This window comes from Tenrec ecaudatus, chromosome 7, assembly GCF_050624435.1.
Source record: "Tenrec ecaudatus isolate mTenEca1 chromosome 7, mTenEca1.hap1, whole genome shotgun sequence".
NCBI classification, from domain to species: Eukaryota; Metazoa; Chordata; class Mammalia; order Afrosoricida; family Tenrecidae; genus Tenrec; species Tenrec ecaudatus.
Window position 1 is genome coordinate 19292909 of NC_134536.1, and position 576716 is coordinate 19869624.

Consider the following 576716-nt stretch of genomic DNA (forward strand, 5'->3'; position numbering starts at 1 on the left):
AGGGGAAAATATTCAACTTTAACTTCTGGTGAGATGTGTTTTACCTCTAGTGAGACAGTAAATTTACGCATTACTGAAAAAAAAAAGCATCAGGCTCAGAATCTTTAAAGAAATACTGTGCTAGGGTGAGAAAAAAGACTTCCCGTGGTAAATTGTTGACAAAATAAGAAAGGAGTTGGGGCGGGGTGGAGAATGTTTGAAAACTTTGCAGATTACTGTGGAGAACAGTTGATCCTCATATCATTTCCCCTCCAAAGCTTCAGGCACAAAAATTCTGGTTCCTGGTAATTTCACTTAATGAGGAGTACATTCAGCTGCAAGTAACGGAGGACTTGCCCTGGATCATGATGCTGACATCTGCAGTTCATGTAACAGGAAGTCAGTGACCTTGGCATTGGTCCAGCAGCCCAATGATACCGCTAGGGAAATATACGCTTTCTACAGCTCCACTCTACCATTTTCAGTCTGTTGGCTTTGGGTCACCTTATGTGCTGTCTCCTTGTCACAGTATGGCTACCTAAGTCCTGGACCTCACATCTCTAATCAAGGCCCAGTGAAGGAGCACGGGGCAGCCCAGCAATGGAGGGACTGCTGAAAAGAACAAGTTTACCATAGTTGCTGTTGTTGGGTGCTGTCATCTTGACCTCAACACACAGAGACCTTATCTGACAGAGTAGAACTTCTCCATAAGCTTTTCTAGGACACATTCTTTGAAGGAGCTAAATTGCCAGGTTTTTTCTCCTAGGGAGTTACTGAATGTGTTTGAACCACTGACATTTTGGTCAATAGCTAAGCACTTGCAGGGACCCTGGTGGTATAGTGGTTACTCATTGGACTGCTAACCACAAGGTCAGTAGTTCAAAACCACCAGCCGGTTCGCAGGAGTAAGACAAGGCTTTCTATTCCTGTAAAAAAGATGGTTTCAGAAACCCACAGGGGCAGACCTACCCTGTCTCATAGGGTGGCCAGGAGGTGGAATAGGTTCAACTTCAGTGAGTTTTGTTTAGGTTAGATTAGCCAAGCATTTAAGCATTGTGCCCCCAGAACTTCTTCCTCAGCATACACATCTTTATATTATCTTTGATCCCCCTTCCCTATATAAATCCAAGAAAAATACCTAATTCAAAAACAAAAACTCACTACCATTGAATCGATTATAACTCATGGCGACCCTGTAGAACAGGGTAGCCCTTCCCCTGTGGCTTTCCAAAACTGTAAACTCTTTAAGGGGGTAGAAAGCCTCTTCTTTCTCTGGAGGAGCCGCTGGTAGTTTGGAACTTCTGATCTGGCACATCACCCACTACACTATCAGGAGCCTTGGGCACATAATAGATACTACCAATAAGGTGAAGTTTAAGAGAAATGCATCCTAATCATGCTCATCATCAACTGTTCATCAGTGGCAGTTTTTTGAGTAACTTCCTGCATGCTTATCAGTATCCACAGTATCCACAGTACATGTCTTCCCCGAGGCGCGGACTACAGACCACACTGCGCTACGTTGATAAACTCCACTAAGGGGACAGTGTCTCCTGGGGTAAATTCTGGTCTTCTTAAAAATAAAGCAAGGTGGGCTTCTTACCATCGCTCAGAACTAGAGGTGATGCTCTTTAGTGTAGAGTACCACAAAAATATCCGTGTCCACATTTTTTTCCTTTTCTGCACGATCGACTCCAGGTCAAGCTGTGAACATGCAGAAAGGCCTTGTTCCCTTCCTTGTTCATGCTTAGCCAATTAGGACAAGTAGTGTTTACTTTTAAGTGACCTTTGACATAGGCTTTCCAGTTGCTTCCCAGAAGGCTCCCTGGAAACAGTGACGGGGATATTCTTAAAAAGAGAAATTGGATTATTGATCATTTACTCCTGTGTTTGGTGGCCTCAATTCAGTAAATTATGGAGAATGAGCCAGAGACAGGCCTGACAATAACTAATAAAGACTCACTGCTGGCAGCTTCCTGTGGGTGACGGTTACTTTTAGTTTTCTGTATCCCCACGTTCCAGCCCCACCTGTCTGTCAGGTGGTTGTATGATGGGGGCTTTCATGTTGCTGTCGTGCTGAAAGCTATACCACCAACATTTCAACTACTACCAGCAGGGTCACTCAGGGTGAGTAGGTTTCAGCGGAGGATCCAGACTACAGCAGACTTTGAAGAAGGTAGAGGCTGCCCACCTCTGAGGAAGTAGCCACTGCGAACTTTATGCATCGCAGCATAACATTGTTTGATATCGTGCTCAAAGGTGAGCCACTCGGGTCGGAAGGTGCTCAAGTGCCAGCTAAGGAAGAACTGCCCCCTCTGAGCAGTCCGCTCTAGAGACGAGCTTTCGGAACCTGCACGTACTTGCAAATGGGGCACAACTCAATATGAGAAGGAATGGCTGCCACCATCCATTCGGAATCAGAAAGTGGAAGGGACAAATCAGGAATCTAGGAAATTTGGAAGATGTCACAAATAAAATGGAATGCCTAAGGATTGATATCTTAGGTTTGCTGTGCAGGAATGGCCAATGCAGAGGAACGGCACATTCATTGTCAAGGAGAACATTTCAAGATCTGATCTTGAAGCACAATTCTGACTGTAATAGGATATTATCCTTATGAGTCTAATGAAGACCAATGAATACAACTGTTATTCAAATGTATACACCAATCACTACTAAGGGCACTAATGAAGAAATTGAGGCGTCCGACCAACTTCTTCAGTCTGAAACGGATCAAACATGCAATCAAGATCCATTGACTATCACTAGTGATTGGAATGTGAAACTTGGAAACAAAGAGGATCAATAGCTGAAAAATATGGCCCTGGTGTTAGAAACAAACTGGAGATCCACTTGAGAAACTTTTATAAGACCAGTGACTTCTTCATTGCTAATACCATTTTTTCAACCACATAAAAGGCAACTCTACAGATGGACTTCACCAGATGGAATCCACAAAAACCACAGACTACATCTGTGGGTAGTACCATATCATCAGTCAAAACGAGGCCAGGAGCCGACTGTGGAACAGCCCATCCATCAATTGCTCATCGTGAAACGGTTCAGGTCAAAGCTGAAGAAAATAAAAACAAGTGTGTGAGAGTCTAACCACAGCCTTGAGTATATCCCAGCTACACTCACGGGCCATCTCAAGTACAAGTCTGATGCACTGAACACCAATGACCTGGTACGCTCATTTTAGCTGTAATGCTCTTCCCTCACTGGTGTCTTCAGTTTTCAGGCCAGTGCTTTCCCTGTGACCTCAATTTGCCGGTGGATCTAAGAAACATGATTTATTTTCAGTTTGGTCAGCTATCCCCCGCCCCTTTTATTTCTGTGGTGTAGATGAGAGCTTCAAAAGTCTTCACATCTCACATCCTATTCATAAGAAGTCTTTCCCCTTAACTTTCTTCCCTCCTATCTTTTCCTCCTTCCTTCCTTTGTTTCTCTCTGTGAAACCAATACAACAAAATGTCAAATCTATGCAATCCCAACGATGGGTGTTCTCTGGTGGCATTCATTGGGAAAGTCATTGGCTTCATAGAGAACAGACTTTGCCAGCCAGCTCCATTTCACAGTCAGAGTAAAATGGATTTCAGTTCCTATAACAAGTGCTCAGAGAAGGAAGAATGCACACAGAACTCTGCCTCCCCTGTCCAGCCCTCCAGAGTGGTGCAAAGGCGTTTTAAGACAGTTCAGTGTCTAGCAAGAAGTGTGTTCTGGATAGAAAGACAGGGCTTTGAAAATCGTTCCCTGTGCACCCTATTCATCTGCTTCCCTGACAGGCAGCCATCCAGTTAATGAGTGCTTTCTGTGCAAAGACCAGAAGTGCCTGATTAAACCAATGCACTTGCATTTTAAAAGTTAAGATTCCTATGTTCATTATTTGTCATCATTAAGATAATAATGACAATAGCTATGCACTATATCTTTAGCACGTTATTTCCATAATATCTGGCTTTGTATATAAATGGTAGCATTTTATCACTACTAAACTGCTTATTTCCTCTTATTCACAAGAAGTTTACATTTCATCTGAGAATTACATCTTGCTAGGATATTGCTATTGACGTGTTTGTCCGTTTATAGTACTGTGGTGGCTTGTATCGCGCTGTGATGCTGGCAGCTCTATCATTGATATTTAAATCCACTCCTAGGCATGTGAAAGTTGGACATTGAATAAGGATGACTGAGGAAGAATTGAATTATGGTGCTGGTGAAGAATACTGAAAGTAGGATAGACTGCCCAAATATTGTAAAATCTGTCTTGGAAGAAGTACTGCCAGAATGTTCCTTAGAGGCCAGGATGGTGAGACTTTGCCTCGTGTACTTAGAACATGTTAAGAAGAGAGACCAGCCCCTGGAGAAAGACATCATCCTTGATAAAGTGGAGTGGCAGCACAACAAGGAAGTCTTGACAAGATGGATTGACTCAGTGGCTACAACAATGGGGCCAAACATTGTGAGAATGGCAAAGGCCCAGGAAGTGTGTCCTCCTGTTGTGCCTTGGGTGGTTAGGAGTTGTGACACCACTTCACCACAATTACACAGCACAGTAGTTATTTTCCGTTTCACCAGCTGGTTTGGCATGAAATTAGGTGTCATTAAAATACCGCTACCTACCAACCGTAGCTGGATTTCGCTCCCCACCGCAGCGAGGCTGTCATATGCCTTCTGCTGGGGATGAGATGGGGAAGGTGGATGGAGGCCGTGCGGGAAGGGGAAGATCATTTTTGAGTGCTCACTGTGTTTGAAGCACTTTATACACAGCTCATCCTAACAATACCTCCTGGGGTGTTGTTCAATAATTGACGATGGAACCTCAGCACAATCGGGCAGTTATGAAGGAGTAGAGGCAAGAAGAAAACCGGGCTCTCTATGGCTTCCAAGTCCATGGTCGTTTCACCATCTTTCTCATTTCCGAAACGATCCTTATCCTGCCTTGTTTGACCCCTTCATTGATGACTTGTGCTCCTGACACAGCTGCTCGCTCTGTAGAGCAATGATCCATCAACAATTATTTGAAAATAAAAGTGCTGTTATTCAGACAGGCAATCACCCCTTTTACTGAAGCTGCCCAAAGACACAGCCCTTCCTGGTAACCTCTAGGTCAGCCTATACTAGATAACGTAAAGAGTGCAGTCACTTGAGCGCTTTTCCTCGATGGAGCTTCCCAACTCAGCTGGCTCTACGTCACTCTCAACACACTCCTATTCTCAGAGGGCCTGAGATGGAATACAAGAAAGCAAATCAGCTACATCTGTGGTAAGTGTCAACGGAGAAAGAAGTTCAATATCATCAGTCAGAACATGGTTAAGCATGGACTGCAGAACAGACAGTGATTGCTTATACGTAAGTTCAACTTGAAGCTAAAGAAAAAAAATCCAAAACCAGTCCATAAGAGCTAGAATAGGACCTGGATTTAAATATCTTCTTGAGAATCGTTTTGACACATTGGACACTCATGGCTGAAGACCAGACAGTCCCAGGGTGACATCCACCACGAGGGGCGAAGCGGCCAAGTCAATGTCACAATAGACTCCGAAATGTGCTGTTTAATATAGAATAGCTACAGCAAACAGAAGAGATGATAAACTAAAATAAAAGTTGAACATAAGTTTGGATCTAAAACACTCTATGACATGGATGAACCTGGAAGACATTATGCTGAGTACGAATAGTCAATCACAAACGGACACATATTGTATGAGACCATGAATGTAAAAAGTCAAGAAAACAATTCACACTAAAGGAAACTTTATTTGATGGTTGTCAGGGATTGGAATGGAAGAGGGTTTAGCTAACAGCTAATGGGTAGACATATGTTTAACTTGGGTAAAGAGTAAGGCAATACGTAAGAGGGAAGCTGGCAAAAGTGAGGAAGCGTGAGAAGACACTTGAAGAAATGTAAGAACTAAAGCAAGAGAGATTAATACGGCTAAATCCACGATCCTGCAACAGTGACGATCTATAGACAGATGGATAGACGTGCAGGCTGAATTGGTCTGAGAAAGAGTGAGAGGAAATCCATATAGTCCACAGAGACAGTGCTCTACATCCTACTTTGGCGAGGAGCGAGTAGGGTCTTCAAAGCTCATGAACAGCCAGCTGAAGTGCAGCTATTGCTGTCTCTCTGACTGGAGGAAAGAAAAGTGAAGACAATTGAAGGCACATTAATGGACTAATGAAATGAATCACATGATCATCAGTCTTCAGAGCCTTGAAACTAAAAAACTAGATGGCATCCAGCTACCATTAATGCTCTAAAAATTCTTGGCTAGAGTCGGAGGAAAATATGGGCTAAAACTCAAAATCATTGTGATAGTTAGGTTTATTGTGCCAACCTGGCCAAAAGAACGATGTGGGATTAATCAGGTCACAGTTTGATTGGAGGGCAAAGAGATAAATGGCTCTGCAAGGCCAGGCTCCCTCTCCTGTTCTCTGGTAATTGGAGTGTGCTGGAGCGTTCCAGCCGCTGCTTTAGCTAGTTCTCTGCCTCAACCTGTGAGCTACACTACCCGTGGACCAAACCAACCCATGGATTGTGTCGCTAGAGCTTGAGGATCCTTCAAGACCTGCTTCACCACACTGACTGCTGGTGCATACATCTCTTGAGTTTGAGGCTGGTGGATTCTGTCCCCTCCAATTTGCTTTCCATATTCCATCTGGGCCTGCTTCACTAAACACCCAAACTATTGACTGTTGGTGACCCAACCTGCTGTTTGTGGGCAGACTCTGCTTGCCTTGCCGAAGGGAAGACTCCACTGTCTGCTTCCTTGACCTTGGACCCAGCAGCCCATGTGAGTTGAAGGACTTCCAGTATATTAACTGTTCTATGGAAGTGAGTTGTAGTTTTTCATCATACTTTGTTAATGTGTATAACTGAACAAGCAATCTGTGATGTTGGACAATCTGAAGAAGAACACAGTCTACCACCGCCATATGCAGATACCTGGCTTGCTGAAAGTGAAAAAGTACTTGCAGATGAAGATCAAAGACTACAATTTTGGGGAGGGGCTACCCCTCCACATAACAAGAGTCCTCACATCTAGACCAATATGCAACACCGTGACAAACAGAGCAAACCTTGCAGTGGTTACGGGTTTCATCTAGTCAGGAAAATATCCTGGGTTAAGTCATCTTGTCTCCCAGCGGGATTCCTGAAATAGAGTGCGCTTTGCAGGCTCAAGCTCTTCTCTTTAATGTCCTAAACTTCCTGTTCTGTCGTTGTGAGGCACATCATTTTTGGTTTACTAAACAATGAACTCATATACAATTTACATCTCTCAAATGAGATGCCAAGCAATACCTGCCTCGAAATTCCCCCACTTGCAAGTGAGTTAGATTGACTTGCGAACAGTTCAGAGCTAACTCAACCATCTGATCCATTTGGATGCCACAGAAAGAGTCACTGGGATTCAGTCTTCAGCTCTGCCATCCGTACAACACACAAACTTGTTCAACATCTGTTTGTTCAAGCAGTCCCCCCTGGCTGCCTGGCCCAGCCTAAGCAGAGGTTCCAGTATTTACACCAAAGAGTAAATATTAAATGATAAAAACTTGGGCATTTGCCATCACACAGAATAAATAGTGCAAAGATAGTTGACTAGAACTGGAAGGTCCTCTTTGAACTGCCTTTGTGACTGAGGAAGCTCCAGATGAATGAAGTTATGAGATTCTTGTAAGATGTCACCACTGGTGAAAGGCAGAAGCAGACATTCATTCTGAGGCCTGACCTCTTGCCCCCACCCTATTGTCCACCAAACACTGCCAATACTTACGCACATTCATACACATGCTTGTAATAATTTTTTTGCTGTTTCCAAGAGCAGATTTAAAATAACATGTTTTTTTTTAACTTAAAAGTGAGACAGGAAAAAGCTATGTCTTAAGTCTTCAAAGATGCTCAAATCACCAAGTTATAGTTTATCCCGGCTTAAATAAAACAGGACATGTGATATTTTAAATGGCATCCTAAAATACCATCTACTTCCTAAGTATTACTCCACTGGCAGTGAACGTTTTTAAACCTCTCTGTGCAATTTCTGTGCTTCTATGCTGTAGCTCCGAGTCTAAACCAACAGCTGAAAACAAGAGTACTAGGCAGGAGCCGTGGTGCCAGAATCAGTCATTAACAGGAAACACTGAAACATCCTGAGGGGATGCTGCGTAGGACAGTGGACCTAAAGTTAAACCTGTTTGGGTTCATCAGTTCTCACCGACACTATGTTGTTGTTGTTGTTCTGCTGCACTGACCCAGCCTTCAGGCAGTTTTCATTCTTTGTAGCAGGTGCTTGCTGATGTCCTCGTTAGGTACCGTCCAACATGTTCCAATTCATAGTGACCCTGCGTGCGACAGAATGAAACACTGCCCAGGACAATTCTATTTGAGCACGTGGTTGCAGCCACTGCACCTGTCCATCTCCTTGAAGGTCTCCCTCTGTTTTTGCCGACATTCCCCTGTACCAATCATGAGGTCTTTTCCCAGGCACTGCTCTCTTCTGAGAACATGCCCAGAGTACATGAGACATCTTGCCATCCTTACGTCTAAGGGGTTTTCTGGTTGTACTTCTTCTGAGACAGATTTGCTTGCTGTTCTGGCAGCCCGTGGTACTTTATAGATTCCTCTCAGCACCATCATTCAAAGGCAGCCATTCTTCTTTGGTCTTCCTATTCAACGTGCAACGTTCACATGCACGAGGCAATTGAAAGCGCCATGGCTCCAGTCAGGTGCACCTGAGTCCTCAAAGTCACATCTCTGCTCTTCAACACTTTAAAGTGGTGTGGTGCCACAGATTTTCCCAACGTGATATGTCATTTGATGTCTGGACTGCTGCTTCTAGGAGCAATAATTGTGGGTCCAAACAAGATGAAACCCTGGGAAAGTTCAATCTCTTCTCTTTGCATGACTATGGCCTTCAGTGTGAATTATAATTCAAGGTAAAAAAACAAAACAAAATCCTCCCAAATCTACCTATAGATAACAGGTGCTTATGAGGGGGAAAAGACTATTTCTGAAATCCTGCTTTCTCCCCTGAACTTTACAGCAGCTAGTACCTTTGACTCCTCTATCCAGCTACTCATATATATTCATTGTGAACCTGTCCTATCTCCCTTTATTAGGTCATGTGTTAGGTTCTCTAGAGAAACAAAACCGGGACACTTATGATGATGATAGATAGATAGAAAGAGAGAGAGAGAGAGAGAGAGAGAGAGAGAGAGAGAGAGAGAGAGAGAGAGAGAGAGAGATGATTTATACAGCACAAAGGAATATAACAGCTAATTACTCTACACAGCAGTACAGAGGGCTCAGTTTAACTCACTTCTGTGGAACAGTTTATATAGTGGAAGTCTTTCAACTCACATAGGCTACCAGGTCTGCAGTCTAAGGAGCAGACAGCTGAGACTTCCCTCGGGCAATGCAGGCAGAGTTTGCTCACAGGCAGCAAACAGCACCTCCAGAGCTTAACAAAGCAGACCAGGATGGGATATCGAACTCCAGCAACGCAAGATGATAGTATCCACCAGCCTCAAGCTCAAGTGATGTACACACCAGGAGCATGGCAAAGCAGGTCTTAGAGGAACCTCAAGCTCGAGGGACACAATTCACGGGTTGGCTTGGCCCACAGGTAGTGCAGCTCACAAGTGGAGGCAGAGAACTAGCTACAGCAACTGCACACTGGTCCAATCACCAGAGAACAAGAGAGAGAGGGGCATCTGATGAAAAAATTACATCAGATACAAACTAGTTGCAAAAGAAAATACAATGTACAGGGTGCTTCCAGAAGTTCGTGAAAAGGTCCATTCTCTTTTCATTCCATTTTCCCCCAGGAACTGTTGGAAGACCCCTGTTATTTAATGTGCTTAAGAATGTAAAAGTGTCATGTGAAAGGAAATGTGTTTCTTATGACGGAGGATGGGTAGCTGTTATTCCTATAAATCTGCCTTTCTGCCCAGCTGGTGAGTTTAACTGTTGTTATGGGGCAATGGTCTGTGATCATCAGTATCAGCTGCTGACAAGTTGACTCTGATCCCTGGCAGCCCCAGGTGTGACAGAATAGACCTGGGTTCCACGTTGTTATTAGGGGCCATCGAGTCAGTTGCAACTCGATGTACACCGACTCCTAGCAGAGGAGGTCCTGCCGCATCCTCACACTCTTCGTAGGTCTGAGCCCGTTGTTGCAGCCGCGGTGTCAGTCCACCTCATAGAGGGCCTTCCTCTCTTTCAGTGGCTCTCTATTTTACCAAGCATGATGTCTCTAAGGAGCATTCAGGCTGTACTTCTTCCAGGACAGGTTTGTTGGTCCTTTTGGCAGTCCATGGTACTTACCCTGTTCTTTGCCAGCACCACCATTCAAAGGCACCAACTCTTCTTCAGTCTTCCCCATTCAGTGCCCATTTTCACCTATAGTGTGTTCCATAGGCTTTTTGGGGACCGGTTTTTCAGAAGTAGATGACTAGTGGGATCTGAAACATTTCTTCTGAGGAACCTCCGGGTGGATGTAAGCACTTATCCTTCGACATCCAACCTTCGGGCCAGCATTTAACTATTTAACACCATCCAAGGGTTCTGGCTTGTGATCCCACCACCCAAGCCCTCTGCTGTGAGTAGATTCTGACATACAGCGACTCCATAGGTCAGAAGAGAGCAGCCCCCCAGGGTTTCCAAGGTTGTCACCTTTACCCAAGCCTACTGCCACATCTTTCTCCCACAGAGTGGCTGACAAATTGAAGGGCTGATAGATTCGAAGCACTGACGCTTTGGTTAGCAGCCCAGCGCTTTAACCACCACACGCCAGAGCTCTTTGACTTGTGACTAGAGAATGTCACGGAGCCCGAAGATGTCTGGAGGAATATGAGACTAGCTATGCCTCTATTGTAGCAAGAGAAACTTAGAGTGATCCAAGTTTCCTCATTTCTAAGTCAGAGAATCAAGTCGGAAAATTTTTTACATGTGTTCAAGGTCAAAGTCAAAGCCATGCAGACATCTGTATTTGCTATAGATTTCAATGGTGATTACTCAAGGCATATTTGTGAGCCTTAAGAATGGCCTGCATGGACATCTGCATGTAACTCTGGCCTCTCTGCTGAAATGAATCTTAAGAAAAGAATTCAAATTATAGCTGGAGTAGTTACAGCTCTTACAGAAAAATACATTAGCTTAGCCTAACTTACTGAAGAATGTTCTGGAAAGAGGCCTAAACATTGACATGTATTATTGGGATGGACAAGAAGGCCTCTGATTCTAATATTCATTGGTACTATAGATTTCTAGAAGACAGAATAAAAGGGTAGAGTTTTGATGAAACACTCATAAAAAAGCTTATCATAAATGACCCCCCCCCCACTATCATGATCCCAATTCTACCTTACAAATCAGGCTAGACCAGAGGATGTACACTGGTACACATAGGAACTGCAAACACAGGGAATCCAGGACAGATTATCCCTTCAGGAGCAGTGGTGAGAGTGGTGATACTAGGAAGGTGGAGGGATAGTGGGGTAGAAAGGTGGAACAGATTACAAGGATCTACATATAACCTCCTCCCTGGGGGATGGACAAAAGAAAGTGGGTGAAGGGAGACATTGGACAGTGTAAGATATAACAAAATAATAATAATTTATAAATTATCAAGTGGTGGTGAGGGAGGGGGAAAATGAGGAGCTGATACCAAGGGCTCAAGTAGAAAGCAAATGTTTTGAGAATGATGAGGGAAACAAATGTGCTTGACACAATGGCTGGGTGTATGGATTGTGATAAGAGTTGTACGAGCCCCCAATAAAATGATTTAAAAATCAAAAACTTATCATGCATGGATTGCTGTAAAACCCCCAAATAAAATGATTTATTAAAAAAAGTTTTTCATGTGGAAAAATGTGAGTCTTAAAGAAGTATGGAATATAAAGTGTGAGTGCAATCATGAATGAAATACTTCGCTACTTACCTCCATATCAAACACAATTGTCATTACTTTTTTGTGAAACTAAGTAAAAGACGATCTAAAGGCCTACAACCAAATCCTTGCTTAGTTGGGTGCTAAGATCCCAGTGAAGCTTGGGTTTTGAAAATCTCAAACCTCGGATGTTTTTATTAGTGGAACTTGTATCACAGTTGACTGACTTTTCCACCCTCTGACTCCCAGAGGGTGACTGGCTCTTTTCTTTACGGTTCACCTATTTGCTTTCTTGCCTCTGATCCTCTCTCAAGCACTATTTCTCTTGGTGGGATCCCTAATCTAGTCTCCTTCATCCTTCAAGTTCAATTCAACAGTCCATTCTTTGGGGGCATGAGACTCACACACTCTCGGAGTTTCTCGGTCACAGATTTCTTCCACTCAATGGCTGGCATTCATTCAGAGCCCAGGTCCCCAACTGTGTTAGACTGGGTAGACTAGAGAAACAAATTCATAAATATGCATATGTGTATAAGAAGGAGATATATAAGAGCAATTGAACATTGAGAAAGCATCCCAACCCAGTTCAGTCCAAGTCCATAAGTTGGCTATTAGCCCATATGTCTGATACCAATCTCTAAAGTCCTCTTCAGAATCACGAAGCACATGCATTGATGCCAAATGCAGAACACCACAAGCCAGTGGGTAGAAAGTCTTTGAATCCAGTGGCTTTGTAAGCATCTCAGCGCTGGCAGGGGTCTCTCTGTGGCTTCTCCGGCTTCAGAGGTCTGGTCATATCAGGGTAGGTCCATGTGGCATCTCCGCCGGGATGCCTCGCAGGAAGTCAGCCTTGTCAGTAGAGTCTCCCAGGGAGTGGTAGAGTTAGTGTCTCCTGCCTCCAAGAAGGAAGAACCAGATTTCCCAGAATTCTCAGGAGAAGGCCATGCCCACACAGAAGTCTCATTGGTTATCTCCAGATTGACAGCTTAGACTCCACCCCTACACTCTTAATCCTTAAATTGACACCAGATGAGGTGACCACCACACCAACCCTGCAGGAACCTCACTGCTCCTTGCTCTCAAGACTTGTCACTGCCCAGGCAGAAGTTCTGACGGGGGGCGTCCTCTCCCAGGACTTCAGTTCTCAAGTGCCTCCTCCCTCCTTCTTGTCTTCCTTTCCGAATCTCTGTGTAGAACACTCTGGGAGCCACACTGTAGTGGTTTTAAATATTTTCTGAACATGCTCCAAAACAAAAAATAAATACATTTTGCTTCAGAACCCAGGAAACACATAAATTAGATGCAGACTTCATAAAGCGCCGTGCAGTCCCTTCTGATATCCCCTCTCTCGCTCTCTCTCTTTCAGTACTGCTGGTCCTGGGACTCTCGCCTCACACTGTACAGAGCATTTACCTCAAAATGTATTATAGAGCCAAATGTACGAGGAAAATATGAAAACTTTTATGAGAAAATCTTTGTGGCTTGGAGTGGGAAATAGTTCTTAGATTAGAGGGGGGGGGAGAGAGAAAGAGAGAGAGAGAGAACCAAATTTGATCAAAATTTTAACATTTCAAAAGATACCACTATGGACATGAAGAGACAAGCCATAGACTGAAATAGAATATTTGCAATTCAAATGTCTGATATCAGTCTCAGAAAACACCAGGGACTCTTGTAATTTGATGAGCACATGAACCACCCAGTTTGAAACCTGGACAGAATGTCTGAAGAGCGTGTCAGTAACTACAAGAAAAGGTGCCCAGCCACATTCCTTGGAGAAGGGCCCACGGAAAGCACCGTGAGCTACCACGCACTATCCTCACGAGCATGGATCTAATCAAACAGACTTTCGATACCAAGTGGAAGATGTTGGGAAACTAGTGCCCTCCACATGTTGCTGACGAGACTGCCACGTGGTACAGATACATTGGAAAACAATTCATTATTTTTAGTCAAGTCCAACTTAGGTACAACAGAACAAAACTCTGCAGGGTCCTGCGTCATCCTTAAGACAGCTGTTATATTTGAGCCCATTGTTGCAGCCACTGGGCCACTCTATCTGGTCCAAGAGCTTTCTGTTTTGCTGCCCCCCTACTTTCACAAGCATGATGTCTCTTTCCAGGGACCAGTCTCTTCTGACAGCATGTCCAAAGTATGTGAGAAGAAATCTCCAAATCCTTGCTTTTAAGAAATATTCTGATTGTACTTCTTCCCAGACACATTTGTTCATTTTTTGGGCAGTCTGTGGTATTTTCAATGTTTTTATGAGCAACATAATTCAGAAGGAAAGAGATTTGCCAGTGTCTGCAAACGCTAAACATAAATTTATCACACAACACAGTGATTCCGCAGCGAAGGAGAAATGAAGACTGGTGCATCCATACAAGACATCCACACAAGTGAAGACTCATGGCTGTATTATTTATACTGGCCCCTAATGAGAAAGCACCCAAATGCCCAGCAGTTGGTGAATGGAGGAAACAATATGACACATCAGCGAAGAAACAAACGACAAACTGACATGTACTCAACATGCACCAACCTTAAAAACATCACACCAAGTGAAAGAGACCAGACGTGAAAGACTACATAGCACATGATGCCATTTCTAGGAAACGCTCAGAAAACAGCATTTGCGGAATCAGAAAGCAAATCAGTGGTTATCTGGAGCTGGATGCAGGAGCAGAGATTAAGTGCGCAGGGGTTCAAAGAGAGATAGGAATGGTCTAACGCTGCTCTGTGACGATGCTTTATAACTCACAGATGTACTCAGACTGACTTGGTGGCGTAGTGGTTACTTATCAGGCTGCTCGTCACAAGGCCAGCAGTTTGAAGTCACCAGCTGCTCTGTGAGAGAAAGAGGAGGCTTTCTACTCCTGGAAAGAGTGACAGTCTCAGAAACCCACAGGGGCAGCTCTACCCTGTTCTATGGGGTCACCATGAGTTGGCATTGACTTGATGGCAGTGAGTTTGGGTTTTGTTGGCTTGGGAATGAAAGGTATACTTACAATGGGTGGATTTTAAGAAGTGTAAATTTTACTTTAATGAAGTTGTTTTAAAAGGCACTTTAAGCAACGATGGTCAACCCGCACTACATTGCTCTCTTGGTTCTCTGATGGGAACTCATTACAGAATTCTCTGGGCCACAATATTTTCCCACAGAACCGCCGGGTGGGCTTGAACCAATGGCAGCGCCTGCTTCTGGGCAGTTAGTTCACAGCCAAGGACCCCCTGGGGAGCCCAGTTCTACTTTGTGACATCTGAAGACGCTGTGAGTTGGAATGACTTGATGGTTGTTTGTTTGCTTTGTTTCTTGTCAAGTGGGTCAATTGTGGGGGGCAAATTCACTGTGGAAAACATTGCCTATTGGGTTGTCAGAGAGTTTCTCGAGATCCCTGTACTGCTCACAGAATTCCTCTCTACCTCTTCCCTTACCTGGAAACTCTCCAATGGTTTCCACTTCCTACTGCCATTTCCAGATCTTTTTGAAACATGAGAAATACCTACCACATGATTTTCTCCAATCCTTGCATGGTGCGAATAGTTACTGCTCTCAGCTGCTCACCCAAATGTGATTCAGACAAAAGGCCCGGCCATCAGCCATCAACACCATCTGGAGCACAGATCTACCCTCACACACCTGGCAATTGATTTATTAGTTCACATCTAATCTATGGTCAAAATGGTACTTCCTCTAATGTGTGGACTGATGTCCATTCCTATTGCCTCTACCCTTGTTCAGACCACAAGCATCTCTTGCCTGGATTTGAAACCCCTTCCATCTGTTTCATCTACTCCACTCTTAATGTTTTACAATAGACCCTTCTGAAACATAATCTTGCCATGCTGGACCACCGTGTCAACACTGTAATGGTCCCCCAGTGCCTACAGGATGAAGTCTCAACTCCTTAACAAGTGTCTGGCTTACGATAGATGACTGAGGAAATCTGTTGGGAGGTAGAGTGAATGTGCTTCATTGGACTGATTTTAAAAGATTCTTTTCCTCACAGAAGAAATTTGCTTCAGAGGACAGCACTGAAGCTACAGCTCAGGGAGAGGGACATGTCTGGTCAGAGGGCACAGGAGCAAATGAAGGGGGAGGAAGAAAGCACATCCTGACCCACCAAGCCTTGAGGATGATATTCCCACTCAGAGCATCCAATGCACAGAGATGACCATATGACCGGTCCCACAATGAGACACAACATTCCTCACTTATCCATAGCCCTACAAGGGACAATACTGGAGACACAGTGTGGGAACTGCACTTGATCTGACCCCACCACACCGAGGCAAAACACTAAGGGCGGGGAACAGAACAGCAAGGGGAGCAGAGAAAGGAATCCTGAGGGAGTACCAAAAATAGACTTTGGTACCAGGGCCTGGCACCCCATCAGACTTGACCGGAAAACACTCCTAAAAGTCAAAAAACAGACCTTGAACTATTTACAGATTTTTCTTTTTTGGGTCATTCTTTGTTGTTGTTGTCATTGTCTTGTTTACTTTTGTTGCTTTGTTTTACTCTTTATGTTTTTGGTACATATCATTATCTCTGCAGGTCTATCTAGATAAGATAGGCTAGATAAGCAATCTGGAGGAGAAAACAATGGGACTGATGGATTGGGGGACATGGGAAGGGGGGAGGCGAGGGAAAGGAAGTGGTGTTAACCAACCCTGGGACAAGGGAACAACAAGTGATCCAAAATCAGTTTGAGAGGGTGTATGAGATCTGGTAGGGATTGATCAAGGGCAATGTAACCAAGAGGACTTACTGTAACCCAAATGAAGACTGAGCATGATAGTGGGACAAGAAGAAAGTCAAAGGAAATAGAAAGGAAAGAGCTAGGGGGCAAAGGGCATTTATAGAGGCCTAGATAAAGATATGGATATATGTAGATATATTATTATATGAGGATGGGGAAATAAATTTATGTGCGTATATTTATAGGTTTAGTATTAAGGTAGCAGAAGGACATTAGGCCTCCACTCAAGTACTCCCTCAATGCAAGAATACTTTCTTCTACTAAATTGGCATTCTATGATGCTCACATTCCTGACACCACCACTGAAGACAAACTGGGTGAATAAGCAAATGTGGTGAAGAAAGCTGATGGTGCCTGGCTATCAAAAGATATAGCGTCTGGGGTCTTACAGGCTTGAAGGTAAACAAGTGGCCATCTAGCTCAAAAGCAGCAAAGCCCACATGGAAGAAGCACACCAGCCTGTGTGATCACAAGGTATTGATGGGATCAGGTATCAGGCATCATCAGAACAAAAAAATCATATCATTGTGAATGAGGGGGGTTGCATAGTAGAGACCCAAAGCCCATTCGTAGGTCACTGGACATCCCCTTACAGAAGAGTTGTGGGGAGGAGATGAGCAAGTCAGGGTGTGATGTAGCAACGATGAAACATACAACTTTCCTCTAGTTCCTAAATGCTTCCCCCCGCCCCTCCACTATCATGATCCCAATTCTACCTTACAAATCTGGCAAGACCAGAGGATGTACACTGGTACAGGTAGGAACTGGAAACACAGGGAATTCAGAACAGATGATCCCTTCAGGACCAGTGCCGAGAGTGGTGATTCCAGGAGGGTGGAGAGAAGGTGGGATAGAAAGGGGGAACTGATTATAAGGATCTACATATAATCCCCTCCCTGGGGGATGGTCAGCAGAAAAGAGAGATGTCAGACAATGTCCTCAAACTTTTTAAACAGGGGCCATTTCACTGTCCCTCACACCGTTGGAGGGCCAGACTATAATTCAATAAAACCCCTATGAACAAATTCCTATGCACACTAGACGAGTCGGCTGCTAAGCAGGACAGGCAGTGGCAGCAAAAACACCCGGAGGGCCGGATAGGTGTCCTTGGCAGGTCGCCTGTGGCCCATGTGCTATAATTTGAGGACCCCTGGTGTAAGATATAACAAAAATAATAATAATAATTTATAAATTATCAAAGTTTCATGAGGGAGGGGGAGTGAGGAGGGAGGGGAAAATGAGATGCTGATACTCAGGGCTCAAGTAGAAAGCAAATTTTTTGAGAATGATGAAGGCAACAAATGTACAAATGCGCTTGACACACAGTGGATATATGTATGGATTGTGATAAGAGTTGTATGAGCCCCCAAGAAAATGATTTTTAAAAAATAGGAAAGAAAGTTTTTCAGTCTGTTTGTAGGTATGCCTGACTTCCCTAGGAGAGGGATGTGTGTGTGTGTGTGTGTGTGTGTGTGTGTGTGTGTAAAGGTGCATGCACTCACACGTGTCTTCCTTAGCCCCCACACTGTAGAAATCTGACACACATTAGTGGGTGGAACAATGAGGGAGAAATTCCCTCAGAGCTGTCTTGGGATCTCAGAGTTGTTGACTCCCAGGAAGGCTTTTGGGCTTTAGCTTAACCATAGATCCAACTTGGTACTCCGATAAAATATGCAAACTCACCAAATGCATTCCTCTGCATTTCTCAGACCTGCCTGAGGACTCATCTGTGGGGCCCTGTTTTCACAAGGGAGAGTTGACTACCTCAGTGCCGTACTCCAGTGAGCCTCTGCCATGTACTTCTAGAATCTTCCAGAGAGGACGGGGATCATAGGATATGTTTACCTTGAACATAGAGTCCTGGGTAAACATTGGACTGCCCACAGCAAGGTTGGCAGTTCAAGCCCACCAACCACTCTGTAGGAGAAAGATGAAGTTGCCTGCTCCCGCATAAATGCACAAAGCCGTGAAACCCCTACACAGGGTCTCTACGAGTCAGAGTTGACAGGGTGGTGGTGTTTTTTGTGTTTTGTTTAATTCATTGTGAGCATTTATGTGCTGAATGCCACAAGAAATGCTTAGACTATCTCTCACAGTCAAGCCTGGCGAAGTGACAAATTTGCCCTACAGTAAAGCATCTTGGTGTCCTTTCTCTTCCATCAGCTAGAGAAATACATTCGGCGAGAGCACATCTTCTCGACTCACTGCTAACACAGAGCTGGGCACCTTCACAGGTAAGTTGGCTGTTTGAATCTTCTTTTAACTCTAAAAGTTTGACTAAGGCTTTTCTTTTTTCCTTTTCCCTAAACGGATTGTTGATTAACTACTTTTTACCCCAAAGCCCTCACTGAAAAGAAAAAAAAAAGCTCATGCCATTGAATCAAACTAAGGCTCCCTTTCTGCAAGGAAAGAATGGACTCTTTACCCAGGACTTGATGGGTCCCCTTTTTGACTCATCCCTGGGCCTTCAGAACAATGGGCCGAATGCGGTCACGCTCTTCAGGAAGATGGGGGGTGACAGCAAATACCTAGGCTTCAAGAAGGACAAAACTGCACAGAACTGACCTCTCAGAAGGAGCATTGCTTTAAAAGTTAAGTGATCTTTGAGGTTATCTTTGAAAATCTTCTTAAGATGGTTTCACAGTTAGATGTTCCTGCACACTGGATGCTTGCCAACTCCGGGTGGTTTTGCTTGTGCCATTCTTTCACGCTTAAATCCCCCCTCTCCCCGCACCTGGCCGAAGCCTTCTCTTTCTTTCAATGCCTGTGCCCTCGAGGGGGCGGATCCCTCTTGAGCTGAGCTTGGCAACTGGGTGTGGGAGTCCAGGGGAGGTTAGTGTGCCCGAAGAGTCTGGATGTGACTGGGAAAGAATACCAGGATACATCTGGAAATAAAGGACCATTAGGCATATGCAAAGAGAAGCCATCTTCTCCAGGGGTAGAGACCTCTTCACGTCAGAATCTCAAGGTCTCATACAACTTCTTTAAAATTCGGAAAAACTGGCTTTTCTTCTGCACCACACGGTGCACGTCATATGTAATGACTCAATATTGGTACAGTTATAATTCCCACTAACTGAACTGGCCTTTACCTCAACTCCATCTGTAGCCCTTGGACTTAAGGCTGAAACTCCCTAGTGTGAGAAACAGCAGGTGAGTCTACCCCAAGGGTATACAACTAAGGGTTGTTGGGCTTTGGTTTGGATCTCTTGCCTTAAAGGTGCCCAATGAGCGCGGCGTGGGACTACCATATACTTACTGTCTTCAAGCCTTCCTTGCTGCATTACGACATGTATGAATCTGGGAGGCATGGCTTTGCTGTTGTGAATGAATATTATTGAAAGTTTTGCACTATCACCACCCCCTATTGTTTGGGTAAATAGTGTCCAGCTACTTGAGCACAATCTGTACCAGGCAACAATTCATGTGATACGGTTCATGTACGTCTCCTCCTTGATTCCCTGTCAGCCTTGTAGCCAGAGCCGGGACTTTCTCATCTTAGATATGAGAGTTGCTTATCAGAGAGGATAAACAACTTCTGTGATGACAGACATAAGCTGAGCCAACATTTACTTTGTTTTCTTTCATCCTATGTCACTCTCTTGATTTATTTTCTTTTCATGTCTGGTCTCTCCAAAATTCCTTGATTCCATCCCCACTTGTTCTCCTTATTGTGCTACATTAAATTATGGGTGGATGGGTGGATGAATAGATGGATGGGTTTACCATGAAGAAGTATTTATAGGATTGAAATTAGGCTAATGAATATTTTTGGTTCCCCAACACCTTATGAATAGTTGTTTAATAAAGACATCGTAAAAAAACCGGAAGCTACTTAGCTGTTAATGATAATTGTTTCTCTGGCATAAGTGGAATGATTCAAGGACTTTGGTTTGGGGTTGCAGGACAATCAGAGGACAGAGGACTGTTTCTTTGGTTCCTTTTTGGTTCCTTAGGAAATACTTCTCTTCATTGGAGCATAGTTATACATACTTGACATTTTCATGCAAATTAAAATTAGCATGGTAACTGATGAAGACCTTAGAACAATTAGTAAACTAATCATCAGCTATTGTTTTTCATCTAAGGTTTGACCTCCTTTCTTTTAAAAAAATCATTTTATTGGGGCTTGTACAACTCTTATCCCAATTCATACATCCATCCATTGTGTCAAGCACATTAGCACATTTGTTACCATCATTAATCTCAAAACATTTGCTTTCTACTTTAACCCTTAATATCAGCTCCTCATTTTCCCCCCTCTCTCCCTACCATCCCCTCCCTCATGAACCCTTGCTAAATTATAAATTATTATTTTTCCATATCTTATACTGCCTGACGTCTCCCTTTATCCACTTTTCTGTTGTTTATTCCCCAGGGAGGAGGTTATATGTAGATCCTTGTCATTGGTTCTTGCTTTCTACCCCACCTTTTCTCCACCCTCTAGGTATCGCCACTCTAACCACTGGTCCTGAAGGGATCATCCACCCTGGATTCCCTGTGTTTCCAGTTCCTATGTGTACCAATGTACATCCTCTGGTCTAGTCAGATTTGTAAGGTAGAATTGGGATCATGACAGTGGGGGAGGAAGCATTTAAGAACTAGAGGAAAATTGTATGTTTCATTGTTGCTACCCTGCAACCTGACTGGCTCGTCTCCTCCCCACAACCCTTCAGTAAGGGGATGTCCAGTTGCCTACAGATGGGATTTGGGTCTCCACTCTACACTCACCCTCATTCAAAATGATATGGTTTTTTTGTTCTTTGATGCCTGATACCTGATCCCTTCAACACCTCGTGATTGCACAGGCTGGTGTGCTTCCTCCATGTAGGCTTTGATGCTTCTGAGCTAGATGGCTGCTTGTTTCCCTGCAAGTGTTTAAGACCCCAGATGCTATATCTTTTGATAACTGGACACCATCAGCTTTCTTCACCACATTTGCTTATGCACACATTTGTCTTCAGTGATTGTGTCGGGAAGGTGTGCATCATGGAATGCCAATTTCATAGAACAAGGTGTTCTTTCATTGAGTAAATGGATTGACCTCCTTTCTTGGGCTTGAAGTAGGAGACAAGCAGGTCGGCTGACGGGGTCTGTGCACTGCCGTGTTAGCTGACATGTATGGATGTGAAATGGACACCATATGACATCTAGTCACAGCCTCCATTGGAGACAAGACACATAGTGCTGGTGACTTTGCCTCATAAGCCCCATTTTATCAAAGTTAAAGTCAGGATAAGCATTGCAAGTTAATCAAATCCAACTCCTCCAGGGGCTAGAAAACTGGGTCTCTTGTCATCTCCCACTAATGAAGCCAAAACAAACCGTGTTTGCAGTTCATCCTGAGCACATCATGACATGGTTGGGGGCAAGTAGCAGGTGGTGCCAAGGTCTCTTCAAATGCACAAGAACACATTAGGCTTGTTATAAGTTTGCAACTAACTGTCAGAGTCTTTGAGAAAGTAGAATACTCATAAGTGAATTTTCTCCATAAATCTTCAGCTTCATGAAGAAATCAGTACTGCTTAGTCAAACCTGGGAGAGCTGGGACACCATGCAGTGGCCTTGTTTTTCTGGGCTTTCTACTCCCGTAAAGAGTCACCATCCTGGAAACCCACAGGGGCAGTTCTACTCTGTCCTACAGGGTCACCATGAGTTGGCATCGACTCTATGGCAGTGAGTTTGGTTTGTGTGGCCGAGAGTGGGGGGTAGGGGATGGTGGTACACACAAATGTTTGCCTTTGGCAGGGTGTAGCCTTCTCACTTTTCTATTGTTCTCTATTAGTGGGAAAGATTTGAGTTTTCCTTCTCCGACAGGTTTCTGCCTTATATGGGCCCTGATTTTTGCAGGCTTTATGCTACCTTCTTGTTGAAGGTCTGCTACATGCCCGTTGGAAGCATGTGTATTGCTGTGCTAACAGGTTTCCAGACCGACAGACTAGGAAGAAAGACCTGGTGATTTGCTTTGTAAAATTAGCCAGTGAAAACCTACCTTACGATCACAATAGTCTGACCTGCAACTGCTCATGGGGGGGGGGGGGGCGGGTGCAGAAGGGGACAGCATTCTTCCTCCATTGTGCATGGCCCACCATGAGTCAGTGGTAATGGCAGCTAGCAAGAGCAAAACTAAGTGTCCAGCTAAAGCCAACGCCATCAAGTTTGTTCTGATGTGTACGGTGGCTTGGGGTCAGGCCACAACGCAACAGAGAAAGCATAGACACATGAAATAAAATAAATCAATAAATTTGGAAATTATCTTTACTGGAACAAGAGCACAAATAAATGTGCTACTGAGCTCATGTATGTTAATGGTGGTGGAATAATTTGGAAAAGGATATCAATACTGGTTGTACAACACAGAGTATAATCAATACCACTGAACTATACATGTAGAAGTTGCTGATTGGAGGACATTTTGTTGCATATCTTATTGCCACAATTTTAAAAATACACAAATAACAATGAGTACAAGAAGAAAGTGTTCTGATTTTGGTAATGAGTGTACAACTCTTCTTGATAGGACTGAGCTACTGAATTGTATAATCTGTGGATGAAGTACTATTGAATTGTATGACATGTGGAAAAGACATGTGGATCTTTCCCACAATAAAACTGTTTTTAAAATTATCTTACCACCCAAAGTGGATTTTATATTTATCAAACCCTTTATAATTATTTCATACTATTTATATTATGTCAGAGCTGGGTGAATTACAGGAGTTACATGATAATTATTTTGAACTAAGAGAGATAAAGAAACTTACACCTCTTCTCTGAGATTATAACCCTTTGATTTTCTCTGTAAATATCTTAAAGTCTTAAAATTCATGTTTAAAACAGTTTTACAAATGTCAAATTTGAACACTTTCTCCCTGAGGATGACATCATCCTCTTACTAATGAAGTGATCAGATGGCTGCTAGCCCTAATCCACTCCAGCAAAATTATACTCATACTTGGATTCCAGGAAATGAAGTTTTAAACATGTTTAGATAAACACATTTTAACAGGCTCCAAATGACTCCGCATACTTGATTCCCAAAAATCAAACGTCATTTCTGCAGCAGACTGGCACACCCATGTCTTAAGAATAACTCTTAACCTGGGATCATTAGCCCGGGGTAACTCCACTGAGGGGAGCGTTTACTTTGGCCTAAGTGATTGATTGACAGCTCTTTTCCAAGGACACAGGAAGCAGAAGTAAAGTCAAAGCTCAGGAGTTGAATGGAAACTGAAATGAAGCCCATTTACGGAGCTGTTTATGGCTTATATTTCATAATGTACACTAAAAATACCTAATCAGTGGTTGACATTCAAAAATGATGTGCCTCCCCAGGGACCCACCGTTTGGACAGAGCCAGCTAAAATCAGCCGTAGCAGCGGACAAACTCCTGGTTGAAGCCCATTCTTTCAGCTTCCCTTTTGCCATTGGACCCATCCACTACTGCATGATACCCTCCCAGCCCCCCGCTGGCTTCTTCAAGTCACCCTGTCCAAGCCAATCTCTCACACACATTTTCGAACTAGATCATTTATGTATAAGTACTTCTTTTTGTAGGCTTTTACAACTGGTTCAAGGAGCCCTGGTGGTGCTGTTGGGTCTGCATTGGCCTGTTAACTGCAAGGTTAATAGTTCAAATCTACCAGTGGCTCTGCGGGAGAAAGATGAGACTGTCTGCTCATCTAAAGATTTACAGCCAACCATCTAGGTGTGAAACCTTTGTACAAAGCAGTATGGCACTACCCAAAGCAATTGGGACTAGGAATACCATACAATCCAGCAATACCTCGTCTGGGTATGTACCCTACAGAAGTATAAGACATAACACGTACAAATGTGCTTGACACAATGGATGTTTGTATGGATTGTGGTAAGAGTTGTATGAGCCCCCAATAAAACGATTTAAAAAAATAAAGAACAAGTTGATGTGCTAACTCACTATTGAAAACTGGCAAGTATGGAAAGATTTCTGGTGGTCATATTAGACTCTTATGCCTCTGATGTACAGCCTCCATGAATGTTGTATAATTATAAAAATGTCAAACTTCATTTTCTAGCAAGTATTATGAGTGTCTGAAATAGTAAAAGAACAAACAAACAAAAAAAAACATTACACAAACACAGTGCATACTCTCCTATGTTCATGGCAGGCCTGATCACAATAGCAAGAAGTGGGCAAAGGCCCAAATGCTCACTAGTAAAAGAATGGATAAAGAAGCTTTGGGACAGACACATAATGGAATATTACACATCCCTGGAAAACAATGATGAACCACAAAGCCCCTCCCGACATGGCTGGACCTGGAGAACAGCACGCAGAGTGAAGTCAATCACGAAGGACCGATATTGTGCGAGAACACTGCTATCAGGATGACAACAAGATAAAGACTTGCATACTGAAGAGAAGAGAGGACAAGGCTGGGAACATGAAGCAAGGGACTAGAGCGTTGACAGGTATTCACTTGGGTGAAAGGGGGGATGGAGGTTCATAAGAGGGAGAAACGAAATCAGGGGTGGGGGTAGATAAAATAGAGGCATGGGGTTGATGAAAGGTTTCCCTGTTGAAAGTAGAGTTGAGGGTGTGAAATGTAAACCCTCCACTAAATTCACAATCAAAAACGCATTAAACAAACAAACAAAGCAACCTTACATAGGGCCGCTTTGCATCAAAATTGACTACACAGTGGTGGTTTACTGCACCAGATTGGTGTATATTGTTTGTTCTGATTGTAAAACCAACAGAAAGTACCATTCGAGCAGCGGGTCTCAACCTTCTTCCTGCCGCGACCCTTTCATACAGTTCCTCGTGTGGTGGTGACCCCCCACCATAAAATTATTTCTGATGCTACATCTGAACTGTAATTTTGCTACTGTTATGAATTGGGCGACCTCTGTGAAAGGGTCACTCAACCACCAAAGGGGTTGCCACCCACAGGTTGAGAACCACTGTGTTAGAGAATCATTTATTCAATAGTAAATGTTATTACCAAATGTCCCCCCCAAAAAGAAAATTATTGTTTCTACCCCAACCCAAAATGATTGAGCTAAACCCCAAGTCCCACCTACAACAGGTATCTAGCGCAAAGTCACATGGGTTGTCTGTCAGGGTAGACCAGCCCCTAACACATCATCATAGGTCCCGTAGGCACAATTGTGCCGCTGTGATGAGTAAAGATTATAGTAAAGTCACAGAGCGTGAGAGATAGAAGAGAGATTGAAATAATGGAGTCAGACACATTTCATGGTAGCATGCTCGCCTCAGCTTCACTTGGTAGTCCACGTGGAGAGAGAGATATTTATTGCTAACCAAGACTTTTATATTCTCTGGGGATGTGCAAGGCCCCTAATTAAAGGTGAAGACATACGTTATAGGAAAGGGTTGTGTTATAGGTAATACAGCAATGGGAGGGGGGGTTGATCTAGAGGTATCCATGCAATAGGAAGGGGAGATTTGGGGGTACACATGTGACAAGATGGGTGAATCTTAGATTCAGGGAAGCAGCTTAATTTTGGAGATCATTGAGCCTGTTTGACCTGCTCTCTGGCTCACTATAGAAACCATTATCAGTATGGTGTAACCTCCCCCTGCAGGAACCAAACCATGACTGTAAGCCTTTAGGGAGAAGTAGCCCATTGTCCTTAACAGCAGGGAGTGGGCCCCACTTGTGTTGGGACCAGACAGTAGTCTGGCAGCTGACTGCCTTCAGGGGGGTAACTTGACAATCATTTACCATTAGCCACAAGCAGTGTCCTAAGTCTAACATATATTTGAGGAAGAAGACTTGGGATAAATCTTTCTGTTTCCCAGTTGTTCAAAATGCTTATTTTTGGGCCTCCCCCATCGACCCACAGAACCAGGATCATCAGAGAGGACTCAGAAACCTGCCCGCCACATACACCATCCCGATCAGTGAGCAGCAATTAAGGTGGGTCTACCGGGCACTGGAATACACTTAGAGTTATGCATAAAGCAACAAAGTAATTATGTTTAATATTTTCTTCTTATTTGTCCTCTCCAATAGCCCTTTCCTGTGGCTTCTTTCAGCTACCACTGACTCCTGGAGCCACCAGGCAGCAGCACTGAGCAAGTTCTCAGGATCAGCCTGGGGTAGAGGGGAGGGGGAGAAGGCTATGCAAGCAGACACTGTCATTTTTAAATTGTTATTGTGGTTTGAGGGAAAGTTTACAGCGCCAATGAGCTCTTTATATGTGTCCAGCTCATGACCTTCCTTGCAATCCCCTCAATCTTCCCATTTCCTCTCTGGGTCTCTCATTTATCTTCCTCCTTCTTCCCTGCCCCTCTGGTCTTCTGAGCCTGGCTTTTTCAAAAATGCTGCTCTGTCAGGCCCGTGGTTCCTGGGAGTATGTCCCTCCTGGGTGTCATTGCTCATGTCATGGGCCGATTGTTTGGCTGAAAAGCGATGGGGGCGGAAGGTCCGTGGTGAACCACTGGCTTCTATTCTCTTCCTCCAGATGTCCCCATGTTGTTGTCAGTTGCCATGGAGATGATCCTGCTACAGATCGCAAGGGCTCCCTCCATAGCATTTTCCTGGCTGCGATCTTAGGAAAGCCCATCCCTGGGCCTTTTCTTCCACAGGACAGTGGACTGAATTTCAGGTTGAGGTGTCGAGCATCACCCAGGCTCCTGACCTGAACTCACACAGGCAAATAAGTGTGTGTGTGTGTGTGTGTGTGTGTGTGTGATGGAGGAGTGGTAATTCCATGGACACTGCAGTGCTAGATCTTGACAGAAGTAAGCACAGGCAATGAAGGGGTTCCATGGGAAATTCCCTGTTAATGGAACCCAGACATCTAAGATGGGAATCGCATGGATCAGCAGGTCGGCTTCCATTAGCTTAGGTCATCAAAACACCAACAGCACTGCTGCCACAGACACAAAGACGACTGTAGGCCCTCCGAGTTAAATATTAAAAAAGGAAAAGTGTGAGAGTGTGCCGAACTCGGACCACGTTATTTCAGAGGACGCGACCTTTAACAGAACGAGTTGCCGTCCGGTTGAGAGTAGCACTCTGCTCCGTAGGGTCTCTAATGGCTGACGCTTCTTTCAGCTGATAGCTAGGCCTTCCTTGGGAGGTTCCTGGGGGTGGACTCGAAGCTCTAACTCGTTTGTGAGCAGCCATGGGTTAAACATTTATAAAGGGTCGGATGACCCAATAAGCAAGGGAATCACAGGTTTATTTGTACTTACTAATCTTGGATGAAAAACATGTGAAACTGCTCACTACAGATTTGTAAGTAAACACAAGTAAGCCAATATTTATCTTACTTATTGGGTAATTCAACCCTGACCCAACCCAACTGCACAGAAAAACAAATAAATAAGCCCACAGCCATTCCAATTCCAACTCACAGGGTGACCCCATAGGGCCGAGTAAAACTGCTCTATACAGTTTCCAAGACCATAAATCGTGAGGGGAGCACATGACCCCATCTTTCTGGTGTGGAGTGGCAGGTAGGTTTGAACTGCTGGCTTTGCAACTGGCAGCCCAACAATTAGCCCACTGCGACACCAGGACTCCTGATACTGACCCAGGGTCTCCAAATGGATAAAGTGTCATTCGAGTCTCAGCTGCCTCAGCAAACTTCTCAGGATCTATGGTGCTCCTTCAGTTGGGTTCTGAGAGGAAATGCGCTTTATCAAGCACGGCGGGACTGACAAGAATTCCACACTCTGAAGTCCTTGGCCAGGCCGAAGCAGTCATGGGTGTGTAATGCCTTGGAGACCTGGGCAGCCTAGCTGGGAGACCCATCGCCAAGGCTGATTCTGTTGATAAGAATGACAGATGAAGTCATACTTCGAATGCCAACAATGAAGTGCTGGGGGGGGGGGGGGGGGTTCTTGGCATCCAGTCTTTATGTTCTTGTGTCTGTGTTTATTTCTTCATTTGAAAGGTCTGGTCGGAGTTTCCTGTTGAGAACTTGTTTTCCGTTAGAAGAGTTCCGTATGGGCAGAAAGGGCAGTCAGTCTCTGGGCGGAGAAGGCATGAGGAGAGAGTGGTCGTGAGACACTCCAACTTCTCCTTTGTTTCTATTATCTACTTTGACGAAAATGACAGTGCAGTCACCAATGTAAACCTATAAAATAGATAACACCATGCATTGGGGGCAAATTGATTAGGAATCTTATTGTCATTTGCTGGTAGGCCTGCCCACTGGTTTCTGGTTAATTCTATCTCTTCCAGCCTGAGCCAATCGTGAACATGGCTTCCATTCTCCATGGGTTACTTCTGGTGCCCAGGCTCAGAGCCCTCTCAGTAGGCACCAACTCAGAATTGGCCCTCTCGCCCCAAACCCAAGTCACTATTATCATATTAGAACTGTTTCTAGAATGTTCACTGAGGGGGGGGGGGATGTCAGTAGAACATAGGAGTGAGAAATATGTAAAGATAAGACAGAGACACGAAGTTCCTAGACACATACTATTGCAGAGATCCTCATTTGTAATATATACACTCCAGCATTATATCCAATATTCATGATGATGTTGGAAGATGACTTTAATTTCTTGAACTCTTGGTTGCAGACCTTCAGAGCCCCCAACAGGTAAGTTATGAAGATACAGAGGTGTGTTAGGCAGGGTTCTCTAGAGAAACAAAACCAGTGTACTTATGATTAGATAGATAGATAGACTGATTTATACAGCGAGAAGGAATGTAATGGCTCATTAGTCCACACTGCAGTACAGAGGGCTCAGTTCAACTCACCTTCATGTGACATTAATAATATGCTGAAGGTCCTTCAATTCATGCTGGCTGCTGTTTCAAAGTCAAGGAAGCAAACAGAAAATTTGCCTACAGACAGCAGATGGCAGGATGAGGAGGCAACAGCCAGTAACGTGGGAGTGTAGAGAAGCAGGCCCCAATGGAGTCTCAAGCTCTAGCAATGCACAGCAAGGCCACAGGATCTGGGTGGGCTTGGCCCACAGGTAGTGCAGCACATGGTTGAGGCAAAGGACTAGCTCAAGCAGCATCCCACTGGCCCAATCACCAGGGAGAGAGAGAGAAGAAGAAGGCTGGCCTCAAAAAAGATTTATCTCGGTCACCCTCCAATCAAGCTGCGACCTGATTAAATTCTGCCCACATGTTCCTATGGAAGCTCAGTAGGCACAATAAACCTATCACAGGAGGCCTCTGGACAGCCATATGTTCGGATACAACCGAGTTTTCATAAGACTTAAGACACCCTAACAAGGCAAGTCATGGTCACTGACTTGTCACTCTTTTCTCAAATCTTTGGGAATCACTATACAAAGGAAAGGAGGGCATACCCCCCCCCTCCCCAGGCAACGAGCCTAGTTCTGTTCTGTAATTGTCCCTGGCAGACATGTGGGAAGCTCCCAAAGAGAGGAGTAAGCACACAAAGGGAAATTGAGTCACAGGGTTCCCACCAGAGGCAGAGTCATAGACTATGGCATTGCCCAAGAAACCACATCTGGAGAGTGGGCAGGAGAAGAACTCTGAGGATCTTCTTGCCAGGCCCTCAAACCCAAAAGAGCTGAGCAAGCAAAGAATGGCACCAGCTGCAACCAGACACACACAACGAGAGTTCACACCAGAGACAAGAAACAATGCTGAGAGGATGCACAGAGAGCTCCGGATTCTGGACCAGGGAGGCACTCCCACACACATTCTAGAAGCAAGTTGACTCAAGTCAGAGTCACTAACCTGTTAACTGAGGGGTGTGACCTTAAACTAATGAGCTCATTCTCGATACTCATTTTCATCATTTGTACAAGATAGCTACTCATAAACTTTCTTCTTCGTGTCTTCTTCATAGGGCCATGGAGTTTAAAGAAGAAAATACACATGAAACCACTTCGGGCATGTCCAAGCACTTTTCCTTGTAACTCGATGGTGTTGTGCAAGTTATTAGACATGGTGCCTACAGCTGCTCATCTGAAACAGGGCAATAGTCATAGTGACAGCTTCATATGGGTCTTACGAGGAAGAAATGAGATAATAGATGGAAATCATTTAAAATTGTTCCTGGCACATAAGATCAGCAAATTTTAGTTAAAGCAATGGGTGTTAGCTAGTAACATCCGTGATAGACACTCGGTACCTGGAATCTGATGTCATCACCCTCTTTCTGAGACTCTAGGCGAATTAGAGAGACCATCATTATGGAGGTTTCCAGGGCCACCAGGTCTGCTCACTGCAGAATGGAAAACTGAGTTTCCTCCTTCTTAGCCCACTTCTTCCAGCCACCCCACACCCAGCATTAACATGAATAATAAAACGACAATATTACTTCCAGGATGGATATCTGATGTGTTTGCCTATCCAGCATCCCTTTCCTTCTCCTTCTGATGGTTGGATTCCTCTTTCCCCCAGAGACCTATCTCATGTGACTTAGATAGACATGATTCTATCTGCTGCCATGAACACCTCCAAACCAGGAGTGGTCGCACTGATCGAGGTGTGGTATAAAAAATGTGATCTCCCACCCCCATCATGACCACAAAATGATTGGTTCGGAAATGTCATGTAAGCCAGGGAAAAGAGAGCCTGATCAAATGATACAGACATGAGGGGAAGGGCTGCTCTTTCTACTGAGGTTGCTGAGTTAGTAGAATGTAAGGTGTCAACGCCAATGCTTACATCTGTTACCATTTGGTGGCAATTGAAGAGTGGATACAACACAAAGGAAACAAACGTTGAGAGATGGAGAGCGCAGTGGATTGCCACTGGCATGGGTACCTCGCTCCAGAGATGCCAGAAACAGGTTTACCTCTGGAATCTGTATGACATCCATCGTATATCTTCTTTCTTTCAAGTTTTACTTCTGTGACTTTCAACTTAAAACAAAATGACTTAACAGACCTCCTTTGATCTGGTGGGGATTATTTCTGCACTCATTTCCTCCCTTGTAGCTTCCCAGTCTCCCTCGGATTATGTCTGACTTTGAGATCACTTGGTTACAAGAGGGGGACATATGAATCATATCAACTAGCACAGATGTTACTGTTTATTATTGTCAGTTCTTTCACTTTGGGATCTCTTGGTTTCAAAAAGAGAAACTCATATAATCAGCACCATTAATTAGTATTTCTTGAAAAGCAACAATAGTACAATTATGAACAAAGAAGCCCTTCTGGATCAGGTATCAGGCATCATCAGAACAAAAAATCTTACCATAGTGAATGAGGGGGGGAGTGTGGAGTGGAAACCAAAAGCCCATTTGTAGGCCACTGGACACCCCCTTACAGAAGGGTCTCAGGGAGGAGATGAGCCAGTCAGGCAGGGTGCTATGTAGCAACAATGAAAAATACAACTTTCCTCTAGTTCCTAAATGCTCCCCCCCCCCCACTATTATGATCCGAATCCTACCTTGCAAGTCTGGCTAGACCAGAGGATGTACGCTGGTACAGATAGGAACTGAAAACACGGGGAATTCAGGGCAGATGATCCCTTCAGGACCAGTGGTGTGAGTGGCAATACTGGGAGGGCAGAGGGAGGGTGGGTTGGAAAGGGGGAACCGATTACAAGGATCTACATGTGACCTCCTCCCTGGGGGGTGGACAACAGAAAAGTGGGTGAAGGGAGACGCCAGATAGGGCAAGATATGACAAAATAACAATTTATAAATTATAAAGGGTTCATGAGGGAGCAGGGAAGGAAGGGGGAAAATGAGGACCTGATGTCAGGGGCTTAAATGGAGAGCAAATGTTTTGCGAATGATGAGGGCAATGAATGTACAGATGTGCTTTACACAATTGATGCATGTATGGATTGTGATGAGTTGTATGAGCCCTAATAAAACAATTTAAAAAAAGAAGGCCTTCCATTTGAATTGAACCTGATTTATTTGGATGCACTATCTCAACATACAGCAATCATTACATATCGTGACTCAGTCATCATTTGAAGTCACTGTTCCTGGTAGCCATGAGTCTTCTGAATGCTTGATAAGTTCACCGCCTATGGCTTGATTAAACCCCTAATACAGAACTGAGTGAGAGAAGGCCTCTAAGCCCTGGGGTTCCCCACTAGAAATCTATAGAGATTAACCTGACTATGAATTCATATCCTTTGGGTCTAGTTAGCCAGCTGCAAATGTGTCTTATTTCACGAACCCAGCTCACATTTCATCTTCTTAACCATAAGCCACCTCAAAGGAGACTCACTCTGGCAGGGGTCAGACCCAACCCAGGGATACATCTGACAGTCAGCTGAACAGGAGGGGAGAAGAAGAAGAAGAGACTATATGAGTGGGGGTGCGGGGAAACGGCAGTCACCCACTCATGGGGAGGGTACTGTTTATGTCTCCATAGGAAGGGAGAGAGGAACCAGACCTCAACCTGGTGTGCCAAGACTTGAAGGCAACATACCAGCACGAAGCAGTGGACCAACAGAGAGGTCTGCGAGGCCGGCCCCAATCCCAGCTATGTGGACACCCTCCCTAGAAGAATGTACTAAAGAGGACGATACAGCTCAGGGACGGGGGCAGGTCTGCTCAGAACACATAGGAGCAAACTAAGAGGAAGGAGAGAGAGAGAACTGCATCCTGGTCCGCCAAGCCCCGAGGACGATAGTCTTCCTTGGATCAGCCAATGCACAGGGAGGACCATAAGGCCGGCCCCACCACAAGACATGGTGCCTCCTCACTGACCCACAGCGCTATGGGGGACAACACTGGAGACACAGTGCAGGACACAAGGTGGGAACTGTGCCCGGCCTCATGCCCCAAACCAGGGTGAAACACAAAGGGAGTGCAACAGAGCAGCAAGGGGAGCAAAGCAATGAAGTGCCCAAGGAATCCTGAAAATGGACTTCGGAGGCAGGGCTTGGCACCTCATCAGACTCGGTGGGAAAACATTCACAAAGATCAACAGACAGAGCTGGAAGGAACTATTTATAGGCTTTTTTTAAATCTATATGCGATAGGCAGGATAAACAATCCCAAGGAGAAAACAATGAAACTGATAGTCCCAGAGGACATGGGAGAGGGAGAAGTGGGGGAAAGGAAGGAAGGATCCAACAAACCCAGGGACAAGGGAACAAGACGTGATCTAAAATCGATGGCGAGGAGGGCGTAGGAGGCCTGGTGGGGCTTGATCAAGTGCAATATAGCTGAGAGGAATTACTGAAAGCTGAATGAAGGCCGAGGATGATAGTGGGACAGGAGGAAAGTAAAAGGAAATAGAGGAAAGAACTAGGAGACAAAAGCCATTTACAGTGGTATAAATACAGGCCCGTATATATGTAAATATATTTATATATAACAATAGGTACATAGATCTATGTGCATATATTTATATGTTAAGTATTAAGGTCGCAGACAACATTGGGTCTCTACTCAAGTACTCCTGCAACGCAAGAACACTTTGTTCTAACATTGACATTCTGTGATGCTCACTGTCCCAACATGATCACTGAAGACAAATGGGTGCATCATCAAATGTGGTGAAGAAAGCTGATGGTGCCTGACTATCACAAGATATAGTGTCTGGGGTCGTAAAGGATTCAAGTTAAACAAGTGGCCATCTAGCTTGGAAGCAACAAAGCCCACAAGGAAGAAGCACACCAATACTTGTGATCATGAGCTGTCAACAGGATCAGGTATCAGAAGATGAAAACAAAAAATCATATTGATGCAAAAGGGGTGGAGGGGCGGAGTCCCAAAACCCATCTGTAGACAATTGGACATCCCCTCACAGAAGGGCATAGCACTGATGAAACATACAACATTCCTCTAGTTCTTTAATGCTTCCTCCTCACCCATGACCTCAGTTCTACCTTACAAATCCGGCTAGGCCAGAGCATGTACAGTGGTACAGATAAGAGATGTTGACACACAGAACCCAGGATAGATAAACCCCTCAGTGACAATAATGGGAGTAGCAATACCATGAGGGTAGGAGGAAAGTGGAAGGGAAGGGGGGAATCTATTATAATGATTGATGTATAATCCCCCACCCACATGCACACACACACGCGCGCGCGCGCGCGCGGGATGAACAATAGAAATATGGGTGAAGGGAGACAGTGGATGGTATAAGATATGAAAGTAATAATAATTTATAATTTATCAAGGGGCATAAGGGTAGGAAGGGGGGGAGGGAGCAAAAAATGAGGAGCTGATACCAAGGGCTCCAGGAAAAAGAAAATGTTTTGAAAGGATGATGGCAACAAATGTACAAATATGCTTGACACATGGATGGATGGATTGTGATAAGAGCTATAAGGGCCCCCAATAAAATTATTTTTAAAAAAGAAAGAAAGAAAAAAACTTTCTTAAAAGAAGAAGAAAGGGTAAAAAAAATGACTCAGAGCCGCACACACTGTCGGGCAGGGGCTAATCTTCCTAGAGAGCTTTTCATTCCAAGCTCTCTTTGACTCCTTCCCCAACAAGACATGTCTCCTTGGCACGTGCTGTTCCCTTGCTCCATTGTGTCAATATGTGTATTTATTGGCTCAATAAAGGATTATTTCAGATTAAATAAATAAATAAACTTGGAGACATGAGAAACATTAGGATAAACCCGATAGTTTCAAAAAGAAATTAGACGCTCCATTGTATCTTGCACATGGATGTTCGAAGTAGGAAATGGTTGATTGATTCAAGAGGGGGGCAACACACACACACAGTGGGTCAGGGAGAGAGATGAAGGCTCTCCCAGTAACCCAGAAAAGGTTAGTTTGACTTAGTAAATTAATTTGCAAGCTAATGGCATGCCTTTTAAATATCAAGAGTCATTTTCCTCTAAAATGGGTATTATTCTTTTGCTGACAGGCCATGATCAGGAATGTGAGAAGGATGGCTAGGCTGGAAAGGAGGAGGAGGAGGAAAAGGGAAGGGGGGAGGAAGGAAAGGACAGCAGGCAGGGTGGCTGGAGTGACATGAACTTCGGGTAGCAATCTCATGCCAGGTGAACAAACGGGTCCGTCTGGGAAGGAGTGCAGCCAGAATGCTCCTTGGAAGCCAGGACAGCGAGACATTGTCTCGTGTGCTTTGGAGAGGCTATCAGAAAAGAGCAGCACGCTTGGTGGATGAAGTAGAAAAGAAGAAGCCTTTCAGGGAGCTGAATCGACACAGTGGCTGCAACAATGGGCTAAAACATATTAACAGTTGTGAGGATGGTACAGGACTGGGCAGTGTCTCATTCTGTTGAACACAGAGTCGCTATGAGCCAGAACCGACTCCCCAGCGCCTAACAACAAACAACCGTGGGGGCGCAAAGGCAGACAAAACCATTAATAGAAAGGAGGAAATACATCAACAGGTGAATAGGATGACCCCCTGCTTCCACCCCTGGGCCCCGGTACCAGCAAGAATAGCCATTTAGTTGCTGTGGGGATGATGGGGGTGGTAGGAGAGAGAGGAGATGAACTGCTCACATCAACCGAACTTCCACCTTTCGGATTTCATAAATGAGGAAACCGAATGCGCTGTAAGGAACTGGACAACTCGGACATGCCCACGCTATTAAGCTGATGTGTGCTCATCACACATTGAGCATGTTGTTTTACGTAATATTTTGCTGAGTGTTCCTAAGAGTCCTGAGATAGTGCACTGTCACTCATCCCTTTTTCCAAACAGGGACACTGAGGCTCAGAGATCGTCAAGAACCTCCTTAGGTCAGTGCCTGGTTTGTGGCTCCAAGGGACAGGGTTCCAGGCCTTGGTTCCAGGGCTCACGGGACCCGATTTGCAGCACCCTGGGGATCCGCAGGCTACCCTTGGGCATCACGGCCCCTTTCTCTGCATGCCTCTCTTCTTTATTGAAAAAGGTGTGTTAGCACTCACTGTTGCTTGTTCATTTTTTAGTAAGGCCTTCAATAAACTTGAAAGGTTGGATTCTCGCTTCCCAGCAAGGAACACAACACCTTTGTGACTGGAAGTGAGAGGCCTCACCTGGAGACTCCGACGCTCAGTCTTGCTCATCTGGCAAATGGCTACTGCAACCACCTTCAACAGATCCCCAACCACAGGTGTGGGAGTCGGGTGGCGAAAGGGTTTCGGTTGAACATATCAGAACATCTGGCCAAAGACTCCCCACATCCTCCTGGGGATTTTCCCTCTCTCAAGGGGACCTGAGTGATCAGTTACCATCTTTGGAAGTGGAGCCAAGTTCTTGGGCGTCTTGTCAATATGTACTTGCTGCTATCATTTTGATTACAAAATCTTTGATGGAGCCAAAAACCAAAAACAGGCCGCTGCTCCCAGAAAGTGTTGCGACGTGCAATATTTATAAAGGCTGTTTCTCTGCTCTCTGACTAGACAGGACTTCATTTCTTTAATAATTCACCAAGCGCTAAATAAAACGGCTCTTAAACCAAACCAAACTCAGTGCTTTCGAGTCAATGGTGGCTCACGGTGACCCTGGAGGACAGAGGAGGACTGTCTCTGGGCATCTCTGAGATGGTAGCTCTTGGCAGGATGGCAGCAGAAAGCCTTGTCTTTCCTCTGCAGAGTGACTGGGGGTAAAACTGCAAACCTCTGGGTCAGCAGCCCGTCTCGGAACCCACCACAGCACCAGGGGGTCCTTAAAGCTGTTATTTATTTATGACGCTCATTAACATAAAGTTCCTAAAACTGTGACTCAAAGGATATGATTTTTTTTCTCCTTCGCAGAAAGAAATGCAAAGATAAACCAGTTGTTAAAATATACCCGCTCCTACCGGAATGAGGCAGGTCTGCTTCTAAGAATCCGTTCTCTCTTCCTCTTTTAGGTTTCGACTTCCCCTCTCCTTCTCAGCACGTCTCTAGCTCCTACTATAGAAACTCGAAATGCAAATGAGAGCTGTCTCGAGTTTGGATGCCGAGCAGCTCCAGGTGTTGGAATTGTCCTGGGAACGCTCCCATCTTGAGGGTTCTGGAATGATTTGGTTGGTTCTAAGCCACTGAAGACATCAATCGTCCTTCCCCTGTTCCTAGACAAAGTTTAAGATTCCCCCTCATCTGAGACTCCTAAAAGGATCCCTGGGAGTGCCCCTGGGTCAGCAGTGGACTGCTACTTGCAAAGTTGGTGGTTTGACCCCACTGGCTTTTCCTTAGGAGAAAGATGAGACTGTGTGCACCCACAACGGTTTACAAAGCTTCAGGATCCCTAGAAAGGGTCACTGTGAGCTGGAACGGACTCAGTCGCAGGTGGTTTGGCTTTGATTTCCTCAGACTCCAAATATAAGTTTTAAAAACAAACAAACAAAAACTCACGGCTGTCGAGTTGATTTCAACTCATAGCAACCCGATAGGACAGTGTAGAACGGTCACTGTGGCTTTCTGAGACTGTAATTGTTTATGGAGTAGAAGCCCTATATTTCTCCAATGGAGTGGCTAGGGGGTTTAAGCTGCTGGCCTGCAGTTACCCGCCCAAGGCATCCCTTCCTCCCTGCCACCAGGGCTCCCTATAAACCAATGAGGGCCTCGCACATCAGCCTTGCCGTGTTGATTCAGAAGGGCTGGGTCCATTGGATTCACTGTCAACTGAGAGCCGGGGGAGGTAAAAGCCTAGGTCAGACCCAGGCTGGGGAAGCATGGGATGGACGGACACAGAGAGGACTGGCGCTTCCCCTTGCCTCGGTCTTGCTTACAGCGCTTATTTAGAAGCTCGAGGCTTTATTTGCTCTTTTTATTCTGGTTCCTTCATGAGGGACTGTGGCTGTCAGAAGTTGTGTGACATGGAGAACCTATGAGATGGAGCCAAGGGACGACGAATTGTAGCTCACTGAGAAAATGGTTTTGACGTGAGATGAGAAAGGAGAGGAGATATCTGCTCAGGTCGTATGGGAGAAAGCAGAGCCACTTAGAACACTGGAAACCACGTGATGAAGAAGAAAACCCATCACACAGCCGCAGCGCTGTCTTAAAAGCAGCAAGTGCCCTCTAGGCCGCAGGGTTGGCCGGCTGCATGTCACACGGTGTTTCAGCCGCCCTCTCAGGATCATGGGAGGAAACCCAGGAGCGAATCCTGTGATCAGAGCTCACCTGCTTGCCAAGAGGCAGAAACCCCTGAAGGTGGCTCAAGTGAAAAGGAAACAGAGGGCACTGAGAAGTGTCACGGGCGCGAAGACCTTGCTCTCGAATGTCTGAAAGGCGCCCAAGATGGAATGTCTACTTGTCAGGGCAGTGTGGCCTCTGTCTCTCCTCCCTTCTCTGCCCCCTGCAGACTTTGTCCTTAATGTCCCCATCTGCTTGCACCCCATGTCCAGGATGCCCACGCTAAGTCCCAGCTCTCAGTACCCTCCTGCTTCAAAGCTATCGTGACTGACAGACGACGTCTCTGTTTAAAACCGTGCAAATCCTTGAGAATCAAAATCTGATTGGATAGTTCAGATGTTCCAACCAAACCCTACAGGACTAAGTAGCTGCCCGGGTTGCCTTTAGGATTTATCTATGACTCAATCAACTGTGACTGAATGTGGTCACCGTTACGATCGTTCCTTCCAGAAGTTATGAGGGAGACACACATGAGAGGAGGCTCTCAAAACAAAACAAAACTCACTGTCCTCAAGCCAATTCTGACTCATCGTGACCCTATAAGACAGAGCAGGGCTGTCCCTGTGGGTTTCTGAGACTATCGATCTTGACATGAGCAGGGAGCCTCATCTGTCTCTACTGGAGTGGTGGCTGGTGGTTTCAAACTGCAAGTCTTGTGGTTAGCAGCCCAAAGAGCTCCTATTGGGTAACCCTAGGGGATGGTGAGATAAACAGTAGATTCTTGATCGATGAAGAGATGAGAATAGGACAAAAGATATGGTCATATGCATTCAATCATTGTGCAAGTGTTAGACTCTTCATGTGCCGAGCAGCTCGGCAATGAACTTCTAAACATCCATGTGTAATATAAAGTGGCGATGTTTTAATAGAGGCAGGCATGAATTCCTATGTGAAAACAGAAGGAGGAGAACCCCCCTTTTTTCCCCGGGGGAGACCTGGGGAAATCTCCAACGGAGGCCCCAAAAGACATATAGGATTTTCTGGTGGATGAGAATAGAGAAGACTTTGTATATATTTTTCCAAGCACTGTTCTATTTGAGCCTCAAAACCGTGCTTCGAAGTACATTTGGCAAATTAATGTCCATTATATAAATGAGAAAACTGAGTCATACAGAAGTTAACACCTGTGCTCACTTCGGCAATACATGTACCAGGGTTACATTCACTGGTCTAGACCGGGGTCAGCAAACGGTGGCTGGTGGCCCATATGGGACTCTTATAGTACATACATGTAGCTCTGAAGTAAGATTGGAAAAAATTAAAGGATATTATTCAGATAATGGTGATGTTTGGGAATGTATGGTCTAGTCTGTAAAGGCAGTAGAGAGCTACTACCCCTCGACTCAGGTTTTCATTTATTTATTTATTTTTGCTTTAATTTATATGTCTGGCCAAGAGGATGGGACCTGTTCCATTCCTTCAATAGGCCTGAAACAAGGGTACTAGTAAGCAGCACCTCAAGTCAGCTATAACTCACGGCAACCTCAGAAGCAGTGCTTGGTCCTGCAGCATCCTCAGGATGGCTCACCTGTGTGACTCCATGCGGCAAGCTTTGGGCCAATTCAGCTCGATGAGGATCTCCCTTGGTCTCGCTGGCCTTCTATTTCACCAAGCATGGTGTGCTTCTCCAGTGATTGGTTCCTCCTGATGATATGTCCACAGAGGTGTGGTCAGGATTCAGGGTTGGTGCGAGACCCCAGAGCTGGCAACAGGAAGAGGCCATTACCACCAAATCCATCCCTATGAAATAAAATATGGAAGAGGTACTGCTAGGACCCACAGAGAGCAGCTTGGGAAGCCCACCTGGCAGGAGCTATGGCTTCATAGGAAGGTGCCACCAGCCCCTAGCAACTGTGACCTTGCCCCCTTCCTGCTTTCAAAACTCCTGCCAATATCTCCCATTGGTCTGGCCCAAGAGGAAGGTTAGAATACACTGGAATCCTTGGTTAAACCCATAAAAGTCAACTTCTCAGGGAAATGTCTTATAGAGAAGGGTAGAGGGTGAATCTGGACAGGCAAACAAGAAACTTCCAGCACGTGGGGGGAAGTTCCTTGTGAGAGGCACACACTACTTTCCCGCTAACACATGCCTCTGAAACCACACACGCTCACATACCAACCATTCTCCTCCTTCCCCCTTCATGTTTCCTTTAGGGTTTGGAAATCGCACTGTTGAAACCAGGGCCCTGCGTTTTAGGCCAGGAATCCACTGCAGACCTACAGAGCCAAGTCTGCGTTGTTTCTGCCTCTTGGCCATTGCAAGTCCTGAGCTGAACTTGAGGATGCATGACTGCCAAGGTGAAGGTTGCTTTGCAAAGGAAGTGCTTTTGTGACTCTAGGGCCTTCCAGACCCTTTCCTTTTTAGGACTTTCTTTGTAGGGTCAGAGCAACTGCTCTGTGGGATCCTGTTGAGGACAAATTCTTGGAGACGCCACTGGTGTTTTTCCTAAGCTCTGGCTGGCTGGGGCAGGGGCCCCACTGTGCATCAGCTGCGATGCCTGTGTGCTAGGCAGAGAGGCTAAGGTGGCCCAACCTGAGCGTGGCAAATGAGGGCACCATAGCAGTCAGAATGTGCCTTGGGGGGAAACCAGGTAGAAAAAAAATTTTTTGACCACTAATGTCACCTGGCCACCAAATGATTATTTGGGGAGAAACAATTCCTGGTTTGGTTTTGTTCATGAGTAAAGCTTCTCTTGATGTCCATTTTTGACAAATAAAATTCATAGGCACGTGAACTGTATTTGTCATCCTATTAGCTGATATTTCGCTCTCTTAGAGTCTTGCTAGAAAAACAAATCTTATTGCTAAGACCTAGAGAGGAGTATTTAGTTCATCTCATAAATCATCATTTAAAAACTGAGATTGTAATGAACAACCATGTATCCATTCGAGTAAACCAAGTATAAGATTCAGATACTATTGAAAAGATGTCTCTTAAGTCTGAGATCTCGCATTCTCATGGGGTAGGAAAGTTGTTTCTAGACAATTATTCATTGTGGCTTCTCCTTCTTCTCTGCTACGCGTTCCCAGCAGAGCACCCCCTACCCCCAACCCCATGGCTCCTAGCCAATTCTTCCTGCATGGAGAGGCGGCCCACCACATCAGTTTCCATCTTGAGGGCTAAGCAGTCACTTCGGGAATTCTTCTACCGCAGGGGGCAAGATCAATCTACCTTCAGAACTGTCTCACCTGCAAGATGGGTCCCCAGGGGACAACAAGGGTTTCGAACCCACACCGCAGCCATTGCTGTCAAGTCACTTCCGGCTCACAGAGATCCCATAGGGCAGAGTACACGGCTCCGTAGGTTTCCAAGACTACAACTCTTTATGGAAACAGTTTGCTTTATTTTTCTTTTATTGAGTGCCTGATGGACTCAATCCACTGACCTTTCCATTAACAGCCCAGCAGTCAGCCCGCTGCACCTTCAGGGATTGTTTGGGAGAGGGGGGTCTCCAAGAGGGGACAAGATTCTACATGACAAGGTGACATTTTTTTCAAAAGGGAGATTTAAAAGAGAAAGAAGGAAATTGATTTTTCAGAAACAAATGACTTTAAAAATCCTTCCTCTGTCTTGCCTATGAATGTCTTTTTTTTTTTTTCTTGGCTGAACTTTGAGAGAGAGTTGGGAGGAAGTTTTGAGTGAGTTTCTAATATGTCAGTTGGCAAAGTTAGAGAACTTTGCAAAATCATGACTGGCTGAGCTCCAGGTTCGGGGTATCTGGTAGATGAAGGTATGAATGGCAGGTCAGATGTCTAACAAGGGTCTCCCCTCTCCTTGTGATGGCTGGTGATGCAGGAGAAGTCCTTGTCAACCTGATACTGAGCCCGTAGCATAAAATGGTCACAGCTTGTTCAGCTTTAAATTAATCAAAACCACCAGTTGAGTCAAATCAGCTCCCTCAAGGCCCAGCCTGGGAAGGTATGCTAGTTCTTTTACAAATATCAGAGCACAGAGCTGTTTTTGTGGTTGTTGGGTAGGTGCCTTTAAGTTGATTCTGACTCAGAGGGAGCCTCGGTACACAGCACCACAAATAACTGCCCGGTTCGACACTGTCCTCACCGTTGGGATGATGCTTGAACCCACTGATAAGAGTATTGGCCTGAAGAGAGCAGAGTATTAGCAGAGCCCCTCAGCAGTGCACAGAGATAATGTTCCTGGCTGCTAACCAAAAGGTTGAAGGTTTGAATCCATGCAAAGTCTCTTTGAAAGAAATGCCCAGCGATCTACATTGGGAAAAAAATCATTCATTGAGGGTCCAGGTCTCCCTGGGCACACGCAGAATCTACTCAGTGGCCACTGGTTCACCTTCAGGGAAACGCATCCGTGCAGAAACGAGCTTCTTGGAAGCACTGCCCAAGTGTGGAGACAGTCCCTTGATGGTAAGGGTTGGGGGACCTTCAGCACATGACTGGGTGAGAGTGTTCGGGTGCACGTGGCCTTCTGCAAGCCTTCAAAGCCTGCCACTGTGACCTCACGGTGCCTCTTCTGCACACGAGTGACTCTCTTGAGTTTTACTGCAGGACTGGCTGGGAACTAGGGTAGGAACCTTGCAAACACACAAGCCAGACGCCACTCTGGAAGACCCGAGATTAGTGGCACTGCCGTTGGATGACTCAGGCAAGTCAGTGAGTCTTGGGGCTGGCACTGCAGCGCAATAACAAGTCCCACAGTGTTGAATGCTTCTGCCAGAAGGATTGCTCAACCCTTTGGAAGCGTTCTCAAGTACACATATTTAATCACTGCAAGCCCAGTTCATGGAAAAATGACATAGTACTTGTGTGGGCGGAAGGCTCCAGTCACTCTCTTGGAGCGATCAATGCCAGGGTCAGCACCTATCCCCGGGATTGACATGATGTCCTCGCCTGTGGGATAATGACATTGAACTATTAGAAATAGGACGCACTGAGGACAACCGATGACATTTTTTGGGGGCCAAGTATCTTAGATGTTTCTAGAACAGGCCTGATGGCAAATATCCTTTGCCACTGCCGTTTCAACAGTACATTCTGTCCCCATCAGATTGGGTCCTGTTTTCCACTGTAAAAATAAGGTTCCCGTACATACTGGGTCTTGCTTATTAAAGAAGGTGAGCTACTTGGCCCCAAAATCCTCCGTTTGGGTTTTGACAAGGCTTCATTCACTTTTAAATGTGTCATGAGTTATAATTGAGACTTCCGGTCAGGAGGGTCCCTTAGATGCCCACACCATAATGATCCCTAACAACAAACCCACAAGAAACTAAGGAAAACAGACATGAGAAACAACCTTAGAATTATCTTTAGTGCAATGCCGAAAAAGACTGAGTCACCTGGGTTCAGAGGAGAAGGCGAGGCAGGAAAAGCAAGCAACAGGGGAGTGACGGGGAGGAAGAGAGGGATTCCTGACAGTTCTAGCCCTTGGTGGAGACTCCTGGTTGGGGATGACACCCGGCCACATCTACGGTGCCATCCCCTGAAAAGTCAACTAGACAGTAACAACTAGAGCAGTGGTTCTCAAGCTGTGGGTCGCGACCCCTTTGGGGGTCGAACAACCCTTTCACAGGAGTTGCCCAATTCATCACAGTAGCAAAAGTTCAGTTATGAAGTAGCAATAAAAGTAATTTTATGGTTGAGGGGTCACCGCAACATGAGGAACTGTATGAAAGGGTCGCGGCGTGAGGAAGGTAGAGAGCCACTGGACTAGAGCCTTGCCCCTAGAAATGGTCCTGTGCGAGCAGCCACTTCACTTGCCGCCTGCATTGGCGCATGCCCTGAGGCCCGGGTGGACAAAAGCAGGGTGTACCAGTCTGGCTACCCCCACAAGCCCATCCCTGGGGTGCAGATGGCACCTAAATGGTTCTCGCCCACTCCCCCTTCCCAGAGATGCAGGTTGCATCCTCTGCACCCTCTCAGGGCGAGGGCCACGCTCGCACCCTCTCCCTGAGATACAGGACAGCCTGGCCATGGCCAGTGTGCCTCTCCGAGGAGCAGATGGCCTGTGCTGAAGGGCACAGCGTGACCATGGCAGAGTCACAAAGCTGCTTGCACTTCCCTGGACGCACATGTCCAGCCTGCAGTCAACAGGGCGGCGACCGTTTCTGACCTCCTTTGGCTTCCCTCTTGCCACAACGCAGGGTCAGACACGTCTCTACCCTCCATCCTTCTTCCCCTGTTCTGACATTAATCGCTCCTCCCATGGCACTCGAGTCCTCTGCTGTGTTTGAGAATTCGTTGTAATGGCCACACAGAACTCAAAGGCAAGACTCACAAAGAAAGGGTTTCTTAGGGAAATCAATAGGGTACCACAATTCAGGATCAGTAAACAGTAAGGATACAGTCATTGGTCCATAAGAGAATCTTGTCTCAGCTAGCAACCAAGTCTCTCTCTGGTCCTCAGCCTTTCAGTCACGTGGTCCCTTGGCCTCTGCAGTCCTGGACCAGGAAGCCCTTTTGTCCATCGGTCTCACTGTCCCACGGCCTTGATGCTGCTCCTCCTGCTCTTTCCCCTTAGATTCCATGCTACAATCTCTGATGACTCTGCTGTCAGCCTCCACCACTTCAGACAGAAATCTGGAACATGCTCTTCTGATGGTTTGGGACCTTCTCTCTCTCCTGCTTCAAAGATGGCTCATCCTTGTAACTAGGGGGGTGGTAACGAGAAAATGACCAATCTCCTCACCTTGTGTTACATGTTCTCTATTTGCATAGTCCCACCCAATAATTTGGTGGGAATGATAAAGACATGAGGAGATGAATGAGCCATATTAAGAAATTTCACTCTACCATGCAGCCACACCCAAACGCTATCCTTGAAATGCAAACCCCAACCACCTGGCAGCCAGCCTTGAGCACACATGGGATGGATGTGGTGGGCTGAGAGGCAGGATTACATCCAAGTCTTATTTTGGGACGTTCAGTTCTTGGAGCATCATCCTTGAGTTCAATATTGAAAAATTCTATGGGAAAAATATTGAATGATACAGGAATCATCAAAAGAAGATGGAAAGAGTACAGAGTCGCTGTACCCCAAAGAACTTGTCGACATTTAACCATTTCAAGAGATAGCATATAATCAAGATCCAATGTTTCAACTAGCTGATGAAGCACTAGGAGGACTGACTTGTCTACACCAAGAAAGTTGGAAGAAAGCTACCTAGCAAACTGACAGTATGAGATCCATATTTGTGCCCATTCCAAGGAAAGGTGACCCAAGAGAATGCACAAACTACAGAATATCATTGTCTATGACATGCAGGTAAGAATTTGCTGAAGATCACCCAGCAATGGTTGCAGCAGTACATTGATAGGAGCTGCCAGAGATTCAGGTCGGATTCAGAAGAGGATGTGGAACAGTGGATATAATTGCTGATGCCAGGTGGGTATTGGCTGAAAAGAGAGAATACTAGAAAGTTGTTTACTGTATTTACTTAACCACGTAAAGCATTCAACTCCGTGGATCATAACAAATGAGGGAGAGCCTCGGGAAGAATGGGAATTCCAGAACACTTCATTGTGCTCATGTGGAACCTGTATATGGATCAAGAGGCAGTTGTGTGACGAGAACAAGGGAATCGTGTTTACAATCAAGAAACGTGTGTCTCGGGCTGTATCATCTCGCCATATTCATTCCATCTATTTTGTGAAAATACCCAAAGAAGCTGGACTATAGGAAGAAGAATGCTGGAGAAGGCTTAGTGAGAACCTTGATATGCAGATGACACAAACTGGCTTGCTGAAAGGGAGGAGGGCTTCAGGCACTTGCTGATGAAGAACAAGGAGTGGGGATTGCAACACGGTATAAAGGAGATCAAATCCTCACAACCGCACCAGTAGTTACTGTCATCATGATAAAAAGAGGAAAGGTTGACGTTGTTAAGGATTTTGTTTTGCTTGGATTCACAATAGATGTTGTAGAGGTTCCAGAATCTGTTGTCAGTTTGAGAGGATTAAGAGTGAAGGGGTAGGGTCAGAGCTTGATGACCTCATTTGGAGGCATGAAGGAGATGAATAGCTCCTTGGTGGTGGGACACAGGCTCAGTCCCCGTGAGACATTCTTGTTGAAAAGCCACATGGAGACAAGCTGATGGCAGCCAGAACCTCGGAGCTAAAGGAGACACACGGAGACCCTGCCAGTGCTGGGATGCTTACATAACCACTGATCCACAATACTTTCCACCCACTGGTCTGTGATTGTCCTACATTCAGCATCATTGCATGTGTTTCATGAGTCTGAAGAGGACTTTATAGATAGGCATTGGACATATGGGCTAAAACCGGACTTATTGACTTGATCTGGACAGGGCTGGGATGTTTTCCCAATATTTAATTGCTCTTGTATATAAAGCTCTTTCTTATATACACGAGTGTCTATGAACTTGTATTTTCAATCTACTCAGACTAACACAGATGCTCATGAAAGCAGCAGTCAAGAGAATAAACAGTGCATTGGATTGGGTAAGTCTGCTGCACAAGACCTCTTTAAAGTGTTGAAAAGCGAAGCGTTTACTTTGAGATGCATCCGACCCAAGCCACGATATTGTAAATGACCTAATATACATATATAAAAATCAGACAATGAATAAGGAAGATTGAAGAAAAATCAATGCATTTGAATTATGTGCTAGCAAAGAATATCAAAAATACCATGGACTTCCAAAAGAACCAACAAATCTGTCTCAGAAGAAATACAGCTAGTATTTTCCTTAGAATGTACGACCATTGTGAAAAGCACTATAGTAGTACCTACAACACCTGGGAGTCGGAATACCGTGTGACCCAGCAATCCCTCTGCTGGATATATACCTCACCGAAGTAAGAGATACAACACAGATGCTCATCACAGGACAGGGCAACCAAAGCCGTTTACAACAGCAAGAAGCTAGAAACAGCCCATCAGTGGAAGAATGGATGAAGAAATTCTGATACGTATACACAATGGAATACAACCCTACCAAACAGTGATAAAGCCACAAAACAGTTTATGACACAAATGGACCTGGAAACCATTATGCTGAGTAAAGTTAGTCACAAAAGAATAAGGAGTCTATGAGGTCACCACTATAAGGATAAACAACAAAGTCAGCCCGAATGCTGCTTAGTAGCAAGAATCGCGAGACTTCACCTCGCATACTGTGGATATGTTATCAGGAGACATGGTCTCTGGGAAAGGACATCCTACTTGGTGAAGCAGAGGTGCACTGAAAAGAGGAAGACCCTCAGTGAGATGGGTGGACACAGCAGTTCAAAAAAATGAGCTCAAATGTAACAACAATTGTGAGGATGGTAGAGGACCAGGCAGCTCCTGCTTATATAGAGAATTGTTATGAATTGGAACAAACTTGATGGCACCTAGTAACAACAACAACAGGGACATCCAAGTTCCGGGTTGGAAGGACACAGCATCCTTGTGTGAGTCCAGGGACACGACACTAGATTGTCACACAACAGACACCACGGGAATGAAGATGCAGGACCCCACCTTCACCCTCTGAGAGTCCAGGGACATGGATTTTCAGTTTTGTATGACCACGTATACTCGAGCATGAGCCGAGTTTTTCAGCACAATTTTAATGCAGTTTTTGTGGTAAAATTAGGTGCCTCCGTGGATATTTGGGTTGGCTTATACTTGAGTATATACGGTATTTAAACTTCAGTTCAGCCATTCAATGCTAGGAGCATATCAGGTGCTACAACTGAAATGCCGGAGAAGTTGAGTTGGAGGTGACTGACGTGGTGGGATTGAGGAGTTGCAGGGACAGTTTCATGTTGAAAGACCCAGTGAGATGAGGGGAGAGGATAGAGTGAGTATTACCGTGGTCCAGGTGGTGGAGGGAAGGAGAGGGAGGGAGAAATAGGATGGAAGATGACAGGAGTCTCATGGCAGCTTCTTCCTCATCAGCCCTAGAGATAAAGTCATTGAGTTTTACAGTACAGTCATCCCACCACTTCCTTGGCAAGAGTGAGCATCAGAGAAACCGCCCAGAAGAAGGAGGTGGTGTCTGGTGTGAAGGTATTTACAGATTTCTATACTTGAGGGCAATTATGGGTTAAAGCATAAACTTATAAAACCTATAAACATCAATCAGATATGAATAAAGTAGCACTTTAATGCCTCAGAGACACAGACAATAATAAATTAGATGAAGAAACAGATGATGGCTCAAAGAGTAAACAAAATCAAGGAGCAGAAAACCTTTCTGAGAAAAAAATGGTAACAACTCCTAAGGAATTCAAAAGATTTATGTATAAGATTCTCAAAGAGATCAGGAAAACACAGGCGAAACCCTATTCAGGAAAGCAATACAAGAAACAAGAAAATTCAGATAATTAGAATCCATATAAAAACAACAACTCTAAGTCCAGAAGATTCACCAAAAAAAGTATCAGAAATAACTCAATAGCACATTGAAGTAGAATCTGAATCAATGAATAAAGGGTCAGTGAAATACAGGACAGATTCCATGATTCTAATCTGTTTGAGGAACAATCTGAAAAAGAATAAGGAAAAAAGATGAAGTTCTAGGAATTATGTGGGACATCATAAAAAGAAATGTTTTTGAGTAATTGAAATTCCAGAAGAAGAGGGAAAGGTACAAAAATGGAAAGAGATTTTTTTGAAGATTTATTAAAAGAAAATTTCTCTAATATCATGAAAGGCAGGGTTTCTATTCAAGAAGATCAACAAACTGTATTCATGATAGACCCCAAATAGAATTAATGAGACATATCATAATCAAACTTTGCAAAGCCAAAGAGAGAGTAGTGTAGTTCATGAAAAACTGAAATATCAACCTACAAAATAGCACTAAGGCGAAGCTATGATTTTTCAGCTGAAACCCTGAAAAAGAAAAAAGAACTACCTACCAAGAATCATATATATCCAGAAAACTTTTCTTTCAAGTATGATGGAATAACTAGGATATTCAGATAACAGAAATTAAGAGCATTTGCAAAAATCAGACCAACCTTACAAGAAATATTAAAGGGAAAGCTTTGGATACAGAACCAGATATCAGAAAAATAAACCAAGATTAAGTCACACAATATTACCAAGATGGTAACCCAGATCGGATAGTTAAGATTATGCATTAACTTGGCAGGGCCAAGGTTCTTAGTGGTTTGCCAGTTAACACCTAGTAATCTTCCTTTACCCAACTTAACACAGCATAATCACACCAATCAGTTGAAAGTCTTGATAATAAGGTAAGATTACGGTGGAATACAACACTCTTACTCAGGTAACAGGCCTAATGCAATTGAAAAGAAGTTTCCCAAGTAGCCATCTAGCTCAGAAACAACAAAGCCCACATGGAAAAAGCACACCAGTCTGTGTGATCACGAGGTCAGGTATCAGGCATCAATGAACAAAAAATCATATCATTGTGAATGAAGGGGAGTGAAGGGTGGAGACCCAAAGTCCATCTGTAGGCAACTGGACATCGCCTTACAGAAGGGTCACGGGGAGGAGACGAGCCATTAGGTTGCAGGGCAGCAACGATGAAACATACAACTTTCCTGTAGTTCCTAAATGCTTCCTCCCCCAACTATCATGATCCCAATTCTACTTTACTAATCCAGCTGGACCAGAGGATGTAGACTGGTACACATGGGAATTGGAAACACAGGGAATCCAGGACAGTTGAGCCCCTCAGGACCCGTGGTGAGAGTAGTGATACTGGGAGGATGGAGGGAGGGTGGAGTGCAAAGGGGGAACCAATTACAGGGATCTACATATAATCTCCTCCCTGGGGGATGGACAGCAGAAAAGTGGGTGAAGGGAGATGTCAGACAGTGTAAGACATGACAAAATAATAATGATTTATAAATTATCAAGTGTTCTTGAGGGAGAGGGGAGTGGGGGGGAGGGAGGTGGAAAGGAGGAGCTGATGCCAGGGGCTTAAGTGGAGAGCAAATGTTTTGAGAATGATGAGGGCAATGAATGTACAAATATGCTTTACACAATTGATGTATGTATAGATTGTGATAAGAATTGTATGAGTCCCCAATAAAATGATTTAAAAGAAAAGAAGTTTCCACAGGAGTGTGGCCTGCTTCCAATATAGGTGGAGGCTGTGGGAATGATTGTTTTCTTTTTGTCCCTGGGCCTGGATCCTGCATCTGGCTCATTGACCTCTGCTTCCTTGGACTTGCCATATTGCCTGCCAATCCTGGGAGTCTTCAGTTGTCTGCCATCTGACCTCCCCACCTTGAATTCATTCACTTCTGCAGCCACAAGCCTGACCTGCTGACCTTCGATTCATTTGCCTCTGCAGCCATCAGCCTGTGATCTTGCTGATCTTGGGTTCATCAGCCCTCATATCAATGTAAGTCGAGAGAAGCCTCCAACCCAGCATGTGACTCATGGACTTAGAACCGGCCAGCTTTTACCACTGTGTGAGCCACTTTCTTGATATACATTTATATGGTGTGTGTGTATGTGTGCATTATTAGTTTTTCTTCTCTAGAGTACGCTGCCTAAGATATCAAACAAATAATTCTGAAAGTAAAGTAAGCTCCAAGCAATAATCCATAAAAACCAAACTTGTTGCCATTCAGTCAATAACAACTCATGGTGACTAGAGGGCTGGGTAGAACTACCACCGCATTTTCAAGACTGTAACTCTTTATGGGAGCAGTAAGCTCTGTGTTTCTCCAGCACAGTGGCTGGTGGTTTCCAACTGCTGACCTTGCACTTAGCAGCCCGATGTGTAACCACCATGCCACCAGGGATCCTCCTTGGAAACAAACAGGGGGTACAATGATGGAGTTATCAAACTTCCACCTGGAGAAGTCAAAATCATATCAAGCTATCACATGTTCAATCTTAGGAAGATAGGAGTAAATTTCAGAGGAACTACAAAGAAAATTATATACCTACTCACAAAAATGAAGCATAAAGTTTTTAAAGATTCAATAAGCACAAAATCATCCACTAAGGATAGGTGGGTGGGTGGCGGGGGGCAATAAAAACGTAGCCTAGAAAATTAAGTAGAACAAAGAAACCATTCACATCACACACATACACACAAACAATCCAAAATGACAGCCAAAGAGTCATGCATATTGATAATCAGACTGAATATAAGTGATTTAAATGCATCAGTCAAGCTGTAGAGAGTTATAGAGTGAATTAAGAAAAAAAGATTGCATCAATATATTAGTTATAAGAGACACACATGGCACACAAAGACTTAAATGGTGAACAAATAATCAAAGGATAGAAAACATATATCACGCAAGCAGTAACCAAGAGAGCCGGGATGACCACAGCATTCTCTGATAAGACAGACTTTCGGTCCATATCCATCACAAGAGACAAAGAAGGGGATGATATAGAGATGAAGGTTCCCTCAACCAAGTGGACATAACCATCATAAACATTTATGCAACCAATGAGGGAGCTAAAAACACATAAAACGAATTCTAATAAAATTGAGAAGAGAAATAATCGTACAATAATAGTAGGAGACTTTAACTCACCACTCTCAATGACGGATAGAACACTAAAAAGAAACTTAACAGATCTAAATAACAGTCACCTAATTTGACCTCATAGACATATGTAGACCACACTATGAAACAGAAGTATCATATACATTCTTCTCCTGAACATGTATCATTCTCCAGAACAGACCATGTACTTAGGCACAAAGCAAACCTCAATAAATCATAAAACATCAAAACGATGCAAAGCATCTGCTCTCTGATAATAATGCTATAAAATAGAAATTAATAAAAGAAAGAATAAGGAAAATGTATGGAACTAAATAACACCATACTTTAAAACTATCGGGTAACAGAAGACACTGGGAGATTTTTAGAATCAAGTGAGAATGAAATTCAACTTGCACAAACTTTTGATACATAGCGAACACAGTGTCCAGAGTAGCAAGTATAGCAGTAATTCACATATCAAAATAGAAGAAAGGGCCCAAATCAATAACTTAATCTACCACTTGGACAACTACAAAAGGAGCAGTAAAAAAGGTTTACAGTCACCAAAAGAAAGAAAATAATAAAGATCAGAGCAGAAATAAGAAAAACAATAGAAAAAAATCAAGTAGATGAGCAATAGATTCTTTGAGGGAATCGATCAAATTGACTAACCACTGACTAAATAGACAAAATGGGGCGGGGGGCAGGGAGAGAAGACTCAAACAACCAACATAAGGATGTGACATTACATCAGAACAAACAGATCTTTAAAAAAATCATACCCAAATATTACGAGAAATTGTACCCTAACAAATTTGTAAAACACCTAAACATTTAGGTGAAATGGACAAATTTATAGAAACATGCTACCTACCTAAACCAATACAGAGTAAGAAAACCTTAATAGACCCACAACAACAAAAGAAATTTAAGATGTCATTAAAACAAACAACTCCCAACAAAGAAAACCCCAGCCCTTATGACTCCACTCCAGAATCCCACCAAACACCCGAGAGGAGAGGACACCAATTCTACCCAGACCATTCCAGAACACAGGAAAGGAAGACATGCTGCCTAGCCATTCCACGAAGGCAGCATCGCCCTGCCTCCCCTCATCTGCCAGTGCTTCATACTACTGCCGTGATGCTGAAAGCTACACCACAGGGATTTCACACAGCGGCAGAGTCAGTCACCTGTTTTGAACAGGTTTCATGGGAGCTTCCAGAGTCAGGCAGACAAGGAAAACAGACCTGGCAATCGACATCTGAAACTAAAAACAAAGGCTATTGAAATCCCTTGGAATAAGAGCAGCACACTGTCTGGCCCACTTCCAGAAATGAGCTCCTCCCATTGGAAGGCACTTGAAATCCATCTGGAGGAGCGCTCTCTCCTCAAATAAAGTCAACCTTAATAACGTGGAGTGACGCAGAGTGCGAAGTCACAGCTACAAATATCATTCATAATCAGAACTTGGGATCTATGAAGAATAGATTTAGGAGAATCAAACGTTGTCCAAATGCAAAGCAGCACTGGAGGATCAAAGACTCTAAACATTGATGTTGCTAGGTACTTTGGCACTGGGTCTGACCCTTAGACACTCTATGTACAACCGAGCAAAACACTTTCTGGTGCTGGACCATCTTCTCGATGACGGTTATATTTGAGCCATTGTTGCAACTCTTGTACCAACCCATCTATTTGAAGATGAGGATCTTTCCTTGTTTTTATTACTGGTCTTCTACTTTAATGACCATGATGTCCTTCTCTAAGAATTGGTCCCTCCTGATGATAAGTATTAAATAAGTATGTGAGAAAAAGTTCCTCCACCCTCACTTCTAAGGATCATTCTGGTTGTACTTCTTCCCACATGGATTTCTTTGTTCTTCTGGCAGTCCAACGTATTTACAATATTCCCCACCAGCACCATAATTCACATTGAGCGATTCTTCATTCTTTCGTATTTGCATATAAATGAGATCATCGAAAACACCGTGACTTGGGAAAGGTTCACCTAAGTCTTCAAAATAATATCGTTCCTTTTTAGACTTTAAAGAGATAGTTTCCTCTTCAAGATATAACTAACTTAAAGGTCTTTTCCACATTTGAAGATCTATCCTGAAGTACAATACTGTCAGTGATAAGATACTATCCATACCCTTAAAAAGAAGACCGTTTATATGACTATTACATTTCCACATCAATCACGAGTGTCCAAGGATGAAGAAATGGAACAATTTGCTAACTTTTACAGACTGAAATTGGTCAAATGTGCATTCGGGGCTCATTGGCACATCTAACACGGGTCTAAACTCTATGTAGACAAGTTCAATATCTCAACAACAAAAAGCTTAAAAATCCAATAAAGAAATGGACAAAGGATGGAAACAAACTCTTCACCTAAGAGGACATTCAGGTGACTCATAGACCCATGAAGACATGTTTGTGGTCATTGCCCATTAGAGAGAAACAAGTCAAAACTACAATGGCATTCCATTTCACCCCTGCAAATGCAGCACACATCAGCAAAAACAACAAGCAATAAGTGCTGGTGAGGTTATGGGGCGATTGGAACTCCTGCACTATTACTGGGCCTGCAAAATGGAAGAACCATGAGAGGACACAGGAAGGTGATCCCACAAAATGCTAGAAACAGCAGTCCCCTCCTGTGTATGTATCCTACAGTTGTATGGGCAGTGATGTGAATAGACACACACACTCATGTGCATCACACCATTAGTCATACGAACAAAAAGATGGCATTGACCTAAGGGTCCAACAGATAAGCTAAAGGCGGTGTATGCATATACTGGAAACGAAGAAACCTAAAGAATTATGGTGACCTTCAGAAACGGAACACGGGCGAATCTGAAGGACATTGTGCTGGGTGAAATGCCTCAGTCACAAAAGTATGTTTGTAAAAACTTCAGAATAGGCTCATACACCAAAAAGCAACTTTCTTTGATGATTAGTACCGATGGAAGGGAGTGGAAGGGAGACAGTAGATATGTGCTAGTTTGGGTAAGGACAAAGGAAATTAAAATATGCAAGACAAAAAAAGCTACTGAGAGGTATGTAAGAATACAGAACTACAGTAAACGCTATAATATACGTAGTTCTTCAACAACAACAATAACAACCAAAACTGTGCGAATGATAACATAGGTAGTACTATATGCTCTCTAGTCATGGGAAGGCATATAGGGAGCACATGCATGTGCACAGGTGGTGTCTGGTACCATTACCAACAGCTCAGATGAGGACACAATAGAAAGTTCTGCACAGAAAGGGGAAAATGTAGAACAAAACTCAAATGCACAAGAAAGACCAGACTTACTGGATTGATAGAGATTGGAGGAACCCTGACACCGTCACCCTTATAACCAGCAATAGAATTCATTCAAGGGGGCATCTTTCAACCAAACCATAGGTTGGTCTGTAAAAGAAATGATAGTACCCAAGAGGAATGTGTTCCCACAGCACATTCGTTTCCCATTCAGCAATTGATACACCAGTTGGTGACATTAATTGCTATGTCTGCGAGGTGTCAGGACCCTTGCTATTTCCATCCCGTCTTTCCCATTTCCTCCCCTCCAGTCTTCCTGCTTTTCCTTGTCTTCTCATCTCTGATTGTGAGCAGACATTGCCCGTGTGGTCTCAAATAGTCCATTGCTTACAGGAGCATATTCCTCTTGGGTGTTATCCTGAGGTAGAGATGAGCAGGCAAGGCCTCATGAGGGACTGGGCGCCCACCATTGTACTCAAGCCTACACTTTCAAGAGGAGGCAAACATTCAGGTGAAGGTTTGGAATTTCATAAGAACCCTCCTGTTTTTTTATTTTTATTGGACAACTCTCTTTGTATCAATGCACTGTGGTGATTTAATGCTCCCCAACCACACACACACACACACACACACACACACACACACACACACAGGACAGATCATGTGTATATTTTCTGAGTTACTTTATTAACACAACGAACTTTATCATGTCAAAAATATAAAAGTGATGAAACTGACCAGAAGAGACCCAGAAATGTAAGGAATTTGGCCAAATCCTTGGGGGGCAGGGGCCGGGGATGGAGGAGGGGGCAGACATATTAAAGAATGAATAGGTCCTGCATTGGACTTAGGTACTAATGGACTGAAAAGCAGATTTTGAGAATGGTGTGTTCATTGAGAGAGAGGCAGCAGTAGTAAGTGTTGCTATTGTGAAATGTGTTTCTAAAGGCTTCTCCTGACATGTTTACACAAGGGATGCTGCCCTGTGACCACAGAGAGGGCAGAAGTGTCTGAGACAGGGACAAAGAAGAGAGAGACATCAAGCATGAGCTTTGAAGGCAAGATTGGGCAAGAAAAAAATAGATAATGTGGCAACCAAGGAAAGAGCCCCCTCCAAAGGAGACATTATGGGATGGTGACAGGAGCACGTGGGATAAGGATTCAGATCTGGCCTTTCATAGATTCAGAGAAATTTACCGGGTACCCTGATGGTGTACTGAGTTATATGTTCAGCCATTAACCTGCAGGTCAGCAGTTTGAAATCACCAGCCATTCCTCAGAAGAAAGAGGAGACTTCGTACATCCATAGTTACAGTCTCAGAAACCCACAGGGGCAGCTCTACCTGGTCCAGTTAGGTTGATATGAGTTGAAAATGATTTGATGGGGGTGAGTTGAAACTGATGAGGGCAGATAGAGTGAGAATGATGTTCCCAATTATAGCAATGGCAGACATGATAGCATTTATAATTTATAGATACAAATATGCTACATTTATCAAAATAGTTGTCTCTGGTTGGTACCGTTCACTCATCCAAATGCTAACTGAAAAGCTAGTGGTTACAGATCACCCAGTGAAGACTTGGAGAAAGGCCTGGCACTCCAGACCCCTCCCCCCAAAAAGTCAATCACTGAAACCGCCATGGAGCAGTTCTCCGCTGACCCTCGTGGGGGGCCATGCGTTCAGGCCAACCCCACAGCAACTGGTACTGCGCCTGGCGTATCGAGAACAATAATTTCCATCACACACCTGGGAAGTTATCTTGAAGGGCATTGGCTTCTGATGCCTGGGCTTGCTGATCCACTCCGGGAAATGAGGTCATTAAAATGCTATATGACCGGGAATATGTTGTGTGGCCCCCAAACAAAACCGGACCCACTCTACCCTCATTCAGGAAAACCACCAAACTCACTGCCATCGAGTCCACCTCGATTCGTGGCTGGCCTCCAGGACAGGGTAGAACGATCCGTGGGGATTTCTGAGACTCTGCCTCTTGACGGGAATAGAAAACCTCAACTTTCTCCTGCAGAGCGGATGGTGGTTTTGGACTGTTGAGTTTGTGGTTGGCAGCCCCACTCGTACCCATCAGGCCACCGGGGCTCCTTCGCTCAATGACAATGGAAAAGACTGGGAAGCCTGGCTGGAGCGAACGTGGAGGACTGGTGTTTGCACGCATGTCCGGGTGTCACCTGGAACACCAATGGTACTGTGGAGCTCCATTCCCATGGAATCCCTTCTTGGAGAAACATGCTACATGGTGACAGCAGAGTCATGGTGGCCTTGGGCTGGGTGTGGCAGAGGTTGGAGGCATGGCACAGGTTGGACTGAAAGGGGGCATCGGGTGACTTCTGGGGTGCCAGGGATGTTCTAGTTTATATGGGTCAAGATGCATCAAACACATCACTTCCAATGAACTTATTTTATGGTGTAGGAATTATGCCTCAAGAAACCCAAACCCATTGCTGAAGAGCTTATTCTGACTTGTGGGGCCCCCAGAGGATTGATGAGCACGGCCTGGGTGGGCTTCCCAAGCTGTGATCTTTCTGGAAGCTGACGCCACAGTGGGGCTCATGAGTTCAAACCGCCAACTCGGGTTAGCAGTCACTTGTTTAAGCCCTGCGCCACCAGAGCTGCTTAGTCCTCAACTATGTCGTTTAAGAAATATGTTTTTCAGAGTTCTCTCTCCTGCAGTTCAGTGGCCTACATTCACATTTTAACCATCCCAATAAAAAACAAAATTACTGGGTTAATAGATGATGCTTGCGTAATAAGTTTTATTATTAACATTGCTACTTGGAGCCAAGCATGGCTTTTTATTTTCCATATATGTAATAACAGCTGCTTCATTTTTGCAAGTGGGAGAAAGGCGGGCCTTTCTACTCTCATAAAGAGCGACAGTCTTAGAAGGTCACAGGGTGCAGTTCTACCCTGTCTTAGAGGGTCGCTGAGTCGGCATTGACTCGATGGCTGTGAGTTTGTTTCTTTAGGCTTAGGTTTCCAAGATCTTATCCTCAATTACAGGCCCAAATGTCTGTCATATACCTAAATCTCACCCTGTGCATTCTTTTCACTTCAGGACCAAATTGTCTCTACCGGTAACAATGATACCCCGGGAAGATACCCTACTCTATATCACGGGGGTCACTGGGAGTGGGCATCTAATCAAGAGCTCCTAACAAGAACTGACCTAGGGCAGGAGATGCTGACTAGGTATACCTGGAGGGCCACCTGTGGATGTTAGGTGAGCCTCTGATGGCCAGCTTCTTCCTCTGTGTGGAAACTGTAGGCCATGCAGCCAACAAACACGCTTGGTCCCAACCAGTGGATCTGTGGGAGAAAAGAGCTGACCCTCTGGCCCTTGTTCCCGAAAGATTACAGCCAAGAAAGCCCTACGGGGCAGTTCTACTCTGTTAGGTGGGTGGTCGAGTCAAAACCCCACTCAGCTGCACTTGATCATGATGATGACACTCTTCCTCAGGACTGGGATGGGTGATCTTCACAGGCGACCTCCTGGCCTTCTCTCATTTTGTGCTGCTTAACTTCTTCCATCTCTTGCTCTTTGTGTGTAACCGGCTTTGTTCCTCTTTGGACAATCACGGGATCTTCATTTGCCGCCCCCCCCCCCCCCAGAGACTAGCATTTCTCAAGGTTGCCCCTGAGTGTGGGCGCCCTTGGATCCATGGTGCTGGCCACTCACGGAGCCCTGGAGTATGATCTTGGATCCTTCTTCAGTTCCTCCGCTCTGCATTCTTTTCCCTATTTGGGGATTCCATTGACTTGCACATTAGGCTTCTGGTAGGAGTGATGGAAAACTGTGGAAATGGTTGAACAAGATGAGGAGGATCTTCCAGGTGACTTAAAAGCAGAAGGGGAAACAAGTCCTAGAAGGGACCAACCGGTCTCCTCTAGATCAGAAACTCATTCAGCTTGAGTCCATCAGCAGGGATGGGGCCCTGGAGCCATAGAGGCTTTTACTATGAGAAAACACCCTTGACTAGCCTTGCCCCCCCCCCGAACAGGGCAGCCCCACAAAGAAGCATGATCAATCCCTGAGTTAGGTTTGTTTATGGATGGCTGAAGTAGAATCGATGCATTTGAATTGTGGAGCTGGTGAAAAATGGAAAGCAGCACCAGGGGCTGCCAAAAGGAACAAACTATCTAACGTGGAAGAAAACAAGCCAGGCAGCTCCTTAGAGGCAAGGACGGCAGGACTTCGCATCATGGACTTTAGACAGGTTGTCAGGAGAGACCCGTCCCTGGAGGACAGTGTGCTTGGCAGAGTGGTGGGACAGTGGCGATGAGATGGATGGACATGGTGCCTTCACCCATGGGCTCAGAGGCACCAAGATGAGGAGGACCCAAGACTGGCCAGGCTGTTGGTTCTGTTGGACCCAGGGTTGCTGTGAGTCAGAACCAACTCGATGGCACCTGGAGACAACAACACCAAGGTTGCTTCCTCTTTCTGTCCCTTTGTCTACTTCTGAAAAAACAAGCAAACAAACCAACCAGCCTGCGTTTCTGGATTTGTTGCTTCTTCTCTGATATTGAGAAGTGTTTGAAGTAATCCAATAACTTGCTTTTGGCAGTAGAATTGTTAAGGTTATTTTTAAATGCTTCCCCTAGATGGAGTTGATTTAAGATAGGAATAGCTTGTCTAAAACCAGAGGAGAAGAATTGAGTCTGATTCAGCTACTATCACTGAGGAGTCCAAGGACGAATCAATATTTCAGCCTTCTCCCAAATCCTAGGGATTTTATAGTCTTTGCAGGACATGGTTCAAGGTCCCCAAAGTATTTCCCGCGAGTCATACAATTTGGAGCCGGTGGAAGATTCTCCTATAAATACTCCATCCAAGGGAAGGAAACACGCCGTCAGCAATCACTCTGACAATGGATTTATTGAGCGCTTCAGGGTGCAGGGACACTGGTCTTAATTCCCGTCAGAGTTTACAAAGACAGGCTGGTCAGCTCAAACGGATTTACGCATCCACTGTGTGCAAAGACCTAGTTCACGTCCAGGGCTAACAAGAGAAGATGGATGGAAGCGTCTCTGAGTCTTCGAGGGCACGTGGCATGGCAAATTTCAGAAGCAGGACTGATGGAGCCATGATAACTGCTGGCTGAGGGTAGCCCAAGACTGGTGGAAGGGCTGAGGACAAGGAAGTTGTAGTTAAACGGAGCTGTGTTAAATGCCCCATGCATTTCCCTTATGGGGCCCTGGCAGCACAAGCATGGCACGGCTCAGTTGCTAACCCAAAGGTTGGCGGTTCAAACCCACCCAGCGGTTCTGCTGGAGAAAGATGGGACTGACTGCTCTCCTAGAGATTACAGCCAAGAAAACCCCTGGGTCATGATCATTGGGTTTGCAATAGGAGATGCACTCAACCATGCGCTCCCTGCCTCTGAGCAGACGGGCTGAACAGTAAGAGCTGAGACTGGAGGGGAGGCCCAGGTGGCACAAATGGGACTCACCTTTGACAAATGCAGCCAACAGGCTGGCCGCTCGAAGCCACCCAGAGTGGACCCAGAAGTGGGGGACTGATCATGAATTTACGTGTTCGTTCTATTTTGTACTCACAAAACCAAACCACGCCAAGCCAAATCAAACCCAGCCCACCTTGCTGCTATTGAGTGAAGTCCGTCTCAGGGTGACCCTACGGAGCCAAGTAGAATGGCTTCTTAGCGTTTCTGAGACCATACAACGTTATGGGCGCAGACAGCCTCATCTTACTCCTTTGGAGCAGCTAGTGGGTCTGAAGCGCCAACCTTGTGGTGAGTCCTCAGACGCTTAACCTATTGTGTCCCCACGTCATTTTTCTCCTGCTCTCACCTAAAGTCATCAGAATCTGCTGGGGAAAATACCAAATCACACTGCATGCTGTCGCTGTGTGACGTGCTATCGAACCATTGCCGTTCATAATGACCTGACACGACAGAGCAGAACTGTCCCCAGGGTTTTTTCTGGCAGGAATCTTTCTGGGCACAAGTCATCTTTGAAGAGCAGCTCCTGAGCCAGCCTGGCCTTCGAAAGGACCGCAAGTCTGGACAGTCACGGCTGAATGCCTTCCAAGCAGCCAATGGCCTCGTCATGCATTTATGTTCCCCGCATGACCCCTGCGGGCCTGAGCTGATAACCCAAATGCAGATGCTGGGATACCGACAGAGCCCATCTAGTCCTTCATCCAAATATAAGAACCTAGCTGCACACCGTGATGAGCAGGGTCCTGTGATGTCCAGGCTCTGCTTTCCTCCACTCCTGTGAAGGGGACAGGAGATGGTCAATACAGCCACTACGTGTAGGATGGAGGGAAGAGCGGTGAGGCTAGAGCCCGGAGCTAGAGAGGGCCAAGGGATGCTCTTTTGAGTAAGATGGTCAGGAGAAGCCTTCCTGAGAAGGGCTTAAATGAAGGATGCAGCCATGTGGTACCCTGGTTTCCAGATATCGGAGCACCAGCAAGTAAAAAGGCCCAAAGAGCACAGATGTTCCCTGTGTTGGAGGCGCAGAGAGAGGGCCCCGAGGGGTGGAAGTCTCGGAGGATCTGAGCAGCAAGCCTGCTCCTAATGCCAGAGAGTGCCCTTTCTGGGTGAGAGCTTCCAGGAGTTCTGTGCTCAGGCTGCACCTGTGCCAGTAAGGAGACCAGAGATGGGAAATTGGAGTGATTCCTTAAATTTCAATTAGGTGAAAGCACTGGAGTTTCAAAGCAACTTATTTTTCTCTACCTAATTTGGCTGTTGAAAATCACACATCGCAAGAGTGGCCAGGGAGGGGCCCCATTGATGAGGAACACAGACCCTGGCTTTAGTGATGGCGTCAGGGGTGGCCCCATTCCTCGCCTGGAGCCCCGTGGGGGGCCTTGACCCCATGACTGAGCCAGTGGGCGGCAGCACCTATCTCTGACGGAGCAGGGTGTCCTCTCTCCAAGCATCACCAGTGGTAGGAAGGGGGGTCATGGTACCTGGGAGCCGGCGTTTGGGTGAGTGTGTGAGGCAGGGTGAGGGAAGCACCACGCAGTCAGAAGAACCAGTTCTGGTGGCGTAATTTCAACTTCTCTTTCACAGCCAAACAAATGCCCCATGTCCTGGTCAAACAAGTTAGAGCTGGAACAGAATCATTGAGAGAGTTTCAAGTCCCATCAAAGATCAGATGGCCCTCAGGGGCCCCAGCAGTCCGCAGGGGTGACTTGGGACAGTGTGCAGAGGGGGGTGAGGGGTAGCCAGTGGGTGCAGGCGGACTCTCCTTCCTCTAGTCCCTGCTCCAATGCTTGCATCTGTTTTAGAGACTAAGTATTTATGTCCGGTTTTGTTTGAAGGGAATATTCTATAGCTGAAAATATACAAAGCTCAAAAATGACAACCCAATCCCATTTAATCACCTCATCTGAGAGATCAGAACATGGGCAGAGTCAGTTCAAATTCCCATCACCAGCTTCTCTGTGGCTGCCTAGGTTTAATAGTATTTAATGAGCATTTACTAAGTAGCAGGCACTTAACTGAACTTTTTTTAAGAAACATTATCTCATTAGTTCTCCATTAACATTATATAGTAAGCACTCACAATCTAATTCATGAGAAAATTGAGACTCAGGGTGGCTAAGGAATTTTGTTTAAATGCCTCACAGTTAAAGAGGGGCAGAGCAGAGCCAACATTTGAAATGATTCCAACCCATGCGATGCCTTAGCCCTACCTCCTGACTTATGCGCTGTAGGGAAAACGTATCCGCCAATGTTATTCACAGTAACATCCGAAGAAATGTGCTAGAGGATCGACAAGACGCACAGTCACAAAGGTAAATCGCACTGATAGAGCCTTCGCTAATTTGTTGAACAATTCCCCAAGGCTGATTGCATTGCCATTACCCCGCGTGCTTTGCAAAAAGCTCATTGAACTCGTCCGGCCGCCCCGGCTCAGTGACTCTAAATATCCCCAATTTACACATGCGTCACATTGAGGCCCAGGCTCACTGTGGGTCCGTGGTAGAACGGTTGCCTTCCGTGCGGAGAAACCTGGGTTCAATTCCCAGTTGATGACCTTGACTGAGCGTAGCTGCCACCTGATGTCAGTGGAGGCTTGAACGCGTTGCTGAGAAGCTGAACAGGTTTCAGCTGAGCTTCCAGGCCAACACGGACAAGGAAGGCCTGGAGATCTCCCCCACCCCATCCCGCCCCCCAAACTCTGCCATGATGCCCGCTCCATCTCACAGTGGACCCTACAGGACAAAGTAGAACCCCCTCCTGTCTGGAAGGCTCTATCTAGTCTTTACAGAAGCGGACTGCCTCACCTTCCTCCCCCAGGGCGGCTGCTGGCTTCGAACTGCTGACCTTCTGGTTAATGCAAGAATGCTGAAATCACTGAGCCACAAGGACCTGCTTGAAGAGACAAGTGCTATAAAAGACACTCAATTTACTCAAAGGGGTTGAAAAAAACCAACGAGGTCTGTATTTAATTTTTTTTCTTAAGTACAGAAAACGACATACCTAAGGGGTTGATACAACAAACAGGTGGTGAAGCTGTTTAGCAGAGAGCTCTCTCTGAGTCCCTAAACGTCCCGGATGGAACTCACAGCAGGGACTGTTTGGCCCCGCGCCCAGAGGAAGGCAATATGTGAAAGCAATTAGCTTCCTCTCTCTTGATGGACCTTCGCAGCAGGAGCCCCGGATGGTCCCTTCCCTTAGAGTCTCATTTCCTCTCTCACGACTTGTGTTGGATTCCGCTTTGCTTGCTGCGCGAAGCAGGGAAGGGGGTGTGGCACCAACAACTCCCTTACTGTCTCCCCATCCTATCCGGCGCTGGGGTGTCATCACAGAAAGAAGCTGTTGTGGGGCGTGGCCCTGGTTTCCCGGCTCCTGTTACCTCGGTTTCCCCATTGGTGGGCTCTGGGGTTAGCCTTGCTTCTGAGGAGGCTTCCCTGGCTTAGTGGGCATGGTCCAGGGTTGAGGACTGAAAACGCTCAGCTGTGGGAAATAGGAGTCAGCTGCCCAGGAGGAGAAAGAGAGGCTGCAAGGATCAACCATGCACCTAAAAGAGGCTGAGCACAGCACAGCCCACAGAGATGCCCCAGTCCACCAAAGCAAGCAGTCCGAGGAGAACCGGGGAAGGCGCCAGAGCTGTGGTTTTCAACCTGCCTTTAATAGGGCTCCTCATGTTGTGGTGATCCCCGCCCCCAACCATACAATGATTTTCCTTTTTAAAATAATCATTTTATTGGGGGCTTGTAGAACTCTTATCACAATCAGCCATTGTGTCAAGCACATTTGTTGCCTTCATCATTCTCAAAACATTTGCTTTCTGCTTGAGCCATTCATATCAGCGCCTCATTTCCCCCTCCCTCCCCGCTCCTCCCTCCCTCATGAACCCTTGATAGTTTATAAATTATTATTATTTTGTCATATCTTACACTGTCTGATGTCTCCCTTCACCCACTTTTCTATAGTCCATCCCCCAAGGAGGAGGTCACATGTAGATCCTTGTAATTGGTTCCCCCTTTCTACCCCACCCTCCTGATATTGCCACTCTCAGCACTGGTCCTGAAGGGATCATCTGTCCTGGATTCCCTATTTCCAGTTGCTATCTGTACCAGTGTCTATCCTCTGGTCTAGCCAGATTTGTAAGGTAAAATTGGGATCATGATAGTGGGAGGAAGGGTGGGGAGGAAGCATTTAGGAAGTAGAGGAAAGTTGTATGTTTCATCATTGCTACACTGGGCCCTGGCTGGCTAGTCACCTCCCTGTGACCCTTCTGTAAGGGGGTGTCCAGTTGTCTACAGATGGGCTTTGGGTTTCCACTCCGCACTCCCCCTCATTTACACTGATATGATTTTTTTGTTTTTTGATGCCTGATACCGAATCCCATTGACACCTCATGATCACAGAGTCTGGTGTGCTTCTTCCATGTGGGCTTTGCTGCTTCTGAGCTAGATGACCGCTTGTTTACCTTCAAGTCTTGAAGACCCCAGATACTATATCTTTTGATAGCCGGGCACCGTGCCTCTACCCACTAGTCCTCACTGCTGGCGCAGGATTCTGACTCTCAGTGACCCTATAGGGCAGGGGACAACTGTCCTGTGGGTTTCTGACACTGTAACTCTTTATGGGAGTAGAAAGCCTCATCTTTCTCCCAGTGAGTGACTGGTGGTTTTGAACTGGCCGTCTTGTGGTGAGCAATCCAATGTATAATTTGCTCTTGGAGAACATCTGGTGGCACTCAAGCCTCCAGCCTTTAGTTAGCATCTGAGTGTGTTAACCATGTGAACCCTCCAGGGAAGGCACGGGGAGTGGGCAGGAAGGGGAGAGAGGGCCAGGAGGGGAGCAGGTGTCCAGGAGCCAGAATGTACCAGACAGCAAGGCGCAGCAACAACAGACCAAACTGAGGTTTTCTGAGAGGGCTTAATACTCGCATATTCAATTTATAATGGTCATCAAAACAGTCACGCATTCGATAGTCTCTCTAATCCTCTTTCGTTCGGATCCTTGGCCACGTGTGGCATGGTAGACATGATCTTTATATGACTTGCAGCGGCTAGTCATTCTCTAAATGTTTGCAGCCATCGATGCTGCGTCCATTGTCAAGCATGATGTAGAAACTCAGAAATGCTGGCTGCGATGGCTGGAACTCGGTGCTGCACCTGCTGTTTCAATGCTTCTTTGTGATAGAGGCAAAGAAAGGGAAATTGTCCTAAACGGCTTCTAACCAGAGACAGTTGCCCCTGCGTCATCCCCCTACCTCCCCCCACCCCCCCCCGGGCCTGGTCTCCAGGGATCATTTCCCATAAACTGTTTAAGATGACACTCCTTTCTAGATTTCTGGACTGCAGGTGCACTTGACTATTAAAAAAGCAAACACCTTGAACATGAGCTTTGCAGTTTTGGGGGAAGATTCGATGTGTTGCATGCTGTTGAGTCAAGTCCGACTGTGGGTAACACCATGTGACAGGGTTTGCCAGGATCTTTTTCACGTGCTTACCTTCCACACCCGCCCGTCCTCTCTTGCCACCCCCCAACAGTGCATCACACTTTCCATGAGGTCAATAAGATATCGGCATGAGAGAGTGAGCGTGCATAGGAGGGCGGGTGGTCTGCAGGTTGTGTATTGGGCTGCTAACTGCAAGGCCAGCAGTCTGAAGCCACCCGCCGCGCTGCAAGAGAAAAAACAAGGTTGTCTACTCTCAAAATGATTTCTAGTCTCAGAAACCCACAGGGGCAGTTGCACCCTGTCCTGTAGGGTCACTGTGAGGCGGAATTGACTTAACGGTGGCCAGTTTTGAGTGAGAAGTTTGTGTCAATAATTACACTTTGGGGGTGGTGATGGCAAGGCGGAGTGGATACCAAGGGCTCAAATAGAAAGAAAATATTTTGGAAATGATGGTGGCAACATATGTACAAATGTGTTTGATGCAGTTGATGTATGGATTGTTATAAGAGCTATAAGAGCTCCCAATGTGCTGCCGAAGCAGGCACCAAAAAAAATCACGCTTCATACACCTAAGTTATCTACTAAAGCGATGCTTTCCTTCTCTGCAAATATGTTGGTGTTCTGGGGTTATACTTGCTTTACCTGTTCTTCTGCTCTCCAGTTATCTATATAGGAGCCCTGGCGGCATAAAGGGTATGTGTTGGGCTGGGACCCCCCAAGGTCAGCAGTTCAAAAGCGACAGCCGCTCCGAGGGGGCAAGATGGGGCTTTCTACTCCTATAAAGAGTTATAGCGTCAGACTCAGAGGGACGCTCTGGCTGGGCACAGACGCCTTGACAATGAGTGTAAGTTATCAATCTATTGAAGGGGCCCCTGGGGCACAGTAGTTAAAGCACTTGGCTGCTAGGGGTTGTCGATTTGACTCACGACCCATGTCTCAGGAGCAAGAGGTAGCAGTCTGCTTCCATGAAGATCGTAGCCTTGGGAAACTTAGAGACAGTCCTAGGGGGTCGTTATTTGTTGGCTGCGACTTGACCACAAGCCCACCAAGTGTTGGTTCCCCCCACACCCATGGTTTATATAAGCAACCAATTTAAAAATGTTTAAGTACATTAAATGGCCTCTCTCTCTCTCTCTCTCTCTCTCTCTCTCTCTCTCTCTCTCTCTCTCTCTCTTTCTGTAGACCTCTCAGCATCCTACAGACCCCACCGACAGTCTGATCTGGTCCTTTTTGTGTCTGCCAAATGGTGGCACTAGGTGTTGGCCAAAGAATACTGACTTCTCAGCCCATCGTGCATTTCTGTTCAACATCCTTAGTGGCTGTTGCCATAAAACCAAGCTTCTACGCAGGATGGGCAGGTGTTTAGAGACAATACTGGTGTATGGCTTCCTGGGGATACAGTGAGGGTGGGGTAGGGGGCATGAGGAATGAATAAGGACTACTGGGGGTGGCGGGGTGGGCGTGGAGAGGATGCGCTAGCACTGACAGTGCTGATGCACACACAACTCTCGACAACCGAGGACATACAACCTGAGAGTCAAGGAGGGTGAGACTTAGATTTGTTTCCTGCTGACGCCTTCTCGGCAATGAGCCATCCTTAGAACAGGACTCTGTCGTTGGTAGGTTTTGGGGAAACTCAATGAGGTGGATGGATGCGTTACTGCAAGAATGGGCGCAGACACTGCTGTGTCCACGAAGGTGATGCAGACGTGGGCCAGGTCTCCTTCCCTTCGATGGGCTGTCTCCATGGATCAGAGCCACCTGGAGAGTAGCTGGCGGTCCCGGCATACTGCCCCCACTTCCTTGTAGTCATGCAGTGGGTTCTTTGATCTTCCCTTTCCCTAGCCTGTTCTCTCATTATTCGGCCCCCCATTCGTCTATGGTACCTGTGATCCTCTCTCTGGATGCTCTTGGCCCTCACCTGGTCCCCGAGCACACTGACACCTGGTTGACCAGGGTGACAAATGAATCCTGTGAGCGTGATGGTGTGTGATTTCCTCACTCTGGACTCCTCTGCCCTGTGAGAAGCTGGCTACGGCATCACACAGGACTCTCTGAGTGTGGTGGTAAAGAGAGAGGGCGGGAAAGAGGGGGATGTCCTGCGATAATGCCCGGCTCCAGAGAAGCAGCAAAGACGCACATCTGAGAAGTTTTCTTTTCAATTTTACACAAAGTTGATCTCCTAAGATTGGTCCAACACTGAGCCCGTGACTGCACCACTTCGCTGAGCAGCTGTCACTCCTGGGCAAGTAGAGGATGCCCTCACTCCAAACCCAAGCCTCTTGTGCCCTAACGACACCTACTCCTGGTGGTAGCCCCATTTTGTCGCTGAGGGGCTCTGCTCTCCAGGCTGTGAATGCTGGCTGTAAACGTGTACAGGGGCAGCTCGCCTGCTCTTCCATGTGCATGGCACCAGGTGGGGTGTGAGCTGCAAAGTCTGGGTCTAGCAGCTGAGTGCAGACCCCGGGAGCCCTCGGGGGACAGGCTGCCACTGGACTGGCCTCAGACACCACTTGGCTACCACACTCCTGGTGTGCTTATTGCTTTTAGGGGCCATCAGTGGGTTCTGACTCTGCGCCAAACAGGGGTTCTGAGCCGAGGCACAAACGGAAGAAAACATCGCCCGGTCCTGCTCCAGCCTCCTCCCAACGGGTCTTTTGGAGCCCTCGTTGCAGCCACTGTGTTGAGCCCTCCATAGAAGACCTTCCTCTTTTTAGTTGCCCCTCCACTTGACCGAGCACGGGGTCCTTTTCCAGGGCCCGGTGTCTCCCGACAACCTGTTCAAAGGACGCGAGACAGAGTCTCGCCAGCCTCGCTTCTAAGGAACATTCAGGCTGTACTTCTTCCAAGACGAAATTGTTTGTTGGGATGGTCAGCTCAGCCCATCATGATTCCTGTTCAACGGCTTCTGTGGTTGTTGCCATTAAAAACCAAGTGTCGGCGCAGGACGCGCAGGTGTTTAGAGACAATGACTGGTGTCGGGCTTATTGGGGATGCAGTGTGGGGAGGGGGCGGAGGAGGAGTAAATGAGGAATACGGGGGTGGGGGGGGATGCTCTAGCACCGACTGTGCTGATGCACACACGTCTTTACGACGGCATTAGAGAAGGGTATGATACGTGTGTGATATGTGATATGTAACTCAATAAAACTCTTGGGAGGAATAAACCTCTCAATAACCCTTGAAATCCCTGTATCACAAACCACAAATCAAGACGTTCAGCAACAAGGCAGCGAGAGTCACGGTGCTCTCACTGGCAACGGCATCAGTGCTTGGCAACACGAGTCACCGCGCATGGAGACCATTATTTAGCTTGTCATCGTTTAACAACATCCTCTTACAAAGGGCAGAGTCCACGAGTATAAGTACGCCTCTATGTAGTTTGTTCATAAAGAAAGACGGTGTTTGTGGCGTGGGGAGCCCCGGTGGCAGAGTGGCTTCTGCATTGGGCTGCTCATGGGAAGGGCAGCAGTTCGAAGCCACCTGCCGCTCCGCAGGAGAAAGAGGAGGCTTTCTGCTCCTGCAGAGTGACAGTCTTAGAAGCGGAAAGGAGCAACTCTACCCCGTCCTAGGGACTCGCCAGGAGTCGGATGGAACCCGACGGCAGTGGGCTCTTTGAGTTCGTGCTGTGCTTCCCCTGGGGCGGAGGGACACAGTGTCTTTAGTACTGGCCGCCGCGCGGGTGGAAGTCACCCAGTCACCTAGCCTCGGAGTTCAACCAAACCGCCTTTGAACCCAGACCCTCTCTGAAAATGGGGCTGACAGGGCTAAGATTTTCCTGGTAAACCGGAGAGAAGAGTCATAGTTCCACTTCTAAGAGTTTAATTCCCGAAGGAAGAAAGAACCCCGACAACGGAAAGACACACAATCCAATTAACCAAGGGCGCAGGGCCTCATCAGCCCTTCAGTGGGTCACTGGGAAGGGGCTCGTGGTTCTTACTTGGACTCACTGAGAAGGGCGCTCCAAAACGCTGGTGGGAACAAAAGTGCCTTTATCTTTTCATTTCATTTACCTGCAGCTTATTCAAGCCCCCCCGCCCCTCCCCCACTCCGCCACGTCCCCAGAATGTCACCGTGGGACCCTGTGTAGCCAGTTCTACTCTGACATGCCTGGATTGTCAGGAGGCAGAAGCCACGGGGGGGCAGATCTACTTTGCCCTATGGGGAAGGCCACTATGTGTCAGCATCCGCTGGTCAGCAGTGGGTTGAGTTTTGTTTGGTTTGGGGGGCTGGACTAGGCAAGAGCCTGAAGAAAAGCATTTGATGTCTTGACTTGAACTTGGGACCCCGGAACATGAGCCTCTGAGCGCACCATCCTCCACAATCCAACCAGCGGGAGGCCCTCAGCAGACGCCCTTAAACCTCAGCGCCAACATAGGAGGGGCTTCGGGGGAGCGAGGGCAGGAGGGCCCAGGTTGGCAGCGCAGGCAGCCACAGTCTGCGTCAGTACCCATGGGACCAGGGCCTCCCGGCCACGCCCTGCTCCATATGTTCCCATGCCTGGGACCCAACAGGACATGCCTCAGTGCCAGAGTAAACGGAGGTCCTCCCCGAGGAGGCCGCCGGGCCTGGGGTGAGTCCACAGCTGAAAGGCCCTCAGAAAGCCTTGGGAAGCCTCCCCCGGCTAATGGAAGAAATGCTCGCCCTGTTCTTGTGCCCAGAGGATGCCACCAAGTGGGCTCCTTGCATAACTGCAGGACCTGGCAGGGAGCTGCTGCCCACTGGTGGGGGGTCTTGGGATTCAGTGGAGCCCCCACTTGGAAGGAACAAGTAAATTCTGGGGTGTTGAGTTCAAGCCAGAAGCAAGGAGACCTGGTCTTGTCAAAGACACAGGTCCCAGCCAGGTGCATCTTCTCTCCCCATCCCTTCCTCTCACTCCCCTGCCCCCACCTCAGCCATCACCATCTTCAAGAAACCACGTCCCCACTGATTGCTCCACTTGGCACCTGTCCAAGGCCAAGTGAAGGCTCCTGGGAGGAGAGTGAGGACTGCAGTGTCCAACTGAAAATGGCTGGACTTCACCTTAGAAGGGCTGGGTGAGAGGCTAGAGGTCTCAGCTCCTGGTGTCCAATGATGGCGGCAATGTGGGATGTCCAAGCCCTATCCTGCTCCCATCAAGGTGAGGGACAGCCAAGAGCCTAGGTCCTCAAACTCATTTGGTTTACCCCTCCACTTTTCAGGGTAAAAATCACACACACACACACACACACACACACACACACACACACACACCCGACAGTATCAATAAAAACCTTTCATACTATAGGTTCTGATCCATAGTGACCCCACGCACAACAGAAGGAACTGCCCGGTCCTACGCCATCTCACAATGGTCCCTGTGCTTGGGGTCCATTGCTGCAGAGTCTGTGTCCATCTGTCTCCTTAAGGGCCTTCCTCTCTTGCACTGCCCCTCTCTGTGACCAAGCTTAAAGTATAGGTATCCGCTTTTCCAACTCCCCACTGAATCATCCCAGCAACCCCCCCCGGGGGGGGGCAGTACAGTATTTCTCACTTTGGGCAACACTGGCCTGGACTGTCAGCACTGGGATTTCTTCTAAACCCCTCTCACCCCACCTGGCCTTCCAAGAGAGGTATCATTCTCTGCTGAGTGGGACCCCCGCTCCCCCTCCCACCAGCCTGGTCCTCACGGAACCGAAATGCCTGCACAAAGAGTAAGGGAGAGGAGCAGACAGCCAGGGTCCCAGTCTCAATCCCCACAGACTAGACTAGCCTGGGAGGGTGTGGGCCAGGAGGGCTGGAGGCCAGTGCTCTCAAGAGCCTCAGGAAGCTGAGTTTTAGAAACTGCCAATCAAATGACCCACACTCTTCGGTCTAGGCAGCAACACCGGCCCACTCAACATCACCTCACAGAGGTTAGGCTTTAAGGCAAGTAGGCACAAATGGCCTTTTAAGGCGACCTGCAGCTCCATGTCCTGGTATCCTCCATGACATAAAGACATCCCTTCGGGGAAAGCCCAGTGGGGAGAGAGCTAACTCTCCTAACGCATTGCCGCATGAGGATGCAACGTGATGACCGCATCTCGGATGGACTCACATGGCTTCTCACTGGGAAGGACATCAGAGGTGCAGACAAAAGACCCACTTGCAGGAGAGGGGCTTTCTGGAGGAGAACCGGGCTCCTTCTCCCACCTTAAGGTCCACCGGGGCGGGTTCTGTGATCCAGGCTCAAATCACTCCTGACAACAATTACACAGGTGAAGCAAGCATCCTTGGAGTTGAAGGCCAAGGGTGAAGCCCCTTCAGAGACTTAAAACCTAAGACAGACCCAACTCCAGAGAGACCAGGATTGTCCTCCGTCCTTCCTCAAAATGAAAGACCACTAAAGGAGCCCAAGTGGCCTAGTGGGTTACATGCTGGGCTGCTAACCAGAAGGCCAGCAGTTTGAACCCACAGCTGCTCCCAGGAGAAAGATGGGACTTTCTACTCCTGCAAAGATGTACAGCCTTGGAGACCCGCAAGGGCAGTTCTTCATTGTTTTCTAGGGCTTCTGAGTCAGAATGGGCTCATTGGCTGTAAGTTCTTCGTTCATTTTTATGGCCCACAATGAGATACCCCTTCCTTACCCGAACCAAGCTCAACCACCACATGAATGGATGCAGAAACAAAAGGGGTCTGTACACACAACAGACTTGCCCATAAAAAGACACGAAGTCCTGATCCACGCTGCTTGAACGAACCTCGAAGACTGTGATAGGTAGGTTTCTTGTGCCAACCTGGCCAATAGGAATATGGGGGATTAGTCAGGTCGCAGTTTGATTGGAAGGCAAAGAGAAAAATGGCTCTGCAAGTCCCGCCCCCACCCTCTTGCTCTCGGGTGATCAAAGCGTGCTGGAGTGTAAATGCTGCTTTAGCTAGTTCTCTGCCTCAACCTGTGAGCCACACTACCTGTGGGCCAAGCCAACCCATGGATTGTGTCGCTAGAGCTTGAGGATCCTTCAAGACCTGCTTCTCCACGCTGCTGTTGCATACATCGCTTGAGCTTGAGGCTAGTGGATCCTGTCGCCTTGCATTGCTTGCGTTTGATATCCCATCTGGGCCTGCTTCACTAAGCTCCCAAGCTACTGACTGTTGGTGACCCAACCTGCTGTTTGCTGCCTGTGGGCAGACTCTGCTTGCCTTGCCCAAGGAAGGACTCCATTGTCTGCTTCCTTGACCTTGGACCTGGCAGCCCACATGAGTTGAAGGACTTCTAGTATATTAACTGTTCCATGGAAGAGAGTTGAACTGAACTCTCTGCACTGCTGTGTGGACGAATCAGCTGTTACATTCCTCCTCTCTCTCTCTCTCTCTCTCTCTCTCTCTCTCTCTCTCTCTCTCTCTCTCTCTCTCTCTCTACACACACACACACACACACACAATCATAAATATCCAGGTTTTGTTTCTCTAGAGAACACTGCCTAACACAAAGACCTTACACTGCAAGAATAAATAAATCCTCCAAAGACAAATACTTTAGAATCCAGATTATTTTAAAAAGCTAAATAAGTATTCACAGAGAACCCAAGGTACTAATTAGTGGTTATCACATGAGGAAGCAGTTTCCGGTTGGGGCTCGGCTCTCTCCTAAGGCCCCTTCTATGGTTCTTGGGGGCCTCTGGGCTTGGAGTGGGGGTCGGGAGCAGGGGATGGTGGTGACTGGTGTGACTCACCTCCTGTCTGAGGAGCCTGGTTTTTGGATGGTGGGATTCAGACAGGTTGAGAGGAAGGAGGATGGGGAGAGATGTCCTGCTGGGAAAGAAACTGATGCCAAGACAAGCAGTGCTCTCCATGGAACAGGCCAAGGACTCAGGAGACAGGTACGTTGGGCTGGGCGGGGGGGCGGGCTGTATTGTGGAGGCCCGGAGTCTTGCTCTGGATTTCATCTAATGTTCTGAGCCTTGCGGTGCATCCGGTGTTTTTCTAGGAGAGGCTCTGAACTCTGAGCTATGGTCAGAGATCAGAGTTTCCCAAAGCAAGCAATACTGCTCCCTGGTGGGGGGCACTGGAATGACCTGAGGGGTGGGGCAATCGCAAAAGCAGATGTTCTGGGTCCTGTGGGATCGGTTCCAGCTCACAGCGACCCTGTGCACAACAGAACCAAACACCAGCCAGCCCTGCGCCATCCTGACAATGATTCTTATGTTTGAGTCCATTGTTGTAGCCCCGGTGTTGGTCCTGGTCAGAGGTCTTCCTCTTTCCTTGCCCCTCTACCTTACCAAGCACGATGTCCTTCAGGGACTGGTCTCCCCTGAAAACAGGTTCGAAGTATGTAAGACAGTGTTCCCACCCATGTTTCTACGGAACATTCTGGCTGCTGCATTTTTATCACAAGCCATATTTGTGTGTTCTTTTGACAGTGCATAGACCTTTCAAGATTCTTTTGTCAGCACCAACAATTCAAAGCTACCAGCCTCCCTTCTTCAATGTCCACATGCGTAGGAGGTGATTGAAGGCCAAGGCTTGGATCAGGTGCATCTTGGTCCTCAAACTAACCTCCCTGCTTTCCAACACTCGAAAGAGGACTTGTGCAGCAGATTCACCCCCTAGCAGTGTGTTCTCTGTTCTCGTCACAGCTGCTTGTGAGCACTGATTGCGAATCCGAGCAAGACCAAACCCATGACAACTTCCACCACCCGCACGTCCTCCTGGCTCTGACGGACTAGAGCGCCAATGTTCTCAGTGCCTGGGAGGCGTTGAGGGTTGTCCTGAAGAGGGCGCACCGGGGCCAAAGTAAGTTGGTGAAACAACGATCTAGATCATGGAACTGGGGGAGAGTCTTCATCTCAAGAATTCCCACCATCTGTCTCTGAAACCCCAAATCCCTGTCTTGAGGTCGCCTGAAACCCCTCCCCCGCCATGAGGCTGTATGGCTGCTCATCCGGCAGGAGCCATCAGCAAACAGGTGATGAGCAGAGGGCCCCCGGGGACGGGGATGGTGGGGACCTGCTGCAGGCCAAGCTTTTCCAGGACTTGAGATTGCCTCTGACTGTAGTCACCAGGGCTGCCCCACGCCTGAGGCCCTGTCTCCCCAACATTGTGCTTGAGGCAGGACCTGTAACTCATGGGTCAGGCGGGGACTGCGGGGTCATCGCTGGCCACAGAACAAGCTGTTCAGAAGGCACTCGCAGAAGGGGCCAGCGCTGCCGGACAGGTTCCGGCCAAACACAAGCCATCACTTAGGCTTGGGATGATTATGCCAAACAAAACTGAGTTTCTTTCCTGAGGGAAGAATGGGATGGCCGTTCAGCACTGGGAACGGCCCTGTAGGTGGCCAGGGGATTTGGCACAGCCCTCCATTCATAACTCCCCCCCCCCCCAGGCACTTTCAAGATCATAGTTTATTACTTCTGATCAAAACAGAGTATACATATTAAGGGATCGCTTAAAGCTCCACTCTAGGGTCATACACCACCGAGCACTTTTACAGAAGGTGAAACCAAAAAGCTCTAACCACCTGAACGTCCCACTATTAACATGAACTGTGGTAATAAAAATGTTGATCTTTAATTTGTTCCCCGTATCGTATTTACAGTATGAAAGCAAGCAATGGTGGTCTGATAAACCACCAGTGATAAATAAATCGTAAAAATAACTTTAAAAAGCAAAGGTTTATATTCTTACAAGGTGCTAATTATCATAACTAGATGTAAACATCAAAACATCGCTGAGCGTTCTGTTACAAAAATCTTAAATCACATTGCCTAGTTAAAGGAGCGCGCTCCTCCCCCCCAAACCTGGGTGACAAACAGTCCGGAGAGTGTACTTCTCTGCAGAGGGTGTCACCATCTTCCCTCGATGGCACCGTCTCCCCAGGTCTCCTTCAAAGGCAGCCAAGGTGCCCACTGTTCTTAGCCTTCTGTGGGCATCTGCATAAGCCGGGGCTTTATAAAAAGCTGCTCAGGCTCCTGTCCCTGCGACAGGCCCAGTGGTCTGTGGTGATGCCCAGCCAGTTCTTCCCAGGCATGAGGGCCATTTGAACACTGAGCTGGGTGGTGGCGTGATGGAGTGAGCCCGCATCACCAGGTGAGCCTCCAAAGGTGTATGAAAAAGGCTTCCAATTTTATCAGTCACCCATTGTCGCTTTCTGGGGGCATTTTAAAAAATTGAGTCAAAACTCACAGGACATAAATGTGCCCATTTAAAAGAGCATGACTCATTGGCATTTATACTTCATGGTGTTGGGCAACCTCCACTCCCATTGGCCACCTAGCTGCACGCTACGGATTTAACCCTGTCAAAGCCAGGGGATGTTGTTCTTGGAATTTTTGGTTGAAACTGTGTTTTCAGTGATGGAGGCATTTTGAGTGACACATAAAATAATTTTTTAAAGATATTATGAATTTTGATACAATTACTCCCTCCAAAGGAGGGAAAAACCCTACCCCAGCCATTTACGTCCAAATCATAGTGAAACTGTGCATCTGTACAGGAGCAGACAGCCTCATCGTTCCACCATGGAGTATCGGGCGGGTTTGAACTGCCGACTTTGTAGTTAGCAGACCCATGCTGCACAGGGGGCTTTTTGAGACAATAAATGGGGCGCTTCTGTCCTGGTTGAGGCCCCTTTACTTCAGATTCTTGCAGTTACACAGGGCCCCCACGAGGTGGCAGCAGACACTTGAATAGCAGCTTATTCGTAACCCCCAGAGGTTTACGACGACCACGGAAGCGTTGTCCTGTTCCAGTGAATTCATACATAGAATTACATAACACGCTGTTTCTACGTCCAGCTTCTCTCTCTCGGCATGAGGTTTTTGAGACTCGTCCACATTGTAGCATGTAACGATAGTTGGGATTTTTAAGTTGCTGATTAAATTACTCGTTGGTTGTAGGATTAGGTTACCGTTAGTTTATCCAGTTGGCCACTGATGAACATTCTGGTTGTGTCTGCCCTGTGGCTATTAGGACAAGCACTGCTGTGAATGTTCGTTGGTACTCGTTTTCAGTTCGTTGGAGTGTGTAAATATAGGAGGAGTGGAACTGCTGGGTCACATGGTCATTCTTTCTGAGACATCACCCAACTATTTATAAGTGGCTGCACCAGTTTCCATTCCCAGTAGTAAGAGGGCTTTACCGGGGATTTCCCTGCTTGTTTGTTTTAAATTGTAAGTTGTCAAGATGCCTGCTGCCATTGAGTGCTGTCACGGTTTGTGCTTCATCGCAGCCCATGTGACAGAACCGCTGGTGGGCTTGAACCATCAACCTTTCGGTTAGCAGCCAAGTGTCACCAGAGTTCCAGCATAAAGACTACAGCCAAGAAACAGCCCCCCTGGCAGTTAGTTCTACTGTCATGGGGCGACCCGGTGAGGTGAAATCCATTCTGTGACACACAACAGGGCTGGCTGACAACTTGGGGAGTTGAAAGGTCTTCTTCCCCCTCCTGCTGCTGGATTTCCGGTCCAGGGCTGGGGTTCATCCAAACCTGGTATGGCTTCCCTCCCCACCCCCACTTCCTCAAAATCTGGTTCTCCCTTCAATCTGGTAAACCACTACCCTCTGGTGGCGATGCACTGCCATCGCTACCTCCTCTACAGAGGGTCTGCTAGTGGGTTGATGTCTCTTTGGGCCCAAGCAGTTCCCCCAGTCTTTGCTGGCTCCTGGTGGAGACCTTCTTCCACTCTGTGAGTTGCTGTCCCCATCTGTGAAATGAGGGGACTGTAACCGATCATCTCCGGCACTTAGGAATCATTCAACAAATGTGTGCAGTTCTATGTGGGGCGTGGTAATCGAGACTCTATCGGGGGGAGTCCCGGCAGGCCGGAGGTTACAAACCCACTCCCATGGTGCCGATTCCCAGTGGACCGAGACTCAAAGGTCCTCAAGCTTGTCACCTTCACAGGAAAGAGTGTGCCACGTCTGCATCCACACCAGCTGGCTGGGCTGGCATCATCGACCTTTCTGTTTGCAGTCGGACGCTTTAACCACAGCGTCACCAGGACTCTTTTGGGTAACAGACCAGCCTCATATGAAATAAGCAGATGGCATTGCGTGTCAGGGGACCCATGGTGCAGGGGTGGGGGTGGGGGAGCAAGGGTGGGGGACAGAGTAGGTACAGAGGCTCAGGATGGCGGCTGAGGTGAGGACGGGGACCGTTTGGTCAGGGATAGGCTATTTGGAGGAAATTTGTGTGGCCTCTGAGCAAAGACCCAAAGGAAGACAAATGGGCCGAACAAACAGAGCAAAGTCAAACCGCTGCCATCAAGTCCACTGCAGCTCACACCAACCGTGAAAACCAGGCCCGCGGACTATCCATCTGCACGGGAGCACATTGCTTCAACCCTCTCCCGCAGAGTGGCTGGTGGGTTTGAACTGCTGACCGTGTGGCTAGCAGCCCAACGTTTACCTGCCGTGGCCACTGAGCAGAATCTCCAGGGGCAGAGCCCTGCAGGTGAGGGAGACCCACACAGACAGCAGCCCGACGTGAGTTGGAGGTGAGCTACGATGTGGCGATGCCGCTGGGCACGAAGCCTGCTTTCACACCGTGTCATTCTTACACTGCCCGCAGCCAGTTCTTGCTCTAGCTTCGCATCAGGCATTCCGTGTCCCCCCCACGCGCCTTTGAAATGCCGAGAACACCACCACAGCCACCAGACAGCATCCGATTGAAGACATTTATTTACTTTTTTTTCTAGATACATAGATGACATAATTATAGACAGGTTTTGATACATAGGAAAACCCTTCCATCCGCCTCTCTTTTTGCTAAATGAGTCATCACGATCCTTTGTACAGTTTTTTCTTTAAAAAAACAAAAACAAAAACCAATACACAGCTTTCCTGGGGCTGAAGCAATTGCAAGAACATATCGGTACTGGTATATTACAGCTACTTACAATGCTTTAAGAACAGCAATGGCGAAAAATAAGTTATTTAAATATTGATTTCATATACAGAAAGTGCAATGTTGTTAGTTGTTATGGAACTTGCTCGACAGTTTGTTTTCACGATCAATTAAAAAAAAAACAACAACCAAAAAACATCAAGGTAACATGGACTCTGACTACTGGTTTTGTCTGTGCTGTCTTCTGACCCCGACTACGGAAGCCCACCTGGGCGGTGGCAACATGGCGAACTGGCCTCTCTCGCTGTGGCTGTGAAAGCACTCGCTGTGTCAGGAGCTGATTCCCAGGGGACGGGTCCTTCGGACGACACCGTGTATTGGGGGACGGGGAGGGGCCTCGGAGCAGAGCAGACGCCGGCCTGCCCTTGGTGTTCGGGACAGACCCGCTGTGGCGGGGCCTGGCGGGCTGGCTTTTCCTGGCAGACAGCTCCCAAGGTTAAGATGCCATCAGTGCGTACCTCTCTGAGCCCAGTGCCTGGCAGGCTTCTCTTGTGCTTTCCCAAACCTAACCATTCGCATGGTGGCACGGAGCGATGCCAAGGATGACCACTGGGCGTTGCTAACCGCTGCCAGGGCCCCCAGACCACCGCAGCCGAGCCACGTGCACACAACCGGGCTTCCCCGGGGGCCAGCAGACCCTGACGATATAAAGGAAGATTTTTTTTTTCTTTCCCCAAAACCAAAAGCAATGGGCTCCAGGGAGAACTGCAGACACCCCAGACTAGAAAGCCCCCCTCAGACATGCATCACAGACCCTGACTGTGCTTTCTCTAGGCAAACGCCTGGTTTCCAAAGTAGGGAGCGGCATTCGGGCGCTCCCATCCAGAGGCCCTCTCTCCCGGTGCCACGTGGACTGAACATGACAGTCCAAACCAGGACCTGGACTAAAGCTCGGCAAAGCACGTCTCTCCCTGGGTTTCTTCTGGCCCTTCGGTGCCTTGAAGAGGATGCCCCGCCAGGACGCCACCGAAAGTGAGGGGACAGAGGACGCAGAGCACCTGCTCTTGCCCGTCTCCGCCACCTCACTGAGCCTGTGCTTGGGTGACGGAGTTACCCCAGACCCCCATGCCCTGGCTATGTGCCAACAGACGCTGTCACAGAGGAGCCAAGGCGGGAGGCGATGACACTGAGCTGCCTTCATTGGTCTGGCGGCTTCGGCTGTTCTAGATTCCCAGCGCAAACTCGGGGTGGGGAGGGGGGGGTGTCATCTTGCAGAAGCTGAATATTATTGAAGCAACAGAAGTTGTTTTAAGAATGCATACCAAAGCATTAAAAAAAATCCCCTGAGAATATATATTTTCTTTCTCCTCAGAAGCATGGGTCCAGGCGTAGGAAGCAAAGGCTAGGGATGGCTTTGGGAAGAAGGAGGTCGTGGTTTCTTCGTCTTCCTGAGGGAAATCATTTCATGAGTAGATGAAACAAGACACGACCTTCGACACAGGCCTCGGGTTCGAAGGGATTCTATGGTAAAGGGTCACGTGGGGGCTTAAAGGAGTGGTCCCGGTGAAAATGCCAAGAGGACTTGTTTTGTAAGCAACGAAAACCTTAAGCCTTCTTCATCCAAATTTGTCTTTTGCTGGAAAAATCAGACACTAGGCTAAAAGAGGGCAGGGATTGCGGAAATCAGTTGGAAAGCCATTGCAAGGAGGAAAACACGTCATACACGGCTAGGGTGGTGAATGTGGCTTCGTGGTGAAGCTTCGTTCGAAGGAACTGTCTAGAGAAGACAGGTGGGAGACAAACATCTGCATGGCATGATAACACTTTGAAAACGCAGAAACTACCTTATAAGCCACTTCCCTTTAAACACAAAAGAAGACAAAGTCAAACCATCTCTCGGGAACATTTGCTCTGACAGTGATTTTTTTGCAAAGGTGACTGAAGTTGGGAATGGATACAGTCCAGATTCCAAGTCAAAACGGGCAATACAATGTCCAACTTAGGAAGGAAAATAAATGGATTAAAATGAAGACAGTGACTATACACGCGCACGCACACGCACACGCACGCACACACATGTACAAGCTAGCTGCGAGTTTCAGTCAGCTTCTTACAGGGTTTGTAGTTAGTCTGAAAACCAAAAGCCAACACGAAGCTGGTGCGTGATAAACACTGCTACGCAACAGGCCAGGTCAAAACTCAAACAAATAGAAAAGCCCACGTTTGCCGAAACCCCCGATCTAGTAGACGGTGGTAGAAGCGGGAGGTTTGGGAAATGGTTATGGGGTCGTGAACCCTAATTCGATCGCAGCTCAAAGCTTACGTTAAGGCAACTAAAAGCTGATTGCTAGCAAGCAGTATGAACACGTCTCGTGGGGATCAGAAGGAGGACAGGGCTACTTCTGGGCGGCCAGGGTTTTCTCCCTTCTGAACAAAGCACAGCCCACAGAGACCACCAAGCGCCCAGGCCAGGGCCAAGCTGCCCTCGCCCGGTTCCCAGACAGACCGGAGGCACCGCGTTTGCTGCGGGTTGGCATCTTGGTTTGCATTCCGAAAATAAGAGACATCCTTGTCTTCTCTTTGGGGGATGTGCCTGCAGGGGGGAGGGTCCTGTGCCTGCAGGGGGGAGGGTCCTGGTTCTATGCGGTCTGGCTCTCTGAGGGGCCTCCCCTTGGAGCCCAGGCTACAACGGGGCACAGTGATGGGGCGGTGCAGCAGGACCTGGCTACATGGCCTCGGGCCCCGGCGGCAGTTTGAAGAGTCTGGCAGCGGACACGAGCTTGCTGATGTGCCTCTCCTCTGTGATGCCCGCCTCCTGCAGGCAAGTGTGGGACAGCGAGGGCACCTGGCTCAGCGTGCTGCAGCCCGCCTCCGTGAGCGCGCCCGCGTACATGGGCAGGCCGATGGACACCAGCCACTCGGTCACGGATGACACGCAGCCCGGCGAGAGCGGCTTCCGGCAGATCTCCGTCAGGCCGCCACTGGGGATCTGGACAGACAAAAGGGGACGGACGGGTTAGATGCAAGCTACCCACACCACCTCCGCCTCTGCCTCCGTGTCCCAGTGCTGCCCCATCCACGGCGGGGCTGTGATCCGAGGGGCAACACCGTGAGATGCCAAAGGCGCGTGGGGAGAGCTGCTTCCCGACTCCTTATAGACGGGACGTGGTTCCAGAGTGCGCACCCGCGAATGCGCCCGCGAATGGCACTTGGTGTGGGTCCACCTGCAGAAGCCTCAGAAGCCAGGCCTGGCAATCTACTGTGCAGAAATGCGAAACCTGACTCCATCGGTTAAAACCGGATACACTTTGGGCTTGATCTGCTTTTTAATATTTTGACTCTCCGATGGGTGTTTTTCGGCCTATGAAACCCAGATGGGTGAGTCTATAGACAACAACTAGGAGAAGGGCTCCTGGGGGTATGGCCGGGGAGGTGGAGGGGTGCGGGGGAGCTGATTCCAAAGGGTTCAAGAAGGAAGAAAATGTTCTGCACAACACTGCTTGCTTACTGAGTGAACTATGGGATGGTGGAATGAAGTGTGGTCAGTTCCTAATACAATCGCTTGGAAAACAAACAGCCTTTGACAAAATCTAAGCCTGAAGGAGGGAGTGTGTGGGAGGTTAAATTGTGAACACTGGTTGTCGGAAGGCTGTGGGTGACAGGGGAGCCCCAACCTATTCACAGCCTCCACGCGTGGAGTAAGCCTCCAGTGAGCCCCTCTGCCCACACACAGACCAGGGATGTGCAGAGTGCAGCACTGTGGGCTGTTGTTTGATTGGTTCCTGGCGTTTCTTTTCTAGGTCTTTCTGGATGTGAAGTCCAAGATGGGAAGGGCTGCAGAGAGGGTGACTGCAAGATGGTTTATGGAGGGGCGGGGCGGGGAGGCGGGGGCTGATGGCAATGGGTACAGGAAGGAAGTCAGTGTTCTGAGGCTGATTGCTGAGATGACTGTACAACTCTTATTGATAGGAGCGAGCCCTTGGATTGTGTGATAGGTGAATTATGGGCCAGTAAAACTATTTTAAAAGCATCAGCCTTCGAAGAAGCAGCTCTCTACCACTCCCGTGGAGTCACCACCAGCTGGTGCCGACTTGAGGCCAACTGTTTTGTTTTGGTTTCGGTTCTAGAAAGCATCTGGAACTTGGCCAGTGACAGCGACGGGCGGCTGGGGCATCCACACGGTAAGCAGTTGTCTCGCCTGACCGTGATGTCCAGTGAGAGCGCGCCCAGGCGGTCTGCAGAGCACAGCAATGACAAGGTCACGGTCTGAGGAGCAAACTGCAGCGGCTAGGATTTTTCCTAAGCACATTTTCAACCTCCAGATAATGAAACTCTTAATGCTGTTATCAGGAAGCGAGTCGACAACCTAAGTGCTGGCTGAGGCCGGGACACCTGCGTTCTGCTGCCTGACACCGTTGTCAGAGCGTTTCAGATGGAGACACGCTAAGGAGAAAGGCCTGGTGCTCACCTGGGAAAATCGGCCCATGAAAGCCTGGCTGCGCACAACAGACTACTGACAGGTAAGGCGTGGCAGACAAGCCCTGTGGGTCGGCGGGGGCTCAATGTCACTGCCACCTGGACTCCGATGTGCCATGACCACTGCCTCATTCTGCCATGCCTGGGGTCCCCGCGGCTGGGCACTTACTCCCTGGCGACCACCACCAACCAGAAATACAGGGTGGGACCCTGCCGAAAGGCGATTTACTCACAGGCATGGGACTCCTTAAGGTTGCTTCAAGGGCTATGTGCTTGGAAATGTGCACACATTTATTAACAACGCATTGCACTGCTGATAAAAAGGCAGCAACAATCTGAAGCCGTCAGCATAGGAACCTGTCTAAACCAGTCTCACTGAAGTGGGAGATGAGCACCCTGGGGTCGGTGGCATGCTGGACAGACTGCAATAAAAGAATGTCTAGAACAAGGGTCAAACTTTTTAAACAGGGGGCCAGTTCACTCTCCCTCAGACCCGTTGGAGGGCCAGACTATAGTTTAAAAAAAACTATGAACAAATTCTTATGCACACTAGACATATCTTTTATCTGGCAGGCCGGATAAATGTCCTCTGCGGGCCGCATGTGGCCCGTGAGTTTGAGGATGCCTGGTCTAGACCCAGGGGGATCCACTCAGGATGGGAGCCCTGAAAAGAGGAGGTCAATTTCAAAGCCAGACGCAAACAGGCTCTCATTGTGCTGGGATCTTTATATTCTCCACTCCCACCCCAAAGTGTATTGTTAAAGTGGCTAGGCTGAGCACTGCTGCCCTTTAAGGCAATCTTTAACCTTAAACCAGATTTTAAAAAGCAATAAAAATCTCTCCTGGGGGGAGCAGGGAGGGAGGAGGGGAAAAAGGAAAACGAGGAACTGATTCCAGGAACCCAAGCAGAAGGCGAATTTTGAGAATGATGAGGGCAACGAATGTATAAGTGTGTTTTACACAATTGATGCATGTATGGATTGTGATAAGAGTTGTATGAGACCCAATTAAATGATTTTTAAAAAATCTCTCCTAAGGTCTTCTGAAAGCCTCAGTAGCTTAGGGTACCGAGTGGCAAGGGCCACTTGACCACCAGGCTCCATGAAGAATTTTCTACACGGGATGGAGCTGACAAGAGAAACTTAAAAGCTTAAGGAGAAAGCTTGGGGCGGCGATCCTTTTATACTGGTAATTTAAAAAAAAGATAAAAGGGTGGGGGTGAGAATGGATGTTTCCCTCCAAAAGGCCAGGGAGGGACTGTGGGATTGGTGTGTGTTCTGCTGTGTATACGCTCTGCGGTAACAAACACAAAGTAAGAAAAATGGTTCTCTAGGCTGCACATGGGTTAGTCATTGCACACACACATGTCCCCGCCCGGGGGCGCTATGGAGCCACTTGGCGCACAGCCCCTCCACCCCCCACGCCCCTGGCCGGGCTACGCAGGCCGCTCACCGCCATGCGGTGCTGCTTCCGCAGCAGCTTCACGCGGATCTGGTCCAGGTTGGTGGCGACGTCGCGCTCGGGCTGCCGCAGGTCCTCCGCGTACCTCTGCACCAGGGCCTCTGGGATCCCGCAGCGGCCGTGCTGCCAGGGAAGGGCACACATGTGGCGTCAGGGGGCAAGGGGACTTTTAGCTTTTCCCGCACGCGCTCAGCAAACATTACAAGAGCTGCTGAAAAATAGTGCCCACGTTTTCACTGGAAACGCACAGGTTTTCTTTCCCCTATTGCATTTACAGTTCTGCCTGTCAGGGGTCAGGGAGGGTCTGAAGCATGGTTTTGGGGGAGCGGGAAGCCCCCCCGACTCTCTGGACCAATGACCTCGCCTCACTCTGCCAGAGGCTGGTTCAAAGTACGCTCCCCTGAGGTGGCTGAAGACCCTGACCGGGCTGCAGGATGTGGGGCACAGCCCATGACACAGCATACCCACTTCCGAAGGCTTTGTCGGGGAAGAGGTAAGCACTCGTCCAACTGCTAATTGAGAGGTGTGCGGCTCCAGGGGAGACGGGCCTTGAAGAGCCTGTGGAGCTCAGTTCTGCCCTGTGCCTTGGGGTCGCCAGGAACCAGAACCGAGTCCCAGGTAGCCGGCATGATATTCTAATGAATACGAGTCAAAACTGCCACGTCGGTGGGCCAGCATGTATAGCGGCCTCCCGTCTCACTTTCATGGTGTGGGAGTGACGTGGCGAACTGCAAAGTCAGCAGTTGGAAGCCACCAGCTGCTCCAAGGGAGAAAGACAAGGCTTTCTGCTCCCGGTCGTCTGGGAAACCCGCAGGGGTAGTACTACCGGGTCCTATTGGGTCGGCGTTGAATCAATGGCGGTGGGAAACGCAGGGGATGAGAAGGAGAAGGCAGAGGCTGGCCACTGCGAGGCATCCGACTCACAGCGAGGTTACATAAGGTTTCCGAGGCTGTACATCTTTATGGGAGCAAGCAGCCTCCTCTGTCTCTCTCGGAGCGGCTGGCGGGCTTGAACTGCTCACCTTGTAGTTACCAGCCCAATGATTTATATCAAGGCAGAGATGTGTATTTCAAGGAGCCAAGCATAGCCACAACGTATATCATGTCTTCAAAGTAATTTTCTTGCTGCTGGGCAAGCACTTCCTCCTCCATAATGGAGTACGATTGATTATAGATCAAAATGTGTGGAGCAGGGCATTTTATATCGTCTTATTTTCCACCTCTGCTAGCCATACAATTAATTCATTGTACAACAGAACTGCAGGATCTGAGCAGTGTCCAACAGTCTTCCAAGTATGCTCACACCTTTTTTATCTCCCTCCCTGGGGGACCCTGGAGGCGCAGTGATTACACATTGGACTGCTAATGACGAGGTCAGCAGTTCAAGCCACTTCTCGGGAGCAAGACCAACCTTTCTACTCCCATAAAGAGTTATGGTCTCTGGGGCCCACAGGGACAGTTCTACCCTATCCTACAGGGCGACTCTGCCTGAGAATTGACACGAAGGCAATGAGGTTGCAGGTGTTAGCAGACTATGATTAAGTGCCTCTTACAAAAGGGGAAGTGCGGTCGGGGAGGCGGCCCTCTCAAACTCCGTCTGACCTGCAATAAAGGAAAACGTGGGCCCAGGCCTTTCCTTCCAGGGACCGACTCCAACAGTTCTCTGCAGCGCAGAGAGCAAAGCAAGCCCACTGCCCTAGGGCACACCGGCCCCTGGTGACCCATGAGTGTAGGAAGAACCACTGCATGGGGGTCGCCCAGCTCTGACCAGCAGGCCTGTCTTCCGAGGTCCCTCTGGCTGCCTATCGCACAACGACCCAGCATGGGGCTTCCAAGGCTGTACACCTCGACCGGAGTGGCTGGTGGCTGCTCAGAATGAAAACCAAACATGCCGACTGGGAATGAAACTCCTGCCCCCCTGGGTGTTTGCTGTGAGGTCTGAGCTCAGCGCATGGGTCGGTCGGAGGGGTGGCTTTCAGGTTGCCTAGGTTCAGGCAGGTGGTACCTTATCGGAGTACGGCTCCTCAGTGAGATCGATGCCCTCTGCCTGCAGCTTGTCCTCCGTCTGCATCTCCAGGTCAATGGCCCGGGCACAGGACACCTTTCTGGTCAGGGCCAGGCCCAGCCGTGCCCCGTGCTCCTGCAGGCTCATGCCCTCAGGGAGCTCCGAGAGCCAGGGTGGAGGTCTCATGCTTGGGGGGCTGCCAGGTTCCTCAGCTGACGAGGTCCTGGGGGCCGGAGCTGCACGGCAGTCGGTGGAACTGGCAGGGCTGCTCCTTTTGACTGGCAAGCCCGGGGCGTCCGGGCTGGGCAGGCTGCCCCCGTGGCCACCAGGTGTGAGGTGGAGGCCATTGGCCAGGCGCTCCCTGCTCTTCTTGGCAGGAACAGGCGGAGGCTGCGCAGGGTGTCTGGGCTGAACTCTGGCCTCAGAGCCCCTCTGCTCAGCACCGGCCCCGTCTTTGGACCCAGGGGGACAGCTTGTCCCTTCTGGAGTGGGCCCTTTGCTGGGATCCTCGAGAGGTGTCCTCCCGAAGTTGGGATTGGCTCCTGGGGGTTGACTGTCATAGCTCTTGGGCCAATACTGTAGGGGCACTGGGCCCCGGGAAGGGACGGCCACAGGCCCCTCCGCTTTCTGAGGGGTGTTTTTCTGGGGCTCAGGACATCTCTTGCTTTGGATCAGTAGTGAGGCATGGTCCGCGGCAGGCTCTTGTTCTGAGGCCTGAGCAGTGGCGGCGGGTGTCTTCTGTGGCACTTCAGGTAGCATCTGCGGGGAGCCTCCTGTCGCCCCACCGTGCACGGCTGGTCCAGCCTCAGGCTCTCCTTGAAGGTCATGCAGGGAATGGGACCGGGGCCAGGCGTCCACGGGCTGGGGGCCCTCGAGGGTCTCGCAGCTCCGGCACATGGACACGGGGAGGCTCCTTCGGTTTCTCATGCCCCCGGTGGTGCCGGGCTGGTCACCGCTGGCGGAGGAGTGAGGGGGGAGCCCCCCGGCCCGCCGGCCCTCCTCCTCTCGAGGCTGCAGCGCGTCCACCGACTTGGCTAAGGGCAGCGTGGGGTAGTCACCTTGCTTCCTGCCGAAGGACGGCAAGCTGGGCTCTGTCAGTGACTTGGCAGGTAGCAGGCCGGCTTTCCGAGTCTTGCCTGCGGGGCAGAAAAAGAATTCACAATCACATTTGCGAAGCTGGCGCATGGAGGTGGGTTAACAGAACGGGAGTCTCCAGCTCTTGCCTCTCTTGCAGTGTACTAAGGACAGACACCTCTGCTGACAGCACTGGGGGGAGAATGATGATGGCCTCATTCTGATTTTCAGAAGAAATTATGAGTCTGATCTGATGACAGGACGTGTGGAGATGGAAATGAATGACACGGTGACATGGAAAAGATAACGCTGTGTCAGCCACTAGAATGACCCGGGCTCTCGAGCGTCTGTGTGGCAGGGCGGCCTGGTGAGACTGCGTCTGGAGGGCAAACCAGCACAACTCCCAGTTGGTGACTGGCTTCCAGAGGTTGTGGTGGACAGGGGAGGGGTCCCAGGGCCTGGATTCCAGGACGGCTCTATACGTGGGGCCCTGGCTTTGACCTCTGATCAATGGACACTCAGAGTCAGCCTTCCTTGAAGCGGTTCTTCTTAGTGGTTATTCCACGCGCTTAGAAGCAGGCACCTTAGAAACAGTCAACTGCCCTCGGTCCCAGCAAGTAATCAGGGTCGGAAATAAGTACAGTACTTGGCCATGGACTCCCTGTGCCACAGGCTCCCAAACTGCTGTGGCCTTTCTGTCCCCACTTCATGAAAAACAGTACTCAACATGGTGCCACTTGGCCATTTAAGATGTGTGTGCCATCGCCCACCATCCAGGATCACAGTGTAGGCGCCTGCTCTTGTAGATGCCCTGGATTGTGCCAGTGCCCCGCGCCCCCTGCTCCTGCCACTCGCCAGAGGGCAGTCTTGCCCACTTTGGGAAACACTGACCTATACAAAAACCTATACAATTAGGATACATTCTAAGTCCCATGATGCTCTGAAATAAAATGAAAATAGAAATAAAATTATGAAGAAAATAGCACTTAGGGAAGATCGAGGCAATACTGTATACACAATTTCCTTGTTACATTTTTTTCAGAGCATCGTGGGCCAAAAAAATTACCCCGGGGGCCACATGAGGCCTGCGGGCCACCAGTTTGACATACTCTATGAACTTGATGATTAGTGATTGGCATTCACTACTGCTGCCCGTGGACAAGCGTTGCTGACATTTACCATCGACGAGCCAGGCACCGCATGACATGCAGACTCACTCACACTCTCACTCACTTCTACACACGCACTCTCTCACACTCACACAATCTCACTCACTCACTCTCACGGAAGCTGTACTGTTATCTTACCCTCTATGAGACACACACACACACACACACACACACAGTCACGCAAGCTTTCCTGTTAACTTACTATCTCAGGGCCAAGCACTATGTGAGATGCTTTGTACCTATTAATACTTCTCACACTCACTCTCTCTCACACACAAGCTTTATCGATAGCTTACTATCTGTGGGCCAGGCATTGTGCTAAATATTTTATGTTATGGTATACATGCACACACTGTGATTACCTGTCCTCTGTGACATTTTTGGGAAATAACCTGCTGGACTCGTGCCATGACACTACGAAGCTACGTCTAAGGGGGAGATGCCAGGTGATAAAACCTAGTAGGTGCTAGGGGACCCGTGCACTTCAGGCTTTTAGGAAAAGATAACAATCCCGACGCTGCATCAGGTAGAGAAAAGCCCGGCTGGCTCTCATCTCTGCAGCGCCTTCACCTGGACATAACGAATCACCGAGGTGGGTACACGGTGCCTACTCCAGGAAATCTGGAGGATGGCTACTTGGCCAACTGACTGGAAGAGATCGCATACGTACCCATGCCACAGAGTGGTGACCCATTAGAATGCGTAAACCCTAGAACAAGATTATTGATGGCACACGCAAGTGAAAATTTTCTGATGACCATCCAACAACAGTTGCAGCAGTACATTGACAGGGAGCTGCCAGAGTTTCATGCTGGATTCAGAAGAGGATATGGAACAAGGGCTATCATTGCTGGTGTCAGATGGCTCTTGGCTCAAAGTAGAGAATACCAGAAAGATGTTTGTTTGTGTTTTATTGATTATGCCAAGGCATTCGACTGTGTAGATAATAAACTATGGCTAACCTTGAGAAGAATGGGAATTCTAAAACACATCATTGTGCTCATAGAGAACCTGTATATGGAATAAGAGGCAGTTGGGTGAACTGAACAGGGGGCTACTACGTGGTTTAAAATCAGGAAAAGCGGATGTCAGGGTGGTATCCTCTCATCACACTTCTTCCATCTGCATTTTGAGCAAACGATCAGAGATGAAGAATGCAGCCTCGGGACTGGAGGAAGGCTTATTAACAGCCTGTGATGTACTGATGACAACCTTGCTGGCTGCAAGCCACGTGGACTTGAAGCCCTTGCTGATGAAGATCAAAGACTTCAGCCTTCAGTACGGATGGCAACTCAAGGTCAAGGAAACCAAAAGCTCTCCCCAGGGGACCAACAGTCAACATCATGATAAAGAAAAGACCGGAATTCCCAAGGATCTCATCTTATTTGGATTAACAACCAATGATCAGGAAGCAGCCGTCAAGAGATCACTGGGTCAATCTGCTGCATCCAACCTCTTCAAAGTGTTGAAAAGCAGGGATGCTACTCTGAGAACTAAGGAGCACCTGACCCACGCTGTGGTATGTTCCATTGCTTCATGTGCATGTGAAAGCTGGACACTGAATAAAGGAGACCGAAGAATCGATGCGTTTGAACGGTGGCCCTGGAGAAGCACACAGAAAGTACCGTGGGCTGCCCAAAGAACAAACAACCTGTCTTGGAAGAAGTACGGCCAGAGTGCTCCTTAGAGGCAAGGAGGCAGAGATTTGTGTCATGCACTTTGGACATACTGCCAGGAGGGACCAGTCCCAGGAGAAGTACATCAGCCTTGGGAATACAGAGGGGCAGCAAAAACAACGAGGCCCTGGACAAAATGGACTGACACCGCCGCTGCAACAATGAGCTTCAACATAACGACAGTGAGGCTGGCACAGGGCTGGGCGTGGTTCATTCTGTTGTACAGAGGGGAGTTCTGTGTTGGAACTGACGCAATGGCACCTAACAACACCAACAACAACATAGGACAGAGTAGCACTGGCCCTGTGGATTTCCGAGGGTGTAAGTCTTTATGGGAGCAGATAGCCTCAGATTTCTCCCATAGGGCAGCTGGTGACTTCAAACTGCTGGCCTTGCAGTTAGGAGCCCAGTGCATAGTCCACTGCACCACCAGGGCTCTTGACATGACAAGAGAAGACAATCCCTGGTGAAATCCAGACTTGGACGGTGCCTAGACATCGTGTCCGGGGAGCACAACAGCTAAGTGCTCAGCTGCGCATAGAAAGGGTGATGATCTGGACACCCCAGGGGGTCCACGGGAGATCGAGGGGGCCGCCTGCTTCCATAGAGACACAGCCTCGCCGAACCCCCGTGAGGCCATGAGGCCATTCTCCCCCGTCCTGCAGGGTCACTTGCGTCAATCTCTTTGGGGACGCAGAAGAGATTAAACAAGTGGAACATAGATAGAAGTTCCTCCGTCCCACCAAGTGAGAAGAGCCAGGCACAGGGGATTATTAGGATCAGAAGTCCTCTACATTAGGGGCTCCTTCACTGAAAACCTCCTTGATCAGGGGATGACAGATGCCGACACACACAAAGCTCTCCAGGAAACACAGGATCTGCAGACGCTCAAAGCAGACAAGTCACTTCTCCCCGAGCCGACACACAGAGACAGCCAGCACCCCGCAGATGGACTTCCCGCCTCCTGAGCAGAGAGAAGACATTTCTCTGGGCTGTCGGCACCCACGTGTGAGATCTTTTGATGACTGAGGCTGTGTCCATCCACAAGAGCTTGCCACGACTTCACACTGGGCTCACAATTTGCAGTTGGTTCGGAACTTCCTACCCCAATCAGAAGAGCAACACCCGCTCTCCACGAACTTCCACGACCTGGGCCAGCGCCAGGGCTGGCCATGCAGGTGCACATGTAGGATAACAATTTATTTTAAAATTGAACATTTTCTTCAGATTTCCCTCTTTAGAAACAAAACAAAAGGCGGCAGCAGCCATGCCTGTTTGGCTAGCCCAGGTGTTTTACTTCGGTTAACACAAGATGTGTGTCACTGCAGGAACCCAGCTTGTCACCAAAGGAGTCACTCTGCGATGATGCTCCCCATGCTGGCCAGCCTGGTGCTCCCCTGGGCAGTGTTTAAAGGCCGTCGTGGCCCCTGCTCAGGCTTGTGGTGGGTTTAAATAAAGAAAATTGGGGCCAGGACCAATGACACTACCAAGGGAGCCAGCCCTTCAATCCCTGGCTTGGTCTCCTGTTCTCAGCGGGTAGCCCTCCAAACCCTGTTATGAAAATGAGAGCCACAGTGATTGACAGTCCCCACCCCTGGACCAGTCTCGCACCTCAGGATGAACAAGCAGAGAGGCCAAGTGGTCTCCTGTGCTCTCGGTTGTTTTGCCCTTTGCTTCGAAAGAGGCCCATGTAGTTCAGTCTACACCGGGGCTGTTGGCATTAACGATGACAACAAACACAAACCGAGTGCCTGCTGATTGCAAGCACCCACTGGCTGCTGCTCCCGTGGGATGACACAGAGTGATCAGAGCACTGGACTGAGAATGCTCATGGCATTGGCCAGTAATGAGGTCCTGAAATACTGTCCTCAAACCTCCTCTTCACCAGCCGGTTCCGTGCAGGTGATGGCTGGGCATGGCATGGCATGGCTTGGCTTGGGACAGGTGCAAATGAGTCCTGAAAGTGGCATCTTTGCTTTAAAATGCCTTAGGGAGGGTCTCTGGTAGTAGATATACCCAATACATCTCATGGTTGGTCTTCTTGATCGCTGTTTCCACAGGTGTTGAGTTAGTTTATTGTGCCAACCTGGCCGATAAATACATGTGGGGTTAATTGAAGGGTGGAGGGATAAATGGCTCAGTGAGCCTCGCCTTTCTAGTTCTCGGGTCTCTTGCTCTGCGATGCTCAGACCAGGATGCAGGTGCCTTAGCCAGTTCCCTGCTTCAGCTGGCAAAGTTCACTTCCTGCAGGACATCCTCAAGGAGAAGCCACATGGACCTACCTCGATGTAGCCCTGGGTGCTGAAGCAGCTGTGTGGAGACCCCTGCCAGTGCTGAGATGCTTCCACGTTCACTGATTCGACTTTTCTCCTGCAGTTGGCATCATAGTGTGTGTTTTGTGAGCTGGAGGAGGACTTTGTGGATTGGTGTGGGACATATGGGTTAATGTTGGACTGTGGGCTTGGGCAGCACTGGGTTGGGATGTTTTCTTGATGCACACTTAACCTGTATATAAAACTCTCTCATACATGAGTTTCTGTGGATTTGTTTCTCTAAGGTACCCAGACTAACATAGGCATTGATGGTGGATCCAAGTCAGATCCCTTGGTTGGTCCACCAAAGCTGGGCAACGCGGAGGACGGGCCCAGGGGAGGATGCGTCTGTAGTGTGCTGTTGGCAAGGAACGCTGCCGATGCCGCAGACTTCCAGAAGAAGGAGCGCATCCGTCTTGGAACAGCACAGCCAACAGACTGCTCGTGGCGAGAAAGGGGAGGCTTCTCTCTTCCTTTGATCGCGTGATTAGGATGGATCGGCGCTTGGAGATGGACAGCATGCTCGATGGAGCGGAGGGTCAGTGGGAAAGAAAACCCTCAACAAGATGACGGACACAGGGGCTGCCGACGGGCTCAGAGAGCCAGGTGTGAGGACGGCGCAGCGCCGGGCAGTGCTCCACGCAGTGAGGTCAGGTCACGGTGCGTCAGAACCAGTCCACGGCACCCACCGCGACGACAACAAAGCTCTGCCCACCAGTCACCGGGTGTTGATAGTGAGCCTGACTGGTGCCACGTGAGAGACTCGAACCACAAGAAATAGGAGTCATTATCGAGCCTTTCTGACCTTGAACGTCCGTGTCAGAGCCCAGAAATGAGAATTCCATCATTAACCTGGGGGAGTTTTCAGGACAAGCTAGAAAAGAGAAACACCTGGTGCTTGGAGCCATGAAGTAAGTCTACCAGTCTGCCTCTCAAGGTCCTACTCAGGGTTCACGCACCAACTCCTGGCTCTTGCCATGATCCACATGGGGGGAGGGGGTGAAGACTTTACATTACCTTCAGATTTCCCAGAAAACTTGGGGTCCCCCATCCTTGATTCATTAGTTTGGGATTAAATTCTTTCATTTCTCCACAGTCGGATGGGTGGAGGGGCAGCTCAGGTGACCGCTGTATAATTCATACTCAAGAAAACACCAAGCTGCCCGGAGGGGATCTTCCTCCTGCTTGAATCTCCCACTTAAGCACAAGCGTTCCCAGAAACCGAAGTCAACCACGCCTCCAAGAGCCAGAGACCGGAAGAGCCAGATGGTGGCCAGCTACCATGACCGACCTCTGATCAAGACCACAGACAATGCCCTGGGCAGAGTAGTGGGGAAGAGGTAGAAAAAATCCCAAATCACAAAAGAGAGGCCAGGCTTAGTTGTGGGGGACTGAGCCCAGGCCACGGGTCATTGTGCAGCTGAAGCACAGGCAGGCCTAAAACTGAAACAGGATCCCCAGGGAGGAACCAGCCCCGCTGAGCAGCCCACCACGAGAGACCAGAAGGGCCGCGTGTCTAAAACAGTCCAGAAGTTAGAAGGGGCAGGAAGAGGGCCAGGTGGAAATGGAGAAGGGGGCAGGCTGTGACACTGAGGGGACAGCCACCAAGCTCATGAAGCAAAATGAAATTGTCGCCTGTGATACTGAGATGCTCTGTTCACTTGCACCCAAACCACAGCAAAATGTCTTTGAAAACTCTATAAAATATAAAGAAGATACATTGCTGGGGGGAAGGACCCCTGCAACACTCCCTGTCCCCGACGAAGTCTGGGGGCTTGGCCATTACCGTGCGCCAGGTTCTCGCTGCTCTCGAAGCACCCCGAGTCTCGCGGGGAGCATCCGCTCAGGCCCTGGCTGTCCACGAGGAGCTTCTCCTGCGATCCCGATTGGTCGCTGTTACCTAGAAAGGGTGGACAAAGGGCAGGGGGCCATGAGTGGAGGGAAGACAGGGCTTTCAGGTCAACCAGAGCCCGGTTATCACCTCTCAGTGCAGCCTTGGGCTTTCAAAAGAGACTACCCAGTTCCATGGGGGCGAAATAAACCAGTGAGGCTATAATATAAGATTTGGTGAGGGAGACCGGAGTTGGGATACGTCCAGGCCTTTTAAACTACCCACACAGGACAGCTGTGGGTTCGGGGATAAGCAACGGGAAGAGGCGGGTGGCCCGGCGGACAGTGGCTCTGGCTTGCCTGTGTGGTGGAGTATCCGGGTGGGGTCAGGCCCCCGTGTTTCAGAGATCAAGAGGACAAGTGCTGCAGTGACCTGCATCACTAGCTCCCCACATTTGGGAGCAATATAAAGGTGTCCCCTGACAGTTTGTGTTTTATTTTCACAAAGGAGCTGGCGCTGGCCTTGTCTCAGCAGGAGGGAGGCTGGCGGGAGGAGGCACAGCCTCCCGACCCAACTGGGACCAGGGCCGTAGCTTGCTTTTGTTGTTCAGCCGGTTTGAGAGAGTTCTCGATCTTTGGGGGGTGGGAGCAGGCAACCTTCTCCGTTTATCTTGGGTCAACATCTATTTCCTATGCACAAGGGCCAAAAAGGGAAAAAAATAAAAACCACCAACACTAGCTCTAATTTGGAAGCAGGTGCCGTGGCGATACAATAGCTGAGGAGTTGGCTGTTAACGGGAAGGCTGGCAGTTCTAACCCACTCACTGGCCCTGCAGCAAAGACCTGGCGCTCTGCCTTTCAAATGATCACAGCTCCAGCCCCGCCCCCCCAAAACGACACGGGGCCTGTGAGCGCAGTTCTCGGACCTGGGGTTGCCATGAGCCACAGGCATCTTGCTGGCATCCAGCATCTAAGCCAACAATGAGTGGAGCACTCAGCTGCTTGCCAAAAGGTTCGAGGCGTGAGCCCACCCAGACTGGTGGCCTGCTCCTTTGAAAGTCCCCAGTTCTACCCTGACACACCCGTGGTTGCCAAGAGGGAGAATCCACTCAACGCCATCTCTTTTTTTTAACACCTGAAAGCAGTCATAAAAACGCTGACGGATGATGATGATACATTGCGCGCCTCTGGATCAGACCCTTTCTAAAGAGAAAGGTCAGGTGTTTCCAAACCAGGTGGGAGGCCGCATGAGTCTTTCAACATCCCACCTCCACGCCTGTAGCAAGAGGGTGTGTCATATCGATGAGGGAGGCCTGGGGGCGGAGTCCGTAACCAGGTGAGTGGATCCCTGCAAGGTTAGCAGTTCAAAAGCACTAGCCTCTCCGAGGGAGAAAGAGGAGAGGAGGCGTGTGCTAGGAAGAGTAGAGAGCACACGCCTCGGATCTCCACGTGGGTGGCGAGCACATTCCTAATGAAGAATAAAATAAAGGGCAAGATCGGCCAGGCCCAGTGGGGCCAAGCAGGCCGCTGTGTGATCTGACAGCCTTTGCTCTGTGGGCCGTGGCAGCGAGCTCCCCGCTGGGGTGGGGATCGGCGCAGGCCGATGTGGGGCCCGGCACTGTGCGTGCTCACTGTGGACGATGCTCTTTTCTGGCTCCACGGCAGGTGATGGATTCTGTGACTCACTCGCTGCCCTGCTCAATGAGGAGACGGCTCCTCTGGGGCCGTGGGGATGAATGAATCCACCCTCGGCTGGGCAAGGCGCTTCCGGTTTGCTGCACTTCTGCGCCCAGGGATCCTGATGGCTTGTAGGAGGCTACCCAACTCTCTAGTATTTAAGGACAATCTGGTGTTCTCCGGCACCTGGGCTGTGTTTCCTCACACACCATCTAGAACACCGGTTGGCAAAGTGCGGTTCTTGAGCCCGATGCGGCTCTTTCAGTACGTGCACAAGGCTCCAAAGTAAAACGGACGAGGTTTAAAGGATATTATCCAGATCGTGCGAATTCCCTTGTTTGTGAACATATATTTATGGCCCTCAAACAACTTTTAAGCTGTGAGGGAGAGGACTGTCTCTTCCATCTCAGAAGTCTGCTACCTCTGATCTACAAGAAACATGCCAAGAAAGATTTGGTATGGGTACGAGGGGGGGAGGGTTGCTTGTTTGGGCCCTACGTTCACAGGACTGTGTGCACTGGAAATGTCTTCTTCTTGTTCTGAGTCTGTGTGACATCACTCATTCTGAAATTGTCCTGGGGCTGGATGCATGGCTCTCCCACCCCAGCGCGTGCCGGCCGCTCCCCGGCGGGCGGGCTTCCCCACCGCCCGGCCTGTGTGAGGGGCCACTTACTGTCACACTCCTGCAGCAGCTCCACCGCCGTCAGGAGCACGGCTCTGTGCTCCGGGTCTCTGATGTTTAACTCGTCCAGGTCTTCCTCCTCCAGGAGCTTGAAGGTGTCCAAATCTTCATACCCATTGAACAGGAAGGTGGGCATGTGCTCCTGGAGGGAAAGCCACCAGAAGTCAGTGCCTTGTGATGGGGGGCCAAGAACAGGCCTGCAGCCCTACCCTCCCTCCCTGTCTCTCTCTGCTCATCTGATAGGAGGAAGAAGGAGCTCCAGAGTGGTTAGGAGGTGGGCTGCTACCTAACCAACTACCAGGTCAGCAGTTTGAAACCACTGCTCAACGGCAAAAAAGTGGGGCTTTCTATTTTCATAAAGCATCACAGTCCCGGACACTCACAGGGCAGTTCTGCCCTGTCCTACAGGGTCGCTCTCAATTAGCATGCCTGTATGACAGGGAGTCATTTGGGTTTGGGAAGAGCAGAAAGGACCGGGGAGGCAAACGGGTGTCTCAGTGACCTGGGGTGAGAAGACAAGGGCCGGCTGCCACTGGCTTGCCTGGTGAGGAGGCCCCTGGTATGAGCCAAGTGCTATCATGCAGCACGTCACAGTGTGATGATGAAGCCTACTGCATGGACGGAGCTCTGTCAGCCCTGTGGAGGCGTACGAGTTCTCCTTTCTGACAGGAGGACATAAGAGTCCACCTCTGTAGAAGCACTTGAGTGGATATTGGGAGAGCGAGCTTGGGGGAAGAGTTCTCATGGCCCCTGTGCAGGTGGCCTGCTGCCTGCTCAGCTGGCAGTGAGCAAGGCGCCGGTAGCTTTTGCTCAAAGTCCATCTCGGGTGCAGCGTAGAGCTCATACCTCGTTCAAGGCTGCTCTTTGGACCCCTAGTGCCTTGTGACTCAGGGTCGATGCCAGTGGTGGAGCAGGGTCACGACCAGCCTGAGAGCGCTGGTACTGGGCCAGCTTTCATGACCAGAGTGTGCCTGCCCCAAGCTGCGGTCTCCTCAATGGCCTGAGATGCTTGCCAAGGCCGGGTAATGAGAAAGGAAGGCCAACGAAGAGTTGATGGCTTTGACTGTGGTACTGATGAATCAGAACACTGTGATGGCTTTCAAAATACACACAACGAACTGTCTCCCTTCATCCACTTTTCTGTCAGTGTAAGACACGATCAAGGCTCACGAGGGAGGGGGGATGGAAATGAGCTGATACCAAGGGTTCAAGTAGAAAGAAAATGTTTCGAAAATGATGATGATGGCAACATATGTACAAATCTGGTTGACACAATGGATGGCTGTGTGGATTGTGATAAGAGCTCTAAGAACCCCCAGTAAAATGTGGAGTGAAGCAGAACCAGGGAAGCCTTCAATGACACGGGATGACCCCACAGGGTCATCAAGCATGAAGATGGGGGGTACCCAGGGGGCACATGGGGCCCCCACAAATCAGAGCTGCCTCAAAGGCTACTGACCACAAAGACGGTTTCTTCCCAAGCCTGGCCACGTCTCCTGGTCATGGCCCCCTACAGCATGGCAGAGGTCTGGCCCCACCCCCACCCCCGCTGCCGGCCTGAGAGGGGCAGTAGCTGACCTTCAGGTTGATGCGGTCCAGGAGGTCTTCCACAGACTTGGGCTGCGGGGGTCTTCCTTTCCGCCTTCTCCGGGTGGGACGCTTGGGCTTCTCGTCTTCCTCCGTGAGCACGTCCACGTAGATGAACTTGAACGTGCCCACCTTGTTGTTCAGCAGGCCCATCCACGTCCCCATGGGGGGTTTGCTGATGATGTCGATGATATCGCCTTTCTGCCGCCCAAGGGGACAGAAACCTCTCCGTTAGGCATGTTGCTAAGCAAAGACCAACCCGGTGCGCAAACGTCTCAGACGGGGCATCACTCTGGGGACCAGAGCCAGATGGATGTCCCCTTTCTGAGCTAGGAGCATAAAATATCACTTGGGAGCTTGGACAAAGGCTGGGCTGGGACACTTTTAATGGTGCTGGTTCCACGTGGCCCCTCGGGCCAGTCTCTCCCTCCTCTTGAACCAGGACGAGGTTGGCCTGAGACGCACCTGGACTAAGTCACCTGGCCCCGGGATGCCCTCCATCATTCAGAGATGGCTCTGGGTTCTTGGAGGAAAGCCTCCCAGCGGATCAAAGGGCACCTGTGCCAGCTCCACGTGAACACCAGGGGGCGCAGAGGCAGGAGCGCGTCCTCAGATGAGGAGCACACCCTGAGGGCTGGGCTGGGGCAACAAAGCTTCGAGAGGGGGATCGAGGCGGGAGGGGGAGGGCTGGTAGCAGAGGGAGCAGCCCCAGACCCTCCTCAGCCCTGCATGCCGGCTGGTCAGCGGTTGGTGTTTGGGCATCAAGGTGGCCAAAGGTAATGTCCGACACAGGCCATCACTCAGTAGTGGGAAAATGGAAAACCTCGTGAAGACATGAGGATCCCAGGTGCAGAGGCCGCTCAGAGGCAGGGAGAGACATCCGGCCACGGGCGGGATCGGCGCCTCCCAAAGCCTGCACTGGAAGCCTCACCTCAATTCCTGTGACTGCTGTCCCAGGTGGGAACGGGGTCTCTTGGCTACTGAGGCCTGACCGGTGTAGTGTGTCCCCTACTTGGACGAGGCAGCTGAGCCATAGGAATGGGCATGGATGGAGGGGTGGGGGCCCAGAACGGAAGCTACCTGCAGGCCACAGAGGCAGACGGACCCCAAGCCCAGGAGTCTCAGGACTGCGGTTACTGGAAGGTGACAGAAAGAGGCCTGGTGGGGCCGTGGGGTAAGCGCTGGACTGCCAGCCTCTGGGGGGAAGTAACGTCACAGCAGTGGGTTTAGGAGCCCACAAGGCAGCTGGTCCCGGCGCTCAGCTGCTAATTAAGATGCTGGCTGTGGGCACCCCCGGTCTTTCAAAGAGACGAGATGAAGTGATCTGACAGCTGGATACAACCTACGGGGCAGTTCTACTTGGTCCTACAGGGACGCTCTGGGTCTGAATGGACTCCAGGGTGCACAGTGAAGACCACAGAGACTGACAGACATGAGGACCTCCCCTGGGAGCGCACCCCCTCTGCCCCCGCCACGTGGGCTTCCAGCTGGGCGGACAATGCCACACACCTTGAGCTTGAGTGAGTCTGTGTCGTAGGGGCTGGGCGTGAAGTCGGTGTGCACGCGGGCACGGCCACAGAAGGGGCCCCGGTAGGGGGGCTCCTCATCCTCGCCGTCTTCCGACTTGACGCTCTCTCTGTTGCTGGTGGAGGAATCCGTGGTACTGACTGTCTGGCCACCTGTGCGGGAGAGAACGGATCGAGCCCAGGTGAGTAGAGGAAAGTGACAGGGGACACACATGGGTGAGGAGAGCATGCTGGGAGGAGGGAAGCCAGGAGTCAGAGACTGGGCCTGGGGGGACCCCCGTGTGCTGACTGTTGGCCTCCGTTGTACCCCCAGCAGGAGAGGGGGCTCACCTCATGCTCTCGAGATGGCCTGGACACCAGACCACAGAAGACGCCCTCATGCAGGCACCGTGTGCACTGCCCACACCCATACCCTCATAGCACACTATCGTGACTCCATGGTGTGGATGAGGAAGCGCGCCCAGAGAGGGCAGGTGGCTTGCCCATGGCCTAAGGAGGTCAGTTGGAAAGGTGGTCTCCTCCCCGACTAGTTAGTTGGTCAACACCATCATGGGCCGTGGAGCGGGGGCACAGGATGCATGACCAGTGACATACGGGACTCCCTGTCCTTCTTCCCAGAGGCCCTGGTTGGTGCCAATGGTCAGTACACTAAGCTCCTCACTCAAGAAGCTCGAGGTGACAGTTCACCCAGCGGCACCTTGGAACAAAGGCCTGCCAACTCTAGCCCCACCCAAGGGCTCACGGGCAACATGAGCACAAGTCCACTGTGACAGCTGAGTGTCAGCATCAGCTCCATGGCTGCTGCGCATCTCCCCCTCTTCCTCCATGAAGCCCACCCGTATTCTGTTAGCCCGCTTCACATGCCTTGATTGATTCTCCACATCCTTCTAAGGGCCTTTCCCCTCTCCCCAGTCACGGTACCCGGCTCTTCCTCCGGCCCCCAGCACACTAAACAAGTGTGCCCCCAGCCCAGACATCTGAGGCCCGGGTACCCAGCAGCCCCCGGAGCAGAGGAGCAGGTCTTTAACTGCATTGCCCAGACCACCCCCGTTCACCCAGGGAGACCCCCAGAGCCACAGACGGAGCTTACTCATGGAACTCTGCCCGCTGAGCGAGCTCCGCAGGCTCTCCACGGAGCCGCCGGCCTTCAGCTTGGGCTTGTCCGTGCGCTCCGACTCGGGCTGGGACGTCGGCGGGGAGCCTGCCATCCCTTCCAGGCCAGAGTCCTGAAACAGGGTCAACACAATGAAGTTTTGAGGGGGGGTGGGGGGGATGACGACACAGGTGCCCTTTTATCATTCTCAGCACGTTCGTTGTGGCTGAAAGTCGCTGAAAAGGCCACGTGGCTCTGGGTCCTAGGGGCATCTCTCCTGCTCCCTGGGGAATCCCCGCTGACTCCATCAACTCCATTTGCAGACCCAGTGCCGCTCCTCCCTCTTTTTCCACATCTTCATCCAGGCGTAAAGGTGTGGCCCAGAAGACTACTGACTGGGGTACTGGCAATTTTTCCTACTGAAACCGAGGTTCTTAAAAACCCAACTAAGGAAAACCCTACCTGCCTGTTTAAGAAATATTTCTCTGCCGCAACAAGGCTGGACTTCAAATGGCGGTGGGTCACTGTACCTCCCAAGCCCTGTGCGAGGGTCTCTGTTCCCATGAAGGCTGACCGTCTCGGAAACCCACGGGGCAGTTCTACCACGGCCTATAGGGTCGCCATGACTTGGAACGGATTGGATGGCTGTGTTTGGTAGGATCATGAAGTGCTTTCAGAGAACAAACGAACTGAGTTTGGAGGGAGACAGATTCTTTTAACACGGCTGTATTGGCTACAGAAGGTCAACCTGGGAGGCACTTCTATGGAGAAGCTAGAGCATCCTGCCTGCGCAGATCTGCCTGTGCACAGTAGGCTGGTACTTCCCGTGTGGGCCATGAGAAGGCTGGCAGCTGAGCTCTGCTGGGCCCTTTCTGGGCAGACGGCTCTGCCCTCCCCGCCAGGCAGCACCTGGCCTGCAGGCACGACTCTAGCATGCTGATGTGATTCCTGGTGATCCATGGACAGATGTCACCCTTCCAAATGTAAGCCATCCCACTTCAAGACGGGACAAAGAGAAAACCCTCGGGCATATGACACAGCCACGTGAGCCCCCACCACAATCTAAAGGGGGCTTGTCAGTAAAAATGCGGCCCGAGTCCAGAGCTGAACTGGGAGAGCTCACGGAGCCTTGTGGTGAAGGTGGTCATTCTGGAAAAGCGACTGGAGATGCCGTAGCTGTCCGATGCCTTCAAATCGGTTCTGACCCGCAGCACCCCTGCACGCCACAGAACCGCGCATCCTCACAATTGTTCCTCTGCCTGAGCCTGCTGCTGCAGCCACCGTGTCCCTCAGCTTCCTGCGGGCCTTCCTCTCTTTCATGGCCTCTCTGCTTGACCAAACACGATGCCCTTCTCTGGGGACTGTCCCTCCTGGCAACATGTCCACGTCTGTAAGACTGGATACGAGACAGGTGCGAAAGTGGGATGGGCTGACGGCTGTGAGCCACTAGCTCAAGAATCTGCTTAACATTCAGACTTTTAACAGGGAGAGACAAGTGAGTTATTTGTGAAAAATAAAAATATATATACTTAAAGGGAGCCTGTTACTTTCAGGCTGCCACTTCACAGGAAGTGCCTGAAAGCATTTCAGGTCAACAGCCCGGCAGCCTGAGCCAACACACTCAGAGAACAGCCTCACAAACAATGAACGACTGGTCGCGGGGCTGTACTGAGCTGAGCAGTAACTGAAATCGCACCTTTTCCTTCAGCAAGGTCAGCGGTTCAAAACCACTAGTCAGTCCACGAGAGATATATGAGGCCATCAGTCCTGTAAAGATTCACAGGCTCAAAAACCCTGCCGAAGGTCACTACCCATTGGAATGGGCTCAAGGGCCGTGAACTTGAGGTTTGCAGAATCGTAACAAACGTGACTTCTGCCATGAATGTCTTATTACAGTGCTTCAGGGGGAGAAGCCAGGTCTGAAAGGGGCATGGCATATACATCTCTGGGGGAATCTGTCCTCAGAACCTTGGGATCATTTGCATGGACTCAGCACGTACTGTTTACCTAGAAAGGCGCCGTCTCAGGGGCCGGGCGATAGCAGGGAACCGAGAAGACAGACTTTCCTCCCACAGTGGCTGCACCAAGGATTCAAATCCCCCCGAGCCCCACGGCATGCAGGCTTGCCCTCCGAAAAGCAACAATGAGAAATCCGTCCCGTTTCTCAAAGGATGCGAAACGACTGATTGAAAAAAATACCAAATCAGGATGACGAAGAAGCTAGGATTGCTACCTGGTGGGAAAATGTAGACAAACACTGAGGGAGACATTAACATTTCGTGAACGTGATCCATCCGGCGGTAAGCGCCGAGGAACTCGGGTCCATGGGGACATTTTAGTGGCTCTTTCAACTTCAGGGAGCAGCAAACTAAATAAAGGGCTTTAACAGACAGGAAGACAACATCATGGCAGAGGAAGGAAAGACTGAAGTTGTCAAGGATTTCATCTTACGTGGATCCACACCCAACGCTCACGGAAGCAGCAGTCAGGACATCGCATGACCTACTGCCCCGCAAAGATGACTCTCTGGAGACTGAGGTCAGCCTGACTGAAGTCGTGGATTTCCAGCTCTTCATATGATTTTGTTGGAGAGACATGTTAAATGCACCACGGACTTCCAGAATGACAAACAAGCCCGTCTTTGAGGGGACACAGCTAAGAATGAGCCTTAAAATTGAGAATGGCAAGACTACCGTCTCATGCACTTTGGACGTGTTATCAGGTGGGACCGGTCGTTGGAAGAGGGCGCCGTGCTTGGCAGAGGGCTGGTGCAGAAGAGAAGGGCTGGCACAGTGGACTCAAACACAGCACTGTGAGGGCGGCGCCTGACCAGGCAGTGTTTGTTTTTGCTGTGTCCTTGGCAGGGCCGCTGGGAGCCAGCTCCCAACTACCACGAGGAGGCGCCGCTCCCCATTGGCACCATGGCTGCTTCCGGGGACACAAATGCAGACTGGCCACCACGCCTGCAAGGACAGCCACCGTGGATGAGAAGGACGAGGGGGCGGCCCAGATGTACCCTGTAGCTCCGATCTGAAAAACGAGCCTTCCTAACCTCACACGCCCAGCGTGCTGTGGGGCGTCCCTGAGCATTACGGAACGCCGTGACAGCATCCGCGGCCTTTACCCAGTGTCCACTCCTCTCCTGTCATCATGACTACCAAGCGTCTCTGGCCCTTGCCTCAGGTTGGGTGGATGCACACCAGCCCCACGAAGAACCCCTGTGAGAAATTGAAGGGGCCCACGTGGCCGCCGAGCTGGACTGGACTTGGGTGACTCTCAGAGGCAGGCTTGGTACTTCGCTTCTTTGCCCAGCAGAGGGCGGCAGCCGAGCAGACATGGGCTTTCCCTGTGGCTCTGAGAGGCCCCAGAATGAGTATTCTCTGGGCCCAGAGGAGAGTGGTGTGAGAACCTAATGGTCAAAATGGTCCCCCTCCACCCCCACCCCCACCTCTCCAACTATCTGTTCCCCTCACTGTGTGATGAAGGCACAGTAGCTGCTTCTAGTAATGACATTCTCGAACTTGGGGAAGGAGTGGAAAAATCAATCCCCTGACAACAGTCCAGAGGGGACTGGTTCATGAAACACCCTGTGAAAAGATGGCTAACTCAAATAAGGCCTCCTAGCAAGAAGCACTCCCGGGCCCCTCTCCAAGCCCCCCGACTGCCATGTGCTTTGGCAATCACTGCTCGGCACTGCAGAGGGCCTCCTCCAGGTGTGAGTCTCCCGAGGCCCGTTTGCAGCAGGTGACAGGTGAGGAAAGGACACTCTGCTCTGTGTGTAAATCACAGCACTCACTGCACAAAGACAACAGCCACGAGTGTCCCCGGGGGCCGGGCGGGGGGTCTGCATTCCCAGCACAGCGCTGGGTGGCTGGCCGGGTGCAAGAACCACTCACTACAGGGAGCATTTGGCAACACAAGCAACGCAAGGCTCTGGAGCTTGCCTATGCCAGGGACCGTGTAGCACCACACAGGATCGCAGACAGACGGACTGACAGGCCCGGGCGGCTTTGGGCTAGGGAGCTGCGTACCTGCTCGGAGACAGAGCTGCTGTACTTCTTAGACATCCTCTTCCTCATTGTCTCTTTCACCGATTTCACCTTCTTTCCAAGAGAAATGCGGGAGGCTGTGGGCGATTTGATCACTTCTTTGTACATGAAATCGCCTTCTTTGCCCTGTAATACAGCAGAAAGGCACTGTCAGGAACTCTCAACGAACGGCTCCCCGGGGAAAAGTGATCAGCACACACCTGGCTGCTCACTGGAAGGTGGGAGGCTCAGCCCGCCCAGAAGCAACTTGGGAGAAAGGGCTGGCTGTCTACCGCTGAAGACCAGCCATTGGAAATGCCCCCCTCCCCCCGGAGCACAGCGATGCACTAACACCCGGAGGTCACCAGGACGCACTGTGGACTCAGTGGCAGCTGGTGACCACAGAATATTCAGTCCAGTGGCAGACTGCATCATTTCAACACCTGCCTCCCCAGCCACATGGGCACCGATTTTTAGTTTGGTTGTTTATCTGTTGGCTACAGAGCTCAACGCCCACTGAAGTACAGCTCGAATGCTTCTTAGATGGGAGGGTCGTGAGATGTGGTCTCATGGGAAGACTTTCTGGGTGCGCTGACCAGACAGGGCTTTGTCCTGCTGCTCCACAGGGTCTCTTGGAGTTGGAACTGACTCAACAGCCCCAAACAAGAACCACAACAGCACTGAGTCCCAGGGAGCTCTGCGCTGGTCTGTTTGTTTAGAGCGGGAGGGGTGGTGGTGGGGGGGGGGTGGTAGTGCACAAATTGTTTTTTATTTTATTTAATCTGAGTCTTTTTCTCTTTATCTCCCCTCCCCCACACATTAGACCATCTTAAACGCCCAAGGAGTGTGGGGGAAGCCAGTATAACTTGACCATGGTAAAGGAAGACCTTGACAGTAACACAAGAAGAAAGGACGACAGCGTGTGTGTGCGCGCGTGTGTGTGCATATAAAATTAAGTCTTGCAACAACAGTGAAAACAAGCAAACCACGTAGGCCTGGTAAGACATGGCGCACAGGCATGTACACACAGAAAGGGGCCAGAAAAAAGTCATGGGAAAATTCCACTATCACTTCATCCCACCCCACGTCTTTGAGGCCCTCCCCTTTAGGTATATTTGTGGGGATGTGTATACGCATGTCTGCATGGACTGCACGCATATGCATGTGTGAACAAAGCACACAGAGGACATCGTACTGGACGTTTCACAGGCATATCCAAATACCACAAGGGGCTAACTGACCGTGTTCGACAGCTCAGGGTCGCAGCCCGGTGGGGCAGTGCACACAGCTCAGTTCCAAAAGGTAACGTTCTGCGTCCTAGTCTGGCGAGTAGCATCTGGGGCCTTAAACTCTCGTGAGGAGCTGTCTGCGATACAACCACTACTCTCTTCCCAGAGCGTGAGGGACAGCAAAGACCGGAGCAAGCAACTGAGCCACAGCCCTAGCAGCCCACGTGAGCGCCGGGCTCGCCCTAGCCCGAGAGCAGAACGAGCTGGTGCCCGGCTCCCTCCACTGACCTTTCTGATGAGGGACGCACCAGAGGTCCTGCTCAGTGGGAGGAAGAGAGAGAAGGGCACTCAGCTTCTGGGAAAGACCAGACTGAGGAGGCTGATAGAGACAGGGAGAACCCCGGAGGAGGCTGTGACCCTAAAACATCCTTTGCAGCCTGGGACTGGAGCCATTCCCAGATAGTCCACCTTCCATCAGCTAACAGACCGGCTTACCATAACCAGTAACACCAGCGAGGGCGTCAATTGTCCTTCCACAATCCACCAGAGTGGCCCAAAGGGCCCTCACTCTGTGCCCCAAAGACCAGCGGAGCCTGTAGGTTGGGGCAGGGAAAGGGGACGGTTGGAAGCAGGGGAGTCCGTGGGAGGCAATGTGAGTGCTGGCCTGCTGTGGGGATTGTAACCAGTGTGGCGGGACACCTGTGAGTGAACCACTGAATGGGAAACAAACGCACTGTGTACACTTGAACCAAAAACACAACAGAATATCAAAAACCAACCAACCAACCGCCAGACCCAAGAGGGCTCTTTCAGGAGTCAGGGTGACTTACACAGAGGAGCGCACGTAATCCAGCCATGCGGGACTGGGGTAGGGGCAAGGATCAAACAGCAGCAGCTCGGTCTGCAGAAGCCCAAACCCTGGTGGGACGGGTATCACTCTGTGCCCCAGTGGCACAACGATGAAGCGCTCAGCTGCTGGCCAATGGCTGGTGCTTCAAACCCACCTCACAGCTGCTCTAGGAGCCCTGGTGGCGCAGTGGTTACGAGTTGGGCGGCTAACTGCAGAGTCGGGGGTTCGGAACCACTAGTGGCAAGGTGGGAGGACAACGAGGCTTGTTTCTCCCATAAGGATTTGCAGGCTTGGAAACCCGTGGGGGTGGCTCTCCTCCAACCTCAAGGGGCGCTGTGCGTCAGCACTGCCAGGATGGCAGTGGATAAGTAGCGGCTTCGGAGAAGGGAGGCCCACAGGGATCAGCCCTGCCTGGTTGCGGGGGGAGGGGGGTGAGGGATGACTGTGAGTCAGAGCAGACTGGACAGTGACAACACTTGGAGAAGAATGTGTTTACATTTCTCCTCCGAGCAAGTCAGATGCTGGTCACCGCTCACGTGACTTTGTCCTCCAAACAAGGCAAAGGTAACCTTCCACGGAGTCGATGCCGACCCATTGCAGCCCTTGGGGACAGGGGAGAACCGCCCTGGAAATGGTCTCTGAGATGCGAGCAGAAGCCCGTCTTGCTCCAGCAGAACTGCTGGGGGTGGTTTGGGATGGCCGACCTCATGGTCAGCAGCCTACACATCACCACCACACCATCTGGGCTCCTCAGGAAAGGGAGGGGAAAAGAGCAGGCATTCAAACTTCTTTTTTTAAAGATTCACTACATAAAATTACTGCTTTATGAATCAATAAAATGTTATCACCAAATAAAAGTGTTTTCGTCTTCCAGGAAATGCGAATATGACACAAGGGGGTATTTTAGCTGACATGTGATGAAAATAGAGATAAAGCATCAACTCTCAATCCCCCCATTTCGTGGCAAAGTGCATCACAGGAAAACAAGTGTGTCTCAAACCCGCCTACCTCCTCGGCCGAGAAAGTGTCTGCGGAGTGGCCAGTCCCTGGGCTGCAGGCCACGTGGCCCTGAGGGCTCTGGTCTGCTCTGTCCCAAAGAGACTGGGTGAGTCCATGACACAGCAGACCCAGATGCCTGAGGAGCCCTGAGGGGCCCCGAGGTGGGTGCCGGTTAGTGCTCACCTCATGTGGCAGAGCAGGGCTGTCCCAAGTCACAGAAGCCCGTGTCTCTGGGTCTGGCTCCCAGAGTGGCGGGCCAGGTGACTGAACCACCAACCTTTGGGTTAGCAGGCGAGCGTTACACCCACTGTGCCACCAGTGCTCCTGGCCCGCTCTCTAGTTTGAAAGGTACCCAATGTGAAATGTCTGTCAGCAGGGCAAGATATGACAAAATAATAATTTATAAATTATCAAGGGCTCAGGAGGGAGGGGGGAGGGGGAGGGAGGGGGAAAAAGAGGAGCTGATGCCAAGGGCTTAAGAAGAGACCAAATGTTTTGAGAATGATGAGGGCAATGAATGTACAGATGTGCTTTATACAATTGATGGATTGTGATAAGAGTTGTATGAGCCCCTAATAAAATGATTAAAAATAAATTAATTTTAAAATGCAGATTAAAAAATGTCTGTCAGCATTGTCGGCACCCACCACCTTCTTCTGCGACTCGCCCAGCGGGGCGGGAGCACTCACCGGGGGGTCGGCGTGACGGCTGCCGATGTGCAGAGAGCGGTTCGTCAGGTCGAAGCCTCCAAAGCTACAGGTTCTCTGCGGAAAGGAGAGCGCAGGGCGGGGACACGCGGGTTACACTCAGCCGGCCCGCAGGCCACCAACCCCACATCCCCACTTGTGGGCACCACTGAGTCACAAATGTGTGTGCAAGATGGATGCAGGAACGAGAAATGAGGAGGGTGGGGGAGAAAAACAAAACAAAACATGGTCATGTTTCAGGGTAACCTCACTCCATTGGCCCTTCCTCAGGCCTCTGGAACCCTGCCCACACGCTCGGCCCAGAATCTTCGGAACACGCAAAAGCCGACTGGGGAGGAAAACAAAAACAGCCCACTTATTTGGTGCTGGGAGACTTCTCGTCTCTTAGCAACCTAACTTTCCCTCCAGTTTTCCTGAGTGTCAGCTACTGGCGGCCATGACGGCGAGGGGATATTTATAGGAGGCGAGGTGCGAGATGGTCTTGGAAAGGCAGGCTCTAAGTGGCCCCGAGCCACGGGTCTTCATCTCGGGGGCTGTGGACAGCAGCTTTTCCTACCAGCATTGCGTTTTGTTTCCTTTCAAATTACAGAGAAAGGGAGCTTGGGGTTATGTTTATAGCAACCTGGCCTGGCCAAGAGGATTACTCACTCACTGCCTCCATCTTAGCCAGATCAGCGGGCTCTTTCCCAAGCAGCTGCCCCCCCCTCCCCCGGTCCATGATGACTCTTTCCTCAGAGCACAGGACATGAAGGTGCCATGTCCCCCCAGCAAGAAACGGGGCCAGTCGGTGACTCTCTTTAATCACGTACACCTTGGGCTGCGAACTGCAAGGTCAGCGGTTTGGAACCCCACCTGCTCTTTGGGAGGAAAGCTGAGGCTTTCTACTCCTGAACAGTTACAGTCTTGGAAACCCACAGAGACAGCTCTGCTCTGCCCAATATGGTGGCTCTCGGTAGGAATTGACTCAAGGGCAGAGAGTTTAGCTTTGGCTAAAGTCTCCTGGGAAACATGGGGATGCTCTATCAACGATCAGAACCGGGTCCTCCTGAGCTGGCTCCCAACCTGGCAGAGTTGCTTATACTGCGGTGACTTTGTATCTGCAGGACTGCACCTGAATTTGTTGCTATTATTATTAGCAAGAGCTGTCCAATGACTAAAACAAACGAAAACACACACCTCTAAGTAGAACTCGGAACTCAAAGGGTGCCACCTCTTTGGACAACCGATGAAAGGTGAAAGGAAGATGGGGCACTGATGTTTTGCATTTTGTTGTTAAGACACTGTAGTGGTCAGTAAGTGGAAGAGATGAACAAAGCCCAGTGAGGCCAAATGCTGCTGATTGTGAATAAATAGCCTCCGACACCTATGCATGAGCTGCGCTGACAAACAGTCTGGCAGGGACACGTCTGGGCTTTGCAGTCACACGGGGCAGACCCCGGGCAGGTCTGTCTCTCACTCACTGTGCGGCATGGGCACGGGGATCAGGTCTCCGAGCTCGGGCTTTTCCACAGGAAGACGATACCCATCTCCTGCATGCTTCCTGGGGGCGGCTGTATTGAAATGCAGTGATATTGGAAATATGCAAGGGGAGGGTTAGGCCCCCATGCCTCACATTCTGGAAGCTTCGCTGGTAAAACCAATGCACCCCAGGAATGGACCAAAGAGGGAGAGGAGGTGGAAGCCCAATGGGGGAAGGCACTAACAGTATCAGGGGCGCCGGGGCTCAGGCTGTCACAGAACTGTGCTTCTTATGAGTAACATGGTTGCTGTTATAAAGAACCTAACAGAGATATACTTTAATGGGATATAACTATCTTTATATAGCTGTGAATGGACATGCGGAGCTCGGGTGGCCCTGCCGGGTAAGCTTGGAGCTGTGAACCACACGTCGGCAGTTCAAACCCACCATCCACTCCCTTGGAGAAAGATGAGGCTAGCTGCTCCCAGAAAGACTTACAGCCCTGAAAACCCGACAGAGGGCTATGTCTGAGTCAGAACTAACTCGGTGACCGTGGGCTGTTGGACCTCAGTGGACAAGGCTAGGCATATCTCTGCCACTCGACCTTGGTGGCTCCGTGGTAGAAATCTCAGGGTCCACGAATGAAACCCAGCCTGACCCGGCCACCCCCACCCCAATGCACCTCACAGGTGGCTGCCCCAGTGGAGGTCTACATGCTGCTACAGTGCTGGTTTCAGCAGAGCTTCTAGACTGAGATGGGCTCGTAAGAAAGGCCTGGTGATCTACTTCCCACCCCCCAACCAAAAACCCAAAACAAGACCAACCAATGAAAACTCTACAGACTCCAAGGTCCGATCCACCGCCAATCGTGGGGACAGAGCAGGAGTGGGCAGCGGGTGTGCTGCTGTGCAGGAAGTCACTAAGGGACAGGGACAAACTTAGCTGAACCTAGCAACCGCATCTGCTCCACAGAAACACACTCACCGGGTCACGTTGCTAAGACCCTCCCTCGAGGCTCAGCTTTAGTACAAAGCGGCTCATGAACAAAGGGGCTCATGAGCAAACGGACAAGAAATGCATTTTCTGCGAGCACGAGGAAGCCCCCTGTATTAGTGGTCCCCCGCCAGCTGGTTGGCAGTGACTTGAGTCTAGTCCCGTCCCTGTGGCGCAGGACCTCCCCGGGGCAGGAGGGCGCCCATAGGCCTTGCCATGCCAGGGCTGGTGCAAACCTCTGCCTTCCACTACCAGCAGCATCTGGCGCCCAGCATGCTGGTTCTACTGCAGGCGAAATGAGAAACCGGCAGTGACTGGGGGGGAAGACTATGGCTACTTTGGCCAAGAAGCACACTGAGGTGCTCCGTTGGCTGCTGGGGAGCTTCACCAGTAAAGGAATGCCAATACGTTCCTGCGCCTAAACCCCAGCCTCTTTCTTACTGTCAGGCAGTTCGCACGGCGGCACTCCTTCAGCAGTGGTTGTTCAGTGGTTGTACTGAGAACATTCCAAACAGAACCAACTCTTGTTTGCCTCTGCTGTTTCCTCTGCATGGCTCCTGTATACAGGTGCCTAACTCTAAACACCCTGGGGAGAGACGCTGGTGGGTGAGGAGGGCCAGTCAATGGGATGGGCATGCGGCTGTAAACGCATGAAAGAAGAAGAGTTGAGTTCTGGGGGAAAAATATGGACAAAACCCATCCCCATGCCCCCAATGCCATCATGCATGCCTGTTTCCCCCAAACACAAATCGAATGACCAAAGAAAAAGGCGAGACACGTGACCACTTCCGGGGAAGGCAAGGCCTTGTCATTTCTCTGAGGTCACGTCGAGCAAGTGCAGCATTTGAGAGAGGCAAAGAGACTGAGCGTGGCCGTGGAGGGAAGTGGCGTATTTCTGGATGAGATGGAGGAAATATATGCCCAGAAGAATGGAAAAGAACTTCTCGATTAAACCAAGCGAGGATAGAGATCCCGGGCCCCTTTACAACTGGAACACTGCTTTATGCCGAGTAGAAATGCTTGCTTTCTGCTCATCTCTCAGGAAAAGGAAACCTGAAAGGTTGCACTTCTGGAAAAATGGGAGCAAATCGTTGTCATTTCACCGGGAACGCACAGTCTGACTGCCCAGGACACCCGAAGCTCAGGCGCCTTTCCAGACTCCAGCCTCAGGCGGACCACTGGGGGGCGGTTTTGTAGCTCCGCCTTCATGAGGGGAGGAAACAAAACATCACCAAGCCAGTGCTTGGAAAGCACACAAGTGTGTCTATCCTCCATGTCCCTGGGCCACCCTGTCCATTAGTGTCAACTCAGAAAAGTTCCTTCCGGAAAAGAGATCCTGATGAGCGGGAGTCCCAGTCTGGCAGTGTGTGGCACGAGGGATACAGGAGCCGCTTGAAGTGGGAAAACCTACATGTTAGGTGAGTTGAACTCATGGGGGGAGCCTCCCAGTCAAGTGAAGAAGGGCTCAGTGCTCAGTGTGCAGAGGTAGGAAGTGTGGGATTATAAAGAGACACCCCCCAGCCTTTTTATCCCCCAAAGACATGCCAAACATTAGGGGCTATTTGTCAGCATATGGGGGGAGGTCAGATGTTTAGAGACATCCTCCCTGAAGGCAGTCAGTTGGCAGACTACAGGTAGCCCCCACTCTCTGCTGTTAAGGACAGTGGGCTACTTCTCCCTAAAGGCTTGCAACCATTAGCTTGGTTCCTGTAGGTGGGGTTCATACCCTACTGATAATGGTTTCTATGGAGATCCAGAGAACAGATCAAACAGGCTCAGTGACATCCAAAGTTAGGCTGCCATCCTGAATCTAGGATCCACCCATGTTGTCACATGTATACCCCGAATCCCCCCTCTTCCTATTGCACGTATATCCCTAGATCATCCCCCTCTCATTGCTGTATAACCTATAGTGCAACCCCTTCCTGTGACGTAGGTCTCTACCTGTAACTGGTGGGTTTGCACTCCCCCCAGAGGTATATAGGCCTGGGTTAGCAATAAAGAGCTCTCTCTGGCTCCCCTCTCTTGGCCTCTGGTCGGCTTCCCTTCCTCTCCCATCCGTGCTCCCCTGTTCCCCTTTCCCCTTGTCCTCCTTCCCCTCCCCCCCTCTCCACGTGGACCACCAAGCAGGGCTGAGGTGAGCACTGCTACCATGAAATGTGTCTGACTCCATTATTTCAATCTCTCCTCTATCTCTCATGCTCTCGATGACTTTATTAATATATATCTCAACTGTACAGTTGCGCCTATAGAACCTGCGATTTGGGAGGGGGGGGCTGGCACCCTTCTCACCACAAGAGTGAGAGGAACATGTCTAGAAGTTTTAAAAAAACAAAACCAACCAGTCTACTGAAAAGCAAAACCAACAGTATGTTGGGACTGGTGAGCCACCAAAGCTTGACCAACGATCTGCGAGTCAGAGAGGATGAGAGGCGGATGGAGTAAGACAGAGAAACCCAACCCAACCTCGATGTAAACGACTCCCGCAGACAGAAGGAACCAGAAGAAAGGCTTTGCTCCAAACCAACGCAGCTGGAAGATTTAAGGGAATGTGCATTAGATGGGGGTGGGAGGAGACGTAGGCAGACAGTTGAGGTTGTGGAAATGTTTGGAAAAGCCGAGGGCTGCTTCAGTCCTTTCGAGACAGGAAGGCTTAATTTAGGATGGCACTGGCCACCGAGGCTCCATGTTCCAGCCACAGCTGCCAGCCCATGGGGCACCCTGTACCGCGGCCGCCGTCTGGGAAAGCAGTGTTCCTTCAGGAATGTGTGGGAACCCTGGGAGAGTCCCCACTGGGTGTTGAGCCCACTCTGCCCCCAGCTCTTTCAAGAAGGCTCCCAGCAGACACCCCAGGTGGGCTGAGCAGGGAGCCCAGAGGGAGCGGAGTCGGGGATTCCACCTGCTTCCTTCCCTGTGCCATTTTCTCTGGATTGTTGTATGGGCTAAAAGTGGGGTTGGCATTTCAGGGACAAAAAGATGCATACTCTTGAGTTCAAAATAAGCTGCACCTTAGAAGCCCAGCTTCCAGGGTCTCTAATTATCCAATAAGAAGCACAAAGATGATTGTTACACTATCTGAAAGTACTTCATTCCTTACTAGGCACAGAACAGTCTGGGGGGTGGAGCGGGTAGGGGGGGGTTGGGGTCATTTCCAAATGTTGATGCCTGTGCTAAGAAAAAATGGTGATTCAGAGAGGCGTAAGAAAAGCCCAAGACTTCTACTCTCCCCCTAGTTAGATGTGAGTACCCCTCCCCCTTCTCCCAAGTGATTAAAGAAATGCGCTCCGCAATGCTCTCGGCCCACCAAATAGGCAATTGCAGGGAGCAAACGTTCCGTGAGCTTGATCCTGTTATCTCCAATGAACAGTAAGAACTAGCAACCCTTTGAAGGGCAAAGCCGCCCTTCTGTTTTCATCAGCTTCTGTGAAGTCAGGGGCGAGATGGCTGGGCATCACGCAGCCCATCCTGAGGCAGCCCACCCGTCACCCCCAACCAGTACCCCGATTCCTTCCCTAGACCTGCGTCAATGTTCCGTCTTCATTAAAACAAAAACCCACCCACCTCCTGGGCCCAGATGACAAATGGCAAACGAAAGGCGGAGGCCATGGCTAAATGAAGGAGGGACGGCATGGGGGGTGGCGGTGGATGGGCCCCCACGGCACGGGTTCGAGGACAGAGAAAGGCCACGATGCTCGACTGCGCCCCACAGAGATGACACGGCCGCTGCCTCACGACCACCGCCGTGGACTCACAGATTTCTGGTGGATTCTCAAGAGAACCCTTTTAGTACAGCGGTCGACGGTGGCTGCCCACTTCCTCTTTGCCTCTGCCTCCTCCTCCAGCAAGCACCGCCTCAGGTCCTGCTTCTCAGCCTTGCTCAGGGTCCTGTCTGAGGCGGGACGCACTAGCTGGGTCAGGTTCAGGTGGCTGTACAGACTCCGCTCCACCACGTAGGTGATATTGAACTCGCTGACCGAGGTGCGCGCGCGCGCCCTCCGGCTGGGGAAGCCGCAGCTGCCCCCTGCCCGGGGTTTCTGCCGGGGCAGCTGCAGGTCCCAGGCTGTGCTGTTCACGCCTTTCCTGGCAGGGCGCTGGCAGAGAAAAGTTCTGGAACATGAATAGTTAGTATCCATTTTCTTCAAGCGGATTTGCTTCCGGACACTCTGGACCTCCTCTAGGGACACGAGTAGGTGGTGTCTGCGCCTGTGGCTGTCATAGAAGCAAACGCTATCTGTACTTACCCCGTGGCTCAGGGACCCCAGGCCTTTCTTCATCTCCCCGTCCGTGAGGGAGCGGGAAACCTTCTGGGCCTTTTCTTCTTCTGGGTAGGAGAAGAAGGTCCCCATCTTCTTGGGGGGCTTAATCAGGCCCCGGCTATCTCCCTTGCTGAAGGTTTTGACCAGCTTCCGGCCTGCCCCCCAGGTATCCAGGCTGCTGGAGGAGGGGGAGGGGGTGAGGGAGTCCGAATCATCTTCAGGAGGCTTCTCAGGGGAGCCGTCCAGGAAGAATGGCTTCTTGTGCACACCCGAGTACAAGGCGGACCTTTCTTCCAGGGCTGGAGACTTCTCAAAGGCGTGCTCCTCCCCACCTGCAGGAGAATCAACACAGAAATGCTCACGCCCACGCAGCAACTACTGTCAGGAGCAAAACTCCTCTACAGGACCCACACGAGCCATGCCCTCGTACACCTTGAGACCAAAAGAACTAGATGGTGCCCGGCTTCCACTACCAACCAGTCAGACCAGGAATACGACAGGGGCTATTGGGCAGAGGCCTATAAAAAGGTGATACTGACTGACCCGGAGACTGGAGGAACCTTTGACTATCAGTCTTCACACATGGGATTCAAACCACTCCCAGAGGCCACCTGGGCGCCAGAGTGGCTCCTAAGTGAGGACAGCCCGTAAGGCAAACATACATTAATGCCATTCTTTGGACAGAATGAAATCCTTCGACAGAGCTACCCAAGATGCCATTTGTCAACTGGCGCCCAGGCTGCCCATGCCACCGTCTTTCTTGGCGCTTTAAGGTAACGAGCCACTCCGGCTTGCAAACTGCCCTGTGCTCTTCGGAGCACTCTACATGGGCCCTGCGGTCAGCAGGCCCCTTGGACACCAGAGGAAGAGGTAAAGGGGACAAGGAAGCGAGGTCAAGGGAAGCAGAAATCACCAGTTATGGGGCGGCGGCCCTATTGAGCAAAGCATGCCCCACGTCGTGGAGCAGTATTATGTCCACAAAACCACAACCCTGCCCTCCGGTCCCTGTGACGGCGGCCACCCTCCAGCGCGGGCGGCGCGGAGCGAAGGTTGCAGAGGCTGTGCATGTGTATGGGCGCGGGCAGCCTCATCTTTCGCCGGTGCAGGTTTTGCACCACCCAGCCTGCGTTTAGCAGCCCGACGCTTATCCCCAAACGCCACCAGGGCCCCTAAATACCATGTTCAGAAATGATTCGCAAGAGCCTGGTTTGCTGTGGTAACTTTCTCCAAAGTCGCCGTGTGCGTTCATCTTTTGCTGCCCCTCTCTTCGCGCAGGCGCAGGAAAGGCGATTGCCGTAAAATCCACAGCGACTGATGGTGGCCCCGCTCGACAGAGTAGAACTGCTCCGTTGGGTTTTCCCAGCTGGTGGTGCAGTGGTTAAGCGCTGGCTGCTAAGGGAAAGCTGGTGCTTCCCTACAGACTGCCACCCAGGACCCCTGCTGGGGCTGGAGGGTTGGGTTGGCTGTCAGCCGTGAGCGTGGGCGCAAGCCTCAGGAGAGCAACGCGCAGGCCTACCCGCTGCCGTGGCACGTGGTGGATCTGAAACCCCCCGCTTTTGGACAGCAGCCAGTTGTACACTGTTTGTAGGGGATGCCGACCCCTCGTCACAAACCCTGCTCCCACGGGAACACGCATGTGGAAAGGAGATCACCGCATGGTGCCGTCGGATGGTGCCCCACGAGCTCAGCGCTAAGCGGTTTTGGTGTGCTCTCTTCGCTAACCCTCGGTCGTCTACAGCCCCTCCACGGAACCATGGAAAATGCCTGCTCGGGCCGCTCCTTCCCAGGTCGAGAGAAGTACCCTCCCTGGCTTGAGCGTGCCCCTCGCACGCCCTCCCCCTTCTGGAAGGCTGGCTTTTTGTAGCTGGGCTGCTGCAGATGCCACAAGGCTGACACTGATGTTTTTATTCGTCCCTGTGTCCTTCAAGTGATTAAGTCGCCGAGGGAGTGTGGGTGTGGAAAGGCCACAGAGGACTGTATGCTGCGCATGTCTCCAGTGAGAGGCCAAACACAGAGAGCTGGAGAACCGGGTGACCCAAGCCAGACAGGCCCAGCCCTTGGGGCCCTGCCAGGAGGCAGCCGGGGCATCTAAGGGCCTCTGCACACAGGCAGAGCTGTGGAGGGCTGGGCTCCGCCTTCCAGATTCCAGCTCCTAAGCCATTCCCGATTCCAGGTCCCCGGTATTGAACCAGCGGAGAGGTTTGGACTTGCTGCCAGGAAAGCCCAGCCCTCTTCTGCCTGTGCTCTGTGAACAGATGTGAGCAGAGAAGTAGGTCAAGCCATGGGCGGAGGGATCCGCACTGGCTGTGCCTCGCTCGCCAGGAGGAAACTTCTCAGCCGGGCAGCTTGCCGCCAGCTGAGCTGGGAAGAAGGGGGAAAATGAAATGTTTCCTTGGAAGAAGAAAGGGCGGGCCTCCACCTCGCAGCTGGGCCTGTGCTGGAGAGGAAGGTGAGGGGCAGGGGGGCGGGTCAGGGACGGTGGCGAGCCTTTGAGACACAACACATTTCATAACCATCCAAATGACGGACGTTATCGTGACAAACAAAGAGGAAATGCAAAAGGCAACCTGAGACTGTGAAATATAGTCCAACACAAAACTTGAAGTTCAGGTTGGGGAGATGGGCTGCGGGGGAGAGGGTAGCAGAGAAAGAGACTAAGACCGTGCCCGGTTAGAAGGTCGCCAGGTTAGACAGGCAGCCTGAATAGGCGTGGGCAGGAGACTGGGAGAATACCCATAAATAGCTACAGATTTGACAGAGAATAGCTGCGTGTGTGGATTCATTTACCTCTGCGGCAATTCTGCCCATGAATGTGGAGGAACACACTGGGAGAAAATTACAGAAACTTCCTGACACAACCAAACCCCTTGAGTGAATGAGGCCAACTGGCATAGCCTAGCTCACAAAGGTGACAGCCCACACCCTGCTTTGGTGAGAACTGAGTGGGGTCTCACAAAATGCCTGAGCAGCCATTGAAGGGGCAACCACTGGTCTCTCCCTGCCCAGAGAAAATAAGTGAGATGATAAGGGAAAGGCGCGTAGAAACAATCAGTGCCAACAGACCAGGTGCATCAGACACGCATCCGTCTCCACCACCCTGAGACCAGGAAGAACTAAAAGGTACCTGGCGACCACGACCAAGTGCTTGAAAAGGATCCCATCAGCAGGTCCTGGCTAGCGTGGGAGGTAAATGCAGAAGGGACAAAGCTCAAAATCATACAAACAAGTCAGGCTTACAGGTCCGATAGAAACAGACAGGACCCCCAAGACTGCAGCCATTTGTCACCGCTCTGGTGCAGAATTCGACTCCTTCACTGAACGAACCAATTACGACCAGGAGGGTAGCACTGATCCCAGGGGACAGTCAGAAGGTTAGGAGGGGGGAGGAACTGAAGTAGGAAACACAGGAGGGAGGGGGGGGGATGAAATAAGCCAGGGACATGGAGGAGATGGCACTGCACAAGTTGGAACAAAAGGTGTGTGAATTGCTCAATGAAAAAGTGACAGTCTGCTCTGTAATTCGATGGCCACTGAATTTACAGTAAAACATTAGTGAAAAATTGGTTGGAATAATGATATGTCAGCACATGGTTTCTCAAAAAGTTAAACCTTGTACTACCGTATGACCCAGCAGTTCTAATCCTAGGTGTAAGGGTGCTTCAAAGATTCAGAGAAAATTTCTGTTCGTTTTCGAGTCTGTTTTGCTACCAACTCTTTAAAGCTCCCTGTCTGCCCTAAAAAAACAAAAACAGGAACTCGGAAACACTTTCACACCACAGTTCACGACAGCAGCATTCACCTTAGCCAAAGAGGATGAGAAAATCCCAGGCATCCATCAACAGATGAAAGAGAGCGATAGGTGGTAAATCCATACGAGAGAACATTATTTGGTCATTAAGTGATGGCATTCTGATGCTTACTAGAACACGGAAGAGTTTGAAGCCAGTCGGTTGAATGAAGCCAGTAGGTCACAGATATAAAAGAATATTGAATGCATCCATTTATACGACATAGTTCAAACAGGCCCATTCATAAGAGACAAGACCTCCACTGGGGTGGCCAAAGCCTTGAGTGAGTAGAGATGAGGGAATCTTTGCTCAAGGGAACAGTTTGTTTGCGGCGACTGCAAACTTTCAGGATGAACAGTGATGGAGGTTGTAAATTGCGATCACCAAACTGTACAAAATGTGGTTAAAATGGCAGTTTTTATGTTACATATATTTTATGGCAATACAATTTGGGGTGGAGATGTGAAATAAAAGATTCTCCCTCAGGTGCAACGTAAATACATTTGCTGACCAACTGCTTGGGGCTTTTTCTCTTGAATTAAAAAGTGGGAGACCAGGCTCCTGACAGGTCTTCATCAGACCAGATGTAGGCTGCAACGATCATGAAAACCGCCCTCACTGTCTGCGGGACACCACAACAACAAGGGAAGAAGACCAATGGCCCCTGCATGGTGGGAAAAGGCACTCAATATAGATTATGTCCGCAGGGCACTTCCGGAACAGAGGGGCTGGGCCAAGCGGGGAGGCGCCACCTGGCGGCAGAGGCAGCAAATAGCCGGGTCTCCCCTATGTGAAGCACTGGCCTCACACCCCACCAATCCAGCTGTCCTGAGAAGTGGAAGGCCCTTATCTCTCCATGGTCCTATGGGGTGGGGAAGTCAGGAGGGTTCTCTCGCTGGAACTTTCCTGAACTCCCGTTCAAGACTGTCGCCAGAGATCCCAGTGCTTCATGTCTGCCTGAGCAGGAGCCAGATGGTGCACACATGCACATGACATGTGGCCGGGGTTCTGCTTCCTGGTTCTGGAAAGTCAGCATCTGGCAAGGAGGGCAGAAGGGGATGTGGCGATGCTTCCAGAGAGGCTGCATCGCCCGTAATGGCAGCAGGCTTGGCCCGGAGTGCTGGCTCTCCTGTCTGCGGCTGACCTGCGGCCAGAACCTCTAGCCCACATGTTAACTCTCTTGATCCTGAAGAGTTCGACTCCCTCCCATCCTCCTCTGATGTGAAGAATGACAAGCAAGATGCTCTCTCTCCAGGAGGCCTGGCTCAGAGGCTTCCTATCCACCATATTCAAGGGGCTGAAGGGGAGGGAGGGGGGCAGGAGCAGGAAGGTACTACGTGGCTCCGTGGCTCCGTGGCCAAGAACATGGATTTCTGCCTTGGATTCCAGGGCCAACCCTGTCCCTCTCCAGCTCTTTGCCTGTGGGCATTTAACATCATCCTGTGAGCTTGTGGTGCTACAAACCTTCATGTGCTTGGCTGTTAAATGGAAGGTCGAGGGTTCCAGTCCACCCTGAGGCCCTCGGGAAGAAAGGCGGGCAGCACAGTTCTAAAAAGCCAGCCACTGGGAGCCCCACAGAAGAGGCCACATATGCATGGGGGGTGACACACACACACGGGGTCAACTCTTCACTAGTTGAAATGAATGAACTTGATGGGACAGTTTTTGTCTTGGCTTAGCTTAGCAAAATCCCCTACAAAGTTATTGTGAAAATGAAATTAAGTGAAAAAAGATATGCATAGCAAAAGGTAATGATCAAGCATCAGGTTCAGGTGAGCAGGATGGGGCTGTGAGAGAGGTGTGGAAAAATGTACGCTCCAGGGACAGGGTAGAGACTTGGCCTGTTCTAGTCTGGTCCAGGGACATCCCCTGCCCAGGGCACGGATTGGGTGCTCTGTGGCAGCAGAGCCTGGGTGAAGAACCTGGTCTGGGCATGGGGAGAAGAGCCGGTTGGAGACACAAGATGCTGCAGAAGAATCAGACAGCTTAGACTTTATTCTCTATCACCTCCTTGTGCCTCCGTTTCCTCATTTGTACAAGGAAGAGAAGGCTGTTGCAGGGATTAGATGTTAAAAGATAACAAACACCCTAGAGACCTTTTCTAAAATAGTTGGCACACAGAATGTCTTCAGTAAATGGTCATGGGACCGGCAGGAAGTCGAGGGATCAGGGATCAACTCTTTCTAAGCAGGAGGGGCTCAAGCTTTGCATCAGCTGGGGCTCAGTTTCTCTCACCCCAGTAACAATTCCTCTGCCAATGAGGAGCCTGCAAGCCCTAGCCTGCAGGGGTAGAGGCAGTTAGCAATGTGGCCAAGTGTTGGGGAGGCACTTCAAGCAGACACTCTGAGTTTCTTGTACCCTGGAAATCCTCCTGACAACACAGACGCACAGGCCTGGCCAAGTGTGTCCCAAACGCACCCACCCTGACTCACAGATGCTGCAGGTATAACTTGAGACTCACGGTCACTACACCCTTCCTCCTCAAGTAAACCCTCTTTCATACCCAGATGGACTCAACATTCTAAGCCAGGGGGCCATGCGGTTAGTATAACTTTTAACCAGAAGGTACCTCTCTTGGTCTTACCAGCCCCTCTCCCACCCCCCAGCTATTCCACTTAGAAGGAGTTGAATGAATTTTCTCTGTCCTGAATATGCAAATTAGACAGCCTCACTACCCAGAGTGATCGTTACATGGATCACTATATGGAAGCACTCATTAAATGGAAGGCCTCCAGACTTGGGGGTGGGGGGGGCTGTGAGGTACTTTGCCCATTTCCTTTCAACTCTGTCCCAATCTTTCAACTCCCCAATCTGCATGCCATTCTTTGTTTGACTAGAGCAAGCATCTGAGATCTGCTGGAAAACGGGTCCCTAAGGTTGCGCATGCTGTGCTGCGTTCCCACGCTGCCACCAGACACTGCCTGTGGCCTCAGGAGGAGCCACGGGGGAAGGGGGCGGGGGGGAAGGTCGTGCCAACACTGTGGCAAACAGGACAAGACAGACCGACAGGCGTCACAGCCTCCCACTGTGCATACAGCACCTCACTTTATCATGAGGGGTCGTCCATGAGACCCAACACCCAAGTTCATGAGCTGACCGTGAAACAGCACCCCCCCCTCCTCCAGGAGTTTCACACTGACAATAACCACACAGGGTGCTTAAGAGCAGAAAGCCCTCCTCTCTGCAGACTAGAGGCCTTTGGGCTCTCTGCCCTGGCTTGGCACAACCCAAAGGCCTCCACAGGGAGACCTCTGAAAACCTGCACATTGGACACCTGAAACTCCTTTTCGTGCAAATGTGACATAATCATACACAATGTGCTTTATAAAAGAAAGACAGGAAAAAGCCTAGTCGCCCTCCCCCAGCCTGCTTACAATCAATTCCAAATAGGAAGATGGTACACATTTTAGAATTGACTGTTTGTTTGGGGGGGTCTGGGGAGATGTTGAGAATCTAACAGTGGGCCGTAACAGCCCCTTCCCAACAGTGAGAAAGATGGCTAAGTGACCCTTAAGCAGACAAAATTATATATAGAAGGTTATTGACGCTTCATTACGGTACACCCCAGCTCACCCCAGCTCGGGGCTCACAGTGCTTTTGGAAAGCCACTGAGACTAGGAGGTCCTGACTGCTCACCGGGGGAACAAACGGTCCCTCCGAGATGGGCGGGATGCTCTCAGGACTCCGCCGTGAGAGGTTGATTCGAGATGGGTGCATATCAGAGATGGGCTCAAGTCCCTGGACACGAGCCGTAGTTCTGGAGGGCAGGGGCTGGCAGACTCCACGAGCAACCGGAATAGGAAGTTTATATAAAACGGTCTAAGTGGAAAGGAAGCTGGGTCACATTCCTCGGGAAGACTTGCTGCCCCATCCAAGCCATCTCCCTGCTTTGGAACACTGAGACGGCTTCGCTTCTGGAAGCTGCCATCCCTAATGTGCCCGGCTAGCATCACCCTACTGGCATGCACCCACCATTCTCTCCCCTCCCCACAGAACGGGGTGGGGGGTGCACCCCGTCCAACACCCGAGTCTGTAATTACAGATCAGGGTCGGGTCTCGGTTACCTTCGGTGCTGGGCTTTTTCATCTCTTCCACCCGAATGAGTTTCTTTCTGACTCTGCGAGTGGAGTTTACCAGCTTGTGCAGCCTCTTAAACTTCACCGACTCCTCTGTCTCGTCGTCCGAAGGCTCTCTTGACTAGCAAAGAAACAGAGGCAGAGTTTATCAGATAACCGCTCCCACCTGGGCCCTGGGCGGCCAGGGAGGGGCCGCCTGCACCTGGCTGGGCCACAGCTGCACTGGGAGCACCCCCAACCCGCCCCCAGCAGGCTCGCGGGGGCTCCACGTACCATGGTGATGGCTAATGCAGGGTGCACTTAGGTCCTACTTCCTGACGTGCACAGGGGCCATGCCTCCTTGGGCATCGCCCCCCCACCCCTCAGGCTGGCCCTGTGCATCCAGCTATGCGGCCGTGGTCCCCGCCAGGCGCTCATCTGCCTGGCCCACCAGGCCCTGCTGTTTGACGTGGTGATCCACCACTTCTCCAAACCCAAACTCTGTTGACTTTTTCCAGGCCTCCCGAAATCAAAAACAGCCGGGGCAGGAAAGGGGAAGAGAGGCCAAAAAAAAAAAAAAAAGCTGCTTCTATCCCATTTGCTGGGACCGGGCTGCCACATCCCAGCGATCCCTTCCACCTCCCTCTCTGGGCAAGCTCACCAGGCGGGCGGGCCCGGGACAGAGCCTGCGCTCCTCTCGAGAGGGACAAGGGAAAAGGCTGACCTTTCCAGTCTTACAGTGCAGTCCATATTCCCCGGGCGGCTCCAGCGCTCTCGCGAGCGGGCCCAGCTGTTTTCCCTTAAGCACCAAACATGACAAAGAGAGGAAAAATCCTCTCGCAGCGGCAGTGGACCGGGGCTCAAACAATCCTTTCCTTGTGAACAAAATGACGCTTGCGCTTCCAAGTCCGCGCCAACGTGCAGTCTTGCTGCTTCCTCTGGTCTATCTGTTCAAAATGCGCAAACCCCACGGCTTTGCCAGCGCTGCTGACCGGGCTGGGCCATGTAGGGGTGGGGGCCCGGCGGGAGCCCAGCTCGAGGCTCCCCCTAATCCTTCACTTCCTGACACCAGTGTGCGCTCCCCACTTCCTTACGCCCGGCTGGGCTCTCTGAAGTCGCTCTGGGAGAGAGACAGGAACCACACCAAACCACATCGCGAGAATCCCACTTTTATAAGCAATAAAAAGAGACAGACAAGGGTTAGCAAAACTCAATTCCGAACGGGCGGGGTCGGGGAGGGCACAACTGAGACATAAAAGTGGTGCAAAGATTTTCTTAGCCCCAGCGGAACTGTGCAAGGGATAGGCAGAGCCTGTTTCTGGGACTCTGCCCCCAACCGCTGAGTCTCTCTGGCTGGCGCAAACAGTTGACTTTCAGGAAGCACATCGGTGCTTATTGGAAGGCTGGGGGGCTGCACCCTCCCATGGGTGCCTTGGAAGAAAGGCCTGGTGCTCTGCATCTGAACAGCCATGTCCATGAGAACTCTCTGGGCCACGAGTCAACACAGGCTCCATTCACATGGGTTTGCATGGTCTTCGTGGGTGCCTCCCAGCCCGTGGCTAACCGCAGGAGCCCTGGTCCGGTGACTCCACATCACTGGGAGCAAACCATTATACCCACTGAGGAACAGTCACCGTAAACCCAGATCTGGCAAAGTCCTCGGGAAGGGGCTTTTCCTCCACCTTCTTCTCTGCGATACATACCTGTGCCCAATGGCACACAAGTTTCGAGATAAGAAATCCTGTGTCCTTTTCAAAATTAAGGTTAATCAAGTTGGGAGGCACAAACAACTTCACTCCACTACTACGAGCCTACAGGTGGGCAGTTCTGACTCGCTCTGCAGTGCTGTGGAAGAAAGGGCTGGCCCCCTGCTTCTGCATAGATTACAGCCGAGGGTGAGCCCCTGACACACACTGGGAGGCCAAGAGTCAGAGTGGGCATGTTGGCTATAGGCTTAGGGGCGGCCCCACCCTGACTACTGGATAGTGAAGAGCGAACACTGGGGACTCCACAATGGGGACCGGAGGCTGCATGTGTTGCTGGCCCATTAGGCTGACTGTGCTCTGTGGGCTTAAACTTAAATCACATGAAACTAAAAGAGCGTGTCAAGTGCAGCTGCGAATATACGTCTTGTTTGGCTTGAATTTCACTTTCACGTGGCTGAAGAGCTCAAGTATGCTGAGGTAGAGCGGTCAGCAGGGGAACGAGGAGTTGGCCGCAGCCCCCATTCTGCGTGGAATGGCACGTACACACGCGTGACACAGGTTTGCCAGGAGATTCTAACTGAAGGAGGACCAACAGTTCGTGGCAGCCCTGTGGTACACACAGGACTGGAAGAGGCTGCCCTGTGTGTGAGAATAAAGTCGGCACAGTCCACTTAGGATCAAGATACAGGCCATCACTGTCATGCAGAGGGGAGACCATTGGTGTCTGTGGCCCTGAGACTGAGCTGGCAGGTTGGCGGTGGTGGGACCAGCGTGTGCGATTGGTGTGTGGTGGGAGGAGGGTCAAGCAAAAAGAGAGATGGCCTGTAGAGAGAGGTAGAATAAAACCTCTGTCCACAGAGACACAATCCAAGTTAGAAAGGTGGGCCAGCAGAATGGCCTCGTCAGGGTGAGGTCCACCTAGTGAACTTGGGACGACAGAGTGTCCAGGACAAGGGTCACCTCACACAGTTCCACTTTCCCCTGCTCACATTCACTGCAGCGATATATTCCGCCCACCTTCATGTGGGACGCCGACGGTGGAGAAACTGGGCTGTGTAGAACTGTGAGCTGATGCGGCTTAAATTTTTCTTCTAAAATAAATGAAAGGAAGTTTTGGAAGCCTTGACCCTTCTCAAATCATGGCAACCACAGGATGCTGCATTTTCAATTTTTGGACACCAGGAACACAGATGCTGAAAAGTGTAGGATGAGAAGAGAGTGAGTGAGTGAGTGAGTGAGTGAGTGAGTGAGTGAGTGAGTGAGTGAGTGAGTGAATGAGTGAGTGAATGAGTGAGTGAATGACTGAGTGAGTGAGTGAGTGAATGACTGAGTGAGTGAGTGAGTGAATGAATGAGTGAGTGAGTGACTGAGTGAGTGAATGACTGAGTGACTGAGTGAGTGAGTGAGTGAGTGACTGAGTGACTGAGTGAGTGAGTGAGTGAATGACTGACTGAGTGAGTGAGTGAAGGCTAGAGGCCACAGGAGCGCAGGAGCGCAGCAGGGCAACTCCAGGAAGCATGTTCGTGCAGGAGAAGGTGCTGACTTCTTACTTCCACCCCAGACCCCAAGGGGAAAAAAGAGAGAGAGAGAGTTGGGAAATATTTGTTTTTCAAAAATTGCCTCCAGCTGTTTTAACATAAAGATGCTGTGAACGGCATGCTATGACTCTTAAACTGGGTAGAGAAACTGAAATTCCTCACTTGTGACTCTCCTGCTTCCCTGGTGCTATCACTTACACCTTGGGGGAGGGGGGGTCTTGATTCATGGAATCCACTCAGGTCTGGGGGTGTGGGAAAAAGGTTTTAAACACTTGGAAATGCAAAGTTCCTATCACTTTTCCATCTTTCCATTGATATATCACTCGTGTTTCTAGAGAACTCTTTCCACCTGGCAGAAAGTGAAGGGACTTGGCACTGTACAGAAGAGGGAGGGGCGACTATGGAGGGGGTTTTAAAGAAACTCAAATAGCACACGCCATGTGCATATTTAAGCGTGAGACGGGTTTTGCTTGTCTCTCCCCTCCAACAGACGTAGCCCTCCATAGATTTGAAGTTCATCATCTTCTAAGCCAGAAGGTGAACCCCAGCATCTGCATAAAGCCCCCACCTGCGTGCCATTCACAGCAAAAGGCAGCACCTCCCACCAGAGGATGCGGCTCGCTCACTAGGATTCCCCGCCACTCTACTGCGGGGTTCTGTCCCCCCCCCACCACCAGAAAGCCCATATGGCTCAGCTTTGAATTACTTTGGCTAGTGCTATATGTAATAATTCTGTGGTGAATGCTTAAGTGTTTCATTTCTGGTTTCCACGGCAACATTACATCAGATTGCAGACAGCTGGCTCCACAGTTTTAAACCATAACAAATTGGCCAAGCCAAGGCAAAAAACTATAGCCCATTTAAAGAGACAGCGTTCCCTTTCGGCTGCCAGGGTACTGCGTGAGCGAGCAAGGGGCCCATTCTGCCTGGGAAGGAGTGTGGAGCCTCCTCCCTCCGGCTCAGCTTCGTTTGGAACAAGTGCGTCCTTGACACATGTGCGGTGTTCTAATTGGAAAGACGTGGCGCTGACGTGGGGGCACTTTCTAGCGGCTCAGCGACGCTCAAGATGGCCAGGGACAAAAAGGGACCACGTTAACAGCATCACGGACGGGCGCTGCCGTCCAGGAGATGCACCCCCTCACTATGGCACGCAGGCCATCCCTGCTCGTAGGCGACAGACACTGGCTCTGCCCTGGCACACACAGGTCCTGCAATGAGAAACCCTAAGGCGCGGGCACGCAGGCTCCCTGGCGAAGCACAGTCACAAATCAAACTCGAATCCTCTGGGGTCCGGCCTGAGACCACGCCACGCTCAGGACGGCACTGTGTTCTCAGCAGGAACACAAGCCGTCAGCCGGCTCCCCTGAACTCCAAACATTGACCACTGCCGCGAAGAACACTCCCAGAGTAAGTCCAGGCGTCTCCCCGAGAGCCGGGCGGAGAACGCCGCAGGACAGTCACGCATGCCCGAAGGTACTTGGAAACTGGAAAGGCATTTGCTGGTGAAGGTCACACAAGCGCCTGATTTGACTCTAGCCCATCATCGGAGAAGCGTCCTGCAAACCTCCGGTTCTCTGTGTCAGGGCATTTATCTTTAATATCCGGAGCGGACAGAAAGACACACACACATCAGCTACTGAAGTGGTGACAAGCTCTCCGAAACACCGAGGGCAGGTCTCCCAATGCAAAGCCTCCATGAATTGAGCTGGGCTCATCCGCACGCACACCTTCTCGGTTAGGCCCCCTGCTTGCCCCCCACCCTCCACAGTATCTTCATCTGTTGTGATTAGATGCGGGTCCCAGGAAGGAATGTACGAGGGGTACAGCATAGAGAAGGGAGTCGAGGAAGAAAGTCAAATTTAGAGGAAGCTGGGGAGTGAAGAAAAGCACCCCCCTACCCTTACCCCAAACCCCCCCCTGCCCTGAAGAACTCAACAAGCCGTTTCTGAAAGGAAGCAGAGGAAACCGCTTCTCTGTTCCCAGGAACACTCTCAGCCACTTACCGGTTTCGGCATTGAGCAGGCCGGCGACGGGGCGAGTCTGCCAAATGCCCAGCGTGCCACCCCTCCCCAGTGGGAGATCGGCGTCCCCCTGGGCTGGCTAAGTGTGGACAGGGCACTTGTGGGCCATGCCCCTCTGCTGTTACATGATCAAACCCGCTCCCTGTCAGCGCTCAGCATCCTAAGCCACCACAACCGGCGGCGGACGCTGGATTCAATTAGCTCCTTTCTGCCTGCGGACTGATCCCCGGCTCCTTGCTCACTGCCTCACTTGTAAGAAAGGCGTAAGTCATCGGCTCTAAGCAAACCTCCTATTCACCACAAGGCAAAAAGGGGGTGTTGTGCATGGCAAACAATCCCTGTTTTCACTGAGGAGGGCTCTCTGACCTCCCGCTGGCCTCCCGTCCCTAATTACTGTCTATGGAATTCCACAGACAGAACAAGAATGTGAGGAGCTGAGCGAATCCGGGACAAGGACGAAGCTTGAAAGGGGATTCAACTTAAAAACCAAAAAAAAAGATTGCCTGCCTCCCAAACACCCCCTGGAGGGAGGGGTCTCTGTTGAAAATAGACACTTCCAGTGGCTATTTTTTAGCCGGACTGGATGAAAGCTTAGGGTCTGGATTCGCAGAAAGGTTGTCGCTGTTCCTCTGGCTCTCCCTCGACTCCTTCTGTCTAGTTTAACTCCGGGAGGAAGCAGAGGCTGTTTGTCTCTCCTGGGTGCTTCTAGAACGGTCTTGACCAAATTGTCCCCAGGGTGGGTCGCTGCAGAGCCTGGGCTCGAGCTCTGTGGACATGGAGCCCGAGTCACAGGACAATCACTGCACTTTCTCAGGGGTCCCTGGGGACACCAGGGACAGGCTGTCCGTTTCTTCCTGAGGTCAGCACCTGAAGAGCACAGGGCTGACATCCATCCCCACCCCCACCCCCGCCACCCTACTCCCCCAACAAGGCTCACATGACCTTTCCATGACGTGGGCTTCCAGCCATGTCTGTGTCTTCCGGGCTAAAGTCAGTCCGTCGGCAAGCCATTTGGGGTCCCTGAGTGAAGCAAGCCATTTGTGCCCAGCTGCTTAACGTGAACATTGGCAGTTCGAAGCCACCCAACAGCAACACGGAAGAAAAGGGCTGGCAGTCTGCTCCCATTTATAGAACGGTCACGGGTAAGACCCACTCTAGCACACAGGGTCATTGAGTTGGAGTCGATTGGACCACAACCAGCAATGAGATGTCGTTGTCCGCCCCCCCCTGCACCCCCCAGTCCAGGTGTGGAGTTGGAGCTGCCACCCCTGGTAGTCTCGCCATCGGAGGGTGTCTATGTTTATGCCTGGTGCAAGGGCCCGCCTCTTGGTGAGGCACACATCCAACACCTGGCTTCCCAGTGTGAACTAGTGTCCCTCCTCCAGGTGACAGGATGTTGGGTCCGGTCTGGAGGTCACTTAATCTCCAAACACTAGGAACAGGGACCCCAGCTCCCAAGTCAAGGCCACATCTTCCTCTATGGAACCCCCCAGCTCCCTGAGAGCCCACGGGGGGCCCCTTGCCCCATTTCCTTTTATTGTCCATGACGTGGGCTAGGGGGTACATATCAGATGATCGTTTTTGCAGTCAATCGGTTAAACACTTTGCCACACCTCCCCATGTGTTCCTTCCTTCCCCTCCTTCCTCTGACAGAATATTATCCTCCGTGGCCCCAAGTTAACCTCTGTCCACCCTCTAGCCAAGAGGTTGGCAAAGATGTGGCTCTGAAGTACAATGATAAATTTCTAAAGAATAGATCCAGATAGCAGCAATTTCATTTGTTTGCCAAATGTAGCTATGGCTCTCCAGCAATGTTTTGCTGTGAGGGACAAGATTGGCTCTTCCTTTTCCAGTCTGCTGACCCTCTGCCACTCTATAGACCATTACTGCCCTTCTCCACTGCCCCCCCCCCCGCTGTAACAGATCAAAATCTGTTCCTTTGAGTATGAAAACATGTTCCTGATTACCTCCCACCCCGCCAAAACAGTGGTCACATACAGTATTTGTCTTTCTCTGATTGACTAACCTCATTCAGCTTAGGGTCCCCAGAAGCCATCCATGTCATGAAGGGTCCAGCCCTCTTCCTCAAAGCCTGCCCGGCTCCTCATTCCCCGTGCACCCTGCCGTGAACCCCCTGGCATCTATCAGGAACTGCACCCACCTCCTGGCCCCAAGTGTCTGCTCCGAGCATTGCCACCCATCAAGCCTCCCTTTACTGTCCGTCTGTCTCCATTTCACAGAGCTGCCCCCGCCCCCAACCTCTCTGGCTGCACACACACTCCCTCCCCTGGGTGCTACACGGGGTTCCTGGCATGGGAAGCTAAAAGCTGGATATTGGAGGTTACTGGGATCTCAAAGACCTGGCAATATGCTTTGGGGAAAAAAACCTGCCTTGAAAACCCTTTGGAGCCCAGTTCAACTCTGACACACCCGGAGTTCACCACTGAGATGGAGTTGGCTCCAAGACAATGGGTTTTCCCCCCTTACTTTCTTATGGACCCACGTCCCTCCAATAAGTGCCAGGCACTGTGAAGGTAAGGAGCCGGGTGGCGTGGTGGGATTAAGCGCTGGACTACGCACCACAGGGTCAACAGTTCCACACCAACAGCCACTCCACAGGGGAAAGATTGGGCTTTCTGGTCCGTCTGTTCCTTGGGGGTTTCAATGGTTGATTTTTCAGGAGTCCATCTCTTTCAGAAGGTGCCTTGCTTCCCAGTGGACAACGGGTGAACTTTAACCATCAGCCTTTGGGTTCCTAGCAGAGCTATGGGGCAAGTTCACACTGCTAACCTCTCAAGTAGCAGCCCAAAGCTTGCACACTGGTACCACCATGGCTCCTCAAGGGTTTTTGGGCTACATATTGTTAACGGATCTAGGTGCTTGTCTTGCCAAGACAAAGGTTTACTTTGGGAAGGCATAGGGCATCACAAGAGGACTGCATGTAGAGACAAATGTTGCTAGGTGCCAGCGAGTTGGTTCCCATGTGCACTGACCCTACGGATAACAGGACACACTGCCCTGTCGTGCCATCCTAGGAGTAAGAGAGCCTTACCAGCCAGCACCCTCAGCTGTATTTCTTGCCGCCCACCCCCCAATGCACATGGAGGGCTTTTAATGGTCTCTGTGCCTAGTGTACACAATGAGTTGTACATGTAAAAAGGGTGGAAAGACAAGGGAACAACAAGTGAACTAAAATCGATGGAGAGAAGGGTGTAGGATGCCTAGTGGGGCTTAATCAAGGGCAATGTAACAGCCAGGTATTACTGAAACCCCGATGAAGGCTGATCATGATAGTGGAACAAGAGGAAAGTAAAAGGAAATAGAGGAAAGAACTAGGAGGTAAAGGACATTTATAGAAGTCTAACTATAGGCATGTATACATGTAAACATTTATATATAACAATAGGGGAATAGATCTATGTACTTATAATTATATGTTAAGTATTAAGGTAGCAGATGGATATTGGGCCTCCCTCAACGCAAGAACACTTTGTTCTAATAACCCAGCATTCTGTAATGCTCACATTCCCAACATGATTACTGAAGACAAAATGGGTGCAAAAGCTGATGTGGTGAAGAAAACGGTGCCTGGCTATCAAAAGATATAGCATCTGGGGCATTTTTAAAGGCTTGAAGATAAACAAGCAGCCATCTAGCTGAGAAGCAACAAAGCCCACATGGAAGAAGCACACCACCTTGTGTGAACATGAGGTGTTGATGGGATCAGGTATCAGGCATCAAAGACCCAGAACAAAAATCATACTAATGTGAATGGTAGAGGGGTGGGGAGGGGAGTGGAGACCCAAAGCCCGTCTGTCAACAACTGGACATCCCCTTACAGAAGGGTCACAAGGAAGAGACGAGCCATTCAGGGCGCAGTACAGCACCACTGAAACATACAACTTTCCTCTAATTCAGTGATTCTCACAGTTCCTCATGTTGTCATCACCCCCCAGCCATAAAGTTATTTTCGTTACTACTTCATAACTGTCATTTTGCTACTGTGATGAATCAGGCGACTCCTGTGAAAGGGTCATTCGCTCCTCAAAGGGGTCATGACCCACAAGTTGAGAGCCACTTTTCTAGTTCTGTAATGCGTCCTGTCCCCAACACTGTCATGAACCCAACTCTACCTTACAAATCTGACTAGACCAGAGCATGTAGACCAGAGCTACAGCCCACAACACAGGGTATCCCAGACAGAGAAACCCTTCTGGACCAATCATGATAATACAGGTACCAGGGTAAAGGGGAAGGTGGGGGTAGAAAAGGGAATTGATCACAAGGATTGACATATATATAACCCTGTCCCGGGGGGGTGGGGGGGGTGAACAACAGCAAAGTGGACGAAGGGAGACAGCGGATAAGATATGAAAATAATAATTTAAAATTTATAAAGGGTTCATAAAGGACGGAGGGTGGGGGGGTGAGGAGCTAATATCAAAGGCTCACGTAGAAAGAAAATGCTTTGAAAATGATGATGGCAACATATGTACAAATGTGCTTGACACGATGGATGGACGGATGGATGGATTGTGATAAGAGCTGTAAGGGCTGCCATTATAATTATTTAATTTTTAAAAAATGCTTTGTTATAATACATATTCTACCACAATAAAAAAAAACAAACAAACAACAACAACACAGCCGGGTCCAAGACTTAAGCACCACTTCTTCGAATTCATTCATTAAGCATTGAGTGCCAAACACTTAAAAGCCTGCCTATCCACACCATTGCCTTCCGAATATCCTTCCTTCCTTAACGATGAACAGTACCTGTCTGTGCTAACTAAGTATTTCCTGATTCGAATGAACAAGTGCACCGGCTCTGGGCATTAAGAACAAGCAGTCCAGGTGGGAGGCAGAGGGTAGAAGCCAAGTTATCTTGCTTACTGTAGTTAGCAAAACTCCCCTTACAAAATGCGGCCAGTCTCAGGTACTTTACTCGATAGATTGTTCATGGAATTTTTATAACCCGCTACGTTGCTCAAACACAGATAGATAAGTTGGATGCAGATGTCGCGTAAAAGGGCCAGACAATGCTGAGAGTCTTCTCTTTATTTGCCTGAATGTTAGTGATTAAAAGCCAGGCCCTGCTCTCAAGTCAACAGAGACATGCAGAGCCTGACCTTATGGTTGTTTGCTTACTCACAGTCAATAGTGCGTTGTCTGCTGTGGTTACCTTGAAACTTGAGCTAATGTGAAACATCTATGCATGACCTCCCCGCTCCCAAAGTGTAAATTCCAAAGCCAAAGGTATATATTCTCCACGCATTCTGCTTTCAAACAGGACAGCAGGGAGTCAGCCTGCTTTGCGCGTATGTGGTCGCCACACTGGTACACCTTCTAAATAAACGTGTTTATTAGAACACGCTTCTTCTTCTGACTTGGAGTGGGGAAACTGGTTGCATGGCATTGGTGTGAAAGACCTGCATTTCGGGACAGAGGTCCCCTGGTGACCCCAGAGGAGTGTAATGATTGGAGTTTAAATTCTGAGCAGTAGGGTTGCAGAGTTTACAGCTGTAACCATGGCACCACATAGAGGTATAAAAGTTACAATCTAGTGATCAGAGGGTAGGAAGGGTGCGGAGAGAAGTGCGGAAAGGGACGGCTACCAGCCTGCTGGGAAGAGTGGGAAGGAGACATAGGATCAGAGCTACGCAGGGGTTCGGAGGGGAAAAAGGAGTCTCTGGCTGGGACATTGGGGAGCAGGTCAACGGAGGGAGGCCAAGGAGCGCGAGTTTGCAGGGTGTCCTAAAGAAGCCCTGGTAGTGTTGGAGGTTAGGTGGTGGGGCCGCTGTGCAGACCGGCCAGCTGCTCCCAGGCGTCTTTTCCTGTGAAGACGTCCATTAGGAAACACACCTCAGGGTCTGGGCGTTAGAATCAACTTGCTGGCAGTGGTTTGTCTTTGTCTTGTTTATTTGTTTGTTTGTTTGGGGGGGGTGCGGGGGTTCTATCAACCAAGGGGCTCCTAAAGGGTGCAAATAGTTAAGGGTCTTGGCTTCCAACTGATGGTTGGAGGTTCAAGGGCGCCGGAGACCCGTGGGAAGTGCGTCAGCGCAGCAGATTTACAGAAGGCTACGGTTTGTAATTGTCGTTGTTGTTAGGTGCAAACCAAGTAGGTTTCTGACTCAAAGCGACCCCGTGCACCACGGAATGAAACACTGCCTGGTCCTGGGCCATCTTTACCATTGCTCCCACGCCCGAGCCCATGGCAGCAGCCACTGTGTCCGTCCATCTTGTCCAGGGCCTTCCTCTTTGTCACTGCCCTCCACTTTATCAAGCAGGATGTCCTTCTCCAGGGGCTGACCTCTCCTGACAACACGTCCAAAGTATGCAGGGCTCCTCACACTAAGGCCCATGGGCCACAGGCGGCCCGCAGAGGACTTTTATCCTGCCCGCCGGGTGTGTTTGCTCCATTTGGGGTTTTTTACTTCAAAATAAGATATATGCAGTGTGCATAGGAATTTGTTCATAGTCTTTTTTTTTTTAACTATAGTTCAGCCCTCCAATGGGTCTGAGGGACAGTGAACTGGCCCCCTGTTTAAAAAGTCAGAGGACCCCTGATGTAAGGAGGATGTCTTGCTGTCCTTGCCTCTAAGGAGCCCTCTGGTCACACTACTTCCCAGACACATTGGGTTGTCCCTTTAGCAGCACTTTCAATATTCTCCTCCAGCACCACAATGCATCGATTCTTCTTGGTCCTCCATATTCAATGTCCAACTTTCACATGCAGATGGGGCAACTGAAAATACCATGGCTTGGGCCAGGTGCCCCTTAGTCCTAAAAGCAACATCCTTCCCTTTCAATACTCTAAGGAGGTCTGTGTAGCAGATTTACCTAATGCGAAGACGGCTTACAGTGCGAACCGAAATCCATTTAGAGTGTCCACATAAATTCAGCCTCCATGGAACTCCAACTATTGAATAGAAATGTGAAACTTCCTTGTCCTCTCACAGAAGGTGTCTGCCGGGCCAGGGAAGGGCAGCCTGGTCCGCAGGAGTTTACCTGGCCCAGCCCTTGAAGGAAACTGGAGATTGGGGCTGAATGGTTCTGAGTCAAGGGGCCAGAACCAAACCTTAAACTTTCTGGTCTGCCAGAGTCTTCATGTCCCAATCATGGGTCCCTTGTCCTGGTTCTGTAGTTCCACTGGTGAGCTTGAGAAGGGATCTGCTGCCCATCGCGATTTTGTCATGAATTTCCTTTGTTTTCCATGTTTAATAAGTTCATCATGTTGACTGTGTATCCTTTGGACCTTAGGATGGCCTCATGCTTTCGGTCTCTTTCATCCTCATGATTCCGTTTGGGCTTGGTTTTCTCTTGGTCCTCTTTAAGACTTAGCCAAAGGATCTCTACAGAGATACAGTCGAAGCTGGGGCTTCTTATGGCCGGGCACAGAAGAAAGGTCTGGTGGTGGGCTTCTGGGAAAGTAGCCACTGGAAACCCCCCTGGAGCACGGTTCTGCTCTGCACCCTTGAGGTCGACCCAACGGCAAGCAGAAGAGCAGCCCAGGGGTCTCCACTGGGCCCCTGGTTCCTTTCCCCTCTGACCTCAGGTGACCACCTCTAGAGAGACACACGGGTTCATCTGATGCTGATGGAGCCTTTAGAAACAGCATGTGACACCAATCAGCAACAGCTCGGTGGCCCTCCTCCGCTCCAAGCTTGAGTTCATCATCTCCCCAACAGGCCTGATCCTCCACGGGTCCAAGAGTGATGTATTCTGGGCGACTCCCTACCTTGGGGGCAGCACATTGGCTCCTGCTGTGAAGGTCCAGCGGTTCTCTGCAAAAAGCCTGGCATGCTCCAGTTTCCCTGACCCCGATAACAGTCCTGTCCAGTTAGGACAGGGCCCTCCCAGGGCCAGAAATTGGGTTAATGTGTTATTCTTTGGTTTATACAAAAATTAGCCTCACTGTTTGGAGAAATGTAGAAGGACTTAAAAATGTGTTGAGTCGTTGCCTAAAGTAACTACATCAAATATGAAACACATTGAGGGGGGTTATCCCCCCCCACCCTTTTTTTTTTCCTTCCCGCAAAGGAAGCAAGGACGGAGTCATCTGTTTAGCAAGAAATAGTTTGTTCATTAGCCAGTGACATCATTGCTCTCTGAAATTAGGAGAGTCTTGTCAGCATATGGAAAAAAAGACAAGATTCCTTTCTTCTCCCAGAGGCACAGTGCAACGCTGAAATAATCTCTGGCAGCTTCAAAATTAACTAGTTGTCACAGGGTTTGAAGAAGAGAGGAGGCGGCGGTGGAGGAGACAATGATGACATGATGCTTTTATTGGAGAAAGCATGTGGGAATCTGAGATAATATTACCATTCCACAGGGCAAGGCCTTGTCACACTTCATTCACTTAAGACATGGTTTTAAAAAATTGGTCCCAAAGCCAGAGGAGCAACGATGACTTCCACAATGAACTCTACACTTTTCTTAAGACCCCTGAGCCTCGGTTTGCATTTCCTCACCACCAGCAAGTCTCTTTCAATTCCTAGACCCCCTATACAGAGTTTGACCAGGTTGTAAATCTTGCCTCGTGAGGGTAGATAGGCTCGTGTTTCTCCTGAGGGTGGGTATGAACTCACAGTACTCCATTGCTTAACTCACAGTGCCACCAGACTCCAAATAATGTTGGTATTTTCCCCAGAAAGAAGTGCTGTGGACTGACTCGTGTCCCTCAAAAGAGGGATGCTTTAGTCGTAACCAGCAGTAGGAACTTGACCTTCTTGGCAAAAGGGTGTGTAAAGATGTTAGCAGTTAATATGAAGCCATACCGATCCAAGGTGAGTCCTAATCCCACCTGAGGTGTGTCTTATAAAACAGTGAGAGACAGCAGGTCAGAGATAGAGGAAGGACAGTTGACTCCGGAGACAAATGCCAGTCAAAGAATGCCAAGGATTTCTGGGAACGCACAGAGCTAGAAGAGGGCCTTGGTACAGTTTCTCCCTCCCTCCGAAGGAACCAACACATTCTCAGAACTCTGAGAACATGCCTTTCTGTTCTTTCATGACACTGACTATGTGGCACTTTGTTCCAGCAGGCCTAGGAAAATCCGACAAGGTATGAGCTAAATAGAGAGTCTCAGGAATCCGACAGTCACGCCTGGGAAGGCTCAGAACTTAGGTGCGTCTCCCCAGCCTAATTCTATCAGTTGCCATGGGGCTGATGGAATACCTTTCCATTTTCTGAAGGAGGAGCAGGAGGTACGTGAAGGACAAGGAGCGGGATTTTCCTCTAGTCTCTAAATCCTTGCAACTGCACTGTCCCTATAACCAAGTGAGTTCGGGCAACAGAAAAGTGCTGGAAGGGTGGGTGGCCATTTCGACGAGGCTCTGCCACTCCCACTTCCCTTGAAGAGTGGTACCGTGCCCCCGAAAGCAAACCTCTGGTGTCCGGCACATGGAAGACTCGAGCAAAGCAAGCCGACAAACCCACGCATTCCCCAGTGAGAAAGAGGTATGCGCATCAATTCTCCCATAGCCCCGTGCCATGGAAAAAGAAGGATTCGGAACTGGACTGCCAAGTAGGGCAATTACACATGTGTTTGGAGCATTGGTTCCTGGAGTGGATGGAGGTTTTTATCCCAGAAGCGGTAAGTTTCCGAAGGGATTGGGTGTGTTTGGGAAGGCACATTATTTTTATGGCATCTCAGGGAGACTGGTTCATGGAGCAGCAGGATGACGTCTCAGACAGGGATGCCAAGCCACCTGGTCCAGGCACAGGAGGCTGGACAAGCATGGAGTGCAGGCCGACCCAAATGGCAACGGAGGGAGGGTCCAGACCCACCCAGTTCTTTCCTGTGATCCCACCTTATACCACTAGATCAGCCAAGGGGGCCAAAGACATCTTGTACAAGCTTAACAGCATCCTCTTGTTTGCAGAATAAATAATAAACAGATTTATTTTACGCTCCAAGCTGAGGAAGTCTTGGCTGATTCCTACCTTAGGATCGGAACCAGTTAGATCGAGGAAGGTTGTTTGTAGTCACCTCGCTGGCAAAGTTAGCAGGTCATGATGACTGCCCAGAATCTACCCACGAGAGCTGTTTCACGCAACAACAAACAGAATGAGTCACAAACAAAAGCAAAAGAAAATGAGTGAAAAGTAGCAAACAATGTTGTCCCGAGGGAAATCAAACGAGAGGCAGCCCAGAACCAATACATTAACCTTTAAAAGTCCAAGGTCAAGGTAAGGAGCACATTTCTGAACCCTACTGGAGAAGACTCCCAACTCTTCAAAAGCCGTACTGCCGGGGATTGTGAGAGCTCTTCTGTGCAACCCCAAATGTAGAAAGACGTGAATGGTGGAACACCTTCGATCCTCTTGATCTGAGGAGCTGTACACTTGGCCGTAAGCGAGCAAGAAGTGCAACGGAGAAGAGCAATTATTAAGACTGATCCTGATGGAAACTCACCAGACTCTGGGGAAATTCATTAAAAGCAGACTGACTCCCACCCATCACCCACTTGTGAACTAGCATCGTTCAAGCTGGGCATCCCCAAAAAGCCATATTCCAGGTCAGCTGGATTTTCTCTTTCCTCTGATGAGTATGTCACCTACAACAAAACAAACATAGAGGGACCATACCTGTACAACAGAACTCTCAAACCCAGCTCAGAGAGGAGAAAAGCAATCTGGTGGCCTGGCAAAGGGTCAACACGTAGTCCACTAAGCCTCTGGTGGATCCCTTGACCACAGACCAGGCTTGCTCTCATGCACAGCGCATTGGAAAGTGGATCATGGCAGGTGCAGCCAGGTTAAAATTTAACCCCCTATCATTTGATCTCCCCTTTGACCCACTTTAAATCTGTTCTAGTTTTTGATATTTTCTGCTTTCTTTTTGATTGAGGTTTTTCTGTTTTATTTTAGTGCTGTTATTAGCTTTTTTATTACTTTGTTTTCTGTTTTTCTGTGTTTTCCAGCATATGGAACCCAGGATGGGTGAACCGGTAGAGGCAGAAACTGGATGAATGGACTTTTTAGAGGTACAGCAGGGGATGTTGTAAGAAAATGTTCTAAAATTGATTGTGCTAACTTTGTACAACACTTTGTGATGTGAGTGAACTATTGAATTGTACACTTTATGGATTGTGCCCCAACAGAACTGTTAAAAGGACAAATAATCCACATTGTAACAGCATACATAAGTCAGGGGTTCTCAACATTCCTCATGCTACGCCCCTTTAATAATACAGTTCTCATGTTGTGGTGACCCCCCATCGTAAAATTATTTTCGTTGCTACTTCATAACTGTAATTTTGCTACTGTTATGAATTGGGCGACCCCTGTGAAAGGGTCGTTTGACACCCCCCCAAGGGGTCACAACCCACAGGTTGAGAACCACTGGCATGAGTGGAAAATCTGACCAGAGTCGCCCATGCATGATCAAGGTGAAAAGACACAGCAGGACCGTTTTTGAAGTAGGTGGAAAAGGAAACAAAAACAAATGGAAAAGTACAAAGATGGAGGTGAGGGGATGGCGGGGGGCAAAAACAGATCTTAAGGAACAAGAAGAAACATTCCTATCTGTTGTTTCAGTGTCTACCTGAAGGAGAACACAAATTTAGTTAAACAAGACGGAGGAAAAATAACTAGGAATATTAGACAAGTGATAGAAATCCCAATTGCCCTAGACCAAGTGCAGGAAAAAAAAAAAAGGTACATTGTGAATCTAAATGCCAATCTCTAACCTAGAGGAGTTCACAAATATCTGTACCTCGATACGATCAGATAATGGGGGAGAAATGTGGAACACCCTGTTTGGTCTTCACATAGTAAGCTAAACAAATGAAATTGCCATTTTATACATCAAAAGCTGTCTCATATATTTGATTTCACACAGCTCAACCAAATAGAATAAATGCCAGATCAAAGATAGTCCCTCAAGTCTGTCTTAAATATTTAATAATAATAACAATAATAAAGGACACCCTGAGATTGGACACTTTTGTTCAAGTGTCCTTTGATACACTGAGAAAGGCCTACAGTGTACAAACCAGTAAGGACAGAGGCACCACATGAGGTCCAGCTGTGAACAAGTCAGCTTCCCAGTTGTTTCAGGCCTGCCACGATCATGCTCTCTGGCAAGAGAAGTGTGGAACGCCACACCCACACAACCAGTGAGACCGCCTAATTAACCATGGAGTGCCAGGACAGTTCCCAGCCAGCATGATGCTTCTACAGGACTATTAATACCAGCTCCTTCCTGCAATTACACCAGGTCCACACCTAAACCCACTTGCATAATGACACCTTCGGAACAGAAATAGACCGTGTGCTCGCTGGAAACACGCGCACGCGCACACACACGCACTATTTCCATCAAGCGGCTCTAATGACTCTAGCCTATCTGCTGGACACAAAAGTGTAATAAGCATGGCTCCATAGTAAGGGTATGAGCAAAACTAACATTTTTTCCCCCCTTTAGGAAGACGGGTGTTGTTCTAAGAATAGCAGTTTATAAAAGGGGCAAGAGTTCTTCGGATCAAGGAGACGTTTACACTCCTTGGGCATTTGCTTTATGCCATTTAACCCTTGCCACGCTCTTCTGGCGTCAATATTGTTGTTCCATTTTCCAGATGGGGAAACAAAGAGATTGGTGTGGTTGCTAGATGCCATCAAGTCGGATCCAGCCCACAGTGGCTTTCTTTTGACATCACACACAATAGAAAGGCAGCCATTTGCCAGAAGAACTTTATGGGATGTCCCCTTCCATAATTACCTTCCACAAAGGTCCACTTTACACGTAGGATGGGACCCCCCCCTCCTCCCAACACATCCAGCCCGACCGCTCGCGGAGGCGGGTAGAAACCTCAAATGAAACCTGTCTGCTGGCCAGGGCGATGTTTCCGGACGATCATTTTAGACAGTCCGAAAACAGATTTCCCAGAGCCACCCTTTCAGACAGGACGGGACTATTCTGGCTGAGACCTTGAAAGTCCTCAATCCAGGAAGCAAGTCAGTGGCACAAAAATGAAAGCAGTCCCCACAATGGACTCATTCCTCTCCATGTGCCAACGGCTGAACGTGGAGGATTGGCACCCGCAGGCCCTGTACCCCAGACAGGCTCAGCGGTCAAGATCCACTCGTAGTTGGAAGGGAAGTTGGAATGAGAGGCTACGCAGGGGAAGCACACAGGAATGCATGGTAGCACCATCACGACCTTCGAGTAGTCTCTGTGTAAACTTTTTCCAAGTCCCAAACATCCCCGCTGTGGCATGGTCAGTATGACCCACTGGCCTGCTTTACCAACTCCCTCGGCACCGCTTCACCGCCGCTGTGTCGGCCGGCAGAAGGTGCCCAGGGGGAGGACACACCAGGCCCAGGTTCTCAGAAGACACCTTTGAGGAAGAGAAGCAACTGAGAGACAGCACGACCGGGGTGGGTAACGGGCGGCGCTGCACCGTCCTTTCTGATGTCAGACTTCCAACATCGCGCAGATGGCCTGGGGATGACCGAATAGCCACTTGCCATATTCTTAAAAGGCTCTTTTCACGGCATGCGTCGGCATGGATATTCAAGCAGCTGATACAGGCGATCCACCCGTACCCATCGGTTTCATAAAAAGTACACTTTGAAGGTTGTGCCGGGCGCAAAAACACCCCCAAGGGGGAAGAAAAACAGAACTGGGGATGAAGGGAGACATCGGTCGGTGTAAGACATGAAAATAATAATTTATACTGGATCGAGGGTTCACAAGGGTGGGGGGGAGGGGGAAGGAGAGGAAGGAGGGCTCAAACTAAGGAAATGTTTCGAAAATGATGATGGCAACCCATGTACAACTGCGCTTGATGCAATTGATGTGTGGATTGTTATAAGAGCTGTAAGAGCCCCCGATAAAATGACACACACACACAGAAACCCAAAAAGCAAAAACAAGTGACACAAGTAGGGTGGGGAGGATGATTTCTTTCAATACTTTCCCTAACTCAGAAAGGTTAGCAGAAGCCCAAAGCGAACACTAAAAGGAGCTATCAATTTCACAGTGGCAGCTCTTACAAACCTCCTTCCCTGCAGGAGGCAAATTAGGGGTGAGTGGGGCGAGGGGGCTTGGGGGAGATCACTAGAATAAAGAACAATATTAAAATAAAGGTTCAGATATATAATAAGGAATTAAGTTCAGAATCACTTGTAACAATAACTGCATCACTTTTTGGTGTATTTCAACCACTCACTGACTTACTTATATGATATGTAAATTATATGTCAATGAAATGTTTTTTTCCAAAAAAGGAATCAAAGTTAGGGCCTCACCAAAATAAACTTCAAATGCACAATATCAAAATAAATGTGCAACTATTTAACAGTGAATCTAGTTAGGGCCTCAACCAGAATCCGTTTCAAAACCCAAAACCTCACAACAGAAGTTGACTTTTAATGCAAACCAGATAGCAGAGCACAGAGCCTCTTCTGGCAAAGAGAAAGATAGTCTGCACTTCCCCTGGTGACTATCTTTAGTCCTTTACACTCTTGGAAACTGGGAATGTGAGGAGGGATTTATTGTTGGGCAGCACGCAATTATCTAATGTCAGTTCTGAAATCGATGCAAATGCGACCCCGAAGGGGGGCCGGCATGAATACAGGCATTGAGGCCTGCTGACAAAGGCCTTGTGCTCCCAAAGACTTCCAGGGCCTGGGCATTCCTGGCGAGACCAGCGGGCTATTTACATCTCAGTGACGAAAGGGACAGAGAGAAAACTGAAACATGCTAGCCGCCACACAAAAGATAATCAAAGTGCCTCACGCTTGGCAGCTGAAGGAGGGGGCAGTGGGAATGATCTGAAATCAATGGCTCAACTTTGGATGCAAATCTCGAGCAATGAGAAGCAATCTGCTGGGCAGGGCTTCTTGCTGAGTCCCAGTCCAAACACCAGTTGTAGCTTCAATTCTAACTCATGGCGCAGAGGCTTCAAACCCTCAGCCTCTTGGATAGTGAGTGGCTGGACCCCCTGGGACTCCCTAACCAATGAGCTGATGAAAGGGCGAGGACCAGTTTCCTGTCCACTGGAAGTACAGTCAAGTGCAAGCAGGCTTCAAGGGCAAAGGAGGTCAGCCGCAGGACTCAAGAGCATGGCCCGGCATGGATGTGGCTCCTTGCGGAAACTCCGCGAGTCAAACAGAGGGAGTCTGCAGACAGTATCGCCGGAGACACGCTCTCCGTGGCTGGGTGGCTCACCTCCCTACAGCTGTCAGCAGCAGCAGCAGGCCCTCTTCTGAGCTTCTGCAGATGGCGCGGTGAGTGCAGTGACCATAGCCCCTCCCGGCCCCTTGTTCACCGTCAACTAGGGCAGACGGAATCTCTTTTCAGACATCTTTGGAGAAACCGTTGACTTAAAAAGCTGACAGCATAATTGTGTGAGACTGTGTGTGTGTGTGTGTGTGTGTATGTGTGTGTGTGTGTGTGTGAGAGAGAGAGAGAGAGAGAAGCCTGAGTTTAACTGCTGTGTTAAAATACGTGCTAATGGCTTTCAGCTGCCAACTGGAAGGGCAGTGGTTTGAACCCAGCAACTCCAGCGCCAGAACCACTTGATGGGGTTTCATGAAAGTGTGGACTCCACCTGGACAGGACTCGATGTCTCTTCCTCCTTCACTTTGCAACAAGAGCACAGCCCCCCGCCCCCGCCCCACCCCCCCACCACTTCCATCTAGCATGTGGACAAAGAAATGCTAGAAAGACTAACAAGCCTAAACACCAATGTCTTACATACAGCGGACTGTCTCGTGTCAGAAGAGAAATAGGCTCCTGATGGACGAAGCTTGAAAACAGCATGAGTGAGATTCGCAGGTCACAAAACGGCCAATACTCCACGGGACCACTATTACGAACCAGACAAGTGTGTGATGGCCAAGGACGGTTGGTGGTTACGAACAGTAGGAGGAGGGGGGAAGAAGAAGAAACCTTGGCTTCGGGGACACGGGAGACTTTAGAAACTGACCGAGGCGAGGTCTGCTCCAACCCTGCGACAAAGGTCGAAGTACAAACGTTGTGTTGCCCAACCCTTAGGAAGGGCCCGCTTCACTTGGGCAACCTCTGGGCAGGGACGGTGCGGATGCACCCTCTGAGGGAGCCGCCACAAACCGACTCTGAGTGACGCATTCTGGAGGTTTGGTCCCAAGGTCCCTGGTGCTGGACTTGTCTTCGCCTGTTCCTGAGAGAGGGGTCTTTCACTTTGCAGTCCAAGCGTGTGAGGTTTCTCTGAATGGACAGGGCCTCACAAACTCTCTCTTGACTCAGATGCTATTAATCAGGACAGTAGAGCGACTCTGATGCGAAAGGACCCAGTATGAACAATGAGGTCTCTGTCCCCCAGCCCGTCCCATTTCCCCATGCCTACCCCCACCCCTGCCGGGTTTGGACCACATCCACCCTGAGTTACTGTACACATTCTTCATGATGCTCTGGGCCCGGGGTTTACAGTTAGAGTCTGTTGGTCTTTAGGACGTGGGGATCAGAGCATGAAAAAGGCACATGAAATCCACAGCACGGCTCCCGTAATTACCTCATCGTCCCAGGCCGCACGGCTGGCTAGCACGTGACACATTGACTGTTATCAACAGCACATCTCCTGTACACAGAGCAAGCCAGGTGGGCTTGCAAGCTCATCATTCTTTGGTCTGGGCGGCCATGCAAACGCAGCATTTCTCTCGCTCAGCGAGGGCAACAGGGAAGGGGCGGGTTGTGTTGACTTCTGATACTCAGTCGGGAGGCGACAAGACATAAGCCCAGCTCTTAAAAGAAGCCAGAAAAGATGAACATCCAAATGCACCGTGGCTCCTTAGCCATTTCTCAAACCAGCCACCTGAGCCGGATGTCACTGGGGACACAAACATAACCCAGCGGCCCAATCTTGCTCAGGGGGCTCTCTGCTTTCAAAGAGACCAAAATCTCTTGAAAGCACAGATTTTGGTGGTAGTGGTGGGGCTTCAACAAGTTTATGGATTCTGGACATGAAACCCACGATAGGGAGTTCTCTCGGGACAGTCACTGGACGGGGACATGCAGTGGAGGAGGGGCACCTCCAGGGAGCTGAACCACAGTAAACACAAGAAGAGAGTGCTCAGAAACGGATTGTGGTGATGACTGCAGAAATCTTAATATGACCGGATGATTAAATTGTGTGATAGGTGAAGCATACGCCAATAAAATTAAGAAAAAAAAGAAGATAGCGGCATTTTCCCACAAACGTTGGTCCTGTCTTAAAAGGGTCAGAGGTCAGTTTCTGGTCACCTATCACATGGCCCCTGTGACGGGGTCCACAATACAGGCAGTGATAGCGCTACTGATGAGATCGTCCACTCCCCATTCATTACAACAGGAGACGGCACAGAACGCAGAAAATTAAATCCAGATATAACCCCTTAAAAAAAGTTCAGGAGTGGGAGAAGGAGGGAAAAATGAGGAGCCGATGCCAAAGACTCAACAGAAAGTAAATGTCCAGAAAATAATGCTGTCAACATATGTACACATGTAGTTGATACACCTGATGTATGGATTGTTATAGGAGCTGTAAGTGCCCCCAATAAAGTGATCTTTTAATAAAAATTTCTTAAAGTTCATGGAAAAGGAATCAAAAGATAATGAAATCTTACTGCCAACTTTTAGAAACACACCTCCCCACCTGGCCCCATATATTCAATTCTAATCATCTGAACACCTAACTTAGGTAAAGTCAGCAGAGCGAGTCCAAGAACAGAGAGCAGATTCTGCTGGGGGCGATGGGAAAAGGGGAGGCTGAGGTGTGGAAATGGGGCCTGGTGGTCCCTGCACCACACCAAGAACGTCATTAACAGCCCTGAACTGTGCATAGAAGCAGGTTGAAATGGCAAACGTTTTGTTTGCTAGATATTCAGATCATTTGTGAAAAAAAATCCATTATCTTTTAATTCCATTTTTTCCATGAGCTTTTTGAAGTCCCTGCACACACCCCTAACTATTTACCACAACTGGGAAAGAAAGAGCATCGAAGGCAGCTCATGCAGGACCTATCACAACAGCAGGGGTGGCGCCCGAGACTCACTTTGGAAGCCATCGAGAGCCCCGGCATGATGGATGGCGCAAACAGAAGGATGTGCTGAGAAGATGTCATGGGGAGGGGTGTTCTTGGGGCACAGATAGGACGAGTGGCTGAAAACAGGGAGGCAAAACCCCTCCCAAACTAACAAAGCATGAAACAATGATGTAACAAAAGGAAGGGGCCCCTCCCTCCATCCAGCCCTCGCCAGCTTGATCTCAGCACCAGGAGATACCTGTTTGGAACTGCTGGTCTGACCTACAACAGCCACCTCAAGGCCATTAGTCACTGCTGTTTTCGAGTGTCGCCCGAGCTCATAGCAACCGCAGCCCCATAGAATTTCCTAGGCTGCAATCTTTCCAAGTCTGTTCTCCCATGTACCCGCTGGCTCAGACCACAGAACTTCCTGTTAGCAGCTGAGCCAGCAGGAGCCCTAATGAACCAAACTCAATGCCATCACATCAATTCTGACTCACAGGGAGCCCACAGGACCGGGTAGAACTGCCCCTGTGGGTTCCCGAGATTTTAACTCCTCAGAGGAGTAGAAAGCCTCCTCTTTCTCCTGGGGAGCGCCTGGTAGTTTCAAACTGCCGTCCTTGTGGTTAGCAGCCCAATATGTAAACACTTCCTTCGCCGCTAGGGCTCCCAGGACCCCTAAGAAGGTGCCCAGCAAGTAAATGATGTACAAAGAACGAAGGCCCCAAACCAAACCTAAGCCAGCCGGGCCAAGCTAACGCCAACTCACGGCAGCCCTTAGCGTCATGGAGTAGAGCTGCTCCACAGGGTTTTAAAACCCCAAACCCACCGTCACTGAGTCAACTCCCACTCCCATGGGGCTGTAAATCCCTCCTAGAGCAGACAACGCCACCTTTTCCCCCAAGGAGCACCTTGTGGATTTGAACTGCGGACCTTGGAGTTCGCAGCCCGCTGCCTCACCCATAATGCCACCAAGGGACCATAGAGCTTCAGGAAGGCACAAATGGGCTCCCAGGATAATTAGGTCAACCACCGGGACAGGTGAAAAAAATTCCAGAGGCTGAAGCCCATGGGCTTCCCCTCATTACTGAAGTGGTGAAATAAGACCCCGGGGAGATGGCCAACTTACGTTGCAGTTCGATGAGCCGTCGAAGGACGGGTAGGAACCATCGGGCCAGTCGGCAGGGTCCAGTGCAGCGGTCTGCCGGTGCTGGGCCTCGTACTCCTTAAGCTGCAATGAGAGGTCACTTGAAGTGGCAATAACTGCCAGATACTGTCTGCCCAGCACAGACACACACCTTTGAGCACCTGCCTCGTGCCCCCGGAGCTGGCTGAGTCTCAGCCAAAGACAGGTTTGGAAATTGAGACACGGCTCCATCCCCTTCCCTGTGGGGCTTAATCGAAATCAAATCCAACCCCAGACACAGAGCTCGCTTTGTCGTCTGGGATCCAGCTCCCTGGATTTCTGCCCTCTCTCCTATTCTCTAACCTCCAACCTCAAAAGGCATCTTTCTCAGCTCAGTTCCTAAAATCCAAAACCAGCACAGGTCTGGGAAGGACCACCCTCCCCACCACACACACGTGTGGGAGTCACAGACCCGCAGGACACATTTCACGAAGACCCAATATGATAGACGACAGAAATTTGAGTAAAAACAAGAAGGAAGGCTGGAGTTTGGGTTTTGTTTGTTTTTTAAGCACTTGCTTTTCTTGTGCAAGATTGTTTAAAGTTAGCGGTTCGATATTCTCACCTAATAAATGTGATGGAGTGTATTGAGAAGCCTGGAAGATAACGACACATCGACGGTATCTTCAGAGACATTTGAAGTTTGGATTCAGAAACCAGATATTCTCATTTTTAAACAGCAGAGAGGGGCAAATGAAATGTTAGCCAGCAAAGTTCACGGAGCGGAGGTGGGAAGGCGGGGCCGGGTGGGAGGCGGCCTGGTATGTGTTTTCATTACGTGCGCAGAGATTTACAGAACTCTCTGTAGTCTTCTTCTGCCTTCAAACTGGGTGAGTTGGCAGCATTTTCATGTGAATTTGGACAGATCATTGACTCAGTCAGGTTCCAGGGACACAGCCAGCTGAAGAGCAGAGAAGCAACATACACTGACAGCTCCCGCAGTGGGATCCGGGCAGCCTTCAGCCACCGGGACCGGAGGTTACGGTGAAACATCACACTGATGGCAATCCCTTCAAGAGAAAGTGGCTTTCCTACTGATTCCATGCATGGCCTGCCTTCTGTGCACACACGTGACGAGAGATGACCAGGCGAAAGCAGTCAATATTGATTAAGGACTAAGAGTTTGGGTGCAGAAGTCAAATCCCCATTCGGGGTTCTCGGGCAAAATGACTCAACTCCCCTGTCCCCGATTCTCTGCCTGGGGAAGTTTGCTGTGACATTGTCAGTAGTATCAAGTGTTCGCAGACACAAGCGAGCTCGATGTTAGTACAAATTTGAGGTGTTGAAGCTCTTGTTTATTCGGAGGCTGCATACGATTTTTATCTTTCTCATCATTGTCGTCGTCGGTGTTAGGTGCCCCCGAGTGAGTCCCAGCTCTGAGAGACCCTCAACCAACATTATGAACCACACCTGGGCCTGTGTCATCCCCAGAAGCACTGCCATATGTGAGCCCGCTGGAACAGCCAAGGGTCAGTCACCTTGCTGAGCATCTTCCAGAGAGGAGGTTCTTCGGCAGAGACGATCCTTCCTGATAGCACGTCCAAAGCCATGGAAGGCCAGGTCTCATCGCCCTCACGTCCAGGGAACATGTCTTCCAAGACAGATTCATGCTACTACATTAGAGGCAAAGCTGTGGTAGCATGTTTAGCCTACATTCTAGGCGGTTCTTTCCTTTCCTAATGGGGGTTTGTGCACGGCTACGTCCTTGCATGATGGGGCGCACTGACAGTGGGCGAGGGAGCCATCTGTTGTCTCCTCCAGGTCCCTATTCCCTGAGCCCTAACTCCTGCACCTCACGAAGAAGGCTTCCTCGTTATAGTTTTACTTACTTATTTTAAAGATCATTTTATTAGGTGCTCTTACAGCTCTTATAAGATCCAAACAAAAATTGTATCAAGCATTTTGTACAGAGGTTGCCATCATCATTTTCCAAATGTTTATTTTCTATCTGAGCCCTTGGTATCAGCTCCTCTTTTTCCCCTCCTTCTCCCACCCAACACTTCCTCTTTCATGAACCGGAAGACGTTCTCTGTCCATCTTCATCATCTACTTCTGGTCCTGAAGGCGCATGTGCTCCTTTTGATACAGGTTCCAATTCTGTGCCCAGTAGAAACTGCAGCCAAGTATCCTGACTTCAAACTGCCATGTGCCTTCAAAGTGACACAGATAGGAGGGTGCAGGAGCAGGCACTGTGTGAACGGCGTCCTTATGCGTCAAAAGCAATTAGATGGCACCGCCCACAACAGCACCCATTCCCAGAAGGCCATCTGACAGCGGAATACCAACCTGGTCATTATGTCTGTACCTACACTGCTATCTTCCAGTTGGCTCCAATTTCATAAAGAATTGACCATTTGTGGTTTCCTTTGGAGAATTTATAAATTTTGAAGCAAGCTTAGAGAGGCGTAGTGTAATTTCAGAAGTTTTCAGATAATGACACTTAAAAGTGTGTGTGTGTGTGTGTGTGTGTGTGTGTGTGTGAGAGAGAGAGAGAGAGAGAGAGAGAGAGAGAGAGAGAGAGAGAGAGAGAGATGCTGTTTTCCCTGACGTCATAGTTTTCTTCTAGGAAGTCCACCCCAAGACTCAGAGAGCTGGACATTCCTGGCAGACACTTCCAGGGAGAGAGGTTCTGTACAGTTCCACATGCTTCTGGTGTTTACTGTAAAACACATTTACAGTTTACCTAATTTGAACCCCCTCCAGCTACTGTCGGAATTTATTTCCATTAATTCTGTGTGCAGTAGAGATTGAAACCGAACAATCTTCAGGACGTCCCGTTTAATACAACCCTTCATAGAGGTGAAGACATTGACTGAGCTGGTCTCTGCTGCTTCTCTGAAATGGGTGCTTTCCAGCTTCCCTTCCTGGGCCCAATGACAAATGCCCTCAGTCACTCTCTTGCCCGCCTGTGGATGCTCCCTCCTTGTCCCTGCAGGTGTCTGATATGTGACTGATGCACAGGTATTTCGACTAGGCAGTGAGTCGGTCATACACTCTGGCTCCCAGGCCATCGTCTGTACTCTGGTGAACCAGATGCCCCCATTCACCTCTTCTCCCCACACTGCAGTTGTGAGCTCACACCACACACTGCTCTGGAGAAGCTGCCTCTTGGGAGATAAGAGGAGGCTGCTCTCTGACCCCAATCAGCTGTTAAGACAAACCTTACAATACAGTCCAGCCCTAGAGCACTTCGCTGCCTGTGGGGTCAGACCAAGGGTCAACATCAGTGATCCCACAGGCCTCTCTTTCCGGCTCCTTCCTTTGCCTTCTCTTGCTGCCCTCCCTTTCTGGGAAGGTTGTCCAGAGAACCTGGCCTGCTTCAATAAATCACCTGCACAGAAAAGCCCCGCCTAAGGGCCTGCTGGTAGAGACTGATGGATGCCACACATCTGGCATTCAGAAAAGGTCCCGGGTCAAAAAAGCAGTCAGCAAACATCAAAATTGTTCACAGTGAAAACCCAGGAGTGACATCACCAGTCAACAAGCAGTAAGAAGTCACTGCCTCCTGAGTGTGACACCATGGTCTTAATTGGGCAGTTTATCCTGCTTACTTTAGCTCGGAGAATTTTTTTAAAAAAAGCAAATTGGCAAAAAGACAATACGTTCTATCCACTTAGAAATAAAATTGAGAACACTGACCTTACCACTTACCACTAACCTTACCACTGACCTTACCACTAACCTTTGGATCAGTCCAGGCTTAAGTGTGCAGTGCCTGATATAAAACTGGCACTTACGACGACTTCGGGGTGGGGCTTTCCTCTGGTTTTCATTGGACGTGCCATTGATTACACTCTCACCCGTGTTTCCCCAGGCTTGGGAACGTGGCAGTGGCAGTCTCAGGGCTCCTTCCTCCTGAGTGTGGTTCACAGAGCAGTGCTCGGCCTTGACCCTGCCCATGCCTTCACTCAACGGGGAAAGTCCCCTCACAGTGGGGGACGTTTGCACGTGACTAAACAGAAGACGTAACGAGCTCATCTGATCTTTTAGGTACAGAGTCAAAACATCCGAAGGCACTACTTTAAACAGTATACTTCTACAGCCCTTGATGCTCCCAGGCATTTGGGGGCTTCTGCATGTGGGAATTCAATTGTCCCGGCACCGTGTGTTGAAGGGACTATTCCTTAATAGACAGGCCCGGGGCCAAACATCAGTGGGTCAAGCCTACCCCCATGGCATAGAGTCGGTTAGGACTCATAGCAGCCTTGAGGACGGGGTGCAACTGCCCCATGGGGGCCCTGGGGTTTCATCTTCAAGGCAGCACCTTGGGGGTCACAGAGCTGACCTTGGGTGTAACCGTGTGTTTACCCACTGTACCCCAGGGCTCCTAGTTGGGCACAGGGATGGGGTTGTCCCCTAACAGCCTTGCATGTACGGAGAGGTCAGGCGGCCCGGGGTCGCCCGGGTCTCTGACGGCTTACCCGGGCAAGCGCTTCTTCGATGGTGATCATCTTTTCTTTGACCATCATCATGAGCTGAATGCGCTCCTCGTCGCTCATCGTTATCTCACTGGCCACATAGCCGACATCTTCTCCTGCGGAGGGAAGACCGGGAACACTGGGGATGAAACGAGGCCGACAGTGCCGGGGGCCGCTCCCGAGAGCCTGCCGTCGGTGCCTGGTGAAGGACGCTGGGCCATGCAGGAGCACTGTCCCCGGGTCCACGCCACAGATGGGGCGACTGGGTAGCAGTGACTCTGCTCTTTCGGACGCCAATCCCAGTGGCTGGGGAGTTGATTCTGACTTAAGGGAGACCCCGTATGGATGCTTCGGAGAACTGCCCTCCACGGGAGCCTTCTGGCTGGGACCTTCGGAAGCCAGTGGGCAGGGCTTCCTCCGGAGGCCAGCCCATCTGCACTTAACCCTTTGTGCCACTCGGTGCTGAGAGGAAGTCAATGAGCTCATCTAGTGAGGGAAACAGGCTTCAAGCACATCCGTAGAAAGGCTTCAGGAGAAGCAGGTCCTTCCAGCGGATGGAAGATCGAGGGCAGCAGTTCCAAACAGTGGGGGGTCCTCGTTACTGGTGGGGCGCAGTCCTCGTGTCAAAACCCACCCAGCTACGACAGATGGAGAGGAGCCTGTGCCCTCCCGTCTGTCCTGTGAAAGAGCAGAGGACATGCCTGCTGATGGGGGGCGGGAGGGCCGCAGCCCAGAGCCAAACCGACCCTGAGGTCTGGTCAACCCGAGACTCCTGCGCAGCTATGAGGCCGTCTCTCCTCAGAGGTGAGCTCCGTGGAGATGCAGCAATCTCACAGGTGGACATCTCTGTGAGCTCGCGGACCGGAAGATGGGACAGAGCTAGACATCTGAAAATATTCCTGTCGTGAGCACGCCTCCCCACTGAAAGGGATCTGCATTTCCAACTCCAAAGTGACGGTGGCCTGAACTGCCAGGCATGGAGACTTCTCCGGGGAGGCGCGTGGAAGGGTGTCCCTGAGAAGTACATGCATGGGCCGCCCCACCTCCCAGTTATTTGAGCCGATCTGGACCCTTGAGGCTCTGCCCAGCGAGTGGGGAAGGGTATGTCAGGGAAAAGTGCGCTGAGCACAAACCGGGAATGAACCCGTATCCTGGGCCCCTCCTCAGGCCTCCTTGGCAGACACGCTTTACTACCTGCTGATGTCACCGGTGTGCTCGGTTACGGTTAAATCTCCCCTTGGGGACCAGAGACAGTGTAAAGAGGCTGCCTGCAGCCTGGGAGGAGCCCGTTGCTGTCAGAAATGCGTGTTGTGTTCTCTGGGTCTCCTCTCATCCTTCATCCGTCCCCAAACACCCCTCCTGATGTCTCTGCCCTCCTCTGCTTTTCAGGAACTGGGGCGGGGGTGCTGGCTGAGGAGCAAGGGCTGCGCACAGGCAGGCTGGGAGGGAGTCTGTTGGGTCTTTAAAATCATCCAAGGACTCTTGGATTGTCTTGCCCCTCCCAGCAACCCCCCTCTGCCCCCCCCCCTCCCTTCGCTCGCTCTCTTTCTAAATAACACTTTGTTAGAAGCCAAGGTTTATTTTGAATCACAAGCCAGGCTGAGGTGTGTCCCCAAAGGCAAAACTGGAAATGTTTAAGAATAGCACCCTTAAATGAGGACAATTAAAAAAAATAAACAAACAACAACAACAAACCTATTGTGGGCGCTGCCAAGGCACCTGGTGCAAACTGGTGCCCTCTGATGACGGGGTCCTGTCTCCCTCTCCGGGTAGACAGTTAACCAGAGGGCCCCCAGCCAGCGGAGAGCAGGCAGCTCTCCTCCTCTGGTCACCCTCAACTGGGGGGCTTCCGTTTCTTCTCTGGATCTTGAGGGGAGTCTCCATTCTACAGCAGGGCCTCCCCTCACACCACACCACACTCCCGGCCATCGAGGTGATGCCGACTCACAGGGACCGGACAGGACAGGGTAGGAACCTATGGGTTCCCGAGACTGTCGCTCCATTCGGGAGTAGAAAGCCCCGATTTCTCTCAAGGCTCCAGTGACTGGTTTTGAACTGCTGACCTTGCAGTGAGCAGGCCACCAGGCCTCCACGGGGCTCAAAGTGTGGGCCTACGTCCTCACTTACCACCTCCACAACAACCAAGGACCCGCCGGGGGAGGACGGGACAGCCTTCTGGAAGTAGCCTGGATCATCTCCGGGTGTCAGGGCATTAGGGTCTCTCAGGCGAAAGAGCCCCAGGACTGTCCTGGCCACGGAGGAGCACCAAAGGCTCACAGGCATCCCGGGGTCCCTCGGGTGGCAGGGGTACCGGGGAAGGATCCCAAACAAACAAACAAACAAAACAAGCCTAAGGCTTCTAGACTCCCCCTCCCGCCCCTTCCAGTAGGATGTGGCAAGCCAAGGGGAGGAACCCTCCTGAGGCTGGCCTGACAGACAATACAGGACTGCTCTGGGCCACTAACTCTGTGAAGAGGACAGAGGGCGAATTTCTTCTGTTTGGTTGTCTCTCATTTAAAACTCAAAACTAAACAGCCAGCATGGGACGCCGTCACCAAGTCATGCTTCCTGGAAAAGTCACACATGTCAGAGGTCCGTGTTCCTTGGTGTGGGTGGGGGGCGGGGGGGCTAGGGGGGGATGATGTCTAGGAGCAAACGGGCCCCGATGCCTGCTAGTGGCTGTGATGGTACCTTTAGAACTCTGCCTCATTATTCCTTTCTGGTTCTTCCGGAAGTTCTGCCAGAAATACTTATTTTTCTTCTTCCAATCTCCTTTTCCTTGGGGGAAAAAAAAACAAACAGAAAGAAAGAAAAGGCACAAGCAGTAAATTCGTTAGTAACAAAAGTTGCCTCTTCCTTCAAATTCAAAGCTTAGAGCGAATACTTTGATCACACACACACACACATACACACACACACACACACACACACATACACACATACAAGGCAGGCTCTCTCTCTTGGTTTGTACACGGCTGAGACGTACCCACAACATTGTTAGAGAGAAGCGCACATCTCCCCTGGGCAAGCAGCGTACAGTGGGGCCATGACAAGAAATCAAGAGACATGAAACTGGCAGGTAAAAGCCATGCACGCCTGCAATCATTCGCTTTGAGGTTTGTTTAGCTGAAAAGCCGGCTTCGGCTCCGTTCGGTGCACTCTCACCCAGCTTTGGACTCGGCCACGGTCATTTCCATGCCGCCTGCCTGCCTGCCTGGGCCGCTGTAAGAAGTGACCTTTGTGGGTTTTCCTGTTCTGGCGTAACTGCTGCTTCTGCCCTGCCCCGCGCCGGCCCTGCTCCCTGAGATTCAGTGAGGAGGGCAGTATGGCTGGTATGTTGCCAGCCCACAGTCAGCAGGCCAACACAGCTGGTCCCACAGGTTTGTGTGGTTCACCGGGCTGTCTCTACCTGTTTACTTGGCTATGCAATAAGCCTGAGTCTGGCTATGAAAGCAGGGCTTGTTTGCCACCTCTCTGGTATTCAGGTGACCTGGTGACCTACCTGCTGGCAGCCCAGGGTACAATGAGAGGAAAACACGCAGGTACCCTACGGTGACACCCCCAACTACACCCTCACTCCCCAGCTCCAGTCCCACCAGCGGCTTTCCTGCCCAGACTATCCTGGGCGACTTTCAAGAGGAAACAAATTCAGAGTGGCAACCAGATATTGTGAACATGCCAGCAGTCATCTAAGATACCTTTTTTAAAAGCCAAGTAAAAGCAGACAGTGACTGGTACTACGAAAGACAGCTCAGCCCTCTCTGTGACCGTGGACAAGCAGCAGCTAGACGTGCTAGCTACGACGCTGGGTGGTGCCATGAGACCAGCACGCTGAGTCACCACGTGGCATCCGGAGGCTCCCGCACCGCGGGAGCCAGGGCCACAAGGAGACGAGCGTGTGCGTTTCCGTCGTCTAGACTGGTGGGGTCAGGCACTGCTGCGTGCAGCAGACATGTGGAGATCCCTCCCCACGGGCTCCCCGGCCAGGGTATCGTTTTTCCAAACAGGATGCCCACATTTAAGTTCTGACAATTCCGGAGCTGCGGGGATGAAACTGGAGCTGGCCAGTGGGAGGCTTGCTAGGTTATATTCTCAGAGTCTGGAAGGCCAGTCTGGTGATGCCCGTAGCCTTTGGGCTAAACGCTAAAACAAACGGCAGCCGCCCAGGGTAAAAACAGAAGTAGGATTATAACCAGCTCAACCTTTCCCTGGAGCAATTAGGGATCATACGGGATTTCACTGAGTGTAAGCCATGCCCCCCACCCCACTTCCCATTTTAACATTTCTGAAGTGGAGATAATAGCTTCAAAGGAACCGCTGGTGGTTAAGCATGGACTCCACACTTACAATATGGAGGCACGTGACTACTCATAACGCAGCCTGGTGGCTCAGTGGATTGCCAGTTGGGCTGCTAAAACAAGGTCGCAGTTTGGGAGAAAGATGAGGGCTTGCACAAGATGCTACTGCTCAGCTCTAACTCCGACGAGGCAGCCTGCTTTAAGCACCTTTATTCTTGATAGCTATCACCTAGCCAAGCTTCTCGCCTGCTCCCTGTTACTCCTGGGAAGGAAGCAATGCGCAGGAGATCACTGGGACAGCTATCAATAAGCTGAAAGTCTAACTGGCAAACATTATGGGATGTATTTACATCTGCCACAAGAAAAAGATTAAAAACAAAAACCCAGCAGCTGAGGCTGTTTACGTACAGCCAAATGCTTCACGGGATTGATGTCCTTGCTTTGGGAGTTCAGGGTCATGGCTTCATGGAACATCCCAGTTAATGGGCCTAAATAATGGGCCGAGGACATCTGTTCTACTTCCCAGTTTGTTACCCCGTGCCTGCAGCCTTGAAGGCTTGCAAGTGACCATCTAAGGCACGACAATCAGCCTCTGTGCAGCTGGACAACAGCATCAGAGAGAGATTCAGGAATGGTTGCCTCCTTTGCTGTGAGACCCGGACTGGACGGTGCCCGGCAACCAATGACTGAACACTGTGATCAACGATTCTTCAGAAGAATCCCGACCACAGGGGGGAAATGCGGATTAGAATTTCATGTCTTCATGAACTTCGACTTTCCAGAGCCAAGGAGACTGAAACTATTATCCTGTGATCGTTTTTAAACCTTAAACCCAAAATATCCCCTAAAGTCTTCCTCAAAGCAGACAATAGTCTGGCTGAACTAGTGAAAAACTGGCAGGCATGAGCCTTAGGCTCTTTTAACTCACCACGTCAATTCCTACTCATCTGGCCCTTTATCGGGTTTCTGAGGCTGCAAAGGTTTTCGAGAGTGGACAGCCTCATCTTTTTCCCAAGGAGTGGCTGGTGGTTTTGGACCACTGACCATGGGACTCACAGTGGACCTAGGGGCTAGCAGCACATCACCTACTCAACACCACTCACTGCCAGGGCTCTTTGAAGAACTATCTATGTGGGACAAAGTGATGGCGTCATTCACTGTCATCAAGTCAATTTTGACTCAAAGCGACCCTATAGGACAGAGTAGAACTGACACGTGGGCTTCCAAGACTGTCCATCTTTATCAGAGTAGAGAGCCTTCTCCTTCTCCCTTGGAGAGGCTGGTGGTTTCTACCTGCTGACCACTCACCCAGCCACCAGGGCTTCTACGATGATCAGCAACAGAACAGAGGTAGGAGACTTGCAGTGACCGTGAGTGGATGTCAGCGGGAGGAATAACTCAGAATGGGGGGTCGGGGGTGCTCATACCACTAGAAGGTTGTAAACAATGTGATTTAACTGTACATGTAGAAACTGAGGCATTGGTATCTGCTCTGTAGTGTATATTTTCAGGAACAGTAGAAAAACCCCACCACTACCACTCACAGCACCCCCACAGGACAGGGTAGAGCCCTCCCCTCCCCCAGGGTCCACATGGCCATGCTCTTTATGGAGAAGGACTGTCCCGTGTCCCTCCACGGAGTGGCTTTTGCTGAGCCATCAGTGAGTGCTTCACCACTTTGCCCTGTCGCTCTATACATTGAAGAGAAGCTTTGGTCCCAAATTTCCAAATCCATGGATTTTACCAAAGAGCATGGCGAACATTCTTTTATGACAACATCGCATTCATTTGTGGCAGTTAAAAAAAATTAGAAGCAGCTGAAACACCCAACAAAGAAGAAACTGGTTAAATAAGTTATGGTGCATTCAATATGATGACTGATAGCCACTCAAAAAGTATACTGCAAAGAATATCTAGCCTTGTGGGGAAATGTTTATGACACACCCAATTGAAAACATAAATATATATTAAGTGAGTATGATCCCAAGCAATTACACTTACAAACAAAACCCACACACACAAAAAGAGAGAGGAGAAAATTATACATTTAAAAAATGTTAACAGTACGTAGGTACTCCCTTCCTGGGTAACAGACTCTTTGTGAATATTTTGCTTTCATAGGCTTGTTTTCTACCAGTTCTGAAAAGAGAAGAATCGCTCCCATCATTCAGCCAAGGCGAGTGGTACTGACCTACAGAGCCGTCTTCTGAGTTTGACTTATGAAGGGGGTGCCTAGAAAAGAAAAGAACAAGTCACATTACCGGGGTGCACTCTTCCTGGGAGAACAGAAAACACCCCCCGACCTGGATGGCCCGGCATCAAGGCGAGGTACAGAGTCAGGGGCCTCCTGCACCGGGCCTTGGCCGTGGGCCTTTCTTGCGAGTCATCTGCTGCCTTCCCAGAGACGAGGCTCGTGTGCCTTTTGTCGACAGCTATCAGAGACCCACTCCGCGGAGGCACCTCTTACTAAATGCAGAGAACAGGCGTCCCTGGATGAGCGCTAAAGTACCTTCCATCTACAAGCTAAACTGCTGCCATTGAGAGGGTTCTTGTGTTGAGTGGGAAAGAGAAGGCAAATGCTAAAGAAAATACAGATCTCGCACCAACACCAAGGCTGCTGAGGTTGGCAAGTGAATGAAGGGGCTGCTGTGAAAAAAAAATGCAATAAGGGAAGCGGAGACACTCGTGCAAAGAGGCTGCGCCACGCCCCAAAGAGAAGGACGGCTGCGGACTGGTACTGGGAGGAGCATGGGCGCTGTTTGGCGCCCCGGTCCACAGAGGAGACAGGAACCTGCAGGCTGCATTTTGACACTAAGGCAAATAGCCCAGTGTTTGAAAAATGTGTCCAAGTTCACTTGCTCCGCTCCTTGCCCCGCCCCGACCCTTGGCTCCTAGTTGGTGAACCTTGATCCAGATGAAGCCAAACGACTTGAAATGAGCACACCGCCCCAACAACTAATTCATCATTTTTCCCAGAAGATGCACAGCCCACCGCCCACTTCGAACGCGCAGACTGGGCAGCCTTGCTTCAAGAACCCGAGACCTAGTGACGCGACCACCACATTTCTGTAGATCAAGTTGACTGGCTTGCAGTGACCCTGCATGGGATTTGCAAGGCTGGAAGTCTTTAATGGAGCAAACCGACTTATCCTTCTTCCCACACAGTGGCTGGTGGGTTTGAACCACGGACCTTACAATTAGCAACTCACTCTACTCACTCTAAGGACTAAGGGAGCCATGACCGAATTGCTAAGGACCACTACACTGAGTACCCTTCCACTCTTGAGAAACTTAGCTTGCTACATAATAAATTCAACACACAGATAGGAACTTGGACTTTTTCTAAGAGAACAATGTCCATGAGAAAATGGTCCAACGAACTGTATTTGTTTTGGCTCTTTTACTGATTTACAGAAAGAAATCTTGCTTTATGAGGAATTTTACCATCTAATTCCATTCACAGTTCTGTAGAATTCTATGGTCTGTGGAAGTTCTGTAAGTGGCCCAGGATGATCGCTTCTTGGAGGCACACCGTGCCTGCTTCCCTCCATCCAGAGCCCAGTGCTCTTTCTGGTTTACCTCTCATGCTGAGTCAAGATGAAATGCGCACAACCAGTACCTCCATTCTGTTCCTGAAAATGCCCAAGGCTCATTTCTATTCTCCCAGATCCATTTTTCATTATTTACGCCAAATGGGACTGTCTCATGCATAAAAATATTCCAGTTTATAGTGCAGCAAAAGCAAATTCTCACTATTGAACAGCTACCACAGAATCTTATTGTATTTTCCTCTTGAAAATGCCGGCTGGCCACGTGTTCACTATTCTTCATCTTGCTTCGGATGAGTACACATTTTGAAGTGCACATCCTAATCATCGCTTGCATTTTCCAAGGAAGCCAGCAGAGGGCACTGTCGTTTCTTGATTCATCTACCTGAGGGGAGGGGTGGGGGTGTGTTTCTTTTTAATCTCACTAATTCACAACCTAGATACTGGCCAAAGAATAACAGGCCAATGTTTGGTAAGGCTGAGGCTACCCCACTGGCCGATTTTTAAAGGGGGAAACAACATAATCCAGGCAGACGGGGTGACCTGCCCCAGCAAACACCAGTCAGCAGGCACCGTCTCCTTTCTCCTTGAGACTGATTAGGAGTTTCATCCAGCAGGAGCAAAGATCAATGATGTCACCAAATTCTAAATATGGATGGCAGCAGGTGGAAGGGGCCACTGCTGATCCCCTGGTAGAAGTAATAAAAGCGCAGGAGCTGGCTCCAGAAGCCTCCTGGTGCAGCCTCCCTCTCCAAGTCAGCCCCCCCCCCCCCCCCCCGAGGATGGCAGGTCCTGGGGCGGCCTTTCTCCCTGCCCTTCTCCACCCAGCGACTTCACTGGTCCGGCAGGGGGTAAAGAGAGTGGAGACTGAGGGTAGTGATCATGAGGGAACAAGAATTATCATTCTGGGGCACCGGGAAATCAATTTTTACACTTGGAAATCACCAAATATTGCATTTACAGTCTGAGCTCAACCACTAGCAAATGCCTTTACATCAAATAAGTAGCCCTGGGGGTGTAATTGGGCTGCTAACTAGAATGCCAGGAGTTTAAAATCACCAGCTGCTCCGGGGGAAAAAGATGGGGCTTTCTACACCTATAGACAGTGACAGTCCTGAGGGAGTGACAGTCCTGAGGGAGTGACAGTCCTGAGAGAGTGACAGTCCTGAGGGAGTGACAGTCCTGAGGGAGTGACAGTCCTGGACACCCACAATAAGGCTCTACCTTGTCCCGTAAGGTCCCTGCCTATGGGGCAGAATCGAATCGATGCCAGCATGTGCTGCGTACTATCATGCTCTAGAACGAATGGAGCTTGAGCTTAATTGTTTTTCCTCAAGATCCTTAGAATCCTGTTGACTTCTCCAAAAGCAAGTTACATACATAAGAAAATTCTCGTTAGGGATATGACAAATGTGGCCAGAGAAACCACTTACGGGACAAGAACTCAGAAACTTAAGCAACGTCTGTACCTTTTGTCCTCCCCGACCCTTGGCAATCAGTTCTTCCCAAATTGACTGCTCATTCAGCCAACCCTTCTTTCTATAACGTGTTTATTCAGCTCCCGATGGGCCACGGAGAAGACATGGACAAGGCTGAAAAGCTTCTGCTCCTGCCCTATGTGGGAGGTGGGTGTCAATGAAATTGGGGACTTTTAGATGGGATGCTCAGAGACTGCCTCTCTGAAAAGGTGACAATGATGAGCTGGTATGGGGTTCATTCATTCATTCATTCATTCTCAATGCTGAACTGGTATGTCATTCACTCCGGGTAGAGTTGAAGGAAGGGAGGAGATTGCGAGGTCTATTTGACGCATGTTAAGTTTCAGGAGCTTATTAAACACTCATGCAGAGATATTAAGGAACTGGCTGAATATACGCATCTGGAGCTCAGGGGAGTTGTGGAGGGCTGCAATAAGAAGTCACCTGCATATTTAAAGCTGTATCACCAAGCTCTCAAGCTCCTACTTTGTTGGATTGTCAAGTACTGCCTGGGGTGTTAAAAGCTTGCAAGCAACCATTTAAGGTGCAACAGTTAGTCTCTTTGCCTGGAGCAAGAGGAAGAAGGAGAAATCTGGCATATCTGCTACTTTGGGATACACTTGTCTACTGGTCAGCTGCTGTCAAAGGGGCTCTGAGTCTTGATGGCCTTCATCCTCATGGTCCTTGGTAGGTTTGAGTCCACGGCTGGGGCTTTTGTGTGGTGCCAGGCTCACCTTCCAGCACAAGATCTGGCAATGCTCTGTTGTGATGTATTGGGTTTTCATGACCTCGTTTTCAAAAGTATATCACCGGGTCTTTTTTCCTAGTCTGTCTTTGTCTGGAAGTGCCCCTGAAACCTCTCGCTCTGGGTGACCCTGCTGGAATTTGAGATGCCGTTGGCATGGCTTCCCGAATTACAGCACCGAACACACTCACCACGGTACGACAGACTGACAGATGAGTGGGGCGGGGGTTGTAGGAGAGGAGGCCAAAATAATTTGGCTCCAACGGTTTTCTCCTCCTGTCTATTTATTTGTCTCTCAAGTGGTTGAAGGCATGGCCAAGCAAAAGCTGCTCTGTCTCACCAACGCACCCGGAGACTGGCACACGGAAAGCACCACCGTGCCCATGAGACGCTGTTCCTAAAATAGACTCCATGGTTTTTCTTGGATGAGCAGTACAGAAACTTCATTATAGCCAAGCCCCACACCCGAAAGAAAGAGCAGGAGGGAGGGGGAAACTAATCGGATTTCGAAGAAAGGAACATGTGCTGCGTGTTACAGGAAGGCCTTTCCTTAAGAGATTTTTAAGGTTCCTTAATCTCGAGCGTCAAGAGTTACATTTTTCCGTTGCTTGACTTCCGGCTGCATTCTGAATCGGTCTTCCGCTGTGTCGGGAGCTTTTCCTGTATCCCCCCAGCCTGCAAATGCCTCCCCCAAAGAGCGGCATTGTCCTCAGATGCAGGCAGAGGGTCGGACCATGGGTACCACGGAGCGGTGTGTGCGCAGACCGGCGGAAGGAGGGAAAGGCTGGGTGGCTTTTCTGTGGTTCACGCCTTCCTCTCTTTATGCCTCGTAGGATGACCAGCATCCTTGCCGGCCTATTTGCTTCTTTGGTGATAAACCTGTTGGTGCCAAATGGGTATTTCCTAAATTTGATTTTATTAATTGTTTTATCCTTTGGGTGTCAGAGATATTTCTCCTCCCACCAACTTCTCCTATTTAATAGAGACTATTAAATAAGACAAGATTTTCTTCATTCTCTGTATAATCTGTTGGATGAGACCGTCAGTACCTGAAGGACAGATGTACAATATGCCGACTGACTGAGTTGTCCAATCAGACTATCATCCTAAGGCTTTGGGATCCAGTGGACCCAGTAACCAATCCTGGAAGGTGTTTGGTAAAGTCTAAGACATACCCATGTGTGTGTCCCATGTGTTTTATTATATACATGAACATATAAGGATGCATACACTTACATATATATGCCAGCATATAGATACATCTCTATAGGCCTGCATGTATACATATATAACCCTACCTAGAGAGCCACACGGGGCTTTTCCAGAAGTGTCTGTGAGCTATGGCTTGTACAACACTTAGAACATGCCTTGTACATACTGAGTGTGTGTGAGTGTGAGTGTGTGTGTGTGTGTGTGTGTGTGTGTGTGTGTTGGGGCGTGACAAGGAACCGCCACTCCAAAACTATTAGGATGGCTGGTCTCTTTTTTCAACCAACACGACCTACAGAGCCAAGTTCTCTTAAAACACTAAAAAACCACTGCCTGGAGCTCATTCCATCTCCTAGCAACCCAAGAAGACAGAGCAGCACTGCTCCTTAGGGGTTCTGCGGCCGTAAGGCTTCACAGGTGCAGACAGCCTGTTCTTTCTCTCAGCGGTTAGTGGCTTTGAACCTCCGGCCTTAGGGTTAGCACCCAGGGTCCTCTTAGACCTTCTCCAAATGTACTTCTATTTCTCCACAGAGAAAAGGTGGAGTGCCGGGAGTGGACCAGAATCTCTCTAGGCTCTCTCAGTCTAGAGAGCGCTCCCTAAGCTTTCTCAGCCAAGTGCAGTGCTCCACCTGACTGAGGCTAGAGATCCTGCTCAGCGAGACCTTGAAAGAAGTTTCTGTCCTCTTCTTCACCAGCTGGTAGCTGGTCCTGAAAGTTAACGACACAGGGCATTGGCAGAGGTGTCAGAGTTGAAATGCAGCCACAGTCGGGCTCACGGCCAGGTTGCATTCTGGGTACAACTTCATTCAGGCCAGGAGCATACAAGTGAGGCAAGTGGGGCAGAACATGACCCAAATGTGGGCTTGGAGGCGGGCGAACTGAATCTCCTACAGGATGCAGTCTTCAGCCAAGTGTCCCTAGAGCCTCTCATGGAGTCTGCTACTCATCGGTGGCCTGGAGGTCCAGGGCTCTGTGCCCTTATCCCCCAAACCCTGTGCCATCAGGCCACTTCCAACGGGAGGCGATTCGTGCTCCAGAGGAAACTGCCCCGGGGGCTTCTATGGACTGTCATTTTTACAGGAAGGGGCTGCCACTCGTTCCTTCCGTGGTGTCCACTGGGGGGTGGGGGGCTCAAACCACGGGTAGGCAGCTGAGTACAGATCATTTGCACTATTGAACCCCATTGCCATGGAGCCAATTCCAACTCGAACTACCCAACAGGATTTCAGACGGAGGCTGGGAATCTTTATGGATGCAGATGGCTTCAGGGTCTCCTGTGGAGCCCTGGTGGGTTTCCACCACTGACCTTGCAGTCCAATGCCTCCCTCCTGTGTCTCATCTGGGCACCTTACAATCAAACCAGCTGCTCTTCGCCATCAGCCTATGACAAGCCCGAGAAGCTGGTGGAAAATTGCTTCCGGGACACCGAGGTCAGGCAGAAATTCGTGTATTTCAGCCCCGAGGACTTCGCGATTCCCCCATGCTTCAGCTGTAGAAACTGTTCCCCAAGCACCTCGTGCACGTGGGTATGGCACGTAGTTGCTTACGAAGGATGAAAAACAAAGCAAACAGGAATCTGCAATGGAGGTGTGTGTCTCGGGTTATTTTCTTTAAAAAGGCAACACTTTATGGCGTACTTGGTCTAGATCAGCGGTTCTCAACCTGTGGCTTGCGACCCTTTGGGGGTCGAATGACTCACAGGGGTTGTCAGATTCAGAACAGTAGAAAATTATAGTGATGAAGTAGCAACAAAAAGCATTTTATGGTTGGGAGAGTCACCACAACAAGAGGAACTGTATTAAAGGGTCGCAGCATTATGAAGGTTAAGAACTACTGGTCTAGTCCAGGGGTCCTCAAACTTTTTAAACAGGGAACCAGTTCACTGTCCCTCAGACCCATTGGAGGGCCAGACTATAGTTAAAAAAAAAACAAAACTATGAACAAATTCCTATGCACATGTCTTATTTTGAAGTAATGACACAAAAGGGGCAAAAACACCCAGAGGGCCGGATAAATGTCCTTGGCGGGCCGCATGTGGCCCAAGGGCCATAGTTGGGGGACTGGTCTAGACGGTCAAGATGCAGCCTGACAAAGGGACTGTCTGTGACGTGGTCCACCTCCCCGGGCTTTGCAGTGTCCCTAAGGAGGCCATAGCAGGTGCAGCCAGACACAAACAGCCCTGAGACTGGTTACGGCAGCAGCAATGCCAGCTGCCTCCCCCTTCCAGTCTCCTCTTCTCTCTTTCTGGTGGAATCCAAGTTGGTAAATGCTTGGCACAGAGTCTTGTTAAAAGATTTACTTGCTGGGACCCCTTTTACAGAGCTCTGGTGGTACGATAGACTAGGCGCTGGAGTGCCAGCCCCTAAGTTCAAGTCCACCAACTGCTCCCAGCGAGGAGATGCCAGTGCAGCTTTACCAGTTGGTGTTTTCTGGCAAACAAAGGTGCCGTGGAGGAAAGGACAGGCTCTGCTTGTCACCTGTCGTGTTCCCCTTACTTCCCCCCGTCTCCTGACTGACACACAGCAACCCTCTTTCTACCCCCGGAAGGAAAGTGAAAGATGAAGTGGGGAAAGAAGAAGTGAGTCTCCTTCAGGAACTATGACAGCCTGGGAATGCCCACTTCCAAACCCCTTGGTCTATGAAAAAACTATACCCACTCTGCCTCAACCTCTGCCATCAGGTATCTGCTATGTGCAACTCGATAGATTCATTGGTTAAGATAAAAAAACAAAACAAGTAACTTTGGTAAAGCGTGTTTGGCTTACAAGAAAAAACACAACACTAACTGCTTCCTCATAGTGGGTCTACAGGACAGGGTAGAACCGCCCCTGTGAGTTTCTGAGGCTAACTCTTTACAGGAGTAGAAAGCCTCGCCTTGCTCCCGAGGAGCAGCTGGTAGTTTCAAACTGCTCATCTTATGGTTAGCCACCCAGCTACCAACCACTCTGTCACCAAGGCTCCAAACGCTGGGCTTGTCGCAACCTTCAAATCTTCATTGCACAACATGCTCACAAAGATGCTGAAGCGAACTAGCCCAATTTTACAGGAGAAGCAGCGGCTGACAGCGTTTAAGGAAATGTCCAGCTGGTGACACTACATCATGGAGCCAGGGCTTAACATCAGCTCTTCTTACTAGTGGCCAAGCCAACCTTCCTTAGGTTGCCAAGGAATGCCTCAGCCACCCCCTACCCCACCCCCTCTACACCCACAGCCCCTCACAGAAAGCCAGGCACAATTCTGTGAGTGAAACACAGGGGTGTGCAATGGGCTCTAATGGCCTGGATTGAGCATTTCTGCAGTCCCCGGTCAGTCTGATTTTGTTTCCTCAATGATTATGAGGACACTGTCCTCTAGGGGGCGCTGGAACCATCCAGGGGAGCTGGGAAAGCAGACACCTACACTTGATCCTGGATTATGGGCCCTGCTCAAAAGTTTTTAATTGCGGAGGAACGTGTGTGTGTGTGTGTCCTGAAACGGGGGCCACTGAGGAGCAAATAAGCATGGGAACCAATGGCTTTGGGGTAAAGATATGACCTTGAACTTCACCCTGGTGAAGATCCTACTAGTGGGGTGATGGGTCAAAAAACTGCCTTCCCCCTGGGCTTTCTTGTGACTAGCTGCTGGTCACTGGGGACTTTCAGGATGAAGACTAGATGAACTCCTGTCAGAAACAAAGGAAAGTCACTCCTTTCACCACCCAAAGCTGACTTTTATAAAGGACTGGTTGTGGGGTGGGGATGAACCGCAACAGCTCTGTGCAGTTCTAGCAGCCTGTGGTTGCAGAAGAAGGCTCACTTATGCTGTCTTCACGGCTGCTTCTTATGCTACCCACGGAGCAAGATTCTTCCTCCCCTCATCTCCCCTTTAAAAATTACACACCTATAATAAATAGTGGACCAAGAAAGGCTTTTATGCCTGGGCTGGTGCTTGTGATTGAGGGCGCCTGGCTCCACATGGAGGCCTGGTTATCAGTATGCAGGCTGCAGGCTCCAGCTTCATACGTGCCGCAAGCAGGGATGGCCACTTGAGCCGGTGCTGAGTGACTGTGGGACCACGCCTCCCAGAGGAGCCTGGCACCCTGAGTATGGTGCATGCGGCCTCGGAGCAGCCGCAGGTGGAGGTGGGGAAAGGGAGTGGGGAGATGGACAGAGAGAGAGGCCATTCAATTATCTCCTCGCTTCCGTTTCCATAGCGATGGCTCAGTAATTGGGTCAGAACTTTCTCAGTGGAAACAAACAGCGGTCCTCATTCACCGTCACCCAAGTCGGGGGAACGGGCTGGCTGCTTGTGCAGTCTGGGCAGAGGACCTGGGTGGGGGTGGGGTGGGGTTAGGCAGTAGCCGCCAGCTTTTCTGTGTCAGCAGTCCTTGGGGGCGGGGTGGGGGTGAGGGGAAGAAGGGAAGGCCGGGTGGAAGATCGGGCAGTGGGTGCCAGCAGGGAAAGGGCCCTTCCTCACCTCCTGGTCACATGCTGGAGGCAGTCACCCTCAGCCTGCTGCCGCGCGACACTGATGAGGGAGCCACCTGCCTGTCCACTCCCTGGCAGTCAGGGCCCTTTCAATGAAAGGACGACTGTTATAGCCAACTTTTTTTTTGTTTTTTGCTTACCCCCTCATTCCTGCAGACCCAGCTGACTCAAAGCGTGTATCTGTTGTAAACACTATGAAATCCGGCCGTGAGCTTTCCTGTGTTCTCAGGACTCCGTGTCCAGTTCCCCAACATCGTGGTCACATCAGGGCGAATTGGTGCTGGCGAAGCAGATCTGATGCCCCACCCACCTCTGGTGTACTGCCAGCTGGGCCCACCCGCATACTGGTGCGCCACCACCGGTCCCCTCTGACCCTGCGCCTTCCTTCCAAGGGAGCATCGCTGGCGTCACCAGCTCCACACAACCACCCCGAGCACCCTCAGCTGTGTGGGCCCAGGTCCCCTGGTGCTTGAGATGCGGTGCCTGCAGCACAGAACGATTCATTCCCGCCAACAAGGCATTGGTTTGGGGCAGGCTTTACACGCGGCCTCTGTGGGTTTCCGAGATTGTCACTCAAAACGGGAGTAGAAAGCCTCCTCTTTCTCCCTCGGAGCTGCCGGTGGTTTCGAACTGCTGATAGGGCGGTTCCCAGACCAACGGAAAACCACGGCGCCACCAGGATCCTCTAACAGAAGCAGTACTGGTAGAACAGAGCAGGGTGGTACCGATAGAGCAGGGCGCAGTGGTGGGCCAGGCCGCAGCCACCACCCGAGCGGCAGTGGGTGTGGCTGCGATGCTGAAGAGGTGGCACGGGGGCATCTAGACTAGATGGACAAGAAGAACGGCCCGTGGACCTCCTTCCGAAAAGCTGCTCATGAAAACCTTCGGGGCCACGATAGTTCTCTTGCCCGGGTGGGGTCGGTGAGAGTCAGGCTGACTCCACAGCTGCTCACGGGAAACGCACAGGTGGCCCACAGTCCTCGGGGTTCTCCTCGCTGGAAGGCCGTACTGGGCAGCCACTTCCAGACGAGGACTGGGACGGGCTTTGGTCTGGATCTCGCCGTAGGAGCCATCGCTTATGGCCTGGATGAATTCGCCAGTGTCAGCTGGAGGCTCCCTGCCGGGCCACGTGAAGGCAGGGCCGCCGAGCTTCACGCTGGGACAGCTGGGATGCGCGACTCTGACACAGCTGCTCCTGCCCAAGGCCCTGCGCTCTGGAATGTTGAGCCCCTCAAGTGTGCCCTGCCTTAGAAGCGCACGTGTGTGTGGACGCAGGATGGCTCCCCCGCGCACATGCGTCGTCAACACCCCCCGCACGCACCCACGCACGCACCCATGCCTATGTGCACGCGTTACCTACGTGCGCGCATGTGTCCACCCCCAGCTAGGCGAACCGCAAGCTGCCAGCCCCGCAGGCTCGGCGGAAGGGGCTGCTGTTTCTGAGCTTCGTCCTTTGCACGCATCAAGACGGCCACTAAGGGTCATCTGGCCACGGCCGTCTCGTGACACTGAGTGTGGCAACTACACCTGTCATGGGGATTACAGATCATGGGGGAGGAGGGCTGTCAGGGAGAGAACATGAGAAAGAGAAATGGAGCGCCTATTAGATGCCAAGTGCTGCTCTGGCTTCCCCGGTAACCGCCCTCTCTGAAAGAGCTTTGACGGGCACCTTGTAGTGATTCAGAATCCCATGTTTAAAACAACAACAAAACAATTGCTATGTTCATCTGTGTTCCACGGTTTTGTCAATGGCTGGGATTTGGGAAATTGATGGCCAGGCCTTTCTTCCCAGTCGCCTCCATATGGGCTCCAACCTCCCACTGATTGGCCATTGAAGCCACCCATAAATTTAGGCCCACTGATGCTAGCTGGATCCCATTAGGTGCAGGGTGCAAATTCAGGCTCAAGTCCGATCCCACACTGATGTCTACACTTGTTAGAACATGGGCAGTGTGTGGAGACAGTGAAAATGGAAGGAATTAGTACAGGGCAAGTTTCCGACTGGGTTTCAAGATGAAAGGAACCTGGGAGACCACCCCATTCATTCTCCCTTCTCTCTTGAGAGGAGGAAACAAAACCCTGAAGGGTGAAGAGACACCGATGATACGTCAGCGTGGGGGAGTGCATCCAGAACTTTTGTATCCCGCCAGTGACCTCATGTCCCACAGCCTTGGAAAAAGGGGAGGCCACTAAATTGATAAGGGCAAATGCCTGTGGAACATGCCTGATCAATACCTCTGCAGAGCTAAGATGAGTCAGTGATCCACTGCCAAAAAGCAGCCGGTGGCAACCCCGTGATCACACAGTCTGATTGGCAAACCAAGGGGTTCATAGGGCTGCCCGACCGGCAGGGTTCTGTTCTGCGGTGCCTGGAGTCATCATGAGTCTGAGTCAGCTGGATGATAACAACAACAACAACAACAACATTCGAATCCCTGGCTACTTGGCTCTTGTGGAAATTCCAGCCACTTTTCTGAAATCTCAGCTTGCTGTTCTGTCTTGACTTCCAGCCCTGCGGAGCCCAGAGGAGCAGGCCAAGGTGGTCAAGGCGCTGAAACAGGCTGGGAATGCCATCTCCCTTCCCTGGAAGGGTAGTGGGCACATAGCGGGCACATCCACCTGGCAGGGCAGAACCCACTTGACTTGCCTCTGCTCTGCAGAGCACCTGCCTTCCCAGGGTGCCTCACGCCAGTATAGTCTAGCCCCAGATTCGTGTACACACACACACACACACACACACACACACACACACACACACACGGTCCCCATGGGAAAAAAGCTGGTGTTCCCTCCCCACACCACAGCCCGTCCACAAACAGGATGTGGAAACAGGATGCATCAGCTCCGGGGGACAAGGCTTGACCTGGATTTCCTGGCAAACGTACAGCCTCATCAGCTGCTCTCCTTGTCTCTGGCCAACCTCGGAAGGAGGTCTTGCAACCATACCCCGTGTGGATTCCCGCCATCCATTTCCAGGCAATGAGAACAGAGTGGCAGTCCATGCCTGGGGAGACGATCGGCGATGACCGCAGAAGCAGACCCTGTCTTCAGGGAACTTCCACGCGGGAGGAGGGCCCACAGCCCTCTCCGCACAGTCTCTTGGAGTGAGCTTGTTCAGCCAGAAGGACATGCCTCCAGTCAGGAAACTACGTTCCAAATGGAGAATAACTTTGAAGGGCCTGGGCACCAACCTGCCAAGGTGCCTCAAGGGACTCAAGATGCTACGAGTCTTAGTTGGGAGCTCAGTGTTTCCCAAAGTAAATGCGGCATGATCTAGGGGGGTGAGGGGGGATGGAGGTGGGGAGAGGGGTTGCTGCAGAGGCAGATACCTACACTTTACCCTGGTAGAGTAGTTATGCTTTGAGCTGCTTACCGCAAGGTCAGCAGTTTGAAACTACCAGCCACGCTGCAGGAGACCAGGCTTTCTATTCCTGTAAAGAGTTCGCTTCGGAAAACCACAGAGGCATTTCTACTCAGGCTTAAGGGTCGCTGTGCATCAGAATCGACCCCATGACACTAAGTTAGGTTAGGGATAGGCTGTCGTATAAACGTTTTTCACTGCTGGGCTCTGCTGGTTAATTTTTTTAAGGGGGTAGTGGGCCAAATAAGTTCAGAAACCTGTGGTTTAGCTGATCCAAACAAAGCACATTTTTCTTTCAAAATTTTACTTCTTGGCACATTCTTTATAAAAGATTGGAAAATCCCAGGTAGAAAAAAATTTGATGGTCCTTTACTGATTTATACTCTTTTCTACAGGTTTCTTAATATGCGGAACTTCTGGAGAATACCATGTGTAGTCTATTATTTCTGTTTTACAGAGGAGAGGGGCTGGGGGTGATGAACAAGGATGCAGAATGGAACTGAGTTGGGGAAGCAGCGTTTTGAAAATGAACTGAGGATTGTAACAGCTACCATTCTGCCCACTAAATGCCTTTAAAAAATTATTTTATTAAAGATTATTTTATTTGGGACTAAATGCCTTTTAACAGCTGTCTCCATGGAGTAGTTTTTGGGGGTCCCGGTGGAATAATCATCCTTAGGAGGGCAGGCAGGAGCCCTAGCGGTATAGCGATTCTTCCTTGGGCTGCAATTGCAATCCACCAGCCACTCAGCAGAAGACAGGGTTTTCTACTCCGGTAAAGAGATGCAGTCTTGGAAACCCACGGTGGCATTCAACCCTGTCCTATAGGGTCGCTATGAGTTGGTATCGACTCAACAGCAGTGAGTTTGGTTGAGCGATTTTATAGGGACAGGTGGTGCTGTGATAGGCAGTTTTCTTCTCAGTAATAAATGAGAAGGACACAGGGCTACAGGATGTAACAAGACAAAGATCTTGGCATCTGCCCTGGTTTTGATGCCAATCTGCCGTGCTCCTCTGGGAAAGCACGGCGCATATGTTGGCTCCGTGTGCTGATGGGTATCTGTACCACAGAGGAGGCGGCATAACCAATTGCCCTCCTTCCCATAGAATGACAAAACTTACTCCTTTTGACACCGCCGCCAGTTTGGGAGACATTGACACATGCCGAGCGACAGGAAGAGCCAAAGAAGGTCTTCTGTCATTCGAGTCGTGGGGCGACAACTCCTTGCTAACTCCGTGTCAGGGGGCATGCAATGAATTCCATGCAAGTACGTGATGGGTCCACGTGTGAATCACCACCGGGGATGCTAAAGAAACCCCAAAAAGGAAAACATGGCTTCACAACCCTGTAGGCCCTGGTGGGGCTGGAATCGCGCACAAATGGATTGAGCCAAGGTCAAGGGCGTGAACGTGGGGGCCAGACAGGGTAGATAATAATAACAAAGAGAACACCCACTGTGCGCCAGGTAGCTCACTGAGTGCGTGGGATGCTTAGGTTTTGGATCCACTCGGGACACCGTGGGAAGGTCTGAGGGCATCCAACCTCTCAATCAGGACACAGCCTAAGGAAGACTCCTTGGGGGGGTATGGCCTGTTTATAAGAGATGCTGTGGAGAGCAATCTTCTCTCTTGCCCCTCCTCCCTTCCCACAGACTTGGAACCTGCATCTGGCTTCTGGGGCCGGTGGCCTATATGGCCTGCCGCCCTGAGAGCTATTGGCACCCTGCCATGTTCCAGCCAACCTGAGATCCTCGTGGCTCTGTCTTCCCACGCCGCTCTCCTGCTTCATCAGCTGGCTCATGTAGTCGTCTGGCGAGGCCTCTGGCCAGGATCTGACCCATGACCTAGGCTGGGCTGCTTCCTTGATAGAAAAGTCTTTTTTGATATAAAGTTCTTTATATGTCTCTGGTTTTGTTTATTTGTCCCTGAGTCTCACGACAGTGAGAGGGTAATACCATAACCACCCTCTTCATTTTATAGGCACAGACACTATAGATAGAAAGTTGAAGGAGCTTGCCCATGATTCGCCTGGCACAGAGACTTTATGTCTAGGCAGGGCCAGCCAGCACTCAATGACATACAGACTGGATTGGGAATTTTGTCTCTAGCACTCCCTCGCTCTGGAATTTTAGGCAGAAGAATTACTCTCAGAATGAGGACATACCTCAAAAGGTTTAGAAAGAATTAAGTGATAAGATCTTATAAAAGGGATTCAGATTCATATAGTACCCGGCGTGGGAATAATGCAACAAAAAGGTATGTGATATTGACAATGGCGACAGTGTCACAGAACATGAAGAGACGCGGAATCATGCCTGCTGGTGATGTGCATGAGTCCAGTTTGTGGAGCTCACTGGAGTGCGTGTCTATGACATGGGCCCTTTGCTAAAGGCATGCTAGTCTTCGTGAAATGCGTTTCAAGAGAGAAAGCGATTGGGTTCCTGCCAAGGGTTCTGAGAGTCAGCAAGCAGGAAGAGACAACAGCTTGTGGAAAGATTAAGAAGGCGCCCCAGGAGAAGCCATCCTTAAAATGGAAGCTGTAGGAAATGTTTTTAACAGCCTCAGAGACGGAACTAGAGAAGCACAATAAGAAAGAAGGCAGGAATTCCAGACACCCGCAGAGGCACTTGGGAAAGAAGCAGGCCCAGTATGGACCAGTGTTTAGGTTACCCGCCGAGAGGCCTGGTGATTTGGGCGAGGAAGGTGGCTTGGGCTGAATCTTGGGGGCTGGGATTCCTAAGGAGAGAGGCAAGCACAAGCCTGAACTTAGAGGTGCCGTGGCGGAGTTTTGTGCTCTCCGGCCATCCTCTCTCAAGTAGGCCTCAGGACCTATTTTCTGCTCCTCACTCGGGCTTCCCCACCCACCCACCCCGGAAGCATCCCAAGCCGCTGCTGCTCTTCCTCAAATCCAACGCCTCTAGTATCCAGTCACGCTGTCTCTGCTTTCATGTTTCCCTGGATTCCTCTTTTTCATCCTCACTGCTGCAGGTGAGAGCCAAGAATGCTCTCTTCACGGCCCAGCAAAGAGCTTTCAAGCACTACTGCCCACACTGTTCTTCCTAAGAGACAAGCATAAGGCAGCGTCACCGTGGATGCTTCCAAACTGTGCGCAGGATGCTTCAAACGGCGGCGCTGGTGAAGAAGGTGGGATACACCGTGGGCATCCGAGAAGGACCCATTCGGTCTAGGAGAGGCCCAGCCGAAGCAAGGGCAGTAAGACCTCAGCTTGCTGACATTGGGCACGCCATCAACAGACACCAATCCCTAGAAGAGACCACCACGTGGGGTAAGGTAATGGTCCATGAAATGAGAGCTACAACAGTGGGCTCAAACACTCCACCCATCCAGAAGAGGGCACAAGACTGGGCTACGTGTGTCAGACGTTTGTTACACACAGGCTTCCTATGAGCGACTGTGGCAAGGTCACAGGAAACGAGGAAGACCTGGCACAGTGGACTGGCACAGTGGCTGCAACCACAGGCTCTCATGTAAGAGCAAATGGAAACAGCGTCCCTTTGAGCTTGAGGTCGCCCAGGCAACTGACAACACAACATGAGTGACTGCAGGGACAATAACGGAGATGTGAGTGTGGCTGAGTGCCACGGGCCTCGGGGGAGAGCTGGCTGGCTGCAAGAACTCGGCCCAGTGAACACCCATAGGAAGAGGTGGGCAGAAAGAAAGGAGCGCAAAATGCTGGCAGCAAGCGAGGAGGAGGAGGAGGCACTGGCAGCAGCAGTGTCCTGGGCACCGGGCAAGAGAGAGAAAGAAGCGGGAACCCAGGACAGGTCGGCAGGGCCAAGTGCTCCCCCAGGAGCTGCGAGTGGGAGGAGGCCCTGGTTGGGTGTTTGTTGGGGCACTGTCTCAAAAAGAACATTTTCTGCAGAAAAGCATGCGTAGCGTCCAGTTTCGAGGGGGGAATGTCCTGTAGTCAGCAGGGAAGAGTCGAGTGAGACATTGGAACGGAGAAGAAGTGAACTTGCTCTCTCCATTCCTGAAGGGTAATGCTAGGGTACCGTTTAGGCGCCAGTGCCTTGCTTCCAACTGACAGCCACCGTCAGCACACCAGACGGACACCTGCCCAGTCCTGGGCCGTCCACACAGTGGCTCTTAGGTTGGCGCCCACAGCTGCAGCCGCTGTGTCGATCCACCTCATCAAGGGTCGTCCTCGCTCTCAACGCCCCTCTACTGGACCGAGCACGGTGTCCTTGTCGCGGGACTGGCCTCTCCTGATAACACATCCAAAGTATGTGACACACAAGACCAATTTGGGTTTTGGTTTGTTTTAGTAGTTCAATGATACTTTCAATATTCTTTGTCAGCACCAAAATCCAAAGGCACAGAGTCTGCCTCACTTCTTCCTGATTCAATGTCCACGACTCTGAGGCGACTGAAAATACCACGACTCCACTCAGGACCACTTTACTCCCCAAAGGAACATCCTTGCTTTTCAACACCTTCAAGGCCCAGATACAGCAGATGGACCCATGAAACACTTCCTCGGATCCCTTGGCTGCTGCGTCCGTGAGAACTGATTCTGGATTCAAGCGAGATGCGATGCAATGACCCAGTCAACCTCGTCTCTATTTATCAGGATAGAGACGCAAAGGAGCCAGAGTGCAAATGGCGGGGTGCGATGGGGGCGTGGGGTGGGGAGGAGCCTCGAGTCTACCCACTCCCACTCACTTTCTCTCAAACACTCTCCTTCTCACACTTGTTTTCTCTCACCTACTGTCTCACGATCATGCATATACTCATGCTTACACTCACCCACATGCTCACTCACAATCTCCACACAGAACCACACCCACTCCCGCTCACTCTCAATCATCCGCACACACTCTCAGTCTCACCCGCAATCACGCATTCTCTCAAACACAATCACTCCTCCCCAGACACACTATCTCACATATGCATGCAAATACTCACACGCTCACACACCGGGCCACGGGCACCTGACTGCACTCCACTGGGGTAGTAAAAGGAAACTGGGGGAGGTGGGGGGAAGGGAGCGACAGGTCCTGGCCTGGAGCACCCAAAGGTGTGAGTGTTGGGTCGTACCGCGAGCGAGGGGCAGGCAGCTCACCAGAAGGAGGAGACAGTTCAGAGAGCCAGTGGCCAGCCTGGCAGAATGCAGGAGCCTCACCCTGCCCGGAGAGCAGTGGCCTGGAAGGCGGTGGTCGGGAGGCCAAGGACAGGCCGGAGAAGAGAGCAGGAAGACCTCAGCCAGGCAGGGGGACACAGAAACTGGACACACGAGCACAGGCCTCTTCCCCAGCGTGAGGGAGGAACCAGGCCGCGGGGGAGCCAAGGCAGGCTGGCTCCGTCTAAAGAGTCATCAGCTTGCAGGATGGACCAGATGTGAGGGCGAAACCCAAATGGGACAAAGAGGAGCATGAAACATGGAGAAGCACCCTTCTCCCCGTTTGATTCAAGCACAGAAAAGGGGGCTATCGACTTTCCATTCTCTTATTTATCTTCCTCTTACGTCACGGCAGATATTTGGGGGCTTTTTCACTCCAAACTAGTTCAGGTGGCAGCAAAAGTAATGACAGAAAGGGAAACTAAATCAGGGACTTCTCAGCTCGGGTGAAAGACTCTGTACCTAAGAGGTTATAAATATTGGCCGGGGTGAAGTTCGGAGATTTATTCTGGACCTTCCAGCCACCATAGATACAGAAATGAGATGTGGTTGACACTGGGAAGAGAGTCAAACTTGCTCACATTTCAAAAAAAAATCACTGGGTTGTGGTTTTACCTGTGGGCATTTACTCTTTACGAATGTGCCCCATTTACCAGCAATCTCTCGATTTGCATATGCAGCAGGCTTCAACCCATTCGCTGTACCCATTAGAGCAGTGGTTCCCAGCCTTCCTGAGGCTGCAGCCCTGTAACACAGTTCCTCGTGTTGCGGTGACAACATTGTTTTCATTGCTACTTCATCACTGTCATGTCGCGACTGTTATGAATCGGGCAACCCCTGTGAAAGGGTCATTCGAACCCCAAAGGGGTCGGGACCCATGGGTTGAGAGCCCCTCCTTTAGAATGCTAGCGTAGAGTTTAGGAGCAAGAGTTCCCGAGCTGGGCTCTGTCTTTACCAGACGTGTCACCCTAGGCAACACACTAACCTCCCCATTGCCTCCGTTTTGGCATTTGTACATGCCGCATACGATACCAAATCTCAGAGGACTGTGTTGAGTATTACAGGAGTGTTAAAGTGCTGAGATCGATTTCTGGCATGTAATAAGCACTCAATAAACATTACCTATCAGGATCTCTGTCCACGTTCTGATGGCCAGTGCATATAAACAAACCCCACAGAAGCTATCTACTGTTGGGAGGTGCTGTTGAGTTGACTCTGGACATCCCTGGTGAAACGAAACACTGCTTGCTCCTGTCCTGTCTTCATGGCGGTTGGGATGTTTGCATCCATTGTTTTCTACATTGTGTCCGCCCAGCTCATTTAGGGTTTTCCTCATTTTTACTGACCCTCGTATTCACCAACCACGATGGCTGTTTCTAGACAGGTCTTCCCTGAGGACATGTCCAAAGTAAGCAAAGGAAACGCTCAACACTCTCAATTCTAAAGAGTAACTGCGCTTCTACTTCATCTAAAACTGCTCCCCTTCCTAGAGAGACACTTAGAGATCCACAGATTAGCTTCCTGGAAAGTAAGGACTCTAAATCCATCCTGACTTGGGGTTTACTTGTTAGACACCTAGACACTTTGCTGTCTACCCTCTTAAATGCCTACATGCACTAATAAAAGGTGAACCTATTACAGAAAACTTAAGGGAGTTCAACTCTGGGGCTGTTCCCAAGAAAGGTAAGATAAAGCAGGGAGTCTTATCAGGAAGCAATGTACACAGACATAAAAAGAAGATGCTCAAGAAAAAGCTTCTTAGGCCTCTGTTATACTTTCAATCTACGTGTAAGGAGGGACCCGGTGATTCTAAAAAAGGATGAATGAAGTGGTTAGATCTCATCAGCCCTTCCATGCACCCATCCATCCATCCACTCACCAAACCATAGACCCACCCGATCATCCATCTACCCACCCCTCTCCCTCCCTACCTATTGTGCAAGGCAAGGACACAAGAGGTGAAGTAGATGGCGAGCAAATGTTTTGAGAATGATGAGGGCGAGGAATGCACAGATGTGTTTTCCACAATTGATGCATGTATGGATTGTGAAGGGAGTTGTATGGGCCCCTAATAAAACGATTTTAAGGGGACAAAAAGGACTGGAAAGAAATTGGAGGTGGGGGGAGTGGGGAGAAAAGGAGAAAAAAAAGAGGACCTGATGTAAAGGGCTTAAGTGGAGAGCAAATGCTTTGAGAATGACTGGGGCAGGGAATGTATGGATGTGCTTTATACAATTGATGTATGTATATGTATGGATTGTGATAAGAGTTGTATGAGCCCCTAATAAAATGTTTAAAAAAAAAAAAAAGAAATTGGAGGTAGGCCCAGGCCAGTGGAAATGACACGATCTAAGTGTGGAAAGCTCTCTTCAGGAGCATCTCTTCACAAGTTGGTGCATTCGGATGCTTCTGACCTCGGGCTGCACCTGGGCCGCCCAGGATCTTATCACTTCTGAAGGCCCAGATACCTGGGAACGACTCCACCCAAGGTCCCTCCTGCCTCAGAGCATCTCCCAAATATTTTCATTTTGTAGTAAAGTCTGGGTTTTCATAGTCACAAATCATGCAGCAATTATAATGGAAAAACACATCTGTTGATACCCTTTTTTTTACTTTCTAAAGATAATTGTAGGCAGAACATGAGTATTACACAGGACACCCTCTGGTTAACTGCTATATTTTCTTGTAACTTGAATTAAGAATTGAAGAGAAGAAATAAAACAACATGCTTTCCTTCATCAGTTACCATGAGTACCGTCACTTGTTCTTAGCATGATTCTTTAAGGTGATAACTTGACCCAAAGCAGCTACTCATAGCAGGGCTGTGTCACTTTATAGTAAATACCCCATGTTTTCTATATACAAACAATTCTTCATAAGAAGTACAGCATAACCCCCCCCAACACTCTTTTGATTACTGCTTGCAAGCTATCTTATTCCATCCTTTTATTGTCAATTTACTCATGGTCTTTGCATCTAACTTTTATCTCTCACAGATAACTTATATTTCAATTATATTTTTAAAACTCTTCCTCCAATCTCTACTTTTAATTATAATCTCTTGTTCCTTTATATTTAGTGTAATCAATGATGATAAAGAATTTACATCACCAAAAAAATAAAAGAAAAAAGAGGTGAAGTAGAGCTCCAGCAACCCCACTTGGCAATGATAATGGGGGGCATGATGTCCCTTGTGAGACCTCTCATTGCCTCCCACCCAAAGAGACCATCCCTCTACCTCTCCGGGCTCAGCCACAGCCCTGTCATTGAGGGCTTTAGGCCTGGGTAAGTGTTAAACACCACGGGGTGAGGTCATCTTTTCTCCAGCTGAGTCTAGCGCTCAGACACTTGCATCAGAAGGCACCTCAGTTCCTTGGAGTAGGTTTGAATGGGGAGAGAAGGGAGGGGATGACATACATCCAACCCCCACCCCCACCCCTAGACAACTGGGGAAATCTGGGGGTCTCAACTTTCTATGTGTTCTATGCCATCTGCCGCTCTGCTTCTAAAGGCGGCTGCTGCCGGCTCTGTCTACTCTTGTTTATTGACTTCTCTTGCCTCTTGAATAAATAACGATTAGCAGAAAGGTTCTGCACATAAAACAGCCCTCCTGACACCCCACTACTGTTTTAGCAGACCACCAGAAGTGACCAGCGAGGCTTCCAGATCACCCTCCAGGGCTCTAACAGCCAACTGCAAGCATTCTGATTGAAGAAGAGCAGGGCTTTGCTTTTACAGTGTGTGCATTTTCAAATGCAAAGAGTACAGATGGTGTAACAAATATGACATCAAACCTGTTTGCATTGAGATCTGTTTTAGGCTCCCCAGAAAGATGCCTCATCTTTTAAAACAAAACGAGCCACAGCAACAACAGCCAAGAGAAGCCCATAAGCTTTCCAAAGAGTCGACCAACATTATCATCAGTATCTTGGTTTAGAAGTCCTGGAGGAGTAGTGGTTACCCATTGGGCTGTGATCTACAAGGCTGGCGGTTCGAAACCACCAGCCGCTCCTCAGGGGAAAGACAGTGCTTTCTATTCCTGTCAAGAGTTGCCCTCTCAGAAGTTGACAAGGACACTTCTTTCCTATCCCACAGGGTTTCTACGAGGCCGCATCAACTCGATGGCAGGGAGCTGTGGCTTGAAGGCTATGTCTCGTCCTCTTGCCACCCTCGTAGTCATTTCTGATAGAAGCAAGACTGAGAACGTGAGCACCCTCAGTCGATTGGATAAGGACTGTCTCAGATTACCCTGTCACCACTTAAATCCAAAGGGCAAACGGTCTCAGAAGAAACCCGGCAGCCACGTGAAGCAAAGGATCCAGTGGTCACCCCCAGGAAGGGGACCAGCTCCTAAGGTGCTGCCCGAGAGCAAACAGGCAGGGCCCGACTTGACACAAGACCCAACCATGGACTGCTGACAGACAGCTACACTGGAACAATGGAAAGTCTAAAGCATGGCAGAGGAAGAACGTCTACAAACGTTCTTTCAGATAAAAGGTGACAGATGTGCTATGACCAATAAATACAGCAAGTGACTGAACAACAACAAAAGAGCTGTCAAGAGATATTACTGGGGGGGGGGGTGTCAGAGAAATTTGAGTAGGACCTGCATGTTAGAAAAAGCTGTGTGTGTATGTTCGTGTGTATTTGTAGGTGTGCGTGTGTATGTGTGTGTATGTGTGTATGTGTGCATGCGTGTGTGTTTCTGTACCGTTTTTGTGTGTCTCTATGGAGGCTGCCAGTCGCTCTCTCAGCCACAAGAGCCGCACCACATTTTGGGAAGCCGCAGGCATAAACATGGAAAGACTGACTTCCCCACAGTGAGGGTAACCAAGGTTACAACAAACTGGGCGAGTCACTTCCTCTGAGGAAGGAGGACAAACAGGGCTTGCTCTCTGGAGGCTGGAGGTGCTAGAGGGCATTTGAGTGCTGGTTCGAATCAAGACACTTAATTATGCCATCAACTCGGTCCGGGACCCTACAGCCTATTCACTCAATGCATCTGGCCACCCTCCACCATCAAACCAGCTATTGCGGAGCCAGTTCCCGCTCAGAGTGGTCTTGTTGGTGGCAGATCAGAAGCAGGAGCCCTGGAGTTTTCAGTGATGGAACTTGTGGAAGGAGATGGCTAGGCTTTTCGTCGGAGACGTTCTGGGTGGATTTGAACTCCTAACTTTCCACTTAGCAGTTGAGGTTGTCAAGTTGGCACCCCTCAGGGACTCAACCACACAGCCTCCTGTTCCAAGTCTCAGAGGTCATCTCACACCCTTGTCCATTTTAGCCTCCACATCCCAGGTTCTTGGGGTGCTACCATGCATCTAGAATGAAGGGGAGCTCTTGGGACTGGCACATTCTCCCTAACCTTGAGTGGCCAGGCCTTTGGGTTTCTTTGGCTCACTACCTCTCCCACTCCTCCGTCCTTGTGTTAGCAGTGTGGCTTGCTGGCTCAGCAGGCATCCCTCCTCGGAGCTGCCCCCGTGCCAACAGCACGCCCACGTGGACGGATTAGGCAGAGCTGTGCTATAAAACACACACACACACACACACACACACACATGCACAAGTACACACACTCTCCCAATGTGTGCTTTTCATTCCAGAAATTCCTTATTCCTGAACCACTTCTCTGCTTCTCTTGGCATGAAGCCGGGCAAGTGGCGCTGAGCCAGGGGAGTGTGTGTTTAGAGATTTGGGCTTTTCTGAAAACTTCTTTAACCTCCGAAGGTCACAAAGAGAACAACACGTTAGGGAAATCTCGGTGCGCTACAGTAGTAAACAAGAAGGTCCTGGGCGGGGAGAAACAACAACCCTTGCTTTGTTTGGGGTTTGCTGGCTTGCCTCTCTTCAGGCTGCCCACGAGAAATACTGGAAAGAGGCACTCTAACATAGAATTCCCTGCCCTGAGAGTAGAAATTAGAGTTCAAGTTCAAACAGGGAAGCAAAACCATTACCTGTGACAAGAAGAGTGAGTGAGCAGCTGCTGTCTTGGATTGCCTGCCGTGACTCTGCTTTAAGGTCACCGACCCAAGTGGGGTGCTCTGGGGAAGAGCTGGCCAGGGCGGCTTGATTTTGCATGCCATTTATTTCTGTGCCCCGTTTCTCTGTGACTTTTACCCTCCATGAGAAAACAAACCGAAAGGCATCAAGTTCACTTAGCTGCCCTTTCCCTATTGCCAGACTCGCCCAGGATACTGAGTTAGGGGCTCACTCCCCTAAAGGCAACCCTCCACCAAGGAACACTCCCCAGATTCTATAGATGTTACCAGTGGAATGACAAAATACTTTCAAATACTCATACAGACACACATCACAGATAGGACAATGACCCCCGGCAGGCGCAGCAGGACCCACGCAGGCAGTCTGCTACTCCATCAGGGTGACGTTCAAGGGCGCCTTCGTGGGGGATCCTGAGCTGCCAATGTGGGGGGCCCGAGGATGGGGGTACTTACTTTCTTTCCACTTCGGGCGTTGACACGGCGCTACAGAAGCCGAGCGATTCCTGGAAGAGAAGGACCTTAGCGTCAGTACGGCCCGAGCGACGGGCTTCATCTGACTTGGACAGAATAGCATTTAAAACAAAACAAAACAAACCACGGAAAAAGAGAGAAGCAGAAATAGATGATTCAAGTCACTGTGCTTACTTCAATCTGGGACCGCAGCTGAAGTGATGTGGGGCTGGAATCCGGTTTCTCCTAAAACAGAACAGATGCTGGTTTCATGAGCCTCCAAACGTGGCGTGCCCAGAAAGACAGATCTGCGTGTAAGGGGAGTTGGGAGGATTTGGGAAACAGGAGGGTCGAAGGGGAGGAGGCAGGCGTGGAGATAAACAGACTCCCCACCCCCCACCCCACCCCTGGAAAAAGGACTGCCTTTTCAAACTGAGAGCTCGGGCCTTTAAAACTCCAGTGGCTGTTCCATACACTTCACTGCTTGACGCTGCTTTATTGCTGAAGCAAAAAGCGCAATCTAACAAGAGACCCAAGTCGTTGCGCTCCTTCTCTGGTTGGACGTTGAGTGCATCCGGGGCACTGATCACTGTGAGCCATCAGTGTTCGGCGTGTGGTTCAGTTAAGCTACAGCGCCAAGTTGAAGGTAAAGTTCTAGATGCATTCAGAACACTGAGCAACACTGGCCTGAACGATCGGAAAGCCTTCGGGAGGCGCAATGCTTATAGTACATTATCTTAACAGCCCTAAAGAAGTTATCACACTCGGTGTGAGGGGGACCACTTCGTCAGGAACATAACTGCAAAACCGAATGGTTTTAAGTCTTACTGAATGGTGAAAGTAGCACGGAATATCAAAAGAAGCATGCCCTGTTTTATTTATACAGGTAAACCGCAACAGGAAACCAGGATGTAAAAATGGATATGCAGAGATGGAGAAATTTGAGATTGGGGTGACTTGGAACAAGCATCTGAGGAAAAGGTGTTTTCACGGGTTGGGTTTAATAGACTGATAACCTACTCACACCTAGTCGCCGGGCCATATTTTCAGTGAGAAAGATATCCCATCAAAAACTGTGCTAGTTCATGATGTGGTGTGGTGTCTAGAGTTTATCTAATGGAAAATGAGGTGGAGCTAACGCATGGGGAGGTATAGATGAAATGTATGTATATATCATATATAGCCTTATACACATATCAATGTATATTTCATCTACAGCTAGTATTGCTGAAGCACAGTGGTATTTGGGAGTTCATTATACTGACGTTTCTCTTTACATTTGAAATTTTCTAAAGTAATACATTTGAAACAAGACAGGTATTAATCATACAGCCTAAAACACTTTGATATGTTAATCTTGACCAAATGTTGCCTCTTTACCGGTCAAAGACTCTGATCATTGGAGAGAAAAAGATTACAGCCTTCAAGTTTAGATGTTCCACCTCAGTGCTGTAACAGAACAGGAAGAAACACACTCCAAAATTGAGGGCAACCACAAATTCAGTAGGAAAGGCTGACTACTGTCTCCATGTGTAAAACCATATGCTCTCCTCACTTACCAGCTCTCGTGCTATCTCACATTTTACATGTATGACAATAGTTTTTTTTTTAAGGTCTACTAACCTTTTTTTTTGCACTACCAAAGTATATGTGGCAGTAACAAACGCCAAGGTGTGAGGAGGAGAGAGTCTTGACTGTGATGGTTGGCGTTGTGAGTCAACCTGGCCGGGCCATGACTTGAAGATGTATGTGGCCGCTGTGTGATGATGTAGTCACCTGACGTGTTGTGATTTCCAGTGTCACACTCCAGCTTTCACAGAACGTCGATTCTCACACAACGACCACTTCTTAGGAACGGGACCAGTGATAAGTGAAGAGTCGGTGTGTAACATCATCACAAGCTTTGAGAGCGACATGCTCGTCGACTATACAATAGACAGGGTTGGAAGCACTCCTTCATATGTGTCCATGTAAGCTCTGAGGATCCACACTATGCTGCTGCCAATCCCAATAACCTATAACTACACGTTGTATTATCATCAATTGACTAGAATTTCTTTTAAAAGTGGGAATGGAGGATGCATGAGGCCACATATGGATATAGTAGTTTATGATAATAAATGCCATCAATGTATAAACTCCTAAAGACATTTCCCTAACTGAATGCAGCATAATGGTGAAAATGTAATTAAAATATAAATATGCCGCCACATGCATCTCTGCCTGTGCTTTATGTTTTTGTATTTGTCTGTGCACATTTATGCATAGGGAAATAGCTGGAGGATTAGACAATGAATTTAAACAACAGTTAATGCTTTTAGAAATATTAGAGAATGGAATCATCTATACTTTTTCCATTTTGATAATTATATAATTATGTGTTAATTCTGTTGTTCTTTTAAATATGACAGGTCCAGGTTGCCTTAAAAAATGCCATCTCTAAACTCCATGTTTTTAGAAGCAGCAGCCCTAGACAGTGAATGAGCTGCTCCTAAATTTGTATGTATGTTTAAATTGAACCCAAACAGGAAGGTGCAGTTCTCACTTCATGTAAGCTAGTCCAATATGTGTCTTAGTATACTGTCGAAAAATAAATACTTGCACATATTCTAAACCATCTTAACACGGTGATGTAGTCATAATAAGTTATGATGATGAACATTACAAAGCAGCACTTGCTTGCTATTAGAAACCACTGCATGCACTTCAAAACAGGCTTCAACGCAGTGGGCTTTACAGGGCTGGTTCCTATCTATGGGTTGCATATAAGTCAGATGCTTAAAACTCAGCAACTATCTGTAGACACATGTAGTTGTAGAAGTTCATGCAAATACATTTGAAAGACCTCACCTAGACCAACATATTCTCCAAGCATATATAACTTCTGTGCTTATCGCAATGAAAGTTCCGAAGAATACATTTGGTAAGAAAAATACAAATTGCAACCCCAACGTTCAACATTACTGTGCCTGTGTTAAAATACGTTGTGGCAGTGCTAGATTTGTTTGTTGTTGTTTTTGAAAAAACATCCATGCAGACATTTCATGCTGGTTTAAAGAGGGTCCACATGAAAACCATCTCCACTGGATTCTGACTAAAAAGGATTCAAGGAAAGCACCGCGTAGTTTGGCTTCTTTAAATGAATCAGATGGCAAAGAATTACAGAAGTGCAACGCTCAAACCCCTTTCTTGCTAAGTCGGACAATTTCTGGAAACACTGTTTCCTTCTATGTGTCTTGTGCCTAACAGGGGAGCCACAAAAGAGCGAGCGGATCAGGAAGGAGGCCGTGGCTCGCCAAAACAAAAACTAACAGACAAAGCCATGCCTGCACGAGTGAGCTTTCTTCACCTGCTGGTCCAGCATGTGACAACCGCAGCGCACTACAGAACTACAGTCAGTATCTGAAGGAATGCATTTCACTTTAAAGGCCCCCGCAGGCCGTATGATACACAGCAGAGTAAAAAAAAAAACCCACCCAGGATGGAGAACCGATCAGGAAAACCAGTACTGTGTTCTCATCTGGGCTTCAACTTGGTTTCCACTCTCATGTGGAAATCACTCCTCTCCCTCCCGTGACTGTGGAGAAAGCAAGAGGAACAAGCCCCTGTCCTCTTCCAAACACAGAGAGGAAGCGTATGAGGCGCCCACCAGAGGCCCCACGTTCTCCAACGTGCCAGGTACAGGAAGGAGAAGGAGTAAAGGAGAGAGATGCTCATCTTCCAAGGGCTAATGCATTCCTGTAACCACAGGCAACCAAGCTCCAACAGATGGGAGCTGCTGCAGGTAGTGGGAAAGGTTCAAGCTCATGTGGCATTTGGGGGGAGAGAGAGCGAAAAGAGAGGAGCTGATACCAAGGGCTCAAATAGAGGGTAAATGTTTAGAAAATGATGATGGCAACATGTACAAACACGCTTGATACAATAGATGTAGGGAATGTTATAAAAGCTGTAAAAACCCAATAAAATGATTTTAAAAAGAAGATTTCTCAGCCATGTTCACCTGCCTGCCTGCCAGTTGGTAAAGTGTGTTTTTTTCCTCAGGAGGCACCTTTGCAAAATAACAGGTAAATGAGACAGAAAGTTCTAGACAAGCTCTAATTTTTTTTAATTTTCTTTTTTTAAAATTTATGCACAACTTAATCTTGGCTTTGACTTGACTTGCCCCTATTGCAAACGAGTCTGTGCTATGAAATTCTGATGGGTAAGTTCTTCATTTCTAAACCAGCCCCCTTCTCCCACACTGTAAATGTTTGAAAAGACTTTCTTTATAGTCACTGAAAAAAATAACCACAAAACCCCCTCATATGCCCTTCACGGAGTTCTGGGAGGTCAAGTGCTGAATCCACACGAACGGGGGCTGTGGTGGTTGTAAGGTGTCCTCTTGTCGGTTCTGACTCAGCGACTCCGTGAACAGAATCGAAGACCATCCAGTCACCCACCGCCTTCGCAATCTTTGTTGTGTTTGAGCCCATTGTTGCAGCAGCCACTGTGTCGGGTCCCGTCTTGGTGAGAGGCTTCCTCTTCTTCACCAACCTTCTGCCTTACCAAGCACGATGCCCTTCTCCTAGAAGGCGTCCTTCCTAATAACACATCCAATGTAGGTGTGAATGGAGTCTCACCATGCCCACTTCATGAGGAACATTCTGGCTGTACTTCTCCCAACACAGATCAGTCTCTTACCTAACCTTTCACTATCCACGAAATGGAATGGGGAGAACAGTCCCGACTCCATAACAATAAACGCCCTCCTGACCGGAATTCACCAGGCTGCTCTTGCTGTTAGCTGCCACTGAGTCGGTCTCAACTCCTAGCGACCCGATGTCCAACAGCACAAAACACTGCCGAGCCCTGCCCCGAGCACTGCCGAGTCCATGGTGGTTGAGTCCTGCCTCCATGCAGCTCCTGTGAGGGTCATCCTCCTTCTCACCGACCCCTGTACTTGACCAAGCCTAATGACCCTGAGCGAGTCTCTCTTGATAACATGTCCAAAGTTTGTGGGAGGAAGTCTTGCCATCCTGATTTTTAATGAGCACTATTCTGCGGGTACTTGCTCTAAGAGAGGTTTGTTTGCTCTTTTGGCAATCCACCCTACTGGAATAGCCTTTGCCAGCGCCCTAATTCACACGCAGCAGCTCTTTGGTCTTGCTGCCCAGCGTTCACATGCATGCGAGGCAACTGAGATATATCACAGCTGGGGCAGGGGAGCCTTCGGCTCCAAGTGGCACTCTCAAGAGGTCTTGTGCAGCAGATCTGTCCAACACAAACCATAGTTTCCAAAACAGAAACCATTTACTTAGCATGATTCTGTGCCAGATCCCATTTATGGTGCTAAAGACATAGCAGTGAACAAGACCCCAGTGCCTCCTGTCCAAGACACTGCTTTCTAAAGCCGGGCACAATTCCTTGCAGAAGAGAGACTTTGGAGAAATAAAGGTTAATATGCCTGGTTTGAATCGAATCACTTTGTCAGGAGGCATGACTTTTGCCTCTTGTATTACTTTCTGCCTGGGATTTCACAGATCTGAGTAAGTAATTGCATGGTTTCTTGGATTTAAGGTTGAATTCCGGGTGGCACGGTTGCACTGATAATGAAAAAACAATTCAACAAAATTTTAATTGATTATGGTGATGACTGTACACTATCTTTAATTATGACTGATGTGCTGAGTTACATGATATATGACAAATGGCAAGAAAATGTTTTGTTTTGTTTTAAAGCAATTGCACGAAGATTTTCAAAAAGATCTACAACTTTCATCGCTAAGAATTCAAAAAGCAAATGTTGCTGCTATGTTGCATCAATATTCGGGGGGAATCAGCAATGGCCTGTGCATTCTAACTACCTTCTTATTTTACATCTTTCCACATTGCATTTCACCCAATGCTTCATCGGCCAAAGAAGAAACGTTGGTTCTGTTTGTGGAGCACGTAGATTTGTGTCCTAATGAGAAATGGGTTTTTTTTCTAATGAGTGGAAGTAAATGGAAAAGTACTCTCCCCCCAGCACATCAAAGAAGAGAGGTTTGTTTCCAGGAAAATTATTTTTTCACAGCTGATGATTGCTAGCCCCCAAACCACCACCTTAAAGACACTCAATAATTAACAGATCAGTGAGTTTCTAGAAGGAAGGAGAAGCAAAAACCCCAAGTGACAATGTGATCATTACTTGTCTGGAGTAAAATAATTTGGACTTTTGCTGCATCTGTCTGTGTTCTTTAAGTATCAGCTACACATCTAATTAGATCTTGGCATCTCCCAAGGCCTATTTAAGGTAGCTTACCGAACTATGGAAGGTAGCTTCCAAGGACAAGGGCATCATGCTCGGTCAAGTGGAGGGTCAGTGAAAAAGCGGGAGACCCTTAATGAAATGGATGGACACCGTGGCTGCAACAAGGACTAGCATAACTATATTCAATGGTACACAATTCACTGAGGGGAGAGTGCTAACTTAAGTGATACAAAGCGGGGAGAGAACTCAAGGTGGTAAAGCAAAGTTGATCGAAGAATTGAGTTATTTCATGAAATGCAAGCTTTGGCGTCCTACCCGAGAAATGGATCGCACATCTTCCCTTAGATGCTCTGTCGTTAGAGCTACAAAGCAGGCACAATCCATTACAAGACTTGCATTCCCCAGATTTGTAAGGTACTAGTTTCCTGAAGGCGGGAGTCCTGACAGAGAAGATAGAACATTATACTGAAGGAATCAGGAGTACGTTCCTGCAGAACAGCCCACTGCAAACTGGGAGTTGACCGAACTCCCCCCAGTTAAATCCAAAAGGCCTTCAAGGGGGCAGCCTGGCTGGACACACACCCTTCCTCATCGGGAAGAGTTAAGGGGTACTCAGGGCAGGAGCAGACATGAGTCTGAGGAGATAGGAGGTGCGTTCTGCTATGCTAAAGCATAAAAGAACAAATTCACTGCTGTCCGGTTGATTTTGAATCATAGCAACCTGACACAACAGAGTCGGACTGCCCCTGTGGGTTTCTGAGGCTGTACATCTTTAGGAAAGCAGACAGCCTCATCTTCCTCTGGAGGAGTGGCTGGTGGTTTCAAACTGCTGACCGTTGGGTTAGCAGCTCAACACATAACCCACGATGCCACCCAGGTTCCTCACTAGGCCATCAGAAGTGACCAAATAGAGCAAAACAAAACAAGACTCCCTGCCATCAAGTCAGTTCTGATTCATGGAGGTCCAGTAGGACAAGGTAGAAGTGCCCCTGTGGGTTTTTGAGACAGTAACTCTTGATGGGAGTAGAAAGCCTCATCTTTCTCCCAAGGAGAAACTAGTGGTTTCAAACTCAAGACCTTGGGGACCGCAGCCCAACTTGTCACCATTGTCACCATGGGTTGCATACAGGGAGAACTGGGATTTAAGAGTGCTCTAATGCAGGAGTGTGGAATGTCCAGCCACCCGAAAAAATCATCACTACTAGCTGACATCACATACCTCACCCAAGAGATGCAATTCCAGCCAGCACGTGAAACCTCGCTGCCATCCAGTCGATGCCAACTCGTAGTAACCATCACGCCGCCAGGGCTGTTACAGCCATCACATCAGGGGTAAGCTGCTCAAATGTTTGGCCAAATATTGCAGGCTAATTTTGAAGTTGATCATGTTGCATGGCCCTGCAATGATGCCATGAATATCCCAATGGCCCTTGGCAGAGGAAAGGGTTCCCAACCCTGCTCTCATGCCTTGTTTCCAATACGGCAGTACAATTTTGTCATTTCCAGAGAGTCCTAGACCATGCACTAGACCTTTTAGGTTGTCACGCTAACCACATTGAGTATATACCACATACTGAGAATGTCCCACGGTGGTATGAACAAGCCCCAGACCTCGACACACAAAATAACTGGTCATTTCATAGGGCAAGGTCAGCAGTTTGAAACCACCAGCCGCTCTGAAGGGCTTTCTACTCCAGTAAAAAGTTAGAGTTTCAGAAACCCACAGGGACAGTTCTACCTGGTCCTGAAGGGTCATTGCGAGTGGGTGACTTGATGGCAGTGAGTTTTGGGCCTGGGTTTGGAAGTGCTATGTTGGAAGCAGTCACCTTTACTGTCTGAAAGAAAGACTAACACAGTCGTGTCATGTTACATAAAAGTGAACATCCAAAGATGAGGGTCCTTGAGGCAGTTTAAGTATCCTATGGAAAGAATCGGACAAACTCTAGATATCAAGTTTCATCTCATTGGGAGGACTCCGCTTATGGACACTCGTGGAAGCACAGCCCGTGGTTTCCCAGGGGTGGGGACCCTCACAGTGGCAGCCACCAGACCCTGAGCACATCAACCACCCTCAACGCTGCTGCTTCGCACCTGCCGAGCCATCTGCGGAGCACAATCTGGGCTGCCTGTTGGGCCACGTGGACAGGAGCCGGAAGTGGCAGGGAGACTAGAGGATCCCCTCCCTTTTTGCTGCTGCTGCTGCTGCTGCTTCTTCTTCTTCTTTTTCTTCTTATTCTTCTTCTTTCTCTCTCTCTCTCTCTCTCTCTCTCTCTCTCTCTCTCTCTCTCTCTCTCTCTCTTTCTCTCCCCCCCCCCCCGCCCCCCTCTCTTTCATTGACCCATCCATTCATTGAACAAATCTCTATCAAGCACAATCCAGGTGCCAGGCACAATTGTTGTCAAAAAAAGAGTGAAGACAGCCACCTGCCTTCATGGGGCTGATCTTCTAGTAAATTCTACAGCAGCTGGAAGGGGGTGCGGGGTGGGGGGTATCATTTGCATGGAATGTGGAAACCGTGGGTGTGACCCTGCTCCGCTCTGGCACTGGGCAGATGACATCTGGGCAAATGTGCTCAGCTCTGGATGCCACATTTGGGGGGGCGGGGGGAGCAAGAGCTCTCCACTACAGCGCTGTCTGGAAATGAGATCACGCAGAGGAGCGAGGGAAGGAGTGGAGACTGTTTACTCGAAGCAGAGGGGGTGTTCCACTCTGGAGGGGCTCCGGCTCTTTCCTAGGGCAACACAGACAATGACAACACGCTACACCCTACTAGGGAACGAGGGAGGGTCTGATGGGGATACAGGCTGATCAGTTGAATGATCGTTTAGAATTCTAGAAAGCTGCACTCCCATTGGTATCAGAGTGACGTTTCCTATGAAGACATCACAAATTTCAGAGCTCGTTGGAAATGTTCTTATTGCCATTGCCATCGATCAGGACTCCTGGCCACACCCACCCACCCACCTAATCTTCTAGCTATCAGACTGCTCGAGAAAAAAAAGTAAGACCGAAATGAAAATCGGGCTTTCCAAAACCAGAGATAAAATGCCAAATCCTAGCCCAGGGCCAGCTGTGTGCAGCTGTGTGATGAATGCCTATAAAGTGGAGCTGCGCTGCAGGCCCACGCAGACTACGCCTCCCTGCGCGCTCCGTCGATGATGTGCTTCTGTTCCCGTGCAGTGACTTTGCCTCCCATTGGAGCATTTGTCTTTGAACGACTCACTCTATAAAAGTATAGAGCTTCGTTCAAAAGCAAATAAAATTTAAAATACCCACTTATCGAAGAGCAAAAGTGCCCTATTGAAAGGACTCTGATTTATCAGTTTCTTTAATGGTGACGGGAACAAACTTACTTCATGGGTGGATTGTTCATTCTGGTTTCAACATGAACCTATCTGAGGTGTAGAACAGCAGCCACCTGTTAGGGTCTCTTTCATTCCTCCATACCCACAAGGCCCAACTTGGTATTTCTACAACTCTACTGCGACACACAGAGCTGCATGGTAACAGCCCTCAATTTTGGAAACCAATTACATACCCAAGCACCTTAATTACGACAATGAGGTGGGTGGCAAGCAAAACGAAGTAACATGCAGCCATTCGAGAGTTCACCCACTGTGCTCCCGTATTTACTGCTCCCCTGAATGGCTCCGTAGCAGGTAAAGATGACACCAAAGGCAGCTGTCGGCAGATCGTGTCGTTCTGAGGCATCACTGCCTGCAAATGCTGCTCCCACAGCACCAGAAGCCCCGGCAGCTAAGCCAGGGGATGGGAATATGGTTTACAATTCAAACCCTCAGCTACACCCACAAAGGACCTCTGCTCACTCCACTGCCTCACGATTTACTTGGTGGGAATGTGGAGGGGGGCGGGTGGCGGGATGGAGAATACACATTTTCTACCTAGAGGAAATTTTGTCACTTACATAACAACGGGATAATTGGCTCCTATATAAAAAGTGCTGATAAATAAATAAGATCACGCAGGCAAATTATTTCTTTTTAAGAGATGAAAGTATGGGAGGCTGGCCCCAGCACCAAAAATTAAGTGGATTCCTGCCCCTCCCAGGGAAGAATTCGTTTCAAAGGACGACACTGATTCTGCAGCGCCGGGAGAGGGACATATCTGATCAGAGCACACGGGAGCAGATGAAGGGGCAGGAGGAGACAGTGGAACACAGCCTGGCCCACCAGGCCGTGAAGATGATGTTCCTGAGTAGAGCAGCCAGTCCACAGAGAGAACAACATGGCTGGCCCCACTATGAGACATGATGCCCCTCAGTGACTAAGGGCGATAAGGGGACAGCACCGGAGACACAGTGTGGGAATTGCACCTGACCTGATCCCACCACACCGAGGCAAAGCACTGGGGGAGTGCAGTGAACAGCGAGGGAATGGAGTGGCAAGGTCCCCAGGGAATGCTGAAAGTGGACCTTGGGGCCAGGGCGTGGTGCCCCAACAGACTGGACTGGAAAACACTCCTAAGGGCCAACAAACGATCCTTGAACTAAAAAAAAAAAAAGAGAGAGATGAAAGTATTGAGCCCTGCAAATAATCCAAGCTATACAACATAAGGGAAAAAGAATTCTTACAGTCTCAGAAGCCCACAGGGGCAATTCTGCCCTGTTCTATAGGGTCTCTATGAGTCAGTATTGACGTGTGGCAATGAGTTTCTTTCCTTTAAAAAATACAACAGGCGCCCGATGGCATAGAGAGTTATGCATTGAGCTGGTAACCACAAGGTCTGCAGTTCGAAACCCCTAGACCCTCTGAGAGAGAAAGATGAGGCTTCTCTACTCTCATGAACAGTTGCAGTCTGGGAACCCCACAGGGACAGTATTAACCTGTCCTCTAGGGTTGTTATTGGTCCGAAGTAACTTCGAGGCAGTGAGTTTGGTTTGATTTTTGGTTTGTGCCTTGAAAACAAGTATGACACTGCTGAACCAGAGGTTTCCAAATGGCAGTTGATCGGGGTTTCAAGGGTCTTAATCGTGTGGCTATGTTTTCAACCCAGTAAGCTGATATCTCGCCACCCACCCTAAGCGCAGAGGAAAGAAGATGCAGAGAGGTGCACAGTCACTTGCTTTCATAGTTTCAAAACCTAGGAAAGGCCTAAAAAGCTTCAATAAGAGACACTTAAAATAGGTAGTGTGTTAACAGGAGGAAGGGATGTGGCCACTGCATACCTCAGTATTGCAGGCTACGTAATACGCAGAAAGGTTAAGGAAAACAAGCAAGACACTTTATCTATGCAGTGCCATCCCAATATGCATTAGGGTGTCCATATGAAAATAGGGAGATCAACCTCATTGGACAGGAGGTTACGGATGCTTTGTTCACTGGGGTACTCCAGAGCCAGGGGAGTATCTGGGAGCTAGTAACTGACACTCAATGTTGGTTCAGCGCAGCAAAAGCGTGGGAGGAAATGCACCACCAGGTGGTTATCTCTGGTTATCACTAGGCTGGGGTGGGTAAGGGTAATTAAAGATCATCTTAAGTTTTCCATTTCTTAGGTTTGTCTTCGCGTGTGTGTGTGTGTGTGTGTGTGTGTGTGTGTGTGTGTGTAGATCCTACTTTCACAACCAGAGCCCCCAACACCAGTGCCTCTAAGTAGAAGGTACTTTCCCCAGTGATTCCCTCCATGGAGCCAGAGTCAGATTTGGTACGACGTTTACATCCACACCCAGGTGCACTATCAAGAGTCCATGCCGTAACGGGGAGAGAAGATCCACGAGAGAAAAGATTTAAGCTTGTTTCTAAGAAAACCCACATGGTGACCAGTCATTTCTGGTCCAGAGCTAGACCTCTGTGGAGCATACTCATTTACAGGTATTTAGTCTATTCACCTGACACACATCATCATATCTTCTTTTTAAATTGTACTCAACTTAAAGACCCTGAAACATCATTACTTTAGAATTCAGAAATCCCTCCCCCCTCCAAATTGTTCTATTTTACCTACAGACCCCTCTCAAAGCCACTTTCTAAAAGAGCATGGGGAGGGGGAAAAAAAGACTAGAAGCATTTTTGTTTTCTCAGAATCACCTAACCATCAAGTGATAAAGGTGTTTGCTTCATATTAGGTTATGCATATTATGCGCCCAGAACCTTTGCATGTACACAAATCTTGACTTAAGTCAACTGTCCCCTAGCAGACACTCCTCCTCCCTGCCATCCTGACAGAGCAAAAGCAAAACCAACAAACTCCAGACAATAGTACACACAGGAAGGGTACTATGACCTGGATTCCAAGTTAAAAAGCGGATGGATAGCACTTTCCTACTATCTGGAGCAGTGAATTTAAATGCAATGACTGATGCGCCGGAGAACGAGATGTGGTTGTTGTTAGATGCCATCAAGTCACTTCTGACACAGAGCCACCCGATGGTCAAGAAGGTCATGCTCACCATGTTATGTGTGAGCTTATTGCACTCTGTTGATTCATCTTGGTGGGGATGGACGAAATATTGCCCAGTCCTGCACCATCCTCACATCTGTCCCTACGCTTGAGCCCACTGCTATAGTCACTGTGTTAATCCATCTTGCTGAGGACCTTCCTAGTTTTCACTGCCCCTCCACTTGACCAAGCATGACATCCTTTTCCAAGGACTCCTCTCACCTGATAACATGTCCCACTACATGAGACGAAGCCTCACTTTGACAGACTTACGTCAGAATTTGGAATTTGAAGGTTAACAAATATTTCTGACAAAACTTTGGAAAAAGCCAAGAAGTCATGTTGTTACTGGACCCTTCCCTGGTCCCCCAAGATGGGTTAGCAGCACAATTGTAATTGTAATTGTCTGTCTCTGTGGACTTCACTGTAAATTTCTGGCCAGGAGCTAGGTTACTCATCATGATGTGTCCAAGACTTAGCAAAGGGCCTGGGTCAGAACAAGTATTTAGCACTTATTGAATGATAAGTAAATGGAAAATAGTAGAGTCTAAGAGATGAAAGTAGCGAATCAAGCCTACTGAATTGGACACTGTACGAAAAATCTAAATTGCCATTCCTATTAGATTTTAAAACTAGGCATTGGGATTATATAATGTGATCCACAAAGCATGAGCGATGGTACATTCTGGCAGTAAAGCAAAAACAATGACAGGAACATGGTCAAAAACTAACAGAAACCACATGAGGCTATATATGTCTCCTCTCACATGTGTCAGGATTTTGCGGAAGATCATATAGACTGCCATCTGTCCTTGTTTATCTTGAGTAAGCAACTAGGGTGACATAAAGAGGGGAAAAGAAAAAACCACAGAACTGCATGGTTTGGGAACATAGTAAGGCAAGTAAATATGTAATTTTTTTTTAGAAAATCCCCTTTTAAATAATTATATTTGAATGATACACATTTTAAAACTCAAACTCAGAGACTAATTTAGTTATATACACCAAGGCTTTAAATGGATCCCTGTGGCTCAGTGATTAAGCTGACTGAAGTGTCCGTGGTTCGAACCCATCTGTGGGGAAGAGATGTGGTCGATTCTGTCAAGATTTCACTGGAGTGGGCTCCAAGGCTTGGGTTGCCTGGTTTGAAACAACCAGTATTTATGGAAGGAGCAGCAACATATTCCTTTGGGGTTGCCTATCCAATGTGCCCACAAATTAAGTACACATCCCCAGGGCCAGTCCTGTCTTGAGAAGCAGGTTCTTTAATAGTACCGTCTGTGGCTCATCAATATAATTAACATCATCAAGATGACCATCATCAATTGCCATGTTCCCTTCCACCATTGTCAACAGTTACTCCATCTTTACTTGGTGCCAGATACCATTCCAAGGACTTCTCTTGTTTCCTTTACTCTTATTAAAACTTGGATGGGCTAGGAATGGTTACTGTTTCCTTTTACCAAGAGACTAAGGAAGAAAGAGATGAAGTATGAGCACTGTAAGTAGACGGTGGTAGGCTTCACGGAGTATCAGATTCCAGCCTACACACTCTTAAATGCTACACTAATATCCAATAGTCCTGTCCATCGAGGATCTATGACTGCCAACCATCGAGGCTCTGTGACTGCCAACCAGGCTTCCTTCGGTTTCTTGAGTCCCCACCCCCGCCCCCAAGAGCCTGTGCTGTTTTTAAGCTTTTTAAGACCTGTTCTTATAGCTGCACTGTAAGTGACCCCATTCTCCATGGTCAGCCTGGTGACTATTTCTCCCTACTCACAGATCGAATACATCACCTATGGCCTTCTCCATGGTCAGCCTGGTGACTATTTCTCCCTACTCACAGATCGAATACATCACCTATGGCCTTCTCCATGTTTCCAGCACCACTCTCTGTCTGAAGGGCCCCATCACTGCTTGTTTCAACTGAGTCCACTCCCACATGCTGGTTTCTTTGGCATCTTCCAGATCCTCATGTCCTTTGCTTGCCTTGTCTGGAAATTGCCAGAAATGACCCCTGTGCAATGCTGAAGCTCGGTTGACGATTACCTGTGTCCATGGAGGCCTTACAGGCGCCCTGATGGCATAGTGAGTCACACATGGGACTGCTAACTGCAAGCTCAGCAGTTCAAAGTCATCAGCTGCTCCATGGGAGAAAGATGACGCTTTCTACTCCTCTGGAGAGTGACAGACTCAGACAGCCACAGAGGCAGCTCTCCTCTCTCCTATAATGAACTAGTGTTTAGTGTTTGGGCCTGGGTTATGGTGCTGTTTGTTGTTTGTTTTATTTATGGTCTCTATCAGTAGCCGTTCCAAGACACAAGACACAAGACACTGTTCCGAGCTGGTGGTGCCTGTACAGTAAGTCCCCTTCCCTGGAAGCCACAGAGGGACGGGCGGCCGCCACCTGTCAGGGAGCGTGCCGTTTAATTAGGTAACACTTGTGAGGGGCTTTGCAGCAAGGGCGCACATGTCGTCCGGGATCTCACACATGGTACTGCTCCCTGCGAACGGCCAGGGATATTTTTAACATCCATCTAGCAGTTGAACAAAACTCCTTTTGCAGAAGATTGTAAAACCATTGCCCTTTTATTGGGCATACCTCTAAAAAGTACGTACAGCTGGTGGAGATTATTGGATAGGCTACAAAAAATAAGATAAAAACGCTAGTTACAATCAACGCCAAGTTCTCGGAGAAACCTTAAAGACTCTGCTTTCGTGTCTTAGTTTTGAAAACAAAGCAATTGCTGGGGGTGGGGGGGTGGGGGTGACGGGAACAAACCACTCCTTGTCTGCCCACATGACACTTCCGCTTCCGGGTGGCGTGTGTCGCCGGCGCCGCGGAGGCTTCTGGGACGCCAGGGGGCTAGAGGCTGGGCCTGGAGGCTGGGGAGTGAGACTGGGTGCCTCCGGGCGTGTGCCCGTCACCTCCATGGCTTTCCTGGCTCTGCGAAAAACAGGCGGCTGCCTTTTTATGACTGAGGGACGGCCGCTCCACCCTCTGTCCCCAGGGCCCGAGGGACTCCCGGGAGGCGAGCGTCGCTGTAGCGGGTGGGCCTCGGCTCCAAGCACAGAGCGTGCAGGCCCCAGAGAGCTGCATTCTCCCAGTGCCACGGGGCCGTGCCCACTTTCCACCTGGGCTTTTCCATCCTGCGGACACGACGGCTCCGTGGAGACTTCTACCTGCCGGCTCGGCGGTGAGCCATTGCTGCCGTCAGAGTAGACTCTGACTCACATCGGAGACGCTCTGCGACGTGGCAGATCTTTTCAGGAGCAGCAGGTTTAAGCCGCCGGCCCTTGTGGTTTGCAGCCCAATGCTTAATCCACTGTGCCATCAGGATTCTTTCCAGATGTGTTTTTGTTAGGTGCCGTCTAGTTCGTTCCGGCTCACAGCCACCGATCTACAGCATCCTCACCATTGTCATGCGTGAGCCTACTGTGGCAGCCAAGTCAACCCAGCTCCTCCTTCCTCTTTGTCACTGCCCTTCTATTTTTCTGGGATGGCAACCTGCCATCTTTAGGTTGTTGACGTTTGCCGTGGCAGAGGCTGGCATGCTCAAACTCATGTACTTATTTATCTCCTTCCTGTCTGTGCTATCCAACAATACTGGTGATCCTACCGAACGACTGGGTCAATCTTGAATAATAATACTTAAGACAATTTTTATTTTAAGGCAGCAGCAACAACAGAACAAGATAAAACCTTCCTGTAATTTCCTCTACCACTGTCTGTCAGTTTGTCCTACTGTGGTGGCTTGTATGTTGCTGTCACTGGTATTCCAAATGCAAGCGGGGTCACCCAAAGTGAACCGGTTTCAGCAGAGCTTCTAGAATAAGAATAGACAACGAAGAAGGATTCGGCACCCCTTTTATGAGGAAGAAGCCACTGAAAACCTTACGCATAGTTTAAAAGAAATGTCAAGTACTGAAAACCTAAAGAAATATGCAGAACATGGTCAGATATTGCGAGAAGATGGCCCTCAGGTCTGAGGGCAGTAGAAATGTGACTGAAGAAGAGCTGATTTCCTAGAGGGGAGTTGACCATGGTGACATGAGTCTAGTACATCCTGTGGGAGTGGAGCCTTCAGGATCTTCATTTGCTGATGGGTCGTGACTCAAGACAAAGAGAAACCACTGGAGAAAAAAATCTTAATATTGGAACTTAGAATGTGCTAAATATGAATTCAGAAAAATTGGAAATGGTCAGAATTGAACTTGAACGCATAAAGATCAACATCCTAGGCATTCGTGAACTCCAATGGATTGGTATTGGCCATTGTGAATCAGAGACATGATTTATTATGTTGGGCAAAACACAATCAAAAGGAATAAGCATGACATTCACTGAGAAAGATTATTGCTAAATCCATCTTGAAATCCAATGCTGTTTGCGATAGGATTATATCTATCCGCTTTCAAGGAAATCCAGTCAATACAACTACTATTCAAAGGTATACACCAACCACAAAAGCTCGTCATGAAGAAGTTGAAGAATTCTACCAATGACTTCAGTCAGAAATTGATCGACCATGCAATCAAGATGCATTGAAAATACAAAAGCTGGAAATAAACAAAGGAACAGTAATTGGAAAATATGATGACAGAAATTAAGCTGGAGATCACATGATAGAATTTTGAAATATCAACAACTTGTTCATAGCAATTATTTTTTCAACAACACAAACGGCAACTATACACATGGACTTCACCAGATGGAATACACAAAACTCAGGTTGGCTACATCTGTGGAAAACACAACGGTGAAGCTCAATAGTGGTAGCTAAAACTAGGCCAGGAGCCGAATATGGAGCAGACCATCAATTGCTCAGATGTAAGTTCAGGATAAGGCTGAAGAAAATGAAAACCAGTTCATAAGAGCCCAAATATTTATGACCTAAGCTCTATCCCACCTGAATTGTGAGAACCTCTCTAGAACAGACTTAATGCACTGAACATCAGTGACAGAAGCCCTGAGGAACTGTGAGAGGAAGTGAAGACAATCATTTGTGAAGAGAGCAAAGTCATTAAAAAGACATGAAAGAAAGAAAAGATCAAAGTGAATGTCAGAAGACAACTTGCTGTTAATAGTCGATAGAGTAGCTAAAGCAAATGGAGGAAAGAATGAAACAAGAGTCAAATAGAAAGCTTCAAAAAATAAAAAAGGAAAACTTCAAAGGGCAGATCCAGAAGACAAAGCCAAATATAATGAAACATTCAAAGACCTAGAATTAGAAAACGAAAAGAAAATAACGTGTTTGGCATATCTCAGAACTCAAGTTAGAAATCAAGCCTGCGTAGCAATCTTGAAAGATTCTCTAGGCAAAATATTGAATGATATAGAAAGCATCAAGAAAAAAGGGAAAGAACATAGAGTAACTATGACAAGAAGAATTAGTTGACATTCCAACATTTTAGGAGATAGTATATGACCAAGAACTAATGATGCTGAAGGCAAACTGCACTGAATGCATTAACCAATAACAAGGCTCCAGCAAATGATGGAATACCCATTGAAATGTTTCAGAAAACTGAAGCAAATAGGAAACACGCATCTATGTCAGGAAATTTGAAAGATGGCACTTGGCCAGCTGACTGGAAGAGATCCATTTTTGTGCCTATTCCAAAGAAAGGTGACCAACAGAATGCTCAACCTCTAGAATATATCAATATCATTGATATTGCACACGAGTAAAATTTTGTTGAAAATCATCCAACAACGGTTGCAGTAGCATATTGACAAAGAACTGCCAGAAAACGTAGTCAGGATTCAGAAGAGAATGTGTAACAAAGGATATCATTGCTGATGTCAGATGGATCTTGGTTCAAAGCAGAGAATACCAGAAAGATGTTTACTTCTGCTTCATTGACTATGCCAAAGCATTCGACTATGCAGACTACAATAAACTATGGGTAACCTTGAGAGGAATGGGAATTCCAGAACACTTCATTTGTTCATTCGGCACTTGTATGAAGCAAGAGCCAGTTGTGTGAACAGGACAAGGGCATACTGCATGGTTTAAAATCAGGAAAGATGTGTCATGGTTGTATCCTCTCACCATACTTGCTCAATCTGTATGCTGAGTGAATCATCAAAGAAGCTGCATTATATGAAGAATGTGGCATCAGGATTGGGGGAAGGCTTATTAGCAACCTGAGATATGCAGACGACATGACTTTGCTAAAAGTTAGGAGGAACTGAAGCACGTGCTAATGAAGATCAATGATTACAGCCTTCAGGATGGTTACAACTCAATGTAAGGAACACCAAAGCCCTCACAACTGGACCAATAGGTAATGTCATGATAAATGGGGTAAAGTTTGAAGTTGTGGAGGAGTTTGTCTTATGTGTATCCACAATCAATGCTCATGGAAGCAGCAGTCAAGAGATCTCGAGAAGTATTAGGTAAATCTGCTGCAGGAGACCTCAAAGGATGTAAAAGACTAAGTGTGCCTGACCCAACTTTCACATAATATGCATGTGAAAGTTGGACACTGAATAAAGAAGACCCAAAGAATCAATGCAATTACATTGTGGTGCTGGAGGAGGCTATTAGAAGTACCATGGACCGCTAAAAGGACAAAGAGATCTATTGGAAGAAGTAAGAGTGCTCCTTAGAGGCAAGGATGGCGAGACTTTGTCTTGCATACTTAGGACATACTGTTAGAAGAGACCAGTTTCTGAAGAAGGATATATTTGGTAAACTGGAGGGGGGTCAAAAAAGAGGGAAGGGCCTTAACGAGATGGACTGAGAACCGTGACTGAATCAATGGCTCAGGCATAGGAACAATTGTGAGGATGGTGCAGAGCCATGTGGTGTTGTGCTCTGTGCATAGGGTCGCTATGGGTCAGAGCTGACGCTATGGCCCCTAAAAACAATAACTGTTATATAGCTAATTTACCTACAGAAATGACCCTTCGTCAATTATTGTTTATTTTTGCCCCCAGAAGTGTGGCGCCCTTAGACCACTTTAAAGAAATACTATGAACAATCAAGGAAAGAAAGGCCATCCTTCGTGCCTGCCATGGAGTAAGAAAGAAAGGAAGAAGCCCAGTGTATGAAAATTAATAAGCAGGCTCCAAAGTGACACGAATTTCTCAGTGATAACAATGATTATCAGAGACTTTGCGCCAGCATGTATAATGTGCATCTGACACACAAACACCCCTCCCAACAGCATGAATTCACTTTTTTTCTGAATTCAACAGAATGAAAGCTGCATGAGGCCTTCCACCCATTTCCTTCACTGCTGTGCCCTAAGAGTGACACCAGCATACAGTAGGTGTCCAATAAGTACTTATTGAATGGACGTTAAAATTAACTCCCGTAGTGCGCAATGCACGAGTGTTTCAGGGTACAAAACCAAAAACCAAACTCACTGCCATTGAGTCAAGGCTGACTCAGAGCGACCCTGTTTGGGTTGCAGAAACTGTAACTGTTTATGGGAGTAAAAGCCCAGTCTTTCTCCCACAGAACTGCTGGTGGTTTCAAACTGCTGACCATGTGGATCGTAGCCCAACGTGTTGTAATCACTATGCCACCAAGAGACCCCGAACTTCAAATTTAATATGAGGAGAACATTAAGTATTAAACTGGACAAAGACAAAACAATGAGACACATCATCCAGATGAGGAAGGCCATTAGCACAAGGTCATAATGACACCCAATGGTTTGCGGAGACAACAGAGCTTTAAAAAGGACATGGGAGGGAAAAGAAAGCAGTCACAAAAGCATGATAGGTAGCAGAGCAATATGTCATAGTGACATGTGGGATTGGGACCATGACTGAACACCGATATTGCATATTATACAGAGAAGCTTACAATGTTAAACCAAGACCTTCAGACCAAGGCTGCCAGGGCGTGACTCATGACCATGGGACCCCCAGTAAGGTGATCTTCATATAGGACACACTCAGGCAAACGCTTAAAGTGGTAGTTTGGTCTTTGGAATTATTTTTCTCTGGTCATTCTTCATTAGTTTCCTGGCTCTGGGGAACGCTGGAAATTATAGTCACTATAGCGCAAATAATAAGTACTTTTTTTGGTATCATTTGCATCCTCTCTAAAGTTGTAAGCTTGTTTCTTTCACTCACTGATGATGTAGGTTTAACTGTAATGTATCAAGTATCTCTCACAAGGAAGCACCTCCTTCTCAGGACAGAGTGAGGCACATGTTGACATTTAAGGGGAAAAACAAGCTCACTCGTTTCTTAAATTAACATGACTGTTCCCAACTTTTACATCAAAATCTAGTTAAGAACCCCAAATTGGAACCTTATCCCCTATAGTTGTTTCCTTTTAATTTGCAAAAATGTAGCCATCTTAAACATCTGGAAGTATCTTCAGGCATACACAAGCTTCTTGAACACCTCAAGTGTGAGTTGTAACAAGTCCTTAATGTCGTCACTCAGTGTAGCTTCGGGCGATGAAGGGTTTATGTAACAATATGAATTATATCAAAATGGACATTAAGCACTTGAGAAAACCTGCTGAAATCGCCAAGATCAAAGCCTGCCCAGAAGCTTTGCAAATAATCCCATTATGGTATGTGGCAGTAAAAGTTGAAACCATTGGGGATTTAAAGGAGATTTAATGCTTCACAGTAATTTTATAAAATTTTGCATAGAAAATTGTTTTCAAAAATGGCTTTAAAAAAAAAGAAAGAAACAAATTGCCATAACCCAAATTGGCCTAAGAAATGCTAGCTGTATGCAATTGGGACGATGCTGAATTACATAAATCTGGTCATCTATCATTTCATGCTTTTGCTCAATAAAAGGGGGGGGGGCTGTTTAGATTGATTGTATCCTATTGGTTACCAGAACATCAAATAAAATGCTCAATTAATACTTAGCAGTTTACCAAGTACCAGCAGTCCTGGGGCTGGGGGTGCAGTAATTAATGCTCAGCTGATGACCAAAAGGTTGAAGGGATGAGTTCACCCCCAACAAAGGCCCTCAGCAGAAAAAACTGGAGATCTGCTTCGGAAAAACCAGGCAGTGGAGCACAGCTCTGCTCCTACAAACTAAAAGGTTTCCGTGACTCAGAATCAACATAATGGCAACTGATTGGTTTATTGCACACTGAGAATTCAACTAGACTTCTTGACATTGCTTCAGTGAAAATATAGACCTTGGAAGCTATCTTGATACCTGGGTCCCAGATACCTAGCAAAGCTTTACATTACACCGCTGGGCAGCTGTTCACATGATAATGTACACTATTTGTTTATGATGTCTGGTCCTCAAAACAGTTTCTTTAATGCAATATAGTTGTTTATTACATCCTGAGGTTTCCACTTAAAAAATGGAATGTCCCTCCATGGGTAACATGTAACTAAAGGTTGCCCCAAAGAGAAAACGGAATGTCAGTAACCCAGTTCATCCGTATCCAGGATAATACGGCTCTTGTCTCGAGGGGACCAATTTTGAGAGCCGTGAGAACGTTCCCAGAAAAGAAACATCTGTTCTAGAGGACTAGTAATCTCTTTTCTGATTTGGATACGCCACCTTTTGAAATCTAACTGTGAAGCACAGCTTTCACGAACATTGCCTTGTTCTTGTAATAAAAACACACCAGAACCCCTTGGTATTGTAGCAGGCTCCGATGGTGGCCTCTCATCGGGATCACTCCACAAAAACCGGTTCTCAGCTCTCTGCTCCCCCAACTCAGGCACATTCACCAGCCCTTATGCACAGCGGGGGCTTGCCGAAGGGAAAGTCTAGATTTGAGAGTTATAAGAGTGAAGAGTTCTGTGTGGGCATCGGGCAGAGTGGGTTCTCTGGGGCCTGTGGAAAACAGCCTTTGTGATTTGAGCCATGCTTCTTGACTGCCTCTGCTTTGAAAGAAAAACCTTTAAGTCGATTTCGGTATGCAACAGGAGCCCTGGTGGTGTACTGGTTGCGCTTGGGCTGCCAGCTGCAAGGTCAGCAGTTCAAAACCACCAGCATGGCCCAAGGAAAGAAGGTGAGCTTTTGCTCCTGTAAAGATCTGCCGTCTCAGGAACCCACGAGGGCAGTTCCACTGTCTTAGAGTCCGAATCTACAGCACTAGGCCTCACTTCATTGACACTGACGGCAGACTGAACAGCACTGGTGCCACTTAAAGGACAAAAACAAAACGGAACTGACCTTGAAGATTCACTAAGGCAAGACTCGGATCATGAAAGCTTCTACATTCAATATTGCTACGCATGTAGTGTTGTCTCCAGAAAACTCTGGCTAAGAATTCCTCCACTCAACCATCTCTCTGGAGGAACTAGCGGCTGAGCCGGAGGCATTCCAGTGGCACAGACTGGCAAGTGTATTGATGTTCTGGAGTCAAGAAAGATGGTGGGCAGGAAGCAAGGGCCACTCCTCAACACCAGCATCTTGCCTTTCTGTGACACTGCACACATTGCATGTTAAAGTATAAGTGAATCTGAAAGAGGCAGACCCTTCTCAGTGCTACCCAGGCTGTGGACCACACGTTCCTAGACTTTCAGACGGGTCTAGGGCAGCGGTTCTCAACCTTCCTAAGGTCGCAACCCTGTAATAAAGTTCCTTATGTTGTGGTGACCCCTAACTATAAAATTATTTTTGTTGCTACTTCATAAGTGTCATTTTGCTACTGGTATGAATTGGGCGACCCCTGTGAAAGGGTCATGCGACCCCCAAAGAGGTTGCGACCCACAGGTTGAGAACCATTGGTGTAGGGCTTTCTACTGCTGTAAAGAGTCTCTGAAACTCACAAGGGCAGTTCAACCCTGCTAAGGGTCGCTATGACCCAGCCTTCACTTGATAGCAGTGAGTTTGGGAACCCAAATTTCGGGGGTTGGAGTGATGCACTGGGGCTACTTGTGTGTCAGGCCCAGTGTCTGTTGTCCTCTGCCTTTGCGGACCTTCCTGAGCATCCCAACCTGTCTTCCCATTACTTACAATCAGACCCATCCTGTTTACCTGGATCTCTAGGCCCAACCCATTAGCACCTACGCCCCATGCTCACCCTGAAGTTATCCAGAAGGGCTAAAGGTGTGTTGTGACAAACCTGTGTTGCTGTCTGCCCACTGGGGGGCTGTTGACAGGACACTGCTCTCCATGGGCTTGAGTACTGGGAGACTCCGCCTACATACAATAGCCCAGTGATTATCGCACCCCGAGTTAAAATCCTATTAAACCTATGCCCCGTGCTTTTATTCAGAACTGCATTTTCGTGTCTTGCGATTCAGAGACAAATTTCATTGCCCTCAGCATTGCAGCCTCTGGACTACCGCCTGAAACCCCCCAGGTGTGCTCGGAGAGAGTGCCAGCCATCACAAGCATGTAAGCAAAAGGGACTGCTGAAGAAATTCTAATCTGGCTGGGCTTCAAAATTCTCATCTCCAGGTGGCCACACCCAGCAATGACAAGAATGCCTGCGCCTGTCTTCTTATCTACAGCTGGTCCCACCCTCAGGTCAGCAGCATGTCTCCAACTGACAAAATGCTTGCACTTGTCATTGTCATTTCATGGCCCACAACAATCACCTTGCAGATTTGTGGGGGGTGGGGAGGGTGTTTGTTTGTAAGTAAAAAATTGAGCTTTAATGTGACCAGATGTGAACGTGTCCGCTGGCTGGGGCTCAAAGTCCAGTTTTTCTCCCAATGCACATGTTTCCATGGGAAAATGGACTCAGTTAATTTGAGGAGCCAAATCAATCCTCCCCCACATCACCAAGGAGTGGGGTGGGAGTGTGTGTGGGATGGGGGTATGGGTGGAGGTGGATGTGGAGGTGGAGAGGAAGGTAGAGGTGGTGGTGGTGGAGGAGGAGGAGGAAGAGGTGGAGGTGAAGGTGGAGGAGAGGTGGAAATGGAGGAGAAGGAGGAAGTGGAAGTGGAGGAGGAGGAGGATTAAGAGTGAAGGGGTGGCATCTAGTCTGTTCATCTGGAGATAGCCAATAAGGCTTCTGTGTGGGCATGGCCTTCTCCCGAGAATTCTGGTACTTCCTCCTTGGAGGTGAGAGACACACTCTCTCTACGACTCCCTGGGAGACATTGCAGAAGACAAGCCACATGGACACAACCAGACCTCAGAAGCTGGATAAGCCACAGAAAGATCCTGGCCAGCACTGAGATGCTTACAATGCCACTGGACCCAAAGACTTTCTACCCACTGGCTTGTGATCGTCCTGCACCTAGCTTTATGGCATGTGTTTCATGAGTTCATTGCATGTGTTTCGTGAGTCTGAAGAGGACTTTATGGATTGGTATCAGACATATGGGCTAATATCGGCCTTATAGCCTTAGACTGGATTGGGTTGGGATGTTTTCTCAATGTTCAATTGTTCTTGTATATAAATCTCTTTCTTACATACATTTGTGTGTCCACGGATTTGTTTCTCTAGTCTACCCAGACTAACAGAGACATTTTATTTAGAAGGTCTTTAGCAAGGAGACCACTGCAAGGCAAAAGGGGCTGTTGTGTGGTGTCCTGATTGAAATCAGAATACATAAGGAATTTACATGTTGGGGAGTCATGTACTGATGTTTTACATCAACTGCGGGTCACCTTGAGAAACAATTCACTATTGACCATGAGTAAGCAAACAGAGCAATAAGGTCTGGTAAGTCCTAGGTCTGTCCCTGGGTGTCTTTGGTGACTAACTAGCTAGCAAGGCCTAGATTTCCATCATTAACAGGTAAATAAGAGAAGACTCTCAGCCTTGTCTGACCCTGTTTGGTGACATCTGCATCCAATGTATCTATTTGCTTTTGAGCAATGTAGAGAGTTATAAAGATCCACAGAGACTGTATCAGGTAATATACCTTAAGCTAGCTGCATTTTGTAAGGGAGATTTTTTTATTACAATTAAGATCTCCTGGGTGGCGAGGTGAAGGCTGGGGAAGAGCCCCCAGGATTGCAGATGGCGAGGAGGGAATGGGTCAGTGGATTGGACAGTTCCAGGTGCTACCACTCTGACGGTACCCAAACCTAGAGTGGAACAGGATGGGACTAGAGTGTGATCCACCTGTCTTTTTTGCCTTTGAACCAAGTACCAAGTACCACTGGGCTAGAGCCGGGGTGGGCAACATCCAGCTAACATCTCACGTCTCACCAAAGAGAAGCAATCCATTCCAGCCATCATGTTAAACCAGCACCAAACTCGGCCATCGAGTTGATACCAACTCATAGTGGCCCTACAGGACCGGGTAGAACTGTCCCTGTGGGTTTTCAAGACTATAAGTCTTCATGGGAGTAGAACACCCCATCTTTCTCCCTCAGAGCGGCTAATGGTTTCGAACTACTGACCTGGCAGCTAGCACCCTAACGAGTAAACACCACAACACTATAACTCCTTGGCCATTGCATTGGGATGAGTTCACTAAATGGTTGCTCAGTATTTGTTTGATCGAGAATGATGTTATATATGTCCAAATGGCCCTTGGCAGATAAAAAGGTCGGAGAAGGGGCAATGCAGAAGGTGCGTTTTCTGTTTTCTTCTTTCTCGGTACGGTATTATCCACTCTGCCTGCTCACCATTTTCAGCTGATTCACACACACTGGCACAGACACAACGATCTCAGGCAAACAAGAACTCGGATGCCAGGGCGAGAAGGGCAGCCAGGCTTTGAAACAGGCATGACACAGGCCCCTGCCCAGGCTGTGCAGAAGAGAGGGACAGGAAGCAGGCAGGCGGGGCCAGAGGTGCGGAGGAGCGCCCCCTCGCTGGAGCTCCTCCACGTTGCAAGAAGGTCTGGAAGCTGAAACTTGAGGACCAATCTCAGGGCAATCTTAACATGAAAAAGGTCCATTGCTTCTGTTGTTGGTCCCATGCTGCTCCAGACAGGGCTTACTCTCTGTTATGCAGCAGTTCTACAAAAGGCTGGGCTGTGTTCAACAGCAAACATAAGCTGTTATCAGATGCAGCAGACAACCCACGGGGAGACTTCACAAGCCAGGCGGTGCTGAGAAAGCTGAGAAGGGCTGGAGTCCCAAGTGCATTTTTCCTCTTGTAGTTTTGGGGGTTTATGTGGTTTATCCTCCTGGATTTTTACAAGCTGATTACCCATAGCCTGTCCCAGAGAGCCCTGCACAAATAGGTTTCCACAGGCAACGTTTTAACCACCAAAGAGATTCTTTCCATTAACAAATATGCTCCCTAGGGGAGCGCCTTTCTGCCTCCAATGAGGATCTTGAACCTCACATAGTTCACACCTTTATTAGCCAGGGGGCTCATTCTGGACCGAAGCCCCGTCTTTCTTTCGCAGAACCGTACTTTCCCCGCATCTTCTTACATAAAGGGTGTTTTTCCTACTCGTGCTGATTTTAACTGTCCAGAAGGACAATACCAAAGCTCCTCTTTGAGGACAGAAAGCCAGTGTCTCCCTCTAAGAGGAAGTTCGTTTTACTTTTGCTCACTGACCATCTGCTCCACACAGGCTGCTCCAGCCCCTGGGAATGCTGCAGGGACAACAGAGCAATTCTCCACTCACTCTAAAGAGGAGAAAGGCCTCCAGGGCACCGCTGGGTGCTAAGTGGCTGGTTCAAACCCACCAGCAGCTCCAAAGGAGAAGGATGAGGCTGTCTGTCTAGAGCGGTGGTTCTTAACCTTCCTAATGCCGCGACCCTCTCATACAGCTCCTCATGTGGTGGTGAGCCCCAACCATAACATTATGTTTATTCCTACTTCATCACTGTCATTTTGCTAGTTATGAATCAGGAGTGAGCAGGTCACGCTCGAGCATGGGGTCTTTCATGTTGTGGGTGTCTATGAATTCCACATGTACCTGTGTGCTGCCCCTGGAAGGTGATCCCGCCCAGCACTTAGGTGAGTCTAGCCAACTTGATGGACAATGGCACGGGGCTGGTGTCCATGATGGCGGCCCGGGAGGGGTCAGGCTGAGAGCGAGTTTGATTCCTGGTTTATTTTAGGAGTCAGCACCAATGCAATGACAGCGGGTCTCACTCCTTGACATTGAGTCGAAGCTGACTCACAGTGACCCTCTAGGACAGGGCAGAGTGGCCCCTGTGAGTTTCCAAGGCTGTAACAGTGGATAGGAGGAGAAAGCCTTGTCTTTCTCCAGAGGAGTGGCTGGTGATTTCGAACTGCCAACCTTGCGGATCGCAGCCCAATGTGTAACCACTATATCACCAAGGTTCATTGACAGTGGGTCTAAGGAGGTCCACCATGGAATTCAAGGTACTATGAGATTCTGGAACAAGGGAGTCTGAGGGTTACACAACTTTGTGAGTCGGCCGAAGACCCCTGAAGACGGTGTCTACCTTAAACGGGCGCGTTTTATGGTGTCAGAAGCAGGTCTCAATTAAAAAGAAAAGACTTCATTTTAAAAGTCCCATGGAAGCATTGTGAAGGGCGTGCTTTCGTACACAAAGTCGTGCATGAATATTTCAAGAGCACAGCCAGTGGCAGCATGTCATCAGCAGAGGGCAAAGCTCTGGATCCGGCCTTTGAGTGGATCCCGTCTCAAGGCACCTCCATGGGTCTCTGATGAGAGCTGCGTTCCCTGGGGTCGCCAGGGGCTGATGTTCAGAAGTCGCCCTGCCTTTCTTCCGAGGTGCCTCTGAAGGGCTGTCACCTCCAGCTGGTCAGTTAGCAGCTGAGGACCTGAACTGCTTGCACACCCCCAAGACCCTCCTGAGAGCCGTAGGCAAACATCAATACCCGCGCTGCTGAGTTGATTCTGCTGCGACAGGGCAGAGCAGCTCCACAGCGCACCCCAGGCTCTGTCTTTCTGGAGCAAAGTGCGACAGCCCTCTGCTGGAGGGCTGGAAACGCTGCCCTTTCAGGCACGCGTTGAACACTCAGCTCCTTCATCTAAATTCCAGATGTGTTTACTGCTGGCTCAGTTCGTGGTTCCAGTGGATATGCCATGCTTGTCCTTGTCCCCACGCCTCAGAGTCCGAACCCTCTCCCTACGGTTGTGTTCTTCCGGACCAGTCCACTGAAGCTGCCTCCCAATTTCACCACCTCTCCTGTCAACTGTCCTGGGACTTGGTCCATCTCCATGGGAACCCGGGGAGAGAGACTTTGTTGTTTAGGTCAGTGGAACTGCGTTGGCCACTTACAAAGATGACAGGCACAATCTTTGTTTCAACTATTTTTAATCAATCCCCTACCATTTCCTGTCAGGGGTGGAAATATAGATATTCTGTGCTCCAATCCGAAGAGTCCTAAAATAGTTATAATTTTGACTAAAGTGGAGTTAAGAGCAAGACAATAACACAAAGTTCTGAAGGAAGAAGCCACAGAATGTCCTTGTCTTTCCAGTTTCTGAATGGAATTTCCCTCAGTTTACTCTCTCCTGCGTTCTCCAGCACTGGAAGGAATGTCACTTAACTGCTGCTTTCTGAGTCAGCCTTGCCCACAGAAACAACAAAGTCCTCCGGGCTGCTGGCCCCTGCGCTAGACTGGCCAGGCAGCTGGCCTTTTGGTGTCCTTTTATCTAGGTTTGTATGGTGTTTGCTTGTTCCTGTTCTTTCCTTGCATCTTCATTAGAGCCCTGGCGGTATAGTGGTTACCCATTGGGTTGCAATCCACAAGGTCATCGGTTTGAAACCAGCAGCTGCTCCGCAGGAGAAAAGTGGGGCTTTCTACTCCTGTAAAGAGTTACCAGCGTGGAAACGCACTGGACAGTTCTACCCTGTCAGATAAGGTCACCATGAGTCAGAATCGACTCCAGGGCAGTTGGTTTTCTGGTTTGGTGTCATTTGCTCACCATGTCCCCATTACCAGATGTCTGTCTCCGGCAACCTAGCAGTCCTCTTTGGTGGTGCAGTGATATAGCACATGGCCACCACTGAAAGGCGGGCGATGCGGGAGCAAAGACCTGGTGGTCTGCTCCACAAACAAGATTACAGCCTGGGGAACCCTGGAGGCTGTTCTCCTCCGTCACGTGTGTCGCTGCGACAACAGATCTGCTCTGGAGAGGACTGTACAGATGTTTGTGTGTGGGCGCATGCACGTCCGAGGGCAGGGAGACGCGGGCGGTGACGGTGACTGCACAAGCACTCGGACTCATACACGGTCACGTGCTTTCAAAGTGCCCCCATTGTGGAAAGGATCTGCATCAGGACGAGCATGACCTCCTCCCACTGCGTCCTTGGGTCCCTAGTTCTTGGCACTGCTTCAGGTAGTAAGACAAAGTTCCAAGAGCTTCCCCCCACCCCCCGGAAGTTATACCGAGGCTCACTATCATAAAAGGACAGGCATTGAAAAGATCCCACAAAACTATGAAAGAGGATGACTTGCCTCAAGCTAAAATGCTCTTTCCGATAGGAAGTTTTCATCTGCAGAGTCAAGAGACCAATTCAAGGAAGAATTCAAGAGAAAAATACCAAAGAGATTCCAAGAGATCAAAGGAGTATCTCCAAGAAGCAAAACCCACACCCAGCAGAGGCAGGATGCGCACTCACAAACAAAACCACCCTTTGGAAGCTGCCTTCCTGCTGGTGTCTCTGTTAAGAAGCCGTGGCTCTGATGTCACACACACACACACACATACACACGTACGTTCACAAGTACTACGTGCTTCTAATTGGATTCAGTCTGGCCCTTGCTTGTATTTTTTTGATTAAGCTCCACCAGCTTTCTGCTGGGCCCACGAGATGGAAGGCACTGCTGGCTGTAGCCCACATCTAGAACAATGCAACCTTTTAAGTAATTGTAGAAAGTCTTTCAAGGTGTCCCTTATATGTATGTAAATCATTTACACACAAGCCTCAAAGTAGCCAGAAAGAGCAATTGACTCATACATTTCTAACCCAGATTGATACATATATGGGGATGGAGGGAATGCTGAGCCAGATGTTGGGTTTGTTTAGTTTTGTTTCAATTTAAACTTTTCGTTTTGAACCAGGTAATGGCTTACACTCAACAATTCATAGGTAGTCTGATTCAACTCATCTATTCCATCTCCTTGATAGGTCATCAGTTAGCCCATTTCCTATTTTTGTTACCTGTTTCCATTTCTCCTTCTTTCTGAACATTGTACTTAGGTCAATGCTACCCCTATGATCTTTAAGAGGATTTTTATTAAGTCTTAAATGGGACCAGGACAAGGAGCTAGGTAATGAGGTGTCAGGTGAGGCCACATGAATGGGAGCACACCAACCCATATGATCCAAGAATTGTAAATAACAAACCCATGATCAGAAGAGGGAATTGTATTAGAGCTTAAATTCTGAGCACCCTGTTTACAGAAGGCTCTGGAGCTCAGTGAAAGTCTAAAATTCATTTGCAGAGTCCCCATGTGGATTAAGATTCCACTGAATTTTCTCAAATTCAAAGGGTTGATTTGTCTAAGGGGAGAGTACCCTATAGACCTGTTTCCCCTATAGACCTTCCTATTGTGTGGCTGAAAATGGAGCCATGGTTGAGTCAGTCCCAAGGGTAACTAAGTGTGAGATCCTTGTGTGGGGAGGGGAGCATGAGATCCAAAGGGCAGCACGTGCCAAGGACAAAGTTCCGAAGAGTTAGAGGAGGGAGAGGAAACAAAGGGATCAGGTAGGATAAAGCTGACACTTGGAGGGGGTTGCAATCAAGGGTATGAAACAAAAGGTGTGGGAACTGCTCAATGCACACCTGGCGGTCTGCTCTGTAATCTTTCACCTACTTCATAAGACACGTGCATAAAAACAAAACAACTAAATATAAAGTGTTCCAAGCAATACACTAAGTGTCCCAGGGCTCAATTCTTTCTGTCCTCATCCTTGTGACGCCTAACAGCAATGGTTGGAGCTCAGTCTAGAACATCCACCTATACGAGATCAGGTGGTCAGGGGTGTGGCACTGCTTCTGGTGACTTTCAGATGGGCCTCTACAGGACTCTGCCTATTCCATCCCCAGACTCCCAAGCCAGCTCGTGCCCAAGGGGCCAGTAAGTATAGGGGTGCCTTGTGGCCACAGCAACTGAGTCCCCAACGAGGGGCCCACAGTTACCTTTGCCAGGAGTTGATTCTGTGGTGCTGATAAAGAATGGGGAATGGATTTCCAGAGGAATGGATGGATGGTCTAGAAGAAACACAACCAGAATGTTCTTTGGAAGCAAGGCTAGGTCGCCTTCTGGCTTGTTTACTCTGGTCACGTCATCGGGGAAGGCTAGTTGCTGGAAACAGACATCATGTTTGGTGATGGAAGAGGAGATGAGTCCTCAGGGAGACAAATGGACACACTAGCCACATCCCAGGGGGCTTCAAAAAGTTCATGGAAAAATACTATTAAAAGGCAATGGAATTTTCCCACAAACTTTCTGAAGCCCCAACCCACCCAATTGATAGCCATAGGTCAGACTTGCTTCCATGCCCACTAGAAACACACTCCTTGAAATTCTGTCTCACTTCCAGGCCATTCTGTCTCTTATTAGCAACAAATTAACATTTTAAGCAGCCGTCATTAGCTTAGGAGTTCTGTGGCCCAGTGGAGATGCATTGGTCTGTGATTGACAAGGTCCGTTCCTAGGGAGAAGGATAGGCTTTCTACTCCTGTGAACAGGGGGCAGCTCTACCCTGTTCTACTGGGTCACTATGCATGGGCATTCACTCAATGGCAGACTGGGCTTTCTACTCCCGTAAACAGTTACGGTCTTGAAACGCACGGGGGCCGCGGTGTGTCAGTGTTGACTCCATAGCAGTTTGGTTAAGGGTAGGCATGACGTGTGAATGCGTCAACCTGCAAATGCAGTGAAAACACCTAGGTACAAGTGTCGCATTTGTGTCTCGAGCAAGACCCCACTTTGCTCCCCAGGCCTCAGGCATGCTTTGTTTCATTAACGTCAACAAGCACAAACCCTTCGGTTGGATGCTCAAGAGCAAACACAGAAAAAGACGCTGGAGTTGTGAATCCAAATGGGAAACATCTGATCAGGGCCAGCACGGAGAAGCCATCTGCTGGGCCCCTGCAATCCCAAAGGCGGTGGCAATGTGTCAGTCTTTCATAAAGAGCCTTACTTATGATTCAGTCATAAGTGGCAGGGCCACTGAGTAGACTTTGGCTCATAATAACCCTGGTACAGTCTTGCAACCCCACAAGGGGTCGATGTAAGTCTGGATCAACTCGATGGCAGCAACTTTGGTTGGTGTGGTGAGAACATCAATTCAGGCAATAAAGACATGCGCATACAGACCCAATAGCCTAGTTGGGGTACCCCAGCACCGCCAACAATGGGATTGGGTGTCTGATGAGGATTGTTAATGTGTCAGGGAGGAGTTGGAACAGAGGAAAGTGTTGCCGTCTGGTTTAAGATGAAATGCTGCAGTATACTTTGGCATCATGCATACAAACCCCACTGCAGAATCTAGGGTAACCTCATTCTTGCCTGTCTCAGGCTGCAATCCAAACAGCAGCAGTACCCCAAGGCACACTGACGTGGTTAGCTGTTGACTCCCAGCGACCCCAGGCACACTGTGACCCATATGGTTTCCATGGCTGGTTTTCAGTAGCGGGTTGCCAGGCCTTTCTTCCTAGTCCACTTAGTCAGAAAGCTCTTCCTGAAACCTGCCTGGCATCGGCGCACTATGCAAGCCTCCACTGACACACATAGGTGGTGGTAGTGTAGGCGTGCTTTGGCAGGGGTGTAAAACAAAGCCACTCTCCATCTCACTGCCATCAAATGCATGCTGACTCACAGTGACCCAGTAAGACAGTGCAGCACGGCGCCTGTGGGTTTCTGAGTCTGTAACTTTTTATGGGAGTAGAAATCCTCATCTTTCTCCTGCAGAGCAGCTGGTGGTTTCGAACTACTGACCTTGTAAGCAGTAGCCCAAGTCATCACCCACTATGCCACCAGGCTCCCCTTCTGTACACCTTAGTGTTGCTATATCTCAAGGCCATAAGTTTGTGGTGGCCTTGACCTATTCAGGAAGGTGGAGGCAACCCATTCTCATAATAACTTAAATATTCTGGGACCTCAGGTGGGTGAGAAACCTGTATTACACAGCCCATTTTTAAAAAATCCATTGAAAACAAAGCCTCACAGACTGGGCTTTGTGTGCTTATCTGCATGGAGCCACAAGCAAAACAAGGCCTGGTCCTCTTGACTCGGCCAGCCCGCTCTTGTGAAAGGGCTAGGGTGTGTGTTCTGTCTTGTGAATGGCCATGCCCCAGAACCACATTCTTGGAGCTCAATAATAAATAATCCAGGGTCTCTAAGAGAACAGCAAGTCTCTCTCTCTTCCCAGAAGTTAGACTCCACGTTCTGGACACAGGGAACATCTGAAGGCCACACAGTCGCGCTCTCCAGCTGACCTTTGGGCCAGCAGGGACCTCTGCTTTCAGATAGTCCTCAGAGTCCGCTCTGGCCCGAGGGTGGGTACAGCGTGCCTCCTCCTCACGGTGAGGCCTGGGCATCACCTCGCCCTGGCAGCATCCCCGGCATTTCTAAACCAGGTCAGGGGCCCTCTTCAGCATTCCTGCACAGCCTTTCAATAGAATGTTTACTGTGCTCATGCCCCAGTTAAATATTGACCTTGCTGGGGAGAAAACAAATCTCAAGACAGAGAAACAGCCCAGCTATTGGCTTGAGACTGGATACATGTTTATAAAATCCTCACAAACCTGAGTAGGTTGAAACACTGAGCGCCTGTAACACTGAGCAAACACTGAGCGCCTGTAACTGAGCGCCTGTAACACTGAGCAAACACTGAGCGCCTGTAATGTGCTGCGCTCTATACTCGAAGTGAGCAAAGCCCAAAGACCCCAAAGCCCCTCAAACCAGGCCTGCCTGAGAAGGGGTCCGGTGTTTTTCCAGGATGAGAGATGAGGTCCAGGTCATAGGGTGTACCCCTTTGACAAAAATTGTACAGAGTTGGGCATTTCAGAGAATGTAACATTTCCGTCAAAGATAGAACTGTAAGAGAGCTATAATCTTAAGTCCCCCAGTGGAAGGGGCTATTTTAGATGAAACAGGAATAGCAGAAAGCTGGTACCTGTTGAAGCTGGTAATCAGCCAAGAGTATTCTTTAGGTAATTGTATATATTTACATAGGATGCTCCAATAGCTCAATGGGTTACACACTGAGCTGTCAACTGCACAGTCAGCAGTTCAAATGCACCCGATGCTCCAAGGGAGAAAGATGAGGCTTTCTGCTCCCACCAAGACTCCCAGCTTCAGAAACCCTCAGAGGCAGTTCAAATCTGTCCTATAAAGTCTCGGTGATTTGCCTTGAAGGATGTTTAAAATGTCTGAGACTATAAAGCTAGGTTAAAAACAAAAACAAATTCCTTGTGTCCACTGTCATCCATACGAAGGAAGCATGACCGAGATGCTCATGACGCTGGGGCGTGATGACAGTGTTACTGAAAGAAAGAAGGAGGGAAGGACAAAGAACTGAGAGTTGCTGGTCACTGGTAATGCCCCAGGTATTTCGTATGCCATCTCTCATTTAATCCTCATTGCAATGGCTTTAGGAGATATCTGCCCTCATCTTATAAATGGAGATGCTGGGGCTTGGAGAAATTACGTAACTGCCAAACCCACTCTTTCTACCAGTGTGCCTCACACCCTTTTTCCAGCTGCAGCGAGCCCGGGGGCTAGAACTCTGGTTTGGGGTGTGGGCATTATTAGAACCTAAAGGAGCCCCACGAATATCTACTGGTCGTGGTGGTCACTACTCTAATGGCTGGCGACTTAGCCTGGATCTGCATTCGGAAAGACAGATGATTAAAACTGCAAGCAACCTTACAAAGGGCCCAGATTTACTCCTGGACCATCAGCAGTGGTTCTGGTGACAGGACGCAGTGTTAGACTCGGCCCACCACCCTCCCTCCTCCTTGGACATAGAGCCATGAGTGATGAGCTGGCACGGGGCCCCGGTGGGGCTGTGGCATTTGGTTTATTGGCCACCAGCAGTGCACAGGCCTGCGAGTGGAGGCCTCTGTTAGCTCTGCCCCACATGGGGGGAGGGAGAAAACGTGTTTCTTGCTGACAGAGTCAGTTCCACAGAGGCTGAGGAGGCTGACACTGCCAGTAATAAGCGGCCACCTTGAGAGTGTCCCTGTGCTGGCCGCCGTGTCATGGTGACAGATGTCAGACTTAGCACCGCTAGCCATGGGCCCATTATGGACTTGGAAAGCGGCTGTCACTTCCGATGGCAGCTTTGCCCGGCCAGAGGCACACAGTGCCAAATGTGTGGCAGGATGGGCCACTTCCCTGCTGCTCACAGCACTCATGTCCCGGACCCCAGCAGAGGCGACGGACAGCTCCAAGTTCTACAGGGCCCATTTGGTGCTAAATAAATGCTCTCGCCATGCTCATGAATCTGCATCAGAGCCCAGGTTTATACTGCCCAGTTTTTACCCATCTGCACTCTTTGCTGCCTCCATCTGAACTCTCTGGCCTCCGAGATGCTTTTTCAAATGCTCTGTCCCAGTGAGGAGCCGGTGATTAGATTCTAGAGGGGAGCTTGATAGCAGAGTCCAGAAAGTGAATCACTGACAGAATGATCAGACCTTTATCTTCCAGGGTTAAGTCAAGCATCTCGATGGACCATCTTTTGTTTCTTTGGTTTTTCGCGTTAGCACGCACACACTTAGCTCTTCAAAGCCATGCTTCTCTGACTTGTAAAAGTACCACACAAACATCTACAGAATTCACTCTATCCCAGTGGTTTTCAACCTATAGGTCACAACCCCTTTGGGGGTCGAATGACCCTTTCACAGGGGTCGCCCCATTCATAACAGTAGCAAAACAACAGTGATGAAGTAGCAACGAAAATAATTGTATGGTTGGGTGGGGGGGGGGGAGTCACCACCACATGAGGAACGGTAATGAAAGGGTTACGGCATCAGGAAGGTTGAGAACCACTGCCCTATAAAATATTCCCTTACTTCCCCAAATTCACCTAGAAATCTGACAAAGCTGTAAGTTTTTCCCACACTCAAGGCTGTCTTCTAAATCACAGCCTCTCGAGCTATGGGTGGGGCCCCACATGGACACTCTCACTAGAACGAGGGGGTTGTGAAAACTTTGGCAGCAGTGAAAGGTTTTTGAGCTTGCAATGACCAAGAATGGATTCAGAATCAAGCACGCCATGACTCCGAGTTAGCTCTGGCAGCCCTCACCTATGCTGCACATTTCTTGGGCAAAGAGGGGGTGGTGCATGGAAAATGTTTAAGAAGCCCCGTTCTAAAGGACGTTTGCTTCAGCACATGGAACAAACAGAAGCTCCATTTTGCCCAGTTTCCTTTCCAAGTGGAAAGGAAATGGAAGGTGTTAGGTTTCTAATAAGTCACTATTTCCCCTACAGTGTGAGCTCTGTCTTGGAAGAAGTATGGTCAGAGGGCTCCTTAGAGGCAAGGATGGCATGACTTCCTCTTACCCACGTGGACCTGTTGTCAGGAGAGACCAGTCCCTGGAGCAGGACATCATGGTTTGGTAAAGCGAAGGGGCAGCAGAAGCGAGGAAGGCCCTTGATGAGCGGGCGGCACCGCGGCTGCTGCCATGGCTGACTCAGGTACTGTAACCAGTGTGAGGATGGCATGGGACCTCTCAGGGTTTCAGGGAGCTGTGCCATAGCAGCCACATTTGGTTATTGTCTTGGGTCCCAGTGCTGTTATAACCGAAAACTGGCATCTCTTTACTCACACACCGAAAGAAGGGGACCAGGGGTCAGAACTCAGGGCACTGGCTCTAGAAGGAAGGCAGGGTCTCTGTGTGGCGCTTCAGGGGAGGGCTGTGGTTTTTCAACCCTGTTTCTCAGCTCCGTGCAGTTCTCCATGTGGCTGGCGTCTCACGTGCCCACTTCCGCTCCCTTCTCGGTGTCTCCACTGCTCTCGTTCTCTCTCCCAGCCATTGGTGTCCAACACTTGCTACCCCGGCCTCTTCTCAAGCAAAGAAAGCCCATTCCCAAATAGGATTGCAGTCAATGATCTAAGAGTTAGTATGACAACACACAAGTGGGGTGTGGGGTGGGGACACAGTTCAACCCCAACAAGTCATTTTTCTCCCAAAGTCGGCTTACCACCCTAGAGAGTCTGGTAGAGTGGAACTCACAGCGAGCAACCCGACGGAACAGAGTTGAGCTGCCACACGGGGTTTGCAAGGCTGTGATCTTGACGGAAGCAGACAGCTACCCCTTTCTCCAGCAGAACAGCCGGTGGGTCTGAACTTCTGACCTTGTGCAGCTCAAACGCCACTCGTACACCATAGCATCACACTCACTGCCTCTGTAAGCAGTCACCTTACAACCTATTACATGTGAACGTCTAGACTCCAGGACCAGGTAAAAGACAGGGGACTCGCACAGCACCCAGCCAATGCTTCAGTCGGAGGAGGGTTCCCCTTCCCGGGGTAGCCTGTGTGTAATTCCATACAAAGGGAACTGGAATGGCCCGGGCTGGGGTCCTACTTAGCTCACATCAGCAAATTCTAAAGAACAAACAGTCGAGTGCCCAGCCTGGCTCAAATTAGTCCCCATCGATTTTTCCCACTGCCCAACTGTCTAACACCTTGGACGGGAACTAATTAAGCACATGTGGTGTTTCTCTGCCCAGAGTGTCTCTTGCAGCCCTGTAACATAGCACACAAAATTAGGTCCATCTGTCTAAGCAGGCAGGAGCCCCAGTGGCACACTGGTTACATGTTGAGCTGGAGGCCGCAGGTCAGCAGTTCAAAACCATGCTCCTTGGGAGAAAGATGAAGCATTCTACTCCCATAATGAGTTACAGTCTCAGAAGCCCACAGGGGCAGTTCTACCCTGTCCTTAAAGGGTTGCTGTCATTGGGCCTCCACTCAAGCACTTACTCAATGCAAGAACACTTTTTTTTCTATTAAATTGGCATTCCAGGATGCACATCTTCCCAACATGATTGCTGAAGAAAAATGTGTGCATATGCAACTGTGGTGAAGAAAGCTGATGGTGCCCGGCTATCAAAAGATATAGTGTCTGGGGTCTTAAAGGCCCAAAGATAAACAAGTGGCCATCTAGTTCAGAAGCAACAAAGCCCACATGGAAGAAGCAAACTAGCCTGTGTGACCATGAGATGTCAAAGGGATCAGGTATCAGACATCAAGGAACAAAAAATCATATCACTGAAAATGTGGGTGAGTGCAGAATGGAGACTCAAAACCCAATGGTAGCCAACCGGACACCCCTTACTGAAGGGTTGTGGGGAGGAAATGAGTCAGTCAGGGTGCATGGTAGCAACGATGAAACATATAACTTTCCTCTACTTCTTAAACGCTTCCCTCCACACACACCCCCCCCCACTATCATGATACCAATTCTGCCTTACGAATCTGGCTAGACCAGAGGATGTACATAGGTACAGATAGCAACTGGAAACACAGGGAATCCAGGAGAGATGACTCCTTCAGGACCAGTGGTGAGAGTGGCGGTGCCTGGAGGGTGGAGAGAATATGGGGTAGAAAGGGGGGACTGATTATAAGAATCTACGTATAGCCTCCTCCCTGGGGGATGGATAGCAGAGAAGAGGATGGGAGGAGGGGAGAGATTAGACAGTGTAACATATGAAAAAATAATCTATCAATGATGAAGGGTTCATGAGGTAGGAGGGAATGGAGAGGGAGGGGGAAAATAAGCAGCAGATATTAAGGGCTCAAGTAGAAGGCAAATGTTTTGAGAATGATGATGGCAACAGATGTGCATGTTCTTGACGCATTGTATGAGCCCCCAATAAAATGATTAAATAAATAAATTGATTACTAAATTAATAAACAATAAAATGTTTTAATTTTAAAAGATATCTGAGCATATTTATGGTCAATAATAAGATGTGACCTGTCAAGTAAAAATTTGCATCTTTGAAAACTTATAGCTGCCATCATGAAATTGACAGTTTCCCAATGCATAGTGAATTTTCTGAAGAAATCAGAAAATCAAATGCAATTTTTAAAATATTTGTAGTGAAATGGTTCAACATTTAAAAGATCTGTGTTAAGTCAGTAAATGTTATTTCCAAATGACTGATGTATGGTGGTACAAAATCACAAAAAGATCTCTTCAAAGTGTACGATGAAAAAAACAATGGATTCTAATTTAACAAAGGATGAACATGTGAAAAGCATATAAGATTTCATATTTTACTTTACATCTCATCTTTAAGAAATGAACATGTGTCAAATTTTGCTGTAGAATAAAAGAGGAATATTACAATTATTTGGAAAAGCCAAAAAAAAAAAAAGTTGCTGTCAACCAGAATCAACTCAAAGGCAGGGAGTCTTTGAGAGAAACACTAGGCAAAGGCATAGAGAACAAAGTAGATGAGAGGTCATCAGGGCCTCGGTGGAAGTGGAAAGCGCTCTGGAGGCACAGTGGTTACAGATTCAGCTGCTAACCGCAGGGTCCACAGTTCAAAAGCACCCGCTGCTCTTTGGGAGAAAGATGGGGCTTTTGTACTCCCATGAAGAGTTACAGTCTTGATGGCAAGAAATGTACAAATGTGCTTGACACAATTGATGTGTGGATTGTTATAAGAGCTGTAAGAGTCCTCCCAATAAAATGATCTTAAAAAAATAATAACACTGGAGAGGGGGAGCAAGAAATGGGGAGCTGGCATCAGGGGCTCAAGTGGGAAGAGAATGCTTTGAAAATGATGATGGCGGCATAAACGCAAATATGCTTGACACTGGAGGAAAGTATGGATTGTGATAGAGATGCAAGAGCCCCCAATAAAAGTATTTAAAGTAATAATAATAAAGACTGAAAAACAATGGGAAAAAAAACAAAAGAAAATACAAAAAAAAAATCAAAGAGTTACAGTCTCGGAAACTCCTGTGGGCAGTTGTAGCCGGCCCTGACTCAATGGCAAAGAGCATGAAGGAAAGAGCAGGAAATCACAGTGCGAAGGGGTACTGGCCTTCTGTCTGGGGATGATTAAAACACTTTAGAAATGGTACCCTGTGAATTAATGTCATGAACCAACTGGACTCTTAAGATGATTAAAGTGGTCACTGTTATGTTCCATAGATTGGCGTTACATAGCATTATCAAAATTGCCACACAAAAGGATGCAGTTTCGTATTGCAGTGGCCGGCCTGCTGCAATCTTGTTAAAGAAAAATATGTTTTCATTAACTGTACCCCACAAGAGAGTCGCCTTCATCTGAACTGAGCCCCAAAGTCTTAGACCACATGAGGTTTCTTTCTGGAAAGGAAGGCAAGAGCCCTGCTGCCATCCTCACAGGCCAGGCGACATAGTTCCAGGCAGAGGCCCCTGGCAACTGGGACCCCATGTGGCTGCTTGCACCAGGCTGCCAGGCTCCAGGGACGATGGCTTTGTGCCCCAACTCCAACTGATACTTCTCAGCCTGGATCTACTGGTCACACAATCACCGATTTTGGGGGACAGTAAATTGATGCGCAAAGAGGAAAGAGAACCCTTTCACATTTGACTATCAGAATTTTTACCCACTGATGACTCTTTCTTCTTACTTTTCATCCTCCCTCCCTTCCTTCTGCATGCCCCTCTGCCCACCTTGCCATCCATCCATCCATCCATCTATCCATCCATCCATTCATCCAACCAACCATCCACCCATCTAACCGCCTAACTAGGCCTGAACTGCTGGTACAAAATGCCAAAAAAAACAATACTGCCACCTGTGGGGCCAGAATCAGGACAGTGTAATAAACAGCAGCCAGTATCATCAACACCCTGGTTCCTCAAGTTAAAAACAAGGAAAATTAAAATTCCATCTTTCAACACATGCAGAGATTTGATCCTACGGCTCTAGGCAGGATCCATTCTATTTGCTGCCTGCAGAACCAGATGGATCCTTGGGGACTTGATGTCTTCAGCCCAGCCTGGTGCAGCAGGAGCCCACAAACAGACACCCCACATACAGCTAGAACCCTTAGAAGGATGGGGGGAGAGGAGGAGAAGGGGGGGCAGGGAGGGGGTGGGTGGGAGGTGTTTGACCCAGAGTGTAACAGGCCCGGATATGTCCACTCACCACTTCCAGGTCCTGGGACACCCTCCGCTTCCGCAGCTCCTCCATCCGCTCGCACACGTCCGAGAAGCAGGTATTATAATAGTCTGCATACTGCTGGGCCAAGTCGTCGATGTTTCCCAGCGAGCCGTCCTGCAGGGGGAGAGGAAAAGTAAGGTCATCAGCCCACTCTGGAGCTCTCTGTCTCTATCCCTGAGGCAGAGTTTACTGAATAAGAGACCCATTCAGACTCCTGGCCATGATGGTGTGCGTCAGGACTGAGCACCACACCAAAAAAATTCCTGCCCCTGAGTCACTTCCAGGCTCAGTGACCCCACAGGTCAAGGAAGAAGAGCCTGGTGGGTTTTGAAGCTGTACCTCTTTCCGGAAGCAGAAAGCCTCCTCTTTCTCCCTCAGAGAGGCTGCTAGTTTCGAACTGCTGGCCTTGCAGGTAGCAGCCCTACAGGAACCCACTGTGCGACCAGGTTCCTCTGTGAGTGCCACAGGGCTTTTGCTTTTCAAAATAGTTTTGTTGGCATATAATTCATATATCATGCACTCTAACTGTTCAGTCCTATTAAGAATTGTGCAATCACCACGGTCCATTTCAGAAGCTTTTCTTCTTTCTCCAACTCATTGTCATTAGCTCCCCAGCCTTACCCCACCCCCACATTCCCTGCCATGCCCATAGATAATTGTTAATCCAGATTCACAATCTATAGATTTCCCTATTCTGGATTTCATATACAGAAAATCATATAAAACATACACAGGAGACAAATGAGAAACAATCCAACAACAATTGGTTATATCTCCACAGGGAAATAGGGACCAGACTTCAACCCAGTGTCCCAAGGTGTGAATGAAACATTCCGCCGTGGAGTAGGGAACCAGTGGAGAGGTCTGGGGGGCTGGCCCCAGTACCAAATACTAAGTATTTGGCCCTCCCTGCAGAAGAATTTATTTCAAAGGACTGCATTGAATCTGCAGCTCCGGGAGAGGGACATATCTTATCAGAGCACACAGGAGCAGATGAAGGGGGAGTAGGAGAGAGTGGAACACATCCTGGCCCACCAGGCCTTGAGGACAATGACCCCAATTAGAGCAGCCAGTCCACAGAGAGGACCACATGGCCAGCTCCACTATGAGACATGACGTCCATCACTGACCCATGGCCCTGCGGGGGACAGCACCAGAGACACAGTGTGGGAATTGTGCCCGACCTGATCCCATCACACCAAGGCAAGGCACTGGGGGAGTGCAGCAAAACAGCAAGGGAATGGAGCGGCAAGGTACCCAGGGAATGCTGAAGGTGGACTTTGGGGCCAGGGTGTGGTGCCCCAACAGACTAGACTGAAAAACACTCCTAAAGGACAATAAATGATCCTTGAACTAACTACAAGTTTTTCTTTCTTGTGTTTTGTTTTGTTCTTTGTCAGTGGTTTGCTGTTGCTGTTCTGTTGTATATTATTGCTTGGTTTTGCTCTGTCTTCTTTTTGTGCATGTTATTATCTCCGCAGGCCTGTCTAAATAAGGTAGGCTGGATGAACAATCTGGAGAAGAAAACAACGGACCGACAGTTGCGGGGGACATGGGAGAGGGGAAGGTGGGGGGGGGGAGGAAGTGGTGTTAACAAACCCAGGGACAAAGGAGCAACAAGTGATCCAAATTGGTGGTGAGGTCGGTGTGGGAGGCCTGGTAGGGCATGATCAAGGGTAATGTAACCTAGAGGAATTGCTGAAACCCAGGTGGGGACTGAGCATGATAGTGGGACAGGAGGAAAGTCAAGGGAAATAAAGGAAAGAGCTGGGAGGAAAAGGGCATTTTTAGAGGTCTAAAAGACATGTACATATGCAAATATATTTATATATGAAGATGGGGAAATAGATTTATGTGCCTATATTTATAGGTTTAGTATTAAGGTAGCAGAAGGACATTGGGCCTCCGCTCAAGTACTCCCTCAATACAAGAATACTTTCTTCTGTTAAATTGGCATTCTATGATGTCCACCTTCCCAAAACAACCATTGAAGACAAAGAGAGTGAATAAGCAAATGTGATGAAGAAAGCTGATGGTGCACGGCTATCAAAAGATATAGCATCTGGGGTCTTCAAAACTTGAGGGTCAAAAAGCGGCCATCTAGCTCAGAAGCAACAAAGCCCACACCAGCCTGTGTGATCACATGGTTCCAAAGGGATCAGTCATCAGGCATCAAAAGACAAAAAATCATTTCATTGACTGCACACCTCCATGATACAATCACTGAGGACAAATGGGTGCATAAGCAAATGTGGCAAAGAAAGCGGATGTTGCCCGGCTATCAAAAGAGATAGTGTCTGGGGTCTTAAAGGCTTGAAGGTGAACAATCAGTCATCTAGCTGAGAAGCAACAAAGCCCACATGGAAGAAACACACCAGCCTGTATGACCACGAGGTGTCAAAGGGATCAGGTATAAGGTATCATCAGAACAAAAACATCTTACCACAGTGAATGAGGGGGGGAGTACAGAGTGGAGATCCAGAGCCCATTTGTCAGCCACTGGAGATCCCTTTGCAGAGAGGTCTAAGGTAGGTGATGAGTCCCGTCAGGATGCGATGTAGCAACGATGAAAAATACAACTTTTCTCTAGTTCCTAAATGCCCTCCCCCCCCCCTGACTATCATGATCCGAATACTACCTTGCAAGTGTGACTAGACCAGAGGATGTACACTGATACAAATAGGAACTGGAAACACAGGGAATCCAAGGCAGACGATACCTTCAGGACCAGCGGTGTGAGTGGTGATACTGGGAGGGTAGAGAGAGTGGGTTGGAAAGAGGGAACGGATTACACGGATCTATATGTGACCTCCTCCGTGGGGGATGGACAATAGAAAAGTGGGTGAAGGGAGACGTCAGACATGGCAAGATATGACAAAATAATAACTTATAAATTATCAAGGGTTCATGGGGGTGGGGGGATGAGGACTGATGCCAGGGGCTTAAGTGGAGAGCAAGTGCTTTGAGAATGATGAGGGCAATCGATGTACAGATGTGCTTTACACAATTGATGTATGTATGGATTGCAATAAGAGTTGTATGAGTCCCTAATAAAACGATTAAAAAAATGACCAAACAAAACAGAGGAAAACCTCAGTCTAAAAGAGAGTAGAAAATGTGTAAAACAGAAGCGAGTTCTAAATGGATCAAAAGGGAGATCAAGTGATACGGTATTGCATTCCCCCTAACTACAGCCGTCCTAATCGGCTTTACGATGCTCTCTGTCCGATAACAAAGCTGTGGTCAGAGGGGATGCACCCGCGGCTTGATCCGTCCGCAAGGGGACCTGGTGAATGGAGTACGAGCTTCAGTGTCATGCACAGCCTTCTGCAAACTGGGCGTTCAGAAGCTAAGCTCTGGTGCTCGGAGCCACAGTCCTGTGCTCATGGAAGCAGCAGTCAGGAGACCGAATGACACATTTCAGTCGGCAAATCTGCTACACGATCTTTTGACAGTGTCGAAAAGCAAGGGTGTTACTGTGAGCACTAAGATATGCCTGACTCAGCCATGGTATTTTCAACTGCCTCAGGTGCCATGAATGAGGAAGACTGAAGAAAAAGCGATGCATTTGAATTCTGGTGCCGAGGAAGAATATAGAAAGTAATGTATGAACGACCAAAAGAGCCAACAGATCTGTCTTGAAAGAAGGTCAGCTAGAATGCTCCTGAGAGGCGAGGGTGATGAACTTCTTGTCTCAGGTACTTGGGACAAGGTTGTCAGGAGAGATCAGTCCCGGGAGAAGACCGTCATGCTTGGTCAAGGGGAGGGGCAGTGGGAAAGAGGAAGGCCCTTGAAGAGGTGAACTGACATCGTGGCTACAACGGTGAGGATGGCACAGCACCAGGGAACGTTTCGCTCTGCGACATGGTGGCTGTAATTTGGAACGGATTCGATTGCACCAAACGACAGCAACCACCATCATGCCCTCCTTCCGATCTGGATTTTATTACTTATAATCTATGGATCACAGGCTGGTGTGCTCCTTCCATGTGCACTTAGTTGACGCACCCACAGGATTTTCAGCGGCTGAGTTTTCTAGGCCTTATCAGAAAGCTAAGAAGGTGTGGCTTTCAGGCAGGTCGTGGGCCCGGCTTCCTTGTTTGTTAGCATCGCATCTTGGGGCAGTCAGTCAACTTTGCTACCGTTTGCCCATCTATACTGTCAGGAAGACAACAGGTCCTGTCTCTGAGGGCCTGAGAACTGCAGGGCCTCCACATAAAATGAAACACTTACATCCCACGACCCAGTCTGTTCACACTGAATTATTACCATTTGCACGAGTTATGATTATGGAAGAGTCCCTGGGTGGTAGAAAAGTTAAGGCCCTGGAAGTCTGAGTCTACCAGAGGAGGCTCAGAAGAAAAACCTGGCGACTCGGGGCCCAGAGTGAGTCTTCAGAAGGAGCTCTTCCTGTTGCCCGTAGGTTCATTGTGAGTCAAAACTGAGCAGATGGCACCAAACATAAAAAGCAATACCTCACAGTGAAGAATGTTACATTAATGCACAGGGGCTTCAAAAAGTTTGCGGAAAAGTGACAGTATCTTTCCATTGTCATTCTCCACTTTCTGAAGCCCCCTTGGGTGGGTGAACCACTTTGACCTTGGCCAGCTCCTGGCACACCTAGCTCAAGGTGAGTGTTCGAAACTATTCAGCTAACAGTCACCTCAGGCTTACATGTCCTCCTACAGCCCCCTTCCAGGAGCGTCTCATCCTAAATGTACGTCTGATCACACACACACACACACACACACACACACACACACACACCACATGTCTGCCTGCAGGTGGCGCCTTAACTAATTGCTCTTGAGTTAATTCCAATCCAAGGCCACCCATGTGGGTCAGAGCACTGGGCTGCATGGGTGCTTGATGGCTGTGCTTCCAACGACCTTCCAGGTGAACTTGAACCTTTAGCAACCAAGCAAGTAAATCCTTTACACCCTCCGGGCCTGGGTGCCCAAAGTGATGACACGGTGCTGTGCACATTTGGAAAGAGAAGAGATTTCGTCCATCAATCATGGAATTGGCGGGGGGAGGGGAGTGGCAAGGAAAACTCCCCTTTTTTAATCTCTCGCCATGTCCTCTCTGAGTTACGAATAAGTGATTTTGCCAGGACAATCAAAAGAAAACTCGGAGGCAGCTGAAAACATTGTGCACACATTTTACACAGAACAGAGTGCCCACCAGCATCACTGTGAGCACATCGCCCCGAGCCATGGCTGCCGACCATGACAAAGCAGCTGGTTTCTCCAGAAGCCTCTCTGCTAAAGACCTCCAGCCTCCTTCCGAAGGCCTGAGTCAGCGAAAGTGAAGCTTCGGCCCTCACTTCTGCATTCCTGAGTTTGCACCAAGGGGAAGAAAGAAACCAAAATTAAAGGGGCTTTTAAAAATTATTTTTTAAGATGTTTCCCACCAGTAAAAGGTCCTCCATTTGAGATCATTAACTCTGAGGCCCTGAAAAGAGCCTGGGACGAGAGGACTCTTCTGAAAGCAATAAGATCTTTGAACGTCTGAACATGTCTGGGCAGCCGCTTCCTTGCAGGGCTGTCTGGCAGGCTGGGCTGGCGGGCCTGATGGAGACCGTGGGCCCCGCCTCCCTTGCCCCACGCTGACTGTCGGGTGGCGATGTTGTTCCGTGCCATCAAGTGGCTCTGGTCCTTGTGCACACAGAAGGAAACACTGCCTGGTCCTGTGCCAGCCTCACAATGGTTCCTGTGCTCGAGTCCAGCGCTGACATCACTGTGCCCATCCATCAAAGGCCTTCCTCACCTTCCCTGCCCCATGGCTTGACCAAGCATGATGTCCTTCTCCAAGGACTGCTCTCTCCTGACAACAGGTCCAAAACACATGACACGAAGCCCTGTCATCCTTGCCTCTAGTAAACACTCTGTCCCTACTTCTTCCAAGACAGGTCAGTCTGTCCTTTTAGCATCCACAGAACTTTCTGTAGTCTTCTTCAGCGCCACCGTTCAAATGCATCGATTCTTCTTCCGTCTTCTTCATTCAATGTCCAACTTTCACATCCATATGAGGCAATTGAAAATATCACGGCTTGGGTCAGGCACACCTTCTGTCCTCAAAGTAACATCCTTGCTTTTCAATACTCTAAAGAGATGTCCAAGAGGAACCCCCCCACCACCACAAAAAAACAAGGGCACCGCAGATGCCTGTGGCTGAGTCCACTAGTCTCTCTTTGGGCTTTGGCTGCCTTTAGTTAAGAAAACACCTTGAAAGGAGAACGATTCTTGGGAGGGAAGAATCAGGCCTGAGTATCTTAGGGTTGGCCTCTGAAAAGCCAGCCAGAGGAATCAAAGTATCAGCCTACGGACTCCTTGGGGGCACAGCATGAAGACTTACAATGCCCCCAGCCCACTTTTCCGTCTCCTCTGCCTCAGCTCAGCTGCCTCTGGCCCAGCTAGCCGCCAACAGAACTTTATAACAGCTGTCAGATTGCCTCTCCCCTCCTTCCATGCCACCTCTACCCAGCTTCCTACAAATAACCCCCCATTGGCCACCCTGACTCCCATTTCCCACCACCTCTGGCCCCACCCCAGGCTCAGCAGAAGCCAACCTGAGTCAGGTTTGAGCCCTGAGGCCTACAGAGAGGTGGGACCTAGGAGCCAGATAGCATCGAACCTATAGCAGCAACTCTCTCTGTTCCCACACACCCCTCCCTTCCCCCAAACCCAGGGAAGGAAGGGAAATTACTAGAGGAAGCTTTAGGAAAGGAGACCTAGCCCACCTGGCATTATCTGTTGGGACCACCAGCTACCACCAACCAGCGCAATGACAAGACAATAACTGGATTCTCAGCTGCCTCGGCCATTTGTGGAAGAGACAGGGCAGCTCGTAGGCAAAGACAAAGTGAGCTTACCGCTAGCCGTCTATTCACCGGGGCATGTTTGCTCACACTGCCAAGAAACACAGCACTCCCACCCGTTTCCTCAAAGATTTTAATCTTCCTAAGCTGGAACCCAGAGCATACATTAACAAAGGGACTCGTGTGCACGCAGGTGTGCGTGCATGAGGTCGTGCGCGTGTGTATGTGTGTGTGTGTGTGTGTTCAAGGAGGAGGAGGAAGCAGGACAAGCAACAAGCAGACCTAGGAACCCATTGTCATGAGTCATAGCTCTGCTCCTGCGGCCACTCCCCAGAGCTGGGGCCCCAGGGAAGAGATCCTGGCAAAGACATCACAGAAGTGTCTGCGGTCTGCCATAAACGTGATGTCCCCTTCTTACAGAAACTTCTGCCTTCATCCATCCGAGAAATGAAACACACCTGCCTTTTGGCCTGTTGTAGGGAGAAAAGACCCCCAGTTCAAATAGATCTTCGAGGCCTACTTACTGGATCTTAAGTAGGGCAAAGCCAGACAAAGACAAACCATCCGAGGGAGGGAGATTCTCAGCACGAGGCCCTGACGGGGTCATAGGATCTGTGGCCACTGGGCCAATGGCAGAAGATGGAAAAGCAAAGAAATGGGTCCCAACGTCCTGACTGGAGGCAGCTCAATTCATCACACAGGTGGAACCTTGGAAGTGGGAAAGGGATCAGGACTGGGACACACCTTGGTTCTGGGGCCCTCTGACTATCTTGGTCTGATACCCCAGTTTCCATTAAGGATGAGCGTGGCCTAGGCCAAGATCCTGAGAAGGAGGTTGCCCACCTTGAGTCTGCTCCCAGGGGAGTGCTAGTGGTCCATGTCCAAACACATTCTCCCTGAGAGTAACTCTCTGGCCGGCTGGTTAATGGGCAGAAAGAACCAGTGGAGGGAAAATGTAAGACCCGGGATACAGCGGCACCTACTGCGCACCTCAGCCTTCTGCAAATCAAGAGCTTAGAATTCAAGCTGGAACCCAGACCAACTTCGACCCATGGCTGCTAACATCTGAATAACTGTGAAGGTATTTCAATGCTCTCCTTGGAGCATGCTATTCTTAAATGGAAATCAACCAATCAGACAGCCTTTATTAACTGCCCGCACCCCACCACACCCCACCCTGCCTTTCTCTCTCTCATACACACAAACACACACACACACACACACACCACTATGAGCCCCAACCTCCAATCATGAATCCTGGCTTTTCTCCAAAAAGACCCACTTCCCCCTTGGTGCACGGCAAAGCCTGTTCACAGATGACAGTTGCCTTGGGCTAATTAAGGAAGAAGGTATCCCTGGAGAAGGCCGTCGTCCTTCAGCCTTGGTAGAGGAAAGACCCTCTGCGATGAACTGGCCAAGTGACCCCAACAACAGGATCAAACACGGCAACAGTTACGTGGGTGGCACAGGACTAGGTAGTGTGGCACTGTCGATGGGTCTCTATGAATTGGCATCGAAGGACAATAACAATTAAGACCAAACGCTCAACTCCAAACTCACTGGTCATCAAGTCCGTTCTGACTCACAGTGACTCCACAGGGCAGAGCAGAACTTCCCCCTTTAGGTTTCCAAATGTTTATCTCTTTACAGACGTACATAGCCTCAGCTTTCAGGGCAGCTTTCAGGGTGGACTCAAACTGCTGACCATGCGCTTAGCAGTTCAGTGTGGAGCCACTGGGAGTCCTGGTGGTGTCGTGCTGTGTGCTGGGCTGTTGGTCTTCGTCTGGGGAACCTCCAGGGACAGTCCTTTTCTGTCCTAGACAGTGGCTCTGAGTCCAGATCGTCTCAATGGTAGTGAGTTTGTTTTTGTTCTTAACATCACTCCTACCCAACCAGGGCTCCTGTACGACTAAGGCTAGCCTAAAAGTTTTTTAAGCAACTCTTTATCTCGTTTGGTTAAAAAAAAAAGTCTTTAACAAAATATACTTTTACCCTCTTTTCTCTCCTGGGAAGGCCTTCCAAACCGAATGCTCTCGCCAGTCCTCCAGTGTCCAAGTGACCCATCTCAGGTGTTCCTTTATCATGAAAGGGGCATTCCCCACTCCGTGCACCCACTTGCGAGCAGCTCCCCAATCAATACTCAGAGGCAAAGAAACTGTATCTACTGCTCGGGAGACAAAAGCCAGCTGTTCCGCTCGGCTCTGGCCAAAGACAACAAACACTTCGCAGGGACCACGGCCATGGCAGTAAGAGCCCTTTCCGCGCGAGGGGCTCAGCAAGTCATCAGTCAGAAGTGGGTGGTGCAGCTGCCTCGATGGTTTCCCAAAGCACTTTCCAGATGTGAATGAAAGCCCCCGAATTAGCACTTTCGTCATCTCCGATGATCTAAATGCCAAGGGAGGCCAAGAACATACGCACTGGGTGTTTGAGAGAAGCCATCCGTCTACGCCATCCTTAATGAAGGATGAAGTGGGGGCGGTGGACCCCGTGATAACCTTTTCCTTACCCGCCCCAAATAAAGGCTTTGATGGGCTCCCTGGTGACCTTTGCATCATTTTAAAATTTTTGTTCTTTTTCCCTCTGCCTCATTGGTATCCAACTTCTTCTTCCTGGAAATAGCTCTGGGCCTGGAGTTAGCTGCCCCGAGGCTCTTGGTGGCCCCATGAACAAGAGAACAAAACGCTGCTACATGGTCCCCATGATCGGCAGCAGAGCACATCCTGGGGACTCAAAGGGTTTTCATTAGCTGCTTTTCAGAAGCTAATCACCAGGCCTTTCTTACTCATCTGTTTTCAGTCTGAATGGTCCCTGACACTTGTTCAGCATCCCAGCAAAGCCCAGCCCACTCTACCTGGGTGGTGGCTGTGAGCAAGATGCTTGGCTGGGGATCACACACAGGCTTCCTGCCTGCGAAGGAAGGAAGATTGCTCCCTGACCCTCCACTGACCTCAGTGAAAATATTTGCCTCCACTTCAAATACCGGCACCGTTCATCAGCAGTTCATTACACGATGCAGGTAATGATGTTTCAAGAGCTGGCTCCGCCTACATCATCTGTCCTCTAGCCTTCCACAGGCCTGGCGCTCAGAAGTCCAGCTCTAATTGCTTAATCAAGATGATCAGCAAAGCACTCGGGAACGTCTCCGCTTAAGGATTGTGTGGTTTCTCGTCCAGAATGTATTACTTAATCAGTTTGACGCCTTTCTTCATTTTCCCCTTTTGGTTCTCATGCAGGAGGCGAAAGCAGTCTCCGTTCAAGTTTAAGAAGAGGGGAAAACCTTATTTCCCCAAAGGAGTTTTCGTTTCTTTAAGTAGGTTGTGAAATCTGAGTCACGTTAGGGCTCTGCAGGAACTTTCCCACCCTGGTCTTTAAGAAAAGGAAAGAGATCCGTGAAGTCAAGTTCTCCTTTCTTTTCTCATTACAGACCCAAGGCAAAGCATCTTTCCTTTACTCCATCCACTCTACTGAGGCCACCCTTCGCCGTGACAGCTGACAGAAGACCAAGCCTGGGTCATCTTCCCACCCAGCCACGGCGCACATTTCTAACGAAACACCCCTTTATGCCACCGCCAAGGGAAACCTAGAGTGGACATGGTATCCAACACTTCAGAAGGGATGCGCTACAGCTGAAAGGAAGACCGTGCGCAATGCACAGTTCTCTCCAGAGCTGGTTTAAAGCAATTTCTAATATGTACCCCAATTCCCCTCTGGCCCCAGGCAGTGCAAAAATTAAAAGTACTAAAACTAAAAGATCCGGACGGTGCCTGTAACATTGCTTTTGTCATTTTAACTGACTTCTACCCACAGATGGCTGGAGGGTCTAGAGCACCTTGGGAAACTGAAGGGACAAAAAGGGGGGAAACAACAATCTGCTCGGAGAATACTAGGAGACACAGGGCCATCTCTTTAGTTGTATGCAGACTGCAGGCAAATTAATGCAAATGAACTGTGGTTTTTCTACTTGCTTGCTATCTATAAAAACAGAGCCCCAAAGGAAAACTTGAATGTGCTGCTCTGGACTTCCCACAGTTGAGAACAGACCCCAGGTTCCTGAAAATAAACACACAGAAGAGAATGTGTCCAAAAGTACTGCTATTAAATCATAGAAACCTTGATTAAACAAAAACATCAAAATAAGAAGCTACTGTTCTTCAAAGGATCCTCGATGTAGGCTGAGATGCTTCAAGAAGGGGTGTTTTCATCTCTCTAGCCTTCCGTGAAGAATTCTGTGCGTTTCTGTCATAAACAGCAGTCTGGGCAACATCAAGGGGCTCAAGTTGTGTTCCTTTGAAATGCTCTCTGAGCTTCGGAAACAAAAAAGATGCCTGAAGGGCCAACATCGGAGCTGTACAGTCGATGGGATAAGGTTTCCCAACGAAATCCTTAAAGAAAAGGAGGTTGCTCTCCTCAAAGGATGAGCAGGTACAACTCTCCTGGCCTTTTCCTCACCAAAGATGTTTCCCATTTTCATAAAAGTTCTTCACAATAAGGCCCCCGTGATCATGTGATGTCCATCAGGAAAAAAAGTCACTATCAAGACCACCCCTTGGAGAACCCCCAGCACCAGTCACCATCACCTCCTGAGTTGGCCTCTCTACTCCCCACGCCCCTCCCAAGCCACTGATGTGATTAGACCCTTTTGTGGAAGGCACTTCGAAGAGACTGAGGCAAGGGTATTGCTGAGAGTACCTGCCTTCCACTGATCACAGAGACCCACGCAAGCATATGTTGTCTGGAAGATATCGCGCATCTCTGAAACGGAACCCTAACAACAGTTCTTTTTTGACTTACTCTCCAATGCTGGTAGCACAGAGGTTCAAATGCATGGCTGCTAGGTGAAAGGCTGGCAGTTCGAATCCACCCAAGGGTTCTAGCGGAGAGACTTGGTGATCTGCTCGTTTCATGACTCCTACCTAGACAATCTAGGGAGGCAGGTAGTTGTATGCTGCCATGTGGTATCCACAAGAGTCTAACCTACCCAGTCGCATACAATAACAACATGCATGTGTGCACACGTGTATGAAATATAGAGGTGCTTTTGTACGGTGCAGTCTGTTAAATCCAAACTCATGGAGACCCTGTGCACAACAGATGGAAACACTGTCATGTCCTGCACCACCCTCACAGTCATTGCTGTTCCAGGCCACTGTTGCAGCTGTTGGGTCAATCCATCTCACTGGGAGTCTTCCTCTTCTTCTCTGACCCTCGACTTTACTAAGCACCACTTCCTTCTTCAGGGACGGGTCCCACCTGATAACACATCCTTAGTATGTGAGAGAAGTCTCGCCATCCTTGCTTGCCAGGAGGGAACACTTTGGCTATACTTCCTCCAAGACAAGAAGTATTCTTTGCCAACGCCATATCTAAATGCATCAGTTCATCCCCAGCCATCCTTCTTCATCGCCAAGCTGTAACTGACATCTTTACTCTTTGATAGTTTTAAGAGGTCTTGTTATGTGGATTTTCCAAACGCAGTATGTGGCTTGTTGTCTTTACTGGTGCATAGGGAAATCTTTGACACCTTTGATTTTTTCCCCTCCATTTTTCATGATGCTATGTATTGGTCCAGTGGTGAAGATTTCTGGGGAGCTGTAATGGAGTCTGCAGGCTGGAGTCTCTGATCTTCATCAGTGAGTGTGCCAAGTCCTCTTCACATCTCAGGCTGTTAGTGAGCCTCCTCATTGCTACATATATATCACTTTATAGAGATATGTATCTGATAACATAAGGAGCCCTGGTGGTGCTATGCTGCTAACCGTAAGGTTGATGGTTCAAACCCGCCAGACACTCCTCAGAAGAAAAGGGGAGCCCGTCTATTCTGATAAAGGTTTACAGTCTTAGAACCCTTTTATAGGGTTTCTGTGAGTTGAAATCAAGTCAATGGCAGGGTTTGATTTGGTGTTTGAAGTACTGGCTATACAGCTACATATTTCTATAGTTGTATAAGAACACAGATAGATGAGGAGGGCTTCAGAAAGCTTGTGGAAAACTAAGATTAAAAGATGATGGAATTTTCCTATTAACTTTTTGAATACCCTGCTCCCGTCCTGCTGCCCACCTCCCATAGGTATGTATAGCTCCCAAACAGAAAGCTATGGGGTCGGTCCCCTGTAGTACAAAGGCGAAGCATTCAACTCCTAACTAAACACCCAGTGGCTCCCAAGGAAAAAGACACCGTGTGTGTGTGTGTGTGTGTGTGTGTGTGTACGGGGGTCGGGGGAGGGGTTTCTATCACATGGGGCCCATAGGAGTGGAAATTGATTCATACGGCCCTTCTAGCCCCACAACTCCTCCTGTGATGTGTTATTATTCTGGACTTCACACCTGTGATGCTGGCCCTGGTTTGGAGGGAGTTAGCTCTCAGCTATGGAATTAAGGTGTGGTTGGGTCCTGACCTCAGTAGAGGGTGTAAACCAAGTCACACACTTTGTTTGCTTGGTGTGGTAGTTATAGGACTTACTGTCAACTTGAATGTTTATGAAAATAATAGGGGTGGAGTCCCACCTGCCAATCAGGTCACCACCTGATGATGCCTGCTTGGGGGTTTCTGCTAAGAAGAAACTGGGAACCTCCCTCAACCTTCTTGGGTGCTGGAACACTGCCTGCCTAAGGGGTGGCCCTACGTGGCTGTTCGACTCTGACAGCTGTTTGCGCCCTGTCACGTTCCCACTGACCTGGGAGCCACATGACGCTGCCCACACTGGCCTCTGATCCTCCTGCTTCCTTTTCTGGGTCACCGGCCTGTCGCTGTGTGAGTCTGAAGAGGGACTTATGGACAAGCATCATGGACATGCGGGCTTGAGTTGAACTGGGCTGGGATGCCTTCTTGATACATAATTATTTCTTACTATAAAGTTCTTCCTTATACATATGAGTGCCATTGATTTTGTTTCTCTAAACAACCTGGCCTACCACCCTTGAGGGCCCCTCTGAGACCGACATCTCTACCAGAGGATGAGACTGCAGGCATCATCCTTGTCTCCCTTGGGGATTGTCCTCAGGAACATAGATTGCTAAAAGACAAACACCCCGCCTTCATCCAAGCCATCCTTTGGTGTATCAGAGCCCTCTGGGGCACACAGAGAACCCCAAGACCTTGCAAGAGCACATCCAAGACCTCTGTCTGAAGTGGTGGAGGTCCCTGAGACCAGATGAACTGGTCACTGTGGCACTGAGCCTTGGAGGAACAGAACCAAGACCATAGGGTACCTTCTCCTCACCTGGCCTGAGGCTATGGGACTGTGACACAACAACAGGTGGGCTGGCTGCCTGCCATACAGAGTAGAAGCCAAGGGACCACATAGAAAGAGGCTGAGGATCCGAGAGAGACGGACTGCTGGCTGAGGAGAGGTGATGCAGTGAACCAACTGTATCCTTACTGGGTCCTGATCCTGACTTGTGGTGGTAACCTGTTCTCTAATAAGACCCCTTCATCCTGAGGACTGTCTGAGTTCCGTGTGGCCACTGCAATGAATGACTGAACCCGGCATAAGAGTGGAGCACTGTGAGAGGGATGGTTGGTGTCAGGACAGGTAAAGAAGGATGGAGGGGGCGGACATGGCTGACCTCGGCCTCATGGTCACAGGGAAGCCACAGGAGGTCAACCATAGCCAGCCACCCAATGCTGTTCATCCCCATTGACTCAACAGCACCCAGGAGCAATGACCCAAACTAAGTGCACTGAAAGCAAAAGCCCCTTCTTCAGTGCACCTAACCAATACCTTGAATGACGTCACAGTGTACTTTTAAGTTTTAATTAGTTTCTTTGAAGATTTGGAGGTGATCAACCCTTTGGGCCATCTTCCCGATGAAATTGCTAACACCATAAAACAGAACCGAATTCTGGGCTCCCTGTGAAGCCGCGCGTAGGCCTCACTTGGAGCCGGTGGCGGCACCCTACCTTCCTGCTACATCACTGGGAAGAACTGACAAGAGTTGATCTGAAATATGGTGCTGGGTGCTGGGTTGAGAAGGCACTCAGGAAACATGGCTGTTTAATCACCAGCCAGAAGAGGAATGTGTGGCCTTTAGTTGATTGGACGCAGTTACACAGTTATGTCATAGAAACGCGTCGAAGCCATTTACTTTGCTTGCAACTAGTACAAAGTGGTTGGTTGGTTGGTTGGTTGGTTGAATCCAAGGCTCTGAAAGATCCCATTTTTCTGGGCTATCAGTGGCTCAAAGGCAGGTTGCACAGAACAGTCAGAACTTGAAAATGCACTGAAAACACTGGAACAGCCTGTTCAAGATAGCGCAGGCATTGCTCTGGATTCAAAATGGACATGTGAGCTTTGCCCATGGCAATTTTAGATGGACCTCCTTCCTCATTTGTGAAATGCTTCCCGTGCAATACTGAGCAGATTTTCAGAGGGTGACAGAGCCCGTTGGGTGGGAAGGAACAGCGTCACAATTTCGGAACAGACACAAGGGTTTGGAGCTGCAGGAATCCCATGTGGCTCTTTCTCTGGCTACCTTGAGGATAAATAAACCGGAGAGGAGTGTAGGCCTTCTGGAGTGTGGACCCACTGCCCGATCCACTTTCAAGATCTGATTGAAAAACACGGAATCTGTGAGCCCTAGGGGGCTCATGGGTTAAGCACACAGCCCTTACTTAACCCAACGGCTGAAACCCACCTACTGCTCTTTGGGAGAAACGCCCTCATGTCTGCTCCCATGTGGACTACAGCCTAGGACTCTCTGTGGGGTGTTTGTACTCACTTCTGGAGCTCTAGTGGCCTTGTCCCAGATGGATTTGGCGAAGAATACTGAAAGTCCCATAAAAAAACCCAACAAACTCGCCAGAATGTTCCTTAGAAGCCAGGCTGGAAAGACTTCTCACAAAAGTTGGACATGTCACCAAGAGAGACCAGTCCCTGGAAAAGGACACCGTGCTTGGTACAGTAGAGGGTCACTGGACAAAGTGGAGACCCTCCCGGAGATGGAGTGACACAAGGCTGCAACAATGGACTCCCACCAAGCAATTGTAATGAGAGCACAGGACGAGGCAGCAGGCCATTCTGCTGTACGCAGGGTCACTGTGACTCTGACCTCACAACAAACCGGGTCAGAATCAGCTTGGCAGCACACAGTCTTGGTCCTGTGTCTGAACTCTTCCATTCCCACCAGCCCGTTACTCAGGATGCCAGCACTGCAGAGGAGATTGACACCCACCAAATCCCACCCAGCTGAGGCCTGGGGAGTCACCCCTGACCCTCAGAGAGCTCACTGTGTCCTATTGCCTCCTCCCCATTCCATCTTACCAGGGCTCTCCTTCCGTTCTCCCCACAGACTCTGCGGAGCGCCGCTCATTCTCTGCAACGGGGTGCGGGGTGACACCCGAGCTTCCCGCTCCATTGGTGTAAACTGTGCATTCCCCCATCTCAAACCCAAAAGACATGGTGTGATGTCTGTAATGAGCTTCGAAATCACGAGGGGGTGGGAGGGGGGTGGACACACCGAGATGAGGCCGGCCTCTTTTTCCGCATCTGTAAAATGGTCATGATACCACAGCTACCTCTAAGGCTGTAATACGATGGAGCAAAGTTATACCTATAAACGCTCAGCAGGGTAGCTACCACTCCGTAAGCACTCCTCAAAAAGGTTAGCATCCACAAACAGTAATTGGCTAGAACTGGGTTATGGCTCACCCTGGTTGTAGCTCTGGTTTAGTGTAGACGCGGCGACTTCAAAGTTCAATCCAGGAAGGGGCCTCCCCTATACTCTCATTTGAGGACTTCATTTTCAAGAGGAATAAACCGCAAAGGCCCCAGTGGCTTGTTGCAGAAGGCAAGAAACCAAGTCTTCTTGTATCAGAGTGCAGAAATGACTGGCTTCTAATTGTTTGCCCGGATTGCTGGTAATTTGAAATGCAGGAAGGGCTGTGGTGAAGTGAAATTACTTAGTATGCCCTTTTAGCTGTAGCCTTTTAACACCCACCAAATGACTGCGTGGGACACTCCAATCAAGTGGAGAGGACTCTACGGAGGGGAGAGGACAGATTGGCCCTTCCTCTGGGTGGAAAAGGAGCCATTTCGGAAGCAGGAATGGGGAATCCCAGGAGCGCCGAGGAAGGAGAGCCAGGCGTGAAGCATGCCCACGCATCCCTATACAGGAAGGCAGCAGAGGAGCAGCCCCAGACCGTGACACAGAGCAGAGCAGCAGCATCAAAACCATGAGGCCCAGTAGTGAACTTCCCTGCCCACAGACAGAATACAGCTGGGTGCTCTCTTGCAGAGCATTCAAAGTGCTAACGGAGCTTTGTAATACTCGCCCAAGCAGCAGAGGCCAAGGCCGCAGGGCTCCGACCAGGCTGAGTGGAGTTTGCCAGCGTGCCGAAGAAGAGATGTTACGACACACATAAGGACTGTGTCCTTCCTATTTTCTGATCGTGGCTGTGATGACCTAGTAGCTTCCCTAATCAACACCCACACTGGGAGTATTGTCAGCGAGCTCTACGTGGCCAATGACCGCAGCAGAAGAGTAACAGGAAGGAGTCAGAATTGGGTCTGGAAGGCTGGGGAAGCGGAGGAAAGGCTGACCTCTGCCTCACAGACATCAGCCTTGGGCTGGTGTGGAGCTGAAGCCCCTCCCTACCTTCCTGTGTGGCCAGGAGGTCAGACATGGCCCCAGGCCATTTCTTGATCACCCATCTGGCTTGAGTCCCAGAAACTCACTCACTACCGTGGATCGATTCCGACTCACAGGGACTCTGAAGAGGACTGGGCTGAACTGCCCCTGTACATAAAGTTTCCTAGACCAAAAGCACTCGAGGGAAAGTTCTTTGGTTCTTTGAGCTTCAGGATCAGGAAGGAGTCACTTTCCTCTCACATCCTGACCAAGAAAACCAGAAACAAAGCAAAAACAAGAGCTTTCAAAGAAAAAGGCACTGAGTCCACCAGGTACGGACTGCTGGTGACCTCTACAGTCAGGGAAACCGTGGGAGCACACACCTGGGAGGCCACCCTGCGAGGCTTCAGATCTTCTAAGAGATCAAATACCATAAAGAAGAAGGCTCCTGGCCAAAAATCCTGCTGCTCCTGCCATAGCAGAGAATGACAATAGGGCCCATCCTGAGGCTGAAGGGAAACCTGTTGGTCCCCATTTACAAGAAACCTGACTTTAAGAGGCCTTCATTCATGCTACACCAATTGACTGTTTCTCTCCAAGCCAACGGGAAACCAGTTTGTCCACTACCCTGGCATGACGCCAAGACTTCCAAAACCAACTCTTCATTACACACTTTGCCCTCCCGCAGCGCATCCGTGACTGAGCGTCTGACATTTACTCTTCTGACCAAGTCCTTGATCTCCAGGCTACGCACTTTCACTATGATTCTATTTGGGGAGCCAAAGAGTCCCTGTGGATGATGTACGGAATGCCTACTGCCTTCATCTTGTGTCACACACTAGTCTGTTGAAGACAGCCACACAAAAAAATCATTTAGAAAATGTCATTGTTACTGGCATGAAAGATCTAGCTTAGAAAAAAAGTACAGCAAGAATTCTCCTTAGAGGCAAGGACGGTGAGACGCCAGCTCAAGGGCCTTGGATGTGTTATCAGGAGAGACCAGTGCCTGCCTGGAGAAGGACGTCATGCTTGGTAAAGTAGAGGGGCAGTAAAGCGAGGAAGGCCTTCAACAAGAGAATCATCACAGTGGCCCAGAGATGGGCTCAAACTGGTGCAGGACTGGGTGGTGCTTCATTCTGCTGGACGCGTAGGTCACTGTGGATCAGAACTGACTCAACAACATCTCGCCACAACAACAATGTAGCTATGGTCAGGTGACACTTTGTGGACCCGACTCCTGGTGATCCTGTGTGTGGCAGAATCAATCTATGCTCCACAGGGTTCTTAGCTTATTTTAAAAAGCAGTCGGTCACCAGGCCTTTCTGCTGTGGCACTCCTGGGTGGGCCTGAACCACCAACCTTGCAGTCAGTAGCTGAGCAAATTGTTTGCACTACCTGACACCTCCAGACACATACCCCAATAGTATCTGCATCCATACCCACTATCTGTCCATCTATCGATGTAGCAATATAAAAATAGAATACAAGCAGGTTTCAAGTTCATGGAGAGGTGAATGACAAGGTCATGGGCTTCTCCCACAAACTTTTTGAAGCCTGGTACCTGACCTGACAACTGACCACACGATCACCTTAGATTCTCTGGGGCTTGGAGTCCATTCCTAACGACATCGTGTCCCCTTAAGACGGTCGCAATTTGCTCCATAAAAGACTTCTGTTCTCGCCAAGACTCTCATGTGATCATGCTCGGAGGGACACCCTGAGCAGGTGGACCTGTTCCTCTTAAGCACTGATTGATAACAGCTTGGCAGTTGACAGCTGGGCCGATCCCTCTCGCTGTGTCCCACAGAGGACTTTGTGACCATCACGGTGTTGCCAAGAGAACAAAACAATCGAAGATGGATTCACATCATCCCACCCGGCGGACTGTCAGAATGAAATTAGTCATGTTTCCAATTTGTTCACAAGCTGAGACTCCATTGACATCAATGACATTCCCGCAGCATCTTGCGTTCCGGTATCGAATGTGCACCTTTTTTGGGCCGCATCGTGAATTTCGCTGCAGAAGGACCATCGGGACCCAGGACTCAGCCCAAGCTTGCTCCTTCCTCAGCTATCCCGGCCCATGTTTCCTTGAACCCACTCCCTTCCTTCCTGCTCTTGAATTTACAATGAAACCAACGCACCAAAGGAAATGGACTGGTTAAAACACGAATAGCACCTCCTCAAACTTTGTATACCTCTCAATTGCCCTATAAAACGGGGGCATTTCAATTTTGTCCTTTGTGATGTGGACAAAACAAACATTTTAATTTTTATTGTTTGACATGCTAGAGGACGGGGGTGGGGGTTCAAAGAAAACGAAAACCTCTTAAAAGCTACCGAGGGTGCTTACTCTTTTTGTTCTTATGGTTTTGTTTTTTTTCAAGCCGCTGATTTATGGAGGGTGAGCTGTGTTTTTCTGTTTGAGAAACACAGCATTTCGACACCTGTACCTGTATGCTGGGAACTCCAACACTAGTTGTCTTTCTCCTTCCCCCGAGGCACACCTTCCTTTTTGTTTTTTTAATCATTTTATTGGGGCTCTTACCATTCTTATCACAATCCATATATACATCCGTGTGTCAAACACATATGTACATTTGTTGCCATCATCATTCTCAAAACATTTGCCTTCTACTTGAGCCTTTAATATCGGTTGCTCATTTTCACCCTCCTTCCGCACTCTCCCCTCCCTCATGAACTCTTCATCATTCATGCATTATTACTTTGTCATATGTTACACCATCCAACGTGTCTTCCCGCCCTCTTCTCTGCTGTCCATCCCCCAGGGAGGAGGCTATACGTAAATTCTTGTAATCAGTTCCCCCTTTCTACCCCCACATTCCCTCCACCCTCCAGGAGGCACACCTTCTAAACACAGTAGACGGAGAGAGGACAAGGTCCTAGTAGACCCAAAGTCAGATCATTTTGCTCCAATCTGAAACCTTACTCTGATGCCCTGTACAGGCCCCAGTTCTCATCATGGCCCCACAGCCTTCCCGCATCACGCCTCCATCCCCTGCTCTCTCCCAGCCCCCTGGCCCTCAGCCAGGCTGGCCACCACGTTGCTTCTCGAACACTTCAAGCCCACCAGGCCTCTGGAGTTCTCCTTGAAGACAAGGGTGGCAAGACTTCGCCTGACACCCTGTCCGGAGAGGCCAGTCCCTGGGAAAGGACAGTGTGTTTGGTGGTGTAGAGGGGCAGTGGAAAGAGGAAAGCCCTCAGCCAGACAGACTGACACCAGGGCTGCAACAATGAGTTTAAGGAAGGGAACCATCATGAGGATGGGGCCGGACTGGGGAGTGTCTCGTTCGGTGGTGCGTAGGGTTGCTCACTATGTGTTGGCGCACACTCGGTGGCACCCAACAACAAACCTGACTATGAGACCTAGTGCCACAGTGGTTCTACACTGGGCTGGTAACTGCAAGGTCAGCAGTTTGAAGCCACCAGCAGCTCCTCAGAAGAAACAGGAGGCATTCTTTTCCTGTAAAGAGCTATAGCCAGGGAAACTCAGAGGGCAGGGCTACCCTGTTCTATGGGGCTGCTATGAGTCGCAATTGACTGGGTTGCAGTGAATGAGTGTGGAGCCTTGTCTGGGCCTTGAACTGGCTCTGCCTTCTGCCCATATCCCTCTTCCTCGCTGTCCAGCCAGCTCAGTGCTCCCCTCCTGTTCTCTTACTGAGCCAGCATCTTCCTGTGGGCCACCTTACTTAAAATCACAAGACACACACACACACACACACACCTGCAGGCCATTCTTCTGAACACTTTATCGCCAACAGTCTACATCGCAATGATTCATCATTTTCTTTATATGTACATGATCATGCCCCTTTCCAGCTACAACGCAAAGTCTGTGAGAGCAGAGATTGCTATGTTTTGTTCACTGTTCTTTGCTTACAGCAAAATCTAGCAGACTTTCCATGAGAATTTACGGAATAACTGAAAGAAAGAGGATGGAAAAAACTGATCCACCAGCAAACTTCATGCCAGGTGCTATGTTCAGGCCCCTGGCAAGATGAAGAGAGATACTTTCTAGATGACTTACATTTTAATTTCCTCCCCTCCTTCTAAGTAACATCGCTCCTCTTCAGTCCTCAAACTTAAAAGTAACTGACACAGTTTAGCCCTCAAGACCTAAATCGTCATTGGGAAAAGTTAATATTAATGAGGCTGGTGACTTCTTTATGCGTCGCATCCTGCTCACTTTGTATGCTTTCAAAAGAAACAAATGGAATCCCGTCCAAGGTGTTAATTACATGGCTTATTAAAAACAAACTCCTAAGGGGCGTCAGCTCTAACACTTAGCACTTTTAAGTGTGGGCTGGTTATTGGTTTTATAAATGTGAGAAAGTCGAATGGCGAAAGCCTAATACTGCAAAACCGCCCCGGGCAAAGGGAAATGGTTTCAGTCCACAGGACTGGCTCTGGCCTGAGAAGTCTGGAAGTGGGGGCTGAACATGTGGCAGTGGGCATGGTCTTCACATGCCGGGGATCGGAATCCACAGCAGCCAGCTTTAACAGCAATGGCAAGGCAGCCGTGTTCTTTCCCTCTTTGCAAAGGAAAACGATTCCTAAATGATTGAGATTCCTGAAATTCCAGATCATTCTTGGTTCTTACTTTCAGAGAGAGGGTGGTAGGATCCATTGGTTCCAATGGGGAATGGCTCTGCTGGGGAAGAATACTGACAGCACCATGCTCTGCTAAAAAGACAAACCGGTCTGCCTTGGAAGAAGTGTGGCCAGAGTGCTCCTTAGAGGCAAGGATGGGGAGACTTCATCTTACATACTTGTCCTTTGGTCAAGTTGTCAGGAGAGACCAGTCGCTGCAGAAGGACGTCACATGTGGTAAAGATGAGGGGCAGCGAAGCAGAGAAAGGTCCCCAAGAAATGGATGGACACTGACTGCAAACAATGAGGTCAGCACAGGAACCGCTGTGAGGCTGGTGCAGGACTGGACGGTGTTTGGTTCTGTTGGTGCGGAAGGTCGCTATGGGCAGGGACGGATTCAACGGCACCTAACAGCAAGACCTTTTGACTTCCAGGGTACGCCATGGTGTTAAAGTACAAGAAGTAACGTATCTCGGAAAGCCAAGACAGTACTTCATGGTCTGCCTGAATGCTCAGCACCTCCGGTGCTTCGCCACCCCCATTGGATTCGAGAAGGCAAATCTGGGGGGGAGAGGACACCTGGTGCAGAGAAGGCCTCCTGTTCCCATTGCTCTTCCCTCACTTTCCCAGCAGTGCGAACACAGAGGGCTGCATGACTCTAGACCAGACTGAGCTCAGGCCTTCTACCCACCTCGCTACAGACAGGAGTGGCTCTGAGGGCTTAGCTGATGCCCAGGCTCAAACACAGACGACTCATTTTCCAAGTCAGAAAATGGCTGGAGGAGCCCATTCATTTCCACCTTACTTTACCTTCTGTTAAACATTATACCAGTGACGGGCCACCCCTTCCCTCCCCATCACCTCTCTGTGGCAACGTAGCCAGGAGAAGGTCAAGCAAGAGGAGAAGGTTGACCATGCTCTGTTCCACTGACCCTCTACTTCACCAAGCAGGTTGTCCTCCTCCAGGGATCGGTCACTCCTGATGACATGTCCAAAATGCATGAGATGAAGTCTCGCCATCCTTGTTAGTCTTGCTTCCAAGGAACATTCTGGCTGTACTTCTTCCGAGGCAGTTTGGTTCAATCTTCTAGCATTTCAAGGTATATTCAGTCTTCTCCAGCAACATCAAAATTCACATGTCGCAACTCATTGGTCTTCCTTACCCATTGTCTAACTGCCCCACACACCCGAGGCAGGTGACCAGACCAGAGCTGGGGTCAGACACACCTTAAAGTGACACTTCATAGTGAACACTATCAAGAGATCTTTTGCAACATAATTGCCCAATGCCATGTGTCCACTGATTTCCCGATGGCTGCTTCCATTTGTACACTGAGTAATTGGCTCCACCGATTGTCTCTTTGTTATAATATTTAATGTGTTATATAAAATTGCATTTCTGTCTTCATTTGAAAATACCTTATTAAGTTGGAACATATATTTGAAAAGGAATATATATTTATTTAAATAATAAATAAAGCCTTTGGGGGTCCAAACATTTCAACCAACTCTGTTCCAATGTGGTTAACCCAACTGTAGGGGCTAAAATGGGAGGATTTCCTCAGATGATGTCCGTGTCACTGTCCTGCCAATTCCAAATCTCGCCAACTGTTTTATATCTCTAATGGTAGTTAATCATCTACCTGTTCCTCTCAATTGCTTTGGATTTTGTCCATATCCCACGATCTCTTGAGTTTTTTTGTTGTTTAATAAAAACTGTAAAGATAGACTTAAAAGGCCACAGAAAACTGTCTCACCAGGGGCTCAACATCTTTAGAGAAAAAGATGCTACGATTTGTTACTATTTTCTATTTAGTGGGAGCTTTCCCCTTTGTTTAGTTTTGAGGGATTTTTTTCCCCTTCATTTTATTTTTTTCTTGTTGTTTGTTTTTGGCCAAAGAAGCAATACAATGCAGTCTCGAAGATGTCAGGTTCTACATCTGATTTTCAGTCAAGGAACACATTTCTTCATGCTTCTGAGCGAAGATGCCTACATCCCAGAACACTGCTATTGAATACCTGAGATGGTTCTTACAAAGTAGCCCAAACTCAGCAATGGATTACTTTCATCATTAATGATCACCACTGTTGTTTATCACCACTGTTGTAGCATCACCAGCCTAAAATAAGCAAAACAGAAGCGATGCTGCTGAGTCAAATCCAACTCCGCAATCCTTCAGGCAGGGTTGAACCGTCGTCCATCGGGGATCCAGTGCATAGCACCACATCTTTCCCCTGCAGAGAAGCTGGTGTCTTTGAACTTGAGACTTTTCAGTTAGCAGCAAAGAGTTGAACCATTGGTCTATGCCATGTGCTCGTTTCTAGCTGTCTTTCACATACGCACCCCCAATTATGCTCTCCATCGTACATTGGCTCCGCAGGGCCCAGGGCCACGCTCCTGCTTCTGTCCCTGCGTGCAGTGCCTACTGAAAAGTAGCACGCAACAATACACTTTAAGACACGCTACTTCAGGGCACTGGTATCTTTCAGGCTAAGCGGTTGCGTGTAGCTTTCAGACACCATAGGGATGCTTTTGAAATTATTTGCTTTTGTGCCATTTGAAAAAGTTTGTCAAACAAAACAAATAGCTTCTGTTAACTCCCTTGCACGGATGGCTTCAGAGGCTGGAAAGAAAGACTCCCATCTGTGTCAGACAAACAACAGAGTCTGGGGGAGAGGTGTGTGTGTGTGTGTGTGTGTGTGTGTGTGTGTGTGTGTGTGTGTGTGTATGTGTGTGTGTGTGTGTGTTGGGGAGGGTGGGAGTGTGAGCGTTAGGAAAGAGGCTCACATCTGTTGGGTATCTACACATGAACATCGGGTTTAGAGGAAAAGCCAGTGAGGCAGGCTGACACAATGGCCTCAGCAATGGGCTCACGCGTGGCCATGACCATGACAGTGATGCAGGACCCCGTGTCTTGTGTGTGGCTTCCAGGAGACGGAATGGACCTGATAGCAACTAACAGCACTTGGACATTACCTGACCTAAAACACACAAGACTTCATGCAGGTCTTCAGACCCTACAATGAAGGTCTGAGCAAATCCTCAAGGAATCCATGGACTGTGTTCATGGAGCTAATTATGGTAGATCCAGGCTTCAAACACACACCCCGACTCCCCTCCAGAACCTCAGAGACCCAGGCTTCCTGCAGCGGGGTGAAGAGCAAAGCTGATGCTTCCCCAGTACCTCGCTGGGCCATTCCCCGGGCCTTGCACAGCAAGGGCCCGCCACCCTTAACTTTTGGGGATCCGGCTCAGGCTTAGCTGACAACACTGCTGGGCTGGACACAGACCATGGTTGACGTATCCACTGGACCCCCAGCGGAGGAAGCCTGCCTGGGCACTTGAGCCAAGTCAAACAAATTGTCCCATCATCCCGTCCATCTTTTCTCCCTGACCCAGCAGCCTCTAGAGATTCCACCCCTGGTCCTTGGAGAGGCGGGGTAGGGTAGCTGCAAGTCGGAAATGCTGACGCAGTTGCTAGAATCTACAACTCTGAAGGCCTGTGGACAGGTCACTGGTCTCCAGCCGGTCACTCCAGCATGAGATGGGAAGAGAAGCCCCCACCCCAGTGGAAGGGGGTGAGCCCATTCTGTCCCCACCACGTCCCTCTCCTCCAGTGGGGGCAGGGGAGCTGGCCTTGAAGCTTCCAGCTGCAAGGGTGGACCCGGATAAGAACCTCATCTGGGCCTGAGGCAAAGGGGCTATGTCGTCACATCCTGTCGAAGGCGGACCACCCTCCACCAGGACAGCTTCCTGAGGATATCCTGGCTGCCTGGGAGAAACCAGGGGCTCTGGAGACGGGAGCAGTTCGTTTTGTTCTGCGTCCCTGCAGGCGGGAATGGGGCCTCTGATAAACACATTTTTGGCAGTCTTGCAACAAAGCCAGGTTGAATGATGGCTGGCCAATGAGGAAGATGGGTGAGAATGTGCTGGCCAAGCGGGGCGGGGAGGGGGGAGGGCTGAGGTGCACCTCCGTGTGTCTTTAGTTTAAGAAAACACAAACTCACTGCTTTGGAGTAAACTGGTGATGCCGCTATGGGGCAGAGTGAAACGGCCCCTGAGGGCCTCTGAACCTGAAACCCTTTAGGAAAGCAGAAGAACCATTACAAGACACAAGAGGGAAAAAATACAGAACTCTCGGTGGGGGAGGTTCTCTAGACAGAGGTCAAAATGCTTTTACAATCTAGGACTGGTCTATCTCTCACAGGGACCCATCTGAAGTGAGAGAAAGAAAGAACATTCCACACAGCGAGGGAGTCAACCCCCAGCTTATCAGAGCTTCAATAAATATTAGCTGAGAGAATTCTACTTCAGGACCCCTCTTGGCGTGCTCCACACCCACCCAGAAAGGGAGGCACTGCCAGAGAGCAACCCAAAGTGAGAGTGAGGGGCTTGCGGGAGGAAATGAGGAGAAAGGTCACCGTCTTGCTCACCGCACCCCCCACGCCCCCTTTCCGCTCACACCAACTCCATCCATCCCTCTGATGTCTGTACTTCTACCAGGGCCATGTGACACCCAAGATCCCTGAAGGGTATCCCTTTCTCGAGGCTAAACCACCGTTTGCCAGCGCATCGCTTCTGACTCATGGTCAGGCCGCGGTGGATGCGTTCCCTTGAGCCCAGAAGAGGAAGCCTGGCTCGACACTTGGGCAGGGCAAACAAATTAGCCCATCATCCGGTCCATCACGTCTCCCTGAGTCAGCAGCTTCTGGTGACCCTGCCCTAGGTCCTTTGGGGGAAAAGCTCTAAGCCTGAACCGAGCGACAAAGGGTGTTCAAGGGCTGATGTTTGGGAAATGCATCTTCAGACTTGTCCTCTAACACGCCTCCCGGTAGACAAGAGCCTCCAGCCTTCTGGCTAGCAGCCACGCACACCACCCATAAACTCCCCCACACAGTATGACGCCTGCCTTGCTTGGAACTCAAAGTGCCACACTCAGGTCTTGAGAATGCCTGGAGGCATCATGAATTCAGGCTCCAGGGAGCCTGACGGAATTGTAGCCTGCTGTACTCCATCACAGAAAACTGTCCCCTGTGCCCTGCCCTCTCCTCCCTGCCCATCTTTCTGACCATCCACCTCACACCAGTCACAGTGACTCAGAGGGAAGGCAATTCACTGATGCCACCCAAGTGGACAGCGAGGCAGCACCTGGTCACCGCAGACCTCATCACGTCTCCAGGTGGCAAGGACCCCTTAGGAAAAGAGGTCAGCTGACGACGCAATCCAGTTTCGTGTAGGCAGAATACTAGACGTGAGCAGGGGCTGCAAAGCCAGAATGCCTGGGTTTACATCCCAGTTTCAGCACCGTGTGGACCTTGAACAAATGAAGGCTGATCAGGAGCCCTGGTAGTACAGTTATTTAAGCATTGGGCTTTTAACCACGAGATCGGCAGTTCAAACCCATCACCCATCTGGAGAGAGAAAAGAGGAGGCGGTCTGCTCCCTGAAAGGTTTACAGTCTTGGAAACCCACAGGGGCAGCTCTACTCTGTCCTGCAAGGTCCTTCCGAGTTGGAATCCACTCGATGGCAGTGGTTGAGGGCTGATCTGTCTGCCATCACTTTGTCCCTTTGTTGTACTATGGGGACTTACTTGCATGTTGCTAGGATGCTGGAAGTTACATCCCAGGTATTTCAGATGCCAATAGTGTTGCGTAGGTAGACAGGTTTCAGCGGAGCTTCCGGACTAAGAATGGTAGTTACATAAATTCATGTCAACTTAAATATATATATATATATGATAGTGATCTTGAACAAGAGAATTATAAGTGAATGAATACATTGGATGTGTAAAATATGGGAAAAATTATAATAAGGGTTCCTGAGGGGGTAGGGTGGGATGGGAGGGGATAAAGGGGCGCAGATATTAAAGACTTCAAGAAGAAAGAAAATGTTTTGAAACGGATTGTGGCGGCAATTGTACAATACTGCCTGATGTGATTGACTATGGAATGTTATATTTGTAAAAGTGTAGTGGTGGAGGTTAGCCTGTCAGTCAGGTGGTTCCTGCTTGTGGGTGTGGCCTCCTCATAAGGAGGGTCCTGGAAACCTCCTCCTCTCTCTCTGCCTGCTGGCAGACCCCGACTGCTGCCAGAGTCAGAGCTGCCGCCACTGGATCCACGCAACTTTGCGCCCACTGACCTGGATTTTCCCGCATTCTACATCGTTGCATGTGGCTTCATGAGTCTGAAGAGGGACTGATGGACTAGCATCGACTTGAGTTGGACTGGATTGGGATGTTTTCTTGATATATGATATGGCAGTTACATAATCTGTCAGCTTGCGAAGGGGTGAAGTCTAGCCTGTCAATCAGGTCATGGCCAATGAGTCCTCTGTGTGGCCATGGCCTTCCCCTGAGGATTCTAGGAACTACTGTTTTCCTCCCTAGAGGCGGGACACACATTCTCTCTGCTTCGACTTCCTGTTGACAAGACACATGGAGCTATTCTGATGAAGACAGAGCCCTAGAGCTGGAGGAGCCAAGTGGAGACCCATGGCAGTGTGGAGCTGCTTCCACCACCACTGGATCCACAAGACTTCCCACCCACTGGCCTGTGATCTTCCTGCATTCGACATTATTGCTCGGCTGCATGAGTCTGAAGAGGAATTGTGAGACTAGTATCGGGCATAGGGGCTAATATCGGACTTTTGGACTTGATCTAGATGAGGCTGGGATGTTTTCTTAATATACAATTACTCTTTATATCAAGCTCTTTCTTATACACATATGAGTGTCTAGGAATGTGTTTCTCTAGTCAACCTGGACTAACACAATGATTACTTCTGGACATCAAGCTCTTTCTTACAAATGTCACTGGAGTTGTTTATCACGTCAACCCGACCTCACACAAAGGCCTACTTCTGAAAATTGGCCAGTGGAAACCTTATGGGCCACAGCAGAACATGGTGTGACTTGCTTGCTTTATACACGTCATTGTAAAGGGTCAATCACAAGAGAAGGACATCATGCTTCGCCAGGGATGGCACAGGAGACACCTGGTGGGCTGGGCTGGAACAATAGCCCAAAGGCGGGCTGGGACATGCAGGTGCCTGTGAGGGCCCCCTGGCCTATAGTCCATGAGGTGAGGCTGCCAGGAGCCCAAGTTCTCCTGGTGGCAGCTAATGATAAGACTTCAGGGTACATGGACAAGATAATCAGAGTCTCTCTCATCTCGTAGGGCTCTGGTGAAGAGAAAAAGAGACCGTCCGCGTAGAAAGCATTTGCATGGTTCCCCCACATAGCAAGCACTCAATAAATCACAGCAGTGTTATTAAACACCAAAATTAGAGTATTAATTATCTGCACCAAGCCCGAGGATGCCTCTCTCTGGAAAATATTTTATTTTAGGACTGGTAAAGCAGAGCTAATAGAGATCTTTGAGTCATTTAATTAAGTCTGACACAATCGTTTCCCCAGTGAGATGTTTAAACACAGGGTTCATTGAAATATTCTTTGAAATCATATTTTTAAGTAGCAGAAACTGCACGCATGTTATTATTTACATCAACCAGTGATATCGATTCAGAAGATGAAAAAACTCTTCTCCTTCATCATTTTACCATCTCGTGGACTGTGGGATCTGGTGGGGTGTGATGTTTGTGGTCAGAGGGATCTGGTGGGCTGTATGTTTGTGGTCAGTGGGATCTGGTGGACTGTGTGTTTTTGGTCAGTGGGATCTGGTGAAGTGTGATGTTTGTGGTGAGAGGGATCTAGTGGGCTGTGATGTTTGTGGTCAGAGGGATCTGGTGGGGTATGATGTTTATGGTCAGAGGGATCTGGTAGGCTGTATGTTTGGGGTCAGTGGGATCTGGTGGGCTGTATATTTGGGGTCAGTGGGGTCTGGTGGGCTATATGTTTGGGGTCAGTGGGATCTGGTAGCGTGTGATGTTTGTGGTCAGAGGGATCTGGTGGGCTAAATGTTTTGGGTCAGTGGGATCTGGTGGGGTGTGATGTTTACTGATCAGAGGGGTCTGGTGGGCTATATGTTTTGGGTCAGTGGGATCTGGTGGGCTGTATGTTTGTGGTCAGAGGGATCTGGTGGGCTGTATGTTTCTGGTTGGTGGGATCTGGTGGGATGTGATGGTTGTGGTCAGAGGGATCTGGTGGGCTATATGTTTGGGGTCAGTGGGATCTGGTGAGGTGCGAGGTTTGTGGTCAGAGGGATCTGGTGGGCAGTGATGTTTGTGGTCAGAGGGATCTGGTGGGCTGTATGTTTGGGGTCAGTGGGATCTGGTGGCAAGGCCTGGTAGGAGGTGATGCTCAGGGCTGGTGGGATGTAGTCTTGGGTTGGGCAGAATGTGATGTGAAGATCCTGGACAGCTGAGGAGAATCCTGTCTGTGAGCACCAGGCCCTCCAAATGAACAATAGCCTCTTCCACGGGAGCAGGACTGCACAGTGTTTGTCACCCCGCTTCTGAGAGGAGCACTGAGATTCATCTAAAAACACTTCTCCTTCCAGAGAAAAGCACATGGGCATACAGCACACAGGCTCAGGGGACAAGAAAAGTCTTCCTACTTGGTCCAATGCCCTCGAACCATCCAGAAAAACAGAGCAGATGGATTTGGGTGGTAAGGTGTTGTTGTTGTTGTTGTTGTTGTTTAACCTAGCTGAAGTACATATTCACATTAAGCCCACTCGTATTTTCTCCTTTTTTGCTCCTCTCTAATGCACATACACTCAACCCCCTCTGGTGGCACTGAGGGGTAAGTGTGAGACGGCTAATCACCCGTCAGCTGTTCGAACCCACCACACACTCCTTACGAGAAAGATGAGGCTATCTGCTCCCATAAAGAGCTGAAGTCTCAGAAACTCCAAGGGGCAGTTCCACTCTGTCCTGCAAGGTCATTAGTAGTTGAAATGGACAATGGGTTGGGTGCTGGTTAAGGACCGAAGGAAACTCCTCTCTCTCTTACCCCATCTCACCATGAGTCACTTACCAAACCCCATCACGGATCTAAATCACTTCTCAGATCCATAGCTCCTCCTTATCCCCTTGTTGTAGATACCTACCTATCACTCACCAGGACTGAGATGCTGTGTCCCGTACCTCTGCTCTTCCACACCAGTCACACTGCCACTTAGTGAAGAAGCAAAACATGAGTGATGGGGTCTCTGATGCTCCCAGGAGAAGTGAGGACCTGGTGTCAGCTGAGTAAGGCCCATGGGCAATGGGATCAAGATGGCAGCATTCTAGGCACCCTTCTGGTGCCCACTGAAATGTCCCGAGCCCACTTTCTTATAGGACAGAGAATATCACAGTGGTCCAATTGGCTTGGGTGTCTTACATTGTCACTGTGAATTCATATGAAGGCATGGGATTGATCTCGATTCTTCTATCTCTTCCTCACAACTTGCACAGTCCACATGGAGAAATATCTATTATATACAGACACACATAGACACATACATGCTTTCTTCAATTCTTTTCCCCTCCTACCCCTCTTTTCTAACACCCAGTCCAGCCCAGAGACTCGGCCTCCAAAGCATGCTTCACATTTGCTCAATTCTCTGATGGCCCAGGACTGTCACTTGGCCCATAGTGTTAGCATCTCTCCTATGCAGAGGTCTTCCCAGGAAAGCTAAAATCAATTTTCAACATCTTTAAGCATTTTACGTTGGCATAAGCCCTCCAATGCGTTCTGATCCAGCTTCACATAAAACTCTTAAGGATGGTCCTCTGCTGGAGAAAAGATTCAAATCACCAAGGACTTCATTTTACTGGTATCCACCCATCAGAGGCTCCTTGAAGTAGCAACCCAGGAATCAAATGACACGCTGCACGGGGCCAAAGATCTCTTTGTATAAAGTGGATGAGAACCAAGATGTCACTAAGGTGAGCCTGACGGAAGCCATCCTCATTTCCGTCATCTCCTCTGCCTGTGAAAGCTGGGAAGGGAAGGCAGAGCACGTGGAATGGCCACATCTGCATGGGGGCATTAGCGAAGACCCCTGTAAGCATCGGTCTGCCCGAAGAACAAAGACATGGGTCTTGGAGGAAGTACAACTAGAATGCGCCCAGAAGTCAGGACGGACGTCTTAACAGGAGGGACCAGTCCTGGGAAAAGACTTGACGCGCATAAAGTTGAAGGTGAGCAGAAAAAGCAAAACTCTCCATGCGATGAGCTCACACAACGGAGGCCACAAAGGGCTCCAGCAGAGCGGTCACTGAAGGGGCACAGGACGTGGCAGGGGTGCGCTTTGTGGTGCACAGCAGGTCACTGTGAGTCCCAGCCAACTCAATAGCCTTCAACAGCAACAACAGGGTCCAGGTCACCTCGTCTTGTCTTTTGTACCGAATCTCTTTCTCTCTCAGGCTCACTAGACAATAGTCCTGTGGACATGCCTCTGTTTCCAGAATTCACCAAGTGCATTCTCATCTTGGGACTCTTTGGGGCTGATAGACCTTCGACCCTCGAGATAGTGATTTAGCTGACCCAACTTTCCAGTCCTTCCCTGATCAACCCTATTTAAACTATTTAAATCTGGCCACGGAGGCAACTTGGCCACAGTACTTAAACTTCACGGAGTTTATAGAACAGTATTGGCCAGACCACAAGAATACAAATTATACAACATGCCATCATACCTTGCCCTGTTTCACAACGAATTTGAGGAGGCAGCTCCAAGTCACCAGTGATAGATATTTCTGAAAGGGTGCAGGTAAAGAAAAGGCCATCATCTCCCCATTGACCATGGCCAAGTTCAAAAGAGACTCTCCTCCCACACAGTCATCCTCCGGAGGGCACTCGGTCCTGCAAGCTATTCTAGCTCAGGGACCTCCCAACCTGCAAGCAGAGCCGGAGCCACCAGCCAAAGCAGAGGAGGACACCGCATGTCAAACACCAAGAATCAGGGTGAACAGCCATCCAGTAGCTCCGGGACTCATGAAGATGAAGAAGCAGTGTGTGTTGGGGTGGCGGGGGGTTAAGGAGGGCAGACAAACCACTGGCAAGAAAGCTTCCTGAGTGAAGGCCCCTTCTGTCTTGCTTCCTTTCTTTCTAATTGTGGGAAACATGCAGGAAACGAAACGTTCGCCATTTCAAAAGTCGCCACATGTCTGGTTCAGTGACATTAAATATGTCCATCATGTTTTTCCACCATCGCAATTCCCAACGACTGTCACCACCCATTTTCCTTTACCTTTATACACCAAGTCAGGCTCTAACCAGAATACCGGTCAAGCAAGGCCTACTCAGAGACCAGGCATCCTAACCAGACCTAGAAACCTGCCTCCAGCTCGCTCGGTTCTGACAAAACTGTAGGGCAAATGAAGATCTTCTCGGGGCACCTCATGGTTCTTTCCTTCCAAGGATCCCACACTGTATACTTACATTTTATGACGACATGATACAGCCTCTTCTTTTCTCAAATCTTCCTTCTGCCCTCAAAAAGCATCACCGTCTTCCTAACCCCATCTGTCCCTTCACTTAAAGCTCCACTGGCTGAGCAGTATCTTCCCGGAGCCCTTATCAGTAAGAGCAGCAGGACAGGGCAGTGCTTAAGGATACTGAATTCCGAAAGAGAAACGCAGTCCTGAGTGAGGGTCGGGGTGGGGGTAACTCAGGTGGCCTCTCTTCTCATATCTTCTACCAAGAATTCCCAACAGCATCATGGTAGAGATCCAACAGGTTTCGGTCTAAATGAAAACGTTCCCAAGCTCTCGATCCAACAGCAACAACAAGCGGTGACGCAACCTGGTCAACCCTGTATGTGAACGTCAAATGACAGCTGTTAAGGGATCTCTCCATGAGTCAGAATGAACTTGATGGCAACTAACAACAAGGAATGTGTGGGGAGGGGAAATATTTATTCTGCCCTGTCATACTATGTTTAACAAAACAAAACTCCAACAACGTCCTGTCCTACATCACCATGAAGCATGACGGCTAGGAACTTGCCTGGCCACAAGAAACCAAACTCCTGGCCCTAGAGTCAGTTCTGACTTGTGTTGACCCTGTTGGGCAGGGTAGAACTGCCCCTGTGGGTTTCCGAGACTGTAACTCTTACGGGGAGTAGAACCCCTCCTCTTTCTTCCTCAGAGCTGCCGGTGGTTTCGAACTGCTGACCTAGCGATTAGCGGCCCACCTCGTGGCCACTCCGCCACCAAGGCTCCTCCTGATCACAGTGAGACCAAGTAAAGCATTTGAGGAAAAACTATTTTTCTAATTGGTTTAGGATACAAAAGAGCCCCCTCCTTCCAAATATAATGTAAGGAGGACCTTGATGAAGTCTTAAAAGGGGCAAAGACAACATCAAGGCACAGACACGTCATCTGGAGGAGGGAGGCCATTAGCACGAAACCAGAATAGCATCCCAAGGGTTCTCAGTTAGGACGCTAGTGAAAGAAGGCATGGGGCAAAGGAAATGGGCACACATTCATGACTGATGGCAGATCACTGCATTGACAGATCCCTACAGTTACAGGTGGGGCGACAGACGCAGGAAAGGGGCCACTATTGAGATGTATCCACTGTCAGAAGAGCTTACCAGAGTGATCCAGGGCTTTCCAAGCAAGGCAGTCAGAGCACAATTGATAGAGCATGACTCATGACTTTGTCATCCCCTCAGTGTCCACATGAGGAACTACAGAAGCAGGAACAGGATCATGACTGGGGCACATACATTCTATTGGGGAGAGGCACTTACGAGACTGGTCCAAGGCCTTCTGACCAAGGCAGTCAGGGCATGACTCAAGACTACGCAATCTCTAGTAGAGATCTCCATCAAGGACACGCCCAGATAGGCACCTGAAAGATGGAGGTAATACACCTTCCAGCGCCTTCTGCCTAAAGGCAAGATTATCCGCATCCTTGGTTAATGATCACAAGGAATTCAGAAAAGGCTTAGTCTATGTGGAGACTCTGCAAGTGGATTTGTACTTCCATGGTCATCCAGGGAAACTGGGGTGGCTCAGAATTGAGCCTCACATACAGAATGCATGAGAATGTTCCTTATGTTGTCATATTGATGTCGTTGGCTTTTTATTTTCATTTTTATTCTTTCACAACTGTTCCTGTTTTTAGACTCTGGGGAAGAGTGCTAATACCATCCTTGGGTTCACGTCCCCAGCCTCCCTTGTCAGCCAGTCTTCGCTAGTTACCCACCTAGAACCCACCTTGGCCTTGTCGCTACTAGAGGCATTTCCTGGCCCACCAGGAAAAAACTTTTTTCTTCTTTTTTAGTCATTTTATTAGGGGCTTATACAACTTTTTACAATCCATACATACATCGTTTGTGTCCAGCACATTTGTACGTATGTTACCATCATCATTCTCAAAACATCTGCTTTCTACTTGAGCCCTTGGTATCAGCTCCTCATTTTTCCCCTCCCTCCCCAACCACCTGGAAAATTTTCTAATATTAGGTTCTTCTGAAATACTTACTCAAAAACTCTAAAGAAATATCAGGATAGACGACCTTAGTTTTTTAGCTTCCACACTATACTCATTTTTGTACCTGATCCCATCTTGATTTCTTACACACAATGGCGGGAGTATTTGGCAGAAGCAGGAAGGAGCACCGGCTCTGGACAATCCCCTGAGATGTCTGGGACCCTTTTCCTATGGGACAAGGAACCACCTTTCCTCCTGAATTGCAACTTAAACCTTCCATTGACTTCTCCGCAGGGCCGATGTTTCTTCTGGGCTTGGGTAACCACATGGAAGGAGGGGGAACTTGCCTGAGTGGTCGCACTGAATTTGGCAAAAGGAACTCGTGGTCAGATCCCAGACGATGTCGGCAGTTTCAGTGTTCCAATTCTCCATTTTCATTTAACTATACGAAGGCCTTTCCCTGAAGCAAATGGCTGCGAAGAACATTAATGCCTGAACTTTCTAGAATGAATGTCCCACAGAATTTTGATGAAATGCCCCGTAGAGAGACTAAGACATGTCCATGCTTTCACGATTTTCATTTCCTCCAAATCCTCTATTTTCATCCTAACCCTCAGCCACCCAGATGAAGTGCTTCCAGGACTACACACCGGCTCAAAGCACCACAGGGTAACGTGGTGCTGAGAGGGGTTTTGAGCTGAGGCCACTGCTGGCATCCAGAAGCTACAATCCTTTCTTCCTAACTCAGTCCTCACAGAAATCCAGGATGCAGGCTCCTGTGGTGGGATTTGAAGGACTGAGGAGATACACATCAAAGAGGAAGTCCAAGAGCCGCACCAAGGCAGCCCTGGGCTCAAGGCTGTCATCACTGAACCTCCTATGGACCTATGGAGCCCCCAGACCCTTTCATCATCAGGGTCCCTGCTCCCGTCCCGGCTCATCTAGCCAAACATAAGAGGCCGGTTCAAGAAATCTAGCAGTACTGGGACTTTGAGCTACATTGAACATAAACTCTTCTTTCCACATCCCCTCTCAACTCTGCCCTGGGTGGTGGTGGAGATGGAGGAGGGCTGTCCTGGGTGGGGACTTGAATGCCACCCTACCACTTTGGCAATCTCAAGGAACTCTATTCCAACTCATTGTTGTGGAGAGGTGCCCCTGAGCGGGTTCCAACTCATCGTCATGTGGGCACAGCAGAGGGAAACACTCCCTGGTCCTGCACCATCCTCCCAAGGGTTCTCACGCGCAAGCCCAGGGTCTAAGCCACGGTGTCCATCCATCTCCTTGGAGCCTTCCTCCTTTGCACTCCCCGCCCGTCAACTTCACAAGAATGGGTCTCTCCTGACCACATCTCCAACGTCAGGAAGAAGTCTCGTCCTTCTTGCCTCTACTCATAGTTACCCAGAATAGAGCTGTCCCGGTGGGTTTCCAAGACTATACATAAAGCTTCATAAGATGAGAAAACCACGTCTTTCGTCTGCAGAGCTGCTGGTGATTTTGAACTGCTGACCCTGTGGGTAGCAGCGCAAGGCACAACCCACTACACTACCAGGGCATTATCAAAGTCTCCATGTCCTCCGCCTTCCTGATCTTCATCCATCTATTGAGCTATCAAAAAGTGCCCTCGGGGAGTCGTCCAAAAACAAAATAACCTGCCAGACAGAGTCAATGCCGACTCATAATGTACCCTATAGGGCAGGATCGAACTGTCCCTGAGTTTCTGAGACGGTATCTCTTTATGGGAGTGGAAAGCCCTGTCTTTGAACTGCTGACCTTGCAGTTAGCAGCCCCACATGTAACAACTCTGCCACCAAGGCTCCTTATGGAGTCTTCCAGGAACCAGAAAAGGAAGTCCCCCAAGGATGCTATGGACAACCGAATGGGGAAGTTCCTGTGAATTGCCAAATTTTTATTCTACCATGCATCACCTCTCCCCTTCACTCAAACGAGTATGTGCCTATTGAAAAAAAAAGGAAAATTTTCCATGAAGAACAGATGCTTGGACAAAGCTTTAGGAAACCAGACCCTAAGAAACCAATGGGCTATCTAAAAGGATGACTTAAATGAAATAAATCCAAACAGGGGAGTGGTCACTCCTAGTTTTAAAAGCGATTTAGAAAAGGGGGCCGAAATAAGAGAACCAAAACAAACCAAGCTCATGGCTCCAGATGGATTGCGACTCTGACCGTGCAGGGTGGAGGGGACACTGGGAAAGGCAGCAGTGGCAAAGGACAATAGGAAGAAAAGATTTAAGAGTCTCCCTAATATCACCAGTAGTGGCACCAAGAGAAAAGCACTTGATGACCAGCTGAGAGGTTGGTGGTTCTAACCCGGGAAGGTAGGTCTGGAATTCTGAGGCTGAAAGGCCCTGCCTGTCAAACCCTGCACACACAGAGCTGTCGGCGTCAGAATCAATGCCAGGGGTGTGAACACCAGGGAGCACCTCGGCGCATGGCATGGCACTGCTGGACCGCAGGGACGGGCTTCTCTCCCCACGAAGAAAGCTCGTTTTGATTTGGACTTTGCTGGGCAACAGAGGGTCACTAACTCTCCCCACCCTCATTCATTCTGCCAAGTCATCTTTCAACCAAATAGCAGGCAGGGGGTGGGGGGGAGGGCTCCTTCATCCCTGCTGCCAAATGCATTGCATAATTCAGCGCGTACTTATCTTGACCAGACTAGCACGTTCCGATCTTGCGTTGGCTTGTTCACTTGGTCTTTGGCTGATCCTCTGGAATCATCGTAACCTAGTGCCCTCGGGCAGCTCTTCCCCTGGAGTTTCTCCTTTATATGGAAGGGATGGAGAGAGAACCGCCCTGAACTTGTCTGCAAAGTCAAGTCTGCAGGTCTAAGGACAATAGGTCTCAGGGTCTCAAAATCCTGGTTTAAAAAGACCAACCAAATATTATTGAACCAAACTGAGATTTGGTTCAATAATATTTGGAGATCTTCTGGGGGAGCTGACAAGCGTGAACAATCGTTTGCAGTGAAGTGGACGTGGGTCTGCCTGACTTCCACAAGAACAGCACATTGGAAGCCAAAGGACCCGAAAGCATGGTTTGGACCCTGTCGCAAGATGTTGCCAATTGGTGGCCAAGAGGCAGCTGTTTGTCCTCCTTGCTGCCTCCTTGGAAAGGTGAGCCTGCCGAGTGCTGAGCGGTCACGACACTGCCCTGCTCCCCAGCAGCAGACCGGCGAGGTGGGAACTGGAAAAACTAGACTGCAGGCCATTGGCTGCTTTGTCTCTCAAACTCTGCTGACAGCAGTCTGGTCCCCCTCTATTTAAGTCTAGGGGTATTGGTGAGGACATCTGAAAAGATGTTCTAATTTTTAAAAAGCACGTTTAAAGGTCATCTCTAAAATAGATGACCTTGAAGGCCTAAGATTTGCAGAAGCCCAAACCAACTCTGGTGGCTGATGGGTATTATTGAGACGGGAGCACTCCGCTCTGGGCGCGCTTACAAGGGAACCGGGAACCCTAGCTTACTTGCCCAGCCCAAGGCAGTGGCTGCTAACAGTGGATTTCTGGTAGCAACGAGAGTATTAAATGAGTCAGCGTAAACACACGGTAACTAATGTCACTCTAGTCACTACATAGAGCCCTGTCGGTGCTGTCAGGTAAGCACTGGGCTGCTAACCAACCACAAGGCCGGTGCTCCAAACTCACCAGCCACACCTTGGGAGAACCATGATGTGCCTGCTCCCAGAAAGACTTGCAGTCTTGGAAACCCTCTTTGGGGTTGCTATGGGGAGTCAAGGGCAGTGGGAGTGGCAGAATCTCTTGGCAGGCGCTCTGGTAGCTCAACAGTTTAGGGCTCACCTGCTCACCCAAAGGTTGGTGGGTGAGCCCTGCCGCCAGAGGCCCCATGGGAGCAAGACTATACAGTATACTGTCCCTGCCCCAGCGCCCCAGGCTTTCCTAGGCTGTGATCTTTATCGGAAGGAGCCTTTGTTGCCTAGCAGTGACGCAGGGTGCTAAGTGCCAGCCGCTCTGCAGGAGAAAGATGGGGCTTCCATTCCTGTAAGAAGTTACAGTCTTGGCAACACAGGGGAAGTTCTAGTCTGTTCTATAGGGGCCTTCTGACTCAACCGTAGTGAGGTTGGTTTGTTTTTCCGGTAATCTTTCTGGGACCAGATAACCAGGTCTTCTCTCCTGGGGAATTCCGGGTGCGTTCCAAACACGGACTTTTTTTTCCCAAGCACTTTAACGTCTACCAGGACTCCCTGTGAGGATGGTGAAGGACCAGACGGAATCATTTTGTTCTGTTCTACATCGGGTCACTGTGAGTCAGAACCAACTAGACAACGCCAACAGCAGGAAAGCCGATGGGACAGTTCTACTCTGAGTTGCATGGAATCACTCAGACTTGAACTTGACTCCACAGTCCACAACAACCATCTCTACTTAGCTCTCGTCATGAATCAACGATGTGACCTGAGAGTTAAATCTCTCAATTTAATTCAGTGTGTGAGTTCTATTTTGCTCTCGTCCTGGTTTCTATGAATGCTCTTCCACTTCCGAAGGCGTCCGGCCTCCTGAAGACCCATGCCCAGAATGCACGTCGACTTCAGTGACCTGACAGCAGAAGAGGCTGCAGTCCTCTTTGATCTAGAGCATTGATACCTGCGTCACCGCGGCCGTAACACAACACTCAGAAATAATCGTGAAAGCATGTGTATGCGTGGGGGATTGTCTGCCACTTTGTTCTGTGGAAGCAGAGGATCACTCTTCCTAATACTGAAGTTACGTCACGTGGATTTTCCTCATCTTTCATGCATCACTTATGAATCATTTGACGCCTACTTAAAGGCTCAATTTTATAATATTCTACTCAAGGCACTTCACTACCACCCATAAGTGTGAGCAGGCTCTCCCACTGAACGTGGTGTCACCTGGACACCACGGGTCACCTCTGTTGGGTCCTTCTGCTGCTTAAGGCATAGGTGGCCCTGCCCTAGGGGACTCTATCGAAAACCACACTGCTTTCAACAGCTTTAATAAGATTGTAAGTCAGAAGAAAATGGGCCTTTTGGAGAAAATGGTTTATCTAGTTGGCATAGCCTGTTCAAAAGGGCTTCCAGACATTCTCAAATGTCTCCCAAACCCTTCCACAATGATGCTGCCCACATCCCCCTGCATGTGAAAAGGTACGCAGGTGGCAGCTCTGTTCGTCCCAGACGTGTGGTGCTTCTTCAAGCCAAAGTGAACCCCACGCTGCTGTACACACAGAGCTCTGCTCTGCCTGGGCTGTTCACACAGCTGGGACCTCTCCCAGGTGGCATGAGGGCTCCATGGTTAAAACGCTCCCTTCAAGGCCTGTGTTTCACTAGTCTTCCCACGGGAGAGAAAAACCTGGCAAAGTACGCCTCTGAAGATTAAACGCAAAACCCAACCCAACCCACTGCCTTGAGGTGGGTTGAGACTCAGAGCAGAGCAGCTCTGTAGGATTGTAAGGCTGTCACGAACTTGACGGCAGTGCGGGCGGTTTGGAATTTGAATCGTTATGGAAGGGGACTGTCAACATCTTTCTTCTACAGAGCACTGGTAGGTTCCCGCCCTTAACCTTTCAACTACGTGAATAGTCCACCTCTGTGCAGCAGGGCTCCTTCTGCACAGAATATAGTCTTGGGAACCCTGGGGGCAGCTCTATCCTATCCTATCCCATCCTATCCTATCCCATCCTATCCTATCCCATCTATCCTATGGGGTTTCCCGGGATCTAATCAACTCAGTGACGCACAACAGCTACAGGCTGCCAGCCAAGCGATTGCTGCTGTCCATTGTTATTGGGTCAACGTCATCTGATGACTGGGCCATGCTTGCAGACTACGATGACTCCAAGGCTAGGGCCTTTCAGAAGCAAATCACCAGGCCTTCCTTCTGAAAACAAGAGCCCGGTAGTGTTGTGTTTACACACTGGGCTGCTAACTGCAAGTCAGCAATTTGTTGGAAACCACTAGCGGCTCCAAGGGAGAAAGATGAGGCTTTCTACTCCCACAAACAGTTACAGTCTCAGAGACATACAAGGTCAGTTCTACTTTGTCCTGTAAGGTCATGAGGAGCCGGTATTGACTCAATGGCAGTAAGTTTGGTTGTTTGGGATTCTTCTGAGATGCCTCTGGGTGGTTTCAAACCACCAAACTTTCCATTGGTTCCCTACTCTTCACTTATCGACTAGCTTATCTGACACTTCACATTTACGAGAACTGTAAAAAGTCTGACCACAGCACATATCTGACAGAAGCTAATCCCAAGTGCACAAGCAAGAGTAATGCTGACTGTGACTGCTAAGGTCATAGGTCAACTTGGCTGGGCCATCATTCTTAGTGGTTTGTAGGTATGGGATATCAAAGGGCAGGTAATTATCTAGTCATCCTATTTGGTGAACTGACATGGTCATCCTGTTTTCATGTAACGTTCATTGTCCCATAACCACGTGGTCGTTGGAACCTAGCCCTGTTGGTCAGCAAGGCATGGGTGGAGTTGAACGTTCATGCATTTGTGACACCCAGTCTCACCAGATTCCATGTGATTCCTTTGTGATTTCCTGATTGGGGACTAAAGTCTCCTAGTTTAACTCGAAGATATAGAATAAATGATTTGCAACCCTGGCAGAAATAGCTGCTAACACTAAAAACCTGGGAAAATAAAAAAGAAGTCGGGATAATAAAAATAGATTTAGATAAGAGAAGGGATGGAATCAGAAACATTGGGAGGAAGTAGGGGAAGTAACGGAACGTTGAGGGGCTGTAATCGATGAGCTTAATCAAAATGGTTCCAATCTGCTGTGTAAACCCTGACCTAACCCACAATAAAAAGTTCAGTGTTAAAAAAATTTTTTAAATAAATGAATTTCACATATTCATAAGTCCAGCACACAAAATATGGATGCTTTTTAATATTGTATGTATTTCTAATAAGTTAACATTAAAAAGCACACATGCAGCCACAAAGTGAACTAATGTAGCAATCTGGGCACTATTTTAAAAGAAAATGTTTTCATTACAAATATGTTCTAGTCTTAAAAAAAAAATTCCTGGCTACTCAAAGGCCTTCATGCCTTCTTTCACTCAAGTCCAAGGAATGTTTTTCTCACATATTTGCCGACCATGTAACGTGAAGGTTAATACTTGGAAGCATGCCCTGTATTCAGTACTATGGAAGGATATTTGACCTAAATTGAATCAAAAAGTGTTGCCATCAAGTTAATTCCCACTCACAATGACCCTCAAGGATAGCACAAAACTGCCCCCAGGAGCCTCCTAAATTTGGGGGTTCTTGGTAGCTCAGAAGCTAAAAGTAGCTGGCTGCTAACTGAGAAGCAGCCATCCTGTGGGAGGAAGATGGAGGAGCCCACACCCACAGTGATGCCACACCACCATGGGAAGCGAGGGGGGCAGTTCCACTCTGCTTCAGAAAGTGCCCGGTAGTCTCACTCCACGCAAAGGCAACAAAGGAGACGCTTCTGCACTGGTTACGACGTGCACGTTGTTCACCGAATAGCTGGCCGTTCAAACCCAACCAGGAACTGAGGAAGGAAGGTATGAGCCTCTGCTTCCATAAAAATTAAAGCGAAGAAACCTCTCAGGGGTAGTTCTACAAGTGACAGCTCTCACTCAGCATTCCACAGCAACAAGACGACATTTACAACACTCCCTTGCCCATGCCCAACTCCCGATCCCCTTTGTCCTCAAAGAACCCAGGGGCGCGGGTGGCCTGTGTGCTCATGTTACAGACGAGGACATGGAGGCACACAGTGGGACAGCATCTCACCCAGGCCCCACATGCCCAGCAAAAGTGGAAGCCAGAACCTAACGCAATTTGAACTTGTTCTTGGTTTCTTAACCACTCTACGTACTTGTCTTTCCATCTTGTTTGTTTGTTTGATTGAGTTTCTTAAAACTTTTCAAGTGTGCCTTGGGGGAAGGTTTACATCAGGTTCGTTTTCCATTCCACAGTCCACAGAGCCCTTTGTTTCATGCATTTGATTTCCTGCCTCACAAAGTAACATCACTTCTTACACTTCCTCCGCCTTTCCTAAGGCCTCTAAACTTTATCACTGAGTCAATCCTGCCCTTGTGATCCCACATGGGTCACATGATTCTCTGGTGTTACTTGTTCCACTTAAGACCTGTGTTTTGTTTGGCTGAAAACTGAGTCATGGGGTGAGTTCAATTCCAGATTGGATGGGTGACGACGGAGGATCTTCGTCCTCCAGGTGTTCACCGGGCTCTATCCGAGCCTTGGTCAGGATGTTGAATTTTGCTCCACATTTTCTCTCACTCTCTCCAGCACCTCCCACTGTAATCCCTGTCGGGTCACAGACTAACTCTTTTCCACATGTCTTCAATTTTCATCACTCGTTCCTCCTGACTGGGAGGAATTGGTGGGTTTCATAGTTGCACCTTTTAAATTAAATAATTAAATTACATTATTTCAATTCACTAATGGTGTTTATGGTCTCTGTCTGTTTATTTGATTATTTGTTTTTAAGCCCTGGTCCATTTCCAATTAAAGGTGTATTTTTAGGGTGGTTTTTAAAAGTCTCTAGAAATTGTTGTACACTTAGTGCAAAGACATTTATTCTTGGCCTGGAATGTTACTTTTGCCCACAAAGGACTTCATATAGAAACATTATATTTTTAAATATGCACATAGACGCACACACCCACCCAAACATTTTCTTTCTGGTGACAAAACTACCTAAAGCTGGTCGCCTTAGGTGAAAGTACTAAAATCAACAAAATCTGGTGCAGTAAGATGATGTTTTCAATGCACCAGGACTCTGAATACACCAAGACTTTGAATGCTACTCCTTACCGGTGCCAGGCAGAGAGGCTGGGTCTTCCTCCCCACCTGCCCCAACTAAACTAACAAAGGAAGCACTCAACTCCCTCTTAGGTCCCTAAAGAGAACTGCACAGTATCCCCATGGACAAAGGGCCCAGGAAGAACAATCGGGTGAAGGGCATTCATTATAAATGCGAATGTTGATATTGTCACCAACCACTTTGGAAAGATAAGATCCCTCCACAAAACAAAACAAAAAACTGATTACTGAGAAGGGACACCTATCTCAGTATCAAGCTTTTGTCTTTGGCGTCTCAGCACCAGAATGCCTTGCTACTTACTCGGTTGGCTAGAGGGAGATTGCCTGCATGATGTCACTGGACCAGCAAAAAAGAGAGAGATCTCATCAGCTACCTCCAGGAGATGGTCTTTCCCATGAAGAATTCATGCTGCTCAGGCAAACAGTTTACAAACAAAAGAAGGGACCCTGGACAGCTGGCGAGGAGCAGGACTAATGAGAAACAGACCTACCCGGTGGGGGTCTCATTACCAAAAGTAAATTATTAAATAAGGAGCATTCTTTTCAGAAAAATGACGATTCTGTGCTGCCCCCCAAAACACAAAGTACTCCAAAATGACTCTGAACGTTTGGTGAACTCCTATAATTCTTAACCTCCGTCCCTTTTCATTAGCTATTTTCAGATCAACATCGTGTCTGCAGTGACGAGGGTGCCCCGCTGAGGACAATATCTAGCCCACTTGGGTTTAGGATGATTAAGTCAGCGGCAGGACTGCATTCTTAAAGAGATACATTTGGTAACATTGTAACAACACCAATAAGCTGGGCTAGCCCATTGTAGCAGGGCTAGAGAGGCTAGATGAAAGGTATATGGAATCTTTGGGTGTCCTCTGGGAAACTTTGTGTCTAAGCTGGAGTTAGTTCAAGATTGTTTGCCCCAGGGCCAAGTTCAGAATGTGCGCCAAGGGGGAGGGGTGGGGACTGGAAACACAGGGCGGGAGTGTGATTGCTGTTGGTGATAGCTGCCATCCAGGCAGTTCTGACCCACGGCAACCCTGTGCCCCACAGAACCAAGCGCTGCCGGGCCCCGGGCCCCCCTCACCATGCTTCCAATGCTGCACCCCATTGTTGCAGCCACTGCGTCGACCCACTTGCCGAGGGCCTTCCTCTGCATCACTGCTGAGCATGATACTCTTTTCCTCCTGGCAACATGTCCCAAGTAGGTAAGACGAAGTCTCGTCATCCCCCGCCCCCACCCCTCGTCAGGAGCCCTCATGGGGACTGCATGGTACGGGTTGCCCCAGAAGGTGTATCAACTGCTGAACGTGAAATGGGTGGTCTGTCGATTTCCATGAAAAAGTTTAAAACTTGTTTTAAAAAAGTCTTTCAAGATCCCCTTACATTTCTTAAAGACCTGAAATACATATCCCTGTCCCCCAGACAGCCTTTCCAGATGAAAGCACCCAATTAAAGCAAAGGAACAAACAACAACACCACCAGAAAAGATGGTCTGGCAGCTTCTGTTCCTACACGCGGTGCAAACCTGAGCTACAGCCAGCCTTCCTCACGAATTTTGTGCAACGGACGCTGTTTTCCTCTGCCTCGCCGCCCAACAGGAGGGGCCTCAAAAAGTTGAATTTAAATAATCATTAAGCAACAGCTTGGTGTGGGTATCTCTATGAAGAATCATTGTCCTCTGTAAGAAATCATGGCCTCATCATATTCCCTCGAACATTAGCAGACAGAGAGATGTCTGCTCTACTCGACATGAACCAGCAGACAAGGAGAGATAAGAGAGAATCCTTGGGGGAGGGGGGGATCACAAGGCCTAGAGCAGCTTTAAGATGTTCCTGCATTGACGCAGCCTCCTTCGGAGCTGGGCAGAATGACGTGTTAGCACACAGCTCTCCTTGTGAAGGGAGCGAGGTGGAGGAGAAGGTGGGCCTGGGAGAAGCCCGAGGAGCGCTCATGGATGTGATTTGCATGCATAGCGACCAGGCTCGCTCAGCAGTGCTTGCCTGGGTCACTGAAGGCATCTTCTTCTTTCAAACTCTTACAACTCCAACCCATCACCCCTGCTGGCCTAACGTACTGTCCTGCGACACAGGAGCGAGTCTATCATGAGATAGCTTGAAAACTTCTGTATTGCTTTCTCACTGGGCCTACAAGGGGCAATCTCTCCCTCTCTCTCTCTTTCTCTCTCTCTCTCTCTCACACACACACACACACACACGCACACACACACATTTGGTCAGCCAGCCTCACCATCTAGAACACTTCCTCCCATCTGTTCTCCATACTCCTCTGCAGAGCCAACATGGAAAGGAATTTCTGGGAAGTGGCCTCCTCTGCACCTCCAGGATGCTGCCCTCCCCCCCTCTTCTGGCCACCTCCCTGTGAGACTGTGTGACATGAGGGGAAATGACTCCTCCCGGTAAAACGGTCCCTTTCCAGTGGCCAGAAATATTGCCCGAGTTTCCCTCAATAGCCTACACCTAGAAAGACCTGTGTTGTGAGAGACAACACACATCTCAAGCGATATGTAAGAGAATGGATTATAAAAGTACCACGAAGTGCTTTAAACAATTGAACGACCCCTCATGGCTATCGAGTCAATTCTGACTCATGGCAACCCCATCATAAGAGAACGGTGGCAACTGCCCCCGTGGGTTTCCACGACTGGAACTGTTTTCGGGAGTAGAAAGCTTCATCTTGCTCCTGAGGAGCGGCTGGTGATTTCAAACTGCTGACCTGATGGTTAGTAACCCAACTCATAACCATTACACCACCAGGGCTCCAATTCCATATGTGCATTAAATATCAATAAAACTGTTACATCTTAGAGGGCAGCTCAGAGCTTAGAAGACCCCAAAGGCTCTGTGCCTTCTCCGTGTAATGTAGGGTGTGTACTTTAACGTCTCAGCTGGAACCCTGGGACGTTAACTCACACTGGCCCAAGGCTTAGGTGGAAGTGAGACTTAGGTGAACGTGTGGTGTGTGGAGGGCCCAGCACCTGCCTCCTGCTTCCCAACAGTTGTACAAAATGTCTGCAGGCAGGGGAAGGCACTGGGAGATGGGCAAGAATTAAGGGCAACAGAGGCAAATACCAATATAGACACAAGCCTGCACTGGTCACGAATCAGAGAGGCTGAACAGCTGTGGGAGGAAGACTGTGAACCTGCCCAGAAATACATAGTAGACTTGACAGAGGATATTCACATGTATGTATTCATTTACCTTTGCTAGAAATTTGTCTCTGAATGTGGAATAGCATGTGGAAGCCCCGCTTCTGGAAACATCTTAGGTCTAACCAACACCTTGAGGGAATGAATCTCTGGACAGGGGTGGGGGTGGAAGTCAGGAGCATGGTCTCAGGGGATGTCAAGGTCAGTCTGGCATAACATAGTGCACAAAGACAATGTCCTCCGTCCTACTTTGGTGAGTAACGATAAGGCTTTTGAAAGGTACAACTCTCAATCTATCCCTGTCCAGATGAAAAAAGAGTGATGAAAACAGAAAGGCTCACAGGAGTAAGGACAAATGGGCCACACAAAGATCAGTGTCCACAACTCTGAGGCCAGAAGAATGAGATGGTACCCAGCTACCTACCAAGTGCTCCAAAAGAGATCACATTAGAAAGTCCTAAACAGAGTGAGAGACGCATGAATAGAGACTAGGGGAACCCTGAGGCTCTGACCCTTAGTCTCACTTCAGGTCTGGAACCAAACTCACCCTCAGTGAGAATAATCAACCATTTACCATCACTAAGTATGGCAGTTACATAATCCCATGTCAACTTGCGAAGGGGTGGAATCTAGCCTGTCAATCAGATCGGAGCCAATAATACCTCTGAGTGGGCATGACTTTGTCCTGAGGATCCTGGGTATGCCTATATTCCTCCCTGGAGAAGGAAGACACTCTCTGTTTAGTCTTCCAGCTGACAAGACACATGGAGCTACACTGATGGAACCAGAGCCCTAGAGCTGGAGGAGCCATGTGGAGACTCACAGCAGTGATGAGATGCTTCCACCATCACTGGACCCACAAGGCTTTCCACCCACTGGTATTGGACATAGGGGCTAATATCAGACTTACATAAGCTCTTTTTATACACATGAATGGCTCTGAATTTGTTTGTCTAGTCAACCCACACTAACACATTAAGATACCCAAGAATACAGCAGAGGAGTTAGAAAGAAGGAGGCACGTGGGCAGGAAGAAGGTAAGCTGAGGTTGAGCAGATACAAACATGGATGGGTGGTTGGATTTAACAGTGGTGATCTGCTCTGGAAGCCTTCCTTCATGCAAAAGCTTTCAAAAATGATAATAATAAAGAAAGATCCTATATTGGAGAAAGCACACCCTTGGGGGGATGGAACATGGTTGACGGTCTTCTGCAAACCTCTCAGTCAGTAGGGTCGGAGCCCCACTCAGAGAAAGACTGCGGTCTGTTTGTAACGATCACCATCGATAAATCCTTACAGTGCAGTTGTCCTGCCTTACACAGAGTTGGAAGTGGCTGTCAGCCAAGGGCTTGTTTAGCTGGAGTAAAGAATGAAAAAGCAGGGCATCGATACCAAGCCGAGTGGAGGATTAGGAGGTGGAGGAAAAGAAGTTGGAGAAGAGGACTGGAAAGGAAGGCAGAGAGTGGGGAGGGGTGTTAGGCGAAGAAAAGAATCGACGTCAAATATGACTCTTCCTGGATCTTTCAAGGGGAGTGGTCGCCTCTCACCAGCCACCCTGAAAAGATTTAGCCACCAGAGTGAGAGAAGTTTACTTTGTCATTAACAGAGAATTGAAAACTGTGGCTGCCTGGGGGATCTGGTCCATTGACTGTGTCCCTACCCTTCCTCCTACTTCACTCAGCCCGTGTCTTCACTCAGAAAAGCCAGAAAGCTGTCCCCTGGCTAGAAGGGAAGTCAAGAGTTGATACTCTCAAATTCCAAGATGTAAAAGTAACGAACTCATCAGCTGAGAAGCTTAACTGTAAGCACTGCACCCAAGAGAATACTGCACTAAGGGCTGACAAAGGAGTTGGCATTTTAAAAGCCCCCTAGGGGTCTCAACAACATCACCCTTTCCCTACACGCTGTCCCAAACTAAGGGGGGGGGGGGGGGTTGTCAATCAATAACAAGCCAAGATAAACCGACAGCTCAGTGGACAGAACACAACTGGGCAATGGGTGTGCAGGGTAGGAACAGCGGAAATGTAAAGCTTGGGGGAGGTGCACGGGGCAGGATCCGCAAACAATAGGCACTTACTAAGGCTTCATGCCCCCCTCCTCCAGTTAACAGTAAAAATAACGGCACAACCCCAAAGCTGCCAGCAACCACTCAGCTGCAGAGTGAACCCCTAGGAAGGGGCAGCACTGTCCCGCAGCGTGTCCAAGGTCCACCACTTTGCAGAAGCCCACTGCCGCGACTTGCTTCTGCGGGGCAAGCAGCTGGTAGAGTCAAACCTCCCATGCTCTGCTTCACAGTTGAGGACTTCGCTGCAACGCTAGGGCTCCTTCCAAAACCCAAACTCACTGCCATCAAGCATAGTGACCCTATAGGCTACTTTGAGGATAGGACTGATCAGAGAGAACTGCCCCTGCAGGTTTCCAAGACTGTAACTCTTCAGGAGTAGCAAGCCTCATCTTTCTCCCTCAGAGCAGTTGGTGGTTTCGAACTGCTGATCTTGCAGTTAGCAAGCCTCATCACCAGGGCTCCTAGTGACCAGAGGCCAAGCTCAATTGTACAGGTCATCCAGTTCTGAGAACAGAAGCTAAAGGACCGTGATCATGTACTAGATGGAGGATCCAGCACATCTAGTAACCTTGGCAATTCCTGCTCTGAAAAACAACTGCCCCCTCCTGCACCCCCTTACTACAGCCCCTCCCTGAGATGTCTTCAATCCCGAAATGAAAGATAAAAGGGTAAAATCTCACAGGATTGTAACTCATTTTACACTTCCCAGCAGACGCCAAAGCCCATCACACCAAACGGGACTGTTGGCTCTGTAGAATTCTCTGAGTAAAGCAGGCCTGTAGCTCAAGACAGCCCCGGTTTCCCTGCTCAGTCATTTCAGACGTTCTGCCATGTATCAGGATGTTGCCAGGGGAAGGGCCGGGATTTTAGTTTGCCTGTTGAAACAAACAGCTCCAGTGACAGCGTGAGCAGATCCCCTGGCCTCTGTACCATGCACTCCTGCTACCCCGGTTTGGCTGTTGCTCTGATGTTGAAGAAGTACCTACATTTTCCTCTTTCTTCCAACAGAGCCATGGTTCCCATTCCAAAACCCAAACTGGCTGCCATCAAGTAGATGGCAACTCAGAGTGACCCTCTAATAGCACAGGGCACAACTGCCCCCGTGGGGTCCTGAGACTGTGCCTCTCACCAGGGGAAGAAAGACCCATCTTTGTCCTGTTTCCCATTAGCTCCCACTTATTTACCGGGCACAGAGCAACAGACAAGATCCTGACCCTGCCCTTCAGGCACTCACAATCTTGAGGTTTTATAAAGCTCCCCCCTCCCCGAATTCCCTGTCTGTTTATATAGTCACGTATTAGCACTCGTCTTGCAAACTCAAGGTTCATGTCTAGCTCCAGTCAAACATCGTCATGCCATAACATTATAGTATGATTTCTTCTCTAAAGGAGCACTTTGCGAAACAGAGTCTAAAAGCAACTATTTAGTGATGAACTGCACATGGACTGGATGGATTAAAATGCAAAATGTGACCTAATGAACTCAAATAAAAAACTAAGAAAAAAAACACACCCAAACCTATGGCTGTCGTGTCAACTCCTACAACCATCCCATATGGACTGAGATCTAGGATTCTTGGTGACAGAGCGGGTTACACAGGAGGCTGTAAACAGCCGGGTCAGCAGTTTGAAACCTCCATCCTGTCCTGGAGGGCACAGTGAGTCGACTCCACAGCAGATAGTGCTTGCTTTTGGTTTTGGGTGTGACTCTTGGGAGAAGCCCTGGTGACTGAGAAGTTAAGGGAGACGCTACAAGCTGAAAGTCTGGTGCTCCAAGCCCCCCAGGTGCTCTACGGGAGAAAGCCGCATGCTTCTGTGCCGATGGAGTCAGCCGACTGACTGTCCTGCAGGGTCTTTACAACGGCTAGGGTTTTGATTCGGGTGTCTGGCTCTTGGCAATCCTCTTGGGTGGTTTAAAACCAACCAACACACTCCCTTGATCAGACAAATGCCTCTGATTTTCCTGTGCCCACTCACCAATAAAAGAATTTTCACCTAACAGATTTGATGATTGCATGTCAAAGACCCTATAAATAAAGTTGCAGTTGTGCTCCTCATCTCTTACAGTGTGATACTTAGAAGTACAACTCCTCCGCTATCTCCGCAACTTCTGCATGGAAGAACCACTTAAATGGCACTTTTCTTTTCAAAGGAGGAGGAGGAGGAGAAAGAAGACTGCGCAGATACATTTCTATTAAGCTGACCTGAGGAAGTGAACTCTGGAGTAGTCACATGGGAGGCCCAGAGCTGGGCTCCAGCAAGGCACTGCCACCCAGAAGTCCTGGGCTGCTGGCTAAGTCCCTCCACCACCCAGGTGAGACCTGATGGCCCAAGTCCTTGACTTTCAATGCCGCACGGAGTGCTTGATTCCAGCAGAACGGGACACTTCAGCTGTTAGCATTGTGCCTTGATGAAGTCCCTTAAACGCCCTTCCTTACAAACAGAAGACAGTTGTCTAAGGGTAGAATGAGGAGCCTGCCGTGTAACGGGCGTCTTCCTGCAGACAGACGCAACGTTAGAATAAAGTATCTGCTTTTACTAAGAAACCATCATAATGCCTAAGTTTAACCCCAAGAAAACCCGTTTGGGACGATCTTTACATTCTTCCCTGCCTCCCGGGGCACCCTGAGCCCAGTAAGCTCAGCCCGGCGTATTTTCTTTTCTTGTCTCTTCTCTTGCATCTGACCTTTGAATAACAGGTTTGAACACCCTGAGCCCCACCCTATCTTTCAAGTCGGCCAAAGAACATTCAGCTCCAACAGCACTGGAATCTGCCCGGGAAGGGAAAGGCAGCCTTCCAAGTGCCACCAACTAATCGGTCCCCCAAAGTCCTCAGCCCCTTTAAGGCAAACCCTTCGAACCCACCTCCGTAGCTGGAGCAGTGTGTAAAGCCCCCCAAATTATAGACACCACATGCCCAGGGAGGGAAGAACCACACAGCAAGATCAACTTTGAGACAGAAAAACTTAAAAAGAACCTCTACGCAGAACTCATCGCATTCACTGGGTTTGTTTTTTGTTTTGTTATTTGAATCTCCGAGAAGAATCATAGCCATCTGTAATGTTCAGATACATTGACAAAAGAGGTTTACAAGCCCAAAGTATATCTATATAGATATAGACATCTCCAGTCAGTGAGAAGAGCAGATAAAAAATCTTTGGCCAAACTTCCCTGGTGCGAGGAACAGTGAAGTGAGAGGGAATGCCAAGGACTGTGAAAACAGTGTACTAATTGAGACTAAGCCGCGATGTCTGCAGAGAGGAGGCACAGCACTCCTGTCGGAAAGGGGGTGGGGTGGAGAACAGAGCTCTCATTTACTGAGCATCTACTTTATGCCAAGCTCTCTGCTGAGCCCTGACACATAACGACTTAGCCAAATGGTGGAAAACCCAAGAAGCAAGTCTTCCTTTCCTTAATTTTCAGATGATAAAACAAAGGATCGGATGGATTAAAAAACCTTGGCCAACGCCATGCAGACCAGCCACCAAAAAGAGCTGGGTTTGACCTTGGCAAACGTATGCCAAGGAAGGACTTGCATTCGGCTGATAACCCCAGGACCAGAAGTTTAAACCCACCAGCCCCTCCTCGGAAGAAGGATGCTATGCGGCTGTTCGCGCCGTAATGGCTTGAAAGTCTCTAGAAGTCGTGTGACTCTGTCCTATAGCATCATGACAAGTCCATGGTGACTGGATGACTGTGAGTTTGGTGTTTGGGTTTTTGAACTCCCTCCAAAACCCAAGCACTTGATCTCTGTGCTAAAAACAAATTAAAATTGCATCCTGTGCACCATCCCCGATAAAAGAGGAGTTTCTCTCTAAACTCTCGACACCTCCCTCATAGGAGAAATGGAAGATTTCAGAGTGACCTGGAGCCTTTTCGGATGATGGACACAACCTGCACTGGCAAGCTCTTTCAATGAAAGCGGGCCTTTCTACACACGGATTAAAACATCCAGCCCCAAACTCTGCTCCCAACCTCTTTCCTTAAAGCCCCACCAAAGCGAATGGGCTAATTTCCCAAAGCCTCTGCCCTATGGCACCCCCCACCCCACCCCCAAGCAGGTTAAAAGCTTCGTCTGCGACGGAGATGAACGATGTTCAGAATCCATGCCAAATCCATGGGCGTTTTAGTTACTGGACATTTCACAACACATGACAGTACACAGCAAAATAAGTCTCATTGTTTCTGGCCCCAAACATTTAACAACAAACTTCCTGTGATTCTGCAGTGCTGAAAAACTGCAGACGCACACAGTGGGTAAGGAAATGGTGTTTTTCCAACCCCCTCGCCAGCAAATGGTCGAACAGATAAACACCAGTCACATCAGCCTCTTCCCAGCCCAATCAAACATGAAAGCACCCGGGAAAACTTATTTACATGCCGGCTCAGAAGACAGCTTTGTCTTCTCCAAGTCAACTTCTCCGCAGGTGTCCCTGAAGAAACTTCTCTACACCCAAACCCGATCTTAAATAAAAAACAAAAATATCCTTGGTCGGGGCCTGGGCTGGTGCTCTGAAAATGAGGGGTGAGCGTGTTTAACCCCCGAAGAGCCACCGCAAGAGAAGGAGCGCTCTGTGGGGTCCGGGGGCCAGGCAGGAAGCGAGAGAGGGGTGCCGCAGGCAGAGGGGTGACCGGCTCGGCGGGCCCCGCGGGGTAAATCACCGGCGCCCCAGGTAACTCACCAGGATCCCCATCACGTCCGTCCAGAGTTGGGAGAACGCCTCCGACCTGCCGGCGGCCGGCTCGGGCTCGGACGCGGGCTCCGACTCGGGCTCCGACTCGGGCTCCTGCTCAGGCTCCTGCTCGGGCCCGGGGCCCGCTGCTCCCGCGTCCTCCATGGCCGCGTCGCGCGCGCGGCTGGCCGTCCGGGTGTCCGGGACGCGCTCGCCTGTTGCAGCAGCCCGGCCGGGTCCCGGCGTCAGCGAGCCGCGCCCCCGCGCCGCATCCCCGGCGGCCCGCCCACCCCTGGCCCGCGCCCGCCCCGCGCCTCGAGGTGGCTGCCGCCTGCGCGCGCCACTGACAACTCCAAAAACTTTCCCAGCCCGGCGCGGCCGGGCCCCAGGGGAGCAGAAGGCAAAGTCCGCACCACCGAGCTCCGCGGCGGGGACGCCAGTCCGCCCGGGCGCTGCTCACCCCACTGCCAGGGCGGCTCTTCCTGTGACCCGAACCAAGTGACTAAGACGCGCGACTCGTGGCCTCCGCGGGTCTGGGCAGCGCCCTGCACGAGTGACTGTGGTGGCCCGGGCACCTGGGAACAACTCCTGGGACCCCTCTCTTCAAAATGAGCTCTTCCAGCCCCACATGACTCTCCCCTGGACGCTGCAGAAAGCGGTTAGCAACAAAAGGTGTTCTGATGTCAGGCGCTGTGCATGGAAATGAGCTCCAGACCCGCCGCCAACCGCCTGTTGCATTGGCAGGCGCCCGGCGGCCCCGGGCCTGCGCCCCTGTCCAGCCGCGCTCGGCCCCGCCACCGTTGGGGTGCTGGCCACTCGGGAAGTTCATCTTGGGGTTCGCACGTCCCCAAGAGTTCCCAAGGGGCTGGTGCTGTGACCACCCACGCCCCTCCTCTCCTGCTCTTGGCAGCCAGGACTTTGCTTGGGCTCCAGCCACTGTGGATGGGGAGGAGCGGGCACATTTTGGCTACTGAGAGCCCCCCAAGCCCAGCATGGCCTGGGGGACTCAACGAATCAGAACACATGCCTTTTGCGTTTCAATGAACGGCCCCTTTAGCCGTAGGGAGGGTCTGTTTGCAAAACGCCATGTCCTCCTGGTGGCGGTTCTGCCTGCCCACACCGGGGGCTGTGTTTGTGTTTCCACGGGGCAGGGCCAAGACGTTTGTTTTTGGAGGGAAATGGCCTTGAGAGGTATTGCTTTTCTGGTGACTGGTTTACTCAGAGGATTTTCGGAGGAAGGTGACAATTTGATTTTGTGACTAAGGGCTTACAGCAATCAACAGGAAGCCCCATGGGCTCTGCCCCTCAATTAGAGAAGCAGGGGAAGCTGCCCAGGAGGGAGGCCTCTCTTGTTTTAGGGGCTTCTCCTGTTTGTTCGGTTTCTCTCCTCCCTCTCATCCTTACTGTATATACTCTCTGCCATCCAGTGAATACCGACTCAAAGGATCCTCTGGACTGGGTAGCACTGTCCCCTATACATATCCGAGACTGTAAATCTTTCAGGCATTGGAAAGCCATCTCTTTCTCCCAATGAAAGTGCTGGTGGTTTCAAACTGCTAACCTTGGGGTGAGCAGCCCTGTGCGTAACCACTACGCCACCAGGCTCCTTCTCCCCTTTCTGAGCTCACCCAAGAAGACTCTAGAGCAGCGGTTCTCAACCTGTGCGTCAGGACCCCTTTGGGTGTCCAACCACCCTTTCACAGGGGTCACCTAAGACCACCAGAAAGCACCTATTTCCAAAGGTCTTAAGAACTCAGAAAAAAAAAAAAAAGAACTCAGGCAGGGCTCTTCTATCCATCTCCAGGCAGGTCACCCACATGCAGATGCACCCACATACCAGGAGGACCCCAGTGAAGACTGAGACCCATGCTACACCATGCTTCAAGGCAACATTTCATTTGTCGTTAGAAATAAATATTTCACAATATATAATTACATATTGTTTTATGATTAATCATTATGCTTTAATTATGTTCCATTTGTAACAAAGAAAATACATCCTGCCTATCAGATAATTTCACATGACAATTCCTAACAGTAGCAAAATGGCAGTGATGAAGTAGCAAGGAAAATAATGTGATGGCTGGGGGTCACCACCACACGAGGAACTGTAGGAAAGGGTCACAGCATTAGGAAGGTTGAGAACCACTGCTCTAGAGCAAGTCCTTGGAATTCTCCTACTGGTGGAACAGGGCTGGAGAGCCCTCAGGAAAGCTGAGATTTACAAGACTTCCTCAAAAGCAATTACCTTCATTGGCGCCATCTGTTGATAGGCATCTTTGAAAGGGAAGGAAAATCAAGGAGAAAGTTCTCCCTGCAGAGCAGGGAAGCTCTGGTGGAGGGGAAGAAGGAACAGTGGCCGAGTCACCACAGCCTAGCCCCGGGACTTTGCTGGAACAGGAGTGAGGGTAGACGTGATGAAGCCCAAAGCTCCCTCATGCCTGGGAAAGCTATGGGTTCAAATAAATACAGTTGATGCAGTGGCGGGTTGGTTGTTGTGGTTTGTTGTATTTTTCATGATCACACCTAAAAAGATATTGAAAGAAGACATTATTTTCCCCAAATACGTTTAGGAATCCTAACCCTGAGGGTGTTATGTTAATGTATCCATGTCAGTGTGGGTGGGGTGAACCCTAAAGGCTTTTGAGATGTAAAGCAAGCAGATTAGATACAGGAAAAGTCGGTTTAACTGTGGTTAAGTGCCCTGGAGCTGATGTCCAACTCACCACCATGGTCAGCTCACAGAAGAGCATGGTCCCATTCGCTTTGTTAGCTGTAGATTTTCCGAAGCTATTGCTGGCTAGGACTGAACCAGCCTTCAACTAGCAGCAGCCTGGCTCTTAATCCTGAGTCACCAGATACTTGGGATAAAAATAAATACCACTATATAACACACAAACACACACACATCATACCACCATGAAACCTGAAAAATATAAACTGTGGGATTGAATTAGAAATGTAGGAGCTTTTGTGTTGCTGAACGTTTTGGTGTATGTATTTTCGTCACAATTTTTTAAAAAATGCTATGTGGAGTGTCAGGGTCAGCTACAGACATGGATCTCATAACGTCTCATAGGATCCACCCACTGGTCATCTCAGGATCAACTAGATGTCTGGATGACACATCCCAAATTGCCTCACATGATCCATTCCAGAGGTCATGTCCAGATAACCTGAGGACTAACACAGCCCCACATGATAATGAGGTGCAAAAGGCATGGATTACAAAAACAACCATTATACTAGGCTAAGGCCCAATAGGAGGCAAGTAGAAGAGCCAAAGAGGAAGCAGGATAGGAGAGAAGCCCTGGTGGCCTAGTGGTTACTCTTTAGACTGTAACCCACAAGGTTAGCAGTTTGAAACCACCAGTCCCTCCTGCTCACTGCCATCGAGTGCAGGCTGACTCACAATGATCCTATAAGACAGGGTAGAACTGCCCCTAAGAGTTTCTGAGACTTTAACAGTTTATGGGAGTAGAAAGCCCCGTCTTTCTCCCAAGGAGTGTCCTGGCTGGTGGTTTGAAGTGCTGAACTTGTGGATCACAGCCCAAAGTTTAACCACTACACCACCCAGGCTTCTGTACAATTTACAAAGGACTTTTAAAAATTGAAGATTTCCAATGAGACTGGGAGAGAGTCTTGGAGGTGATCCTGGTCAAATCCCACCTGGTGCAGAGGAGGACAGGGACTTGAGTATGTAACCGATCTGTCCAAGTGAACCTAGTTACACGGGCAGAACCAACGCGAGGAGTATCTGATTACTTTCAAAACGCCTTACCGTCCACATTGTAATTCATTTTTATGTCACAAAGCTCTGAGGGAAGCAAGGATAAATATGCCATTGAAGGTGGTTACCCAGAAAATATTTGGAATCCCACTCTGGTTAATTTCCTACGACTGCCATCCCGTCCTTGGAAGGGCCGTGATGTTGGTAGTGCACTCTAGGAAAAGGAGAGCTTGTCCCTAACTTTCAGTACAAAGCCAGCAACTGGTTGTGAGGTCAGTTCCGTGGGGACCAATAAGCATGTCTTGCAATAAATTAAAAGAAAAGACTCAGAGTACGGCAGTTGAGAATAAGGACTGCGAGGGCAGCCATCTCAGTATTATCTCTTAAAGATGTTGTTTCATTTCTATTATTGTGTACATATGCATGTACATGTTTACATATTCATACATATACAGCAACATGTAAAGAGATACTGGCCTGCTTTTAAAAAGTGTTTCTTGTGGGCAGTCCAGATTATTATAATTTAAAAGCCACTAATCTTAGAGTGTTTCCGGTGGCCTAAAATAAGAAAAGGATATTATCTCGGTGAGGAGTCATCTAAGTCAACATGGGAGAAAAACACCAGCCTGTGTGATCCAAGGATTGCAAATAATAAAAACCAACACAAGAGCAGGGAATTGTATTAGAGCTTAAATTCAGAACACTCGTGTTGCAGAAGGCTATGGATAACCATGAAAGTTCAAAATCCACTTAGAGAGTCCCCAAGTGAACCGAGTCGCTACGAAACTCTCTTGGACCAACATCCAAATATGTGAACAGTGTTGTCCTCAGACAGCGTGCACTGGAAAATGGATTGCGTCAGATAGTTATTTTAACATCTTAACATTCATTTTCCATTTTAACTTGTTCTGGTATTTACTATTATTTTTTGCTTTCTTTTTGATGAAAGTTTATCTTGTTGCTGATGGTTTTTGTTTGCTTGCTTTGTTCTGGTATGATTTTCTTTATATAAAATCCAGGATAGGAAAAACAAGAGAAAGTGGAATTAGAGAAATAGATCTTTAGAGTTTTATGACAGGGTAAGTTGGGAGGCAAGGGGTAGTTAATAACAATGGATACAATAATGAAGAAAATGATAACAAATTGGTTGTGGTAAATGCACAATTAAAAAAAATATATTTAAACCATTGAATTGTATCATTCATGGAGCATGTCAATAAAACAGTTGTAAATAAATAGATGCAAAAAATTAGGAAAGAAAGAGAAAGAAACCAGCAAAGGTTCGGGTTGGTTGTTGAAAGCACAAACAACAGCATCAAGACAGAGCTGGGTTTGCATTTTCACTCAGGGTCCAAAAGACGTTGGACAAGTTCTTTATCTCCTCTATGCAACGGAATAATTCAGCCTGTGAATTACTCAAAGGAATTCTCTAGTCCGGAAATGTCATGGAGTCATGGAAGAGGAAGTTATCTTCTACATAGCTTATTAACTCTAACATTCCCACAATTAAGTACCTAATTCCCAACATGATCAAACCCTCCTGCTCTGCTCCTTTTCCATTTCACCACTGCTTCAGTCATCCATCTCCTGAAGCTCAACACCAGAGATATCCCTGATCTGATCCCTCTTCCTCACCATTACTCGCATTCAAAGCACAGATAAAGCTCTTCATTCCACTCCTTGAATGTGTGTCAGGTTCACCCACCTCCCTCCACTGCCACTACCACTACCTTCGTTCACCTTACCACTCTTTCTTCCAGTGTTTTATCTAGAGCAACGTGGACCTGAGAACCTAATCAGAAACCATCTAGAAATTTTCCAGAAGCATAAATTCCTGAACCCCACCCCAGACATTCATCCCTTATCCATCAGTTTGTTTACCAGGATGGCTTGCAGGCGCTTTGAAGCCACCAACCACTATTTTAGATAGCGGCAGGGTCACCCATGGTGGATAAGTCTCAGCAGAGCTTCCAGACTAAGGCAAAAACCCAGACAATCCACTTCTGATGCCTTAGTCATTGTCGACCTCTTGAGAAACAGCCAGACATCATCTGACAGAGTACTAGAAGATGAGCCCTTCAGGCATTTAAAATGCAACTGGAGAAGAGCCCTCTTCAAAAAGAACAGTGGACCTTAGTGGTATGGATGAAGCAAAGCTTTGGAGACCTTAATTTGCTGATAGGGTGGAACACAAAGTGAGAAGAGACTGTCACAGACATGCATTCATGTTCAGAATATCAGCTGGGCAAAGTATGAATCCAGGAAAATAAGAAGTAATTAAAAAATGAAATGTAGCACATAAGATCAATATCTTAGGCATTAATGACCTGAAATAGCCTGGTATTGGTCATTCTGAATCTGGCAAGTATACGGTATGCTATAAAAGGAATGACAAATTATAGAAGAATGGCATTACATTCCTAGTCAAAAAGGACCTGTCAAGATCTTACAGTGCAGAGCTGTCAATGAGAGCATAATATCCATATGTCTACAAGGAAGACTGTGGCTCTGCTGGGCAAGTCTTGGGATGCTAACTTCTCTGCGGGGGAAAGAAGAGACTCTCTGTCCACATAAAGATTTACTGACTCAGAAATTCTATATAGATTCATTATGAGTCAGACTTGACTGCTTGACTTGATGTCAATGAGTTTGGGGTTTTTACAAAAAAGGGATCAGTTATCAGGCATCAAAGAACAAAAAATCATATCATTGGCTGCATACCTCCATGATACGATCGCCGAGGATAAACGGTGCATAAGCAAATGTGGTGAAGAAAGCTGATGGTGCCCGGCTATCAAAAGAGATAGTGTCTGGGGTCTTAAAGGCTTGAAGGTGAACAAGCGGCCATCTAGCTCAGAAGCAACAAAGCCCACATGGAAGAAGCACACCAGCCTGTGTGGTCACGAGGTGTCAAAGGCATCAGGTATAAGGCATCATCATAAAAAAAAAAATCTTACCATAGTGAATGAAGGGAGAAGTGCAGAGTGGAGACCCAAAGCCCATTTGTCGGCCACTGGAGATCCCCTTGTAGAGGGGTCTAGGGGAGGAGATGAGTCAGTCAGGGTGCGATGTAGCACCGATGAAGTATACAGCTTTCCCCCAGATCCTGGATGCTTCCTCCCCCACAACTACCATGATCCGAATTCTACCTTGCAAGTCTGGATAGAGCAGAGGTTGTACACTGGTGCATATAGGAGCTGGAGGCACAGGGAATCCAGTGTGGATGATACCTTCAGGACCAGGGGGTGAGGGGCGATACTGGGAGAGTAGAGGGTGAGTGGTGTGGAAAGGGGGAACTGATTACAGGGATCTACATGTGACCTCCTCCCTGGGGGATGGACAACAGAGAAGGGGGTGAAGGGAGACGCCGGATAGGACAAGATATAACAAAATAATAATATATAAATTATCAAGGGCTCATGAGGGAGGGGGGAGGGGGGAAGGAGGGGGGAAAAAAGAGAACCTGATGCAAAGGGCTTAAGTGGAGAGTAAATGCTTTGAAAATGATTAGGGAAAAGAATATACAGATGTGCTTTATACAATTGATGTATATCACAGCTGGGGGTGGGGGTGGGGGAGGGAATCTGCACTTAAAAAACAAAACAAAAAACAACTGATGTATGTATCTGTATGGATTGTGATAAGAGTTGTATGAGCCCCTAATAAAATGTTAAAAAAAAGACTATTGTCCAAATCCATCCAACAACCACTAAAGCCAATGATGAAGCAATTGAAGAATTCTATCAACATCTTCAATCTGAAATCGATCAAACACGCAATCAAGATATGTTGACAATTACTGGTGATTGGAATGAAAAAGTGGGAAACACAAAGGACCAGCATGTGGAAAATATGGCCTTGGTAATCGAAATGAAGCTGGAGGTTACATGATAGAATTTTGCAAGACCAATCATTTCTTCACTGAAAATACCTTTTCTCCAACAACATCCACGGCTATTGTACATGTAGAACTCACCAAATGGGATAAACAGAGATCCAACTGATTATATACATGGATAGAGGTGATGGAGAAACACTTTATCATCAGCTGTGTTAGTCTGGGTAGACTAGAGAAACAAGTCCATGAACACGCATATGTGTATAAGAAAAAGATTTATACACAAGAGGAACTGAACATCAAGAAAACATCCCAACCCAGTCCAGTCCAAGGCCATAAGTTGGATATTAGCCCATATGTCCAATACCAATCTATACAGTCCTCTTCAGACTCACAAAACACATGCAATGAAGCCAAATGCAGGATGATCAAGTCAGTGGGTAGAAAGTCTTTGGGTCCAGTGGTAATGCAAGCATCTCAGTGCTGGCAGGGGTCTCTCTGAGGCTCCTCTGGCTTCCAAGGTCTGGTTGCATCCATGTGGTTTGTCTTCTGCAATGTCTCCCAGAGAGTAGCAGAGAGAGAGAGAGAGAGAGAGAGAGAGGTGTCTTCCACCTCCAAGAAGGAAATACCAGCTTTCCCAGAATTCTCAGAGAAGGCCATGCCCACAGAAGTCTCACTGGCTATCTCCAGATTGACAGCCCAGACTCCACCCTTACACTCTTAGTCCTTAAATTGACACCAGATTAGGTGACTACCACATCAGCCAAACCAAGGTCAGGAACCAATATGCAAGTTCAGGTTCAAGCTAAAGAAAATTAAAGCAACTGTATGAAAGACAAAATACAACCTTCAGTATATTCCACCTGAATTTAGAAAACAGATTGAGATCCCAAAAGATTCCTTCATGAAGTGACCCAAGGTTCCTGCAATGAAATCTCCAAAGGAGCCCAGATTCGGGCCATAAGCATCCTTATCATGTCCCTGCTCCCTTTGGCCATTGTTTTATGCAGTGTGCCTTAACCACTGCACCAAGAGGACTCCCGGTTAGAGGGCAAGCAAGCATCAGGTTTAAAAATGTATTACGAATAAAAAAAGCCCACATTTTTTTAGAGCAGAGCTTCATTTAAATACTGGTTAGTGTTCAAAGATGCTCACATAACAACCCATTTTCTGCTTACAGCACAAATCAAATGGAAACAATGATAAGGAAAGAGGCCAAATGGTTTGTGACCATCCAGCCTGGGGCTGAAATTGAGCAATGAAGATAGGGATATGCTCACTTGAGCGGGGCCTGCAGTCAGCAGCCCCTTCCTGCCCCCCCCCCCGCCCCCACCCCCAGGGCATCCCACAATGCCTCCAGGGAACCCCACCTCCAGCATAATCCTGAACACAACCCTCACCCCACCCAAGCCCTACCTCCACCCCACACCGCCCTGCCCAAACATGCCTTAAAGGTGAGCCTCCAAGGATCATAGAGCATTTCATCAGAGGAATGGGGAGGTGGCTCAATGCAAATTAAAAAGTAACAAAAAGCGAAGAGACACAGGGAGTAAAAAAGTAAACAAGTCAACTGCTGCTTCTGCTAGCACTGACGGTGTGTGAGATCAAAGGACACATTGAAGCGCTCCAGGATTTCGCCTTGCGCAGATCCACAATCAGTGTTCAAAGCTGGACATTGAACAAGGAAGACCGAAAAAGAATCAATGCATCGGTATTGCGGTGCTGGCGCAGAGTACTGAAAGCATCACGAGCTGCCGAGAGAACAGCTCTGTCAGTCTTGGGGGATGTGTAGCCAGGATGCATCTTAGAAGCCAGGACGCTTCACCTCATGGGCTGGAGAGACCAGTCCCAGGAGGAGGATGCCCTGCTTGGTAAAGTAGCCGGCCAGTGAAGAAGAGGAAGGCCCATGACAAGATGGATTGCCGCAGTGGCTGCAACACTGGGCTCGAGAACAATGGTCAGGATGACGCCTGACCAGGCCGTGTTTCGATCTGTTGTACAGCTGGTTGCTATGACTCAGGACCAACGACAAGACCAGTGAGGATGTGTCGGGCTATAAACGCTTTTCTCTGAAAGGTCTTTTTTTCCACTCTGATAAATGGTGATTTCTTGCTTGAGGCTGCTCCGCCTGACGTGCCTTGTGGTCAGCCCATCACAACAGTACGGGTTCATGGTGATTCACAGGGAATTCTTGGCTGATTTTTTGGAATTCTATTTCCAGGCCCCCTCTGAAAGTCTTCCTAGTCTACCTAAGTGTGGAAACTCAGCTGAAACCTGTTCCGATGCATAGTGACAGGCAAGCCTCTCTTCCCACATGAGGGGTGGCTACACATGAAGTGCCTCGATCCAGAATCAAACCCAGGTCTCCTGTACAGAAGGCAGCAGGACTTCCGCCACCCCCCCCCCCCCGCCCAGCACAGCCACTGACCCCATGAGAAATGCTGTTCATGCCTCACCAGTTACACATTTTCATTTGTGTTGGTGCTGCTATAGGACACAAGGATGTACCCAAATCTCAAATACGATTTAAGGGGGATGGGACAGTGACAAGGCAAAGACACATCACCCAGAGGAGGGGGGCCGTTAGCAGGAGGTCATAATGGCAACCAAGGTTTTGCTGAGATTCCTAGACATAGAGAAGGACACGGGAGAGCAAAGGAAATCCTCACAAAAGCATGCTTGGTAGCAGGTCAATACAGCACAATGACAGGAGGGACTACGGAAGTGGGAGAGGGGCCATGACCAGGGCAAGTACCTTATGATAGAGGAGCTTACAAGACTGGTTCAGGGTCCAAGTACACCCTGGATGGTGATTTCCCTCAAGGACTCAGGCAAGTTCCTAAGAAGATTGCCCCTCCTCCAATTCACCCTGCCTTTCGGGCAAGACCTGTTTAATGGTCACTTGTATACCGGCCAGGAAAAAAAAAATTCAATGGAAGCTTAATGCACATGGGACTCTGCAAATGGATTTTTCGCTGTCTGCCAACTGGGTGATGAGAACGTAAGCGCTAACAACAAACCAAGGTTCTCCCTGGGAATTATTCCCTGAGATGTAATAATATCATGACTGATCGTTCATTTCAGGGAGTAAGGTCAGACTAGATGATTCCTAATACTCCTTGTACTTCAAAAACACTTCAAGACAGACCCTGAACGAGTTAGTAAACCACATTATGGACAAGAAGGGAAGTTCTAGGCAGGCTGTCTGTAAGTGGCCAGGAGGGTCCAAATGGTCAGCTATGTGAACTGAATTCCAATGTGTCTAAGGCCAAGAGCCCACAGACACCAACTTATCATAAAACCCAGCGAAATGTCCTGCCAGCATTGGGATTCTGGCTCCCAGTGAGTGACCTGGTCCCGCAGAGCAGAAGACAGCTGCTCCCTTAGGGTGCCGGAGCCTGTGCATCTTGAAGGAAGCAGACTGTCTCACCTCCCTCCTGAGGAGCAGCTGACCAGCAGCACGTGCATCCCCAGGGTCACCTTCTAAGGTAAGTTGAGGAGCTCTGGTGGTGTACCGGTGACACATTGGGCTAGAACCTGAACGGTCTGCCAGTTTCAAATCACCAGCAGCACAGAGGGAGGAAGACGGGGCTTTCGACTCCTGTGTTGTTACAGGCTTGGAAACCCACAGGGGCCGTGGCTCCTTGGTCCTATAGGGCCGCTAGGAGGGGGCATCAACTCGATGGCAGCAAGTTCGTTTTTTTTTTTAAAAATCATTTTATTAGGGGTTCATGCAACTCTTATCACAAGCCATACATACATCAATTGTGTAAAGCACATTTGTACATTCATTGCCCTCATCATTCTCAAAACATTTGCTCTCCACTTGGTTTGTTTGCTTTTAAGTGCATTGAGTACCAGCCTTCTTGGGGAGAGCAGCCAGGCCTGGAAGAGGAACAAGGAAAGGACGTGTGGGGAAGAGGATGCGTTTGGACTTGAACCGGCTCCTGGTAGGACAGGGTAGAACTGCCCCTGTGGGTTTCTGACACGGTCACTCTTTACTGAAGTTGAAAGCCTCATCTTTCTCCTGCGATGCAGCTGGTGGTTTTGAACTGCTGACCTGTACTCCTTTGACTCATATACTATTATTTACCCTTTTCACGAAGGAGTGTGTAAGGGATTTTTTAAAAGGACATATTAATAAGAGACCAGAGATTATGCTTCCAAAAAGCTCACTGCCATCAAGTCAATTCTGACTCTTAGTAAACCTATAGAAGTAGAATTTTCCCTGTGGGTTTTTGAGACATTATAACTCTTTACAGGAATAGAAAGCCTCTTTTTTCTTCTGAGGAAGAGCTGGTAGTTTTGAACTGTTGACCTTGCAGGTAGCAGTCACACACATAGCCACTACACCACCCCAGCTCCTTATAGAGACAACGCCTACATTATGCACGGAGATGTTTAAAAGCAAAGCTGGGGAGCATCACTCAACAACCAAACTGCTTCACCCATCCTGTCCCTTTGATAAACTGTACACAACGAAATCGCCTACTTCGCTGTCCCGTCCCTCAATACAGTGGTGGCAAGTTCTCTCCACCCCACCTTCCCTGCCTCCATTAAATTGAAAAGTTCCGCTTAAAACTTGGTTGGCTATTTTGAGGTGCCGCAATGCTGTGTACAGAGGTCACAGATTCTCACATGACCAAGCCAAGAAAGCAGGAGCGCATTACAATCTTCTCCAGAGTGCAAAGGCTCTGCAGCATGAACAATAACAGCAACAATTATTTTAGGATTATTGGCTCTCGTATAACTTCAAAATAAAAGGTACTGATGTCAGTATAACTTTCCGAGAAAAGATATGCTGTTTCATTAAAACAGAGGAAGGTGTGATAATCCTTACCCCCTGCTTTTTGCTTTATCTTTTTAAAATCAGTAAATCAGCACCAATAAAACCTACAGCTGTCCAGTCAATTTGACATATAACCACACTGTAGGGCGGAGCAGAACTGCTTGGTAGGGTTTCCAGGGCTGTCACCTTTGGTCGGGGAGCCCTGGTGGTCTAGTGCGCTACACAACGGGCCGCTAACTGCAAGGTCGGCAGTTTGACACCACCAGCAACTCCAAGAGAGAAAGATGAGGCTTAAGATGTCCAGTCTCAGGAACGCACAGGGCCAGTTCTACCCTATCTCACAGTGCTGCTGTGAGTCGAATTGACTCAATGGCAGTGAGTCTGGAGTTTGGTCATCTTTACGAAAGCAACTTTACGGGGTCGCTGTGATTCAGAATTGCTTTGGATGGGTTTGGCTGGTTCATCTGTCTTTCTCAGTAGACCAAGTATTGACTAGGGGAAACAGCAGTGTAGGGATCCTTTGTCTTGACTCCACCGCTCTCACAGAAGAAGCACCAGTTTGGATACCAAGCAAGGAGATTTTTATGGTAGTCAAAGCCCACTAAGGGCTATGAAAAAGAGACACTCCCATTTCTGTTCCCAAAAATAGTGAAGACAAAAGGGGGATTCAAAAAAAATGGAAACAATACAATCTTTCAAAAGGCTCTTCGACTGTCAAATTCTTTCAGTTTAGAATCTCAGAAACATTATCTTCCTTGTCCTGCGATCTAACTCCGCTGTTTTTCACATAGAGAGCCTTAGGCTCCCCTACCCCTGGCCCCCTGCCCCCATGCAGGCAGGGCCATTTCCGCTTCATGGGGCATTCCTTGAGATGGCCTTTCCTGTGGCCTGTGCATACAGACACACTCACACACGCACATGCACAAAGGCTCACTTCTCTCCATTGGCTCCCCCCCCCCTGCTCTTTCTTGGAGCTGCCTCACACAATAGAATATATAAATAACTGAACTTGGTAAAGATTCATCAAAAGAGCAGGCTGCCCCAGGAATGTCTCAATGAGCTCCTCACAGGCACGCGGCGTGGCAGCACACCGGGGTCACGGCTACTTCTTTAAATAGTGCCATGGTCAGGCTCTTGTGAGGCAGTTCCCTGTGCAGGGAGGCGCGTGACAGTGCTGAGAGGGGTCTGTCTGAATTCTCCAAGGCATGTTCAGTTGAGCAAGCAGGCACTGGCTGCCTGCGCCCTCTCCCCCTTCAGCGAGCACCAATGTGCTTAAAAGAGATGAAATGGATAAATGGATCACCTAGGAACATTCCCTTACAACCTCCCCACCCCCAACCCCATGATCCAGAAATTGGTGTTGCCTACCCTTTATCCAATGAATGGTCTCAAAAATCAGATGATGCTGACTCCAACTGCCAAAAAAGGCACTTACAAAGAAGCCTTGTTCTAGAAATGAGGTCACTGGACAGTCCTTCCATTAAGAACAAACCGATTTGGCTCGCAGAGGTCACCTATTGGGGCAGGAAGCCCATCTTTCGGCCTATGAACAAACATCTGGCCCAAGTCTTCTGGGTTGAAAAGTCAATTTCCTGATCTAAATGGAATACACATGAAAAGGGTGTGGGGTGTGGTGGGGGGGGGAGACAAATATTCATTTTGGGGAAGGAGAACACTTCAACAATGGCATAGGGAATGGAGCGTCTCTAAAACAGGGCTACTCCTTAGAGATAAAGCAGTAATAAAACCTTTTATTATGATGATGGGATTTCTTCCAGTAATAATAATGACCGAAATGCAAAATTCAATACACACACATCTCTATAGGCACCAATGACGTGCCCATCATCTGCCTTTCCAGTTAGATGCTCCTAAGGAGCATGCCTGTCCCCTGCTAGCATGTCCCCCTGTGTTGGAGACATCATAGAGATGCTCAGATAGTATTTAAGAGAGAGCAGAGAAACAAAGCCACTCACTCACTGGCAAAACCATGAATCCATCTACTGCAATGTATACTAGTTAGTCACAATTTGAGGAGCCCTGGTAGCACAGCGGTTATGCATTGGGCTGCAATCTGCAGGGTTGGCAGTTCAAAACCACCAGCCGCTCTGCAGCAAAAGACAGGCTTTTCTACTCCTGTACATGGTCAGAATCTTGGAAACTCACAGGCCAGTTATCCTCTGCCTTAGAGAGTCACCATGAGTCATTTTTGACTTGATAGCAGGATCTACTTTTGAATCCTGAGATAGAAAAAAAGAACATTGAATTAAAAGCATGAAGCTTGAAACTTGAATTGGAGAGATAGGCAAGTGTTAACTAATGTAAAAAATCTTTCAAAGCTGGTTAAAAGTACACTAGAATAATGCTTTTAGGCCTCTTCTAATTAGGTCACTTAATTTAAGACTAGTGTTTGCATCCATAGATAATATCCTGTACTTCTGGCTAGTCTTCTACTGATTCAAATTAAGGAGGTTTCATTGCGTTCATGGTTCATCCATGAAACAAATATTTATTGAGTGTCTACTATGTCTCAGACACAGTATTGGGTATCAGCCATAGATAAGCCTGTTTACAGAAGCCTCTGCGTGGGCCTGGGAGCAGGACAGGTCAATAACAGGTGTTCATGTGCAATACAGATCTGTCTGAGGAAGGAGAGGGCACTGATGTGTCTGTGGCTGACTTCCCATGTGGGAAGTTGGATTTGATGCCTAGCCAGTATGACGCATGCCCAGCCACCACCCCTCCGCCAGCAGAGGGGTGTGTGTTGCTATAATGGTGAGCAGGACTCAGCGGGGCTTCCGGACAAAGACAGATGAGGGACCAAGGGCTGACTTACTTCCAAAAATCAGTCACTGAAAACCCTACGGACCACAGCAGTTCAATCCACAACCGCTCACGTGGATAGCTCAGGGCGGGGCAACTTTCAGTTCCATTGAGCATTGGTCATCCATGAGTCATATATCAATCACATGACCGCTGACAGCAACAAGACAGGAAGGAGAGGAGCAAGAAGGACCATCCCCTGATAAGCGAGTTGAGTTCACAAAGGAGGAGCTCTCTCCTGAAGACCACACCACCCACCAGCCAGTCCAGGAAGCACAGGAAAGGTGTTCTTGGACAGACGAAAAGGCAGAGGGATTGAAACATGGTGTAAAGTCCAGTGCGGAGGGCAGGATAACATGTGAGAGGGCGGAACTTGTAAGCTAAGGATCCAGAGTTTGTTTGCATTCTCTCAGTGCATCCTTACATGTAATGTCACCCCTGACCTTCCAATCAAAAAGCACAGAGCAGGCATGTAAGCATGCGCCACAGTTTAATCCACTCTTATCAATAAATATACAAAATGAATGACAATATATTACCTGGGATGATTTGAACAAGGAGCCCTGGTGGTGTAGTACTTATGCGCTGGTCTGCTAACCTCACACGGTCAGCAGTGCAACACCACCAGTCGCCCTGTTGGAGAAAGATGAGGTTTTCTACTCCCCTAAACAGTAACAGTCTTGGAAATCCACAGGTGCAGATCTGCTCTGTCCTAAAGGGTTTCCATGCGTCCAAATAGACTCGATGGTAGCAAAATGATTTGGACACGGTACCAGGAAAGACCAGTCCCTGGAGAAGAACCACCTGCTTGGTAAAGTAGAGGGTCAGAGCACAAGAGCAAGACCCTTGATGAGATGGATTGACACAGCGGCTCACAACGTGACAATGGCGCGGAAGGCCAGGACTGAGCAGTGTTTCTTGTTGCACACAGGGTCACTCTGAGGTGTTCCAGTAATTGATGAACATGCTGGTGAGGCATCTGGAAGGGACTGTGCCCTGCCAAAGGGACACACAGCTGTGTCTTGGAAGTACAACCAGAATGCTCCTTAGCATGAGGATGGCAACACTCAGTCTCATATGCTTTGACCATGAAACAAACAAACAAACAAACAAGTAGCAAACTCACTGCTATGGCGTCAATTCCAACTCGTGGTGACAGAGGAGAACTGCCCCTTTGGGTTTCCCAGACATTCCAGGAGTAGACAGCCTCATCCTACCCCTCCCCGTGGAAAAGTTGTGGGTGCAAATTGCCAAACTTGTGGTTAGCAGCTCAAGGTAGAATCCACTACATGACCAGAGCTCTTCCCAGGCTCCTGGTAAGGGGCATCATGCTTGGTAGACTCTTAACCAGATGGACGGACACAGTGGCTGCCACCATGTGCTCAAGCATAAGAACAATTGCAAGGCAGGTGCAGGACCGCTTGGTGTCTTGTTCTGTTGTGCATCGAGTCGCCATAAATCAGGACCAGCGTGACAGCACCTAACAACAACAATAACAACAAGGACATCCATGGTTCCTGAATTTGCCGTTCAATCTAATGCACTAAACAAGTACAGCGAAGTAGGGAAGCAATTATCCTGGACTGAGTCTTGTCTGGCCAAAATATCCATTGAGATTCAAATCCCTGTACCTGTGGCGGGAGGTAATCCCATGCGGGAACAGGGTTTTCTGTGATTTATTAAGAGGGCCCTGCCCGTGAAATCTGTGTCTTGACCCTTCTCAAAACACAGACTGAGAGCCCCGCAAACAGTCCGGCGAGAGACAGACGTTCTGAGGAAACTGCCTAGGAACACTGAGCTACCGAGAGTTTTGAGGCTGATTTTTGGCAAGTTGATTTCCAGGTCTTTCTTTCAGGCACCTTAGAGTGGATCAGAACCTCCTCCAGCATTTTGCTTCTCAGCTGTGCTCCTGAACTACTTGCACCCCTGTGGGCCTCCCCAGACTCAGGATGTCCCTGCTGCCGAATCACTCTGCTTCTTTCTGCACCCTCTTCCCACTCGGAAACTTGAGCCTCGTCAAGCAAATACACCTTCAGGTCCTTGACCAGGCGTGGCTGCGAGGGAACCCCGAGCAAGGGAGCTCTGAGTGAGGCAGCCTGTGCATTATGCAAAGAGCTGGCATGGGTGTTGAGCGTGCAAATTCAAGGTGGGATTGGCCACAGTGGAGCCCTGGTGGCAAGGTCAACAGTTCAAAACCACCACCGCTTTATGGAACAAAGACAAGGCAGTTCTATCCCGTCTGAAAGGGTCACTATGAGTCAGCATCGACTCGATGGCAGTGAATTTGGTTTGGTTTTGGTGGTCAGTCACGGTGCCATTGTAACTGCTAGTCTGGATGAGAAGCTTGATTTACAAGCTACCTTGTGCCCAATTCCAGTCTCTTCTCGTCCAGGCTCCCCACTGCCATCAATTCTACCAGACACTTAAAAGTACCAGATAACCGTTCCTGCTCAAACCCCCACAGATGGCTCCTTATGGCTTTAATTACACAGCTAAGTGGTAGACTGAATCGTATGACTAAACCAGCCATTTAAAGTTGGCATTTCAATGATAAGAAAGTGGCACAAATGATAATGAAGGTGCAGATGTTGGTGCATGATCATATATACACACTCATCACCTGCTGTCACCACACGGAGCATCACATGACATCATGCTCCCGAATGGCCTTTCGAAGGAAGCCTGGTGGCATGGGGTGACACACTGAGATGCTAACCACAGGCCAGCGGTTGGAACCCACCAGACGCTCCATGGGAGAAAGATGAGGCTACCTGTCCCCACAAAGAATTCGAGTCTCAGAAACCCAAAGCGACGGTTCCACTCTGTCTCAGGGGCCACTCTGAGTTGGAAGACTGGACTTTCTACTCCTGTCAGCAGTCACGGTCTCGGAAACCCACAGGGGGTCGCTGTGAGTCAGTCTCGCCTCGATGGCGGGGAGTGAGAGTTGGCAGGAGGAATGTTTGCCTTGCACCGCCTTTCCGATACGGCGACGTTCGTTTTACTTTTGAAGTGCATTGAGTGCCACCTAGATTGCCAGGGCTGCTGGGTAATTCCGAAGCCACCCTAGGAGAGTACCCACGAAAAGCCCTGGGCACCCTGGGGAGGAATGTGGAACACTTCAATAATGTGCAGGTCATGCTTGCCCAAAGGCCATGCTAATTTTTTCTCGTTCATTCCAATATTAGTATATGGGCTACCCCCCTTGGTATTTTATAGCAGTCAAACCAATCAGGGTACTGCTGCTTGGAGGATCTCGGGCCCACATCTCCCACCAGCTCTTTGATCCGAAGTCCTTCGCAACTTCCCGGGCTCTCGATTTTTCCTTAACTCTAAAATGAAGCGATGAAAGAGATACTTGAAACCTCTTCCGTTGCCAACATCCTGGTTGGCCATGAGCAGTTGTTGAGGTGCAGGGACTGGCTTAAGGATTCACCAAGTAAGGGGTGGGGTCAGCCGTCTGGACAGAAAGCCATACGTTGTGCCTACATGGTCAGGGAGACTGAAGTAGTCCTCACTTCTGCACCTCGCAATCACACAGCGTCTTCACAATTTTGCCAGGTTGGCTGGGGTAAAGACTTTTTAAACTAAATGTTGGCACAAGATTCCGAACGTTTATCCTGGGGATTCCTCCTGACAAATTACCGAAAAGAAACCAGAAGCTCTGGTGATCGCATGCTTATGATGACCTGTTTTCTAATACTGAAACATTGGCAAAGAGCCATCATATTCCACAACAGAGGGACGGTCAAGTGCATGACGGGAAGCCTTGTTACCCAGCAAAACATTCGCCGGGAGGACATAAAACCGCACAGGAAAGAACAATGTAACTCTGAGAAATGAGTCCCTACGCCCGAAGGTGACACGGTGGCGGCAACAATGGGCCCAAACCTAACAACACAAGGATGGCCCGGGACCAGGTGATGTTTCATTCTGGGTGGACAGAGGGTCACCGAGAGTCAGAGCCGATGAGACAGCACCTAGCAGCAACGACAACCATGCGTGAAGGTGAAGCTCGTCTGCTGTGATTGTGACCTGGGGCTGTTATTAGCTACCATTGAGTTGGTCCCCAGACCATGGCCACCCCGTGCACAGCAGAACCCAACTCTTCGGACTCCTGTGGCACCCCAAAGTTGGTGACAGGTGTGGCTGTGATCCTAGGGTGGATCACTGCGAGACATGGGCAGATTTTTGGAAACAGATGGCCAGACCGTTCCTCTTACTGCCTTAGCCTGAAAACGCTGCTACAACTTGACCGATGAGTGGTGCCTGAGCAAGAGGAGCACTGGCTGAGGTCTCCAGGTCTCCCACGTGGACGTGAAGTAACTCAACCCAAGCTCACGGCCATCGAGTCAATTCTGACGCAGAGGGATCCTGCGGGGCAGGAGAGAACTGTCCCTGTGGGTTTCAGAGACGGTCATGTTTTATGAGAGTAGAAAGCCTCATCTTTCTCCGGAGGGGAGAGGCTGGTGGTTTCGAACTGCCGACCTTGTGCTCTGTAGGCTAGCATGTAATCCACTGCGCCAACAGGGTTCTTGCCACAGAGTAGGAACTCAATAAATATTGTTTGAATAAATAAGTAATATTCATTCAAACTGCTGATACCTTAGGATGGTGGCATTTTGAGTTAAATCACCAAACAGTTTTCTGTCTTGTGACTGGACTGTGAAATAATAAGCATGATTAAAATTAATGCTCGCAATCGACATGTATTGATTAGCTACTGTCTACAGACACGGTCTTACACACAAGACGCTCTGCTGTGCTACCCACTCATTCCCCTTCCAAAGCATGCTGGGTATTTCTCCACCTCCAGAGCCAAGCCATGGCAAGGAGAGGCAAGCTCCGGCCAGCCAGATGTCCCCATCGGTGTGTTCCCCAGATGAGGAACACAGCCGTCTGCAGGGACAGTGGCCCTGCTGAAGCCCCGGTCACCAGCGCCTCCCACCACGAGGTCTCTGGCGTGATGAACAGCTGCGCTTTCTCAGGACTCACCCAGCCTCCACCCAGGACTTCCAGATTCTCTCTGTACACAATCGCTAGCCCTGGGATGATTAAATCCCCGAATCCAAGAAACCAAGCAAGAGCTCTTTGCCGAAGACCATCTCCGGGATGGCCTCTCACAGTCCTGCGGGTCATCTCTGCAGGCTTCCCTGAGGGGTGCTGCAGCGTGTGGCTCCAGGTTTACACAGCAGATTGTTTCCGAGAGGCACGGGCCATCCAGAATGGCTGAAGAAGTCACCCATGGACCCTGCCCAGAACCAGCATCCCATAAAACCAGTAAGAGTCACCTGAAGGAAGGACCAACAAATTTCCCCCTCAGTATTTCCTTAAGCCACGTGAATCATAACCAATATTCAGGCACCACCTTCTTCTTCTTCTTCTTCTTCTTATTGGATGCACACAGCGCACAGCTTCGGCGGAGGGCGCTGGGCTGCCTGTCCTGCGCCAGAGAAGGACTTGCTCTGGGTCAGCAGCCAGGCCGCTTCACCTTGAGCTTTCTGGGCTTCGGAGTCTACCTTCTCTACCGCTCCTCCGGCTTCTCCACGGAGCGCTGCTCTTTGTGAAGGTGCTCCGTGCCCTTGGCTCTTTCTCTCCCTTCTCTCTCTTTCCAGCAGACTCAGACCGCGGGGGTGACAAGCCAGTGGGAGACCTCACACAGGCACCAGTCGGTGGCAGTATTCTTTTATTTTTTTTTATACATCTATTTTTTTATATTGGTGGGGGGGGGGGCGGGTAGGAAAGCCAGCAGCCCCTGGGCTGAGCCCGCTACAGTGGTAGCTTCTTGTTCCATGGGGTTCAGGAAGGCTTTGAGGAAATAGAAGTGGTTTGGAAAACTCCGGTGTAGTTGCTCTGTATGTTGCGATGGGTGGAAGAGAGGGAGGGAAGGAGTGAGGGGGTGGCCCTCACACCCTCCTCTGGCCTTGGACTAGGTCCTGGACCCCTGCAGCTGAGCCAAGGCCACTCTCAGTCCTGATGGAGAACGACCAGCAAGAAGGGCCACACGCCACCCATGTTGGCGGAGATGGCGAGCTACACATACATGAGCCTCCGGGTCAGCCCGGCCTGGCTCCAATGCGCTCAGTGCACAACTTTGCGGTAAGCGACTTGGGCTGGAACTTGGTAATGTCACCTCAACCCTCTATTTATATATTTTTTAATTTAAATTTCATTTTATTGGGGGCTCTGGCAGCTCTTATCACAATCCATACATACATCCGTTTTGTCAAACACATCTGTACATAAGTTGTCATCATCTTTTTCCAGTTTCTTTTCACTTGAACCCCTGGCATCAGCTCTTCATTTTTCACCCTCTCTCCCCTGTGCCCCTTTGATTATTTATAAATGATTCATGTTTTTCATGACTCATACCGACTGCTGACCCATTTCATCCACTTCTTTTTGTTTTTAATAATTTTATTAGGGACTCATACAACTCTTATCGCAATCCATACATACATCAGTTGTGTAAAGCACATCTGTACATTCATTGCCCTCATCATTCTCAAAACATTTGCTCTCCACTTAAGCCCTGGCATCAGGTCCTCATTTTTCCCCTCTCTCCCTGCTCCCCCCTCCCTCACGAACCCTCGATAATTTATAAATTATTATTTTGTCATGTCTTGCCCTGTCCGACGTCTCCCTTCACCCCCTTTTCTGTTGTCCGTCCCCCAGGGAAGAGGTCACATGTAGATCCTTGTAATCCGTTCTCCCTTTCCAACCCACTCTCCCTCTACGTTCCCAATATTGCCACTCACACCACTGGTCCTGAAGAGATCATCCGCCCTGGATTTCCTGTGTTTCCAGTTCCTATCTGTACCAGTGTACATCCTCTGGTCTTATAACAATCTATACATCAATTGTATCAAGCATATTTGTACATACGTTGACATCACCATTTTCTAAACATTTATTTCCTATTTGAGCCCTTAGTATCAGCTCCTCTTTTTCCCCTCCCTCACCCACTCCCACCCTTGTGAACCCTTAATAAATTATAAATTATTATTGTTTTCATATCTTACACCGACCGCTGTCTACCTTCACCATGTTTTTGTTGTTCATACCCCTGGGGGTTGGGGGTGGGGTCATTTCTTGATCATTGTGATGGGTTCCCCCTTCCTCTTCTCCTCCTCCCACCTTCCCCCTACCCTCCTGGTATCACTACTCCCATTCCTGTTCCTGAGGGGTTATCTGACCTGGATTCCACTTATCATGAGCTCTTATCTGTATCTGTACACATGCTCCGGTCTAGCCAGAACTGAAAGGCAGGACTGGGGCCTTGAGTGTGTGTGTGTGTGTGTGTGTGTGTGTGTGTGTACAGTATTCTTACATAACTACATTCCCAGTGCTTCCAGTCAGTAGCTTACGATTGAGAAAGAGCCTCACTTTGACCTGCTCGTGCAGGCAAATAGCCAAGACACACCCCTTTCTCCCTCGAGTCCACTAACCCCCAGTAACCCTGAGCTGGTAAAGTCATGATAAACACTCCTGAATCATGCCAGCAAAGGGTGACTTGCTCCCCTCCAGGATATTTAGGTAGGAAAACCAGTCAGACATTCCAGCCACCACTGGTTTCCAAGGCCTCTCACTTGCTTGGCTTATCAAGTAGCTTGTCCAATAGCCAGGCGGCCTAGGAGAGGGAGAGCCCAGATGGACACCGCCCAGCATCCCCTGAGTGCTCTGCTCTAATCGTCCAGTTGAACCAATCCACTGCATCTGGGCTCTGTGCCCTGCCGCGGGCCGTGTGCTGCTCCACGTCGATGGAGCCATGGCATATCCTTCTGCCCTGTACCCACTTCATTTGTCCCTGGCTGGACTACATGGACTTTAATTGGCACTGTTATCACCACATCCTGTCTAGACAGAAAGCATAGATGGAATTACTCCTGTCCCGTTCAGTGACGGACAAACCAAGAGGCCAGATGGCATGCACCACCGACACGGGGATGCGGGTGGGTTTCCATTCAGCCCCGAGGTGGGGGACACTGCTCTCCGCTACAGAAAGCCAGAGAAGCATATACCTTGATGCTCCACAGTGAGCGTGGAGACCTGGCCTAGGAGTACCTGGCTGTGAGCAGATCGTGGCGAAGCCGAGCGTAAGTGGTAAAGCACTTTCGGCCGAAGTCCTGCTTGGACTCTGTTTTGCTTGCATTCTGAAAGCACGGGCTCTCGGGACATCAATGCACAAAAGGATGATTGTATCCTCTCCGTTGTCCACGGGCAGCCTCTGTTGGTTCGCAGTGCCAGGGCTTGGATGGCTGGTCTCTCGAGGGGTGTGGCAGACTGCTTTGATTCCCGAGCTGCAGATGGGGCCACCAAGCCCCTAACTCACACTGAGAGTGATCAGTTGCCTTCAAAATGATTCCACCGCAGGCACCTCCATGTGTGTTACAGTACAGCTGGACTCTTGAGGGTTCCCAATGGCTCTTGTTTTGGGGGGCAGTGGGGAGAGGGGCTGAGGAGGAAAGTAGAGCACCAGGCCTTTCTTCTGAGGCAACTCTGGGGTACTCAAACTATCAACTTTTCCATATGCATCTGAATGCATTCCCTGTTTGCACCCCCCCTCCACACACACACACAACCACCCCTGGGCCTCCAACAAGCTAAGAGGAGCCCTGAAGTTTAAAGCATTTATATAAAAGCTTATCAATAATAAAGTTACTTGCATTAAAAAGAAAAGAAAACAAAATACTATGTCCTTAAAAGGATTCATCCTGCAGACCAAGGTCATGGCCAAGCACAGAAGCTTTGACTTCAGTGGTTCTCAACCTTCCTCATGCCGCCACCCTTGAATAGTTTCTCATGTTGTGGTGTGCTGCCACCCCGCACAACCATACAATTATTTTTGTTGCTAATTCATAACTATAATTCTGCTACTGTTATGAATGGGGCGACACCTGTTAAAGGGTTGTTTGACCCCCAAAGGGGTCGCAATCCACAGGTTGAGAACCCCTGCTTTCGACAGAGCAGTTCCCAGCAAAGCAAACAGCAAACTCACTGCCATCGGATTGATGCGGACTCAAAGAGCTACCCCTACCAGAGTCGCTGGTGGTTTCGAACTTTGGATCCTGTGGATCGCGGGCCAACATGCAACCAGTACATCACCAGCCCGCCTCGCTCCCAGCAAGTCACTCTCTAAGTCCCACTTGTTTACAGGATAAAACCAAAAAACCCAACCCACGTCTGCCAAGTCCATCCTGCCTGGTAGCAGTACCCTGTAGAGCAGCCCAATGCCCGTGCAGGGTTCCACACTGCCAACCAACTGAGTGCTCAACCATTGTGGGTTTGGAGGGCTTCTTCTCCAAAAGCAGAGGAGGGTTGATGTGGCATCGACGGCGACTTGTGGATGCGAGGAACTCAGTGTGACAATGGCACCTTGTCCACTGCTCCTTTAGAAACCAAAAGCCAAACTCACCGCCATCGAGTCGAAGACATCGACTCACTGCAACCCTATAGGGCAGGGTAGAACTGGCCCCATGAGTTTCCATGTCTACAACCCTGTCTACCAAGAGTAGAAAGCCCTGTCTGTCTCCTAGAGACCTGGGGGTTTTGAACTACTGACCTTGCAGTTCGCAGCCCAAATACGTAACCACCAAAGTGCTCCATCTGAAGGGTATCAAAAAGTACCGCTACCAGGATTCCATAGGAATCCATCTAGGCATGGGTTCATTCCCAACAGAAACAAGTTCAGCCGCGTCTCGGTGGCCAGCAGGTGGCTGAAGACAAGTTCTCTCAGAAGTACAGTTATCTTAGTCTTGCTAGGGTTCTTTAAAACAAAACAAAACAAACAGTCCCACTGAAACAATGACTCTCAGGGTATCTCTTGGGTCAGTAAATTCAAGACAGAGAGGTCACCAACTGTCTTTGGGGATTCTCAAAGGTTTCGCTTCATAGATTTTCTTGAAGGACACAAGACAATCGCAGGGGTTTATTATGAACTTTTCAGAAAATTGAAAACTGCCTTGGTGAGAAAAAGGCCAGGAAAGCTGCTCCGGGGAATAGTTTTCCATCTTAAAAAGGTACCTGCTCATTCTTCCAGGGTCTGCCAGGGCTGCCCCGCAAGAATCTCATTGGGAAGCCTTCCTCCTTCCTCCCTACAGTCCCAACTTTATCCTTCCAGACTGCCTTTCGCTCCTCAAAGTCAATGACCATTGAAAAGGTATGATCTGAGTCCCTGCAGGGTGCTCAAAGCATCATTTGAACGAGGTGTCTCTCTAAGAATCCTTTGGGGGAGGGTCAGAGAGAGAACTTCAGAAGGGGGGAGGCCTAGATGGAGAATGGAGACCCAGACGTTGAGAAACTACAGCTTGATATTTCGATACTTTTCCTTCATGAAAGTCTCTAGAACGTTGTAGCAATACTCTTGGATTCACTTTTTATCTATTTTATTTTAATAAATCATTTTATCGGGTACTCTTAAAACTCTTACAACAATCCATACATCCATGGTATCAAGTACATTTGTACCTACGTTGCCATTGTCATTTCCAAAACATTTTCTTTCTACTTGATCCTTTGGCATCAGCTCCTCTTTGTGCCCCTCCCTCCCCCACCTTTCATATAGACTCATCTATCAGCGACTGCTATTGTTCTAATCTGGAAGAGCATTTAATGCGGTATCTTCCTGACAACAAGATAACGTGCCAAAAGTGATGGCTTTGTTATTGTTGGAGGGTGTTAAGTTGATGCAGACCCACAGGGCCCCATGTGAGTGAGGGCGACTGCCCGGAAGAGGGCTTCCTGGGCTGTCCTCACAGGTGGTCCCCAACAGCCAGGGAGTGAGTCAAACCACCAAGCTTTCAGCCAGCAGTCATGTGCTTCACATTCTCCACCCATCCTAGCCTATGAATAACAAACAATATTCCGTTTAATCCCTTGGATGCTTGCAGATCATTAACTGCCTTTCAGAGCATTATGCTATTTTTCCTTGCTACACTTGGAGTTTAGAAGAGCAAAAGGCATTCTGAAATCCTCCTTCTCTTTTTTTGTGTCCCTCCTCCAGGGCTAAGGACAGCAGTTCTGATATTGGGCGGCAGAGAGGAGGGCGGAATTAGAAAGGTCATCCATTTCCATCCAAACACCCATTCTGTTTGAAGACCTAAAATGAAAAGGTATGCCACTGATTAAGGGAAAATGACCATGAATGTCCTGGCAATAATCCCTCAGCGGGACCAGTCAGTTCCTCATTACCATATAAATTGTTTTCAAGTCTGGTCTAAGAAGCGACCATGAATAATTGGGTATTGTTTGTCTTCCAAGAAGCTGAATGATTGAAGGGGACCCCATCAGGTTGCAAAGAGCCGTTCTGAGTATGCCTGTGTAAATTTGTATTGCGCTTTGCTTGGGATGAAAGCACTGTGACTTGAGTCCAGGGTCCTCACAGATGCTGAGCGAGGGAGCACCTGGCTGAAGACTTGGCATTGCGAGCGTCAATTACAGGAAGTGGGGCCACACCTGTTCACGATCTGGCTGACAGAGCGAGGGTTGCCAAATTCATGGCTGCCCCAGGGGGCAGGTTGGGGACCCCATGGTGTTGCTTCTCCGATGAGAACCCCTGCTGGCTCCAAGACTGGTCCAGCTACTTCCAGACTGTCCACTGCCTCTTTGGACCGATTCTGAAACAGGCAGACTGGTTCCTGGTATACCTTTAAGGCCACGCGAATTTCCTATGAAAACCTGGACAGGAAAGCACCGGGCTAACTAACGCAAAGAGTAATTTCAGAACATTGTTTCCTACATGGAATGGTCCAAAACTCACAGGTATGCAGGGGAGGGAAGGGTTGGCAGGCTCCGAAAATAAACTCAGCAAAAAAAGAGTCTTTGATTGGGAGTTAGCCCAAAGTGCCAAAGCCAATGAACACAATTACAGCTCTGATTTCTCTGCCAGGAAAAGCAGGTACTTGCTTCTAATAATCCCACTGCCCACCCTACGCCGGGCATGCAGCCGCACACGCTGCAGCCACCAAGGCCCTTGTCAATTAGAGAGAGCGTTAAAATGACATCCCATCTGCTCGACAAATGTCAGTGAGCTCCCACCACCTGTTGAGGGGCTGTGGGGACAGTAGCGGGTACAGCGGCTTGACACAGGTTGGCATATTTATATAAACAAAGAGCCACTTGATTCCGCACGCACCCTCTCCCGCCCACTCCACCCCCTTCTCTGCCAGAAATCTCTGGAATAGTTTTGCAGTGGTATTTCGTCCTCAGAGGACGGTCAGACGTATTCAAATAGCATTCCTCAAGAACCACGGGGTGTTGGAAAAGACACAGGAAGCCTCAACAGGTAGAAAAAGCAATAGTTAAGTTATTGGGGTTTTCTCCCCTTAAAAATTATTTAATTTTGGGGAACAGGGCACAAGCAAACACTCACCTATGCAGATGTCTACATGACCGCTTCAGTAGCCCGGGGTCATGGTTCTGCACGCGTGTCGCTGTGTTCGTGATCTCTAGTCATGTTATTTCACCAACATTCGCTTAGACTCACTACCTCTGAACTTTGTAATTATTCTTGACTCAGCCTCCATTTTGCCCTCACAAAGGAGCGTAAAGAGAAAAATGTAGCCTATAAGATTGAAGCTTGACTTAAAGATGGATTTCATCAGAGTGAAGATTAAGACTCTGGAACCAGCAGAGAAGAGATCTATAAAAAGTTATCTGGAAACGACAGATTTCTAGAAACGACAATGCTATGTTACAAGCAAGATACAGAACTGCTACCCAGAGGCTTCCCCCAGGGGCAGACTACCCGACAAACAAGAACAGCGTGTGCTACAGGAATCCACAAAACAGGGGCTCTGGCTGTCCCCAGCAAAGATCCATAGGTGCTATGTCAAGCTGTATCTGTTCTGTTCAGTCTCTGTGAATGGGGTTTCCTCCTACCTATGACTCAATGTAAAGAAGACCCAAATTCTCACATCTGGACCACAAGGTAATATGATAAATGGAGAAAAGGTTGAAGTTGTCAAGTTTTCTCTCTTGCTTGGGTCCACAATCAGTGTTCATGGAAGCAGCAGTCAAGAGAGCAAAAGCCTTAGGTAAAACTGCTGCACAAGCCCGCTTTTGAGTATTGAAGAGCAAGTCTGTCGCTCTGAGGACTAAGGTGTGCCTGACTCAAGCCATGGCATTTTCAGTTGCCTCATGTGGATGTGAAAGTTGGACATCGAATAAAGAAGACTGAAGAAGAATCGATGCATTTGAATTGTGGTGCTGGAGAAGAATACTGAAAGTCCCATGGACTACTGAGAGGACAAACTGCTCTGTCTTGGAAGAAGCAGGACCAGAGTGCTCTTCAGAGACAAGGACGGCAAGGCTTCATCTCACAGACTTTGGATTTGTCAGGAGAGACCAGTCCCTGGAGCAGGACATCCCGCTTGTTAAAGTGGATGGGCAGCGCAGGAGAGGCAGACCCTCTGGAGGTGCATTGGCACAATGGCTGTATCAATGGGCTCAGGCAGAACAACAAATGTGAGGAGGGTGCAGGACCAACCAGGCAAGATTTATTCTGGTTCGATGGGTTGCGATGGGTCAGAACCTACTCAACGCCACCTAACAACAGCAAGAACAACAATAACAAAGTCCATCTTCAAGGAGCCCAAGTGGTGTAGTCAGTTACGCATTGGCCTACTAACTGTAAAGCCAGAGGTTCAAAACCACTGAGAGAAAGATGAGGCTGTCTGCACCCACAAAGCTCTCCAGTCTCAGAACCCCCCAGAGGCAGTCTAGTCCATCCGCTGGGTTGCTACGTGTCCCAATGGGCTCGATGGCAGTGAGTTAGTTATGAGCCCATCTTGTGGTGTCCACTTCTTTCTTCCTCCTCTGCTCCCTACCTCTCATGTTCCGTTTAATCGTTTTTTCTCTTTTCCCTCTGTGTCACTTGGTGTGTCTTTCTCTTCAATCACACCACCCTTGAATTTTGTCTGCTGACGAACACCCCTACCTATCCCTCCAGCTCCCATCAGAGACCACCTCTAAAGCCTTGTGTACAGGCCCACCTCCTCCTGTGTCTCCATGAAGCAAGACCCTCCCCTTCCTCCATGTGACTGGGGCCACCAATTGCCTTGGAGTCCACTAAAACTCATGGTGAACTCCGCGTGTGACAGGGTACCACCGCACTCTTTATGTGGCTTTTCTTCTACAGAGTCTGCGGGTGGACTCTTTCCGGGTGGCAGGAGAACCTGCCAAGACTTTGCATCGCCCAGGGATGCTGAGTTCCCTGAGCAGGGTCCTGTAGACTTCTCCCTTCTAACACTCCACACACTCCATTTTAATGAGTATGTCTCCTTCCTTCGACTATCAGCTGCTTGTAGGCGGGCATCAAGGTTCTGACTGGTTCTGTCTTATCCTTAATGTCTAGCACAGTAGCAGACACAATAAATACTAAAAACATAGGAAAGACTCATGGAATACTTATAACAGCTGTCAGACACTGTTTTCTGCATGTTTGTAATAGAATCTACCTTTGCAGGTGGTTAACATAGACCGAGATAATGAGTAATCAGACTATTTGAGCAAGTGGTTAAAAAAAGTTTGGCTAATTTGGTTGTATACATCACACACCATTTAATTCTTTAGGAGTATTTATTTTATTTTTATGCTGAATGGGACGGCCTTGTCTTTGTATCTTTCTGTCACTCATTTTAAGGGGAAACAATTTGAGTTTTCTGTCTCTGAAAGTATTTGAGTTTCTGTCTTACATGGGTTCTGGAATTTGCCAGTCTGACTATACTGTGTTCTCATGTTAAAGGTGATGAAATGAATATTTACAAATATTAAGAAATTTTCCCCAAACCACTCACTCACGTTTAAGGGGCAGAGCAGGTTTTGTTTTCCCCAATTGAAAATATCATCTTCTGGATTTTGACCACGACTAAGTGCTAGCCAGCTGTAAAGTACTCCGGTTTATGGCGGTATAATTTACACTTAGTAAAGTTCAAAAAAATTATTACTGTACTATGAGTTTTACAATCACACAACCACCACCCCAGTTGGGATATAGAGTAGTTACATCAGTCCAAAGGCTTCCCTCTAGGGACAGATTGCCCAATAAGGAGACGGGCATGTGGTTGGAGCATTAAGGGCATGGCAGTCTGAAGTAAAGAGCCAGAGGTGACAGGCAGACAGGACACAAGATAATAGGGTGCCACTGTGGAAAACAGCTGGCAGGACACTGACACCAGCTGCAGTGAGTGGGGATGTGCTGGTGGGAAATCATGTTCATGCAGAGTCGCCAAGCTGTGCAAGCTCAGTTTGCTACTTGACATTTGGGAACTAAGGGGTATGTGATGGACTGAATTGTGTTTGTTAACACAAAATGTTTATTAACTTGGCTGAACCACGATTCTCAGTGGTTTGATGGGTTATGTAATGATGTAATTTGGCAGTTATATAATGAAGGAGGCATTTCTCAGAGGGTGGTCAGCCATCAGTTATAAGGAGCTTGGGGTGTGGCCTCAGACAGAGCCCATGTAAAGGGAGTTTCCTGGAGTGTAAGCTGCGTCACCTTTAGTAGGGTATCTTGTTGTCTAATGGCACCGAGTGAGTTCAGACTCCTAGTGACCCAAGTACAACAGAATGAAACACTGCCTGGTCCTGCGCCATCTTCACAATTGTTCTTAAGGTTGAGCCCATTGCTGTAGCCCTTGTGCCGGTCCATCTTGTTGAGTGAGGACTTCTCCTTTCTCACTGCTCCTTTGCTTTCCCGAGCCTGACGTCCTTCTCAAGAAGGTAAAAGGAGAGAGAAGTAAGCAGAGAACAAGGGACTTCAGTAGAAGAGACAGGAATGGAAGGAATCCTTTGTACGCAGAGTCCCTGCTCTGAGAACTTTCTAGACCCAGGAGAAGACTGATGTCAAGGTATGCGGAGGTCTCCAAGGAACGTTGGACCTACAGGTGTTGCAAGGAGACAAGGACTTCCCCCAGAGCTGGCTGATCTTCCCTAGAGTTGACATCCTGAATTAGAACTTCTGACCTCACAAGCCGCAAGAGAAAACATTTCTGATCAGTAAGCCCTTGCCTTGTGATATTTCTGCAGCAGCATATGATAACGAAGACAGGTACAACCTCACCATCCATTTTCTGCCATCAGCCATGTAAGAATGTGCCAATAGCATAATCCCAGGGCTCATGTGTCTGGTCCCATCCGACACATAGTGAACCGAAACACACGCTCAGATGGCGTCCACCTGTATGTTTGTATCATGCCGCTTGTGATCCACGCCCCCCCTCCCCCCCGTGCCATGGAGATCAGCAGAGGTCTAATGAACAGTGGGATCAAGCATCAGAAGACAGGAAGTGAGTGTGCAAGGCTTTAAGGATTATTTCCAGTGAGAAACGCTTGTGGAGCTCTGCTGAGGTCCCGCCAATAAACATTATTTGACAAACAAGGGAAATGATTTCCAAGAGTCCTAAGTATTATTTATTTTGATTATCTTAGACTTGAACAAAACCACACCCCTCAGATCAACTTTTATAATATTTACTTCTTTCTAAGTATGAACTTTTGTGTAAATGTCCAAATGTTTATTTCCAATGTTCATACTTATTTGCTATGGTAAAATCAAAACCTTACAGTGATATAGTTCTACATGCAGATAAAATGAAACAGCAACAACTAAGGTGGATATAAAACTGAAAGCTTACAGTTGAGAAAAAGAAAAGGATTTCTCTCTATAAACTTTCACTTAATTCACAATAAAATAATTTAAAAAAAAGAATAGGATATGTGAATTCCTAAAGGCAATTCTAAAAGTAACTTCCTTTTAAAAATGTAAGGAATCAGAAGAGACTTATTCTGTAGAATTCTCTGAATTAATGAGTGCCAATAGTAATACTAGTACTGAAATTACCAATACCAATAGGAATACAATTTCTTACAAATTCTGCATCGGTAGTAAGTAATCATGGTGTCAAAAGTGAAATCACTTTGGAATCTGAGATTTTTCTATCTGCAGACCCCATGAGCAGCAGACAGGCTGTCCTGCTTTGTGGAATACATTTTCTTCTAGTGATGTAAAGTATTGGATAGAAAGAGGCCCAAGTGATTAGCAGCATCACAGTGACCATTTGAAAATTCATGTTGGAAATTTCTGGATGGTTAACAAACAAGGTTCTGTAGCCAGAGTGTATTTTGGGAGCACAAAGTTCATCGTGAACGTTGTAGGTATGAATTTCTGTCTATTGCATTCTCCAGTAAGTCAGCTCTGATTACTGCTTTCTGCAAACTATGCAGCCCTAAAGCACTGAATTCTCAATCTGCTAAGGCTGGGTCTAGTGACCGACACACTTGAAAACAGTTCCATTCACAGGGACTGCATGTGGTCATGTTTAAACGGAAAACATGGTGTTTCCTTTACTCGTGAACCGGAGAGACAAATCCATGAAGAATGTCTGTCTTGGAGGCCACTTTGCATGATGCCGTCCCTGTTGTTTTAACCAGCTGACACGGGCTCTCTCTCCCAGGAGAAAATGAAGCATTTGTGCCCCACATTTTTTGGCGGGCTGACATGGATTTGTGGCTGAGTTCGATACTTTTTCAGTAGGCTGTACTTTAAGATGTGGCAGCACAGGAAAGGCAACCCATCGTATATGTCTAGAACAATGTGGGAGAATTGATAGATGTAAAATGTGACAAAGATTTTCAGTGAAATAAGCATCGCCTGGCATTTTACTTTGCCCGTTGATTCTCTTCTTGATCTGTCTCTTTCCTAGCAGCTAAGTGCTGTTGGAAGACATGTGTCTCCAAAAGTTGGGAACATTTTCGAGTGATTTTTCACATTCATTAACTTAAAAAGTCATCCCGGTGAAGAAATGGCAAATCAGGTGCTTACTATTTATGTGAAATTTGCAAAATTGATTTTTCTAAGTGCAGATGCCAGTCCTATGGCAATGCCGGTGATATGCCAGGGCATTAGAAAGACAGGTGACAGGATATTTTAGAAGGTAACAAATATGTCAGTTTCATATTTGGGCGGTACATTCACTTAGTACGATAGGACACAGAGCAGTAGATTGTTGTCCAGAGAGAGGTGAATAGCTTTTTCCTACTGTTCATTTACTCTATCCATGTTTTTTTTTTTTTTTTTGCCATCTGGACTCACTGATGGGCAGCTCCTGAAGTATACTTAGTTCGTGCTAAAGTATTAAAATGTGAAGCCCATGCTGTAGCAACAAATGCAATCCTCCACACCCCACTGAGATTCTAGAAGCCTCAGCAAATAATGCCAACTAACAGGCACAAAACAGAGATACTTAAAGGAAAGCTTAAAACATCACCAAATGAATTTATAAATTATCAAGGGCTCATGAGGGAGGGGGGTGCGGGGAGGGAGGGGACAAAAGAGGACTTGATGCAAAGGGCTTCAGTGAAGAGCAAATGTTTTGAAAATGATGAGGGCAAAGAATGTACAGATGTGCTTTATACAATTGATGTATGTATATGTATGGATTGTGATAAGAGTTGTATGAGCCCCTAATAAAATGTTAAAAAAAAATTAAAAAACAATAAAAAAAACATCACCAAATGAAATGCTAACACTAGCACTAGTGTCTGTATTTATGTGGGCTGTATAGAAAACTATATGGTAGCATTTCCACCAGCTGAATAAGCTCTCCAAGAGTCAGAAGTGAATTTTAAACTATGCACACATCTCCGTCATGCATGAACAGGATCTTTATATTAGCTAAGCATAGATTTTGAAGACACAACAAAATAAACAATGTCAAATGCCGATTATCGGGCACTTCACCATCACAAAAGCATTCGGGGGAAATCAGGAAGTCATGGGAGTGTCTTAGAAGCACTGAAGTGGTTCATTTTGCCTCAGCACACACTATACCAGCATTGACATGCTTGACTCTTGCATGTAAAGAAGGGCTAAAGTGTATAAATGTATACTACAATTCTTTCAAATAAAATTTCCTTCTTAAACAGTGTGGATATACTCTGCGAGGAGCAAAGCAGGAAGGCATCTGTAGGAGTTATATAATCTGGTGTCAATTTGAGAGGATGATGCATGAAGGGGTGGAGCCTGGCCTGTCAGTCAAGATAAAAACCAATGAGGCCTCTGTGTGGGCCTGGCCTTCTCCTGAGAATTCTGGGGATTCCTGTATTTCTCCTTGAGGCAGGAGACACTTCTCTCTCTTTGCTGACTCCCTGAAACAATGCTATCCTGACAAGACACATGGCACCATGCCCTGGGAGCTGAAGAAGCCACATGGACCTTCCCAGATGCAAGCAGACCTCTGGAGCCAGAGAAGCCATGTAGAGACCCCTGCCAACACTGAGATGCTTACAACACCACTGGACCAGAAGACTTCCAACCCACTGGCCTGTGATTTTCCTGCATTTGGCATTATTTCATGTATTTCGTGAGTCTGAAAAAGATGTTATGGATTGGTATCGGACATATGGGCTAATATTGGACTTAAGGACTTGGTCTGGACTGGGTTGGGATGTTTTCTCAATATTCAATTGCTCTTGTATGTAAACCTCTTTCATATATGCATATGTGTCTATAAATTTGTTTCTCTAGTCTACCAGGACTAACACAACATCCAAGAAATTAGCGAAGGCCTTACCCAACGACTTAAATAAAAATCTTTACAGAGAAGTGAACCAAGTTCATTCTTATGTAAGAACTATGTTTACAGATTCAAAAAAGAGACATTTTACTCATGGCAGCATTGAAAGTTTCCATAGTAGAAGATAAAATACAATTCATTGTTTCCACTGTTCAAATTGCTTTATGCATTCCTTGTCCCTAAAGAAACTAAAAAACCCTCATTGTGCACCCTTGATTCAAGAAAGACTGGATTCATTGCCCTTATGATCTACAGAATTGGATAGTGTTCTGCAGCTTAATTATGAGGAAATCATTGAAGAATTTACAAAAACAAGGAATGGAAAGTAATGCTTTCAATTATAACATAAAGATAACATTAGAGATGAAAGGCCTCTCTAAAAATATTTATGCCTAGTCATTGGCTGTAATATTTGTTTTTTGATCCTTAAATTTTCTTTTGTGACAGCTTTCCGCTTGTTCATTTATAATTACATCATTTATTACAGAACAGGCATCGCAATGGAAGTACACACCATTCAAATCAACATTAGTGAAAGTCAAGCTTTCACTGTGGGAGATCAACAGAGTGGAGCAGTGGGGACTGTCCTAACCACAAGGTCAGCAGTTTGAAGCCACCGGCTATGGAGCAGGGGAAAGATAAGGTGTCTTCAACCCCTGTAGGGAGTGACAGCCTTGGAAACCCACGGGAGCAGTTCTACCTTGTCCTATAAGGTCACTGTGAGTTGGCCTATACTCGATGATGATTCATTAGGTTAGTTAGGTTAGTTGAAACACTAAGGTTCACGGATTCATTTTATGTGTAGTGGAAATACTTGGATTTTTTGGGGGGAAGAAATTGTGGTATATTGTGAAAATCTTAGCCCCTTGCCGCCACTAAAAATCAGATAATGCAATTAACCTCATTTCAAAAACATGGCACATACGCCATGCTGCTGTTCAGTTGCCAATGCTGCAGTAACATTTTAAAAGATGTCCGTTATGGAGAGCACCCACGCCCACACACAAACACACGCCTCATTCAGAGACGTGAATAAGTGGGAGGGCGAAAACTCGACGATCGGCGCTTGCGGAGCGCTTTGAGTCTGCTCCTTTTACTTAACCCGGAGCAGTTGAGGTTCACCCGTGTTGCTCTGTCTGTCGGGTATTTGTGCCTTTTTATTGTTGAGCAGTCTATCGTCCATGTATGCATGTCCCATGGCTCCTTAACTGAAGCACGTTTGGGGATTTTCCTGCTTTTGTTGGTTATGAACAGAGCCACTGTAAACATTCATGGGTAGCTTTTTTTGAACATGGGTTCCATTTCAATTTGGTAAATGCCTAGGAGTGGTATTGCAGCGACATAGGGCTAATATAGATATTATCATATGACCTATTTTGAATTCGTCTTTGTATGCAGGATGAGATTAGGCTCTAGCATTTTTTAAACACATGGATATCAGGTCTATTTGCCAAAACAGACGGAGCAGATATTTGAACTCATGCTGCTTCTTTCTTAAACTCCGCTTCTTTAATCTACATGCCAAGTTTTTGCTATTCTTAGCTACATAAGAAATAGTCAAATTGGTTTTCCAAAGTGCTCGTACCATTCTGTACTCCCAGAAGCGGCGTGAGAGCGTTTCCTTGGCTGCAGATTCTTGTCTGCACGAGTGAGGCTTTTTTGTTTTTTAAGTCAGGTCAGTCAGTAGGTCTCTCACTGAGGTTTTAGTTGGCCTTTTCCAAATCAATGATGCTGACGGTGTCTTCATGAGTTTGCTTGCTATCCTCAGATCTTCTCTAGTGAAGCATCTACTTGTTTGTGCACATAAAGAAATTGGGCTGTTTTCTTACAATTGAATGTTAGGATGGCTGAATGGAGATTCTAGATACAAAGCCTCTAGCTGATGTCTTTTGCAAAGATTCTCTCTGAGTCTGTGCTTATCATTTTATTCTCTGAGAAGCGAATTTTTAAATATTGATTAAGTCTAATGTGTCTATTTTTTATTTATAAGATGTGTTTTGTTGTTTAATTAGCCATTACCTAATGAAGTCACATCTAGAAATTTTAGAGTTTCAGGTTTTACGTTTAGGTGGATGACTTATTTTCAGTTAATTCTTTTGTATCGTGTAAGGTATGGCTCTACTTCTCTGCTTTTCATTTTTGCTCCATTTTAAACTTTTTCCTGTAAGGACATCCAAGTGTGCTAGGACGCTTTGCAGAAAAGACAGAGCACATATTTCAGCTCATGCTTCCTTGACCCTAGACACCAAGTTCTTACCACGCATTTCCTTGTACCACTCATGCGTTTGTTGTTGTTAATTCTTTACGTGGTCCTGAACGCTTGGGCAGACTCCCTTACATCCCTACATGTAGTGCTTTGACCACAGTATGCCCTCATTAAATACCCCTGGGTGATGATGCAATAATAATAATTCCTCAAAGCTGGCCACTTTTGCTCTCCCTAGCCCAAGAAAGGAACAGGACTAGTAAATGGCATCGATGTGCTTAAAGGTCTGCCTCTCCTAGCAGGCAGGCGCAGGTCGCCTGCCCTGTTTTCACAGCTGACCTCCATACCCTAAGCCCTTCAGTCCCATGGTCAGCCCCTCCCTGACAACAAAATGAGAGCCCAACACGAGCCCCAGTATCGATGGCATGAGGACAATTGCATTTCTCTGACTGCATTCCAGCTCCACAGACAAGCCTTGTCTGTCCTGAGGAATGACCATTTACCAGTCTGATCTGACCAGTGACCACAGCCAGCCCCAGAGCAATTAAGGGCAAGAACAAGTGGGTGGAGGTGGGCGGAGGCAGGAGCTACGTGACACAAGTCTAACTGAGATGGACCGAGGCCTCGCTTCTCATGGTAGAGTAAATATGCTATTGTGGGAAAGTCCTCTGACTGACCTTCAGCTCTGTGGATCTGTGAGCAAAAGCCTGTATGTAATGCTACGGAGGGCAAGGCCGCCAGCCCATTGCTTAGACTTTGCTGCGGACAAGGCAAGACAGCCTCACCAAGTCTGCTCTAGATGCTTTGCGTTTACACCACATCTCTCATTTTAGATGCGAATCACTCTCGTCTCATTGGTAATTTTACAACCTCTTGTCCAAGGCTACAGGCACCACACTTGTCCTGGTGGGGCCGTTATAGTTAGATGCCGTTGTCAAAACAGTGCCGACTCCCACAGTGATTGTGTGGCCTTCTGTTTGAGCCCATTGTTGAAGCCACGGTGTCAATCCATCCTGTCAGGGGCTTTTTGCTTTTCCATGGCCCTTCTATGTTACCAAGCAGAATGTCCTTGTCCAGGGACTAGTCTTTCCTGATAACATTTAAACTACATGAGATGAAGTCTCGGCATCTTTGCCTCGAAGGAGCCTTCTTCTTTCAAGACAGATCTGTTTGTTCTTTGGGCAACCTGTGGTACTTTCAGTATTTTTTGCCCACACTTGAGTTAAGTTGCAATGATTCTTCTTCAGTCTTCCTTATTCAGTGTCCAACTTTCAGATGCATATGAGGCAATAGACAAATGCCATGGCTTGGGTCAGGTTCATCTTAGTCCTCAAAGTAACATCTCCACTCACCAACATTTTAAAGAGGTCTTGTGGCGCAGATTTACCCAATGCAACACATTTTCTGACCTCCTGACTGCTGCTTCCATGAGCATTGATTATGGATGCAGATAAATGGAATCTAGTGGTCCAGTTGTGAGAAGTTTTTTGTTTTCTTTACATTGAGTTGTCATCCACACTGAAGGCTGCAATCCTGGATCTTCCTCAGCAAGTGCTTCAAGTCTCCTCACCTTCAGCAAACAAGGTGGTGGCTTCTGCAGCTCACAGAGTGTGAATAAGCTTTTCTCCTATCCTAACATCACATTTTTCTGCATAGAGTCCAGCTTCTTAGATTATTTGCTCAGCATACAGATTGAATAAGTGGGACCACTTAGAAGGAGAGCATCGCACAGCCTGAAAAGAAAAACCTTCCACTTTCCAGCTATCAGAAATAGGAGAGCAAAAAAGGACAACAGAAAATATTTTAAAAACTAAGTTTTTGATGAACCACTGCGGTAGTATGCAAACAGTCCCCCTACCCACCCTAGTCCTGTGCAGGATGGATACATTCTCAGAAATGGCGCATTGGTGCCTATGATTACAGTTGCCCAGGGTGCAGCACATACACACACACATCATACACCCAAACACACGACATCACTGAGGTTGGCTGTACATCTTATTTATGTCCATGCTAATTCCCCGGGTGTTCCGACTCAGTCTCTTTCATGTGTTCTATCCTCATGTGGCATCGAATAAGGGAGTCAGAAGAAGGATCGATGCATGGAATTGTGGTGCTGGCGAGGCTATGGAAAGTACCCGAGACTGCCAAAACAACAACAATCCGTTTGGGAAGAAGTACAGCCAGCATCCCCCTTAAGCAAGAATAGCAAGACTGTCTCGTGAACTTTGGACATTTGTCAGGATAGACCATCTCCTGGAGAAGGGCATCCTGCTTGGTAAAGTGGAGGGGCCTTGAAAAAGAACAAGGTGCTCAACAAGACGGATGGACACAGTGGCTGCAACAATGAACTCAGACATAAGAACAGTGGGGCGGATGGTGCAGGACCGGGCAGGGTTTGGTTCTGTGGCACAGAAGGTTGCTGGGAGCCAGCTCTGGCATCTGATAACAACAGCATCCTCCAATTATCAGGCATCAAAGAACAAAAAATCATATCATTCTGTGCTCATCTCCATGATACGATCGCTGAAGACAAATGGGTGCATAAGCAAATGTGAAGAAAGCTGATGGTGCCCGGCTATCAAAAGATACAGCCTCTGGGGTCTTAAAGGCTTGAAGGTAAACAAGCGGCCATCTAGCTCAGAAGCAACAAAGCCCACATGGAAGAAACACTCCAGCCTGTGTGATCATGAGGTGTCGAAGGGATCAGGTATCAGGCATCAAATAACAAAAAATCTTATCACAGTGAGTGAGGTGAGGAGTGTGGAGTGGAGACCCAAAGCCTATTTGTAGGTCACTGGACATCCCCTTACAGAAGGGTCTCGGGAGGAGACGAACCAGTCAGGGTGAGATGTAGCAATGATGAAAAATACAACGTTCCTCTAGTTCCTAAATGCTTCCCCCTCCTCCTACCTTGCAAGTCTGGCTAGACCAGAGGATGTGCACTGGTACAGATAGGAACTGGAAACACAGGGAATCCAGGGTGGATGATCCCTCCAGGACCCGTGGTGTGAGTGGCGATACTGGGAGGGTAGAAGGAGGGCGGGTTGGAAAGGGGAAACCGATTACAAGGATCTACATGTGACCTCCTCCCTGGGGGACAGACAACAGAAAAGTGGGTGAAGGGAGACATTGGACAGGTCAAGATATGACAAAATAATAATTTATAAATTATCAAGGGCTCATGAAGGAGGGGGGAGCGGGGAGGGAGGGGATAAAATGAGGACCTGATGCCAGGGGCTTAAATGGAGAGCAAATGTTTTGAGAATGATGATGGCAATGAATGTACAAAAGTGCGTTACCCAATTGATGTATGTATGGATTGTGATAAAAGTTTTATGTGCCCCTAATAAAACAAAACAAAACAACCCCCTCATACGATCATAGTTTTATCCTGGAACACATTCTCTGGCCACAAGTCCTCTTTGTGTGCTGTATATCTTGTGCATTCAGGGGGAGGGGCAGCTGGGCTATCTCAGGGAGAAATAGATGCTTTATAAACATTATTGGGAAAGCCATTAAATCCTGAACCAAGTGTCCCATGAAACAAAATTGTACAAAGCAAGTGGTTTGTTTTCCGCGAGGTTAAAATGAAGTGAAGTTAAGTGCATTAGGAGACGAGGCAGAGTTCTTAAGCACATAATTCAACAAGCCGCATCCCATCAGCAGCCTGAGGGAGATGGCAGGTCGTTCTGGTATGACTGGATTCTCAGGAAAAGGCATGCATCCTCCATTGAAATGAGCTCAGGAAGGGGTGGAAGAACAGCAAGTATAAGAGGCTGTAAGAAGCGCCGGGACAGCCCTGGAACCTGTTCCTGACCACCCTGTCCCAGGAAGCTGTCTGTACTTAATTGGGTTGGCAGCTTATTATTCCATAAGCTCTTTGGGGCAGGGCTCTCTGATTGCCTCGGACGGTGCTGTGAGGATATGGCAAAAGGCCAGGTATCTGGTGGGTATGCAAGGATGACTAAGAGGAACTGCCACCACGTATGCTTAGAAATACCAAGGCCTGGTCACCTGTCCCTCGGTGTCTCCTGGAGTCCATTGCACACAGGCAGGCCCTAGAAGTATTGGCCAATTCATGCACCAGGAAGAAGTTCTTCCAGTCCTCCATAGACAACGCTCTGCCTCTCTGGCTCCTGCACCTCCTTTGGGTTCGGTCGCTGGAGGAGATCAGGACGTGGAAGGAGCCAGAAAGGTAGAGTATTTCTGTCCATCCCTACGGCCTCCCATTCCCGTCAGCCTCCAGCGGTTTGTGTCTGTGCTACAATTCCCCCCTTGCCTTCAGGAGCCCCCAATTTGAGTCCTAGCTGATGTGCAGGGAGAGGTTACCTCACAAGCAAGGGGCACCTGGGTTTTATTTGTGAATCTTTAGGGACCAACAGCACATCATTTCACCACATCAAAGATCGTAAGTTTGAAAACAGGCTTTGATCATGTTGGAAGCAAGCACGGTGGGGTTGGGAGACAGAGGCTAGCGTACCTAGAAGCAGAATCTTTGATGTGGTGAAAAAAATATGGGATGGTTCAATCGTAAATTAGTAAATCTGAGACCTGTTGGGTAGTCCTCTGCCCACTGCCCAGGTTGCCGTTTTTAAGTTAACATTTCTTTCCTCCACTTCCCCCCTCAGGCCTGTGTGAAGGGTTCCCGACCTGGCTAGCGTCTGGGGGTTCACCCCCCTTCCCTAATTCAGGCCACACTTCAACTCAAGTGCGCGCACTTGACCCCTGTCAAACCGGTTGTCTGGACCCTAATTGAAATAGGGGTGGAAGTTAACGTTTCCCCCAGATGGAGCCTATACTTTGGGGGCTCCCGAGGTGGACACAAGTGAGGACTGAGAGCATGACCCACTTTCCTCTGTCACGATGCAGCAGGAGGAAATGGAGGCAAACGACCTGCGGAGACAGTCGCCCGAGCTTCCACCTAGGGGTTGAGCAGTGGAATACACTCTCAGGAAATGTTCCTTCAGGGACCGATCACTATAACATCTAGGAGTTATTTATTTTAAGAATGTTTTCCAGAAGTCATGATGCTTTTTTTTTTTTTTTAAAAAAAGGTAGGTCTTGAGAGGGCTAGCATAAAATTTTTGAAAAAAAAAAAAAAAGGAAAGATAACACGAATTCTTGTAGGTTGACAGGAGGGACCTGTCCTAGCTTGTTTCCAAAGGCTTTCCTCAGATACCAGTCCCATAAAATAAAATCCACCCCTTTAATATGGACAATTCGATGTCTTTCAACATGCTCCCAGGGTCATAAAACCGTCCCCACAATCTAATTTTAGACAAATTTCCTGACCCTTGAAAGAAATGATGTTCATTAGCAGTGAATGCCCATTGTACACGCTGCTCTTTTCCTCCGACCTGCAGTGCCGTCTACGTTATGTCTTTATGAATTTGCCTGTTTGGGACATTTTATATAATGGAGTCATCCATAGGTGGTTGGGGAGCAGAGAAATGTACTAATAGCCCTCTCTGATCCACGCCTCTGTCCCTCCCACCCAGTGGTTGGCTGGGACAATCTGAATAGAGGGTACTAGCCAGCGTGCCATCTCAGAAACAGGGAGAGAGTGACGAGCAGAGGAGTCACCAGGGAGCAGGTTGCAGGCACCAGACACGACGGTATGGCAGACCGTGGGGGCAGAGCCAAAGAATCACACAGAAACAGCGCAGAGGGCCCTGTCTTTGAAGCCCCCCCCCCCCTCCCGGCTGTCAGACAACGATGTGGACTGAGAAGCAGACTCCCTAGCCCACAGAGACAGAAGTCAAGGGGTCACACGGCTGATCCTGACTTGTGGCAAACTGTTAGCTTCACTAACATGTCCTGACAATTATGAATTTTGTCTCTGAGTTTTGTGGAATGAATTATTGAACCCAGCTGGAAAGCAGAGTGTGGTGGAGGAATCGTTGCTGTGAGAAGGGGAAAAAGAAAGATAGAGGGTCTGGGGGTGAGGGGGCAGTTGGTGTGTGGGGGTATCTGACGCCCGCCTGGTGGCAATGGGCTGGGATAACTGTGGAAACGGGTCTTCGTTCTCCTTGGGCACACAGAGGCGGTCAGAGGTGGCCCCATGCCTGCCTGTGTTTGCCGTGGGCGTCTGTCACTGACTTCTGTTACTTAGCTTAACCTGTTCCAGATTCATCTGTGTCGCACGTATCCACACAGCGTTTCTTTTTGTTGTTGAATAACATTTCACGGAATGAATAAGCACTTTATTTATCAGTTGATGACTCAGCTATTTCCACTTTTCTCGCTGTTAGGAATAATGCTGCTATGGCGCTTTGAGTGCATATTTTTCTGTGGGCAGAGTTTTCGTTTCTCTCGGGTAGATATTTAGGAGTGGAATTGCTGGGCCGCGTGGTAGCCCTACGATGACCTGTAAGAAGATGCTCACATGTTTTCCAAAGTGGCGGCGCCATTTCGCATTCTCACCTGTCATGGATGAGAGTTCTGGTTTCCCAGATCCTCGGGTCATTGTGGGCATTTTCTTCAGGTTGCAGCAAGGCTTGGCAGGCATACATTTCGTTTTTTCCTCTTTCCTTCCTTTCCCACCTCTTGTAATCATCAAAGAATGTTTCTTTTAGTGTGAAAAGAGATTTTTTTGTGTGACATTTTAGAAGAGTGGTCTCCTACGCTATTTGTCTTTCTGAGTTCTTAAAGGTTCGTTACAAAGCAGAATGTAAAATCACATTTCACGGAATTCTATTACATAAAAACCTGCCAGTCCAGTGATTCTGTAGAATCATTCGGTTGAAAATTTTAGGTTAGTGAAGTATGCAGGTTTTTCAAATTTTATAGTTGATGATAAATTTTTTCAGGACTGCACTTTCTGCAGAAAACCTTAATTTTTAAAAGTTATTAAGCGCACAATGGTGCATATGCTTTCTAAAAATCCAATTTCACTATCAATTCACATTCTATTATTGACAACCAAGACCGTCCGTAGCTGTTTCTCTAGAAGTGACTGGCCAACGGTGGCTTTTGAGGCAAAGCCTACAATGCTAGAAAGGCAGACTATGATCCCAGTAGGTCCTCTCTCACAAGGAAATGGCGGGATCCTACTGTGCACACAGACAAGTGCTCCAAACTTCTCTCTTCCACTGTGAGGATTGCAGGGTTCAGGCCCCCATGTCACAGCTATGGGACGTCAGTCAAGCGTCTGGATCTCTCTAATGCTCATCTCAGTCATTTCTGTGCACCAAGCTCATCAGAATACTTGCTTCTTAGCAGTCTTATGAAAATGGAATGATGAATTTTTGAATTCAATAGCAAATGCTATGAAGAATTACTGAACACAATTTGGCACACAGTTACCATGCAATGCATGGCGGTTGTGTTCAGACTCAGGACTGCTACGTCTAATAACTGCTCTCTTCAAGTCGATTCTCACTCACGGTGACCTGGAAACTGCTCCCGAGGCTGCCTGAGACAGTCATTCTTTCTTTTTTTTTACATATTAATTTGCCTTAACTTGTAAATGTCTATCTTGATATTGCATTTTCCTAAGAATTCTCTTTATTTTTAAAAATTATTTTATTGAGGGCTCATACAGCTCTCATCACAATACATACATACACAATGTCAAACACATTTGTACATTTGTTGCCATCAGCATTTTCAAAACATTTTCTACTTGAGCCCTTGGTATCAGCTCATTTTTCCCTCCCTCATGAGCCCTTGATCATTTATAAATTATTATTTTTTCATGTCTTACACTGACCAATGTCTCCCTTCACCGATTTTTCTGTTATCTAGCCCCCTGGGAGGGGGTTATATGTAGATCATTGTGCTTGGTTCCCACTTTCCCCCCAACTTCCCCTTCCCCTTCCTGGTATTGCTACTCTTATGATTGGTCCTGAGGGGTTTGTCTGTCCTGGATTCCCTGTGTTTCCAGCTCTTATCTGTACCAGTGTCAGGGTGCGGTATAGCACCGATGAAACATACAACTTTCCTCTAGTTCTTTAATGCTCTGCCCCTCCCCCACACACTATCACGACCCCAGTTCTATCTCACAAATCCAGTTGGACCAGAGCATGTACACTGGTGAGCGTTGGAGACTGTCAATATTAACAGGAACAGACAGCCTCATTTTTCTACGGAGTAGGTGGTGGCTTAGAACGGCGGACCTTGCAGTTAGCAGCTTAATGCTTAACTCACAATGGCACGAGGGGCCTTTGTATATCAATATTGCAGGTTTGTATCAGTTCACATGCTTCCTTCAAGCCCAAGATACAAGGGATCCTTCTTTACAATGTTTGGAGGGGGGGTTGGTTCCCCCATCCCCGAAAGTCTTGCTCTTGTTTCCTTGCTGTAAATAAAAGGAATGAAAAAACAAATTTAAAAAACCCCAAAGGAATGAAATATTTATTTCCGGAGGCAGAGTTTTTGTTTGTGTCTCCCTGGGGATGGAGCTTAAGGCAGTAAGCATCTCGTGGGCACAGGACTAGGTCACCTTCACTGTCCTTCTGACCTTGAGTTTAATGCAATAGACAATAGAAGCCATGAAAATGAGTATTAGCATAAAGTCACCTTGAGAATCTGATCCTCTTAATGAAAGGAGGATGTATTAATCAATTTATTTCTTGAAACTCTATGATGGTTTTCAGCCTTCCCAATTCAGTTTCCTGAATCCCTTCTGACAGCACGTTATGGTAATATAGTTCATAGGAAAGAGTTAATTCATTTCTACCCAAAAGCAATTTACTCCCTCTCAAGTGTAGAAGAAGAGCTACAATGTGTTGCTAAACTGATATCCATGCATCAATGGCGGCAGGCTCGAGGGACTTAATGTGCTTTCCTCGCCAACATCACCACTACGCTCTCTGCTTCGGGAAAGCCAAACCTCGGCCCCAGGTAGGGTGGGTGGGACTGGGGGAGTGGGCACCAGGTAGATGTACTCTGATTTGTGTTGAGACTTTGTAACTGAAGATGTTGACTATCCATGGGCTGCCCGGAGAGCTAAGGAAGGTGTCCTGGAAGAAGGACATCCGGACTTCTCCTTGGACGTGCGGAAGGAGAGACTTTGTCTCATTTACCTTAACGTGGCCTCCGCAGGGCCCACTCTCTGCATTCAAAGCGCGTGCCATTGCCTGGCCTGCATCTCCCATCAAGCGAAGGTTGCTGATACAAAGGGCGTCCAAAAGCCGTGGGGAAATTCCATTGTCTTCTAATTCTGTTCTTTCCACCAACTTTTGGAAGTCCTCTGTGCCTCGACTCCTATGTGACTGTCTTCTAACACGATGTCTTCAGGGAACCTATTTTAATCACTGTTTATCCTCAGGAAGCAAACGGCCAAGTGACAGCAGGGGTGTGACTCTCTGCAGGGCCTCCCCTTTGAGGTTCAGTCAGGTCACCCGTCCCAGGACACCGTGGCCCTGAGCTCGGCTCTCTGTGCAGAAGGGGACATGCAGAACCCACAGCAGAGCCCTCCTCCTCGGTGAGCTGGTCCAGAAGATACACCCCACGCCTTGAGGAGCAGGCCGGTCCCCTTGGACTTGCCAGGCATGTTAAGAATGCAGGAGCAAAACTTCTCTGCCCAGAACTCCCTCCCTCTCAGGAGCAAACTTAGGCACAGTTTTTGCTTTGACTTTGCAGGGAAGGAGAGAGGCACCTCTGCTAGTTTACGAAGCTCCTCCTCAGCCCTTTAGCAGCAGACCACAATCGGAGCCGTTGTAAACTTTTTTGGACCTCAGCACCCTGGATGCTGGAGCCCCAGTGGCTCACAGGATTGTGTGCTTGGCTGCGAAGCAGAAGGTCGGCTGTTTGAAACTCCCCAGCGGATTTGAAACCATAGAGAAAAGACATGGATGGCAATGTGTGTCCACCAAGAGGGCAGCCTTGCATGGCACCCCAGGAAGCAATTCGACTCTGTCAGTTGGGATTATTCTCTGAGATGTCATTCTACTCCGTCAGTTGAGGTTATTATCTGAGATGTCAACCTCTGCCTAATTCACAATAAAAAGTAAAAAATAAAGCACAACCTCATCAGGGTCTTCACAGGGCCAAGGCCAGGGTGGGGGGCAGAGACTATGACTCCAGTCATTTTCCCGAAGGGCAACATATCATGTGCCGGTGCCCGAGGGAGGGAGAGAGGCATGATGGGGACAAGTGTGCATTGGTTTTCAGGTGACCAAATAAGAGGGAGCAGCATTCTTTTCAGGGCTCCCCAAGGGTGTTGACCAGTAGCAGAGAGGGAGCACATCGCAGGCTGCTGGCAAAACGCCTCCCCCCTCCCCCCAGCGGGCAGGAAAGTCTCCTCTTTCCTCCCTCTGCAACAGGGGAGAGGCCGAGCAAGGAAGAGAAAGCAGTCTGGAGTCAGTGCACCCAGAGAAGAATGGATCTATTCTTTCCCCCAAATGCCTTCATTTGTTTACTCCAGCGCCTTCTCTGAAGGAGCGTCTCAGACTTTTGGGGACAAAGCAAAAAGTAGGAGAGAGTGGTGTGTGTGTGCGTGTGTACACACAACAGAGCTCCTTTCTCCAAAGGCTTCCAATGTCTCCACGAGCCTTCATGCTGGACTGAGGCATCAAAGGAGGGCCATTATTTCCCAAGACTTTGTTCCAACTACCTTAGCCATGGGCAGCCACAAATGTGGGCACTACCCATCTTTGCAAAACGTCTCTAATTCTCCTGGGTCTTCCTCGGCTCCTCAGTAAAGCGAAAGGATTGGGTTTGCCCCAGCCGTAGGCCTCTTCAGATGCGTAATTTTTAAAGACTATATTCTTGGAATCAGCATATGCCAGGGCAGCTGTGGCATGTGTGTGAGAGCACATCCATCTTATTGAGCTAAGGGACTCAGCAGGCACGCAGAAGAGATTTCTTTGCTAGTGGGACGGTGGCGTCTCTGGCGGTGAAAACACCTAGCACACGGCCGATAAATGAAAAGCCGGCAAGGCAAGATCATCCAGAGTTTCCTGAAAAGCAAGGCCTGGTGATCGATTTCCAGAAAAACCAGTGCTTGAAGCCTCTTCAGCAGAGTTCAAGCCCCACACCCACAGCTCACCACGACTGAGAATTGACCCAGGGCAACTCCACTGGGATTTGAAACATAGAACCAGATTCTAAAATTCTGTGCACAGTCATGCATTGCCTAGCTCTGGGAGACATAGGACACAATGTGATTTGGATGTCCCTGGATTAGGAATGAGTTCTGATCTTAAAGCAGCCTTTAAATTGAATTTCTACGTAAGTCAGAACAGGTAGGTAAGGTTGGCCAGTCAAGTGCTTGTCTCGGAATGTAGGATACATTCGCCTAATCCAGTCATGGTTTAGGTTCCAGAGAGCAGGTCCTTATATAAACACAGATGCCAGGAGGAAATGGGGGATGACCACATCAGATCACAAAACGGAAGACAAGCACATTATGTATTAACTGCCAAATTTCCCCATGATAAAACTGCCAAATCCCATCATTGCGTAAGGGCCAAACCACCGAGAATCATGATCCAGTTAGGTTTACCTAGAGCAGTGCTTCTCCACCTTCCTAATGCCATGACCCTTTAACACAGTTCCTCATGTGGTGGTGACCCCAATCATAGAATTACTTTTGTTGCTACTTCATCACTGTCATTTTGCTCCTGTCATGAATCGTCATGCAAATATCTGATGTGCAGGATGTATTTTCATTGTTACAAATTGAACATAATTAGAGCATAGTGATCAATCACCAAAACAATATGTCATTATATATTGTCAAATATTTATTTCTAATGACAGATAAATGAAGTCTTGTCATGTAGCCTGGATAACAGTCTGCACCCCGATACTTGTAGGTGGGTGTATCTGCACGTGGGCAGACCTGCCTGGAGACGGATAGAGGAGCGGTATCTCGGTTCCTTAGACCATCAAAGATATGTGTTTTCCGATGGTCTTAGGCGACCCCTGTGAAAGGGTCATTGGACCCCCAAAGGGGTCATGACCCACAGGTTGAGAATCGCCAACACAGAGCCTCACCCATCACAATCACAGTTAGCACCACCCTGGCCTTGCGCCTCGGTGTTTGCCACTGCCAGGCAAATGGCTGTAATGTGCCAAACAGTTGGAGAGCTGATTTTTTACTTGTAAATATACAGTATTAGGTAATGAGATAGTTGATAAGCGAGGCGTATCAAGACCTCAGTGCAAATGAGTCAATTCTAACTCATAGTGCCCCTTTAGGGCGGAGTAGAACTGCCGCTGCGAGTTTCCCAGACTGTAACCCTTTACGGGAGTAGAAACCCCTGTCTTTCTCCCATGGAGGGGCAGGTGGTCTCAAACTGCTGACCTTGTGGTTAGCAATCCAACTCATAACCCCTATGCCAAGGGCAGTGTGCCTTTTAATGAAAAAGCACAGACACATAATGAAGCTCTTCCCAAACCCTAAAGCATCATCTTTAACATAAGAGTACAGTACGACTGCTAATGTTTGATTCACAGTAAGACTGCTAATGTTTGACTCACAGTACGACTGCTAATGTTTGATTCTGTTAGTGTGAATCGCTGTATGTACTTCCAATTGTTAATAAAACAAACTTAGTCTCAAGGGCAGCAGCTCTCAACCTGTGGGTCGTGTCCCCTTTGGGGGTCTAATGACCCCATTTACAGGGGTCGCCTAAGACCACCAGAAAACACATAAATATTTCACAATATATAATTACATATTGTTTGTGATTAATCACTATTCTTTAATTATGTTTCATTATTTGTAATAATGAAAATACATTCTGCACATCAGATGTCTATATTACAATTCATAACAGTAGCACAATTACAGTTACGAAATAGCAATGAAAATAGCTTTGTGGTTGGGGGTCACCACAACATGAGGAACGTATTAAAGGGTCATGGCATTAGGAAGGTTGAGAACCACTGCTCTAAGGGGGTAAGATCATGGACGTGCATGCAGTTAGACAGTCTGAATGGGTGTCATGGGGTGCAGGACTTTCCATAGGGTTTCTAGCAAAACGGTTGTGCAAGCAGTTTGCAAGCCGCAGCCCTTGGAAGGGGTAAACATGACCTGCAGGCTAGCATCCTCTACCAAGCTGCTGAATCTGCCTGGAAAGGAGATCTGCACTTTTCCCAAGTACATTATCCCCACCCAATAGGATCTGAGGAAAACACCAGATTTTCAAGCCAATATTTTGGCTCCGCCTTCTCCCCCAAGAGCATTGAGAACGTGGGTTTGGGACTCCACCTGGCAGAGGGGCACAGTCTAGCAGTGCCATAGAGGAGACATTTCATTAACAATTGAGCAGCAGAACTGCCCCTGTGAGTACCCGAGGCTGTAACTCTTTATAGGAGTAGAAAGCCTCGTCTTTGTCCTGCGGGGCGGCTGGTGGTTTCAAACTGCTGACCTTGTGGTTAGCAGCTCAGTGTGTCACCTCTGTGCCACGAGAGTTCCTGCATCTGATGAGACAAGCCCTAGTCCTATCATCCTCGTCTGAGCCTCAGAGAGGTTAGGGAAACTTGCCGAGGGTCCCAGAGCTAGTAAAAGAAGGCTCCAAATCCATAGGGCTCTGATGCTGAAGCCAGGTCTCTAACAGATCCCGGTCTCTGTCTTGACCCCAGGCTCTGTGGCAGCCTCCTGGCAGTATAGCCTCATCCATGCTCCTGCCTGCCTTTGCGAACAGTCAATAACAGATCCGTAGGGACATGTGTGGTCCTGGAGATGGGTTTTTCTGTGGACACTCTAAGCAAATCACTCCAGACACGGGCAAGTGACCAGCGCCCCATAAGGATCTTTATCTGACAGGGGCTGCACAGATGCTTGGACAGAGATAGCTCCCCTGGCTGAGGCTCCAGTCCTCTTTACCTTTCAGAATGGTGTCAAGGGCCCAATGGCCATTCACAGGCTCTTCAATGAAATAATGTAGCTGTCCACACTGGGTCACTGGACATTTCTCAGGGTTCTACTGCTGCCTGATGAATCTTAATCTCACACCGAGTGCATAAGAATAACAGGCATGTCCAGAGTTTCCAGCATGGGATAGGGAGCACCTTCACTTTTCTCCTCCTGGCTAACAGACACGATTCATTCAGGGAACCGCTTAGCCAGTTGCCATCGAGTTGATCCTGCCTCCTGGGGACCTGTGTGCGCCAGCGCAGAACTGTGCTCCGTAGGCTTTGCAATGGTTAATTGGGGGGCAGCAGATTGCCAGGCCTTTCTACGGAAGCTCCTGCAATTGGATTCCACTCTCCAACCTTTTGGCCAGTGATGAGTGTGTTCATCGTTTGACCCACCCAGGGGTCACCTGCTTCTTTTTAAAGAAACTTTCAAAAAAGGGTGGATGAGGTGAGGATTTTACATTTCAGGTCATCAATTTTGTATTCACCAGGTTCAGCTGCGGATCAACTCGTGGTCCCCACCCCAATAACTGCCCACCCTCACCCCCTCTGAGTTCTCTTCTCTCTCTCGGGGGTTACTCTGGAAAGAGTAGTTCCGAGGAGTACTGCTTGACAACCAAGCATTTCTAAACACACCTGAACGTGTTTGAAGGCTGACTTTTGGTCATCTTTTTGGGGAATATCTGTAACATACACACACCAAAGGAAGTCCCTTTCTATGGAAGGTGTCCCAGTCCGAGTCTCACGATGACGTAGGCTTGGGCATTGGGTAGAGGCCCCAGGCAGCTGTGTCATCTTCTGCCCCTCTCCGTGGGGTGGGGGAGACTGCCAGTAGACCAGAGAAGCCAGGGCAGAGCATGGTTTAAGACCCAGAACAAGTGAGCTGGATGGCTTCATTATGTAGCTGCCCGAGGCAGGGCACCGCGCACACCAGCTATTTGAGCAGCACAGTCCTATGAGAAGATTATCACGAGAGAGTCCTAGCTAACAGCTCAACTTACATACCACTCAACACAGGCCACGTAGTGCATTTCACAGTGTTAGTTCCTGCCTGTTCCATATTTAGCTTTTCTTTTCTAACCTGATTTTGGCACCTGTGTTGAAAAACCTAGTTTTTCATATATTTCTTATTACAAATTTTTAAAATAAATTAATGATTAAAAACCTAGTTTTTAAAACATTTTCCCCCAAGGAGGAATTCAAAACAACTGTGTTCTTTCAAAACGGGAATCTATTATTTCTTTGCAGATGACGATGGCAAAAGTTCATCTCACGGACTTTGGACATCGTGCGTGGTAACGTAGAAGAGCAGCGAAAAAGAGGAAGACCCTCTACAGCACCGATTGATCCCGTGGCCGCAACAATGGGCCCAACATGAACACCACCGTGAGGAGGGCGTGCCCGGCCCGGGTTTCCTTCTGCTGTACATAAGGTCGCGACGCGTCAGAAACAACTCAGTGGCACCTATAATAACAGCGACAACGACCTATTTCTCCTTGATGCTAAGTGTCTCTTCTCCGAGTCTGCATTTTCCCACCCTTTCTTCATCCCCAACTGCTCCCCTGGGACGACTGCGACACCAGGGACCATTAGGGCAATCAAGACCATCTGGCCCAACCCACGCCTTTCTGACTCTTGCCCTTCGGATGTGGCTTTCAATGGATCTTCAGGGGCAGTTCAACTCAGTCAAGAAGTCTAACCTCACCGCTCTCTCCAGCTTCGTTGGTTGTGGTTAAGGTCGACCTGTGTGTGGCGTGCTTGGGGCTATCTGTTCACTAGACTCGATCTGCCTTAAGAAATCTGAGTAGGAGAGTCTAGTAGGGTGGCTGAATCTATAGTTTGCATTGACCAGTTTGGTGCTCACATAACAGAGAGTATCAAAATATCTGTCAATCGATGGTGAGGTTGATTTTGCAATACTTTGTTGGCTCTGTAATTTATTTAGTTTTGCATGACAGATTCCATGATGGGACAGCTCTCAGAAAATGCCTAATCGAACTCTGTGGACGATCGCAGAGCTGATAAGTTTGTGTCAGGCCTTTAGTAACACATTCGTAGTCATATGTTTTTCAACGATCTACTACTTATATTACATGTAAAGACTTTATGGAGATTAATGACAGACTTTATTAAGGTCACACTAAAAGGATATACTGTCATAACATCTCTGTCATCGGATGCTCCAGGTGGCAAAGATGATTAGCCAACATGGTTGCTAACCAAGAAATTGTTAGGTTTGAGCCCACCTCAATGTTCCCCCAAAGGAGGGCTCAGGATGTATGTTCAAAAGGCTCAGGATGTGTGCTGCACACCCCAAGGGACATGGATCTCTTCTGACACACATGGGGTGGCCATAAGTAGGGATCGACTCCAGGGTAACTAGGATGTAACCTTGGAATCACCTTCAGCCACTCACTGCACATCCAAGTGGGGATGTATATGGCCATAAAGAGATTCGGAAACAAGAACAAATGCAAGCTCAATGAATTGCTTTGTTAGGTTCGAGTGTCATATTGGTATTATTGAAAATACCCCATCGTGTCATTGTTTGGGACAAATAATGGCATTTTGTGAACCACAAGTCCAATGTGAGTTTTTAGTCAGGGATGGCCCCGTTCATCTCTCAGTTGGTCGTACCTTGGTGGCTTGCCTGTCACTGTGATGCTGGAAGCTAGGGTGCTGGTGTTTTGAATATGAGTAGAGTCACCCACGGTGTGCAAGCTTCCCGTGCAGCCACCAGATGAAAACTAGACTAGGAAGGAGGAATCCAATCCTGAGGGATTAACCACTGAAAATCTGGTGAACGAATAGCAGCAGAAAATGAGCGCCTCAGGTTGGAAGACACTCACCACACAACTGTGCTCTCCCCCAGAAGATGTGGCCTCCGTGCCCTGAATGGAGGATAGCATTTAGGACCTTCCTTTGTGGGTGGGGCACGACTCAAAACGAGATGAAATAGCTGTAAGCATCCTTTACAAATCGGAACACGGGACGTAGAAAATAAGAACTTAGGGAAGTGGAAGTCATGCAAAAGGAAATGGAAGTCAAAGAATGATATCGTAGGGATTAGTGACTTGAAAGAGACTGACGCGGCCATTTTTAGTCAGCAAGCGGGTGGTCGGCTATGTCAGGAATGGCAAATTCAGGAGAAACGGCTTCACTGGTGTCGTTAAAAAGAACATTCCAAGATATATCCTGAAGTACAACGCTGTTGGTGATCAGACAGGATCTAGATGCGTATAAAAGAGGACTATTTAATGCAACTATTATTCACATGTATACACCAAACACTAAAGCTAGTGAAGAAGTGGACGATGCCTACCGACTTCTTCAGTCTGGGATTAATCAAACATGTGCACTGATAAATTCCTGGTGATTGCAATGGGAAAGGGGAAAATCAAGAGGAAGGATCAGTAGTTGAAAAGTATGGCCTTGGTGATAAACCCAAGACCAAGATTTCTTCATTGCTAATACTTTTTTTAACCACACAAAAGGTGACTATGCACATGGATCTCACTAGATGGAATCCATCAAAATCCAATTGATTACATCTGTGGGAAGAAATGACCCAAACAAGGCCAGGACCAATGGTGGAACAGATCCATTGCTCATAGGTAACTTCAGGTTGAAACTGAGGACAATTCAAGCAAGTCCAGGAGAGCCCAGATCTCACCTGAATTTAATGGCCCTCTCAAGAATGAGCTTGATGTGCTAGACACGAATGACTGGAGATTAGACAAGTTCTGGGACATCATCAAGAACATCAGACATAAAGAAAGCACAAGGCCATTTAAAGGTCAGGCAAGCCAGAGAAGACTAAAGTGGATGTCAGATGATCTTGACAGCATCTAACGGCATCGTTCACAGATGGAACCTGGATTATACAAAGCACTTTCAGTCCATATTAATGGAGACTGATGATCTTGGTGGTGAATAAGAGTCGCCATTTATTAATGGTTACCAGGAACAGGAGGGAGCAGGACAGGGAGGTGAAGGTGATGCAGATACACTGGTTAAGTGCAAGGCTGACCAGCACATTATTGTCACTGCTGTTGGTATGCTCAAGAAGCCTGCTTGTGTAGTGATTACAAGTCGGGCTGCTCATGGCAAGGTCAGCAGTTCAAAACCACCAGCTGCTCCTCAGGAGAAAGATGGGTCTTTGTACTTTCCTAAAGTGTTACAGTCTCAGAAACTCACAAGGGCAGTTCAAGGCAGTGAGTTTTGGACATGAATATGCTGGCTATATTATCAAGAGAGACCAGTCCCTGGAGAAAGGCATCATGCTTTGTAAAGTGGAGGGTCACTGAAAAGAGGAAGACTCTTGGTGAGATGCATTTACACTGTGGTGGCTACAATGGGCTTAAACATGTTGACAATTGTGAGGATGGAGCGGGACCAGGCAGTGGTTAATTCTGCTGCTCCTAGGGTCGCTCTGAGTCGGAACCTAACTTGATGGCAGCTAACACCAGCAATCATCAATTAATTGCAGAAGTCTAAAAAGTTGAATTGGCATAAGTTATGTGATAGCTATACTCACAGGGAGTGTCAGATTACAAGGTAGTGTCAGATAAACAAGGTAAGCATGGGCTTACTTGTACTTCCTTACTAACCTGTAGCATGCAATTTCACTTTTTTTTCCACCACTTGAAGGATTTTGCTTCTTGGTATGGCTGGTATCTGTTTCTCTTGCTATCCTATAGCACCTTTTTACAGAATCAAAGTCTCTAAATCTGCAATCCTCCACAGGGATGACGTATCCAGCAAGCAAGGCAAGCATAGGCTTACCGATTAATGTGTAGCGAACAGTTTCCCACAGAAGCTGTCCACTACAAATCAGTAAGTAAGCAGAAGTAAGCTATGCTTGGTTTAGTTATTTGGAATCACATTTACAACCACAGAGATTAAAAAAGAGCAGCTCCTGAGGCTTGTGACATACAATCAGAAACCCCATGGGATGTGGTTTCTTGGTTTGGAAGTTTAAAGTCATAGGCTCAGAAGACCTCCAAACTAATTGGCCTAATAGCATTCTTTGTGCCTCTGTTCTACTTCCTACTTTGTTGTGTAGTGTCACGAGTCTTAAAATCATGAAAGGTACAACAATGGGTCTCTATTCACTTGGAGCAATGGAAAAAGAAGGGAGAGTCAGGAATAGGAAGAGAACATGTCTAATTGCCTCTGTGAACAATTGCCGCCGCCTCTGCCATGAGACCAGAAGAAGTAGATGGTGCCCGGCTGCTGTGACTGATTTTTTTTTTTTTTAATTAGTGAACATTTTGTTCAAGGATTCTATGGAGGGATCCTGATCAAAAGGATGAAAATGAAAACAGAATTTCAAATTCTCTGGGAATGGTTAGATACAACCCTGAAACAATCACTGTGAGATAATCTTTAAATCTTAAGTCAAAAATATCCCATGAAGTCTTCTTAAAACCAACAATAGTTAGGCTGACCTAGTAAGAAATGACTGCCTTGAGCATTATGTTCTTTCAAGAACTATTTATATAAAAGCAAACTGATAACAGCAACTGGAAAGACTAGATAAGAACATTGGATGGTCCATGAATTTATGTTAACGAGGAAAGCACACACCCCAGTAAAGAAGGAACAGTGTCCTTGACTTTTCAATCTGTGCTCCCTCATTTCCTCAGGTAGAAATGCATCCACCTGTAGGCACCTGGCCCATTTGTATGCATTACCATCAAACGGGGAGACCAGAACACTCATGCATCCTGTTTATAGAAGCTACCAAGTAAAACCTGAGGAATGAAATTAATCTGGTGCATCGTTCATGGAGTACCCAATGTCAGCTGGTCATTAGGCATTCCACATCAGTGACTGTAATTGGTGTGGTGACTTTACACAGCCCAAGCACATCTTTAGATTTTTCTCTGATCCCATCTAGTGTTCTGATCTAGCAGTGGCATCAGTATGGACTGGACCGTATCCTCTGATTCCATGTGTCAAATCCCATCACAGGTCACATGCAAAGGTGGCGGGTCTCTCACCTCTCCCTCAGTGGTTAGCATTTCCTTGTTCCTCTTTCCCCATTCCCTAGTGCAGGCTAGCAAATTCTTGGGGTTTGTCAATGCCCCTTGTACTTCCTCCTCCCCGGTGCTTCTCCCAAATAACCCAGAGAAGAAGCCTTTCAATAGCTGCTCTCTGTCTGTGTTTCTCTCTCCTAGGATGTCCTGGGACCCCTGGTGTTCCATGGGCTTACAGCCTTGGAAGCCCACAGAAGCAGTTCTATTCTGTCCTATAGTGTCACCGTGAGTCAGAATCGACTTGATAGTAGTGTTTTTGAGAGGCTGTCTTGGGTGCTGGAGGCTTGAAATAGCCATAGTGGCTGGACTCGGAGGCTGTAGGTGTGAGTGGCACTGGATTTCATGGGATGTGGTGAAAATATGTGGAATTCTTCAGTACAGATGAATAAGTAAACACAAGTAAGCCTGTGCTTACCTTGCTTACTGGATGCCCTGTCCCTCTTTGGGAAGTGTAAATTGGAAAAAAAGGCTTTGATTCCATAGGAAGGGGCTGTGGAGTTGGGAGAGAAACAGATGCCAGCCAGACCTAGAACCTCTGATGTGACAAAATGTGAAATGAAGTCAGCCATGCTTCCCCTGGTTACTGGGTAGTCTGACAATGTTGGGGAGTGACAAAGGAGAGGATGGGGAGAGGGAGGAAGGGGGGGGGGGAGAGAGAATAATCGGATCTGGGTCTAAAAGATCATTATTGAAGTCAAGGTTGTGGATCTGGCCCATAAATGTGGAAGAAAGGGAGGAAGCAGCAGGAAGGTTTCCTGAGCTGGGGAGAGCGCTCTGTGTCATGTAAGGACGAGGGTCTAGAGCTCAGACCAGGCCCTGGCTTTTACTGTGGTGGACACATGCATACTAAGACAACCATCTCTAGGTTGCCAACATTGACTGCGTTCTTCATGTGGTGCCACTGTGAGGCCTCTTCTTTTCAGAAAGATCCACCCTTGCCCCTTGGTTTATTTTTATATTTTAAAGACAGTGAGTCTTAAATCAGTGATTCTAGAGACAACGGTATGCTGGGTCTTCTTTAAGCTACAAGGTGAAAGAGCGCTGGCCTGCCAGCTTGGGAGAGGGCCTGTGACAGGGCGGTGGTGGGTCCCGGGATACCTTCAGAGAGGGAGGGTACAGAGGGCTGCCTGCCACTCATTCTGATTCCTCCAAGTGATTGAGTACCACACTTGACACACATCCCCTCACCCCTCCGCAGAGCTCAAGTTATCATTAAATACAGGGAAGCAACCGGACAGCTGGAGGCGGCAGGCTCCGAGTTTGGTATTTTGTGCTCACAGAAGCTGCGGGCCATGGCTGTTGTGTAGCTGCGGTGCACGCCTGCTCGGCCAGGGAGCATCATTCTGCAATGTTTGTTCTGTCTGCAGGCGTATTTTGTTTGGCGAAAGCAAAAGTCACCCTCCCCCCCTCCCCCAAGGGTCCAATGGACCAGCTTTGAATACAGATGGAAGCATTTTCTTCTATAACCCAAGTCTTCCTTCTCCCAGAGGGGATGAAGGGTCATTTGAGACTGTGCCAAACACACAAGAAAGCATAACTAAGTAGTTAAGAATAGGTAAACACAAAAGCTTCGCGAGGGAGCCCTAAGTCTGGGGGGAAGCCAGTGTGGAGCTCACAATTAACAGCTTCATCAAAGGGAATGTGTTAAATGCTCATTAACTAAATTTACAAATGATCCCCAACTGGGAGGTGTTGCAAACAGCAGAACACACTAATTACACACACGCACACACACACACACACACGCGCGCACGCACGCACGCACGCAGAAATGAAGCAACGTTCTGCTAGGAGGACAGATGGCAGAGAAAAGAAAGAAAATCGAAGACACGTTCAAGAGACACGCTTCATGAGGAAAGACTTCAGGCAGACTCAAAAACAGCAGGCGACTGCCTCTAGTGGATGGGACTGCGCATTGCAGGGCAGAAGCACAGAGACAGGATGGGGGCTGTGGGGCAGCGGTGTGGACAGCCTCCAAGGAGCCTAGCAACGTTGTGAGGGTAGGGGTCACTGGAAAGCTGGGGAGCTGGAGCAGGGAGGGAAGGACCCTTGATGGTTACAGGGCCCAAGACCATAAATACACGGAGAGCAAACCAGCGACCCTCTGGAGAGAGGCCGCTGGCTCCTGGGTGTGCTCTGCAGAGCTTTCTTTTCCCCCAACGTTTATTTGTGATTCAAGTGAACGTTTATAGAACAAATTGGCTTTCTGTCCAACAGCTCATATGTATTTTGGGTTGTGACGCTTCTTGCAATCCACAGGGGTTTCGATGGGTGACTTTTCGCCTGCAAACAGATGTTTCTGCTAAGGCACCTCTGGGTGTAGTTCGGGCTTTTGGTTTAAAAGTGGAGCATGTCAATGAGTTGCACCCCCGGGGACTCCTAGGTCACCGGTCTTGGGTCCTAACAACCCTCATTCTTCATAGCTCCCCAAGCTCTTGCTTGGCCCAGACCACATGTGGATCTCAAGGGTAGAAAGAAGTGGGATCGAGTGGGTTGTGTGGACCCCACAGTCACCTCACTGGACCTTAAGAAGGCCTGAGCAGTAGGTTTTATCAGGTATTGTTCTGAGCGCTGCACAAGCATCTTGGGTAAAAAGGAGTGGCATCGTTGCGATGTTTTCTGACTCTTAGTGATGTCTCCAGACAGCAGGGCAAGGGCCCCACTTCCACTCCTACCTCATCCCTGCAGTCTGAGCCCCGGACAGCACCAACGTGGGCACGAAGTGGGGATGACCGCTGGTGGAGCCGAATGGCAGACCGGACAGCTGCTTCCGCTGCTGAGTATCTGGGGGCTCTTGGACGAGGCCTTTGGCCACCCCATGTCTCAGTTGCCTCGCTAGATCAGAGAGGTCTGGAAGTCCTATCAACTTGTCCATGAATGGGTTACGTGCGTACGGGGAGGCCTGAAACCCCCAGTGTTGTGCACGTTTTGGAGAAAGAGTATGTTACCTTGGGAACAAATGACGTTTTAAGATGCTGCTCAGGTAAGAAAGTTAGCAAGCATTGGCCGTTGCTGCTCAACAGCGCCTTCTAGAGCCCAACTTCAGGTCTTCAATCCCGCACGCAGGTGAGTCATGGAGGCCTAGTCAGACAGAAATGAGTCTGATGTTTCCTTGTTCACCTGCTCCTCCTAGGTCACCAAATCTATCACCCAACAGCTGGCCAGCTTAACTCCGCCTGGAACAGAACACAGTGCTTGTACAGCACATGGCTGGAGCGGCTTTGCTCATGAGGTGGAGCAGAGTGAAAATAAGCCCAGTGTGGTGTTGATCTATAAACGGAAATTTGTCCCCAGAGAGCAGATATACTGAATCATATTCTATAGTGTAACAAGATTCCCGCTGGGTTCTTAGGCAAGTACAGTCCCACCAGAGGGATGAGCCTGAATGGACAGGTTCAAAGCCCTGTTTGTTTGTTTGTTTGTTTCTTTTCATGGTAGCATGCTCACCTCAGCCCACTTGCTGGTCCACGTGAAGGTGGGAATTGCAGGAGCGAGAGAGAGGGCAAGTGAGAGAGCGATGTATTGCTAACCAAGGCTTATATATCTTTGGGGGTGTGCATGTCCCCTAATTACAGGTAAGGACGTACGTCAGAGGAAGGGGTTGTACCATAGGCAACCCAAGCAATAGGAGGGGGATATACAATGGGAATAAGCATAGCAAGAAGGGGATGGGCGAGGGCCGTACACATACTGAGAAGGGGAGGGACTAGGGGTATACATGTGACAAGAAGGACTGACCCTAGATTCATGATGGCGGCCTAACCTTGGTCACCCTTGAGTGGGCCTGACCTCCTTGGGCTCTCCTACAAGGAAACAATCTGTTACTATCCTTATCAGAAGGGAGTGGGCCCTACTTAGGGTGGGACTGGCTATACAATCTGATTCAAAAGCCTGGTTTTAACCCAGATAGAGCCTTGGTGGTGAAGAGTGCTACCAGTTGGGCTAACCATAGGTCAGTAGCTGGAATCTAACCATTGGACCAAGATCAGACTTTCTACTCCCATAAAAAGTTACAGTCTTGGAAAACCCCGGGGGCCGCTCTGCCCTGTCGTATCAGGTCACTGTGGGTTCAGCGGGCAGTGCATTTGGGCAGCGGGGATGGTTGGAGTTTCGAGAGTGCCTCAGACGACAGGCCTGGGGACCTGCTTCCAGAAGGTCTTGAAACCACTAAGGAGCAGTTCTACTCTGGCCCCAGGGGTCTCTGAACTGGGTCAAATCCAATAGCAAAGAATGGTCACAGCACCAGAACTCTAAGTGCACACCTTGCGGATTCCACAGTGCAATGGTAGCAGGAGACCGCGTTCGGTTCGTTCTCCTCTCCCAGGTGAAAAATGGAAACTTGGAAAGAGCTAGTCCACTTTTCTAAGTTCCCACAGATGTCAAGGATTGGACTGGGATTCATAGGCAGACGGCCCTAACCCAGCCCTGTATCGGCCCACTCTGGCCTCCCTTGCAATGTGGATCAGTTGAATCTGGTCCCCACCCTGGGGGGTGGGTGGGTGCTGGTGGGAGGGTGGGTGGCATATATGTTCAGTCTATGTGTCTGTCTTCCCTCCCATTGCCATACCATAAACATACCATAAACATACTATGAAGCACATGTAAAATGGCTTAAATTGACCCTCCTAACTATTTCCTTACAAGATTTTTCCGGATAGTGTAGTTCAGTATCAAGCAGGTCAATTCCAAGTTCTCTTTCTTTTCCCCCCTCTCCCTCTTTTTCCTTTCTTTTTTCCCTTTCTCCCCTTGCTTGTGTTGCTCCCTGTGATCCTCCAACAGAAAAGGCTATGCTCTGGAAGTTCTTGAAACATGGTGACAATCCAAATGCAGAGCAAAGGCTACCTATGAAGGAGCCCTACTGCACTGTGGGCTAGGCATTAGACAAGGTCAGTGGTTCAAATCCATCATTCGCTCTGTGGGAGAAAGATGAGCCTGTCTGTCCCCGTAAAGATGGACACAGTCGTGGAAACCCTGTATGGGGCTGGAACAGACTCAGTGGCACTGGTTTTGGTTTTTGGTTATGAAGGAGCCTGGTGGCACTATGGGCTAGGTTTGGATTGCTAACCACAAGGTTAATGGTTCAAATCCACCAGCTATTCCTCGGGAGAAAGATACAGAGTCTGCTTCCATAAAGATTTGTGGTCTTGGAAATCCAATGGAGCGGTTTTTCTATGTCGTATGGCGTTTCCATGGCTCAGAATCAACTTGGTGGCAAGAGCTTACTGAGGTTATGATGTTGAGCAGATTTCAGCAGTTTCCAGATGAAGGTAGATTAGGAAGAAAGACCTGGAGATCCACTGAAATTCGGTCAATGAAAACTTTATGGATCACAATTGTCTGATCCACACCATTTGTAGGGTTGGCTCAGGACTGGGCACTGTTCTGTCCTGCTGCCCAGAGGTTATCAAGTTGGGGGTTGTTACAGCAACAACAACTAGAGGCAAAGGGGGGCTATGAAGAGGAAGAGGCACAGAGTGGCTTCAGACGAGTAGACCATGGACAAGGGGCTTCACATATCGCTTGGAAACATAAGATTGAGGCTTCACGGAGCTTCTCTAGGAACTTATCGAAGCCCCTCTCCTGCTTTCTTAACTGGGTAATAGACTGGTTGACTTAGACATCTTTGCATGACAACCTTGGAAGACTCAAATATTCAACCCAGTTTTTCCGGGATCGTCTGTCTTAAGATCCACTTAATCTCTGCAGTTCCCCAGCTGGCCCCTTGATGCAGCTTCATTTCTGGGGAATTTTTTCAGAGGAAATCATCCGAAATGAGGACAAAGCCTGAAATGGCTTGGAACTCCCACGAAGACGGGTGATTGGGGCAAATGAAGATACATCCGAGAGCTGCAAGATGACAGGGACTTCAAAACTGAGATGCCAACAAAGACGCTTTTAATGGTCTAAGGAAATGCACTTGGCCAACTTTCAAGTGGGAAAGCAGGATATGAAATTATGCATAAAGTATGATTTCAAAGCTCTGGGAAGACTTTGAAAAAAATTTTTTTTAAGAGACAGAAAGAAAACAAGGAGAATGGTGGGTGCCTCTGGGTTGTGCAATTAGGGACCTTTTGAACTTGCTTCTAAATTTTAATTTTATACGATTGAGCATGCTTTACTTCTATTTAAAGGAAAAGAGCAAAAGGGTAAAGCATGGTCTGCCTATTGGTTCCTGCCAACGAAGGTCCCTCCCTGGTGGGTCCCTGTGCTGGTAATTGGGGCGACTTGTGTGCCCTGGGCAGTATGCTGCTCCTCCTTACAGACTCTGTAGCTCACTCATAAGGTGAAGGGCCGGAATGTAGGGGTTTCTGGGAGACCTTGTGCCATAATGGTTACTGTCGGGATGCTGACCACAAGGGCAGCAGTTCAAAACCACGAGCCACTCCACGGGAGGAAGATGAGGCTTTCTACTCCCATGAACAGTTACAGTCTCAGAAACACACAGAGGCAGTTCTACCCTGTCCTATAAGGTTGCTATGCATTGGCGTTGACTCAATGGCAGTGAGCTTGGTTTGGGTTCGGTCCCTCCCACACCCATAGCTTACTGCATTTAAAATGAGTAAATAAAGTGATCCCCCTGCCCCCCAAAGAACTAAGTACATTTTCTAGATTGCTCCATCTTGGTCAAGGTAGAATCAGAAAGCAGTTGCCATTAAGTTGATTCTGACTCGTGACAACCCCACAAGGGAGACCAAGGGCACTCCTAAGGGATTGCAGGGGTTGATTGTTCTGGGAAGTAGATCTCCAGGATTTTCTTTGGACGCTTCTCTGCATGGGCTCAAAATCATGTCAAACATGTCCTTTATCGCCCAGGGACTCCATCCCAAGACTAGATGTAGATTGAGACAGCCCTTCACTGATTCAGCACGTAACCCAGGTAGACAGATGTGCCTCTGTACAAGTTCTCCCTGTGATCATGTGATACCATGGAAAGTTTGTCTTGTGTGCACACGTGTGTGGGCAGGCACACACATACACACCTGCCTCTCCAGGGACCTGGGCTACATTCCTCTGTGAAGGCAGGCATGCGGCAGGAGGCCGGAAGGTCTGGGTGGCAGCTGTCTCAGGGTCCAGGTGGTTGTTGGGACAGTAGCCACAGCTGCTGGGGCTGAAGGGGTGAAGAAGGGGGAGCGGGCTGATCCAAAATGCCCCCTTCTTCTTTAATTCCCCCTCTTGGTCCAGCCTAGTCATATGGGAGGAATGTATTTGACTCGTGTAACTTGCTGTTGATGTCGCAGAGTAAGGACAAATGAGATTCACTGCCATTGAGTAGATTCCCACTCACAGTGATCCTATAGGACACAGTAGACCTGCTCCTGTGGGGTTCCAAGATGGTAACTCTTACGGGAGGAGAAAGCTTCATCTTTCTCCTGTCGAGCAGCTGGTGGATTTGAACTGGTGACCTTGTGGTTAGCATCCCAACTTGTCATCCAGCACACCACCAGGGCTCCTGGACAGAATAAGGAAGAAGTACACAAACCTCTGCTTCGGGGCAATCTACTTCTGAAAAGCAAGCCACTGCAATCCCTGTGTAACACAGTTCTAATCCCCCCTGGGAGGCTGAGTCAGGGTCGCCTCCATAACAACTCGAACTCGTAAAGCCTGGCTTAGCTGCAAGCACAGGACGAGCCTTCTGCCCTGGAGCTCTTGTACAACTAGGAGCACTGTGTTTTGAACGTCTCCAGGTATCCTTGCGGCCACAAGTGCGGGTTCTTCCCTATCCGCACCCCCTCTGGCAGAGCAAAGAGTGAAGCGTAGCCCTAGAGTGGCAACCAGTTCTAACAACACAGAGACAGACTAAGAGGGAGCTGGAAATTAGTGCAGGGCGAACATGAAAACGAGACCATGTCCCAATCCTTACTGAAATCTGGATCAATCAAGCATCTTTAAAAATGGTACATGCGCATCATTTTACAGATGCTTGATCAAGATTTTTGGTAAGGATCTAATATCTAAAAATGATATGCCCATATCCCATATAAAATGATATGCATGTGGTGTATAAAATGCTTATCTAAAATGATATATGCAAATGATTTTTAGATACAAAATCATTATACTATTAGGAAGTTAATAGGTCAACGAATACTCAGGCTTTATCCCCCCTCCCCCATGTCTAGTTCCTTATTCAGATCTTATTCCCCTCCCCCCATGCCATATTTCCCCCCTCTCTGCTGCGCACATGACCCAGGCCCCCAGGACGAGATACACTGCTGGGGCACGAAGGAGCCGTGAGTGGTGGGCTTTGGTTCTACGAATATCCAGTGCTTACAATGTTGCGATTCAGCGAATATTATTCATAGTTCAGTCACAGGGTGTACTTGTTTCTTTTCTCATCCGTTTCCTCGATTGGAGTTTCTTTTGTAATAGACTTCCTTTTCTATGGAGCGCGGGAGAAAGACTGGGCTTCCTACTCCTATAAACAGTTAGTCTCAGAAATGCACAGGGGTCGCTACGAGTCAGCATGGAGTCAATGGCAGGGAGCTTGGTTTTTCCTTTATGTAGATATGTAGGTGGGTAGGCAGGAGGTAGGTAGTTAGATAGCTAGCTAGATGATGGATAGATGATAGACAGATAGATGATAGATAGGTAGATAGATAGATAGATAGATAGATAGATAGATAGATAGCTGCATCAGTGCATGGTGGACTTTGCACCACAGAATAATGCCTCAGCGGCTGTACACTGGTGCATATGAGGGTTGGAGGTACAGGGAATCCAGGGTGGATGATACCTTCAGGACCAAGGGTGTGAGGGACGATGCTGGGAGAGTGGAGGGTGAGTGGGTTGGAAAGGGGGAACTGATTACAAGGATCCACATGTGACCTCTTCCCTGGGAGAGGGACAGCAGAGAAGGGGGGAAGGGAGACTCCGGATAGGGCAAGATATGACAAAACAACGATGTATAAATTACCAAGGGCATATGAGGGAGGGGGGAATGGGGAGGGAGGAGGGGAAAAAAAAGAGGACCTGATGCAAGGGGCTTAAGTGGAGAGCAAATGCCTTGAGAATGATTGGGGCAGGGAATGTATGGATGTGCTTTATACAATTGATGTATGTATATGTATGGATTGTGGTAAGAGTTGTATGAGTCCCTAATAAAATGTAAAAGAAGAAAAAAAAAAAAAAGAATAATGCCTCAGCGGCCCCTGCATGATGCTCAGAATCCAACCCATTGCCTCCCTTTAACCGAGGGCTTTCCTGGACCTCCTTGTCTTTTATGTCACCAAGCCCGATGTCCTTCTCCAATTGATCCTTCCTGATGAAGCATCCAAAGTCAGGGAGACTGACAATGCTCTGCTGTGACCCACCAGATTGCCATCGGCTATTTTTTTGCGGGTAGACAGACAGGTCTTTCTGGCCCCGTCCCTCGTCTCCCTAATTCTGGAAGCTCCACTGTCAGCACGGGAGACCTGGCTGGTACCTGAAATCCCAGGGGCACAGCGTCTAGCCTCACACCAATGTGTGAGCCACCATGGTAGGAACACCTCACAGGTGGGTGATGACTTTTCTTTTCCTAATTAAAAAAAAATTCTCATCGGGTGGATTACAGAGAACAATTTTAAATCCAACCTTCATCGGTTTAGCACACCAATTGCAGTTCCCACAACTCTGACCTCCCTTCCTTTCTAACCCTTCTGACCTTTGGTCTCATGTCAATGCTGTCCCTGCGAGCTGAGCGGGTGCATTACTCTGAGGTGCACCTCACTGTGACTGTTCCCCTACAGACCTGTCTGTTGTTGGGGTGACCATTGCGCCACAGTGATGGGATCAGTCCAGTCCTGCAGGCTGAGCAAGGGCCTGGCTCAGGGGTCCCTGGAGTAGCTGATAAGCAAAAGCCTGATGTTTTCTAGGGTTCTGAGTTTCTGCCCACATTTTCTTCCACTCGATCTTGGACCTGCTAACACGATCCTGTTTGTCATCATAGTTGGGCACCACTGAGTTCTTCTGGTCTTTGGGTGAAGACTAATATTCACACGGTCCCTTACTAGACTGACTGCTTCCACCTCTTTGATTTTCAGCACTTTGATTTCCTCTGGACACAGCACGACCCTGCTTTGCACCCTAGATGACAACTCATGAACTTTACGACCCCAGTGGGTGGTGACTTCTATACTGCAAGGTCAGCCAATTGCAAGCAAGGTCAGCCAATGGCAACCCGAAGCTGCTCTGCTGGAGACACACAGGACTTTGTATTATCTAGAAGAGTTACGGTCCTAGACGCTCACAGGGGCAGTCCTACCATGTCCTCTAGGGTCACTAGGAGTCATTGTTGACTGACGGCTGTGAGATTGGTTGGCTGGTTTGTTCCTGATGCCCCTGTGTTCTGAACTCTCACAGGGAGGCACCTTGCTAGGATGCGCTTCTCGGATTCTCTAGGCTGGGTGCTAGGTGGCTCTTTCTAATCACAAGGTGCATGTTCTTCATTCCTGGGATTGTTTTGCTTGTGGTTTCATTGATTTTCTCCCTTTGTTTTGCCCGCCCTTGTTTTCTAGAATCCTTATCATTTGACCGATTGGGCCGATCCTAACATTTCCTTAATGTTCCTCTTGTTTTCTTTTCTTAAAATTTCTTACCATTTTTATTTGCCATGAAATCTTATTATTTAAAAAAATAATTTTATTGAGGGCTCATACAACTCTTTTTCTATTTTTTAAAATCTGAAGAGATCTTTATTTCACCTTACCGTCTTTGTTTGTTCATTTTCATTTTTTAAAACATTTTATTAGGGGCTCATACAACTCTTATCACAATCCATACATCCATCCACTATGTCAAGCGCATTTGTACATTTGTTGCCATCATTTTCCAAACATTTTCTTTCTACTTGAGCCCTTGGTATCAGTTTCTCATGAACCTTTGATAATTATTATTTTCATGTCTTACATGGACCACTTTTCTATTGCCCATTCCCCTGGGAGGGGGTTATATGTAGATCATTGTGGTTTCCCCTTGCTCCCCGCACCATCCTCTTACCCTCCTGGTATGTCTATTCTCAATATTGGTTCTGAGATGATCTGTCCTGGGTTCCCTGTTTCCTGCTCTTATCAGTACCCATGTACATGCTCTAGTCTAGCTCGATTTGGAACATTCCTCTTGTTTTCTGTCATGTTCTAACCGATTTCCTAAACTTTCTCATCTCAGGCTTCTATAGAGGGTGTTTTGTAACTAATCTTAAAAAAAAAATAGGATCTGTGTTCCTCTTACCTCTCTGAGGTTATTCATTGTATAGTCTTCATTTTTAAAAATTTTGCGGTTATTTGGAATATAAGGAGCCCTAGTGATACAAGAGGAGCCTTGGGTTACACCTTGGGCTGTGATCCGCAAAGGCGGCAGCTCAAAACCACCGGCCTCTCCGAACGAGAAAGCTGGGGCTTTGTACAACTGTAGACAAGTATAGTCTGGGAAACCCAAACGGGCAGTTCTACCTTGTCCTACAGGGTCACGATGAGTCGACATCAATTCAATGGCAGTGAGTGGCGCAAGAGAGACCAGCCCCTGGAGAAGGACATCATGCTTGGTCAAGTAGAGGGGCAGGGGGAAAAGGAAGACTCTCGGCAAGCTGGATGGACACAGTGGCTGCAAGAATGGGTTACAACATGAAAATTGTGAAGACGGCACAGGACCAGACTGTGCTTCCCTCTACTGTATTGGAACTATGTGTCAGAGCTGACTTGACACCTAACAACAATGACTACAGCAACGATGACAACAGCAATGGCATGTTGGGCTGCTAGTTTTGCACGTTTGGTGGTTCAAACTCACCAGCTGCCCCACAGGAGGAAGATGAGGATGTCTATTTCCATAACAGTCTTGGAAACTCTAAGGAGAGTTCTACTCCATCTAGAAGGCTACTATGATTGGGAGTCAACTCATTAGCAGGGGGTTTGGGTTTTGAATACAACAGCAAAAGACATCCACTAGTTCAAGTTTCTACATGTACAAATCAGTGCATTGATTACATTCTTAGAGTTGACCAATCATTCTCACCCTTCTTTCTAAAATTGTTCCATCTCCATTAGCATAAATTTAAACAAACAAACCCAACCCACTGCCATTGAGTCTGTTCTGACTCATAGTGACCCTATGTAAGCTTTTTGAGAATGTCAATCTTTATAGGAACAGATAACCTCATTCTCCTGTCATGTGACAGCTGGTGGGTTTGATCCAATGCTTCCCCCACTGCACACCAGAGCTCCTTAGCAAGGCTAAATGAATCCCGGAAACCATTGCCCCAAGGTAGTCTTTAAATCTTTCTTTTTTTAAAACAATTTATTAGGGGCTCATACAACTCTTATCACAGTTCATACATATACATACATCAATTGTATAAAGCACATCTGTACATTCTTTGCCCTAATCATTTTTTTCTCTCCTCTTTTCTTTTTTTACATTTTATTAGGGACTCACACAACTCTTATCACAATCCATACATATACATACATCAATTGTATAAAGCACATCCATACCTTCCCTGCCCCAATCATTCTCACAGCATTTGCTCTCCACTTAAGCCCCTTGCATCAGGTCCTCTTTTTTTCCCCCCTCCCTCCCCTTTCCCCCCTCCCTCATGTGCCCTTGGTAATTTATACATCGTTATTTTGTCATATCTTGCCCTATCCGGAGTCTCCCTTCCCCCCCTTCTCTGCTGTCCCTCTCCCAGGGAAGAGGTCACATGTGGATCCTTGTAATCAGTTCCCCCTTTCCAACCCACTCACCCTCCACTCTCCCAGCATCGCCCCTCACACCCTTGGTCCTGAAGGTATCGTCCACCCTGGATTCCCTGTGCCTCCAGCCCTCATATGTACCAGTGTACAGCCTCTGTCCTATCCAGCCCTGCAAGGTAGAATTCGGATCATGGTAGTTGGGGGGAGGAAGCATCCAGGATCTGGGGAAAGCTGTGTTCTTCATCGGTGGTAGTCTTTAAATCTTAAAACCAAAATAGCCCCACTTAAAGTGTTCTTTATGAATGCAGTGAGCCAGCAAGGAGTGGGGAGCCAGTGGAGGGGCCTGAGGGCTTGGCATCCATATCAGCTACATGGACAACTGCCCCTCACCCCAGAAAAATTTACCTGAGAGGACAGCACTGAAGCTACAGCTAGGGGACAGGGGCATGTTTGATCAGAGCAAATGGGAGCAAATAAGGGGGAGCAAGAGAGAGTGGAGCACATCCTGGCCCATCAGGCCTGGAGGACGACATACCCGGTCTGAAGAGCCAATGGACAGAGTGGACAATATGGCTGATCCCACTACGAGGCACACTGTCCCTTGATGGGCCCTATGGGGGATAACACTGGAGACTCAGGGACAGGACTGGCCCAGACTGACCCTGTGACACTGAGGCAAACCACTAAAAGCGTGTGATACAGCAACCGTGGGAGCAGAGCAGGGAGCCCCCGAGGGAGTACAAAGGACAGACTCTGGTACCCTATTGGACCTGACTGAAGGACATGCCTAGAGATAAAAAATCAGACCTTGATCTATTTACAGGTTTTTCTTTCTTTTTAAAAATTTTTTCCTTTTAATTAATTTATTCTTCTATGGGTAATTGGTTTCCCTTCTTATTGTCATAGCTGTGTTCTCACTCATTGCCTATCTTGCAATGACTTGATTTTTGGTACATATTATTATCTCTACAGATCTATCTAGATAAGATAGACTGGATGAATAGTCCGGAGGAGAAAACAACGGGACCAATGGTTCCAGGAGGACACGGGAGAGGGGGAGGAGGGGGCAAGGAGGTGGTGCTGACCAACTCAGGGACAGGGGAGCAATAAGTGATCCAAAATCAGTAGCAAGGAGGGTGTGAGTGGCCTGGTAGGGACTCAGCAAGGCCAAGGTAACTGAGAGAAATTACTGAAACCCAAATGATGGCTGAACATGATAGTGGGACAAGAAGAATGTAAAAGGAAATAGAGAAAAGAACTAGGTGACAAAAGGTATTTATAGAGGTCCAAAAACTGATATGTACATATGTAAATATATTTATATGAGTATAGGGAAACAGATCTACGTGCTTATATTTATAGGTTTAGTATTAAGGCAGCAGATGGACATTGGGTCTCCACTCAAGCACTTACTCAATGCAAGAACACTTTGTTCCATTAAATTGGCATTCCAGGATGCACACCTTCCCAACACGTTTGCTGAAGAAAAATGTGTGCATAAGCAAATGTGGTGAAGAAAGCTGACGGTGCCCGGCTATCAAAAGATATAGCATTTGGGGTCTTAAAGGCTTGAAGAAAAACAAGAGGCCATTTAGCTGAGAAGCAGCAAAGCCCACATGGAAGAAGCACACCAGATTGGCTGACCACGAGGTGTAGAAGGGACCAGTTATCAGACATCAAAGAACTAAAAATCATATCAGTGGGTGCCCATCTTCCTGATACAACCACTGAAGACAAACGTGTGCATAAGCAAATGTGATGAAGAAAGTTGACAGTGCCCGGCTATCAAAAGATATAGTGTCTGGGGTCTTAAAGGCTCGAAGATAAACAAGTGGCCATCTAGCTCAGAAGCAACAAAGCCCACATGGAAGAAACACACCAACCTGTGTGACCATAAGCTGTCGAAGGGATCAGGTATCAAGCATCAAGGAACAAAAATCATATCATTGAAAATGTGGGTGAGTGCAGAGTGGAGACTCAAAGCCCAATGGTAGCCAACCGGACACCCCTTACTGAAGGGTTGTGGGGAAGAGATGAGCCAGTCAGGGTGCAGGTAGCAATGATGAAGCATATAACTTTCTTCTAGTTCTTGAATGCTTCCTGCCCCCCACTATCATGATCCCAATTCTACTGTATAAATCTGGCTAGACCAGAGGATGTATATAGGTGCAGATAGCAACTGGAAAACACAGGGAATCCAGGACAGATGACTCCTTCAGGACCAGTGGTGAGAGTGGCGATGCCTGAAGGGTGGAGAGATGATGGGGTATAAAGGGGGACTTGATTACAAGAATTTCCTCCCTGGAGGATGGACAGCAGAGAAGAAGGTGGGGAGAGACTTTGGACAGTGTAATATATGACAAAATAATAATAATTTATGAATGATGAAGGGTTCATGAGGTAGGGGGAGTGGAGAGGGAGGGGGAAATGAGCAGCAGATATTAAGGGCTCAAGTAGAAGGCAAATGTTTTGAGAATGATGATGGCAACAAATGTACATATGTTCTTGACACAATGGATGGATGGATGGATGGATTGTGATAAGCATTGTACGAGCCCCCAATAAAATGATTTAAAAAAAGAAAGTAAAAATAGCTCCACAAGTGTAATCATCGCCACTAAATTGTACATGTACAAACTGTTGAATTGGTTGTGCTGTGCATATTCTCAATAATAATAAAATAAACACAGTTTAGGAAAAAAAGTGTTCTTTAAACCAAACAATACTTTAGCTTCACTAGGTGCCATGGTGGATTACGCATGAGCTGGGAACCACAAGGTCAGCAGTTCAAAACTACCTCCAGCTGTGTGGGAGAAAGAGGAGGCTTTCTATTCCAGTCAAACTGAACAGTCTTGGGAACCCACAGGGGCGGTTCTGCTCTGCCTTATTGGGCGGCTATGTGTCAGCACGGACTCCATGGCAAGGCTTCTGGTGCGTTAGAATAAAGAATGCCTGCCTGGAGTGTGGGAGATTGGCTTGATGATTAGTCTAGCGCTCTCTGGCATCCATTTCATGAAGCATTAACGAGGGCCTGCTATGTGTTAGCATCGGGCTGGAGCCTCATGTTCATTCATTCTCATTCTAGTCTGAAACAGCCCTGTCAGGTAGTCCGTTGGCCTTAAACCGGTTCCTGACAAACCCATTCTCAGTAAACAGAGAAGTTAAAATTCAACCTTCACTTGATATTCTGAGAGTTCTTTCAAGGGCACATCTAACCTAATTTTGTGTTTTTAATAGATATTTATTAAATTTGCAGGACTTTTTAAATGATAGGATTGTTTTACACATTTGAAAGTGCTTTTTCTATCTGACCTACTTTCGGATAGTTCCACTCTTGTTCGTCAGATGATACACAGGCTTTTATTCAGAATTTAAATTAAATTAGGATTGAATTTAATATTTATTTCCAGGACACCTGAACAGATGTAAAAATGCTCCAAAGGAAACCTAGTGGTTTGAGCTGAGATGTTCTCGGGCCAGGCTGTCGGAGGAAAAATGAGGACAAAGACCTGGGAAAACCATTATGATTGGCCTTCTGCCTCCACCCCCCCGCCCCCTCACTGCCTCTCTCCTGTCTGAGTCAGAGGGGCTTCCTCTGCAAAGCCCAGAGGGACTCATTCTGCTCTTGAGTTCTCTGATTCCAGGTGTCCAATTCCATTTTCTCCCAAGCTGGAATTTGGTAACTTCAGATGAGTTACTGAGGGGGAACTATTGGGGACAAGTAAACACGTTCTGGCAACTTTTAAACACTCGTCCCTACTTATGCGCCCCTAAAGCCCCTGGGTGTCACATGGGATTTGCACTTGGCCGATCACTGAAAGGCCAGCCGTTTGAACCCACCTCGCTGCATTGCAGAGGAAAATGTCTGGTGCTCATCAAGATTTGTGCTTTGCCCTTGTTAGGGGTCAGTGAATTGCCTCGGAATCAGAGTGACCCCTTGTCCAACTGCCCGGTCCTGCATCATCCTACAATTGTTGTTAGGTTTGAGCCTGTTATTACAGCCACGGTGGAAATCCACCTCATCCAGAGTCTTTCTCTTTCTCTCGGACCTTCTACTTTACCTAGCATGACATCCTTGCCCAGGGACTGCTCTCCTGATAGCATGTCCCAAGGCTGAGGAGTTCAAGTCTTGCCATCCTTGCCTCTAAGGACCACTCTAGCTGTCCTTCTTCCAAGACAGCTTTGTTCGATCACATGTAGATGAGGTGACTGAAAAACAGCATGGCTTGGGTTAGGCACGCCTTAGTTCTCAATGTGACATAATACAGTTAAAGAAGTGGGCTATGCAGTTGGGGGAACTGCAGTGAATGAGAGGAAATAACATGGGTATGGGTTGTTGAGTGTCAAGCTTAATCTGCTTTGTAAACCTTCATTCAATTCACAATGAAAAATTAAAAAGAAAAGAAAGAGGTCTTTTGGCCCAGATTTGCTGGATACCACACGCCGTTTGATTTCTTGACGATTCTTTTCACGGTCTTTGATTGCAGGCCTGTAAACAATGAGATCAGTGACAACTTTCCCATCTTCTATTTCTGTCATGCAGCTTACTAGTCCATATGTAAGGATTTTTGTTTCCAGGATGCTGTTGTGCAAAGGTCAGTCTGGAATCCCCAACGGAGCAGTTCTGCTCTATAGCGCCCGAGGCTACCCTGCGTTGGAAGTGACGTGGTGACTCACATGTTCCGAACAAACAGTGGGGCCTATGCGTGGTTTAAAACGGGCTGCCTAAACTACCTGGGGAATCAGCCCACTGGGAGGCACTTGCATAGGATTTCATTTATTGTTAGATTGCTTCTAATGATTCAAACCCAGAGCAAAGGGGAGTACATGCGTGATTCCTACCAGGCAGAAGCATCCTTGGGTCAGAACTTGTTAAATGTGGTGACTGTGGGAACTCTTTTGATATGAGGACATGGAAACCAATTGCTCAAAGCTCTTGTGGAAGGAGATGAGAGCTCGGAGCTAGACAGAAGTGCAGTGGAATTATTGTCCAGGGGGACTTGTCAAACTCAATGCAGTGAAGATGGACAGGATGTTCAAAGACTGCACCTTGTTGCCTTTTTAAAAATGGCAAAACCAGATAGGTCCTAAGAAAAGAAAGTACAGTTTATTTTGATTTTTGCCAAAAACTGCAGCATTGGCATCACGATGTCTACAAGCTTCAGAAAAAACTTTTAAGAGTTGTTCAGATGCTGTCTGGAATAAAGATGACATCCCTTTCTCCCCTGCAATGCGATGTGGAGGACCAAGAACCTCTGACCCTTGCCCAGATACTCTGATCAGTGACCTGGAGTTGAATTTGTCCCCAAATCTCTCAGCACCATCAGCTGACTGATCAGGGCGTGATGGACCACATGTCTCCCAAGCTACGTTGTATCTGGGAAAGCGTATTCATCGACTGTCCATCAAATTAGGCTGAACAGTGCTGTTAGCTTACCAGCTGGATTGGCCTGGTATGGCCCGTGCCAGGAGTCACATCAGATACTGGGAGAACACGTGTGTTTTTCATTTGATTAGGACTCTGTGGCCAGCCTGCTTAGCTTCCACCATTGGCTCCCACCTATGCAAGGGGGGCTTCAAAAGGTTGGTGGAAAGAACTCATTCTCTTTTAATTCTGTTTTCCCACAAATGTTTGGAAACCTCCTCATACTGGTGTGTGACTTCTTATGTGCCCTCTATCCTTGGCAGTGATATGAAGATTATACACACGTACTTCATGGGACGGGGTTAGCTGTGAGTATTAAATGGGTTGATATGTACAAAGAGCTTAGGATAGTGTCCAGCATGTGGTAAGAGCTATCTAAGTTTGTTGTAACTGCCATTCGTTGTTGTCATGTCAGCTTCTACTCATGGCTACTCCATGTATAACCGAAGGAAGGACTTCTGGTATCATCCTCCATGATCTTGATATGTTTGAGTCCTTGGCGTGGCTAGTGTGTCAACCCGTCTCACTGGGGTTTTCTCTCATTTTTCATGACCATTTTCTACTTTACCAAAGGTGGGGTAATGGACTACTCATTGAGCTTCTAAAAACAAGAAGTTTAAAAAAGTACCAGCTGGGAAGAGGTTCTCTATTCCCGTTATAAAAAGGGTGAGTCTGGGAAGCTCCCAGGGCCGGTTCAACCATGTCCTATACCTATAGGGTCACTATGCGTCAGAACAACTTGATGGCAGTGAGACTGAGCGACTTTATCAAACATGACTTTCTTTTCTAGTGATAGGTCTAGCCAGATGGCATGTTCAGAGTAAGCAAGTCCTGTTATTCTCATTTCTAAAGAACATCCCAGTTGTGTTTCTTCCAAAGACCCACTTGTCCATTCCCCCGCAGTCCTGCCATGGTGTAGTCACTGGTCTTTACTGATGCCACTATTGAAATGCATCAATTCTTCTTTCTTTTTCTTTCTCATTGTGCAGCTTTCACATGCAAATGAGGGGATGGAAAAGAACTTGACCTGGGTCAGGAGCACCTTAGTCCTCAAAGTGAAAGTTTCATTTTTTTCAGAATATGAAAGCAGGCTTTGGAAGCAGGCTTGTCCAATGCGCATACATCGCTTGTCCAATGCGCATACATCGCTTGTCCAATGCGCATACATCGCTTGTCCAATGCGCATACATCGCTTGTCCAATGCGCATACATCGCTCGCTTTCTTGACTGCTGTGGTCCAGGGGAGCGGATGATTGGTTCCCGGAGAAGAAAACGAAAGCTCTTGACAAGTTCAGTTATCATCATCATCATCATCAAGAATTTTGCTTATTATTTATGGGAAGTTTTTGAGTTTGCACAGAGCACTTCCAGGTTACGAAGTAAAAACAATCGTGCCTAATGTAACCTTGGAACTGCAGTTTCCCTACCATGGAGTCTTTCCCCCTTTCCTTTCTCTTGGCTATTATGTTACCACCAAACAACTGCTCAGCATCACCTCGGAACTCTTCCCCGCCTCGTCTATGTTCCTTTTTCTTTCATCACCAAACCCCAAAGCAAACTCAAGGACACAGACTTCATTCCTACTCAAAGGGACCCTAGAGGACAGGGCAGAACTGCCCTTGGGGGTTCTGAGACGCAGCTCTTTACGGGAGTTGAAAGCCTCTGCTTTCTCCTGAGGAGTGGCTGGCAGTTTCTAACCGTTGACCTTACGAATGGCAGCCCAGTGAGTAACTGCTATGCCACAGTTTAACTTTGGGCCATCCTGGGTCCATCACTAGCCGAGGCATTTAGACACATTGGCATGGATCCTCCCTTTCCTTCTTGGAGTCCAGGTCTTATGCCCGCATTTCGGATGGAGAGAAACAAAAAGACTCAAGGCCTCACAACCAGAAGGCAGGGAGTCAGAATTATAGCCCATCTGATCTCAATCCAAGTTCTTCGTCTTTTCTGTTAGCCAACATTTCTTCCACAGTGACTTGTGGAAGTAAAAGAGCCAAGGGCAAATGGCACCAATCCCACAGCCTTGAAAATGTGTAAGCATCCCATTTAGAATTCCACAGATGTTTCTATATAGCTCGGCATATATGAGGGGGTATCCCCCCAAACCAGAATTTTTTTGAAGCTATGTATTTAATTAAAAAACAAAACAGAAACCACCTTATCACCTTCAAAATACTCGTCATTACACTTAATACATTTGTCAAATCTATGATTCCATCTTGGAAACATTTTTCCAATTCATCTGTTTGGATGGCTGACAGCACCTCCCTCGTTTTCTTTTTATTTTTCACCTCTTCTATGTCGTCAGATCGCTGTCCTTTCACGTCACTCTTCACTCATGGACACAAAAAGAAGCTTGATTAACAGTCTGACCTGGTGGCACGAACTCCAAATGCACCATGAGTGGACATTTTCATCCATTAGGGAAGTTGACAGATGTCCCAAATGCGCTTGTTTTTTTCTTTTTAAATTGAAATAGTTTATATTCAGCATTAGCCAACTGGACTCAGTTTAGATGATTCCAATTTCATTGGCAACATCTAAAGCATCATCGTCAGGAGCCAGTCGACCATATGCCTTCTTCTCACCATCAGGCCTGATCAAGGTGTTGACCTTGGCTACATCAATGTCATCAAGCTTCTTCACAGCCTGTTTTGTGGCTGTGGACGCCTTTCAGGGTGGCCTTCTCAGTTTTTTAAAGCCTTTGCTTTGGCTTCTGTTTTGGGAGGGGCAGGAGCTTCCTTCTTTGCCTTCGCTGCCATCTTCGTGAAAAGGGTACCAAACGAGGTTTATCATCAATCGACATTTCACCTTTTTTGAGAAAACCACTCAAACACCTGAGTTTTTCAAATAATGCTGTCCTTGTAAGCTGTGTTCAACATCGCAACAGATTCTGTGGCATTTCCCACTCCAGCCCCAACCCCCCGCAGGAAAAAAAATTTCACAGCTGCAAGCTGTTCTCTGAAATCGGTCATCACAAAAAACTGAAACTGCTTTTATGAAAAAAATTCACTGTGACCAGAGAGAAGCTTCCCAGGAGATGCCACTAGGTCTAGGAGCACCAACTCAGAGTGAGTTGCTGGATGCGATGCGAGCCTAGCAGGGAAAATGGGTACTACTACGAAAGCGCCACCTAACAGAGTGTTTTCCCGGTGTTTATTGGGTGCCCCCTCATACATCAATAAACCAACCTTTGTCCCAGCAGGTCCATCAGCTCATCCCTCAAGTGATTCCTCTATCTCTCCTAACCTCTTGGTCCCAGAGCCAGACTCCCAACCATTCCGCCCTCCTTCCATTTTTCTCTCCAAATGTCTATCCATCCAATAATCCACTGATCTATCCTATTTTAAAGGTTTCCCTGCCATTGTGATACGTTCTAGAGGCAATCCCTATTGTAAAGGAGCTGTCAGTCTGGGAAAGGGAACAACCCGGCAATAAAAATTGTGAGATAAATAATGTGATATATGCCAATGAACGGCGATACTTCATAAGGTACTATGGCAGTGTGGGGCATTAAAAGCATTTTTTTAGGAGAAGATACTTAATCTGGGGTTCTTAAAACCTTAGAGCAGTGGTTCTCAACCTTCTTCATTCTGCCACTAACCCTTTCATACAGTTCCTCATGTGGTGGTTACTCCCCAACCATAAAACTATTTTCATTGCTACCTCAGCACTGTAATTTTGCTACTGGTATGAACTGGGCGACCCCTGTAAAAGGGTCATTCGCCCTGAACTAACTACAAGCTTTTCTCTTGTGAACTGTTTTGTTCTGTTCTTTGTCAGTGGTTTGTTTTTGTTGTTTTGTTGTCTGGTTGTATACTGTTGCTTTGTTTTCCTCTGTCTAGTTTTCGTGCATGTTAGTGACTCCACAGGTCTGTCTGAATAGGACAGGCTGGATGAACTATCTGGAGGAAAAACAAGAGGACCGACAGTTCCGGGGGGACTTGGGGTGGGGGGGTAGGGGGGGTAAGGAAGTGGTGTTAACAAACCCAGGGACAAGGGAAAAACATGGGACCCCAAATGGTAGAGAAGTGGGAGTGGCAGGCCTGGTGGGAAATGATCAAGGGTAAGGTTGCTTAGAGAAGAGGTATACTCTAGCCCAGGTGGCGATGAAGCATGGTAGTAGGGCAGGAGGAAAGTCAAGGGAGATGGAGGAAAGAGCTAGGAGTCAAAGGGCATTCATGGAGGTCTAGACAAAGACATGTACATGCAAATATATATAGGAGGATGGGGAAATAGATCTATGTGTCTATATTTATAGGTCAAGTATTAAGGTGGTGGAAGGACCTTGGGCCTCTACTCAAACACTCCCTCAATGCATGAATACCTTCTTTTATTAAATTGGAACTCTATGATGCTCACTCTCCCGACACAACTGCTGGAGTCAAAGTGGGTGAACAAGTAAATGTGGTGAAGAAAGCTGATGGTGCCCGGCTATCAAAAGAGATAGTGACTGGGGTCTTAAAGGCTTGAAGATAAACAAGCGGCCATCTAGCTCAGAAGCAACAAAGTCCACATGGAAGAACACACCAGCCTGAGTGAGCGAGTGGTCCCAAAGGGATCAGTTACCAGGCATCAAAGAACAAAAAATCATATCATTGACTGCACACCTCCATGATAGGATCGCTGAAGACAAATGGGTACATAAGCAAATGTGGTGAAGAAAGCAGATGGTGCCCGGCTATCAAAAGAGATAGCGTCTGGGGTCTTAAAGGCTTGAAGGTGAACAAGCGGCCATCTAGCTCAGAAGCAAATAAGCCCACATGGAAGAAGCACACCGGCCAGTGCGATCACGAGGTGCCCAAGGGACCAGGTATAAGGCATCATGCAAAAAAAAAAAAGATATAAGTGTGTGTATGTATGTGTATATATGTGTATATGTATATATGTATGTATATATATGTATATATATCATATTAAATGAAGGGGGAAGTGCAGAGTGGAGACCCAAGGCCCAAGTGTCGACCAATGGAGATCCCCTCATAGAGGGGTTTAGGAGAGGAGATGGGTTAGTTAGGGTGTGAGGTAGTATCGATGAAGAACACAGCTTTCCCCCGGATCCTGGATGCTTCCTCCCCCCAACTACCATGATCCGAATTCTACCTTGCAGGGCTGGATAGGACAGAGGCTGTACACTGGTGCATACGAGGGTTGGAGGTACAGGGAATCCAGGGTGGATGATACCTTCAGGACCAAGGGTGTGAGGGACGATGCTGGGAGAGTGGAGGGTGAGTGGGTTGGAAAGGGGGAACTGATTACAAGGATCCACATGTGACCTCTTCCCTGGGAGAGGGACAGCAGAGAAGGGGGGAGGGGAGACTCCGGATAGGGCAAGATATGACAAAACAACGATGTATAAATTGCCAAGGGCATATGCGGGAGGGGGGAAGGGGGAGGGAGGAGGGGAAAAAGGGGAGGACCTGATGCAAGGGGCTTAAGTGGAGAGCAAATGCCTTGAGAATGATTGGGGCAGGGAATGTATGGATGTGCTTTATACAATTGATGTATGTATATGTATGGATTGTGGTAAGAGTTGTATGAGTCCCTAATAAAATGTAAAAGAAGAAAAGAGAAAAAAATGATTAGGGCAAAGACTGTACAGATGTGCTTTATACAATTGATGTATGTATATGTATGAACTGTGAAGAGAATTGTATGAGCCCCAATAAATTGTTAAAATTAAAAAAAAAAAAGAAAAAAAAAAGGGTCATTCGACCCCCAAGGGGGTCACGACCCACAGGTTGAGAACCGCTGCCTTAGAAGGCCATCTGAGGAGGGAAGGACCTGAAGTTGTATGCAGGAAGGGTTTGTGGCCCACGAAGTTGAAGCGGTACAACAGACTGATTTGTGTTACTGGTTGAACTGGTCGAGAGGTTGAACTACAGGAATCAGAGGGTTTAAAAAAAAAAAGAAGAGGCATTCCAGGCAAAGGACACTGCAAGTGAAAAAGACAGGCAAATCATTGGCTAGGACCCTGCCTTAGAGAACCATCTGGGAGAGTAGCAAAAGCCAGTGTATCTGGGATAGGTGGTTAGAGTTTAGATCAAGAAGAATTAGAGTTCATAGACAAACACTGATTTTCAAGGACATCAAAAATGCTCTCATGCACATCACCATAGTAACATTTCCTCCAAAATCTCATTAAATAAGACAATAGCATTCCCTCCTGATGTCTCAAATTCTAGAAACATGTAAAAAAATTCCTCTTCACTTGGGACAAACTTGCATCCAGGGTTGAGCTGGTGGCCTAACCGTACCTCAGTGTGGGGACAGTCTGTAAACAGCGTCTTCCAGAGCTTCTGGAGAACAGTCACACTGTAAACAGGCATGGAGGCATAGCCCCTCGGTGACATGATGGCGTGTCACTAAATGCCCGAGGTTCAAGTGTGGGGATGAGGGTAAGTAGACAGGAGGAAGTGATGAAAGAGCATACGGTCACAAAAGAAGTTTTGGATGATTGACTCCTTAAAAAACTGAGGTAGAGGGCTTTTGTGGGCAGATTTTGTTTAATGTAATGGTAGTTAAAAACAAAACCCAAACAAGTTCACTGCTACTGAGTCCATGCCAACTCACAGAGACCCCCATAGGACAAGGTAGAACCACCCCTGCAAGACTGTAACTCTTTACAGGAGTAGAGAAAAACCTCATCTTTCTCATAAGCAGTGCCCAGTGGTTTCAAACTGCTGATCTTTCGGTTAGCAGCCCAATGTAGAACTGCTATGCTACAAGGGACCCTGTGACAGAAAATTCAGAATGTTTGATTTCCATGTGGGGACCCAAGTTCGACTCTGAGCGAAGGCGCCTCATACACAGACACCACACATCTGCCCACAGAGCAGGTGTGCACCTTGCTATGATGCTGCAGAGCTTCCAGACTCTGATGGATGAGGAGGAAAGGCCTGGTGATCTACTTCTAAAAGTCAGACCAAGAAAACCTGATGGAACACCATGTGACACAATCCATAGTTTCCAGAGTTTGTGGGGGCGGCCATGAGTTAGGGGCTGACTCACTGGGGGCTAACGGCCACAGCAAAATGGTACTTAAAAGGTTCCCCTGGAAACCTTGCCTATAGATCTTTGCTTGCCTTCCCAAACCTCTGGGAATAGAAATTCATTAAACGGATGAACCAGAGAGGAAGCCAGTTTGAACTAGAATTGTTTCTGTAGTTTTTAAGGCTCAGTCACCCATTTCCTTAGATAGGCCTGAAGTGATGTTTCCAAGTCTGATAATCCCCCTTCCTGTCTGAGTCTTCAATACATCTTTTGCCTCCTCCTGCACAAAACCCCAAATGTGCTGCTTCGTCTCAAAGAACGCCTCTGTCTTGCTGGGATTAAGAGGGCACGGTCCCAGGACATCGTTTGCCATCAATTTTTGGCATCGGAAAAACCTTTCCTCTTTCAAGAACTGCGGGCAACCACTCAAAATGGCAACGTGTCTTGGCAAGTGGGCTGAGATTGTTACCTGCCAACTGGGCTGCTCTTAACGTATTGTTTCTCAGACCAAGGGCAGTGCACGCAACAAGAACAGCCTTTGTGCTAGGGGAACATCTGCACCCCGCCGAGGGGGAAGTTGGCCAGCTGGGTCTGCTCCCTTCCCTGCGCTGAGCCCCCCTTGGGCTCGTGAGCCCGCACTCCGGCTAGGGGCGTCCCCAGGGAGCGCGCAGTTGGGAGTCGTCTCGGTTTGTCAACCATCACCGAGGCGCCACACGTTTTCTGCACAGTGGTCCCACACGTGGCTCTCGGGGACCCTCACTCTCTCTGCCCAAACTCAGGTGGCCCCTGGCCAGACAGACTCACTGGCTACAGATGTTAAACTGGGCATTCCTTCTGGACTCCATTGGGTCCTTCTATTTTCATTCCACAAGTGCCTCGTGGGCACAGACTGTGCCAGGCACTGCCCTCAGCCCCTCAGGAAGGGGAGCAGCCTCCTGCACGTCTACCCGAGAGGCCCCCACCACGTCAGTCAGACCCAGAGAGGCAGTCAGCCGGGAGGGCCCTGGTGAGGCAGGTCAGAGAATTAGCATCTGCACGGCACAAGCTGTCTCACAGCCCTCTACTCTGCCTTTCTTCCAATCGCTTAAAATCAAAGCTGCCGTAAAATGTGTCTTAAAAGGTTGCCACGTAAACCACCATTGAATCTGCAACCCGTGGCCATAAATCTGATCCACCCCAGTGTGTGGCACCACCATTCTGTTTCTGAATGTTTTACACACACACACACACACACACACACACACACACACACACACACACACACACACACACAGAAAAACGCAAGACCCTGTCACCTACCCATTCCAATCCCCATGAGTCCCTGATAACTGCTAAGACACTTTGATATTTGCATTTGCCTGATAGAAAGCCAAGCCAAACCCACTGCCTTGGGTTTTGAGGATGTAAATTTTAACAGCATCATCTTTCTGCAGGAGCAGCTGGTGGGTCTGAACCATAGACCTTGTGGTTGGCAGTCCCACGCTTCCCCAACCCTGACATGAGCAGTCCTTTGCCCAATGTAAGCATGTCATGTAAGTGGGATCGGCCAGCGTTTTCCCCTTAGGCTCGGTCGCACTTGGCCTCTGGATAGCCCAACTCTCCAACTGCGCTGAACTCCAAACCTAAAGCCAGGTGTTTGGAGCCCTGCCAGTGGCAACCACAGAAGAAAGGGCGGGCTGGTGATTAGTTTCCATAAGATGACGCCAGAAAACCCTGTGAGACAGTGCCTCGCTGTGACGTAAAGGTCACCAGGAGTCACAATTGATTTGACAGAAATTAATGCAGTCCTGTTCGTTTGTTGTTTTTAAATCTCACCTACAAAATCTTTTTAAAAATAAATCATTTTATTCGAGACTGTTATAGATCTTAGCAAAATCCATCCACCCACTGTATCAAGCACAGTTGTACATATGTTGCCATCATCGTTTTCAAAACATTTTTTTTTCTACTTGAGCCCTTGGTTTCAGCTCCTCTTTTTCCCCTCCCTCCTCCACCTCCCACCCTGGTGACCCCTTGATAGGTTATAACTGTCTTAGATGCTTTGGACATGCTTCCAGGGGAGCAACCCCCTGGAGAAGACCACCATGCTTGGGCAGTGGAAAGAGGAAGGCCCTCGACCACATGGATTGACTTGACTCAGTGGCTGCCACCGTGCTCTTGGGCGTAACAATTGGGCAGAGGGCACACGATCGGGTGCCATTTCGTTCTGTTGACTATGGGGTCACTATGGGTCAGAACCAACTCAGCAGCACCTCAAAACCACAACGAGCCCAGTGTTTTTAAGGTTGATCCGCGCAGTGGCTTCTGCCAGAGTTTCATTTCCCTTCTGGCTGAGGACTAGCCTACTGTAGTACGTAGCGACCACGCTCTGGTCATCCCCTCAGCTGGTGAAGGACACGTGCACATTTTCACGCTTCTCATCATGCTAGCCTTCAGAATTTTTAACCAACATGTCTCATCCCCTTTTTATTAAGAAAGGAGAAAATGTTCACGGTCTGCATCATTTACTAGGTTGCCCCGGGGGCACAGTGGGCTATGCATCGAGCTGCTAACCACAGGTCTGTGGTTTGAACCCACCAGGCGCTCCTTGGTAGAAAGACAAGGCTGTCAACTCCTGTAAAAATTTGCAGTTTTGGAAACCCTCAGGGGCAGTTCTATGCTGTTCCACGGGATTTGACTTAAGGGCAACTGGTGGAGTTCATATATTAGGAGCCCTGGAGGCTTAGTTGGTTACTAGTTGGGCTGCTCACTACAAGGTCGGCAGTTTGAAACCACCAGCCACTCCTAGGGGAATGATGTCGCTCTCTACAACTATAAAGATTTAGTCTCAGACACTCACAGGGGCAGTACTGTTCCGTCCTACAGGATCATTGTGAGTCTGAATTGACTTAATGGCAGTGATATACATAGAACTAACAACTAACAATGCCGACTCGGAGAGACCCCACTGTGGGTTTCTGAGACTATAACTTTACAGGCATAGAAATCCCAGGCTTTCTCCGGAGGAGCTGCTGGTGGTTTTGAACTGCTGACCACGTGGGTCACAGTCCAACTTGTAACCACTATAGCACCAGGGCTCCTAGGATATCTGTGGAAGATAGATAGAAACAAATTTGCTCAGCAGACTGAGAAGGAACATGGAAGAATGGAACCAATAAATACAAAACCCATGGCTGTCGAGTCACCCCCCCATAAGGACAGAGCAGAGCTTCCCCATAGGGTTTCCGAGGCTGCTAAAATGTGTGGAAGCAGCCAGCCACCTCTTTCTCCTGCGGTGGGTTCGAACTGCCCACCTTTCCCACGGCTAGATACGGAAGAGTTCATCTGCTGGCCAGGGTCCCCTGAGGGTTGTGGTATGAGGCACATGGTTCCAGCCTTCATTCTTAGCATGAGTGGAAGTATTTTAAAACAAGGTCATCGACAAGCAGGGATGGAAACGCTCTGGTTCTCAACAGCACAAGCCCCCCACCCCGCCCCACCCCACCCTGGCTTACAAAGAAGTCTTTTTAGTGTTGTGGAAGGAAACGCTTATCTGTGTATCTCAAAGATACATGTTTCATACATAACGGTAAGCCACAGCGACAGGAAAACCCAGCCGGAGAACCCGGAATGTGGACACGGATTAGCCGGTTGCAAAAACGACCGGGACCCGTTCCTTCCTCGTACTGAAAACCCCAAGCGATGCTTGCTTGATACCTGTTTCCATAAGAGACACCCCAGCCACACACCCCTCCGGCACAGACCTAGTCCCCACTGGTCCAAGGGACCCCAGCTCCCATTGTGGGAAGCCGAACCCTCACACTGACATACCCTGCAGGCTTGGTCCTCCATGGAGCGGGCTGCTGGCTGTCTCCGGGCCCTCGGAACGACGCTCCCCACTTCCCTCTGACTCACTGCTGTCAGGCCCTCCGAGCGAATCTGTTTTCAATTCGGGGCTGATGTGGGACACTCGTGCAGCCCTAGGGATTATACGCCTCAAAGCAAATCGCTTTCGGATGATAAGGCAGAGGCACTCACTGCTTCCTGAGGCCTGGCTGGGCCCCTTCCAAGCGCTGAGCGTGCACACAGCACATCGGCCAAGCGCGCCCTGTATGTTCCCAGACTGTAAAACACAGCTTTGAGCTCAGAAACAAAGCTTGTCACGACACCTCCGAAAGCTTAACTAGAAACCCAGGTCCCTTCGTAACGTACAGCAGCGACCAGAGGGCCACCGCCTCGCCCCCTCAAAATGCGCTCAACACAGCCTTCGTTCCCCGAGGCTAGTTTTCCCCACGTTGAGATGGAATTGTCCTGGTTCAGAGTCTTCTTGGCTCAAGACGAGGAAGGGGGCGGACTGTTCCAAGACTTCCACAGAGAGACATCCAGACATCAATTCGAGACGAGTGTAATGTTCTAGAATTAGCAATCTCCGGCATGGCTGTCTACACTGCGCCTTCTCTGTGCTCAGAGCGCTCTAGAGGGTTGGCTCGTGTACCAGGCTTGTAGACTCTGAAGTAACCGGCTATGCGTTTTACTGATCCAGTGCTTCGCTAACAGAAACACCACAGGCTGGTGGCTTTGACCTACAGAGATGCATGTTGCCCCAGTTAGGGGACTGGGAGTCTGTATTCAGAGCGCTGGTTCTAGGGCAAGGCTTGCTCTCTCTGTCTGCTCTGAGGTTATCTGTCTAGGTATTTTCCTGAGAGAGTCTCTCAGTCACTGCCATTGAGTCTATGTCGATTCATAGCGACCCTACAGGACAGGGTAGATAGAAGTGCCTCGGTGGGTTTCCAAGACGGGATCTCTTCACAGGAGTAGAAAGCCCCGTCTCTCTCGCAGGTGGGGCTGCTGGGTTGGTTCCAATGCTTCACCTTTTTGTTAGCAGCCAGGTGTTTCAGTATTGTGTCACTATGGCTCTTTAGTCAGTAGACTGTCACATTACAAATATGACAATATTCCGAAACCCCACTCTATGCTTTACCATAAGTCTCATCACTACATCATGATAGAGCTAGACAATCCAGGCTTCCCCCTGCCTTCCCAGGGAAAGAGAGATTACATTTCTGGGAGCCTGTGGATGTGCTCAGTCATTGATGAAGAAGCATCCTAAGGGCCGCGAAGAGGTCTGCATGGGCCAGAAAGGGGCCTACCCCCAGATCTCTCTTAAATTCACAAGAAGCCAGTCCCCACACAAGGACATCATGCCTGGTGCAGGAGAGGGGCAGTGGATGAGAGGCAGGTCGTCAAGGAGATGGATGGACACCGACGCTGCAGCCACGGGCGCCAGCAGGGGAACCCTTGTGAGGAAGGCGCAGGACCGCGCAGTGTTTCCTTCTGTTGTGCCGAAGGTCCCCGTGAGTCGGCACTGATGCAAAGGCACACAACAACAACAGCAGCAGCAGCAACAACAACAACCCCAGATCTCTCTTCAATCTAGTGACCCTGGACATTCTGCTACCTAGATCACAGTTTGTTTATTTGTAAAGAGACTGGACAAGGTAGAGGATTTACAATTCACTCTTCTAAAATCAGTGATGAATTAACAAAGACCTAGATCTTTTCTTCACCTGTTTTTTTTGAATAATTACCAAGTGACACTGACAGGACATCTTGGATTTGTTTTCTATGAATATTTATAAAGATGGCTGGCAGGGCAAGCGTCAGCCAGTCATCTGGATCTGAAGAGGGGAGAAGCCGTGTATGCATTACACACCCAGGACTTCCTCGGGTCCCTCGGCGCTGCTTACAACCTCTCTGGAATTCTACTCCTGCAAACAGGCATCCCTGAGACACAGCGATTGTATGGCTCTTGGTAGCTGGTGATCTTGACTCAGGATGAACCCAGACATGCTGAGGAGAACTGCTCTACAAGGTTCTTAAGGCTTGAACCTTTCAGAAGCAGATCGCCAGGCCTGTCTTCTGGGTGGGTGTAAACCGCCTACCTTTCAACAGCAAGGTCAGCTGTTCAAAACCACCAGCCACTCTGAGGGAGAAAGATGAGACTTTCTACTCCCATAAAAAGTTAGTCTTAGAACACTCCCCCACCCCTCCAGGCAGTTCAACCCTGTCTTATAGGGTTGCCATGAGTCAGAATAAATTCAATAGCAGTTTGTTTTAAAAAAAAAAAAATTTGGCCTTTCAACTAGTAGTTGGGTGGTTAACCATTTCCATCACACAAGGCCTCCTCCAAGTTCATTTGACTTTTTAATTAAATTTTTAATGTTTTATTAGGGGCGCATACAACTCTTATCACAATCCATATGTACATCAATTGTGTAAAGCACATCTGTACATTCATTGCCCATCAATGAATCATTGTACATCATTCTCAAAATATTTGCATCAGGTCCTCTTTTGCCCCCTCCCTCCCCCCTCCCCCCTCCCTCGTGAGCCCTTGATAATTTATAAATTATTATTTTGTCATATCTTGCCCTGCCCGACATCTCCCTTCACCCCCTTTTCTGTTTTCCATCCCCTAGGGAGGAGGTCACATGTAGATCCTTGTAATCGGTTCCCTCTTTCCAACCCACTTTCCTTCTACCCTCCCAGTATCGCCCCTCACACCCCTGGTCCTGAAGGTATCATCTGCCCTGGATTCCCTGTGCCTCCAGCTCCTATCTGCACCAGTGTACAATCTCTGCTCTATCCAGGGTTGCAAGGTAGAATTCGGATCATGATAGTGGACAGCAGCAGGTGGGGGGGGGTGGTTGGGGGGATAAGGAAGCATTTAGGAACTGGAGGAAAGCTGTATTCTTCATCGGTGCTACATCACACCCTGACTGACTGATCGCCTCCCCTAGACCCCTCTGCAAGGGGATCTCCAGTGGCCTACAAATGGGCTTTGGGTTTCCACTCTGCACTTCCCCCTTCATTCACTATGGTAAGATTTTTTTGTTCTGATGATGCCTTATACCTGATGATGCCTTATACCCTTCAACATCTCGTGATCACACAGGCTGGTGTGCTTCCTCCATGTGGGTTTTGTTGCTTCTGAGCTAGATGGCCGCTTGTTTACCTTCAAGCCTTTAAGACCCCAGACACTATCTCTTTTGATAGCCGGGCACCATCAGCTTTCTTCACCACATTTGCTTATGCACCCGATGGTATCATGGAGGTGTGCACTCAATGGTATGATTTTTTGTTCTTTGATGCCTGATAACTGATCCCTTCGGAGACACGTGATCACACAGTTAGTTTGATTTTTATGCGTGTGTTCAAAAGAGCGAGGAAAACCAGATTTCAGCGAGCCAGGGCCATTCTGGTGATGTGGTCTCAGATGGAGGGCAGAGGCGGGAGGGGAAGACCATGGGTTTATGATTCCGGAGGCTTGAGTTGTAGCTCTGGGTTGCTCATGACTAGCATTGTGCCCTATATCACATGCCTATCCTGTCTAGGCCTCATGCGTAAGGAGGACATTGGGCTGCCCAACAAGGGAAGGAGACTTCTGCCCTGGGATTTGTCCCTTTTGTTTTAGAGGCAGGACTCCCAGGAGCCCAGGCATTGAAGCGCTCACATCAGAGGCTCATTGTCCATCCAGATACTCGCTCTGCTCCCCCTGGGTGTAGGCCACTGGTCTCAACCATAAGAGATGCCCACTTGCTGTAGAGACACGCTCAGATGGGCACCCGTACCAACCTGCCATCAAGAACAGCATGGTATTTAAGGGCTTCTTTCTACAAACCCTTGTCCATTTCTCTGCTACAATTAAAAAATATACATCCTTTTTAATTTCCTTCCTCGATTCATTTTCCCTTCTTCTCCTTTCATATTTGCTACTTGTTCTACTCCACATGTAAAACTCTGTCGGTTTACATTCAGCCTGACCTGCCCAACTTTCCCAGGAAGCCAAATGCTCTACCATATATCCTTTTGAGATGGGATTTTTTTTTCTTTTGGTAACTGTCCCACCTGGAGGTCAATCCCCATTGCACACACCAGCAATAGAAATGTATGAGTGAATTTCACAATATGAACACATCTTTCCCTGAAATGAAAGAATTCTCCTCCTAATGCACTTGTTGGCATGCCCAAATTGCTCGACTAAGCAAAGTTTCCTAACACTGGCGATCTTTCCTTTGGGTCCAGAGTTCCCAGCTAGACAGTGACTAGCGAGGAATGCACCAACAGACATAGCTCGTGGGTTTATGATTTATCGCTCCCATAATAGGTCAACTCACATTCCTGTTAGGCCTCACAGCCACCCCACCTAAGGTTTCTGAGGTGGCAGATCTTTACTGGGACCTCTGTTCTTTCAAGAAATGTCTGTAACAAAGTACGTAATCCTTTCACTCAAAAGAATGAGGTCAACTGCGGAGTCCTGGGTGGACGTCAATCCTTAACTATCTGCGTCGCTTTTGCACTTGGCTAACCCTGCCCTCCCATGACAGTGTGGGGCAATGAACTGAGAGACTAGGACTCAGCCAGAAGATGGAGCAAGGTTTTTATAGTCCCCCGCCTTAAGGTTTACAACATCCTGAACTTACTTATTGTTTATTTTTCATGATATTGGGGTCTACTGAGAAAGTGAATGGATTATAATTCAGGCGAGAAATGCTCAGGATACAGTTCTTCTGAACTTCATATTATTATTTCAGTACCTAAATTCAGCACCTACACCTACCTCAAGCTGACAAGCTGCTTTCTAAAAGTTCAAGTGGTATGAGCCCCTGGTTACTACATAAACACTTTGGGAAAACAAGCAAGCAAATAAAACAAAACCTAGGTATGATTTGCAAATGTTACAAAGAAGAATAAAGATATAAAAAAGATAATTCACATGTAGCACATGAGAAGATGTTCAGCAGAATAAAACCCAGTGCCATTGAGTCTATTCTGACTCATAGCGACCCTATAAAAGGATTATGAAGGTCTGTCTAAATAATAAAGGCTGGATGAACAATCTGGAGGAGAAAACAATGGAACCGGCCGTTCTGGGGGGACATGGGAAAGGGGAAGGTGGGAGGAAAGGTAGTGGTGTTAACAAATCCAGGGACAAGGGAACAACAAGTGATCCAAATCAGTGGTGAGGAGGGTAAAGGAGGCCCGGTAGGGTGTGATCAAGGGTAATGTAACCAAGAGGAATTACTGAAACCCAAATGAAGACTGAGCATGATAGTGGAACAAAAGGAAAGTCAAAGGAAATAGAAGAAAGAGCTAGGAGGCAAAGGGAATCTATAGAGGTCTAAATAAAGGCATGCACATATGTAAATATATCTATATATGAGGATGGGGAAATAGATCTATGTGCATATAATTATAGGTTTAGTATTAAGGTAGCAGATGGACATTGAGCCTCCACTCAAGTACTCCCTCAATTCAAGACTACTTTGTTCTATTAAACTGGCATTCTATGATGCTCACCCTGTCAACACAATCGCTGAAGACAAAGCGGGTGAATAAGCAAGTGTGTTGAAGAAAGCTGATGGTTCCCGGCTCTCAAAAGATACAGTGTCTGGGGTCTTAGGGGCTTGAGGGTAAACAAGCGGCCATCTGGCTCAGAAGAAATAAATCCCACATGGAAGAAACACACCAGCCCGCATGATCATGAGGTACCAAAGGGATCAGTTATGAGGCATCAAAGAACACAAAAATCATATCATTGTGTGCTCACCTCCATGAGATGATCACTGAAGACAAATGGGTACATAAGCAAATGTGGCAAAGAAAGCTGATGGTGCCCAGCTATTGAAAGATATAGCATCTGAGGTCTTAAAAGCTTGAAGGTAAACAAGCGGCCATCTAGTTCAGAAGCAACAAAGCCCACATGGAAGAAGCACACCAGTCTGTGTGATCACGAGATGTCGAAGGGATCAGTTATCAGACATCATCAGAAGAAAAAACTCATATCATTGTGAATGAGGGGGAGTGTGGAGTGGAGACGCAAAGCCCATCTGTAGGCAATTGGACATCCCCTTATGGAAGGGTCATGGGGAGTAGACAAGCCAGCCAGGGTGCAGTGTAGCAACAATGAAACATACAACTTTCCTCTAGTTCCTAAATGCTTCCTTGCCCCCACCCCCACTCCCACACTATCATGATTCGAATTCTATCTTACAAATCTGGCTAGACCAGAGGATGTACACTGGTACAGACAGGAACTGGACACACAGGGAATCCAGGGTGGACCATACCTTTAGGACCAGTGGTGTGAGTGGTGATACTGGGAGGGTGGAGGGAGGGTGGGTTGGCAAGGGGGAATCAATGATAAGGATCTACAAGTAACCTCCTCCGTGGGGGTTGGACAACAGAAAAGTGGGTGAAGGGAGATGTTGGACAGGTCAAGATATGACAAAATAATAATTTATAAATTATTAAGGGTTCATGGGGGGGGAATAGGGAGAGAGGGGAAAAATGAGGAGCTGATGTCAGGGGCTTAGGTGGAGAGCAAACGTTTTGAGCATGATGAGGGCAATGAATATACACATGTGCTTTACACATTGACATATGTATGGATTGTGATAAGAGTTGTATGAGCCCCTAACAAAGTGAATAAAAACAAACAAACAAAAAGGGTTCTGAGGCGGAGCAGAGAGTCTCATTTTTCTCTCTCAGAGTGGCTGGTGGATTTGAACTGCCCACCTGACATAGAGCAGTCCAAAGCTTACTATTGCTACATCTCAATGAATCTAACCATCATTTATTGAGTACTTACTTTGTGTCGGGCTACTGGGACACATTCTGGAGGTGATCCTGTCCCGATGGGGCACATTTGATTTTGAGACAAACGTTTTATTGTGGTTGAGAACACACACAGCACGTGTACAAACACAGCTTAGCGACCTGGCTTACATCCTTTGAGTTGTCCAATCACCTGCTCCCTCCTAGTTTGAATGCTTCTCCCCCATTAACATACGTTTCCCAAAGAGTCTCTCAACTTGTGGTTGTGGGCTTGACTCCAGGTAGCTTGTTCTTAAAAGAGCGCCATGCTCAGGGCAGGCATTCCCTACTAGTTAAATTGAAGGAGTGTCTGGTTAAGGAGCTCCCCTGCGCTGCTGGGAAAGCAATCAACTGCTAGCCACATCGTCAGCAGTTCAAACACACCAGCCTCCACACCGAAGAAGGAGGCAGTTTGCTTCCTTAAATATTGTTCACTGTCATCGGGTGCTTTCTGACTCATAGGGCGCCTGAGCTCTCTAGGGTTCCGAGACTGTGAATCTCACTGGGAGTAGCCAACCTCATCCTTTTCCTGGCAGCTTTGGAGCAAGCACCCTGCCGCTCGGCCCACAGGGCCACAGCCTTGGACAATGCTTGGGGGAGTTTCACTCTGTATTAGAGGATTGTTAAGCGTCAGACTAGGGAGCCCTGGTGGTACTAGTGGTTACAGATTGGGCTGCGATCCACAAGGTCAGCTGTTCAAATCACCAGCCACTGCTCCTGGGGAGAAAGATGAGGCTTTCTGTTCCTGTAAAGAGTTACACAGGGGCAGTTCTAGTCTGTTCCGCAGTGTGGCTGGGGTTGGAAGGGACTCGGTGACAGTATGTTTGGTGTGTGTGTGCGTGTGTGTGTATGTGTGCATGTGTTTGGGGGTGGGGAGCTGGAAGAGTCAGTTCACACTTTACGCCAAGGTTGGGGGGGGGGGGTTTGGAATTTAGGCCTAAAGTTTCAAGGTGTTATCAGGAGTGCAGGTGGGAGGTCATTATGATAAATTCCCAACAGCCCTGGTGAGATCTTGCAGCTAGCTGCCCCGGGCGGGCTCATAAATGAACCCGCCATCCTGGTCCCTTTACTTTTCCTCGTAGAGAGTCCGGGGAGAGAAGGGTGCGAACACCCCTCACTCACTTCAAGAGCCAGCACCGCCCGGTGCCCTGTGTTCCCTGACTTTCCTGCTGGGGTTCATTGAGAAGTAGAGTTCTCCACTAGGGGACCCAGGAGTCAGTCCATGGGGCTGTGTGATGGGGCGCAGACCCCTCACCTCACTCCTGGGCAGCAGTGGTCATCGGTTTCAATGAGAGCCGTGAATGCCCCCTCCATCCAATGGCGGCCTGGGGCTGGCTTTCTGGGCTGTCGGCCAGCGCTCAGCCGAAAAGGTAGTGACACTGCAGGTGGGGCCTCGTGCTCTCTGCTCTGAACCCCTGGCAGGGCTGCCTCACTCTTTCAGCCACCCTGGAGTGTCTGCATCCAAACGCGGTTCTAGGTCGGAGAAGCCGGGGATGGCCTTTGCGGCCCCTGGGCCCCCGAGCTCCAGAACACGGTCAAGAATGCAAGTGACCGCGCTCTCCAAAGGCTTACCAGTAACCACAGTTTTCTCCGGGAAAGCCTCAGGCCCTCGCATGCCCATCCACTGACTCATCGGTTTCTTGCCCTCCCCTGTGCCAGGTGCTGAGGGAAGGACTCTGGGAAGATTCTGCCCAGGAGTTTGCCCCCAGGCACCTTGAGACCAGTCTGCTGCTCTTGTCTCCTCTCCCAACCTGCTCTCCAAACTCCCTGCTCTCTCCGAGTATCTCAGGCTGGGGCCGGTCCAGGGCCGATGCTGCATCATGGCCCTCCGCTGAACTTTGGTTCTCACTCGGACTTGAAGCCCGATCCTCCTCAAATGCAGACTAAATGTCCCTGCCCCACCGCTGCCCCTGTCCTCGCCTGTGCCGTCTCGAAGGGAGGCTGAGTCAGGGCGTTCAGAGAGGACAAACAGACTCTCTTCAGTGTGAGGGACACTACTCGGGATTGGCCTTAATGTTGGTTTTGTCACTGCTCTGCTGTCCGGGGCAGGGTCAATGGTGAGGGAGGAGGCCAGCATCCTGGCCACACAGCAGGCTCCTTCTGCCCTTTCAGAGTTAAGTACAGAGATGAATGGATATGAGACAGACACCAAGAAATGGGTGTGTGTGTGTGAGTGCATGCAAGTGTGTGAGATTGTGTGTAATTGTGGGCCAGTGTGTGAGTGTGGCAGTGTGTGTGTATGTGAATGTGTCTGTATAGTGTTATGTTAACACGTGAGTGTGTATAATTGTATTCGTGTATGAATGTATGCTTGTATGTGTGGGAATGTGACAGCGTGGATGTGTGTGTATATGTGTGAGTATGTGTACTTGTGTGAATGTATGCGATGCATGTATCTATGAGCCTGGTGAGGATATGTATGAATGGGTGTCAAATCCAAGACCAAACTCACTGCCATCAAGCCCGTCCTGACTGAGAGTGACCCCACAGGACAGAGTAGAATTGCTTCGGTGGGGTTTCGAGACCCTTAATCTTCATAGGAGAAGAAAGCCTCATCTTTCCCCCATGGAGAGGCTGGTGGTTTCGAACTGCTGACCTTGCTGTTAGTGCCCAACGTGCACCCCATCAGGGCTCCCAGGACTGCAGTCGTTCTTTGTTGCTACCCGAGTGTGTGCATGTATGCGTGCATGTAATTGTGTGTGAGTGTGTGAATGTGCGAGTGTGACTGGGTGTGGGAGGGGGAGGGTGTGAGAGAGCATGTGCACACGCATCTGAGAGAACCACATGGAGGAAGATAAGGAAGCACCATCCGGGCAGATGTACTGACACCATCCAGGCAGACGTACTGACACCATCCAGGCAGACGTACTGACACCATCCAGGCAGACGTCCTGCCATTCAGAACTTTCTTCTATTCTTCCGTTTCTGGGGTTTGTTGTGCGCACACCCAAGTGCTAACCAAAGATGACAGTAAGATAATGGATGTTCCTCTTCCCCATTCCCTTTGACTGCCTCACCCGCTAGCCCCCCTAACTCCAGAACACCCCCCTCCCTGAAAACCCCATCCCTGTTCCATTCTGTGTTTGATGGATGGGTAAGCGCTGGCAGCATGAAGGGAGGGCTGGCGACATCGACCCTGCTGTCTGCCATCCCCAGGGATATGCTGGTTGCTGCCGAGCCCCAGACTGTCATGCCTACAGCCCGGCTCGGAGCCCCCCAAGATGCAGACCCGTGGCGGTGGCCTCGCGGTTGGGTAGTTGTTCTACATGGCTGGCCCTGAACGAGAGCTTCTTGACAGGCAATTTTCTCTCGCCACCTGTATGCGGGAATGCTTTGCAAAGACTGTGCCTGCCGTGTAGCCTCCTCTCTACTCCCGGGTTTAGCTTCACGATGTGGTCTGCTTCCACTTAGAATATACACAACACCCCCTTTCCCACTTCCACCTGGCCCTTGAAACGTCCTGGTCGTTTCCCCCTTCTCCGAGGCAGACAGGAGCATATTTTTTAAGGAGGAGGAAGGCAAGAAGAAAGGGGACCGGAGATGAGAATAGAAAGTCAGTGTCAGACTGATGTGTTTCAACCCGGGACGTCCCGAGTGGCTCTGATAAGTATACCTGGGGAGGGTTGGCTTTTTACCTTGGGATTTACCTGGGTCTTTCTTTTGGAGCCCAGGTAGGTAGTAGTTACACGTTGGGCTGCTAACTGCAAAGTCAGCATTTCAAAACCACCAACTGCTTCTTAGAAGAAAGATGGGGATTTCTACTTCTGTAAACACTTAAAGTCTCATGAACTCACAGGGACAGCCCTGCCCTACCCTGTAGGGTCACGATGGCATTGCCTCCATGGTAGTGAGCTCTGTGGTTTTTGTGTTTTTTCTCTTGTCAAATACCACAGAGACATCTTCCTGACAGTTTCCTCAGTGATGGGAAATTTGAACCGTTCATTCACCTTTTAAAAAAGTCCTTTTTGGAGCCTCACCAATCCTGCTGCTGATTGCAAACTAGGTCTATAGCAAACAGTGATGAATGTGATCGAATTCGGATATCAGATGGACACATTTCATCCTAAGATTTTGGGGGGGATGGGGGGGATGGGGCAGCTACAAGATACTTGATGCTATCATTGACATGATGTTTAAAATATATTTTTAGATTTAAACTAGAAACCTCCATCAAATAATGAAAAGATTAAACATGTTCAACATATCACGAAAAGGAAAGGGACAGGGTGGAAACAGCACTCGCTGATCTCTGTTTGTTTATTTTAAACTATTATAGATGAGGGGCCTTCAAAAAGTTGGTGGAAGAATCCCACGGCATTTTCATTCCGTTTCCCCCCAAACTTTTGAAGCCTCCCCACTGCATTTCGAACACGGGCTTAGTCTATTTTAGCTTTACGTTGAAGAAAAATGTTGGTGACAGTATTCTACTTTTCTCAAAATCAAGGGGAGATTAATTTTTAGCAAAATCAAGGGGAGATTAATTTTTAGCAAAATCAAGGGGAGAATGATTTTTTTAAAGGGTGGTAAGATGATGAAGGAGTCCCCGAATGATAAACATGGCTAACTTGCTCAGCTACTGACCATGAGATTGGAAGTTCGTCTACTTAGCAGTGCCTTGGAAGAAAGGCCTGGTGATCTACTTGTAAAAGACTTCATTGAAATCCCTGTGGAAGACAGATCAATTCTGATACACACGGAGCTATCATAAGTAAGGGTCCACTCAACAGCACCTTGTTTCAAAAATGACCAAAAAGTGCTGTGATTTTTAGGAGCTCCAATGACCCCCAGAATCAAGTTTCCTTCAGCTGATGGAGTTAGGGGCACTTGCTCCTATGGGCTCCAACATCCCCTTCTGACAGACAGTCCTAGGCATTTCTGCCCCTCCATTAGGCTTATCACTAATCATTGATGCAGTGAATCAACATGTATTATGTCTGGCCTGTGCTGGGTTCTACAAGTACATCATCGATGGGAGAAGGATGAACATTATTTTTGCGCCGCCCGTAGGAACATGTCACCTACCCAAGTGCACTGGTGGACAGGGTAGGAGTGGAGAATAGTTTGCCTTTTCTTTGAGGGAAGAATTGAGAGACCTGTTTGGATTTTTATTTCATTGGAAGTTTGAGGGGAGTTTACACTACAGGCAGCCCTGTCATGCCCTAGAATTTTGGTTGTGTTCTAGACATGCTGAATGCCCTGGCCACTGCGCATTCAACGTTGGTTCTATCTCACGTGCCTGGGTCTCGGCTGACTCCAGACTCTCCGGGCACAGGTGTTTCCTTCGCTCACTTGGGTCATAGACACCTGCTCCTCTCCAGGACAATGTCTGAGTGTCGTCCAGCCATAAAAGAGTCCTTGGTGGGAGTAGCATTGGGCTGCTAACCAGAGGGTCTGCGGTTCAACCCCCCGAGCCACCCAGCAGGAGAAAGATGAAGCCATCTGCTCCCATAAAGATTTACATTAAGTCTCGGAGACTTAGAAAAAGTCCCTGTGAAACAGGAAGAATGCATGAAGACCTGGTAACCATGAAGTGAGCGAACATGTGATCTTATTGACAGAGGTCAATGGAAAAGCTGTTTCATCTCTTCCAGCAGCTTTCTGGACATTGAGTGTGTGCCTTTTGGAAACACCTCAAGCTGATCCAGTTATTCTGAAAGGCTAGAATGTTCCACTTTGATAAACTTTCAACTTCTCCTGAGCTCACCTTTCCTGCAGAGCTCAGGGAAGTGCTACAGCAATGTACCAGGGGACTAACCCACACCCCAAGTCCGTCTGTCTCCCAGTGACCCCACAGGACCGAGCAGAACTGCCCCACAGGGTTTCAAGGGCTGTCAATCTTTACAGAAGCAGGCAGCCACATCTCTCTTCACTGGAGTGCCTGCTGGGTTTGAACCACTGACCTCTTGGCTAGTAACTGAGTGATTTCACCACTATGCCACCAGGGATCTATAAGGAGAATAAAAGAGGGTAAAATGAAAATTGGGGAGGGCAACTGGGTCTAGAGATGATAAAAGATAAAATTTAACAAACCAACCAACCTGAAGAAGCATTTTGTTTGGGTGGAATGCAGGCCGGATTGATGGCCCAAGGGGAAAAGTACAGCAGTGCTTTTGATGGGTGCCTTATCTTTATGGTCCCCTCCTCAGAGGAATACATTGGTTGGGCCATAACTGTGCCTAGGAGTCAGGGACTTCTGGGCCATGGCAGCTCGGGTTTCTGAGGAAGCTGTGTGCTCTTCTGACCCCAGCAGAGCGTTGCTCCCATCAGGACTTCAGCCACATGTTGTCATTCTTTCCCTTGACCACTGGCGAAGGGCCATCGGAAGTCAAATGCCGAGGAGTCCGTGTTGGACAGGACGTGAGCCTGTGGGAGACTGTTTATAGCGTGTCTGGGAGGTAAGAAGATTTCAGGATGACTATTAGCCGAATGGCTTTGGGAAAGTCATCTCATCTCTGTGGGCCTCAGTTCCCATGTCTGTGCAAGGGAGCAAGCAATAGTAACATCTGCTGATGGGTTAATGGTGAGGATGAAATGAGAAAAGGAATCGTTTTGCATGGACACCGCCCTCCAATGTCCCATACTGTCAAAGCTAGTCGTATTGATGATTATGCCAACTCTATGGGAAATCAAGGCTTTATTAGGATTTGTTAGCTAAAAACGTTCCCCAAGAGCTTGATCTAGCAGAATAAGCAGTGGTATTGGTAGAGGGGAGCGTTGGTTATTGAGGAAGGAGGGAGGAAGGATGGGGGGTGAGAGACAGAGGATTTAGCAGGATATTATTGTTGATTTCATTTCTTGAGATGGGCTGGACAAATAAATATTTATTTATACATAGCTATATATATAACATATATAAATATATATAATGTTTCTTTAAAAAGCAAACAACAAAAAACCCCTCCAGATTTCTTATCCCTCAAACCTAAATGGAGGAAAATAACCGAAAGGAGTTGGACTCTGTGGTGACAAATCAGTTCATCTCAAACAGAAAACAAACAAAAGCAGTGATATGGATTCTAACAAGTCGAGTTGGGCAAGCCAAGTTCTCATGTATTCATTCCTTTCATAAGCATCTACGGAGAAATTCCTATGTGCCCGGTTGTGGGTGAGGCCTACAGGTTACACAGATGAAAATCCCAGTTCTCATCTTCTAGGACCTTGAAGTCCAGTGAAGCAGATGGAAAAGCAAAGCGACAGTCACAGTATAGCACATGCGAGTAATCAATGCCAGTTGGCTGACCTCTATGTATAAAACAGAGTTTGTAAGAGAAAAATACAGACAGGATGAAATGCCCACCTACATCTAACATTCTGATGCGAAAGGAGACTTAGAAAGGGTAGGTAGGAACACATCACAGAATCCCGGCTAGTGGCTCGGTGTTCGACCACTAGCTATCGGTGAGGAGTCTGAACACAGCCCGAGGCACCTCGGAGGAACAGCCTGGAATCTGTTCCCCCAAAGTCCAGTCTTGGAATCTTGATGGAGCAATGCTACCCTGCAGACTTGGGGTTGTCATAAGTTGTAACCAATTCAACAGTCACGAACAACATGGCCAATAGAAACACATGAGCGGTGGTCTCAAGCCCGGCTTCATTTCCAGCCCCCCGGAAGGAACGCTTTGCTTCCTGGACTGGGATGTTGCTCACTGGTCTCTAAGAGGAGTGCGGGCCTGGCACCAGAGTTTCAAGGGCTCCAGAAAACCCATCAAGATCGGAAGAAGATTTATAAAACAGCCTGCGATAGGCAAAAGCCACAACCTTGCTTGCTGACCCCGAAGAAGACTTGAAAGATTCTGGATTACGCTGCAACTTAAAGAAAACAAACATCACCACAACTGGATTAATAAACATCATGACAGAGAAAAGACTGGAATTGTCAAGGATTTTATTGGATCCACAATCCACATTCATGAAGACAGTATTCAAGAAAACCTATGGCATATGGCATCGGGCAAATATGCTGCAAAACCACTTCTTTAAAGGTTTAGAAAGCAAAGATGTTCCCTTGAGGATTAAGGTGCACCTGACCCAAGCCATGGTCTTTTCCATTGCTTTGCATGGGAAAGCTGGGCTAAGACGAAGGAAGACGGGGCAGGTCGGGGGTTCCTGAGTTCTACTGCTGCAACGGACGTCGTGTTAGGAACTACCAGGAGATGAACAAATCTGGGTTGGAACAAGCACAGCCAGAATGCGCCTTGGAGGCCCGCGTGGTAAGATGTCATCTCACATATTTTGGGCATGTCATCTTAAGAATCCAGTTCCTGGGGAGGGACCGCATGCTTGATAAAGTAGAGGGCCAGCAAAAAAGAGCCAGTCCTCAAGGAGATGGACTGCCACAGGGGCTGCACAAAGGGCTCAAACATCGGAACAACGGTGGGGATGATGCAGGATTGGGCAGAGTTTCATTCTGTTACACAGAGAACTGCCGGGTGTCAGAGTGATTCTACAGAACCTGCCATCAATACCTCCACCACCACCTCCACCACAACCACCACTACCTCCACCACCACCTCCACCACCACCACCACCACCACCACCACCACCACCTCCACCACCTCCACCACCACCACCACCTCCACCACCACCACCACCACCACCACCTCCACCACCTCCACCACCACCACCACCTCCACCACCTCCACCACCACCACCACCTCCACCACCTCCACCACCACCACCACCACCTCCACCACCACCACCACCTCCACCACAACCACCACTACCTCCACCACCACCTCCACCACCACCACCACCACCACCACCTCCACCACCACCACCACCACCACCATCACCATCACCACCACCACCACCACAACCACCACCACCTCCACCACCACCACTACCTCCATCACCACCTCCATCACCACCACCACCTCCATCACCACCACCACCACCACCACAACCAACAACAACAACAACAATAACAACAATACCAACTTGAACGGGGAATTCCACTAAGTCTCTTTTGGCATATGCCAGTACCCTCATGGTTTATGAAGCCAGATACGTCTTTGGTGGCATCTCAAAACACTCACTGCCCTCGAGTGGATGCCGACTCTATAGTGACTCGATAGGCCAGGATAGAACTACCTCTGTGACTTCTGCAAGTCTCAACTCTTTACAGGAGTAGAAAGCCTCATCTTTCTCCTGTTGAGCAGCTGGTAGTTTTCGAACTGCCAACCTTTCGGGGAGCAGCCCAATAGGTAACCATGACACAGCCAGAGCATAATTGGGAAAAATCATACTGTGCCCCTGGAAAGAGTTTGCTGCGTCCTGTGGGTTTTCATAGGAATGTGTTGACCTGGATTTATTTTGAAGTCAGGCTAAGCCTTAACATTTAGTTGCCTTTATATTGATCATTTTTTCTATCTGATAAATGCATTTCAGAATGCATTTTCTTCCTTATAAAATTTCTTCAACTTGGCTTTCTATTCACCTGAGCGGAACAGGGCCATTCTGTTTATGGAAACCTGGCCTCTGGCAATGGCTAGGTTCAGATTTTCTTCAGGTTGACCAGCAAGGGGCACTAAAGCCTAGCATCTCCTTAGCGGTCCTCCCAGCAATAGCAGACGTTTCCAGAAGCAAGCCATCGGGCAGGAATCTGGGAATCGTGCCCTCTTATAAGGGATCAAAAACACTGGTGGTCTCTTTGATCTTTTCCCAGAGTGTCGATATTTTAAAAAAGAGAACGGTTCTGATAGGGCAATGAGGTAGCAAAAATAATCCCACATCGAAAATCTTTGCCTGTGAGCTGTAATTCCCCTGTCTAGTCAAGGCCATCAGGTACACCAGCGGAATCCTGTCATTGCTTTTCTGTGAATTGCTGCTTTTTCCCCCCTTTCCCATGCAAAGCACATAATGGCCCAGCCACATAACGAGTTCCTAAAAGGATGAACTCCTTGATGTTAGTGACAAGCAGTTATTGTAGAACTTGACTGGCTGCTCTGTTTGTTCCTTCCTTTTCTGCTCTTCCCTCTAAATATCCAACCATTCCGAAGGATGACTTTTTATTGTTTCCAATGCAGGATGCAATCTCTATGCTAGGCATACTTTGTGAGTAATTCCTTGTCATAGCAAGACGCGCGCGTCCTCCGGAGACTGGCGCGAAGCTCCTGGAGCTGTTTAGTATGGGAAAATGGGCTTTTCTCCTTTCCTTCCTTTTTTTAATGTTCCGTTTTATCCATGCTTAATTACATGGAGGCACTGGGACACAAAGAATGACAGAATTCAATAATGAGCCCACCAGCGTGGACGCCATGACCCTATGCTCTCTGAATCTAAATCAAAGAAACAGTTTTGGGAAGCTCCGTCCACTTACTAGTATTATAGAGACAATGCACATCAAAATAATACATTCCATTTTAATATTTATCAACAGGTTGATTTTCTAATACTTCAATCAATGGCTATCTCATCCTTTCAAAAATGCTAGTTTTCTGGTAAGACTTAGCCACTTTGGATCTCGTTATTACAATATATGAAAACCAAATATTAAAATGGATCCTAACCTTCCCCAGTCACCCACTGGGGTGACATTACAACCTCACTCCCCTCAAGTACAACCCTAAAACTCAAATGGCTGATTACTGAAGGACACTTAAGAAGTCTTGTCTAAATGATGGATGGCGCAGAGCACAGACTTTAATGTTTCTCCCTTGCACCCCGAGCCAGGGTTAGAAATGGGAGGTTCAGAGCAAAGGTTTTTAGGGGCCGAGGCTGTTTCCATGAGAGAAATGTAGAAGAGAGAGAAACAGGAAGAAAGGATAATGGATTCCATGTCTTTTAAGCAAACTGGAAGTTGTTCAGTCACAATGAAGCTGATTCGGCCGTACCAGAGGCTGGGACCATGCCTGTAACTTAGGCCTTCCTGGGAGAAGGAAACAGCTATCACAAGGTCAACAGGAATCAGTGGTGGGGTTTCATCTGCTGGCTCTATGATGTTGCACAGCCAACTCATCTCAGCTTCGGGTAATCCTGTGACAGGTGATGATTCATTCGCTCATTCAACAACGATTTCTCAAGCGCCTCCTAGAAGCCCAGGCAAAACATGTTGGGCAAGTTACTTCACCTCTGTTTGCCTCGCTTGTCTTCATTGCTGAAGCAAGATTCTTGTTTCATATAATTGTTCTGAGGTTTAAATGAGCTAATATATGCAAAGTGCTGAGAATCCTACACATAATCCGAGTTCTATGTCTTGCCTCTGTCATGACCTGGAGAGGTCAACTGTCATGATTGAAATGCCCAGGATGAGTCAGCTGAGGATTAGAAAACCAGGGCCAATTCTTCAAGGACAAACTGCCAGCAAATAGCACTTCGACATGACTGTCTGTCTGTCTTTCTAGAATCAAAGCCTGTGCTTTTCCATGAAGCCTTGGTTGGTGCCTTCTTGAAGCATTGAATGCTCTGCTGGACATCACAGAGAGGCTTTACATCCATAACGCCAGCAAGGGAGCCCTGGGGCTTACGTGGGTGATGTGGTGGCAAGGCCAGTGGTTCAAGACCACCAGCCACTCTGCTGAGAAAGCTGAGGTTTTTTCTACTACAGTAAAGGGTTACTGTCTGGGAAACCCACAGAGGCAGTTCTGTTCTGTCCTATAAGGGCCGCTATGAGTTGGGATCAACTCAATGGGAGTGAGTGACTAGCTCTGACATGTTGCCCCCAGTTCTTCCAGGTCTCTTAATCAGTGTAGACACACACACACACACATACACACACACACACACACACACACACACATGCGCGCGCGCGTGCACGCTCTGTGGGATAAGGAAGAGATTCACAGCCTTGGGAATCCGAAGGGGCAGGTCGACTTCCAAGTAGGGTTGCTATGAATTTAAATACACTCAGTGGTAGTGGGTTTTGATGTTTTGTGCTAAGTGCTACGTGATAGAGATAAATATGTATCTGCAAACCTTCCCAGGGAGGGAGTTATTTGGCTGTCTTGCCCATTCAACCATTCCCTCATTCAATTGTTCATCAAACACTCATTGTGAGCCAGGCTCCGTACGAGGTGAAATATTAAAATATTTATTAGCCACACACTGCATTTTCTCAGCCTGGGAAATACTGACTCCTACTTGTCGCTAGATCTTGTACAAATTAGCTTAAAAGGGCAGAACACAGTCAAAGACCAGGACTGTTTGTTGGGGTTTCGTCTCTCCAGAGGTGGTCCCCGCCAGAGAGAGTTGTATCAACATTCCACAGCTTCCACAGCCGCACTTTCTCTCAGCATGTCCTTGGTGCATAGTCCCCTGGGAAACGCATGGCCCAAATGATGCGGCCAGGCTGTAGTCCCAAGCGAACCTCTTTCTGCTTGTCCTGGGGGCTGAAGAAGGGGTGGGGTGGGCCGACTGCTTCCAGAATCTACCCATGTGGCCCCCATAAAGTCTAAAATGCCGCAAGTGTTCCACAGAGCAACTGTAGTGGGAGTTAATGATGAATTGGTGGATAATGAGGTGCCAGAGTCAAATGCAGTAATGACTGACTAAAAACAAGACAAGAAAAACTCCCTCTCTCTCTCCCACCCCCTGCTCCACCCCGCCTCCTCTCTTCCCACCAACATGCCTAAAGTAGGACAGAGTCTATTTGGCAAGTGCGGCTGTGCACTTGGCTGCCAACCGAGAGGTCAATGGTTCAAACCCGCCCGTTGCTGCATGGCAGAGAGAAGTGGCATTCTGCTCCTAGAAAAAATTACGGCCTTGAAAACCCTATGGAGCAGTTCTATCCTGCCTCCAGGGTTGCTGGGAGTGGTGGAGTTGGCAATGAATTTAGATTTGGTTTTACCCTTGTGGCAACCCACTCCATACGTCTTGAGGAAGCCTTCGTTGCTGGTTGATCCCTAAGCATCCATTCTTTCTGCCTTCGGTGATAGGTCAACTTTCTCCTTGGGAAATGTTTGCAATGACTCTTGAAAACACACACACACACACACACACACACGCATGCACACTCAGCAAACATCCTACTGTTTTGTCCTCTTCTCTTTTGGACATTTGCGCCTGGAGTCTTGCTAATTGCTACCTTCCTGGGTTTCAACTTAGGCAAGTTTGTTTGCCTAAGAGGTTAAATGTTTACACCCAGCCCCGTCATCCGATGAATGTAGAGCATGGTTAACAACATGCAAAATATTCTGGCTTGTTTTAATTGTCTCTATTTAGGAGGTATCATGAAGTATCTGTCAAGGACTTGAAGGAAAGACTCCACAGGGAGGTTTCCATGACAAAATCCATAGTATTAGGTCAGCGATGTACACAAAGTGCCGTCCAGTGCCTGTGAGGAGCATCAGGACAGATGCATGAACCCTTTCGTGCATAGGTATGGGAAGCTGGTGTCTCCCAAAGAGAAGGCAGGCTGGCCAGGAAGGAGGGCAGCACCAGGCAGATGCAGGGCGCCCTGCGGTTTAACAAGGGCCTTGTAGAAGTCTATTTTCCGTGACCTCCCTGGGTCCTCACGAAGCCCTGGTGGTGTGTGTTGGGCTGTTAACCACAAGGTTGGCAGTGTGAAACCACCTGCTCCTCTGTGGGAGAAAGGGGAGGCTATGAGGCTTTCCACTCTGGTGAAGCATCACAGTCTCCGAGACTCACAGGGGTAGTTCCAGCCTGTCCTAGAAGATTGCTGTGAGTTGACCTGGACTCAATGGCAGGGGGTTGGTTTAGATTTTTTCTTCTTTAATATATGGGTCCTTACTTGCCTGGAAATTTTCCGAAGAAGACTTCACTTTCATGTCTAACTCCAATTCCTAAAGGTAGATAATTTGTGTAAGAGAGCACTCAGCAGTGTTTAAGCTTTAATCCCTCAAACGCTCCGGTAGGGTGAGACTTTGGCTCAGTAGTGGGGCACATCAGCAGGAAAGACCAAGTGCTAGGAAAGGACAGCCGGGCTTGGCAAAGGCAGGAGGGCAGCCACCAAGGTACCGGCCAGAAGGCGTTGGGCCTGCCTTGGCTGTGCCCTCAGAGACCTCCAGGGGTGCTGGGGAGCCTGCCCTCGGAGGGGGCTGCATCCGACCTTCTCTACCCAGCACTACTATTTCTCATAACCTTTCAGCAAGCGTGGTCGCTGCTGTTAGGGACCCCTAGGGGCCCTGTGCGCAACGGAGGAGACCCTGCCTCGTCCTGCGTCCTCCTCACCATTGACCCAAATGCTCTAGCCCATCGTGGCAGCCACTGTGTCCGTCCATCTTGCTGAGGGCCTTCCTCTCTTTTGATGGCCCTCTACTTTACCAAGCAGGATGTTTTCCTCCAGGGACCAGTCTTTCCTGACAAGCAGTCCAAGTCTGTCAGTCTTGACATCCTTGCCTCGGCGAACGTGAATGTGTTCTTTTTCACGAAGACCAAGAATCTTTCTGACTTAGCGTCCACTGTGACTGCCTAGGGGTGTGCTGGCCACACGGCTAACGGGCAGTTCCTTGGCCAGCTCTGTCTCTCCTCATTTGGCATTCTAGTCCACTAGGACTTATTCTAATTCCTTGGCCAAGGTCAGATGACTCCTGAGAAACAATGGAAGCTAACTGTCCTGAGTCTGTAGAGATAGGCTTTGGACCATGGCACATTGACGAAAAGAAACAGCCTCTCCTCAGGGACGGAGACCCCACTGCACTGCCTTTGGCCTTCTCTTATTTCCAGAAGCACTTTACCCAAACTATTTATTTATCTCCCCACTAGACTGTAAACTCCTTGAGACCAGGTGCCATCTGTATCCCAAACCCTTAGTCTGAGTGCATAGTACAGGGTGCAGACTTAGTAAATATTTGGTGAATGAGTGAACGGAAAAATAAATACTCTTTGGCTAACAGTAAACTAATAGCAACAAAAAAACTTTTAGCTACATTTGAAAACCATTTTGTTCTTAACACACATGTTGTTCCATTACAAAATCATTCATATTATTTTGAAGGCTGAGAATCCCGTCCAGGTGTGCATTTGCCCTCATGGCATAGCTATGTTAGGAATCTGGGCAATGGCTCTTTCTTCCCGCCATTGTACCGCACACCCCCTTCATGGCTATGTCTCATAGGTCTGCACACATATGGAGGGGGTTCGGAAATAATTTTGTACTTTCCACCAAAAGCCAGTCATGAAAAGCCAGTAGTATTCAGATGAATGAGATGAATCCTTTTATTGAAGACACATAAACAAGTGACATGGAAGCCACAGAGGATCACTGTGAAATCCTATGGACACCTACAGCTAGTTTTAAAGCACATCACACACACACACACACACACACACACACACACACACACACACCCTTACCCTGTTATCAATGATATTTAAATTTTCAATCTGACTTTGAGCAAAAGAAAATAATTTCATTGAACAAATCTTTTGTTAAAAAGATGAAAATACACAGAGTGATCGTAAGGCTCTTGTTTCTGACTTGACTGTCCTACCAACCCTCAGGAATCTGCCTCACCCACTGGGGGTGGGTGGGGGAGAGAGAGAGAGAGAGAGAGAGAGAGCGCGCAAGAGAGAGAGAGAGAGAGAGAGCGCGCAAGAGAGAGAGAGAGAGAGAGAGAGAGAGCAAGAGAGAGAGAAAGAGCACAAGAGAGAGAGCAAGAGAGAGAGAGAGAGAGAGAGAGAGAGAGAGAGAGAGAGAGAGAGAGAGAGCAAGTCAGTGCAAATCAGAATAAGGCATGAAAGTGTGTGTGTGTGTGTGTGTGTGTGTGTATGTTAGGGACAATGCCTTCCAGCTGAATTCTTGTTTTGACTAACAAGAAAATTAAATCAAAACAAAGTAAAGCTAAACAAAACATGCCATGCTTCAACAACCAGCTTTCCTTTTGAAAGAAAAAAACAAAACCCGTCCTTCAATGATTCTGAGCCATACAGCTGTTTGGTCACTCATTTTCCTAACAGCTCACCAGCAGATCCAACCAAGCACTCACTGACCAAGCGGTACAACCTTGCCATCCGAGTCGGAAGGGGCTTAGACAGACACTGTGTTTCAGGGGCCAGACAAGGAACTTTCTAGCTCAGAACAGGAATCCTCTGGCTGCCATCTTTGATTTCTTTCTGACTGTGGCATAGTGAGAAACAGAATCCAGGCTGGAATAATAACAACAGTAATAAAATAATAATAATAAATATTAGCAGTGTCTCCAACTTGAACGTATCACGGACTGCTGAAAGGACAAACAGATCCATCTTGGAGGAAGCATGGCCAGAGTGCTCCCTCGAGGCAAGGATGGTGAGACTTCATCTTATATTCTTCGGACGTGTTGTCAGGAGGGGGCCAGTCCCCAGGGAAGGACATGATGTCTGGTAAAGTGGAGGGGCCGCAACCAAGAGGAAGGCCCCCGAGGAGATGGATTGACACCGCGGCTGTAACAGTGGGTTCAGGCAGAGGGACGATCGGGAGGATGGCGTAGGCCATGTTTCATTCTGTTGTGCAGAGGGTCTCTAGGTCTTGGAACCTAACAACAACAACAACAACAACAACAACAACAAGCACAAACAACTTCTCCAGCGTGCAGTGGTTAGGTGCCTTGCTGCTAACTGAAAGCTCAGGGGTTTCGATCCACCCAGTTCCCCTGAGGAAAGGCCCTGACGACCTGCTCGCATACAGATTACAGCCCGAGAAGCGCTACGGGCACGTTTGAGTCTGTCCTAGGGGCTCAGTCTGCGTCTGAATCAAACGGGCATCAGCAACAGCAGTCGCTTCAGCACAGGCGACACGGCGTCATCTTCCCCTCCTTGACAGACGGGGTTCAGGAGGGGCGCAGTCAGTGGGGGTTGTTTGTGTTGAGAAAGGGAGAGGGGAGCGAACTCTGTTTGTTTTCAGATGCGGAAAGGAGGCTCTCAACCGGCAGATTTTCAAAATTTGAAACCTCGGGAGCTTCGCACGTTTCCTCTTTCAGGCATGGAGCAGCTGGTTCTCTTGGGAGGGCTCCTGGAAGCCCACTGAGTGGAACACGGGGCTATGGAATGTAGGCTTGGAAAAAGAATGCTGACAGCCGGCTTGTGGGCATGTACACACACACACACACACACACACACACACACACGTCCCTGGCCCTGGAACCTGTGAGCCACTCAGCTGATGGGCTCTTTTCTTCTCATCTAAGCTGAGCAAGCTTCCCGCCTGCCCCTGTCAAGTGGGGTGGCCTTCTTTGCAGGGAAAGCGGCCACGCTCTCAAGAACACAGCGGTGGTCCAGCTGCCTTGAGACAGAAATGCCACCAGACGCGCCACCTCGGTAGGAACAATAGCAGCATCAGTTCCTCTTCAAATTGCCCCGTGCACGTCCCGGCCTCCTCCGGCTACAGAAGCTGGTGGCCCACCCAGTGTGGGTCCTGGACTATGTTCTCCTGCTGCTTCAAGAGCACAGTCTAACCAAGTCCAATGCCCTGTCAACTGGGAGCTCCCTCCTGGCTGTCGGAGCAGGGCTGTGCTCTAGAAGGGAGTGTTCCGAAGGAGCCGGCCAGGCCATCCTTCCAGAGTTCCCTGTCTGCATTTGAACCGCCAAGCTTTTCGTGAGTGGTGGAATGCATGAACTGTTTACACCCTCCTGGAGACTCCACACCACAGTCTCCACACTCTCTGTCCTTGAGTCGATGCCAATTTACAGCAACCCTATCTGACAGGATAGAACTGGCTCTGGTGGGTTTCCGCGACTGTAATTGTTTATGGGATTGGAAATCCCCATCTTTCTCCCAGGAGCAGCTGGTGGATTTGAACTGCCGACCTTTTGGATCCCAGCCCCATGCATAACCACGATGCCACACTGTCGTCTACTTCCTTCTAATTTGAGCTGCCACACGCTCCTCAGCTCCCAGGAACCCTGACCCCTCTCTGAGTGCATCTTTGATAAGCGTATTATCAAAAAGTGGCCATTTGTAGTAAGACAGCATCCTGTCCACCTCTCCATGGGAGGATGCTCTACTCAGAGAGGATTGTGTTATCAGGCTGTGGTCGTGGCTCATGGCCAAAGCTGCTCTGCCCTGCATGTGGAGTGGAGGCAGACAGTTCTCCGGGCCCTCACGCCCGGACAGCAGGCATTTGGGATAGGAAACCAGAACACTGTAAGAGTTAGCTCTGGACTTCAAGGAATGCAAGCACGTCTCCCGGCCTTACAAACCAGGAGGAGAAAGCTGAGCCTGTACCATGGGCACATGGGTTGAGCTGGGGATGGGGGAAGGTAAGCAGGTTCCGTATTCAGGGCACATTGTATAGGTGTGTGCTTCTCCATTCCTTTGGCTAGCCAGTCCTTCAGTAAACCTCTCCTGAAGTGCCCCTGGCTGGCCAGAGCGTGCAGCTGCTGTTGCCATTAGATGCCACCGAGGCCGGCCCTGACTCCTTGCTCCACGGAATGGAACACTATCCGGTCCTGAGCCATTCCCATGATTGGTGTGGTTCAGACCAGTATCATTAATATCCACAGACCTTTTAATAACTGGTTTTGGAGAAGATCCTAGTCCTTCTAAGTCTGGAAGTCCCGCTGAGACCTGTTGAGCATCCTAGCAGCACACAAGCCCCCTCTGACCGACCGGTGGGGGGCTGTGCATGAGGTGCGTGGTCTGAGAAGGCCCAGTGTGGGAGGTGGGATTCCATCAGGGAACCTCCACTAACCAGAGTCGTAGAGTGCTCTGGGGGAAATTCAAAAGATGGCCTCCGGAGAGCAATCAGAAGTTAGAGACAGAGAGCAAGAGTGCCCGTGAGGCCAATATGGTGGTCCACCACAGGAGGGACTCCAAGTCTTAGCTAAGCCAGCTCACAAGACTCCCACGGGGCAGCACTGCTGAGTATGAAGCACCAGGGTTTGTACCTGGGAGTCAGCTCCCTGGACCCATTTCTCCCGAGCACAAGATTGGGGATCATTTCTTCCCCTGTTTTCCCAGGCTTTGACAAAGCCCAAGCCTGGCTCTCATGATTGATTACCGAGTGGGAAGTTAAAAGTCAGCTTTAAAGCAAGACTTCAAGTTTCCTGATTACAACCAACTCTCCCACATAACCTGCCAAAGGAAACATTCTGTTTGCCAGGGGGTGGTAACTATGGGACTGATACCATGGATAAGGGTAGACAGAGCACAGCTTGAGTGCCAACGGACTAGAGGACCCAGGTTTACAGCCATGGCCCATGCTCCTTAGAGGGAGAGCCAGTTTCCCCTGTTCACGGCGATATGACAAAAATATCCCTTGTGAATCGTGTCCAACTGTAGAAGAACCAACGGCCTACGGAACCTGAGGAACCCAATGCATATGCCACCAAAGAACAGAGATCAGAGTACTGTGCATGCATTCGTTACAGTGGCGGCGAGGTTTTTGAGAGAAATACGAATGGGATATTTAGATCCTCCCTTGACCTGAAACCTCCCTGGTGAATGATAATCTCTCTTCCCAGGAAAGCTGTGGTAGACGCTGGGTCATGGCGGAGGACCACGTGGGGACGTGAGATGGTTGAAAGCCCTCGTTTTCCTTGGCTTTGGGAATTTAGGTTGAACACTGGAAATCCTTGTCTGATAAGGACTCTTGGTTGCTAGGAGAGGGCTTCTGAAATCACTTGGACATGAAAGTGTTCTCAGGCTCATTCCAAGCTACCAAAACACAGAGTCCAAAGACACCCAGAGTCTCATAAAATGTCTTGCCAAGGATGGCGGGGGGAGGGAGGAAGAAACAAAAGGAACTGCCTTCTTGGCTTCCAAAAGGAGACTTCCTTCCAGGTTCCCACTGGACTGCAGGAGCTCCGCACAGACTTTCCCACCCCTGCTGATCCCTCTGAATCCCAGTGACTTGTCTTCTAGCTGGTTACTCACAAAAGGAGAACAGTACCTCAAAATCGGGCCAGATTTTCGGGGCACACCCAAAGCTGTGCTGAAAATGAATTCTCTACCGAGAAAGAAATCAGGCCAAAGACTCTTTTAGGCTAAAGACAAGATAAAAGGTTAATGAAACTAGCAAGACAGAATAGTTTCTGGTTGTAACGAGGGGACAGAAATTATGAACAAAAAAGAGTCAATAACAACATGTGAAGAAAAAAAAAAAGTACCCACTGTCAGTGCTGACTCACTGAGACCCGCCGGTCAGAGTGGAATGGCCTCTGCGGGTTTCTGAAGCTGCGAAACTTTATGGGGGCAGAAAGCATGTCGTTCCCTTGTGGAGCCACTGATGGGTTCGACCATGACCTTGTGGTTAGCAGCCTGAGGCGTGGCCCTCTCTGCCTCCAGGGCCTCATCAACATGGGAAGGGCAGCTGTCGAAGGGAGCCCATTTCTATTATGAAGGTGCTTCCTTTGATAACAGAGCTTAAAATCATATTTTAAAATAAATTAGTGAAATGAGATGACCACTCCCAACTGCCACGTAGCCCCACCGGTCAAGGTCTCACGACTCGCTTCCTGCCTGACGCCATCTAAGGAGGAAGAGCCTGGATGACCATGGTTAGTTCAGTGGTTCAAACCCATCACCCTCTCCACAGGTGACAGACGAGGCTGTCTAGCCCTGTAAAGACCGAAAGTCTTGGCAATCCCACAGAAGGCCGGTTCTGCTCTGCTTGTCAGGGTCTCCACGAGTCAGAATCAGCTCGCTGGCAGCAGCGTTGAAGGACTCGGGTGTCTAGCAGAGGCTACTCTGGATTGTTTTATCGAACTCTTTCTATCTGCTCTGAAATAGCAAGAAAGATATAAGGCAATAACGCATAGATGCCAATCTCAGGGTCTTCCCTTTTTCCCACCCAAGTGAACTTTATGGAAATAATACATTGCTATCGGCAATCGCTACACACGCAGTATCTGCTTGAATGTGTGTTGCGGTGTTCCCTGGAGTCGATCCTGGCTCACGAGGCCTCTGTGGGACAGAGCAGGATTCCCAGGCTTTCATCTTGATGAGAGCACATGGTTAGGATCTTTGATGGGTTCCAACCACCGACCATTCTGTTGGCAGCTGGGCACTTAACCATCGTGCCACCAGGTCTCCTTACTCCAATCTTTACAACAGACTTATTAGCTACTGAAATCAGACCCCCAGACAATCGAGGCGGCAGAGGTATGGAGAGGTTCACCCAGAGAGTTTGACCCCGGAGCCCGCACTCCCGGCCACAAAGCTATCCTGCTTATGAAGCTGCAAGACACCGCAGCTCCTTCCTTCTCTGGTGATGATCGAGTGTTAAAAATTCCCTTTAAATATTTACACCGAATATAAACACGTTCCCCGAGACTTTACAGCGGACACAGTCCTGTGAATTTCTCAGAGCCAATTTAAGGTTTACATCAATCTAAAGTTGTAGAAGCAGGAGGAGAAGCCGTTGGTCCGTCTGTTGGGAAAATTCTAGAAGTGTAACTGCAACAGGTGTGAGGTCAGAGTGTTCAGAGGTCTTTGGAGGGGCCGCGGCTCTAATCAACCAGCTGCCGATGGGCACTGCTGACTCCCCGGGACCCCACGGGTGTCAGTCGGAGTAGGACAGGGCTCCATTGGGCTTTCCGAAGATGACCGCCAAACCTTTCTCCTGCAGCTTCTGGGTGGTCTTGAACTCCCAACCTTGTGGTTAGCACCATCCAGCCACTCCTCCGGTCACGAGATTAAAATGCAAGGACAAGTGACACGCTGAGGGCCTGAGGACTAGTTAACAATGTGGCTGCTTGGGGGCTCTCTCAGCTGTTTCTTTGTCTTAGACCTCAAGGCAGACGTAAGCACTGGGGCAGCAGACGTTCAATGAGGACCTAAAACCTGATGATTTCAGTGGGTGTCTTTCCCCCCTTCTATGATGAGCTATAAATATTTTACAGATTTCATTTTTTTTTCAGAGCTGGCAAAAAAATGTGTTCTGTGGAAACTCTGAAATATTTTGTTTGCAAGAGAGGAAAAGAGATAAAAAACCCAAACCAAACCAAATATAACTTTGAAAAATGGTGACTAAGCAGACAAATATAATGATATGGGAAATGAAATCCCTTGCCTTGTGGTCCAAGGCTGACCCCAGTAGAAAGCTATTCTGCTTTCTGGGGCGGCACCGAATAGTGAAATACTCCCCCTGCACCCCCCTGCCCGCCCCCCAGCATTTCCTGAAGAATGGCTCTTCCTCATGCTAGCTCAGGCTGGAGAAGATGACAGTACAGCAGACTCAGCACTTCGTGGGATTCTTTCCACTATGTCATGATGGGAAGGGAGCCTTTGGCGGGAGGTTGGCGGGGTCCCCCAGTGCATAGGGACCTGTCACACAGTAACGCCTGAGCAATGAGAAACTCGAAGCGAGGAGACTGTGGGAAACTATTCCTCCAACTCCAGGGAAGCAGCCCAAACGCTGAAAAACCCATCTCCTCCCTTGCGAAAGAGCCAGCTACAAGATTCTGGGTTCCATCACTGTGATATTGAACTGTACAGGGAACACACACCCACACACACACGCACACGAAAAGTGACCTCATTGTCAACCCCTGGCCTCACCCTAATAACCACGCTCGAATCATTTCAAAAGAAAGCTGCCTTCTTCGTGCCTGCCAACTTGCAAACTAAACAAATTACATCTGAACATGATTATATTCATTAGCAATTATTCCATGAAAACAGCCAGGATTTGCACGTAGCCTGTGTTTAACCCAGGCCGCTAGAACTGCAGGGCGACCGTAGGCCAAGCAGGCGAGGTGCTGCGCTGGGACACTGGTTCGGGAGGCTGTTGTTGCCAGAGGTCGTCAGGTCGATTCTGACTCAGAGGTGACCCCGTGTGACAGAGGGGCACTGCCCCGCAGGGTTTTCTGGGAACCGCTCACAGGTCTCTCTCCTGCAAACTCCCTGGGCAAGTTCTAACCCACCATCCTTCGCAAGTGAACACTTAAGCATTGCACAACTAAGACACCTGGTGCAGGCTGAAAAACCTGCGCAGCACCAGCAGGTCCACCCTCATCACGGGCTCAGGGTGTAAGTAGTTCAGTGCTTTGGAGGGATGTTTGTCTTTCTCTGCATTCTCTCTGTGGGCCACAGTGACGGGGGCATCTCAGTATCCTGGGAGATAGCTCAGATGCAGGTTGGACAGAGGGGGCTTGAGACTGGGAGCTTTCTCATGAACCCCTTGACCTGACACCCATCAGCCTCCTGTCTGTGTGTGCATGGGCGCCCATGTGTGAGCTCATAGCAGGGGGCAGCTTGCTGTCTGCCTTGTGTGCTCTCCCCCTTTAGGAGGGAGGCAGAGTAGGCCAGCCAAAGCATGATCTAGAAGCCTGATTTGGAGTAGGACCCCATTGTCTAAAGTAGTTTTCAATAGCCATTTTTTGAGCTGATCTATATGTCAATTTGCTGAGAAATGGATCCCCGAGGTCCCACTGTTACAGAAAGAAGAGTCACAATTGGGTAAGACAAATCGGCCTGATGATTGACCTGAGATTGATCAGCTCCTCACAGCTGGAGCTGGGATAGACGTCAGTGTGTCTGATCCTGGCTGCTGAAGTTCAGGGTATTTCGGGGGGCGGGGGCGGAGGGCAGTAAGAAGAAGGGGGTAACCAGTTACCCAGTGCCAACCAGTGGTTTCTGATTCATAGTGATCTGCTAGGGGGTTTCCCAGGCTGTCAAGCTTCACAGATACTAGTGGGGAAGATGGTCATAGAGTAAGCCACGAGCAAATACTGCTAATCCTTTCGAGTGAACTATCAACATGAGACAGATATGGAATGATGGAAGTTCATTAGTGGTTATCCAGGGCAGGGGGGAGGGTTTGAAGATGGAGAGCGCTTAGTAAAGGGGGACTGAATTTCTGTTAAGGTTTAGATGCAAAGGTTTAGAAATAGTTGCGATGTGTCTCCAACAGGGCAGATGTCATTAATGCCATTGAACTCTTTATGACAAAGTGGTTAAAGTGGCAGTTGTTTGGTTATATGCATTTTACCAAAATAAAAGTTCTTAAATGCAATGTCAAGAAAAGAAAGGAGGGAAGGGAGGAAGAAAGGCAGAAAGGAAGGGGTGTGTGTGTGCGGAGCACAAGCCATTTTTAGCACCGTTTCCCTTCGACAGTGGGCCATCTTGCTTCGCTTGCATCCCAGCCCATTGAGCATCTTGTTCCATGCCCTGGGCCTTAAGGGAGCCCTGAGCTGGGCACGTGTGGGCGAGCCAGCACTAAGTCAGCACTCCCTCCAGTAACCCATCCCAAGGCATGTCATACGGAGAGTGGGTCAGTCTTACTCTCTCCCCACTAGACAGGTGACAGTAGTGATTCTGTAGTAGAATCCGTGCCTTCTGTGTTAACCCGAACTCACTGCTGCTGAGTCAGTTCTGACTATCAGTGACCCTACAAGACAGAGTAGATCTGCTCCGTGGGCTTCTGTGACTATGCGTCTTCACCGGAGCAGAAAGTCTCACCTTTCTTACACAGATTGGCTGCTGAGTTAGAACTGTTGACCTCGTGGTTCATAGCCCAGCAAGGAGGTCAGCGGGAAAGTGTGTGTGGGAGGTCAGAGAAGAGATAGGGGCCAGTCTTTGTCAGGGTTTTGGACTAAGTCCCATTGGAAGGCTCATTGCTGAGGAAGGGGTTTTTAGACACTGCTATTGCTCAAGGCTGTTGATGCTGTGCATCGGGAAGGCAGGCTGGGCGGTGTCTGCCCTACATGACTTGGTTTGATAGAGTTAATAAGTCAGCTGCACAGAGAAGATATCAGAGTGGCATGTCTCTGTTTGCTTGGTGGGTTTTCAATTTTCCAGCTCCCCGCTGAACTTGGAAATGAAAGTTTCCATCAGACCCGACACCAGTTATGATGTGAGTTTGCAATATTATTTGAGAATTTCAATTCTCCTCTAGAGGCTAAGAAAACAAACGGAGTGATGAAATCCGGAAGAAACTTCAGGCAGAGAGAGAGAGTGTAAGTTTTTGTGATGTAGGTAAGACTCGAAGAACAGGCTAAGTGTACATGGAAAATGGAATGATGAAATCCAGAAGGAAGTTTAGGCATAGATGTACAGCCTTAGTGGTAAGTACAGACAGAAGGTAATGTAGTAAATGCTAAGACAGTTTAAAAATAGAATTAGTGGCAGATATGATGGAATAAACAAGAATGAAGCTTATAGATAGAAACAGATGATGATGTTACCAGTCTTGATCACGCTGCCTCTGGCCAAAGCCTCAAACCAAGCCCGTGGCTATCAGGTCAATTCCTACTCACTGTGACCCTCTAGGACAGAGCAGAGCTGCCCCAGAGAGTTTCCAAGGCTGGGGATCTGGAATGAAGCAGACTGCTACATCTTTCACCTGCAGAGCAACTGCTAGGTTGGATCAGCCCACCTTGGCAACTCTGTGCTAAACTGTACCACCAGGGATCCCCTGGAGTGACCAAACTCCCATGGTCCAAACGCACTACCACAAGTCTTTTCGGATTCTTAGTGACCCTACAGCACGGAGTATAACTGCCACCTTGACAGGAGCAGAAAGCCTCTCTTTCTCCCAGGGAGCACCTGGTGGGTGCTAACTGCTGACTCTGCAGTTAGCAGTCCCCTGAGTAATCCACTACAACACTAGGGCTCCTGGCTAATAGACAGATCACCCTCAACGTATCCATTCAGTGGTCACCTTTAAAGCCATTCACTGGTGTTTTCATCTTTTGCTGACCCAATGTGTGTTGTGCGCCGCCCACCACCCCCAAATATAGATAAACACTGTCGGTGGTCAGTACGCTAGTTAGTTGGCAAGCTATAGATAATGAGCAGGCAGGCATCTTTGTCTCTGTCTTTCGCCAACAGGACCAATGTGAGTCATTGCCCTTGTGTCTGTGGGTTTCTTGTGCCAACCTCAGCATCAGTGTAGAGAAACAGAACACGCACCATTGCACAATCCAGGCTATTGCCGGCTTTTACTCTGTCCTTATGAATCTACCCCATTACATCTCTCTGGCTTTTGCTGTGTGCTTTAAATCACATTAATAAAGCACATGATTCTAACATTTCAGCTTGGTCTATGTACCTTTTTGTTCCATAATCTTTGGGAAAGCTCACCTATAAGTGACTTGGTATCCATGATTGGATTGGGATCATTTCTCCACACCACCGATTTTACCTTCATACTTACCATCAAAGTGCAAGACCCCAAGCACTGTGAAATTGCTAGAAGTCCCACCTAGCTCTTATTTCCTGTGTCCTAGTATTCACGACTGGGAGAAAGATGGGGCTTTCTACTTCCATAACGATTTACAGTCTCGGTAACCCACAGAGGCAGTTCTACTCTGTCCTGTAGGTTTGCAATGCATCTACATGGACTCGATGGCAGTGAGTTTGGTTTGGTGAATACTCACAAGGAGTGAGGGTAGTCTTTCGGAGGCCCTTGACTGAAGGAAGGAATTGAAAATTACAAAAAGCAGAAGATAAGCCAACACTTTGCCTGCATTGACCTTCTACCTTCTTATTAATGTTGGGAGACAGTTCAGAGCTTCGTTGACTTGATTCCTTTGTAAGCTTAAGACAGAGGGTCTACAAACACTAGATATCCAGGCAAGTAGGGATGGTCACGATCATTCTGGAAGGAGGAGGTGCTTGTCTGTGGCTCAAACTCTTGACTCATGAATGCTGCTCTTTGGCACCTACCGCTCTTGATAATAGCCAGAGAAATATTTGTGCTGGTCTCTTTGACTAAGTGGACTGAAATCAGAAGCTGTGGGGTTGACCCATTATAACGTATAAACATCAACCACAGGACTCCTGGCCAGGCTATTATGGCCTGGAAATTGCTGAGGGAGTATGCATCGTAGGCATGGAAAACCGAGCACAGATGCATACTTTTCAAATTATACAGTTTCTAATCAATTTAACATGTTCTGTGGAATGTAACCAGGCGGGAATTAAAAAGCACAACAGTATTTGCTATTTGCTAGCCTTCCATCAAAGAATTGGCCAACGAGGATAATGACGGGCTATGGCAACAAACATATCTTTTTGATGAGAGATATTTTCTTTTCTGATTTTGTCTGTTCTCTCCTCAAGTTGACTGCATTTGACCAGATTTTGCACATGATTATCTAAGGCCCTTGATCAGGGTCTGCTGACTGACCTATGACTCTCTTCCTCCCACCCCCAGCGAATCTTTGTTCTTAGAAGAACTGGGCTTTGTTATAATTAAAATGAACATCTCTTAGTATCTGACAATGTTCTGGTGAGAGCCGTAAGATTTTACAGTGACTAATTCCTCCGCAGGAGACAGCTTATGCCTTCTCTGTCGTCTGTTCTTAGCCGGGAAGCTCTGCTGAAACCTGCTCTCTTTGGGCGACCTAGCAACACAGGAACATGCGACTCACCACAGTACAACACACAGACAGACGTGTACTTTGGTCAAGTGGAGGGACGGCGAAACAGAGGAAGACGCTTGACAGGATGGATTGACACAGAGGCTGAAGCAACTAGCTCAAGCGTCAGGTTGGTGCCAGCTTTGGGGGGGGGGGGCGTTCATTTTGTCACCCAGTGTGGGTTTCTCTGCGTCAGAACGGACCCAGTAGTACCTAACAAGAACAGCCGCAACACCAAATGGACACACATCCTTTTCATCGTCGGGAGCTGAGGTGGGGACCATTTTTTTTTCCTTGAGAAACCTGAGATGAACTCTTATGGTGGAAGTGCAGGAGTAAGAGAGAGAGAGAATCCATCTCTTGTCAGGAAAAAAAAACAACTCCAAAAATGGACTTTCTCATACATTTTGTGCCCAAAATAGCCCATAGCCCATGAAAGATAATTTTTAGGACATATTTCAGATTCTTTCAACACACTTAAGAATAAGGATTGCCAGGCCTTGTCAGTTTCCCCAAACTCTCTCTGGACTTTAAACTTTCGCTCCAGCTGCATCTCCTTTCTGACCTCCCCTTCCCATTCCAAGGTTTCTTCGTCAGGCCCAGAAGTGTCTGGCGCAAGGTAGGAGGTTATATCGCACCCCAGCTGCCTTGCAGAAACCTCCGTGGTAGAAGCTAAATACAGACACACGGACACGTCCAATACAATTCAACCCACAAGCCACATGAATGAATGACAATGTTTTGCTACGCTTTTGCGTCTGTTGTTGTTTTGATGTTGTGCTGGTTAATTTTATGTATCCACTTGGCTAAGCGATGATGTTGTTTTCTGGTCAAAGAGCCAGTGTAGTGCAGTGTATCTGGTCGATCTGATTCACATACACAGTCAGTTGACTCTAAATAAAAGATTTCCAGTTGAAGGTCTTAAGAGCAAAAACGGGTTTCAAGGAAAAGGCATTCTGTCCCATGACCAGCACAGAACTCCTGCCCATCTGCCCTAAGATTTCAGACGTGCCAGTCTCCTCAGCCACACGGTCCTGTGAGCAAATTCCCTAAGTGTCCCTCTCTCTCTCTCTCCTTTCTCTCTATAATATATGCATACGTATCTGTATGTATACACACATGTATACATACATGTACACATATCCGTAGACACATGTATGCAGTCAGCGGTCTGTATTCCTGGGCTCTGCTTCCAGGGAATCAATCATATGTTGAACATATTTGAAAAATATTCCAGAAACCTCCCCCAAAAAGCAAACCTTGCCTCTGTTGCACTGGACACGCTTCTGCATCCGTGGGAGAGATGTGGGGCTGAAATGCTGGGTGAGCATGCTCTGCTGCGGCTGCCTGCCCTTTCTCAGATCCACCGCCCTGCTCTAAGACCTCTTACTTCAGCACTGTTCTCACAAGTAACCTGTTTGTTCCTTATCCTTGTTGTGTGTTTTTTTTTTGGGGGGGGGATGGCTCCTGAAAAGCAATGAAGTGGTCAAAGCAATCCCTCAAAGGCAAAGAGGGAGAGTGAAGTTCTATTTCCATAGTATGCACATTGGGCATAGGAATGATTTAAAGCAAACAGGAGGATGTGCACAGGTTATATGTAAACAGCAGGCCATTTCCTATGAAAGCCTGGGTATCTTTGAATTTTGGTAGCCCTGTCCTATAACCAACTCCTCTTGGATACCTGAGAGATGACTATGACTTTGCACACACACACACACACACGCACGCACGCACACACACACACACACACACACCATATATATGGTGTTTTCCATGGCCTCATATGCACGTGAAACTTGGACACAGAATAAGGAAGACCAAAGAAGAATCCATGCATTTGAACTATGGTGTTGGAGAAGAATAGTGAAAGTGCCATGGGCTTTGAAAAGGACAAACAGATCTGTCTTGGAAGAAGTAAAGCCAGAGTGCTCCTTAGAGGCAAGGATGGCGAGTCTTACATACTTTGGACATGTTGTCAGGAAAAACTAGTCTCTGGAGAAGGACTTCATGCGTGGTAATAGTAGAGGGGCGGCAAAGAGGCAGAAGGCTTTCAACAGGATGGCTTGAGACGTGACTTCATCAATGGGCTCAAGCAGGGGAACAATTAGGATGATGGTGTGGAACTGGGCGGTGTTTGGCTCTGTTGTGCACGGGACCGCTATGCATCAGACCCAACAACAACAATGACAACAACATATCTATATCTTGCTCTTGGTGACTGACACAGGCCTTTTTACTTTTCTTAACTGATTTTTTCCCCAGTTCTTCTTTCATTTTATCTCCTTTTTATTTATTATTCCTTTTGATTTTTAACTTTTTATTGTAGATGGGTGCAGGTTTACAGAGCAGTTCATCAGTTTTACAATCAACAATTCATACACATTTTGTTTCATCTCATCTATTGCAATCCCCTCAAGATACCATCAGTTGTCCTACATCTTCCAAGGGTTTCCCTTTCCCAGTTCTCCTCCTTTCCTAACCCTTCCCAGCTTTGTCCCTGGGTCAGTGCTGCCCCCTTCCTCTCAAATGGTGGATTATGCTAAGGTGTGCGAACCTCACTTCTTTCCCCTTTACTTCCTGTATTGCTCCCTTTATAGACAGGCCTATGGTTTGGTTCAAAACTGAACCACAGGGCCCGGTTCATTACCGACCTCACGATGATGAGGGGCCAGCGTCTCTATCCAACCAATAAGCTGGGACTTTTTTTTTTTTTAATGATTTTGAGTGATGTGAATTGTTGCTAAATCAGTTCTATTCTTACCTGCACCTGGGGGTGATGACTAATTTTATTGACAACTTAGCTAGTCTACAGCTCACAGCGGCTCGGCCAAGCACTCACCTAGTGGCTGTGCCACCACAATCCCCTATGAAATAATTAATTAGCTGAAAAGAGAGTTTCTCTCGGGTGTGCTTTGCTTCCAGACGATAAATGGATATATATATATATTTTAAACATTTTATTAGGGACTCATACAACTCTTCTCACAATCCACACATACATCAATTGTATAAAGCACATCTGTACATTCTTTGCCCTCATTGATAAATGGATATTTTGGCAGAGCTCATGATCTCTCTACTGTACACTCTTTCAAACCTGTGGCTCCTAGGAGGAAAGCCTTGTAGGGGCCCCCAGCCCACCCCCTGACCTGTGGATTTTGGAGTTACTGGCCCCCATATAGGACGAGCAAGTTCTTTGTGTTTTTAAAATCACTTTATTGGGGGCTCATATAACTCTTATCACAATCCATCCATCCATCCATTGTGTCAAGCACATTTGTACATCCATTGCCCTCATCATCCTCAAAACATTTACTCTCCACTTAAGTCCTTGGCATCAGCTCCTCATTTCCCCTCCTCCCTCCACACTCCGCCCTCCCTCATGAACCCTTGATAATTTATAAATTATTATTATTTTGTCCTATCTTACACTGTGACGTCTCCCTTCACCCACTTTTCTGTTGTTCATCCCCAAGGAAGGGAGTTATATATAGATCCTTGTAATCAGTTCCCCCTTTCTAACGCCCCCTCCATCCATCCTCCCAGTATCTCTACTCTCAGCATTGGTCCCGAAGCAATCATCTGTCCTGAATTCCCTGTGTTTCCAGTTTCTATATGTACCAGTGTACATCCTCTGGTCTAGCCAGGTTTGTAAGGTAGAATTGAGATCATGATGGGGTGGGGTGGGATGGAAGCATTTAGGAACTAGAGGAAAGTTGTATGTTTCATCATTGCTACATTGCACCCTGACTGGCTCATCTCCTCCCTGTAACCCTTCTGTAAGGGGATGTCCAGTTGCCTACAGATGGTTCTTGGGTCCCCAATCTGGAATCCCCCTTTCATAATGATTTGATTCTTTGTTACTTGATGTCTGATACCTGATCCCTTCGACACTTTGTGATCACACAGGCTGGTGTGCTTCTGAGCTAGATGGCCGCTTGTTTGCCTTCAAGCCATTAAGACCCCAGACACTATATCTTTTGATAGCCGGGCACCATCAGCTTTCTTCACCACTTTTGCTTATGCGCCCATTGGTCACTGGGAAGTATATTTTTTCTAAATCAAAGCAAAGGGATGAATATTGATTTTGTCAATTTTATTGTGGTAGATCTTATTAGTCATTCTAGTCAGTTAAGATTTTCTTGATTCCTTTCTCTGTTATCTCCAGTAGTTTCTATTGCTACCTTCTTTGTCTCACAAACAAATTGGTCATCCTCTAAGACAATGAATTTGAATCGTGCTGCTGGAGAAGAATACTGAAAGTACGTGGACTGCTAAAAGGATGAACAGATCTGTATTGGAAGAAGTAAAGCCAGAATGCTCCTTAGAGGCAAGGAAGGTAAGACCTCGTCTTACATACTTTGGACCAGTCCCTGGTGAAGGACATCATGTTTGGTAAAGTGGAGGGGATAAAAGAGAAAGGCCTTCGATGAGATGGGTTGACACAGTGGCCGTATCAATGGGCTTAGGCATAGGAGCAAGTCAGGGCCATGCAGTGTTTGTTGTGTTGTGAATAGGGTCATTACGGCTCAGTGCTCATTCGATGACACCTAGCACCACCACCACCGGACACCAATAAGAACATGGTATAAGACTGAGCTGAGAACAAGCACCTGTGGAAGAGGAGACATTCACCTGGAGACAGATCTGTCTAATGGCCCCACAAAGGGCATCATGACGAGTGACTGGAAGCTCTCTGGGCATGCTCGGCTTCAAACCCTGCCACAAACCCTACTGACAAACGCCATCCACCCCACCCCATCCCACCTGGTTCAGGGATCATTCTTTGATCCTCGCAGCCAGAATCTCTCTCTCCTCATATTTTGGTTGTTTCCTTCTTGAGACCTTTATCTGGCGCTATCTGGAGTTATGATTGTTTATGCCTAGGTCTTGGCAGTTCTTTTGACCTAGAAGACAATCTAAAAGAAGGGATCTTGATATTGTTGATACACCAACTTCTTAGCATCTACTTTGAAAATTAGGAGTGATCATTAAGCTTTACAAATAACACTCTTGTTAGCTGTGGCGTAATTGGTTCTTAACCCCAGGGCAACCCCACGTGCCTCAGAGGTTCCATAGGTCTTTGTGGCTGGAATCATTCTGGGCACATCACCAGGCAGCTTTCTTCTGCAGAGCAGCTGGGCAGGTTTGAATTGCCAATCTCAAACGAATAAACTAGTAAACCAATAAACTGTTCAATGCTATTGAAAATAAGATTACATCTCAACACTTCCAGGGCTTAAATATCTGAAACAAACAAACAAACAAACAAAAAACCTACAGAACAACGATACAAAATTCTGAAGTAAATTGGATCAATGAATAGGCTAGGGTAGAAATGCCCCATATGGCTTCCAAGGATGAAAATGGAAATAGTTACTTAAAAAAACAAACAAACCCTGATAGAGTAAATATCTCTTCCTGATCTTCTTCTATTATTCAGGATGCAATTTGCAAATGTATCACAAATTACATGTTTAGCATTTAGAGGATGAATCACTTTATAATTTTCAAACCAGTTCATACAGGTTTGTCACTGCGTACCTCTGTGCTTGCATTTTTTTCCTGCTTTGCTTCTGTGAGTCTCAGTTTGACACCTGGCACACGGCACTCCCATGTCTTATGCTATTGTGGTACTTATGGAATCCCTGTGTGTTACAAACGGGTAAGCACTTGGCTGTTACACAAAAGGTTGAAGGGTCAAGTCCACCCAGATGTACCTTGGAAGAAAGGTCAGGTGATCTACTTAAAAACAAACAACAGCAGCAACAACAACAAAATCAGCCATCGAAAACCCCAGGGCCCATAGGGGCTCCTATGGGCTGTCAGGCTTTACCAACAGAGTAAAATGGCCCCAAAGGGGTTCCAAGGCTTGCAGTTTTTACTGAAACAGACTCACTCATCTTTTCTCCTGAGAGCCGCCTGTGGGTTCAAACTGCCAGCCTTCCTATCCCCAGCCCCACCCTTTCACCCCGGTGCTACCAAATCACCAAAACCCTTACTCTGTGCCTTCAAGTCAATGTCCACTCACTGTGACCCAATGGGACAGGTTCGCACTGGCCCAGTGAGCTTCCAAGACTGTCTTTCTCCCTTGGAGCTGGGGGTGGTTTCGAACTGCTGACCTGGCAGTTTAGCAGCTCAACTCCTAACCCCTATACTTTCAGAGTGCCTTCTGCTGCACTACCAGGGTGCCACCATTCCAAATATGGATGGAAAATGGAGCGGCATGACACTAAAAAGGAATGCTCACAAATGTGTTAACTGCTTAAGAAGGAATAAGCCATCAAATAAGCCCTTTTTTATTTCTCTCAAGTTTTTCAAAGAAAAAAAACCCAGACCCCAATCTGATGTAGAGTTCAGTCTTTCATTTTATCACTGGGATAAATGAAGGCCAGTCATTGCCATCAATTGCCCGTCTGTTTCCCCGGCAGCGCCCCTCCCCCCAGCATATATCATGTATGGAGATGGGGGGCAGTGGGTCCTTTTCAGACTGTCTTTTCTTCTGAAATACAGTTTCTCCATTGGGCCCACGTTTAAGTAAAATGAAAGGGGAAAAAATGCTAAATGAATGCTGTCAGAATACGGCTTTCTTGAAAAATGAAATGCCAATTGTCTTGCAAATATTTCCTGGTTCTCATTTGCAACTTCCTATTGGTCCCTTTGATACAGTCAAAGTTTTTGAATATTAATAAAGATTTGTTATTTTCTTGAGAAAGACCAGAGAGGCAGTAACAAACCTCACTGGTGTAACACACCTAGCAAGTCAACCTCGCTTGTCAGAGGACGAACAGTCACACAGTCCAAATGCGTCCTTCATGACGGTCCTGCTGGAGCTCTTAGTTTACCCATGACCTTTGCTATACTTCAAAGAAGGACACAGCGGCCGCTGGGAGCTGAGGTTTGGAGGAAGCTATTGTGACTGGGTGCTGTCCAGTAGGCCCCAAATCAAAGGGACCTTGTGTGTAACAGAAGGAAACAGTGCCAGGCCTGCCCCATCCTCACAATGTGAGTAGTGGGTATATCTGAGCCCATGGTTGCAGCCATTGTGCCCATCCGTCTCACCAAGTGATTTCCCCACCCCCCATCTATTTGATGTCATTCTCTTAAGAACTGGCCCCTCTGGATGACATGCCCAATGCAAGTGGGGCGAAGTCTTGCCAGACGTGCTTCTAAGAAGCATCCTGCCGACTCGCGGAGTGCAGGTGGGAGAGTGGTTAGTGTTGGACTACATAGGGTTCACAGCTCAAATCCACCAGTCACCCCTTGGAAGGAAGATAGGGCTTTCTACTTCCTGAAAGATCCTGGAAACTCACTGGGGCTGTTCTACCGTGTCCTATAGGGTCCCTCTGCATATGAGTACACACGCCTAGTTAGGTTTCAGCAGATTTTCCAGGTTCAGATGGACTAGGAAGAAAGGCCTGGTGATCTAACTCCAAAAATTAGCCAGTGATAGCCTGATGGCCCACAGCGGTCCAGTCTACACAGGTCACGGGGATGCTGCAGGCACGGACAGCTAGCTTTTGGTTCGGTTGTACATGGGTTGAAAGCCTGGGTTGGAGAAACCCTTTGTAAAATGTTTATCAAGGCAACTTAAACACACAAACTTTCTCATTTTTAATGAAAAGATAATTTTCTTGGGAGCTCCTACAGCTCATAACAATCCATGCATCAATTGTATCAAGCATATTTGCCCATATGTTGCCATCATTATTTTCTAAACATTTACTTTCTATTGAGCCCTCAGTATCACCTCCTCAGCCCCCCTACCCCGTGACCCCTTGATAAATGATAAATTATTACTATTTTCATATCTTACACCAACTGCTCTCTCCCTTCCCCCATGGTTTCTGTTGTTCATCCCCCTGGTGGTGGGGGTGGGCGAGGGGTAGGGAGGGGATGTTAAGCGTTGATCATCGTGATGGGTTCACCCTTCCTCTCCTCCTGTCACCACTTTCTCCCTACCCTTTTGGTATCATTACTCCCATTCCTGTTCCTAGATTCCATGTCTCCTGAGCAATGATCTATCTGTACCTGTGCACATGCTCTGGTCTGGCCCACAGTGAAAGGCAGGACTGGGGTCATGATGGTGGGGGGTGAGGAAGCCTCAAGGAACCAGAGGCATATTGTGTGTTTCACTGGAGCTATACTGCACCCTGGTTGACGTATCCCTTCCTTGTGACCCTTCTGTGAGAGGATGTCTCAATGTCTACAGTTGAGTTTTGGGTCTCTTCTCTGATCCCCCTTTTTCTCAACAATATCTTTTTGTTTATTTTGGATCTTCTCATACCTGTTACCCAATCCCATTGACACTTCACAATAGCACAGGCTGGTGTGCTATTTCCATGTGGGCTTGTTGCTTCCCTGCTAGATGGGCACTTATTTCATTTCAAGCCTTTAATACCCCAGACACTATATCTTTTGATAGCCAGGCACCATCCGCTTTCTTTACTACATTTGCTTATGCATCTATTTTGTCTTCAGCAATTGAACACACAAACTTTCTGTCTTTCTCTGCTTTCCAGAAAAATCCTGCTGTCATGGAGTCCAGTCTGTTTCATAATGGTCCTTGGGTTTTCGAGGCTCTAATCTTTAGGGAAATAGGTGGCCACACCTTAGTTCCATGGAGCAGCCGGTGACTTAGTGGCTGAGTGTGTAACTACTTTACCCTGGGGCTCCTCGCCTATACATATGGTGCAGGTGAACAAACGTGAACGTATCTTGGACTATCAGAACAAACATCAGTTCTGGAAGAACTACAACCAGAACGCTTCTGAGGAATGAGGATGGCAAGAGACTTGGTCTCCTGTACTTTGGACATGTTGTCAGGAGAGGCAGAATTCTCCAGCTTGCCCAGCCACATCCCGTGTTGGAGGAGGTGGGTAGAGCATTTAGTAGTATTTCGCTCCCTTTCATCAGAAGATAAGATCCGTTTGCCTGCAAAATATGATTGGCCCATGATGGAGATAAGGAGAGGAGGGCAGAGAGGCCAGTTAAGGTGGGAACAGTCTCAAGTGCACAGGTTTGGGAGAGGAGGAAGGGGGGAGGGGAAAGAAGTGCGGAGGGAGGAGAAGGGAGGAAAGGAGACAGGAGTGGGGAGAGGGAAGAGGGGGAGAAGGAAGGGTACACACACACACACACACACACAAACACACACACACACAAAGAGAGAGACTTTTTCCCTTAACAGATCCCATTTGCTTGCAATAATCCAACTTAAAAGGGAGTGGAAGCAACCTGACCAGACGGGTACTCCGGAGGGATAGTGCATTTTCATGGGGTCAAGGACATACAGTAGTTGGTGTCAACTTGACAAACCTGTTAGAAAAAATCTCAAGAAGGCAGTTCCACTAATGGATGCCTGACCCAGCCTTCTGAAGACCTGAGCAAGGTGCAGACATTCCATTCAGGGGAAGTGGCTGCTGCTTGAAGTGTGTGGCCACCAGGAGCTCACAGTGAGAGCCCTCTCAGCAGGCCCCAGGGGATGCTCCCTCCCTCAGGGGCGGCTCCACTCACTCCCCTGGGGCTCGGGTTTGCTTTGGGCAAGAAGGAAAATTTGTAAAACACCTTTCATTATGCGGTTAAGCTAAGAGCTAGTTAGTGCCTGGGAGAAACCTAGCTGCTGCTTTATCTGCGGGAACTCCCTGTTCCTGAGCTCCCACGGGAGCTGCTGGGAGGTGCAGACAGTGAGCGCATCTTGGGATAAGAACTGAAAAGTCGGAGGGTCACACCTGTCCAGAGGCACCTCAGAAAAAAGCCAAACCAACCCTGCGTGCACAGCTCTTCTTAATAGGATTGAAGTATCGAGCAGTATGGTCTATGAGTTATATGCCAGGAAATGTCCTTCTCGTGACCACTACATTAGGACTCCTCCAACCATAGGTTCAACAAAACCCAAACAACCAAACAACTCGGCTTGCTTTAGAATTAAAGGAGGGGAAAACAAACAAATAAACTCCACAAAGGAACATCTTAATATCTTTCAGTGTCATTTTATGCCTAGTGAAGAAGGCGATAAAGACAGAGGCTGGAGAAAGAAGAGAAAAGCTAAGAAAGAAAGAATTGGGTGGGGCAGGGTAGACTGAGCTGAGTCTGACTCATCGTGACTCTATAGCACAGAGTTGATCTTTCCCTGTGGGTTAATGAAAATTGCAGCTCTTTGTGGGTGTAGACAGCCTCATCTTTCACTCACCCCATGCAGAGTGGCTGGTGGTTTCGAACCATTGGCTGAAGTGTTAGTGTAACCACTACATCAACAGGGTTAGGAGTAGGGTTAGAGGGGGCTAGGAAGCTAGGGGAGCCGAGATGCACTTGGCGGCAAGGCTCAGTCAAGGAGACATGAGAACTGTTTTCTCTTCTGGACTTGAACTTCTGTCCCCTCCTGGGTGCTATCAATGCCCTTTGAAACTCTAACGACCCCATTCATCACTGATCCCAGCCTCTGCAGCTCACCAGAGGGAAATGATGCTGGGGCCTGTGGTCAAGGCGATGTCCCTGCAGGTCTGTGTGAACTCGAATCAAATCAGTCATGGAGTTAGAGGCTCCTTCTTGGCCTTCAGGAGCCACTGCCTGTTCTAAGGGGTCCAGAGTCCAATTTTCAAGAGGAACCATGGCTGTAAGCATTCAGTCTAAGGACCACAGCATCAACATGGCCCCTAAACACCTTTACATATGGAGACTTTCTCTTTTTCCGTGACTTTTTTGGGTTTTGTTTCACTGTCATCCGTGTCAAATCCATCCACTCACGTGTTTGTACGGCTATGCAAATGATCTCTTGGCAAACCAGAGGACATAAATCCTGCATTAAGCAGGCTCGGTGAGGCTTTGTCATGTTAATGTCAGCTACAAATGAAAGTAAAATTTTATTTTTAGGTTTAACCTTGTAAATTGCCCCAAAGCAATTTTTCTTATTTCCAGCTGATTTATTTGAAGAAAATAGGCTCAGATTTATTGGGTCTGTTAATAAAAAAAAAAAGAAGAAAAAGGGAAAAAAACTAAATGTCCTCCTGTATTTTCTGCTGCTATTTATTGATCGCTTTCAAATTTAGCGACCAATTCCATTTGCAGTAAGGAGCACTGAATGAAATGGATTGCGAATGTAAAAATGGAATGAACATTCAGAAAGCATTCTCCAGGACCAGAAAGTAGCTGTGAAAAATGAGAGTAAATTAAATTCACATCACTGGGGTGGGCGTAGGGGAGTGAGGGGGGCTTGTGGAGAGAGATTTTGTTTTAATGGTGAACTACACCAAATGAGTTGATTCGAGAGAAGATCTACTTTGAAGAACCCAGACTGCCCTCCTCTAAAGGGGGGGGGGCATCACAAGCTGACAGGCGGGCCCCATCTTCAGAGACCCTGGTTTCTCAGTGAGTCAAGGGCAACTGATAGCAATCCCAAAGGACAGGGTGGAACTGCTCTTATGTGTTTCCAAGGCTAACTCATACCACTCCAAATAGCAGTAATAGTAGTGGGTCAAGAGTTGGGCTTCTAATCACAAGGTGGGTGGTTCAAGCCCACCAGCTGATCCGAGGAAGAAAACGGAGACTTTCTTTACCTGTAATGATTCACAGTCTCAGAAACTCACCTGTCCTATAGGGTTGCTAGAAGGCAACCCTGTGTCAAATAAGGAAATTGCTTTGGGGCGATTTACGAGGTTAAACCTACATTTAGTTTGTTTGCTTTTTGGAATGATAACAATCGTACGATTCACAATAAAGGAATACACTTGATTCCCAAGTGAAAGACTTGCTGGAAGTGTTTGCCCAGACTTAGAGGAAAACCTGACCAAACAAAAACCCAACCAGTTGCCATTGAGTCAACTCTAAGTCCTAGGCAGCTCTGCGATGGCGGTCACCCAGTGTGGTCACCCATTGGGTCGAGCCCTCAGTTCTCCCCTTTCTAAATCACTGCCTCCTGTGCTAGATCATACAGAGTTCTTTGCGCTGTTTATTATGTTTTAATTAGAGGATCCCAACTTCAAAAAACTCATGGTTATCCAGTTGTACCGACTCATAGTGACCCTATCAGACAGGGTAGAACTGCCTCTGTCATTCTCTGAAACTGTAACCGTTTGTAGGAGATAGAAAACTCTGTCTCCAGTGGAGCCACTGATGGTTTCGAACTGCTGACCCTGTGGTTAGCAGCCCAATACATAGCCACTATGCCAACAGAGGTCCAATGATAGGATAATGCAGGATAAACACAACAATAATACATAAATGCATAAATGATAAAAAGCAACATACAACTGTATAATCCTTACTTGTGGTATTTCTTAGACGATATGAACATTAGCAACAATCTTCTTTTGTAAAACCTTTGTACCCTGGATAGCCACATTATTGTTGCAACGTGACTGGTAAATGAGGGGGACTTAAAAATTTTTTTTCTCCTTGTTTTATCTTCATTAAAGGAACCATGGTGGAGCTATCCTGGAAAACAATGGTCTGCTAACTGCAAAGTGGACGGATCAAGCCCACCAGCTGCTCTGCAGGAGGCAGAAGAGGCTGTCTGCTCCCTAAGATTTATAGTCGTAGAAAGCTTCTAGAGGGGGTCACTAAAGATGGGGATCCATTCCATGGCAGAGCCCCTAGCAACCCATTTAATTATGACTTCATTCTCAAAAAAAGTTGTTGCTATCAGTTCACAAGTACTAATTGCTACAATAATATCATGCCTAAAACACCAGAAAATTTGACAATATCAGTGGCTATAAAAACACGAGCAGCAACAAAAACAAAGCAAGTGCTTGTAGTCTGTGCTGATGAGACCATGTGACGCGAAGCCTCGTTGTCAATGGGCAATATGGCAGCTCAGCCTGCAGAGTCCAGTGCCCTGAGAAGCCACTGCCGCCCAGCTGCTCCACCTCATCTAGACCCCACGTAGGGCTTCCACGACTGTACATTTCTAGGGAGCAGACAGCCTCAGTTTTCTCCTTTAGGAGCAACTTGTGGGTTTGACCTCTGACCTTGTAGTTAGCAGCCTAGTGCTGAATCCACAGTGACACCAGCGCCTCTTTGAAGCACACTAGTTCAGCGTTGGAGGCATATTGCCACCTGTCAGCTGGGCTCATGAAAAAATGTTTTGGGTTGTTATAATGAACTATAGGGATATCTATATACAAAAATAATGCTTGCTGAAACACTGAACAACATTTTCAGCACTAGTCATTTTGGGGTCACTGCCTCTGAAAGTGTTACTTGGTGTGGTCTGCACCCATTGCACCTCTGTCGGCATGCCCCAACTCATCGGACCGAGGAGAATGGCTCCAAAGGTGTCCAAGGCTCCAGACTCTCCAGAAGTGGATTTCTATATCTTTTTCCTTTGGAGCAGCTGGTGGGCTCAAACTGTTGACCTTGCAGTTATCATTCAAGTGCCATGAGGAAGAAATGGACTACATATTGCCAGGCTGTTGTCAGGTGCCACCACTGAGTCAGTTCCGACACATAGCAACCCCACGGACATCTGAAGGCAACATCGCCGAGTCCTGTAGCACCCTCACAATTGATGTTATGTCTGAGTCCAACCTTGCAGCCACCGTGTCAGCTGATCTTGTTGACAGTCTTCCTCTTTTTTTCTGTCTTTCTACTTGACCAAGCATGATGTACTTTCCCAGGCACTGGTCTCTCCTGACGATATGTCCAATGTACATGAGATGAAGTCATGCCATCCTAGTTTCTCAGGAGCCATTCTGGCTGTTTCTCTTTCAAGATAGATTTGTTGGTTTCTTTGACAGTCCATGAATTTTCACTCTTCTTTGTCTGCACTTAACTTCAAAGGCAGCGATCATCTTCAGTCTTCCTGATTCAATGCCCGACTTCACATGTACTCGAAGCAATCAAAAACCCAATGCTTGGGTCAGGAGCTCCTTAGTTCTCTCTTGCTTTCAGTACGTTGAAAAGAGGTCTTGTACCACACCCACGTGTTCTTTTCAGTGTATTTCCTATTTAACCTTTGTTATAGTGGCCGATGGAGTCCCATTTGGAACTCCAAAATTTGGTGGTTCGAATTCACCGTGATGTGACTCAGAAGAAAGACCTGGAGATCTCCTTCCATAAGAACGTAAGCATTGACTACCCTTTGGAGCACAATTCCCTTCTGGCCCGCATGGGGTCACTGCAAGTTGGTTTTGACTCAATGGCAATGGTTTATGGGCGCCGTTGTCCCAATGGATCGTATCTTCTTGAATCTCCTCGGTTTCCCCCAATACTGTGCACCATTCTGCACAGCGTCTCCAGCAACTTCTCTGCCTATCCCTTCTAGATCTCCCTTGGGGAATGACATTGACTCAGAAAGCTTCGAATACAGGGCCATCAATGAATATGCTGCCAGTGTTTCCCGGGACCCTGCGTGGGCACCTTCCTTCACTTTTCTTCTTGTGTTGAGACCCTTGGCTGGAACTTAGCCTCGCTATTGAATTCTCATTCTCCTTCGCAACTCCCCGCTCACTCCTCACCTCAAATGCTTTCTCTTTCCCCGAGACAGGCTCCCATCCACTTGTCCCCCGGTGACACCACAGTGCACCGGGCTCTCTCTCAACGAGACTCCTCATCCGACCTACAGTCACAAGAAAGGGATGGAGTCTCTGGTTCTCTCCAGGATGGTCGCTTCTGGACGCACTCCACAGGGAAGCTGGGAGCTTCTTTCATCACTAATGACGGATGCCACAGGCCATCTCCTCTGGCAGCTGGTCGGGAAAGGTTGAGATGGAGAGACTAGGAGACTGACAGCCCCCTGACGCAGCCCCATCTCTCTCTTCTCCATACAGTTGTCCCCCTTTGCTGACCAGGCTCTGTGTTATCTTCCTTCTTCTGCCTTCCACACTTTATCCGGGCTGAACCCCCTGACCGAGCTTTGCTCAAGTCCTCTTTCAGAACAATGACTCTCAAAATAAAAGTCAACCTCTTAGCACGGCCTATTGTGTTGCCACTTCCGGCTACGACTGCGCCATCCCTCTCCTATGACTTCTCTAGAGGCTCGCTGAGCGTGTCACCCTCTATTGCAGGTATCCGTTCCTTCAGCAAATACTCCAGAGCGCTGGGAGGCAGCGAGGGACCGAATCAAGTCTATATTCTCAGGGAACCAGACAATAGAAAGTCTGGAACAAAGAAAATAGAAAAGACTAAGGGGAGACACCGGCGCTTCCCTCAGGGCCTGGGGAAGGTGAAGCAGGTCTGTCTGGGGAGCTAACAAAGGAACCGAGGAGTAAGTGGTGGGAGAGGGTCCAGGTGAGACGGCAGGGGAAGAGCACTCCTGGCAGAGGAAAGAGCAAGGGCAAAGCCAGCAGAGGCTGAGAGGAGATGCTTGAGGGATGGAAAGGCGTCATTGTCTCTGAAGACTTGAGAGGGACAGACTAGGTGTTGGGCGGGGGCCTGGGGCCAGGGGCAGTTAAACAGCGTATGTCAGGGAGTAGCTTAGGTACCACTGTCATTGCAGAGGGGGTCTAGGGAGCGGGGGGCTTGTGAGCAGGCAGGTGGCTGCATGCCAGCTGGTGGGACAAGAGCAGAGGTGCAGACCCGCGGGGAGGACCTGATGCCTGCCCTGACATTCCAGTGGGGGGAGACTACAAGACATGGCGTGTATAAAATATAATTTGGGATATGATTTGGATCGAATGCCGCCAAGAGTTGCTGACAACTTGTGGGGGTGGATGTTGACTTTTGTGACTCTTTTGCTAACTTGTGAGCTCTTTGGGGGGCACGAGTGTCTTTAGATCTGTTTTTCCAGCCCTAGCATGGTGCCTGGTAACACAGATCAGTTACCAGAGCTATTTCATTAAAGGAAGCAAAGGGAGAGATCATCTGCAGCTAAGGCATCAGGGAGGGCTTTGATATAAAGGTGCTATTTAATGTCTTCCTTAAAAAACAGGGTTAAAAAAATGGGATCAAATTTCAACCTGGGAAGACGGAAGTGGAGGGAGGCCTGTCCCTAACACTTGCAGCGCCTGAGGCAGGAATATAAATGGGACCCGCCTATCACATGTGTTAATATTTTAAAGTCATAAATCAAACTAACGGCCTGTTAAATAAAAATGTGTTCTATCTATTTTAAGGTTATAAATCAAGCTAATAAACTGTTAAATAAAATATGCTCTATCCTTTGCACTTGACAAATATGCCTCCTGACTGCCGAGAATGCTTGAATGGGGAGCCAGGTCCACAGTGTTCTGGAACTTGGGAGAGCTAGCCCTTGGTTCCAGGCATGAGGGAGGCCCTTCCCTTCCCATCCTGGATCCACCCTGTACTGGAGGGAACCTCACATGCACACCCCAGTCTACCAGCACAAACACTCACTACCCAGTTCTCCTTATGAAAACAGTCAAGCAGGGAATTCTGGGTCTGAGCTACCCTAAGCATCTGCTAGGAGGCTCAGGTGAGCATCTGCTCTTGGTCCGGCCCATTCTTCATCTCAGAGGGTGGAGTAAAGTGAGAACATTGCCCACTGACTCATAGCACCCTAAGGCTGAACTTTCAACATAGAGGAACTGAAGAGGGTGAGCATGTGGCGTGGATGCCGAGCCGTCTAACTTGAACCCTGGCTGCTCCTTACCTGCTGAGTGGCCCAGGAAGACCAGGACAGTCTCCAAAGTACTCGTTAACAGGAGTCTGTTTTCTGTCTTGATACAGGGCCTGAGAGCGAGGAGGAAGCTGCCCCTCCACGGTACCTGCACCAGCTCCAACCAGGCTCCTGCCATGCCAGAGAGCTGACAACAAAGGCCAGGCAACTTCTTGCTGTAAAAGTCGCACCCCCACCAGCTCAGCTTCACGGGGTGGGCCTGTTGTGATGCTGTGACTGTTGTTCATCCCCATTGAGTGGATGTCTGACTTACGGTGACGCCTGCACATCAAGTTTGATTGTTGGCGTCCACTGTTGGGGTCATTGGGTAGCGCCTTCTAGCGAACGGGGCCCATTTTCCAGCACACTGACAGTGTTCTGTTGAGACCTACTGGGTTTCACTGGCTCATTTTCAGAAGTAGATCACCAGACCTGTCTCCCTAGTCTGCTTCAGTCTGGAAGCTCTATTGAAACCTGTCTAGCCCAGCTATCAAAAGATATAGCATCTGGGGTCTTACAGGCTTCAAGGTAAACAAGCGGCCATCTAGCTCAGAAGCAACAAAGCCCACATGGGAGAACACACCAGCCTGTGTGATCACGTGGTTCTGAAGGGATCAGTTATCAGGCATCAAAGAACAAAAAATCATATCACTGGGTGCACACCTCCAGGATATGAACGCCAAAGACAAACGGGTGCATAAGCAAATGTGGTGAAGAAAGCTGATGGTGCCCAGCTATCAAAAGAGACAGTGTCTGGGGTCTTAAAGGCTTGAAGGTGAACAAGCGGCCATCTAGCTTAGAAGCAACAAAGCTCACATGGAAGAAGCACACCAGCCTGTGCGATCATGAGGTGTCAAAGGGATCAGGTATAAGGCATCATCAGAAAAAAAAAATCTTACCATAGTGATTGAAGGGGGAAGTGCAGAGTGGAGACCCAAAGCCCATTTGTTGGCCACTGGAGATCCCCTTGTAGAGGGGTCTAGGGGAGGAGATGAGTCAGTCAGGGTGCGATGTAGCACCAATGAAGAATACAGCTTTCCTCCAGTTCCTAAATGCTTCCTCCGCCCCAACTATCATGATCCGAATTCTACCTTGCAAGTCTGGCTAAAGCAGAGGATGTACACTGGTGCAGATAGGATCTGGAGGCACAGGGAATCCAGGGCAGATGAGACCCTCAGGACCAGGGGTGTGAGTAGCGATACTGGGAGGGTAGAGGGTAAGTGGGTTGGAAAGAGGGAACCGAGTACAAGGATTTACATGTGACCTCCTCCCTGGGGGATGGACAACAGAAAAGGGCATGAAGGGAGATGTCGGACAAGGCAAGATATGACAAAATAATCATTTATAAATTATCAAGGGCTCATGAAGGAGGGGGGAGTAGGAAGGGAGGGGAAAAAAAGAGGACCTTATGCAAAGGGCTTAAGTGGAGAGCAAATGCTTTAAAAATGATGAGGGCAATGAATGTGTAGATGTGCTTTACACAATTGATGTATGGATGGATTGTGATAAGAGTTGTATGAGCCCCTAATAAAATGTTTAAAAAAACCCCACAAAACAATGAGGGCTAGACACAAGGCAATAATTTCAGTAACATTCATTCACTAAAGCAAAATATGTATATGAAGAATTAAGACACATCATAAAAAGCAAATAAAACATGAAAAATAGCAACAACAAAAAAAGAAAAAGAAACCTTTGTGGCAAGAGTGATCCTATTAGAAACACCGGCAGGATAGCTTCCTCCATCAGAGCAACACATCGGCCAATGCAGTGCACCAGGCAGACTGTCAAGGGCTGGGGTATTGCAACGTTGTTGTTATAGGTGTTAGGCGCCAACATGGGCTCAGCACAACCCTATGTACAACAGAACGAAACCCTGGCTTGGTCCTGCACCATCCTCACCAAGGCTGCTAGGTTTGAGCCATGGCGGCAGCCGTTGTGTCGATCCATGTCCTTGAGCGTCTTCTTCTTCTTTTTAAAATCATTTTATCGCGAGCTCTTATAGCTACTGTAACATTCCATAGTTCAATCACACCGAGCGTGATTGTACAATGGCCGCCACAATCAGCTTTCTTTTTGAACTCCTTGATGTCAGCCCCCCTTTAACCCCCGGGTCTTCTTCACCGACTCTATACCAGGGACGATGTCCATCTCCAGTGACTGGTCCTTCTTGAGAACGTGCTCAAAGTGACAGGAAGTCTCCCCATCCTTGCTCGTAAGGTGACCAGATTTTAACATTGGTCATGCGGGACACGATGGATAAAACTCATATCCTGGTGAAATAGCCACATGGCAGTCGAAAACCATATACCCTAGCTTGTCGTGCATTCTTTCCAAAAATCGGGACTTTTAAAAAATGCTGCCGGATGCGGGAAAAATTGTTAAAAATGGGTACTGTCTCACCAAAAGCTGGACGTCTGGTCACCTTATCGTAGGAGCAGCCTGCTATGTGCTTCCTTGAAGATAGGGATGCTCTTGTGGCAGTCCATGGTGTAGCCAATATTTTTCACCAACGCCACAATTCAAAAGCACAGGGTCTTCCATCTGCCTTATTCATAGTCCACCTTTCACATGCAGAAGAGGCGACTGAGATGCCATGGCTTGGATCGGATGTACCCCAGACCTCAAAGTGGAATCTTTGCTCATTAACATAACATCGTAAAGAGGTCTCTGGCCTAATGCAAAATGCTCTTTGGTTTCATGACGGCTACTTCCACGAGTGTTGATTGTGGGTCCAAGTACAATGAAGTACTGCACAATTTCAATTTTCCCTCCATTTATCACGATGACGTCTGTTGGTCAAGTTGTGAGGATTTCTGTCTTCTTTGCAGTGGGATGTAATCCATATTGAACACCGAAGCGGATGATCTTCATCAGAAAGGGCTTCCAGTCCTCCGCACTTTCAGCAGCAAGGCTGGGGCACCTGCCCGTGGGAGGTGGTTAACACGCCCCCCTCCAATCCTGCAGCCCTGCTCCTGAGTGTTGTGAGAGGACGCAACCCTGACACGCACCTCTCCTGACTTTAAACCACGACGTAGCCTCTTGGTCTGTGTACTGTTTCCACATAACTGGGGGACATTTCCACTCAGGAAAATGAGCCGTACGCATTTGTCCCGTCAAGTGCAATGTTCCGATGGGAGAGCACAGTTTCTCAGGCAAAGACCCCAACAGCGGCTGTTGTCTTTGGGGAGGGGCCCTGGGCTGTTTCCCAGCGCTCTGCTTTCCCTTTCCACGGTTGCTTGGAAGCTGAGTTTGTTTTCCACTTCAATCGCTGGCACAGAATTCCAAGCAGATGTTTTCAAAAGTGCTTGACTTTTAAGCCGAGGGTCTGTAGTGCCGTTACTCAGGTACAGATCTGCTTTGCAAACCAGGGAGCTGGTGGCATGCTCGTCAGCCTGGGGCGGGGGTCCGCCAGCAGTGGGGGTGCTCAAAATCTCCGCAGAGTTCCCGCAGAGGGGCTCAGGGTCAGTCCCCAGCGTGGAGCCATCTTTGCATGCTAGGCTTGTCCATGCTATTTCCTGAAGGGTACAGGCCTCCCTTACATCATTGGGCTTTACATTAGGTGACTAGTGGGTTCCAAGCTGGGCTGCTAACCACTAGGTCAGCAGTTCGAATTCACCAGCCGCTCCTGTCTGCTCCCAGAAAGATTTACGGCCTTGGAAACCCAACGAGGGCAGTTCTACTCTGTCCCATAAGGTCACCATGAGTCAGAAGCCACTCTGTGTCAGTGAGTTGGGTTTGGTGCATGGGCCCTGCCTCCAGCACGTAGTGGCTGTATGACACGGGGCAGGGGTGGGGGTGGGGAGGTTGCTTTCAGTTTTCCAGTCTGTACAATAGGTGTAGGGCGGGAAAAGGACCTCCCCAGTTGTTGTGAGAATGAAAAGTGAAGGTGTATAAAACCTGCGGGTTCTGGCCCACAGTCAGTAAGCACGTGTTACATGCCAAGCACATGCCATGTCCCTACTTAGAGTTTCAAAACTCCTTACCACAGTCCTGTGGGGCAGGGCCCCATATGGTTCCCTCCAATCACATCAACCTCACTGCAACTCAGTGGATGTTCACTCTGAATTGCCCTGTAGGACAGGCTTTCCGAGACTAACTCTTTACAGGGGTAGAAAATCTCACCTTTTCTCCCGAGGAGCCACTAGTGATTTTGAACGTCTGATCTTGTGGTTCGTAGCCCAGCTTGTAAGCAGAGCCGACACATTAACTCTCTTCCTAGTCTGGGAGCTGCCAGCCTCATTCCGGGTGTCCACAGGGCCACGTGCTGGGCTGAAGACTCTGGGGAAGGGTCTTTCTTGTCTCATCCAACTCCTGGAGGTCTCAGGCCTTCCGTGGTGGTGGCAGCATAGCTGTGGGCTGTCTTCCTCGGTGCCTGGTGTCTTCTCGTTTTGACTAGGACACCAGTTAAGCAGGCCTGCCCGCAACCAGTCAGAACTCAAGTTAATTCAACCCGCTGCATCTGCAAAGACCCTCTTTCTAAATACGGTCACACTCAAAGGGTTCAGAGATTAGAAGGTATCTTTTCACTGGACGCAAATCAAGCCGTAAGAGGCCCTACTAATTCAGTGATCACCATGTTACAGAGGAGGACATTGAGGCACAGAGAGGTTAAGTAACTTAATCAAGGAGGCACAGTCGGCGAGTAGCGGAGCGTGTTGGCTCCAGAGCCCATCTAGATTGCTGCCAGTGCTAAACAGGACTGCGTGGCATGTAAAGAGGGTGGGGACTCTGTGCCTGGCACTAGGAGGTAGGTGCTTTAGAACATAGGCATTTACAAAAGCAAGGTAGTGTATTTTTGTTGCTGTTACTGAGCATATACGTACATGGCAGAGCATAGACCAGCTCAACAATCTCTCCATGTACTGACTGCTCAGCGACCTTTTGTGAGTGGTGGGACCATCCTTGACCTCATTTTCTGAACTGTGCTCCCCACCCTAACATAAACTCACTGCCCTCTACGATTCCTTTCCAATCTCCTGAGTTGCTGATGTCAATTCGACCCCATCTAGCTAATTCCTAAACAGGGCTGCCGCTCCAGGCTGCCCTTCTTGATTAGAGAAGCTGAATGGTGTTCTGGTTTTAAGAAGACTCTAAGGGATATATTTTGTTTTGATTATTTAGTACCAGGGGTTCATCTAGCCTCCATGGCTCCAGAAAGCCTGGAGGCCACGGGAATTTGAAAGTCTGTTCTGTATCTTCCCTCCCTTTTGATCAGGATCCTACGACAGAACCTTTGATCTGAATGTTCAGGAACAGCAGCTGGGCACTATCTAGATCTTCTGGTCTCTCGGCAAAGGAGGCCGTTGATCATGGAGGCATTGAGCAGCACATGCCATGTCCTCCTCCTATTCCCGAAACTCCTTCTTCCACACAGACCTGCGATGGTGCCTCCGATGGCCACTGGCAAGCTTTTCAGATCCCCAGCAGGATGCAATGAAGCAGGAGGCAGAGCAGAGCGCAAAACACAGTTACTAGCAGAAGAGCAAACACAATGAACTGTGAGATCCATGACCCCAGACTCCCACATCAAGGAACCAAATCACAGGAGGTATTTGGTTGGATACAAGGAGCTTCAGAAACCTCTCTTTAGTTGTAAATATAGCAGTTTACAACTTTTGCCACTTTAACTTTTTCCCGGGGTACATCTTGTTAACACCACCAACAACAAAACCCCCAAACAAACCAAATTTACTGACATTGGCTCAATTGCAACCAAAAGCCACCTGATAGGATAGGGTAGATCTGCCCTTGTGAGTTTCCCAGACTGTAACTTTTTACAGAAGTAGAAAGTCTCACTTTTCTTCCGTGTAGCAACTATTGGCTTTGAACTGGTGGCTTTGAGATTAGCAACCCACCACGCAACCCCTATGCCACCAGGGCTCCAGGAGTTCCATTAGTTAGTTGTATTACAGGGCTGTTTACCCCTAAGCATGCACTAAAGAGTCCTGGAGGTACAGGTAGTGGAATGGACTTAAGGGTAACCAACAGTAATGAATGACCTTGCTCTGTGAGATCCAGGGCCACCTTCGTAACAGATACCAGGGCAATCAGAGGGTGAACGATGTCCAGGAAATCTGCTGCTGGGGGTGAGGCTGGCCTCCGTTGGGGTGAGACTCGAACCTCCTCCCTGGCACAACAAAGCACTGACTGGCACCCTTTGGAGCTGGACTGGGCGACTTTGGGCGGCCAGCTCACATGCTTGTCCCCAACTTGCCTACAGGCTTCCGGGCAGGTCCACCAGTGGAGCCCTGGTGTCCTGACCTCAGTCCCATGCTCTGTTTATGGAATTATAATAACCATATCATTCGCCACTGCAAGTAATTCGATATTCTTCTGTGTTTGTTTTTGTTCCCTCCCTAGCCACAAGTCTTACAATAATAAAAAGTTGCCTCCATGAATAAATATTCAAAACCTAATTTGCTCAGGCACAAGGAGGGACACAGGCCAAGTAAACACCAAGTCTGGGCCTTTTCTTTTGAAAATAAAACTAGTAGGAAAATGACCATCCCTCCCCATCGCCCCCCTCACCCCATGCTCAACGGTGGCGAACGTAGGTGTGGGGCGTGGGGGAGGAATCCCGTCAAGTTCGTTCGGAGCCTTCCCGTTCTGGAAAATGAGGACCTGCTGGTGTGGAAGAGAAGGTATCGCTGGCGCTAGTTATGCCAGGGGGAAAAAAAATCTTAAAAAACATTTCATGTTTCTTTTTGAATTGGTCTACTGTGCCAATTTTGCCCACATCATACCAATTTTTTTCAGCAAATTTTGAGAAAATTCAGACCTGTCCCACAGGTTGATTGTACATTAACCTGATTTTATAGTTGTACACTAAACAGACTTTATGTATAGTTTATTTTATCTTCAGTTATTCGAGAGTCCTCAAGATGCTGTGCTCTGTGTGACCTTATCTAGCAAGGTTTCTGACTAAGAATCTAATCTCTAAAAGCTTGATGAGCCTGGTGGCATAGTGGGTTACACGCTGGGCTGGCAACCACAAGGTCAGCAGTTGGAACCCACCCGTTGCCTCTCAGGAGAGAAGGGATGCTGTCTGGTCCCGGACAGCAGTGGAAACACACAGGGGCCGTTCAACCTTGCTCTATAGAGGGGACCCCATGGCAGTAAGGATGTTTGCTTAACGTGTCATAGATTTTATCCTTAAGAGCCTACAGGAAAAGGCAGCCAGGCATGGTCTAGACTTTTTTTTTTTCTCTTTTGAAACCTCCACATGGTTGAAACTTCATTCATTTCCCAAGGAATTGGGATTTTCCATTTGGCGTAGCAATAAACTGCATCCACTGAGTGTCCCAATGGCTTCTCAACAGGGAATCTTACTGGATTTGAATTAGAATGAGATAGGCACTCCTAGGCCCAGAGCTAGAATGATGAACTAAGGCCAGCAGCCCTGCCCACAGGGAACCCGTCCTTGGCTTGACTGGATCCCCGGGGTCTGCAGTCTAGCCTGTCACCTAGGTCACAGAGCCATGCCGACTCCCCACACATCCCAAAGGGTCTGATCTTTGGGCTCCTGGGGACCACAGGTAACAGGAAAGGGTCACCTGATTTCCCAAAATGCCTCAGTGGGGAACAACACATCTGTGTCCCTTCCACCCAGTGATAGCCACAGGGACAGAGGAGCCATGGACAAGACACCAGGGAGCAAGGAGGCAAAATGAGTGCATCATTCTCTGCCTCCTGGTTCAGCGCGGGAACACTGCATACGTCCCCAGCCATTCCATCCTCACAGCATCCTGCTTGTCATGTCTCTGGCCCGCAGGAGGCCTGAAACCTCGACTCTCAGGCCAAGCACTGCTTCTCCATTCCCTCCTCAAGGCTCGAGTTCTAACATCTCAGAGCTGAGAGAAGTGCCCTATATACAATCCAGCCAAGCAGTGATGATGAAGTGCTCTCAGAGGATGGGGTAGGAGTTACATGTCGGGCTGCAAACCTCAAGGTCGGCAGTTCAAAACCACTAGCCGTTCTGTGGGAGAAAGACAGGGCTTTCTATGACCATAAAGAGTTAGAGTCTCAGAAGCCCACAGGGGCAGTTGGACCCAGTCCTAAAGGGTCCCTGTGAGTGGGAATCATCGGATGGGGGGCAGAGAGAGGGTAAGAATGAGTCGGATCCTGAAAGACTATTATCACTAGCTAACAGGTGTGGAGGGTGCCCTGGGCGTGCAAAAGTTAAGTGCTTGCCTGCTAACCAAAGGGTTGATGATTCAAACTCATCACTGACTGTGGGAAAATGGGGCTGGTGGCGCGTGCCTGTAAAAATGACAGCTGTGATAGTTGTTCAAGCCTGGCCTAGAGAGTCACTAGGAGTCCGTACGGACTTGCGGAGCCACAAGAACAAAACAACCCATATGGAAGCAGATGCGGCCCTAAGTGCTCAATTGATCTTTAAAACATCCCGGGGAGTTGTGGACTTTTTCATCCCATTTTTGCAGACCAAGAATGTCATGCATGGAGAGAGGAAGTGGCTTGCAGACCCAGGTTGAAGGGACTCTGTGGGGAGAGGTCAAACACTTACAGACATCCTCCCCAGGGCAGTTAGTCAACCAGACTATATGGCAGGCCTCACTCCCTGCTACTGGGGACAATAGACTATTCCTCCCTGAGGCCCGTGACCAAGCGTTCTTACCCTACCAATAATGATCTCTATCAACTGAGTCAGGGAACAGGCCAAACTGACTCTGTGACATCCAAAGTTAAGTTATCCGCCCATCTTATTACATGTATACTCCCAATTCCTCCTCTTACTATTGCATGTATGTCCCTAGACCACCCCCTCTCATTACTGTATTAGCTATGGCTCAACCCCTCCCTGTGATGTATGTACCCACCTGTAATTAGGGGGCTTGCATGTCGCCAGAGAATATAAAAAGCTTGGGCTAACGTTAAAGAAAACTCTCTCTCCCTCCACGTGGACCATCGAGCGGGGCAGAGGTGAGCACGCTACCATGAAACGTGTCTGACTCTCATTTATTTCAATACTTCACTTCTATCTCTCATGCTCTCTATAACCTTACTATGATCTTTACTTATTATCGCTGTACAATTGCGCCTACCGGACCCGTAATGATGTGTTAGGGGCTGGCTTCCCTTGACAGGACTCCAAGGCTGAAGTGTTTTTGGTTAACAGCGTTTATTATTTCATCTTATTTTTGAACGGGTGACAAAGAGGAGCAGATCAGCCCTTTACACTCACCTCACCACGCCGGTTTCCCCCAGCAGCTCTACCGGCACATAATGCACACATCATACAATTCAATAGTTCAACCACACTCAGTTAAAGTTTATGGCGCCAACCTGGCCGATCAACACATGTGGGGTTCATTGAAGGGCGGAGAGATCTCTTGGGTCTCTTGCTTTCTGATGGTCGGACCAGAGTGAAGCTGCCTTAGCCAGTTTCCTGCTTCAGCTGGCAAGGCTCACTTCCTGCAAGACAGCCCTGAGGAGAAGCCACATGGACCTACCCCGATGCAGCGCTGGGTGCAGGAGCAGCCATGTGGAGACCCCTGCCAGCGCTGAGATGCTTACACATTCACTGACTCGGCTTTCCTCCTGCAGTCAGCATCATGTCGTCTGTTTTGTGAGATGGAGGAGGACTTTGTGGATTGGTGTCGGACATATGGGTTAATGTTGGACTTGTGGGTTTGAGCAGCACAGAGTTGGGATGTTTTCTTGATGTGCACTTAACCTTTATGTCAAACTCTCTTATACATGAGTTTCTGTGGATTTGTTTCTCTAAAGTACCCAGAGTAGCACACGCACCAGGAGAAGTTGTCCAATCATCACCACAATCAGTTTTAGAACATTTCCTTCATTTTTGTACTCACCATTACCTCCCCACTTCCCCAAAACCTCCCCTGCCAGGCCCCCAAGGAACAATTAATCCAGTTACTGTCTCTATAGACTTTCCTGCACTGGATTTCATATACAGAAAAACGTGAAAAACCAAACAAGCAAAATTAACGAGAGTAATAAAACCCAATAGAAAAGAAAGCAGAAAATATTAACAACTAGACCAAATTTAAATGGCGCAAAGGGAAATAAAATGACAGGGTGCTAAGTCTGAGCTTAACAGCACCTGCAGCAGTTCACTATGCAGTGCCTCCGCATGTTAGCAGGCTCTTCACGTCCCGGGTCGGTGGTTGCAGGGATTCTCCAGGGGTTTCATCCACGTGTGTTTCCCCTTCACCTTTTGTTTTGTTTTATTTTTGATCACACCTATTTTTTTAACCTCATGTCAAAATGCACGCGCCATCGGTTTACATCAATTACCAAATGCTCAAATCAGCAACAGGGCTAAGCCTGGTGTCTGGAGTCCCGGACACACCCGCCTGAGGAAACCGAGGCAGAACGTACTGCACTTGGTTGAGGGTGACGGGGCTGTCATAAAGGTAATCATGTAAAAAACAAAATCTGCCATTACCCACGTCCTGATTTTCCAAGAAGGAGTTATTTTCTGCACCAGCTAATGATGAACAGGCTTCCTCCATTCATCACACTCAGTTTCACCCTCTTGGGAGCAGGTTATCATAACGATCAAACCAGAGATATAAAAGACTAGGAAACATTTAGACTTAGAAAATAACGGCTTAGGACCCCAGTAAATCAAAGAGCAAGGGGGGAAATAAACGGGACCGTTAAGATGCCAGACAGAGGTGCTTTACAGCCCTGCCTGTAAAGTTTCCCTGCTGCAGATGATGAAGAGGCATCTGCCTCAGAAGCCACGCTCTCCAAGCCCACCCAGCACAGACAGACGTCAGGGAGGAGACTTTGAACCTGAAAGTGACCTGGCATGCTGGCACCCCAGCTTCCAGGACGAGCACCAGGCTGCTGTGGAGAAGGGCGAAGTACGCAGAGCTGGAAAGGCTTCATCAAACATTTCTCCCTTCTCCCCAGCTTCTTCCCTGCCACTATTTACCTCAGACATTCAGGCTTGTGTGTATGGTCTCTTAGTGGCACAAAGGATTTACACTGGACCAAAAACATGGCAAACGAGCCAGGTTGCTGGTGGAGTGGTGACAGGTTGGGTGCCACTTGAAAAGTGAGTTTGAAACAACCAGCTGCTTCACAGGAGAAAGAGGAGGCTTTCTACTCCGTAAAGAGTTCAAGTCTTGAAAAGCACAGGGCCAGTCCTACCCTGTCTTATAAGGTTGCTATTGCTATGCCTCGGAGTTGACTCGATGGCAGTGAGGGCTTTTTAAAATAACCTGGTGGGGAAGGGGATTACCCTCTGGTTGGTTAAGGTCCCCAGTCCAAACCCCCTAACTAACTTCCCTGCAGGAGAAAGATAAGACTACCTGTTTCTGCAAAGATTTACAGCCCCAGAAGCCCCATAGAGGGTCACTATGAGTCAGAATTGACTTGACAGCCAATGGGACTTTTTGTTGTTGTTGTTATCACCAACCTAAAAACTGCCAGATTTATGGGAGCAGAAAGCCACCTCTTTTATTTTACCAAGGAGTGATTGGTGGGTTTGAACCTCTGACCTCGTGGTTAATAGTCCAACTCATAAACCATTATGCCACCCGAGCTCCTTCAAAAATCCACTGAGCAGTGTTGCAGAAGAAAGTTCTGGCGATCTGCTTCTGTAAATATTCTGGCCCAGAAAGGCCCAGGGAGTAGTCCTACCCCATCACCCACAAGGCGTCCATCAGCCAGAATCAACTGGACAGCGAGGGGGTTGGTTTGGGATCAGAAGACCTTGCATGTTGACCTAAACATTGAATGGGAGCGAAGAGTATTACCCTTATGAGTGGAGATGGCCTTTTCTCCACTGAGTTGTACTTTCCTGTTCATTTAGTCATGGAAAGATCACTCTTCCCTGAAAAGCTGATGGCCACTCTGGGGGCTCATGGAGAGGGCCCCTGGGAAATGGAAGGAAGACTTATGTCCATAAGGCCGCAGGTGCTCAGAGCTTTCCTCAGAATCTAGAAGGAATCTGAGACCCCTCTAGAGTGTCAGACGTCCCTAGAGGTCTTCTGATGTAGCGGAAGCACATTACTGTTTAAAAGGAATCCAATTTCACTCCAGCCCAACACTTTCTAGAACGTGTTGCCGGTTGGTTTTCAAATAAAAACCAAGACAACTGCAAGGAAGTGTCAGGGTCAAGGACAGGAAGTCAGAATGACATCGAGGGTTATGAGCTCTCCTTGTATTACCAGGCGAAGGTCAAGGACTCAACGGGCAGTGCCCCTAAGTTCCTTCCACTGGGATCCGTGGGGTGCTCACGATGGGTCCCTATCTGGATGAGTGTCCTGAAGCCCAGTCCTGGCAACAGCACAGAAATGAGACACAGATGTTTGGGGTTCAAGTTCCCACTCTGTTACTTTCCACTGGTTGGGTGACCTTGGTCAAATAAATGCCTCCTCCCTTGTATTTTCTCATCTCCAAAATAGACGATGTAGCTCAAGCTGAGCTCACTGCTATTGAGTTGATTCGGACTCAGCTATCCTACAGGACAGTGAAGAACCTCCCCTGTGGATTTCAGAGGTGATAAATCTTTACAGCAGTAGGAAGCGTCCTCTTTTTTCCATAGAGTGGTGGGTGGGTTTGTACCTCTGACCTGTGTTTAGCAGTCCGACTCATAAACCACTGTGCCACCAGAGCGCCTTCAAAGAGACGACACAGAGGAATCCTCTTTGCCTGTGAGGATGAAATGAGATGCGCGTGAGGAAGTGGGTGATACACAGTTCCTTCTCTGAAACCCACACGTTTCAGAATTCAGGCGTTGGGGGTTTTGGAAACAGACTCTACATCATTCAATTGGAGGTCTGGCGGTGCAAGCAGTTAAGCTGTTCAACAAGAGGCTTGGCCCCACCCGAGGAAAGACCTGGGGATCTCCACCTAGAAAGACGACAGTTAATAACCCCCAGTGGGGCAGTTCTCCCCTGCCACATGAGGTCACGCTGAGCCAGAATGCACTCAGTGACAGCACTCACTGCCAGTTATTTTTTTTAAGATACCAGCATTGCCTGCAAGCAAAGATATTGATGTTTCTACAGCAAGAGGGTATGTGAATTCACAGTCAGAAAGATGAAGCTTTCCCACCAAACTGCCTGTTTTCAGAGACTCTTAGATTTTCATGGACTTATCTTTTCTCAACGACGGGTTGGTTGAATCTCACTTCCTTCAGCCTCCACGGTCCTCATTCTTAGGACATTGAGTGATGGATCATCTTGGCTCGCCCCCACACGCGCGCTCTCTGTACTGCGGGCGCCCTGCCCCCTCGCTGGATCTGCCACCCAACCCCGCACTTTGCTCCTACCTTCGCACTCATTCCAACTAGGTTCTGCTGAGCTCGGTGAATCTCCCGGGGGGGGATCTGCAGCCTCTCTGCTCCTGGTCTTCCCTCAGTTCTTCTCCACTCCAGGCAGCCCGTCTCCCACAGCTCCGCTCTTCTTAGCTGGCTGCTGTGCCTTGCCCGTCTAATAGCTTCCCGAGAGGGTATCCACTCAAGTTCAGCAAAGTTGGCGGTTCACTGATTAGAAGGATACTCCTCACCTGGAGAGGAAGGGAGAATTCCTCAATTCCAGTCAGGAGTGTCCGAGAGCTGTTTCTGAGTTGTTGAGAATGACGCAGCCAGCCCTCCTGGGACAACGCGCCTAGCTTCTTGACCTCATTCCACAGAGTCCTAGGAGACTTGACCCAGTGGGGGTCCTACATCAGCATGACAGCTGAGGCAGTGACTTCCAGGGCCATGGCAGCCATCAGTGGTAATCCCAGCTGTCCTGGGACACCCACATTCCACTCCAGGGCCACTGGGTCCATGCGGTTTTGTGTGACATGGGGGAAGTGCATAATCACACCCTCTGGGGGTGGATTCACTCTTCCCTTGACTCCTGCGTGACGTGTTGGGCAAGTTACTGTATTTTATTACTCTTTTGATGCTTCCAGATCACTTCTGTAACAAAACCTTTCTCTTATAAATTTGGTGAAGATTTACCGAGCAGCATTGTCCATCTGTTTTACATCTGGCAATTCATATGCTTTTCTTTCAACTCCTCCATTGCAAGCCCTTCAATGGACCACCATGTATCCCCCTACTTCCCTGTGCATCTAGTTTTGAGCCCTCCTTCTTCCACAACCCTCTGAAATTTGTCCTTGGGCCAACGCTGCCTCCTTGATCTTGACTCAGGGTCACCAGTCTCTATGCAAGCAGTGATCCTGCTCTCACACGATGTGGAGTTGTCTTTCACATTGTTCTCACACTTCCTCCAGGACCTTCCTATGCGATCCTTTGCAGGGCGGTTGGCCTTAGTGGTTGGGCACTATCTAGTTCTCCCGGTCTCAGGGTTGCGGAGACTGATGTTGGCTGGACCCATTGTCCGCACTGTTTCCTTGTCTCTTCTGATTTTCATCACTTTTCTTGCCACTGGATGGGGAGGGACCAATAGTTGTACTTTAGAGAGCTGTTCATGAGTTTTTGAGACCCTCGTCACTACTCTCCGAAGTAGACTGCAGAGCATTGTCTTTGTGAACTAGGTCACAACCAGGGGGCTTGGTGTTGCTCCCTGATTCTCTAGACTCGGTGATTCATTGGCTCATATCTAAGATGGGTGAGTTACTTGTCATTCTCTGGACTTCAGCTATAACCTGCTGCTGTTGGGTCAAGTGTGACTCCTAGCAGCCCATAGCACTGCCCACTGGGCTTCCCCAACAGTACATCTTTATGGAAGCACATTACTGTATTTTTCTCTTTCAGAGTGATAGGTGGGTTCAAACTTCTGACAAGCAGGCAAGTGTTTTAACCATAGCACCTCCAGGGCTTCTTTGAAGCTACAAGATGGGGGTGCCTGCTCACCTAGGGCTAGAATGAGGAGGCTAGGAGATACATACATGTCTTCATAAATACATATGCCCCTCAATGGCCTCATCAATACAAAGAGGATGGCAAGACTTCATCTCGTGTACCTTGGCCGTGTTGTTAGGAGAGCCCAATCCCTGGAAAAGGGAAAGTGGAATGGCAGTGCAAAAGGGAGGCCCTCGATGAGACGGAGTGGCACAGGGGCAGCCCCAATGGGCTCACCATGGTGAGCGTGGCCCAGGACCGGGCAGTGGTTTGTTCTGTATACACAGGGTCCCCGAGAGTTGGGAGCGATTCAGTCGCACCTAAAAACCACCACAACATAAATACAGGGTCTCCTCCTTATGGCTTTTCAGGCCAAGTTTTCCCTAACCGGTCTTGGGGGCCCTAGACAGGCAGGCTAATGTCCCCTCTCCGTTGGTCTGAATCCAGGTCAGAGTGGGAGGTCCCACCACCCACCTTTAAGACCCAGGCGCTGCGGATGCTGCTCATGACGACCCCGAGAGAGTTGCGGCAGCACGAGGCTCCCTAACGCCGTCACGAGGCTCCCTAACGCCGTCAAAGGCTGCTAGTTTAAAGCAGATTGTCAGGCCTTTCTTGGTGGCACATCGGGGTAGAGTCTCATCTTTTGCTTAGGAGCTGAGCATTTACCAACAGTTTCACCATCCGAGGACTCCAGCACATACGTAGTATGGAAAGTGTTACAGGTGTGAGGATCAACAACTCAACGCCCCTTCCACGAGTCTCCTACGGCGAGCTAATTGAATGTGACGCGACGCTAGCATATCCGCTCAGGTTTAAAGCAGGTTGGAGTGTCCTAACCAAAGTTTTAAGGGACCAACCTGGCAAGAGGCAAAAACTTGCCAGGGACTTTACACGCCTTTGAGCACCAAGACAGCTTGGACATGGCAGCTCAGTCAAGCAGCTTTCTGTTTCATGAGTCCCCACCGTTCTTAGCATAGGGAAGAAACCAAACGATTTCCAAATACCGAAATGGAGAGCCGCTGCAGCTGCTGGCCCAACTGTTCTCCGTATAGCACGTCACAGGTCCTTGGGTGGGCGGGTGCTTTACACCTTCCAGGATGAGTGTTGGCACATCATTTATGTTTTTCCTTTCTGTTCAACGCCCATTCTTGACCCCCTCGAAAGGAAGAAATCTTGGTGGGGAACACGACCCGTGTATGTGTTTCTTTTTCCTTAGATGAGCAGGTGGTCTGTTACCTGCACTCTGTCATATTGGAGACTGTTTCTTTTTTTTTTTTTTACATTTTATTAGGGGCTCATACAACTCTTATCACAATCCATGCATATACATACATCAATTGTATAAAGCACATCCGTACATTCTTTGCCCTAATCATTTTCAAAGCATTTGCTCTCCACTTAAGCCCTTTGCATCAGGTCCTCTTTTTTCCCCCTCCCTCCCTGCTCCCCCTCCCTCATGAGCCCTTGATAATCCACAGATGGTTATTTTGTCATATCTTGCCCTATCCGGAGTGGAGACTGTTTCTTTGAGCCATGGCTGTGGCTAGTTTTGGATGCCTGGGGCTGGGAGGAGGCTCAGCGAGGAGCTAGTGCTGAGGGAGGAGAGCCTGGAGCGGCAACATCTGGGTGGGAAAGGACCGCTCTGGTGGGCATTGTAAAGTATTTCTCCCCAAGTGTCTGCTGATGCTGATGGTGACTAATGTTGCTATGGAGGCTTGAGATAGAGAGGTGAGATGCTTGATGTTGCTGACCATGGTCCAGGACAAAGTGAGAAATCAAGATGGGCAAATCCCTCATGCTTAGACTCCTTCCAGAGCCCAGGAGAATAAATTCATTCCCATTTGCTGTTCCCTGCGAGAAGAGAAATCCTTCTTAATTATTTTTCCTGCCCATTCTCTTTCTCTGCCTTTCACTAGACCCTTACATGTCACCTGGGTGGAGGCAGAGAGCCATCGAGTCATCTCTTCTACTGAAGAGAGGAGGATGCGGGAGCCGGGAGCCAGTGGAACATTCTTGATGAATAGTTCAGGATTGGGGCAGCGAGATGAAGGCCTATTAAAAAAATCACTCCCAGACTAATGTAGCCAGTGAATTCATTGCTGATTCTCCAGCAGCAGCAGATTCACACACAGAATCAAAATTCTGGTGATTTATACAGTAGCATTAGGTTCCATTCGTATCCATGGAAATACGCATGTATAGCAACACGTGCCTTAGTGGTGATTATTCCCACCTTCTCCACTCTGGAAATAGACCCAGGCCCAATAGCCACACACCTGATTCTCCATGTTCAGCAGGAAAAGGGCCTCCATCTTAAAAAAAATGAAAGTAAGGCTCTATTTTACACTTGCAATGAAAGGCCTGGGCCTACATGGTAAAATCTCAGCATTATCATTTATTGTTCGATACATAGGATGTATTTTTCTTGTCAATTGATGATGGTGAGCAAGAGCCATTGATGGTGGTGAAATGATTGATGATGGTGAGCAAGAGCCATTGCCCTGCCCTTGGTTTTCATGCTCCAGATGAAGACATCAAACATTTCTGATTGATTTGTGCAAAGCAGCCTTCTAAGTGTAAAATAATAATTTGAATTCAAAACAAGAATTTCTCTTATCCACAATGCAAGAAAGAGCTCAGGATACCCCTGATCATGTTTTGGGCTGGGGGTAAGACTGAAATTGAATTAGAGGCAGTTAGTCCTGGCCAATTTATTATCATTGTATTCATCATCATGAGCTCAGCTGCTAATAAAAGAAGACCCAATTAAAAGGGTGAGTCTCTGTGGAGTTTTCATAATGAACTAACAAGAAGTTCAGATCGTGTTGAGGTATTTAACTCAGCCATTCTACTCTGATCCCGAGGTCCCTGGCCATGTTCCTTGTGGTAGTTATATAATCTGTTGTCAATATGAGAGGATTAGGACTGAAGGGGTGGAGTCTAGTCTGTCAATCATTGCATAACCAGTGAGGTCTCTGGGTGGGCCTGGCCTTCCCCTGAGGATTCTGGGAATTCCTGTATTCCTCCCTGAAGGTGGGAGACCCACTGTCTCTCTGCTCACTCCCTGGGAGGCAAGTCTGATGAGAAGCCACATGAAGCTACCCTGATGCAGCCAGAGCCCTAGGAGCTGGAGGAGCCACATGGAGAGCCCTGCCAGTGCTGGGATGCTTACACTGCCACTGGATCCACAAGATTCCCCGCCCACTGGCCTGTGATCTTCCTGCGTTTGGCATCATTGCATGTGTTTCATGGATCTGAAGAGGAATTTATAGATTGATATCGGACGCATGAGTTAATATTAGACCTATATATTTGATCTGGATTGGGCTGAGATGTTTTCTCAATATTTAATTGCTCTTGTGGATCAAGTTCTTTCTTATACAAATATGAGTGTCCATGAATTTGTTTGTTTCGTCTACTCGGACAAACACACTTCTGCTTTGTACATCTCGGTACTTCGTTGATGAAAAACTCGCTGCTGCTGCTGCTGCTGCTGCAGTTTCTGGTCTCAGTAGCAGGCCCAGTGATGCTGGTGGGGGAAGAATAATAGTCATGTCATTTGTGTGTCTCCGTGGATGGGTGGGGAAGTTTTCCAGAAGATTCGGCAGACTCCCCTTCACATCTTACTGCCCAGCATTAGCTCAAGCTCCTCTGCCAGTACCAGTGGGTAGTGAGAGAAACGGAATATGGTGACTGGCTTAGGGAATCCATTTTCATCGTCCTGTTCTCAGGGCTCCTGATAGCATCACTTTTCCTGAGCTCATGGTCTTCCAGAAGAGGCTGGATGCCACAGTGAATTGGTTGGTGGTGGCAGGGGCTGATCCAGGATACAGCAATGGAGGACCAGAACTGGTAAAGAACGCATAAGCCAGGAGGCCCCCGTCCCACTCCCGGCCTTTTCCCAGCCTCCTGTTCCCAAATGGGTGAGTCAACCTGCTATACTTCTTGTTAGTTGCCATTGAGTCAGCTCCAACTCATGCCAATCCCATGTCAGGGAGTCCTATATCAGTCCATCCCGTGGAGAACAGCCCCGCGTCATCTTCGCCTGCATTGGTCCTAGCTAGTTGAAGTGAAACACCGGCACCGCATGCCCATCCTTACAACTGAATTTTCTTGGGGAACAATGCTGGTTGTCACCATCCCGACTTCTGACCCAGCCCTGCCCGGTGGAAATCCCTGAGATATTTGGAATAGCCTACAACTTCCGTGCCCAATGCTGTCCCCACATGTAACTGTGTTGTTGTTAGGGTTAGGTGCTATTGAGTCGGCTCATCGCAAGCCTACGTACAACAGAATGACACACGGTCCAGTCCCGCTCCATTCTCACAGTTGTGCTTACGTTTGAGGGCATCGATGCAGCCACGGTGTCAATCCAGCTTGTCGAAGATCTTTGGTTTTGATGTCCTGGTACGTTACCAAGCATGACCCGGACTGGCCTTTTCTGACATGTCCAAGTTACCTGACATGAAGACTCACCTTCCTCACCTCTAAGGAGCCTTCTGGCAGTCCTTCTTCCAAGACAGATAGGCCGAGGTAACTGTTGAGCACTTGAACTCTGACTAGTGAGACTGAGGCATACATGGTTCCTTTGATTTCATTTTAATTCTTCTAGAGCACACACCAGTGCAGCTCTAGACCCTATGCCTTTGACCGGTGACCATTTTTCCAGGGATCTAGATTTCCAATCCAGAATGGCCTTCTTCCAAAGTCCTCCCCTTTCCTTAGAGTCTATCAATGCCACGTGGCCACGTTTCTTAGTGGAAAGGGTGGAATAGTGGAATAGCTCATTCTACTATTTACACCTTGTGAAAGAAAGTCTCTAGAAGGGGGCAAGCTACAAGAGCAGGAGGAGTGTCTGAGAGCCTTGTGTGCTGCCGGGAACCCTGTGGGAGGTGGACAGAAGGGAGATAAAGATGTCTCAGAGACTAATTTCTCCTATACCCCAAGCCTACCACGTACTCATTTCCTGCTGTCTCCTGAGTACTATCATCTTTAGCCCTCATAAAAACAATCCCATCCGAGTCAAAGGTTAAAACGCAGTACTAGGTTGGCAAACCTAAAACGGTGCAGCTTGAGCAGTCTTCACGCCCCAGGCGCTCCTGTTCCAATTTGGACCACTCGCAATGAATCAGATTGAAGACGGAACTGGAGACCCATGCGTGCACCCCAAGGAGGCCCCAGGAGCCCATGACTGCTTTTCATGACAACTCTGAGGGTCACAATCATGCCGCTCTCCCCTATAGAGCTGGTGAAAGGTGTGTAACACGCAAGTGGAACGTGAACAAACTTACCAAAAAAATGGCATAATGTATTTACATTCATCTGCCGTGGCTCTGTTCCACTGAGTGGGTTCTGACCCACAGAGACTCTGTGTTCAACAGACAGAAACACGACCAAGCCCTGCACCATCCACACAGTCGCTGTTACGTGGGAGCCCAGTGCTACAGTCACGGTGTCCCTCCATCTCCTTGAGGGTCTGCCTCTGTTTGCTGCCCTTCTACTTTATCAAGCACGATGGCCTTTCTCATTAATTTGCATTCATGCATATTTTTTATGAATAGCATAGTTTCCTACTTACGCTCATGACAAACTTCTGGTGACAAATCCAGTCGTGAAAATCTCAAAAGGAGGTGATATTGAAGGAAAACATGATGTGCAGGCCATTGTGACTGTTGTTAGCTGCCCTTGAGTTGGATCCAGCTCTTGGTAACTCCACACCCTGCCTCGTCCTGCACCATCCCCAAGGTCAGGGGTGGGTCGGCCCATTGTGGTCCACAGGGCTTTCATTGGCTGATGTTCAGAAGTAGATTACTAGGCACAATCATGGTGAGATTCACTATGGTAAAATTTTTGAAAGTGGTTTGCCAGGGTCTACCGTTGGAGACTTTCCCAAGATCCCTGGGCACACAGTAGTTCAAGTGCTTAGATGCTATCTGATCGGTTGGCTGTTCAAACCCACCAGCTGATCTGCAGAGAAAGCTGTGGCAATCTGCTTGGGTAATGATTTACAGCTATGGAAGCACCACAGGTCAGGTCAGCTCTGTCCTGTAGGGTTGCTATGAGCTGGGATCCACTTGATGGCAATAGGAAAATTTGAGAAACATCGATCTCAGGCAACAGGTTGTGTGGTGAAGATCAGTTTGCAGGCAGACTCGATTCATCCATCAGGTATGGTTACCAGAGTGCCTCAAACCAAAACCAAACTCACTGCCATCGAGTCAATGCCGACTCATTGGACAATGAGGCCCTATAGGACAATGTAGAACTGGCCCTGTGGGTTTCCAAGACGGTAACTCTTTTATGGAGTAGAAAGCCTCATCTTTGTTTTGTACGTTTTTAGCCTCACCTTTCTTCCAAGGAGCATCTGGTGGTTTCAAACTGCTGGCCTTGCAGTTTTCAGCCAACGTGTAATCACTACACCATGAGGGCTCCTTCATGCAGTGCCTAGAGCCCATGGTAGTATTAGAGGCCCCTGGGGATGTTTCAGTTTTCTTTAAAGAAATTAAAAACAAAAGGAAAACACAGATGCTTAGGTAGACTACAATGTTTTAATATATAATATGAATATATTTATGTCTATGCCAGCCAAGGAGTTCTGGTGATGCAGTGGGTTACACATGAGGCTTTCTACTCCTGCACAGATAGACAACCTCAGAAACCCAGGAGGAAAGTTCTATTCCATCTATAGGGAGGCTATGAGTCGGAACTGAATAGATGACAGTGGGTTGGGTTTAGTCTACGAACATCATTGCAAAATATAACTTAGAAGTTGTTGTTTTTGTTGCTGTTGCTTTAATGAAATAAGGTGCCCTTGAAGGCAGAATTGCCTCAAAGTCATGGTCATTGAGTCCATGCTGATCCATCAGGCCCTAGAGGACAGAGCAGATCTGCCCCGCTGGTTTTCTACATCTGTCCATCTTTTCTTGAGCAGCAAGCCTCTTCTTTCTCCCATGGAGTGGCCGAGAGGCTCATATTGCTAACCTTGTGGTTCCAGCCCAATTTGCAGCCCACTGTGACCGTTCATAGAGCTCCTTCAAAAGAGCCTAGAGCCCATAATAACCATATCAAGGCCCTGTTATCATGAGCTGCGTTTACATGTGCTTGGAAGGAAGGCCAGGGCACCAGCACACAGAAGGTGAAGCTGGCTTGGTGGCATAACCCAGGAGGCAGGGGTGAGGAGCTGAGTTTTAGCAGAACATAAGCATAACTCAGGGGGAGAAAACGGTAGCCTGCTGTGTCTGCCCATCAGCCAACGATGGAATGAGCTGGTCAGCAGAGCGAGTGACCTGGGCTCTGCCAGTACACCAGGGTTTGCTCAGCAAGAAGCCACCCTGCTCAAGGGAGGGCTAGCTGCTGCTCAGAGACTTCCCATGGAGTTTGTGCAGGACTGACCCTGGGGCGGAAGTTCTTCTGAAGACCAGGGGAAGGCGGTTGGTACTGTGGTGGCTCACGGGTGGCTGTGATGCTGGGAGCGGTGCCTTCAGTGACTCAAATGCCAGCAGGCTCACCCCTGTTGGAAAGGTCTCAGCAGAGCTTCCGGATTAAGGTGGACGAAGAATAAACACCTGGTGATCTGCTTTTGTCAATAACCAATGAAAACATCATGAATCACAGCAGAACACTGTCTGCCTCTCTTGCTTTGGACACACCAGCTGTCCAGGGACTTGCTAGAGGAGGACATCGTGGTTGATGAAGTGGACAGTCAGCGAGGGGGAGGGAGACCCTCAGTGAGTAGACTGGCACAATAGCTACAAGACTGCACTTGAGCATGCTGGTGACCACGAGGAAAACTCAGGTTTGGGAAATGCTCTTTTCCATTGCACAAAAAGGTCGCCATGAGTTTGAGTTAACTTGATGACTGCTATCCGTCTATCCATCTGTGGTAGTTACATAATCTGGTGTCAATTTGGGACTTGATAGTATTAAGAGTGAAGGGGTGGAGTCTAGTCTATCCATCAGCTCATAGCCAAGGAGGCCTCTGTGTGGGCATGGCCTTCTCCTGAGGATTCTGGGAACTCCTGGATTTCCTCCTTGGAGGCGGGAGACAGACTCTCTCTGGGCTCACTCCCTGAGAGACACTCCACTGACAAGACACATGGTACTATGCTCTGGGAGCTGGAGAAGCCACATGGACCTATTCTGATGCAACCAGACATCTGAAGCCAGAGAAGCCACGTAGAGACCCCTGACAACACTGAGATGCTTATATCATCACTGGATCCACAAGATTGGACCAACTGGCCTGTGATCCTCCTGCATTCGGCATCATTGAACGTATTTCGTAAGTCTGAAGAGGACTTTATAGCTTGGCATCAGACATATGGGCTAATATCGGACTTAGGGACTTGATGTGAACTGGGATGGGATGTTTTCTCAATATTCAATTGCCTTGCATATAAACCTCTTATAAATACATGCACGAGTGTCTATGCATTTGTTTCTCCAGTCTACCCAGACTAACACACCATCCCTCCCTCCCTCCATCATCTCTATTTCTGTCAATCCATTACCTATGTAGGAACCCCAGTGGAGCAGTGGTTACAAGTTGAGCTGCTAACTGCAAGGCCAGCAGTTTCAAACCAGCAGCCACTCTGTGGGTGGTGGGAAGTTGAGGCTTTCTACTCCCGTAAAGAGTTACAGTCCCAGAAGCCCACAAGGGCAGTTCCCCGCTGTCCTATCGGGTTGCTGTGAGTTGGCATCAAACGCGACAGCAGTGACTTTGGTTTTGGATGATCGATGGCTCTCTAATAACGTACCCATAACAGAGATATAGGAGCAACCACTCGGCTGGAATTAGACCCCCTATGACTACAAGGAGCCCTGGTGGCCCAGTGGGTGATGTATTGGGCGCTAACTGCAAGGTCATCAATTTGAAACCATCAGCCCCTCCCCCCGCCAAGAGACGGATGAGGTTTCCTACTTGTGGAAAGATTTACAATATGGGAAACCCAAGGGGGAAGCTCCACTCTGTCCTATAAGGTCCCTGTGTATCAGAATCGATTCGGTGACATGCAGTTGAGCAGAGCCGAGTGTAAGGCACCCAGGAAACAGCTCCACACCCACAAGTCTGCAACTCCTGAGCACAAACACGGGGTCTCGAGCCCTGTCAGGGATTTGGTTGAGAAACAAACACGAATAAAAGGGACTTCCAAAGCAGAGGCCAATGGCCCACCCAGTGCAAGGGCAAGTTGAAGCTAACTCCGAAACCTCCCGACAAGCTCTGGTGACAGGAACTGAACTGGACGGCATTGCGGTGTGGAGAGCTGCGGCTAAGGGCCAGGTCCACAGACCGATTCCGCAACATCTTGTAGTTGCTCTCTTGTCGCCAAGTGAGGCAGGTGACATTGATGAATCGCCCTATTATAACTTGTGATAAAAGCAGCAGGTACTTAGTGAACTGACGGATAGACATGGCAAGGAGGCAAATGGCTGGAAGACAGCTGATCCAAGTAGGAACTCAGCGAGGCCCAGAGTGAGGAGAGAAAGACAGACAGACCACACTAGACAGAGATCATAGCCCAGTCTCACAGGTGTGTGTGTGTGTGTGTGGGGGGTAAATCTCCATCACCAGGAGCATAGATGGAAACACCTGGGACAAGGGATGTGCTTAGACAGCACCAACTGAAGGGCACCATGGAGGCAGCGATCGACACACTTTCATTTGGGGCTCTTTGGATCTTGTTTGCTCTTTATTAACCTGGTTCCAATATTTGTCATGTTGGTCGGGGAGGATCAGCAGAGGGTGAGTTTTGGTTTGCGAAAACCTTCAGCGTTGAGGGATCCGTAGTAAGGTCATGATATAAACAAATGCTGTCTCCAAGAAAGCGGCCTCCTTAGAACTGCGGACTGTGGTGACTTTGACAGAGGTGGTCAACACGTATTCCCCAGTTCCCTTCCTTCTCAGACCCTGGGGGCTGCTGCAAACCCCACTTTCCTGGTTGGCAGAAAGAGGTACCCGACATTTTCCATGACGGCAGAGTCCTGAGTAATGAAGAACTACTTCAAGGGCGGTCTGAACCGAATCATTAGTTGCTTCGGTGCATCTCCGTGTCTGAGTCACCGCCGCTGAGTAGTGTGGTTTGGCCACATGCACAGCCTCCACGGAGCACCAGGACAAACACTCAGTGTAATGTCTCTGTCAGCTGTCCTCCGACGACCAAACAGAAACCACCATGGGGACAGTCGATTGCCAACAGTTTGGGGACTGTTGATTGCCAAAGTTTGGAGTTCACAGGAGGTACAACGATCCTCGCGGGGGCCCTGGTTGTGGGAGGATAGGGTTGGATGAGAACATTTCTCTGGCAGGTAGCACGAAGGTGGACAGGAAAATGAGCTCCTGAGATGTGAACGAAGAAATGAACGTATGGCATCGCTAAGCAGGCTTCCGGTTAGCAGCCAATGGAAACTATACATGGTATCTGAATAGTTTGCCCTGTTTTCCTTCAAGAAAACGCATTCTCTCATTCTGTGGCAGCTGCTGCTGCTTGGATTATGAATGGTAGGACGCCAGATGGTGTGGAAGAAGGGAATCACACATAGTTTTACATGGACAAATATTACTCCTCGAAAACATAAACATGTCAATACAAGTGTTCCTTCTCCTGGGAGGCACAGCAAAACAGCTCACTCTGTAAGTGCAAAATTACCTGCTCAGGTCACTACAAAAACAAAACACAAGGTCTTCCCAAACTTTCTCTCCTTGTTTGTCTTTAGCTACATGTCATCAGGGGAAGGGGAAATAGGACCGAATGAAGGAAGACAGGAAGGCAGGGAGGGAAGCAGGCATGATGGAGCAAACAGGAGGGGCAGAGGAGGGAGGGAGGCTGGAAGGGAGAGGAAATGGGAAGAAGATCCCAGGGAAGGAGGAAACGCAGTCTCTGGCTCCAGTGTCCACCCAGCTCATTCCCAAGGGAGCCAGCCTTGCACTAGCACCTCATGACCAAGCCCAGAACTCAACGGTGGGGAAGCTTTACCAGGTCATCTGGCTTGTCTGCGTGGTTCCTTCCGAAGCACACTTCTAGCTCTTGGCTTTTACTCGAAATGTCCCAAGGACATAGCATCCCCCACTGTCAATAGAGGTCATCCCCCAGCATCATTCTGCATATCCCACTCCATGATTCAGTATTGTGACTTCTCTCTGCTGTTCCCTGACACCTCCCACCCCCACTTTCCTTTTATTCTTCCTGCCTCAGAATTTCTCATATAAACTTGCCCCCCCACCCCCCGAAGCTGCTATGCTTGGCTTTGTGCCTGTTGTTCTGTAGTCAACTCCAGTCCCTCTCCTTCATCTGGCCTTTGGCCAAGGCTTGGCCATTGCCTCCCGAGATGTCTGTTCCCCAGGGCTTCTCATTGCCCATTTTCCCAAGCCCTTGAAGGGCCCCCTCATCTCTCAGAATGAGGAATACCCCATTGGGACTCATGGGGGGGGGACAGGGGATGATGTTTGTGGAGGAGGGGTAGAAAAATTTGTTTTTCATGTGTCATTTTGTTCTGCAGGCCTCTGGCTGTCATGAGTCAGCTCTCCTGGCATGGACTCTCATTAAACTAATGGAGGGAGGAAGTCTGGAAGCAGAGTGGGTTTGGTCAGTCCTGGCATTGTCAGAGCTATGCCCTTCTGAGCTATAAAGAGACCCAGGAGACCCTTAAAGTCATTGACAACGTGAGAACCAACTCCTCCAGTAGGGAAGTGTGTTAATCTGGGTACTTTAGAGAAACAAATCCACAGAAACTCATGTATAAGAGAGAGTTTTATATAAAGGCTAAGTGCACACCAAAACAAAACAAAACATCCCAACCCAGTGCTGCCCAAACCCACAAGTCCAACATTAACCCATATGTCCAACACCAATCCACAAAGTGCTCCTCTATCTCACAAAACACACACAATGATGCCAACTGTAGGAGGAAAGCAGATTCAGTGAACATGTAAGCATCTCAGAGCTGTCAGGGGTTTCCCCACGGCTGTTCCAGCACCCAGCGCTGTATCCGGGTAGGTCCATGTGGCTTCTCCTTGGGGATGTCTTGCAGGAAGTGAGCCTGGCTAGCTGAAGCAGGGAACTGGCTAAGGCAGCTGCACTCTGGTCCGACCATCAGAAAGTAAGAGACCCGAGAACTCGAAGGGTGAGGCTCACCGAGCCATTTATCCCTCCGCCCTTCAATTAACCCCACATGTGTTTATTGGCCAGGTTGGCACAATAAACTAACTATCTCAGGCAGTTAGCATGTTTTACTAGATGCTCCCTCTGATGGTGGAATTAGTTACAGGTTTACTTCCTATGAGTAATTTCCAGTGACTCTTCACTTCTTATTTAGGGTGTGAATCACAAATTGAACAATAAAAACACAAATGTCTAAACCAGCATCCATCACCCATAGAATCAGGGAATCAAACCTCCCCACAGGTGGGAATATGTCCTCCCATTGTAAAGAGTGACTGTGTGAGAAACCCACAGGGCCAGTTCTCTTCTGTCCTCTAAGGTTGCTATGCATCAGAATTGACTCCATGGCAGTGATTTTTTTTTTTTTTTGGTGGTGCTATGGGGTAAGTGGTGAGCTTGTAATGGCAAGGTTGACAATTCAAATCCACCAGCTGCTTCCGGGAAGAAAGATGAGGCTGTCTGCTCCCATAAAGAGAAGGGAACCCAGTGCAGGCTGGCTAGGAGCCAGGATTGACTTAATGGTTTCTGGGGTTGGTTTTGTTTTTGTTTTTGGGTAGTGTCAAAATACAATCCGTACCAGTCTGGCACATTTCCATGGGACATGGCTGTAGATGACTGGCAGATATGCCCCAAACATATCTTCCCTGTTCCATAGCCCTTCCTTCACTCCACCCTCCCTCGATGCATGGGCACAGCATGGGGTCACAGCCGTGTGCATCCTCAGGCAGCTCATTCCAGCTGCTCCCTTTAGTCCTGGCTGTGGGTAGCCTCCAAGTCACACCCTCTGGTCCTGCTTCCACATCCCCCGCCCCATCTGATCCCCTGCCCCCCATATTCCCTTCAAGCCCAGCCCAGCAGAGGCCACAGGAGGCCTTTGTGAGCTCTGAGAAGTCACCTCCGTAAGGAGGGATCCGCACTCCAGAGCAGGCGGAGCTCTCGGGTAGCAGTTCACAAAGTGGGGTCGCAGCAACAGCAGCCCCTGGCAGCTTGTGACAAATGCGTTTCTGGTGGCATACTGCGTGGTACGCCCGCCTGCTCCAAGCCAGCATTCCAACCCACCGGCTCTGCAGGAGACAAAGGAGACTCTCGGTCAAATCCTTGTCATGCACCTTAGGCCCGATCTGGTTTTCAGCATTATCCGTATTTTTTTGTTTGTTCGTATTGGGGTTTACCTCAGATGTGTTATGTCATTGGGGGTCACCCTCTTGAATTTTTGTTATATGTTTTTCGATGTATGAAACCCATGGTTGATGAACTTATAGGGACAGGTAATAGAAAAATGGATTCTGGGGGTACAGTGGTCGGGGGCAGGACAAAGGGAGCTGCTGTCGAGGAGTTCAGGAAGGAAAAGGATGTTTTGTAATCGATTGTGGTAGCAGCTGTACCATACGGCTTGATGTGATTGGATGAAGGAATGATAGGAAATCTGTATAAACACCTAATAAAATGGCTTTGGAAACAATGGTTCAGCTCTCAGAACTGCAAAGGGGCAGTTCTACTCTGCCCTGTACAGACGGTTGCTGTAGTTGGCATTGACTCAGGGGCAGTGAGAGGGAGTGGGAGTAACCGGCTCCCGTGAAATATACACGGAGAGTCTTTATTTCACTGAACAATTCATAGACGCCGGTACAAGTGCAATGTCGATGGCAGGAGAACCTAAGCTAAAAACTATCACTTAAAAGGTAGAGCGGAAACACCCCTTCTGTAAGAAAGGCACCCTGATGGATTAAAACGGAGGTGCTTGGCTTCAAACCCACAGCTGGCGGCCTAGAGAACTCTGGGGGGCTGCTGTGCTCTGTCGATGTGGTCACTCTGAGTGGGCATGGCCTCAGCGGCCACCTACGACTGGGGTAAGGACGCAACCGAGTGACATCTACCCACAGCTGCAAGGGTTTAGGGGTGAGGGGCTCCCCAAGAGAAATGGCTCAGAGGGGTTTCAGGGTGAAGTATTGGAAGGAGAGTCCAAACATTCATTTCAAGCTTCCCAATAACTCAGGGAAAGACAGTCTCTTTCATATCCGCTCTTTATTGAGACAGGAGCTGCAGAAACTGGGGGGCCCCCACCCTCCGGCTTTCATTCTTCAGAAAAGGCTATTTTCACTGCTACGCCTGCGAAAAAGTACAAATGTCAGCCAGCTCAAGGCCTGAATTAACATGCACTCGGTAAAGAGTTCTCACTTCCCTAAATATAGCTGCCAAAGGCGAGCCAAGAGGCTAACCTTCACGGTGTTCAAGAGCGACACCAATCACCTAGATTTGGCAACGCACAGGGCCTCCTTGCGACGATTTCAGCAGGTGCTTTTCTGAGCAGCAGCCAGAACCGCGACGACGGGGCAGACGTGCAGCTGGGGTCGCCCGAGCTGCATCAATAACGCTCAGCAGGATGCTCTCCGTCCCTCCCGCTCACCGAGGAGATCGCAGCATGGCTGTGCCTGCAGGAAGCAGCTCCCGACTAGCTTCTAGTTGAGCACCAGCGCCATCTAACATATTCCGGTCCAAGACTCTCCCGGGACACCAGCAGGGCAGGCCAGGCCAGGCGCCAGGACCAAACCAGGTTGGGAGCGAAAAGCGGACAAGAACAAAACCCACACTGAGACCGATCAGTGAGTTTCACTTCAAAGTGTCGCCCCCTTTCAACATGAAAACTCAAATCCTCTTATGCCATGATCGCCCTACTTTGAAACCCAGGTCTTGACAAACGTATGCAAATTGCAGTCAAGGGCAAAAGCTAACTACAAGGCAGGCTCCCCCTTGGAACTGTGAGTTATAAATACCATCAAGTCAAGTAAGAGTACATGGAAGGTCGTCGCCAAGAATCATTTTTAAGCCGATTTCCCAGATTCCAGTCTGGAAGGAAACCCAAATAATACCCTCTCAGCCCGAAGATGAGCTCAGGAGGGTGGTGGTTTTGGGCTGCGCTGCTAGCCACAAGGTCAGCAGTTTGAAACCAGCAGCCACTCTGTGGGAGAAAGACAAGTCTTTCTAGGCCCGCAAAAAGCTAGTCTTGGAAACCCAGTGGGGCAGCTCTCCCCTGTCCTGTAGGGTTGCCATGGGTCGGCCTCCACTCGATGGCTGTGAGTTTGGGGCCCTGGTGGGCTATTCTCACAATCTGGGCCTTCCCCTCCATTTAGCTGGTCAGCCTCTCTGGTCCTATAACCAGGAAACAACTAACCTTTCAGTCCAAGGACATAGGCAGAAGGTTGTATCAACACCCAGTTCTGATCCCTGTGTGCCCACCAACTTCCTGAACGTCTCTGGGCCTCAGATCCTTTCGTTGTAAGGTCAAAGATTAGCTACATCCCGTTCATGAGCTCCTCGTTCACAGACCTTGACAGGTACTGGGATATGTAGGGAGGAGGAGAAGGAAGAGGCGGCGGCTTCTCCTAGCTACCTAATCAAAATCCAAACCCAAACCAAGCCCCCTGCTAGGGAGTTGACTCTGACTCTACTGGACAGAGCAGGACCGCTTTGGAGAGTTTCTGGGGTTGTCCATTTTTATGAGAACACAAAGCCTCATCTTTCTCCCCCTGAGCGGCTGGGTGGGTTCCAACCGCTGACCTTGTGGTTATCAGCCCAATGTGTAACCAATTATACCACCAGGCACCCCCTCCACCAAAAGCAACAGCAACAACAACAACAACAACAACAACAAAAACCAAACCAAACCAGGCAAATAGCCCCGGACTACGTTGCTCTGGGTTCTCAAAGGGCTTATTTTTCAGAAGTAAGTAGCCAGGTGCTGCTGTGAGGATTCGAACCTCCTGCCTTTGAGTTAGCCTGGAGCACATGCAGGGTTTGCAGTCCCCAGAGCACGCTCACCTGGGAGCTGGAGAGAAGCAAGGGACCACGCGGAGTATCGCAAGGGAAGAAAATCGAGGCGCTGGATCCTTAGGTAGGCAGGCCTAAAGCTGTTTTCAAAGAAAATTCTGAACCATACAAAGTAAAAACCATTAAGGGACCCCAGATATGTTCTGTTTCATTGGCACAGTGTTTGTCGCCCCAGGGTGTGTGTGTGTGTGTGTGCGCGCATACACGCGCGCTCATGTATGTGTTGTCTGTGGTTGAGCCAGCTTTTGAAATTCAGAAGTCTTCTCATAAAAAGCTGGAGGCAGACTTTCCTCCTGCGGAAGAATCCACCTGTGGCAAACCTCATTGGAGTGGAGCTTGGCTGTCCGCTGTGCACCTGCTGTTCCCACCCTGGGAGGCTCATCACAAAGCTGGCACAGCCAGTGCACCGAGAAGCCCGTTGGAAGAAAGACCTGGTGATTCACTTAAGAAAGCACAGTCAATTGACTCAATGACAATTAGTTCCCCCCCGCTTTGATAACAGCTGCTTGATTCACATCAAGCACAAATAACAGTACATGGAAACCTTCATCTTCTAAGGGTGTTGCCAAGACGCCGGGCAGCATGGAGTAGACGTCTTGGTGTGAGCAGAGCCAGAGAGGGGAAAGGTGTGGAGAAACCAAGCTGGAACGCAAGGTAGAAAGCAGGAGACGGCTCCACGCTCGTCCAACATGAGCCAAGAGAGTGGCCTTAGGAGGCCAAGAGCCCAGGTCCCCGAGCGAGAAGCCTCCTCTGTCCTGAATCCTCCTACGGGCACTGGGGCCTGAAGACTTTTCGGGGAAGGTGTTGGCTAACTCAAGGAACAGGAGCCACAGCTTTGGGTGCCTGGTTTTAGGAGGAGAGCGAAGGAGAAGAAGGCAAAGGTGCTCTTTTATCTGGAGTCAATTATGTCCAAAACTAAACTCAGTGTCATGGAGCCATTCTGACTCATAGGGACCCTACAGGATGGAGTAGAACTGCCCCTGTGGGTTTCTGAGTCTGTATCCCTTACAGGAGTAGAAAGCTTCATTTTCTCCCCCAAAGCCAGCCTCGGAGCAGCTGGTTTTGAACTGCTGACCTTGCAGGTAGCAGCCCAACTCCTCACCACTACACCACCAGGGCTCCTCAGACAATTACTGAGGCACACAACTGTAATTTGCTACTCTTGCTTACTTTGTACCCTACAGCATCCCACCAGTTATTGGCTGTTTCAAATTTTCCCTCGAAACAGTTTTTTTTCCCCTCTCCATTCCACTTGACCTACTTGAGCCTGGGACCACTGTCATCTCATGTTTGGGTCCAACAACAACAACGTTCTAACTGGCTTCCAGAACCTTCAGTACCCAATCTGCCTCAGCAGACACATGTTTCTTCAACACTGATCTTGTAGTGCCCTGCTCCTACTCACACACCTTCCATGGCTCCCATGTTCCTCCCAGTCAAAACTCCTCTCCACAACCTTCAAGGCTTCCTGTGGTTTGCCCAGCTTTACATCTCCCCTCTCCCTCACACTCATCCCCAGGACAGTCCCCTAGTGCTTTCCCAGAACTGGGAATGTCTGCAACTCCCAACTTTGACTCATTCTCCCTCCTCTTCTCAAGTCCCACCCATACCCTTCTTGAAGCCTTCTTCGGCTCCTCCTGGCTGCTCACACATCCCTGACTCTGGGACTGCTATTCCACTTTCAGCCTGCACTACGCATGCTGGCCCTCAATTATACACTGTTTTGTTCTCTAATTGTTTCATGGATGTGTATCTTGTCTCTCAATTATATGGTGACCTTCATGAGTCAGGAGCATGTCTTCCGCTTCTGTCTTCTGCAGACACAGCAGAGCTGGCACAGAGGGGAAGCTTGGGGACACTTCCCTGACCAGCCGTATCTGGACACCTCCCTGAGGAAGCTGCCTGGGAGGAGGAAGGCGATGGAGGCAAACGAGGAATTTAGACTTAGAAAAAGAAAGGTGGCTTGGGTTGACTGGGTGCTGATGGTCAGGTGAGACTAGGTCCCAGTTATCACTGTCTACTGACTCAGAATACGGGCGGGTATATGTGGTGCCCAACACCTATTGCTGAGCCTTGGGGGGCAGGGGGGTGGTAGTGGTGACGTGTGGGCTGCGATCCAGATCCATGAGGTTGACCGTTCAGAACCATCAGCTATTGAGTGGGAGACAGATGGCGCTTTCTATTCCATAAACAGTTACAGTCTTGGAAGCCCACCAGGACAGTTCTACCCTGTCCTATAGGGTCCTATGAGTCGGAATCGACTCCGTGACAGTGAGTGAAGGGAGTCATACCTCCTGCACGCTCACATTTAGCCCATGCCTGCAGCCGATCTGACTTTTGTGTTAGGGTGTGTGCTCCTTGGGTGGCGTGCAGGATCAACGGCTCAGCTGTAATTGAAAGGGTGGCGTCCATCCAGAGGATCCGGAAATCCGGCCCCTGAACCCCCCTCAGGAGGACAGTCCTGCTCTCGTGTGGGGTCCACTGGACAGTGACTGGTGGCTGAGTTGCTCCTTACAGGCCAGGGACCTGGCTTTCCTTTTTCTTTTTGAAATCATTTTATCAGGGGCTCATACAACTCTTATCACAATCCATCTATCCATCCATGGTGTCAAGCACATTTGTACATTTGTTGCCATGATCATTCTCAAACATGTGCTTTCTACTTGAGCCCTTGGTATCAGCTCCTCATTTCCCCCCCTCTCTCCCCACTCCCCCTCCCTCATGAACCCTTGATAATTTATAAATCATTATCATTTTGTCATATCTTACTCTGTCCAATATCTCCCTTCACCCACTTTTCTGTTGTCCATCCCCCAGGGAGGAGGTTATATGTAGATTTTTCCAATCGGTTACCCCTTTCTACCCCACCTTCCCTCCCCCCTCCTGGTACAGCCACTCTCAGCACTGGCCCCGAGGGGTTCAACTGTCCTGGGAGCTGGCTTTTCAAGCGTCCACACACAGTGTCCAGCCGGCGGGGATTTGGAGTTGAACCAGAATGCCCAGGGGCCACCAGGACCCTTTTTGAGAGAATCATGCTTGTGGTCTGTCTAAGGCGGAAGTGACCTTCCAGGCAACCCCACCCTCTGCCAGAGTGAAGACACAAGAGCTGATGTGCACCCAGAACAAAGACCACCGGGGGGGGGGGGGGCTCTCTGTGGAAGAAATGCAGAGGCCTCCTGCAGGGAAGGCTGGGAGAAAATGGCCACATTACCTATGACATCATCGCTCTCATGGCCAAGGATGGTATTTTCCACTCCTTTCCTGCAGACCAATCGAGGAATGCCAAGCCTGTCATTAGGACTCTCTGTCTCACCATCTATTCAGTGAAGATAGGAACCTGCTGACCACAAGGGAGTTTGAGTGCCTTAATTACGACAGAAAAGATGCTGTGAAAATACACCAGGCTCTCCACAGGCCATTTCTGTTGATTCACACGGGCTCCCAAGCAGCCCTAGGATCCTAATGAAATTCAGTCAGCCCTGCCCTGGCCTGGCCTCATCCCTGGGTGTTTGGTTGGCAGATTCTTCTCCCATCACATGGCCCGGGAGATGCTGAGGAATGCCTTATGAGCAGAGGCAGCCTCTGGGGGTGCTGACCTGTCTCTCTTGCCACAAGTCACAGTCCTCCTCCCAAGGGGATTCGTGACCAGATGAAGTGGCTGAGGTGCAGCCCTTGGGGCCAAGGAGAGTCCCCCAGGAGAGAATGTTCCAAATGGCAGCGTGGGTAGCCAGCGTGCACCAGATCAAAAGGCTCGCTTGAGTTTGCATGATGGGCGCTGACCTTACAATCCAGGCATTCTCTCCTCCTGTATGTCACCGCGGAGTCACCAGAGAGGATTTGGAGAAGGTCTCAGTAGACAGAGAGCATCCCTGCCTGCATCTCTCTTCTTTGGATGTGCGCTTCCTGAGCTCCCATGCTCTCCTCAGACCCCCGAGCTCTCTGAGAACCCCGGGGACCGTCAAATGCTCTTGCTACACAGCCAACCCTTCCTACCCAGAGGGCACGTCACCAAAAACAAACAAAATCCTTTCTTTTAGTTTGTCAAGATGCATCTTCAATATAAGGTATAAAATTTAAAAGCATCTGAGTACCACGTGAACAGAGAGACGGTTGAGTTTCAAGAATACAACATGCCCCTACGTTTTGCTAAGTGAATGAATTACAGAAGTCAAGAGAGATGGACCCCATGTTTGAACACTGACCTGAAAATGGCATCACCATTGCTAGTGGTATCCAAACGTGCCAAACGCACTGCTATCGCGTCGATCAAACTCACGGTGACTCCATAGGACCAGGGTGACTGCCCCTGTGGGTTCTAGAGACTATCTCTTCGCAGGCGTAGAAACCCTCTTACTTCTCTCAAGGAGCTCCTGGTGGTTTTGAACTGCAAACTGCAGTTTGTCGACCATTATACTACCAGGACTCCCGAAACATAGTAAATCATTTTTTTCAAATCTCCCTCGTTCCAAAACTCTCAGACAATGTGGCATGCAGGAGGCTTTCTTCCAGAAAGTGACATGAGCAGAAACCAGCACTTACAGTTACAGTTGCCCACCGACCTGCCACCATTTCATACTAGAAAGTAGTGTCAGTAGGGGTCATACTGCCAGGAAAAAGATAGACGGGTCCCCCTCCCAAAGGCAGCCTATTCTGCCCCTCCATCTCCAAATCACCTGTGTTTGTGTGGAGGTCTTTTATTTTCAGTGAAGTTTAAATCCCCGCCCCAAGGGAGAAAACCAAACAGTCGTCTATCCTACTGCCCAGGGAGAGATAACTATTGAACGTGGACAGGCTGGGTTTGGATTGGTGATCTCTTGGTTCTCAACCTTCCTCATGCTGCGACCCTTTAATACAATTCCTCATGTTGGAGTGACCCCCCTCAACCATAAAAGTATTTTCGTTGCTACTTCATCACTGTCATTTTGATACTGTTATGAATCAGGCAACCCCTGTGAAAGGGTCATTCAACCCCCAAAGGGGTCGAGACCCACTAGTTGAGAACCACTGTCTTAGACCCATGTTGGGTGTTGGAGCGCAAGAATTTCAGCTTATTCAACTAGACAATTAGACTTGAGCCAGCATCACCAGAGGACCTCTGCCCTTCCTTAGCATGCTCGAGACTCTACCCATGTGTCTGAAGGGGATCCGGCAGTTCCCAGTGGAACTGGATCTGCATAGGACAAACCTAAGACTGAAGTCTTAAACATTAGTGTGCTTTTTTAGCTTGCTCATCTGCTCCCACGATAAATGAGTGTCTCTATACATACAAGGAGCCCTGTGGCTCAGTGAGTAAGCATTGAGCTGCCAACAGTGAGGCTCAGGGTTCAAACCCACCAGCTGCTCTGTCGGAGAAAGATGAGGCTGTCTGCCGCCACAGAGATTTACAGTCAGAGGGACTCCGGGGGTTCGTTCTGTTCTCTCCTACAGGGTTGCAATCCTTTGGAATCAATTCAGTGATAGTGCTTTGGTTTGTTTAGTGTTTTACACACAGACTCTGCTGTGGACTCCTTTCCAGCTCATAGGGGGCCCCGAGGCCAGCGTAGGACTCCCCTAGAGGGTTTCCAGGACTGTAATTTTTGGGGGGTGCTTTACATAGCCGTATCTTTCATAGAGTGGCTGGTGGGCTTGACCCACCGTCCTTTCAGTTGGCAGTTGAGCACTACTTAACCAGTGTGCTTCCTGAACACAGAAAACACATATATGCAAACATGTACACACATCAAAAATCTTTTTAAAAGGTTCATTTGAAGAAAACAGAAAGCAACAAGCTAACAGAATGTTCTAAGAAATGCTTCGTTAGCATTAAAAAAAAAATCTAGCTCCACTTCGGAATTCTCTTTCACCAGCGAGTCACGTTGCTTCCATAAGGTCGTGATGCTTTGCATGCCACGGAGCCGTTCCGTGTTAGTCATGAATAAAATTAGAGACACTTATATACCCAAACAATTCACTCCAAGTCATTTATCACTAACACCACTGGGGAGGCAGAAAGCATGTTTCACTTTAAGATAACGAACCAGACCATAATCTTTCACCGGCGAATTCTCCTTTCATCTAAATTTGATTTAAAAAAAAAGCCACGAGGACACCACCCGGCGCGATACCCTCTCCTTTGAGCCACTCGCTTCCACTTACCATGAGCGTGCGCCAAAGCTCAGCCTCCCTGGCGGAGAGCTCCCTGTCGGCGGGGTACATTGCTTGTTCTGCCTCGTCAGTCATGTCACTTGAAGCTGCTCAAACGACGGAGCACAGGCAAGCAGACATTTCAGCAGGGCTACGCTCACCACCTTGCCAGTTGTAGCCTCTCCTGGCTGACTGTCCCGAGAGGAATGGAATTTGCAAAGGTTGGAGGGAACTGGGTGTGGGCCTTTCCCAAAGTTATGATTCAAAAGCGAGAAATGTCTCCTTCGCGGAGATAATAATATAATGCAAAGAAGGAAAGTGTGCCCTAGGATGACTGCCACTTATGACATGACAAGTCATACTGCCATCTGAGGATGCCCCTCCCCTTGGCCCGAGTGCCAAGACCAGTCCTGGAGTGGGTGTGCAGCCTCCTTCAGACATTGCTCTGTGTGTGTGTGTGTTTTCCCTCGCAGTCTCGAGAAATTATAAGCCTCCCAGTACACTTTAAGTTGTGAACAGGAACACAAGAACGGGCCTCTGGAATGTCAGTCTCAGTGTACAAGCGCAGGAAGATGGCTTCTGCCCCTCTGGTCGGCAAAACTCCCCGATGCCCGCCACCCAAGTGCTCACTCCTTGCTGCAGCTGTTACAATAAGTAGAAAGGGATGTTCGTCAGCCAGATGAAGATGCAGTGCATGTGTTTAGAGCATCCGCATTTATTCTGGCAAGAGGCAGGAGAGGAAATCTGCTGCTCACAAGGCTGTAGAGTGTTCGAAACAGTGGCTAACACCTTAGGCAAGCTTAGACCTGAAGCCTTTTCTTCTTCATCCATGCAGCTTACACTGCTGGTCCCTCAAAAGAAAGGGGCATTTGTGAATAGAGAAGTTCAACCCCCCATGCCACACCCCCCAAGCCACCCCCACAATTACTGCAAGAAGCAGGAAATGCAGAATCTAGAAACAGCGTGATGGAAGAAATAGAAGCACTCTGGTCATTTCTTTAAAAATCATTTTATTGGGGGCTCGTACAACTCTTACCACAATCCATCCATCCATCCATCCATCCATCCATCCATCCATCCATCCTTCCATGTGTCAAGCACATTTGTACATTTGTTGCCATCATCATTCTCAAAACATTTTCTCTCTACTTGAGCCCTTGGTATTATTTCTTGCTGCAATCTCATGGCATGTTCACTCTCAAGGAACGCTACTTGGGTCTTTAAATCCAACAAAACTGCCAAAGCTTGCGAAGAAGAGAGACACTGCATCGTAACCTTTGAAAAACCTTCCTCACGTGCCGTCTCCCTCCTCCCGCCAGTTTCTAGTTACACAACACTGGCTGAGCTGCCGTCCTGTGCCTCAAGATGCTGCTGGGGTCAGCAGCTAAGGTTTGATCCCAAAGCCTGGTGGGCAAACGCAGAAGCCCCGCCAGTGTTCCAACATGGAACTTATCCCCCCTTCGCCAGGTGGGGTGGCTGCTCTCCCTCCTCTGCCCAACGTGGACAGAGCTTTCCCAAGGGGCCAGCTTTGGAAAGTTTTACCCAAGAACCCTTTATGTCAGACAACTAACAACCGACAGACAGCTAGCACTGTCTCCATTTCCTTGGGACCCCAAATGACTTCCAGTCTTGCCAGAATAACGGCTGAAGGGTACCATCATCAATCACTTACAAAACCAAGCGAAGCGTAATCAATGGAAAGTTGGCCAAAGAATCAAAAGTTTTCAGGGATACACACACACACACACACATTTACATATGTTTATATGTGTCTAAATAGACAAAACAAAATAAGAAATCCAGACCCGTTACCACGTGGACTGATTCTGACTTCGCATGACCCTGTAGAACAGAACTGCCCCATGGTGTTTTGAGCCTGTAATCTTTAGGAAGGTGCCTGCCTCTCCTTTCTCCCATGAAAGGGCTGGTTGGTTTGAACTGGCAATGTTCTGGTTAGCAGTCCAATGTTTAACCATTGCAGCGCCGTGGCTCCTCGGATATGCAGAAGGACTCGTTGAATACGCTTCTTCCCTAGATGCTCCAAGAAAGGCTACACTGGGTGGACGGCTCCATTAACCACTTTAGAACCTGTTGTGTGGGTCCCGCCTCCTCGCCGAGTTCACCTCTCTGACAGGCACCTGTTTGAGGCCAGCGGGTGTGAGTCACTCATCAACTGTCCAACGTTCCCACGCAGGTGAGAGAACTAGAAGGTCTGGTCGTCTTCTCTCCTGGTGAAATCTGATCTCTACAGGATCATCAAAATAGATCTGTGTATGAAAATCACAGAGACCCGAGGTGCTACATACACTCAGGTTTTCTTGAAAATTCAAGAGCATCTTGATACTTAAAGACACCCGCTGGCATTTCTACCCATCAGGAGGGGGGAAACAGCTCTTGGGAAAACACCCAGCCTGATTCATGTTTTACAAGTGCAAGTGTCTGGAGATGGTTTCCTGATTCTGAGGGCCACCAGCTCAGTCTGTCTCACCTGCGACGGACTCAGCCAATGTCCCTGGAACACACTAGCGACTTTTCATGGCCAGTTTCACTGACGGCACTCAGAGAGCTGTACAGAGTTGTGGTGACTTTTACTCATTGGCAAACAATTTATAAGAAAAATGTGATGCGAGATCCATCTACATTTTCCAACTAATTAAAATGATCTTAAGAGCATGGAATAGCAGGGACAGTGTCTCCCCAGGGAACCCTCCCCTCCCCTTACTCTCTGGTATGAGGAAGAGTCTGTTGAAAATATTTCCCTTCTTGGCCCATATTTCCAGATGGGAATTAACCTCACCACCATGTTTATGGCTATCGTGTCCATTGGTAAAATGCAAAGGCATTGTGATACTTCAAGACACCCTCTGTTATTTCTGCCCCTAAAGAGGGGGAAAGAGCTCTTGTCAAAACACCTGCCCAGTTGATTCACGTTTTACCAGCGCAAGTGTTTGGAGATGGCTTTCTTCCTCAGAGAGCCTGACTTTTTGGTCACAATCGATGGAGGGTTTATTCTAGATTCTGCTCCTTCCTCGCTGATCTTCCCCACGTTCCTCCGAGCTTCCTCACTCCGTGTGCCAGAAGTTAGCAAGACTCTCTGGCTTGTGTTTTCTAAAAGACTGATCTTCTCTTGTATAGCCATTGAAGGGGGTCAATGTTGGCTTCTCCCCATCTGGAAGAAGGATCAGTAACCAAACTGATCTCACCGCCATTGAGTTGTTTCCAACTTAAATCAAAAGACACAAGCAGACAATTAGCCCACTGGACTCATGGACCACACAAATATCACTCTCTCCCACCCAGAGGCCCAAACTAGAGGTGCCCAACTACCACTGCAAACAGCTTGGAAAAGGATCTCATGAGAAGGCCCTGGCTAGCGTGGAAGGAAAATGTGGAGCAGAACTCAAAATTATAAAAGACACCAGGCTTATTGATCCATCAGAGACTCATAAGACCCCCCAAGACTACGGCCCTTAATTATCCTTCAAGCCTAACTTGCCTGCCCCAGTTTAGAATAATCAACCACTTGGGGTACCACTTATCCAAGAACAGGATTTAGGGAAGAAGGAGGAATGGAAACAGAAAACACATGGAAGAAATGGGATAAGCAATAGTATATTGAGGGGATTTAAATGGATGCGTTGAAACAAAATCAGTACAAATTATTGAATGGAAACCTGAAGATCTGCTCTTCACACCTTCACCTAAATCACAAAATTAATACACACACATACACTCACACACTCACATAAGAAATAATACTGAGCCCCCAAAGGAGATAGGATTTGGAGGAAGTAGCCACAAATATGTGAGAAACAGAGGGAGGAGGTAATGGGGTTGTTTCACACAAGAAAACGCTGCTATGGACAAGGAAAGGTCCCACACCCCGCTAATGCAGGACTCTCAGTTTTCCTTGGACAGACTGAAGACTCCGCGAAGAAGTGTGTGGATGTGTAGAGGGGTAGATGCACGACTGGGGCTCACAGCCTCCGTGAGATCTGAGTGCTCTAGGGAGCACGGAGCATCTGAGAGCTGCCGGTGTGCCCTCAACAGCATGGAAGATGCAGTCAAGGCCCTTTGATTGTGGGCACTCCCTAAGCCTCCTTGGCATCCCCTGCCAAGGGGAGGAGACTCTCACACAAGAAGAGGGCTAAAGGGTAGGACTCTTAAGTTTTTGCAAAAGAAATACCCACATTTAGTCTACCGAGGGGTGTCAGGGCAAGGATTCACACCAATGTGGCGTGCATGTTGTTCAGGATCGAATTCTTGCCTTTTCTGTGGGAGACCTGGGGGCTCTGTTTCCGGCTAATAGCACAACGCAAGCACAGTCACCGCCCACGGGTTAGTGGAAGCTGATGTGTTGCTATGATACTGAACACATTTCAGAGGACTCGCTAGATGAAACTGGATTAGGCGGAAAGACTTGGCGATCTACTTCTACAAACGAGTCAACGAAAACACGATGCATCCCGGTGGTCTGATCCCAGGTCTGAGCACAGGGATGGCACAGGACCCCGTGGCACTTTGTTCCATTTCGTGTGGGGTGGTGGAGCTCATTCTGATACCGTCACTGAAGGGAGACTTCACAAAGCCCAGCCACTTTTCCCCTACAAGCCAAGTGGACTCGCGCCCCTGGCATTACTCTGGCCACCTTTGTCTGCCCACTCAAGGTCATCCCAGTTCATTGGCCATCACTTGGACATTCACTTTGGGCCCCACAGTGGGTGGTCTCCTGCCCTGTTTCCCTGACTCTGCAGCGTGAGGTGGCACCCTCAAAACAAGAGATGAGGGGGTTTGCAAATGAGACATAGTTATCACACTCATTGCACTTTTAGCCGTTAGCCCATAAAGATCTAGATCGGAGAAAAAGATCCATTTAGAATTGATTGTTGAAGGCCTCCTAGGAGGATGAAGACCAGCATGGTGGCTGTTGTTAGTTGTCATGAGTTGGTTCTGACCCAGGTGACCCATCAGTCACCAGGCCTTGTTCCTCCAGTCCTTGTATCAGTGATATTAGTATCTATGGTCAAGATGAGACCACAGCCCCTCTCCGGATTGAGAAATTGACATGCTTATTTCATTGACCTGTGTAAGCACCAGATCTCATCTCAGCCTCCTTGACAAATTCAGCACCCCAAAATGTCTCTGTTAGATGACAAGACACTCATTCAGCAGTAAAGCAGGATTCAGAGCCAAGTTGATGTGCTTCCGAGTCCAAGGCCTTTCCATCATTTCCGGATGCTCCTTTCTCACTCCTGTGTAATGCAGCCCATTGCTCTCATAAAGAAAAGGAAAGAGCTGGGCCGAGAACACCTACAAGGCACTGGGAGAAACACGTGCTCTGAGCTCAGGGCCTGAGAAGGTGCAGGCGGGGACCGTCACTGAGTTAGGGCAAGGAATCAACTTATTTTAAGATATTTTCAGCAACTGTGCTGAGGTTGAAAGAAATAATGATTGACAATAGTTGAAGGCCTCAATGACTATCAGCTACCATCTGTTTGATAAGCATTCATCTATGTGTTGGACTTCCCTTTATCTTTCTGTCAGCTTGGGGTTTACTTCTTTTTTTTCTTTCATTTTATTGAGAGCTCTTCCAGATATTATAACAACCCATAGTTCAATTAGATCAAGCATGGTTGTACAATTGCTGCCACTGGCACTCTGACATCAGCTCTCCTTTATCCCACCCCACTCCAAGGAGTCCTTGTTATATTAAATATTATTATTATTGCTATTTCTTTTTTGGGCCATATTTACACCATCCAATGTGTCCATTGTCTTACCATTATGTTATTCGTTTCCCTCGAGTGGGTTTATATAGTCATTGTTGTATCCCCTCCTTTCTGTACCCTCACGGAATCATTACTCCCATTACTATTTCGGAAGGGTTTAATCTATCTTGGATTTCATGCATCAGGTGATCTTAACTACACAAATGAACATATTAAGGTAACAAGATTAATGAAGTAAAACCAAGGAGTTGGTCTTTCTTTAGTTGAATTGTACTTAAGTGTAAGACTAAGAAAATTAAATTAAAAATAAAAGTGATAGGTAAATTTATAAACTGGGAAGAGGATAATGGATGGGAAATCTCTCAATTACACATTTCTAGAGAAACAGTTGGCAGTGTGAGTCCACCCAGACATGCCCCCGAAGAAAGATCTGGAGCTCTACTTCTAGAAAATCCTGTGACGACGCCCAGTTCTACCTGGACACACCTGGGTCGCAGTGAGTCAGAATGGACCCGATGCAAACTGGTTTGTTCGTGTTTGGTTTCACAGGTAGAGTGCCAAGCAGAGAATAAGCCTCTGGAACGCCATAAACCCAGGTCTGTATGTGGGTGGTGGCCGCTAACAGGGACAGGAAGCCCGGCCCAGCCTCCAGGGACACTCCTGTACCCATAGGAGAAACACATGGCAGTCTGTTTTTTTTTTTTTTTAAGGACAGCATTGGAAACCTGTAGGCCATTCTTCACCCTTGAGGGCTGCTATGAGTTGGCATCGACTCTCTGGCAAAGGCCTAATGGGATCAGAAGAGCCCTAGGCGGTACAAACAGCTAATGTACCCTGGTCCTTCTGTGTGGCCTTCTACTACCAACTTGTGTGGAAGAACAACAGGCAGCCAACAGGGCACTTTATAGAAGCAAGTAAGCTGGCAAGATTGTTAAACCATAAAAAATAGAGCCCATTTGATGAAAAGAGACAGAGGGATGAATGCTGGGAGATGGGATTTCTAGGGCAGCAAAACTCTCGTGCCTGATACTGTCCTGGTGGACATCTGATCTCATGCCCTTTCCAAATTCACTGCACTGTACAATGTAAAGAGTGAGTGCTAATGTTCATTACGGACTTCAGTTAATGTGCCCGTATTGAGTCATTATTTAGCAAAGGTGTCATACGAACCAAGATGTTAATAGCAGGGATGATTGTATGTGGTGGTGTGAAGAGGTATATTGGAACCTCTATAAAATAAAGAATAAGCAATAAAATGTATTAAAATGCCTAAAAAGAATACTTTAAATCGATGACTTCACCACTGCCAAAGGGATTTTTTTTATGGGAACTAAACCAGGGCTCTTCAAAAAGTTAGTGAAAAATGGAATTGGAAGATAAAAACTAAAATTATAGAGACTTTATTTTTCTCAACAGAACTGTGATCAAGTTCAGATGCCAGCCATTTACTCCGTCCCCAAAGAAGGGAAGGTCCTGGGAATGTAACTGTAAACACAATCTGCTTTTACCTTAATAACCGATACAATTGGTGCTTTTCAAAGATTTCTTTAGATTAGGAAATAGAATCAGAAGAAGCCAGTGGCGCAGTTGCATGACTTGGTATGGGCCTTCTGTCCGTTGTCTTTGTAGCCCACCCAATGACTACTTAGGTAAGGCTTGAGGATGTGAATAAGCTGTGTGGAATTCTAACAGGGGCATTGGTCAGCTGTGTCATTCCGCTGGGTGTGAAGTGAGCCACCTCAGAACCAGGAACGGAGGGAAGGAGGTGAGTGGATCTCATGACAGCCCAGAAAGGGGAGCTAGGAATGAAGTGCATCCTTTGGACCCTGGGATCCCTGTGCTGAGTGATTCCATCCAGGAGACAGCGCTGTGACGCCTGAAGAGTGGAGAGGAACAGCAGAGGAGCCGCGCAAGTGAACCAAGAGCCCGGGCGCTAGAAAGTGGTTGGCTTCCTAGTCTCCAGCAGAAGTAAAGGTAAGTGTTGGTGATGTTGATTTCAATCCCTACACTGACATGTAGAAGTATTTATGGGAAAAACCAAATAATTAAAAAAAATGCAAACGAGTAAGAATATATTACAAAAGATCCGTGTCTCTTTCTCATGTAAAGTTCAAGGGCTAGACCCAGTCCTATTTGGAGAGAGAAGGGAGTGACTTATTGAAGCCAGGTGTGCATACCTACATAAGACAGCATCAGACAAGGCTAGAGATCTGTGACCATGGCGTCCGAGACGAGGGTTAATCTGGGAATGTGACAGCAGCATCCACAGCCACCTGACAGGGCAGATGACAGGCATTCCTCAGTCTGGACGTGAGCAGCACTTACCAAGGCTTCCCTGATAATCAAATGGTCAGAAGGCGCCATCACAGTCCTTCAAGCCATCATGGTTCACACCCGTGAGGGCTTTCCACTCTCTCTGTGGCAGTGACCCACATAACTTAGAGGACATGTCCCACTCCATATCTTTGTTGCACAGCAGACAAAACATAAATGGCAATCTATTTCTTTATAGGGAGCCTAAAATGCCCTCTATTGACCTAGGACAACAGTTCTCAACCTGTGGGTCACGGCCCCTTTGGGGGTTGAATGACCCTTTCACAGGGGTCACTCGATTCATCACAGTAGCAAAATGACAGTGATGAAGTAGCAACAAAAATAATTTAATGGTTGGGGGTCACCATCACATGAGGAACTGTATGAAAGGGCCGTGGCACTGGGAAGGTTGAGAACAACTGGGCTAGAAAAACAAGGCATTGCATCATCTGCATTGCTGACTAATTCATGTTCTCAGAAGCATAACCCAGTCAAATAGAAAACAAAAAAGCTGAAAACTATAGAATTTTTTTTGTGGTTGTTGTTGAGAAGATACCCAGCAAAGTACGCATCAATTCTGCAGTGTCTACCTGTTTAATGCAGCGACATGGATCACAGTCTCTGAGTTCTCCCCCCATTCTCAACCTCCTTTTCTGATCAGCAGAAACCCTCTGCCTTCTAAGGTTCCTACCAAATCTCTTGAGTTGCCGTTGTGCAGTTCATCCTTTAGAAGAAGTTCTTACAAGAGCATCATGCTCAAGGCAGACCTTTTTTTCTAGTCAAGCTTAACTAGCATTTGTTTTTTTAGGGAAGGATGAAGCTTTCTATGCCTGTAAATAGTTTCAGCCTCAGAAATCCACAGGGGCAGGCCTACCCTGTCCCACAGGGTCACCACGAGTCAGAAGCAACTTGATGGCAGTGAATATTATTTGTTTTAAGATGACCTCAAGGGACATTTTTGGCTTAGGGTTTAAAGATGATCTCAGGGAAAATACTTCCAAGGGCTGACCAGCACCCATGATTCTAGAAGAAAGCGTGGGTTATGCATGGGTGTGAACTCCTGTCCCACTTTCCCCTTACGATCAGGGTAGTCGATGGTGGTTTAAATTCTTAGCGTGTTCAAGGGGCACACTTTCTTGGAGGTTGCATAAGCATGGACTGAAAGGGCCATGAGTCATGTGTTGACTCTGCCCTAACTCGCTGGAATCTTTGGAACACAATGGAACAAAATTGAATTGGTTATCGAGGACAGAAACATTTTATGTTGTAGCCTCCCAAGCCAATCTTTTACTATGTCCACAATACTTATGAGGGGCAGCAAGTTGAATAGATTTTCTGAATGGAAGGTCTGCTATAAAAGACTCGTTTCAAAGTGGTAAAGAACAAATGTGTCACTTTGATGACTAAGATGTCCCTGATCCACGCCATTGTCTTCTTAGTGGTCTCGTATGCATGTGAAAGTTGGGCGATGAACAAGACAGGAGAGGGGTCATTGTGCTGTGAGTGAAGAATCTTGAAATGACCTTGGACTGCCAGAAGAACCAACAAATCCATCTTAGAAGACATACAAGAGAATGCTCCTTAGTGTCAAAGACCAGTCACAAAGAGAGGACATCATGGTTGGTAAAGTGGGTGAGATAGTTAAGTAATCACGTGTCAACGTGAGGATATTATGAATGAAGGGGTGGAGCCTAGCCTGTCAATCAGGTCACTGTGTGGTAATCCCTCCTTAAGGGCGTGGTCTTCTCATGAGGATTCTGGGAGTTTTCCTCTCTTCCTCCCTGGAGGTGGGACACCCACTTTGTCTCTGCATGACATTCCTGTTGACAAGCCACATGGAGCCATACTGATGGCAGCCAAATTCCTGGAGCTGAAGGAGTCACACGGAGAGCCGTGCCAGTGCTGAGATGCTTCTGCAAGACTTCACCCACTGGCCTGTGATCTTCCTGCTTTGGGCATCATTGCAAGTGCTGCGTGAGTCTGTAGAAGAATTTATGGACTCATATCTGACATTTAGGCTAATATTGTACTTATGGGCTAACATTGGACTTATGGACTTGATCTGGACAGGCCTGGGATGTTTTATTGATGCACAATTACTTCTTGATATCAAGCTCTCTCTCTTTTTTCTTTTTTTACATTTTATTAGGGACTCATACAACTCTTATCACAATCCATACATATACATACATCAATTGTATAAAACACATCCGTACATTCTTTGCCCTCATCATTCTCAAAGCATTTGCTCTCCACTTAAGCCCTTTGCATCAGGTCCTCTTTTTTTTCCCCTCCCTCCCCGCTACTCCCTCCCTCATGTGCCCTTGGTAACTTATACATGGTTATTTTGTCATATCTTGCTCTATCCGGATTCTCCCTCCCCCCCCCTTCTCTGCCGTCCCTCTCCCAGGGAGGAGGTCACATGTGGATCCCTGTAATCAGTTCCCCCTTTCCAACCCACTCACCCTCCACTCTCCTAGCATCGCCCCTCACACCCTTGGTCCTGAAGGTATCATCCACCCTGGATTCCCTGTGCCTCCAGCCCTCATATGTACCAGTGTACAACCTCTGCCCTATCCAGCCCTGCAAGGTAGAATTCAGATCATGGTAGTTGGGGGGAGGAAGCATCCAGGATCTGGGGGAAAGCTGTGCTCTTCATCGGTACTACCTCGCACCCTGACTGACCCATCTCCTCTCCTAAACCCCTCTATGAGGGGATCTCCAGTGGCCGACACTTGGGCCTCGGGTCTCCACTCTGCACTTCCCCCTTCATTCAATATGGTATATAGATATATATATATATACACATATATACATATATATATATATACACATACACATATTCTTTTTTTTTGCATGATGCCTTATACTTGGTCCCTTGGGCACCTCGTGATTGGACTGGCTGGTGTGCTTATTCCATGTGGGCTTTGTTGCTTCTGAGCTAGATGGCCGCTTGTTCACCTTCAAGCCTTTAAGACCCCAGACACTATCTCTTTTGATAGCCGGGCACCATCCAAGCTCTCTCTTATACACACAGGAGTGTCTCTGGATTTCTTTCTTCAGTCTACCTGGACTACCACAGTGAGTCAGCAGAAAGGAGGTGAGCCTCTGAGGAGAGGAATGGACACAACAGACATAGTAATGAACTCGAGCGTGGTAATGATTGTGAAGATGATGCAGGACTGGGTCCCCATTTACTCTCTTTTGCATGCTCTATGACCTGGAGCCACCTAAAACACCAACTAATAGCAACAACAACAACAGACATAGAAACGCAGATGCAGGCAAAGGAGAAAACAGAGCTTCTTTTCCCATGGGATAGTTGTCTTCCGTGTCATTGGATCACACAGTTCTAAAAATCCACAGGCATGATTGCGCTTGCATCCCCTTGAGTCCAAGTCCCGCTTCGGAGCTTCATGAATGATCCTATTCAATTTCAAGACAGAGATCGCCCCTCTAAATGCCAGCACTTTGCGTCTTCCGTTAAGTGGTCTTTTTGGCCCTTTCACGTTCTTAACCAGGTGACAGGATGAGGGTCCCTCAGTGAATGAGTTAAGCATAAAGGTCCTCCAGCAGGGAAATGGGGTCCGGTGGGTTCCCTGCCCCCTCATCAGACACACACTTCCAATTCCTATCACCTCGTTGTAGGCAGCCGGCCTCTGACCTCCATCACCAAGCAGCCTCAAGAAGATGCTGTCTAGGAGCCAGGCAGAAGGAAGGCTGACTTGACTTGTGTCCATGCCAGCAGCTTCTTGCCAGGGAAACAGTCTTTATAGATCCATACTGTGGAATGTGGACAAAGAGCTCCCAGGACCAGGCTGGTGGTGTTGGAATTCCCCTGCCCTTCTACTCTGGCAGCCCCAGCCTTGCTGTCCAGCAATACCAACAGGCAGAGGTGATGCTTATGGTCTCAGGCCTGGGGCATTTGGATGTTTACTTCACTGCCCAGGGCAATTAAAAAGAAATGCAATTTCACAGAGGAGGGGGAGAAAGCACCATATTCTGATGGATGATGGGAGCTGAAACTCCTTGTGGTGAGGAGATAGAAGGCAGAAGAGGTGGCGCCCAGGGGCCGTTGGAGGTAGATTCGTATTCCAGCCTCAGACCAGATCCTAATGAGGACGTCTTCTGTGGAGTGTCGTGTTTATTGATCTGCCCTGCCTCCGTTCAGAGTCAGAGTCATTTATACCCACTTTGTGGGAGGAGTCCCAGTTCACAGGGTCCAGTGTGCTGTGTGGATTTACAGAGGGATATGTCCTTTAAAGGCAACCAAATTGATGGCTTTTATCACATCCAACGCGACCCACTGAAATAGCTTTTGGAATGATTTCAGTGAGAGATGTATCCTCTATTCCTTTGGTCTAGCAATCAGCAGCATCATTTCTAACCAAGAGTAAGATGTTATTTCTCAAAACAGCATTAGGGAGTGTTACCCAGTGTATTTTTGTACTGCAAGCTAGAATACCTGGTGACATCTGGGAGCATGATCAACTCAGGTGAGGACAGAGTGGTTTTGCAGGAATCTTACCGAGGAGGCTCAGGACTTGGGTCAGGCTGGCCACCCATCGGTCATGTGACCCACGGCAGACCACCCCCACCCCTTGCATTTCCTTCAGGCACTCCCCAGAGCACAAGTTGCATTCGTAAATCTGTCTCTCAGTTGAATCTATACCTGCAGTGGAACAGTTAGGGAGGATGCTTATCGAATGACAGTCAGATGTTTGTCTCAGTATGTAGTGTGCATGAAAAACACTAAAGAAACCCTTCCAGAGACACGCGGACAGAATAATATCTCTTTACCATCGTTCACACCAATAGTAATAATGTTTTGATGAGTGTCGTAATGCAGCATCTGCTTGCTATTATGAAACACCGCTGTGCACTTCACAATTTAAATACAATAGACTTTACAGGGGCTGGTTCATAATGAGGGGTTGTAAAAATAAGGCTTTGGTAACTCAGGGATGTCTGTCGATCTGATTCACAGGTCTACTGAGATTTACAAAGGTGCCCTGATGATGCAGAGGCGAAGCGTTCCGCTGTGAGTGCAAAGGCCAGTGGTTCAAACCCACCAGCGGGGACTCAACGAAGCAGACCCACTCATCTGCTCCTGTAAAGATTAGAGTCTAAGAAATCCTCTAGGGCTGCTCTAGTCTGACCTACCGGGCCCTGCAGGGCCACGGTTGGCGGGACTCTCTCAACGGCACACAACAACAGGGGCAATAACTCCACAGCGAGTGAAGACCCTCTGACCACGCTCATGGCAGCACGTGCAGATGGTGGTGCCCCTCTGGCCACGCGACAAGCCCTATCTCGTAAGCGGGAATGAGTGCCCACTCCCCTTCCCAGCCCAAGGGCCACAGGCAACGTGACGGTCAGGGAAACAAGTGGTGGGTCACCCCACACACTCCCGACCCCAAAGAACAGAGACTTCTTCCATGGGATCCCTGCACACTCTCTCATCTTCTTCCTCTCTCCCGTCCACACAGCGAGGCCCTACAGAAAGACCGCATGGGTCCATGATGGTGCAGACAGAGCTCCGATTAGGCTCAGCTCTGGACCTGTGTTGGCTCAGTGTCCTGTTTTCATTTCATATGGTTGACCTGTCCTCACATTGAAAATCGGAATTCCCACCATAGAAACCTTTATTCCTTACCCACTGTACTGATCCCCACCCGCTGGTCCAGGTTTACATCTTCCTACCCAGAATGCCCTTCCTGCCATCCTGCCAACCCCCCCCAAGTACACTGTGGGTCCCACATCAATGGAAAGTGTCCACTGGCTCTTACCAACCCAAGTGCTGTCTTGCTACTGTTCCAGAAGATGCCCACAGTGTCGTGATTTCTGTTGTGTTAGGTGCCATCCAGTGGGTTCCGACCCATAGTGCTGGCCAGTCCTGCGCCATCCTCACAATTGTTCCTATGCCTGAGCCCATTGTTGCAGCCACCATGTCCATCCGTCTGGTCCAGAGCCTTCCTCTTTTCTCTGCTCCTCTGCTTTACCAAGTGCAATGTCCTTGTGCAGGGATTGAACATTCCTGACAACATGTCTAAAGTATGTACGACGGATGAAGTCTCACCATCCTCTCAGTCCATGGTACTTTCAATACTTCCATATTCTTCGCCAGCGCCACAAATCAAATGTATCGATTCTTCCTCAGTCTTCCTTAGTCAATGTCCAACTTCTACATGCAGGTGAGGCCATAAAATGTGCAGCTGGAGCCTCTTTAAGAGAGGCCTTAATCCCCAAATGGCTTATAAATAGTAGTGTATTAATGAATAATCGTGATTGATCGTTGGTCATGAGATGCTTTTTCTAAGAGGATTATTATAACAGGAAATATTTATTCATCCACTTACTTGGTTGTTCATTCAAGCAGCATTTATTAAATTCCCACACATCCTTTCATCATCTCCTAATTGAACTTCCATGTTTGGAAGGTTTGAAGTGAAGGCTTAAGTAACAAAACTATGAATTACAAAATAAATGTTTATAGTGTGAGATCCTGCCTCCCCCAGCTGTTTCTCTGGCCTTTGACGGTTTACTCTTTAAAGTAGACTTTCTGTGGTTTGTTCCCAGTCATCTCTCATTGCACAGCTAACAAATCACCCCACAATTTACTGGCTTGCAACAACAATGTATAATAAGTGTCCTTCATGACCCGATGGATTAATTGGGCTCAGCTGAGTGGCTCTTGGTCAGGATCTGCCAGACGCTTGCTGTCAGATATGGAGTTGCCGAAAGGTCTGGCTGGGTTGGATGCCCAACATGGTTTGTTTATAAGACTTACACTTGATGCTGTCTGCTGGGATCTCAGCTAGATTAGCAACTGGCTTTTCTACCCATGGTCTCTCCATCTATTTTGGATTTTTCCCAGAACCCACAGACTGGGTTCTGATAGTGTTTCACAAGAGAAACTCCAAGTAGACCAGCTGGGAGTCACAAGTCTTCCTAAGATCCAGCCTTGGAAAGTCCCCGAGGACCCTTTCACTGCATTCCATTGGTCAAACTAGTCACTAAGTCCAGCCCACATCCCTGGTAGCAGTAGTGGTTACATATGTGCCCACGAACCACTGGGTCAGCATTTTGATACCAGCAGCCACTCAGTGGGAGAATGATGAGGCTTTCTGCTCCCATAAGGAGTGACAGTCTCATGATCTCACCGGGGTAGTTCTACTTGGTCCTATATGGCCTCGTGATCTCACTGGGGTAGTTCTACTCAGTCCTATATGGCCTCGTGATCTCACTGGGGTAGTTCTACTTGGTCCTATATGGCCTCGTGATCTCACTGGGGTAGTTCTACTCGGTCCTGTCCTATGGGGTCTCATGATCGCACCGGGGCATCTACTCAGTCCTATAGGGTCACTGTGAGTGAGAATGGGCGGGATGGCTGTGAGGTGGCTTCCTTTGAGCTCGGTGGGAGGAACAGATGGAGCGGTTAGGATGAGGAGGAATCTGTCTGGGACACTTTCTCTGAGAAACGTTCCCCGGCTTCCATGTATTTCATTTACTCACTGCCGGCCTGGCTGTTTGAACCCACGGAGCGACTGCTAAGGAGAAAAACCTGGTGATTTCCTTCCATGAAGTGACAGGTGTGATTCCCCGCCCCCTTTTCTACAAGCCAACGGGGCAGTCCTACGCTGACACATGGGAGGATCACTATGAGTTGGAAGTGCAGTGACTTAACTGCACTCAACAATTGCGATACTATATGTTCTTTGAATTCTTTCATGCACCCTCCCCCCTGTTCTCACACAACCTGATGAGACAGCTATCTACCTATTGCCAAGAATGATGAAATAGACACAAGGTAGTTAGAGGAACTACTTGTGATACTATATAGAACCCTTTTAAAAAGTGACTTCACTCTGGAAGTGTTTAATGTGTGAAAATTTTAACCACATATTTTATATCAAGAAAACTACTGGGGAAAAAGCATAAGTGACTGACGGTGACCACGGGGGAAGGAGGGTAGTTTTTGCTTAGGGGGCACTGAGTTGATGTGAATGGTGGTAGAATAATTTGGAAAAGGATATCAATAATGATTGCACCAGAGTATAATCAATGGCATGGAATTATACATGCAGAAGTTGCTGAGTCAGAGAATGTTTTGTTGGGTATATATTTTTTGCCACAATTAAAAGAAACAATTGCACTCCTAATCATGAGTACAAGGAAGAAGTGAATGTTCTAAAATGCACTGTGGTAATGATGGTACAACATTTCTTGATGTGATTAAACTATCGAATTGTATGATATGTAGAAGAAGTACCAATAAAAGCATTATAAAATAGTTTTGTGATTATTCAAGGTCACACAGATTTTAAGTGGCAGCATGGGTTTAAAAGCTGCTCTGTCCCCTCAAGAACCCCTGGGAGATACAAATACTTCATGGGCTCTGCTGCTACCTGAAAGGTTTGGTAGTTGAGTCAACCCAGAGGTGCCTCAGAAGAAAGACCAGGAGCTCCACTCTGAAAGTGCTACAGGTATGGGTCACAGTTCTACTCTGACACTCACGTGGTGGCCTTGAAGCAGAAGCTAGGCAACTGGCTTATGCCTACGGCTAAGCACATATTTCCTCCTTTGCGTATTTTTCCCATGATGCCATCCTGTCTGAAATTATTACCTTGATGACCAGGCTGGCGGCAAAGGAAGACGGAGGCAGAGAAGGGCTTGGATGGAGGTATTTTCACCCTTTAATGATGCCAGGGTCCAGCCCACAGCTCCCGCTGCCCTTTAGATAACACCTTTTAGATGTTCACACCCTCAAACACTTGTTTAATGGGAAAATGGCTTCCGGTTTTAGATAAAGCTTTTCTAGGGCGCAAAGTTCAGCCAAATGGAAGTCCAACGTAATGAATTAAAATGTGCGGCCTTGCCACTCCATTCCCTTGCTCTTCCGCTGCACTCCCCCCAGTGATTTGCCTCGGTGTGGTGGGATCAGGTCAGGTGCAATTCCCACACTGTGTCTCCGGTGCTGTCCCCTGTATCGCCCTTAGTCACTGATTGGCCATGAAAGACATTTTTATTACTACAGGAAACACCACTTGCCTCAAATGCCAACTCACTTCCATGGCATCAGTTCTGACTACTAGATGCCCTGCTGGCACAGTGGGGTACGCACTGGGCTGCTCACGCCTAGGTCAGCAATTCGAAACCACCAGCCGCTCCTTGAGAGAAAGAGGAGGCTTCCTACTGCTGGAAAGCATTACAACTAGGGATACTCAGAGCCACTTCTGCCTTCTGGGGTCACTATGAGTCAAATATTTCCTAACAATTTTAAGTTACCCTGGAAATAAGGTTAGAAGTAATCCCACTCCCATCCCTCAAAAAGAATTTGTTTCAAAGGATGACATTGATTGTGCAGCTCCAGAAGATGGACATATCTGATCAGAGCACATGGGAGCAGATGAAGGGGCAGGAGGAGAGAGTGGAACACAGCCTGGCCCACCAGGCTGTGAGGATGATGTTCCTGAGTAGAGCAGCCAGTCCACAGAGAGAACAACATGGCTGGCCCCACTATGAGACATGATGCCCCTCAGTGACCAAGGGCGATACAGGGGGCAGCACTGGAGACACAGTGTGGGAATTGCACCTGACCTGATCCCACCACACCGAGGCAAAGCACTAGGGGAGTGCAGTGGAACAGCAAGGGAATGGAGCGGCAAGGTCCCCAGGGAATGCTGAAAGTGGACTTTGGGGCCAGGGCGGTGGTGCCTCAACAAACTGGACTGGAAAACGCTCCTAAGGGCCAGCAAACGATCCTTGAACCAACTATAAGCTTTTCTTTTGTGAAGTGTTTTGTTTTGTTGTCAGTGGTTTGTTTTTGTTGTCTGGTTGTATACTGTTGCTTTGTTTTCCTCTGTCTTGTTTTTGTGCATGCTAGTGTCTCCACAGGTCTGTCTGAATAGGACAGGCTGGATGAACTATCTGGAAGAAAAACAATGGGAAAGACAGTTCCGGGGGGACTTGGGGTGGGGGAGGGGTGGGGGGGTAAGGAAGTGGTGTTAACAAACACAGGGACAAGGGAACAACATGGGACCCAAAATAGTAGTAATGGGGGAGTGGCAGGCCTGGTGGGAAATGATCAAGGGTAAGGTTGCGTAGAGAAGAGGTATAGCTGTAGCTCAGGTGGGGACGGAGCATGGTAGTGGGGCAGGAGGAAAGTCAAGGGAGATGGAGGAAGGAGCTGGGAGTCAAGGGGCATTTATGGAGGTCTAGACAAAGACATGTACATGAAAACATATATATGAGGATGGGGAAATAGATCTAAGTGTCTACATTTATAGGTTTAGTATTAAGGTGGTGGAAGGACCTTGGGCCTCTACTCAAGCACTCCCTCAATGCATGAATACTTTCTTTTATCAAATTGGCACTCTATAATGCTCACTCTCCCGACACAACTGCTGAAGCCAAAGCGGTGAACAAGTAAATGTGGTGAAGAAAGCTGATGGTGCCCGGCTATCAAAAGAGATAGTGACTGGGGTCTTAAAGGCTTGAAGATAAACAAGCGGCCATCTAGCTCAGAAGCAACAAAGCCCACATGGAAGAACACACCAGCCTGTGTGATTGAGTGGTCCCAAAGGGATCAGTTATCAGGCATCAAAGAACAAAAAATCATATCATTGGCTGCACACCTCCATGATAGGATCGCTGAAGACAAATGGGTGCATAAACAAATGTGGCGAAGAAAGAGGATGGTGCCCGGCTATCAAAAGAGATAGTGTCTGGGGTCTTAAAGGCTTGAAGGTGAACAAGCGGCCATCTAGCTCAGAAGCAAAAAAGCCCACATGGAATAAGCACACCAGCCAGTGCGATCACGAGGTGCCAAAGGGACCAGGTATAAGACATCATGCAAAAAAAAAAAAGATGTATATATATGTGTGTATATATCTATATATACCATATTGAATGAAGGGGGAAGAGCAGAGTGGAGACCCAAGGCTCAAGTGTCGGCCACTGGAGATCCCCTCATGGAGGGGTTTAGGAGAGGAGATGGGTCAGTCAGGGTGTGCGAGGTAGTACCGATGAAGAACACAGCTGTCCCCCAGATCCTGGATGCTTCCTCCCCACAACTACCATCATCCGAATTCTATCTTGCAGGACTGGATAGGGCAGAGGCTGTACACTGGTGCATATGGGGGCTGGAGGCACAGGGAATCCAGGATGGATGATACCTTCAGCACCAAGGGTGTGAGGGGCGATGCTGGGAGAGTGGAGGGTGAGTGGGTTGGAAAGGGGGAACTGATTACAAGGATCCACATGTGACCTCCTCCCTGGGAGATGGACGGCAGAGAATGGGGGGGGGGGGAGGGAGACTCCGGATAGGGCAAGATATGACAAAATAACAATGTATAAATTACCAAGGGCACATGAGGGAGGGGGTAGCGGGGAGGGAGGGGAAAAAAAAAGAGGACCTGATGCAAAGGGCTTAAGTGGAGAGCAAATGCTTTGAGAATGATTGGGGCAGGGAATGTGCGGATGTGCTTTATACAATTGATGTATATATATGTATGGATTGTGATAAGAGTTGTATGAACCCCTAATAAAATGTTTAAAAAAAAAGAAGTAATCCCACTATTAAACATGAGCTTTAAAACTTCATTAGGCGAGGTCATTTCATAACATAATCACCAGGCAGATTTTAAAACAAACATTTCTATCATTAAAATAAAACCTAAATTGGAGAATAAGTCAGCTCAATTATTTGTGCTTCATTTCCTTCCAGCTGCCTGGAGCACCCCTGGTCGATAATGACTTTTCTGGGGGGGTCTTTTCCTAACTAAAGCAAAGGAGCCCTGAGGCGCGATGGTTAAGCCTCAGCTGCTAACCCCAAATGCCAGTGGGGTGAACCCACCCGTCCCTCCATGAGAGACAAGCCCTGGTGATCTGCTCCCATAGAGACGGCAGCACAGAGGACCCTGGGGGGCCGTTCTAGCCTGTCTCTTGGGGCCGTGAGAGTCAGATCCCAGTCAACAGTAAGAGAAGGTGACTTCCTCCAGGCACCCCTCATCCCTGATCTATGTTGCATGGGGTCTCACATCTTTGAAGAGCTCCTTCCCTACTCCCTCTCAAGCACCACTTCAGATGGTGTCGCTCCTGTTAGCTGGAAGGATCCTGTGGTCCATAGCGTTTTCAGATATAAATCACCAGGCCTTTCTTCCTAGTCTTTATTGGTCTGGAAACTCTGATGCGCCTGTTGAGCTTCCTAACAACATGCAAATCTCCAGGGACAGAGGTGCATGGACCTGGAATCGGACCCAGGTCTTCTGCCCTGCACGGGAGCATCCCAAGACTGAGCGCCAGGCTCTCTCTCTTCTTCCAATAGGAGAGCCTTCATTTTGCAGAGGGGACAGTTGGTGAGCAATTCCTAGGCACCTTGAATGTCACTTAAAATTATTCTTTCCTAGGCCAGGAACAACTTAAGACATAGGAGACTAGGATAAAATGCAAGATCCACCCTAAGTAACATTGTCAATAAAGGATCCAAGGGACATGGGAAGTGATGGTGTGCCTCGTGGGGCAGTTTTGGTGCCCTGGAAATGCTACCCCTTTAGGACAAAGGCCAGTCTTGGGGCTGGACCACTTCCGTGTGTTTGAGTTGCTACTGGTGGAGGAGAGAATCCCCCTTTTCCAGAGATTTTTTTCCCTATGAGGAAGGGCAAGACCAAGTGATAATCTACGCAGGTCTGCCCCCTGCTGGTGGCATATATGTCACCCTGATGACGGGTGCTTCCTACACTCCTTTCCAGGGAAGATGCTCAGATCTAGAAAGTTCCAGGAGACAGATGATCCAGATGACATCAGCCCTGCCCCACACCCACCGTCCTGCTGAGTGTTGATAGGGGTTTGGTGTTTGGGGGCGAGTCTTATTCTTTGGACGGGGCTCATTGACCTAGAACTGCCAGCTTCTCCACGTCGCTTTCATGGTCTGACTATCACAGAATACGTTTGCTTTCTGATCTATAGTTTAGTTTCTCATCCCTGACGGCAGCGATCTGAGACGCGGTCAAGAGAAAGGAACTAGAAATTTACAGAGCCAGGACATTCCAAGAGGCTTCCTGCATCTGGTTTAAAACCCACTGAGGCTTGATTCACATTTGTGCCTTAAAAATAGTTTAAATAAGGGGTCCTCAAACTTTTTAAACAGGGGGCCAGTTCACGGTCCCTCAGACCCACTGGAGGGCCACACTATAGTTTTAAAAAAACTAAGAACAAATTCCTATGCACAATGAACATATCTTATTTTGAAGTAAAAAAACAAATGGGGCAAAAACACCCGGCGGGCTGGATAAATGTCCTCGGTGGGCCGCATGTGGCCCACGTGGCTGTAGTTTGAGGACGCCTGGTTTAAATGATCAACGAGAATGATGAGGTCTTATTATGTTTTAAATTTTTTTATTTGTTTTTATCGTGGTGAACATATGAATGGGCCTGGAGTCTCGTATAGTTTCTTGTTCTAGAGAGCACATTCTTCACAGCTGTAATTGGTTATTGTACAGGTCTGCTGGGGCTTTGGCTGAAAGGGGATTTCTGAGAGTACTTTCAGTTTCATGTCAGAAGATTGGCTCAGGCCAACTGCCCCTGGCCCAGGACGTGGTCTCTCCACTGCTTCATACACATGTGTAAGGTGGACCTTGAATGACGGAAACCGAAGAAGAAGGGATGCATGTCAATTGTGGTACTGGAGAAGGATGGAAAGTACTGCGGATTTCTAAAAGGACAAACAGATTTGTCTTGGAAGAACAAAGGCCAGAGTGCTCCTTAGAGGCAAGGATGGTGTGGTAGTTACATATTCTGGTGCCAACTTGAGACTATTCAAGGGTGAAAGGATGGAGTTTAGCTTGTCAATCAGGTCGCTGCTTGATGACCTCATTTGGAGGCACTCTGGAGATAAATCGCTCTCTGGAGGTGGGATGCACACACAACTCCCTGCTTCGGATTCCCGATAACCAGAAACATGGAGACACACTGATGGAGCCAGAGCCCTGGACCTGGCCCATGTGAGTCTGGGTTGACTAGAGAAACAAATTCACAGACACTCTTCTGTGTATAAGAAAGAGCTTTATATACAAGAGCCATTGAATAACGAGAAAACATCCCAGCCCAGATCAAGTCCATAAGTCCATATGACCGATACCAATCTATAAATTCTTCTTCAATCTCACTCAACACATGCAATGACTCCAAATTCAGGAAAGTCACAGACCAGTGGGTAGAAAGTCTTGTGGATCCGGTGGTGGTAGAAGCATCACAGCACTGGAGTGGGTCTCCACCTGGCTCCTCAGACTCATTGTCAGTAATGTGTCACAGAGAGTGAATATATCTTGCCTCCAGTGAGCTATTTATCTCCATGGTGCCTCCAAATGAGATCATCAAGCTGTGACCTGATTGACAGACTAGAGTCCAACCCTTCACAAGTTGACACCAGATTATGTAACTACCATGACCTTCCACAGCCTTCTTCACCTGTTAGCATGACACTTACCTATGTATCTATTCATAAGTTATTACAGCAGTGCTTATGCTGTCTGCAGCATTACAGGGGTCTCCCACCTTGGCCGCACGGCAGAAGCCCCCCGCTGTGTATTGCCTTTCTCTTCACCAGGGGAACCTTCGCGTACTAGCCAGTCAGTGCTCCTCCTGTGTTCCTTCTGCCATCCCTGGTAACCATCAAAGACACTTTCTATTGATGTGTGAACCGATTCTTGACTTTTTTGGGGGTAATGGTGGTCTTAGACAACCTTGGTCCTTTTGGGATGGACCGATTTCTCCCAGTCTTCTCAGTTTAGCCAGGTTGTGAGATGTTTCCAGGATTCCTCAGAGGTCTTTATGGCTGTAAGTGCACCAGTTTGCTTGTCTAGTCCTCTGTGGATGGGCACTTAGATAATTTCCATTTTTGCTATTGTGAACAATGCTGCACTGAGCATGGGCGTGTATGTGCTTATTTGGTTCACAGCTGCTTTCTCTCCAGGATATAATATGCAAGAATGGGACTGCTGGGTGGTATGTTATTTCTACCTCTAGCTTTTAAAGGAAGCACCGTACAGTATTCTAAAGTGATTGTACCATTTCGTAGTCCCACCAGCAGTATATACGAATTCCAATCACGGCACAGCTTCTTTGACATGTGTTGTTGTTGTTCTTTTTTTCAAGATCAGTGCCATTAGTTTTCTGTCTTTCGATCGGCATGATTTTTGCTGGGGTGAGAAGGTATCTCTCACTGTCATTTTGATTTGCATTTCTCAAATGGTCCATGATCTAGAGCATCTTTTTATGCGTTTGTCAGTTGCCTGGGTGTCGTCTTTGGTGAAGTGCCTGTTCATGTCCTTTGCCAGTGTTTTCTTTGGATTATTTTCCTCCGTGTTGTTGGGGAGTAGATCGCTCTGATGATGAAAGGCTATGAGAAACTTCAGATTTTCCCAGCAGCCCAGCAGAACAATTCATCAGAATCAGCTGTCTCTTCATTTCTTTTGGGACTGACCCATGAATCTTGGACTGATGGTCCAAGGTCATGTTCATGCTGCATTCATTGTTACTACCATTCAAGGGATTGAAAAGGCTTACATCTAATACAATGCCTTTCCCAACCATGACACCGAGGAGCTTCCGGGTCACAGCTTCTGAATGTCCTTAGAACCAAATCCCTGGCCTTGGCATGACTCCATCCTCTCTCCAGTCAAAACTGCGGGGCAGACACAGGACCTTCCTGTGACCATCCCGTCTGCCTTGGGTCTATTCTCTTGATAACTGCAGCAGTCTGCAAGCCCCTTGCTCTTGATGGGCTTTCACGGTGACATTGGCTTGTGTGCATGCACATGTGAGTGTACATGCATGCACATGGGCTGCTGCATCTGGTCACCTGACCCAATCTGGACCAACCTGACCTGCTATGCGATTCTCTGCACTGCCTAGCCCACGCTTCTCCCAACTGAAGAACTCCACCAATGTTGCCTGATGTATTTGGCATTTCTTAAGAAAACTAATTAGAGGGAAAACCTCTCGGAGGGTGCCAGACCTTGTCCCCCTTAACAAATGTGTCTGTTCCTACCAAGATGTTGTCTGCTTATCCTGCAGCCTGCCCGTTTCCTGGTCGCTACCCATTAGCATAATTACTGTCTCCAGGCCTTGCCCTCTATTGATCCTGGTAGTTAAAGCAGTTTACAGTCAAGAGGCATGCTGACAGAGGTACAAATATATTTGCCCGTCCTTCTAATAGAATCCTGGCCCTGTTCTTGCTCAGCAGAATTGCTTTTGTCTGCTTGGTTTTTGACTAGACTCTCCCCCTCTCCCCCCGCCTTCACCCCCAAGTTTGCTGTGGTAGAAAGGCAGGCGCTCACTCAACTCCACCAATAAAGAGCCCTGAGAAGTCGTTCCCAACAAAGGCTGGGGTGCAACACAGACTGATGCGATCAGCCTGTCAAAATAAGCTGAAAGTCATGTAAATAATCAGCAAGGTATTTATCCAGGGCCGTGACAGCGCCATATGGAGCCGTATGGCGTGTGTGTTAGTTAATAGAAAGGGTTGAGGTTGGAGTCCTGGGATTCTGAAAAGCCACTCACCAAGGAGCTATTAAAGAAATGAACGAACCGCCAGAAAGCTGGCAAGGAACCGGCCCCGCGTCCTGAACGAGAATCAGAAAATACATTCGTGAGCCTCTAGGAACTAAGAATTACGCAGTGACAGGAAGGTGGCCCCAGGCAGTGCCCAGATTGATGATGAATGAAATTGCAAGCAAGTCGGATTTATGTGCGAGTAGGAAGGGTTTGATAACGGTTCAAATCTAAAATTTGTGACTCAGTCATGTAGTCTTAGTATATTATTTGTAGTGTATCTTCTAAGCATCAAGAACATGAGCGAGACACATCCAGACAACCAAATCATGTTTAACATAAAACAACAACAACAACAATAATGCTTTGAGCAGCCCAGCCAAGTAGTGCTTGCTTGTTATTTTGGGCCAGTGCATGCATCTTGAGTTTTTAGTATGCGAGCCTTGATGGGGGTAGGTTCTTAATGGGTTAAACACAAGTCAGACGTTTCTAACCTGCATTTCTGAGATCTGTAAGAGGTGCACCACGCCAGGGATAAAAGGCTTGCACCCTAAAACCTTTGTGTGCAGTTCACAAAACAAGCTCGAAGGAACAATGGGAGGTGGCAGGATGGGAGACGCTCGGAGTGTAGAGGTCTTAGCAGCTCCCGGAAGGGCTTCCAGGCCACCAGGGCCAGTGGTCCTCATTGCTCGCTGCCTGGAGCCTGACAGGAGGATTCACAGCAGGCTGCCAGGTAAGGGCGTGGGGTTCCATACTGCATGGCGTCAGGGCTTGTCAGCCACATCAACCGTGCCCTCCCAATCCCAGATTCTGAGTCCTGCGGAGGCTCAGAACAAAGGCTCTAATTGGCTCATCCTGTCTACTGCCGAAAGAGCAAGGACAGTGGGCGGAGCCCTGCCCTGTAACAACTTCTCAGCCAGCCCACTGATCCTTCCTGCTTCCACCTCTGGTCAGACGCTGTCCAGGTGTGGCCACATTTACATATCACACAACGTAATGGTTTAATTATATTAAATAGAGAGTTGCGCAATCACCACCGCAATCAACATTTAGAACATTTTCTTCTTGTGCTCATGAAGGTTGGCTCCTTGAAGATAGTCGTAAATTATTATTATATTGAGTGCCCCCCCCCATAGCCAAATTTGATTTCACCTTTACTAGGATGACGGTGATGAAATGCAATTTTCTCTTAACTAGCAGGTGTAGTGAATACGCCTTAGAAATGAGGATGATGGCATTTTGTCTTATAAACTTTGTACATGTCATCAGGAGACATCAGTCCCCGGAGGGGAATATCATGCTTGGTAAAGCAGAGGGGCGGCAGAAAAGAGGGAGATCCTTAGGGCGACGATTGACCCAGTGGCCGAGCAATGGGCTCAAACGTAACCGTCATTGTGAGGCTGGCCCAGGAGCAGGGGCCGTTTGGTTCTATTACGACCTAGGGTCATTTGGAGTCTGCACGGACCCCACAGCTCTCAATGACAAGAACGCGACCCATAGCAACACCAACCACAACAGGTGTTCGCCTATGGGTGACATCATATTGAGGTTTTCAGGGTACTTCCTTTAGTTATCCACGTGTAGCCCACATGCATACGATTTTGGCCTTGACTTTGAGGGAATGGTACTCTAGCACATGAAGCCCTGGTGGCATGGGAGGTTAATCGTTGGACTAGCAACCCAGAGGTAGGCGGCTTGAGCTTCAGCCACCTCCAGAGTAAGAGGAGACCATCTGTTCCTCTAGGGATGATCGCTTTGGAAACGCTATTCCGCTCGGCCCTGGTAAGGTTGCTAGAAGCTACAGGAGGCTCGGAGGCAGGGGGTTGTGCTTTTGTTTGTGCTGGTTTGCTGCATCTTTTAGAGAATTCTTGACTGGAGAATGGGTCTTCCCCAGTCTGATTCCCATGCTCACGGGGAAGCTCCTATGACCCAGAACTGGCCAATCGGTTCTTTCCATCCCTCTGGCCAGATGTTTGGCTTAGGAACGATCACATGACTCAAATGGGCCAGCATGATAGATGCCCTCGGAATGGAGCCCCAGGATGAGGACAGGAGCGATTGGGAAAGAGATGACCTCATTTCTTCCCTACCTGTGAGGAAGTCTCCCTGCGGTTCAGTCCATGCTGACTCATGGCATGCAGCTGCAGGACAGGGTAGAACTGCCCCGGTGAGTTTCTGAGACTGGGACTGTTTACGGGAGAAGAAAGCTCCATGTCGTCTGGAGGGGAGACTGGTGGTTTCCCAACGCAGACTTTGTGAGTCGCAGCCCACCTTGCAATCCCACTACGCCACCAGGGCTCTCTGTGGGGAGGTCAGCCTGCTGTTACCTGGTGCTACCAAGAGCAGAGAGCCTGTCTGAGGCTGACACCAGGACAGGTCGCCAGAGCCGGGGTCCCGAGGGAGCAAGATGTGGTCCCCGTGGCGCATTTGAGCTTCTGGATTAAAAGGTCCACAGCAACGCAGAGGCCTTCTTTCCCTTTTACATCAGCCAATAGACCTGTCGTCATGGAGGACATTTCCAGGCATGGTGACCTAAGAGCTCCTGGGTACAATTGTTCTGTAGGATTTTCCTGGCTGTGATTGTGACGGAAGCACATCTCCAGGGATTTCTTCCACAGAGCCCCTGGGTGGGTTCACACTGAGACCTTGCTTCTGGGAACCCGCCCATGAATTATCATCAAGGCAATTCGGACTCATTATCATTGAGTCAGTTTGGACTCATAGTGATCCTATATTGGATTTCCAAGGCTGTCAATCTTTATGGGAGCAGACAGCCTCCTTTTTCTCCCTCGGAGCGGCTGATGGGTTTGAACTGCCCATCTTTGTGGTTAGCAGTCCATTTAGGTTGGTAGTTTCATGCCAACCATTCACACCATACAGGGACCTGCTATTGGTCAATAACCCCCTTTCAACCCCCTTTTATCATTATTATTCAAAGTAATTTAAAAATCATTTTATTGGGAGTGCTTACAGATATTATAACAATCTATAATTCAATTAGATCAAGCAGAATTGTACCATTGCTGCCACCATCATTTTGAAACCATTTTATTTTTTCTTGAACTCTTTGATATCTGCTCCCCTTTATCCCCTCCCTCCCCACCCTACCCCCTCAGGAGGCCTTATTATTATATATTTATATTAGATTTAGTAATTTATTTTTCCATATCTTACCCCATCTGATGTACCTGTTCACCTCCAATTCTGTTATACAGTTAAACTAGGTCAACTAGGATGCTCTACCACCCTCCCTGAACTCATCCCAGGGGTTGGGCAACCCCCTGGATGAGAGCTGCCATCGGCTGGTTTATATTGTTGCATGAATATGACCCTTACCCATAAGGGGCTGACTATTCTATGATAATATATGCTTTCATAGATACAGATGTCATTCTATTCTTCGATCGCATATATGTTGTAGATTTCTTCAGAACAGCCATCAAGCAGCACACGCATTGCCTTGTGAAGCATGACTGTCCAAGAGAGACGCACAAACCATTCAAAGAGTGACAACCCACACAGATCACCTCCGTTTCTGCAAGGCTCTCTGATTCCTTCTCTACGCGATTCTCAGATGCTGCCCCATGCGCTAGAGAGTTTGAAAGGGAAGCATTAGAAACTCACCACTAAGGAACCTCATGGTAGGAGTTGAACTTCACTGAGGGTGAAACTACTGCTATGATTTCCCAACGTCCATTATGTGCGGGTGGGAGTGCAAAGGAAGCGGCTGTCCTTTGCCGAGGGTGGTCACAGCCTCTGACAGAGGCTTGGCCTGGCTGGGTATGCAGACGGAGGCGAGTGGGCATGATCCTTTGGGCAGATCGGGCTTCTGTTGAGAGAAACCTGGCCCAGGACAGTCATGACCCTGGGTGATGGCCATCTGTTGATTATTGGTCTCGGTCCAATTTCTCAGCCTGGCATCCACATTAAGAAAGACATACACATACATTAGCATCAACATAATGACCCACCGCAGCAGGTGCGCCGAGGGCGGAATGAACGAGCCATTTCAAACACAGTGTCCATTCACGCCTGAAGGTGACCTCGGCGGTGGGTCTGGAGCAAGACTCCGACTTTCTCGGTTTGGGGATAAATCCTGGATTATTCACAGCGAAGCGCCAGAAAATATCAACAGACGGCCATCCGTTGTTTATCTTTTTTTATCAAGGCTATTTTTTGTCCACAAAACGATGGAAAGTAGGGAGCGCAGCGGTGCACAGGACAGCTTGCTGGGAGAGATCGTCGCGGGACACAGAACACGCAGGAAGAGAACGTAAAGGCCAAGAAAACCAGGTGGGGCCAGGAGGGGCTTCGTCTTCAACCAGCATCTCACAGAGCACTAGACCTTTGCTTCCGAGGGACTTCTAGCTCGAAAGGTGAAGGGGAGAACAGGATCACGTGTTCGAGTCCGTCTTTCTACAGGAAAATAAAAAACAGAAACAGCTCCTCAAGGTGGACCTCAAGGTACAGAAGAACTTTGCCTGGCACAGAGACCAGAGAGGAAATGTCCCTGGCCATTATTGTTGTCCTTATCAGCTTCCGTCAAGATGGACCCCAACTTATGGTGACCCAGAAACTCAAATTCACTGCCTTCATGTCAATCCCGAATCATAGCGACCATAGAGAGACAGGGTAGAACTGCCCCCTTTGAGTTTCCCAAACCTGTCGTTTTTATGGGCGCAGATAGCCTCATCTTTCTCCCCAGGAAGAACCAGGTGAGTGTGAACAGCTAACCCTGTGATTAGCAGCTCAGTGTCCAGCCTTTGACACCATCACCGGGCTTCCCTCACGAGGGAAGTAGCTGCGTCCTGGTCTGGTGCCACCCCAGGCTTGTTGGAGATGGGACGGATGAGATCCACTGGCTCACTTCCAGAAGAAGATCCCCAAGCCTTTCTTATCCTCTACCTTCCTCTGGAAGCTCTCCTGAAGCCTCGTCAGCATCCTGCAACACCCACACCTCCCAACAGGTGGCCAGTGGCTGCCCAGGAGAGGCTTCAGCCAGAAACCCGGGCCTCCCTTGCAGACGGCACGCTTTCAACGCCGGACCACCATCACAGTAGCGCTTGCACCACCTGCCCTTTAAAATAGCTTTATTGGCATATAATTCGCAGATCATACAAATCAATAATTCAATCCCAGTAAGGAGAGTTGTGCAATCATCAACGCAATCAACTTCTGGACATTTTCTTCTTCTTCTAGTGCTAGCACCCCATGTCCCCCCAACCCCCCTTGCATGCCCCTACATCATGATTAATCCATTTCCCACCTCTCTAGGCTGACCAATTGTGGATTTCATATACAGACAAGCATACAAAACAAAAAGGAAAAAGACCAACAACAAAGACAAAAGGAAACATAGAAAATCCTCAGTAGAAAAGAAAGCAGGGAATAGGGAACCAGTGGCCTCTGATTCGATTCCAAGTCAGGACAAGCACAGGTCAGAGGAGAGCTGTGCTCCACAGGGCTGTTAAGGACTGGTTTCCCCTGAAGACGTAGGCAGCAGGTCTGCTCAGTGGGCTAGAACCTCCGATCTTGTTAACTGGCCACCCCACCTAGGAGTCCACAATAGCATTCAAGAAATGCCATCAAAAGGCCCCCCTCTCTTCCCTTGGGCCACCCGTGGGCCATCCCTCAGTAAGTTTTCCCTGAATAAGAAGAAGGACTTCCCAAGCCCTCGCTGTGGGGCAGCCCCTGGGCTGTTTGCTTTCCGTGCAGTGTCTGTCAGTCAATCACAACAAAGTCCCTGGGATCCAGTTGCTGAGGACACATAGCAACCTCTATGCACGGCAGGCAGAACAAAACACTGCCCGGCCCTGTGCCATCCTCCGGCCTCCCCATTGAGGTGGCCTGGGAGCCCACCAGTGCAGCACTGTGCCAACCCATCTCATGGAGGGTCTTCCTCCTTTTCAAGCAGAGGGCCTGTCCCTCTGCTTTACCAAGCATGAAGAAGCACTTTCCCTGAGATTGCCTGGCGCCTGTGTGATGGGGTGGCAAGCACTGTTTCCCTTTTACTGATGACCATGGGTTTGGGCAGACATCACATTGCTGGTGGGCAGGATCTGAGTGCTACAATGTTTCGGTCCTTATCTGTTGTAATGAACAGCTTTTAAAGGGGCTGTTGGAAGATAACAAAGAACAAAACTCTAAGTAGTTTCTATCAACGGTGATACTTCTTGAAAGCATTCCCCGCCCCCAAAGGACCAGGTTGCTTTTGAGCCCATCAGGCAAACCTGATGCTAACTGATGAGCCGGCGGCCACGTAGGGACGCAGACGGTTTCTTGTGTGGTCGAGCAGACACAGCAGCCCAGGCACATCCACCACACGGAGCACCAGGCCTCTCTTAAAAGACGAAGATGAGACCCCGAAGCACCTCCTCGCTGGGCCTAAGGGGGTCACATTATGCTGCGTGAAATGAGTCAATCACTAAGGACACAGGCTATAGGAGACCACTGTTCTAAGCAGGGATAAAGACCGGAATAACAGAACAAAGATTTGCATATCAAAGGGAACCGACTTGGGAGGTGTCTGAGGATGGGGGGAGAGGGTAAAGGAGGGGAGAGGAAGCAGTGTGCTAGAGGGTGGGCAGGTGTGACCTTGGGTGAAGGGGAGGAATCCTTCTCCATCAGAGGGAGAGAGAACGCAGAATAGGAGAGGGTGTGTGAGTGAGTGTATGTGTGCACGTAGGGCAAGCTATTAGGGGGCTTGGTAAGTCATTTAAACTGCTGAATATGTGGAGTACAATTCTGATGATCTGAAATAGACACATCTCACCTGATCCACATCAGGTGCTACTTCATGACAGGACAGCCCAAAGTAGACCTTGCTGGGCATCTCTGTGCGACTGTACTCATGTGCAGAGGGTTCAGCGGCGTCCTGGTTGGTACTTCCCAAGCTCAGCTTCTTAGGGCGGAAGCAAATGGGGATGCTGCCAGCCTCGGCAGGCTCGGCAATAAAGGCAGTTAATGAGGGAGCCAGGCTGGCCGTGACCGCAGAGTTCTTAGGCCAGTTGCCTGTGAAGCTGAAGTTGCCCGTGGCCTCATTTAACTTCAGAGTGTGGGAAGGAGAACGGGCTCAAGAGCACAGCTTTAGGGCCGAATGTGCAAGGGAAGTCCAGCAATTCCAGTCAGAGGAGGCTGTCGGAGGAGGTGTCCAGTGGGCAGCTTCCAGGCAGGCGGCTGCCTAGTATTGACAGAAAAAGCCCCAATTCCATTTGCAGAGACGGCCCGTGGAGTAAGCCTCCAGAGAACCCCTTCTGACCACTGACCAGGGATGAGAGCAGCCGCTCCAGCGGACACAGCATCGGAAAGCGGATTCATGCAGACAAAGTTCCAATTTAACACCTTCTCATTTGTTCTCTCTTGACCCTTTTAACATTTGTTCCAGTTTTTATTATTTTATGCTTTCTTTTGGATTGAATTTCTCCTATCGTTTTTTTTTTTCCTTCACTATTGTTATTTGTTGCCGTGGCTGCTCTTTGGTCTGCTTTTCTTGGTGGGACACCCGGGGTGGGTCCATCTATGGAGGCATAACCGAGTGAATAGTTTCTTAGGACTGTGGCAGGGGAGGTGGGGGTAGGGGATTGTGATGAGTACAGGAAAGGAGAAAACCATTGAACAGTATGGGATATGATTTTTTTGTCCATAAAACTGTTAAAAAATGTTGAAAATCGGTCCTGCGAAATATCACGAAGGAGACCAAACAGCAGATCCATGCGACAAGATGGTAGACCCACTCTGCCTTACAAGGAGCCGCAGGCTGTGTCCAGGTGGTGGGGTGAGCATTGGGGAAGTCCAGAAAGACAGAGACAAAGCTACTGGGTAGGAATTCGCCTCCTATGCTACCCACCCCCCAGCAAGGCATCCCCTAAAAGGCTTTCCTGCCTCGTTTGTGCATTCTCAGCAGGACACATTCCAAGCTGGGTATGTTTGGAGATGCATTTAATTACTGTCATGTTGCTAATGAACAGTCTTCTCACAATTCCCCCTATGAACTGAAGCTTTGTACCCAGCTCCCCTGGTGGTGGCTTTCCTTCCATTCAGAATGGATCCGGAGTCCCCTCTCCCGGAGTCCCACGCAGCCGCGACTCGCTCTCTCCTGCTTCCTTTTCCCCTCTTTCAAGGTGTGTTTATCCCTTAGTTTAGTCTCAAAGAGCCCTCAGTGCACAAATAACTTCCACGGTGGTGTTGCCACTACAGCTCCTCGAAGGAGTCCCAGGGCCTGGTCTCTCTGTGAATGCAGGCTGGAATTCTAAATAACACCCATTGACTAAGGTAGACAGAACAAGACTTGATACATCTGAATTGTGTGCTGAGGAAGACTATGGCGAGGACCGTGGATGGCTCAAAAGACAAACTGAGCTGCTGTCTCAGCAGTGCTCCCGAGGGCGAGACTTTGTCTTACACACTGCGGGCTTATCTGCGGGGGAGACCAATCCCCGGAGAAGGACATCATGCTTGGTAAAGTACAGGGGCAGCAATGAAAGAGGAAGACCCTGGACGAGACGGATTGACACAGTGGCTGCAGCCATGGGCTCTGGCACGGGAACGGCTGTCTGGACGGGGACGGCGCAGGGTCGTTCTGTTGTGCATTGGCTTGCTATGGGTTGGAACCTCTTCCCCACTGAACAACAGCCGTTGCTGCTAGGGGACCTGGTGGTGTCGGGGGGTTACGTGTTGGGCTGCTAATCACAAAGTCAGCAGTTTGAACTCACCGGCCATGCAGCAGGAGAGAGATGTGGTTTTCTGCTCCTGTACAGAGTTACCATCTTGGAAACTCACAGCGGCAGTTCTACCCCGTCCTATGGGGTCACTAGGAGCCAGAATTGACTTGACGGCTCAAAAAGAGAAGAACCCCAAACCAGACCCCAAACCAGACCCACTAGCACAGAGTCAATTCCATGGTGACCCTCTGGCACAGGGTAGACGGAACCCTGTGGGTTTCCGCGCTGGTCACTCTTCACAGTGGCGGGTGGTTTTAAACGGCCAACCTTGAGGTTTGCAGCCCACAGAGCAACCACTACGCCCCCAGGGCTCCTGGTGACTTGATGGCAGTTGAGTAGGTTAAAGAGGTGCTAGACAATGGACCAGAAGTAGGGACTTGCTGGTGTACAGTCACTCTCTCCCCTTCCTCACCTCGGTTAATTCCTCAAGTCCTTTTACTTCTGACTTATGATCCCTTCACATCTCCAAGTGCTTTAGGGGTGCAGCCAGGTAAGTACCAGGCGATGGAAGGCAAGGCCAGGGGTTGGAAACTGCCAGCTGCTCGACAGGAGAGAGACGAGGCAGTCTGCTTCCGTAAAGGCCGAAGCATCGGAAACTCGGGAGCAGTTTCTGCTGTGTCCTGTGAGGCTGCGGTGAGTCAGCATCCACTCCAGGGAAGAGAGTTATCTTACTATGGTGTCTTTTTCCCTCACCTTTCGGAGAATTCTCTTGCTGAGTCTAATGGCGGGATTTCCAGGAAACCTTTTTTAGGTCGCTCCCTCTGTGGCCTCTATTTTAAGGTGACCAGACGTCCCGCTTTTGGCGGGACAGTCCCGATTTTTAACAATTTTTCCCGCGTCCTGCGGTGTTTAAAAAAAGTCCCGATTTTTGGAAAGAATGCACGACAGGCTAGGGCGTAAGGTTTTCGGCCGCCACGTGGCTATTTCGCCAGGATATGAGTTTTATCAATGGTGTCCCGCTTCACCAATGTTAAAATCTGGTCAGCTTACTTTATTTTCAACATGAAACTTTCTAACTCTGGCTTTTGGACATCTGGCTCCACCCCACCTCTGCCTCAAAAGTTTCCTCAGCCCAGTCATTAAAACGGCACACATTTCATACAGTCTCAAGAGATAGAAACCTGGACATCACAGTTTATGGGTTGCCTCCAGAGACTGGAGGTCGCTCTGTAAAGCTCAGCAGCTGGCTCCCAGCTCCATCTCCATGCCCGGCTCAGGGTCTTGGCTTGGCTGTTTGCCACAGGGCTGAAGCCACTCATGTGAGGCCACACTGTGCAGAGTCGACTGCTCCAGGGGATTCCAGGGCTGTGGCCTCTGGAAGTGACCTGTCAGGGGTTCCTTTCTCATCGTTGTTGGGATCAATGCACCCAAACCCCAAACCACACTCACTGCCCTCAACTAGGAGTCGATGCTGACTCCCAGCGACCCCAAAGGACAGGGTAAAACGGCTCCTGTGGGTTTCCAAGAGTGTATCTCTGTACAGGAGGAGAAAGCCTTGTCTTTCCCCCAAGGAGTGACTGGTGGTTTTGAACAGCTGACCTTTCAGATCGCATCCCACTATGCCACCAGTGCGCCTAGAGGGATGGCTGGAAGGGCTTCGTAATTCATCAGCCCGGCTCCAGTCTTAACTCCTTGACAATGTCTGCTCTATTGACTCCTCCAATACTCTGGCCATGTCACTGGCCGGCGTTCAGCCAGCCAGCTATCTCCCCCCACTCCTTCACCCAGAGGATAGAACTCAAGCTCCCTCACACAACCCACACGTGTCTCTATCACTGTGTTCTGCTGCTTTTCTGGGTCACCGGCCCTCATCCCCTCCAGGAACCTATGGCCATTGACCAGTAACAAGCTTCTGTCTCCAGAATCCAACTTTTCAGATGGGGTGATTTGTAACCCTGCATGGGGATTGAGGTGGAAGTTTACAGAACACATTGGTTTTCCACTCAACAATCCAGGCACTTAAAAAATTATTAATTATTTTATTGGGAGCTCTTATAGATGTCACAACATTCCATAATTCAAATAGATCAAGCGTAATTGTACAATTGCTACTATACTCAGGTTCAAAACATTTTCTTTCTTGAATTCTTTGCTATCAGCTCTCCTTTATCCCCTCTCTCTCCCACCTTTCTCCCCCCAGGAACCCTTGTTGTTATTGTTACATATTATTTATTATTCTATTATATAGATATATATCTCCACATCTTACCCCATCCAAAATATGCATTCACCTATAATTCTGTTACTCGTTCCCCTCGTGTGTGGTTACACAGTCATAATTGCTATCAGCTCCCCGTTCCTCCCTTCTCCACCCCGTCTTCCCGTATCCTCGGGGAATCATTGCTCCCATTGCTGTCTCTGGAGGGTCATCTATCCTGGCATTCCTGCATCGAACTATCTTAATTATACACATGAACATTTGTATATCTAACAGTCTTAATGAGGTGAAACCTAAGCCTTAATAGTAAGGGACGAAAATATATAAAAACAACAACAGGATAGTTATGTGTTTCATCAGTGTTATACTGCACCCTGAAATCGTCTTTTCCCCCTCCCCACCAGGAGGGCCTGCCCCATAGTCTTGCAGGTGGGCTTTGGGTCTCCACTTTGTCCACGCTCCTTCACATCAATTCGATCGCTTGTTTTTCAGCTTCTGATACCTATCCCTATCGACACCTCTTGATCACACGGGCTGCTGTGCTTCTTCCATGTGGGCTTTGTGGCGTCCTTGCTAGATGGCTGCTTGTTTGACTCCCAACCTTTAAGACTCCAGGCACTATATTGTTTACTAGCCGGCAACCATCCGCTTTCGTTGCCACGTTTGCTTATGCACCCAGTTTGTCTTCCGCAATCGTGTCCCAAAGGTCAGCGGCATACAGAATCCAGGCACCTTTTCTGTGATGGTGATTGCAGTTTTTGCGACATCACATCGCTTGGACTTTTCCATCTGTCTTTCTTCCCTGCCCCTTCCAGGGGGTGAGGTTCTGCATCTCTCTAACTACTTGACAGTCCTGCCCACAAAAGTCACAGCCTAGGACGCCCTGTGGTCGGAAAGAGTCACAATCAACTTGAGGGCTGCCTGCAGAAACATTTCTTAGTGCGCACAAAAGCGGGTGTGTGGAAAACACCAAGCCAAACCTGTCGCCATGACCTCGAATCCAGCTCATGGCTCCATGCCATTTTCTGTGCTGTGAAGCCAGGCCTTTCTTCCTCAGCACCACTGGCTGGTTTCAACCACCCACCTTTAGCAAGTCCAGGGCAAACCACTTGGGCCACTCAGGGGCCAGTCTGTACTGAGACAGCAATAACATTTTGGTTGGGTGAACAAATGAATATTCAATTTTCTTCAGGTGGGTGTGCATGCCTTTCTCTTCAGTTGGTTTTCAAGCACTCCACACCGATTATCCCGACCCAGGCAGGGATGCGAGGATGCGCCAGCCAGCAGGGCAGCCCCAGCAGGGAAGGGGGGGAAGAGCTGCAGGACTCAATGGGGAAGGTGTTGCCCATGTGAATGAGCGTGGCAGTAAGCCTTCAGGTCCTCTCAGGCCTAACTTGATGTGAGTTGTTTTCTGGGTGAGGGAGGGGGGCGGCGAGTCCACAATGATGCATGTGACAGGGTCACCCCACGTGACAGAATAGAACTGCTGCCTGGGTGCTGTTGGGCATCATCTGGGCAGGAGCAGATTGCCAGGCCTCTATCCCGCGGAGCTGCAGGCTGGGTTTGTTTGCCAGTCTTGTCCTCAGCAGCCAGGCACTTACCCATCACACTCCCCATGGTGCTCATTTGCTGCCTGCAAGGCATCCTTTCTTTAAGACCAGCTGAATGTCCCCTAGGAGTTTATGACCAGGCTGAAAGGAGGGCCAGTCCAGCCAGTGGCAGTGGAGGTGTCAGCAAGACCAGGAAGTAATTGCGCCCCCTTCCCCACCTTGTCCCCCAGACATTCGTAGACAGGGCTGACTCCTCGAGGTGTGGATCTGAATAAGGAGGACCTTCTGCAGAGCAGGAAGGAATTCTGAGCACCCGGGTCACTTGCAGGAGGAGCTCATTGAGTTACCAGGGAAGACCAAGACAGCAAAACCACAATAGAGCAAAAGGTGTGAAGGGGCCAGGAGAGTGGAGAGACTTCTTGCTCAGTGCTTTACCTTGCCCTTCCTCCTGGAGGCCCTTTGCTGGGGAGGTCTTTTCAATTCCTCTATGAGAGTGGCCACCACCAGCTCTCCCCGGAGTGCCACCTGTGCCAGGCCGACTCTACAGCGACATCTGGAGAAGCCCTGCTTTCTGGGGCTCCTGAGCGAGCCTGTTTAATAGCAATTCAGCCAGTGGGGGGGGGGGAGGGGGGGACTGGGCTCATCCAGTGGGTGCTTGGCATCACCTTAATTAAAACAGCGTTTGGGCTCTGCTGTTTCCAGAGGTGAAGCCTGTCAAACCACGGGGTCCCCTTTCCTGACAGCCCCCTTCTCCCCATTTCAGGCATATCAGGCAGGAGACATCATGTGTCTGCGCGTCCTGACGACCGTTTGGGGGTCCTATGCCGTGAAGGACCAGGAACAGAAGCTTCCCTGGCTTTTGACTGGCCGTTCCCTTGGCAAATGGTTTAATTAATACAGCGGCTGCTGCCTTTAGCTTAATCACGCCTTCTCAGCCAAGAACTATCCTGGGAAGGCTCGCTCCCATTGAGGCCTGGGCTACTATCCCCGCGTCCACTAGGTGGCAGTAAATGTTTGATGAGTTTCTATGCTCCTTTGACTCTTTTGTGTGTGAAAGGTATGTGGGGAGGGGGAAGAAGGAGTGAGATTTTGGGGTGGAGGGGTGGGGGTGGGGGATTAGCTGATGTTTTATATTTGATGTCAAATAAACCCAGTAGTATATAATTAATTTAAAACCCTTCCAAGTGGCTCACAGCTAATGTTGTTTATCATAACAGCTACGCGGGGCATCACAACAGAAATAATATAATTGGTCTACACCTCATATGTCTAGACATATGGGTTGACAAAAAGGATTAACAAAAAGATATAATGTTTGGCTTGGAGAAATTACAGCTTTCTCTGCGTATCGGCTGATAACACGGAACTACACAGGCAAACTGGCTTTCAGAAGCCAGCAGTGGCGGCTGTGGGCATGCGTTGGGAGCGAAATGAAGGCAAAGTTCGCGGAGATCCCAAGAAGCAGGAGTCCAGTAGAGACCAGTATTGGACATTCCCACCATGGTTGCACATAGTAAAGGCATTATGGGTGGGAAAAAGTGTCTACAGTGGAGGCGGGGAATCAGAAAAGACATTAGACCCATACAACCACATGAAAAAGCAGAGCCGATGAACGGGTTGGTGGTAAAGTACAGCTGCAAGGTCTGATTGGACATCAAGTTAGCTTGCCTTGGGAATGCTAGGTCTACAAGTGTGAGGTTCACTCTCCAGGTAAGGGAGAAGGTCTGTGAACTGAGAAAGGCCCATCTGGAGCCCGTGCTGGATGGATTGAAGTGGAGAGAGGTTGCCTCCGAACTGTGTGTGTGGTTTGGGACCAGGCAACTCCAAGCACTGTCCTAAAGCCAGCGCCATTTATTTCATCTCTTTAGATCACGTTGCTCATCTGAAAGGCCAACTATTGGACCAGTTCCCCACATCACCGACCTGGGTAGGGATGTGGCAGAGGTACATGGACAGAGAGATGAGGAAGGTGGGCAGGGCGACACTAGGTTCTGACTGAAGGTGAATGGAGGGGCATCGGGACCGGGTGTTGGTGGACGAGGCACAAGAGAGACTTTGTGGCAAGGACATTTCAGGAAGTTGGCTGGTGAGGGCACTTAGGAGAGAGGGGCAACTTCTGTTTTCTGAAGAACAGATTTTCAGCTTTGAACCTACTGGCGAGCCAGTGATGTTTGTACCATCACGGACGGGAGGTGTGTTCAAGTTTATGTGGAAGATGTGGTTGCAGGATCAGAATAGATGGCAGGATAACGAACCCGAGTTTTCTATCCCTTTCTTCGGAATCAAAGCGGATTCAGCGTCTGCGACAGTGTTAGAGGAGGCATGAGACTGCACCAGACGTAATGTTGGCACAGGAGCCAAAAGGAGCCAAGATGGCACCACGGAGCTGCCTCCCTGGAGCTGGGCTCCACGCTGCCTTTCCTGCTCATGGTGGACGCTGCAGCCCCCAGCCAATCCGCCCAGTCTCAGAGCCAGGGGCACACATGGAATCATGGAGCGCGCTGAGCTATGCCTCCAGATGCAGTTGTCAGTCCTGGTGTTGGCTCAGTAAGGGGGGCAACCCAGGGCCGGGGGTTTCTCCCCCCCCATTCTGAGGAGATTTTGTCTGTGAAAGAGACAGATGAGAGGCACACAAATGGCTATCAGGGACTGATTCGGAAATGCAATTTCCAGGGCTGTCACAGTGTGACACCAGATAGTTCCAGGCCAATCTCCGAGGACCACGACACTGAGCAATGATGGCTGGCAGCTGGTGGGGAGCGATGGCAGAAGAGCCCCACCGCCCCACCCCCGTGATTCACTTGGTAGAGACTCAGGGTTGCATCGGCAGCCGGTGTGTGTGTTGTCATGAAAAGTAGACACGTTCATTTGGTGCGTTGAGGGCAGTGCATTCACTTCCAGAACACGCCATTCATCAGCTCACCACGCCCCTGACCTTTCGGTACAGCCACTTCCCATGTTGTACGTTTTTGTTATGACAGGAATTCAGGCTCTTTCATAAAATGCAGCCCAATGTTCCCGAGTCAGTGGGTTTTACCGATACACTCTTACTGGCACAGGGACCAATATGCGTCTTTACATCTGGATGTGAGTCTGCATTTGATTTCCAAACATCTCTGAAAAGTCTAAGATGCTTCCCCTGAAAGTTTGACTGGCTCAAATATCTATGTATTTATTTAATTAGAGAAAGAGCCAGAGGCTTGAGTGGACTCAAACATGCCAGGGAACTTCACCATGACACAAGCTTGGGCAATGTTTTATTCTATTGCACGTAACTTGATAGCAATGCCCAGGCAACCAGTGATGATGACCCGGTGGGCTCAGGCATCGGAACAGTGATGAGGATGGCTCGGGGCTGGGCAGTGTTTCCCTCTGTTGTGCGCAGGGTCTCTATGGGTCACAGTTAACTCAATGTCACACCACCACCACCACCACCACCACCACCTCCACCACCACTACCACCACCAGCACCTCCACCTCCACCACCACCACTACCACCTCCACCACCACTACCACCACCAGCACCACCAGCACCTCCACCTCCACCACAAGTGGCTGGGAGACAAATGGCAGCTTTCAGAGGCCACCAGTTAATTCCTTAGTTTGTTATGGGAAAAATGTTAGCTATCACTTTATTTATGTGTTATTTTGATAACATCAATAAATGAAGCATTGTAGAATGCCTTCTCCTTAAAATTTGACCGTTTCTTCTTACTTAACAAACACATTAACTTGATGGCTAAAATCAGCCCTTTCTGTGTTGTTGTGGGAGTCAGCCAAAGGAACCAGACTCTTGGAAGTAGGAGACTTGATCAGGAAAAGAGTGACACGCGAAAAGGAAGGAGAGGCTAAACGCTATTTTGGAAAGGGAACCTGGAATGAATAAACTCAAGGTTCACACCCACTGTGCCCTTGTGACCCCTCCCTCCTCTCTGCTCTCACCTACCTGGGGCCTCGCTCTCTAGGAACCTGGCAACCTGGCCATTCCCCAAACCAGCCTATGCGCTTTAGTATAGAAGGGCAGCTACAGCCGTTCCTGCATCCCTCGCATCCACTCTGCCTAGCCCATGGGCCACATTTCCAGATGTGGCCTGAATCAACAAGCCATCCTTCTGCCGCGCACACTCCTCACAGATACTTACTAACTAGAAAGAACATGGTAAAACAGGTCGATATAGAGGAACATCAGTTATAATCAGGGCCTTAAAACTTCAGCAGCTCAACTAACATGCAATTAACATACCATTTAATTCAATTATTAAGCATATTAAAAATGGCGCAATCATCCCCACCATTAATTTTAGAGCATTTTCTTCTTGTTTTGTACTTCGTAGTCTTAGCTCCCCGTTTCTCACCAAACTCTCCTGACATTTTTGAACCCCACAAGAACCTATTAATCTGTTTACTGTTTCTAAAGATTTACCTTTGCTGAATTTCATATAGAGAAAAACAAATGCAAGCAAAAAGTAACACATCAACAAACAAACAACAAAAATCCAGCCACAATGACAAATACATTGAGAGAACTCAGTTAAAAAGAAAACAGAAACAGATGACTCCCCAGAACCAGTGATGAGAGCGGCGATGCCTGGAGGGTGGAGAGAATGCAGGGTAGAGAGGGGGAACTGATACAGGAATCTACGTATAGTCTCATCCCTGGGGGAGAGACAGCAGAGAAGAGGGCAGGGGGAGACGTCAGACAGTGTAACATATGACAAATAATAATTTATGAATGATGAAGGGTTCATGAGGTAGGGGGAGTGGGGAGGGAGGGGGAAAATGAGCAGCAGATATTAAGGGCTCAAGTAGAAGGCAAATGTTTTGAGAACGGTGATGGCAACAAATATACATATGTTCTTGACACAATGGATGTATGTATGGATTGTGATAAGAATTGTACGAGCCCCCAATAAAATGATTAAAAAAAAAAGAAAACAGAAAGCTAGTACAAATCTAAAATAGGTCAAGAGGGAGAACAAATGATAAGGTGCTAAGTTTTAACCTAATTTACATCTAATTTACATATGCATCAGTCCCCTTTCAAAGCACTGTGTCTGATAGCAAGCCTATTCACAGCCCTAGTCAAGGGGCAGAGGGGACTCGCCAGAGGCTTAGTCCAAGTGTGTGTGTGTGGGGGGGGGGGGCGGGCTGTAAGGAGACCTTGGGCTTTCATTGTCAGCCACAGCCTTCTGAGGACCATTCCTCTGCACTTGGATTTTATTATTTACAAGCCTTTGCTCACATTGCCTGGCGTGCTTCTCCGATACGGACTTAGCTCGCTTCACCTAGCTCAGTGGTTCACAACCTGTGGGCGCGACCCCTTTGGATGTCAAACAACCCTTTCACAGGGGTCACCTCAGACCATTGGAAAACACACAAATATTTCACAGTATATAATTACATATTGGTTTGTGATTAATCACCATGCTTTAATTGTGTTCAATTTGTAACAATGGAAATACATTCTGCATATCATACTGTTATGATTCATAACAGTAGCAAAATGACAGTTATGAAGTAGCAATGAAAATAATTTTATGGCTGGGGGTCACCACAACACGAGGAACTGTATCAAAGGGTCATGGCATTAGCCGGGCTGAGAACCGCCGCACTAGAACGTTATAGAATGTTATGGGTGGAAGGAACTTGAAGGGTTCCTAGTGTACCCCGTCTTCTGCACAAGACCTTTTTAGAGTGCCAAAAAGTAAAGATATTACTCTGAGGACTAAAATGCGTCTGGCTCAAGCCATGGTGTCTTTAACATGGTGTCTTTACATACATGTGAAAGTTGGCTATTGAATAAGGAAGACCAAAGAAGAATCGATGCATTTGAACGGCGGTGCTGGTGAAGACTATGGGGAGTGCCATGGACTACTAAAAGGACAAAGAGCTCTGTCTTGGAAGAAGTACAGCCAGAATGCTGCTTGGAGGCAAGGATGGCAAGACTTGGTATTACATACTTTGGACATGTTGTCGGGAAACACCGGTGCCTTGAGAAGGACATCATGTTTGGTAAAGTAGAGGGGGGCATTCATGGAGGGGAAGATCCCCAAGGAGAGGGATTGACACCATGCTGCAACAATGGGCTCAAGAATCAGAACCATTGTGAGGACGGCACAGGACCGGACAGTGTTTCCTTCTGCTGTGTGTAGGGTCGCTATGGGTTGAAACCAACTCGACGGCCCATAACAACAACAGTGCAACCCTGGTGTGACGTATAAAATTCCTCTACCATGGCCTTGCTGGGTCCAATGGCCTCCAGTGGAACATAACAACGGTGGGGAATGTATTAAGTCTCTAGACAGCCCCTTCGATATGAAAATCTGTGATTGTCAGGTGTGTTAGTCCAGGTAGACTAGAGAAACAAATCTAGAGACACTCATATAAGTGTAAGGGAGAACTTTATATCAAAGAGTAATTGTACATTGAGAAAACATCCCCGCCCAGTCCAGATCAAGTCCATAAATCAGATATTACGCCATGTGTCAATACCAGTCCATAAATTCCCCTTTAGACTCCTGCAGCCATGCAATGATGCTGAATGCAGGAAGAGCACAGGCCAGTGTGGCCTTGTGGAGTCAGTGGTGGTGGAAGCATCTCAGTGCTGGTGTGGGTCTCCACGTGGCTCCTCCAATTCCATGGCTCTGGCTACATCAGTGTAGCTTCATGTGGCTTGTCAGCAGGGAGAGGTAGCAGAGAGAGTGTCTGCCCTCCAGTTAGCTATTTATCTTCTTCACACCTCCAAATGAGGTCATCAAGCTGCAACCTGATTGACAGGCTAGACTCCACCCCTTTTCAAGTTGACGGGAGATTATGTGATTGTCACATCAGGATCTCCGTCATTATCAATGGTCACACATCTGGGTCCTTGTAACTTCTATTTACTGGCCTTGCTTCTCACCTTTGCATCAAGAATAACTTCCATGTCTTCTATATCATGGTTGTGTTCGTCTGGGTAGACTAGAGAAACAAATCCATGGACACTCATATGTGTATAGGAAAGAGATTTAAATACAAGAGCAATTGTACATTGAGAAAACATCCCAGCCCAGTCCAGATCAAGCCCATAAGTCCAATATTAGCCCATATGTCCGATACCGAGCTATAAAGTCCTCTTCAGACTCACAAAACACGCGCAATGGTGCTGAATGTAGAAGATCACAGGCCAGTGGGTAGAAAGTCTTTGGATCCAGCGTCATTGGAAACATCTCAGTGCTGGCAGGGGTCTCTGCATCAGCTGGCAGGGTTCTCTGCATCAGGGTGGGTCCATGTGTCTTGTCAGCTGCTATGTCTCTAGGGTGTGAGCACAGAGAGACCGTGTCTCCCACCTCCAAGGAGGAAGTACCAGCTTTCCCAGAATTCTCAGGAGAAGGCCAAGCCCACACAGAGACCTCATTAGCTATGATCTGATTGACAAGCTACATTCCACCCCTACACTCTTAATCCTCAAATTGACCAACTAGTATATATCTACCACAGAGGTCCTTAAAATACCTGAAGTTAGATGTCATGTTGGCCCTAACCATCTCCTTTTTTCCAGACGAAGCTCCCCCCGTGTTCCCTGTCAGTCTGTGTCTGAATGTCCGAAGTCTTTTGCAGTAGACCAGTGGGGACATAGGGAACTGATGCTGGAGATGAACAACCGTATTCTCAAAACCTGGGTGGGGTCCAGCAGGGGAAGAGTCTGGGGAGGCTGCCCTAGCTGTTTGCAGGATGCAGTTTGCAGACACCTTGATGAGGTTGTGGTAGATAGATGATTTTATGTCAACTTGAAGTTTTTTAAAAGGTAGGGGTGGAATCCACCCTGTCAGTCTCGTCACAGTGTGATGATGCCTCCTTGGGGGTGTGGTCTTCTTTATAAGCAGGAACCAGGGAACTTCTCTCTCTCTGCCCCTTCCCCTTCCTGCTTTCTGAGACGCTATTTCCCTGAGAGCTGTCAGTGTTCTGCCATGTTTGCAGCGACTTTGGATCCACGAGACTCTGTACCCACTGGCCTGTGACTTACTGTTTCCAGGGACACTGGCATGCAGGGAACTGTGACTAGCAGGGGATTTATGGACTTGAGTTGAACTTGGCTGGGATCCCTTCTAGATAGTTAATTACTTCTTGATAGAAAGCTCTTCCTTAAACACATGTGAGAGTCACCGTGTTTCTCTACAAAGCCCGGTTTGGCACAGAGGTGATCTGAGGGGCAGAACGTTCAGAGACTCGCATTCGGAGCAGGGGACAAACTGTCCACACAATCACCATCCACCTCCCCTCTCTCCACACCTCTGGTTCTCAAGCTTGCACCAGAATCACTCTCCGGCTGGGGGCCTGTCCAGAGGCGGTGGGGCTTTGATACATCCATTCTGAGCCGAGAAGTGAGAATGTGCACTTCATATCCGTCCCTGGGTGCTGCGGGTCTGGGCACAGCCTTCAGAGAACCACTGTCCTGGACAAAAGTAGCAGCTCAGGCCCAGCAAGAGACGAGGGCAAGGCTCAGTGGAAATGAGACTCACAGAGGGCCAGGACTGGGGCTAAGGGGGTGGGAGGCAAATGGGGTGTCTGGCTGGGGCTGCCACATAGAAGCCGGCCCGCCCCATAGGGCCATGTGAACACAGAGACACAGCTCAATTCTGGGTCAAGTCAGCTGCCAGACAAACAGCTTCAATGCTGGGATGTGGCCTCCTGCCTGGGGGGTAAACCACATGTAAGCGGGTTGACCCCTACAGATGTGGCCCTGGGATGTACTTGGAAGAGAATTTCTAGTTCCTTCTAGTGACCACAAACCGGTGCCCTTCCTCCTAGCAGAGGAGGATTCAAAGGTTCCCCTCTAGTTGAAAATGCTACAAGACCACCCACAACCACTTCTGTGGCAATTTGGGCAGAGTTCTATCCGTATAAACATTTAAAATCCAAAGGAACAGAAGCCAATGTAAAAAATGTATGTTCACATCCTTTTATTTTCTTTTTAAATCAGTTAATTGGGGGCTCGTACAACTCTTATCATAATCCATCCATCCATCCATCCATCCATTGTGTCAAGCACATTTGTTGCCATCATCGTTCTCAAAACATTTTCTTTCTACTTGAACCTTTGGTATCAGATCCTCAGTTTTTCCCCTTCCTCCCTGCCCCTCATCCCTCACAAACCCTTGATAATTTATAAATTATTATTATGTTTTCATGTCTTACACTGTCCAAGGTCTCCCTTCACCCACTTTTCTGTTGTCTGTCCCTCAGGGAGGGGGTTATATATAGATCCTTGTGATCAGTCCCCCCTTTCTACCCCACCTTCCCCTTCCCCTCCTGGTATCACTAATTTCATTATTGGTCCTGAGGGATTTATCTGTCCTGGATTCCCTGTGTTTCCAGTTCCTATCTGTACCAGTGTACAACCTCTGGTCTAGCCTGATTTGTAATGTTCACATCCTTAACACGTGGGAATGGACTTTCTATTTATCTACTTATTTATTTATTTCAGGAGGAAGTGAAATCACCTGAAAACAAGCCAGCTGTAATAAATGAAGGTTGTGATCCACGGACTATTATCATGCAATTTCTCTCCTCAGAGGCCTCACTGTCTCCTAGGAGACAGGCATGTAAATAAATAATTGGACATCACAGGGTGGAATAAGCCGAGGCACGGTGACGGGGCTGCTGGCTGACTGCTGGGCGGGGGCCGAGGGCGAGGCGGGGAAGGACAGACACAGGCGGTGTGCATTCTGGACATCAGAACCCTCCCCTCTGAGGAATATAAAACCAGTTGGGTGCCGTTCCAGGCCCACAGGGATGGTGATGGTGGGTGTGTGTGTGTGGACCAGAACTGCTGACGCTCACCAGACCTCCTCCTTCTCCCATCACAACTCAAGTCCCTGGGTGGTGCAAAAGGTGAGGGTGCTTGGCTGCTAACCAAAAGGTTAACAGTTCAACTCTACCCAGAAGTAACTCAGAGGAAAGTCTGGTGACTTATTTCCCCAAATCCAGACATTGAGAAGCCCTTAGAACAGTGGTTCGCAACCTGTATGTCGCAACCCCTTTGGGGGTTGAACTACCCTTTGACAGGGATCGCCTAAGACCATCGGAAAACACATATTTCTGATGGTCTTAGAAACCAAGACACCGCTCCTCTGTCGTCTACAGGGGGCCCACCCACATGCAGATACACCCACATATGAGTATCCAGAGTGGAGACTATGACCCATGCTTCCAGACAAAATTTCACTTGTCATTAGAAATAAATATTTCACAATATATAATTACATATTGTTTTTGTGATTCATCACTATGTTTTAATTATGCTCAATCAGTAACAATGAAAATACAACCTGCATATCAGATCTTTATATGACAATTCATAACTAGCAAAATCACAGTGATGAAGTAGCAATGAAAATAATTTTATGGTTGGGGGGGTCACCATAACATGAGGAACTGTATGAAAGGGTCACAGCAGTAGGATGGTTGAGAACCACTGCCTTAGACCCTAGTGCCACACACACACACACACACACACACACACACACACTAGCCATGAGTTGGCATTTACTTGATGCCACCTGGATGCTTTCCACAGCTGCTGGTGGCCTCATGAGGCCAGGGCGTCCCAAGTAATATGACTATTTAAAACGAGAGCAATTCAACGTGAAGTTTAGCAGGAATTTAAGTGTATCCCCCATCTCGTTCCCAGATTACAGGTAGAATCTAGTAATCAGGGAAAATGATTATTGAACGCAACTCAACTCACTGCCATCGATTGCATTCCGACTCAGGAAATCCTGACAGAACACAGTGAAAGTGCCCCGTGGGTTTCCCAAGGCTGTCATCCTCATGGGAGCAGAAAGTCGCCCCTTTCTCCAGTGGAGAGGCGTTATTCACCTACTTTGTGGTTTAGCTGGTCTCCGTGTAACGCACCACATTCACCAGAACTCCTCAGTCAGTGTGGTTCTCTGTGGTCAGGTGACACCAAGTCGGTTCTGACTCATAGCAACCCCGTGTAAGACTGGAACGCTATCTGTCCTGGGCCATCGTCCTAATGGTCATGTCCAAGGCCGCCCTTGTGTCCACTGTGCCAATCCATGTTGTCGAGGGCCTTCCTCTTTTCCACTGGCCCTCTTCTCTACTGTCAAGCGTCATGCCCTTTTCCAGTGACTGGTCTCTCCATGTTCAAATATGTGAGATGAACCCTTGCCATTCTTGCATCTACAGAGCCTTCTGGTTGTACTTCTTTGAAAACTCTTGGCAGTCCGTGGCACTTTCAATATTCTTTGCTCACATCATGATACAGATGCACTGATTTTTCTCTGGTCTTCCTCATTTGCCGTCAGACTTTCACATGAGTAGGAGGTGATTGAAAGCGCCATGGCTTGGGTCAGACACACCTCAATCTTCAAAGTGACATCATTGATCTTCAATACCTGAAAGTGCTCTTGGGCAGCAGATTTATCCAAGGCAATGCGCCTTTCATATCTCGACTGTTGCTTCCACGAGCAGGGACTATGGATTCAAGCAAGATGAAGTCCTTGACAACGGCCATCTTTGGAGGTAAAAGTTACATAGGGGCAATTGGTAGTCTGCTCCACAGTCAGCCCCTGGCCTCATTTTCGGTGATGACATTGAGCGTCTCCATGGTCTCTTCCTACAGATGTAGTCCATTTGATTTCTGTGTATTCCATCTGGAGGAGTCCATGTGAGCAGTCGCCTTCGGTGTTGTTGACAAAAGGTATTGGTGATGAAGAAGTCAATTCTGTCATGCCACCTCCAGCTTCATTTCTATCACCAAGGCCATATTTTCCTACGACTTCTCCTTCTTTGTTTCTAACGTTTTCATTCCCATAGATAATAATGATCAATGCCTGTTTGATCCATTTCAGATGGAAGACTTTGGTAAAATTCTTTATTTTGTTCATCCCAAGCTTTAGTGGTTGGTGCATTAATCTGAATAATCATTGTATTGACTGGATTTCCTTGTATGTGGATAGGTAAGATCCTATCACGGACAGCACTGGACTTCAAGATAAATCTTAAAATATCCTTTGTGTGGATGAATGCAAAGCCATTCCTCTAGAATCTGTCATTCATTGCATAGCAAACCATAAGATTGTCTGATTCAAAATGGTCAGCATCAGTCCACATAAGGTCAATGATGCCTACAATATCCATTTTTATGTGCTCTGTTTCATTTCTGATGACTTCCAACTTTCCTAGATTCATACTTCATGTCTTCCAAATTCCATTTACTGATAGATGCTTGCTGCTGTTTCTTCTCATTTTGAGTCGGACACCATCAGCAAATGAAGGTCCTGAAGGCTTCACTCCAAGTACATCATTGTGGTTGACTCTACTTTGAGGAGGCAGCTCATCCTCAGTCGTATTTTGAGTGCCTCTCCACCTGAGGGGCTCTTCCTCTGGCACTACCTCTGACAACGTTCTGTCATGTACTGTTTTTGGAAGCCTCCATGTAAGAAGATTCCGCAGTGTTGCTGGTTCACAGAGTACCTCCTCAGCTTCATCAAACGCTGTCATTAAAATCCCCCTTCTCTTTGCCCACCTGTGGTAGTTACCTAATCTGGTGTCAATTTAAGGATTAAGCATGTAGGGGTGGAGTCTAGGCTGTCAATCTGGAGATAGCCAATGAGATTTCTGTGGGCATGGCCTTCTCCTGAGAATTCTGGGAAATCTGGGACTTCCTCCTTAGAGGCAGAAGACACTTCTCTCCCTTTGCCACTCCCTGGGAGACATTGTAGAAGACAAGCCACATGGACGCAACCAGACCTCAGAAGTGGAGAAACAACAGAGAGATCCCTGCCAGCACTGAGATGCTTACAACGCCAGTGGACCCAAAGACTTTCTACCACTGGCTTGTGATTGTCCTGCATCTGGATTCATTGCATGTGTTTCGTGAGTCTGAAGAGGACTTTATAGCTTGGTATCAGACATATGGGCCAATATCACACTTATGGCCTTGGACTGGACTGGGCTGGGATGTTTTCTCATGTTAAATTGCTCTTGTATATAAATCTCTTTCTTGTACACATGTACGAGTTTATGAATTTGTTTCTCCAGTCTACCCAGACTAACACACCACCTCAGGCAAATTGCCACTTGATATGAAACAAGAGAGAAAATGCAGCTAGGTGGCTTGCCAAGAGTCTCAAATACCGCCGTCTGGAGTGTGGTAGGTGCTGGCAGGATCGAGCAACTCAGAGTTTAGAGGATGAAGAGAGAGCTGGAGTCCTCTGTAGGGGAAGAAAGTACTTCCAGCTCTTCAGTATTGAGTCCGTTCCCTATCCCTGACATGGGGATACAGAGATTAAGGCAGAGCTCGGACTGGTTTCTTTAGTCTGCCCTTCCCATGGCAAGGACAGCTTCTCACTGCGCCAGTGGGTGGGTGATGTGGTTGCCAGGCAGCATAAGAACCTGCAAATGCTGCGCTTTCCATGGTCTGTTTCATGTATCAATCACCTGGCTCAGTATACTAAGTTAGGAGGGAGGAGAAGTGGGATTCAGTCCCGAGTCATTTTACACAGAGTCACTTCTCAGTGTGGACCTTCATTTATTTATCTACGAAACAAGGGGCTTGGTGTAGATGGTCTTTAGGGCCCATTGGACTCTCAAATGGTCTCTGCTTCTTTAGTTTGGGACTGCTAAACCTATAAGCTGTCGAGATTGAGTTCTGTTAGGTGAGATGCTGCACAGCGACCACTGTGTCTTTGTGAATGTGAATCGTTTTTTCTCAGCAACAGTTTTGCTGTGTAGACCGTTTGTAAAAGCACAGGTGAGGAACACCCAACCTCTGTAGGTCATACAAAGACCACAAAGCCGTAAGGACCAGGCAGCACCATACACCTCATCAAAGAGATGCAGTTCCAGCCACCACATTTAGGGTGCGTTAATGAAATGTTTGACCAAGTACAGCAGGCTGACTTTTGAATTTATAATCTTGTATTACCAACGAATAAGGTTATATATAAATCATGCAATGGTCCTTGGCAGAAAACTGGTTTCCCATTCCTGTGCTACAGGGTATTTTTCTGTCCACTAAATTGTGCATTCTGAGCTTGTCACACAACCCGAGCCTGTCCACTGCATGTCACCAGCCTAATTTGTTCTAATCCCATCAAGCTCAAAGCCCTGTGGATGAGTTTCCCTACTGGCAAGCTGCAGGCTGCGTAAGGGGTAATTACAACAGGGGATATGGAGGTAGAGAGGGTCAGCAGAAGGGGATGGCTGGAGATTACCTAGGGTAATTCACTAAATTCAAATCAGAAAACATTAACCTCTTCTCCGCAGAACACATGGCCACGATGAACTTACACACGGCAAATACCAAAGGGACCGGGAGATGGAGTTGTCGAGATGACAAGGGGGCACTTGGAATGTAAGCTTTTCCACACAGCTCTAAGTCAATGGCCCTCTCACTTCAGATGAGTGGTTGGATAAAGGACTTCTACACAAAATAAAAAATCATTATTTGAAACCTCACTGGATCTGGCCCAACTTCCAGTCTCCAGACTGGAAATCAACATTCCAAACCAATAACTCACTGCCATCAAGTGGATGCTGTCTCATAGCGGCCCCACAGGACAGGGTAGAACTGCCCCTGTGAGTTTCTGAGACCGTGGCTCTTTGAGGGAGTAGAATGACTTGGAAACTGACAAGGGCAGTTCAAGCTGGTCCTATAGGGTCGCCATGAGTTGGAATTGACTTGAGGGCGGGGAGTTGCATGAGTTGGAATCAACTCAACTGTAGTGGGAACCAATAGCAGTCACAGAGCTGCGACGAGGACCTTTGTGGAAAGAGGGCCTTTGAAGACGTTATATGTTAGCATGATGAGTCATCCTGGAATCCCATGTGAGGGTTTTCTTTATGAAAAGGAGAAAGGACAGAGAGCCATCGTGGGGAGACGGCCATGCAATGGTGGAGACAGAGGTGGCAGGGAGGCCTCTAAAAGTCAAGAAGCAGAACACCGGAAGATCACAGTCTCCTTCAGAGCTCTCAGAGGACTCAACATGACTGACACCCGATTGCAAGACCCCCAGACTTCACAACCGTGAGACAACGAAGGCCTGCTCTCACAGTGTGGGACACTTGCTGAGGAGAGTCCTAGGCACCAGACAGAATGAGAAACACATCTCCCTGCCCCACGTCTTTTCTGAACTTGGGATTCCAGTCCTCAGGGCTCACCTCCTCCTGGGACCACACACGAGGAGGGCACTGATTTGAATCTGATGGAAAAGCCTGGCCCGTATCCTGGGGAGCTCAAGAGAGATCGCATGGAAGTTAAGAGGAACCTGCTGTGCAGTCAAAGTTTTCTAACATTTAAGCTCCTAATTGCCTCTCTTTTCACAGAATTTGTACTTTAGACTAGGGAGATTTATTTATTTAAAAACGGAGGACTCATTTGATTGACTATAACCGTGGCTTATTAAGAATTCAAAAATAGTGTGTGCCCACAAGGATGTGCTAGGGTTTCAGGTCAGCTCTCTGGTAGACCCTGAGGCTTACGAGGGAGGAAAAGAAAGCAAGGCATGGTAGCAATGAGTGTCCTGGACTTACCCAATGTCACCGCCATATTGTTGCTGGCCGCCATGGCGTCAAGCCCTGCCTAAAGGGAACTCCATGCAGGACAGAACGGACACTGCCCACTCCTGTGTAGTCCCAACGGCAGGTCACACATCAGACGGTGATGATCCAGAGGGCTTTCACTTGCTTATACTTAGAAGTTGATCTCCAGGTCTCTCTCGCTTCCTCCCTCCCTTGCATTTTTGTCCAGGAGTTCCTTCATTTGCAACCAGATCATTATCCTGTTATTGCTGGGGGCTGCCGAGTCCCTTCCAATCCAAGCCACCCCGTGTGACAGAGTAGAGCTTCTGTGGAGAGTTTTCTTGGGGGATAATCTTTGCTGAAGCCAATTGCCAGGTCTTTCTTCTGCAGAAACGCTGGGTTTCTGCAGAAACCAACCTTGAACAGCTGATGCCTTAACCACTACACAACCAGCATCATCATGGCAACACACAAACCATCAGGGGCAGGTGGCAGCTGTTCACGAGGGGCCCTGGCTGGACCCAAACCTGGCTCTCCTGAAAGGAAAGCAAGCATTGTGCTGCTGAAAGACTATTGTTCCCATAGCTTGTGTGTCTCTTAAAACTCATTGAGATAGTTTAGGTTTATTGTATCAACCTACCCGATAAACACATGTCGGAGTAATTGAAGGGCAGAGATATAAATGGCTCAGTGAACCTCACCTTTCTAGTTCTCTGGTCGCTTGCTTTCTGATGGTTGGACCAGGGTGCAGCTGCCTTAGCCAGTTCCCTGCTTCAGCTGGCAAGGCTCACTTCCTGTAAGACATCCCTGGGGAAAAGCCACATGGACCTACCCCGATGCAGCTCTGGGTACTGAAGCAGCCGTGCCAGCGCTGAGATGCTTAAAAGCTCACTGATTTGGCTTTCCTCCTGCAGCTGGCATCATTGTGTGTATTTTGTGAGATGGAGGAGGACTTTGTAGATTGGCGCTGGACATATGGGTTAATGTTGGACTTCTGGGCTTGGACAGCACTGGGTTGGGATGCTTTCTTAATGTACACTTACCTTTATATGAAACTCTCTTATACATGTGAGCTTCTGTGGATTTGTTTCTCTAGTTTACCCAGACGAACTCACTCATTTTAAAACACCTCAAACTCACAGCCACTGAGTTGACTTAGACTCTAGGGCAGGGTAGAAAGGCTCTTGTGGGTTTCTGAAAAAATTCTTTATGGGAATAGAAAGCTTCATCTTCCTCTTGACGAAGGACTGATAGTTTCGAACTGTCGACTTTGCAGTTAGCAGCCCAATGGGTAACCACTCCACCCAGTGCCAATAAATGAACTCCCAGTCTGGGATTGTCATAATAATTTGAGTCAATAGCAGTAATAACAAAGACACATGTGGAATTGTTAGCTCCCCCTCTTTGAGCATTATCATGAACCATACAGGAGCCCTGGATGTTTAATGGGTAAGAGCGTGGCTGTCAACACAAAGGTTGGTGGTTTGAACCTACCCAACGGCTCTTTGGAAGGAAGACCTGACAATCAGCTCCTGTAAACTTGACATCCGAGAGAGCCCTATGGGACAGTCTGTTGTGTCACATGGGGATTCCTATGAGTCGAAACAGGTCGATGGCATCCAACAGTGTTACCAAACATATCACCAAATCTTGGGGGCCACTGTGCTGAACATTCTCACTTTGAGATGGGGCTTTCTCCTCCTGTACAGAGGTTCACGCTCAGAAACCCACAGGAACAGTTCTACCCTGTCCCAAATAGTCCCTGTACGTCAGTATTGACTTGATGGCTGTGAGTTTCTTTTGTTTGGAGATGGCTAAGTGGCCTACGAGTATAACTCAGAAGTCACAGAACTGGGATTTGAATCGAATTCTTTAACTCCAAAACGCGTGCTCCCCCAATCACTTTCCCGAGCCTCCAGAAGAGAGAATACGGCATTGTCAACTTCACCTTCCAGTCTCGCCAATCTTTCACACTACAATCTGACCAGGGTCAGGCAGGAGCACACTGGGAGGGCTCTACTGTCTCCTCTTAATGGATAGAAAGCTGGCCCGTGGACTCCGCACGTTGGTCTTTAGTACCTCTTTAACACACATCAGCTTAACGTCAAAGCAGATGCTTTATGCATTGGACCCTTGGTACCCATCTGTTGAGATTATGCGCTGTTTGACTCTAACAGGGCCTGGTTCTCTCCAACAGATCCATCAACCATCCATCAGTGTAATATACATCACTCATTTAAAGAACCCATTTCCATAAGACCTTTTCTCATTCCACTTCCTATTACCCCATATGGCGATTACAGTTTTAAGAATTGGAAGGCTGTAAAGTGAATAATCTGAACATGATGACTTTAGCTTGGTTACAAAGTTGTCATCTCATCTCTTACGAATGGATGACCAGAAGCTTGTCTTTGCCCCTGACTTTCCTAGGATGCCAGCCGGTAGCAGAGCTGAGTGAGTATGAGACGCTCACTCAAGACACACTCTCTGTCTGAGGACCTTGTTGTGGAGCAGAGCCCAGGTCGGATGCAGAGGGGTCCCCGGACTCTCCATGGTGGAGCTCACCATCCAGGATGGAGACTTGCAGTTGATTCCAGCTTCTGGTGACCCATGTGTGTCAGAGGGGAACTGTGCTCCATGGGCTTTTCTGTGGCTGCTTTTTCAGAGGTGAGTCACTAACTAACCTTTCCTTCTGAGGTGCCTCGGGAGGGGCTTACACCTCCTACTTCTGTTGGCAGCTAATCACCTTAAGAGTGGGCTAGAGACATGTGTGTTCTGGGTTACACTGTGTCTCCCTGGCCCCAAATAGAGGAATTCTTACCTCTATCTTTATGGATATAGCTCCAGCTAGGAAGAGGGGGATCGCTTCCTTATTATGTTAGTGGGAGATTACCAGGGGAAGATGTGCCTTAAACCTATTCACTTTGGAGATCTTAAAAGAGCAGATTAAGCTCAGAGATAAGGCAGCACAAATGGAGGGGAAAACGCATGCCCCAAAAGAGCCAGTGAATCCAGAAACAAATATCAACAAGAAGTTAGAGCTGCTAAGACACGTTTGTTCCCCAGAGCTGAGAGAGCCTGCCCCCATGCTCATTCACTGCTATCAAGTTGATTCGGACCACTGGGGAACCTACAGGACTTGAACCACTGATCTGGTTAGTGGCTCAAGGTATAGTCTACTACATCACCCTTGCCCTGAATTAATACTTCCAGCCTTCTAATCTGCGAACAAATAAATGTCTGTTTGTTAAAGCCCCCCACTTGTGGTGTTTCTGTTATAGCAGTGCTAAGAAACTAAGCCTCGATCCCAACCCCACTGCCATCCATTGACTGTACTGCATAGTGACCCTACCCAGGATTTGAGACTGTCCATCTTTACAGGAGTACACCAGGACTCTTCTAGGCAACCGAGACAGAGTGCAAATCTACACATTATAATGTGTAAGAACTGCCTACCTCGAGATGCGAGCCACCTTTTGTCAAAGCATAGTGGATAACAGTGCGCCCCTCCCCGCAAACAAACAAACAAACAAACAAACAAACAAACAAACAAACCTGTTAAGTCAATTCTGACTCAGAGTGATCCTATAGGATGGACCAGAACTACTCCTGTGGGTTTCTGAGACTGAAATCCTTCACCGAGGTAGAAAGCTTCAGCTTTCCCCCACAGAACAGCTGCTGGTTTCAAACTGCTGACCTTGTGGTTAGCAGCCCAACCCATAACACCACCAGGCCTCCTTCAGCATAGAGGACAGAAGCAGTAAACTGGCCTGGATTTGCTGGGGAAGACCAGGCAGCTGCTCATCCCTGATAGACTGCTTCTCAAACACAGAAACCAAGTTTCAAGGTCTAAGTGTGATTCATGGTTGTTTTAAATCAGAGCACTCTTGCGTTTCCTCACAGCTAATGTGGAGAAAAAAGATTGTTTGAAAGGAGGCCATCCATCAGGAGTTCTGAAAGAGTAGTTTCCTGGCCTCTTTGCATGACAATGTGTCCTCTGGTCCTGCCTGTCAACAGGAGCCTGAAGTGCAAGGTGATGGATGTAAATGTGTCCGGTCTACACACATATCTTCATGGTTTCGGATTTCATCTCTCCTGGCAATACAAGTCAACTCTCATTTGAATCAATAGACTCCAAGTCTACAAAATGGCATAATAAAAGGATGTATGTAAAGTCTAGCTCCTTTTGTTTTTTGTTTTTGTTTATTCACACCAAGTCCTCTGAGTAGGTTTAATATTCCCAACACCACTCAGATAACAGGCAGACCTTTGGTGTTCGCCACACTGGGATTTGGCCTGGATGTGTGATCGCCGCCCCACATACTCCAGCTTAAAATGTGATTCATCCCTGGGAACGTGCTGGGTGGTTTCTAGCTGGAAGTTCGGGAAAACGTGGCACAAAGGGTGCTTAATGTTTGTATCAAAGGCAAGGACCACAACTTTTAAACTAATTCCTATAGCTTGTTAAAGCACGTCTGACACTAAATCCCTAATGGCCATCAAGAAATACCATGGATGCTTCTTGAGATCAAGAACTCCAAAGCACTCCTCCAAATCAAAACCACACTCACTGCCACTGAGTCAGTTCTGACTCACAGCGACCCCATAGGACAGGACAGAACTACTCGTGTGAGTTTCCACGGCTGTTAACTTTTAATGGAGAATTTTCTCCCACGAAGCCTCTGGTGCTTTCTAACTGTTGAACGTGTGGTTAGCAGCGCAACCGGCAACCCACAAAGCCAGCAGGGACTGGTTGTAAGAGTATTTTAGAGGAGTCCTGACAGGGTAGTGGGATACGCTCTGGGCTGCTAACTGCAAGGTCAGCAGTTTGAAACCACCAGCCACTGCATGGGAGAAAGATGAGGCTTTCTGCTCCCATAAAAATGTTTAGCAATTACTTTCGGTTGAAATCCATTGGATTGTTGTGAGTTTGGCTTTGAGGGTTTTATTTTTGCTACGAATTTAAAATTCAGCCATGTGAACAGAGTCATCATGACCTTATGCCCTATCCTGCACCATTCTGCACAATCGTTGCTGTGTTTGAGCTCAATGATGCAGCTATGAGTCCCTGCCACTCTACCAAGTGCATACTCAATACGGCTCTTTAAACAAATCACGATCAGACTTGAAGTCCTTTCTCTGACACGGTCATACTCCTCCAGAATAGGGTCTTCTATCTCCCACAGCCCCTGAAAGATGTCTCCATCCACTTAGTTACCCAAAGAGAAACTGCTTCTCCCTTTCCCTCACACCTGATGGCCACTGCCACCAGGTCCTGTTCTTCTTGTTTCATGTCCCTTGACCTTGCCTTCTCTCAATCCCTTCATGCTTGCCCAAGCTCGTTCCTCACCACCCCTTCCACAGACAATGTGCCAGCATCCTAGCTTGCCTGTTCATACCCAGTTCCCTCCCCACCCCCACTCACCTCTCCTTTATGTCCCTTAAATAAGTGACAAAAGTGATATCACCTTAACACCGAGAATTCTATGTCTACTAAAGTCTCTGGACATCTCAGCTGGAAAGAGAAAACCCTTCCCTGTCACTTAACAGCCTGATTGTCTATTGGGCGATCCTTGAGTAGTAATCACATCGTGTGCTTTCATACCTCTGTATTGTAACCTTTGCTTTTTCTGTCCTGTAGAATGTCAAGTTGTCTTTGAAAAGTCGAACTACTATGTATATAGTCAGGCTTGTCATTTCCTTACTCACAAGCAAGGGACAAGCCATCCAGGGTGCAGTATAGCACCAATGAAACACACAACATTCCTCTAGTTCTTTAATGCTTCCCCTGCCCCCCACTATCATGACCCAGTTCTGTCTTACAAATCTGGCTAGACCAGAGCATGTACACTGGTACAGATAATAACTCTCAATACACAGAATCCAGGACAGATAAATCCTCCAGGACCAATAATTATAGCAGGTAGGGGGACCAATAATGAGAGAGGGTGGGGGGGGGAAGGTCGGGGGAGAAGGGGGAGAAAGAAGGAACCGATCACGATGATCGATGTACAACCCCCTCCCCTCCAGGGGACAAGCAGCAGAAATGTGGGTGAAGGGAGATAGCGGAGAGTGTAACATATGTAAATAAAAATAATTTATAAATAATCAAGGGTTCATGAGGGTGGGAGGGTGGGGAAAGGAGGCGGGGGGGGGTGCGGGGGGAAAGAGAAGCTGATACCAAGGGCTCAAGTAGAAAGAAAATGCTTTAGAAATGATGATGGCAACATATGTACGAATGTGCTTGACACAAAGGGTGTATGTATGGATTGTGATAAGAGCTGTATGAGTCCCCAATAAAATGATTTATGAAAATTAAAAAATTAAATAAATTAAAAGGAGAAAAAGGTTTTCCTTACTGTCCTCAGGTTTAACGAATCCCTTCCACTCTGTGTGCATAGTTGTGTTCACATACATTCCCTCGCTCCTGAGTCCAAATGTAATTCTTTCTGCATTTTATGAGATTGTACCTGAAAAAAACCCCAGAATTTTTCAAAGCTATGTACTATTCTTTTTATTTATTTTACAAAACAACTTTATCACCTTCAACGTACTCTCCATAACACTTAACACATTAGTCAAATCTGTGATTCCATTCTTGGAAACAATGTGTCCTCTGGTCCTGCCTGTCAACATGAGCCTGAAGTGCTGGATTGCTGACAGCACCTCCCATTTTTTCCTTCACCTCGTCTATGTCATCAAATTGCTGTTCTTTCATGTCCTTCTTCATTCTTGGAAACAAAAAGAATTTGCACAGAGCAACGTCATGTGAGTAAGGTGTGTGGGGAAAGAGAGGTAGACTGTTTTTTGCCCCAAACAGGCACCCCGAGATGCTGCATGAGCAGGTGCATTGTCGTGGTGGCAAAACAAGTTCCCCATCTGCCACAAACCAGGCCTTTTTGGTTGCAAACTGTCACACAATCTTTTCAGAACCTCTAAATAGAAAGCTTGATTAACAGTTTGACCTGGTGGAACAAACTCCAAATGCACTATCAGTAGACATTTCCATCCCTTCAGGAACTTGACAGATCTCCAAAATGAAGGCTGTTATAAATCGACATTTCACCTTTTTTGAAATGAGAAAAACCACTTCTTGTACACTGAGTTTTTCCCATAGCACTGTCCTTGCAAGTTGTGTTCAACATCACAATAATTTTTCCTGATCAGGAAACAAAGTAGCACAGCCACAGGCTCGTCTCTTAAATTGGCCACACCACACACACACACACACACACACACACACACACACACACACACACACACACACACAACCAAACAAAAACAAAAAAAACAAGGTTCATGTGAAACTGCTTTTACAAAAAAATTCACCGTGACCAGAGAGAACCTTTCCAGGCAATGCCACTGGGTGCACTAACTTAGAATGAATTGCTCAATGCTCACCTAGTAGGAAAGATGTGTACCATAAAAGCCCCACTCTGCTCAGCATCATTCTGGGTTTTTCTGGGTACCCCTGGTATTTTATTTATTATCCTTTTATAAGGAGCTCTTACAGATATTATAACAATCCATCAGTCTCTCCATGAATGCTTTTGTCCTTTTGGGGAAAGGATGGTGTTTTATCCAATTTTTCAGCTTTTAGAAATTGTCTGAAACATAGTAGGTTCTTAATACATTTTTGAATAATGAATGAGTGGGGGATGATAAATGCACTCTTTCTTTCATACTTGGGGGTGTTGAGTATTTCCCTCTTGTCAGATTGCTCTCCTAGGTAAAGAATAAGTTAGAGAATTTCCCTATAAAATATAAAGTCTTGTTATAAAACTCTATAGTATTAATAATAGAGAGACAGTGAGAGCAGTGGGTCAGAACAAAAGAGAAATAGACACAGCCATGCATGGGAGCTTGAGTTATAACTTTCTGCCATTGTGAATCAGTAGGAAAAATAAAATTGGTTGTGCATCACTCACCATTCTTAACATTTAATTCTTTAAAAACATCATTTTATTGAGGACTCATACAACTCATCACAATCCATACATACCTACACTGTGTGAAACACATTTGCACACTTGCTGCCATCATCATTTTCAAAACATTTTCTTTCCCTCCCTCTCTCCTGAACCCTTGATAATTTACAAATTATTATTATTTTCTCGTGTCTTACACTGACTGATGTCTTCCTTCACCCACTTTTCTGTTGTCCATCCCCCAGGGAGGGGGTAGATCGTTGTGATTGGATCACCTTTTCTCTCCCTATCTTTCCCTTAACCTCCTGGTATTGCTACTCTCATTATTGGTCCTGAGGGGTTTATCTATCCTGGATTCCCTGTGTTTCCAGCTCTGATCTGTACCAGTGTACATCCTCTTGTCTAGCCAGATTTTAAGGTAGAATTGGGATCATGATAGTGGGGGGGGGGGAGGAAGTATTAAAGAACTAGAGGAGAGTTGCATGTTTCATTGCTGCTATACTGCACCCAGACTGGCTTGTCTCCTCTCCATGACCCTTCTGTAAGGGGATGTCCAATTGCCTGCAGATGGGCTTTGGGTCTCCAGTCCGCACTCGCTCATTCACAATGATATGTTTTTTTGTTCTTGATGCCTGATACCTGATTCTATTGACACCTCGTGATCGCATAGGCTGGTGTGCTACTTCCGTGAAAGCTTTGTTGCTTTTCAGCTAGATGGCCATTTCTTTATCTTTAAGCCTTTAACACCACAGATGCTGTATCTTTTGATAGCTAGGCACCATGCGATTTCTTCACTACATTTGCTTATGCACTCACTTTGTTTTCAGTGATCATGTCAGGAAGGTGAGCATCATAGAATGCCAAGTTAATAGAACAAAGTGTTCTTGCATTGAGGGAGTACTTGAGTAGAGGCCCAATGTCCATCTACTACCGTAATATATATACATATTTCCCAATCATCATATATAAATATATTTACATATGTACATGCCTGTATTTAGACCTCTATAAATTCCCCTTTGCCTCCTAGTTCTTTCCTCTCTTTCCTTTTACTTTCCTCTTGTCCCACTATCATGCTCTACATTTATTTGGGCTTCAGTAATTCCTCTCAGTTACATTTCCCTTGATCAAGCCCTACCAGGCTTCCTACACTCTCCTCACCATTGATTTTAGATAACTTGTTGTTTCCTTGTCTCTGCGTTTGTGAACACGCACTTCCTTTCCCCTCACTTTCCCTTCTCCCCCTGGAAAGTTTGGTCCCATTGTTTTCTCCTCCAGATTGTTTGTCCCGCCTATCTCATCTACATAGACCTGCAGAGATAATTATATGCACAAAAAACAAAACAATAAAAGAAAACAACAACAAAAACCAATGACAAAAAAAGAGAGCAAAGTCTATAAATAGTTCAAGGTCTGTTTGTTGACCTTTAGGAATGTGTCTGGTTGAGTCTGATGGGGTGCTATGCCCTGGCCCCAAAGTCTATTTGTGGTATTCCCTGGGGACTTTGTTGCTCTGCTCCCCTTACTGTTGTATATCCTTAGTGTTTCACGTAGGTTTGGTGGGGTCAGATTGGGCACAATGCCCATACTGTGTCTCTCGTGTTGTCCCATAGCAGTATGGGTCAATGAGGGACATCATGTCTCATATTGGGGCCAGCCCTGTGGTCCTCTGTGTGTATTGGCTGCTCTGGGCAGGAATATCATCCTCAAGGCATGGTGGGCTAGGATATGTTTCACTCTCTTTTCCTCCCTTTTCATTTGTTCCTGTGTGCTCTGATCAGACACGTCCCTCTCCCTGAGCTTCAGTGCTATCCTCTGAGGTGACTTCTTCTGTGGGGTGGGGGCGCTGCTTAACATTTAATTCTAATGGGAATGAAAGATGTAAATGTGAAAAGCAGATCAACAACCCGTATCGGAAAATATTTTTATGACCTCAAGGTTCTGCATCTTATTGCTATTGGGTCCATTCTGACTCAAAGTGGCAGTACAGGGCACAATAAAACTTCCCTGTGAGTTTTTTTGAGATGAAACATTTTACCAGAATAGAAAGCCTCATCTTTCTCCCAGGAAGCAGCTGGGGGTTTTGAACTGCCGACTTTGCGATTGGCAGCCCAGTTCTTAACTCACTATATCATCAGAGCTCCTTTTGACCCAAGATTAGGAAGAATTTATTAAACAAGAAATAAAAATGGACAAAAGAAACATTTATTCAAGTAAAATTCAGAATATATGTTCATCTAATGATACAACAAAGAAGGTGGAGAGACAAAATATGAACTTGGTATTTTTCACCCATAAAATGAAGATTCCAACAAGCTATGTAGTGTGGCCCTAAGGAGCGTTCTGGTTGTACTTCTTCCAAGACAGATTGGTTTGTTCTTTTGTCAATCCATGCCACTTTCAATATTCTTTGCCAGCATCATAATTCAAATGCATGGATTCTTCTTTAGTCTTCCTTATTCAATGGCTAACTGTCACATGCAGATGAGGCAATTGGAAATACTACGGCTTGGGTCAGGTGTACCTTGCTTCTCAAACTGACATTTTTGCTCTTCAACACTTAAAAAAAAAGTCTTATTAGGGGCTCATACAACTCTTATCGCAATCCATACATATATCGGTTGTGTAAAGCACACCTGTACATTCATTGCCCCTTCAACACTTTTAAGAGGTCCTGTGCAGGAGATTTATCCAATGCAGTGCGTCCTTTAATTTCTTGACTGCTGCTTCCATGAGTATTGATTATGAATCCAAGCAAGAGAAATCCTGAACAACTCCACTTTCCCCCAATGTATCACAACATTGCATATTAGCCCAGTGGTGAGGATTTGGGCTTTCTTTACGTTTGCTGCAATCCATATTGAAGGCTGCAGTTGTTGGTCGTCATCAGCACGTGCTCCAAGTCCCCCCGCCCCTCTTTCAACAGCCAGGCTGTGCCATCTGTATCTCACGGGGTAATACGCCTTCCTTCAATCATGATGCTGCGTTCTTCTTCCTGTAATCTCTGATGATTTATTCCGCATACAGATTAAATCAATTTCATTAAAATATACAATCCTGACACATATCTTTTAAATCACACACTCTCCCTTGCTTCTTTTTGAATGACTTGGTTGATCTACATGTCCTGCATGAGCACAATGAAGAGTTCTAGAATCCCCATTGTTCTCAAGGGCGTCCATAGTGTGTTGTGAGTCACATAGTCAGATACTTGTCCATAGTGGATAAAACACAAGTAAGCAGCTCTCTGGTGTTCTCTGTTTTCAGCCAAGGTCCCTCGGACATCTGCAATGACATTCCTCATGCCACTTTGTCTTCTGGATCAGGCTTGAATTTCTGGCTGCTCCTCATTCCGGTGCTGCTGCAACCTTGTTGAACTGGCTTTAGAACAATCCCACTTGCACGTCACGCTGTTCAAACACCCTGTTGGCCATCTTCCTTTGGAAGGGGCACAAATATGAGCCTTTGCTGTGGAGTCTGCCTCATTTGCCAACGCTGACCACTGAGCAGAGTAAAATATGATGCCACAGGCAGGATGGGGAAGGAGGAGTAGGCATGTGGGCAGATCCATGGCTTTCAAAGAACTGAATCTCATTGTTTCAAGTTGTGCTATCTGAACTGTACACAAGTTAGTCCAATATACATATGTTATTTATAGATTTGTACGTTAAAACAACAAGCAAAACATTCTCTAAAAATTCACAAGTCGTTGCCTCGAGGAAGAGGGAATTGGGAGTACGGGTATGGTGAAGTGGGAACTAATGTTTCTTATTTCAAAATGTGAAGTATTATTTGCCTCTTTATGTGCTGCCCAACCTGGATAAAGACAGCAGCTAAAAGAAAAAAAAAAGTAACCAAAGAATATATAAAATTTTATGTATGTATATATTTTATATACTTTTGTTACTTGTTTTTTATAGATTCTTATAAAATTTTATAAAATTCAGAATGATATCATACTTGTATTATGTTTTGGGATATAGCCATTAGGTCAATTCTAATTCATGGCGACCCCCTGTGCTGTCAGAGAAGAACTGTGCTCGGCAGAATCTTCAGTGGCTGATCTCTCAGAAGGTCTCCAGGCCCGCTTCCTGGCACCTCTGGGCAGGCTGTGATGTGTCAGCCTCGTTGCTGTAGGCTAAGTGTGTTCACTCTGCAGCACCCAGGGGCTGCTTAGGAACACACACACACATGCAAAACCACAGAAGAAGCAAAGCAATGCTCAAATTTGAAGATGCAGAATAGCAATGAGCTGAGGAGGGGATCTGAATGAGAAAGAGATGGATTGATGGATCAATAGTAATGCTCTTCTTGAGTAATGGTATGTGAGTCTGGCTAGACTAAAGAAACAAATCCAGGGAGAGTCATATGTGCATAAGAAACACCTTTATAGATAAGAGCAATTGAATATTGAGGAAACATTTCAGCCCAGTTCAGATCAAGGCCATATGTCTGCTATTAGCCCATATGTCTGGTACCAGTCTATAGTTTTCTCTTCAGACTCATGCAACACATGCAATGACACCAAATTCAGGAAGATCACAAGCCAGTGGGTGGAAAGTCTTGTGGATCCAGTGGAAACGGAAGCATCTCAGTGCTGGCTGGGGTCTCCATGTGGCTCTTTCAGCTCCAGGGCTCTGGCATACTCTATGTGGCTTGTCAATGGGAATGCCTCACAGGGAGTGAAACAGTGTCCCACCTCCAGTGAGCTATTTATCTCCTTAGCGCCTCCAAATGAAGTCATCAAGCTGTGATCTGATTGAGAGGCTAAACTCCATCCCTTCACTCTTAAGTCCCCAAATGACAACAGATTATGTAAGCACCACAAATATCTTCCTAAGTTTTCTGTTATGTTGTTCTGTTTCATAATGTAAGAGTAATACGTAAACACATGAACGTGAAAGGGTTTCAAAATTATTCACGGAGTAATTCCATTATCTTTCAATTCTGATGTTCCATGAAAATTGTGGAATATATATATATACACACACACATATAGCTACACACATACACATGCACATAGACATCACGTCAGGATGGGATGAAAGCATGTGGTGCATGGCGGGTTGCTAATGAGCCCTTCATCAGATCCTGGTTCTGCCTTGTCTTTCACACAGTCTAACTTCTCATGCAGTATTGGGCAGAACCTTGTTCGGTTGGATGTAGGGGTTGCTAGGAGACTGAACCAACTTCATGGCACTTATCACCAGCACCTCCACCACCACCATCACCAGCACCACCACCACCACCATCACCAGCACCACCACCAGCACCATCACCAGCACCACCATCAGCACCACCACCATCACCACCACCAGCACCAGCACCAGCACCACCACCATCACCAGCACCACCACCAGCACCAGCACCACCACCATCACCAGCACCACCACCATCACCAGCACCAGCACCACCACCACGTATAGAGAAATTCATTGAGATTACCCTTCCATCATGCCTTCATGAAGCCTCCTACACTACTGATTCCCTTTTGTTAACTAGAGTTTGAGTCCAGCCTTCAGTCATCAGTTCAGAAGGCCCACTTAGCTGATCACTCTAGACAGTAAACAGCACCAGCGAGGTCCACCAAACATCATTCCACTGAAAGCGAGCATTTAACCACAGGGGGATTTTCCATATGAAAAGCGAAAAGTATTTAACAAGAAATATACCCTGAACTCTTCATCTTTTGGACAAATGAGAGAGTGCCACAGTTTCAATGTAAAATTTTTCTCTTTACTTGAGCTCGGCATGAGATTAATTGTGGCCAGACCTTTGCCTTCACCTGACTGCTTTTAAGGTTAACCCCAGCGACTTCGCTCACCATTAGCACCGAGTGCTGTCAGCAGCAGTGTTACCTCCTTGACCACGCACGCACGCCGAGCTCCTGTGTCCTAACAATGAGCTAGACCATTAGGAGAAAACCAGCCCGATTGGAAAGTCCTCAGAGGGGTACTGCAAGTGATCAAAATGCCCTTAAAGTGATAACCAGAGAATATCCCATCTCCCCAAATGAGTCCACTAGTCAGGAGTGCTGTTTTCAATATCAATTGTTGGAAAGTAATGTCCTTCCCTCCGAGTTCCAAACTGTACTTCTGAGCCTTCCTTGTCACTGCCTGAGTGATGTGCATCCGGCATGACATTGAATTGAGCTTTCAGTAGTCTTGGTTTACATGGGCTCTTTGGTTAGGACCTTTCTGACCTAAGCAAGAACCACATCTTTAATATGCGTGTCCCAAACCTGCTAATGGTCATCTGGTTGTAATGCTTTATTTGCACGTGCCAAAGCTGCCTGCCAGCGACGGTTGAGATGCCAAAGACAATTAAGTTGCATCTTTGCTTTTAAAAAGCAGGATTTTTTCCCCTTGAAAAAACATATGAGTTAACATAAAAGAAAGAACAACTTGGTGTTTGCAAGCAATAGTCAATATGCTTGTAGCCCAATAAATATTTATTGACTGTATCTCCGACCTGAACATCTCTAATTGTTATTTTCCCATTTGCTGACACAAAGGGGTGGAACAAGAAGAACAGCTGTCAGATGAAGAATGTTGTTGCCACAATCAATTATCTCTCTTTGCTAGACAGCGCTGGCCATGCACCTGCTTTCTTTCCCTCTCCCATTTTTTTAATGGAGAGCTACCCCGTCCCCCTCCCACCAGATAGCCAAAGAAAGGGAGGAGGGAAAAGGAACAATAATTTAGCTGAAGGTCAACTAGGGCAGCCCGCTAATGGCTCTCTCTGTTCACTGATTGCGTGAGAATGGGAAATCAGCCCAAAGCTGTAATGCTGGTCGGTGAGCCTGTGTGACTTACTGCCTTTCTCCTTTCGAAGAAATGTAATTACTGCGTTTAACTGACACACTTCAGAGCCAAGACCTTCCTCAGAGCTCATCAGCCTGCAGGATGACCAGGATGTAGTTAGTGCACAGAGCTACTGACGGAGCCTCCTCAACACCTCCCATGGCCGCTGTCCTCTCTGTGGCCTTCATCGTGGCAATAACTTACTTCCTGCACCTCCTCTTTATCCCCTCTACCCAGGGTGGGGCCCAGACCTACACATCTCCTCTCTGTCCCCTCCTCCCAGGTTGGGGCTCCAAAATCCAAGAGGGTCGGAGATGAATGTGAGCGCACACATGGTGGAGCAGATTGGGAGGCCTATGACTTCTTGATTTAGAAGATGACCCAAAGAGATGCTCTACTCTAGCTAAGGGCAGGTGAGAGGCATCCGGGGAAGAGGACAAGCAACCTCCAGAGTGTCCTGAGGGCTGGTCACCCATCCTAGCTTCTATCTGGCCCACATCTGTCCTTTCACCCAGCACCCGAGTGAAGTTTCCCAGCAGCACCAAGAGAAAAGCAACCAATGGGAGCCCTGCACCAGCGTAGTTCTCCTCTCTTGGGGGCCACCTGTCTTCGGAGCACAGTAAGAATGGAGGCAAGGACGTACGAAAGATGAGAAGATGTGCCCATCTGCTTTGCAAATGTCCCCCCACAGGCAACCCCATCTCTTATGTGGTCCTCCCTTCGAAGGCTGAACATCACCCTTATATTGAGAATGAAGAAACAGGTTCAGAGAGGTGAAGGGTCATGCACAAGGTCACATAATAGAGTCAGGAGCTAATGCCAGACAACGCCTCCTCTTGGCATATCAGATTCCCAACCAAACTTCTCCCCCCGCAACAATTTTATTAGCCTATTATCAACATATTATATAATCCAATGGTTTGATTACATCAAGGAGAGTTGTGCAATCCTCACCACAATCCGTTTTAGAACCTTTTCTTCCTTCTTGTATTCATTGGTAGGAGCTCCCTATTTTCCACAACCTCCCCTGCCATACCCACAAGGAACCATAAATCCCTTACCCGTCTCTATAGATTTACTTATCCTGGGTTTCATATACAGACAAACATGAAAAACATAAAACAAACACTAACAACAATGACCAAGTACAGCAGATACAAACCTCAATCCAAAAGAAAGCAGAAAACATTAAAACCGAGAACAAGTCTAAATGGATCACAAGGGAGAGCTAAGGATAGATAAGGCGCTAAACTTTAACCTAACTGCATCTGCAACAATCCAGTTTCCAATGTAGTCTGAATGACAGCAAGGCTCTTCCCACCCCTGGTTCACCCAACCCAACTTCTTGTACTTAAATAAGGAACCCAACCAACCAACGGTCATGGATCATTCCTCAGAGCTTCCCCATGGGTCTCTCAAGAGCTCTGGTGGCACAGTAGGTTAGGCGTTGGACCACTCCTTGCTAGGTCAGCAGTTTGAATCCACCAGCTGCTCCTCTGGACAAAGATGAAGCTTTCTGCTTCTGTACAGATTGACAGCCCCTGAGATCTATAAGGGCAGCTCTACTCTGTTCTATAGGGTCACGATGAGTCAGAGTAGACTCGATGGTCCTGAAACCAATCACTAACAATGACAAAAACACGTAAGGATATGAAAGTGTTTTGACCCAACTGGTTAAGGGTGTAAGGTAGATTGTGAAAAAGTGACATTCAATGCTATGGCCCCAAATGTGAACGTGAAGTTTGCACCTAACATCACACTTGCACAAATAAAGCATTTAACAAATATATGTCCTATTGCTGGACAATTAATGTGCCGGTTTCCTTTAGGACCATTCTGCTATAGTTTCATAATATCACAATTATTTTAAAGAAACATTTGAAGCCCGTGGTGTCAGTGTTGACTGCTCTCTTTTCAGCTCGGATCAATGGAAGAGGGCACTGGCACACCCCTGATTCTGGTGACTGCTGTGTTTTTAGTGTGCTCCAACCTACAGGGCTCATCTTCGGGCATGATAGGTGAGACAATATTCTGTTGTGAGCCAGATGCTTATTTTTGCTCACATATAAGATTGAATTGCTCAATCACACGACCGAGGTTTGTGCAGTCATCGACACAGTCAACTTCAGAAGGTTTTCTTTTTGTGCTCATTGCTGTAAGCTCCCCACCCTCCCCTGCCGCGCCCCTAGGCAATGATCAATGACGAGTCATTGTTACAGTCTCCCTAGATCTACCGGCCCTAGACTTCACAGACAGAAAACCAACCCAAACACAAATAGGAAACGAGGAAGCAAACACCCCCTCCCCCCCAACAACAATGACTACACAAAACCACAGAAAGATCTCCATCAAAATGGAAGCAGCAATATTGAAATCTGAAACAACTTTTAAATGGGTCCAAAGGGAGATGGAATGGAAAGGCATTACGTTGCAATTTACCCACCTCCGCCATAATCGGCAATGCTGTGCTCTTTGTCGGGATAAGGTTAGCCCCATCCCTTGACTGTCGCAGGAGGGAATTCACTGGAGGCTTAAACCATGTGGGCACTCTAAAAATGGATTTGGGGCTCCTACTGTCACCCATATCCTTCTGCCAAGCAGGTGTTCACAATTTCGGCTCTGATACCATTTCTTCCTTGGGATGTGGATTTTATTATTTACAGTGGACTATTATTACAACAGGGCTTTCGTTTGCTCATTTTTTTGACTAGTAGATTTCCAGGCTGAAATCTGTGGGTGACGCTGGAGGAACTTGAAGTACCAGTGCCATAGCCTGCAGGATCATAGCAACATCCAACATCTTCTCTTCCACCCCTCACTGCTATTGGGGTGCAATGCTCCAAGCATTGGGAAACCCCACAGCGCTCTTGCACATGAGCAAAAGCAAGGGCTCCATTGCGCCCTCTGGTGTGAAATGCTTCACCATGCAACTCCAAGTGCCTTGAATTCAACTGTCACAAACCAAACTCAGAGAGGATGACCTTAACCTCAGAGCTCCTCTCTATCACTATCAAGTCAATTCTGGCCCATTCATAAAGGTCCCAATGGATTAAAAGCAGATGGATGTTTAGAAAGTATTCAGATGGCGACAGAGATGATGAACGAGAGGCACCTGGCCCCAGTCATCATCATCCTAATCTACAGTGCCTCACAGCCTCCGTCACAGGGAAGCGTGGTTTCATTAAGTGCAGCCAATACAATTTCAGGAGACTTTCTGTCTTGTAGACACCAAGCTGGACCACAAATAATGCAAACCATGTAAGCCACGTTCATTTTTATTCTGATGTGGTATTCCACGTTATAGGCTATTCTGTAATTCGAGATTCGTTGCTCTCAGCTGTGGCATTATCCAGTTGATGATTTGATTTTCCTTTTGTTCTCATCGTCCCCAATGGACTGCAAATGCAATATAATCAGTCCCCAACATACGGATGAGCTATGTTCCAAAAGTTCGTACCTGACTTAGTCATTTGGAACTCAGGACGTATTTTCCCATAGAAGCCACATAACACATGATATTTAGTTTCCAAGGGTAACACCCCCATCCCCCAAATCAATTTAATCCATATAGAACTGGAGTTTTTTACCTACTAGACCTGCTCCCCACGCAGGAATGATTTCTCTGGGAAAACACACCGAGACCCAAAGTCAGCTCACCTGGGCCATCCCCCCTCTTCCTCAGAGCAGTGCAGAGAGATACTGGCTTCTGACGGGAGGCTACATGGAGTCTGGTAGAAAGGTATTCCTTGGGGTCGAGCAAGTGTCCAGAAAGCAAGGAGAAAGAAGTGTCCTTTCTCAAGGTCACGATCCTTGTCCCAGTACATGTGCAGAACCGCAGGCACTGCGTGGCGGAAGGCTGAGTGGCAGACTTCCTGGCCCCAGAGTGAGTAAAGTTGAGCGGCTCTAGGTAGAAGGCTAACCTGCAGGGTGAGGTGCCCTTTGGACATTGATTAACACTCAGGAGCTTTGTAACATGGAGCAAGGCAGAGGCCAAGGGGCCACGTGACCGAGATGCCCAGGACCAGAGGAAGACATGTCTGGCTGCATGGCCGAGAGGAGGTGTTGCAGACAAAAGAACTGCATCTTTAGCGTTTTCTGATCTTGACTTGTTGTGAACTGTTTGTGGTATGCATTGGGGTGTCAGCCCCCCAACTAATGACTGGTTCAGTAAGCACAATTGTAAGGTTGAGACATGTAAATATTATATTAAAATCAGCAAGAGCATAAAAGATAAAAGAGATATTGCTATAATGGGGTCCGACACATTTCTCGGTAGCATAGCTCACCTCAGCCCCGCTTGGTGGTCCACGTGGAGAGGGGGAAGGGAAGGAGAGAAAGGGAAAGGGAACATCGGAAGGGAGAGGAGAGGGAGAGCCAGAGAGTGAGAGAATCCTCTATCGCTAACTCAGGCCTATATACCTTTGGGGGCGTGCAAGCCCACTGATTACAGGTAAAGACCTACGTCCCAGGAAGGGGTTGCACTATAGGTTAAACCGCAATGAGGGGGATATACATGCAATAGGAAGAGGAGGGATTGGGGTCTACATGTGACAAGATGACTAGAATTAGGATGGCAGTTTAACTTTGACCTGTTCTCTGGATCTCCATAGGAACCATTATCAGTAGGGTGTGTACTCCACCTACAGGAACCAAATCAATGACTGCAGGCCTGTCCATTGTCCTTAAGAGCAGGGGACAGCAGTCTGTCAACTCAGGGAAGATGCCTGTAAGCGTCTGACCTCCCCGCACAACTGTTCAAGGCTCTGCAAGCCCCCTTAATTGTGAATACTGTTTGCATGCGATTTGCCCATTGCAACCTATCAGGGCACCCAGCAGAGAAGTAGAGCCGTGGGCGGAGCAATGCATTCATGTTGCATATAAAGGAGCCTACTGTGAAGCAGGGGTGTGACCCCACCAGCAGCAGCAGGAGCCTGGAGTGGAGTGTGTCCCTTGGACCCAGCATCTGGCTTACCCCGCCAGATTTTCAGGTTTTGCACTGAACAGCATCTACCACTACCTGAGACTACGACCTCTCCATCCTTTGTGAGCTCCGTGGGACATGTCAGCAATTCACAGCAAACGGGAACATGAGAGACTACACTCCAGGGAGGCGCGAGGGACATATGGAGCAGGCTAGTGTCTTGGAGGAGCTGTACATAGGGGACTTCTTCAGTCTCCAACTCTTTGGGACTAATTTGGTGTTAATTCTTACACCAGAAACTATTACCAGGGTCATCCATCAACAATGACAGCATTTCATCAGTCTGAATTTCTAGTTTTAAGAACGGAATGTTTAGTGTTCATAAATGCACCATGGTTTTGTAAGATATTCTAAAAGAAGAAGATGAAGAGGGAGGAGGAGGAGGTTGGGGAGCAGATGCATGTTTGACCTCCACCTCACAGGAATCATTGTAGGCAGGTGTGGAGTTGGATTCCCCTCCCCTCATTTCCAGTCAGAGGAGGGCAGGCATGCCCCCCTTGCCATGTCTTCAGCCCCCCACCCCCTGAGGTGGCAGAGAAAGTGGCTTCGTGAGGATTTCTTGGCTGTCAGCTTTGCAGAAGCAGGTTTCCAGCCCTTTCTTCCTTGGTGCCACAGGGTGGATCTGAACATCAATCATTCACTAAGTGGGATTGCTTGGTGTGCTCTTGTAGCCAGTCTTTGTAACTCCCCATTTCACTTAGGGGCTCAAGGGAACCTCAGCTGAAAGATGCTGTGCAGTGGCAGCCGCTACACTCTCAGGTGGGCAGGCAAGAAAGAATTATGGGGCGTGTGAGAGAGCATGTCACTCTCCAGCTCACTCACACATAGACCTCGATTGGTTCTCGTGCAATTCCTGCTCTTGCACTGGGGCTGATGATACAGAGAGGAAAAGCACACGGTTCTTGCCCAAAGGGCTCCTGGTCTCATCAGGAGAGGCAGGCATCTAGATAGACATTGTTGTATTTTCATCAGGCAGTAAGTAAAATATATAGTACAAGAAAGCATAATATAGACCCTCCATAGGATATTCAGAAGGTAAAGTTTGTGATACAGTTTAGAAAATAAAAGCAAGTAAACAAGCAAACTAAGGTGGAAAATAGAAGAGACAGGAAAACTAGTATATCATATATTAGACATTGTATTAGTCTGGGTACTTTAGGAAAACAAATCCACAGAAACTCATGTATAAGAGAGAGTGTTATATAAAGGTTAAGTGTGCATCAAGAAAACATTCCAACCCAGTGCTGCCCAAGCCCACAAGTCCAACATTAACCCATATGTCCAACATCAATCCACAAAGTCCTCCTCCATCTCACCAAACACACACAATGATGTCAACTGCAGGAGGAAAGCTGAGTCAGTGAATGTGTAAGCATCTCATCACTGGCAGGGGTCTCCACACGGGTGCTCCAGCACCCAGGGCTGCATCAGGGTAGGTCCATGCGGTTTCTCCTCAGGGATGTCTTGCAGGAAGTGAGCCTTGCCAGCTGAAGCAGGGAACTGGCTAAGGCAGCTGCACCCTGGTCCGACCATCACAAAGCAAGAAACCCAAGAACAAGAAAGGTGAGGCTCACTGAGCCATTTATCCCTCCGCCCTTCAATGAACCCCACGTGTGTTTATCGGCAAGGTTGGCACAATAAACTAACTACCTCAGACATGATCAGATGATACGGGAGGGACAGGTGGTGTCAGAGAGAGGAAAGAAGCATGAAGATATGTCTGAAATTAGCGGGAATTTCAGAAAATCAGATAGAGGAGAGAGAATGAACATATTCAATTTCGTCATTTGATAGACATGTCCAGAGTTTATGAAGAACAGGAATTTAAAGAATCTACCATCCCACAGTTCTTGGAATAATAAGAGGTTATATCATTATAAAAATTAAAGGTTCCCGAGAACCACTTAGAATTTTCCAGAAAGGGGGGAATAAAACACTGCCACTTTTAAGGACTGAAATAACCTTGAGCAACGGAATCTCTTGGAAGACTTGAAACAACAGGGCAAAGATGTCAGCAGCTCTTATAGCAGAGAGTGGCCACGAGAAGAAAATATAGATGCAGATTAGCAATCACGTGTGACCATTTCAGTGCCATATTGAGATAAGAGAAGTTGGCGCCATAAAACGTTTCTGTCCATTCTCAGGAAGTCACTGGGGGATGTGCTCCTCTGGAGTGAAAGAGTAAGTCAAGTTAGGAGAAGAGCTGGGATCCAGCAGGAGAGAAGGGAGGCGTGTGCGCAAAATGATGGAAGCTTCCAGAACAGATATTTTGAGTATGAGCAGAAACACAGAGTCAGGACAGAGGGACCTAGGAGGAAGAGCACTTCCACTAAAGGAAAAGGTAGACTCCATTTGGAAATGTGATAGTTTGACCACATGTGGAAGACTTTATAACTTGTTTGGAAAAGTTAGAGTTGAATTTTGTGATGCAGACCAAAAGTACGAAGTGAAGAAACAGACTCCGGCAATTATGAAGTCCAGAGAGAGCGACGTGTGGAGCAAGAAAGGTAATACAATGATAGGAAACTACACAGTTCAGCTGTAAATACTATTTACCGAGATACAATCATGTAACAGCTAACTAATATAAGTAAAACTATAATTCACCTTCACCGGAAGAATGACAAAGAAGAATGTGTGTGTGTGTGTGTGTGTGTGTGTGTGTGTGTGTGTGAGAGAGAGAGAGAGAGAGAGAGAGAGAGAGAGAGAGAGAGAGAGAGAGAGAGAGAGAGAAAGGAGACTGGAACCAGAGGCTAAAATGGGGGTAAATAGGAAGTCAATAGACTATGTCTAAAAATAAAAATAAAGTACAGATCCACTTAAGCATGCTATGGATTAATATGAGTGTGTATATGGGAAGGGATGGACAGCGGTTGTTTATAAAAGGAAGGAAATTAGGAGGGAGGAGGGACAAGGGCAAGGGACAATTATTTTCTTTTACCAGCCTGAGACTAGAGTCTCATTGATCCGTTGAAACTATCTCCACTGTTGCTTGATTACATACAAAAATTAAATTTAAAAGAGATACGTTAGTAAGATAGAAAATACAGTAGAAAATGCAGAGAACAAAATCACATCGACCTATGAAAACAAATTATGGAAAAGAATCATTTAAGCATCAAAAGAGCTGGCTGTGAACTACAGAAACAAAACGGGTGCTCTGGAGCCTATTCTGAGCCGGGACGATTCCATGTGTGCTAGAGTGGAACTACTGCTCCCTGGGGTTTCCATGGAAGTCGATGGCTCTGCCTTTCTTCTGAGTGTCCGCTAGGGTAGTGTTTAAAATGGACAGCCCGGTGCCACCAGGAAAGAGCTAGCGTAAAACTCTCCCACATTTAAAAGGAGCAATTCCCAACCCACACACTGATTCACACGTGATAGCAAGAGGATATCATTTGTATTTGACTTGAAGTTTTCTAAAAAGTTCCAGGCTATAGATCTAGAAGAGGACCAGAATCGTGTGTCTGCCTGTCAGTTTTGACTGGGAGTAAATGGAATTCCAAAAGTTCCTCATGAAATATAAATCGATTTTATAATAGAAGGGAACCATTCTGATGGCTACAGTAGAGTTGTCGTAGACCTTTCGGCGGGCTCCACCATCAAATGGGTTGCTGTCACAAGGTTTTTGAGTTACATCGTCAGAACAGTGAAGAAGCTCAACTTAGTCCTTGGCTGACCTGGATCATTGACGCTTTAGAAAGCGTTTTCATTACAAAGACTGGAAAAAGGAGAATGGTGTGGGCCGGATGGAAAGAATGTGGTTCCCGAAGGAGGCAGGAGCACATTCCTAAACTGTCAACACAGAGGGGAGAGAACAGTGGTCTCTTGCTATTTCAGAGGGCAACTCAGAAGTTTGCTCTCTTCAATTAACTGAGATTAAAGGTTCAATTTTCCATGACATGAAACATCAATGTTTCCTTTTCTCAGGTGACAACTTTCAAGGCAGGAGAGTCATGTTCTTTTTGATCAGAAAACAAAGCAAAAGAAAACAAAAACAGGAAACACACACACACACACACACACACACACACCTTGAGATTTCTAGAAAGTTGAGAAACTTTAAAGAAAACCCAAAGTTTAAAAGTAATTACAGTAGGAACATCCTTAGCTGCTTTTTTTTTTGGTAGAAGATTACATCATTTACTACCCGTGACATCTTCTAGCATCTTTGTCCTACATCCATGCACTCAAGATTAACCCACATTAAGATTTACTTCTGAGAATAAAATCCTACATGCACAATATCAGACAGCTAGAAAAATCTAGGAAGTATAAAAAAGAAAGAAAGAAAGAAGGCGCACTCTACCTGGAGAAGATCATTGTTGACTGTGGGATAAGGTCTCATTTAAATTACAATGAGGTCAGACTGGAGCAGGGCAGGTGCTGATCCTGGCTGAGTGATATCTTTGTGACAGAAGAGAAGTGGCATTGGACAGCAGGGAAGTCAGCCAACTGGAGATGGAAGCAGATTACTGAAGTGATGCGCCCACAAGCCAAGAGACGCCGAGGATTTCCAAGAAACACCAGACTGTCAAGAAGGCATGCCAGGGATTGCCGAGGACCACCAGAAGGTAGAGACAAGGAAGAATCTTCCCCTAGAGCAGTGGTTCTCAACCTCTCTCATGCCGCGACCCTTTAATACCGTTCCTCATGTTGTGGTGACCCCTCCAACCATAAAATTATTTTCGTTACTCCTTCATCACTGTCATTTTGCTACTGTTATGAATCAGGGCATCCCTGTGAAAGGGTCATTTGACCCCAAAAGGGTCACGACCCACAGGTTGAGAACCGCTGCCCTAGACTGTAAAGAAGCACTGTACTCTTGACACCTTTATTTCAGAATAACCACATTCTGGTCATTCAAAGATACCCCTTTACTTTGGCTGCTCCAGGACATGAGAGCACCCTCGCGTGACTTTCCAGGCAGGTCCCCAGTGATGATTCACTTCAGGGGTGTCAGGGAATCCACTTACCATGGCTTCCCTCTGAAGTCACTCCGGCAACTCACCATCCTTCTCATTTAACCTGGGGGCCTTTGCGCAAGGTGTGCCCTTTCCGGAAGGCCCTTCATCCCGGCCAGGTGATTGGTTACGCTCACTCTTTGGGGCTCAGCGTAAGCTCCACCCTTCTCATTAACTGCACTGGCTTCCACCCTCTGCAGGTGGACTTCTCCATTTCCCCTTCACTCACTCTCTACACAACGCGGAGCACGGGATTCCTCGGGAAATGAAAGCTTTGAAGGCAGTAATTATTTCCCATACCTTTTTGTGCAGCCTTTGAAGGCAGGGAGTATTTTTCACACCTTTTCGTAGCCTCAGCGTGGGGGCCCCACGGGAAGCTCGCAAAGAGCACTCGCTGGCTGACTGCTTTGCAGTTGCTAAGCCCCTTCGGGGTGACCGATGGCTTTGGCTTGTCCACGCCAGGAGTGAGGGGAGCTTCTCCGCTCATAGGAGCTGGTCTAGGCACCGACGCTCGCCATCTCCCCCCTTTCTTCTCCCGGGTACCATTGACAGTCCCTGGAAAGAAAGCTAGCTGAGTCCCAACACCAGCCCGCCCACTTCCTAGCCAGGTGCCCTTCCACAAATAAGTTGCTCTCTACAAGTCCAGCTTCCCCATCTATAAGTTGCGGACAATGGCACTCTGAGGAATGAGGAAGCAAATTGGAAGTTAAATATCTGTCTCATGCCTGTCCCCCAGGATGGACTCAGAAACGGTTACCTGTTGTGATTCTGTGAAGAGAGTCCCCGGCCACACCGAGGAGACAGGGTGCATTGTCAAGAAGCTAAATGTGTGTTACAGGGGCCAATCTGTCAGAAGAGTCTTCTCCGGTGCGCTAAGCAGCAGAAACATCACTTTGATGGCGCTTACTCTTTTCGATCGCCTCACACGTATTGTGAAAGCCAGACAATGAGAAAGCAAGGTGGAAGAATGGGGGCATTTGAGTTGAGTTTTTTGGCAAAGCATCTTGAAGATACACCATCGCCAGCCAGCAGAACAAGCTGGGAGTGAGACATCATCTTTGGACATGTCGCCGGCAGAGACCAATCGCTAGAACAGGACACCGCCTTTGGCAGAGGGCCCAGAAAACAAGGAAAATCCTCCGTGATCTGGATCGAAACAGTAGCCCCCACAATGGCCTGGAACACATCAACCTGCGTGGCGAAGGCCCAGGACCAGTCAACACTTTGCTCTGTGATAAACAAGGTGGCAGCCACGTGGTGCCCTGGGCCACACAGAGCTGATAGCAGTTCTGCTTACATGCTGCAGCCCCCGAGTCCCCGGATAAAAGATGATATTATAGGCTGAACTGTGTCCCCCAAATGATATGTCTGAGACCAACCATTGTATTTGAAGGTGGCCGTCTCTTGAACAAACTTCGCAGATGTACGTAAGCAAGAGAAGGTCAGATCAGAGCAGGGAGTGAAAGTCTTCATACAACATGACTGCTGTCTTCATAATCAGAGAGGGAGGCATGCACCCACACGGAAAATGCCATGTGGAGACAGAGGCAGACATTGGAATGCAGAGGAGGTACAGAGACACCCCCATGAGGGTGCAAGCCAAGAACTACAGGATTACCAGGGGACACCAGAAGCTCGGAGAGAGGCAGGGCACAGCCCCCCGGAAAACAAGATCCTGCTGACACCTTGACTTCAGATTTATAGCCTCTACAACAGTGTGATCGGTTGTTTTTAAGCTTCCTAGTTCACCCCTGCTTGCCTAGGAAAAGAACACAATGCCTCTCGGCTAGCTGAGCGGGTCAGCTGAGTGTAGCTCTCACACTGCAGTTTGGATTTCCCAGTCCTTAAAGAAGCACATTCACCACGTACCGGGGGTGAGTCGGGGGGTGTAAGGGCATTATGCCAAAGTTTGAAAGGTCATGAGAATGACCAGAACGTGACCCAGAGATGGTCATGCAGCACAGGATGTCTCCTGGGAAAATGGTGCCCACAGACTCGCGTGGTGTGTGGTCGCTACCAACCTTCCATCTGTAAACAACGCACAACTGTGCGCGCAGCCAAGGGAAACACAAGAAAGCAGTTTATGCATCAGGGACAGGCCTAGAGTGGGAAAGGCTATTGCACAATCTGCACCCTACCCCCTGAAATCACATGTGCATGCCAGGGGAGGGGCCTTTCTGTGAGGCAGGTGAGCACTCCTGTGCCCAAAGGCTGTCCTGCCACCACGTCTTAATCTGAACCGACTGCCACACTGTGGCTCCACACAGCCTCTGCCATGGTCTGAATCCATCCAGGCAGGTTCCTGAAATTTGCTCCGGAGGAGGCTGCTCAGCAATTTCCACAAGAGACGTAACCCTATAGGTCTCAGTTATAAGACTTCCAAAGTGCTCTGTCTGGGAGATCATTCACCCACTTCTTCCATTTCTGAATCACAGACTGGGAAACTGATAGTTCTCTGTGTCATTTTAACTCTGATCTAAGATGCATTCCCTTGACAAAAGCAGTTTGATTGGAAATCAACAAAAAAACTGCTTTGGCTTTTCGGTATTTGCAATTCGTCCATTGTAGCTGCTGCCAGCTAGGTGCTGTTGAGTCAGGTGTGACTCATGGCCATCCTTAGCACAGTGGGAAGAAACACCGCCCCGTGCTGAGCCTTCCTCACAAGGGTTCCTGCGCCTGAGCCAGTGTTACAGCCATGGTGTCAGCCCATCCCATGCAGGGCCTTCCTGTTTCACTGCCCCTCTACTTTCCCATGGTGACATTGAACCCCTGCACCTGGGGCCCCTTCCTTGTCATTGTTAACTGGTTGATAAAAGTAAAGTCACCTGTCGTTTGCTTTCTGGTCTTCTGCTGGAAAACCTTTCAAGCAAATAAAACCAAACTGTCTAAAAACGTCTAACCAGACAAGGAAATCCCAGGTAAAATCAGTAGCCGTCAGGTCAATTCCAGCCCTCGGGAGCCACGATCCTACCTGTGTCCCAGTAGAATTGTGCTCCACCGGGCTGTTTTGTTTGCTTGTTTGTTTTTAAAACACAGGGCAACAGGCCTTTATTTCTTCTAAGGGGCCTAAGGATGGAACCGAAACTGACTTAAAAAAATAGTTTTATTGGTCAAATCCAATTCTTAATGGCCTTTATCCTTGTGTTTGAGTATACAGATTACTCGTGGATACATTTTATTATTTTTGTATGAATTATTTTATTTTTATATGAATTAAATCATGCTACAAAGACCACAGCCGTCAACTTGAAGGGACTCTCTCTTGGCTTATGGGAGTATAGCTTGAATATGTGTGGCAGCTAGAGATTATGTCAGAGACATTCCTGTCTAGGGTGGGGTCAAACCTGTCAATCAAATCCCAGTTGAGGATGTCATACCGTTTTGTATAAGGCTGAAGGACTCTGGGAACTGCTCTTTCTATCTGCCCTTCTGCCCTCTTGTCTACTGAAACTCTGCCTGTCTTGGGTGGACCCAGGTGAGCTGCCTAACCTTGAGAGCTAGTGGGGCCCTGACGTGTGCTCCCTGACCTTGGCTCCCCTGGACTCTGTGACCTTCCTGTTCCCAGTTCACCATTCCGCATCAGTGGAAAGCGGCTACGTGAGTGTAAAGAGAGACTTATAGACTAGCCTCGGACTTAGGGATTCCATTGGACGTATGGACTTGAACTGGCCTGGAATGGGCTGTCTTCTTGATAGAAGGCTCTTATACATTGGTGAGTGTCCCTGGATTTGTTTTCTTTAGACAACCTGGCCTCACAGCATGTAAAGAAAATTTCTGTGAGTTCATAATAATACTATTTTTAAAAAGTACAGTTTTCACCCATGGGATTTGGTTGAGAAGTAGTGTTGAATCTGAAAAACATTTGAAGACATGATCATACATGGGGCTTTTTTGCTGGATGGCAGTTGACCCTGACTTAAAAAAAAGTAGATCCTCCAGCTCCAAAGTTTTGAGAATATCATATGCCCACAATCACGTAGTGCATAGCCTTTGGAGGTAGGTAATAATGGGCTGCCAACAGTTGAGGAAGGAGCCCTGGTGTCCTAGGGGGTTGTGAGCTGCACTGCTGACCTCGTGGTCAGCCATTTGAACCCACCATCTGCCCCAGGGGGGAAAGATGAGGCTTTCCGCTCCTGTGAAACGGATAGCGCCAGCAACCCACAGCGGCAGTTCTCTGCCAGTACAGTTGCTGTGAGTTGGTATTGAGTTGACGGCACTCGACACTCCAACCGTTTGATTAGCAGAGAACCGTGACCATTCAAAATCGACTTCATGGCCACTGGTGCCTCAACCAGAGGGGGTGCTTATGGTTTGTGGCCACGGAGTGTAGCCTGACTCCTGGTGACTCCAGGCATGCAAAGCAGAGCAGAGGTGCTCCACGGACCCCTCTCAAGGCCCTGGGACTTCAGCAGTAGATCCTTAGACCTGTCTTCTGATGTGTCTGTGACAGGCTTCGAACCACTGACGTTCTTTCTTCTAACAGACAAGCTCTTAACTGTGCCTGTCACTCCCCAAGTGACCGGCATGATCAGGACTGCACTTCTGATTGGTCACTTGCAAAACACGTGACTCACTTCGCCCATAGCTCTTCTTAGCCTTTGCCAAGTAGCCTTGCGCTCTCTCTGGCCACTCTTTCAAGTGAGTAGACAAATATGTCTTCAAAAAATAAATAAAACCAACAAACAAAAACAAACTCGAGACCTCTGGTTGCAACTCTACTATTTCTGGAAGCGGCAGCTGTAAGACACATCTCCTGTCCCACCCTCCCTGCCACTCAAGAGGAGAAAGGTGAGGCTTTCCACTCCTGTACAGATTCAGTCTCAGAAAACCCCAGGGACAGTTTGTCTCTGTCCTGTAGGGTCTCACTCTGTGTTGGGATTGACTTGACGCCAGTGAGTTTGGATTTCTTTGGCTTTCTCCCTTATCGAGCGGGATGCCCTTTTCTAGGGACTAATCTCTCCTGATCATGTGTCCAAAGTCTATTATCAAAGGGTAGAGAGAGGAGGTAAAAAAAGCTCTTCTCTGCTGTGCCAACACTACCAATTGCCTTTGAGTCCAAAGGTAGGTTTTCATATCACTGGCTTCCATCACGATGTGGTAGGCCTGTAAAAGCCTGCTTTTCTCTATTTCTATTGCATGTCTATGGAGATAAATGTCTGTGATTTCAATTTTATTTGTAGTTCCCCTTCGAAGGCCTCATGCATTATTTATTTGGATTTGGATTGTTGTTGTCTCCTAGGAATTGGCTTTAGTCGGTTCGCTGGTGACCTGCTAATTTTTATTTTATAGGGGAGATGACATTGACAATGTTTCATTCGCTGGGAAAACCTGAGCTCACTACGAATACCATCACTTCTTCTCTGGGCGGGCTTTCAGAGAGCAGGCTGGGTTATGACTTCTAGCCTGACTCCCAGCTTTACGTCTGAGTGCTAAGTGCATTGGAAACAACAATCATTTTTTGAATATTCTTGGGGAAATGCTTTGGCTGCATTTCAAGGCTTTTATGTATTCTTCTCAGGATGTTCTCTGTAATTAAGCTTCCGATAATTAACATTTCTCTCAAAATCGCAATCTAGATATCTCTCCCCCGTGTTTGTTACAGAACATTCAATTAAACTCGGCACTCCTTCCAAGGTGTGTCCTCGTGCCTGGTCTCGAAGGTCAACCAAGGTCCCCTTTCTCTGACGTGGAAGTGAGAAGTGGAGAGAGGGGGTAAGTCGGAACCAAAGCCTGGCATTTAACCCAGTAGTTAGTATGAGGGTTTCCGGCCAGGGAGGACACGGCTTTAATGTAATGACTCTACCTTCTTTGCACCCAAGCCATTCTCAAAAGCGTCCCCCCACAAAGGTGTGGGTGATGGCAGTAGGTGACATAATGGGCAGTGTCAAGGAGCTAATCAAGTCCTAATTCTTCATGCAGCCTACCTACTTGATGGAGCGACTTGGCTGGCAAGTGGTCTTCTAGGTTGGAGAGGTGGCGCTTTGCTCTTCAGGAAACCAAAATTCACCCCCCTTGAATTAATTCCAACTCATACATCGAAAGAACAGAAAACTTCCCCTGTGGGTTTGTGAGACTGTAAATCTTTATGAGATCAGTCAGGCTCATCTGTCTCCTGTGCTTGACAGGAGGAGTGGAAATATGCTGTGAAATGGCTCACACAAACCATCATTTTTGTTATCATGGCTAATAGGGAAATAGAATCTATGCATTCAATCTGGATGGCACGTACTTTCTGTAGGAAGCCCAACTTGTCTAGAATCTGTTTCCCCTTTTGATTCTTGTCAATGAGAGAACATCAGTGCCACAGAGACGAAAGCCTGTCCACAGCACAGGGACACGAGCAGATAGGAGCCCAAAGCACCTGGCTTTCAAGTTGGAATTCGATCCTTCTGTACACTCCTGTGAAGAATGATGAATCATGATAAGCCACAACAAAAAATAAACACACAAACAAAAAGCCCCAAACAAGCTCCTCTCGAGCCTAGTTAGAAAAGAAAAATCAACAATGGCCCAAGAATGAATGCTTCAAAAGCAACTGAAATCAGAACACCCATCTCCAAGTCCTCAAGTGGTACAGATGGCTGAGGTGGGTGGCTGCGGATGGAAAGGTTGGAGGTTCGAATCCTCCCAGAGGTGCTATGGATCTCCTTCTGAAGAAGCCATAGCTGTGCACTCTATGGAGCACAGATCCACTCGGACACATGCGCTGCCACGGGTTTGGGTCACCTGGATGCCAAGTGCATGCAGCCGTGTCTTCCAATGTGATTCTGGAGAAGAGGCTCCCCTCTGCTCTCAGACATGGAAGACTAACCACCACCCCCATTCCAAGATGGGGTGCTGCCCGTTGGGACAGTCCATTCATTCATGAAATGGGAATCTACTCAATACACCCTCAAATGAAAAGATATCATTTCTTCCAATGAAGATTTGAATGTAATTATTAAATGTAACAAACAGGCTTCGAACCAGAACCCATGGGCATTGAATTGGTTCTGGCTGGTGGGGTCCAGCCACTACCTTTCAGTCGGCAGATGAACACTTAAATGCAATTCCACTAGAACTACTTTAAAAAAATAATCATTTTACTAGGGGCTTGTACAACTCTTATCACAATCTATACATCCTTCCATTGTGTCAAGCACATTTGTACATTTGTTGCCATCATCATTTTAAACCATTTTCTTTCTACTTGAGCCCTTGGTATCAGCACCTCACTATTTTTCCCTCTCCCTCTCTCCCTCCCTCATGAACCCTTGATAATTTATAAATTATTATTTTTTCATGTCTTACACTGATCAATGTCTCCCTTCACCCGCTCTTCTATTGCTGCCCCCCAGGGAGGGGGTTCTGTCTAGATCATTGTGCTCAGTTTCCCCTTTCTCTCCCCACCTTTCCCTTACCCTCCTGGTAGCGCTGCTCCCATTATTGGTCGTCAGGGGTTTATCTATTCTGGGTTCCCTGTGTTTCCAGTAGAGCTACTTTTTAAATAGGCTTTGCACAAATCAAAATCATTTAGCACTGTTCCAGTTACACAGAATAAGTCATGAATCATCTTTACCAAGACAGAAGTATAAAACCTCTGGTACTTAAGGCTGGGGGTATGCACTAAGTGCCTCATTATAATTATGAATGATTGATGTTTCCAAATACTTCTTAAAAAAGAGCCAAGACAACAATCGCTCTCTCTGGACACAGATAACCAAGAAGGAGGCTGCAGACAAACATGATTTACCGAGAAATAGTAAATCCAGCGAAGCATTGTGTGTTAGTCTGGGTAGACTAGAGAAACAAATCCATGGACACACATATGTGTATAAGAAAGATATTTATATACAAGAGCAACTGAACATTGAGGAAACATCCCAGCCCAGTCCAGATCAAGTTCATAAATCTGATATTAGCCCATATTTCTGATATCAATCTATAACATCCTCTTCAGACTCACTAAACACATGCGATGACACGGAATGCAGATCACAGGCACGTGGGTAGAAAGTTTTGGATCCAGCATCATTGGAAACATTTCAGCGCCGGCAGGGGTCTCTCTGTGGCTTCTCCGGCTTCTGAGGTCTGGTTGTGTCCATGTGGCTTGTCTTCTGCAATGTCTCCCAGGGAGTAGCAGAGAGAGAAAGAGGTGTCTTCCACCTCCAAGGAGGAAATCCCAGGTTCTCCAGAATTCTCAGGAGAAGGGCATGCCCACAGAAGTCTCATTGGCTATCTCCAGATTGACCGCCTAGACTCCACCCCTACACTCTTCATCCTTAAATTGACACCAGATTAGGTGACTACTACACATTGCTACCAATGGTTTTTAATAGCGATGTTTTAAATAATTTTAAAATAACACTCAATCACTTGGTGAAATATTTCAAGCATCTGTGGGGACAGGATGATTGAATAACATGTGACACTGGTCCCCTCATGAAGGGGAGTTGGGGTTGGATGAGGATTCAGATGCACTTAGAATGTGAGACTCGAATGTGCCTGTGTGATGCTGGCTGTGATGGTTGATGACATCTGTCAACTTGACAAAGGATACGGTGCCAGGTTGTTTGGTCAGATGTGATTCGGGCTGTTGAAATGTAGGTATGTACATATGACTAGCCCCTTAAAAGTCATTGACTTTCAGTAAAATGGGTTACATATCAAAATAGGGGGTGGGGTGGTTCATCCAATCAGTTGAAGGTGTTCTGAACACCCGAGGTTTCCCAAGTCTGATCTAAGACATGGGAACCCACCCAGAGTTTCCAACTGGACTACAGATTCAAAATTGGGGTCTTTTCTAGCCTGTCAATCAGGTCACAGCCTGATGATCCCTTCTTGTGGGCATGACCTTCGCATGAGGATTCTGGGAACTTCCTCTCTTTCTCCTTGGAGGAGGGCCACACTCTTCTCTCTGCCTTTGTCTTCCTGTGGGTAAGCTACTCTGAGACCTGAGCAGGCCATACGGTGGAGACCTGCAGAGAGCCCTGGGATGCTTCCACTGCCATTCGATCCACGAGAGTTTTCACCCACTGGCCTGTGAGCTTCTTGTATTTGGCATCACTGCAAGTGCCAACCTGAGTCTAAAGAAGAATTTATGGACTAGTTGGACATATGGGCTAATATTGGACCTGTGGACTTGAACTGGAATGGGCTGAGATGTGTTCTTAATGTACAATTACTCTTTAGTATAAAGCTCTTTCTTGTGCATATATGAGTGTCTCTGGATTTGTTTCTCTAGTCAACCCTGCCAAACACAAGTGGCTTTAAAATTGGGCTGCTAAGAAGTCAGCAATTCAAAACCACCAGCTACTGTGTGGGAGAAATATGAGGCTTTTCTGTTTTGTTAAGATTTACCGTCATGGAAACCCACAGGGGCAGTTCTACCCTGTCCTGTGGGTTGCTAGGAGTCAGAATTAACTTGCTGGTGGTGAGTTTCCTTTGAATTTGATGCATCTGTAGAGGCCAAGGTGGTTCTGTATCTATATGTCCCCTTTCCCTGGAAAATGCTGTTTAATGCACCATCTAGAGTTCAATGGTGTGAGAGATGGAAGAGTCTTCCAGATGGAGATGTCTCCTGACACTGAAGGGAAAGGACGTTGGCAGGGGACTAGTGCTCTGTGTACAGCAAGGTGCCTATCATTGGAATGTCTCAACAAAAGCCAATACCACGGCTTGGCCTAGATTTGTCACGGTATTTGTCGATAATCACTTATCTATATATATTCTATGGCAACATTATCAAAGCTACACAACTGGGTTGCTTTCACATCAGACTGGAGGGTTTTAAAAAAGAAAGAGGAGGATTTCCTTTCCAAAAAAATGTTTTTATTGTTGCTTTCAAACTCGGAAAACATGTTCGGGAAAGTCTACGGAGTTTATTTCTCAGAGGCTCCTTTTGGCATGAAACTCAGGAACGATTCCTGAAATCAAAGATGTTTCCCACCCAGGCATTCCATCCTGGAGGTGAAACTATAGGAAAACCAGTGCACCAGGGTTGGAGCTGTGGATTATGCCCTGCCAAACTCCTTCCACTTCGTGAAAACTGTCGTCCTCTCTTGGGACGCCAACGCATCCAGGCCAGTGACTTTCCCAGAAGCAGGATTTGGAGGGAGCTGCATTTTCCATGGTGACAGCATCCAGATTCATGAAAAGCAGACATTTCTCACCGTGCGTCCCCTGCCACCTTTAAGAGATGGACACGGTGCATCTCCGAAGTGTTCACCTTCAGTGGTCCCAGTGCAAACACAGTCTGCCTGTGGACAGGAAGTAGAAGTGTGCATAGAGCGAAGAGAACTTTTATTCAGAAAAAAACAAAAACTAACCAAACAACAAACAACAAAACAAAAAACGTAAAGCCAGAGCAGTTTCTCCAGGGGATTTAGAATTTATAAAAGACTTCAGGCAGCCAGTTTTTTAAACATGCAACTGTCAAGTGATCCCTTGAGTTGAGGGGCTGCCGTGAGATAGGGAAATGGTGGGAACAAAGCAATGAATGGTCAACACCACTGGTGGCTGAGAGATGGACCCCCCCCCCCCCCGCCCCGCCCCATGGCTCAGAGTCATGGACTGAGCAGTTGGTATAAACCAGTGTGGGCACAGAGTCGTGTGGTCAGATGACTTGACCAGTATCCCCTGTGACTTGCCATGAGGCCCTGCCCTTGTAGCTGCTCATGGTCATCCTGGATGTCCCAGCCTATGCCCTCCTGGTACTAAGACAATGAATATAAGGGTCAAATTTCCATGACTCATATGGTCTCCATTTAAATGTCCAACAAAGGGAAAATGCAGGACTCTCCCATTCAAATTGGACACCATGGATTTGGTGGACCCCTCATCCCTCTCACTCTAAGGTCCCCTACATGCATCCCAAGAGAAAAGAGTTAAAATAAAATAGCAAGTACAAACGAAGCAGTATAAATATACTGCTTTCCCTCAAAGAGCGTAGCCCTGTTTGGAGATGTGTGTAGGAGATGGAAGCCTTGGGGTGATGAATGCAAGAGGTTTCTGTATAGAACCTACATGGAGCTGAGTGGGCAGGACGGGCCGGGGCCAGACAACAGGTGTGTGGGTGGGGGTGTCCCTGAGCTGGTTTCCCATTACCTGAGCACTGGGGGCTCAGGGGACACAGGAAGAAAGCAGAGGACACAGTTTGGGTGGGTAGGAAACCTGAGCACCACACAAGCACTCTGGACTATGGACGTATGTGTCTTTTTGTCTCTCTCTCTCTGTGTCTATGCCTGCCTGTGTGTCTCTGTGTGTGAGTGGGTACACTTGAGCATCTGTAGGAGTGTGTGTGCACGTGTGTGTGAATGTGTGTGGCAATAAAATAAGGAGAGGAGGTTGAGGAAGACTCTGGTGGAGCTAAACCTAGAAGCGCAGTCTCTGCCAGTTAAACCATGACCCATCTCTACTCCCCTCCTGAGTGACCTGTTGGGGAACTGCTGTGGTGTGGGCACTAGCAATGCCCGCTGACATGCTAGTCATTGGTCTGGAATTTGCTGAATCAAACAGCTGGAACACGTAAGCTAGAAAGTATCCTCTGGAAATATATAAATGCATGGCACTCAATAGTTTTCAAAGTATCCTTTTCAAATAAAGTGGACTAATACACGATGTGTATGTGTATCTATATTTATATACATAAGTATACATATAAAATCACTTGCATAGAAATTCCATCATAAAGTCAAGAGCCAGGATCTTGTTACGCTGAGACATTTTCCATTGTGAAATGATTTGGGGGAGAAGTCACAGTGACCTTTCTAGATGCAGTCTGTAGAGGTCCACAGGAGCCTCTGCATACAGAATCCCTGGTGCTATTTTCATGAACTTGCAGTCTGCGTGTGGCACACAGTCCAGGCCAGGAGCATATGAAATTGGTTAAGGGAAATTCCAAAGTATTTCACCTTCACTAATAATCTAAATATTCAGAAGGCATTTATCACTATGCAAGGCATGACTGTAAATCTCTAATTAAATAGCTATTTCCAGGCCTGGAGCTACAATGAAAATTCTATAAAAGAGGCTATAAACCAGTTATTAACCTATTTTAATCACAGTTTGAATTAACACAAGAACATAGTATTCAAGGAGAGGGCATCATTTTGACTCATGCTGGCTAGGTTCAAGATTCCAGACTAAATAATAGAAAGTCTCCAAACACTACACTCATTGCCATTGAGTCAATGTCTTTATAGGACAGGGTAGAACTGCCCCTGTGGGTTCCTGAGACTGCAACTTGTTACGGGAGTAGAAAACCTCATCTTTCTCCTGTGGAGACTGGCAGTTTCGAACTACTACCTTATGGTTAGCATCCCAACTTGTAACCACTATACTACCAGGGCTGAAAAAGGACATCCCTTTCACGTTCCTTTGTCTACACTCCAAGCACTGAACAGAACTTTGTGACCAGAATGAGAGCCTACCTGGTCCAGGACCATTTCCTTACTTGGTTGCCAAATGGACCATTGTGCTGCCATCATGAGTTTATGTGGGTTGATTATTTGGAAGTAGATATCCAGGCCTTTCTTCCTACTCTGCCTTAGTCTGGGAGCTCTGCTGCAACCTGCTCCATTTCATCACCACAGGCAAAACTCCCCTGACAGATGAATGGCAGCTGCCCCTGGTGGGGTACATTGGCCAAGAATTGAACCCGGCGGGCCTCTCGGATGGAAGGGGAGAAGTCTGCCACTGAAGCACCACTGCCTCACGCACAGGCCTTTCCCTCATTGGTGTGGGATCATCCTTATAGGTTTGGAAGAGCTTTAAAAGAACAAAAACAAAAGAACAAAATTTCCATTGAATTCAACTTCCTATCAAGAACATCCCGAGATGTTCTGCCCAGTCACAGTAAATGCATCACACAATGACACCACTAATTGGACATGTTCCCAGGCCGAGAGCAATGGGTTCCATGCTGCCGAGTGTGCAGAGGAAATAGGACTGCTGGTCTGCCATCTGGTGAGCAGGCTCTGTGGCCCAGCTTTGCCATACCAACACCCTAAGAACCAGACAGGAAAAGGAAGAGATGAAAAAGAGGGATCTGTAGGTCCAAGGACAGCAATTGTCCAATGAAAACAGCTGACTGATCTGTGTTCAGCCTGCTTACCTGCCCAACCTGCCTGGGTTTCTGGAAGCATGCATATACCCGTAGGTGGAGTCATTGCTTCAGACTCCTCTCCATAACAACATGAGAACAAGGACATTAAATCAGGATGTCGCAAACATCTGTTTGATGATTATTTTTAAGTACCGGGTATGGGCCCACTCACTGAACTAATTACCAGACGTGAGCGAAACAGAACCTCTGATTTTCAGGAGATTAGAAAAAACCTGAAGAAAGGAAGTATCAATTGGAAGAGAACTCGATCTACATCACTCAGCAGTCACCTTCCATAAATATGCATTTAGCAACCAGAATAACAGAGTCACCACTGCAGTCCTCCTCTAGGCAGCAGCCTTCCTTTCCCGGTGACTGCTCTCTGGTCCCCTCAAGCCAGTTCCTCCTAGAGATGCCCTCTATTCTGCAGAAGGAAACACTGCGTGGGGTTGTTATGTTTGAGCCCTGGGTGCAGATATTACGTCCATCCGTCTCATCAGGGTCATCCTCCTTGTCATTGCCCTTCTGCTTTACCAAAGGTGTCCTCTTCCAGGGATTGGTCCCTCTTGGTAATATGCGCAAAGTACATGGGATGCATCTCACCATCAATGCCACTAAGGCGCAGAGCTGGGCTTCTTCCAAGACACGTTTTTTTTGGGGTTAATTTTTTTTGGCAGTCCATAGTACTTTCAATGTTCTCTGCTAGCACTGTAATTTAAGTGCATCAACTCTTCTTCAATCTTCCATATTCATTACCCAACGTTCACATGCATGTGAGATGATGAACGGACCATGGCTTGGATCAAGCTTATCCTAGTGACATCCTGGGTCTTCAGCACCCTAAGGAGATGTCTTGTGTGGCAGACATAAAGGCATGTGCGCAATAAAGGCATCATTGGATTTTTTGACATCTGCTTCCATGAACATTGATGGTGGATCCAAGCAAAATGAAATCCTTGACAGCTACGATCTCTTCTCCATTTCTCTCCATGGTGTCTATTCGTCCAGTTGTGAGGATTTTTGATTTCCTTACATTGAGTTGTAATCCAGATTGAAGTCTGCAATCCATGATCTTCCTCAGCAAGTGCTTCAAGTCCTTCTTGCTTTCAGCAAGCAAGGTCGTGTCGTCTGCTTCTGGCAGGTTGTTCACAAGCCTTCCTCCAATCCTGATGACGTATTAGCTGCTTTCTGAACCTCATCGTAGTGGCAGTAACATTTTAGCCAGGACTCTCTAATATTTGTTTGGGCTCTAAATTCATTATTGAAAAAATTAAAAGAAATTATTCTGATTTGACGTTTTCTTAAGTCTCATTGCCATTTTTTCTGGTTGTGGACATCCACATTTCTACCTTTGACTATATTCTAAAGTAGTTTATTGAGGAAGTTTGCAAACATGCACAGAACCTGAGTCGGATAAGGAATCTCCATGTACCCATCCATATGCTTCAACAATTGCCTGCATTTCCCCTGTCTCTGTCACCTCTCTCTGACCCTTTCTGCAGAGTCAGTTTTTTTTTTTTTGCTTGAGTGGTTTAAATTTCTAATTGCCTACTGTATAAATAAAACTGGGCTAAAGGCTGCATAGTGGCTACACTTTGGGTGGCTTACTTCAAGGTCAACAGTTCAAAACCACTAGTCATTCTGTGAGAGAAGAGGAGGCAAGGGGAGCTTTCTACTTCCATAAAGAGTGAAAGCCTTGGAAACCCACAGGGGCAGTTCTGTCCAATAGGGTCACTATGAGTTGGAATCGACTCCATGGCAGTGAGATTGTCTTTGAGAATGCCCAGCAAAGAGGGGCTGTTGCTGTGGCATTGAATCCCACTCATAGCAACCCAGTAGGAAAGAATAGAATCCATCGGGTTTCCAAGCCTGTAATCTTTATGGAAGCAGACAGTCACATCTTCCTCCTGGGGAGCAGCTGGTGGGTTAGAACCACCGACTTCTCAGTTACCAGTGGAGTGCTTAACCCATTGCCCCATCGGCGATCCTTAAACAAACACAAGTTAAAAGAATGCCTTCTCTACCCCATCTCAAGGTAACAGTTTCCTTGAAATCATATTCATATTTTTTCACCATTTGGAGAGAGCATTTATTTTTGATCTACTGCTGAGTAAAGAGCTTTATTTGCAGACTGGTGGCAGCCACTTACTTTTAGGAAGAGAGGAGGTTTGGTGTGTCTCCAGGCAACATAAACAAATGGTGACTGTAACTATAAGCTCCTCCCACAGTTATCCATTAATCATGGAAAGCAACAGCTGCCATCGAGAGGGTTTTGGCCCAGAGTGATCCAGCGTGTGTTAGAACACCGCTCTTCTCAGTAGAGTTTCCAACGGCTGGACTTTTGGAAGTAGACGACTAGTGCTTTCTTCTGGGGTACCTCTGGGTGGAGTCCAGCAACATATCTTTTGTCAGCAGCCAAGTGTGTTAAACTCGGGAGCTTCATGCATTTCTATACTTGCACTTAATCCTAAACCTCGATCTGTACCTGTACCAGTACCTAATCCTACGCTTGTACCTGTACCTTTACCTATGTCTATACTTGTACTTGTACCGCCTAATCCGATACCTATGTTGCTGATGTTAAGTGCCATCCAGTTGCTTGTGGCCCACAGCCACCAATGCATGACAGAAGGACACACTGCCCAGTCCTGTGCCATCCTCACAACTCTTCCTATGCCTGAGCCCTTTGTGACAGCCACTGGGTCAAATGAGTTCCTGGATGGCGATCACGATGTCCTTCTCCAGGGACTGTTCTGAAAACAGGCCCAATGGATGGAAGATGAAGCCTCACCATCTTTGCCTCCAAGGTACCTAGACCTGAACCTTCCCCTATGCGTACATCTAGATTGCCACACATACATGTTCTATATTCTTAGATGTGCCTATACATACATACATACACACATGCACACCCACCCACCCAAATCGTCTTTAATTTAAGACTCCCTAACACACCACACCCAAACTTTGCAAAGGCCACTTGAGCAAATAATTTTAAAATTCAGTTCACTCCTATTGGTCTGAAGAGATCTTTTCATCTGCTAAATAAACGTGTAGGTTAAATCTGCAAAATACACCCCATTTGTAAAACAATGTTAAAAGATATAGAGCCCCTTCATGCCTATTATATTTGCTAAGAAAAAGTTCAAATACTCTTTGATTCTATGCGGGATTGTGTAGACGATGAGATTGGCAGCCATTGGACAGAAAGAATTTTGGGCCGCTCACATGAATTCTTTAATTAATCAGCCTTTCCTTCTGGCTCAGAATGCCTGGATTTTTCTTCATTTCCACAAAACCACAGTGGCAAGATTAAGATCTTTTTTTTTTTTGGCTAAGGGTTTTGGAATCTCTATAATATGGGATGATAATAATAAATGAATAATTTCTCAGATATTAATGATATTAACATTTCATGTAACTCATTCATTAAGTTCCCAAGTGGATGCCCGAAGCTATTACAACTGAGTGTGCAGTCACTTAGTATGATGCATGCGTATCTCAAAGCACCAGATCCATTTTAAAATTGATAGCACCATCAGGTCTACAAGGTCCTGAGAAGAATTTCATTTTCCTAGTAGTCTAAAGTGATTGTGCTATGTTCCCTGACCTTCAAAAGCTTTTCGTCATTTTTTCCCTCCCGTGTGTACCTTAAAGGCTCTTTCCAACTCATCATTCATTTAAATATGTGCTGTATGTAAACCCAATAAACTAAGTAGCCATTTAGTTAAAACCCCCTTGGGGTCAGAGCTCTGGGGACCATTTCAAGGCACTGATGTGCCTCCTTCCTCTCTGGTTTCCAGGCTCATTGATCATCCTTCCCAGCCCTTTGAGACGGATCCTCTCATCACATGGTCCTTAATCCCCAGTGTTGACAGGAAGACCTGGTACCCAGCAGCTGGCCCCACTTGGATGGATGAAAGGAGATGGAAAGCCTCTTCCTGATGCTGAACCGGGCCTAGGAGAGGGCATCCTTAGTCCTGTCAGAGAGGAGACCCTGAAGGGAAGTGGGGGCGCTGCTCCTCACTGGCCCTATTTCCTAGAGCACCGCCAACCCAGGAGACATGGCGGAGACACAGCTCCTCCGTGCCCTCTCAGTGACAGAGCACATGATCAAAGGGGCTGCTGAGCGATCACATCACGTTTTTTACTGTGAGGGCTCCCCCGGTGAGTGAGCTCATCAGGGTTAAGGGCGTGGAAGAAGGTCAGGGGAAATCTCAGGTCGTAAAAATAGTAGTTGATTAATACTGTGAAATAGCAATAAAGGAGGGAGGGAAAAGTACCACTTTTTACTGCGTCAAACCCAAATACGCCATTTCCCAGCCCCATGATTACAAGCGTAGGTCTTAGGGCACTGGCTCCACCTGGGGAGTCTGCCGTATGTGATGTGCTGAGGCGCTCACTGCAAGGTCAGAGGTTTGAACTCCCCATCTGCTGCCCAGGAGAACGAGGAGGCTTTCTGCTCCCTGTGAAGACTGGCAATCCCAGAAACCCACATTACTCTGGCCTACAGAGTCACGGGGAGTTGGAATAGATGAAACGGCAGTGCATTTTGAATTCCCCCTTAAGAATTAGGCTTCCACCCAAGAACAGGGTTTCCGGGTCCAGAGGAGTTGATCACCACAAAGTGAAACCAAGTGGGAAGGGTCTGTTTGGCGGCCGCGCTCCTCCCTCTGGGGTCCCTGTGAGCAGATCACAGCACACGGTGGGTCAGAGACGCGGTCACACACAGAAGAACTGTTTTTTTCTATCACAAACTAGACACAGGGTGCCTTCCCCGGCACAGGACCAAGAGGGGCTTCCCTCTGTGCTCCACAGGGCCGCTGCAGGTCGGACCCAACTCGATGGCACTTGACCACAACCAACGACCTTTCACTCGCCAGAGGCATTGACTGTCTTTTGCTTGACAGGTTTCTCAGACCTGCTCACAGACATGTGAAGGAGCCCTGGTGATGCAGTGGTTAAAGTGCTCAAAAATGAACCTGAAGGTCAGTGTTCAACCCACTCTGGAGGAGGAGGAGACAGTCTGTGCAGTAAGATTTACAGCCTCAGGAGTCCTCTGCGGGCAGTTCTGCTCTGCCACACAGGGTCGTTAGGAATCGGGATTGACTTGATGGCACAGGGTTTGGTGTTCTGGTCCCAGGTATGTGTGGGACTGGGCCAGCAGTGTGCCCCATGAAGGAAAACCCCAGCATCTTATTGATAAAGGTGCTCTGCCTTTAAAAAGAAATTTCCTCTTGTTCTTTCGTCTCACACACACACACACACACACACACACACACACACACACACACACTAAGGAAGCAGATGGACTTTGGGCCTCTACTTAAGTCTTACCTCAGTACAAGAATGGTTTGTTCTAATAATGTGGCAATGTATGATACATTGCTGACACAATCACTGAAGACAAAATGGGTGCATGAGCAAATGTGGTGAAGAAAGCTGGTGGTGCCCAGCTATTAAAAGATATATAACTTCTGGGGCAGTGGTTCTCAACCTCTGGGCCATGACCCATTTGGGGGTTGAATGACCCTTTCACAGGGGTTGCCCGATTCATAACAGTAGCAAAATGGCAGTGATGAAATAGCAACGAAAATAATTTTATGGTTGGGGGGTGGTCACCTCAACATGAGGAACTGTATGAAAGTGTTGCAGTATTAGGAAGGTTGAAAACCACTGTTCTGGGGTCTAAAGGCTTGAAGTTAAGCAATCCTTATCTAGCAGGGAAGCAAACAAGTCCACATGGAAGAAGCACACCAGCCTGTGTGTTCATGAGGTGTCAATGGGAATAGGTATCAGAAGTTCAAAAACAAGCAACCAAACTGATGTGAAGGAGCATAGGCAAGGTGAAGACCCCAAACTACCTGTGTGATAATTGAAAAGTTCCTCAGAGAAGGGCCACGTGGAGGGGATGATGTATCCAGGGAGCAGCACAACACTGCTGAAACACATAACTATCCTCTAGCTGTTTAATATTCCCCCCCTACTATTATGGTCTTAGTTTTACCTAATCCTGTTACACCTGTGTATGCTCATTTGTAAAATTAAGATCATTTGATGCATGAAATCCAAGATGGATTAGCCCTTCAGAAATAATAATGGGAGTAATGATTCCCTGAGGGTACAGAAAGAGGGGTGCGGGAAAGAGGGGGAAACGGGGGGAAGGGAGAGCTGATAGCAATGGTGACTATTTAACCCCACTCAAGGGGAATGAATAGCAGAATGGTAGGTGAATGGCTACATTGGATGGTGTAAGATATGGCAAAACGGAATAACAATAGTATTAATAATATTTAATATAATAGCAAGGGTTCCTGGGGCGCAGGGGAGGGGAGGGAGGGGATAAGGGGAGCTGATATCAAAGAGTACAAGAAGAAAGAAAACGTTTTGAAAATGATGGTGGCAGCAGTCCTACAATCATGCTAGAGCTGATTGAACTATGGATTGTTATAATAGCGGAAAGAGCTCCCAATAAAATGGGGACAAATTATTGACATACAATTCACAAGACATACAAGCGAATGGTTTAAATATATTAAAAGGAGTTGTATTATAATCACAATAGATTTTAGAACGTCTTCATTCTTGCTCTGATTATTAATGCTGTTAGTGTTGAGTGCCATCCAGTCGGTTCTGACTCATAGCGACCTATGTACAATAGAGCACAACACTGCCCACCCTGCGCTCTTCTCACAATTGTTCCTCTCCTCGAGCCCATTCTTTATAACAACATATTGCCAATAACACTGTGTATACTTTGAGCATTCTGTTGGGCCATCTTTCATCAGAATGGGCACAAACATGGCTCTCTTCCCATCAGTTAGCCAAGTAGCTGTCTTCCGATTTTCCTGGGATCAGTAAGCGAGTGCTTCCCATGACTCACCATCCTGTTGAAACATTTCTACTGGAATCCCACTAATTCCTGGGCCGTGTTTTTGACTACGAGCCCTGGTGGCATAGTAGTATTGTGCTGTGATCCGCATGGTCAGCAGTTTGAAACCGTCACCAGCTTGGTGGGAATTCTGGGCTTTCTACTACTGTAAACAATTACAGTCTCAAAAATCCAAGGGAGTGACACATACTGATATGTGTCAGCATTGACTTGGTGGCAGCAAGTTTGTGGGTTTTTTTGGTCTGTTTTTGGCTAATGCTTTCAGTGCAGCCTGAACTTGAGTACCATTGGTTCAGTACCATTGGTTCAGTACCATTGGTTCAGTACCATTGGTTCTTACTCATATGCTGCCTCTTGAACTGGTGGCCAATCAACTTGTTCTTTTTGATACAGGAACTCTGTGTTCTTGCCAACTTCTTTGGATGTTTCTTGCATCATTCAATATTTGCCTGTAGCATCTTTACATATTGCAACTCAAGGCTTGAATATTTCCTTGGCCAGTGACACGGCTCCTAGGGTCACAGCAGCACTTAAGCCACCACAGTATGACAGACTGATAGACAAGTGGTGGTCACTCTTAGCAGGTCCCCATTTCTCCATAACCTCCCCTGCCATAGCCCTAAAAAAACTATTACTACAGTTACTGTCCCTATAGAATTACCTATCCAGGATTTCATGTAAAGATTCAGACCAAACAAACCACCCACACCAAGGCAACCCTATAACACAGGAAAAACTCGATCTGAAAGAAAACAGAAAATAATAAAAATGAAAACATTTAAAATGTGTCAATGGGAAAACAAATGAGAAAGTATTAGCTTTGAATCTAACGATGTCTACATTAATCCACTTTCTAATGTACTCTGTCTGGGGCCCAGGCTAATTCACATCCCCGGACAGGGCTCACAGGGGATTCAGTGGAGGCTTACTGCCCGTGGGGATTCTGTAAATGGATTTTGAGCTTTCGCTGTCATCTATAGCCTCCTGCAAATGGAGAGCTGAGAATTTAAGCTCTCGTACAATTCCCTCCTCTGGTCTTGGATTTTATTATTCACAATGCTTGAATCACGCAGGCAGGCGTGCTTCGTCCATGTGGACTTAGCTGCCACCTCACTTGAAGGGCTGCTTGTTTTTGTTTTAAAAGAATTTATTTTGCTTCTTCTTTTTAAGGCAAGCTTTTTAGACCCAAGAGGCTATTCTTTCTGATAGCCAGGCACTATCTGATTTGTTTACCACGCTTTACTATGTAGGTGCTCCACTCTGAATCTTCCACAAGAGCAGGGCATGTGTGTGGTGAAAAGATATTTGCCTATGGCTCTGCACATTAAAAAGATCTAGTTAATAATAGGCGCTTATTAGCCTGTTTTCTGGCAGAGAGAGGAGATGTAAGGGAAAGGTTAAATGGCTAGGATGCTGTGGTGGAGTTTTCAAAAACAGGCAAAAATAAAATTTGAAGATGTATGGAGTTAAAAAAAAAAGCCAACTTCCTCCCTGCTTTTTTCTCAGCCGATCAGAGAGGCTGATAGGAAAAAAATGTGAATTTCAAATCAACCCACCAAGAATAATTGGTGTCCTGGGATGCAGCGCACACTGCTCTCTGTGAGGGGCCACCTGACAGGGCTCAGGGCTGTGTGGCTAGGCTGCAGTGTTTCGTTACTCAGTGAATGCCTTTTCTGGCGAGGATGGATTCTTGCTTACACGTGCATTTGAAGAGGGTTGGGCCCATCAGACTGTACATTCCACAAACAAACAAAAACCACAAAGAAAAAGAAGACATGATTAATTGAATGCATGAATCTGCTCCGTGTCGTGGCCACTAACTAGAGTGGCGGCGGCTATTAACAGCATGGCGCAGTACAGGAACACTTACACGTTACAGTGCTCAGTGGACAACGGGCAGATCTATACACAGGCATGCTTCACTCTGTGGTACAGCCTAAAGAGTGTTTGCTGTTTGTACAAATTAAAGGTTTACGGCAATGCTGCATCCAGCAAGTCTATTGGTGCCAATTTTTCCAATGGCACGGGCTCACCTGCTGTCTGTGTGGCACATTTTTGCCTTTCCCAGACCATTCCGAAATTTTCATAATAGCACTGCATATTTCATAGCCTACTCACAGACACCAAATCAACTCAGAGCCATCACGTATAGGACAAAGGAGACCTGCTCCTGTTTGCAGGAAGAGAAAGCCTCACCTTTGTCCTGGGCAGTGGCTGGTGGTGATGATCTGCTGACATTGGGCTAGCCACTGCAATTCAATGTAAAGGTCACTTTTATATGCACGCAACCCCACTGCTATATGGTCGATTCTAACTCATACAGACCCTATAGCACAGCACAGAACTGCCCCTATGGGTTTCCAACACCATGCATCTTGCTAGGCATAAAAAACCTCATCCTTTCCCCAAGGAGTGGCAGGAGGGTGCAAATTACTAACACTGCACATGGAAGCTCCTATTGGTAGCCCAAACCAAAATACTTAGGTGACTCACTTTATTGCTAGAGTCCACTTTATTGCAGTGGTCTGGAATCAATACCTCCGAGGTACTCCAGTATCGGATTTAATCTGGGCCTAACAAAACTCTCCAAAAGTGCAAAAAATAAAAAAAGACAGGAAGGAAAATAAATCAGTGAAAATATGTGACTAGAGATGTGATTGTAGGTAATTCATTTTCTCCCTCCTTTCACATTTGCTTCAGTGTGGTTCTACAGCTTATATTGCCTAGAAATGAATGTATTTTTCATACTCTGACTTTATTTCTAAATGTGATTGTGTTATCTAAGGATTGTTTTATTTTTCCTTGAGGTACTTATTCATTGCATGTTTTGTAATGAAGACAAATGGGCAAAAATATAGAGATGGATGCTTTTTTAAAAATTACGACTTTCTAGAAAATCTGTTCTGTTGACAGTGAGATAACAAAAAGACAATATAGTCAGATTCATTTTGATTCATAGCAGATGGTTTGTTATAAACAAACTATCAATTCTCAATTAACTTCCAATAACAGTTTTATTCCATCTTCAAAAGGGGATGCCGTAGAAATTGGCCCAGTGTTCTGCACAAGATTTTTTTTGGGGTGGGGGGTTTTATAATTTTTCCCTTTCCAATGAAAGTTGACAATCAAATTTCACCAACCCTAGAAGAAATCCCAAGAGATATTTTCTCACCCCCATGTGCTGGGCTAAGGTGCCCAGGTGACTTTGGGCTGTGATCAGCTGTTCAAACCACCAGACTGTCTGAGGGAGAACCAAGTGACCTTTGAGCCCCATACAGAGTTACAGCCTTGGAAACTCACGGGGCAGCTCTACCCTTCTTATAAGGCTGCTGTGAGTCGGCCTCCACTCATTGGCAATGCGTTGAGTTACACTCCGGGCTAAGCATTGGGCTGTTAACCAGAAGGCCTGTGGTTAGAAGCACCCACTGCCCCATGTGGGAAACAAGGGTCCCTCTATTTCAGCAAAGACAGACAGCCTCAGAAACCCTCTGACGTCACTCTACTCTGCCCTGCAGGGTTACTATCAGCCAGAGTTTACTTGACCCAGTGGGTTTGGTTTCGGTTATACCCTGGGTGTTTCAAATAGTTACGATGCTTGGCCACTAATCTAGAGGTTGGAGGTTGGAGTCCATCCCGAGCAATTCAGAAGAAACGCTTGGTGATCTACTTTGGCGAAATCAGCCCTTACAAACCCACTGGAACCCAGTTTCGATTCTAACACACATGGGGTCACTCTGAGTCCATAGCAACTGGATCCTCAACTGTAGACAAAACACAACAAACCAAACTTGCCAGCAGATGCTAAGGATGGTTTTGTGTGTGTAGTCTGTAGTAGAAATTACATGTAAGACCAGAACTAAACTTTAGTATGCTAGAGCGTCGATCGACTCTCTCAAAGCACAGGCTACCTCCCCCTCTGCAGTCACACTAATTCTCCACAGTCACACTCACCTGCACAGTGACACTCATTCTCTATGCTCACACTGACTCTGCGGTCACACTTCCTCTCTGAAGTCACACTCTCCACAGTCACACCTGCTCTCTGCAGTCACAGTCACACCTCTCAATAGGCTGAAGAAGAGAAACAATATGACTAGCCAGCACTTCCCCATCCCTACCAACAGATTCAATGACTATTTTTTCACAGCCCACAGATTTACCCTTTGTTCTTCCACATTACCTACATAAAAGCTGCTCTGGCAAACAATTAAGAGTCCTGGTGGCATCGTGGTTATGCATTGGGCTGTGATCCGAAAGGTCAGCCGTTTGAGACCACCTGCTGCTCTGTGGCAGAAAGAAGGGCTTTGAGTGAGTCAAACAATGAAAAGGTCAAGTTAAGTTATTAGTTTGAGATGGGGGAAATGAGACAGGCCAACCTAGAGTTAAGTTCATAACTTCAGGAGATGGCCAGGCCTTTCCTGTTGAGCTGTGCTCAGTGGCTGAGACTGTGAACCTGAGTCATTTTGTTCACCGTTGGCATGATATAGCACCTCCATCCATAACACCCCCCCTCCATGCACTTCCTTTCAGTCCATTCTGACTCACAGCAGTCCCACAGGACGTCCGAAGCTGCTAACCTGTACAGTACACACTGCCTGGGCTTTCAGGTTCAACATCAAACTGAGACGTTTATAATCTTTAGGAGGAAAAAAAAGCAAGAAATGGATTCATAGCTAGATATTTAGAACTGAGATGACTGGTTTCCCCATTTCTTTCATTTTAGGACAGATGTGAGAGGGATCAGACAAAGTCAAATGCCATTACCCACTGTCTCTGGCTTCTCCTTCAGCTGCAATAGGAATGCCACCTTGAGGCATTCCTTTTCCCTCCCGTGGCATGTGGGCAGGCTGGTGTTGGAGGATGGGCAGAGCTCTGGCTGGAAGCTCCGTGAGTGCCACATCCTTTCTTAGTTCATTTCAGATGACACATTTCAGGTAGTGCTCCGAATATTTCCTTCTTAATATTGTACTCTAATATACTCATCAAAAGAAGCAAGTAGTACTAGTGGCCAGCCTTCTGTTCTCACAAGCAAAGCAGATGGCATTTACCTGTGTAAACATCCACTCCTGGAATATCCCTCCCCCCACCCCACCCCACTTCATTTCTAAACAGCAGGATCCACCAAGCATCCCAGAGCAATCTCTTGCTTAACTATGTTCAGCTGTGAAAGCACATCTTGATCTCTTCCTTCTGATGCCAAAATAAAAAAGCACTGCTCACTCCAACATACAGGGTACCTGACCACAGTTTCCAAGAGGAAAACACAAATAAACAAACAAACGCAAAAGTCATTGAATATTGCCTTCGGTTAAGTATACATTTTCACCTGCCATTCTTCTTCAGACTGAAGTGAAACTGGGATTTTGGAAAGGATGACCTATGCAAGTCTTCCAGTCACTGGGGGCAGACCTCGGCTGGCCCCGCTCTTTCCTCTCCCCCGACAACAGGAGGCAATAAGTGTATCTGAGCCTCGTCTCCACGCGCTGCTACCGACATCGCTGACTGGAGCTCTTTTCTCTTAGAGTTCGTGATTTGTAATTGGTTAAACACTATACCCTCCTTGGTCACTTTACAAGAGGCATTTTTATGCTTCTAAACTCCGTGCCCTGTTTATAAATTGCTCGGTAGTTTAAGATCACTTTTTCTTGCCCCATTAAAATGTTAGAAAACAAACAAATCTAACTAAATGGTTTTCCCTGAGCTATTTATACTAAGTTAATAATCTATTAATAATACGTAATGGGAGTTAACACTGAAATGGAAAACACACATTATTCTGACAAATTACCCTCTGGGTGTGATAAGGCTTAACTAATTATTTATGTACAGTGGAGAGTATTCTGGTAAACAGGCATACCAAGCCTTGCTAAACCACACTGGAATTTGGTTCTGACTCATCTCGTGCCCTCCAGAAAAGGCCAATAGAGTGAAATAGAGGCTTTTAAACAATTCCACCCATTGTGGGTTTGTCTGAGGTTTGCAGAAAGGGGTTACACTCGATTAAACATTCAGTAAGAAAAAAGCAAACCAAGAAACCCACTCCTCGGCTCCAAAGGGTACTTGAAGAGCCATTTAACCTGTCCATTGCCTTTCTTTAAAATGAGGATACTGGTGGGTCAGTGGTAGAATCCATGCCTTTTTGGTGAGCAACCTGGCTTCAATTCTCTGCCCATGAACTTCACGAGAACCTCACCGCCCACCCCAAACCTCCCAGTCTATCAACAGCAGTTTGTATGTTGCTATGCGATGTGGAATAGGTATCAGCAGAATTTCCAGACTAAGAATAGGAAGAAAGGTCGGCCCCTCTACTGCCCAAACCAGTCTTACCACTGTGATGGCTAGATTTCATGTCAACTTACACCTGTGTGAAGGTAGGGTGGAGTCCAACCGATCAGCCAGGTCAGCCATTAGGCAGACCGCTCCTGACATCATTAGACCATTCTTTGGGGTGTGGCCTTCTAATGAGAGATGCTGTGGAGGACCTCTCGCCATCTTACTCCTCTTTGCCTGGATTGTGCGTCTGGCCCTGGGTTGACTGCCCGTGTGGCCTTCTGGTCCTGGGAGCTGACGCACCCTGCCATGTTCTTGCCAACATTGGACCCACAGGACTCTACCTGCGGGCCTGTGATCTCCCGCTTCCAGCTTTGCCTTCTGCTTCATTGGCGGGAATCTGGAGGCGGCTCCAACTGGCATTTGACTCAAGGATTTGAGTTGGATTGGGCTGAGCTGCTTCTGGGATATAATTTTTTTCTCTATATGAATGACTTATTCCACATATGAATACACTTGGCTTTGTGTCTGTAGCAAACCCAGCCCAACACAGTCACGGACCGTGGAGCTGGCACAGGGCTGCCCAGCATTTCTTTGCCTGGTGCCTGAGTCAGACAGAGTTGGGATAAACTTGATGGCAGGTGGCAGCAGCTACTTTGAGACTAAGGCCAGTTTGTCCGAGATTCTTCAACTCTTAAAAGATGAAGATATCAAGTTCAGTAATGTAGGTTAATTCCACCCAAACCCTTCATTTTACTCATGAGAAAACTTACGCCCCAGGGAGACTGGTGACCTTGTGTCATCACCTTGACCCAGGACTGTTTCTCCTTCAACAAAGGAGGCCCGTTTTAAAAGGGGGTAATGACCCATATTTTAACTGTGGTAAGTACTATGGACTGCCAAAAGACCAAGATGTACAGCCAGAAAGATCCCTAAAGGCAAGGGTGGTAAGACTGTGTGCCACATACTTTGGACATGCTACAGAAGAGATCAGTCCCTGGAAAAAGGAGATCATGCTTGGCAAAGTGGAGGGGGAGCCAAAAAAAAGACCTCAAGAAGATGGACTGACCCAGTGGCTGCCATGATGGGTTCAAAGATGAGAACAATTGTGAGGATGGAGCGGGAGGGAAGGGACTGTCGACAGGGTGACGATGAGTTGGAACTGATGCACCGGCACCGAACCACAATGACGACAACAACAAAGACCTAACCACATTTTAGATCACTTTTAATAGCTCAAATCAGTAGTTCTCAACTTTCCTAATGATGCGACCCTTTCATACAGTTCCTCATGTTGTGGTGACCTCCGACCTTAAAATTATTTCCATTGCTACTTTATAACTGTAGTTTTGCTACTGCTATGAACTGGGTGACCCCTGTGAAAGGGTCATTCGACCTCCCAAAGGGGTCACAACCCACGGGTTGAGAACCGCTGGCTTAAATTATATTTATGTATATAATATACCTTAGGGTTTCAAATACTCTATCCACACGCCCTGGTGGCATTACTGGGTAGTCAACGGATTGTTAACCACAAGGTCAGTGGTTCGAACTCACCAGCCACACTGCGGGAGAAAGATGAGGTTGTCTGCTCTCATAAAGACACACAAAGCCTCAGCAACCCTATCTAGAGCTGGAATCGATTCCAGGGCAATGATTTAGTTTTGGGTTTCCAATGCTCTAGCCTTCTTCAATGTGGGTCTGAGGAGGTACAAACCCCGCATGGATAATCTATGTTGATATTGGGCTAGGTGTTGGCTAAGTGTGTCTGTCTTAAACATTAGTGATTTTGGACCCTCTTCCTCATAAAGCTTCATCTTCAGTTAAAAAATTTGGGAAATCATTTTAGGCTTGCTCTCTGTGTCTCCTAAAAGGAATATATATATATTTACAGAAAACAATGTAACATATTGAATCACTGAAGCTTTCCTCCCCGCTTCTGTGAAGGATTATTTTGGTAACAATGTGTCTCACAGCATATAGCAGGCTGTCCTGCATTCAGTGGGTGTTCAATAACTGCTTGGGAATTTGGAGCCCCTCGTGTGTCCTATACACAGATTGTTCTGTGGCATCATAATGGTTCTCCCCTAAAGATGATTCCCAAAGGGCTTTGCCTTTGGTAAATCTTAGCTTTCTTGTTGCCATTCAGGAAAACCTAGACTGTTTTCTTCTGTGCCTGGCCTGCAGCTCGGCAAGGACTTCTAGTGGGTGCATGACTTGAAAGAGCGGTCTAGGCCATGCGTTTGAGCTTCGACGACTTACTTCTGAAGAGAGGCCTCTCGGGGTGGCTGGGGAGGCGCACAGGGTGCTGGTGCTCAGAGATTGTATGGGTAGCAGTTACGCAGGGATTGGTTTGAAATGCACTCCTTCGACTGCACATGCGCATTTGGCATGCTCCCTCTATAAGTGCTTCTGTATGGGGCTGATGATTGCAAGGTGAGCCCTGTAACACCGAGGGCGATGTTTCGTAACATTTAATTATAACATTTATTATAAATCCATGGGCAAATGTGACAATTTGGTTACATTTGAAAAAACATTGCAAATTTTAGATTATTAACATATGTTTTGGTTGTTATATATATTGATAACTATGAAAATAAAGAATAAAAACAAATTTGTTTTTCCTAAAATTAAATATTCAGGTGTTATAGGGTTAGACACCTCTAGCTACTCTGAAGGAGAAAGGTGGACCTTCTGTTCCTGTAAAGAGTTTCAGTCTCTCTCATAAACATACAGAGGGTGATCTAGCCTGTCCTAGAGGGTACCCATGACTGGACTTTGGCTGCATGGCAGGGAGGTTTTCTTAAATATATATTTTTGGGTCTGTTTCATGCATTTTAAAAAGTAAAAGCAAGGCACCTTGTCATGCCGAATGATAATCCCGCTCTACCTTCCAGGAGGGGAGAGCAAAACTGCTGGCTGCATTGCTGTTGTTGTTAAGTGTCATTGGATCAGTCCCAACCCCTAGAAACTCCCTGAACAACAGACTCAGCACTGCTCGGTCCTGCACCATGCTCGCCCTGGGTCCTGTGCTTCTGCACGTTGCCATGGACACAGGGTCACTCCATCTCCCTGAGCACCTTCTTCCTTCTCATGCCTCTCTACTTGACTAAACACGATGTCCTTCTCCAGGACTGGTCGCTCCTGACAACGTGCCCAAAGTATATAAGATGAGGTCTTACCATCCTTTCCTCTAAGGGGCACTCTGGGGTTACTTCTTCCAACCTAGAATGGCTTGTCTTTTTAGTGGTCCGCAGTGCTTCTAAATATTCTTCTCCCGTCCCACAATTCAAGTGCATAGATTCTTCTATGGTCTCCTTTATTCAATGTCCAACTTCCACATGCTTATGTGGCTATTGAAAATACCGTGGCTTACGTCAGGCACACATTAGTCCTCAAAGAAACATCATAGCTTCTTAGTACCCCAAGGAGGTCTTGTGCAGCATTGGTTCCCCAGCAAAGCCAGATATGTGATTCTGGCCTTCTCCCTGGGGCACACAGGATAGGGTTAGGAAACTGTGCCCTTTAGTCTCCTAAATTCATACTTCAAAGTGCCATGCCAATATTTTACTTAGAGGCTAGTGTGTTTCATTCACATTTGGGTTCAAATTAGAAACCTGGAAATTTGGTTGCAATATGCAGATTTCTTTCCCTTGGGCCTGGGGTCCCTAAGAGTGCTCATAGCATATGACTCTCTGCCATCGATTCAAGGAACCCTGGTGGTATATTGGTTACAAGTTGGGCTGCTAATCATAAGGTTAGACTTTCTACTCCCGCAAAGAGCTACCGTCTCAGAAACTCACAGGGCCTGGTCTACCCTGTCTTAGAGGGTTGCCATGGGGCAGAATCAACTTGATGGCAGTGAGGGTTGTTTTTTGGTTTGGTTTTGTTTTGCCATTGAATCAATTCTGACTCATAGTGACCCTGTAGGACAGGGTAGAACTGTCCCTGTGCGTTTCCACACTGCCTCTTATGGTAGTTATATAATCTGGTGTCAATATGGGACTTGAAAGGATTAAGAGTGATGGGGTGGAGTCTTGTCTGTCAATCGGGTGATAGCCAGTGTGACTTCTGTGTGGCCATGGCCTTCTGAGAATTCTGGGAACTCCTCTATTTCCTCCTTGGAGGCGGAAGATACACCCTCTCTCTCTGCTCACTCTCTTGGGGACTCTATACTGACAAGACTGACTCCCTGCGAGACATCCCTGAGGAGAAGCCACATGGGCCTACCCTGAGGCAGCCCTGGGAGCTGGAGAAGCCACATGAAGACCCCTGTCAGTGCTGAGATGCTTACATCACTGGATCCACAAGACTTCCAATCCACTGGCCTGTGATCCTCCTGCATTTGGCACCATTGCATGCATTTTGTGAGTCTGAAGAGGACTTTATAGATTGGTATCAGCATATGGGTTAATATCGGACTTATGGACTTGATCTGGACTGGGTTGGGATGTTTTCTCAATATTCAATTGCTCTTGCATATAAACCTCTTTCTTATACACATATGAGCATCTATCAATTTCTTTCTCTAGTCTACCCAGAGGAACAAAGTCTCATGCTCATGGTGGGAGTAGAAATCCTCATCTTTCTCTTGAAGAGAGGCTGGTGGTTTCAAATGGCTGACCTTGCACTAGCAGCCCAAAGCACTACTCCCCACGACCCCTTATATTCACTTCCTAAGGTTCCCAGGGCAGGAGCCTCATGGCACAGGGCTCTATGCCCTCTGCTGCTACCGGGGAGTGCTGCGGTTTGACCTCACCAGCTGCTCCTCAACAGGAAGAAGGGGTGCGTGGTTGTTCAAACACTAGCCAGTCCTGGAGAGAAGGAGGTAAAGATTTACAGCCTTGGATGTCCACTGGGGCTGTTTTATGCAGTCCTAATGGGAGAAAGATCAGGCTTTCCATTCCCATAAAGAATGACAATCTCAGAAACCCACCGGGGCAATTCTACCCAGCCCTGGAGGGGTCATTATGAGTTAGAATCAAGTTGGTGACACTGAATTTGCTTTTGGTTTTACTGGGACAATTCTACCCGGCCCTGGAGGGGTCATTATGAGTTAGAATCAAGTCAGTGGCACTAAATTTGCTTTTGGTTTTACTGGGTCACTGGGAGTCAGAATGAACTTGAAGGCAGGAGTGTGTGTTTCTATCTTTAATCCTAACTTACTGGTTATCCTCATCCTGTTCTTCAGGTCAGGATATTTTATTTGTAATGCATAGTGCCTGGGGATGCTGAGGTAGACTATGGTCGGAACCTGATCTGTGACATGGATAAGAGACAAGAGGCAGTACGGATTTTAGTCTTTGTATCTCAGGCTCCCAGTCTCATCAAAGAGGTAGTTAAAGCAATAATTCCTCTTAAATATTTTCACAAACCCAAGTAGGGTGGGGGGAAAGAGACGGAAGGTTTCCAAGTTCCCCTCTCAGCCCACAGGCTCAGGCATATGAATGAGGAGCACTGATAAAAATGTTGAATCTTTAATATTTCACACCAAAAGAAGTGCCTCCAGGTACCCGTTAGCATACCGCTGTAATCTTGGGTAATGAATTAATCATACCCATGCAGAACACAGAATGCGAAGACAGAATTCAGAGCAAAGAATGTGGATCAGATAAGCCGGCACCTGGGCCCCTGAAAACTATTTCCCCACCACCGCAGAGCTCATTGACTCGATGAGTCTCCACAGACGAGGATCTAAAATTAATATAGACCCCAAAGCCCCAGACTCCGAACGGCACCAGATAAAACTCACAGATCGGGCTTCCAGAAGGGGGACAAGGGCTCCCAGGGAGGCCGGGATATTCATTCAGTAAATAGGAATTTATCCCACTTACCTCTGTCCGGAGGCCTTTCTGGTTAGCCGCCATATGGACAGTTACAGTGGGGACAGCCTGCTTTGGGGAGGGCTGCTTCACCTGCCGCACCTGCCTCACCCGAGAGAGCAGGACGTTGGCCTGGCCAGTGCGTCTGCTTCCCTGGCTGCCACATGGTACGTGGGGTGGTGGGGGAGATGCCAACCTGCTCACGAGGGGCAGAGCCAGCACCTGTCTGCTAACTTGTCATTGGTGGCTCACCTGTTGCTGTGATGCCCACACCTCTACCTCCAAGGTAGGGGCGTTCCCAGACCACGGAGGAAGAAAGACCTGGTAACCTACTTCTGTGAGTCCACGGGTGACAGCATAATACAGCAGGACCCCGGTACTCGACCAAATCAGGACTTGACATGATTGAATTTCGACACAAGATGTTGAGAACATTTTGTGCCGGAGCTTGAACAAAACATCAGACTCTGGCGTGATGCATGTGATTCTTATAAACAAAAGCAGTTCGTGGTTCAGTCACTCGGCTAAAGGTGGCATTTATACATGTTGTTTCAATCTTTTATGGCTGTGTTCCAAGCAGTTTGCTATAATTTTCTTAGTTTTTGTGGCTTTTGGTACTATTTTTAGAGGAAAACACATGGGTCCTAAGAAAGAGGTTTTTTTTAAAAAGAATCATCATGATAAAGAAATGGTTAACTTTGTTATCAATATTGTTGATGATAATTTAGTAAACCCTTTTAGAAAACAGTTAAGAAAACCCAAACAGCAGCCCACAGTACATGGATTTTTTGTTTTGTTTTAAATTTTAGAGGAAGCCAGCCAGGTCCTAGTGAAAAAAAAGGCAAAGAAGGGGTGGGGGGGGGGGGAACCTCCTGCAAAGCAGCTACCAGTTGGTTTTATGTAAGGGGATTCCCCTTCTAAACAATGACTCTCTCTCCACACCTCCTCTCCACATCCATGTCCACAGATGCAGATCCTCATCCATCTCAAGGTATGGGCCATACTATAGTTGTCAAAAACATTTTTAATGTGTTTCTTAATTCAATTATACTATTTAACTCTGAACTTAATTACTTTGAAATTTCCATGATATGTTTTGTATAAAAAGTCAAGGTTAGGGTGAAAACTTGGTGGTTGAGAATGGATTAATCCGTTTTCAGCTATTTCTTTATTTTGTTAGGTTGCAGGTCCTGACCTGGTGGACACCTGGTGCCTGAGGTGGTACGTGGGCTTCTGCGTGTGCGCAGGAAGGAGAGGCGAGGAGAATGGTCACCGAGCTCAAGAAGCACATCCCAAATGTACCTGTGTCATTTCCAGTTTTCTTTTAAATCCTGTGCAATCAGTCCACTCAGTCGTCATAGACATCCTAGCTAAATGCAAGACGGGGCTTTCTGCAGCCTCAGAAACCCCCAGGGGCAGTTCAACTCTGTCCTTCAGGGTCTCTGACTCGATGGCAGTGTGTTTGGAGTTTGTCTGTTTGTTAATCAGCCCTTTTGAATCATTATTGGGTGGCATTAGGACTGGGTGGAATTCCAATTCACAAGGTACTTAACATAGGAAAGGAGAATGTGATATGTGTGAATGCCTAAAATATAAGCTTAAGTGGAAATTAAGTTTATAAAGTGTGTTCTAATTGGAGACAAATAGATGTGAAGATTCCAGAAAGGCCCTGAAGAAATGTAGAATTGTAAGGGGCACGCAAATCCAAGATTTCAACTGTCATATAAGAGAGCTCTCTAGCATCTGGGGCGTTAAAGGCTTGAAGAGAAACAAGTAGCCACCCAACAGAGAAGCAACAAGCCCACATGGAAGAAGCACATCAGCCTGTGCGATCATGAGGTGTCATCAGTCAGAAGACCTATAACAAACTAACAAAGCAACAAAAACATCATTTAGGATGAGGGGGTTCGGATCAAAGACCCGAAGCCTATCTGTAGATAATGGAACATCCCCCCCCCCCACAGAGGGGTCACAGGGAAGGGATGAGTCAAGCAGGGTTAAGTAAAGCACCAATGGAACACACAATATTCCTCTGGCTCCTTGCGGCTTCCTCAGCCCCACTATCATGACGCCAGTGCTGCTTCTCACTTCTGACTAGATTGGAGCATGTACACAGGTATAGATAATCGATAAGAGCTCACAATACATGGAATCCAGTAACAGGAATCCAGGAATGGAAATAGTGATACCAGGAGGGCAGGGGGAAGGGAAGAGGGTGAGGAGGGACATAAGGGGAGGATCATTATGTGTTGTAATGATTGACACATAACCATACCCACCCCCCACCCCTTCCAGGGGGAAGAACAACAGAAACCATGGGAGAAGGGAGACAAAAGCTGTAAGACCCCCCAGTAAAATGGTACTTTAATAAAACAGAGAGAGCTCCCTACTGACTGGAGTCATACCTCGGAGACACTGTGGACTCCCTTCTCTCACTTTCACTGCCAGGTAGGCGATGCTGACTCTGGAGAACAAAGCGGAACTGCCCCTGCCCAAGACAGTAACTCTTCATGGGAATAGAAAATCCCATCTTTCTCTTCAGAGTGGCTGGTGGATTTGAACTGCTGACTTTCAGATCACAGCTAAGTCATAATTACTACACCACCAGGGCTCTGGGTTCAGTTCTAGAGCACCACACTAAGGTGAGAATCTCAATAGAATGCGCTGCACAAAGCTTCGCAGTGCATGGATGGTGCTGTTTCCCTAGAATGTTGTCTATTAAGTATGCCATCACACTACGGAGACATTGGAAATATCGTGAGAATGACCAACATAGGACACAGAGATAGGGCACACACACACACACATACATTGGAAAAAATGGTCCTGACAGCATTTCTGGACACTGGGTTGCCACAAACTTTCAATTTGTATATAAGACATTATCTGAGAAGAACAGTAAAATAGAGAGCAGTGAAACGATGTATGCCTGGCCTTGAAAGTTAACCAAAAGCCAGGTGAATGGGCCCTTAGGGGGAGTGGAGCATGGCTTTACAGTGTAGCAAAGGGGGAGTTCTGGAATCTGAGGAGTGAGGGAGGAGTGGTATCATTCACAGCTATGATGGTGGCAGCGGGGGACGAAAGGGCAATCCAGGAGTAGGTTTGTGGAGGGGACGGGAAGAAAGGTTAAGCTTGTTTCCAGCTAGTCAATTCAGACTCCTAGAGACTCAGATTCAATGAGCAGACCTGCTCCATTGGGTTTCCAATAATCCTCACAAAAGGAGATCCACAGGTCTTTGCACTTGTGCGATGGCTGGTGGGGTTGAACCATTGACCTTTTGTTAGCAGCCGAGTGCTTTAACCACTGCACCACTTGGGCTCCTTGGGAGCCTCAGGGCAGCAAGTCTGAAAGAATACATGCTTAGCTGTACATGTTAAGCGTGAGGACTACTGGAGCTATAGACAGTGTGTGATGTTGGCGGAAGTGGGTTGAGGCAGCAGGGAGAGTGACAGTTCTGGATAAAAGAAAGAAGCCCAACAGAAGACTAGGAGATAAAAATGGAGGAAGCCAAGGAAGAGGCTATACTGAGAGGTGGTAAGAACCCTACCCATTTGCTGTCATTTCTTACACATTTTCATTGCGCTTTTAGCTCATAGCATTAGCTAAAACAAATCCCCTAGGAACTAAAGGTTTGGTGAAAATGAAACAGAACCTTTAAAAACTGGAGTGGGGGGTGGAAAGAGAGCTAACTATTTACCTGGGATTTGCATAGGTAGGCAAGAACTTTCCAGGGTCCCAAACCCAAACCAAAACAATGTAAGCGATGACTGTATCAAAATTGTAAGCTTATATCACCGAGGACCGGATTCGGCAACGTCAAAGAGGCACGTCGGCATTTCCTCCCGGTTACATGTCCTTCTTGCAGCTTCCCCCCTCTGACGCTGAGCTCGGATGTCCCCCTGGAAGAGGAGAGTGTGGGTTTGCTGCAACAGGGCTGGGAATTCTGGTTGCGTGGAGAAAGAGAACACCTCCCTCACCCTCCCCCCTCGCCCCCAAACCAAACCCATTGTCACAGATTCGATGCAGAGCCACGTGACCTTCACGGGTTGCAGAGTGGCAGCGTAAGACTGCTCCACAGGGTCGTGGTGGCTGCGACCTTGCTGAAACAGAAGGTCAAGGCCCTTCTCCTCTGGGTGCGTTCAAATAGCCAGTCCTTTCGTGACCAGTCCCGTGCGTCCCCAGGTGTGCCACCCAGAGGCAGAGAGGATGGCTAAGTATCTACATTTGCTGAGCCACAACCTAACCCATCCAGGGTGGACTTTGAGTCCTGGCAATGAGTTTGGGAATGTGCTGTTGCTGTTAAGCCCATGACATTCTACAGAGGAGAAGACGGCCGCTCAGGCCCTGATGTTGAGTCTAGGTCGGAGGATGGCTTGACACAGGGAAATGGAAAATAAGAGCTAGAGGAAATGTGGGCGGAAGAGGGACCAGGCAAGGTTAGGAGAGAAGAAATGGTCAGAAGGCTGCTTGGCTCTGGCCTCAAAAGGGTAACAAGAGCTAAGTGGGCATGAAGAACTCGAAGGAAGAGGAGGATCTGTCGGCCTCGACATCTACGTAATACTTCCGAGGGGGAACCTTGCAGGTTGCCCCTTTAGCAAACCAGGGCAGCCACATCGAGATCAGTCTGATGGCATGGCTTGGTGGGCACTGCGAGCCTTAGCTGTGTAGCTTCTCTGGGCACTTCCTGGTTACCACGTGCTGTGTCTGGTCATTTATGAAATCTGCCCGCACAGTCTACTCCCATAGAGAGAGTTACAATCTAAGAAAACCACGCAGGGGCAGTCCTGCCCTGTCTTATACAGTCCTTAGGTATTGGCATCAACGCCATGATAGGGAGTGCCCCCCAGAGGTACTGGAACTGAATGGAGAGCACAGATCCACAGGTGAAGGGTGAGGAGACCTCTCTCCCAGAGTATGAGGCAGAGTCAGAGGGTGCTCCAGCACCCAGCACATGCCAAGGGGCGTGTGCCCAAGTGGGCAGCACCTTAGGTTCTGCATGTGGAAGAGGGGAGGGGATCCAATGGGGATAGATTAAATGGAAAGGCTGACCAGACAACTCAAAATTAGTCACTAGAAAACACAGGTCACGCTCGGCTCCAGCACAAGGAGGCTACTCAAGCCTCCTCAACGCTGACACCATCTTGGAAGAGAGTCAGGGGAAAGAGTTGGAGGCAATAAGCCAACCCTTAGCTCAGCAAACCAAACACTGCTTAAAAGGACAGTTTAGATGATCATTGCAGACTAACAGAACATACTTAAGAATATCAAGGCCAACGTGAAACATTAAAAAGTACATGTCTGCCTTCCTACCCAATGGATGAGGGTCCCTAGGCGGTATAAGAGGTTAGCATGATCTACCGTTAACCCAAAAGCTGGACGTTTAAGTCTATCCAGAGGCACCTCTGAGGAAAAGCCTACAGCTCTCCTTCTGAAAAGCGCCTTCCTGAAGCCCCCGTGGAGCACAGTTCTGCTCTGACAGCGTCGGGTCATCAGGAGTCAGAAGGGACTGGGCAGCAACTGGTTTACCCAATGGATGGGAGCCAAGGAAGATGTCAAACATGAAAGCTGAAACACAGGCTGCACCGCATGTGCAGAGTGGAGCACAGTGTTGGGTGAATTGGGAATTCTGGTCCATATCAGATGCTGAAAGTAACACCAGATTAAGTCACCTAACAAGTAAAGAGGGAGATGGTCAAGAAGAAACAAACGTTTAATATAATTTACTAATCATGTACTGGACAACATTTACTGAACACATCTCCATAAGTACAAACAATGCTAAGACCATCGGAGAGCTATAAGGAAAGATATAAAAGAGAGCATCTAATTTATAAATGGAAGAATGCAAATGGCTAGTAACTAAATCAAAATTTGAAACTAAAAATAATGAAGATACAATTTTTGCCTGTCAGAAGAGGCAAGTTAGCAATTTACCAGGGATATTCAATTTAAAAATTTTTCTGACCCATTGTACTTCTAGAAAATTATCTTAAAGAAACCATTAGAAATGTGAGCACCAATTTAACAATGAAATTCAACATTCAACTGTTTAAAATCTACTATGTTACAGAAACATGGAAAAGACACAGGAATGTAAATTTCATGATCTTTCTCAAGTTCACAGCTCACAGACATAAATATCTACCTCTTCTCATTTGAAAGAGAGAAACTACTGATAACCTTTTCCGCTATTTCCATCTTATAATCAACTTGCAGTAATACCATCCTTCCTTGTACTCAATTTAAATAAATACACACTGCTTTAATTGAAGACTATGTTTCATCTCATGGGGACACAATAAACAACTCCAAGGCATTTTTTCATTAAGATTATATCTATACATATATTTCAGTTTGTACTCACTGCTAGGACGAAAGCTAGTTCTAATTGCCTAGGTTAAATATGTGATTTCCTTTCCTGGCTTTTGGCATCCTCTGAGGTCCATGTGCTCCCTCAGCCCCCTGGATGGGAAATGGGCCCTGGGGAGAAGCACATTTTGGAATAGAGTTTGAATTAGAGAAGAGCTTGAATTAATCACTCCACACAATCTGAAGGTACTTAGAAGACCCTGAGGTATCCTGATGGAATCATGCATCAAAGGGAAGAAACCATTAGAGCGGAAGCCTGAGGGCTGAATAGTATTTCACCAACTGGACCAGGGCAGGGCGAGGCGGATGGGCCAATGTGTTTATGTCAGGCAGTGGGAACCCGTGCAAAGATGTACATGGGAGAGACATGACTTCTGAGGACGAAACTTTGATCAGTGTGATTGGCGGTGGAGGGTGCCAAGTGGGAGCGTATGAGAATGAGTGGGAGTCAGGCCACCAAGGGCTAGCTTTCTCAGCTTTATGGAAGAGTTCGTATTCTATCCTGTAAACAACAGGGTGTTAGTGAGTAATTTCATGAGGTGAAATATATGATTAGGTGGTAGGTTAACCAAGGACACACAGGTACTTTAGAGGGTTCCGAACTGGAAGCATCAACACCAGATTTAATTAGTTCTTGACCTAAAAAGAGCAAGTGTGGAAATGACATAGAGGAAAAGGGGTGTCAGGAAAGGATATAGCATCAAAGGTGACATTGAGATCTACTGGATGTGGTTGGAGGTGAGAGGAGGGAGAGAAAAATGAGATGCGCGTGATTCTGCAGTGTCTGGCTCTCTCCATTTTGGGTATAACTAACTTTAACTAACTAACTAACTAACTAACTAACTAACTAACTAACTAACTAACTAACTAACTAACTAACTTGAAGCATGTGCTGCTGCTGATCAAGATTGGTGCCTTCAGTATGGATTACAACTCAATGTAAAGAAAACCCAAATGCTCAACACTGGACCAATAGGTAACATCATGGTAAATGGAGGAAGGAGTGAAGCTGTCCAGGATTTCACCATGCTTGGTCCCGCAGTTGATGCTCATGGAAGCAGCAGTCAAAAGATCAAACAACACAGTGCATTGGGTAAATCTGCTGCATGGGATCTCTTTAAGATGTTGAAAAGCCATCCTGTTGCTTTGGGAACTAGAATGTGTCTGTCCCAAGCCATAGTATTTTTAATTGCCTCATCTGCATGTGAAAGTTGGACATGGCCTAAGGAAGACTGAAGAAGAATCAATGTGTTTGGCTGTGGTGCCGTCCAATAATATTGAAAGTACTAAGAACTCTCTAAAGAACCAACACATCTCTCTGGGATGAAGTACAGTCGGGATGCTCCGTGGAAGCAAGGATGGCACGCACTTTTATCAGGCCCTGGAAAAAGGACATCATCCTTGGTAAATTAGAAGGAGCGGAAAAAGAGGGAAACCCTCATCCAGATGGATTGACACAGTGGCTGCAACAATGGGCTCAATGACAGGAACAATTGTGAAGATGGCTCAGGACCAGGCAGCGTTTTACTTTGTTGCTTGCTATGGGTTGGAACTGACTCAGTGGCACCCAACAACACCTAGTTGCTGTCCCAGTCAATTATGACTCCTGGCAACCCCATGTGCTGTTGTGTAGGACTTTACTTCATTGAGTTTGCATTCGCATTCAGAAAGAAATCAGAGTCTTTTCCCCAAGTTGCCTCTGGGTGGTTTCAGACCACCAACCTTTTAGTGAACAGTCACGTTCTTAACCACGTACAGTTGAGTCCAGTGAGGCTGTATATTCAAATATGGACTATGGGATATTGAAGGAAGGAGAAGTGGAGAATGATAGCCATGAGAAAACAAAAACTCTGAAGGGGTGATCCTGGGAAGAGAAGTTAATGGAGACTGGACAAACATGGCCAGCTAGAGAGCTGAGGAGAGAGGCTGCTAGGTGGTGCTTCCAAAGGAAATAGTGGCTCGGGATTGCAAAGGACAAGAAGAAAAGAAAGACCAGTCTGTCAGGAGGTCTCAGAAAGCTAAGCCATAGCGGATGGCAATGAGCTTCCGAGGGAAGGGACAGTGAGGAAGCAGAGGCAGTAGCTGGAGTCAGGATCTCTGTGTAAGGCACCAGAGAGGAAGACTCAAATCTGCTGCCCTTGTGTTGATTCCAAGGAGTCCTGCTGTTCATTCATGAAGACCCCTGTATCCTTGTGCGTCAGAGTTGACGTCTACCTGTTGGCCTTTCAATGGCTGATCTCTTGAGGTGTAGGTCACCAGAGCTTTTTTCTCACATGCCTCTGAGTGGATTCCAACCTGCAACCTTTCATTTAGCAGTGAGTGCACTGACTGTGGCACCACCCTGCTGGCTCTATGGCGACCTGGATAATAGTGACAGTTGTAAATAATCAACACCTGCCCTTTAGAAGGGTACCAGTCTTTCGTGTACTTGTTCAGCTACTTAGGCAATTAAAATGCATGACACAAGAGCACGATGAAATCCAACTCCCGCAACATCACACGATCTTCACAGATTTAAAAATTAAATCTAACTTGTATGACAATGTAAAGGTTAAAAGTGTGGGTGTGTGGTTGTTATGGATAAGCAGCATTAAGCATTATAATTACTATCATTTTAAAACATCAGCATATTGAATCAACTTCCAGACATATTTTTTAATAAAATGCAAATACTTCCATGGTTATAAATGAGCTGTTCTCAGGGAAAAAATGGTTACAACTTTTCCCAAGTTGCATTAACAAATCACATAAGTCTCAGGAGATAGGCAGTTTGGAAAGAGCTCACAAGTTTCCTTTTGGAGCAAATTCTGATTAGCAAATATCTAAGGAGCTAGTAGATCAGACTTCACAACATATTTGCAAATTTCTAATCCATATTCATTATTATCAGATGTGTTATCCCAGAGACAACCCAGTGAGAGAACCAATGGGATTAAAGCAAGTTAAAAAAACTTCTAGGAGGTAAAATAATTGTTTTTCTGGAAAATGTAGTTACTATTTTATTTGGCCACTGTCTTAGGCTGGAGTTTCTAGAGAAGCCAAAACAGTGAATCTACACATATCTGTCTATCTGTTTATTTATGAATATATAAGGAAGTTTGTATCAATGAAACAGATCACAGCTGTAGACGTGGGTAAATTCTAAGTCCATGTGTCAGATGTCAGGATGGAGGCTTCTCTTGACTCATGTAACTATAGAGACTGATGAACTCAAGAGAACAGGTAAGACAACAAGCTTCTGGCTGCAGAGGCAAATGAATCCAAGGGTGACAGGTAAGAAGACAGACTTCTGATGATTCCCAGAATCAACAGGCAATATGGCAGGCCACTGGCTCAAATCCAAAGAACTGGAGGTCAAATGACAAGCCAGATGTAGGATCCGGTCCCATCAAAAAGCAAGCAAGCTTTTCCACAGTGCTTACTTCTATTGTAAGCAGGTTACACCCCCCCCCCAACCCCTCTCCTCCCCAAGGAAATGTCCTTCCAACTGGTTGGCTGGTTTTAGCAGATATCATCATGAAAGTGATTACATGATATTAGAGCTTATCGTGGAGGATTACTATTGCCAAACCACTGAACACTCTGGACTAGCCAAATTTATACAAAACCCTAATTATCACAGCCACCAACTTCCTATTGGTGTATTTCAATTTGGTGGCTTGAATATTGCTGTGATACTTGAAGTCACGTGTGCTAGTTACATAATCTACTGTCAACTTGAGACTATGAAGAGTGAAGGGATGGATTTTAACCTGTCAATCAGGTCGCAGTTTGATGACCTTATTTGGAGGTGCTAAGGAGATAAACAGCTTGCTGGAGATGGGACACACACTCACTGCCTGTGAGACATTCCTGTTGACAACCCACATGGAGCTATGCTGATGGCATCCAGGGGAGGAGCCACATGACATTCATGCCAGTGCTGAGATGCTTCCACTGCCACTGGATCCACAAGACTTTTCACCCACTGGCCTGTGATCTTCTTGCAATCAGCATCATTGCACGTGTTGCCTGAGTCTGAAGAAGAATTTACATACTGGTATTGGACATATGGGCTAATATCAGACTTATAGACTTGATCTGGACTGGACTGGGATGTTTTCTCAATATACAATTCCTCTTTATACAAAACTCTTTCCTATACACATATGAGTGTCTCTGGATTTGTTTCTCTAGTCAACCTGGACTAACACACCATGTCACCAATTTTCAGATACCAAGGGGTGTCCAGTCTTTCAGTAGAGCTGCCAGACTTAGATAGACTAGGAAGAAATGCCTAGTGACCCATTAGAGGTCATATGAATTACAAAAAATAAAATAGTCTAATGTGTTTTCTTTGACACATCAGCAGGAGGAATCAATCTCTGTAGGAGGATATCACATGTGGTAAAATGACCAGAGGGATAGTGTGGGCAAGGGAGACCCTCTGTGAGATGGATCGGCACTGTAGAGAGGGTGAATTATTTAATGTGGCTCTTCCATCTAAAGCCTCTGACTCTTACCAAAAGATCTTTCTCTGCATAGATCTGGTGAGAAGGCAGGGGAAGATACTGACAGGATTCACCTGTGAATAATTGTAGACACAATCCCCAGGAGTGCCATTCATACTGGGCATAAAGTGAGAAGCAGAAAGAGGGATGTCTTTACCAGCAAGAGCCAAGATTAGAGCATATCCTCTGGACCTGAGATGGCCATGCAGTGAACCTCCTGGATGTAGAAGAGAGCTGTAACATCAGCAGCACCAGGCGTCAGAGCATGGAACAGCATGATGGACTTCCCAATGCACGGAGCAAGTCAGCGTGAGTGCTTTTGTACAGGAGGTTGGCTTGCTGAGTGAGGTGCCTCTGGGCACTTGATGCGGGAGGTTGGTTTGCTGACTCATGGAAGTGGAGCTGAATGTCTTCAGGAAAAGACGGGGTTCCTCTGGGTGCTTAATTCAGGGAGTTGGGTTTGCTGACTCATGGAAGTGGAGCTGCATGCCTTCAAGTTGAGGTTTACAGTGGCATTTATTAGCAGACCCGAAAGAACATTTCTCATTGGCATTACAAATTAACTTCCTCATTGGACCCTTTCAAATTATGAATTTGGTCTGTGAGTTCTGTGTAGCATTTTCAATGGATACTAGGACTCTGAGAGGTAACACAGAGAACATGAATTCAAAATCATGGACACGAGGGTCACTATGAGGGACTAGAACATGCTGGCAGTCACGAGGATGTCACAGCAATTAAAGAAGGCCATTGTTAGAGGGGGACAGAAGAAAACTATCTAGACCATCTCCACGGCGTCACTTTGTCATTTTTCTCTTCACTGGGAAAAGGTCCATTGGGATATATGATTTGCAAATTCCGATTCTTCAAAATAGTCCTATGTAAGACTTGCCAGAGCCATTACCCACTCCCCCTCACCCAATTTACAAACCTGTAACATTGCCAAGGAACCTGGTTTTCAGAGAAGGACCATCATATGTATGCTACACACACACACACACACAGACACACACACACACACACTTGAAATTCTTATCTACAAATGCCTCTCTTCAGAGTGGTAGGTGTATCAGACTCAGACATATAACCCAGAGTCAAGGTCCTATAAGTGCACCATGGGTTAGTTAGGATGCCAAGATGAAGTGTACAAAGTAAAAGAAGGAGGGGAGGATGAATCTGGAAAACTAGGCCAGGTGCCAGACCTTTAAAGAGAGAGCAGCCAAGTACAACTCAGATATCTCCTTCCAGCAAGGTCCCAAACACCACTAAGCACAGGCAAACTCGCTAACCACGGCCTCGTGCTCTCCTGATCAAGGTTGTTAGCTATCGACCAGTATTTGAGATGGTCTGTTTAGAATTACTCCCTGTGCTTCTGTCCAAACACAGCTGGACCCAGACCAGCATCTCTAGTGGGATACGAAGCGAAGCATTTGCATCGTTCAATTTTAGACTACTCTTTTAAAAGCATTGCTGGGGTTACAGAATTCAAGAATTGTTTCCTGCCTGCTTGCGACCTGTAATGGTGCCTACATATATTTGGTAATGCACTGCACTTCCCATGGGACAGAGTAGAACGGGCCCCTTAAATTTCCAAGGCTATAAACCTTTCCCGAACCAGATTGCCACCTTTCTCTCAAGAATGAGCTGGTAGATTCCAAATACAAACTTCTCAATTAGAAGTTATGTGGAAGAAAGATGTTTCAATCTGCTTCCATAAAGTTTACAGCTTTGGAAATCCAATGGGGCAGTTCTACTAGGTCCTATACCAGTGGTTCTCAAGCGTCCTAAGGCCGCGACCCTTTAATACCATTTCTCATGTTGTAGTGACCCTCAACCATAAAATTATTTTCGTTGCTACTTCATCACTGTCATTTTGCTACTGTTATGAATCGTCATGTAAATGTCTGATATGCAGGATGTATTTTCATTGTTATGAATTGAACATAATTAAAGAATAGTGATTAATCACAAAAAATATGTAATTATATTGTGAAATATTTATTCCTAATTACAAAGACATGAAATTTTATCTTGAAGCATGGTGTAGCATGGGTAAACAGTCTTCATGCTAGGCACTCATATGTGGGTGTATCTGCATGTGGGTGGACCCGCCTGAAGATGGAGAAAGGAGTGGTGTCTCGGTTCCTAAGACCATCAGAAATACATGTTTTCTGAAGGTCTTATGTGACCCCTGTGAAAAGGTCATTCGACCCCTAAAGGGGTCATGACCCACAGGCTGAGAACCGCTGTCTTATAGCATCCTTATGAGTCAGAATTTACTTGATGGCAATATGTTTGGTTTATCAAATAGAGAAGAGGGTTAGACTTATGTTCAACTTAGTTTTGTTTTAGGATGGATAGATGGATAGATAGAGAGAGATGCTCTAAAGTCCACTCTGACTCACGACAACCTCACGTGCAGCACACTGCCTTGGGGGTACGTGTGTGACCTTTTACTGTGACGTCTGCACATGAGATTGACCAAGTCTTGCAGGCATCTGAGGAAATCAGGAGTTCTACAACAGATGTTTTCAGAGTGACAGACACTGTAAGCAACTTTTATTTCTGCCCTGGCCATCTATGCTTGACCAGGCATTGGCAAGAACAACAAGGAATGTGAGTCCCTCACGACCCCCTGCCACCCTGTCACTTCATTTCTTCCCCTTCCTTCCTTCCCTACCACCCGACAGGCAGATGTTCTGATTACTCACGCTTGTTTTTTGGAGACACACTGTGAGGGAGACAAGATCTTGTCTCTGGTGAAGGATAGAGTCCAACTACAAGCAGCAGACCACAACTCAAAGCTTTCTCCTAGCCACTGATCTTGGCTGGCATCTGAGGAATTTTGTTAAGGACACTGACCCTTCTTGTGAGCTGACAGGGCATCAAAGTGATGCAAACGCACAGATTAAAGAGGGGAAACCTAGACACAATCAAAGAGACCCTGAAGGGACCCAGTTCCACTTTTGGAAAACACAACTCTGATTATAAAAACGAAAGCAAAACAATAACCACCACCATCTATATGATTATAGCCAGCTAAGGTCAGGGAAAAAATTGGGGAAACACTACCCAAGTTTGTCCTCATTTCAGGAAGGACTTGTTTTAGGTTGAACCTATAGCCTCTGGGGGCCAGCTTCGGTCCCTTCCCAAATAAAGTGAAAGACAGATTTTCTACCATGTTTGGTTCTTGGCTTTGGAAGCTCTGCTTACCAAGTGGGGAGTTCTGAGCACATAAGGAAGATTAAACACCTTGTTCAGGCGCGGGCGGGAGCAGTGGTAGGAAGGCCCCGGGGAAATGGGATCACTGATAACCTGTCCAAATTAGATGAGCAGAAGGGGGGAACCAAACGATTTGAAGGGTGTTTTTTTTTTTAAAGTAATAATTTAACAGTCTAAAGGGAGAGGGAATGAGTGGAACAGGCAGGGAGTCCAGTTCCGGATGAAACAGGTTCATAATGATTCTCTTGCCCACGTGCAAGGCCGCCCGTTCTAGAATGAAGGCGGAAGTAAATGAGGGCTTGCACAAGACCTTTGATCAAGCCCTGTCCCCTGACAGATGTGGCCTGCTTCCATCAGAAGGCTCACTCCAGCCTGTGGGTGGGGGAGACCACGCCTACCCCTCAGATAGGTGCCTTTAGTGTTGCGGGACCTCAGTTATCTTACGCACCTGGCCATGAGTGCTAAGCAGAGTTAGGAGTTTATTATTATTTTTTAAATTTTATTTTTTGGAACATTTTTATATACTTTCCCTCCAAAGCATTCATATTTATTAATGTTGGCTTAGTAATAATATCCCCCTGCAGAGAAAAGGAAACGTGTTCATCTCACTGACTTCCTCCCGCTCCCTTCCCTCCTTGTTTTAATTAACAATTGCATGGTGCCCTGAGGGCTGTCATTAATTAAAAGATTTAAAAAAAATCCTTTAGGAATAAGTAGAACTGATATTTTCCTCTTTTAAAGCCCAGATGTGGTTTTAAGAGTTTTCTTGGCATATAGGGTTTCTCTTTTATTTTTTCTTTAATATCTCTCTCCTGGTGAGTAAGCTTATTTCTGAAAGATCCTGTTGTTGATTTTATGCAAATGGAAGATCTTTTTTTTCAATATAGGAAACAAAACCTCTTGATGTTTTATTCATCCTGGTTGTCGCTAGAGATCGGGAAGAGAGCGTTCACACCAGGGGGACGAGGCTTTAATGGGCAAGAATGCAAACATTAGCAACTCTCCTAATTGGGGAAAAGTACAGTTTGGTACTTTCTTTTCCCCTTTGTCTAAGAGCAAGGTAAAGGTGGGCGTGTGGGTTAAACAGATTCCCCGGATGAAGGCTGATGGAGG

At 48.0% G+C, this 576716-nt stretch overlaps 1 protein-coding gene and 1 pseudogene across 9 annotated transcripts; both read right to left on the reverse strand.

Moving 5' to 3' along the window:
* Positions 1-78798: 78798 nt before the first annotated feature.
* Positions 78799-452541, reverse strand: SASH1 (SAM and SH3 domain containing 1). 9 transcript variants are annotated; one of them, XM_075554411.1, is made up of 20 exons: positions 452238-452541; positions 224976-225104; positions 183660-183710; positions 183468-183517; positions 159263-159303; positions 155465-155551; positions 152777-152889; positions 148299-148400; positions 123924-124056; positions 116057-116403; positions 109346-109420; positions 105582-105725; positions 101548-101683; positions 100441-100610; positions 98923-99132; positions 97336-97486; positions 94942-95055; positions 86925-88060; positions 84911-85042; positions 78799-81971 (listed from the first exon to the last, which is right to left on the reverse strand). In XM_075554411.1, exons 1-20 carry the CDS (start codon positions 452319-452321, stop codon positions 81708-81710), a joined length of 3669 nt encoding a protein of 1222 aa, XP_075410526.1. In that variant the 5' UTR covers positions 452322-452541; the 3' UTR covers positions 78799-81707. The 9 variants fall into 9 exon arrangements, with proteins under 9 accessions (XP_075410526.1, XP_075410528.1, XP_075410524.1 ...); XM_075554413.1 differs by lacking the exon at positions 452238-452541 and adding an exon at positions 364763-365098; XM_075554409.1 differs by lacking the exon at positions 452238-452541 and adding an exon at positions 279060-279271.
* On the reverse strand, positions 297333-297430 carry LOC142453958 (U6 spliceosomal RNA; annotated as a pseudogene).
* Positions 452542-576716: the final 124175 nt, after the last annotated feature.

Coding starts and splice junctions, on each gene's coding strand:
- SASH1 (XM_075554409.1), bottom strand. CDS start 279,215: ATGGAGGACGCGGGAGCAGCGGGCCCCGGGCCCGAGCAGGAGCCTGAG. Junction 183,711..224,975: donor TGTCCCAGGACCTGGAAGTG/GTGAGTGGACAT, acceptor GTTCTGTTTTAG/GAGAAACCGGATTCCAGCCC. Junction 85,043..86,924: donor AGGAGCCGTACTCCGATAAG/GTACCACCTGCC, acceptor CTTCCCTGGCAG/CACGGCCGCTGCGGGATCCC.